The following is a 576,716-nucleotide window of genomic DNA, read 5'->3' on the forward strand; positions in this document are numbered from 1 at the left end:
GCCTCATTGCTCTCAACACTTCTATATTTTCCTCTTTCCATAACCTGTGTGGAATCTGGGGACCCTTTCTTTCTTTTTCGCTATCTCTGCTGTTCCATTTGTCAAACATCAGGAAAGTGCGTCCCTTTCTTTCCACGCTGCTGGCTTCTGATCTCTCACCTGTACTACTGTTCTTCTTTCTTTAGGTATCCCTTATAATCACCTGGCCCCTCTTGACTCTACCTATCACGTTGCTATGCGTTTGCTGTTCTGTGTCTCTCTTCATGAATCTGTGTATCTTGCATTATTTTCTTTAAGTTGGTTGCCTTTGTATTTTCTTAAAGTGTTTGCATGGCCTGCCCCGCTCCCTATCTTTCTGCTTCGATTTTCTTTAATTCTCCTGCCCATACTCTCTAATCACAATTCGATTTCCTCTTAACAGTTCCCCATCCCCCATGGCCTCAACCCTGTTTCGGCTCTTTCTCCTTTCTGGTTCCCAAATAAAAGAGAATAACAAATAAATTGAGCTTTTATATCAGGCTCCATGCCGGAGGCGAGCCTCCAAGCATGTGATCTGGATCCAACCCAGTGATGCTCTGCAGTGTCTTGCTTTCAGGTCAAACGCATTGCTCCTGAGCTATCCTCGCGGCCATATAGTGCCCTCAATCTCTCGCTTCTTTTCATTGTTTTCTGTCCTCACTTGAAAAATCTTCTTTTGTCTATCACATCTCCCTAAATTTGGTTATTTTTATTTTAGATTGTTACGCATATGTATGTTCAGCGCTTTGGTGAATGCTGTTAATAAATACAAATAAATATGAATACAAACGCACTACCACTGCTCTGCAGTGATAGAGATCTGTCCTCAATGTAAACGTGAATGAAAGGGTGCTGTTTACCTGTTATTGATCAACCAATTGCCTATTGATACCGTGGATGCTACTTTACACAATGAACAAGAACTCTGTTGTAAATGTGAAGGCAAAACCCCATATAGTAAATATTCAGGTGTTATTTTTCATTACATGTTATATAAACTTGTGGAAAAGAGATATTATTCCTGTTCCAAATTATTTGGATATTACATAGTATAGATTAGCCTAGTACATACTTTTTGGGGCTGGAGGGATGGCTGAGGGGCAACGTGCTTGTCTTGGAAGCAAGACAATGCTGAGCAGTACAGGTCTGACGTCCCGCACTTAGAGGCTGGTCTCCAGCATGAAGCGCAATATAATTACCCAATGTCTTTTTCCTTTTAATAGTCTGTCGAATTCTGTCGAGTGTGGAATATTTCTGATCGGATTTTCTCAGTACCAAACAAAAGAAACGATGTTGACGGTTTATATTCAAATGTGTGTTAAGTTCGTTATGTGATTCAGTCATATAAGATGGATTCTGCTTAGATATGCATTATGTGTGCAGTTTTTGTAAATGTTCTGTTATGAAAGTAGCTCAATATTCTATGTATTCACATATTTGTATTTTATTTAGTCATATTGCGTGTATGTGCATGTAACATTACTATTACTACCCAGGGCAGGCACTGCAGTCCGGTACGGCCTAAGGTTGCTCGAACGAGGCGCTGAACCTAACAGTATAAGTCTGCTTATTGAGTGACCTGACAGCTGCTCCCACTTGCCTCGCCATTTTCTCTACCTCCTCCTGTTAGAGGGGGCCCCATATATTCAGGCCCCGCGGCGCGCGGCATGCAAATGATACGCGGGAGCCGGGTTGTGGTCACGAACTTCCTTTATTAACATCAAGCGGCAACTGCCGCAACCCCCGACCCGCCCCTCCCTTTCCCCCGCGTCATGTCCGGCGCCTCACGTGCCTTGGCCGCAACCGCGGCCAACCCACATAACGATGTGGCCATGCTAACATCTCCCCCCTTCTTAACATGCGAGTTCATTCTCACAAGTTCTTACCCCATTTCCTCTATGAGGCGAATTGGTTTCATGCGGCTCCTCTGTGGGCGCCTTGACCTGCCCGGGTTAGTCCTCTCAGACCGTCTCGGGGTAGCGTTTTCCTCTCTGTCGGACTCTTCCCCATCTCCATGGTATGACTCTTTGCGAGCTCTATCATCTTCGCGGTCTCGGTCTATTTCCTTGCGGTCACCTTGGTGGGGTACCACTCGTTTGAAGTATGAGCTGTTTCTGGTCACCGACGAACAGTCATCACTCTGAGCCGTGACCATTGTGCCTTTGGTGTGTGTAACAACAAGGGGGGTGGGTGCGAAGGTGGCTTCCTCCTTCCTACTCTTGGGCTGTTTGAACCAGACTTCGTCCCCCGGTTGCATGATGTTTTCACCGGCACACCACTTCCTGTCCGTGCTTTCCTTCATCTTGGCCTTGCTCGCTTCATCGTTGACTCGGGCCTCGTGCTCTAGTGCTGTGGGTTCCTTGGGCCGGGGATCTTCTGGTAATCTTGTAGCAATTGGTCTTCTGAACATCAAATCCACAGGGCACATCCCTGTCGTGCTGTGTGCGTGTGCCGGTATTCCCTGAGCAGTTGGTTGAGGGCTTGCTCAAACGACCTGTTTTGGATGTGGTAATTTGTAGAGTCCTCTTGATGCTGGCCATGAACCTCTCGACCATCCCGTTTGCCTGGGGCCAGCGAGGGGTTATCTTGCGATGTTGGAAGCCCATATATCTGGCAAAGCGTTGAAAGTCATGGCTGACGAATGTGGGACCGTTGTCTGATTTAATGATTTTGGGGATGCCATATGCCAATAGCATCCTATCGAGTGCTGGGATGACGCTTGAGGTTGCGCTGCTTTCCACAATCTGTGCATCTGGGAATCTTGAGTGTTCGTCCATGAGTACTACTACATGGGAGCCATCGCTCAGCGGTCCAAATGAGTCTACTGCCAGTTCTTCCCACACTTGTTTTGGGAGCGGTGAAGTCTGTAGTCAGTTTGGGTGTGGTGGTGGAGCCACCTGTGCACATGTGCGGCAGATTCCCACAATGGTTTCTACTATGCGGTCCAGTTGTGGGAACCACACCTTCTGTCGCAGAAGATGCTTCATTGCCACTACTCCCCGGTGAGCCTCGTGAGCCAGGCCCACTATCCGTTTCCTGAGGGTTTGTGGGATGACCACCTTGCATCCCTTTAACAGTATGTGGTCTTCCACCACTGTTAGCTCATCTCGAACCTGGTTCAGCCACCTGACATCTTCCCGCGTCTCGTCCGTTTCCGTTCTGGCTTGCTGTCTGATGAGGTGTTTCCTGTCTGTCTGTAGGCAGTGTCTCACTATTTGGAAAGCTGGGTCTGCTACCGACTGGGAATTCTATCGGGCTATTCTTGGCGGCATTCGGGCCTTGGGGTCACCGTAGATGGTAAGTAGTGCCTGGTGATCGGTGATTACGGTGAATTCCTTCCCAAACAGAAATAGATGAAAATACTTGCACACCCAGACCACCACCAGACTTTCTTTTTCCGCCTGAGAGTACGCCTGTTCCGTGGCGGTCAGGCTTCTGCTAGAGTAGGCCACTATGTAGACGTTGTGTGGCTCCATTGGGTCGAGTTGTGTTAGTATTGCGCCGAGGCCTACTGGACTGGTGTTAGGGAGAATTCTCTGCTTAGGCTGAATTTCCTAACCTAGTGAGTCCCCCAGCAGCTTTGCTGGATTTCTGGAGTTTGTTTTTTCCATCCTGCCTAGAGTGAGACTCTTTTTCTCCCACTCTTGGACATGAATGTGTGTAATTCCTTTGATTGTAAATGTGTTCTATGGGCTACTGGGTCTTTTACTCCATAGGGTCTCATATGTTTTGCTATGTGTGTTACACCGCACCCTACGTGCCGTAACACTGGGGCGTCCTAGCGGACCTCCATCATAGACTCCATACCCGGGGGCTGACTACTGTCTCCCCGGGCATTTAAAGTCACCATTGGCTTTACTAGACCTAAATTTACTGACAGAACTAGTACAAACCATCTTATTGTGGACGTACTAGTAGGGGTAATTCGATTACTCCTAAGTCTGTTACTCGAGGGGGCACTGTCCCGTCCCCTCTCATCGAGTTTTGGCTGGTGGCAGTGGAAACTACTTGTTATATTCGACCCCGAATATAACCCTATGGGATTCTTCCCATTGTTAGAGATTGATACTGTTTCTCGTTAATCTCTAACATACCACCGGTCTACTTATCTTAAATAAGTCTATCAGATGGTATTTTCTGCCAGAACTCGGTTTTTAAAATGGCGTCTGTGTTCGTCTCTGTGACTCCTAAGCCAAAGGTTGAGCCCTTTGTTCCACTTTTGGCGGGCTCTGTACAGAGACCCTCCAAAGTGGTGCCATTCTGTCTGGGTTACCACAGGGTTGTGGGAGGGGGTTTAGGCACCCTGGACCGAGTTGCCTTGCCAACTCCGGTCACACTCTGGAGTGATTGGCCCAAGTGGTGAGCCTCCCCACTCACCACTTAGCATGTGTTGATTGACAGCTAGGCTGAATGAATGGGGGTTTTCTGCATAAAAGCAGGGCTTTTGGGACTGGATCTTCAGAAGTCGCCACAGGACCTAAGAATCCGACGAGGGTAACGCTGAGCCGACCTGCAACAACGACACTTCCGGTGGAGCCCTGCTGAACCGACTCACCACTTCCCGACGACAGAGGTGATCTCCCTGCCGGAGAGTCTCTTCCCCTGACTGGTGGGAACAACCAGTCCCCTTTTGCTTTTTCTTCGCCTCAGGACGTAGTGGTCGAATTGCCCGTGCAGAGCACCTCGGCAACCGGATAGCCACTACCTCTGTACCGTGATCAAAAGGTGGTGCTTTGTGATGGAGCACTCTGCGACTGGTCTCTTCCCTGGTGGTGCACCGGACTTCACTTTTCTTCGACGACGAGATCATCTCTACTCTTGGCAAAGACCCGACGTGCATCCACCACCAGGAACAACTGCCCCCGCCGGAGCTGCCCTCCACAACAAGGTACCATGTCCGCCTGGCTTCCCTTTCGATCGGTTCGAGTGAGGTGTCTTAATCCTCTCCTTTCCGTTGGGTCGCCTCCAAGCTTTCTCAAGTATTGTTCTGAACTGGTTCAATCTGCCGATAACAATTTGCTACAAAGACTCAAACACATTTCCACTAAGAGACTTTTGGGACACATCGCCTTGCCTCTCTCCGAGTGGGCCTGGCCTCTGAACTTTATGATCTATTGTGGTTCTTGCCTTCTTGCCTTGCATTTTTCCCGTGAAGTATTGAACTGTGTTGATTTCATAACCTGCTTATTTTTCTCGCCCGTCCTAACTAATATTAGAGTGTCATCTACGTTGAGGCATACACCTCTGTCTGCAAATAAGTGGTGCCGGTAGAACCTAGACTTGTCGAAATATTGTTAGGGGGATTGATCGTTTCTTCTTCGTAGAGTAATTGTATTTGACTTGTTTGCCGTGATAGTGCCATAGTGTTTTCGATAGATGTTTCGTTATAAATAAATACCTTTATAGCTTTACACTGAAGCCTTGTTGCGTGTTTGCTTATCTTACTGTGAAGAATTGCCCTATCTTGTGTACTCCACATACTGCTTAACTCTTCTTGAGGGAAGTCTGACTGCTCAGCCACAGCTACCAAGTGAATCTGTGTGGTACAGACTGCTACCAAGTGGGTTTACTGCCAAACACCTGTAGTCCTAAATCTTTTGCTGTGGTCCCAGAGGGAACTGCACAGGTTTCCGCCTAACAACTGGCATCCACGATTATCTCGGTGTCCCTTCGGCATCAAAGTATGCCATGTCTTCCGCCTGGGATATGGCATTGCGGATCGCCTCGAATGCCATTTGGCAGTCTTTGGACCATGCAAACGGGGCGTCTTTGCGTGTGATTAGGCGTAGGGGATTGCTCACAGTGGCATAGTCCTTCAGGTATCCCGAGCAGTAGCTGGCCAAGCCCAGGAACGAGCGCAGGTGAGTCGCATTCTCGGGTGGGTGGCGGCATTGAGAGCTGCTACTTTGTCCGGATCCTTTCTCATCCCTTCGTCGGAAAAGATGTGTCCAAAGAACCTCAAGGATCCTTTTGAGAATTCACACTTAGACTTATTTAGCGTCAATCCCGCTTCCTCTAGTGCCTGACACACCCTGTGGAGTGCCAAGTCGTGATCCTCTTGTGTTTTGCCATACTAGGACATCATCAGAATAATTTAAACAGTTCGGGACATGCCTGATTACCCTCCGAATCTCCTCTTGAAAGATTTCTGCGGCTGATGAAATGCCGAAGCTCAAGCATTTATATTGGAATAGGCCAAGGTGGGTCACAAACGTGGTGATGTAACGGGATTCCGGTGCTATTTCAATTTGGTGATATCCTTTCATTAAATCTAACTTCGAGAAGATCCTTGCTCCTTGCAACAGGTGAATCATGTCCGTGATTCTGGGTGCTTGATGCCGCTCTCTCTCGATGGCCATGTTGGCTCTCAGCATGTCGACACACAGCCGTATAGACCGTCTGGTGACTTCCTGGGCATGGGGACAATGGGTGATTCCCAGGGTGTGGGGCCCAATACAGGTTCAATGACGTTCATCTTGATGAGTTTGTCGAGCTCCTCCTCCACCTGTCTTTGGATATTGATAGGAATGCCTCGATAGTGTTGAGCTACGGGCTGAACAGCTGGGTTTATGTGTAGGTGAACTTTGCAATTTTTGAGTTTGCCAAGACCAGCAAATTGTTTCGGGAAGGTTGTTTCAATTGCCTCCAGTTTGGCAAAGTATTTATGTGCCATCAACTGGTATAAAATGTGTACGAGGCCCATGTCCACGGCGGTTCTGAAACTGAGAACGCACCCGTTGTTGGCCTCCGTTTTTAGAATGTGCAACAGAATCTTCTCTGCGTGTTCCTTGTGGGTGCACCATGCTGTGATGGTGCCTTTGCACGGTAGAGGCGTTGTGGCGCCATAGGGATATATGTCCACGACCGCCTTCTTGACTTTAGGTGGGAGTGTGAGCGATTCATATGCTTGTTCGCTGATGATATTAACTTTCGCTCCGGTATCTATCAAAAATTTTAACGGGGTATTGTTGACATGTAGAGTGAGTATGGGGCTATGTTGGGTCGCCGTGGTGTTGCTGTTTAGAGCCCATACGTAACCCTTTTTCCTTTGGTCTTCTCCTGACGATGGTGTGTCACTGCTGGTGGGGGAGCACATTTCAATGTATCTTGTGAGTGTCTGGCATCCTCCCCTGGCCGTCTGTCTTCTTGGGTGTAGAGGTTTTTACGGTCTCTGTCCTCCCTTCTCGTGCTTTGTCGGTCGCTCTCGCCTCTGGATCTCTTTGGGCTTTGACGGCTGTATCGACGCCTCTCCTGCATGCAAGGTTTTCCTGGTGTGTGTGTAGGGGCATTTTTGCACATGGCCCTGTAGTGGTCCATGCCACCGCAGGCGGCGCACTGCTGTCCTATGGCCGGGCATTCCCCTGCATGGGGGTATTCGTACCCACACTTGTAGCATGTGGCCTCTGGGCGTTTGCCTCCTTGGATGAGGGTGGCCTGCAGCTTGTTGACTATGTCTGGGCTTCCGGTGTGCCGCTTGTATGGAGACCTTACCCAGATTGTCGAGTTGGGAGTCGACTGCCGCCTCCTTGCGGGCTAGTGCCAGAATTTCCTCCAGGGACCTCTGTTTCTGCAACAGTTGCTTCCGGAACGGTTGTGAGAGGCAGCCGGCGATCACTTGGGATCTCAGAGCTTCTTCATTGGAGTATCTGTGAAACTCACAGTGTTTTAGTTTGATACGGAGACGCATGACAAAATTGTCTATGGATTCCCCCTTCTCCTGTCTGGTCATGTGAAAGATATGCCGTTCGTAATCCACGTTCGTGTGTGGTGCGAAATATTCGGATAGTTTGGCGTGGAGTTCGCCATATGTCACTGTTTCTAAGTTAAGCAACTCAAACGCAATGTCTCTCACTGCCGGTCCCACTGCCATAAATAGCGTGTTTTTTAGTCTTGCGTCGTCTGTTAGGCCTATAGCCCCTGCGTAGAACTTGAAGTCTCGAAGCCATATAGCCCAGCGGGGTCCTAGGTTCGAGGTATCCCTTATTTCAAATGGATTTGGCATGTGCATGACTTGTGATGCCCCACCTTCATTTGTGATGGGTTGGTTGTGTCCTTGAGAAGCATCTGCCCCTCTCGATGATGATGCAGCAGTTTCTGCTCCTTCGGATGATGAGGCTGGGGCTTCATCTTGGTCCGACATTTTTGTTTGTCCGTGAAGGTTGTGGTGTGGTCCGGGTGGTAGTCTTGGACGTGCCTTTATGCTAACGTGATCTCCTCCTCTTGGATGTGCGCCTTGCCACTCTTGTGCTGCTGGCTCTGCGGTACCTTGGTGCTCTCAGGCACGTGATGTGGGGTTCCCCGCAGTCTTCCTGGTCGCCAGCGCTGATGGGGCTCACCCGGCCGTACTTGTGGCACTTGAATATCTCTCACCGCTGCCGGGGCTTCGCTGGTGCCGCCACGTGGTTTGCCATATCATTAATATATTTTTTTTTGATGGCGCAGCCAGCCACTGCTATGCGGGCGGCTGCGTGTGTGGCTCCTGACGAGCGCACCAGCTCCTGTGTGTGCCCGTACTCGGAGGACGCCTCTGCTGGGCGGATGAGCATTCTGCTCGTTCGAGGTGCGCCGACGCGCTAAACTGCCCGACGGCAGACCTCACCGCGGCACAAGTGGGTGTCGCGGGCCCTCGTCACCATTGTTAGAGGGGGCCCCGTATATTCGGGCCCCGCGGCGCGCAGCATACAAATGATACGTGGGAGCCGGGTTGTGGTCATGAACTTCCTTTATTAACATCAAGCGGCAACTGCCGCAACCCCCGACCCGCCCCTCCCTTTCCCCCGCGTCATGTCCGGCGCCTCACGCGCCTTGGCTGCAACGGCGGCCAACCCACATAACGTTGTGGACATGCTAACACCTCCCATTATGTCCCTGCTTCTCTCTCCCCAACCCTCCCACTTACCACAGAACCGCAGCACCACAGCACCGCTCCTCTCATGTCCGCCAGCCACCATGGAAATGGAAGGGAGGCTGAGGTCTGAGACTCCCTTCCATTTCCATGACAGCCATGTTGGATTAGTATTTCTTTGAAATAATGGGTGGCTTGCTCACCAGGACCCGTTGTTTCAAATAAATACATTGCTAGTAGCACCATGGGAAGTAAACCCAGGATGCTAATAGCCATAATCATAACTTGCTCTGGCCATACCAGGTAAAGACCTGGGGCCCTTGTTAAAGGCCTTCACAACCCGGTATGGCCTAAGGAACTCATAATAATGGGTAATGTAAGCATATGTGATGATAACGAATATAGAATGTACCTTTTGTTTTGTTTTCATTGTGTAAGAGCCAATGAAAACAAATAAAATGGTAAATGGCTTTAGGGAATTTTACCAAGAGTGACACACTGCTAAGGAAGAGGTCCCCACTGACATGGGAAAATATACACAGCTGATGACGCTCCCCAAAATATGTGTAGCTCATGTTGCTGAATTAGAAAACAATATAATGTTAGATGAAATGCTATAGTCAACATCCTCACTCAAAATAAAGAAGAAATGTTATTCAACGTTAGCCATTAACAATTATGAAACCATACAAAGATTATTACAATTTAAAGCCAAATCCTATTTAAAACTAAGATACAAAGTTTTCAAAAGGTCTTCACATGGTGTGCCTGTATATGTGTGTGCACACGCTTAATTTGTATGTTATTTTTTTTAATCATGCTGTGTTTATGCATGTAACATATACTTCAACTAGTATATAGGGACTGTTCACTCTGCCTTTGTTCATGGGTTTATGATTGTGGGGAGGGCGACACTGGTGCCAGTGACACATTCTAACAGAATCTGCTATATGAAGGACTTTGCAGTTGTAGTGTTTCCGCCGGTATGGCTGTGCATTCACTGTTTATTTGGCAATGGGCCTCATTAGGAGTTTGGAGGTAACCATGGCGCTATTAGCGCCATGGCTGCCTCCAAATCCTTACCGACTCTGCCCTGGTGAATGGAGCTCTTACCGCCCCATTCCAAGGTTGGCGGGGGCGGTAATTCCCCATTCAGCAGGGCCCTTCCCCATTTGAGCCCAAATAGGGCTCAATGGGAATGGGGAAGCACCAAAGTTCCTTTGCGGGTCCCATCCTTAATGCCTGATAAAACCAGGTGTTAAGGGAGGACCCGCAAAGGGAACTCGTAATAGGGTGGTAAGGGATTACCGGTACTGGTGCCCTTACCAGTACCGGTAATCCCTTATCGCCCACCTCGTAATGAGGCCCAATGACTTGTTAGTGTTCTAGGTTATTTTGTTGTATGCAGGTTCAGTTTGAAAGTGGGGCGATTGGGGATTGTTTCTGCTGTTTGAATTTGTTGTGTGTTACATTACAGCCTCACTTTCCATTTGTCAGGCCTGATGTAGATCTGGGGCAGTTCTGGTCAGTTTTCTAGCCGTTCTTCTGCTATTTTCAGGTTTCGGACAAGGGGTCTGATTGTTTTCCCCTTGATTTTATTTTTGTTCCTATTTCTATGTGTTCCTGTTTGTCTGTTTTCCATTTTTCACCTGTTTAGGGATTGATTTTAGTATGTTTGTTTTGTTTGGCATGAATATTCAGATATGGCGAGATTGGTATCCTCCTGGATGTAGGCATGACCTTATGGGCTATGTGTGGGTAGTTCTATGTGTATGATTGAAAGAGGGGAGGGGTGTGTGTACCTACCATGAAGCTGAACTGCCTGCACTTAAAGAAGTCTGACATTGGGGGTCATTACGAGTTGGCCGGTTTTCCGGCAGTAAATCCGCCAGGATACCGCCCAATGAAATTACCTTTACCACCATTTTGTCTGGCAGAATTAGCGCTGGATTACAAGTGGCAGTTTACAGGCTGTCCACTGTCAGGGATGCCATGAAAGCTTTATTGAGAGGCAAAATTATACATTGTGTATCATATTAAAAGAAGCAAGGTGAGGCTGAGATTCTGCAATTGGAATCTGCTTATAAACTATCTAAGGATTATTATAATTGGTCCCCGTCTGCTTCCAATATGAATGCGATGCTGGATGCTAAGCGTTCACTTGATAGTGTTTTACACTCTAAAGTAGAGAGGGACTTGTTCTACAACCAACAGGCATTTTGGGAGTGTGGTGAGCGTTCTCGTGCACTGTTGGTTAGCCGGCTAGAGGGGAAGGAGAATAGAACAGTGCTCTTCATAGCAGATGATGATAGAAGATATTTGTTATGCTTTTGGGAAACATTATGCATCCTTATATAGTGACGACAGACATATTACAGATTTTGTGGTGTCTGATTTTTTAGATCAGGTTGATATCCCTAGGTTGGATGACTCTAGTAGGCTCTGTCTTGACAAGCATATTACTGTTCAGGAGATTGTGGACTCGATGGGCTTGATGTCATCTGGGCAATCTCCTGGTCTGGATGGGAGCCCTATAATATTGTATGCTGCTTTTAGTCAATCCCTTGCCCTCTTTTTGGCCAAGCTGTTTGCAGAGATTGTTGGTTGTGAGGCAGTCACGTACTCTATGAAGACTGCTGTAATTACTGGGATACCTAAACCCGGGAAGGACCATTCCGCTTGTGGGAATTTCTGTCCGATATTGTTATTGAATGCAAATGTTAAGATTTTGGCAAAGGTGTATGCTTTACAATTTAATCATTTATTGGCTAAATTGGTCCACAAGACCCAGACAGGGTTTGTTTATGGCAGGAATAGCTGTGTCAATTTGAGGGAACTGCTGGATATTATCCATCTCAAAGGGAACTCGTTTGAGGCTTATGCTGTGGCAATGATGTCATTCAGGGGTCACCAAGAGTCACAAGTGCGACCCCTGCTGATTGGCTGGTGACTCCTGTCAATCCCTTGCGACTCCTACATTTCCTCCGATAGGAAAATGTATGGGGTGTGGCCAGCCACAGCAAGCTAACCGAGTGCTATTTGCCTGGGCTCCTCCATTTTGTCCAGTCTCTCTCTCTCAGCAGCAGGAAACACTAGCATGTGTGTCCTCCTGCTACTGTGTGTTGAGCATGAGCCCCCCGGGCCTGGGCCAACGTGCGGCTCAGCTCACTATCAAAGACTGGTAAGTGTTGGTTGTTACAGTACACTGTCACTTTTAAATGAATACCCATTAAAATAGCCTTTGTTCGGTGAGAGTGGTGGTGAGGAGGGTTCCCGTCTTGTGTGTGTGCTGGCTTGAGTGAGTCGCTGCCTGAGTGCCCTGCTGCTGTAGTAGCACTAACAGTGGGCCTGGGCATGCCAGTGGCCGTGTTCACCCCCCATGTACGGTGTACCTGAAGCCGAGTCTCCACCCATTGTGCTGTGGCAGCCCGTGGCCATCAGGCGATCGATATCTAAGGGAGCGAAGCGGGTCGGGAGTGTATGAAGTTAGCTTGGTTATCGCTGCGGTAACCAGTTAACTTCATACACTGCCATCACCTGCTCAGCACCCTTCAGGTCATTTCCTCCGGCCCGGACCCATCATTGAGAGTGAGTCGGAATCCCAGGATGGGCCCGGCCCGCCCAGGTACTCTGACTCACTCTCAATGGGTCCGGGTTGTGGGCCGACGCTATGTGTGCTACTGGCTGCATGGAGCGGGCTAGTGGCCGGCGGTGGCGGCCTGCATACCCAACAAGATGACCAGGGAGCGGAGCGGGTCAGGAGTGTATGAAGTTAGCTTGGTTATGACAGCGATAACCAAGCTAACTTCGAACCTGCTCAGCTCCCTTTATATCCAGCATTGCGATAGTGGGGGTGCAGGGATTGCGAGCCACGAAAAAAGTGAAAAGCAAGTCCTGGTACTTCCCCCCCAAATGCAGTACGCGCAATTCCATATGGTCTCATTTGTGCCCCAAAACCGCTAGCCTCATGTGGGGGTTACCAAGGCCCCTTTCTTAATGATAGCCTGCCAAGGACACAGCCGTATCAAGGGAGATCTGAGGGATTGCTGCATGGTCTGTGAAACTGATGAGGAACACTTACATAAAACAGTATGCTTGGGCCCGGCCCATACAAATGATCCTGAGTGGGGCAAAATTGAAATTGAGAGCCACAAGGAGAGAAGCAGGGTCTCAAATGGACCTCACAACACCATTGCAGAGTCAGGCTGCCACCATGGCATGGCTGCCTGACTCCAATATGGTGGAGCCCACTTGGTGATCTTCGGCAAGTGAAGCCACGCCTGCGGTCCATCCAGAAGGACTCCATCAAGTCACAATCTCACCAGGGTGGAAGACAAGTCCCCTGATAAATATCCAACCCCTTTAACACGAAGGGACACTGCACTCAGTGATACAATCACCCTGAGAGTGTGAACATAAAAAGCTGTCCATACCAGTCAGTACTCTTGGAGTTGGGAGTCAGATTGCAAGGATTGTTGAGAGACGAGAGAGAGGAGGCGAGGTGGAGAGAGAGTGGAGATGGGGGACAGATACAGAGAGAGAACAGATGTACGGTGGTGATAAGAGAGACAGAGAGAGAACGAGTGGAGGTGGCAGGAAGCAAATAAGAGAGCAGCTGGGTGATGGCAAAGGCATAGATGAGAGGGAGACACCTCGGGAAGGAGGAGTGAAGAGGCAGAGAAGTAGAAGCAGCTGGGGGAAGGAAGGAAGGAAAGGAGGTGAAAGAAAGGACCACAATTCAGTGGGGAAAGATCCAAATGAAGGAAGGCAAAGGGAAAAGAGAGCAGATTGGGGAAAAGAATATCCTAGAGGACAAAGTGATTCTGCTTTAGGCTCATTGTTCTTCATCACGACCGTGTCACTTGCTCGTCTACCTCCCTTACAACACCAACACATCAGAAATGGAGAAAGTGTGATTTAAATGACAACATACAAACAGTAATAACTTAAAGATGAAACAATTGTAATCTATAACAACAGAGGGTGCGAGTGCACCATTATTTCGGCAATGCTAAGGCAAGTTACTTGCTTAGTAACTGAATTCATTTAAGTAGTTTATGAACAGATCTATAGGATAACCCCATAAGGAAGCATTGCCTAGAAAAGGATGAGATTTTTTGTAAGCCAGAACAAATCACAGTGAAAGTCTTGCGTGGGATAAACATGTGTAACACACATCCACACCCACCTCTGTCCCCCACCATTGGTTGAGGTGGCAGAAAACCCTATTAAAGTCCGGCCACCCCTGCCCCAATCCACTGTTTTGGTAAGATTAATGGCGGATGGCATGTTAACACATAACCAAAGAAAAAAAAACTGTAAAATAATTTCAGATGCAGGAAACCCATCTAGTAGAGCTCTCTCCAGGCACTCTGGGGCAAAATACATGCAAACCTCCTAATTTGCATATGGATTGCACCAGCAAAAATGACTTCACAAAAAAGGACATCGCAAGGAGCATCATCAGTCTTTGACTTGGAAGTGACTTTAGAATAAGTTGCCATAAGCAAGCCAAGTGGCAAATAACTTTGTGTTGCAAAATACCTAACTTCCACGATAATTATAAATGGAGCAATTCTATAGCATTAGGCTTTTTTAAATAACAGCATGATATATTAATATAAGCTATAAAGTGAATCACTTACAGAGCAGCAGATTAGACACAGAAGGCCTCATTACAAGTGTGGCGGTCTGGAAACAATGGTGCCGGTAAGCTTACTTGTTTCCTGACTACCACACTACGAGTTTGCCTGCCGGGACCGCCTGGCCCCAGTAGGCAGAGTCATCAAGGAAGCACCGGCACCATTAGCAACGGTGACGGTGCTTCCGTCTCCCTACTCCAATAGAGGCTTATGGGACTCTAGGGTAATGGGGACTTAGAAAATATTGGGCCTGACCTCCCATTCCGCCGGGACTTGTAATGTCCTGGGGGCACCCGAAAGTCAGCCACCGATTCAGTGTTACAGGGTTGGTGGTTTACCTCCAACCTCGTAATGAGGCCTAATGTGATTAAATGATTTGCCCAGGATCACACACCTCAGTTAAATGGTGAAACCGGCATTTGGACAATTTAAACAACTGAGCACATCTTCACAGGCTTAGCTGATATATATATTTATTAAGGTATTGCTTTGCATTTCATGTGCTTAAATAATACTTCATTTATAGCAATTCCTTGGAAGCAAACCCCATTACATAATAAACTAGCCTTTCATAGTAAACTATACACTATATACATTGTCATATAAATATGTTGCACAATAAGAGAATGGCTTTAGATGTATTCTCCCCATCCTGCATGCAGAATAGCATCATGCAGATTAATGTGAGCCTAACAAGTCCCACTTGGGTTTTAAAGCCATAGTCATTATTTCATAAAGCATGTAACATTATGCACCCTTCTCACTTCTGATCGCATCCTCCTATTCCCATTCCCATTTCTGAAGGGACAAAAGTCCCTGTTAATAGTGTCGCCCACCCCACCAGTGCCTAATGGCTCACAATGAAATGGTCTGTTGACACAGAGCAACGTGAGAGCTCCTCCACAGCCTGGAGCGCCTTGGGGCATTGTCCTGGCAGCAGGACACCTCTCCCATTCAGAAAGGTTAAGATGTCCTGCTTACAGGACAATGAGTGTGCTGAGCAGAATTGCTCCGCACATATTTTCCTGCCAGCGGGACACCTTTCCTGTTGGTGCCAATCGGAAGAGTAGTCCCAATGACAAATGTCCTGGTGAGGCTTTCAAAAGAACCTCTGGGGGGGCAGCTTGCCCCACCCACTTGGTACACCACTGCTTATGTGGCTAACTTATGAACCTGCGCATACACAGCAAATGCAATACCAGTACTGAAAATTTGGGAGAGGAAAGGAAAGGTGCACTTCACCTGCCAATAATGATGAAATAATGATGGCTGAAACTAACATTTCAAATGGTAATACATGCACGCTCAAAACATTGAGCGTAGAGCGCCCAGTCTGAATGGTTTGAAAATAATGTGTTCCTGTGTGCATTGTTCAAACAAAGAAAAATACATATAAATGTTAAAACCTGTGTGTTGCAGAAAGGGCTTGCAGGGTACGTACACAATGGTCTCTAAAAGCTGAGCATCAGAAGAAGACTACCTTACCCCTTAATAAACTCTTTGGAAAATTATGCATATCAATGAAGGCAGGTTTTGTAGAGAATAACCTTTAACAAGCACAAAAAAGTAGTTCAGCTGGAAACAGCGATAAGTGGCAGAGTAGATCGAGGCAGAGAGAGAGAGAGAGAGAGAGAGATAGAGAGAGAGAGAGAGAGAGAGAGAGAGCATTAGATCCATGACGCATCTCCTGTTTCCTTGTGCTATCGATGTGGCTGCTTTAGCTTTTCTTTATATACCACTGGCCACAGACTCCTGGCTGATTGGTCTCAAAATGACAGCTTCACATGAATCCTCTGACCACTCTGGCCATTTCACTGTATATTTTTGCAGTGTGTTTAATGGAGGCAAGCCCTCATGCCACTCTTTTACACCCCATAACTCTAAAACTCTATTAAAAATGAATATGGTGTGGTGTTGCACAATGATTCTTCCATTTTGATATTTTGTTTTTATTTTCAGACCTGCATCATCTTGTGGGAGTTCCTTTCTGTGTTCTCAGACTTCAGTAAACAGTACTACCATTGAGCAGCTGACATCCTTTATCTTTGACCACTGTAGGAGTTAAATGAACATGAAGCAACGTATTGAAAATGTGTGCATATGCTAATGTTCTGTTACTCCTTATCTATTTATCCATTGCCATCTTGTCCTAGTTGTTTGCAACGCTAAGGATTGTTGTGTCTCTTCCACTGAATCAGAGAATGCCGCACAATTAACTTCAAACTATATGACACTGAAGATATGCTTCACTTCAGTTAACGTTCAGGACCCAGGGTTTATTTTAGGTGCTGAGTTGAAAAGGTTACAACTTTTCATCTCTCAAATCTAAACTATAACCCCAACAGATAGGACTGGCCTAAAAGTAAACTACACAAAGAGAAATGTTTGGATTCTCTGCTTGGGTCTCCAGATAAGATTCTGAAGTGGCAGTATTGTGCTCCCTAATTTGTAAACTTGAGATTAAAATGATTTTTAAGGAGTAAAAATGTAAGTCCAATTCCCCTTTGCGAGTATTTTATAAGTCAGCAAAAATCATTTAACTGAAAAACAGAAATGATTTTCTGCACCTGCACCTAGTTCTTCATACACATTAAAAGATACATGTGCGTTTCTTCTGATTGGCCAGTAATAACAGTATGTTCTTCCTGTGGTACTACGTGCACTTCCTGTCCAAACTTACCCTTGGAGCTGTGAGGGTGAAAGCAGGGCTCAAGGTCCACTGTGGTTGTTACCTATTTTTTGTTGGAAGTATTTTTAATCTCTATTTATATTTTTTGGGAGTATTAGCTTATTTTTAGGGAGTACAATAATATATACATATAATATATCTGTCTATATAAATGTTAGTTCTAAGCCGAAAAAGTACATTTCAGATTTGTTTCCTCTGCAGCAAAAGAAGTCTCCAAAAGATTAGTGAAGAACAAAACAAGTGAGGGCAACCAGGAATCCATTATTTTCTTGAATAATAGCTTCTGATTTAGCAGTAATCAAAGAACAAACATGTCTACACCTACAAGAAAACCCAAGGATCCAGAACATAGACCAATCCTTGATCTATTTACTCAAAAACCAAGAGGTGCTGACACTACCACAGGGTCTGATTCAAGCAAGCGTAAGAGGTTGTCTTCTGATGATAATTCGAGTGACAGTTCAAGCACAGCTGTACATGTTGTCCAACAATCAGCAAGCACATCAACTGCTGGCAGCAGAGCTGCTTCTTTAGGGGCAGACATTTCATCAACATCTACATGTGCTTACTTGCTGACATATCTTTGCCTTCATTTGTAGTGGACACTAAGTCTCTTGTTCATGTGCAGACATGGCCGTGATGGTTTCACATGATGCTGACCTAAGCAATACTTCATCTTTCATGGATAATGGTGAATGTTCTTTCAATCCTGATATTGAGGATTGTTCTACCCATATTGGCGTGTTTGAGGTTCCCCCCTCTGATGCTTGATTGCCCGACATTTCATTCCTCAGGGAGAACACAGGCAGCTCTTGGTTGCAGAGTGATGAGAGTGTGCAGATGTGTCAAGCTGAGCAAAGCATTCAGAGATGGTCTCCAGCTCCCAATTTAGATGACAGTGTGATAACGGATCTGTCACCAAATCAATACAGTGAACCTATACAGCCAAAACTTCTTAGATACACTGTAACTGTTTCCCGTAGGTTTAATGGAGACTACTTGACTGGAGTATTCAGTACTGAAAGATAAAGTATATTACTTTGCATGCAGACATTTTGGTTCTTCCGGAGGACAGGGACGTGCATGTGGCAATGTTCCATTTGTTGAAATTTCCTTCACTACATGGGAAAAGATAGGTTGTGTTTTAAAGAAATACTCAGCTTCTGAGAAGCATACATCTTTGGTTGTAGCTTGGACATACTTTAAGCGTGTACAACAGACTACAGACGTTCAACAGTCCATTGCTTCCATGCTAGAAAAGGTTGGAGACAAAGAGATTGAAGAGAATCGTCAAAATGTGCTGCCGTTACTAAAGGTTGCATGTCTCTTGGTTCATCAAGGGCTTGCATTCTGAGCCACAGACAAATTGCACATTCCCACTTATAAAGAAATGTTGTGTTTGATGTCTGATAATAATGAACTTCTTAAAGTCAAAATGGCTAGAAGATATGGGCACTACACATCTACAGAGTATCAAAATGACATGATCTCAGTTGTGGCAAATCTTATAGGTGAGAATATTATTAGAAAAGTGACCAAGAACTTTGCAGTGTTAGTTGGTGAAACCAAAGAAATTTCCCATAAAGAACAGCTGAGCTTTGTGATCTGGTTCGTTGATAAAGATGGGAACATTCGGGAAAAGACCATTGGATGTTACCACATGGAGAAGTTGGATGCCTCCAGTACAGCTGCATCCATTGACGATTCTGTACGCAAAGCTGGCCTTGACTGGAAGAACTGTGTGGCACAATGCTATGATGGGGCATCCGTTAATTCAATGATCAATGGAGTGCAAGCCAAAATCAAGCACATTTCTCCACAGGCTATTTATATTCACTATCATGCACATCATCTAAACCTTGCATTAGTGCAAACTATCACTAATATACAAGCAGTAAAATACTTTTTCTCAACTCTGCAGGCTGTGTATGTGCTCCTTTCTCAAAGTTCTCCTCACCGCAATCTCTTTGTGGTCTGGTAGTAAACGAATTACAAAGACTTGTGGGTACTAGATGGTTTTATTAGTATGCTTGTGTTAAAAGAAATACATGCTCAATTTGAGGCTGTTGTTATTGTTCTCAATGCAATAGAATCACAAAACGTGACAAGCAGTCTTGTTCAGAAGCCAGAGGACCTCTCTGAAATATTCAGAGCTTTGAGTTTTTGCTAACTTTGCTAAGTATGGAAGCGATTCTGCTAAAGATGCATGTCTTATCTGAAGAACTTCAGAGAAAGGATCTTGATTTGCCAAATGCGAGTGAACTAATTAAAGTGACAAGAACTGACCTCATCAATCTTCAACAAGAATGCCATTGGATGCAAATCGTCAATTACGGAATACGATTGGCAGAGAACTGTGCCATTGAAACAGTTAAGGACCACAACCAAAGAGCTTTACCAATAAGGCAGCACCAACTGAGCAGCAAACTAACAGAATACTTTGTTGGTACTACTGTAGGGAAGAGGCCTGGACATTATGAGCACTCTGACGATAGAATGCCACACACTGAACGGTTAAAGCAAGAGGTGTTTATCACCACCTTAGCTAGGTTTATAAGTGATTTGGATGCTCGTTTCACAGATAACATGGAGTTTATCAAAGCTGCCAGAATGTAAAACCAAGGGCTACACATTTCTTGGACTCCTCATCTGCAGATGTTCTTGCTCAGCACTATCTAGGGGCCAAGTAAATTATGTTGGATTGCATTCAGGCCTTGCCTCTGTTAGGACCTTTTTATCTGACAAGACTATGGCATGTATTCACTCTGTCAGGTACTATCTCCGTACATCATCAGCAGGATTTTCTGACGTCCTAAAACTGTTGCATCTGGTCCTTGCATTGCTGATTCCAACTGCAACAAATAACAGATTCTTCTCCTGTTTGAAAAGAGTTAAAAACTGTTTGCAAAATAAATGTGGACACATGAGATTTAGTGATTTTTTGATAATGGCATGTGAACCTATGTCGGTTGATGAGTGATGCCATTGACAGATTTGCTGACATGCGGCACAGGAGGTATCCTCTGAAAAGATTAACCAATATTTTTCTTTGAGAGTGATAGGTTATAGCTCACTTTTCTAGTTAGGCCCTTCTTTTCAAGTCAGGCAGATCTAATCAGCACCACAGTCTTGAAAAACATCTACCACCGTCCTACACTACCAGCCTCTTCTTATCATGAAGTCAGCCATGCTACATCACTGATGCATTACAACCAGTTTCTGTGACTACCTCCAAACCATTGTCTTCTATGCTGTTGAGTTCTGTCAGCATCCTATTGTTTAGCAGTGAGCTAAGCAACCAACGGCCATTACATCAGAAATATCCCAAGTAATAGAGGCACCATATAGACTTGCAGCCAGCCATGTGTGCCCTCAAAATGGCAGCATCTGCCACAATGGAGGCCTCCTACTGTTTTTCAGTCCAAGCAACATCGAGACATCCAATCAGGATTTTCCTGTGAAGGCAGACAGGCACTACTAGTAGCACAGCCAAAACCATCTGCAAAACTTCTAGCCTCTTCGAATTTGAGTAGCCTCCATTAGCATCTTCTTGCCAAGTCAGCCACAAGCTTCACAAAAGCCCAGAGTTGTGTGTCATTAAAACATTTGCTTTCCCTCCTGACTCTTCTTGAATTCCAGTCAATGAAGCAATGGTGAACCATCTAAGCAGCATCTTCCTTTTAAGCCAGTCGCCAGCTGCCCCTCAGCTAGAGTTCTTTCATCAAAATAGCATCTGCCACACTGCCAGCACCTTCTTAATTGGTAGTCAACCAAGCAACGATGAGAAACACCCAGTCAGTGTCTTCTGTTAAAACCAGCCCGGCACCATTAGTATCACAGCCAGTGTTCTATGACATCAAAACACCACCTGGCATACTGTCAGTCTCTTCTCTACCAAACACCGGCAGCTCCACTACCAGAGTTCTGTGTCTTGATCTGTTTCCATTGAACACTCAGAGCCCTCCGTGGTTTCCGGTCACTTAAGCAACAACCTGCCTTCCAGTCAGAATCTTTGCCTTACATGAAGAAAGGCATGCACCATTTGGTCCACAGCCCAACTCATTTGCTATTGAAACAGCAGCACCAGACAAGTCTGTCAAGCCATTGTTCTGCTCAATCTGGAAAGAAACTACATTTTATGTCCTATTATCAGAACAGTGAAGGAAGAGCAACTGTTGGGCATTAACCAAAAAACTATACAATAGTGCTACTTGTTACAATGGGCCTCATTACGACCCAGGCGGTAAGGGGTTTACGCCAGCGTAAACAGCGCCGACCCTTACCGCCTGAGTACGAGGTCCCTTAGCGCCATGGCGGATTTAACACCTGCTTTTAGCAGGTGTTAAAATCCATGGCGCTAAGGGACCGTGGAGTTAATTACGCCACCGTAATTTACGGTGGCGTAATTAATGCCTTCCCCACTCCCATTATGCCCTATGGGGCAAAAATGGGAATGGGGAAGGGTAAATGGGGATTGGGGACTTACCGCCCCGCCAAGGTCGGAATGGGGCGGTAAGTCCGCCAACCACCATGGCGGAATTGCAACCTTAGCGCCATGGACCATGGTGCTAATAGCACCATGGTCCTCCGCCAAGGTCGTAATGAGGGCCAATGTGTGCCTCTATGGAGAGGTATGGAGTGTGGATGATAATAAATATGTATGAACAGAAACTTAGGCATATAAATGGTGGTGGTGTGTGTGAGCGTGATGCAAATTGCAGCCAGGAATTTGTTCTCATAAAGTATGGGAATATGAGTCATGAGGCTTTTGGTACTGAAGTTGGCATCACCCAGTAATGCACTGTATGTTTTTAACACTTTCTGAACTATTCTGTTTGCAGCCAAAATCACACAAGAACAAGTGTTGCACCAGAAGCATCACAAGAGCACAAGGAAGAAGATGGAGTCCTGATCTCTGTTTTCTGGATGTGAGTATAATACCTACCCATCCTTCAAATGTGTGCTCGACAGGTTTGCAGGCAGAGTACGCAAAGTACTCTCGTTTTCAGATTTTGAGCAGGGATACAGCACTAGAACTGCAATGCAGAAGCCCTCCATAAGTTGCATAACAGGTTTTCAATGCTGGTAATCAGTTTTTGTAAAACACTAAACTTCTGCAGACCCTGAATGGTAGGGTGTGTACATGAAACAGGTAGCAGTAGTAGTCAATGAACAAATGAAAACCATTTTAAACTTAGCTGTAGGTTTTGAAGGAGATGAATATCAGAGATGTCTGGCTGTTTTGGGCAGGAATAATGAAGTCCATGAAACAACTACACACTGTACAAAACAACAAATCCTACTGAGAGGTAATCCTGACAATAAGTTGTCGAATCAGAAGTGCCAAAATCATTGAAGTCTGTGGATGCCATTGACTATAAGAACACATGTTTTCTGCTGAACGATTCTCATCGCCCCTTCTATCCTGGCTTTCCTCTATTCCTATACCCGCATATCTGCCCCTGTCCCCCCAGAATGTGATTTCACTCTGTAGTCATGTTGAAATAACAGAGCGGATACACATAAAGAGGGGATTTGAGTTCATACACTTCCTGTGGTAACATAGGCCTTGTCACACTGCTACATTTGATGATCCATTCATGTATGTCACATTGCAGTGTTACCATAACCATTTTTTTCTTAGTGTACTGAGGGGTGGTGCTTTATGGTGCCACTTCCTGTGATGTCACGTGTGTCAGGGTCAAATGGCATCACTTCCTGTGATGTCACATGGGTGTGGGGTCAAATGACATCACTTCCTGTGATATCATTTGGGGCCGAGGCAAACAACATCACATCATGTGATGACAACAGGAGGTCAAGGGATGTGTGATGTCACTTCCACTACCCCTGGCATTTGGGTGAAATTACGTCCTTGTGCTTTGGTTAGTATTGACGCAGAGAAGGCCTTTGGTAGGGTAAGTTGGATGTTCCTACGCCAGGTTCTGACCAGGATAAATTGTGGTCTGCATTTTCTATAACTTTTCAGTGCTCTATGTAATGGTGCAGTGACTGTAGTTACAGTTAATGGATGCACATCTGAGCGATTTTCTATAAAGTGGGGTACTTGTCAGGGTCGCCCCGTATCACCCTTGTTATTCAACCTTTTCATTGAACCCTTAGCCATTGTGATCAGGGAGAACGTAGGTATCAAAGGAATTTCAATTGGGGAATATGTTTCCAAAGTACTTTTATACGTGGATGATCTCCTGGTTTTACTTTCAGACCCTGAATGTTCATTTAGAGAGTTGCTCTCGAATTTACAATCGTTTGGCCAGGCTTCTGATTATAAAGTTAACGTTCCTAAAACATTGGTCTTTCCGATCTCGACTTCATGTCACACATGACTCCTTGGTGTTGGACAGGATGACAAGGCTGGTGGTGAGTTAAAGTATCTGGGTATCTGGTCACCAGGCAGGTCAGCTCATTACTTCCATTGAACGTTCGGTTAAAATTGCAGAGTTTGCAGTGTTATGTCTTTTAAGTGGGAGAGGTTGAACCTGACGATTTGGGGGAACATGTATTTTATTAAGCTGTCCTTGCTCCCAAAGTTGCTGTACATCTTCAGTATGCTTCCTCTTCCAGTCTCAGGGGAGTTGCTTCGAGACATAGACAATGTTTTTCATACATTCCTATGGGGGGAAGACCAGGATCCCGAAGGACGTCCTTATGAGTCCAGGTCATTCCGGGTGGTTTTGGTTTTATCAACATCAGTCTGTATCATACTGCTTTTTTACTGCATATCTTACATTACTAGCTATGGGATGATTATGTGGATTGTGCAAACTGGGTTATTATTAAGAGGAATTATGTAAGCCCTACCCCCCTGTATTGTTTGCTTTTGACACTGTCTATTGGTAAGACCCTGCCATTTGTTAAGCATGTCTTGAAAGAGTGAAAGAAAATCTGTGAGGATTGAGGTGTGTCAAACCTGCTAATCTTGAAATCCTCTTTGTGGAAAAACCCATCATTGCAGTCAATAATCACACTCTTTCAAAGGTTTCATGCAATACAGCAGGCATTTGGAGACTGTGGCACATATTTGATGGTGTTTCCATTCTTCACTTTGAGTTGTTACTGTTTAAATACAAGCTGCAGCCTTTGGAAGCTCCCCATTATCAGGTGCTCTGTGACATTTTTGGGGTTTTGGTCTCGCCCCTTAATGCCTCCTTACATAGCGTGCCTGAGATTCTGAGCCACTCTTCACCTCATTCTTGCACAAGCTTCTTACATCAGAGTTTGGAACTGCTTCCAGAACATGGTAGGGCTACTGAGTTCTCTGACCTAGATTGTGTGCTTTCTGATGGTGAATCTATAACCAAATGTGAAAGTATGAGTTCAACTCTAGGTTCAATATACCCAACAGCAGATCTCAAATTGTATTTACTGGTCCCACGGGAGGATGATGCAATGTAAGCTTAACCAGGATGACACTTGTTGGAATTGAAGAAGGAAGTGGGCATATTTTTGCATATGTTTTGGTCATGTCAGAAAGTCCAGTCCTTTTTGGGTGAGATCCTCGAACATGTGAATCTTCTAATTATCATCCTCTGCACCAGAGATCTAAAAATGCTTAGAGGGTTCCTTGCGACAAAGCTCTTGTTTGATGTAACAAAGAATTTAATTGAGGATAAACCACACATTTGTTTCAAAAATAAGGAAGGATCCAGGCCTCTGTGCCTTGTTTTGTCACTTCCCTAAGGCGCATGTATGACCGTTGATGAAGGGCATCGTATTTATCCTTAACTCTTTCATCAAATCTATCAAGGTCCCGCAATGCAGGAGGCAAATAAATATTTGGTGATTTTGAAAGAGTAGAAAAGATGTCATGAAGTGTGTGCATCTTAAGGTCAATCTGCTCTGTTAAAAATTGATGCCAAACTAAAACCATTAAAGTAGATCACTGGTGCAGAATGCATCCTTCCGTGGTTTTTGTTATGCAGACCAATCTGGATTAACACACAGTCATTTGCGAATATAAGTGGTCAGAGGACAGAGATCTCCTGCAGTTAATACTGCTCAATATTCCAAGAATGCCTTCGACCAAATGGTCTGCGCTTTTCTTATGGCAGTACTGATGAAGGTGGGTTTGGGTCGAAGGGTTGTCAGCAATGCATTTGTCAAATGTACTTCCATACAGCAAGGGTGTTAGTTTATGGGTTTATGTCATAGATTATTTCACTGAGTTGGTTAACCAGACAGGAATGCCATCTGTCCCCATTCCTGTTTGCTGACTAAGTTGCACCATGTTCATAGGCTAATCACAGTAATCAGGAATAACCATGAAGGCTATGACACCAAAATTGCATTATTTGCAGAAATGTGCTGCTCTCCATAATACACCCAGAGCAATATAAGCACTAAATTAGAAAAGAATTGGAGGAACTTGGAAAAAGTCAATTTGATGAAATGCAGCCTTTTAAACATAAAACTAAACTGACCAAATGGAAAGGGAGGCTCTAATTTCCCAGTACTTGCTGAAAGACATGTCATGTACTACGAGTAAACACTACAAACAAGGAAGGCAATCTTGACAATCCAAACTGTATTTGTATCCTGCTGGCAGTAAAGAAAAAACTAATAAGTAGGATCGCAATTTTGAAAATTAATATAATGCCTTCTGTATTTGTTTCAGAATCAGCCTGTCTGGCTTCTCCCATGAGTTCATACGTTTGTTGCAAAATAATGTATTTCATCACTGTGGCAGAACACATTACAAAGACTTTCAATCGAGGCTCTTCCGCCATGTTAGACACGGGGTAGCCTGAAGTGGCTAGATAGCTGTAGAATTGTGTGTCACACATTTCTGTGTCCTTGTTAAATGTTTACAACGGAGTTCTGATAAAATGTGGAGGGAGCTGGGAGACAGAGTGGGCATGCTAATGTGTCACATAGTGTGGTTGAATGGATATAATCAACAGAGGTTATTTTATAATATTTTGTTAGGCCTGACGTTTTGGAATGGGCTAACAGCCAGATAGCCCATACTAAGGTAGGGCTGAGGACCTTGGGGAGGGGTTAGGGGAGTTACCAACCAAGTCGGCCCCAAAAAGATGAGGATTGAAAATATTAGCATCCTGCTCAATCTGCCAGGTGCTAAAAGGGTTTTTGGGGCATTCCTAGTGATTTTCCTTTGATGGACGGGTGCTCATGGTCATGCACCCGTCCATGAAAGTGAAGATCAGCCAAAGTCAATGTAGCCACAATGGTGATGCAAGAGGGGCTTGGGCGCAAGCCCTTTATTGCTTACGATGGCAGAATGCTGAGGTAGTGGAAGGATCAGCATGTAATGGGTGGCATGTGAGCTTTGAGGAGGTCTGATGGTGTGTGGGGGAATATATGAGAGATGGGGTAGAACGTCTGGTGCATGGGGGAGCAGAAACCAGCCATTCTGGAATACAGGCTTATACTGGGGAATTCAGCATGAGGGTCCAGGATGCTGATTGAATGCAACCACAGACCTTACCAGCTGATGATAACAATGAAATGCATGCACTCTTACCATTTAGGATACATTAACATTGTTTCCATTCCCCACAATGCCAATCAAAAATGAGCTGACTTCTTACCAGCAAATGGGACACAGGCTTTTGTGAGCTGGAAGAAAGGAGGTGAATTTATTGGGCAAATATACCATAATGGTTGGATTGAATCCTTTATGGGATGCAATAAAGATGTTTGCATACAAGAGGGGGCTGGTCTTACCTATTTGTAGTTCAGGCGCTGAGTCCTGCATACTGGTAAAATGAATGCAGCCACAAGGAAGTTGATTCTGCAATCCGTGGACTCTAAAGGTTGTGCCCAAAACATATTGCAGCTTGTGTTCCATTGTGAGGTAACTTGAAGGGAAGGTGTAAACGCCTTGAGTAAGGCTTTAATACCTTCCGTTCATGCCATGGCACATTTAAAATCATGTCTATGGTGGAGAGGAGGGGCGGAACACAACTTGCGATTCTGCCACCTTCCTTCCTCTTCACCATACAAATGCTGGGGATCCCTATGGGGTTGCCTGCATTATGCACCAGCATAAAGCAAGCTATCCCATAGGGATCCATTGTACATGCTGCCTGCCATGCTTACCTGTCAGGCAGTATTTACTTGTAATAGTGAATGCTACTTACCCTGCGTGAAAGGCAAGCAGCGTTCACAAGTCACACGCTGCCCTACATTCGAGCAACATCGAGCTTGGCCCTGTTTCCATCTGCCGTCTGTTGTTCCTGCATCCCTCCTGCCATGTTCTGATGCTCCTTACTACCCCTCCTACTTTAGCCCTCATTACTGTGGTGACTTTGCCAACCAAAGGTGAGCAGCTAAGGGCAATCTCCCAGGCTTTACTCTCAGCCTCTGTTAGGAATGGTAATCCTATTATATGTTTATCCTCTTGCTTAATCCATCCCTCTGAATGCATGGTGTGTATCTGCAGGTATGAGGTCATGATTGGAATGCCAGGAGTGTGACTGACTGGAATGTTGAGTGTATGGGATTCCACCCAGGGCAGTTGCTGATGATGTAGCCTGGGTGGTGGGAGCCAGAGGGTTTCCCCAAGACTTCCTATCTCCTTGTGATGTAACCTGATTAAAATAACCTGAAGATCACAGCTGGCTGTTAGGCAGAATCACATGCAGTACCCTTTGGGAACACTACATGCAATTAGGACTACAAGTGTAAGCACAGTTTCACCTTTGGTACAAGCCTGTACTACACAGTAAAGTGGTAGCGATGGCTGAGCAGCCAGACTTATCTCAAGAGTTGAGTGAGCAGTAGAACAAGTTACACAAAGGACCAACAAATACAGTGATTCAAATATACACTTACTCAAGGTTTCTTGGTAAAAGAATATACATTTATTTACTCAGTCAGTTAGAAAACATTAATCTAGCATAAGCAGTTCAATATCACACACTAATACACCACAAAAATCCAACCAGTAAGTAACTGAACAAGTGTATCCCCAAAATGAAGTGGGTGCAAAATGGCACTTCAGATACTTAATAAAGGAGGGAAAAGACAAGGTATAAGAATAGACATTCATAGGCGGGTCAAAGTGTTTCAGTTAAATACAACCAGCGATTATTCTCAACAGGCCTGGGCCAAAGTCAATGGTTCAGAGTCTTTGTATAGGATAGCACAGTTATGGTATATAACGGTTGGATATGTCTTTGCCACAGATTTTTAAAGGATTTGGCTAGATGAAAAGTTTGACGAATGTTTAGGGAAAGACAAGCTTTCGTAGTTGAGGAAAGTTTTATGCACTTTCTCAATGGCCGAAAAGATTTCCGGACAGCGCTTGCCCAGTACCTTGTCAATGAAGAAAGCTGTAGCTGAGGCAGTTGTTCCTGGCAGTTCTAGCAGATCTCGCTGTTCCCGAGCTTCAGTCATGGGGACAAGGAGGACATCGGGAGGTTCCTGCACTGCCCTGGGAAGAGGCCAAATGCTTTAGCAAGACGTTGGTTTAAGGTGTGAGTGCCTTAAAGTCCACACACTGGTTTCCTTCCCTCTGGCTATCCGGTTTTCAACAGCACTCTGATGAAAATTTGACCAGAATAGGACAGTGTCCAGGTGGCATGCGAGTTGGTTGTTGCCACCAAACTCAAGGAAAGAAGTTAACCCTGAAGGGATTCTCTGTTGTCAGAGTTTCAGGCAATTCGGACCTGCAGCAGGGCTTCACCGGTCGTCCAGGAGTTGCAGCAGTCCTCTTCCTTCCTCTCCTCTTCAGTTCTTTTGTTCCACTGGTCCACTCTGCTTTCCAAGTCCCAGAGACCTGCTTTTAAACAGTTTTCCCCCATTCACTCCAGCCTGGCTGTCACTCACACAGGAGGGTGGCTGTCCTTGCCGGACAACCACCGGCCAATCACGCCAGAGTGCATTCAGGTTTCCTAGGAGACTAAGCACAGGGAGTTTTGGGAACCTCCCTCACATTCTGTCCACCCCAGGCGCACTGGCGCCAGCGGAGGGCTTCAGCACTGAAGCCCGCCAAAGGCCAACAAACAAAGGGCCCAAACCTGGTTTGGTCCACAGAGACAAACACAAGAAGGACCTTTCCTAAAGGAAATGGTGAAAAAAGATGACCGGAGTCTGTTTTTACAGATAGGTATTGGGTGCAATATTGAAAAACATGGCTGACCTGATTTTTAGCTACCGTTGTTAGCGGTTGGGAAAAATCACGGTAGTTGATCTAAACCACTGCCACCAGCCATTTAAAGTAGGAAAGGGTAACATTTTACTGTTACTTGAGTGTTTTGACTCAGGGGAAGCTAGGCAACCCCTCCAGCACTCTATAGGAAGATAGTGTGTGCTGCATCAGTAAATTTAAAACGACTAATAAAGCCAATATAACTTTACATGCTCTGGGAGACGGTAGTCCGTCCCAGAGAAGGTATTTAAACCTTGGGGAGTCTGAAAGACATCCCTGTGCCACTGCACTGAAGGTGCTGTGTGACACACAGAAAGAGATGATGCCAATGGAGTTGTTTTGAAACTCGATAACTAAAGAACACAAAAGTAAAACGCACACAAAATACATGGACGAGTGGGAAAAAGAGTCTCACACTCTTCCCAAGTAAAAAATCAAATCCTAGAAATCCAGCAAAGTTGTTGGGCGTCTCAAAAGGTAAGGGAAATTATCACATTTTGAGAATTCCCCCTAACACTGGCGACCTGAGTATCCTTTATAAGTACCCAACCTATGCATTTAACCATTGGTGACAAGCTGGTCTTTGGAGGACCTTGTAGAACCCAGGAAAAGACAGGTACTTGTGTGCTTGAATAACAGAGAGGAGAAACCATCCCTCTGAATGCATGTTGTGTGTCTGCAGCTATGAGGTCAAGATTGGAATGCCAGGAGTGTGATTGACTGGAATGTTGAGTGTATGAGATTCCACCAAACACCATCAATGGGTTACTCTTCTCACCCATACTCATAACACCCTATTTGCCTCTTCGTCTGTGCGTTTTTATACCATGTCCTCTCCTGCTCCACCTGGTAATACAAAAAATCCACCTAGTACATTGCCAGCTGTCCCTGACTACTACTGAACTAAAATGCATTCTCTCTCAAGCCTTCTCATCCTCATCCTGCTCTTCTCTCCTTAAGCTCTCTCCAATCACTTTACATACCCCACTTTTCCTATCCCTATCATAAAACTCACAGGTGTGTGCCGAACTGTGCTGCTAGATTTCGGTATCCATTACTGGGAACCTTGTTTGTTCTTGCCAGCACTGCGAGCCCTGAGAAGCTCCTACTGGCTTTGCAGCGTTCTACTCTACTTCCTGGAGGAGGCGGAGTCTACGGAAAGCACGTGACGGATCACGTGACCTCGCCGAGACCTCTTTAGCAGCTGTGGGCCGCCCGAGCGGGGTGTGTGCCGAACTGTGCTGCTAGATTTCGGTATCCATTACTGGGAACCTTGTTTGTTCTTGCCAGCACTGCGAGCCCTGAGAAGCTCCTGCTGGCTTTGCAGCGTTCTACTCTACTTCCTGGAGGAGGCGGAGTCTACGGAAAGCACTTGACGGATCACGTGACCTCGCCGAGACCTCTTTAGCAGCTGTGGGCCACCCTCGCGGCGTTAAGCCCAAGAGAGTAAAGCCCAGCAGCTGTTGTGCGGCTGTTTGGCGGATGGTGGCCTTAAATATATTTCAATCGTAGTAATCTCTTAGAGGAGCTGCAGCAACAGTAATATTATTGTGTGTACAACCTATACCGCAAAGTACCAAGGAGATTTTCAGCCTACCCCTGTCCCAGTCAGTGCTGTCCGTCGAGATCAACTTGCACGATGAGCCCGCAAACACGTCAGAAGCAGAAAACTAGGCTCGACTCTGAGCGATCACACTCTCCCCTACAGTCATTGTCGAGTACTCTGGAGCGACACACCTCTGTGGTGAGAGAAGGAAACGAGGTAAGAACTGCTATATGAAACATGCCAGTGCTGCCCCAAACGACATGTTCTGAAACTTTGTGTTACAAACCGCCGATATATACTGTTAGCTCTTTGCTTACATTAACAAAAAACATCATCACTAATAAAAATCTCCTTACGCGTTGCCGTCTCAAACCGATTTCAGATGTAGCCCGGCAATTAACAATTGCATCTCCTTGTGCGCCTTGTTTAACGATGCAACTGGAAGAGTTTCCACATTATGCTGCATACTGCAAGTATGCTTATGCCTATGAAAGATCGGATATTATAGAAAAAACACCCTCAGTCGAAAAATGTAGTAATTGTGAAACCGTACTAATCCGGTCCTTGGCCCTCGATACCAAAATGATGACAAATGTCCTGTCAATGCCGTTAAACACGATTGAGGTAAATACCTCAGCATTTGAGTCTCCTTTTGATGTAACAGACTCTGAGCTTATGTTAATTCAAGTGCCCGTGAACACCTCAAATGAGATAAACTTTACATTTTCGCCACCACCAAACGTACTGAATGTGCAAGCAGCTAAAAACATCCTACCGGGTGGATTACAACCAAGCAAAGGAGCGTTGTCACCTATGGCGAGGGTACAAGTTAAGCACCAGGATGTCCATTCTCACTTGAAAATGCCATTACTAGGCTCGTCCGGTCTCTCTAAAACTGATGTGGAAAGCTGTAAAGATTGTTTAATAAATCCGAATATGTCACGCCCTCGCCCAAGTACAGCCTTAAACAGAGGTGGAGGTGCACATGGGTCGGGAACGCTATATCAATCGGTAATTGCTCCAGCACCACAACCTAATTTGACAAATACAGGAAAAATATTAAAAACAGCACTAGGTATAGCACCCAAAGGCCTTGATCTGGCAGAGCGCGAGGCGCGGTTAACTGAGAGGCTTACGGCTGATTACAACTCTATCAAAGAAAAGCTGATACAGAGCTTTGGCGAGAAGCCAAATATGAATCCTGTTAGCACTGCCCCGAGCGGATGTATCTCAAACAGTATATATTGTCAATCCAAATTTGGAGTCTCTGAGCTCAATTCTTCCCACCGCAGCTCAGTAACTGACTGTCCTACTTCCAGTGATAACAATGTTACACTTGCCTCTGATTGTGAGAGCCAAAATCGTATGAACGAAGAAGATGTGGAAGATGAATCTCTACAGCAACGAGGGATTCCAACTAAACTAATACACAAAACAAATTCTTCATCTGCAACTTCTGCTCAGGAACAAATGAAAAATCGAACCTGTCAGTTGCAGCTGGCATCCAAATCCATAATAATGTATTAGCCGCTACCTCTTTGGCTCTCATTCCTTTCGTAAAACTCTACGAGAGTTTAAACGACGCCTTAAAAGATCAGGGCACGCAAATTAACCAGCTTATTTCTAAAATGGACACGATGGAACTTCTGAATAATGCACTGCTGCACAGAATGGACAGAGAGGCGGAGACGTCCTCGCAATGGCAATATCGCCTTGGAGATCTCTTGTCAAGCACTCTTGTAGATAATTCTACTCTAATGGCTGCAACACTTGAATGTATGAAATGGGTAAGGCATAATACCCAGGTAAATGCAGAACAAATTCATGGACACCTCAGTGGTTCAGACAATACAAATCAAAATTACCTTTCATCGAAAAGCCAGTTTTGGCACATCCTCTAGTGAATACCTTCCATGATGGATCCCCTAAAAACAGTGTGGAAAATGCAAGATGTCAAGGAGTTTTGGTACAAACACAAAAAACGCAGATTAACCCTACAGTCATGTCGCCCTGTCTAATCGCAAGTACTAGCGAGATGCTTGTTGATAGCTTAATAGCAACAACAGAACAAATACAAGATACTCAGAATTCTACCAGTGTCATAGAAACTCTAGATTTGATCAACTCCGATACAGTGCGCACTGAATTCCAACAGATGCCAGAGGTCATTAGTGCAGTGGAAAATCTAACCTTATCATCGGCCTCTATAAGCACAAAGTCGTTTGATATATTTAAAGGCTCAGCTAAAAACTTTTCAGTTGGTAAAACAAAGGTACCAATGATGTCTGCAAAAAAAGTTCGATCAGCTCCAAAAAAGATAGCGAACAATCTACCAAAAAAACGCTCTACTAATGTTAAACAATTTGTCAGAAACATAGTGATTCCCCAAAAGCTTGCGCTCTTTGAACGCCCAATAAATGAGGGTCCTTTAGTTAATGCCAGTACTGTGCACTCAAAAGAGTCTCAGAGCCAGCGCAATGATGCCAAGCCCCCCTTAAAACAAAAGCAAAATCCAAATAAGCGAGCCCGTCTAGAATCAGACCCTGAACAACCAGTACCAGATGAGGAATCAGTGGACCTATGTGATCTTTCGACATATTCGCTAGATTCTTCCAGCTCTTCTTCGATCGTGCCTGGTGAGTCAGGAAGTCAAAGAAAGCCTAATGACCCAAAAGAACCCCATCGTGGAGACCAATTAGACGAAATAGCAAAAGGGCGTAAACAAGTCATCACGTGTCCTTCAGTATCTCATAGGAATTCTTTAGAATTCAATCGGGTTAAGGCAAGGCAGATTTCAAGCTTAAAGAATGGCGCTGAATCACCTCAAAACTTCAATCCTAAAATGACTGCTGCTCAGCGGAATAAGCACATTCCAATAAAAACGAAAGCAAGCGATAGACGTCAACTTGATTTAAAACAGCAAACCTGGAAAATCAGAGTGGAAAATGTGTTTTCTGACGATAACGATGTCAACTTAAACAGAAGAAACGTGATGAAATTACTCCATATCATCCCATCACTTCGTACCATCACTACTGAAGATATCTTAATTGTTGAATATATCTCAGAGAAATCCGTCAATAAGGTCTTCTTACATATAAGATCATTTGCAGTAGAAAAAACCCTTTTAGCTGCACGAGATGAACTATTATCATATGGATTTGAAATACAATCGGAGCGGAATATACATAACTCTGCAAAAAGTGATGCTGTAAAATCAAAAATTGATCATCGACGTGAAGACTTAAGAAGTCTTCTATCTTCGCGAGAGCGTGGATTTGGCACAAAATCCACTTGGGAGAATGCTGAGGATCACACAAGACAATCTGCATCACAGAAAAACCAACAAGCATAACCATTAGTAAATATAGGCACAGAGATTTGTGGGATCATCTCTTGGAATACCAGAGGATTTCTCCATCTATTTAATGACTTCCCCACAGCTTTAGCAAACAATTTTATCATCTGCCTTCAAGAGACGTGGCTTTGTGAGCCTCCGTCAAAAGATGGTTACACCATCGTTCTAAATAAAGCAGGAAAGAATCAACGTGGGAGACCCTTTTCTGGTCTAATTACAATGGTCAATAATGTATATGGTTGGGAGATAAGACAAACATTTATGCCAAATCTTTTCGTACTTGGTATACTACTGCAGCTAAACCCGAAGAAGAACAATTGTTCCCCACACTTATTGATCATTAATTTATATTGGAATCCAGCTATGATTTCTTCGGCAACTTTCATTAAATCAGTGATGGCAATTATCGATCCATATCTAACATCAAGTTTGGAGACTATAATTATAATATGTGGCGATTTCAACTTCTCATGGTTTGACAAATCATCTAAGAAAAGGACCTCATCTACTGTAATATCAACTAGAGGAGATAAATGGTTGGAAGCCATGAAATCAAGAAACTGTGAGATGGTTAATGGTCATATCCAAGGTGATATTCCCCCAAGCTCTACTTGGCATAGAGATAAAAGTCTAAAAACATTAGATTATTTTTGGATTTCTGTTTCTTTCTGGTCAAAAGTAGAAAGACTGTCCACAATCAAAACATCTTCAAGTGATCACAGCATACTGGAGTTACTCTGTTAACTAGAACGATGTCTAATATCACCACAGTATAGCTGTCCTCTGGAGGTGAATGAGGGATTGAACAGGCTGCGAATTAAAGATCATCATATCTGTCAGTTGAGAAATGGCCTCAATGATGATATAATAACCATTTCTAACAGAGTAAATTACGCACCTTTGCTAATCCAATTTGGCACCGTAAAAAAAAGAACATACAATTCTTTCCAAATTCAGAAAAAATATGTATACAGTGCCCAGGTAAATCAGCAAAAGAAACAAATGCATAAAAACATCAGACAAATTAAAAAGAAATGTAAAAATATTCCTGAAGAAATAAAGGAAATCAAAAACTGCAAAATGAAATATCGAAACTGGTTAAAATCCTTTCAAATAATCAGAGATCAAGAACGGGCTGAAACAATGCTAGGCCTAATTGTCCAACGAAATTCAAGAGACATTTGGAAGATTCTAAATAACAATTGTACTCAAGAACTAAGTCTAACTAATGGAATATCTATGTCTACCTGGGAACAGCATTTTAAGAAGGTCTTTGAAAATGCTTCAGCTCAAGGATCCTTGGAGCCCGAGCTTTCATCTGCCCCATGGGATGTTTGTGAATCGAGAGACAAAATCATCGCTATCATAACACAATTGAAGAACTCTCGTGCAGCAGGCCCTGATGGGTTAACAAACGTTCTCTTAAAAGAGAAAAAGGACCTTTGGGCCAACTTCATTGTGGATCTGTTTGGACTAATCTCAGTAGCTAAGTTGATTCCGAGTTCATGGAGGACTGCAATTATTGTACCCATATTCAAGAAGGGCAATAGAGATAATCCTGCCAACTATCGCCCTATTGCCCTCTTGGATATTATTGGCAAAATCTTTGCAACATGCTTACAACAAAAACTCACCAAATGGGCTTTCTCTAACAATTTAATGGATAAGCAACAAACAGGCTTTACAAAGGAGGTTGGAACAGAAATTAACCTTCTCATAGTAAATATACTCAAGCTTGACACAATGAAAAACAAGGGGAAAATTTTTGTAGCTTTCATAGATATGCGGCAGGCTTTTCACCAAATCAATCGCACAATTTTATGGAAGAAACTAACATCATGGTCATGCCCCGCGAACATCCTTTATCCACTCATGGCGCTGCATACAGGTACTTCAATAAAAGTACGTACTGATAACAAAGGCTCCGTGACGAAAGAGATTCCAACCTCCCAGGGAGTGAAGCAGGGCTGCCCTTTGGCAGCGTTACTGTTTAAGTTATATATTGCTGACTTGCCGGAGGCTTTTGTGAACGTTCGCTGTTTTCCACCGAAAGTAAACAACCATCCAATCAGCTATGCAATATATGCTGATGATATCGTATTATTTGATCAAACGGAAATTGGATTACAACGGCTTCTCCAAGCGCTGGTTTTGTATTTACAAGCCAATGGTCTTGAAATTAATGCCGGAAAATCGAAGATAATGTCTTTTGGGTCAACACATAAAAGATCAGCCGAAAATTTTACCTGGTCTGCATCAGGAGAAAAGATTGAATCTGTGCAAACCATACGATATCTAGGAATACAAATAAATAACTCAATCAGAGAACAAGCCTGGATCTTAGACCTGAAGCATCGCATGACAGCTTTTACTCTTCAGGGTAAACGCTTACACAATGAATTTGGCAGATTCACCCTGATTCCAGTCATGACCTTCTATCGTCAAAAAGTTATTTCTGCCTTGACTTACGGGGCAGAGGCTGGACTCAATATTGATAATCGTATCTGGGCAGTGTTAGAAGGCCAATTCTGGAGAGGAGTCTTGGCTCTTCCAATTTTTGTTCCAATTGTGGCAATAAGACACAAACTTGGCCTTGACCCATTAGACAGCTTGATTCTATGGAAGTCCATTGCCTTGTTACGCAAAATGAACTTAAACACAGTAGCCCCAGCATATGAAATCCTAAAAGAAATGGACACCACACATTATGCAGGAATGCTACATATTTGGGCTATGAAAATCAGAAAGTCATTGGCAGTCATCGATATTTCCTGGGAAACTGTCTGCAATACACCACAGATTGCCAAAAAAAAATTAAGATCTTGGTATTGGATAAAAAATGGAGAATTGCGTGAGGCGTTGCCATCATCACTTAACCTAGGCATGACATGCAACAGCCTAGATAAGTTACCTAAATACCTAACAAAATTTCCATCAAGACACTACCGCAACATGTTTCTAAGATTTCGGCTTAACATATACAAAACCAAAGAGATGATGTATTTGAGACACTACAAAGAAATAGCTGATAATAAATGTAGGTTCTGCAAAATTGAGGTAGAATCACTCAAACATCTAGTCTCTGAATGTGACCAGATAGCGACTCAGCGCTCACTATTCCTCCAACATGTAACATCAACCTTTCAACTAACTGAATATCTGTGGTATTCGCTGGTAGCTGGAAACAATGCTAGATTAATTTGTGCCCTGGTAGATTTTCTTGATAACATTTTGGAGGAAGACCAATGTTAAAAACTGGCCTTTCACTCGAGAGAACTGCAACAATAAAAAAAAAAAAAGAAAAAAAAAAAAAGAACCATAATGGATTGAAGAACTCATATGATGGTGGATAGATGAAATAGTAGTAAGATGAAGAGGTTGTCTCTAATTTTGTAATTAAAGTTATGTAAATAACTAATTGTTACAATAAAAAAAAAAAAAACTCACAACTCACCACACTCACTATATCATCTCCATACCACCCCCTCTAACAAACAATGTCAGCCAACAGACTGTTCCACTTGCATCACCTACTCACCCAGCCTCTCCTGCTCTGAAACTAGACTCCTTTAATCCTGCCACTTAAACTGAACATTGCACTTTTGAACGCTTAGTCTGTTTGCAAAAAGAATTCCTTCATCATTGACTACTTTCACTCTAGCTCTCCTCCCTTTGATTTCCTTGCTATCACTGAAACCTGGATCTCTCCCTCTGCCACTGTTACACTGACTTCATGGGTCCACACTTTCCTTCCTTCACTCTCCTCATCTGTAGAGTAAAGGTGGTGGTGCTGGGCACCTATTTTCTTCCCACCATTACATTCCTCACACCCCAATGCCATATCTGCTCCTACCTCCTTTGAATTTATACTCTCAAAAACTTTCTCTTACCCACTCTGCTCACTTCATTTCTATCAACCTTCTGGCCCCACTGGACCATTATTTCATGACCTCGGGAAGCTCATTCATTCTCTCTCCCCATCAGATCACCTTAATCTCTTAGGTGACTTTAACCTTCCTTCTACCACGCTGCAAAAATCTGACCTTCAATCTTTTCTCAATAAGCACGCTATCCACTCTATTCATAATCTACCCACGCACTCTGCAGGAAACTCTCTTGACCTCGTGTTCATCTCCAACGCTTTCTCAGCAACTAACACTGCTGTCACACAATTGCTTTGGACCACTCCATTGTATCCACCACCATTATCTTTCTTCCTTATAACCTTTCCTCCCCACCCACCACTCCCATTTCCAAGAGCAAATGTAAACTCTCTGCTATTCCCCCCTGCCTCTCTGACCATCACGCTCCTCCTTCCCTCCAGATCATTCCTCCACTGACACTTCACATGCAAACTTGCACCTTTAAATCCCAGCGTCCTCAATCTTGGGTCTCCCAATTCATACGTGGTCTCTGCAGAGACATGTGAGGACTTCTTCTCCTTCTCTCATGAGGACATGCAACAATACCCCTCTGCCTTTGACTCTCTTAAGTCTTCTTTTGATAGTGCTAAAAAGGATGTCTACCTTTCTCTCATTGACACACACACTCTAAACATCCTTGCTGACTCCAAGGTACTAAACTCACTCCTTACTCCTCCTAAACCCACTCCTATTAACTCTACTGTTTCAGTTAGGGACCTTACTGAATACTTTTCTTCCAAAATCTCCAAAATCAGAAAATCTCTCCTCACTGTCCTCTCAAACCCCCTCCTACTTTCTTCACTCCACCTACTCTACCATCTTTCACTGCCTCTATCTCACACTTCAGTCATACCAAAACTGAGGAAGTCCATGCACTGCTGATGAAGGCTAACCCTTTCTGTGTCCATTGAGATCCTCTTGCGCCTCAGCTTGTAAAACCTATTGCCCCTCTAGTGGCCTCTTGCCTCGCTAAACTCTTCAACCTGTCCTTTAACCCCACCTGCTTTCCCTCTACTTTCCAAATGGCCATGGTCATCCCTTTCCTGAAAAACCAAAGTACTGAGCCAAACCTGACAACCAACTTTTTGACCTGTGTCACTTCTTCGTCACTAATCTAAGGTGTTGGAAGGAGTTCTATTAAACCGCCCTACTAACATTCTTGACAAGCACAACCTTAGTGACACTCTCCACCTGGTTTTCGCACCTGCCACTCCACTAAAACTGCTCTCATGAAGGTCTCCAACTTTATTGCCTCTGCTTACCATTCCAACCTACCCTCTAGCCTAATCCTCCTCAATGTATCTGCTGCCTTTGATATCATTGATCACTCTGATCTCCTCAATACTCTCTGATTGGGTTTTATGATAAAGCAGTTTCCAGAATTGAGTTCTATTTGGCACCTTGTCAAATCTCAGTTTCCTGGAACAACAGATTTCAAATCACTCTTCTTACTGCTGTTTAGTTCTACAAGGCTCTGTCTTGGGTCTCCTCCTGTTCACACTGTACACTTCTGTTCTCTGGAAACGTATCTCCTCATTTGGATTCTCGTGCCAACTCTTTGCTGACGATGACCACATTTTTTTCTCCTTTCCTGAACTCTCCACTGACATATCTATCAGAATCGCTGACTGTCTCTCTGCTATTAAATACCGGTTAGCCTCAAACTTATGTTGAACTCCCCCAAAACAGAGGTGCTTGTCTTTCCTGCCAAATTCTCTCTCTCTACTCCACCCCTGGCTATCCAGTTCCCACCTGACGCTCTTCCCTACTCCTTCTCACTTAGAAACCTTGGTGTCATCTACAACCCTTCACACACATTCTCTACCTTCATCTCTAAAACTGCTATGGCGGCTTGCCTCAACCTCCTAAATATCAGGAAAATCAGGAACATCCTTCCCTTCAAAATTGCCAAACATCTCCCAACCACTCTTGTTTTCTCTAAAATGGACTACTCTGCCAGTATCCTTTTTGTTCTTCCAAACTATGCATTCTGTCCCCTAGACAAGAATATTAACTTTGCTACTAGGACTCTCCTTGAACTCCCTTGCTTCACTCCTGCTTCCTCCTATGACCAGCAGGCTAGTTGGTAGCTAACTCTGCAAATAGGGCAAAATTCATATTTCTCCTGCTAGTGCAAAAATGCATCCATGGTAAGGCACAACTGTATATATCCTCTTCTGTCAACCACGAAAACGTCTCTTGCAGCCTTTGCACTGCCTCCTCCACCACCCTTGTGGCACCTCGTTCCACCTGCACTTCCTCTCCCTTCCACTCTTTCACGTTTCTTGCTCCACTTACTTGGAACTCCCTCCCCTCTGCCATTCAAAACACAGTCCACATCGCTGTATTTAAAAGAAAATTGAAAGCCCACCTCTTGCTTCTGAGCTATCCTCTTGACTCACCTCCCCAGCCTTACTTCTTACGGTACAACGTTGTTTCATCACCTGCTGTTACATCGCCAGGCTTTTAAACGTGCACATTACATTGTATGTGCTCATTGAATTTTTTAGGGGGGGTGGGAAAGGGCAAATAAGGGTTTGGGGGGGTGGGCAATAGTAAAAAATAAGTGTGGGTGGGGAGTTTGGGGGAACCCCCCCAAAAAAACAAAAAAACGATGAGCACATTCGATGGAATGTGCACGTTTAAATACACCTTACCTGTCGCTAACTGTACTCTTCCCTCTCTTTTCCCCACCACGCTAACAGTTAATAGTTTGCAGTCACAGTGCATGCTTAGCTGGCTAGACTGCCTACCCACTGACACTTATTCTCAGTTTGTCCACCATATTGTTCCCAGTATCTGTCCAATATACCCCTTCTCAAACCCTGCACAATGCCACTCGAACTCTCCCAATTATAAAAGGCTCACTGCCTCTGATTTATCTGCTATATTGCATTTTATTTATTTGCATACATACATGGGAACAAACTCTTTTGGTCACAAAGGAGCTTGTTTCCATGTATGTATGCAAATAAATAAAGTAAATAAAATAAATAGTTCCCATCAGTTGGGTGTGAACAGGTTGAGTGGGGGTGGGCTTAAGGGTGTGTTCTCAGCTGTGTGGAAGGGGTCTATCAAGAAGGTCAGCCTCTGTCGAAGGATAAAGGAATGAATCACCATTCAATCCATACACTCTAGAGCTTTACCCAAAAGTCTGTTTTTATAGTGACACTGGAAATATAGTATACAGCTTTGCACTGTTTCTTGTAGCACAGTCTTTAAAGCAAGTGCTAGTGTAACATATTGCAACTGTTAGCACACTATTTGTAACACATGCCACAGCAACTTAGGCCTAAGCCACATCCCCTGTACTATCGGCACACTGCCAAACACATCAGGCATGGTCATTTTATACACATTCACAGGAAACAAGTGGAAGTGAAGATTGTTTAAAAAAAAATGTGTTTTCCACAAGAAAAACTAAAATAAATGATAATAATATCAACGATTGCCAGGGGAATCTAACTACGATGATTGAGGGCTCCCAAACATGTGCCCTATCCACAAGCCTAAAAGTATAAAGAGAACGAGTGGTTTTTTAATTCTTATTTATTTGCCCGAAAGTGCTCCAAAATCACACACTTCAATGGGAGATGTGTTAAATGTATACTATACTGCATGTGTTCACTGCACTCCCATTATTATATCATAATATATTGCAGGAGTTGTGTGCATCAACATGAACAGGTGAAATTAGGTATGTTATGAACTGTGCCTTACACTGAGCTCTAGTTCATAAGTATGGCATGTCATAGTCATTGAAACATGCAGAATTGCTTTGTGTATGTAAGACTTCTTTGGGTTTTGGAAGATATCTGCCAAGAGAAATGCTGGGTAAAACACTAGATTGTTGTTATTCCCTATGTTTTAGGAGCACACCTTGTGTTTGTACATGAAATATTGTAATCTTATGACGAGTAATAGGGTTCAAGGGAGACAAACAACCCTGACACTAGGTTGTATTACCAATGAAAATAACAAAGCAGGGGTCCATAGTCTTGTGCAACACTCCCGTCCCCTGCACACCTAATCTCTCTATATATATAAAACAAGGTCGTGTTTGTTTGTGGGTTTGTATCTGGCATTCTTGGGGACGTAACTCCTCATGAACGGTGAGGTTTGGTGTCATGAATTTTGCATGGAATATTCTGTATTTCATTGCCGAATTAATGTAACTATTTCTAGCTCGATAGGTCATCCCGTTCTGGAGATAATTAATCTTTTTTGTTTTTTCGGCTTTGTTTTTCGGCATTAAGTATTCTGGTGTTACACTGCCATCTACAGGTCATTAGTAGAAAGTGCTCATCATTGTGCATCAAAGCTGAAACATGATCAACATTCCGAAGAAGGAATATCCTCCTTTCTGAATTCTCCACTGACATATCTATCAGAATCGCTGACTGTCTCACTGCTATTAAATACTGGACACCCTCACACTCTCTTATGTTAAACTCCCCCAAAGCAGAGGTGCTTTTCTTACCTGCCAAATCCTCTCTCTATACTCCACCGCTGGCTATCCAGTTCCCAACTGACACTCTTCCCTACTCCTCTTCACTTAAAAACCTTGGTGTCATCTTCAACCCTTCATGCACATTCTCTACCTTCATCTCTAAAACTGCTATGGCAGCTTGCCTCAACCTCCTAAATATTCTTGGGGACGTAACTCCTCATGAACTGTGAGGTCTGGTGTCATGAATTTTGCATGGAATATTCTGTATTTCATTGCTGAATCAATGCAACTATTTCTAGCTTGATAGGTCCTCCCGTTCTAGAGATAATTAATCTTTTTTGTTTTTTCGGCTTTGTTTTTCAGCATTACGTTTTCTGGTGTTACACTGCCATCTACAGGTCATTTGTAGAAAGTGCTCATCATTGTGCATCATAGCTGAAACATGATCAACTTTCTGAAGAAGGAAGATCTCAAGACCATAAAGCTGATAGAATTCAACATGCGTTGAGACAGATCAATGAAGGTGCTGAAGAACCTGAAGCAAGACTTACTAAGCAGAGAATTTGTGCTGCTAAAAAACAAAGCAACAGAACTGCTGAAGAAACTGAAACACAACATGCTGGACGAGAATTAGTGCTGCTGAACAACAAAGGAATGAAACTGCTGAAGAAATTCAAGCAAAACTTACTGATCTGAGAATTTGTACTTCTAAACAAGAAGCAATACAACTGCTGAAGAAATTGAAGTGAGACTTAACGATCAAAGATTTAAAAATTTTAGAATTGAAATCCTGGGCAAAGCCGGTTAGTTAAGCTAGTTTAATTGTAATCCAATCAACATTTACACTTTACCAAGTAATCAATTTAAGGAATGATTTTGTTCAGCAATTATTCAATTAACAATCTTAATTGTTAACATACTTTCTTTATATACACCAATATTTTAATATACATCAATGCTTTTTTATAAAAACATGAATACCAATAAATTCAATAACAAAAAAATGTGTTTCTTTCATCAATCCAACAATCGTAAGCCCTACGTGTTTCAGGAATTAATTTCCCTTCCTCAGGAGCTATTATTTGACTTGTCCGTTCCTCAAATGCACGCTGATCTACACAATTTACAAAACAATATCCCTGTTTAGTGAAAACATCAATGCAAATTACCATTTTTATTGTATACAGCATTTAGCAATCTCTATATGTCATGTTCTTTCCTTAATATTTACCTATCCATGAACAAAACTGCGGACTTAGAGGACTACAGACAGGCATACGTCTGGAGAAGTGCCCTTATATTCCTCTACCCCGAGCTCCTAACTCAGCTCCCTTCTACAGTTATTGGAACTTGGTCTGAACTTCTGGCAGCTAGCACCTCTGCCCGCTCCTTGTCTTTGGAGTTTTCGGCCCGCTCCCTACGGGGGCGCCGGGGCTGACGGGCCTGCGGTGGGAGAGGGGCCCATTCGTTGCAGAGCTCCGCTCTCTTGGATCGCCAGTGGTGGGGCCCCGCTCAGCTGCACTACTCACTGCCTGCCCTTACGACCTCCCTGAACCCACAGTGGGCTGCTGCCTCGTTCTCCCGTGGGCCCCTGGCTCATCTATGCGAGGATTTACCTGCCTGTGCCGCCTGCGTGGGCTTTACAGCGCGGGACTGCCTGGAAGAATTGATGACCGCCGCATCACTCAATCTACACAGCGGGGTAGAGAAAGACGCCGGACTCTGGAGCGCCATGCATCAGACAGTTAATTAGGCAGTGAGTCCCTTGCCACCCTGTGCCCTGCATGGGTGTGGCCCCACTCATCCGCTCCACATCCCCCTGATAACTCACTGGGCATGTACAGTAAGAGCTGCCTCCCACCCCACAGTGACTTTCTACACTGCCCCCTTGGCTCATATGTGACAGGGGCACTGGGCTCCTCCCGCCCAGGGACTGCTCCCTTGTACTGTCTTGTGGCCCCACAGCTGGGTCTCCCTCCCCCTTTTTTTTTGGTACTACATTACGGTCCTCCAGGGGCACTACTCCTACTATAATACCTTGGCGCAGTGGGGGGGGGGCTCGGTGCAGGCCACAGATCCGGCTACCCGTCCATTCCCACCTTTCCTCATCATACCAACCGGTGAGCTTCATCTCACTCTGCTTCTCCTTCTGGGACCTCCTGGAAACTGCTTCTGGCCCGCCCTGGCTGGAATCCTACTCCAGGCCACTGTTCAGAGACATACTGTGTACCCGACCTTACACATTACTGTCTGGACTGGTGTGAGGGCCCCTGCGGTGTGCCTTTTGGTCTATACCTCATCACAGGCACTCCACCACTTTCTTGCTGCAGCGGGCCTTGCCACTCTGCTGACCGCCGCTTGCTGTTGATGATCCCCCTCTTCCTTCAGCCACTGCAGATGTACATCCCTCTTACACATACACACAAAACCACTCACTCCAATATATCCTACCTGCAGGTAACCTTGTTGTCACCAGCTGACCCTTGGGTTACAGCAAGTGTGGACTCTGAAGATCGCCGATGCTGGACACGATTAGGTTGATGCATATTACATCACCTGACCCCCCCGGATTGTGACCCTCCACCAGTCCACCACTTGTGATCCCCGTCTACTCTTTATCCTACTGAACCACTTTCATTCCTCAACATGACCAAGGGAACTGGGAAGAAACAGAGCTCCATCAATATGTTTACCAAAACAGCATCTAAGCTGCCGGATGAAGTGACTGGTCCCGGTCCGTCCGCCGCAGAATCCCCCGACTCTGTGGAACCGCAAACAAAGATGGATTTCATGCGTGAGGGGTTTACCACCCTACACTCCAAACTAGATGACATGAATGGCACTATATCTTTGATTAAGGCACATATTGAGACGACAGATAGCCGGGTTGCTGAGGTCGAGACGAGGGTGAGCTCAGTTGAAGGCGACCTGGGCTCCCTCCGGGTGGAAGTCTCCTCCTTATCCAGGCAAGTGCAGGAGGTTTCTAAGAAGAACAAGGACCTTAAATCGCGCTCCAGGCGCAATAACCTTTGCATAATTGGGATCCCGGAGGCCGGCATCAATGAGCCCATGGAGGGCTATGTGGAGCGTACCCTGTTGACGTTACTGGACTCACCCAAACTCTAACCACAATTCGCAATTGAGAGAGTTCACCGTGCCCTATCGGCCAAACCCAGGCCTGGAGCACCCCCACACCCTATTATCGCGAGGGTTCTTAACTTTCGGGATCGGGATGCCCTCCTCAGGGCAGCGAGAGCCAAGGGAAAACTCCTCCTGGGATCCTTCAGGATTCACCTGTATCCTGACTTTTCAGCTTCCGTCCAGCAGAAGCGCAGGACCTTCTTGGCAGTCAAGAGGAGGCTCTGTGAGTTGGGGGTCAAATATTCAATGCTATACCCCACCAAGTTGACGGTTGAACACTCCAACCACATTTTTTTCTTTACAATTCCGGAGGAGGCCTCCAAGTTCATTGATGAACATTTCCCAGGGTGACGGATCCTATTCACTCCACTTTATTAAGGCTACATTACTGTTCCATGCATCTATCGAATCCAGCTTCTGCCTGATTCCTACAGAGGGGCGACCCACCGTTTTACCCGTCTACACAGAATATCAGTTGCTCAGGGTCGTTGTCTAGCTCCCTACTATGATTGTTTCTTGGCTCTTTTACAATGTTTGTCCTACGCACCATGTTTATCCTTCACTAGCCGCCAATCGGAACATCGCCGCCAAGCCAGCCCACAGGCCCACAGGCGATGTTGCCACTGTGTTGGGGTTGCTTAAAGGGATTTGGGGTTGTCATTCCTCTGATTGGGGGAGGGATGTGGTTGGGGGTGGGGCGGGTTGGGAGTTTTGTTCAAAAATGCTTGACGCTCAGTGAAGAGGGTGAGTACACGGACATGCAAAGACAACTCTATTCTGCTTTACGCCTAGTATGCGATTCCCGAGACTCAGGCCTTGAGCTTTCTGACAGTTACTTCTTGTTGTTCATTCCACACCTGTATCCTAATGGTTGACAATGATTCATCATTTATGAGCTAGAATGTAAGAGGATTAGGTAACTATGAGAAAATGCGCCACCTGCAACTCTATGCTGAGAGACATGGTGCTAAAATCCTTTTTTTACAGGAAACACACACACGCTCTAAGCAATTTTATGGGGACACCAAAGATATTATACTGACTATTCTGCCCAAACTCGAGGAGTCATGACCCTGATTCATAGGAGTGTGCACTTTCAATGCAAGGCCTCCCATGTTGACCCCCAGGGGTGATAGATACTGCTCTTTGGCACCCTTCAGCATAAGGAAGTTCTATTGCTCAACATCTACGGACCCAATGTGGATGAACCTGAGTTTTATATGTATTTGGCTTCCCTTTTAGCAGGCTTCCCTCTTGTTCTGATCATCTGGGGCGGCGATTTTAACACCATCCTTGATGTGGACCTTGAAAGATCGGGATCCAAACCCCGCCACCTATCCAAAGCAGCCCACACTACCCTTAAATTACTGCCCCAACTATCGATAGTAGATGTATAGAGACTGATGTACCCTGAGTCTGGTTCATACTCCTTCTACTCCTCGGTGCATGATTCACATTCACGGATTGACAAGTGGTTGGTCTCAGACTCATTGGTCAGGAATGTGTCAAACCTGTTGGTTTCGTCGAAGACGCTCTCCAATCACTCCCCGGTGACCATCTCCCTAGACTGGGGGCCAGATCTTAACAAAACGCGGCAATGGAGGATGAAGCCACACTCCTTACTTGACACGCCTTCAGGTTTGAGATGGAATCGGCCATAGATGATTATTTCGACCTAAACACGGGATCTGTCACTTCCCAGGCCACTCTCTGGGAGGCCTTCAAGGCTTATATTAGGGGCATTGCTATTTCCAAGGAGAATGGGATCCTCAAAGTAATTCGGAGAGACCTTCATGGGAGCGAATTGACACTGTCCACCCTTGAAGCCCAATATTCAATACAACAATCCCCTACAAAACTAGCAGACATAGGTGCAGAACTTGATACATTCCGTTCACATGCGGAACGCAAATGTAAATTTCTTGATAACTCCTGCCTGGCTCGCAGATATGGGGAAGGGGAACGTCCCGGTCGGGTCTTGGCTGGCCTTGTCTGCCGGGAGATGGGCTCCCCTGGCATCTCAGCGGTCCAAAGGCCTGATGGCACCCTGGCTATGTCACCACAAGACGTCAACTCCGAATTCTGCTCGTTCTACGAGTCCTTCCAAAGTGGACGGTGCCACCATAGATGAGATCGATACATTTCTGGATAGCCTCCCTCTCTCAATCCTTTCTACTGATACCAGCAACCTCCTGGAGACACCGAGGAAATCTCTTCGGCTATTGATTCATTATTCCCGGGCAGAGCGCCAGGCTCAGAAGTCTCCCCATCGACTTTTATCAACAATGCAAATCCCGTCTGATCCCCCATCTTCTTGCGCTCTGGGAGGAGTCCTGCGAGACTGGTAGACTACCCCTGTCCCTCCGCGAGGCCATAATTACCATTCTTCTTGAGCCCGATAAACCCCCTACCCAATGGAGTTCATATCGTCCCCTATCTCTTATCAACAGTGATATTAAAATGTATTCCAAATTATTAGCCACATGGTTGGAGCCGTATATGACACATATTATTCACCCGGATCAGGCGCGGTTTATCCCTGGGCACTCTACCTCCCTTAATCTAAGACGCTTGTTCAACATCATCAGTAGAATTAATCCCAAAATTCAGGCGGTAGCCGCCGCACTAGATATGTAAAAGGTATTTGATTCCGTATCATGGTTGTACCTGTGGCGACTCCTCGAAAAGTGTAACTTTGGTCCCATTTTCCGCTCCTGGGTGGTGCTACTTTACTGTGACCCGATAGCCAGAGTCCGTACTGAGGACAGATGGTCCACCCCTTTTCCGATTGCCAGGGACACCAGGCAGGGCTACCCCTTCTCTCCACTGATCTTTGCCATAGCTATGGAGCCCTTTGCAGATATGATACGCCAGTCTCATGCACGTAGAACTTTTCGCACAGCGGGTCTACCAGATATCATCTCTCTTTATGCCGATGACGCCTTATTGTACATCCATTCTCCTGCTCTCAATCAAGCTCCAATTCTTGCATATTTTCTTCACTTTGGGCATATCTCTGGCCTTAATGTGAATTGTTCTAAATCCATTCTATTTCCATTGACCGAAGTCACGATTCTCCCCCTGACATGGAGGGTTTCGCCTGGTCTCATTCGGAATTCACCTACCTGGGCGTTGAGGTGGCACGCCACTTCGACGCCATGTATGAAGGAAACTACAGAAAATATCTATCCGCTCTTGCAGGGAAGACTACTGGCTGGGCAAGACTCCCAATTTCTCGGGCAGGCAGGATCAGACTCCTGACGATGGTAGTGCTTGCTCAGCTACTCTATCAGTTCACTAATATACCCCTGTGGCCAGGAGAGGGCTTCTTCCAGGAACTGACCCGTATTATTAATTCCTTCTTGTGGCACTCTGGGGCAGTCCAACTCAAGCTAGGGACAATGACCGCCCCCATCAACTGTGGTGGGTTTGCTGCCCCCGATTTGACCAAATAATGGATCGTTGCCCAAGCCCAATTTGCTTCACATTGGTTCAATACCTTAGATCCCCCCACATGTCAGATTAGAACAGCTGGAGGTTAAGGGACAAGATGTTCGATCCCTAACTCTTGCACAGCTATGCCCCGAGTGTAACTCTCATGATCCTATAGCCAGCACATCGCTTGCCCTCGCCAAGATCTAGAAACTGGTCAACACACCCTATCCATTCCATGGTCAACTTCCCCTCTGGAATTTCCTTCCCGGGGTTCCGCATGTCCCTTCACCCCTAGCACTCCGCTGGGCTGAGGTGGGATACAAATCGATCTGGTATGTGTTTACCCAGGATAACTTCCTCGAGTGGCCGGATCTCCTGTTGATGATACGATGGAAACCGGCTAAATACTCTAGCCTCCGCCGACTCCTTAAACTCAGATACCCCGAGTTTCCTACGATACCCCCCGATGAACCCACCCTGGCTGAATTATGTAATGCTGACTCCTTCAAAGGGACGACCTCTAAAGTGCATACATTGTTACAAAATAAATCCACTCCCTTATTCGATAAACTAAAATGCTCATGGGCAGGGATCTAGGGGTGGAGCTGACGGACCAACGATGGCATCAAATGTGTGCACGTAACCGGGGGGTGTCCTTCAACTCTCGATTTAAATTGATCCAATTCAAAATCCTTCACAGGTACCACTACTCTCCGATCAGGTTGCACCGTATGTTCCCTGAACATTCCCCCAAATGCCCAAGATGTGGTAGCAACAGTGCCACATACATACATATGATCTGGTCCTGCCCCCACCTAGCTCAGTTTTGGGAAATGGTCTGCACAACGATGTCTGCTGTCTTAGACAACACCATTACCCCCTGTCCACTACAATGCCTGTTTCATGATTCCCCTGGCCTGGGACAGGACTCAAAGAAACTAGCGGGCTTCTGCATGCTCCTCACCACACGTTGCACCTTGCTATGTTGGCTCCAGCCCGGAGCCCGGAGCTCCCTCACATGCACAGTGGCTCAGATCTGTGACATGGGCCTCAGACACTGAGGAAACTTGGTCCACCCAACAGCCGCAACACTCTAGACAGAGAAACATATGGTCACTGTTCCGCTCCTATATGGACTCTATGGGCCTCATCACCAGTTGGGCGGTAACGCCGGCGCTAATAGCTCTGGCGCTATCTGCCCTACCGCCAAACCCCACAGCGCTTTTAGAGCCGGATCACGGGTTTGGCGGTAATGGAAGTCCCCATTCCCCACTGAGCCCATTCTGGAATGCCCCATTCCCCATTGGGCTCAATGGGGAATTTTCACGCTCATACCACGGCGGATTTCCCGCCAGCGGTATGAGCGTGAATTTTCGGCGCATTTCCCCCCAGCTCAGAGCTGGGGAGAAATCCGCCGAAGCCCTGATTTGGCGGACCCTTACATCCGGCGGTAATAGCGCTACCACCGGATTTAAGGGTTACCGCCAAACTCGTGATGAGGCCCTATGTGTGTGGACTCTGAAGAAAGTCTCTCTACATCCTCATCTCCTACCATTACCGCTCCTTAGGCAGGTGTATTGGACACACACCATAATCGGCCCTAGGAGTATCCTAATTGTTGTTAATTGCATATACACGCTACCAAATGTCTACTGTCATTACCCGCATACCCTATTGTCATGTCATGATGTATTGCTCGTTCTTCTCTGTGTTGTCCAGCCAAAAATAAAAAAAATATTTAAAAAGAATCATAAAAGATAATAAAAATAAAATTACAGTAACATTATAAAACATTGTTTGCATGATAATATATCAAATTGAAATGAAACACTCTATATCAACATAATACATAATTGACTTATTTTCATCCATCCCTCTCAATTGGTCCTGCTCCTATATTTCGCACCAGACTTATTCTATCACTTGGGCTGGACATTCTTCTTCCTCGCTCCCTCTTCTTTACGGTTTTTCCCAAGGCTCTGTAAATGGCCCTCTTCTTTTTTCCCTCTATACTGCTCCTCTTTCTGCTCTTATCTCTTCCTTTGATCTTTCCTTTGACCTTTACGCTAAAGACACCCAGATATTTCTTTCCTTTTCTTCCTTTGATTCCATTTTGCATTCTAATGTTTCAAACTGTCTTTTAGCTGTCCATAACTGAATGTATTCTCACATTCTTAACCTTAATCCCTCAAAAACTGAGGTCCTGTTATTCCCTTCTTCTACCATTTATGCCTCTCCATACCCCCTTCTTTCTTTTTTCCTTCTCTATCTCAGCGCACCTTTAGGTGTTATCTTAGAGCCTTCTCTCTTTTTTTCTCTCCTAATTTCTTCCATTCCCCGTTCATACTGTTATGTTTTGTTTAACATTTGTTGTGCTTGTGCTTATCTTTCCTTTCATGCTACTAAACGTATTCTCTTTTCTCTTGTTTTTCCCGTATCGAATATTGTTCAGCTTTATTTCTTGGTCTCCCTACCTGTCATCTCTTACCTCTTTGTGATATTTATAACTCTTCTGTGCGCCTTCATTTGTCTTTACCCCCTCAGGCCTCTATCACATCTTCCTTCATTTCTTTTTCATTACTTCCTTTTGAATGTCGTCTTTTGTATCACTTTCTTTCAATTGTTTTCAAATGCACTCATGGTTCAGACCCTTTTTACCTTTCCTCTTTACTCTTGTTCTATGTCCCATCATGCTCGTTACCATCTCAGAATCGATTTCACCCAACTGTCCCTAAGTCCCCTTGTGCCGCGTCTCTTTTTCATTCCTTTTCTCTTGTGGCTGCCAAAGACTGGAACGCTCTTCCCCTTTCACTTCGCTCCTCCTCATCTCTTTGTATTTTTCAGACTAATCTTAAATTCTATCTCCTTTATTCATTAACTTCTTACCATTCTCTGTTTTTCCTGCTGATGTAATTATTCTCATTTGAACCTGCATGATTGTACTGCTTATTTGTTGATTCTTTCATTGTTCAGGACATTTAATAAATTGTGTGTTCAATGAAAACGTGCAGCATTTTCTTTTTCTGAGCATCTGAGATGCCATAACTGTGGCCTTGTACATAAACCAATCACCATGCTGCCTCTTACAATGTCTGCCGATTTTAGGGAATTCCAAACATACAATGCTCCCTACAGACTGCAGACATTCCAAGTTCAATTTCCATACAAAAGACTTCCTACTTGTACCTTGATATGGCCAAGATCTTAGTTTTGCTGACATTTATTTTGAAAGAATTGACATCTCCATAATCATTCTCTGTTGACCTATCGGCTTTAAATCAAACAATACAAAGTCATCAGCGTAAGAGAGATAGGTAATACCATTTGCCTCAAGTTTCGGTGAAGCCAGCGATTTACACTGAAGTAAGTCCTCAACGTCCGACTCATATAGGTTAAAGAGGCAGGGGGCCAAAATCCACATCTGCCTCAATCCTGTACAGGTGTTAATCACTCTAGATAAAGTCCCACTTTAATTCAATCTAACTTGGATCATAATTTGCTCATGCAACCCCACTATCCACCTAAGTAGTTCAGGAGGGATAACCCCAATCGAGGAATGTATGCCATATGTGGTTCCTCTTGACTAAATTGAATGCAGAAGTTAAGTCTATAGAGGCCACATAGATCTTGTCATATCTTCCAGACCTTCTCTAGAAGACATGTTAGGATAAAGCTGTTCAGGCTAATGCCCTACAGTTTCCTGAAGCCTGTCTGTCTGTTGTTGAGGAATTCTGCAGGTTCCCATCATCCAGTCTTCCAAATAGCATCCAATAACATTAGAGTAGCAAACCCTTCTTTTTAAAGATTGGCAGAATACACCATATGTGCCATGATGACGAAAAACTATCCTTTTCACTCACATCCTTAAATAATAGATTGAGAATAGAGGCCCAGAGTGCCACATCACCTTTAAATAACAGATTCAACAAGTTATTTGGTCCCGGGGTCCTCAAGTTACTCAATTTAACTATGATATCCTCTATATGCTGTGTATCTATATTAAAGAACTCACAGTTACTCCTATTAACCAAATGTTGATGAATCGGTGATAGGTCACTGATTTGTGTTGAAAAAGTAGCCCATAGTGCTTGACCCAATTGGCTTTGCTCCCCGCATTGGCGTGTGTCACCGCTTGACTACCTTTCAATGCATTTATCAATCTCCAGAAGTTGCCAAAATCATTGTCCCTTAACAGTTTTAACATTAGTTCTGTGCCCTGTTGATAGTCTGGCAAGTTATTTTTTTCACAACGTTTTGTAACTTTGCTTAACTCGCTTGATTTCCTTTTCCTGATCAATATCTGGAATCTTCCTTTTTAGTATGTTTTTAATATTATGCCTTACAACACATTTAGCTTCCACTACCTGTACATCGTATGCATATGTATGTTTGGCAGACCGAGCGGTCTGTGCTTTTTAACATTCAGAATACATTTCTAACTATCAACCACGAAGGTCTTATAATTATTCTGAAAATATTGGGCCTGGAGCCAATCGCTATCTACTTTAGAAAACAGTACTTTGATGTGGGCATAAAACTGGGCAATGAACACTCCATAATATCACTATATGCAGACGATGTGCTTTTATACCTAAAAGACCCCCAGCTCAATGCACAAGTTGCCCTGGACATCCTAGATAATTATGTAAACTACTTGGGGATCAGGTTCAGTAGGATGAAGTCCTGCGCTTTTCCGCTACTTAGACTCAGAGACCTAGAGGAAGAAGACCTGTCAGATTTCGGGATAAAATGGCATCCTGATATGTTTCGGTATTTAGGTGTCAACATAAAACACACCCCAGAGCTCACTCATGAACACAATACAAAAGCTGTAATGAAGGGGTTGCACAAATCCATTACATTTTGGTCAAAACTCCCACTGTAAATGATGAGCAGAGCGGCTATCACCAAAATGATAATTTTACCCCGATTTCTGTACTACTTTGTAAACCTCTTCCACTACATCTGTCCGACTTTCTTTAAGAAACTAGAGATATTACTCAGGGAATTTCTTTGGGGACCAAGTAGGCACAAATTACCGCTATCGACTCTTACACTGCCCTACAGAGCAGGAGGGATACAACTCCCTGATTTCCGGATGTATTATCTAGCGGCGCAGCTCACTCATGTGATTAAGTGGCTCCAAGACGAATACACGGCTGAAACAAGACTATTGTGCCAAACACCCTCCTCGTTGTGCCCTAAAGAGACACTTTGGTATCCGCTAAACCAAACACAACATGTCCCCATGTACACAAAATTAGGCAGGCAGGTATGGTCTAAAGCCTCATCGACGCGGCACCTCAAGCACCCCTATTCTCCCAATACCCCCATACTGGTGGATGCATGCAGAACTCAAGCAGATCTCACAGTGACGAGGAGCTGGGAAAGCGCTGGGATCTATGTATGGGGGGACATGTTTGAAGAAGGGAAATTCAGAGACACCGAATCACTGCAAACAATCGAAGGACTACCGAATGGTTAGTTTTTGTGGTATCTCAGACTCAAGCAGATCGCCAAGAAGAAATGGACTGACTGGCCAGAGGAACCCATTAAAGACCCCCTCCTACAAGAGATGCACGACCTAACGGATGGCTGGAAAGTGCGTCACTGAAAGAAAAATGGGAAACAGGTCTGGAGGCCACGCTGTCTGAGGAAGAATGGGAAAGAGTGTTACTCTATCCCAAAGAGGTCTCCAGGAACTCCAGATTCAGACAGATACAATTGAATGTTCTATACAGGACTTACATGACCCCCCAGAGAGTGGCCAGTTTCAACAAGCAAGCATCACCAATGTGTCCCTGGTGCGGCAGAGACGAAGCAGATCTGATGCACATGTTTGGACTTGTACCAAGACGATGGCTTTCTGGTCTAAGGTGAAACAGACCTGCACAGAAGCGGGGATAACCGGGTACGCATGGGCCCCCAAAGAATGCTTACTAGGTGCCCATCCCAGAGTGACCAAGCACAAGCACATAGTTAAGCTGATGGACATCTCCTGCATCCTGGCAAAGAGAACCATAGCAATGGCATGGAAGTCCCCGGGGGGCCCGAGACACGAAAGATGGATCAAAGAAATGGAAAGATGGACAGATGCCGAAACCAGGGCCTGGCAAGACGGGGCCAACACAGGAGTGGAAGATACGAACGACACTCGAATCATGGAAGGCCCTCCTGAGGGACATTCGCTTCACTGCTGACCACAAGCCACCATGACTTAATTGTCCTCACCAATGCGACCGGGGATGTGCAGCTCACCTACACAACCTAAATACCTGACACAAGTCCATAATAATCCATGAACTGCTGGACTTCCATGCAGCCAACCCAGGTCGAACTTTCTGAAGTCACCACAATGCAAGTAGAAGACTGTCTCAGTTAACCATTTATTAAGTTATCTTTTGTTAATTGTTATCTGTTATACAAAAAAAAAGAAAAAATGGCATTGTCAGTACATGTGCAATCTAACTCATGATTAACAACAGTTGTACATGAATAAGAAAATGTCAATAAAATATGTTACAAAGAAAATATATTATTCTGAGAGACTGTGTGCATTTTCCACTCAAATGTCATCTTCATGAATGTCTCAACCAAGGTATCATTATATTTTAATATGGTCCCCTTATTCCATGTGATACGATTGCCACCCAGATTTATCAATGTGTTAATGGGTCTGCTTGGAAATTCTGCTGACGCATCGATCTCCAGTTTGACAGTTAAAAAACAATGATCACTACACTGATTACAGTTGATGACAAGCTGCATACAGCAGGCAAACAACATTTAGTCCACAAATATGTCATCAATCACTGATCTCCTTGAAGCCCTGTGCCATGTACATTTCTCGAGTATATCTCCATTGAGACTGTGTGAGGGGTCAGTTATGTGACGCGGACACCTGCTTGTGTTTTTATCCAAATTAATCATTTTATTAAAGGTACAAAGTGCAAATTAATCCTCACTAAATCTACTCTAACAGGGAGTTTGCTACCTAGTCTAATGTCTAAGGGAATTTCTCGTAGCATCAACAAAACTGGCCCTCACATCAAACAACAAAACATTCAAGGTGAACTATAAACAGCATACATAAGAGAATACCCAACAACCAGTGATCTGAAGGACCTTCACCTGTTCTGGGTAGATCCCTTCCCCAAGATTGATCAAAGTCAATTTATCCCAAACGTTCAAAAAGAAAAGTAAAGTTTTGAACCAGTTCTTGTAAGTTCCAAATGAAATATAAGTTTACCAAACAGAAATCCACTGGTAATAGTTCTTCCACTTTCTGTTGAAAGGTTCCCCTTGCAATTCCAGCCAGGAAAAAAGCACCAAGGGTAATCCTGAATTTCCTCCATACAGGATTGGTTTGCCACAGTTCCGAGAATAAAGAAACAACTTCTACTTCAACAACTTCCTTTGAATTTCTGACCTCTGCCCTGTCTTTAGTATAATTGTCACAAGGCTTCTTCTTAGGGTGTTGCTTTCACCTTGACAACCCCCTTCTACTACTGTTACTATAGAAACAGGCTTCTTCGTTCCACAGTATGCAACTACTTCAACTAGCTTTAGAGTAACATTCACTGACAGTAGAATACACAACCACAGTTCTGGTAGTTCTACTCCAACCTGATACTTGAGAATTGTAAGGTGTTTTAAAGACAAAACTCTTTGACCTCCATGGGTAGGCAAGGCACTGTTTTTTCCCAGACTATAAGAAAAGGGAGGCCCCTTTGCCTCTTCTGTCTGTCTTATTGACACCAATACAATATGCCTCTGCTTCCAGACTGCTCCTCTTTCAACTTCAACAGTGTCAGAATTACAGATTGTTGACTTAATCTTTTTATAAGCCACCAACTCCCTTCCCCCTCTTTATTCACACCTTCATGTTCCAGTAGCTATCTTGATGCTGTATTGGTACATTTCCAGCTTTGGATAACAATGTCACACTTGTATCAGAGGACACTAGACCTTCAAAACTTTAATAACCTCAGAATGCGGGTAGATAGATCTCAACAGGGTGGTTTCACTATAAGAAGGATTTTTCTACTTGGTTCGGCAATGATTTTTCTTCTTGTTAGTTCAACAACTTCTACATTTATAGAAGACTTGTTCTTGATGTTACAAGGAACAGTCTTCAAACTAGAAACAGATTTAGGTACACGCGACCACTCTTTAAGGAGGATCTTTAACTTTAAAGACCCACAAAGATTTATTTTTTTTTAACATATTTTAAATTTTACATTTAAACTTTTTTTTTATGCTGTTTACTGAAAAGAGAAGAAAAGAGAAGAAAAAAAAGAAGTTAAAACTCTTACTAGTGAATAAAAACCCCATTCCCATCCTCAAAGTCTAAAATTGAAAAGAATTATATTCCCCTTTATTAACAAATAATTGTTCTCTGGCTCTGGTTTGGAGTCACAATTGTTCACATGTGACGTCTCTTTGATGGAATATACCTTGTAACAATTTGTGAAAGTCAGATTTATGTTGCCAAGTGATTTGGAAAGCATTCTCCATCTTAATTGGAGACACGCGACCACTCCAGTAGCATTTAAACAGTTCTACAATAGGAAATGAAAGCTTTCTTTTATACGTGAGGACTCCGACTTGCATTAGAAGTGTGCATGAAACATTTTAATTGTTTGCAGGACTCTTAACAGCTATGAACAACTTCTACTCACTCCCACTCTTAGGCAAGTTATTATAGAACTGGTAACAGTTACTGCCAAGGTTTTAAAAGTGAACCTGCATACGGAGCTTCACTCACTGGCTCACTGGGAACACTGGGCTTGAGGGCTGCTTCCACTTCCAGACTTCTTTTGCTTCAGCTACTACTTTAGGCACACTTGGGACCCATGCACCTCGGCAGCATAGGTGTCTTCGGTTCGGCCACAACCATGTGGAGTCTCCTGCACTCCCCTGTCCCTCGGCTTGCTTCTGTACAGAGGTCTCAGGTTGCAGCACAGTCATGGCTCTGCAGTCACAGCCACTATGCACACCTAGGAAGACTTTAAACCTCAGCACATCTGTCTCAGTGTAGCCACGATCAAGCAGGGTTTGTGAACACAGGACTCTCTCAGGACTTGCAGGAGAAATCTGATTTCCTCTTGCCTCAACGCCACTTAAGTGAACACACTTCCTCATGATCTGCCAGCCTTGTGCTCTTCTCCTTCTGCTACTACTACCAGCCTTCCAGCCCCTGCTCCAACTCCATTCTACTTCCCCTCCTGCTGCAACTCTTTATGCTTCTTAGGTGGGGCAATTGATTTCAATTGCAGGCCCTTATTGCTAATTGCCTGATCCTGGCAAAGATTGTTAGGTCTGTTTGCCTGTCCTTTACATCTACATGCATCTTCAGGCCTCTTCTTCATCTCAGTCCTTATGGGATTCTGTGACATGTCGTTCACTGTAGTGAAATTAGGGTTGCCTACTTCTTTTACAAAATTAAGGGTAGATCTAATTCCGTTACTATTTTCAAAAGAGAGATTGTAGGTTTTAACCTTACTAGAGGAAGAAGGCGTAGAGAAGGCAACATTCCCACCATTCCTTGTAGTGTACCTTTTGTATTGAGGAGGATGTTTGTTTTTAGGGATATAAAAAATTAGTTATTTTGGTATAACATATTGTGGGGTTGCAACTTTGGAATTTACCATCTCAGTTTTGATAGGAGTTTGAGAGATTTTAAAATGACAATAAGCCATAACGTCTTCAAGCATGGTGGAAAAAGTATCCCTTTCAGAGGAAAAATACTGTGTCTCATCCCACGGATTCTCCTCACTACCTTGTGCCCTGTGTCCACCCATGTGATACTCCCGCAGTACACCAATCCGAGGATTGGGGTCAAGAAGCGTCTGCCCTCTCCTGGCCACCTTGGAGGAGAATTTATGCAGGGATTTGGCAAGGGATCCGCATGATTCTTCACAACTGCAATTCAGTTTTTCAAGATGAAAAGCAAGCAGATAACTTGACCACTTTCATCCGTTCTTCCCTTTCCTGGTTTTTGAGTTGAAATAATTTAAATTGCCCAATACTATGAGATTTCTCTTCTGCAGTAGTACATGAAGAATTCAGGTTCCCAACTAAACAGACATATCCCTCAGCATTCAGACATTTCCAATTATGAACATAATCAGAAATGTCATCAAGAAACTTGTCCAATTGAGCCACATCAACATGCTAGTATATATTCAAAAACAGAACCTTCCTAGAAATTGATCCAGTTTGTAGACATAACTCAATAACACTGGTCGATCGGCTACTCCACGGGTAGATGGTTGTAAATATGTACTGTAACCATCTAGGATTGGATAGAAGGATATCCAGGTTTCCTGAAACAGCATAATCATATCTTCCTTTGGAACTATACCCAGAGATGGATCAGTAAAGAAGCGGGAGTCTGCATGTGAGTTCCACAACAACACTAAAATGGTCAGATGGTGGCGTTAAGCCCCTTTTCCAAGGGCTGTAACGGGGGTAATGGCCCGACAGCCCAAGTTAATGGCCAGAGCAAAGCAATTGATGTTAACTTCCCTTGACCTCTCTACTTATTTCACTTCTAAAGTTAATACTCTCCATACAGCTATCGCTCCTACCTCCTCTATGGTAATGTCTGCCTTTTCCTCTATCCCTCACTCAGATACTGCTTTGCTCCTCTCACTGCCTCATTCATCTGCTTCTCCTAAAGATCGTGTTCCATCCTCTCTTATTTTCCGAAAATATATCCTCTTAATTCCTATTTTACTAGTCCCTTTAATATTTCTCTTGCTATTTCCACTTTTCCACTATTATTCTTTCTATAGTGAAAAAATCTTCTTTAGATCCATCCTTACTCTCTAACTTTTGCCCCATTTCCCTTCTTCCTTACCTTTCTAAGCTATTGGAATGTTTGGTTTACTCTCAAGTTTCTTCCTTAGTCACGTTAAAATCTATTCTTCCTGGCTTTCAGACTGGGTTTCGACCCCTTCATTCTACTGAAACTGCTGTTCTCTCCATCTGTGATTCACTGCTCTCAGCTCACTACTCTAAACACCATACACTACTTTTACAGTATCTTTATTCTTTTGGGTTTACTGGCACTGTGTTATGCTGGTTCAATTCTTATTTATCCCATTATTTTTCTTGGGAGGATAGCTCTGGTGCAACACACTCGCCTTTGAAGCAAGACGATATGGAGCAACACAGGTTAGATCCCCGGGTCTGCACTTAGAAACCTCTGGGTATTAAGCGTGCTATAAATAACCAACTACAATTCTATCCAACTGCACCTCCCTGGTCTCACGGGCCGGATCTTGTTCTGATGCCTTTCCTCACTCCCATGGCGTCCGACAGGGATCGGTCTTTGGTTCTTTTCTTTTCTCTCTTTACTCTTACCCTCTTGCTAATATTATTTCTTCTTTTGGGTTATCTCATCACTTTTATGCTGACGATACCCAACTCTTTCTGTCTTTTTTTCCTTCACTTCAACTATCCACACTAACCTTTTAGCTTATCTTTCTCCTATTCAAACCTGGATGTCTGATCACTTTCTTGTTCTTAATGCTTTAAAAACTGAAGTTCTTTTCTTCCCAGCTAGTACTATTCTGCCTCTGCCTCCTTCCTTTTTCTCATTTCCTCCCTCTCGCATTCCTATTTCTCTTACAGCCTGTAATCGTGGTCTTCATCTTGACACTGACCTTTCTTTTACTCATCATATTTCTATTACCTCTCACTTCTGTCAATTTCATCTTTTTAACATTTGCAAAGTGAGAGCTTTTCTTACTTTTCGTGCTACTAACCATTTAATATCCTCTTTTATTTTTCACGGTTATTTTGGTCTGCCTGTTTCTCGTTTAGATCCCTTAAAGTCTGTTTTAATCTCCTATATGCGTCTTCTGTATCTTCTTCCGCTTTGTGATTCTATTTCTACTCCTTTAGTCTCTCTTGGATGGTTAACTTTTCAAACTGAAATAACATTTGCTCTGTATTGTATTCAAGTCCCTGTATGGTCTTGCGCCTATCTATCTTACATCTCTTGTGTCTTTTTATGTCCCTTCCCATTTTTGTTCCCTGCTAAACGTCCCTTTTTGAGAATTGCTTCCCTGACAACAAAAACTTTGGGATCTTGCCCTGTATTTGTATACTTATGTTTGGACAGCCCTTGGCTGGTAGGCAATACTTTGTTGGAGTTATAGCCTGTAACCCTCTTTGCAAGGAACACCATATATTTGGTTCTTTCCCTAATTTAAGATGGACAATGTCAACATTCTCACGTTCTCTGATGAAGACTATCAAAGACTAATGAATTAACCATTTATAGTGGCAGCAGACCCCACTACCGCGACACCCGCGGCTAATAGTGACGACTTGGATTTACTATTACAAAAAAAGAAAAAATTAATTCGCACTGAATCTCATGGCCAGATGATGCTAGCCTATTTAAAGGCAGGCATAATACCGGAAGGGCTGCAGGTCAAAAACGTACCTAGAGTTTTTATAGACAATCCTAAATTCAAGGGGCAATTTAGTGCCGTAGGAAACAAATGCTCTAGAGATTATCTTATTTTGATCATCGACACTTCGGTGGAAGAAGCCACAAAACAAAAATTGGAAATTGAAACTTTAGAAAACAAGATGAAAGGTAACAATTTAATTAAAGACATTAAAGAAAAATTGACTAAAATAGAAGAGGAAATAGTAAAATTAAAAAAATGTACTCTTGACAAAAAAATTTGGAAATACAAAAAAGACACTGAGAAATAAAGAAACAATCACCTACCCCTATCTTGCGGCCTCGTTCTATTATGATCAGAACAAGTTGGCACAAAGCAGAAATAGAAACACCGGTCGTCAGAGAAATAAATATGTCAGCTTTTCAAATACATCTAACACTACAACTAGTAGTGACTCTGATAATGCCTCCTCCTTGAATGGCACCAATGCCAATAATCAACCTCCTTTTTTCGGGGGCGCGGCAAGAAAACACGTCACTGGCAACAAAGGGCCACCTCACATGCAGACTCGCAACTGGAGAGGCCCCCCCCAGAATTGGTGATTCCCATTTTTAACCTGTCCACTCACCTTCTAACGGATCTAGAAACCCGGGTCCTGAAGAATGGACTCAGCTTTGTTCCCACTATGAAAGCTAAAGATTTTGACACACAGGTAGAACTTCTAAATTCTTCCGATTAATCCGTCTCAAGTATTTCTTTAAAGACGGACGTACCTGCACAAAAGAACCCAGAGTAACAGGTCTTAAACCACCATCTAACTTTACACCTTTGAATCATATGGTCAGCCCTGCCATTCTAGCCTTCGAGAAAAAAACCTTTGAGATAAGAACCATCATATTGATAATCTCACTAGAGCAGAAAGAACAGCACTCACTGAACTACAAAACAACCCAGCTTTCTTGGTGAAACCGGATGATAAAGGCAGTGGCATTGTCCTCTGGGACACTGCTTTATATAAAACAGAGGCCATTTCACAACTGGACAACCCTTTGTGTTATTAGAAACTACTCAGAGACCCCACAGCACACCTACAAGAGGAGATTAAAAGTCTGATGGATCATGCTTTACAGCAGAAATGGGTTGATCAAGATGAACATCAATTTTTGATAAAAACTTCACCCACCATCCCGCCTTCTACCTCCTGCCTAAGGTTCATAAAAATCTGCTGATTCCTCCAGGAAGACCAATTGTTTCGGCAATAACTCCATTCTTGAGCCTCTTTCCATGTACACCAACTATTTCCTTAGACCTTTTGTAAGATCAATGAACTCCTTTGTCAAGGACACCACACATATGATCAATATAGTGGATTCTATGCAATTAGAAACTACAGATCTTCTTGTCACTTTAGACGTGACTTCTCTTTACACGAGCATCCCCCAAGCGGAATGCCTGTCCATCATGGAGTCTTATCTTAACAAAAGCACAGATTCCCTCAACAAAGTTCCCACCGCTTTTATAATGGAGTGCATTAAGATCGCACTCACTGAAAATGTCTTCTTATATGAGAGGACATTCTATAAGCAAATCCATGGCACGAGTATGGGGGCCACGTTCGCCCCAGTTTTAGCGAACCTTTTCATGGATAATTTTGAATCCACCTCTATTTATGACCCCGCAAATCTGTTTAAGCATCACATCGTCAAATGGTTACGTTACATTGACAATGTTTTCCTTATTTGGAAAGGTGACACTACTCTTCTTCAATCCTTTCTTGGGTGGCTTAGTAACCATAATTATCATATTAAGTTCACCATGTCTTATGATTTAAATTCCATTCCTTTTCTTGACCTTTCAATCTATAAAACGGCCACTGGCCTTTTGTAAACTAAGCTGTTTTGCAAACCAACTGATAAAAACACACTTTTGAGATTTAATAGCTTCCATCTCAGTAGCCTACGTGAAAATCTACCAGTAGGTCAATTCCTCAGAGTAAGAAGAAATTGCTCTGATGACGGTGACTTTATCCGAGAAGGAAAAGATCTCAAGCAGCGGCTTATTACCAGGGGATACCCAAGAGAATTCATCAACAGAGCTTATAAAAGAGCGAAACATACAAATAGAGATAGATGTCTCCACCCAGAGCCTACCATCTCAGAAGAAAGAATCACATGCGTAAGCACGTTCTGTCCTATTAGCAACGCCTTACGTAGAACAATAAAGGAACACTGGCATCTTCTAGCTACCGAAGATTTCTGTCCGATACAACCGAGGTTTGCGTTTAAACACCAAATAAATATGAGAGCCATGCTGGTCCATACTTACCCCAAGGAACCGACTCCTTCGATTCAAACTACCCTCTGGAATCTTCCACCAGTTATTGGCCACTATAAATGTGGCCATTGTTCAGTATGTTCTTTGACAAACAATTGTAAGACGTTGGACCTTAATGGGAAAATATGGAACCTCAGGTTCTTTTCAAACTGCGCCTCTGAGTGGGTTATCTATGGCATAAAATGCCCCGGTGATTTACTCTATATAGGAAATACTAGTAGAATGATAAGACAAAGAATCTGTGAACACAGATCCTGTCTTAAAAATAAAACCGAAAAGAAACCCCTGGTAGCCCATTATGCAACAGCCAACCATAAATATACAGAGTTATCATGGTTTGTCATCCAAAAAATTCCATCCTCACCGAGAGGGGGGAACAGAGAGTTGACACTAAGTCTGGCAGAACAAAGATGGATTTATAACCTTAATACAGTAAATCAAGGTTTAAATTCATCCATCGAATGGAATAGCCTCCTATTCTAAACTGTTGTGGCATCTAACTACCACTTTGGCCTGGGGTTTTTCCATGTACCTTCCATCATTGGCCGGATGGCTACATTCATTGGCATGCCACCCCTGAAATAATGTGACTTTTACCACCCGAAGGCATCTCCACTGAACCCCTTTCTCTCTTTACCGTGACTGCTCTCGGTTGAGAACAGTGCAGAATCTGTTCCCGTTATAAAAACAATGCAGAACTTGTTCACTGTGAGTGTTCCGGGCTTTTTAAATGTCTTTTTGGAAAAATGTCTTTTTGGAAAAACATTACTGTCTTAGTAACAGATTAGGCAACTGTGGTTGCCATGCAACATCTGTCCTGTATGGGCAATCAGTACTGCACTTGGTATATGTGCGGTACACCTTTAAGCCACACACCTTAGCATACGAACCATGCAGAATGTTCACATTGTGAGTGTGCTAGAGGTTTTTAAATGTATTTTATTTTTCGTCTTGAATAAGAGTACTGTTCCAGTAATAGATCTAACAACCGTGTGTGCCATGCTACATTCGTTTCTATGGGTAACCAGCACTGTGTTTGGCACACGTGTAGTATACCTTTAAGTCACACACTTCAGCAATTGAAAAATCATGTGACGTTGGTCACATGCTTTCAGTGCGCTGAATCCAACACAATGATCACGTCAGCACGTAGTATCTTTTTAAACCGACTTGCTTGCGCTTTCTCCATTTGGAGTTTAGCCAGCATCCGAAGCGGAGGAGTGATCCCTGAACCTCTGAGACCCAGGTAAGCATGCCCTGCCAGCTTTTCCTCATTAAGCGCCTCACTCGCGTTTGTCTTTCTGACTTACATTGAGGTGACAACTGCTGTTGAAATCAGTCTATCATGCAGGCACATCTTTAAAATACTGCACGGATTTGTAAACCGTTTTTTTCTTTCATATTTGTTAGACCCCTACGGACGTTGCACATGTACTTCATTTTGGACACATGAACTACAATTTGCCCAATATTTCTTTGGGACGCTCAGACGCCCGGTTATCCAGTGTGATTAATACAAGACCCTTTTATTTTGCCACCCACGGCAGATACATTTCGAACTTACTGTGATAAATCACATAGTGCACATTCATTATGCATTTTTTCTTCAAAGTTTTCTTGTGTGTTGTACAAGTAATTTATCTGGTTGCCCCCGTTCTGTTTCCATCTGCAGAGGGGTGCATACCTCCAACTTTTGTTGCGGTCACTTTTGATCCACCTATGCAGCTTCTTTGTAGAATCAAAAGACACAGTGTTAAAACATAGTGGAAAGGACGCTGGTGACTAAACCATCTGTAAGTCCTTTTAAGCACAGTTTAGAACACAAGTAGCTCGGCTGCTATGCCCCAATTTGATTTTCTAAAAATAATTCTTAACACCAATAAATTATGCTATATATATGTTTATATGTATAGATCCTTTCCTACATTAAATGATCATAAATATTTGATATTTAATAAAATGTGTTAACATAATTGAATATGTTTCATAAATAGGACGTGGTGAACTTTGCCATAGATTCTACGATTTGTGCCGCCAGTGTGCCGCCAGACGTATGTAAAATAATTCTGAGACGGATGAATTTTTGCATCTACTCCAGCACACCCGACCCGGTGGGATTAAGTAAGAGATTGCTCCAAATTTTCTGTCACTCAACTACGATTCATTTGTATGTTTCAAGTTGTCTTATCTCTTAAGTTCACAACACCAGTTTTACCTTGCGTAGGTCATAGATTATATGTACTGTCGATGTTTTTACTTTTTTACACATTGCAAACCAGTTGAACAATATCAATAGAAGGCAATTGCAATCTTTAAAAACCATGCATCTTGTCCAACTAATTATGCATACATCTTTTTAGATCCATGACGTCTCATCTAAACTACACATCAGCCTCATCATGAAGAAATGTGTTGTCCTGAAAATGGCCATTTTACTTATTCCTGAATGGACACCTGAGAACGTGTCCAATCTGATCTCTGGCCGAAACATGTCGACACTCTTTTTCTCTAACAGCGTTTAAACATAACTGCTATAGTCGAATTTTTCCAATTTGAAAGTAGGACTGATAAAATCTCCACTCTCCCTTTTGTATATCCTATTGTATAGACAGATGTCTTTTGTGTTTTTCGTGATGCACTGCTGTATGAATATATATTGTTTTGTAATATTTATTAATAAAGTAAGGTTTATATATTTTCCCTATTTGGATTGTTCTAACTGCCTTCTAGCTTCAATGAGTTTCATTGCAATGTGTACTCTGGTGATATGTATATGGTGTTTTTAAGTTGTATGTGAAGACAATCGGTCAATCTCTACTATCCCCCGGGTCGTAGTAGTGAGGGGTTTTCAATTCTCTGTGCTTGACCCACCATTTTTGTTCCCTTCCCATGGTCTTCATAGTCTGTCACGTTTTTTATTATCTGTACCTCATCCCCCCTGTGCACAATCGCGCTTCAGTTCTTGTTCTCGGCTTGCCCCTCTTCATTGGGCTCTTGCCCTTTACGTTCAATCGATTGATTCTTACTCTCCTTTTTGTGCTGCCTTGAAAACATTTCTACTTCAACCTTAACTGTTTACTTCAATGTGCTTTGTTAACTGAATTTGTTCATTTGCTGTGCATTGTACGACTCCCTTTCATAATCATTGTACTGTAATTGTCATATGTACAGTGCTTTGGCGTAAGGCACTGTATAAATAATAAATACATACACATGCAGCCAAACTGTACACTGAGGGGAACCAGTCGCCTGTTGTAGAATCGAAATAGCGTGGGAAAAATCTGATTTCGTTTTATCCAGCTCCAGATGTAATAAGGATTTCAAATCAGACTCATCTGCGACATTGTCCAAATTCTTACTGATTGCCTGAAGTAGAATGGTGTGTCTTTTAACTTCAGTTCTAATGCTTTCAAAAAGCACTGCAAAAGTAGATAATACGCAGTTTAAGCCCACCTGCCGTCGTCATCAAACACTGGTTTCTCAATGAAGGTCCTTCGTTCCTTCCTTTCCTTTCCTTTCCTTTCCTTTCCTTTCCTTTCCTTTCCTTTCCTTTCCTTTCCTTTCCTTTCCTTCCCTTTTCCTATTAACACACCCCTTTGCTCACTTCTTTTCTTTCGAATGTCGTCCTCTTTCGGTTGATCTTTTTATTGCAACCCTTTGCCCTGCCAACAAGAGTCAAGTCTTTTTTGTTTGTTCGCAGTGAAGGGGTAAACGTGCAATAGCTTAATTTGATGAACACCACTTTAATTTACTTTTCAGTCACCCCTTTCTGACCTCAGCTTAAATGACAAACATTTCCCCTGACACAGGATAAAAGGTGGACATTATTTAGTGTCGAGTGAAATGCCACTGTTTTTTAAAGTCTGCCCAGGGTGCTAAACTAATGAATGACATCAGGCTAGCTTAAAAGTCGTGCACTTCAACTAACGATTTTATGTAACTCAAGAAGTATAAAGACATATGTGACTAAATGTACGACCTGTTTGAATTAGTGAAAATCCCAGTCTGTCACTTTTGAGAAACAAGTTTCAAAAGTAAGGTTTGCTGTGTTATAAAAAAATACATAATTTTAGATTGTCTAGTGAACATGTCTGGGTTCTCTATCCACGTGTTTCAGACTGCTTCTGGGGCTTGGCTATGCTTCTGGAAGTGCAATTTATGGAAGGTTTTGACTACCTGGATCTTATTTTGAACATCTCTCGCCTTTACCTGCATTTTAAAATGTAAGAAGAGTGTTTAGCACTTGGAAGGCCCTCTTCACCTCATTCATTGCTCAATTCGCGTTATGTCTTAAAACAACATCAAATGAAAGTGTTCCACATTGAGAAAAACACACATTCAATACGTAACCCAGAGGAAAACATATCACAGTAAATTCATAAACTGTAGCTGAAAGTAGAAACACTTCAGAGCTCATTTTGCTGCTAGACGTAATTTCATGATGAGGACCAGCTACATTTGCACTCAAGCTAGCCAGGCCCCCTCGCCAAATGTTCGTCATTGGCACTGCAGACTGCAAATGTGCAGGGCAAAAGGTGTTGAACACACGTGCACGCCACCTTTTGCCCTTCACATCTGCAGTGCAAAGTGAGGAAGTGCTGGCTGGCATGCTGGCATGCCAGCTAGCGTTTACTTTTGATTGTGATAGATGGTTTGCCATGCTTGCATGGCAGGCGTCATTTACAATTACAAATAAACACTGTCCAACATGCTCGGATGTTGGCGAGCAGTTCATTTTTCATTGTGAACACTGCTTACCATGCGCTCAAGGTATAAAGCTGCCGTACCTCATAGGGATGCACCGGCATGAAAACCTCCTCTCTGCCATAGAAATGCTTGAAAATGAGCCATGACGTTAATGGAAGGAGTAAAGCTTATGGCTTTTTATCCCTTCCATTAATGCTACGACTCTATTGAACATAAGTCCCGCGCTCCAGTGTGAATTAGTTGTGTAAGACTTCATAAGAACTGTTTTGGTTTTGTGCAATCAGACTTTTACTCTTACATAGAAAAACATTACAAATGTGTGAACTTGAAATTAAACAATGCTGCTGGTCTAGAAAAAAGAAGCAACAAAAAGCAAAATTAGGCAACTAATAATTGCATAGAAGCTACCCCACATTATTTAAAGCAGCGTGTACACAGAGCTAAAAAGACATACATTGGGTAGACATTTTGGCAGAAATGGCATCAGTGGTAAACATCACCTTCTTCTGTGGTGTTTTTGCAAGTTCTCCCTATTCAGATTTTACCACTGGCAGAGGTGGTAGCTCTGGTAAATTCGAGAAATACCATCTTCGCCAGAGTTGAACTATGAATTCCTTTTTGTAAACAAAATGCATATGTCCATTTCCACATTCAACCTAACGTGGAAATAGGTGGTATAGACCAGTGGTTCATACCTCTATTTTTATTTTCTTTATTGGCTATTTATAATGCACTTAAACAGCAAAAGGTGTTTCAAGGAGCAACAAGACAAAGGGGGGGAGGTTGTGGACAGGGATGAAGAAAACCAAAAACGGTCCTACTAGACCTTGTGTCATTCAGATCATGCAAGTGCAGTAACAAGAAGTGCGGTGGAGAGCAGAGGGGGGAAGTGCCGGTCGGGGTGGAAGGGCCCAGGCGTTATGCGAGTGCCAAGGGGAGGCCAGGTGGACAAGTGCAAGGGCAAAGCAGAGAGTACAGGGGAACAAAGGTTCATGTGCTAAGTGCGAGGGATGGGCTGGAAGGGCTCAATAGTGTTCAGGCCCATCCAGGCTAGTGCAGGGGGAGGGACCCCGGAAAGGCAAGTGCAGGCTATGGGTGGGGGGAAGAGGGGAGGCCAAGTGCAGGGGTAGACTGGTTGAGAAGGGGCTGGTGTCCTGTAAGAATCTGAAGGAACCAGGCAGCCAGTCAAAAGGAGGCACAGGGGACATTAGCAGGGGAAGAGGAGAAGGGAGGTTGAAGAGAAAAGGAAGGTCTTGAGAAGCTTCTGGAACTTAAGGAGAGGTCTCAAGTCTGAGAGGGTGGGAGGCATCCCAGATGGAGGCACCTGCAGAGGAGAGATGTCTACCCCCCACTCTCTGCTTGCAAGTTGAAGCTAGAAGATCAAAGGGCTCTAGCAGCGAGCTATTTAGGGAGAGTTGGATATAGCAAGGTCCCCGGCCCCAGAAAACCTAGTGGATGATGTAGAGGGTCTTAAACTTGAGCCTTACAGCCACCGGGAGCTAGTGGAGAGATTTTAGGGCTGGAGTGATGTGGGCCCTGAACTTGAGGCCAAGGATAAGTCTTGCAGTTGTTAAGGATTTCAATAAGGCGACACCCTGCTCTCATCTTAGTATGCAGCGCACAACCAAAAGGCTTATTTTGTTATATATGTAGGTTCAATATTTGAGAGATACACCACTCATATCACACCCCTTTTCAAATACCCCGTGTCATGATGGACCAGGAATCAGGCTGGTTGGTAAAGGTAATATTTATTTATTTATTTAAACTTCAAATCAAACTTATACTTTTTAATAGGGAGCAGCAATCACCAAAGTGGTGACAATAACAGATAGGAATGTGAAGAATGCTCTTAAATCAACCTTTTAGCAACACAGATGGAAAACACCAGAGAATAGAACACTTTAGCTTGCACTTAAGTTAGGATTTCCCCCTGCAATATTCCTCAACCCACCAATAAGCAATTCTAAATAGATACAAGGAAGCAGCAGGTAATCAGGAATGAGGAATAAGCAACAGAATTCGAATACAACCTTCCCTCCCTAAACAAGAGAGAAAAACGTATTTGAACCTTTGCAATGTTAATGTGACACACGGAAATGGCTGAATAAAACCATGAATGTGCAACACTGGAAAGTTACAAGTAATCATAAGCAATAGAATGAGCAAAAGCATACAATTCTAAAATGAATGGAAGGTTTAAAACAATTGATAGTAAAAATAACACGTGTAGAACTTCGTAAAAATGCTCATTCCCACCTGAAATTAACCAAACAGTTTTTAATAAAAACGGGTGAAATTCACTGACTTTGAGTGCAGTTTTTGGGTTGGGGTGTAGCTATAGGTTTTAGGTATAATAAAGAATTGAAATGAGGTCTCTAGCTATAATACCGAGGATCTGGTTTAACAAAGGACAGCTGGGCAAATCTGGCGGGACGGTTTTTAATAAAAACGGGTGAAATCTTGGGTGGGGTGTAGCTATAGGTCTTAGCTATAATCAATAATTGAAATGAGGTCTCTAGCTATAAAACTGAGGGAGATATGTAATGTAGAATAAGAGGCATTTTTAGAAAAATCGGGTAGAGAAAACAGAAAAGAAACTCACTGTGAACAAGAATAGTTTTACTCGATGCTAGAGCATTCAGACCAGAATACCAAAGAGAGATACAGTAAGCTCTAGAGTTCATTCATGACTTCAACCCCAGATCCCCAGCACCCGCCCTGGTGGAACTGGTTCGATCACTCGAAATAGGATTGATAGTTTAGGATTTACACAAGATTAAACTGACTAAAGAAATGGCGTTTAGCAAGATAAATCAAGGACGGGATTGCAATAAGGATTCTGACAATGTTACAAGTTATTAAGGTAAGGATAGGATGGTTTAGAGATTGGGATAGGACAAGGCAAGGCAAGGTATGTTTTGGTTTTCTATGATTCCTATTAATACTTACAGTACACTTTAATTTAGGATTTTGCACTGTCAGAGGGTGTGGTCACCACACGGATCTGGTTTAACACAGGACAGCTGGGCAAATCTGGCGGGACAAGATCAGCTAGGCCGTTCTGGTGACCGGACTGCACTGGACTGGCACTTCTGGTTACTGGATACTATAGATCAGCGGGGTAGCAAGTTTGCAGCAGGCATGCATCTAGTAGCAGCAAGCCAGGCTGGATCAGGATGCTTCCCTTGGGTTTTTGGGATTTTTTAAGAATTTGAGGCCTAGCTGAAAATAGGGTCAGCAATGCATAGGCCTTGGCTTTGTAATGAAAATCTGGAATCAGGATCAAACAGGATGAAGAAATCAGGAACCGGACGCCACACAGGAATTCAGGAAGAAAGTCAGGAATCAGTGTGTGTCTGTGTGCTGTCAGGGGCCCTTACTTATCATGCCAGATGACATCACTACAGTATATGGTAGGGGCAGGCTTGCTACCCACGCCCCTAATACTAGGATTGGACAAGAGCATAGTTTCCGCATTGCCCACAGCTGATTGTATCACAGAAAAAGGATGTCATGTTTATGGGCTGATTTTTACAATGTTTAGAAACCTCCCCTAGCTACTGGAACCAAAATCTAATTTTGCCACAAACACATATTTATGTAGTTGCAACCTCTGAGAAAATCAGATACACAGGTTACATATTATGTGTGACATATTTCAATCCAAACCCCAAGTCTGTGGGACCTGGTTTCGCCTGGCTGACACATTTTGGTAAATTTAAACATGAATAATTTGGCCTAAAATTCCCAATTTTGTGCACATATGTGCATTATCCCCAGGGATGTATGTACAAAATGTTATGTTCGCAACATCAATACGTTCCCCGTAATCTGTCATTTTTTATAACTTCTGTTGCTTATGCAGTAATGAGTTCTACCAAGTTTTCAAAGAAAGAGCATGAATTAGATTTAGAACTACAAACTTTTCATATTTTTCCTAATTCTTGCTGCAAAGTTAAACGTCTTTAAAGTTCAGTTACAAAATAGCCTTAAAACCAAAATGAAGTCCATTGTCACTTGATCAGTTTTTTCTTCTTTCCCCCAACTGCTGTCAATTGTCACTTCCTGCAAGGCAAAGTGGAATTTCCAGTCTTGATTGAAGTTTTTATTGCCCCTCTGGTGATTGTCCCAGCCTGCTATTGTCTCAGCCTGGGGCACAGACGAATGTCTGATGGGGATGTGAACCTCCATTGTCCTGGTTCATTCAAACTCTCTGAAGCTAGCAATTAACGCTTTCTTGCCCCAGAAGTTTATGAGCTGTCATCCTTTCCCATTGCTAGCAACTGGCAGAGCAAGTTTTTTTTAAAGCTTGCCAATTTAGCCTATTAGTTTTAGTTTTATTTTCTCATTTTATATCTTGACTTAAACCTATGGAGCAGCCTTCACACAACAATTTACTTTTAAATAGGTGATTTTCTCTCTTCAGTCAGAAAAAGCACATTTTACTATTTCTTTAAATTCGGTTTTCATCTCCAGCAAATACCACTTTATGCAGCTATAGTTCTTTTCTTGAGTGCTGGAGTTGTTTTGCAGCATAATACATTTTAACAGGCATCTATTTGGAGTCTTTCTCTGAACAGCTGATTTAGATACTTTTGCAAAGAAAATAGACATGTTTCCCATGTAAACTGAAAACAAAGCCCCTGGTTGATATTTCAAAGATACTTTTGACAGGAGCTGTCATTCAAGAATTAGGCCCGGTTCTGCTGAGACACAATGGATGATCCTGGGCATTGTAGGGCCTTTTTAATCCCAGTGGTTCATAAGGACTGGATGAGTTTAGCACCAAGAAGCACTTTTAAAGGTTGAAAAAGGTGTCATTTTAAAGAGGCATTTTGGGTTTTCAGCAAAGTAATGCTGCCTCTTTCACTTCACTCCATGTTAGATGTTGCAGAGCACACTGGCAGGTTCCTGCAGTTAGTACTCTGTTCCACTCCACATGAAATGTGTGTGGCAGGGTGGTGCAGCCATTTTCTGGGTCTTGCAAAAATGCAGTTTTGAGATCCTGATGCGCACAGGAGTCGGCACAGCCATTTTGCTGTTTCTTGCACCACTGCAGCAAAGTGATGTAGTATGGCACAGTTGAGTGTGTCAATATATCCCACACAGTCCTATTCTGGATTAGTTAAAGGGGCGAAGGAATGAGTTAGGCAGATTAAGGAAGAGGCGGTTGCATTAGTCCCGCCTGGAGAGGACCAAAGCTCTGGAGACATGGAGTTTCTGGGGTAAGGTGAGGAAAGGGATAATGAGAATGCCTCTGAGGAGGTGCAGCTGAAAGTGGGCCTTCTTGGCAAGGTCCACAATGTGAAGAGAGAAGGAGAGAGAGGAGTCCAATATGACACCAAGGTTTTTTTGCGAAAAGGAGACCAAGGCTTATGAGCTATCGGTGGGGACCGCACACCCTTGTTCCCTTGAAGGGTCAATCTGTTTTAATAATTTATCTGTCGTTGTCCAATTGTAGAGATGGATTAGGTAAATAAAGTTCTTACAGATACTTTGATGTGTGGGAACCCATTATTTTTTTAATAATCAAGTGAATCACACCAAAACATTGGTGTGTGATTTTTCTAAGCAAAGGGTAAGCATTAGCCCTATGTATTTCGGACTACTTGTCCTTCATCAGGACCACATGCTCTGGCTTTTCTAACAAATATAATCCTTATATGCTATTCAACCATCAGTCAAGTAATCAACATGTTATGAAACAATAGAAATTTGAGTGCTATTACAGTTTACAGCGTGTAGTTACCATAGTTAAAACAATGACAGGGCGCCCACAACATATAGCACAACAAATAATGACACATAGAAAGGGAAAAACACATTATGCATTATCACTTAAGTAAATAACTGTCTAGCATGTCTTTCACATCTTTTCAGAATAGCTCGCTGTTGTTCGTTAATCAGCAAAAGTCATGTCAGAAATTGCCCCCTTTAACATGTGTTAGTTCTATTCTAACAATTTGTATGTGTAAGTGAGCTTCTGTGTGTTATTTTAATTTCATTTTATCTTCACAATAGTGCTTAGCATCCTACTTTGCTTTGCACTTGTAAAACTTCCTGGTCCGGGTAACAACTTGCATGCTTATGCATGCTTATGGTCTAAAAAACTCTGTGGTGCTGTTAGTTAGTATCCCTTGTTTAATAAATCCGAGTGCTAGTAATAGAACCATGATTAAATTCAAAGCTAGAACTACTGACCTGTTGTCAGCACTAACAATATGATCCTGCATGTAGATTTAAGTGATACGATCTGCGGGAGAGTTTAAATCGGATAAGCATGTTTCTGTAAAATATCCATTCTTTTACAAACCATTAGACATTTTTTTCAAAGCAAGCGTGAATGCTTGGTTGTACCTGATGTGCAGATCTCTAACGCGCGGTGGATAGCAGCTTATGTGTCAGGTTCTTACTGCCATATCTGTATAGTCATGGCGACATCCGCCCTTGATATGATTCCTTTGCCTTCCTCTATTCTCTATCGTTTCAAATACGGCGGATTTCTTGGGTTAGTCTAAAAAAAAAAAAAATTGGAATCTATGCGCTTGTTAATCTAATAAAATGATATGGGATATTTAACATGATATTCTATTTCAATGCGCAGTGAAATCATATAGCGAAAAGAATGCTGCATTAGCGTGTAAATACCTCACAATACGAAGTATCTCAAATAGGACCCCAAATTGCATTTTTTGCCTCACAGAAGGGTGAGGGGAGTGGGCCCATGGAGAGCGTCCAGAGTGTAGGAGGAAAGGAGGGCCCCAACGAGAAGGATCTTAGTCTTACTGGCATCAAAGCAGAGATCACTAGCAGTGCACCATGCCTGAATAGCAGACAGTCAGTCAGGAATGAGTGAGGAAGAAGAGGAGGCAGAGGAGGGAAGCTTGATGGAGAGCTGCATGTCGTCTGCATAACACTGGAAGTTAGGAGAGAACGCGGAGATCAAATGTGCTTGAGGGGCAAGGTAGATGTTGAAAAATGATTACGAGAGGATAGAGCTCTGAAAGCCAGATCCGTGATGCAACAATTCATAAGGGATTTATAAGGGTGGCATGATTGGTCGTGGATTCATTGTTTAATGCAAAAAGTGCAACAAAAGGTCTCTACTGAACTTTGAATGCAGTATACAGAGAAGTTGGTGATGGGGCATCAGAGTTGCTCGCATTTCCATCATTATACCAGCGCTCGTTCTAAAAACGTGTTTTTATTGTAAAGACGATTAGAGCATGAATTTCATTACAGCACAATTAAATAACATCACAACATTTTTTGAGTTAATATTTCATTTGACCTCCTACGTTACTCCCTGGATTTACCATCAAAGTCGAACTCATAATGGGGGTTTTGTTTTGTAATATTGTTCATGTTCTTATCAAGACAACTTCTGAAAGGGTAACAATAATATTAGTGATAATTATAATTAGACCATTAATAAAAATGTTTCAGTACAGATCACCGATCTGGTCATTAATATTAGATATTGGCCCTCAGGCTATTCATGACTTAACCATGGCACAATAGTTTCTATTATTGACAGGGTTCAAATATTAAATGCTACTAATACATTATTGTGCCTATGCTGCCAGCCTCTCACAACCTCACTTCACATCTTTCCTGTGGTTAAACCTTGCTCTTGGCTACTGCTTTAAAAAACTGTCTTCTGACAGAGATGCCAATGGTCGATACAGCAATGCCTTACCTGGAGTAGCACTCAGGGGTGGTATAGATCTCTCGATTCTCCCATCAACCTCTCTCTGGACTGACAATGGGACATTCAAGAAAAACCCTAATGGGGAAAGGGGATTGTTCTTAAATCTTGGGCGGTGTGAGGATTTTGTTAACCCTGGCTCTGATGCTTCCTCTCTCATTCTGATGGGAATGATTTCTGAAATGATGCCAAACACCAGTTGTGCTGGTACCAATACCAATTCTACCTTCTCACTTCATCCAGGGCCTCTGCAACTGACTATAGCTGCTAGGTGGTGTGAAAAGCTTACTGGAGTCCGGGTACATACCTTAAGAGCAGGCTCACAATGCGCACCAGTATGTCTTCTTCCTCTTACACCCTTCAAGATATTGGATTGAATACTGTTTTTTCTTATAGTTTCAGGTTCTGTAATGCTCTCAGAGAAAGCAGAATTGGCATCACTGTCTCTGAATTCAACTCTGTAATAGTAATAATCTCAGAAAGTTAGTTACTCTGCAAGTTGTGTCTCGGTTTCTTAAAATGTCATGGTTGCACCAAAGGTGACACCATAGGTTTGTTCCATTCATTAAACTGGAATGTTCCCTAAATTGTACTCACAGTGATTATTAGCACAGTGCTGGTTTTTTATGTTGCATTGTTAGGTTAGATAAACAGTCTCAGGTTTCCCTTACTTACACTGGTGCCGTGTTCATTGGCTTTTGCAAATGAGCAGATTGCTGGTTAAGACTAAGGCTACATTAGGTTTTCTAATTTCCTTACCTCTTCTCTCGTTTTGTAGGTGGAGTCAAACTATGCCATCTGACCTGGGTGGCACAGGAACATCAATCAATTGAAAGATAAGAACCCATGCAATAGTCAGGTAAGTGGTTGCTGAAAGCTGGAACACCAACATCATTGCGAGTGGGGTATGGCCTCTGATATTTCTCAAAACATGGGTGCCTATTTTCTGAAATGAGGGAGTCTGAGTATTGAGGTCACAAAGTACAAATCATCCTCCAGTGCCATATTAGTCATCCCCACTGGCATCCGATCCCATTTCCTAGGTGGCAGGGAGAACAGGGTCCTAAACGTATGTTGGAGATTTGGTGACTAGGGCCTCATGGCTCCAAAGGGAGGATGACAATACTATCTGGCATTATTGAGTTGTATGATTTGAGTCCTCTGGGGGTTGGTGATTGAGCTGGGGAGTGAGGAGCATGACAGCATTTTCCCTGGATAAGCAGACAGAAATTATGCAAAATTCATGGAGCGTGTACCTCATTTGCAGGTTCCAAAGTAAGCTCTTTGGGGTTACATCCCTTCCAATGCACTAAATAAAAATGTTTTGGAACTCAAGGTAATCCTGATCAAGGAGTTCCAGTAACAGGTGGTTCTTTACCCTTTGATAGTCCTTGCACACTTTGAGTAAAGAAGTGTGGAAGGCAGGTTTTAATTTGAGGGTGGTGGGTCAGTCTATACATGGAGCCGCTGGCCCAATCAAGGTCCTACAAATCAATGGAGGAAATTGCATGACACCTTTAGGCGAAGATGTTCTGTGGGGTTGTCTTCTCTCTTGTAAATAAGTGCTGGGCAGAGATGTCTGTCAGTACAGTATGCATATGTAAGTTCAGCTGCTAACAAGTTTATTTTAACCCGCTCAACAATGGAGTGTGCAACAGCGTGTGGTGTTTTTCATGGCTTGTGCCTTACTGCTATACAGATGTTCAAGTCTGGAAGCCACTTCATGTTTATCACAAATGCAGTAGAAAGGCTAGAACCCTAAGGATGAATATGTGGTACTATTGTATGTGAACTCAGCTGCCCAATGGGCATGCACCCAATCATGTGAAGTTGTGATAATACACAATGCTTGATTAACTGTCTCTGTTTGTCCATCTTTGTCAGGGTGGTAACTAATAGTCTGGCAGTGATGCCCAGGGATGAGAAAGATTCAGGCCAGAAATGAGAAAAAATAGGTTAGATTCCTTTAGGAATAATCTTACCCATATAGAATTGAATACAGGGTACCAAGGAAAACATGCAGAATTTGGCATCCACCTGTTGGGTTTGCGCAGCAAGGTTTACTGCCCTGGAGTGAAGCCATTCCTGAATCGGAATCAAGGAGGATTTGGCTGAGATGGAGAAACCTAGATAGATGAAAAACTCGATTCTCTCAACTGGAACAGCTTGCGTGTTCCATCTATGGAAGGCTGGCGTCCGCCTATTTGAGATTGCCATAACTTCGGTTTTGACTGGATTCACCTTCAAGGCATTCTCACATACATATTTGGTAAAGGTAATGAGTACCCGCTGCAGGCCCACATGAGTAATATCAAAAATAAGAAAATCATCAGCGTACCCTGTCCACACCACCTTGTTTTGTGCTATCTTGGGAGACGCCAACGCAGCAGCTTGTAGATGGGGTCCCAAATCTGCCATGTATAGATTGTAAAGAAACGGGGCCAGGATACACCCTGTCTCACGCCTCTAAAGGTTTTTATTGATTTAGGCCAACTTGAATAGCTGATTCCTTGTGTATCCCTATCAGCAGTCTGAGTAACCCCGGAGGAATTCTCCATACCTGTAGCTTGTTCCACAAAAGTGCTAAATCTACTGAGTCAAAGGCCGCAGCCAGATCTATCGAGGCCATGTATATCGTTCGTGCCCCCTGAGCCCATGCCATCCCCTGTAAACATTTCACCAGCATGCCATTTAGGAATGTCCCCATCCCCTTTCTAAAGCCTGTCTGCCATTTTGGTGGTAGGCAATTACTGTCGGCCCAACCCTCCAAGTGTTCTAGAAGTAGCGTAGAAAAGATTTTAGAATATGCATTGAGGATAGCGATGGGCCTGTAATTTTGCGGGTTGTCTCTCTCCCTGCTTATATATCGGGATAATGTGAGCAGTATCCCAAGAGGGGTGAAATTGTAGAGTGCGAGCTTGGTCTGTAAATTAATAGTGTAGTATCTCCTCCCAAAGAGGAGGATTTGTTTTCAGCAGACGATTTGAAAGAACATTTGGACCTGATGCATTGGAATTACTACATCAACTTATTACAGTTAACACATTTCCAATGGACAGGTTCAGAGAAGGTACCTTCTCTTTACCCGCCATATGACTTTCTATACTTGTCCCTAGTTGGAGATGCATATGGTCCCTCAAAATGCTCTGCCCACTTTCCTTCCCTCACCGCATTCACCAGGGTCTCAACTAGGTCCATTTCCTCCAGATTTAATAAGAGACCAGAATGCACCAGTATTTTTTGGAACCAGAACTGCCAACATAGATTCAACATCTCTGTGTAGCCACTTCCCTTCTTTTTTTAACCAGGTCCAGATCATAAACGTGAGGATGCAATTGCCTGCGTAGTTGTTTTCCCACATTTCTTTGTAATGAGTTACCCATTGTATAAGAGATAAAGGGTTCAAAGTTATCCACTGAAAAAACTGCTGCCTTTTCATTACTAGACATCCCTGCCAATCTACACACCAGGCACTTATTTGCTCTATTAATTTGTGAGGGAGACCAGAAGAGTCTATTCCCTTGCTGGTTATATGTAATCACGCCTCTACCTGGAGCCAGTTGCTCTGCCTGCATGATATACACCTGCAGATCTTTCAAAGAAAAGTGGGAAAAAAGAAGTGAGTGGTCACTATATTCGTTGGCAGCACCTACAAAATCCACGCATCTTTCCATCCCCTCCCCATCCACCAAACAAAATCAATTGCAGAGGAGCTCTTTCCATTCATCCATGTGGATGAGTATGGAATATCTCCACTAAAGACACCATTAAGAGGTGCAAGACCCAAGTTAATGAAACAGGCCAACCATGCTCTCCCATTTTTCATTTTCATCCCCTCCTTACTCCACCAAGACTGACGGTGTTCCAAGGCCCCCATACAATCTGAGTTTAGGTCCCCTTCCACCATAACCTGGCCATTTGATTTAACACTAAGCCAAACCGCCACACACCCTGATATTAGATCCAAGCAGGTCACTAACTGACCCATACCACTATGCCAGTAAATATTTAGCAGCAAGATGTTATGAGAGATGAATCTAATGTGAATGACCAATATTCCAAATAAGAGATCACGTGAGGAAATCATTTCATAAAAGGGAGAGGATTTTATGAGAGCAACCAGACCCCCAAAAGGATGCCTGTTCACCCTGTGTTGTGCTGCTTGATTTAAGACTGTGCAGCCATCAAATGCCAGGGCCTTCTTTAACCAGTTCTCTTGCAAGTTGTGCTGCTTGATTTAAGACTGTGCAGCCATCAAATGCCAGGGCCTTCTTTAACCAGTTCTCTTGCAAGTTAGTCATTGTGTATTGCTTCATACAGGCTGCCAACTCCCAGTTGTTATAAAGATGAGCATGGCCTCTCGTATTAAGAAAGGCAACTGAGAACAACCTGGCATCATTGGCTTGAGGTCCAGGTGCAGGCTGACTGTCAGAAGGGCATCCAATACAGGTCTCACTCAAGTGAGACGGCAGCAACCAGGACCAGTCTCTGAGTCATAGATTCCTCCGATGCCATTATTTTCCTTTTTAGAGACAGGACTTGTTCTTCAACTGTAGCCTGTCTCGGCAGATGTTGTTGCGAGTTAGTTCTTCCCCATTTTCCCAGGTCAGCTCGCCCTGCCTGTCCACTTGATGATTTAGGGACACAGATAACCATATCTTATCCAAGGCATCTAAGACCGTCCCTTTCTTTCGGGACGGTGTCCATGAACAATTTTGACTTGAAGAACACCATTACCTCATCCAATCTAGAGGTATCTGCAAAAAATATCCTAGAAATGTCATTCGATTTAATACCTCTCAGAGCCGGAATCCCTTGAAGAGGAGTTAGTAGCGTGAGTCAATTCAGGGCCATATCTTGAGTTTCTGGTATCACACTTTCCAAAAGCACTGAGAGTAATTCCTCTGGGGGCCGCATTGGGCAGTCTCCCATGGGACGAGACAAGTTAGTCGGCCCCATAGGAAAGCATTGAGGGGTCCTTCCCACATCTCACCTCTTTTCACTTGCCTTCATTATTCCAGCCATACCCTTTACAACCCCAGCCCTACTGGCTTCTCCAGACAGCCAGGGAGGAATGGCATAATTCACTGATGGAGACAATATGTGGTCTGGCACCATTACACAGTCTGTCAGTGCCACTATGTCTGGCATGATCTGAGGCACCACCTCCTTTTCTTGATCACTTCATGGAAGGACTGAGAGATCCTTCCCCTAGGGGGCCCCATCCCCTCCAAGCAGCTTCCTCCATTTACCTACTTCAGTTGTGATGGGGCTGTTTTTCCCGCCTGTTGCGCAAATAGGGAGTTTATGACGGTTCTACTTCCCACATTCCTCCGTTTTTTGTGGGCTAGATTTTTTGTTTTCTTTTGTAGGGGCCCTTTCCACTGTTTGTTCTTTGTTGAGACCCGCCGTCATATTTATTGGAGCTTGTATAGGGCCTTGTATCAGGCCCCTTGCAGGCTTGTCTGCTCCTGTAACTCATCCTGGGCTATTGGAGCCCGAGTCCCCTCATTCTCCTGTTTGTCCAGATCAATATAAACCGCTGCTGTCTTAGGAGCGGCATCAGCTTCCTTTATTTCTGTCCTGGGCCCCAAAGTCCTGCCAAACGCTGATGGATTATGGGCAGCGAAAAAATTCCTGCGCTTCTGCATGCATTCAGACATTATCAAATTTAAAGAGCAGAGATTCCAACAGGGCTGTGTTTCGCTTAGTGTCAAATTGCAGGCCCTCATATAGTGAGACTAGGATACACAGAACCTGATTAATTTCCATACACTTCTCAGCCTGTAAGCCCCCATCCAATTTCCTCAACACTGCAGATAGCCACATTGGGGGAAGCAGATTGGGTGACGGGGAACGGGACAAGGCAAAACAATCTGTGCCTGAGTTTTGACCATTCTGGGCTCCGAATGGTGAGCAATCCTGAAGGGCACTCAAGTCTGGAGGAGTGTCATCCATGTATGTATCATGATTGATGGTATAACTAATACTTCCACATGAACCGTTGCCTGCAGTCTGCCGAGGCTGCTCCAATAGTGGATAGCCTAGACCCGCTCCTTCACCAAAAGTAGGCCGACTACCCACTTTCTCCACTGCCTGAGAGGCTTGCGCTACCACCAGCGTTTTGATGGTTTCACTTATCTTGCCTGCCAGAGGGGCTCCTTGTTGCATCTGTTGTGCCCTATTAGCCTTTGTTCTCTCATGGTCATTCAGGGTTGCTAAGTCCATAATAGTTTACTGCACTGACAGGAGTAAGTAGTAAGGCACCTGGTCCTTATGACTATTTGCTTTGACACCCACCTCGGTGCCTGCCTGCATTAGGGCTCCGATTATTGCTGGCTGTTATACACAAAGCCTTCCTCCCAGAATTGGTGTACCTTTCAACTGTTTAATCTCTAATGGCAGATTTATTGATGTTGAAGGCTCGCTGGGCGTATGAGTTGCAGGTGTCGGTGGAAACAACGATGAGATAGACTTTGAGCCCACATTTTTTCTTTTCTCTCGTTTCCCCTTTTTCTTGTCTACCACTGGCTGCGAAGACCGGTGGATTGCCTGTGTTGGTGCAACTGGCAACTCCGTAGGAAACGATGGAAGAGGAAGGATAGCCGCAGTCAGAATTTCCACATCTGAGATTGGAGTAAGCGGAAGAGCAGCAGATAACCCCCACCATGGATGTCATTTAGGGGTTGCAATTGCAACCCCTGAGGTCTCCCTTGCTAGCCCTGGGGTCTCTCTTGCTACCCCTAAAAGAAAAAGTGTTATTTTTTTTTAATGCAAGCTCCTGGGCTGTAATGCAAGCTCCTGGGCTGTGGACAGCACCAGGTGGCTCTTTGCTTCTGGAGTGACTGGCTTTCTTGTTCAGGCCTCTTAAAAAAGAAAAAAGAAAAAAGATCAGGGGTTCCACAATTCTAACACTTTCAGCAGTGACCCTAAATAAGGAAGAATAGGAATACCAAATAATGTGTCTTTTTTGGAATTCTATACAATAATTGCTAGACTCATTAAAGGTTTATTTGAGGCACACTTCAGGGGGTGAGTGACTGATTTAGTCTGTCTCTTCCTGTCATGTCATCAGAGGTCAAGGGTCATGGGCTGTCACTTCCGCTACCCCTGGCATTCTGGTGAGATGACATCCCTGACACTCCGTAGTTCATAGATCATAGTTGTAACACTGGGACGGGATAACACTCGGACAGGAGGACACGTTCCCCAAGCTTCAGTGACTAGTGTCAAGCTTAGATCTTACAGTCTATCTCCGTAGATTTGGAGTTTCCGATGACGATCTGCCTTCACTAGTCTGGTGTTGGTTGACTGCCTCACCTTCTTCCAAACACAAAACACACTGCCCAGACACCGCGCACGCTCCGCGCCAGTGTAAGGATTTGAAATACTAAGTCCAGCCTCCAAAGAACAAAAACAAAACAGCAAGGAAAGACTCCACAGGGACTCCAGAGAAACGTGCTGGTACTACTGCTTTCAAAACACAGTGCCCGCACACTGCGTGAGCTCTGCGCCGGAGTAAGGGTTTTTAATGCTAAGCCCAGCCTTTGGAGGCTGGACTTAGCATTAACCTGAAAGTTTTCTTACTGCTGTGCCCTGTTACCTTTGGGTCTGGTGCGCATTATAAATAAATAAACAAACAATCAAACAAAGAAAGGAAAAGAAACAGCAAATAAAGACTCCACAGGGACTCCATCCAGGAAACTGTGCTGTTACTGCTGCTTCCAAAACACACTGCCTACACACTGCAAGCACCCCGCGCCGGTGTTTGATATGATATGACAGTTTATTTATATCGCGCCCATACACAAGTGTTTTAGGGCACGACGAGGCAAGGGACGGGTACAAGAGACGACAAAAACAATGATCTTACTAGGCCCAGTGAAATTGAGAATGCGCAAGTGCAGGGGAGAGGGAAGGGGGGAAAGTGCAAGGGGCAGGGGGGAAGTGGAACGTGCTGAACACATGATTAAACAGCAACATGTAGTGTGGCCAGCTGGTGGCAAGTGCAATAATAAAGTGCAGACAAACAGTGACTAATAAGTGCAGGAAGGGGAGTGTAGGGTTGCAGATACAGACCCAAGTGCAAGGGTTGCCCGGAGGCAGTGTGGGTATGCGGCAGGGTGGCCAGTGATGTGATCTGGGCCCAAAATCAGAGGGTGGCCAGGTGCCCAGTGCAGAAACAGAGATCAGCAGGGGAGAGGGAGAGAGAAGGCAGAAGCAAAGAGGAAATTCTTGAGGTGCTTCCGGAACCGAAGATGGTTTGCCTCAAGTTTCAGAGAGGCAGGGAGGCTGTTCCAGAGGGAGGCCCCCACCAAAGAAAGAGATCTACCTCCAATTTGTTGCTTGGAGAAGCGACTGACCCTAAGCGAGTTAGAAGTGGAGGAGCGAATAGCTCAAGTATTAAGGTATTTCCGAAGGGAGAGTTGAAGGTATTGCGGACCCAGGCCCCAGAAGGCCTTGTGGACAATGCAAAAGGTCTTGAACTTAATCCTTGCAGCCACTGGGACCCAATTAAGAGATTTCAGGACTGGAGAGATACAATCCCAGGGCTTGAGGCCAAGGACAAGTCTTGCAGTCCTGTTCTGGATGAGTTGCAGAGGGGGGAGAGTAGTACCACAGCTCTAGAGACAGTGAGCTTCTGGGGGAAGGAGAGGAAAGGAAGAATCCCTCTGAGGAGGTGCAGTTGGTAGTTTGACTTTTTAGAGACGTCAGTGATGTGTGGAGAAAAGGAGAGTGTAGAGTCGAAGGTGACCCCAAGGTTCTTAGCCTCACGGGTGGGAGGAGCGAGAGGGCCAAGGGAGGCCGGCCAGAGAGTGACAGGAAATCTAGGTGCAGGGGTGCCGATGAGGAGGATCTCTGTCATAGTGGCATTAAGGCAGAGGTTATTGGTGGCACACCACTCCTGGATTGCAAACAGGCAGTCAGAGATGAGAGAGGGAGAAGAGTTGGCTGAGGGGAGCCTGTAAACAAGCTGAGTGTCATCCGCATTGCACTGAAAATTGGAGCAGAGAGCAGTAATGCGGTGGGCAAGGGTTGCCAGTTATTGGTTGAAAAGCCAGGGAGAGAGATTAGACCCCTGGGGAACACCACAGGTGGAGAGTGAGATAGAGAAAAGGAAGGACCCAAGTTGGACCTGGGAAGGTTGGTTTCAGAGGAAGGAGGTAAGCCAGGCCAGGGCCTGATGAGTGATACCCAGGTTATCACGGAAACGGTTGAGCAGGATGGCATGGTTGACCGTGTCAAAGGGAGAAGAGGGAACAAGTAGGAGGAGGACAGAGGGGGGATTAGAATCAAGGTTGGAGAGTAGGTCTTCACGGATGTTCAGGAGAGCAGTTTCCATGCTTCTGGCAACTCTAACACCAGACTGATGGTTGTAGAGCCAGCCAACAGAATCAGTGTGAAGAGTAAGCTGGGAGATGGCCAGATTTTCCAAGAGTTCTCCCAGGAAAGGAGTGATAGAGATTGGGCGATAGTTAGGCAGGCAAAAGGGGTCAGCTGTGGGTTTCTTGAGAAGTGGGTGCACAATAGAGTGCTTCAGAGGGCAGGTGAAGGATCCAGAGGTGACAGAGTGGTTGCAGACGTCAGGACAGGAGCAGGGGTGTCAATATGGTCCTTGATGGTTTTAGACGAACAGGGAAGAACCTATATTGATAAGACTTTCATAGATCAGACTTGTCTGGAAATCTTGTCAGCGGAGAACAGAGGAAAGGAAGAGAAAGAGGGAGGAGAGGCAGTTGCAGGAGGGCCCGAGGTAGCAGAGAGAGAAGAGGGAAGAGAAGGAGAGGACGAGAGGGTGTACAGGATGTCTTCAGTTTTAGAGATACAATGAGAGGTCAGGGCTGTGCAGAGGGCTTGGGAGGGGACCGGAGAGGTGTAGACTGCAGCAGGATTGACCAGCTCCTTGCAGATTTTAAAGAGTTTGGCTGAGTTGTTAGATGCCACAGAGATGCAGGCGAATTTCTGGGGATTTTTGATTTTACTTGTAACCAAAACATCCCTTTGACAAAGTTTTTCCACTGAATTCATTATGTTTTTTAGTGCCACTTAACTATAATGTCCCTTTAACAAAACATTTTCACTGAATTTCATGGCTTTTTACCAGGATAGCGTTAATTTTTCTAAATGTTACTTACATCATACTGATCCGTCGCCCAGCCTCGGAACCATTGTGATAGAATCAGAGTCTGCGGACCAAGCAAATGTATGCAGACTTCAGACAGCATTCACACTGCCCAAAAGCACAGGGGTGACCTTACATTGTTGTATCCTGCAACTGACAAAGACATGTACATGAAACAGTAAGATATATGTAGCACATCAACAATAAATATCTATAGAAATTCTGTACCTGAGAAACCAGAAGTATGTTTTCATAGGGTGCACAACATAATGAAATACACAAAGTACAAAGCTTAACTGCACACCTAACAGTATTACCCCAGTGGAACCTTGCTTACACACCGTCAAGCAGCTGGCAGTTATTCCAGAAGAAACCCTTAGAAAAATAGTAAGTGCACTGCATTTCTTTTTGTAGCATTACAATGTATTATGTGTACATAACTTGTAAGAAATAGCAGTATTTCTTTGTATAGAAATGGCAAGCACACTGGAATGGTTGAAGGAACATTTCCCCTATGACGAAATGAGTGAAGAAAACAACTCTAATGGTACAGAAAACATTTTTAAAGAAGAAAAAGTGATGTAATTTGTTGAGATTTCACTAAAAGATGGTTTTCTTTTTAACAGTACATAGTGGGAATGAGGAAACCAGGCCAGAATTACATTTAAGTGAACCTGAATATATGGCCACAGACAGCCCCTAGCTGCAAATGCACAGAAGGAACTGATACAGTTGATGACGTTTGTGAAAAATCATGTGAAGGAAAATGTACAATATCACTGCCCGACTTGTACCTGTGCCCATTCACACTGTCCCAACCAATCATCCTCATCAAATTCCCTAAAAGAAAGATGCTATGATAAAACCGCAATTCCTTCCTCCCCTCATGAACAGCATGTAGAAAATCCCAATTCACCCATATATGTTTCCCATTCCGATTCCCCATATCTTTCCTAATTGATTTTATGTTTTGGTTTTAATAAATATGTATGTGTGTACTGGTGGTGCATTTTTTTAAAAGCCCAAATTTGAGTCCTCGGACTGCGCGACTGTCCGTGCTGTCCGTAAACAAAATGGAGGTGCCCCCGGACACTGTGCATGTTGCACTTTTAATTAGTTCGGGGGCTCCACCCCTGTCCTACAGACACTAGCATGCATGCGCCCCTGATCTCACTGTGCCCCCGGACACCGTGCCTGTCTGAAATGTCTGCACTGCTGTGTTGCACGTTTCATTAGTTCGGGGACTACGCCCCTGTCCTGCAGACACTGGCAAGCATGCGCACCTGATCCCACTGTTCCCCCGGGCACCGCGCCTGTCCGGACATGTCTGCTTGCACGTGTTGCACTTTTAATTAGTTCAGGGACTCTACACCTGTCCTGCGGACATTGGCATGCATGCACACCTGCTCTCACTGTGCCCCCGGACAACGCACCTGTCCAGACATGTCCCCTCACACGTGTCACACTTTTAATTAGTTGGGGGTCTCCGGTCCTGTCCTGTCCGTCATGTCCGCGACCGTTTGGAGATATCATCATGTGACCCCACCCATGCTGCACGTCAGGAGTATCCGCGGACAGTGTCCGAACCCATGGACAGATTAAAACTGTATTTTTGGCCAATCTAGGGTGTTTAAAGCTGGAACTTTACCCTTGCAGAGCTCCTAGACCGTGTCTTAGTTGATGTGGCAAATTTTTATAACTTTTTAAGCCCTCTGTGTGGCTCGAAAGTCCACGGACAGTTGCGCCGTCCACGGACAGCCCCTCTAATGGAACCCACCCACTACTGCTCCTCATTGTGAATCTGGCTGTCCAGGAGAGAGCACCTGCTGCTGATTTTGCTGTGATTGTTGGAGACAATGGCTTCTATTATGGCCACTGCAGCTGCCCTCTTACCCCATCCCCACATATGGTTTTTTTTATTCAATCTTTTTTTCGTTATTTTAGATTCGTTAAAAATGGCATTCATTATTTTCAATTTGTTTAAATGTCACTGCATGGCACAATAAACAACATAATCCATTGCCCTTCATGACTATCCACAGTCTCTGCATTCCCCTGTCTAGCCCATGCCTTATTAGAAAATCAGATTGCACATGCACACCATCACACAAAATTTTCAGCCACGGCAGAATTTATTTTCCTATTTAAACCACTCCCGATTTTCATAAACGTCACCACATAGCCAGTCCCTGGTAGCCATGCCCACTTTAACCCCATTGCCAGGCTCTCGTTGTCATGGCCAGTAGCCAGATTTTCAGAGTCATGGCATTGACTCGGACAACCCGCCACTGCCCATGGCTACAAGCAATACCTCAGTCACCAATGGTAAGTGACTATTATTTGTACCTACAATATGAATCTTTTCAAAAAATAAGACACAGACACATTTGCAAAACCATGCTTTCAGGTCCTTGCCAATGCTCCTTGCACAACTTTCCTGCAAATCCAGCCATGTTTTAAAAGTGTCAAAATGTACGTACAAAAATAGTCATATAACTTAGCTCCCAGTTGACAAAATCCATTCAGACATTACAGAAAAATTCAAGGTTGGGTCTATAATCCTTCTAAAATCCTTTGTGCAGATTCGTCAAATGGCAACAAAGTTATAACCCATCTAAAAATATTTTTAAAAACCTCTCATTTTACCCCCTCTTCACGCAATCCCACCAATCTTTGCACAAACATTTACATCTTGGTGTTAAATCTTTTCATACACTTGTATGCACATTTGTGAAACTGCACCAAATTTATAAGCCTTTAAAATATTTTGGAACCCCCTTCTAATTTTGTTCCCTCTTGGAAAAACAGCTCCCAACTTTGTAGAACCATTCAACTCACGTTTAGAATAATATCAAAGAATTTGATACAGTTTCATTGAGTGGCGCCAAAGTTATATGCCATCATAAAACTGCTTTTCACAAACCCTGTAATGCAAAAATATGAATGGATGCCCGCAAACATGTGAGATGTTCGCGAACATCACAGGACTGTCCCCAAACTATTCCGGACATCGGAGATGAAATACCACCCGTATTCTTTTCTTTTTATGGCCATATCCCATCCCATCCTCATCACCCCTCACCTCTGCAGAGATTGTTTCATTAGTTTGACAAGTGAAATGTTGTGTTTTTAAATATGTTTTTACTGAGTTGTTCGCGGACAATGAGCGATGTTAGTGAATCCAACATGGCTGCCGTTTCCCAAAAATATGACACACCTCACGCATTTCACCAAACAATCAGTGGGCGCGTCTGATGTTCACGGACATCACATCGCTTTCTGGACCAATCAGAGGCTGTTCCGCTGACCCAACAAGGAAGTGAGTCCCCGGACTGAATCCAGATATCACTCATTTTATTTTACCTACTTTTTGGCTGTTTTAAAAAAACTACTGGATGGATTTACACCAAACTTAAAAAAGCGTGCTTTCAGGAACAAGCCGCTGCTCCTGGCACACATTTGGTGAAAATATGTCCAGCGGTTTGGGCTGTAGGTGTGAGCAAAACTTTTTTTCCATTGCGTCTATGGGAAAAACACACATTTTGGGATACCCCCTTATAACTTTGCCCCCTGTGCAAAACCTCACCAAACTTTGAAATGTCAGTCTGACGGGTCCATATACATTTTATGCAAAGTTCTGTGAGGATTTATCCAGGAGGGGCAAAGTTATAAGCCGCTCAAAAGTGCTCTTCCTATGGGCTGAGCAGCTTAACCATAACTACATGGCTGCTAACTTTCCCTGAAACGTTGATGAAAGTTTGATGCTGCTAAACAAAGATCATTGTGATGTTGTTGCAAAGCTGTTCAAATTGTTGTTACCACTGGAGCACACACTGTTTAAAAAGAGCTATTTGGGCAGGCGAGTAAACCCGGATGACAAACCTTTGAAGCAGTAGGCCTGGCATAAGGAGAGACAAGGTAGCAGTTGGCAAAGTGCTGCACTGTGGTGCTGAAAAACACTGTGTTATCATTTATGGTGCTGAGGGAAGAATTGTTGCAACCTTTGTGGAAGAGTTACAGTTCATGAAGGCATTTAGTTGTGGAAAAAATCATCCTGACAAAGACAGTTTGTGTTACCTTAGGAAAAGATTATCTTGAGGTGCACCTGTACTTGCAATTGTCATCATTTATGGTGCTGAAGAAAGAATAGCATAATCCTGCTGTGGAGGAGTTACATTTTCTGAAGTAATTTAATGGTGGCAAAAATCATCCTGACAAAGACAAATTGTATTACCTTGTGGAGAAGACTATCCTGAGATACATTTGTCTGTGACAGAGAGAAAGAACATTTAGTAGTATTGGAACTTTCTATTGTCCAGTGGAAGTTACGAAAGACTGTGTTAGAACATTTTTATCAACCCATATTTTTTTACTTTCTTTTGAACTCAGTGCACATGGGGAAAACTCCACTCTCAGCACTTCTTCCTCGGTGCATCCACAGCAATACAGGGTTTGAGAACACAGGATGCTCTCAGAACTTGGAGGTGAAATCTGTTGTCTCAACATTCCAGAGTCCCTTCTGTGATCACACTTCCTTGTGAAGTGCCAGCCTTGTGCTCTTCTACTACTACTACTGCTGTCAGCCTTCCAACTCTTGCTCCAGCTCCTTCCTTTTCTCCTCTCCTGCTGCAGACTTTTATGACTCACAGGTTTGGCTATTGGATTCAGGTGTGAGCCATTAGTCTGTAATTCCTGACTTTTGAAATTGCCTGACTACTACATCTACATGCTTCTGCAGCCCTCTTCCTCGTCTCAGTCCCTATAGGATTCTGAGACATATAGTTTACTTCATCAAAGTAAGGTTTTTCTACTTCTTGAATTTGGCAAAACGCCATCAAAAGGGTGGGATTACGGGGAAAGTTAAAAAGGATTTCTTCCCAGTCTTTCTAGTCTGCCCCCCCTTCCCCATGTGATCCTCCCGCAGTACACCACCTCCAGTGTCAGGATCATAAAGCGCATGCCTTTCCCTGGCCACATGAGGAGGGTCCCAGATGAGGTTTCTGTGGAGACTGCCATCAGATTCTTCAACGGCTCCCATACCTTTTTCTATATTTTTTGGAACTTAAGGTTTTACCCTACGTTACCCAGGGTAATACAGATGTGAACTCGTTGCTCACTGTGATGAGAGAGTCACAGCTTCACCACATGTTTGGGGTTGCTGTTGGTCCTCTTGTTCAGAGGAGAATTGCCTAGCATTTCAGTGCTGGACTGCCCAAATGGGTGGAATCAGACTGATATGCAAATGGCTATTTCGCTCTGTAAAAAGCACAATGAGCTAAAACGTGGTTGTGTACCCTCCTAAGTGCGAACCTACCATACAACAGGTAATTTGGCTGTGTTCATTCTTGGTAGAGGGAAGCCCAGACCGCTTTGTGCATTTTTAGGAATTTAGGGTTTGACCCTAAATTACCCAGGGTAATCCAGAGTTGGACCCCTTGCTCACTGTGCTTAGAGGGGCACAGCTTCACCTCACTGATGAGGCCTGACTAGTCTGAAACACATGCCTAGGCTTGCTGTTGGTACTCTTGTTCAGAAGAGAATTGCCTAGCATTTCAGTGCTGGACTGCTCAATTGGGTGGGACCAAACTGATATGCAAATGGCTATTTCTCTCTGGAAAAAGCACAATGAGCTAAAACGTGGTTGTGTACCCTGTGTTCATTCTTGGGAGATGGGCTTCCAGACCTTTTTGTGTCATTTAAAAATGCATCTATTTTATTTGATCTCTGCTAAATGAAGCCAGAGTAATAGGACACATAATTTCAAGCTTCAGCCTACTGTGGGGTGTTGCACTCTCAAGCGTGAGGCTTAGCACCCAATGGACTAACCACTGTGCTAGACAGGTTTCTCTGAATAGTAACCAATTGCATGGAGAATTCTATTGAATTCAAATGCCATTATAAAAACTTTTTTCACTGACAACAAAATATGTGTGGAACATTATATTTTTCCTTTGTAGACATTCATAGCCTAAAACATATTGTTTGTGGTCAAACAGATTTCTGTAAGAAGCAAAAGGTAAAATAGTGTAGGGAAAAGTTGGCTTGGACAGCTCACACCTGAATTATATTCGAATCTGTAGGGCAACCTGGTACCAGCCCACCCCACACCTGAATTATATTCTACTCCTTAGGGCAGCCTGGAGAAAGCCCAATTAACAGATTGACTTCAACTGATGCATTTACAAGGTTTCAATAGTAACCAGAGAGCACGTTCCTTCACGAGAACAGGCAGGCCTGTGTGAGAATCCTGACAGTATTCTCCCACCCACTCCCTCAGGATCTTCCATTCAGTTGTCCAGGGAAGGGCCATTGCTTTTATTATTATTTTTTTAATTAAAATGCTTTGTTTGATTTAACAAACTTTTCATTTATATTTACATACATTTTTACACAGGTTTAGAAAAATATCTTCTTATTGTTCATCTAAGCTTCTTTCATGAACTCATTCCAAAATGTAATCACTGTGAATATAAGACGTTGATTTTTTCCTTCAAGAAGTTCTGCCCAACTTTCCACTGTTGTCGAATGTTTATCCGAAATTTTGAAAAAGTCTCTGCATAGTTCTCTTTTTGGTTTCAGCACTGAACAAACCATAATCAAATGAAATAGAGTTTCCACATTGTCTTGATCTTTACAGAATCGACAAACCGAGGACTTGATGTTTGTTTTGTCTATCAACGATAGATAGTCTCGGGTATATTTAATCGGAAACGTAGAAATAGATCACGAATGTAGCAACACGGAAACTGTGACAAGTATGGTGGTAATTCATTCAGTGCTCTTACTTCAGTTTCTGCATGTAGATGTCGTTTATATTTTTTCTGTTCTTCTATAGTTCTTATCCAATCATTCATTTGAACTTTCCTTTTTGCATACTGTGCTCTATAAACCAGCATCTCTTCCGTGATCTCTTCTCTTTTCATTTTCAATTTAATCTCAGTAGACCATTTCAAGAGAGCTGATGTCTGAAACGTTTCTTTCTTTTGCTTTAAGAATTTCCACCACTGGTATTTTTTCCTCTGAAAGTATTTTTCTTAGCAGATCCATTTATTTCCAAAGTACTATGGATTGGATCGATTGTAAAGCTAATTCATATCGTATTCCATGGACAGGAAATGCTTTAGGCAATGCGAGGGCTTTCCTCCAAAATATTGCTTCGTAGTAGGGCCATCTCATTAGTTGTTGGTTAATGAGCGACTCACTGGCATATGTCAAGATTGGAATCATTTTTTGTTTATAGAGCAATATTGTGGCTTTTGCTGAATATGTCCCATATTTTAGGTGAAAAAAGCATCCTTGTTTTGCCGGAGATTTCGCTTTCTCCTCAATATGTTGTTTCCATTCTGCTTCATTCGCTGATGGATTGATTAGAGCCCCTAGATATTTTATTGCTTTGGTTGACGTAACCACTTTGTTTGCTAGTTGAATCTTCATATTATATTGGAACTTATTTTTTTGAGTAGTAAGTTTCATTGTGCTCGTTTTATTGATGTTAATTTGAAGATTATTCTCTATCATGTAGACATGAACTTTGTTCACTGTTTTTGAAGGCCTTTCATAGTTTTGTCTAGGATAATAATGCCGTCAGCATAAATTAATGTTTGAATGGCTTTGTTGTTGAGCTTCGGCGGATTGGCCATGTTATTTTGAATTTTATCACCAAAGTCATAGGTAAAGAGATTGTAAAGGCATGCGGCTAAGGTACACCCTTGTTTTAACCCGTTACCAGTAGGAATGGATTCAGTCACTCTGCCGTCCTTTGTGAGTCGGACGCGTATCGATGAGTTCGAATATAACTGTTTTATTGGATTTAGAATGCTTAAAAGGCATCCCCAAGATCTTAGCTTCATCCAAAGTAATTGTCTGTTGACTGAGTCGAAAGCAGTCCTTAGATTTATAAAGATTGAATATACTGGGTATGATTTAGCCATTGCTTCATGTTTTATCATATTCAGCAACAAAAGGTTGACGTTCATGTCTATTCTATTTACAAAGCCTGTTTGTCATTTACCTTTTTTGTCGTGGTCCATTGCCCATGCATTCAATTTTTTTTGGAGGTAACCAGCAAATAATTTTCCCAAGGGATCTAATAAGGCTATCGGTCTGTAATTTGCTGGATTTGTTCGATCTCCTGCCTTATATATAGGAATCAGAACAGCTGTTGTCCATGTATGAGGAATCTCTTTCATCTTTTGTATTAATCTCAAGAGGAAAATAAAAAATGTTGCCCACTCACCTGGCGCCGCTTTTAGGTCACTGTTTGCTAAGCCATCAGGGCCTGGGGCTCGCGAAGAGTTAAGAGACTTGATAGTAGTAATAATCGCTTCTATGTCCCAATTTAGATCCCATTGCTCATCATCTTTTTCTATCTCATTAGTATCTGGTTGTACAGTCTTTTGGTATAAGGTTGAAAAGGGATTCACCCATCTATCTGCTTCTACTTCTTGAATCATATTCTGTGATGTGGCAGATCCATTCAATAAGGACCATAGCTGCCGCATATTTTTTTGATTCAGTGCTTTCAAAATTGCTTCTGCGTCATTCTGTTTTATGGAGGTTTTAATTGATTTTATTGCATTGGAGTACATGTGTTTTTCCTTTTTTATTTCAAATTAAAAATGTATTTCCCTCTTTTTTTCTCAGTTTTCTCAAACATTTATAGTGTTGTTTTTTTAAAGCTTGAATTCATCCATAATTCAGTTTCTGTTTGTCTTCTATGGGGCGCATCTTCAAAGGTTGAGACTATTTCCGATATTTGATGTTGTTTTATTCGGAGTCTATTCAGCCCGTTATTCAGTTCAAGTTCAGGTAGAGTTATTCATTGATCATTTATTGGATGGATTGCCCATTCAATCTGTATCAAATGGTGATCACTGTCCGGCTGAATCGGGTTGCCAGTCGACGTTATTACTTCTCGAATCCCTTCTGATATATAAAAATAGTCGATAGTTGAGTTGGACTTTTCTCTTCACCACGTCGGAAGAGGTTTACCTTTACTATTTACCAGTTGTTCACTCAGCGAGATGTTTCGCAGATTTACTTCTTTAGTCAATTTTCTTGCTCTACTTGACATCTCGCTAGGGGCTAAGTTGTCACCTTCTTTATTAAAGAGATGGAAATTGAAGTCTCCTGCTATAATTAATTCAATTCCAGTGTTGGAAAGGGCCAGGTTGTCAATTTCTTCACAAATTGAATCTATGAACCTTGTCTCTGACATTGCGTTTGGGTTCCAATATATGTTAAAGATATCTATAAGATCACCAGCCTTTGTCGTAAGCGCTTCGGTGTTATCCTCTGTTGACATTCTAATAGTTACGTATTGTGCCCATGGGTGTATGTTCTTGCTTACAATTATTCTCCATGCCGTTCATTAAGATACTATACCCATCGCCTACTACCTCTTCTCTCAGCCAAGTTTCTTGGAGGCAGATGATATCCAGCTCATCCAAGATTAAAGACTGTTTTTCAAGGAGATGTTTATATCCTCTCGTATTCCAAGAGCCTAAAGATGTTTTAGTCTTTTGGAAATCATTAGCATTTCGTTGTTATAGGTAAGTTTTCCTTCCACTTTGATCAAACGTCAAGTTTATTTTCTGCTATGGGGTCTCACAATAATCACGCCATAAAGTTTGGGTATTTCTTTGGACTTGTGCCTGTGACTTTGTTCTTGAATCATTTGTATTTAATGCAGCTCTTCTCACTTTGTTATGTTCCATATCATTGTTCAATGTCTGTTGCCTGAATAATGCAAGATTATTTTCTTTTTGTCAGCCATCATTCTTGAAACAAAGATTTCTTCTATTTCAAATCCCAGTGTTGAAAGCTGATGTCTGGTTGCTAAGACACATTGTATTGTGTCTTGTTTATAAAAGTCAATATGTGCTTCTTCCATATAATGTTTATTGGGAAACAATACTACTTCCAGGTCATCAAAATTGATTTTTGCCAGTTGAGGAATAGCTTTGAATAATAGTAATATGTTAGATCTGTTCATTATTACCGACTCTTCTGTGTTTGATGTAGTCGGAAATACTGCTATTCTGTGGGCAAAGGAAGGCTTCATCGGGTTTTGGAAAAATGGTCTGACTAGTAGAGAACTAGGATGGGCCATAGGGTTTTTGTTGTCATTTTCTTCAGCTTGCATATCTGCTGCTGACCAGGATTCATCGTTGGAAAAAGTTGAATATTCAAACGAGAAGTTAATTGAATCATCTTCGTCATCATGTTCGCTTTGAGATTGCTCCATCACTGAATCTTGGCATTCGTCAACGATGATCAGAGTGGCATCTTGTGAGTTTAATGAGATTGAGTTACACTCACTTACATCATCAGCAGTTGACAGATCAATCATTGGTATTGAATTTATCGGATCGGAGAGCATTTCTTGGTTGATTGTCTCTAACAGCGCATCCAATAGATCCTTCAATGGTTGCTTGTCCACAATAGCAACATTTTTTTGTGGACTTAGCATTTTTATTTTTTGAGTCGTCTGTTGTGCACATTTTATTTTTTGATTCCCAAGTTGATCATGTTTTTTTTTTTACCCTTCCGGTAACATTTTCTGAACTGACTGCATTTTCCTGAGGAAAGGACAAGAACCGTTTTGAGGATTTTTTATAAGTTTCTTGTTTTTCAATTTGCTTGTTAGTTCTTGACCTACTATCCCACAAGATCAAAGATGTCAAACGGTGTGCAAGAAGGTGGTTCAGCATTAACCTGCAATGTCGATATTGTCAGGATACTTTGTACAGCCAAGGATGACTGAATTTCATATTGTGTGCTTTGATCTGATTTCATAACATATGCCTTATCTGAGATCGCAGTTTGTGTTTGATTTGTTATGTAATGCTTTTGGTCTGTCGTTTGTGATTGTTTTTTTGCTTTGTCATCAATCAGTTTTTTGGTAATTGCTGAGACAGTTTCCAAAAGATTCTGTTTATCTACTCGATCCACTCTTGCTAGTTCCGCTAATCACATTTGTGACATCCTCGATGTTTCAGCTTCATGATTTAGGCGTTCCTGGATGGTGTTTATAAAAGTTTCCAGGTAAGTTTGTTTAGTCATTATCATCGCTAGCAACGTAGCTTGATCCTTAGTGGAATCAGCCATATATTCTTGAATCTTTAGAAATGGGATAATTGCAGTAGATAATACTGCCACTAGTGTGTTTTGTAGGTCAAGCATTGTTGTGGGCAGTCTTTGTTGGGTTTCCACAGACTCATTTTGATTTTCAATTTCTATGCTTGAGGAAAAAGAATCCATATTTTCCGTTTTAAGTTTGGGTTGCAGCTTATTCAGGGGAGTTATACTTTCATTCATCGGAGAGCAAGATCTTGTTTGTACAATTGGTGTAGATGTCTCGGTATTTCTTAGTGGTTTCGGCGTAAAAACTCCACTGAATACATCGTTCCTTTTTTCCTGGGAATTCATTATGGCGTCTATCTCTGTGATAGATGAGCAAATCTGACTGCTACAGGTTTGTTGTGATCATTTGGTAAATATGTTGACTGCCAGTGTAGTTTTGCTGCTTTTGCTCGATCTTGTAAGGATGACGTAGAGCAACTGTCATCTTCTATTGTTTTTGGGGTAGTTTAGCTGTCGCTTGAACTGGCAGTAATATAGCATCAGACGGAATTATGTGGTTCACTGCCTGATTGTCTTGCGTGTTGTTAGGTATTTCCATTTGTTTTGATATCAATGTGCAACTGTTTTGGAGGGGTGGAACATCCTTTGCAGTGATAGTCAGTTTAATAAAATTTGTAGTCTTATTTTCACTTGTGTGGATCACTTTTCTTAACTGGTTTGAAATTATGGTATCTTGTTTCGATGCAAGACAATCCCAAGGTGATAGTACAATAGCTTCGACATTTTTAGATATGATTTCTAAATTTGGTATTTCTTTATAACCTTAATTTTTTTGTTGGTTCACTGGGGTCAATATCTATTGCAATGACTTCTCCGGGTGTCATGTTAATGATAGGGATTTTGTTCATTTGGGCTGTGGATTCCTCTTCCTTAAACTAAACTAACTAAACTTAAGAAATCAAGCACTTACCGCCGAAATCAGCCGCAAACAGCAGACAACAGTGCGCCCTTATCTCCATGCGGGCTTCACGCCGCAAGGGTCGCGCTGCTGTGATTATATGGTAATCTCAGGGGGAGTGTCCAACGAGGTCCACGTGACTCTGGTCACGTGACAATGTCCGAGGCTCTGATCGAATACTCGCTCACTTCAACTGCTGTCAGCTGACAGTCTTACGCGATTCGGAGCGGGTGATGGAATCCAGGCACAGAGTCTCAGGGTAAGCAAAATGAAAGGGAAAAGCAATTTCCCAGCCGTAGCAGCAGACAACAGCGCGCCCTTATCTCCACGCGGGCTTCATCGCTTTTGTATCCTGAACCTGGGAGTGAACAAGTGAGGGAGCATCACCTGAGTGTAGGGTCATGAGGGATTGGGAGGGGGAAACCTAATCGCGACACATGGTATTTCCCCAGTCCCAAAATCACCCTAACCTATTCTCCCTCAGCCTTTATGGGTATGTGCAGTCTTACCCCATCTCCCCCTTGCCATTTCCACTAAATACTGAGACAAGGAAGAAGCAAGTAAGATCAGTAGAGATAACCCATACAGTATAGGAAATCTACCAAAGGAAGGAATCAAGTTGTTCCACCAATAGAGTCAGGCAGGGTCAAGCTTTCAATGGTAACCACTCACACCTGACTCCCCTTGACTGGTCTTTTCACTATAAAAGGTGTGGTCTGTCACAGGGGTATGAGCGAGTAGGAGAGCCAGCAGGCGAACAGGTTGGGAGGAGAGACGAGTCAGCCAGAGTTTCCCAGGACCAGAGGGCAGAGACCGCGACACTGGTACGCTGTGGAACTTCTGTGCAGAAGGGCAGGAGCGTGGTGAGCCGAGAGGTGTGCTGGTGCCTCACAGAACTTGCTATTGTGAATGCTCATTCCCCTGGGTCGGTGGGACAGCCCAGGAGTGTCCGAGGGGCAGGTGGTGAGAACCTGACCTTGGAACTAACAAATTAAAGCAGTGCCACAGCAGTCTGCTCAGTGAATCGCATAGCTGTACCGAGCCGAGTTGTGAAGGGCATGATACAAAGTAAAGCCACAAACGCATAGAAAGAGGCCCACATTTGAATGGCTGTTTGTTGAAGCTAAGAGGAAGTCTTGTAACATTGTTTGCGTGAGACGTGCATGTGCATGTTGGACTGTGAAACGAAAGGAAAGAAAGAGGGCTAGAAGCCTGTGAAAGAAGTGCAAGAGGCCCAAAGGAAGGACATTACAAAAGAGGGTGCGAGTAGCCCAAAAGGGGCAAGAAGGCCATCGGAAAAAAGGGTGCAAAAGGCACACAAAAAAGGAACAGTATAACAAGGGAATGAGGGACACAAAAAGCAAGACGCAAGCGCAAGAGCACGAAAAAGTATGAAAGAAGTGCGTACGAGGCACAGACCAAATAAGGACTAAAGGTTAGTGCAATTGTGCACGGAAAAGGTGCACAAGCATAGGAAAATGGTGCAAGAAGCATCTGAGCATAAAGAGTGAAGAGGAAGAGAGAGTAATGAACCAAGAGAGGGGCAAAGGGTCAGAGTGGTCATGCTGAGGAAAAGTAAAGAGCCTAGCATTTTCGAAAGCCTCTGATTCTACCCCATAATAGGATGACCTGCAGGAAAATGTGTACATGAGAAAAAGCTACATTCTAACTTTGTGTTTTGAAAGCTGGAAGAGGCCTGAGCTTGGGAAAGGGAACCCTGAGAGGCCCATTGAAGAAACTGACTTTGTCTTTTGTGTTTTGAAAGCTGGAAGAGGTCTAGCTTGGGGAAAGGGCCCTCCGAAAGGCCAATTGAGAACAGTAGACTTTATGTTTTGCATTGAAAGCTGAAAGTGAACAAGTTTAAGCTTGGTGAAGGGAACCCCAAGGAACTCCAGAACATTAGAAGTGTTTGAACTCATTGTAAGGAGCCTCTGGAGAAGGACATATGAACAGCCTTGCTGAATGAACCCCTCTTAGTGACATTGATCAAAGCTCTCCGGGTGAGATGACCATCGGAAACCAACTCTGGTTTCATCATTTTTGTTGAACCGCTATTTTCCCTTTCCGAAGACCTTCCTATCACATTTTTGTACAGTCTGAGGACAAACATAGCTTTAGACACACACTGACCTTTTCAGACCCTTAGACAACGACGGCCAATAGAAACATCAGTTAAGGGAACCATCCTTTTAGTGTTACGGCCAATCAGGCATCCACTACCCCAGGAACCTTAGTAAATACAGGTTTACAAAACAAACACCTTTTAGTCTGTGCCTCTTTTGATACCATGCCTGTCTCACACCTGCAAGTACACACAAAAATCACAGACTACCTGAACTCCATTCCTTTTTGCAATGAGCACTGAGGAGAACATACTACATACAACCAGCTGCCTTATGTTATCCAGATCTTCGTGTAACCAGCTGTAAAGGACCACATGCACAACAAACATTGGAATGGGGTAGGGGCATACGGAAAGACTTTGAGTAAATCTGCCTCCCAGACTGGTTTATTTTTTTACAGTACATTCAATACAGTGTAGTGTAGATAGATAGATAGATAGATAGATAGATAGATAGATAGACTGATGCTCTAAGAAGTTCAAGAGAACAGGTTTGCATGGCAGATGTGCCTCAAAGTAAAGCAAGACTCACATGATTCAAAAGAGGCACAAGAAAACAGGTGTACCCAGCCAGGCATGTTTATGGGTAGGAAAGGTATATATATTACACAGCCTGTGGTAGCAGCCGTGTAATTATGGTTAAGTTGCTCAACCCATAGGAAGAGCACTTTTTGGGCAGCTTATAACTTTGCCCCTCTGGAGGAATCCTCATGAAACTTTGTAAAAAAAAAGTATATGGCCCCATCCGACTGATTCTGCAAAGTTTGGTGAGATTTCGTGTAGGGAGCAAAATATTAGAGGGGTCCCATAATGTATGGTTTTCCCCATAGACGCATTGGAAAAATGAATTCCTCACGCTTACAGGCCAAACCGCTGGACGGATTTTCACCAAATTTGCAGCAGGACCGCCAGATTGGTCCCAAAAGTGTGCTTTTGTAAATTTGGTGTAGACCCGTCCAGTATTTTATTTTTTTTAAATGGCCAAAAAGTAGGTAAAAATACATTTGTGATATCTGGCTTCGGTCCGCGGACTCACTTCCCTGCTTGGTCCGCACACGGGCCTCCGATTGACCCAGGGGACAGCGTGATGTCCCTGGACGCGCCAGCTGATTGGATGGTGAAAAGTTTGAGGTGCGTCATATTTTTGGGAAACACCCGCCATGTTGGGTCCACCATGTTGGATTCACGTACTGCGCCTGTAGTCCATGAACATCACAGTAAAAACATATTAAAAACCACAACATTGCACTTATCAAACTAATGAAATAATCTCTGGGGAGGTGAGGATGGGATGGGAAATGGCCATAAAAAGCCAAAAAACGGGTGATCGGTCATCTCTGGTGTCCTCAAACAGTTCGGGGACAGCCCTGTGATGTTCGCGAACATCTCAGAAGTTCGGTGGCATCCATTCATAATTTTGCATTACAGGGTTAATGAAAATATGTTTTTGGATGGTGTATAACTGTGGTGGCACTCAATGAAACTGTACGAAATGTTGTGATATTATTCTAGACGTGACCTTGAATGGTTCTACAATGTTTGGTGCTGTTTTGCCAAAAGGGAATAACATTATTTGAAAGGCTTATACATTTGTTGCTGTTTCATGAATTATAATAGCACAAAAGTTTGCAAAGAGATTTAAGAACCAGATTTGAATGTTTTTGCAAAGTTTGGTGGGAATTTGAGAAGAGGGGACAAAATTAGAGGGGGGATTTAACATTTTTACATGGGTTATAACTTTGTTGCTATTTGACGAATGTGCACAAAAGATTTTAGAAAGGTTATAAACCGAACCTTGAATTTCTCTGCAAAGTCTGAATTGATTTTGTCAACTGGTAGCTACGTTATATGACTGTTTTATGTACGTACATTTTGACCCTTTTCAAAAAATAAAACATGGATGGATTTGCAGAACAGTTGTGCAAGGAGCATTGGCAAGGTCTTGAAAGCATATTTTTGCAAAGGTGTCCGTGTCTTATTTTTTGAAAAGTGTCATACTGTAGGTACATAAAATAGTGATATACCATTGGTGATTGAGGTATAGCCAGTGGCAATGGGCAGTGGCTAGATTGTCTGAGTCATGGTCAAAGTCTATAACTCGGATAATCTGGCTACTGGCCATGACCACAAGACACTCTCAATGGGGTCAAGGTGGCCATGGCAACCAAGAACTGGCTATGTGGAAGTTTTAAAAAATCGGGATAGGTTTGAATGGGAAACTAAATGATACCTGTGGCTAAAATTCTGCACAGGATTGCATAAACAGATTGCCGTGACTATCGCTGTATAGACTCCAAGACAATGCTAATCAGCAGTTAATTACCAAGTACGCCAAACCAGGTGCCCACATGGTCATCAGGCCACCCCTTGGAATCACTACCCACCCTAATTTGTGACCATAGTAGGACAAATTATTGGGATTGGATGCTGGACTCATTTCCACAACCTCACAGCAATGACTGGGCCACAATCCACATGCCTTGAGAAAAACTCTAGAGAGTCGAATTACATGTCGGCTGAGCTCTAACTAACTCTATATTGAATATAGTATCAATAATGGTCCTGAAGACTGACTTATTCCAAAAAACAGTTTCTTATTGAATAACCCAGTGCTGTGGTGAACTGGGCTCACTCTCATATTCCAAACCGCACACTTGAAGAAGGAAGGGCACCTTCACAAAAGAACCCCACCACCAGCAGCAGTATAGAATCTGTTTAAAGTACTAGATGAAGTGCAGTGATCTACTCATTCTACTGCCCTGCAATTGCTGAATAATCATGTACTCTGATTTGATTATTGGGGCATGTAGCCGAACCCTAGGTTTGAATGGGAAGAAATATTTTGCTTGCGGCTAAAGCCTGAAGTGCTGTACTGAATGACAACAAACTTGAACAAAGAGCTTCAGCAAAGACCTGAAAGGATGCTTTTGCAAACCTGTCCTGTTTTTTATTTTTTTTAAAGAGTTGAAACGCAAGTACAAAAAAAAGTGATATAATCTTTGTGCTGTCGGCAGTGGGACAAAAAATAGTGATATAAGTTTGGTGCATGGAGAATGGGCCTGGCTATCCCTCCGTAAGGCCGAATGCCTACTTTCATTTATTTATTAGGGCATGTAGCATGGCCAAAGCTGTAGGTTTAAATGTGGCAAATAAATCGGCTTGCAACTGCAGTCTGGAGTACTGGACGAGACTGCAGCAAACTTGCGGGCATGCGGCATGCACGAAGCTGTAGGTTTACATTTCAAAAAAATCTAATCTGCTTGTGGCTGCAGCCCAGAGTGCTGGACAGGATTGCAGCAAAGTTGTGCGAGAAGCATTAGCAAGGACCTGAAAGGATGCTTTTGGAAATCTGTCCTGTGTTTTACTTTTTGTAAAATTGTAAAAAACGTAAGTGGACAAAATAGTGATATAACTTTTCTGCTGTGGGCGAAGGGCCTGACATTTGGAAGGGATAAATGTTTACTCTTGAATGAAACACTTGTCTTCGAGCGCGATAGAAATAAAATATCAATATCAATATAAATACTCTGATTTTCCTATTGGGGTATGCTCTGCTGATGCCGACTAACATAAGCTTAAGGCTAAGATGTACCCCACCCTTGGGACTCCCTTGTCCCAGCAGTTAGCTAGTGCCCTCCCACCTTGGGATACATTGGCACTTCCCTCCTGGGCTCCCATGAGCACTTGTGCATCCGTACTGCCCCTTTTATTTATGCACTTCTGTCACAGCACAATGCATATGTGCATTTATAGAAGCAGCATGTAAAATTTTTTGGTATACATATGGGAAATGTATATGCACAAGATTTGTAGAACATTCTTAAGTGGCAGTCGGTGGGTGGAAGTTTAATATGTTAATAGGCTATACGTAGAGTTGTTTTAAGTGATTGGTGGATGTATGTGTGAATGCTTTAACGCAGGCAATGAGGGAGTGTTACAAACATAACAGTAAAAAGATAAAAAGAGTAGAAGGGCTGTTTTGTGTGATGGTGTGGATGTGCAATTCAGGTTTTCTAATAAGGCATGGGCTAGACAGGGGAATGCAGAGACTGAGAATAGTTATCAATGGCAATGTATGATGGTGTTTATTGTGTAATAGTGAGAAGAATTTCAGACAGAAATTAGTTTCTGTACTTTTTTTCTCTAGTTTACTTTTGTCCATTATTTCCATTAGCATAGTAGAAAATGCTAATGGGAATGTTGGAGAATGTTATTGAAAATAACTACTTTACTGAAAAATATAAAGTAGATGGAGTCTATACTTTTTTTTGTTCTATTTTCTAACTGTGAAAGGTGGTTCCTAAAGGAATCTTTTTCTATGTTTTTAAATTTTGTTAAATGTTCTTTTGCAGGAGAGGCCAGAAAGTAAGGTGGGGAGTGAAATGAGGGAAGGGGCATATGGATCAACAGCCTCTTTTATTGCTTGCAAGGTAGCTGATGGGATTTTGTGTTCCACAGAAGTAGGCTGTGTGGTTACAGCATTGGTTGAGGAAGTTGAGGTAGAGGAAGACACCCTACTACTTCCTAAGAAAGCAACAGTCTTTCTGAGAACATTGCAGTGTTTGGATTTGGTGTGGCGCCCATGGAGGTGGTCTCGTAGGAATACTGCCCAGGTTATCTGCGACTGAGTACAATGTTACACTCAGTGCATTTCACTTTGGTAGCTTTAGCGTTTGGTACATTTCCAAAAGCGGTAAAGAACTGCCACACCCATAATTCTCTCTGGGTGTTAGAGGTACGCACTACTCCTACCTCATCTTCCTGGTCTTCTTCATTGTCTTTTGAAGCACTGCGCTTCTTTCGTTGTGTAGGTCCTCCAGCTGGTGGTGGTGGCTCTAGGGGAGGATGGATGGCAATAGCTGATGCCATGTTTAAGATAAATAGCAGTTTTCCAAATATTCTTCCAAGTGTGTGCTCTGTGCTAGATTGTTAATAGATAATGAGTAAAAATAGGTGTAGGAGCTGTGCAAGGGTCCATTTTGAGCTTCAAGGTTCTTAGATCAGCTGAAAATTCATACACGATCTGTTTGCGAAGCACAGTGCCCATTTGCGAAGTGTGGGCGCGTTCACGGACATGTCATCATGCCACGCGCAAGCTCTTGGTCATGTGACACTGTACGAAAAGTCTACGATGACGTCAGACGTTCGTGAAGATCGGTGAACGCAAAAACAGTGGAAAATGTTGCACAAATTGTATATAAGTTTTCAAAATGATGCTAGAAGGTGAGGAATGGCAGAGTTTTAGGGTGAAACTTTCTAAATTGGAGAAAAATGTTGCTAGAATGGGGTAAGTATGATATTAGTGAGTTGTAGGAAATCAGGGGGCACTGGTTAAAACCCATGAAAGTCACTGAAAAAACATTGTTAGAGGGACGATATGGTTAAGTTGCACTGATAAAAACCCCATGAAATTCAATGAATAAACTTTGTTAAAGGGACGTTATGGTTAAGTTGCACTAATAAAAAGCTATGAAAGTCAATGAAAAATCTTTGTTAAAGGGACGTTATGGTTACAAGTGAAACCAAAAAAACCCATAAATTCACCAGTTATGGTAAGCTAAGCAACTATAACTCATGCCACCACCATGCACCGCTAAGACAAACACCCAGTACATAAAATATCACATCACAAATGAAGCTGTTCGTTTTCAATATATCACCCAAATCCGTCATGAATGTCAAATGTTATTAGCATATACATTTTTAGGTTTCCTATGTAATTTGACACTCATCTTGTCAATGCACTATATATGTTAATATGTTAGTATGTTACAAATCCTCACAAAACTTTGCATAAAAAGTATATGGCCCCATCAGATTGATTCTGTGATGATTGGTGAGGTTTTGTGAATGGGGGCAAAGTTATAGGGGTCCCAAAATGTGTATTTTTTCAGAGAGACGCAATGGAAAAGAAACGCCTACAGCCCTAACCGCTGGAAAGATTTTCAAAACATTTGTTGCAGGACAGGCGGCTTGGTCCTGAATGCGTGAATTTCTAAATTTGGTGTAAATGTGTCCAGTATTTTAAAAATACGTCAATAAAGCTGTCTGTGCTTTTCTGCAAGATGTTTGCATGACATCGTTTCATAATGAGAACATTGAATTTGAAAGTGCCAACATTTTTCAGAGAGATGGAGTCCATCTAACTGTTGTGGGTAATCAGATTTTTGTGGAAAACATTCAAAATACTTTGAAGCAGATGTTGTGAAAGTGAGAAATATATAAAAGTCAAAAAAAACAAAAAAAGGTTCTTTTTGAGCCACCATTTTTTAACACGAAACAATTAAAATGATTTAAATTCTCCCACCCCAGGTCTGGAATGTTTTAGATGTCCGTGAACTGCTGTGCTGTCCACTGACTATGCCGGCTGCAGAGGGGACTGTGACATTTTATCCCACATCTATTCTTTAACTGTGAAAGGTGGCTCCTAAAGGAAGTTTTTTTGTGTTTTTTAGGTTTTTGTATCTTTTTGCAGTGCACTGCCTAGACAAACACCCAGGAAATCAAAGACGACATCATAAATGTAATTGATGACATCACCGATGACATCACATTTTACATTTATTGTGAGAAACTCTCTAAAATGGGGTGTGTTTATAATGTTAGTAACAAGATGTCAGGGATGATCGGGAGATCTATCATGGACAACTTAATGTATTAAAGAATGTACTCAGCTGAGTAAGACATAATATTGGAGTGTTGTTGTTATGACAGGAACCTATTCATATATACACACATAGATAATGGCTGCAGCATACACTATAGAAGTACAATATTTTAATGTGGTAATTCTGGATAGTAAAATAATGAATAGTACCTTTTCAGAGTTTTCAGTAATGATAAACATGAAATAAATAGCTAATAGCTAATAATTGAAGACTTGCAACATATTTGTGTTAGTACAAACAATGCACATCAATACCTACAATACAAACTAATCTGAGGCACATACAAGGAAACCTCAGTAAGGAGGAAAAAAACAACAACACCCAAAAATGACAGTAACATTAGAGTTTATCATCAAGTACACAAATGAATTGTGTGTTTGAGGCTTGTTTATTTCCCCATGTATTTATACCATGAACTGAGGCCAAATCCTAAGGAAAGTGCCTAAACAACATACAACAAGGTTAATGTGTACATGTATAACATCTTTTAATTTGTAAAATTGTCTCTATCAGTGAACAAAATCACATGGCTTACACATGTCAGTGAACGAAAAGTAGTGGCCCAGAGCCTGCAATCGATCAGCCTAGGAAGGCTGCGCCGTGAGGACTGCTGCAGGAGCAGCCCCTCACCCCATCTACTGGCCACATACCCCTAGGTAAGCCCTGGGGATAATATAATCACAGAGCGAAGCAATCGATGCCTCAACTTGCTTGCCACATCCCTGCAACATCTGCTTTATTCATGTTTAGCCTGATGCCCTGACAAAGCGCGCTCCCTAAAATGTGCACACTCAAACGCCGTTTATTCTCGGTTTTCGGAGCCACTGCTGCCTCAGAAACACGTGGCAACCCCCTTTCTAAGATGGCCACCTAATTTTAAACAGTGCAACCAGCCCTCTATCAGCTTCACTGTGCCCCGTACGGATTGGCCCTGCATCAGCAACAAAAGCCAATTGGGTGGACCGGCATGCGTAAGCCAGCCAACCGATGAAGGTACCACAACAAAGGTACCTGTCTGAGCCTGTCTATGCCAGTCATGCCGTCATCCTACAAGTGTGCCTAACTTGCTGCAGAACTGTCAGCACACTATTACCTAATAACCTACTACCCACTGGATCATGACTATCTCCCGAACCCATCTCAGAGACTGCGTCTCTCTTCCCGCTGTCCGGATCAGCACCACTCACCATGAAACAGCCTGTGGTATCTCCTACTGAGCTCCATACCTGTACTCACTGTTATAAACTATCCTGGTATTAGCCCTGCTGTCGCCCAATTGCGAGTATGTCAAATCTCATATTTCCTCACTGCAATGTAAGCCAGAACTGCACTAATAGAATTTGTACCTGTTTCCAATCATACACTGATGAAATTTGTATCTAGCCTTTAACATACCTGCCTTTTACTCTGATATTACTTAAACAGCACTGCTACTGCCACTGTTCTGCACATCGGAATGTACGACACACCCTGTATGCCTTAAATGCTGCCTTTGTGGAACAGCCCTAACGTTAGCACTACTCCATATACCCACTCGCCGCCACTGTTTTGATCAGCCTTCTACATTACTTTTGTTAAAGTCTTGGACTCATGAATGCACATCTCATCTAACCATCCGCCGCCACTGTTTTGATCAGCCTCTACGCTGCTTTTGTTAAAGTCTTGTACTCATGAATACACAGCTCATCTAACAATGTGCTCCTGCCCTAATCACTATCTGATGCACCTCTAGGATCTTCCCTCTGCGCACTGAGCACTGCTCCCCTGTTAGCCAGGCTACCTTGACCATCCCTCCAATTGATGACCATCGGCTCAAATCTCTCCATAGCACCTGCCAAGTCTAGACTCCCCTCGCACAGTCGCCAAGGTGGCACATGCCACACCATGCCCACCCCTACAGCCACCTCAAGCTTGCCTAGTAATCCATATGGCCTAGCCAGCCCTACTCAACACCCTATAGTGGACTATATGCCACCACATGCAGAAAGAATACCCCCTATGCTCTTTCTGCCATCCTTTTTCTGTGCCCCCCTGGCCTTTATACCTTCACACCTTCCCACTCTGACAAACATATCACACCAACCAGCATCTTACAAGACAAGACTCTTTCATGCTCAGATCCCCCCCTCCATGTCCAGCTCACACCCCAGGCCTACCCTATTGAGAAACCAACTCCTGGGAAGCCATTCAAGACATAAACCAGCCATAACCAAAACTAAGTCGGATACCCCTGCACATACCAAACTCAGCCCCAAGGCCACATCCACTGCCAAGATCAACGTCACCATTCCAGGCCAGATCAAGAATGCTCTCTCACCACCACCCCTGCCTACACATCTCCATTGCGCCCTGATTAACACTCGCTCTCTCCCAGCCCACGCCACTGATATCAATGACCTGCTCATCGACCTGGACCTTAACGTCCTCCCCTTCACCAAAACTTGGCTACATGAAGCCTCGGGCCCCTCCATCGGCCTTGCACTCCCACCTGGCTGCACCATGTTCCATAAGGACAGAACCACCAGAGGTGGTGTGGTGCTCATCGCCAATGACTCTCTTACCATCAGACAAATCAGCTCATCACTGGATGAACACACTGATGCTCTATCTGTCAAACTTGCCCTATCTCCCAACGACAACATCACCATACACGTCATCTACCGTCCCCCTGGCCCCTACTAGACTTCCAAGTCAATCTTCTCCACCAGCTTGGGGCAACCTAAAAAACAACACCAAAGCCATCCTCCTAGGTGATTTTAACCTAGGCCTTAAAGACCCGAAGGACAAACAAAGCAAAGCCCTTGAAAAAGCATTCCTTGACATGGGCTTCATCCAAAGAGTCACAGACCCTGCCCATGTCAAAGTTTGCATATTGGACTGGATAGCTTACCACAATCGTGCTGTGGAAATCAGCTCCAACACCCCCTGCCCCTGGACTGACCACCACCTCTTACACTTCCACACACTCACCAAAATCAAGTCCAAGCCTACCAAACCAGTACCCCCATCTCTGGCTAGATCATCCGGGCTCCTCACAAAGGACAGGATACTCTGCCTCCTAGAGGCAGCCTCAGCCCTGAAGCCCCCATTCTCCACTGCCCCTGTAGCATTGGTAGACATTTACAACACAACCATTAAAACAGCCATGGACGCTATCGCACCACTAATGATTAAAAAAGCCAAAATACGAAACATTCTAACTCATGGTTTACACAAGAGTTATTAGACCTAAGATCCATGAAGTGCTTACCACATGGAAAACCTGCCCTTCTCCCACCACATTAGATGCTTACAAAACACTCACCTCACGGTACAAAAAAGAAATCACCCTAGCCAAATCATCATCCTACAACTCCAGAATCGTCAATGCGAAATCGGAATCTAAGGAACTGTTCGTAATCTACAAGGAGCTGGCGATCCCCACCAACAAACACTCAGGAAACAGTGAAAGATGAAACATGGTGTAACAACATACAAATGGCCATGCTAAAAAAAATAAACACCATCCAGGAAAAAATAAAAGCCCACCTTAACGCCCTACCCAAAGTCAACACACCCCCAGCCTCTGCCAGTCACCTGGACAACAAAGACATCAAACCATTCTCCTTCAGCAAATTAACAAAAACTAAAGTCCAAGCCCTCATGAAAGGCGTTAAACCCTCCTATTGTAAAGGGCATACCTGCCCCGTTGCTCTCATAAAAGACTGCACAGAACCACTAACCCCATTCCTCACGGCCTTTATCAATGTCTCTCTCCCATCAGGCGTCGTCCCCCCTCCCTCAAAGAATCCTAGGTTTGCCAGCTACTAAAAAATCTCCCTTGATCCTGGCCTACTAAATAACTACAGACCCATAGCCACCATTCCCTTGCTGCTAAAGATATTAGACAAGGCAGTATACCAACAGATTCAACACTTCCTGGAAGACAACAACATCCTGGGTAAGAGGCAATCAGGTTTCCGGCCACGCCACGGGACTGACACCGCCCTACTTGATTTAAAAATTCAGATAGAGCAAACCATGGATAAAGGGAAACCAACACTGCTCCTGTTCCTAGACCTGTCTGCTGCTTTTGATCTTCTAGATCACAAGACCCTTTGCAGACACCTCAAGGTTGCGGCCCACTTCTCACAACAGGCCACCTCCAGGATCACATCTTTTCTGGAAGGAAGACTCAAGTGAGTATTCTACGACCAGGCAAGTGCAACCCCCACTCCCATCCACTGTGGAGTCCCCGGGGGATCCTGTACCTCACCCAGCCTCTACAACGTTTTCACCTCCTCCCACTCTTCAATGACCTTCATTATCATGGCATAGCCTATACGAACTATGCCGATGATACTCAAGTTCTACTCCCATTCACCGGCTCATATGAACAAGACGCAGCCACACTCAATAAGATTCATGCCATCATCCAGGCCTGGGTGGTGGATAATTATCGATGTCTCAATGGAGACAAGACTGAACTACTACTGGTAGGTCCCAAACAAGTCTTCAGCGAACTGGATAGGAAGTACACATCCTTCAACATTGACAACACGACTATCACCGCCGTAGCTGCAGCCAAAACTCTAGGGGTATACTTAGATTCCACCCTCTCCATGTCACGACAAGTGAACGCCATTGCCTCCTCTTCGGCACTAACAAAGAAGATCATAAATGCTGTCAAGCCTTACCTATCCCTCAAAACTACCTGTCCATAGCCAGCGCTACCGTGGCAGTAAAGTTAGATTACTGCAACGTCCTGTTCCTAGGCACATCATCTAAAAACATTAAGAAACTTCAAACCACCCAAAACAACGCACTCAGAGCAGCCCTTAGCATCCCCAAGAGAGAGCACATCTCCCAGGCCAGGCGGGACGCCCATTGGCTCCCAGTGAACGAGCGCATTCTCTTTAAAACTCTCTCCATTACACACTCCTGCCTATCTGAAACAGCCCCCCCTACTTATCAGAAGCTATTCACTGATCCACCTCAAACAGGCCCAAACGGACCGAACACTGCAACCACCTTGCAGTCCTAATCTTCAGAAGATCCAAAGCAGGAGGCTCTAGTTTTGCCGTCCTAGCTCCTAAGAACTGGAATGCACTACCACCCGCCCTCAGGAAAGAGACATCCCTCACATTGTTCCACAAGGCACTCAAAACACAGCTTTTCCACTAGCCCTCCCCTCTCCCGCTAAACGCTTACATACTGGTACCACTTCTACTGTATCACACCATTGTACAATATACTGTAGCGCTCTATATAATCTGTTCTTCGCTTAAGCAAGTATACTGTAGCTTACTATGTAATCTGTAATTTGCCTAAGCAAGTGCACTGTAGCTCAATATCTAAATTGTTGTTCGTCTAGGCAAATATCCTGTAACAGCACCACAATGCCCCAGGGCCGCTGGCGCTTTATAAATCCAAATAAATAAAATAAAATAAATAAATGTCAATGGTGATGTCATCAATGACATGTGTGATTTCATCTTTGATGTCCTGGGTTTTTGTCTTAGCGTACCATAACCTGCTAATTTCAAGGGTTTTTCGGTTATACTTGTAACCATAAAATCCCTTTAACAAAGATTTTTCATTAAATTTCATGGGTTTTTGTTAGTACAACTTAACCCTAACGTCCCTTTAACAATCTTTTTTCACTGAATATATTCACAGAAAAAACATTGTTAAAGGGGCGTTATGGTTACATGTAAAACTGAAAAACTCCAGAAATTTGACGCAAACACTTCGAACCAGCATTTTTCAGCTCATCTAGGAACTTTAAAGCTCAAACTTTACCCTTGCACAGCTCCTACACGTATTCTTATTCATTATTCATTAACAATCTAGCACATAGCACATACTACGAAGAACATTAGGAAAACTGCTATTTATTTTAAAAATGGCATCAGCTATTGCCATCCCTCCTCTCCAAGAGCCACCACCACCACCAGGTGGAGGACCTACACAATGAACAAAATGAAAGAAGCGCAATACTTCAAAATCCTTTCAGGTCCTTGCTAATGCTCCTCGCTCAAGTTTTCTGCAATCCCGTCCAGCACTCCGGACTGCAGCCGTAAGCAGAATTTGTTTTCCCGTTTCAACCTAGAGCTTCAGCCAGGCCGCTTGCCCCAATAAGTAACTCAGAGAAGGCATTCGTCCTTGCCAAGGGCCAGCAATATTGTCCATGCACCAAACTTATATCACTATTTTTTGTGCTTATATTTGGACACTTAGGAAAAATAAAACACAAAACAGATTTTCAAAACTATGCTTTCAAGTCCTTGCTGATGCGCCTCTCGCAGGTTTGTTGTCATTCAGTACAGCACTTCAGGCTGTAGCCGCCACAAGTAAAATATTTCTTCGGAGGCCACCAGGGGGCGCACAGGTAATGGCTGCCTGAGCGTTAGGTTCCTGCTGAGGCTGGGCCTTTGCAGGGGAATGAGCCCCCCCTGGAACCCTAAGGCGGGCTCACCCGACAGGATCGAGGCCGGTGACCCCCCCATGACGCATCCGCTCGAAAGAGCGAAGCTCCAGGACCCCGGGAAGCCTGTTTACTGGTGGTGAGGGAGGAGCGGCAGGACGCGCGTCAATCCCGGCGCGGTTGAAGGCGGTGCGGCCTGCCGAGGTAAGGGTGCTCTGGCGAAGGGCCCGGCCCTTTTTATCTCGCCCGCCCCCCGCCGCTAGCGGGGGGTGCGCGCATCCTCACGGCCGTGGGTCCAGAAGGGGTCCCGGGCGCTCGCCCCCCCCTCCCTGGGCCAGTGTGGGCCTGCGGTCCCGGTCCCGAGGTTGGAGGCCGGGCAGCCGAGGCATCGGGGCCTGACAACCCCCGGAGGCATCACGAGAGGACTGGCGGCGTCGGGGCCGGCCTAGGTGTGAGGGCCCCCGCAATGCACTACACCATGGACGGGGCTGAATAGCGCCGCCCCTGCCTAGCGGAAGAGGTTCACCCTCGCAACAGGGCCGTCAGCGACTGCGTCGCCCAGCGGAGGGCCCCCACAGCATCAACAGACCACGGCAATCCGACAGGCGGAGCGAGGGTGCGTCCTCCCCCCCATGGGGATTCCAGGGCTTTGGTGGCTGCCCCCGCCACATGGACGGTCGAGGGGGCGGCGCACATCCGCACCCAATTCCAGCATGTGGAGGCCCCTGGGCCCGGCCCCAGGGCGTGTGCCCACCTCACGGCGAAAGACTCTGGACAGTAGTAAAGGAACGGCAACGGCAAACCACCCGCCCTGAGGAACACCGCCAGGTCTGTAGTAAGATCCAGGTGTGAGGCCCCCATCCGGAGTCGGTGGGGCGTTTACCCGCCTGAAGGCTGTCCTCCTCCCACAGAGGAGTGTCTAACATTCGCAAGCTCTCCTGACACAGCTCATCCAGGTTTCCACGGGGCAGGGTGGTGTTCCCCTGTACGACCCCCAGCCAGCTGAGGACCCCACAGGAGTTGCATTTTATGACTACATAAGCTGGCAAGAGACTCTGCGGGCATTCCATTACAGGGAGTCAGAAAGCAACACCAGGGGCCCTACTTGTACTGGGGACATGGCACATCCAGAGGCCTCGACGCAGTCCGCGTTGACGATGGAGAGGGGCTTCGCCTCCATCCTTCAGGAGATCAGAGAAATGCGATCTGACATAGCCCAGAAGTTCAAAAAGATGGACCAGAGGGTGGACAAAGATGAAGACAGACAAGTGGAAACTAACCAGTTTTCCTCAGCATCCCAAGAGGTTCTATTCAGCATGCGGCTGGCGGTCCTGGAGAAGAGGGACGAGGAGGGAGGCAGGCAAATGGATGACTATGAAAATAGGGAAAGGAGGAACAACCTTAAATTTTTTGGGGTCCCGGAAGCAGAGGGCGAGACGGAGAGGGATTTGATCCGGGTGGTGAAGGACATTATTACCCTACTGTTTGCAGAGGAAATGACTACTGAACCCACGTTCGACCGGGTGCACAGAGCAGGGGGAAGGGCGGGGAGCCCCAAATCGGTCCTGGTTCAGTTCCACTATTATACCGAAAAGACTAAAGTCCTGGAAGAAGCGAGGAAGGCAGGGGTGTTTACATACAATAACACCCAGATCACCATCTTTCAGGACCTCTCCGCCTACACCTTAGCCAAACGTAGAATGTGCCGCCCCCTGACACAACTACTGAAGGAGAAGGGTGTGCGCTACAGATGGGGGTACCCCTTCTCCCTGGCCTTCGAATACTTGTGCCAACAAACAATGCTGGTTACGGAGGAGGACATAAAGGGAGCCATCCAGGACTATGTGGCGGAGCCTTCCCCTCGAAGGGGCCCAGTAGGCCCAGAAGCACTCGGTAGGGGCTCTCCCGGGCAGTCGGGTGTTAGGAGGAGGAAAACAAGCTCGAGGAAATTCAAAAAATGGAATACCCCGCTGTCTGCAGTGGAGATGGAGCAGATAGACTTGGAGGGTTGAGGTCTGGGGCTCCCGGGCATGCAGCGGAGCGTGAAGGGAAGACACGAAGGATGCGCTGAGGACAGTTTCCCCTTGAACAGCAAGTACAATGTGGGCAATGGAAGGGACGCAAATATGGGGGGGAGGGAGACGGTATACCGAGGTCCTGGATGGGGAAGGTAGGCGGGAAATCCGGCCTCAGGGAGTGGATGGCCATTGAGGCACGGGGAAGTCCTAACCATTCATGGACCGGGACCCAAAGATGGGGGGGTTCAGCCATACTTAGAGTCCCCCTGAAAAGCTATAATGGGGGTGGACTTAGGGGACGAAGCTAGGGGGGGCTCACGAAATCAAGCCTTGCAAACAACGCCTGGCCGGAGGGGACAGGCTGGTGGTCCGGCCAAAATGCCAGAAATGGTGGAACTAAATGGCTGGACGCCGGGTAGAGGTGTGGGGGTTCACGGATCAGTTGGGGTTTGTTTGTTGGGGAGGGCGTTGGGGGACAGTTGGGGAAACGTTCTATACGTGTCCAAATGAGGAAACAGGGGAGGCAGGGGGAGAGTTACGATGCGACGTTGCTGACCAATAGAGCGGGAAACTTAGATAATGGCTGACGACCGACCGACCCTGGGAGTGGGTACCCTGAATGTGCGGGGTCTGAACACCCCTTACGAAAAGGTCCCTGATCTGTAGCGAATTTAGGAGGGCGAAACTGGACTTCCTCTTCGTGCAAGAAACAAACTGGGTGTGGGGAAAAGAGCCCAAAATGCGAGGGGCAGGAGTCGAGGAGGTTTTATACGCATCCCATAAGGTAAAGAAAAGAGGGGTGGCCATCCTGGTCCCCAACACCCTAGATCTGTAGTCGAAGCCTTGGCTCGAAGCTTTCAGAGGGTGAATGAGTGCTTGGGCCTGGTAGACACAATGCCGACCCCCCGGACCCCCGTGCCCTCCTTCTCTTATTATTCCACCATCCACAACGCGTTCTCTAGGACAGATCACATTCTGGTGGATGAGATCCTTCGTCCATATGTCGCAGGCTACGGGATAGATCCGGTCCCCTGGTCAGACCATGACTTGGTCCGAGTCTCCATAGCGGTGGGCTGGTGTAGGGAACGCGCTGGCAATGTAATGACGCCCTACTGAGAGATGAGGCACACGATGAGGCTGTCCTGGACGCCATAACAGTTTTTTTTAGCTCAATGACAACGGGGAGGTGGGCACGCACACGCTTTGGGGCGCCTTCAAGGCCACCCTAAGAGGAGTACTTATAAAAATGGGAGCTCAGAAGAAAAGGGAGAAGGAAGCCCAGGAAAAAACCCTGCGAGAGAAAATAGCTCATCTCCAACCGGGGGGCTCTCCGGGACAGGCCTTAGAGCGCGACCGGGTGGCCGCGCTGGAGGACTACAGGCTCCAGCTAAAAGACCTGCTCCTACATAAAACTGAGAGGAGCCTCCAAATGGTAAAACAAAAATACTATGAAAAGGGGGGCAAAGCGGATAGGATCTTGGTGTGGAAATTGAGAGAGGTCCAGAGAAGCAGAAGGGTGAAGGAGGTAAGGGACACCAGGGGGTCCCTTGACTGCGACTCTCCCCACATAAGGGAGGCCTTTCGCCAATACTACAAGTCTCTATATTCATCTGAATATGACGGGGGTGATTCTCAGATAGAGGACTTCCTTAACTTCATACAAATCCCGTCCCTGATGAGAGAGATGTCAGAGGGGTTGGAGGGCCCGGTTACAGAGAGGAGGTGGACAAGGTGATTAGTGGAATGAAGGTGGGAATTTCCCCTGGGGAAGACGGTTTTTCAGTTTATTTCTACAAGAGATTTCGTTCCTCCCTAACACCGTACCTAGTGAGAGTTTTCAATGCCATGCTGGAGGCGGGCTCCCTCCCCGACTCCATGATGGGGGCCATAATAGCAGTTTTGCCCAAGGAAGGTAAAGATCCAGCGGAGTGTGCCTCCTACAGGCCCATATCATTGTTAAACATTGATGTCAAGATCTTGGTCAAGGTGGTTGGGAGGAGGATGGAGGGGATTATGCCAAAATCAGTCCATGGGGACCGGTGGGCTTCATCAGGGGCAGACAGGGGTCCGATAATATTCATAAAACATTAGACTTGTTCCACTTTGCCCAAACATCGGAGCTTGATGCGCGTGTCCTCTCGCTAGACTCGGAGAAGGCCTTCGACAAGGTCGAGTGGAGATACATGGAACTCCTTCTCCAGAGAATGGGCTTCGGGGCACACATTATGAGTTGGGTGGCCGCCCTCTACAGAGCCCCCACGGCAAAGGTACAGGTGAACAGATCGCTGTCCGAATCCTTTCCCCTTTCCCGAGGGACAAGACAGGGCTGTCCACTCTCCCCCCTAATTTATGTCCTTACGATGGAGGCTTTAGCCATAGTGATTATATCTCACCCAGACATCAAGTAAATTAGAAGGGGGGAGGTGGAATTCAAGCTTTCCCTGTTTGCGGATGACATCTTAGCTTACTTGGTGGACTCTGGCTCCTCGTTCCCCCCCCTCACTGCCCTGTTATCCACCTTCAGGCACTTCTCGGGTCTGAAAATTAACACAGCTAAATCTGTCCTGCTCCCAATGAGACCAGTGGACCCGGTGATAGACCCCCCTGAGCAGGTTTCATTGGATTGCAGTAGGGAAAAACGCCATAAGATACCTGGGCGTTCTTCTTACTAGGGACTTATCGAAATTAGGGCCCACTGATTACGACCCCATTATGGCAGAGATCACAACCGATTTGAGGAGGTGGAGTAAGATGATTCTCTCGTGGTACGGCTGAATGACGGCAGTAAAGATGAACATATTACCACGGCTTCTGTACCTCTTCACAGCGCTCCCAACTAGTATCCCCGCTCAGACCTTCAGGGACCTGCAAAAGGGGGTCCAGGACTTTGTGTGGCAGGGGAGGACCCCGAGGACTGGGAGGGCCACCCTGACTCTACCGAGGGAGGAGGGGGGATTTGGGCTGCCAGACTTTCATTTATATTTCTATGCCGCCCAATTGCGCGTCCTTCTAGAACATATGGAAGAAGACCTGGGAACATACTGGTCATACTTAGAGGATATGGATGTCCACCCATTAAAGGTCCGGGACCTTCTGTGGGCCCCGCGCAAGACAATCCCGAAACATGTGAGGTCCCACCTGACCCTGGGAGTCCTCTGGGACATCTGGAAGGAGGGCCCCGCGACAGCACACCTAACCACATGGCCATCCCGATGACCTCCCTATGGGGCCACCCTCTAAAACTGGGTAGCAGGGAGTTCCGGCACTCTCAGCACTGGTCGGACATGGGATTGGAATGGGCAGGTCAGATGTTCAGGGAGGGTACATTCTTATCCTATGAGGACCTGGGGGAGGCTCTGGGAGGTAGATCGCTTTCCATTTTCAAATATCTCCGCATTAAGGGCATCCTCTGCGATCAGTCGTGGGGTCCATACTTGAGGAGACAACTGACTCCCTTCGAGAAGCTCCTTGACTCTGTGACCTCCAGAAAGGGTGCGGTGTCCAGTATATACAAAATCCTAAATACTTATGACCTTCAGGGTCTGCTGCTGTGGTATGGCTGCGACTGTACTCGGTTTGAGGAAACGTTAAATAAATGTGAGTTCTTCTTTACTGATTAATTGCAGCCTTCAGAGATGAGCGCAGTAATAACTAAGAGAAGAATACCTTGCTGGGACTTCAGGTATGCAACATATGTAAAACTTCTTCTTTCTTATTCACAAAGTTTATTCATTAACAAAAATACCTTTTGTTTTGCAGGTTTTCGGAATACTGTAGCTGAAGGACCTTCAGGCGATGCACAGACTGCTGAGGAAAACTTCTGAATGAAGGCACTGCGACTGCAAACGAACACTGCTGTGAGGAAGATGCTGCGGCTGCAACGGAACTTCTGACAGAAGATGCAGGGACTACGAAATAAACAGCTGACTGTAGAAACACTTTGGAAATACTTCGGTTTGGTAAGTCTTTCAGTAAATTATGGAATTCTGTTGATTTTCTGTGGAAACTAATATCTCTTAACTTCTTTTTCTTTTGACAGGTTCTGTCAGGAGATCTCTGGTAGCGTTACCCGCTGTCAGCGGAGAAGACGTGAAGCGAGCGCTCCAGCGGAGGCGGGGCTTAAGTAGCTCCCTCTGCAATAGGTGTAGTATGTGCTATGAGTTTACAATGGACTTTACGGCAGCCATGTTGAGTGTAGGAAAATCCAATGTAAGCGCTATGGGAGCCTATGCGTGCAATGCTATGAATGAGACAAATGCCTTTTGTGCCAGGCTTGAAGCCACGGTTGACCCATTGACTGATATGAAGTTCCTTGCTTCCCTGGTATTTCTGAATGGGAACGGTGCTCTTTTGCTGGGATCATGACACATACTACCCAAACAGTAGTACTACTTTGGAAGCCATGTGTCTATACCACATAGCCCAAAACTTATCATACAAAAATATTTTTAAACTGGATGAGAAAAAAGGTAAATACATAGACAAAAGTTGTGAGGGCAGCCTGATTACACTTACCAATCTCAACCTCATTAATCATATGAAGCTATCATTAAAAACTCCTCAACATAAAGAACTTTACTGTATGTCCCTACTGCAACTTTTTCAACCATGGAGAAAAGAAGAAATGTATTGGACACCCATGCCTCCCATGAACCTGCTTTCAATGCAACTGAAAGCATTATAAAAGATATAAACTTTACACAGTACAAAAACATGTTGCACAATGAACGCCAACAAGAAGAAGGACTTCAAGCACAACTAAATGTAGACACTTCTGAGAGCAGTCAACCTTCTCTTACAGGAAGCCAAGAACAACTTGGAGACCCACTCATAGTAAATGAGGCAGAATTAGCAATGGCTGAAGTAGAAAACACCATGTATCAGTATGAACAATCTGAAGAATATTTTGTTGTACTGCAATCACAACTCAGCAATGAGCAGCATAACATTTTCCTATAAATAACTCAAGTAATTGAACATTGTGTGCATCACGAAACTAAAATGTGTACCTGTCAAAACTATAAACCTATACACCTGTATGTAAGTGGTCAAGCTGGTTCAGGCAAACCATTCTTAATAAAAAATCATCAGCAAGTTCCTCCAACAATTGACAAACAACAAACATTCAGCTGTTGTAACTGCCCCCACAGGTTTAGCCACCGATTGCTACTCCTTCCTGTAGAACAACAAAACAAATCGGACTACTACATACTTTCAGCAGAAGACTCTATGGTGCTACGCAGAGTTTTGAAACAAATGAAAATGCTCCTAATAGGTGAGGTGAGCATGGTCTCCAACCTAATGTTGGCTTTGATTCACCTCAGATTGCAAAAGGTCCTCAAAACGTACTACGAAGAACTCTTCGGTGGAAAACACATCATTGTTTTCATAGATCTTCTTCAATTAACACCAGTGAAAGGTGAACATATTTTTTAAACCTTAGGACACAAACTGTGCCGTAACGCACTAGCAGCATAGAAAATTTAAATCTCTGGCAACATCCAATACAGAGAACTAACTGAAAACATGTGTCAGTCTGCAGACCTCACCTATACCAACATTTTGAAAAGTATCCGGATTGGTTTGCTTTTCTAAAGAAGCACAGTCTATCTTAAAAGGCAGATACATCCATGAGCTATATGACCATAACACATCTTCTACTGATGTCATGGAACAATTAGCATACAGAAATGTAAAATGTATGTCCTTAATGCCAACCCTAGCAAGCTGTGCACAATTCAATGAAACAATGTTGAAAAATGAAATGCAATCAATAGTGCAAATGTACTCCCCATACAAACTAGACATGCACGGTATGACATGTACCTATGTGTCAACAAGCCACAGCACGATTAAATAGCTTAGAAAAGTCTTTCTCCAACACAGCTGATTTAGAGAAAATCTTAACAATGTGTTTAAACTGTAGAGTAATGCTCAAGCATAACCTTGATGTGGAGCAAGGATTAGTTAATGGAGCACTTGGTACAGTTGTTGGCTTCCAGACATACCCCTGTGACAACAACATTAAGTTTATCAACATCCACTTTCACAAACTTTCAGAAGTTTAAAGGATAGTACGCTCAACAGCCCAATTCCTTCTTTTCAAAGACATGTATGTACGCAGAGTACATTTGTCTCTTTCTCTAGCATGCGCCATCACTATTCATAAATCGCATGGTCTAACCCTAGATCATTGGCAGCACAGTCTTTTAAGAAGGCATGCGTTATGTAGCACTGTCACGCCTAAATACACTAGAAGGACTATTTATACTCAATTTTGATGCAAGCAAACAAGCAAAGTCACAGCTGACATTCCTTGCATCGTAAAGTAAAACAGACTACATGGCCTCTACACACCCCATCTCAAAATGTACCCTGTTCCTGAGAAAGGCAAACTTTGTAAAAGAAAACTAGTCCAAACACAATCACAATCTCCTAACAGTACGAGCAATGAAATTGAAAGCACCTGCTACTACATTAATTACCACAACCATAGAAGTATGTACTGAAAAGGCAAATGCAAACACAACTACAGAAAGAAAGAAAAGCACCTCTTCAAAACAACCATGTGAACTTCCATCAAATCACTCGGAAAAGAACTATCTGGTCAATTTTCCAACACAACTGGTGTAAATTGCTATGCAAATGTAGCAATCAATGTTCTATTCCAATTGCCACCAGTTGGTGAAAACATTTACTTAAACGGCACAGACCAGTTGTGTTTACAGATGCTAATCCTTCATAGGAATGCAAAAAACAATTGTTACACCATTTACAGTGTCTCAGGAATAAGGCAGGAATTGGACTACTGTGCAGGAATGGTGAGATTCACTATAAACACACAGGAAGATCCACAAGAACTTCTAATGTACTTACTGCAAGTACTGGAAAGCAAAAGCATTCCTATAAATGAAATCTTCCAGATTTCATACATATGGAAACCTACATGCACTCTCTGCAGCCATGATGACCAGGAACAAGTCCTTAACGAGCACTTTCTCTGTATATCTGTACTGAACTGTGAATCCATTCAATTTCAACAGCTGGTACAAGATGCAAACCATGGCTCATTATGTCCTACTTACAAATCAGACAATCGTTCCACCTTACAGATACAATCACATAGCCAATAAGTAATACTAATGCTTTTACAATACAAGGCAGATGGCACCAAAAACAAGTGCAAGTTTACCAGCTTTACACACGGACAAGTATCACTTGGCAAGAAAGCCTTCACAACAGTAGGCATACATAGGCCTTTGAAAGGGATAAAGTGTGCCATTTTAGAAAATAGGTCCACTACTACTAAAATGGTATTGAACCCTTGGCTGGGAGGTAAATCGGTAATGAAGTCGAGATGAAAGTGTGTGCCATGGTGCCGGAGGTATTTCTAATGGTTGCAGGAGGCCAGCTGGTTTTTTGCTTCAATGACTTGTTTTGTGCACACACCCCACACGACTGCACGTATTGGATGATGTCTCGACGCCAAGTGGGCCACCAATAATTGCATTTCACTTTTGCTAGGGTTTTGGCAATTCTGGGATGACCCTCCATCAAAGAATCGTGATAGTCCGAAATGATTTGTCGTTGTTGCTCGGTTTTAGGCACATACAGGCGTTCATCAAAATATGGCAGTTGATTTTTAACGGTGTATTGTTTTCCTTTGGTATGCCATTTCAGTAACTCGCTCAGGGTTATTTCACGTTGGATCACGTTTCTAAGCTCGGTTTGTGTTAAAGCTGTGGTGAGGACTAAAAGCTTGTCCTCAGGTATAATTGCCACTGGATCTGGGGTTGCATATTCTTTTTCATTGATGCCCATGCAAGATAGTGTGTCAGCTTTCCCGTTTCTTACGCCTGGTCGATAAGTGATTACGTAGTCATACTCAGCGAAGAAAAGGGCCCATCATAATTGGCACGAGGATTGTGCTTTTGCTGTTTTTAAATAGAGGTAATGTCGCCATGCATTGAAGGCGGATTTTATAGCAAGCAGTTCCTCATCGGTGATGGCATAATTGAGTTCAGGAGGTGTGAATTTTCACAACCAGAAGGCCACGGGGTGCAATTGGCCAGTTTCAGGGTCTTTCTGAGAAAGAACCACCACCATAGCCATGCTGGAAGCATCCGTTTCCACGATGTAAGGGAGATCCGGACGAGGGTGTCGTAAATTCGGGGCTGAGGTGAACCTTTCCTTAAGTTCTTGGAAAGCGTTTTCTGTCCACATACATTTTTTATAGTTTTTTTGCAGAAGTAACGTGATCAGATGCACAATCTGAGAGAAGTCCGGAATGAATCGACGGTAGAGGTTTGCAAAGCCCAGCATGCTCTGGACCCCTTTTAACGAGATCGGAGAGGGCCATTTAAGAATGGCATCCACCTTGTGTGCATCCATTCAAATGCCTTTCGGAGTAAGAACAAAACCAAGAAATTCTACTTCGGTTACGTGGAAAAAACATTTTTCAAGTTTTGCGTATAGTCGATGTTGGCACAGTTTGGCAAGGACAGCACGGACGTGCTTGACATGGGCTTGTTTTGAGGTTGAATACACTAGGATGTCGTCTATGTAGACCAGGGCGCAAACATCGATCATCTCCCTTAGGACGTTGTTCATAAAATATTGGAGCGCCGCCGGGGCATTGCAAAGCCCAAAAGGCATTACCTGGTACTTAAACAACGCATATTTAGTACTAAAGGCCATTTTAAATACATCTCCTTTTTTAACTCAGACCAGGTGGTACGCTCCTCTGAGGTCTAACTTAGTATAAATCTGGACATCTTTGACTTGATCCAGCATCTCGGGAATAAGGGGCAGGGGGTAACGTTTTTTTACGGTGATCTGGTTCAGGGAGCGATAGTCAATACAGGTTCTCAAGTCCCCTTCCTTTTTTGGTACGAAGAATAGGGGACTGGCTGCCGGTGATTTGGATGGGTGAATGAACCCATTTGCCAAGTACTGGTCCAGATAGGACTTTAGATGCTGGTTTGCTGGTTCTGTGAGCACATAGATTCTGCCACAAGGGATCTGTGCACCAGGTATGAGGTCAATCTGACAGTCATAGGACCTATGCGGTGGTAGTGTATTAGCTTGTTCCTTCTGGAACAAATCCTGGAAATCTTGATATTCTTCAGGGAGAGTACTGGTTGCGCCAAGTGTAGATATGCCGATTCTTGGACTCGTAGGATCCTTGAAACTGGACTTGTTTTCTTGGAAATAACAGGTGAAAGCGCAATCACGAGGAAAAGTCAATTTTCTTGCATGCCAATCTATCCGAGGGTTATGAGCAACTAACCATCGCATGCCTGGTATAAGCTGAAACTGAGGCAGCTTGATGAGATCAATGGAAATTGATTCCTGGTGTCCATCCTGGCACAGCAGGCTTGTCCCTGCTGTACATTGGGTTACTGGTCCGGAAGCAATTTCAGTCCCATCCACCGTGGTTACCTTTTCAGTGTTCGGCTTAAAACTTAAGGGAATCCCCATCTGTGCGACCAGGTCTCGATCAATATAATTCCCAACTGCTCTGCTGTCTATGTTATCTTCAACGGAATGCATCCTTGAAGGTTGTTGGTGATTGATTAGGATCACTGGTATTGCAAAATGTGAGGTCGGTGGCTCATTCTTCTCACTCGACAAACTGACCTCTAATTTTGTCGAGCTAGGCAGTTTTCCGACTCCTTACTCTCATCCTTTTCTGTAGCTCCCACAATTCGCTTGGGGGGTTTTATTGGACAGTCTTTTAGGAAATGCCCCGATTGTCCGCAGTACAAACATAACTGCTGTTGTCTTCTCTTGTCTCTTTCAGCTTTTGTTAACGGTGGTCGCATGACTCCAATTTGCATTGGCTCTGTGGTATTCTCCGACGTGTGCAAAGTAACATCCTTGGTTCGTAGATACACGGCCCGTGTGTCTGATCTGGACCGAGCTCCTTTCCGATCTTGTAGTCAATGATCTAGTTGCACCACCATATTGATAAATTCACTACAGTCTCTAGGTGGATCAACTACCTGAGCCAAGAAGTCCTTTAATTCCCCTTGAAGGCCTTGGTGAAACAATGTGGTTCTCTTGTCTTCAGGCCACCTGGTTTCGGCCACTAACCTGTTGAATTTTGCTATGTATGTTAGTAAGTCCTGATTCCCCTGCCGGAGTGATAAGAGTTTGTTGTCTACAGCTTGTCCATGGGTATGTCGAGCAAAGAGCTTGTCCATTTCTCTTTGGAAGCCCCCAAAGTCACATAGTAACGGATCATCATAGCTCACAAGCGGCACTGACCAATCTGCTGCACTACCACTCAGATATAACAAAATAAATGCTACTCATGCCTGATCGTTAGGGAATGGGCCCGGTCTGCAGAGGTAGTGGAGGTGACATTGATTCATAAATGCAGCATACTTGCTTGGATCACCTGAAAACCTTTCTAGAGGTGCTAACGGTATTGTTCCGGGTAACGTGATTTGCACTGGAGCGGCAGACAACGTGGTTGCCTGTGCCGGTGGATTTGTCCTGGGTAATGGAGCTTGACAGGCCTGTGATTGCAGTAATTGCCTGCTGATTTCTTCGGTGCGATCCTTGGTAACGACAAGGTCCCTTCAGAGGGTATTAGTCTCTTGCCTAGCCGAATGTTCTTTGCCGCGTAATTGTCCTAATAACTGAGCCAGTTGGTCCATTTCTGAAGTCTCCATGGCGCCCAGGTGGATAATGTTATGAGGCTTCGCGTTCTGTTACGCTCACCTGGTATCCACGGGGACGCCCTTATGCCCTGGTTGCCGGATTCACCCTGGACGTTCCCAATTCTGGACGATGCCTTCTAGGGCGGTTGGCCTGAAAACACAGGAGGACTGGACTTAGGAACAGATTTGTTTCCTCCCACCAGCCCCCTGGACTCGACCTGATGGCCCACTCCTCACCTTGTTATGATGTCTGGCTTGCTCTCTGTCCTGCCTTCTGTGCAGGGGCGCATAGTTTTCTGCGGGTTGAAGCTAACCCATTCAAGTGTCTTTAAGGAGGTAAGTCTGGTTATAGCAGTCTTTAAATGTCCTTACTTTCCTTTCCTGCTATTAATGTCTTTTCTTGTTTGTTCCCCCTTAGGTGCACGGAGGTTTGGTGGGTGCGCTACTTGGATCAGGCTCCTGTCAGGATGAGGGACGCATGAACGTATGATCGATGGTAGGTTAAGCGCGAAGTGCGCCGCAGTAATGTCTTTTCTTGCTAACCTGTATTCTTTATTCCTTTTCAGTTTGCGATGGTCTTTCTGGGCGTGTGAAGATTTCCGGAGCGAAACCAGTCAAGAAATGCCCAGCCAGGTGAGGATTTTGTGATTACTGCCGTGAATGCCGTGAGTAACCTGTTTAACGTTGCCCTTCTTTCTCTCTCCCTCCAGGTGCTTCGTTCTGGTGCGTGTGTGGTGTCCGGATGATGCTGCCAACTAGATGGAAGACCACGAGCAGCAGGAATCAACGGATGGAAAGTTGCAGGTAAGCAGAGACTGCTAATGATGTTCTTTTGTCTCCTCTGCAGGTCCGCTATTCAAGGATCGCCGGATGCTGGTCTCTGGACACGATAAGCGTCACGCTGCTGGCTGCAGAATAACGCAAAGCACGTTCTGTAGCTGGGGTGTGGCTTATATATCCCTCTGTAAAGTAGTCCAGGTAAAGCAGTCCGGGCTACCACACCCTAAAACACTGCACAGCACAGTCTGGTTCTCAGGACCTAGACTGTATGGGTGCCTCCATGTTGGCTGCAGGCCTTTACAGAAAAAGTAGTCCCTTCAAGGTAAAGTCCCAATCTGAAAATGAGCCTGGTGCTAAAGGCGCCAGGACTGACTCCAGGAGAGTCCATGATGATAATGCAAGGCCCTTGGGTCCCAAATGAACCCTGAGTCCTAACCCTACCTGGCATGTAACCATGCCAGTGGGGTTCTGGGTCACGGGTCGTGACAGGGCACACAAAGCATGTTGGCGTAGGGTGACCTGGTTGGTCTTGTGGAAGTGGTGGGGTGATTCCTTTGTGATAGGTAGTCAGGTGCGGTAAGATGGATGCACTTGTGGGTCAGGGTCAAAGCTTTGAATATGATCCTTTCCTTTATAGGGCCAGTGAGCTGATTTCCTGGCCTCAGTGATGTGTTCTCTTTTGGAGATGCCTTGGGCTGCGCGCAGTGCGATGTTCTGGATGACTTGAAATCTTTCCAGGTTTTTAGTGGAAGTCCCTAGGTAATGACACGGACAATCTGGCTAGTGGTCATGACCATGAGGGACCTGCTATGGGGTTAAAGTGGGCATGGCCACGAGGGATCATCTATGTGATAACGTTTTTTCGAAATCGGGCTAGGTTTGAATGGGAAAAAAACATTCTGCTCGTGGCTACAGCCTGAAGTGCTGGACAGAATTGCAGCAAGTATGCACAAGGGGCATCAGCAAGAACTTCAAAGCATGGTTTCGCAAATCTGTCCTGTGTTTTATTTTTTGGAAAGTGTCAAAATGCAAGTACACAACACAGTGATATAACTTTGGTGCCTGGACAATGGGGCTGGCCCTCAGCAAGGAGACATGTGTACTCTGATTTGCTTATTGGGGGATGCAGCATGAACGAAGCTCAAGGTTTGAATGGGAAAAAATACTCTGCTTTCGGCTACAGCCTAAAATGCTGTACTGGATTACAACAAACTTGTGCGACGAGGATCAGCAAAGACATGAAAGCATTTTTTTGGAAATCTGTCTTGCGTTTTATTTTTCCAAAGTGTCTAAGTGTAAGTTCAAAAACTATTGATGTGTATTTGGTGTCTGGGTAATGGGCCTGGCCCTCGGCAAACACAAATGTGTACTCAGATTTGCTTATTGGGGAATTTGGCATAGCCCTAGCCCATGCACCATGGATTTTGGAGAGTGGCCATGGCTACAAGCCATGAGCATTGGACATTGGTCACATTATTGGGGTATAGTAGACACTGTGCTAGGATGCAGGGTAGGTGCAGTGGTTTGGTGAGGCTGGGTTCATAGTCGAGTCTCATGCCCTAAGCAATTCAATGAGGACTTGCATCCCCACCATGAGCTACTGATAATGACACACACATAAGTATACGCTCCAAAAAATATGTTTGTTAAAGGATTTTTTTGTCTTTTCATATATGGCAAACAAGGAATTATTAATAACTTATATACAGTGTTGTGACATCATGAAACCTTTTCACTCATATATACTGTTCAAATTCAGTGAAAAAACGTTGTTAAAGGTATGTTATGGTTAAGGACACTTAAAAAAACCTATGCAATTCACTGACAAAACTTTGTTAAAGGGACGTTATGGTGAAGTTGCATATGGTAAGTCCTTCATATGTTGCTATCAACACTCTAAAGAGAACCCCTTGTAGGGACTTTCCATCAGAATTAATCTCATATGTAATGTCATCAGTGATGTCATCGATGATGCCATTTGTGTCCATGGCCTTTGGTACATTATAGTCTGCCCTATGTGGAAATAGATCAAACAGGATGTCTCATCGAATCAGAGGTTCTTTTATTCCGAGCTTATGGGAGGAGTAAAAATGGGTAGAGCAAAGCATTTGTGAAGAACGTTCCTTCTGGATGACAACTCACCTCATAGAGTAAGGACTGTGACTAAGAAGACGGAGTAAGAGGGAATGTTGACTTGACTCTTTATTTCTGCCTGGATTATTTGCACAATGAACAGGATGGTTTGAAGCTCTGGTTGGGGCAGGGTGCATATTTGTGCCAACCTTAGTCTGCTCCTTGCATCAGCCTCCTGGCTCCTTCCGCCTTTCCGTCACTCTATAGTTAGCATGGCTTTGCATAGACACATTGCAGGCCATGCAGTTTTAAACACACGACTCCAAATAGCAGTACAGTGAGCACTAAGCGCTTTGGCTTAAGGCGCTAAACAAAATATAAATACAAATACAAATACAGTGCAGAATGTCCTGCCTCGGGGTGTGAAATGAGTTCTCTGTGCAGTTTGACCTATTGCTTTAGGGACTTTACTGTATCTTCCACCCATTTTGACAGTACATATGCATGTGATAATGATGTGGGCACGAACAAGGCATCGTTTCCAAATCTGCCCAGAACCAAAAAGGTATTAATGACATAGGCCCTCATTACAACCCTGGCGTTAAGGGATTACCGGTACCGGTAAGGGTACCGGTAATCCCTTAACGCCTGATTACGAGGTTCCTTTGCGGGTCCCGACCTTAACGGCTGGTCTGTACCAGCCGTTAAGGGAAGGACCCGCAAAGGGACCTTGAAGGTGATTACGGTACCGCATTTTGCGGTACCGTAATTACCACCTTCCCCATTCCCATTGAGCCCTATGGGGCAAACATGGGAATGGGGAAGGGCCAATGGTAAATGGGGAATTACCGCCCCGCTAACCTTGGAATGGGGCGGTAATTCCCCATGTCACCATGGCGGATCCGATAAATTACCGGCGTTAACCATGGTGCTAATAGTGCCATTGGTTAACGCCAGGGTTGTAATGAGGGCCATAGTATTACCACATTATTTGTAATATATGTTTTTGTTTATGGCTCAATGGATCTTTGATGCGTTAACCTTTCCTGAGCCACTCTATGGAAAGGCACGAATATCCTAGCACTTGACGCAGCTGTCAGGGAGATGTAAATGGAAGTGCTGCTCTGCAAAGTAGGAAAGACTCCCTACACGAACACCAGGTGTCGCTGCCACCATGGGTGGAGGATGCTGAGAGGCAATTAAAGGATGAAGGTGCAGAGAGCCTCGGGCAGCTGCCAGAGCACCACGGACATGGAGGGTGTTTTTGAGCCTGAGAAATTGGTGTTCCATGCTGGGAGTTGTTCTTTGTTGTACATAGAGACTCTGAACCGAGGCTTTGCATAGAAGGAGCTACAGTTCCTCTAAACACCAAAGCTGATAGAGTCAAGTCCATCCCAGAAACACAGAATGGAAGACCAGGAGATCCCTGGAGGAATGGGAGGCTGAGTCCCCCCCTGTGGTTAGGCTGTAGATCAGGGTTGTCCAACTGCAGGCCTAGAGGGCCGAAATCCTTATGGTTTTTACAATATCCGTCATTAGTATTCATGAACAATAATGTGCACACATTTAGAATGATTGCATGCAAATGTATCTCATGAATATTACTGAGGGGAAATCTAAAGATCTGACAGGTTTCCAGCCCTGGAGGGCTGGAGTTGGACAACCTCGTTGTACATTAACACATTGAAGCTTCCCCAGAGAGCAGGAATGCTAGTTGAGGGCGAGGCCAATCCATAGGCCCCCTCTAAGGCTAACAAAAGCAGATCAGGTTGTACTCTCCCATACAGTAAGATTTGAAACTGGAGAATGGACTAAAGCATAAGTCAAACAGGCAAACTGAGAGCAGTTGTGAAAGACATGGAGGGGACATACTCATTTGAAACTTTGGAAGTTTGAATGGTGCTTTATAAAGCCTTGTTGTTGATGTACCACTGGAGTATGAGTTGGAAGAGGGAAGTGTGCTCACATGAAACTGTTGTGATTTGAATGCCACCTTCCTAAACTTGCAAAGTACAGTTGGCCTGAGAAAGTCAGAAAGAGACAAGAATGGAATGGATACTGTTGCAAGTTTGAATGCCATGTTTTTATTGCATGGTGGAAAAGAGAATGATGAAGTCTATAATGTGGTGGCAATGCTAACATCCGTGCAAATCAGAAAACAAGGAATGCTGGACACTGCAGTAAAGAACCACTTCCAAGTGATTGAGACACCAAGAGAAAAGTATGCTGGGCATTGTGTTAAAGGACCAAGATTCAATCCTTTAACTACAGGGAGAAACACATGCTACACATTGTCGCAAAGAACCAATTATCAAAGCATTAATGGTTTAGGAACTTACATGTTAGAACTTGTAGCAAACGACAAGTGCAAAAGAATTGACAAGTGCATATATAAGTACATGCTGCACCTTGTAGTGAAAGACAATTGACAAAGAACTAAGAAGTGTAAAGAGAATTGCATGCTGCATCTTGCAGTGAAAGACAACTAAAAAAGTTGTTTGGTTAGCTTGATCACAACTCTTGGGAGCAGGATCATATGTGCGCCAGGGGTTTGAAACTCCAGTTCGACAAAATCAGCCCTACAACCTCCTGCAGTTGATAAATTGCTTACCACGAGTGGGTAATAATGGTGACATCAATTATTACAGTGCTTAGAAACTGTAATAATCGGGTATGAAGCACTAGATAAATCTCAAAATGATTACAAAGTATGAAGCAATGAGAACCAAATAAAATGGTATGCAGTGAAAGACAACTACCTAAGCACTGAGCAATGTCTAGAGCATTGAATGCGGGTCGTTGTAGTGAAACACAACTGTGCAGCATTGAGAGGTATATAGAGAATTTCATGGTGGACCTTGTAGTGAAAGGGAACTACCAAAGCAGTGGGAAGTGAATACAATTGCGTGCTTTACATTGCAATGAGGACAACCAGTTAAGAATTGAGACCTATATATATATATATATATATATATATATATATATTTATATATATAGATTGATATGTCCTGTTTTTCTCAACATAAATAAAAAAGTGTTCTTAAAAAAAAGTCTAAGGCTCATTCCGGTATCCCACTGGTAATCCCGGCGAGATACTAGAAAACTGCCCCTACCATCTCTTCCGCCTGATATCCCGGTATCGCCAGGATATTATGGGTGGCGGAGATGGTGGTAAGTTCCCATTTCATGAAGTCCGATAGGACTTAATGCAATGGGATTGCCGGACTGACCGGCACTGGTACCGGTGCCAGTGATTCTGGCATTTATTTTCCAATAGGGGCCTGACACACTGGCAGGTAAGGCCTGCTGGTAGATCAGTGGCCCCGCCAGTTAACTCAGGTTTCCCGGGTCTGGTAAATATACTGGTGCCGGTATTACCGGAAATTTCTTCTGCATTGTTACCGGAACCGGGGACCTTGTGATGAGGCGGCAACTCAAAAGTATTGAGAAGCATATAGAGAGGCATGCTGAGCATCGGGGTGAAAGTACTACTGAAACATTGTGGCAATGGGTATTGTGATGAAAGACTGCAACAGAATCCCTGCCCTGAGGATTTCCAGACAGCTGTCAATCCTCATGGGCAGTCGCCATCCTGACAGTCTGATATTCGTTAATTGCCTTAAATCTGAACTACCATTGTCCATCACTATTGCGAAATGGGCATTACTCGTAAAAAGGGCCAGAGCCACCTCCCCAGTCTGTCCCATACAGCTCAAAGAAAACACGTGTATGCCTTTTACTCGGGCATCTACTCCAGCCTGTTCACTTTCACTTAAACTGATTATCAGAGATTTGCCCCTGGGTGACACGCAAAGATGTGTACTAAAAGGAATCCAAATGGGGCATTGCAGGGGTGCAGCCAAGACAGGCAGCAGTCCCATAAATAAACACATATTTAATTGAGAAAACAGAAAGAAATATGGAAAATATGTTTCCATTAACGTGTCCCAGTAAAGATCAAGCGTATAACCGCATACTGCAAACGCTCACTGTGGCACCACTCTATGTTTTCACATAGAATGTTAGTTTGGGAAAGATCTCAGGCCACCTTCTCGTGAGTTGCGGGTGCCTGCTCTCATTTTATAAATGAGTTTGTCTTTCAGAAAATAACAATGATCTAGCTTGTGAGATGGACGAGCCTGCTTTGCCAGGAAGGCATGGCCAAGCAGCTGTGTTTCAACCCCAAGCCTTCAGCCGTTTGATAATGAAGTGGTTTTATACGGCCTATAAATTCTATCCTGCCTCTGTTCTTCCTTATTTACAGATCGGGCAGAGCTCTCTCATTGATGCAAACCACAGGGCGTAAATATAGCTGAGAGCATTTCATTTTCGCTAAAGAGGCAGAGGGCTGCGAATTACGAGCGAGAGATCGAAGTTAGACAGACGTATTGCTCTGCCCTTCTCGCTCTGAACAAGGTTTCCTGGCCTTATTTAAAGCGAGCAAAACAAATAAGAATCTGCTTAAAGTGACGCGAACAAATGTAGGACTTTCAGCTTATGGCACCGCAGGCTACTCTGGCAAATGCATCAACTACTAGGCGGATGGATAAAGGAATATTAACACCCGGGGCAGGGGGGAACAGCCAATCAGGTTCCTTGGATCCTGGGCTGATACTCCTGTTCTCAGCCTGTGATCCATGGAACCCCACTGGCTGCTTAACCCACACTGCATCACCATCTTCTCCACACCCACCCCGCCCTTTCCCATCCATTTTTAACTCCTCCCAATCCCCCACCCCAGCCCCACTTTCCTGATTGTGGCATGCGCCGCCCGCCCCAGATTCCCTCCATGTCGCTTTGCCTGCCGCCATGGAAATGGAAGCGGGGCTCCATATAGAGCCACGCCTTCCACAACCATTGTGGCCATCTTAAGACAGTATTTTCATTCATTGAACGGGATGCTGCGCTGTCACGTTATTTCAATGAAAATACTTTTTTTTACACCCTGGGTTACCACTTTGGTAACCCAGGTGGCTAATAGCGTTAAGTACCCTTTCCACGGGCTATATCAGCGGTAACAGCAAAAATGCCCTGGTTAAACGCCCTCGCTTCACCCTGGCCTTTAACTCGGGCTGCTGGGCCATTACTATAGCCCATGGACCAGGTAGTTAACGCTATACTAGATCCATTGTATTATGTATCATAATATTCTCCCTTTATTGCATTCTCTTTGGGCCACAGTACCTCCAACTTTACATTATGAGGGTGTTGCAAGTCACTGAGAACTTCTGGGCTCATTTAGACACACAAAGATGCAGGGGGAACACCTTTCTGAGGTCACAGAACTGCAAGGTGATTTGTTATATCAGTTGTACGCATAGTCGCTTTTATTTTATTCCTTACTTTACTTATTCCTTATTGTAACTGGGTGTCAGACGTTCCTTAAAACTCCAACTCACACAAAAAGTCTTGACAATTTCACTTTCACTTACGTTTCTATGGTTTCTTTCATGTTACATTCTTTCTTTTTTCTCTTGCTTCTGTTTTCTAGTACATACCCTTTTTCGGCAATTCATTCATAATTCTTGTATTTTATTTTCATGCATATTCTATCCCCGCACATCTTCCTGCTGGTAGATTTTTCCTTTAAATCCTCTACCAAATGTATTCCTTTATAATACATGGTTGCATGCAATATCCACATAAAAGCCTGGAAAACATGTTCTTATTACAGACTACTTGCGACATCACAACTGGCCTGCTATGTAAGAAAATGACATCACAACCGCTCTGTAATAAGTTATTACGCCTCAGTGACATCAGAATCCCTACGGCTTGATCCGGCACAGAGCAGAAATCCACCTTTCACTGCAGTACTTAAGTAAAACCTTGACAATTGTTTTCTGTTAAAGCAACTGTGTATAGTAGAAGGTGTAATTTGCACCCTGACAGAATTTAGCAAGCATCTGCATGTTGTTGCTCATGTTAAAGCACAAAACGAAAAGGTTTTTTGGTGCATTGATTAAACTGCTTAAATACATTTTTGTCAACACATTAGAAGCTGTATGTTAGCTTTCTTTATTCCAGATTCTACTTTGATTACATGGATCATTAAATGAAGATATCTTACATTAGATTAAGCAAGAGGCTAGGTATTAAAGGGGATGACAGTGTTTGGCCAGAAGGAATAAAATACCCCTACCGTATGTAAAAAAAGATATTGCAAATCACCTCGGAGTTCCGGGACCCCGTTCGTCCATTTGGTCTGGGAAATCCTACGACTTGCAATATCCTTTTATCATATGGTAGGGGCTAGTTTATCTCATATGTATTATTTCCATGCACTGTGTACCCAGTTTGTTTGTTTGTTTGTTTGTTTTATTTATAATGCGCATCAGACCCAGGGGCAACAGGGCACAGGATATAAAGGATTCGTTCAGCTTAGTCACATAGGTACATAAGATACATAGGAATAGATACAGGTACAGTGTAAGTAACATAAGCGGCTAAATATAAAGGGATCATGGTACAGCACAGAGAAAGTGTCCAATGTGGACTAACACATAGTAAGCAAATCAATATACAGTGGAATATACAATGAAGAGGAATATATACCGTTAAGTGAGTGGTTATCAGGATATTTACTTGTCATTTTCTTTCTGCCAGTCAGTCATGTTCTGTCTAAATTTGGTGAATGATTGGTATTCTCTAAGGCCGGGAGGCAGGGAATTCCACAGTTGAGCTGCCTTGACTGGGAAGCTATGTCCACCAATAGTGGAGAGTTTGAAGCGCGGTACTAGTAGGCAATCGGAGTTGGCTGATCTGGTCGGTCTAAGAGTAGTTGTTCTACTAATCCTGTCAGTGAGGTATGGCGGTGCTCTGTTATAAAGGCATTTGTAGGTAAGGGAGGCAATTTTAAATCAGATTTTGTCAAAGGTGGATATCCATTTGTAGTTTCTCCTGGTGGCAGAAATGTGTTCATTTCTATTAATCTTGAGTGCTGCTCTCATTATTCTGAAGTACCTGTATTTTTTGGATAATCTGTTTGTTTGCACCAATGTAGAGCGCATTCCAATAATCCAGTTTGGAGAGTATGAGGGCTCTTGCGAGAATTAGGCAGCTCTCAGTGGTGAGGAATTGTTTGCTTGCTCTAATTAATTTGCACGTATATGTCGTAGCAGAGGCTAGAGAGTTGACTTGTTTAGTGAAGTTCAACGTGGCGTCTATGTAGAAAGCTAAGGTCTTCACTTCCTTAGCTACTTTTATGTCATTACCATCAATGGAGAATTTTGCATAATCTGGGCTTAATTTAGATAGGTGAGCCGTGGTGCCTAAAATGATAAGCTCAGTTTTGTCATCGTTCAGGCATAGTCCATGGATGGTCATCCATGCCTGAACAATGCCATAAATTCTATTCACCACAGCCAAATCCACTACGTAATCTCCGGTAAGAGGTAGGAGGATTTGGGTATCGTCTGCATAGTTCATGTAGGCGATACCCAAATGGTCCATTTCGTCGAAGAGGGGCTTGGTAAATACAGTGTAGAGTGTTGGTGACACATAGGAACCCTGGGGTACACCACAGGTTATTGGGATGGGGTCTGCTGATGCCGATGGTGAGAAGACTCTCATAGTCCTGTTGCTCAAAAATGACTCAATCCATATTATAACCTCCTTAGAGAAGTGTGCTGCAGTGTCTAGGTGGCTGCATAGGACTTTATGGTCAACCAAGTCAAATGCAGCAGAAAGGTCTAGTAGGAGCAGGAGGGCTAATTGGCCCTTATCTCTAAATTCATCTATTTGGGCCTTAAGATCAATCAGGACTGTCTCCGTCCCATGTTGGGAGCGGAATCCAGATTAGCGAGAACCTAATACGAGGTTAGATTCCAAGAAGTTCTGTATTTGAATTTAGGCAACTTTATCTAGAATTTTTAAGAGAAATGGCACAGTCGTGATAGGTCTGTAGTTTGTGGGTATGGTGGGGTCAAGGGTTTGCTTTTTGAATAGTGGGAGTACCCAAGACTCTTTCAAATTGTTCGGGACAGTACCTGGTGTGAATGAGGAATGAATAAGTTTGGGTATGAAAGGCGCAAGATCTCTCGTAGCATCCTTAATACGTTGTGCAGGGCATTGGTCACCCTTACAGTTGGACGGTTTGAGTCCCAATATGACCTTCTCCACCTCAAAGACAGAGACATTTGAGAAACTGAAGCATGCTTTTTGTATGCCATGCGGCAGCGGTAATATACTGTGAGTAATTTGAGGTGCAAGTGAGGCTTTCATATGGGCGAATTTGGTTTGTAGGTTAGAAACTTTGTTAGTTAATGCGTGCTGGATGCTGGAGCACCACGTATTATCTTTAGTACCATTTTCTTGAGGCATGATGGGTGTTTTCAGTTCTTTTAAAATAGTGAACAGTTCTTTAATGCTAGATTTGGATTGTGATATTCTGTTATATCTATTGTTATTGTTTTCCGTTCCTGGAAAATATAAGGATGTGTCCTGTTCAGGGACTTCATTTGGGGGTAGCCAGGGGTCACACCTGCGACCCCTGTGGTCTCCCTTGCTACCCCTACCTTTACATTGAAGCTCCTGGGCTGTGGTCAGAGCCTTGTGGCTCTTTGTTTCTGGAGTGGCTGGCATTTTTGTTGAGGCCTCTTAAAAAAGCAGGGGGTTCCACAAGTGTAACACTTTGAGCAGTGACCCTAAATAAGAACAAATATGAATAACAAATAATTTGTCTTTCTGGAATTCTATACAGTAAATGCTAGACTCATAAAAGGTGTGAAAGGTTGTGTTCTATCGCTTCCCATGATGTCACTTCGGGGTGGGGTTAAATGGCATCACTTCCTGTGATGTCATCAAAGGTCAAGGGTCATTTGATGTCACTTCCACTACCCCTGGCATTTTGGTGAAATGACGTCCCTGGTCCTGTTGCAGTGTGCAAGGGAGAATGTATTGTAACCTCTATAATTTTTTTAAAGATGTTGTGGTTTATTAGGCAGTCACTCTCAACTCAGGGAGTTCCCTCCCCCAAGCAAGGTGGTGCACACCCAAAGCCCTTATACAGATTCAACTTTAGTGAGGCCTCCAACCCGTCTCGTCTCGCACCACACTAACAAATATCATCTATGCCACCAATGAGCTAGGAACCAGGCAGGTGTCTATTAAGAACATATATATTTTATTTAAGGTTTGATGAAATGTAATAACAACCAAACATCATCCACTAATACTGTGCCACTACACAATATCACAAATTCAAATTTCTTGCACCAATTGACTAACACAGATTTAACGAACCTTCAGTTGAGATATGAAACAGGTACAAGTTTGAAATTGGCAGTAAAAATTTACATCAGATTTCCTGAAAAACACACAGTAATTACTTAGCTTGTCCCAATACGCTTTACTCCGAGCAGCCCCCACCCTCCAGGCATCAATTGGATATGATTAAGAATGGGTTTGCTACCATGAATTGCGCACACAAACATGGTTATTAGAGCTCATTGAGCATTGTTTAATACAAATCAAAAACAGCCGACACGTGTTTCGAGTTTCAACGCTTCAAATCCATAACTTTTTGCATTGGTCACCCTTACAGTTGGACGGTTTGAGTCCCAATATGACCTTCTCTACCTCAAAGACAGAGACTTTTGAGAAACTGACGCGTGCTTTTTGTATGCCATGCGGCAGCAGTACTATACTGGGAGTAATTTGAGGTGCAAGTGAGGCTTTCTTATGGGCAATTTTGGTTTGTAGGTTAGAAACTTTGTTAGTTAATGCATGCTGGATGCTGGAGCCCCACGTTTTATCTTTAGTACAATTTTCTTGCGGTATGATGGGTGTTTCCAGTTCTTTTAAAATAGTGAACAGTTCTTTAATGCTAGATTTGGATTGTGATATTCTGTTATATCTATTGTTATTATTTTCTGTTCCTGGAAAATATAAGGATGTGCCCTGTGGTCTTGTAATGAGGCCCAATGTTTGAGAAAGAAATTCAATGGGAAAATTGTTTCTTTTCTTTTCTTTGAAAAGCAAGGCTTGGAATAGGAACTCAAATGGGGAAATCGTTTTTTAGGCTTTTATTTGAAAGGCAAGGTTGGGAAAAGGAACTCAATGGGGAAATCGTTTTTCAACATGCATTCAAAGGTCAAGCAGTGCTTTCGGATTCTGGTTTGGGATGCACAGGAATAAATAGGAAATTTCGTTTTGCAACACACATAACAATGAGAAGTAATGCTTGGTAATTCTGGTTTGAGATGCAAGGGAATAAATGGGAAATGTTGTTTTACCCCCCTCACCATTCGCTTGAAAGGTAATGTTTTAGCATGACTTTTTTTGGGATTTAGAACCCCCCGTCCGATTCCCGAAAGAAACCAGGGGTTTCAGAAGGCAGTCACCCAAGTCTTTATTGTCTATACCTGCTCTAACCCACTGGGCATGCATTTTGTTAGTTTCTAACTCTAACAACACTCATCCCATGAGTTTTCTACAAGGGAATTCCTAGATTTATTTTAATTAAAACTGCTAAGTATATGCACACTTTCCCCATCCCCCAACATTTTACGGAAAGGATTAAGGCAGGCAGTTCCCCATGTAATTCAAATTCAATGGACAGGGTAATTTTCTATAGTGGAATTAATTTGAATTAGATTTAAATGTGCCAAGGATCTCACCAGTACCACCCCCAACCGCTATGCAAGATGGAGATTAAGGCTGGCAGATCCCTGCAAACTTGTGATAGCTTTGGGATATAGCTACTTACATGGGAGGTCTTAGTTATGGGGCATCCAGGGAAACAGCAGGGCTCCTCTGTGGACAGCACAGATCTGGTCAAAAGCTTCGGTCAAAGGTAGTCCACAGCACCCAGACTTCCTCTTGATCCTAAAATGGCAGGCCCAGCAAGCTTCCAGATTTCCCAGTCTCGGTCTACCACACAATGTTTAAGGCCCAGCAATAGATTGGGAAAGTAAAGAGAGTAAAGTCCAAACTTGCACTCTTATAGGGCTGGTGACACTCCATTATTATCATATTTCCATTGTAAAGATTGGCTAGCACTCTCCCTTCAATTCCCACCAAGACGCCTACTGGCTGCTGATAGGACCAGGAGTTGAGAGATGTGTATGATGTAGGCTGAGGGAGGAGGAAAAATACATCATCCAAAAATGACAGGTGGGTTTTACCTTTTTGTGTTGAAAAATCTCACCACGTGGAAGCTACCCTGATTTTTCAGATAACTGCATAAACCTATATATTTTTGGATTCTACATTTTATGGCGAGTTGGACAATATTAATTTTATTTCAGCACACATAATTTTTAGTGGTTTGCTGCTGCGCCAAAATAGTTACAACTCTGACACTGCATACTTCCAACATTAATTTCACCGTCTATCACTCTATCAATTGTTCCAGTTCCTCAGATGTATGAAAATGCCAGAATCATAATGTTTATCATAACTCCAGTTGTATAGATCATAAAAATGTCATGTTTACATGGCACCAACTGGCTTTTCATCCCCTTTAAAATGAGTCAGAGGTAAGCTCACTGGGACATACGATTCTCTTTTAATTAAAGAAAAGGTGGCCCAATGTTAATCAATGGAAAGGCATCACATGGGTCCTCCAGTTACACATTCAGATCAAACCCAAGCTGTGTTATTTTCTACAAACCACTTGACTGCGACATCTGTCTTTTCAGGCCATGCGATTCTGCCCTCCCTGCCTGAGCTTGAAAGGCCTTTGATCGGAGCTAATGCACAATTTTATGGTGAGGTTTGACCTTAATGGTCAATTCTGTTGGTCATGTGATCTGTGTCACCGCAGTTAGGATCTCTCCCTCATTATTCTTTGTATGTTTAACTGAACCATGCCTTCTTTTTCTGGAGGTCCCCAGCCAAAGGTCTTGAGGTCAAATGTTCAAAGGCACAGACCTTTGAGTTCATTGGGGAAAACACCAGCATCATCCATGCTTCAGAAAATACAGCTTTAAATCGACAAGATGTGCGTAGATGTAAAATGTTAGCATATATCTAAACCTGCTGTTCATAAATACAATCTTTCTTTTCTACTATGTTAAAACAGACGTGGATTCATTATGAATCTCATGCACACAGATAGGCCACAGTTAAAATAAGAAGCCAGTGTCCACTTTTCCAAAAAGCAACTTAGACTTAGTCCCTTTTCCCTAAGACTTAGTCCCTTTTCTCTTTGGCAGCAACCATCTTTTTTCCCCTCAGAAGAGTGGCTGCATAAGTGATGCCAATCTTCCAAGGAAGCAAAATAAAACCTTTGCACACTGGATAAACCATTGGGTGATTATTACTTTCACCCCCTCTGTGGGGGGGTGAACATAGCGAGTAATGGCCTTTACCGAGGCTCAGACTGGTGGGCTGTTACCGGCCATGTCTGCACCCACAAAGGGGGGTGAAAGCCATATTGTTTTCAGAGAACCTAGTGAGATAAGAATAGGCTGCCTTTTCTGCAAAAAATCGAGTTAGGGATGGTGCAGGAATGATTAGATTGGACTTATCAAGACCTTTAAATGTGTGCTTTGATAATTAATCTGACTGCCTCTGCAAAAGGTGGGGCCTCCATAGAGTTCTTTTGTTTTGTACATTCTCCAGTTGCAGCTCAGGTTTTTATTAATTTAATGGAGCTTCTTGAGTTTCTCTGATTAACATCTTGGCATGTGCAAATATTGTTGTGCTGTGGAAAGCAGTAGTGAGGACATTTAATTATGGGCTCCAATGACCCAGTTATCAAAAGCTTATTCTAAGCATGGGTCTGAAAGTGCTGATGTGTTAGGGAGCGAGTTAAGCAGCAGACAAGGTAATTCATCACTGGCATTCATAGACTTCCAGTCCATTTAGTGATGTTTATTCCTAAGGGGAGTTACTGTAATAGGGCTGCTATAGGTAAGTGAGGCGAATAGTGCTAAATGATCAAGCCATGAAAACCTGAGCAAAGTGAGAGACTTCAGCAGATTTGGAGGCTCAAGTATGGCATACAGTGTGTGACCTGCAAGGTGTGTTGCCTTCATGTGGAGCAAGTGTAAATCTAGACTTTCTAAATTGGGGATAAGACTTTTTGTTGGTCGATTTGATGGAACCTCATGCCAACCCCCCAGAATGGTCTGTCTCTTCTTCAGCTTTGTAACCCGGGGTCTATAAATCAGTAGAAAAGAGAGAAAACATGAGGGAGAGATTTTACAGCTCTACAACATGGTTTCCCGTATCGGTGCAACTGTATCATGGAAAGAGAAGAAAGAGAAGGCATCTTTGGAAAGAATGGCTATTCCCCGTGCTCTTTCCAGTCCATTTGTTAAGAGGTTTTTGCATCCTGTTGGTGTGCCTTCATACATGATAGGAGTACAGCCACCTTTGAGCCAGGCCTCCATGAGAAATAATATATCTGTCATATGTTTGGCAATCAAAGCACTTATCTTATATATGTGTGTCACCATTGACTGTGTATTAAATAACATGTAAAGCAGGTATGGTGTCCCCTTTTAGTAAAAAGCGACACAAATGAGGAAGGAGAGGTTGCATTTTGCAGTTGATTAGAACTATATTCTGAAGAAGCTGAGGAACTTAGAGAGATGATAGCACAACTGACAGGGAGAGCTTGAGGTATTTAGTTGTTCTGCTCAATTGTGGAGCCGTATACTCGAGAGATGATGATGTCTGGGTTTCTCTGGATGGACAAATCTGGGAGGTTGTCTGGGTCTTCTGGAATTAATAAAGGGCTCTGAGAGCTAGTGAGAGTTGTCAGAATAGCAGGTAGAAATTTTACCATCTTAGGTAGGGTACACTCTGTCAAATCTGAGTTAGAGCTGCCTAAGCCAAGATAAAGATGTGCACTCTGGCGACTCAAGAAGAAAAAGTAGTATATATTTGGAGGAGGAATTGGAAAGGATTTGTTCAATGTTTCATTAAAAGTGGAAAGCCTTAGGGATGTTAAGTTCGTAGGTAGGATAGGGGATGCACCAGTATGCTTAGATGTCGGATGGCTCCTGCACAGAAGGGACAGTGGGGATGGAAGGACAGGCCAGACTCTTTGCGACTTGTGGTAGGGTAGCCATGAAAAAAGATGGTTCAAATCCACCACCAATGAGAGGCATAATTACTGTAAACTTTTGTTAAAGAGGAGGGTTTGGAAGTCCCTTGGAAGGGTAGAGATTGTACTTTCAATCTCCCCAACCAATGGGCTTCACTCATTAATTGCAGTTGAGAAAGCAAAACTAGTATTGATGAGGAGGGTGCTAGGATTAGTGAAAAAAACAATCATACAAACATGTCATATTTGTAAGCAGTGTGTGTGTCCATGTTGGAATGAAAGAAGTGGTACAATTTGTAGAGGGGTGCACATGTCCCTGCAAGATATGGAAAGGCACAATGAGATAGATTATATGTATGCAGACACCACAAGCCCTCATTTGCATACCAAGAGATATGGCAGGCATTTGGATAAAGGTGTCAGGAATGGCACTCTGTCAAGAGTGGCACAGGGTACCCATGTAGGGTTTGGGTGGCTGTGCTGAAGTAAGGTAGCAGATAAGCACACACAGCAGGAAGTTCAACAAGAAAGAAGAGTAGGAAACTGTAGCTGTGAGCCAAAGGGGCAAAAGATACAAAGGTACAAACAAACTGGATTCCCTCTTGGGGTGTATGCTGAAATGGGAAAGAGTGTTCCACGAACCTTAGGAAACTCCAGCCTTCTGTACAGATTGCTATAACAGAGGCCCACGCTGTATGCTCATGGCTGGGAACAACAGCAGTGGGTGTCTGTAACACTGAAAACGCGACAAGGGAAGGGGCAGAGCTTGCCTGCCGGAAACCAACAGGCAAGCTCTGTACAAAGGGATTACATAAGACACATGAGAAGACAACAGAAATATCCAGCGAAAAGGAAATCAATGAGCAATCTAGCAGAAGAAAATGAAGGAAAGGCAGTTAGACTGAAATAGATAACCTAAGGTGGATTACAGAGGACTCAAGGAAGAGAACAAGGGAGCAGCAGTCAGGAAAACAGAAGGGCTGCAAAGTAGGAAGCAGGTCTGCAGTCAAGAGTGGCACTAGGTGCAGGCAAACTGTAGTGGACTGCAGAGGACTGTAGTAGGCTGCAAGGCAGGGTGTCCAGAAGAACAGGACAGAGAGAGATTAGTAGTAGGCGACAGAAAGAGAGCCCAAAAGAATAGGGCCGCGAGGTAGGAAGCCCAGAGGAGCAGGGCTGTAGGCAGCTAAGTGTAAAACAGGCTGTAAGGCAGAGGAGTGTATCAAGCCATAAGGCAGGGAGCCCAGAGGACAAGGGTTGTAGGCAGCAGAGGGAGACAGGCTGCAAGGAACGGGCCCAGAGGACACGGGCTGAAGGCAGCAGAGGGAGCAGGCTGCAAGGAAGGAGCCCAGAGGACAAGGGCTGTAGGCAGCGAAGAGGTGCATGCTGCAAGGTAGGGAGCCCAGAGAAACAGGGCAGCGAGGCAGGGAGCCCAGAGGACTAGGGCTGAAGGCAGCGGAGTGTAGCATGCTGCAAGGCAGGGAGCCCAGAGGACTAGGGCTGAAGGCAGCAGAGTGTAGCAGGCTGCAAGGTAGGGAGCCCAGGGAACAATGGCTTGGAGACAGCAGAGGGTTGCAAGGTAGGGAGCCCAGAGGACAAAGGCTGTTGGCAACCGGAGTGAGGCAGGCTGCAGGGCAGGGAGCCCAGAGGACAAGGACTGTAGGCAGCCGGAGTGAGGCAGGCTGCAGGGCAGGGAGCCCAGAGGACAAGGACTGTAGGCAGCCGGAGTGAGGCAGGCTGCAGGGCAGGGAGCACAGAAAGGGCACTGGGTCAAAACAGGATAATGCAGCAACAGGAACAGCATACAAAGTAGAGGGTCAAGGCAAACAGGAGCGGGGAGCTCTCAAGATGCAAGACACTGTGCTCCTGCAGGCAGCTGCTTATATACAGCCCTGCCCTGTTCTGAGGCAGGCTAATTGACAGCACCTGGAGCAGCACACCTGAAGACCATCTGCCTCCTCCCTCTCTGGTCTTGAGCAGGTGGAAGCAGCACTGGCCGCTAGGGCTTCTGGGGATTGTGGTCCCAATAATGATGAATGAGAATAGCCAGGAATTGAGGACTGTATCCAGGTGCATTCTGGTAAATGTAGTTAATTGAATAAAATAAGAAAGAACCAAAGTTGAGCAAATGGAAATAAAAGACCAAGGCGTGAAAAGGAGTTGTTCAAGGAGTATTAGGAGGATAAATGAGTACCAAGTAGTCCATAATGGTTGCCAATGCGTGCGCTAGCGGCGCGGGCATGACAAAAGGGTGGGTGTTGAGGGAAATGGGAAGTCAAGATCCCATTCAATAACTGCTGCAGAAAATGAGTCCTGATGAAAAACAACAGTGTGGGATTAGGTAGAAACTACTAGGGTGGAGCGGGTGAAGTGAGGATCTGTTATCAAAATGGAAGGTAGGAGAGATTGAAGAGTCTTATAGAAGAAATGGGCGATATGGGAACATTGAAATGAAGGAACCATTGAATGTGTTAAATGAGAAGCAGTTGTGTCTGGAGCATTAACAGGGTGATGGAAGTAAACAGGGCTTGTAGATGTAAGAGACTGATTTCATTTGGCATTCTGTTTCAATTGGTACAGAAGTTAGAAAACCGTGTTGAAGTTAATACAAGCAGGAAAAGTGCAACAGTTTACAATTCCTACCATTGGTTATTGTATCCTGCTGTCCTACAAGAGAAGATTAACTTAAACTGGTGATGAAATAAGTTTGCTTTTACCTACAAAATAGACACATATGACTGAGTAGAAAAACATTGTTAAATGTTCTTCCATTGGGACCAATCTGGCTATGTTAACCTATAGGAAAGATTGAGACCTGCAAAGAAAAGAATGTGCACACTTGGGCCCCAACGTTCCTCTGAAAGATTGGCTGTGATCTGGAAAAGGCAGCCAAATGTGGCAGTCAGTTAAACAATATTAGACTGAAACACTGGGGTGAGTCAGAATAGGCAATACCTTGAAGACATTTTTTTGTGCATAGTTAGTGCTGCAGGATTTCCTGCAGGATCATTTAGAATGCTGCCCCTCTTTGCTCTTTTGGTTCTCCTCTGAGTTTTCTGTGATGCTTTCAAGATGCAGGAAGCCTTATGTCGCGCCTTGAAACACATGTGTATAGGCGCGTTATAAAGGCCATATCATATCATATCATATGATGCCTAGAAGCATTGGAACTAGGGTACAGCTCTCACCAGTCCATAGGAAGGAAAAGTTACAGAGTTACAGCTAGCTACTACACAAGATGCCACGACTTTAGAAGACATGAAGTCCCCTACAGCAGACCATCTACCCCCTAGGTACATCTTGGTTGTTATTTATGCACCTAGTATTATATGTATCTGCAAAAAGGGGAACGCATCAAGATTTTACTACATAACTCATGTCTAATCGCATTTGCCCTAAAAGCTTTATTTGCTATTTGGGACTCAAATGACTTTTGTAAGGGATTTGTATCAATTTCCAGAATATACTGTAATCTTACTATTCATTTCACAGATGCAGCAACCTCGTTCTAAAACCTCCATCACACAGTCCCACCCCAAATGTGGGTTCGGGAAATTGTGCTTTCATTTTTAGAGTGCTCAAAATATTTATTCCATTCAAAGTCATTTGAACATGAAAATCTACTTTTCTGCACATAAAACCCCGACACCTGATTGGCCTTTGCAATACATTAGATAAAGGGTCCTTTCATTTCAGGGTAATGTTATCAGAAAGATTTCAATAGTCATTTAAATTGGCATCATTTCCTGAGAATGGAAATGGGCAAATTAAAATCCCTCTCATGGCATTAGAATAGCATGGAGCTAGCCTGTATTTTTCATTTCATCTAACTACAGCTTTCACAGGTCAAAAGTTTAATAGTCCTCAGCAAACTGTAAAATGTTGTACACCAGTTCACAATTCCAGTTTTAAAATACACCTGTGAAAACGGCAGGGTTTGATTTCCTTAAATACTGTTAGAGAACACTGCACATTGTGTGCCAAAAAGCTATGGCATTTGGTTTTAAATCATTTCCCTAATGACCTTCCGTCAAGCCCACCCCATTCAGTGGCTTAGCTGGTAAAGTATTCCCATGGTGCGGGGGTTATCCTCACCTCTGGGTTTGCCTTTGTGGCACAGAACTGGCATGGCATTTCACAGCTCCAGACAACGTTACCCACGCAGCTATTCCTCCCATCTTCTGTTTACAAATCCTTCTCAGTGAAGATAGTCCTACTTAGACAAAATACTGATTTCAGTTTCCCCTGCACAGTGCCTTTTTATCACCAGGTATTATACCTCTCAGCACTTATCCCCTTAGGCAGGGTTTCCCCATCTTCAGACTTTCCAGAATCCCAGGACTCTCCCTAATTTCTGTGCATTTTGGTGTTTTATAAAGGCTACATTTTTCCACACTGATATCATTTTATTTAGTGGTTGAGTCTTATCATTGGTTCCCTTAAGAGGTTGTCACACCAGTGAACACCCCCCTTTACTGGGAAATATATTTAGCCACATGACAAGGGGATGTTCTGTTCAGATTTGGACCGAAATCCTTGTTTCTCTCATAAGCTTGTTTCCAAACATATCACATTATTGAGGTGTACATATTCAGTATTACATTACAAATCCACATCTGCAGACACGTTACAGACTTCATTAGCAAGAAAAGTGAGAACAGTATTACATTATTGTACATTTATTAATAATGGATATATATTACTATATCAGGTTTAGACTTATTCTATGAGGGGTGATCTCTTGTATCCATTCTGTCTTTGCTTTCTCAAAAGACCTAAGTGTTGTAAATATATGAGTGAAATTGCACTTTTAATTATTTGTGCAATTATGTGGAGTTTAAACTGGTCATTTTTCAAATAGTGTTCCATTCAAATTTGACGATTAACTTGAACAACACAGACTCGTGTCTCTTGGGATTCAAGCCACCTATTGGACACAAACAGATGCGCCTTTGTGGGTGAGCTAAATCTCAGAGTTGAAATCTGGCTGATGCCAAGTTACTTGGAGCTTTGTTTTCTGAAAACACAGGTCTTCCAGCATGTGATTAGTTTTGAGTCATGAAGAAAAAAGAGACCATGAAATATGTATTTTTAAACTGCATTAATCTCTATTTTCCAAGCTGGCAATGTGCCTCTGTTGGTGCAACCTAAGTTAATGTGCTCATCTACAGATTTCTGAGAGGTCTGTTTTTAGCAGATGGATGAATCATGACTTCAAAGGTCATCAGCCTGCAACTATATTCTGAACCTTCTTTGTATTTTAACTTGGCGTGCAGGGGACAAGTCTAGGCAAGAATATATTTCCTTTGTTTTTTGGCCATCTGTAATTCTAGTGAATCCTATAGATTCAAAAAAGGGAGTCTGGGATGTTCATTCTCAGTAGAGGTGCTCCTACGCCCTTGCTGATTTGTTAACTTGGGGTTTCACACTAAGTAGCCAAGGTTAATCCAGACGAGGACCCCTTGCTCAATGTGCCTTAAGGATGCTCAGCCTGACCTCACTGAGAAGGCCAAACAAGGCTGAAACAAGTGTCTGGGATTGCTGATGGCACTTTTGTTCAAAGGAGAATTGCTTAGCATTTTGGTGCTGGACTGCCCTTAAGGGTGTGTCCAGAATGATATGCAAATGGCTATTTCTCCTTTTTGAAGGGTGCAGTCAACAAAAATGTGATTGTACACCCTCTAGAGTGGAAGAAATTCCATAGAACAGAGAATTTGATCCATGTTTGTTCTCAGTAGAGGGGCTCCCACACCCTTATTGGATTTGTAAAACTTGGGGTTTCACCCTAAGTAACCCAAGGTAACCCAGACGTGGACCCCTTGCTCACTTTGCCTTGGAGAGGCTTAGCTTCACCTAATTGAGGAGGCCCAACAAAGCAGAAACACATGTCTAGGGTTGCTGTTGGCACTCTTGTTCAAAGGAGAATTGCCTAGCATTTTGGTGCAAGACTGCCCTTGAGGGTGGGTCCAAACTGATTTGCAAATGGATATCTCTCCTTTGTGAAGGGTGCAGTGAGATAGAATGTGGTTGCAGACCCTCCTGGGTGTAAGAAATTCCATATAACAGGGTGTTTGGTCCATGTTCATTCTCAGTAGAGGGGCTCCCACACCCTTGCTTGATTTTGGAAAACTTTGGGTTTCACCCTAAGTAACCCACGGTAATCCAGACATGGGCCCCTTGATCACTGTGCCTTAGAAAGTCTCAGCTTCTCTCAATGAGGAGGCCCAGCAAGACTGAAAGACATGTCTAGGACATGACATGTTCTCTTGTTCAAAGGAGAATTTCCTAGCATTGTGGTGCTGGACTGCCTGTGAGGGTGGGTCCAGTGTAATATGCAAATCGGTATTTCTCCTTTGTGACTGGTCTAGTGAGCTAAAACGTGGTTGTAGACCCTCCTCAGTGGAAGAAATTGCATAGAACCGGAAACTTGATCCAAGTTCAGTCTCAGTAAAGTGGCTGTGATGATTCACCTGGTCTCTTCACTTCTCCCCAGAGGAGGGCAGTCCTATCCTAAGAGGCTACGGAGGTGGGGCCGCTACCAAGTAATCCCCCTAGGGATTATAATATGCTGGAGGACGTCATAGGTAGGGACTCGCCTCCTGGGGATAAGGACATCCACCCGGGGAAAAACCTCCCTAATACCCTGTCATATTAACCCCTTCCCTCATGGTCACCCTTTTCTCCCACCATTGATAGTGGAACCATGTGTTATTGTAAAGCCATGACTGGGAAAAATGTAAAACATTCTGAGACAAAGACAAAGAGGTGAAGCATATGGAATAACCATTTGCAAAGTCAGCCAAGTAATTATTGAGGTGGCTCACTGGAGGCCAAAGAGGCTTTCAAGATGCTGTTAACGTTATGCCAGGGAGGAGTCAACTGCATAAAGTAGAAAGCCAGAACAGACTAAGGAGATCTCACTGCGGAAGCCATGTGAACGTGAACGAGAAGTTCAAAATGGGAAGGCTGTAGCAGGAGAACAGGACATCGCTGGAGCGTCCTGGGAGCCGGCAGGGAACCGACTCACTTGGTGTGGACGTGACCGCAGAAAGGTGGACCACTGGATCCAGAAACAACATTGAGACCACCAGCCTGCCATGGAGCCATGCAGGAAGCAGGAAAGCGGAGGAGCGGCACCTGCGCCCCTGTGAAGAACTCAAGCTGTGTCCCCAAGATACCAGAGGTAATGGTAATGGTGGGAAGACTTGGTGGGGTACAGGAGGAGGCCGAACTCAAACAGAGTGCATCGAGAGTCATCTCCCTTATTGCAGTGGTCAGCCCAAAACCACTGCGCAAGCAGAGTACATCATGAGCCAACTCCCTTGTCGCAGTGGTCAGTTCAAGACCATTGCTCAAGCACAGTGTATAAGGATTCCTCTCCCTCATCACAGTGGTTTATCCAATACCACTGATCAAGCAGAGTGTGTCAGGTGTCATCTCGCTCGTTGCACTGGGACACCCACTATCGCTACCCAGACAGAGTGGAATGGAAGCCATCTCCCTAATCACAGTGACTCACCAAATACCTCTGTTGAAAGAGAGGGAATCGGGAGTTGTCTCCCTCATCGATGTGGCCCAACAAATGTCACTGGAATGTTGGAGAGCTTTGGGACCCAAACCCCTCATTTACGATATAGACAAAAGTCGAGAGACATAAAAGAAGGCTATAGAGAACCCTGGAAAAGATATCCATCATCAGAGTGTTAAATGGAAGCCAAATAAGGCTATGAGTTTTTCTACTTCCTGCAAGAGTTAAGGAGACTAATCCAAGTTTTCTGCTTCTGTGTTTAAATACCACTGTGGAGTACTTTTACAAAAGAACTAGGAGAAGGCAGTCATTCTCCTGGTCCCTTGTGATGGGACATTGAAAGAATCACCTCTGCTAGAAGACTGAAGCCACCAGCAGAGGGGAGTCATTCTCCTGGTGAAGGAAACACAAACTTCACTTTAGTTAAAGATTTATGATTAAAGTGTTAGAGTTAGATTGGTTGGTTTCCGAATGAGGAAGGAGAACAATTAATTTTGATGTACATTCTGATTGCATTCTAAAGTTTTCCTCAGTTGAAGCAGGGCAAGCCCCTTAGAAGTACGGAGGGATCGTTTTTCTTGAATTACACAATAAAGGTTTATAACCCACAAAATTACACATTGTTGTCAGTCTCCTTCGCCTACACCCTCACATTGCTCCCACACATATTTCTCCTTTGTGAATGGTGCGGTGAGCTAAACAATGGTTGTAGACTTTCGTGAGTGGAAGAATTTCATAGAACAGGGTATTTGATCCTTGTTCATTCTCAGAAGATGGGCTTCCACACCATGGTTTGATTTGTAAAACTTGGGGTCTCACCCTAAGTAACCCAGGGTAATCCAGAAGTGGACCCCTTGCTCACTGTGCCTTAGAGAGGCTCAGCTTCACCTCGCTGAGGAGGCCCAACAAGGCTGAAACACGTGTCTAGGGTTGCTGATGGTACTCTTGTTCAAAGGAGAATTGCCTAGCATTTCGGTGCTGGACTGTCATTAAGGGTGGGTCCAGGTGCAAATGTATATTTCTCCTTTGTGAAGGGTGCTATGGTGCAATGCATCTGTTAATACTGGAAATATTAAAATACATTTGCATCTAAAATGTAGGTGCGGATGCAGCAAATCTAAAGTAATGGAAATAAAGCATCTGCATAAGACATGAACACAAAGTGCTTTCACCAAGCACCGTTTTGAATTCCCATCCACTCCACATGGCAGTATTGGGCGGGCATTTCAGGTTTGGGAAAGGTGCACTATCTGCATGTGCTCCATTTTCAGAGGAGCCAACCTACCAGGGCCTGTGGGCCATAAATAACATCTTTCTTCAGGGCATCCTGAATAGAGTCGGTTGAGCTCTGTAGAACACCTTGGTCATACCACAACATGCTGTTTTTGGACGTTCAAAATGTGACTTGGGGAAAACACGCTTTTTCTTACCTTTCCAGCCTTCATCAGACAATAGTGAATTGGGGTAGTTTGGTGTTAAGTGTGTGTGGGGGAGTTATAGTATTATCTTGGTGTTGACGTCTTGACTGGGAGAGATGTCTGTATGGTCTATGCAAATGTGTTTCAACCCCACATCACCTACTGAATTAATCAGTTGAAAGGTTAGCTGTATGACCACGGATGTTGGGTCAAGACATAAAATAAGCAGTATCACAGGGCAATTTGTGATGTAATTCTGTAGGCTTGCTGTTTACTTTGACACTTGTGTACCAGAGCTGGCAAGTTAAATTATCCTGTTCAAAGAAAACACAGCCCACCCTTCATTCTTCTCTTGGTTTCAGTGCTCTCCTCGCCCTACCTCCATTGCACACAGCAGGTTCAAAGGGGCCAATAGGGAGCACAGCATTGCTTATCTCCACCACTCTTTAAAATGCCAAGGGGCTATGTGGGAGTGATAGCCAGTGAACGTTTTTTTCTTGTTCAAACAATTGCAAACAAACAGTATTCAGGATGATACTTGTATTCAACTTCATTCTGTTGTGCATGGACCAGTGCATGTTAAAAAGAAATGCAAGTCAGTCTTGCAATTACATTCCTACATGTGCAAGCTGTTACAAAATGCATAATTAAGGCCTGGCTACTATAAAACACTTCTTATTCTCCATGTGTTTTCATTAAAGTCCAGTTTAGGTTGGTGTATCTATATTTCACAGTGTGAACGATATTTAATTGCGTAGGAAAAGGGGTATCATATTGACGAGCACAAGAGGATGTGCATTATCACACAGTCAAATGTAGTTGATGGAATGACAAGTTCTGTGACCTTCTTATAAAATATATTGTATAGCTCATGCTCAGCTCAAGAGCGGATCCCAAACTCCTTTACACTATCTCATTAACTTGTCACTTCAAACATGGCACCCTGAAAGAGACAGTCTACAAACTACCGTTCCCCTTCTAGTTTGCTCAGTTCTCAGCCTGCTACAAGGCTATCCGCTCTGCTTAGTCTCTGTGTCCTTCCTCTTACATAATGAATACGCCAAACTAACGACATGCTTATGAAAAGTAGTAATCAATAGTTCCATCCAGTATGTACATCTGCAGACCTGTTGCATGAGAATACACTACATTTAGCACCCAGACTTTTCCTTTGCTTGCTCTTTGATAATGATAATATTATATATTAGCACCCGGGAAAGAGGGACTGGACAGACAGGAGGCTGGCAACCGAGGTGTAATCCGCAAGTAACTGCCAGCCTTCCATGCCAGCCTCTGTGCCTCTCACCTGGCTGTCATCTTTGTGCTGGTGGCCCATGCCGCATCTCCCCATGACCCCCCCACTAAACTCCTATATACTCTGGCCCCCACACCCTTCTCACCCGTGCATCTCCTGACCCAGCTCCAGGCCCTGGAAACATTTATTTCCAATAGTTGACATATTTTTTTGAAGTTTGTTTTTTTAATAGACGTAGGGTCGTTTGAAGCACATGAAGCCTGCTTCCTTTAAAAATGAAAAAAGGTGTCAGCATCATGGATAGTGGCCCGGGTTGCAAATAGCCATAAATACCACCATACTAAGTCTGCGGCTATGACTTTTTCAAACATTGAACTTTTTTGATTCATTACATTGCTAAACTTCTCTTTACACAGCACGTGACGTGGCAGGCATATATTATATGGGGACAATGCCCTGAACAACACTTACTGCAAGCCGCTGCTGAAAAATGTTTTCAGAGCATTTTTATCATATTCCTTTTGTGTTTTATTTATGTCCTTTCATGTACATAAAATTTATTTAGATGAATTTCTGTGAAATGAAATGCCTTATTTCAGAAGTATGTGAAAATGCTGTAACAGTTCCCATTTTATGTCTTTCGTATATATAACTTCAGATGACAATAAATGTAATTGTAATAGACTGCTAATCAAAAAAGTTTGTTTGCTAATCAAGACAATTTTAATTAGCAATCAGCTAATCAATTTGTTTAAACTATGTTATGCCTTGTTGGATCATTGTAAACATTGTCTGCCTCTGAGCCGCCATGTGCAAATGATGATACTATGCGGCCTGCTTTCCAAAATGTTTTCCAATTTTCCCATTGGGATACACTTTTGTAAATCAGGTCCTATGTCTCTTTAAAAAATGTACTAATCTTAATGAAAATGTATACATTGGTTCTCATAACAGAAAGTTAAAAATCTTACTCTCAGTGCCTTCATGCATTGCTTTCAGAGATGCATATACAGTCATGTACACAGCCAATAAGGGCTGATCGTGCAACAGCTTGTGCTCTCGCACCTTGAAGCATCCTTGTGCTAGTTGGAATTACCAATAAAACGTGTCATACCAAATAACCGGACAGACTCAAAGAAGATGGTAAAATACTGCTTTTATTTCAATGAAGGAGAACAGGGTTAGTAATCATTCATCAAATTGATGTATGTTCCATCACAACGTGTTCTTGATTATACTTAGCTTATATAATGCTAGATGTATCATCTATGATGCCATCCTACGCGGCATATTACAAAAACCTATCGAGGGGTGGGATTGGATTAGGGGAACATGTCTAAATATAGAATGCATAAGTGTTGGTCTCTCATTGGCGGACCCTTGTCTGTAGGACACTCCGTGAGCTACGTCTACATACGTACTGTACTGATTACAGCAGAGAATATGGCAGTGGAATAGTCCTTTGCAACATTATATGTAAAGGTGCATGGCAGGCTTTTCTGATTGGTTGGCAACCCAAAGCCAACCTTGGACATTTGGCTCGCTAGCCACACGTACATAGAAATGAAACCCAGATGCTTTGAGACACGTCAGCTCTCCCCTTGTTTTCCCAATTAGTCTATCATCTCTCGTTGGTATGCCTCATGCAAGTGTCCTCTGTTTGAAGATTGACCTTGCCAGCCTGCACTGTCCCAGAACATTCAAGGGAGACCGTTATCTTAGTTTCAAGCCTAATGAATAGCCCTTGTTTGCAAGCTCTTTGTCACGTGTTAAGAGACCACAAACGTGTCCATTTCGGCAGTGTATTGAACACTATTTGATTTAATAATACTGGGTGCAGTTGCTCCTCTTGGCTTTTAGAGACTTGCTCACTCTATCCAATATAAACTTTCTTACCCTTTCAATTGGAAAAGACTTGGTATCTGTAAATGTCTTTGTACATCATAATCTTGAGAATTATGTCTTACGCACATGATCTTCTCGCTGGATCCCCTTCGCACTTTGCCTTTATCCCTCGAAAAAGCGTTTTTGGTCCCAGGCCAATGCACACCTTTATTTTGCAAAGGAAAAGCAGCCTCTTCATCGTCTTTTTACTTCCATATTCTGAGTTTGTATTTTGATGTAGCTGGGTTGATTAACATAAGCCATTGTCCATCTTCTTCTAATGGTCGTCCCAAACGTTGAATATATACCTCTTCTTTCTTTCTACCTTGCATTACGGCGTATTTACAGTTATTGACCAGTGAGTACTTCATTTGTCTTTGTGTTCATGATTACTGTATAATTGAGTACTTTTCTCTCAGTGCTCTAGTTACATCCTCATTCTTGAGTATTTTCATATCGTTTCAGCATAGGTTCTTATATCTTCTTTATGACATTCTTTTGCTGTCATCAGATTGTGTTTTAACGTACATGCATTCTGTTCATGACTATGCAAGGGGCATCCTTCTTAGTAGCATTCCTCCACTACGTCAACCTGCGGGTACACTCTAAACGGTTGCCGTCTCTCGTATACTCAACATGTTACAGGAATATTGCAAAGATTCATGCTCTGGTTCCCAATTGTGGCTCTTCGTCTGTCATTCCAATGTGATGGTGCTAAAGGGGCGGAGACCAGGGAGAAGGTGTCCACCTGCACCTCTACAAGCTTTTAGCCTAATATGGAAAAAAATCCTGACTGCACTATGCACCATAACTATGGCCCTGTTTGGTGCGTGGTATGTCATCAAGGAATTTAAGGTATGTGTTCTAATGATCAAAGTGTGGAAACAGTGTCTTGCCATGTTATCAAAAAAGTGAGCAGTTACCCAATGCACAGAATGATACTAGATGACTACAGGTAGGTGCCAGTGTGCACATCTGTCAAGCTCGATCTCTATCTGCCTCCCCCATCCTTACTTGAACTTCACGTCTGATCCTCCACATTCTCTCCGACACTGACTGTACCACAATAAGTATTAATTGGTAAAGCAGCAATGTATTTCTTTTACACGTGGGTGCTGTGGTTTACTTAAAAAGCATGCTTATCGATGCGAAGCAGTACCATATCTGGGAAAGATTCACTGACCAACTTATTATCTTGCACCAAAATAGCCAAGCATCCTATCTGGTGAAGAATGAACTCAAAAACAATAAGGGGATCAGCGCCAATTAAGAAATGGAGGCTACACACAAAAGAGAAGGGATGAACAGAGATGATAAGAGAAAAAGGAAACCCTGTTTTTTTATTTTAAATAATCATATTTTCCACATACCAGAAAGGGCATAGCAGGATATAATGGGCAAAATGTCTCCTCCAGACTTTTGTTTTCCCATATCCCCACTATCAATTGATAGGATGGCAATTAAATCTTAATCTACAGATTAGCTAAATGTGCATGAGAAAATCAGTAACAAATATTGCTGAATGTCTTTTAGAGATCATTATAGCGTCAAGGTCTCTGTTTCAGGGCAAAAATAATTGTACTGAATCATATTGGGATGAATACCAAATGTCCAAAGCCTGTGCTAAATCAACAGACATTTTCATATCTAAACCATTCGGAGCATTTAATTGCATTGTCTTCTTTAAATCCCAGATACCATGATTAATACAAAGGAAATGAGTTTGTCCTGGAAGCTCCAAGATATAGGAATTGGGGAACTGAGTCAACGTGGCTCTCATATTTGCCCAGATTTTCTTTTTTTTTTTAAATGGTGTTTGGGCTTACCAGGAGGATATCAGAAAGACATTTAAGCCCCAGCTGTCTACAAACCGCATACATCGGAGCAAGCAGCAGCAACCCTGACAGACTGGTACAGAATCAGAAAAAACGCTGTTTCTCAACTTTAGCAATAACTACAAAACAAGATGGCCACCAAGGTAAGTGGGGCAGGGGTGGGGGGCATTGGAGATGAGGAAATGCAGGGTTGAGGCGAGGGAAGGGGGTGCAAGGATCCCGGCAAGGGAAGATGACGGCCTCCAGCTCTGAGGAGACTCAGCGCATGGGTTTTACCAAGTGGTGAAGTCCCCATTCTGAGCCTCCTGATTGGCTGGGAGGCCACCACGCCCTCCCTCCACATGTGTACTAATCATAAGTCGAGACTCTTAAGTATTATCGTCCTATTTGCTGTAAAAAATGATAGAATTATATTGTGTAGTATGAATACCAAAGGCCACAGAAAGAAAACGTCTTATTATGCACATATATCTATTTAATTCACTCCACAGCAGTGAGAATGAACTCAATTAAAAAAGAATGAACATTTAAAGACCATTATAACCGCCAAAATGCATCCAGAAACCATGTAACACTGCCAAAGACGTATTTACAATAAGGCCTCCTGGGCACTAACCTAGAACAGCAAATTAAAAGGGGGCGGCACATGTTTATGTGTATTCAGTGGCACTGGGGCGTCGTTATATTTGAATGTGTATTTTTCTTCAATACATTTTTTGTCAGACTTTAAAAAAATGTATTCCACCCATCAAATGAATGATGTTTCCTTGCCGGTCACGTGACATGCCGGCTCGTGAAGTCTCTGCGCATTTGGTCACATCCAGCAATTGACAGTTGAAACATCAGCGAAGAGCCTTCATTTCTGAACTCAAACAGGGCTTGGTGCGGTCCACGAATGGAGAAGAAAAGCACCGGTACACTAAGAGAGGGGAGCACTCTCTGACTGATTGCTTGTGGCTGTATCTGGCTTTTGTTTTGGCTCTCACGTCCTGCAGTCTGTTGCCTGGATGGGCTTGCTAATAACTGGACACTGAGATCGGAGTTCAGGAAAACACGTCTAACTTTATTTGATTACACACTGTTACTGCTGTTCCATCAACACTCCTCCCTTCAACCGCTGACGTCATTCGTCATGCCCCAGGCTTTACCTCCTCAGCCTTAAAGTGGCAGAGGCAGGTAACACCACCCCCAGACAAAATGTCCGTTCGTCCGGGTTAGCACTCTTCAACCCAGCGGGTTGGCTTCCGTATCACCCGATGAGGTCTGACATTACTGTCATCAGATACTTCTGGCTCCTGTGGATCTGCTGCCATCATTCTTCGAGGACCTGCCTCTCTGGGAGGAACCCACAGATCATCCCGTGGTTCTTTTGGCTCTGGGTGCGGTTCCGAGGGAAGGTGCTTGTGGCTCTCTCTCTTTGCGAGGTGCTTAAATAGGGAGCTATTTCTGGTAACCTCCCGGTCCTCGTTCTGGGCAGTTACCATTGTGCCCTTGAGGGCCACAACGTTTATGGGTTTTGGAGCAAATCTGGAGTCTGTCTTTAATCTTTGGCTGTTGGACCAGAACTTTGTCTCCGATTTGGAAGTCCTTGGGCTTGGCTTTTCGCCGTAGGTCTGAATCACGCTTGGTCTTCTCTTTCCATTCTGTGTCTCTTTGGATGATATTGGAGTCTTCCTCACCCTGAGCGCTCGAATCTCTCACAATGCGGGTGTGTATGTCATACCGTACCATCAGCTCAGCTGGGGCCTTGTTGGTGGCCTCATGGTGTGTATTGCAGTAGTCGCGCAGGAGTCTACATAGAGCTTGGTGAGGACTGGTGCCATTTATGTGGGCTCTCTGCTGTGTCTTGTTTATGGAGGACATGAACCGTTCTGCCATGCCATTGGCCTGTGGCCACCGAGGGGTTATCTTCAGGTGCTTGAAACCCAAATGTGTTGCAAATCCTGCAAACTCGTGGCCGTTGAAAGCCGCCCATTGTCCGACTTTATGATTCTCGGGATGCCCCATTCACTGAGGACTTTATCCATCATTGCCGCTATGTGGCCGTATGCGGTAGTGGCACCTCTTTTGACGATGGGGAAACAAGAATATTTATCAATCAGTAGCCTGGAGATACTCCCCTGACTCAAGTGGTCCATAGAAATCAATAGCGATTCTCTCCCATGGCCGATCCGGAATGTGCGTTGGTTGTAATGGCACTGGGGGTTCTGCCCGGGCTGTGCACTGGCAGGCCAGGCAGTTCTTTATCCAGCTGTCGACCAGTGAGTCCAAGAAAGGGAACCATACACACGCAGTGTCCTTCATGTGCCGTTTTGACTACTTCGGCCCTGAGGGCATCCTCTTAATAGGACAGTGTGGTCCTTCACTGCTGGCTCTGTTTGGATCTTTGCTAATCTTTCAATCTCCTCCCTGCACATTCCCGGGTGTTTTCGCATCGCTCGCCGGTAGTCCTTCCATTTATTGTTGTTTGTCAGACTGATGGCCAGCGCCATTGTCGGGTCGGCGGCAGAGGCGGCCGCAACTGTCTCGAGGGACAGTGCGGGTGGTAGCGAACCAGCGGTCACGTACGCAATGTACTCAATATCGCCCGCTCGAGTCGTCAGAGAGCCCTCAGGATGGTGGGACAAGTAGTCGGCTGGGATCAGGTCACCCCCAGGCCGGTGGACAATGTCATAGTCATATTCCTGGAGCCTGATCCCCCAGCGCTCTATCCTGGGGGCATCTTCGTGCTCGGGTTGCCGAACATGGACAGCAATGCCTGGTGGTTCGTGATCAGGGTGAACTTCTTCCGAATGATAAAATCATGAAAGTGTTTGCAGGCCCACACACTCTCCTTCTCAGCCTGCGTGCGAATATGCAGACTCAGGTGCGGACAACGCTCTGCTGGCATAAGCAATGATGTGTCTCGGATGTATGTCGCGGCACTCCTCTGCGCCAAGATGACCCCGAGGCTGACGGGGCTGGCATCGACTATGATCTCCGTATGCCAGCTTGAGTCAAAGTACGCCAGGCGGTGGGCCTCAGTCAAGGCCTTTTTGATGGATTGGAAGGCGTCTTGGCAGGCGGGGGAACAGACAAACAGTGTCTCCTTCTGTAACTGTCTCCTGATAGGCTTGGCTTAGTGGTAGACGCATAGTGCTGGATATATCTTGCGCAATATCCAGCCATCCCCAGGAGCGGGCGAACATCAGCCACATTCAGAGGTTCCTTCAGATTGGAAATGGTGCTGACCTTGTCCGGGTCAGGATTCATTCCATCGGCAAAGAACATGTGTCAGACAAACTTCAACTTGGACTTGCTAAACCTACATTTATCAATGTTGAGCGTCAAAACCCACGTTCTGTACAGCTGAGCATGTGGCAAGCAGTGCAGCGTCGTGTGCTTCTCTCGACGTCCCGAACACAAGGTTGTTGTCACTGTAATTTAGTGCTCCTTTGACTGGCCTAATCACCTGCCTAATGGCTTCTTGGAAGATCTTGGCAGCCGACGAGATGTCAAACGCTGATTGCAAATTAGGTCGTAGAAGCCATAATCTTGGGGGTAGTCCGGTGCATGGTACTCCTCCACGGCTCTGACATACCATCGTTGGTTGGGCTAGTAGAATCTTTTCTGGTAGTACTGAGGCCGTGGCAGTCGGTAGGTCATCCTGATGGGCGTCCGGGGCCCTGAGGTAGGGAACGGTCTCCCTTCCCTGGAGACAGATTGGGAATGTCCCTCCGTCCCACAGTTGGCACACCTCTGCAAGAGGGCTGGGCAGGACCCTAAATGGGGGAAAGCCATTTCACATCTGTAGCACTGCCTCGGTTGCCTGGGTCCAGGCTGATTGGTTGCCCTGTAGGGAGTAGTTCCTCTCTCACCCAGTCTTTGGGTTGATTGCTGGACATCAGCACTGAGTTTGGCGCCATCATGTTTCATGAATGGGGTGCCAGACATCGAGGTGGCTTGGGCGTCAACCCTCTCAAAGATTCTCGTGAGTTTGCTGACCTCTTCTATCGAGAGGGGCTTTTTGAACAACTGTTTCTTGAGGGTGGGGGATAGGCAGCCTTCAATTATTCGCAGTCTGATGGCCTCGTCCAGGGAGAATGCATGGGACTGGTATTGGGCCCCTTTGACCCTCAGGCGGGTAATGAACTCATCAACAGTCTCTTCAGATTTCATTGTGCATTGATTGAATATATATCTCTCATAGTGTCTGTTTGGTTCAGTAATGAGTAATATGTTCAGGGCAGTGATTAGGGAGGCAAAATCTGGCTGATCAGCTGCTGCGATAGTTTTTACAATGGTCTTTACCTCACTGCCGACCAGATTGAGGAATACATCTCGCAGGAGTGGTGAGTCTCCTTCCCTCGTTCCCTTTACAGAGTGATGGAAGTCCTCCATCCAATCGGTCCATCCTGGCCCTTTGTTGGCTTGTAGGGTCATTGAGAAAGAAAGGGGCATGTGTAGCATGTCTGACTTGGTGCTGCAGGCAGGGGGCAGTGTATTAGGATTGCTCATGGTGGCTGGTGGGTTTTACAATCCAACCTACTGCGTCTTCCCTTGCCTTCTTGTGGGGTAGATATGGGCCTGGGCCACGTTCATGTGCAGTAGCACCCACTGGCTCTGCTTGCTTTGTGCTGCATTCTGCCTTCTTGTAGGGTAGATATGGGCCTGGGCCACGTTCATGTGCAGAGGCCTCCACTGGCTTGGCTGCTAGCATGCACAGGGCCTTGTTTCTGTAGCACGGTGCTTGGGACTGAGTGCCAGGCACGTGGGGCATTGCATGAAGAGGAGCCATGGCTTTAATGCAGCCGGTGTTTAGATGGAGGAAAATCACCAACCTCTATTTGCATTGAGTAATGTTTGTTTGTTTGTTTGTTTATTTATTTGGTAATGCGCTCCGAGCCCGTGGGCATCTAGGCGCAACAGTACAAGAGGACTCGAAACTTAGTTACAAAGCCTGACACAGGCTAACACAGCAAAACAGTGGACACATACAGTGGGTGGTACAATGCATATAAAATAACAAGGTTTAAGCACATAAGAGTAACATTTTAGCAGGTTGTGTTGTTTCCGCTAGGGTGAGGGTCGTTGCATGTCATTGTTGTGCAGCCATTTGAGAGCGTAGGATCTGAATCTTGTGTAGGGTAAGGGGCATCTAAGGTCAGAAGGGAGTATGTTCCATGCTTGTGCAGCTCTAACTGGGAAGCTAGCACCGCCCGCTGTGGTAAGTTTGAATCTGGGGACTTCCAGTAGGAAGGTGTTGGCAGATCTCGTCAGTCGGTTAGAGGGTCTCCAGTTGATTCTTTCCGCTAGGTAGGAGGGTGCTTGATTGTTGAGGCATTTAGAAGTGAGGGAAATAGTTTTAAGTAGGATTCTGTCCTTTATTTTTAGCCAGTGGGCTTCTGTCCGGTGTTTGGAGATATGTTCTCTGCATGGGATGTTCAGTGCTACTCTAAGCGCGTTATTTTGTAATCTCTGGAGTTTGTCGGTGACTGACTTGTTGGCACCTGAGTATAAGGCGTTGCAATAGTCCAGTCTGGACATGACAAGGGCATTGGCCAAGGTGAGGCAGCTGGTACTGGACAGGAAGGGTCTAGCGGCCCGGATGAGTTTACACGTGTAGGTGGTTGAGGAGGCAAGGGAGTTCACTTGCTTTTTGAGGGTGAGAGCCCCCTTTCCAAATGAATGAATGTTGGGTGGCTGGTGCGTGGAGTGGCTCTTGACACTCGCTACGCAGATGTCTGTCCTGCATTTGTGTTGTAAGGCTCGAGATCGAGTGGAGCCAGAACATGCCGGCGGGATCGCCCATACACGTGTTGGGTGCCTGGGCACTAGGATTGTGCGCACCCCTGCCTCCCGGGAAGCAGAAGAAAAGGACAGCGGGCTCGCTCTGCTGCGTGCGGAGCTGCTCGGCGGGATCAACAGGAAAGTTCAAAGGAAGTATGCAGAGTGCATATACAGCAGTAGGATGACCTGGTCCGATGGGACTCTCCGGCCGGGAATGTTGTAGGAGAGCGGGGGGACCACCCGCTCTGGAGGAGAGTGCTCCGGTCAGCTGGAGAAGCCCTCGTAGCAAGTTGTTGCCCGGATGGGCCTGCTAATAATTGGACACTGAGATTGGAGTTCAGGAAAACACGTCTAACTTTATTCCATTACACACTGGAACTGCAGTTCCATCAACACTCCTCCCCTCAACCCCTGACATCAGTCTTCACACCCAAGGCTTTTCCTCCTCAGCCTTAAAGCGGCAGAGGCAGGTAACCCAGTCCTGCACATAATGTGGGATTGGTGTGCGTCAGGTCACACGCACCTGATAGAGAAGAAAGCATCTCCAACCCCGGATGCATACATGAAATTCAGGTGTGTGCATTCTCTTTCTTTTGTCCTAAAATCCAATCGTGCTTTTTATGGCTAAAAGAAAGTAAGTCAGCACGCAACATAGAAGGTTCATATAATACTGTGCGGTTTGAGCTACTCGTGTCTGGGTTGGCAAAGCATCAGAGCAACAGGCTTAAAGAATAAGTGATGACAAATGTAATTGAAGTCTTTCCTAACTGGGAAGAAAGAGCAAATAAATGTTTCAGGAATGAACACATGAAAAATAACACAAGAGAGTGGATTTGTATATGACGTTGCTGGCAAAGCACCAAAAGAATGTGAATATATATTGCCATCCCATCCCTTGAAATGAGAAAGTCCAATGCCATACATGTTGTGTGGTATAATTGCCACTTGATGTTAATGTGGTTTGGTGTTCAGGTGTGAAACCCAATGATTTGGGTTTGAGTCTTGGCACACAGTGCACAACAGGCATTATTAAAATGAAGCAAACGACTTTTTCTCCCTGCGGTGCAAAAAGAAACGTCTATGTCCCGTGAACGGACCATAAAAAACAATGGAAGTGTGCAGCAATTCACGGAATTATTAGCAGGGGTTAAGTCCTAAAAAAAGAAGTGGGGGGACTCATTACCAAACGCAATTGGATGCAAAGTCGCCAGAAATTAGCATATCAAAGTGAAATATGCACAGTTCATTGAATTGGCTTTGCATAACCACCCAAATTGCACGCGACAAATGGCATTTGCCTTTCATAAAATCAACACAAACAAAACCAACAGAGGATATTATCTTCTAATAGTGTTTTTGCCATTTTTTAAAGGTGTGCATGTTTTAAACTCCAAGAACCAATACCAATGTTTTCCTTGGAACATGCAGTCCCGAAATGGGACATAGCACCTGCAGTTGCTTGTTATTTTTCATCAGGTTATATAGTGCAGTGGTGAAGTGCCCCCCCTGCGAACCTAAAGACCGTGTTTTGAGCCTCCAGGTTGGTGTTAATTCGTAAATTCAAAGAAGACATTCAATGTTTCTAATTTTTGTTGGGGGGACTGAGTCCACCCTCTGAAAAAGGTGCGTGGACTCCATTCACCCACGGGTACCCTCGACTTGAGCCCTGATTATTAGGTCAAAGGCACTGCTGGAGCACAAAATCTTGTCATGTTTTTAGGCGGAAACTTGTGCACACTAGTAGGTCACATGGAAATATGCGGAATGGCGTTGGTAAGACCTCATGTCTTATTGGGATAGTATAGTGCTGTCTGCCTCTGAAGGGAGTACATCACTGAGGCGATTTGGGTTTAGAAGATGCTGTGCCTTTATACTTATCAAGCAATGTTACTTACAAAAAATCGCCTCTTTCCTCTTATGTTTCGAAAGTTGGTATATATTCATTTTCTTAAAGCCAACTGCTTGTTACAAGTCTTATGCAGTTTTTTTCCATTCCACTGAACTTTAGATATTTCACTTTAAAATGCGTCAACTCCCAGGAAGCCCGTTCCCATTGTGGAGACTGCCCTTGGGTGGTGGGGGTGTGCGGTATAAATCAGCATAACATAACACTGTGTTTGTTAATGATCCGCCGATCTAGCAGGAATACACACAATTGTCTAAGAGTGTGCATGTGTTTTGTGTTACCGTGTTGTGTGCACTAGGAGCCTTTGACAGGGTACACTGTGCAGCTATGAGCTATCTATACACGTGAATGTGGAGATGTGCACTACCTACCTGTAATGCACTTTGCAAACACGTATTTATTATGTTAATCAGAAAATAAAGTCCACTTTTTAACCTATGGTTTATTTTTATGATGATGACGCATTGATGCCCACATATTTGACACCCAAAAATTGGGTTGTGTTTTTGCAGTTTCAAATATTCTTCACAAGATGCGTGTAGCATTCCTGTGTAGGGGGGAAACAAAGACTATAAGCAGTTGAGGTGAGCAAGTGGCCCATGTTATCATGCTTGTGGGTGTAAATCTTTAAATTACAGTATGAGGGAATTATTCATTATACTAAAGGAACTAGAGTCGCCTATTCCCACACCTGACATTTGCATTACAAATAAGACATGGTGTTCAGATATTCAACATGAATTATCTAACAAAATAACCACTCTCCAAAGTAAAATTGCCCTAAAAAAAGACTCCTTCAACTTACCAATACAATCTAACAACCCCAGCGAAACACACATTGGCCAGACTGCAAGATTACACTTTACTAAAACATCCACGTTAGAAGTAGAGAAAGTCATACTATCTCTCAAGCCATCTAATTGCAAAGGTGATCTTTGCCCTGACCAAATTATAAAGTACGCGGCTAGAGATTTGGCACCATTAATTTCTAAATTGATCAATGCCTCCTTAGCATATGGCACTATTCCTTCAAATTTGAAACAATCCTGGGTACTCCCACTTTTAAAGAAGCAATCCTTAGACCCACTTATTCCCACTAACTACCGCCCCATCACAACGGTACCATTCTTACTTAAAATACTGACAAGGTCGCATACACCCAGATCCAAAAACATCTAGAACTGCAAGCTCCTAGGAGCAAGACAATCTGGTTTTTGTCCGCTACACGGGACAGAAACCGCCCTCATTGACCTATAAACACAGGTTGACGAGTTACGAGACAAAGGCAAACCAGTCCTCCTTCTATTGTTAGATCTCTCAGCTGCGTTCAATCTAGTAGATCATAAGGTCCTCTGCAATCACTTGGACTCGGCTACCCACTTTTCCACAGAGGCCATCAGATGGATAGAATCATACTTGAGCGACAGAACTATGAGGGTCTTCTCCCTATTGGCTGCTGCGGACCCTGTCCCGATCACGTGTAGTGTACCCTAGGGCTCCTGTGTCTCTTCCACATTATACAACATATTCACCAAGCCTTTGTTCGATGATCTGGATCTTCTGGGTATCACCTACACTAACTATGCAGATGATACCCAGATTCTCCTCCTACTTTCTGGGGATTATGACAAGGATTTAGCGTTGGTGAATAGAGTGTACCTCATCAACCAGGCATGGATGGCCACACACCGTCTATGCCTGAATGATGACAAAACAGAGCTCATCATCATGGGCACCGACCTTAACCTAAGAAATTAGGCAATGAATATTCATCATTCGTCATTGACGGTAACACCATTAGTGTAGCTAATGAGGTGAAAACCCTTGGCTTTTACCTTGACTCGACTATGTCCTTTGACAAACAGATGAAATCATTGGCCTCTATCACCACTTTCACCTGTAAACTCATCAGGGCAGGCAGACCCTTCCTCTCAAATGACAGCTGCATGACTCTGGCTAGAGCACTTATACTCTCTAGGTCAAGGCCATTATCCAGAGACTACAAACACTCAAAAATAATGCCGTAAGAGTAGAACTAGGCGTGAATAAACGAGAACATATTTCTGGTACCAGACGCCAATACAAATGGCTCCCCACGCATAACAAATTTCTCCTAAAAATGGCCTCCCTAACCCAAAAAGCTCTAAATAATGCTGCCTCCAGTTATCTTGTAAACAGACTACACCGAAGAACATCCAGCAGACCCACGAGAGTTAGTAACACCAAGGGCCTTCAGGTACCAAGATACAGACTCACCAAGATTGGCGGCAATAGCTTTCCTGTGAAAGCATCAAAATATGGAACTCCCTGCCGCACCATTTGAGAGCAGACCAACCGTACCTACAATTCAGAAATAACTACATTAATATGCTTAAATCAACTGACCACTGGCTTGTGCCTTTGCACTAGCCCCAGCCCATATCACACTGCAACATTGATTTTGTGCCATTTTATCCCTCCTGTCTATAACCTGATGTAACCTGTATATCTGTATATATATCCCTCTGGGAACTTGCCTGTAAATATATTACAAGGCCACAGTAGTGGCCGTGTAGTTATGGTTAAGTTGCTGTTTCCATAGGAAGAGCACTTTTTGGGTGGCTTATAACTTCACTCCCCCTGGACGAATCCTTACCAAACTTTGCAAAGAAAAGTATATTGCCCACTCTGAACCTTATTTACAAAGTTTGGTGAGGTTTGGTCCAGGGGGGGAGTTATAGAGGGGGTCCCAAAACGTCTTGTTTTCCCATAGACTGAATGGGGGAAAAACCTGGCGCACGCCTACAGCCCAAACCGCTGGATGGATTTTCACCAAATTTGTGGCAGGAGCAGGAGCTTTGTCCCGAAACGTGCTTTTGTAAATCTGGTGCCAATCCGTCCAGTAATTTCCTTTAAAACTACCAAAAAGTATGTCTCAAAAAATTAGTGATATCTATATATCTATGTCCGCTCCGCGGTCACACTTCCCTGTTCACGCCGTGGACAAGATACCGATTGGCTAAACCGTAACGTCATGTCCACGGACATGTGACGTATTCACTGATTGGATGTTGAACAGCGTGAAGTGCGTCAGATTGGTTTGCTGCGCCCACAATCTTTCATTTGTGTTTTGGTGTACTAGGACTCGCCGCTAACACATATAAAACAACACAACATTGCACTTGTTAAACTGATGAAATACTGTCTCGGAAGGTGAGGGTTAATGAGGCTGGGATGGGATGTGGCAGCAGGAAGTCAAAAAGTGGTGTTTTCTTGTCACCAAAGTCATACGGCAAATTGGAAGTTGCTGCTCAATATAGTGTTGTTAAGTACAGGCTAAGAATTACTGTGTCTGTGTTACAATGTATTTAAAATAAAATTGCAGTCAGACTGGCGTCCTAGAGTTTGAAATCTGAGGCAGCCACCTGCACTGTTTGATGGAAACAGCGGGTCTGCAAGTGTATGGGAGTACCAGTTCTCATCAATGCATTGAGACATGTTGTTGGAAAGTCAGAATGTATTTGCATTCTGAGTAAAGGTCACTTGGTTTGCTTTTTTGGTTGCGAGCTCAGTAGGCCCACGCATCCGACTGAACTCATAAGGGTCAATTGTTTTTTGACCTTGAGCGAAAGTGAAAATTCAGTAAGAATGCAGGGAGTGAAAGTTTGCAAAAAATACCATTTGATAAAGTTATGTATTCAAACCATTTGTAAGGCACATGTAATATCAGTTCAAGAAGATTTTTTGGTGCAAGTGCATTGCTATCTGAGTTTCAGGAAGACAATGGAGACGGTAAATATCGTGTAAGTTTACTTTTGACGACTCAACACCGGAACGAGATTTAATTTTCTATTACCAGAACATTAATATTGGCAATGTAACTGAACTACTATCTTTCTGTGTACTTGTCATTTTTTTTTTACTTATGCAGAGTGCAGATTCTCGGCATTTGTAGGCTATCACTAGATTCACCCATATTCAATGCTAATATTTCTTTACAATGTCATGTATGACCACATCGATATGTGGAACAGTTTCCACATTCTTTTTGTTTTTTTTGAAATCACGAAATTTAATTTTTTATTACCTGAACATTAATTTTGGCAATGTAACTGAAGTACCATCTTCCTGTGTAGTTGTCAGTTTCTACGTTCTTTTTGTCATTTTTGAAATTGTTTGCTAAAGGTTGGGTATTGATACATATTTTCTGTTATGGTTTCCGAACAGCTACATCCTGCCTTATTGTGATTGCCATGGATTCCAGATGCCAAGTGATGGATTCTTTGCACGCCAGATGCACATACTCGTGACCGGCTGCCTAACCGTCACTGTTTTGTGGGACGATCGCCCAGGACCCATTTGTCTGCACGCTGCAGTGGCCATTAGCAGTAACATAAGATCTTTTATGGTGGTGTAGGCCGAAGTTCATGCCGACGTCTTGGAAATCACTGTGCTACCGAAACGGTTGCTTTATCAAAAACGAATAGTTTGTGTATGTGAAAAGAACAACGTGTGCCTCACGATTAACATTTTCGATGACGACCGAAGAAACAAAGTTACTATTTGATTGAAAATGGGAATAGTCTGATGGTCTCGGACAGTTTATTGTGAAATAAAAGTACTTTACAAATTCTAAAATGTTAATGTTTTCTTTTAAAAACCAGTTTATTATTTCAAAATGTGATGTGCTATGTTGTACGTCACTGTGTGTTAATTTTCAGGTTCTGCGTCACAGCATGTAGGTGCTTATGGGCACATTTGGCTATGCTGGAGAGGAACGTCATCCAAAAAATGTGTACAATATCATTAGGGTTGGTTATGTGACGAGATGTGGGAGTGTTTTTGTATTAGACAAGTGTCGTAATGTAGTTACAAAACATAGCGGTATACGTTTACTGACTGAGGGGTAGGCTGTAGCCATGGGGAGTGGGCAGAATGTCGGGGTCATGGTATATGGTCATGATCCGCACAATGTGGCTACTGGGCTACTGGCCATGACCAGAAGGGAGAAAAGATAGGATTACATTGGCCATGTCCACCTGGGACTGGTTTGTGGTAAAGTTGTTCGACATTAGGATACATTTGAAAGGGAAGAAAAAAGTGCTTGTGCTAATATGTTAACAGGGTTTCCTTTTTGCTTTTTGCAGGCTGCCATGGAAAGCGAAGAGGGGCCCTGTATGGAACAACCGCCTTCCCTTTCTATGGTGGCCATATTGGAAAAGGATTTTGTTTTCTAATCCGGGACGCCACAGGAGTCCTGGATTAGGATAAAAAATCCTCTTTTTTAGTAGCACGGGTTACTGCTTTGGAAATCTAGATTGTTAATGGCATTCATCCCCCATTTTAGGGGTGGAAGGGGGGTAATTATCCAGAGATCGCGTTATGCACTCTCGCTTCGGCTGATAACTTGGCCTGCCGGCCCTTTATTCACCGTTCCAGTCCCTGGAACAGAGGACGAACGCTACAATATCCCCATAGCATAACACAAACTGCAAATGGAAATGTTGGAAAATGTTATTGCGTCTATGTACTTTACTGAGAAATATAAAGTAGATGGAGTGTATGCATTTTTTTAATTTATATTTTTAAACTGTGAAAGGTGGTTCTTAAAGGAACATTTAATTTGTTTACTCATGGCTTTTTTTTTTGGAAGGACAGCTAAGAAGGAAAGTTGCGGACGGAAATGAGCAAAGAGGCACCAAATAGTAATATGGAGGGGTAGGTGGACGGGGGAAAATGTTGTGCGTGTGTTATTTGTAAGGTAGGGGTAGTGTTTCTCATGCTCCTTCATTACAGCAGTGGTGCTGTTTCTTGGGGAGGAGGGATGACCTTAGCTCATGTTGTTTTCATATAAACAGTACTTTTGGTAAAAGTATGTACTGTGCACTACATTGTTAATGGCTGAGTACGAATAGGTGTTGGAGCTGTGCAAGGGAAACTTTGAAGTTGCAAGTTCCTACACTGTAAACACTGTCCACGAGGCATAGATCTTATTGTTAAGTGTGTATGGATTCTCGGACACGTCACCGTGCTGTGCGCCAGCATATGGTCATGTGGCATACTCCGGAAGGTGTGCAATGAAGTCAGATGTTAGTTCACATTATGGTTACGTGCCACGACTAGAAACCTATGAACTTCAGTAAAAAAACTATGTTAAAGGGACGTTATGGTTAAGTTGCGCTACTAAAAACCTATCAAATTCAGTAAAAAGACTTTGTTAAAGGGACGTTATGGTTAAATTGCGCAACTGAAAACCTATGAAATTCACTAAAAAAAACTTTGTTAACGGGACGTTATGGTTCGAAGTAAAACCGAAAGACCCTTGAAATTCGCCAGTTATGGTAAGATAAGCAACCATAACTCGCGCCACCACTGGGCACTGCTATGACTATCACCCAGGACATTGTGAGTACAATGCATACAAATATGACCATATACAGGGAAAGTACAGCCATAAAAAAAAAAAACAGAACTATCCGAAAGTGCTCATAAGTCTAGTGATTATCTTTATGCACAAAAAGGATTGCTGTCTTTCAAGCTTGTGTTTTCCCATATGTATATGTTTCATATGATGTGACTGTACTCTAAGGGAATTACTGTAAGAACCTACTAGAAGGATATGTCTACAAATAAAATAAAATTCTTAGTTTCTGACTGTTACTGAAGAAAACCATGTGGCCTAGATATGTCAGCAAAAGAAAAAATAGTGAGCCAGACATGTGATGTCATCAGTGATGTCATCAATGACATTTGTGATGTCATCTTTGATGTCCTGGGTGTTAGTCTTAGCAGTGCACGGTGGTGGCGCGAGTTATGGTTGCTTAGCTTACCATAACTGGCGAATTTCAAGGGTTTTTCGGTTTTACTTGGAACCATAACGTCCCTTTAACAACGTTTTTTCACTGAATTTCATAGGTTTTTAGTAGCGCAACTTAACCATAACGTCCCTTTAACAAAGTTTTTTTACTGAATTTCATAGGTTTTTAGTAGCACAACTTAACCATAACGTCCCTTTAACAAAGTTTTTTTACTGAATTTCATAGGTTTTTATTAGCGCAACTTAACCTTAACGTCCCTTTAACAAAGTTTTTTTACTGAATTTCATAGTTTTTTAGTAGCACAACTTAACAATAATAACTTTGACTTTATGTACATATAATATGGAACATACTGAACCCTTTCTACTGAATTAGACTGTCCGCAAACATGTTTGGACAACAGTACCACCACCTAAAAACTCTGGGGAGGTATGTGTAATAGTTATATCATAACATAGGAACATTTAACAAATTCACAAAGCAGCACGCATACAAAGTATATGTAGTAATACTTAAAAAATGTTACCCATATATGTAACACACTAACCATGCATGTAAATACAATATGTTTTAAAATGTAATATACCAAAAGAAGATAAAGTGGCTTCTACCATAATTACCTCACAGACGCTCCACAACCAACAGCAAGACCAGACGTATACACTACTGATTACATATCTCACCAGACATAGTAAGTGCACTTCTTTTTACTCATATATTTATAAACGTTCTATATTAGAAAAAAAAACATATTACTTTTTTGTTTTCTCACAGAAATGTGTAGTACTCTCGACTGGCTAGAGGAGCATTTCCCACGAGAGGAAATGTTAGAAAATAGTCCACCTAATGGTACACACTTTACTATATAAACCAATTAATAAATATTATTTTGTATACATTTAACATATACATTTTTTTTAATTACAGACCATACAAAAATTCCAAGCATCTCACAACAACAATCAGAGGATATCACTCTACAGCAGATTAATCAAAAAATGGACGACCTTATGCAAAATTTTATGTATTTGAAAAACTTTGTGGAAAATTATGTGAAACCCCCAACAGCACACCATTGTCCAACCTGCACTTGTCCCCCCTCACCCTATCCCACGCAGTTAACCCCAAACCCTGTCTATGGACCAAAGCGTTTCGATGAGATTTCCTTCCCTTCTTCACCTGATCCCAGTTATCTAGAAATCCCTAATTCTCCTGTTTTTGTTTCCGTTTCTGCCCCACCTTCCCAGTCATAATTGTATATATATATATGAAATAAAGTTACTTTTCTTATATTGTGCTGTAATTACTTTCAGTTCCTTGTGATAAAACCAATTTAGGTGTCCACGGACACCGCGGTTGTTTGGAAATGTTCGTAAAGAAACGAAAATGTAACTGTCCTGAGGACACTACATCTGTCCGTAATGTTCTCATGCAAGTTCAAAATGTTCTAAGAACACTCGTAGTGTCCTGAAATGTTCGTAAAGAAACAAAAATTAAAGTGTTCTAAAGAACACTATATCTGTCCGTAATGTTCGCTATCAACTTAAAACTGTCCTAAGAACACAATTGGTGTCCTGAAATGTTCGTACATAAACTAAATTACACGTGTCCTGAAGAACACTATATCTGTCCTTACTGTTCGCTACCAAGTTTAAACTGTTCTAAGAACACACGCGGTGTCCTGAAATGTTTGTTTCACGTGTGACGCACTTTTAATTACTTCAGAACCCGAACAGTGTCCGTAGGACATCAATGCACATGCGCTAACCAATCTCCGTGCACTTGGTGTCCTGCAGACAGGCGCTTCCTTCGTAGACTAGTTCGCAAACAGATCATATGACCGCGCCCACGCTCATCGTGTGTCCTGAAATGCGGACACTGTTCATGTCCCCGAACAATTTAAAAGTACATTTTCAGTTAATCCATAATATTTTTCAATAAAATCTCACCATGCCACAAGTCCCACATAGCAATCTTGAGTTTCTATATACCTTTTGAAACTTTCCGATCCTTTTTTTGTGTTCGATCTGTCCGCGCACAGTGCGCATGTCCGCGGACCGCGCACAAGCACCCCTATAAAAGACCACCCCAAGAGCTTATTCCCATTGTGTTTCTGGCTATTCTTCAGAACACAGTGATTTTTGCTGCCACCTGCAGACTACACCATCATCGACATGGCATCCTTGGCTGCTGAACTGCCACTTGGTGCTGCACCTGCTTCAGCACCACCACCACCACCTCCCCAAGGGCCTGAAGAGGGGAACAGGACTGAGGATGCAGAGGAGGAAGAAGAGGATGATGAGAATGAGGTAGAGGAAATCCCTACTACCCGCACTAGGCGTGAGTCTTGGGTGTGGCGGTTATTTACCATTCATGGGAATGGTCCTAAGGCTCGTGCGAACCATGTTACCTGCAATGAGTGCAAAATGATACTCAGTCGCGGGAAGCATGGTAACTACAGCTTTGGGACCACTACTATGAAGCGACAGCTGAGGTCATTTCACTCTGGGGCTATTCGCAGGGTTGTACCTTGCGAAGAACGTAGCAGGTTGATTTTCTCTACTTCATCCTCTGTTTCTGATCTTGTCACCACAAGGACCACCTCTGTGGGACAGCGTCTTTCTCAAGCTGCCTCACAGGCCATACAGAATGCTGATGACCCTTACCTTTCGAGGGTCACAGTTGTATGTATGTACTGTGACACAGTACTCTGCAGGGGGGAGCGACTTCGGAGTGCTTTTGAGACTATCGTCTCAGAGCACGAGAAGACCTGCTCACTACCCAAATAAAACCCACTCTACATCTTCCTCTCTCAGCTCGCCCTTTCTTATCCCTGTGGTTGGTGTCCCCCCCTTTACCCTCCTTTACCCTCCTCTCCTAGTGTGTCGTGTTTGAAAAACCAAAAAAAATACAAAATTACAAAAATCAAAAAAAAATAAGGCTCTTTTCAGAGCCGCCTTTCCCAGTTAAAAAATAGAAGTGAAAATAAATGAAGCAGGGCTCTTTGTATTTTTTAGAAGTCCGCGGACATTTCGCGAACATTAAAAGAATTGGGTTGCTACTCCATCACAAACATTGTAATTTTCTCTGGAAAGAAGTGGTGGCTCTGAAAAGAGCCTTTGGGTGGTGTTTGTAAGTCAACAATTGTAAATGCTTAACATCTACTTCAAAATCGTTGTTGTAATTCCAAAAAAGGTCGCAATGCATTTTGTACATTTCTCAGAAAAATCTGATTGCCAGCATAAGTAAGATGGACTCCATCTCTGCGAAAAATGTATGTACTACAAAACATAATATTTTCATTGTGAAAAGAAGACATGCCAAAATCTCTTAGAAAGCCACAAACAGCCTTATTAACATTGTGCCTTGTTTTTTCCATTTGTGGACCAAATAAAGAAGAACGAAGCCACATTTGTCTCTGCGCAATCCGTGAAAATATCACTTGAGAATTAGGAAACATGTCCATAACCTTCCTCAGTCCTTCTTTCATAGCAAATTGCAAAATAATTCCAGTCACATGTCCTAAACTGTTCCCTCCACAATGAATTACAATTATGTCTGGATGTGGCTCTGTCTCCAAAGTAGCACAGAGAGGTAGCAAGTCCAACCAATTCATTCCACGTACTCCATGCCAGTGTACTTCCACATGTGGGAATCCAAGATCTACAGCTACTCCACAGCTTTCCGCATGCACCTTCAACCAATGTATCCACGAATCTCCTAAAATCCAAACAATCTGTTTTCTGAAACACACAGCCATAGCTATCTTTTGTTCTCTCAGCAAAAAGAGTATCTGAGAAAATCTCTCCTGGCACAACACACCCACCAAACTTTCCTGACCAATCCCTTTCAGTGCTTATTCTCATTTGCATGACTTCTGAACCCAAAAATCCCCGGATGTAACTCCTGATGTCCGCGAACTACCGCCATGTCCGCGGACAGATCGTAACATGAACAGCCCTTCTACCATTTCCACTACACTCTCTCTGCCATTCCCTCATTGGATGTACCTCAAAAATCACATGACCATGCACCAATCACATTCAAGACCTCTACATCTAACTGCATCATCATAGATCAGCACTGCAAATGTACTCTGAATCTCTCTGACTACAAGTGTCAAATCATTGGCAAGCAGCATCTACCAGAAATACTGTACAAGTCTTCAAGATTTCTACTTGCAGCTCCATGCATATCCATATGCATGAACACAAACTTCAGGTATGCATATTTTCTGTATAGTAGATGACATAGCTCTCAACCATTTTTGTTTTACAGGCGGGTGAAATCACCCGATTTTGTTTTTGGCGGGTGAGACGCCCATTGGAATGAATGGGCGTGCAGGAGGCTTGGCGGGTGAGTCTGCCCTTTACAAGGCGTGTGACACCCGCCAAAAGCGTGTGAGTTGAGAGCTATGGTAGATGAACACATTTTCAAACAGACTTTTACCTTGTAAAATCTGTAAAATGAATTTACTGTACTTTATTCAATTTCCTAAAATCAACTATCACTTATACACCTTTATACTTTTTACTTTCTTTATACACACACACTCAAATCATGTTAAACTAACATTTTTTAAATGAAATATATAGACTACATATATTCAAACAAAATTGCATGCAAACACAATCTATGTTTAAACCTTTATAAAAATACTTATACAATTTCATATTTTTTGTTTTTATTTATTTATTTACTTAATTACTTTAAATTAGACATGACATTGAGGCGCTATTACCTAGAACTGTTTACTTACAGAAATAGTGGTATTCACTAATATATTATAAATTTCACAAGACATAGTAAAGATATTTTATTTTTGCTACAGTTAGTCATTCAATACAATTTGTTCATTAAGAACATATCATATGTACTGAACTGATGCAATGTATCTTATGTAAATAAATTAGTTTAATGGTTTTACAGAAGGCACTGAGGATTTCAATTAAAAAAATCAATATCTAAATTAAAAACAGTGCTATATACAAACAAAGTTACTAATTTGAAGCTTTTACAGTTGCAGTGAAGACCAGTTTCCTGAAAAGAAGCAGCCGAATTCGAAGAAGAAAGAAAAACTAAGAAGTTACCTGTTAATTTAAAAAAAAAGTAAGTAAAATATCACCATAATATTTATATTATTAATCAAATATACTATAACATTAATACGAGCTATTTTGGTTTCTTAAAATAGAGATTTTGTACCATTTTGTCCAAAAATTTCCATGTCTTAAACAGCAATTTACAATCAGAATGGCCAACAAATTTCTATTTTTGGACACACAAATTAGCCAACTGAACCACTACAATTTTCATATTATAGAACAAACAACTGTTTTAATTGTATACATTAGATTTACTATTTGTACTTTTCCACACCACTAACTTACTTTTTTTTTGTCATCTGAACCCCAGTTTAGTAACACATAAATTCAAGAATACCTATCGCTACTAGTTTTAGTTCCCAATGCACAATCACACACCATTACATACATCTTTATCATCTTACTCAAACACTCATGCACACAGCACACATACATTCCAGAACACCCCAACTCATATCTTCTTTAATTTTTTTCAACAGACCCTAAAGAATGCCTACCAAAAGACAACTCCGTAGAAATCAACGCAAAATTAGAGCAAATGAAAATAAAGGTGTCCAACATAAGCATCCATCTCTAGCAGAATTTGTAAAAAAAGTTGAAACAAAACAGCTAATACAATCATTTAGTGAAACACAAGAAGTTTCAAGTACAACAACTTCGCTTCCTCTATCAAAATGTAAAACAAACCAAAAAACAATTAACAGAAAATCAGCTATCAGTACAGATAAAACTACTTCTTCAAATTTTAATATAGTGCAAAGTAAGCATACCAAGAAAAGTATTTTAGCCAAAATATACCATCACAAAGTCCTTCAAAAACAGGAGAGAAATCAGGTTCAAAGCTTAAAACCTATCGTAGGAAATTAATCTTAGAAGCATTGATGGACAGTGCAATTCTTCTCAAAAGAAATGTATTTATTTTACTGTTAAACAAAATGAAACCACTAACAAAACTAATAACTAAATTACAAAAAAGACTTCTCAATAAGTGAAATGTCAACAGAAAGAACTTCTTAAGTATCTGCGCAGGTGAATGGAATCACACTACGAGCACAGAACCATATTTTAATGAAGAAGCGTACAAACAAAAGCAAACAAATACAATTGCCATACATAGCAGTGGTCGAGGTTATGAAAAAGTGAATAATACCATAATGGAACAAGAAGTACTCCTTACAAAAATATGCCCTGAAAACTTAGAATTACCCCTCCATTCAACTGAATCAGAACGTCTAGTGTACAAATGGCCATGCACGTCAATGTGTAACATTCCCAAACAATGTTTCAAATCTTTACAGCAATTCCTCAATAAATATGTAAAAAGCAAATACAAAATCAAAATTAAATTACTGCAAAATATAGATACCTGTCCAGTGCGCAAGTACACAGGACTACAAGGACATTCAATGGCCTGCATTACAGGACCTACTTGTAAAACCACTTTCCATGATATCAAAAGGATATCAACACATCATTCAACTATAAGAAATCTAGTTTATAAACTGTACTATGCTAAAAGTCCTGCTTTAGCACTAGCAAAGTTAAATAACATCCTTCTACATGGTACAGCAAAAGACCTACTTGAAGAAATTCACTATATCCAGAAAAAATATTTTGGAAGTGAAAGCCATTTACAGAATGAAATAACTTTAAACCAATTAAGCAACAATTCTACATATGGCAACCTTTTGCTAAACACATACAAAGAAGAAATACTAAAATTTAAAAGTACATCAGCTGAAGTACCAAACCATGTATGTGTATGTTGCCGTAGAATTTTTTATAAAAGTAACACAAAAACTGTGGACCTATCATACAAAATAGAAGACAATGAAGATTCTAAATGGTTTGAATTAGCTCTCTACCTTCTAGCAGAAAACAAATATGAAATAACTGAGCCCTTAATACTTTGCAGTTATTGCACTACAAAACTTGACAACAACCAAACTCCTTCACGTTCTATCACACATAATTTGGAATTATACCCAGTACCAAAACCTCTACAACAACTTAATTTATATGAGAGCATCATAATTCAAACAGTACACCCATTTCAAGCAATAATACGCCTTCAACCAAAAACAGCAAAATTACCTCCCTCTGAATTGGTAAAAGGCATTAGTGGAAAAGTAGTTTATTTACCATTAAATCTAAAGGAAAATGTGCATACTCTAGGAGTGCAACGTCCAATGCAGCAATCTTTAATTATATTAGTAAATGGAGTACCTACAAAAGACAAAAACATATGGCAACAGCTGGTAGATTTATATAAAGTTAGACAAGCCTTCCAATATCTTAAAGAGAATAATGAATATTACAAAGAAATTAATATTGAAGAAAACTTGAAAGATACAACTGAAATAATTCAAGAAACACAAGAAGCTGGTCAATTTGAGCTACTAGATCCTGCTACAATATCAAATACTTTAGACCATTATACAATTCATCCTTTGCACTGTAATGACACCGTACAAGATGTACTAGAAACTTACCAAATGCGTCAAACAAAAGGATCGCCAATCAGTAGAAGGGAAAAAAGTATAGAAGCACGTGCTTTTCCTCTACTCTTTCCTACTGGCAAAGGAGGAAGGTATGATGATAGACCTATTCAAATATCAGCTTCAGAATACCGCTCATTACGGATGTATTCTGAAGATCCTAGATTTAGACAAAATGTGGAATACATATTCCACCTACTCTTTGAAAGTGAACTAGCAACTTTATGTTACGGAGTTGCACACATATTAAAATCCGGATCACACTTTCAAAATATGACAGCTACACAATTATTAGAGAAAGTGCAACAAAAGGATGAGGTTTTACAATCAAATATTACAAATCTATTAGCAAATATGCGTGGTACTAAAGAGTTCTGGTTTCGACGTCATGGAGATGTACGTTGTATGATCAGAAACCTTGGCCCACCCACTTGGTTTGTTACATTAAGTTGTGCAGAATATGCATGGGAAGATTTACATGATTTCCTACGCATATCAAATAAAAACAAAACAAACATAGATATTCTAACACCTGGAGAACTTTGTTCTTTGGATCCTGTTAATGTTTCAAGATATTTTCACCATCGCTTCATTGCTATGCTACATTTTATTTGTAATAAAACTGTTCCTCCCCTTGGAGAAGTGCAACACTTCTTTTGGAGAAAAGAATACCAAGCCAGAGGAGCACCACATATCCACATGCTTTTATGGATTAAAGATGCTCCTAAATTTGCTCAAGACAGTGATGCCACTGTTTTACAGTTTATTGAAAAATATGTCACTTGTGAAATTCCATCAGAAGCCACAAATAGTGATCTTCGTGCACAAATTTTACAATTTCAAAGACACAAATGTGGAAAATATTGTCGTCGCAAATACAAAAACAAAGGCAAATACTACACCAAATGCCGATTTGGTTTCCCTAGACCAGTTACTAATACAGGTCAAGTAAACAACCTCATGTCTTCAGTTAGACACAGTGTTAAAGGTAACTCACCTAAAAATACATATTACATAAAAAGAAAAGAAGAAGAAAAATATATCAATGATTATAATGCAATCATTGCCCACTTATGGAATGCAAACATAGATGTGCAGTACATTGCAGACAATTCTACTGCAGTTGCACGATATGTCACAGCATACTTAACTAAAGCAGAAAAGACAGAGCTCCAAGACCTCTGGAATGACCTGTCATCAGATAAAACAGTATCTCAGAAAGTATACAGCTTGGGCATAAAAATGCTCACCCATAGAGGATGTGGATCTTATGAAGCAGCTGATCGTTTAACTGGTACTTCATTGTATGGTAAATCTGAAAATATAGTATGGCTAAGTCTTGGTCCAGCTAAATCTAGAAAAAGAGTTCTAAAATCATATGAAGATATAGAAACAATAGCCAAACATGATCCCAACAGCCAAGACATTTAAAAAAAAACAATTTATTGGACACATACTACCCAAACAGAAGTAATACTTTAGAAAACATGTGTCTATACCAAATAGCCCAAAACCACACATACAAAAATAATATGAAACCTGATGAAAGAAAAGGTAAATATAGAGTGACAGACTGTGAAGGCAGCTTAGTTAAACTCACTAAACCAAATTTAATTAATCATATCAAATTGTCATTGAAGACTCCTCAACATAAAGAAGTATATTACATGTCCCTGCTACAACTCCTCAAACCATGGAGAAAAGAAGAACAATTTCTAGATAACTATGACTCATATGAGGATGCTTTCAAAGCAAATGAAAGCACTATAACTGATGTAAACTTTACACAGTACAAAACAATGTTGCACAATGAACAGCAACATGAAGAAGAACTCCAAGCCCAACTAGATAAGGATACTCCTGACAGTAGTCAACCTTCTGTAACAGGAAGCCAAGAACCACTGGGAGAACCACTAATAACAAATGAGGCAGAATTAGCTATGATAGAAGTAGAAAACACCATGTGTCAGTATGAAGATAAGGAAGACTTAACTATACTACAATCAAAACTAAACAATGAGCAAAGTAGCATTTTTCAAGAAGTAACAAAACAAATTGCACATGGTGTAAAACATGAAAATAAAGAATGTTCCTGCCATAATTATAAACCTATACTACTGTACGTCAGTGGTGAAGCTGGTTCTGGCAAAACATTCCTAATCAAAATCATTAGTAAGTTCCTTCAACAATTGACAAACAACAAACTGTCAGCTGTTGTCACTGCCCCCACAGGTTTAGCTGCCTACAACATAGGTGGTGTTACATTACACCGATTACTACTATTACCAGTAGAACACCAGAACAAATTAGACTATTACAAACTTTCTGCAGAAGCTGCAATGGAATTACACAGAGTATTGAAACAAATGAAAATGCTACTAATAGATGAAGTGAGCATGGTCTCCAACCTGACGTTAGCTTTGATTCACCTCAGATTACAAGAAGTACTCAAAACAGACTATGAAGAGCTCTTTGCAGGAAAACACATTATTGTTTTTGGAGATCTGCTTCAATTAACACCAGTAAAAGGTGAATCTATTTTTAAAACATTAGGGCACAAACTCTGCCGTAAAACTGTTGGCAGCATTGGAAATGTCAACCTTTGGCAACATTTCCAATACAGAGAATTAACAGAAAACATGCGCCAATCTGCAGATCTAACTTATGCCAACATTTTTAAAAAGTTTGAGAGTTGGTATACTTTCTAAAGAAGCAGAAGCAACATTGAAAACCCGGCACATTAATGCACTTTATGGCGATAATGCATGTGCTACAGATGTTATGGAACAATTATCCCACAAAAATGTCAATTGTATGGCCTTAATGCCAACTCTTGCAAGCTGTTTCAAATTCAATGAAATCATGCTAAGTAAAGAAATGCAACCAATAATGGAAATTAGCGCCACAGATAAACTAGATGTACATGGTATGACACTACCCATGTGTGACCAAGCCACAACAAGACTAAATAATTTAGAAAAATCAATCTCAAACACAGCAGGCTTAGAAAAGATGTTAAAATTATCCTTAAATTGCAGAGTAATGCTTAAATGTAACCTTGACGTGGACCAAGGACTAGTTAATGGAGCACTGGGTACAGTTGTTGGCTTTCAAACATACCCACGTGACAACAAAATTCAGTTTGTCAATATACTCTTTGACAAACTTTCAGAAGTAAAACGGATAGGACGCTCAACAGCTAAATTCCTTCTCTTCAAAGATATGTATGTACGCAGAGAACAATTTTCTCTAACTCTTGCATACGCAGTCACGATTCATAAATCACAAGGTCTTACCCTAGACAAAGCAATGATAGATATTGGTAACACAGTCTTTAAAGAAGGCATGAGCTACGTAGCACTATCACGCTTACGTACACTTGACGGTCTATTTCTAATCAACTTTGATGCAATTAAAGTAAACGCTGATATTCCTTGCATTTTAGAATATAATAGACTTCGCTCACTATACACTCCCCATCTAAACACATATTCTGTTCCACAAAAACTAAAACGTTGTAAAAGAAAACTAAATCAAACAGAAATGCAACAGGACGTCACTGCAAATCCTCCAAAGAGAGTAAAAGAAACTAATACTTCATCAAGTACCACAAACAAAAAAGAATCAATTAGAGAAAGTAAACCAGGTACTTCTTTAAAGAAGGAAGACAAACTCCAAAAAAAGCAGTTAGATACAGAACTACCTGGACCATTTAAATTCTCAAATATAGTTGGTGTAAGTTGCTATGCAAATGTAGCCATGAATATTCTATTTCAATTACCACCAATTGTTGACAACATTTACTCACACAGTACAGACCCATTGTGTTTGCAAATGTTAGTACTTCACAGAAATGCAGCAAACAATCCTGACAACACATATAGTGTTTTTGGAATAAGACGACAATTGGACTACTGTGCTGGAATGGTGAAATTCACTATAAACTCACAGGAAGATCCACAAGAATTTCTAATGTACTTACTACAAGTACTGGAAAACAAAACCATACCTATAAATGAAATCTTTCAGATTTCATACATGTGGAAACATACATGCACTCTCTGCAACAATGTGACACAAGAAGAAATCCCCAATGAACGCTTCATATATATATATCAATACCAAATTGTGAATCCATTCCATTTCAGCAACTTGTACAAAATGCAAACCATGGTACATTATGCTCTACCTGCAATTCAGATAATCGCTCCACGTTAGTAATACAAACACATAGTAAATACGTAATACTAATGCTTCTACGTTACAATGCAGATGGTACCAAAAACAACTGCAAGCTGACTGGATTCACACATGGTCAAATATCACTTGGTAAGAAAACCTTCACTACAATAGGTATAATCTACCACGCAGGAGCCACAACCAATTCAGGGCACTACACTGCATATATAAAAAAGAAATGTGGATGGTTTGAATGTAATGATAGTACCATTACTCTAAAGCAGAGATTACCAGCCAATCTTACAAACGCTTATTTGATATTCTTCTTGATATTAAAACCAAAATTTGATAAATAAACTGTATTTAAACCTTTAAATAAATTTGTGTTAAAAAAATATAAACTGTTAGAATACTCCAAAAGCTATCTAACTGCTCAAAGATTCTACAACAACTAATCAGATAAATGAATACCACTAAATTAGACCAAAGAATACACAGTTAGAATACGCCAATTGGTATCTAACTGTCCCAAAATTATAAATTTGTGTTAAAATAATATAAACTGTTAGAATACTCCAAAAGCTATCTAACAGCTCAAAGATTCTACAACAACTAATCAGATAAATGAATACCACTAAATTAGGCCATAAAATACACAGTTAGAATACGCCAATTGGTATCTAACTGTCCCAAAATTTAACAATATCCAAATAGATAAATCAAAACCACTAAAATATATTAAAAAAATAGACAGTTAGAATACGCCAATTGGTATCCAACTGCTCCAAAATTTTATAATATCAAAACAAATGAAGAATCTGTTACTGCTCCAAAAAAAGTACAACAAAGCAAAGTATAAAGCATTAGCCAGAAACAACAAGTGAACACTGAAAACAAACAAACTGTAGCATAACAGAAAAAGGTTTTTTTTTTAATCCAACATGGATTTTTTTTTCTCCCACAGACCCAATGATTTTAGCAACAAATACAGAAACTGAGCAAATTGCACAGTACTCTGATTTGTACTGTATATGAAGGTCGAAAAAAAAAATATATATATTGCTTATACAATGTAATAAGTCATTACAAAATACTAATACTAACATGCTATTTTCTTTTATCACAGAAATGAAGAAGAAAAACATGAACTCCCATTACTAGACCAAACAGTAAGTATACAATAATAAGGACAACCATTGCAGCATATCACATCCATAGTATCTAATACCTTTGTTCCTTATACATTTGTTTTTCACCCAAAGTTATAAGCAAATATGAATGTGATATGCTGCGGTGGTTGTTGCCAGGGCATACAATCTTGGGTGCATGGCCAAATGGTGCATGGCCAAATGGCCATGCACCCAAGACTCTATGCCCTGGCAACAACCACTGCAGCATATCACATCCATAGAGTCAAACATTTGAACTATGATCTATGGGAAACTTTTAATGTCCGCGAACAATGTGAGTGTTCTTAGAACACTTTGAACTTGCCAGCGAACAATACGGACACCGTTTTCAGGACACCCCCTACGAACATTTCAGAACAACGCGATAGTTCTTAGAACACTTTCAACTTAACAACGAACAATACGGACAGCATCCTAAGGACACCCCCTACGAACATTCCAGGACACCGGGAGTGTTCTTAGAAGCGTCTTCAGAACACCACCATCTTGTTTATTTGCGAACATTTCAGGACACCGCGAGTGTTCTTAGGACACATTCAACTTGACAAAGAACAATACAGACAGCGTCCTCAGGACACCCCCTACAAACACTCCCCGGACACCGGGAGTGTTCTTAGAAGCGTCTTCAGAACACCACCATCTTGTTTATTTGCGAACATTTCAGGACACCGCGAGTGTTCTTAGGACACATTCAACTTGACAAAGAACAATACGGACAGCGTCCTCAGGACACCCCCTACGAACACTCCCCGGACACTGCGAGTGTTCTTAGAAGCGTCTTCAGAACACCCCATTTTGTTTATTTGCGAACATTTCAGGACACCGCGAGTGTTCTTAGGACACATTCAACTTGACAGAGAACAATACGGACAGCGTCCTCAGGACACCCCCTACGAACACTCCCCGGACACCGCAAGTGTTCTTAGAAGCGTCTTCAGAACACCACCATCTTGTTTATTTGCGAACATTTCAGTACACCGCGAGTGTTCTTAGGACACATTCAACTTGACAGAGAACAATACGGACAGCGTCCTCAGGACACCCCCTACGAACACTCCCCGGACACCGCGAGTGTTCTTAGAAGCGTCTTCAGAACACCCCCATTTTGTTTATTTGCGAACATTTCAGGACACCGTGAGTGTTCTTAGGACACATTCAACTTGACAGAGAACAATACAGACAGCGTCCTCACGACACCCCCTACGAACACTCCCCGGACACCGCGAGTGTTCTTAGAAGCGTCTTCAGAACACCCCCATTTTGTTTATTTGCTAACATTTCAGGACACCGCGAGTGTTCTTAGAACACATTCAACTTGACAGAGAACAATACGGACAGCGTCCTCAGAACACCCCCTACAAACATTTCAGGACACCGGGAGTGTTCTCAAAAACGTCTTCAGAACACCCCCATTTTGTTTATTTGCGAACATTTCAGGACACCGTGCGTGTTCTTAGAACACATTCAACTTGACAGAGAACAATACGGACAGCGTCCTCAGGACACCACCTACGAACACTCCCCGGACACCGTGAGTGTTCTTAGAACAGTTTCACTTTGCTTGCAAACAAAACGGACACCCCTTAGTCAGTTTATTTAGAACATTTCAGAACACCCGTGATGGCCGCAAACAAATCGAACACAAAAAGAACATCTAACACATAAAAAACACAACTTTCATCCTATCTCATACACTCCCACCATCCCCAAACACTCCTACACACCAACACACTCTACAAAATACACATTTTGAACAAAGTTTCACCACGCTGTCCGGGGACGTCCGCGAATCCAAGATGGCAGGCGCTACCGAAAAATCTGACGCGCTTCACGCTCCACACCGTCCAATCAGCGAACACTTTGCATGTCCGCGAACATCACGCAAGACGATTGGCCAATCAGGACACTTTCCGCGGAGCGAACAGGGAAGTGTATCCGCAAACCGAACACAGATATCACTAATTTTTTTTTACCTACTTTTTGGTCATTTTAAAAAAAACTACTGGACGGATTTTCACCAAATTTGCAAAAGCACGCTTTCGGAACCAAGCCGCTGCTCCTGGTCCAAATTTGGTGGAAATCCGTCCAGCGGTTTGGGCTGTAGGCGCGAGCAAACATTTTTTCCCATTCACTCTATGGAGAGTGAGTATAATGTATACAAATATGAGCATTTAGAGGGAAGGTAGAGTAATAAAAATAAAACTATGAGAAAGAAGTGCTGATAGCCATAATGATTATCTTCATGCACAGAAAGGATTGCTCTCTTTCATGCCTGTATCTTCCGCTATGTATATGTTTCATATGATGTGACTGGACCCTAAGTCTACAAATATAGTACCTTTTCAATTTTTACTTCCTGACTGTTACTGAAGAAAAGTATGTGGCTTTGATATGTCAGTAAAGGATAAAAAGGGAGAGCCAGCCATGTGATGTCATCAGTGATGTCATCAATGACATTTGTGATGTCATCTTTGATGTCCTGGGTGTTAGTGTTAGCAGTGCACGGTGGCGCGAGTTATGGTTGCTTATGTTACCATAACTGCCGAATTTCAGGGGTTTTTCGGTTTGTTAAAGGGAGCCATAACGTCCCTTTAACAAAGTTTTTTCACTGAATTTCATAGGTTTTTAGTAGCGCAACTTAACCATAACGTCCCTTTAACAAAGTTTTTTCACTGAATTTCATAGGTTTTTAGTAGCACAACTTAACCATAATATCCCTGACTTCATATACATGTAACATAGAACATACTAACCCCCTCGTAGTGATTTTCATGTCCGCGGACTACCGCCATGTCCGCGGACACATCGAAAATCTGAGCGTGGTGAATGTAAATTTAAATAGTGTGCTCCATTTCCCCTTTGAAGTTGGCTCTGAAAAGAGCCGTGTTTTTTTTTTTTTCAGATGCTTGACAGACACCTGTTATTTTGTATTTTTTTCTTGTTTTTTTTTCTTACTTTACTCCTAAAATCTTCACATAACCTTCTCCAAAGCAACCCTTACATTCCAAAATAGAAAGGCATTTCCCGTCAAAGATAAAGAAATGCCATCTTCTTTAAAATTAACAGCATTACTGGCATCAATATTCTCATTGTTACAGAAGAACATACCAGCTCTAAGCATGAAGGCACACATGCCTCAGTTGATGACACACCTAGCAAAATTTTGCTGAGGACAAAAAACTGAACTATTGTCCCATATTGCCCTAGGTAGTAATCCAGAAAAAACTACTTTTGCATTTGGAAGGATCTTCATTTCTGCTTGAACCAAGCTTTCCAAATCAGCCAACAAAGTAGGGGCACTGACGTTGCCCAAATGGAATGCATCATAGTGCAAAACTACCACATGCGGACTGTTCATCGTGGCCATATCCTCACAAACTTGTACAATTCCCTGTACATTGCAATCAGGCACACTGCTCCACACCACCTCCACTCCTTTCACATCAAAGTTCTTTGCAACATGCCTGCATTCAGCGTACTGCTGTAAACTATGCACAAACATATCTCCGAGCACCAAGATCCTGACTTTCTCCACTTCTGCCATCTTCATCACACACAGTCTCTTTCAACACAAATCCACAACCTCGACATCTGATTGGATGATCCGTACAGTCTTCTTTCCATGTTGGATTTCCTGGAAAAACCCGGATGTAGCACGCCCTGTCCACGAACAGCCGCGGTGTCCGCGGACGGCGTCCACTTTACTCTCTGTGCCATTCCCTCATTGCATACAGCTAAGCAATCACACAATACGAATAACGTTCTCAGAACAACCCCATTTTGTGATTTTTGGAACATTTCAGGACAATTATTATTTCATTATTCAACATATTAACATTACACATATTATACTTTCATCTTGTACTCTGCACACAATGCTATGTTTCTCCATTAGTAGCTCAGTATACTAGATAGAATCCCATAATACAATGCTATTTATATCAATGCATCGTTCAAAGCACTAATAACGGTATGATATTTATTGCAATATCCTTGACACTTTTTTCGAAACATTATAATAAAAATCCCTAGTACACAAATTCCATGAAAAGTACATACACACGTGATGTCATCAGTGATTTCATCAATGACATTTGTGATGTCATCTTTGATGTCCTGGGTGTTAGTCTTAGCAGTGCACGGTGGTGGCGCCAGTTATTTTTCAAAGCTTAGCATAACTTGCGATTTTCAGGGGTCTTTCGGCTGTACTTAGAACCATAACGTCCTTTAAACAAACTTTTTTTAATATCACGCAAACAATATACAAACATGGCGTGCAAAAACCAACTTCTACAGATGGCTTTACACAGAATGTTGCAAAGTGAGAATTTATGCTCGTTCACAGTGAAGGTCAGCTGCTTCCACAACTTCTACAGATGGCTTTACACAGAATGTTGCAAAGTAAGAATTTATGCTCGTTCACAGTGAAGGTCAGCTGCTTCAATTTTTTTCTCGGGCCCCGGAGAGGCTCACGAAGCGGACTATAAGGTTGTATTGTGTTTTGACCTTGACAGACAGAGATTGTGATGAAAGACTTCTCTTGAAGGAGTGTTGCTAAAACGTAAGAGAAGATAAAGATGAAATTTCTGAAACAAAACCACTTTTATATATTATATCACTATGAGAAAGATCGTTGGCACACACAGAGTCGTATTTTGGGACTGCACCACTCGTAGACAATGGAAATTGCAATTGTACTGTAAGTAACCCTTTAGATTACTTTATACCAAATATAATTACAATAGCGTAGCATTAAAGACCGCTCAAGTTGAACTTGTTCGTTGAAAGTGGCATAATGTTTTCTACCGCGCACTATCACAGCCGAATTGATCCCCTGTCGTTTAGAGGGCTCTGAAAAAGGCAGACGACACAGGGTGGGTTAATAGAAATAATTTAACCGGTCTATAGGCGGTCAAGCACTCTACTCGCTGTGCCACTTCACTGTAGCCTGTCAAGTGGCACAGCGAGTACAGCGCTCGCTTTGACATCCGTGCACAGCTTGCTAACGCAAGTTTGAATCCCGGCAAGGCCAAACTCAGCCTTTCATCCTTCCGTGGTCGATAAATGAGCACCACACACCGTGGTTAATAATAAGCACCGCTTAGATACCTCACGGTTCTTAGCGCTATATGAATGGGAAAATATTATTATTTTATTATTAACATACTCTGTGGCACTATCTTCGATAGCAAATATTTTCACGCCCTAATAAATAAAATGATGATTTTTAATGAAGATCGGCTGGTGAGACTAATTTATGTTTTTTAAAACAGGTATGTGGCTCCATTTTGCCTATGTCACGATTTACAGACTCCAGCGGATGGGGTCTTCAACTGCCAGGTGCAGGTCCAAATATGCAACTTCATGACCCTCACCATTTTATGGGACAATCGCCAAGGACCAATATGCCCTTACGCAGTACTAGCGGCTACAAACAACATACCAACCAATAGGGTGGTCTAATGGCTCGTTGTTGGAGCAACCTTCCGATTATCAGAGCGACCATTTACTGCTTTTATCATAAAACCAACAGCCTATCTACCGCAAAGGAACAACGCGTGGCTCCAAATAAACTTTTGCTGATCGACAACAGAGGCAATAGCAAATCGCTGAATATTCACTAAACATTTGATGTCAAATAAATGTACTTTACAACATTTACAATCTTGCTCTTTGCTTTTAAATCACAGTTTCATATACCGAATTGTGGCGCGCTGTGTTGTGACATAATGTGTGTTGTCTTCCGGGTTCTGTGTAAAGTCGCGTAGTACTGGAGACGATTAGGCGCGTTTCATTACGCACCCTGTAACGTCACGGAGAGAGGCGGGGAATATGAATGCTTTGATAATATCAGGCTTAGGGGCGGGAGATATGATTTAGTGTCGCAAAAGCAAGTCAGCCAGGTCAATAGCGTCAGTCATAGGATTATCACATAATGTCGGCGCACACCAGCCGGATTTATCGTTTCTTTAGTGGACAAAAAGTCAGTTGACTCCCCTAGGAAATTGTACTATTAGCGGACAAAAGGAGTGCTATTAAAACACTTTCACCCTGACAACGAACAATACAAACAACGTTCTCAGAACACCCCCATTTTGTGTAATTGCAACCATTTCGGGACACTGCGAGTGTTCTTAGAACACATTCAACTAGACAGATTACAATATGGACAGCGTCCTGAGGACACCCCCAGTTTGTGTATTTACGAACAATAAAGTACACCACGAGTGTTCATAGCTCATTTTTACCTTCCTTGCGAACAAAAATGACACATACTCCGTCCTCTAAACACCCCACCATTTAGTTTATTTACAAAATGTCAGAACAGCCGTGTTCTCCGCAGACAAATCGAACGCAACAAAAACCTCTAGCACATAAAATAAAAAACATTGAACCTATCTCATACTCCCCCACCCTCCCCAAACACTCTTACACACCAACACACGGCACTAAATACAATTTTTTATCCACGTTTCACTGCGCTGTACGCGGTTGACTGCGAATACAAGATGGCGGGCGCCACAGAAAATCTGACGCGCTCCACGCCCCTCGCCGTCCAATCAGCGAACACGTCGCATGTCCGCGGACATGACGCAAGGCCATGGGCCAATCGGGGTGCTGTCCGCGGAGCGAACAGGGAAGTCCGTCCGCGAAGCGAACGCAGATATCACTAATTTTTTTGCCTTACATTTTGGTCATTTTTAAAAAAACTACTGGACAGATTTACACCAATTTACAAAAGCACGCTTTTGGGACCAGGCCGCCGCTCCTGCCGCAAATTTGGTGTAAATCCGTCAAGCGGTTCGGGCTGTAGCCGTGCGCAAAGTTTTTTCCCATTCAGTCTATGGGAAAAATAAAAGTTTTGGGAACCCCCCTATAACTTTTCCCCCCCCGGACGAATCCTCACCAAACTTTGCAGAGAAATTCAGAGTGACCCAACTACTTTTTTTGCAAAGTTTGGTGAGGATCCGTCCAGGGAGAGCGAAGTTATAAGCCGCCCAAAAAGTGCTCTTGCTATGGAAACAGCAACTTAACCATAACTACATGGCCACTACTGTGGCCATGTAATATATATGCCTCACAGTAACCTGACCTGCAACTATGTAACTTTGTAAGCTGTGCATTTTCTTACTGCTGCGCCCTGTTACCCCTGGGTTGGTGCGCATTAGAAATAAATAAACAAACAAACATACAGTAGTAACCCATATGAGATGGTTAAGGCATACATCAGTTTAGATTCTGTTACTTGTAGACATCTATCGTTTATGATGGGGAAGAAAGCTGCACCTAGTTCTGTATTGATTTCTGTATCAAAATTGACAGTTGGTTTACAATGCGATTTAGTCAGGTTTACAAATGTTAGTACCATTTTAAGCACAGGAAAACATTTGAAGTTGCAAGCTAAGCTACCAGCCAGCCATAAACACCACTCGACCCTTCGCTTCTATACATACAGCACACCATTTGACTGGCGAGTGCATATTCCATGAAAAATATTTAGTTGCATGGTGTAGGTAAGTATGGAGCAAATGGTGTATGATTATGTGTGTATAAGGAGATATGAAAGATGTGTGAATGTTCCTTAACCTGAATTGTAGCCTTATTGTGGCATTAGTGTTCACATGATAAGGGTAACCCATGTGCTAATTTTACCAATTTGTGTCTGCATGGTGGTAAAAAATGGGGGAGGAGCAAAGCACAGGCTCAAGAACTGTGTTCGGCCTATGGTAGCATAAATCCTAAATACGCCACTGCCTACAACCAATCCCTGTGTGTATACAAAGAAACAAAGGCTCTGCTTTTTTTCCTACTTCTCTGCAGTAGATTGCAGATAAGCATTCTTTAGATCTTACTTGATCGGGCGTGGTTGAAGGAAGGAGCAGACATTCACACTTTTTTCAAGGTGCAGCATGCTGGGCATGCTTATCTGGTATCTTAGAGGCTCCCTCAAGAGTTGTGAATGTTTTTCCAGCAAAATAGTTAACCGCTTAGTAGAGAAGAAGTAGCATTCTCGCTCTGCAGTTACATTACACAGACGTGATGCAATGCACTGGGTCATCAGAAGAAAGGACCCTGTAGAGTTGCGTTTGTGCACCTTGAACATTACAGTTTAGTTAGAGGTGCTTCTCCAGCTATGTGTGTCATGTGGGAGGGGAAGTAGACTACCATACTGGTACGCTTTACCTTTATTATGTCACTGGAGAACAGAGAGGAAGGTGACTCATCAGTGGAGCTGCTGTCAGAGGAGAGGCGGAAGGAGGCCCCCCATAGAAAATGAGTAATGGAGGGCCATTTTGTTTCTTTTTTCAACTCTTCCCTGTCCCAGGCCATGGACAGGTCATTGGATCAAACACTGGTGGCATGTTCACAGTCCATCCAAGCTTCTGTGTTAAAGGCTTTGTCAGTAGATATCCCAGAAATTCACGACTCGTCAGGGTGCTGTGGCAGGGCAAAGCGACCTTGAGTAAAGGTTCAATGCAAACGCTCCATTTAAAAGAGAACACCTAGAACAGGCAGCCTTTGGTTAAGGTGGTCTCAGTTGGTAATCTATATTAGTACCCGGTGTACGTGCATCCACTGGATACACTTAACATGATTGGCTCATTTCCGAGCCATACAACTGTGTAATCCTGTGGACGCACGTACGTGCCTGTGTTTCTTCCCGGCGGGGGGCGCGGCAGCCCCTTAGCGAATGAGGAGGCTCGAAACGGGGCAATCTCCGCTCCGAGCCTCCCCATGGCTGGAGTCTGCCTTCGTCCCTCGCCGGTGACTCGGGTATGTTTTTTTACCCCTCCACCCCCTTCCCTTGCAGACTATCCCCATAACACCCTCCCAACCCCACCTACCTTCTTTTTTCTTTTTTTCTCGGGAGCAAACACGCTGGGAACACACAGCGCGTCCGCTCCCGATGGCCGCCATGGAAAGGGAAAATGGACTGCGTTTTCCCTTTCCCGGTGGCCATTTTATTTGACTTTTTTTTGTCCGTTTATCAGACCATGAAAAAAATGCCATTAATACCCCGGTCTAACGGGCCGGGGTACTAATGACAATAAGCCTCTCGATGGCGGGCCAATACCACCCACGGTAATGCCCCCGGGGCGTTATGCTCAGGCCTGTAGCTATGGGCCCCGGGGGCATTACCTGGGGCAGTATTGGCCCGCCGTCTCGGTGCTTATTGCTACAATCACTGACAAGACAAACTCAAGAAAATTGAGTACAAATGCACGAGAACACCCAGCTTTATTCAAGCATGTATGGCTGGGAAAACACACAAGCTTTTAAATGAAAAACACGTCATGAATGGTTTTATGGTTAGTGATAAGAAAGCACTTTTGTTCACTTGTTCTATTGGTTAGTAAGATATAATGCTTGTACATTCTATAGGCGAAGGCTAATACTATTGGATATTCTTTCACTGATAACTCCTCCTAACTCCGTCCAACTAAATAATGTTAGATTTCAAACTATCATTTCATTGATTGCCTCTATACTATGGTAGCCAAACTAGCGGACAAGGTTGTTATTGGTTGGTAATAAGCTCATGCGACCTTAGTCACTTTAATATGATACCAAGATGTGTTGAGGAAGAAGAGATGAACGAACGGGCTGCTATGGTTCAGTTTGAAGAAATTACTCCCTTCTTGTTCCAAGGCCTAAGACCTTATGAGCCAATTTGTTTGTGGCCTTGGCGTGTCATCGCTTTGTCTGGATGTACCAAGGGGATAACAGGTGCTCTCTCAAGTTGAGCCTGGAATAAATAACCACTGTTCTGATCACGAGGTAGGGGACCACTGTTCAGAACTCATTTTCATCTATTTAATTGGCTTTCCTGCTATTCTAGTACATATGTGTCATGCTACCAATAGAAACTATTTAACTTTATGGTTTCATACTGTATGCTTCTGGGGAATGTTATCTAGTGTGGTTTCGATTCCATGTTGCGGCCCCCTTCCTTGCTGGCCTTAATGCTTGAGCGTCTGTCTAAACATGAAGAGGCTTGGGATTGCATGCAAAGCAGTTTTAATTTCAGAATTCAGTATTTCAGAATAAAGTCCTTTCAAAGTTCTATCTAAGAATGGCAGTACTCTCGTTCAATCTCTGCCATGTTAATGTTCTACATGTCCCGTGTATTGCATGCCGCGATACTTTGTTCCATGCCCGTGTATTCTGCAGCCTACCCCTTCCTATGCCCATCTTTATACTACTTGTATAACCCTAACTTTGTATTCTGCAATCTTTCCCTAAACGTGTGAGTGCACTCTACTTCTCACCCTACTTGTGTGGCACAACCTATTCTACTCTTTGTGGTGGTTGCATCATCACTAATGTTTAAACGGGCTGTTTACATGTTACTTGTCAGCGTGTACCTTGGTTAACCTCTGTGAACATCTGGGGGTGGGATCAAACATTGTGTTGATTTTATCTGCATCATCACAGCTTCCCTTTGCCCGGTGGACCCAGGGCAGTGACAGTGTTGACACTGTCCAGGGTAGAAATGTTACAAGCATTATAAAGCTCCTCTACCTTGGAGGAGGTCCAGAAACAGGCCAAGAGAGCCATGACTATGTCCAGAAGATCCAGGCATGGCTTCCAACCCCTCTTTGATGGATATTTTAGACCCAGGTGGGTTCCTTCTGGCCTACAGCATATGGTTTGGAAATGGATGGTTCACCCACACTTAATTGTGCATCCCAACTCAAGGGAGTGTGGGTGCCCTCACAGTCCACATGGGATTACGCTGGTGCATTTCTAAGGTGGAATATGATGCCTGCAGCCAGAAAAAAAGATGAAGGTTAAATGCTCGAGGCATTTACTACCCCATAGTGCAGTCTCCACCTGTCTGATAGCCCTCAATATTACTTTCTTTTATAAATATGGCAGGGATATTATCCAATGGGGGAATAGAGCATGACAGTCCTGTCAGGACAGACTCCTTGGTACTGCAGGCCCTAAATCAAGATACTGGATCTGGCAGTGGAAAATAAGGCAGCCAGTGAGTTGCTAAACACACGGGAGGTCAGTGGCTGGGCATTGGAGGCAGTCTGTTTTTTGGGGGACGCCAATGCTACCATATAGCAAGAGAGGAGGAAGGGCATTCTACTCAAAATCAGTGCTAAATTAGGAGACTTGGTGCCGTCCAAAGGGATGGAGAATTAGGGTTCACTCCTGTTTGAGGATGATTTTTTTAAGGAACTTGGCAACCTTGTGAGAACCTTTGCTTCTTTGGAGTAGGCCCAATCATTACTGAAAAAGATTGTTGCACTTTTGGTCTCTTCATAGGCCGGCAAAAGCAATGGTTGTTTAATCAGCCTTGGCACCTGATCCTCAGGCCCTGTCAACCCCAGACAAGCAGAGTTCCAATTTACACAGCAATGATCTTGACAGCCCTCCTTTCACTAGAAGCTCAGGGAGGCAGAGACTGAGATTTCAGAGGTGGTTGTGTGTGAGCTTCCTTTTCCGAAGGAAAATGCACCTCCAATTTCAGTCTGCAAGGGGTGTGTCGTTTAAGGTTCTATTCTCTAAATTTATTGTATGTTCTCGGGGCACATGGGTTCTTCAAACTACCCTGGGTTTCTGACTGGACTGTGCATATTCATCTGTCAAAGACATCCCAGAAGGGTGGTGCTTTCTTTCAAAAAGGATCATTCTTTGGTCTCTAGAGAAAACATGGACCTTCTGGAGAAAAAGGCAGTAGAAAGAGCATGAATTCACCAGAGGGGGATGATCAGCAACATATTTGTGGTGAAGCAAAAGGTCAAAGGTTTCAGGCTGGTAATTAACTTTAGGGAATTAAACCACTTTGTAATCCATCAGCAATTCAAGATGGAAATGATAACCACAGTGAAGGACATCTTGAGTGAAGGACAAGGTCAGTGAATTGGATCGTATGGCTGGACCTCAAAGGTATTTATCACATGCTTCCCATTTTCAAGACCAACAGGCAGTTCTGCAGTAGTTTTGGGAAAGAAGATGTTATCGACTTTGGGTTCTCCACTTTGGTCTCTCTTCGGCTACCTGTTGCTTTACCAAATTAAAGTAGCAGGTTTCAAAGTTTCTCGGGTGCAGAGAGATTTGGCTAACTATCTGTATGGATGACATTCATATCATGAGCGATTCAGTTCAGGCTGTGAATGCCCTTGCAAGATTGAATGTATAACTACTTCAGTTTCTGGGGTTTGTCATACATATTCAGAAATCAGTTCTGGTGTCATCCCAGAAGATGCAATTTCTGGGATTTCTGATAAACCTCAGGGCAGCAGCAACACTCAGTTTGCCACCAAAAACATTTCCAGTGATTTAGGTAAGGCATCTGACCAGACTGATAGGGCTGTTTTCTGCTTCCATTCAGGACCTATTTTCAGGCCCCCCTTCTTTTCCGATAACTGCTATGGTTACAGATTAAGGCTTTGCATGCAGGTCTAGGTTAAGGAGGCTAGCACCCTCTTTCTGTAGATGTAAAAGAAGAAGTGATTTGGTGGGTGAGACGTCTAGACTACCGGAATGGAAGGGCTATCTTCACTACTTCCCTGAACCTTCAATTAGAATAAAATGCACGTCAAAGGGGTTGGGGCATCATGTTTGGCATAACTGTGGTTGGAGGGCTATGGTCTCTACAGGAGTTGGCTTGGCGCATTAACTATTTGGTAAGACTTTTCAGCTCTTTTACAATCAGGTGCTTCGCAGACTGGTTCTCCCATTGCTTGGCACTGCTCCTCATAGACAACATGGAAGATGTGCAATATATCAAGAAACTTGGGGCACTGCTATTACTCCATCAGATCTGGTAATATTATTCTGAGACTTTTGCATCTGGTATCGCATTAAGGTTCAGGTGGGATTCCTGCCAGGGTCCCTCAATCTGGTGGCTGATTGGTTCTCCTGCCATTTATCAGGCTCAATTGATTGGATGCTTCAGCGCCCTCTCTTTCTTTAGCTTCAGGGGATGTGGAAACAGTTTGGCCTTGAACTGTTTGCATCCATACTGAACGCCCAACTGCAGAATGTTTTCATCTGGAGGCCTAATCACTGCAATGAACTAAAACACATGATCCAACTCAAAGTAACTAAAGCCAATGAGCGAGGTTGGATAAGTAAACAAGAAAGAGACTTTTTGACCAATCTAGACCCAACTATTCCAGGTTTCTATTGCCTGCCGAAGATTCACAAATTGTTAATAAATCCTCCACGCCACCCTATAGTGGCAGGAATAAATTCAGTACTTGAGCTACTCTCAAAATTTGCGGATCACTATCTCAAGGGTTACGTTACTAAAATGCAATCATATTTGAAAGACACAAAGGATATTATTCAAAAAATGTGAACATCTCCCCTTCGATCCACAAAACCAATACCTTATTGGCCTTGACATCTTCTCGCTCTATACTAATATTCCACAGCGAGAGACGCTGGAAGCAGTGGCAGAAATCCTTTTGGCATGACTAGTTAGTGATCCAGTCCAAACATAATTTATTCTCTAGTGTATTGAGGTTTCCCTAACTAGGAATTACTACGAATTTGGTGGGGCTTTTTACCAGCAGGTACAGAGGACCGCTATGGGGGCCACTATGGCCCCCAGCCTTGCTAATCTCTACGTTGAGTTTTTTAAAAGAAATTTATATATACCGATCACCCGTTTGTAGTGCATCTACTTTCATGGGCAATGTATATAGAATATATTTTCCTGATATGGAAAGGGACAGAGGAACAAGCCAGCAACTTCCAGCTCTGGTTGAATCAATGCAATCAACATCTACAATTCACTATGACCATCAAGAAAGACAGCATTGATTTCCTGGACCTGACTATTTTCCATTCAGCAGTACAGCTCTCTGTAAAACCATTCCCAAAGTCTACTGACAAAAACTCATTATTACATTACCAGAGTCATCACATAAAGAATCTCAGAGATAACTTGCCGTATGGGCAATTCCAGAGACTTAAACGGAATAGTAGTCATGTGAGTGCTTACGAAAAAGAAGCCAAGAGATTAAGTACAAAATTAAGAGCGCAAAGTTACCCAAAGAAACTTATCAAGAGAGCAGCCAAAAAGGCGGCCAATAATAAACGAGATGCGTTGTTGGAAGAAAGAACTAAAAAAACAGCAGAAGAGAGATTAGTGTGTGTTTACACTTTTACCAACTTAAGCCTGCTGATTCGGAATATCATTCAGAAACAGTGGAACAATTTTGAACAATCAGGCACGAAACTACCTCTACCTTTGTTTGCTTTTAAAAAAATCCTCTACCAAAGGTAATTCTGTAAGTCAAAGTAAATTAAAATGTAAACCATCTAGGATAGCAAGTATTACAGAAGCATGGGGATTGGAACCACTGACAGGCCATCCTCCTCATGGTCATTGTGTTGTTTGTAAAATGACCACCAAGTCAAAGGAAATTGACATTGGCACAAATAGAGTTTGGAACCAGACAGTTTTCGAACTGCAATTCTGAATACAGCGTACACATGATTACTTGTCCATGTTCTTTAATTTACATAGGAAAGACCAATAGTAAACCAAAATGAGAATCATTGAACATAAAAGCTGTATAAAAAACAAAATTCTACTTGCCCCTATGGTAAAACTTTTAATAGACAAAAACCATGGATGTGAAGATTTCAAATGGACAATCCTTATGACTGTGCAGGGTATGAATCATAATGTTAAAAATAAAATTTGCGCTGAACAGAAACTAATATTTCTCACTCAAAGTGACAAAAAGGCCTCAATGAAGCTATTGAATTGCATAGGATATGATGGAAATGGACTGCGTTTTCCCTTTCCCGGTGGCCATTTTATTTGACTTTTTTTTGTCCATTTATCAGACCATGAAAAAAATGCCATTAATACCCCGGTCTAACGGGCTAGGGTACTAATTACAATAAGCCTCTCGATGGCGGGCCTATACCACCCACGGTAATGCCCCCGGGGCCTCGTTATGCTCAGGCCTGTAGCTATGGGCCCCGGGGGCATTACCTGGGGCAGTATTGGCCCGCCGTCTCGGTGCTTATTGCTACAATCACTGACAAGACAAACTCAAGAAAATTGAGTACAAATGCACGAGAACACCCAGCTTTATTCAAGCGTGTACGGCTGGGAAAACACTCAAGCTTTTAAATGAAAAACACGTCATGAATGGCTTTATGGTTAGTGATAAGAAAGCACTTTTGTTCACTTGTTCTATTGGTTAGTAAGATATAATGCTTGTACATTCTATAGGCGAAGGCTAATACTATTGGATATTCTTTCACTGATAACTCCTCCTAACTGCGTCCAACTAAATAATGTTAGATTTCAAACTATCATTTCATTGATTGCCTCTGTACTATGGTAGCCAAAATAGCGGACAAGGTTGTTATTGGTTGGTAATAAGCTCATGCGACCTTAGTCACTTAAATATGATACCAAGATGTGTTGAGGAAGAAGAGATGAACGAACGGCTGCTATGGTTCAGTTTGAAGAAATTACTCCCTTCTTGTTCCAAGGCCTAAGACCTTATGTGCCAATTTGTTTGTGGCCTTGGCATGTCGTTGCTTTGTCTGGATGTACCAAGGGGATAACAGGTGCTCTCTCAAGTTGAGCCTGGAATAAATAACCACTGTTCTGATCACGAGGTAGGGGACCACTGTTCAGAACTCATTTTCATCTATTTATTTGGCTTTCCTGCTATTCTAGTACATATGTGTCATGCTGTGTGTTTTTTCATTAGAAGGGCACTTGGCACGGTGGTTATTTGCACCTGGACATCAAGGCTATCTCTACTTTCTCACTGCTACCAATAGAAACTATTTAACTTTATGGTATCATACTGTATGCTTCTGGGGAATGTTATCTAGTGTGGTTTCGATTCCATGTTGCGGCCCCCTTCCTTGCTGGCCTTAATGCTTGAGCGTCTGTCTAAACATGAAGAGGCTTGGGATTGCATGCAAAGCAGATTTAATTTCAGAATTCAGTATTTCAGAATAAAGTCCTTTCAAAGTTCTATCTAAGAATGGCAGTACTCTCGTTCAATCTCTGCCATGTTAATGTTCTTCATGTCCCGTGTATTGCATGTCGCGATACATTGTTCCCTGCCCGTGTATTCTGCAGCCTACCCCTTCCTATGCCCATCTTTATACTACTTGTATAACCCTAACTTTGTATTCTGCAATCTTTCCCTAAACGTGTGAGTGCACTCTACTTCTCACCCTACTTGTGTGGCACAACCTATTCTACTCTTTGTGGTGGTTGCATCATCACTAATGTTTAAACTGGCTGTTTACATGTTACTTGTCAGCGTGTACCTTGGTTAACCTCTGTGAACATCTGGGGGTAGGATCAAACATTGTGTTGATTTTATCTGCCTCATCACAGCTTTCCTTTGCCCGGTGGCCCCAGGGCAGTGACAGTGTTGACACTGTCCAGTGTAGAAATGTTACAAGCATTATGAAGCTCCTCTACCTTGGAGGAGGTCCAGAAACAGGCCAAGAGAGCCAGGACTATGTCCAGAAGTTCCAGGCATGGCTTCCAACCTCTCTTTGATGGATATTTTAGACCCAGGTGGGTTCTTTCTGGCCTACAGCACATGGTTTGGAAATGGATGGTTCACCCACACTTAATTGTGCATCCCAACTCAAGGGAGTGTGGGTGCCCTCACAGTCCACATGGGATTACGCTGGTGCATTTCTAAGGTGTAATATGATGCTTGCAGCCAGAAAAAAAGATGAAGGTTAAATGCTCGAGGCATCTGCTACCCCATAGTGCAGTCTCCACCTGTCTGATAGCCCTCAATATTACTTTCTTTTATAAATATGGCAGGGATATTATCCAATGGGGGAATAGAGCATGACAGTCCTGTTAGGACAGACTCCTTGGTACTGCAGGCCCTAAATCAAGATACTGGATGTGGCAGTGGAAAATAAGGCAGCCAGTGAGTTGCTAAACACACGGGAGGTCAGTGGCGGGGCATTGGAGGCAGTCTGTTTTTTGGGGGATGCCAATGCTACCACATTGCAAGAGAGGAGGAAGGACATTCTACTCAAAATCAGTGCTAAATTAGGAGACTTGGTGCCGTCCAAAGGGACGGAGAATTAGGGTTCACTCCTGTTTGAGGATGATTTTTTTAAGGAACTTGGCAACTTTGTGAGAACCTTTGCTTCTTTGGAGTAGGCCCAATCATTACTGAAAAAGATTGTTGCCCTTTTGGTCTCTTCATAGGCCGGCCAAAGCAATGGTTGTTTAACCAGCCTTGGCACCTGATCCTCAGGCCCTGTCAACCCCAGACAAGCAGAGTTCCAACTTACACAGCAATGATCTTGACAGCCCTCCTTTCACTAGAAGCTCAGGGAGGCAGAGACTGAGATTTCAGAGGTGGTTGTGTGTGAGCTGCCTTTTTCGAAGGAAAATGCACCTCCAATTTCAGTCTGCAAGGGGTGTGTCGTTTAAGGTTCTATTCTCTAAATTGATTGTATGTTCTCGGGGCACATGGGTTCTTCAAACTACCCTGGGTTTCTGACTGGACTGTGCATATTCATCTGTCAAAGACATCCCAGAAGGGTGGTGCTTTCTTTCAAAAAGGATCATTCTTTGGTCTCTAGAGAAAACATGGACCTTCTGGAGAAAAAGGCAGTAGAAAGAGCATGAATTCACCAGAGGGGGATGATCAGCAACATATTTGTGGTGAAGCAAAAGGTCAAAGGTTTGAGGCTGGTAATTAACTTTAGGGAATTAAACCACTTTGTAATCCATCGGCAATTCAAGATGGAAATGATAACCACAGTGAAGGACATCTTGAGTGAAGGACAAGATCAGTGAATTGGATCGTATGGCTGGACCTCAAAGGTACTTATCACATGCTTCCCATTTTCAAGACCAACAGGCAGTTCTGCAGTAGTTTTGGGAAAGAAGATGTTATCAACTTTGGTTTCTCCACTTTGGTCTCTCTTCGGCTACCTGTTGCTTTACCAAATTAAAGACGCAGGTTTCAAAGTTTCTCGGGTGCAGAGAGATTTGGCTAACTATCTGTATGGATGACATTCATATCATGAGCGATTCAGTTCAGGCTGTGAATGCCCTTGCAAGATTGAATGTATAACTACTTCAGTTTCTGGGGTTTGTCATACATATTCAGAAATCAGTTCTGGTGTCATCCCAGAAGATGCAATTTCTGGGATTTCTGATAAACCCCAGGGCAGCAGCAACACTCAGTTTGCCACCAAAAACATTTCCAGTGATTTAGGTAAGGCATCTGACCAGACTGATAGGGCTGTTTTCTGCTTCCATTCAGGACCTATTTTCAGGCCCCCCTTCTTTTCCGATAACTGCTACGGTTACAGATTAAGGCTTTGCATGCAGGTCTAGGTTAAGGAGGCTAGCACCCTCTTTCTGTAGATGTAAAAGAAGAAGTGATTTGGTGGGTGAGACGTCTAGACTACCGGAATGGAAGGGCTATCTTCACTACTTCCCTGAACCTTCAATTAGAATAAAATGCACGTCAAAGGGGTTGGGGCATCATGTTTGGCATAACTGTGACTGGAGGGCTATGGTCTCTACAGGAGTTGGCTTGGCGCATTAACTATTTGGTAAGACTTTTCAGCTCTTTTACAATCAGGTGCTTCACAGACTGGTTCTCCCATTGCTTGGCACTGCTCCTCATAGACAACATGGCAGATGTGCAATATATCAAGAAACTTAGGGCACTGCTATTACTCCATCAGATCTGGCAATATTATTCTGAGACTTTTGCATCTGGTATCGCATTAAGGTTCAGGTGGGATACCTGCCAGGGTCCCTCAATCTGGTGGCTGATTGGTGCTCCTGCCATTTATCAGGGTCAATTGATTGGATGCTTCAGCGCCCTCTCTTTCTTTAGCTTCAGGGGATGTGGAAACAGTTTGGCCTTGAACTGTTTGCATCCAGACTGAACGCCCAACTGCAGAATGTTTTCATCTGGAGGCCTAATCACTGCAATGAACTAAAAAACATGATCCAACTCAAAGTAACTAAAGCCAACGAGTGAGGTTGGATAAGTAAACAAGAAAGAGACTTTTTGACCAATCTAGACCCAACTATTCCAGGTTTCTCTTGCCTGCCGAAGATTCACAAATTGTTAATAAATCCTCCACGCCGCCCTGTAATGGCAGGAATAAATTCAGTACTTGAGCCACTCTCGAAATTTGCGGATCACTATCTCAAGGGTTACGTTACTAAAATGCAATCATATTTGAAAGACACAAAGGATATTATTCAAAAAATGTGAACATCTCCCCTTCGATCCACAAAACCAATACATTATTGGCCTTGACATCTTCTCGCTCTATACTAATATTCCACAGAGAGAGACGCTGGAAACAGTGACAGAAATCCTTTTGGCATGACTAGTTAGTGATCCAGACCCGACATAATTTATTCTCTAGTGTATTGAGGTTTCCCTAACTAGGAATTACTACGAATTTGGTGGGGCTTTTTACCAGCAGGTACAGAGGAACGCTATGGGGGCCACTATGGCCCCCAGCCTTGCTAATCTCTACGTTGAGTTTTTTTAAAAGAAATTTATATATACCGATCACCCGTATGTAGTGCATCTACTTTCATGGGCAATGTATATAGATGATATGTTCCTGATATGGAAAGGGACAGAGGAACAAGCCAGCAACTTCAGCTCTGGTTGAATCAATGCAATCAACATCTACAATTCACTATGACCATCAAGAAAGCCAGCATTGATTTCCTGGACCTGACTATTTTCCATTCAGCAGTACAGCTCTCTGTAAAACCATTCCATAAGTCTACTGACAAAAACTCATTATTACATTAGCAGAGTCATCACATAAAGAATCTCAGAGATAACTTGCCGTATGGGCAATTCCAGAGACTTAAACGAAATAGTAGTCATGTGAGTGCTTACGAAAAAGAAGCCAAGAGATTAAGTACAAAATTAAGAGCGCAACGTTACCCAAAGAGATTTATCAAGAGAGCAGCCAAAAGGGCAGCCAATAATAACCGAGATGCGTTGTAGGAAGAAAGAACTAAAAAACCAGCAGAAGAAAGATTAGTGTGTGTTTACACTTTTACCAACTTAAGCCTGCTGATTCGGAATATCATTCAGAAACAGTGGAACAATTTTGAACAATCAGGCACGAAACTACCTCTACCTTTGTTTGCTTTTAAAAAAATCCTCTACCAAAGGTAATTGTGTAAGTCAAAGTAAATTAAAATGTAAACCATCTAGGATAGCAAGTATTACAGAAGCATGGGGATTGGAACCACTGACAGGCCATCATCCTCATGGTCATTGTGTTGTTTGTAAAATGACCACCAAGTCAAAGGAAATTGACATTGGCACAAATAGAGTTTGGAACCAGACACAGTTTTCGAACTGCAATTCTGAATACAGCGTACACATGATTACTTGTCCATGTTCTTTAATTTACATAGGAAAGACCAATAGTAAACCAAAATGAGAATCATTGAACATAAAAGCTGTATAAAAAACAAAATTCTGCTTGCCCCTATGGTAAAACGTTTTGTAGACAATAACCATGGATGTGAAGATTTCAAATGGACAATCCTTATGACTGTGCAGGGTATGAATCATAATGTTAAAAATAAAATTTGCACAGGAACAGAAACTAATCTTTCTCACTCAAAGTGACAACAAGGCCTCAATAAAGCTATTGAATGGCATAGGATATGATGGAAATTATCTCCCTTTCGAATTCAATAAGGTCTGCATCTTTCATGACCCTGTAAAGTCAATATCTGTTTTATCCCTCTCTTTTGACTAGCCTAGCACGGGATAATCTTGTGTTTGGTTGGTACTTTGGAGATTTGGATGACCCTATGATCTGTCTCCACCCAAAAGGCTATTTTATTATTGTGTTGCTAGCCTGGTATTATGCTAGTCCGGAGACCACTGGTCCTTTTTTAGTCCTTTTTTAGTGTTTATGGTGATTAATCGCCCTTTTTTGATGGGGGATGGCATGTAAAAAACAAACAAGATCGGGTTACCAGTTTTCAATATAACGTACTGTTTGAGCCTGTTTAGATCATCTCTTTGTATCTATATTGTGGGCACACTATAGAAGATTCAGTTCAGGGCTGTCAGGCTCACGTGCTCCTGTAAATCTTTGGAATTATTATTATTTTTTTAATTGTAACAATCTTGGTCTTGCGAACAACGCAATTCCCCTTTTTCAGTTTTTCCAATGGTTTTCGGGATCCTTGAATGGTAGAAACAGTCAAAGGACTTAGCCTTTGGAATGAGTACTCTCAAGATGGTGCTAGTTTTTTCCAGTAGATGTTTCAAAGCGCGAGTGGGACCGATCGAGTAAATACGAACATTCAGGACAACCATTGAAGCATAACTGTTACGCTCACCTGGTATCCATGGGGGCGCCACACGATACTGGATGGAGGTCTAAGCGCTATCCCAGAACCCTCCCTGCTTGGTTATGTGCCAGACGATGGGTAGCGCCTCTAACAGGAGAATGGAGGGTTAAGATACTGGTTCTGTGATGGGTGGACACCCACCTCCCTATGGTCCAAATCCCCTCCCTTGGGGTTATTGCTCACCTTAGGTTTTTGTACGTTGTACTCTCTGTCCTACGTCTCTGTGCAGGGGTGCGTGGTTGGTGCAGGCATTCCCTGGACCTAGTTGCTTCACTGGTCTGTGTGCCATTATGTCGGGTCCAGACCGGCTGTGACTGTGACTCTGCTTGTTGTCTTCCAGGTGAGTTATAATGTCTTTTCCGTCTTTATTCTGTCTCTTTCTTTCCCTCTGTTTTCTCTATCTTCTCAGCATCTTGCTCCACTAAGCTGTACCCTACCAATGTCTCTTTTTGTTTTCACAGGGATGGTTGTGATCTCGGAGTTGCCGCGCTGATGGCGAAGACCACAGTGAGCTATTGATGCGCGGAGTGCTGCACTGTTTATTGGTGTTAATTGCTAACCTATGTTCTCTTCTCTTCTTTGTACAGGTTGCAGTGATGTTCCGGAGTGATGAGCGATCGAAGCGCTGCTTGCCCAGATAAGTGCTTTGTTAATGCTGACCTTGTTCCTTCTCCCTTGCAGGTTGTGGTGAAACCCGGAGATGGGCGAGGTAAGAGAAGCGCAGGGTACTGCCAGGACTCGCTGCTTGCCCAGGTAAGAATTGTTATTAATGTTGTCCTTGTTTCTTTACCTTTCCAGGTTGCAGCGAACTACGGAAATGGGCAAGGTAAGCGAAGCACAGGATGGATTCAAGACTGGTTACTTCACAGGTAAGTGTTCTTGCTTGCTAATGCTGTTCTTGTTCTTCCAGGTTATTAATGGAATCCAGATGTAGGGCTTCAGGATCGGGCCGCCGGAGAAGCAGATGAGCAGGAGCGGGACACGATGAGTGTTACGCTGCAGGAGTGCAGAATAACACGAAGCGTGTTCTGCTGTTTGGTGTGGTTTAAATAGACCCGGTAAAGTAGTTCCAGGCCAAGTAGTTCCAGGCCCAGCCACACCCAAAACACTAGACCGCATGGCTTCGTTCTAAAGCACTGAGCTGTGTAATAGGCCTCCATGTTGGATTTAGGTCCAAAACTGGTATTGATTTATTCCTGATAATGAACCTGGCGCCTTTCCATGTATGTTTCTGATGGAGTTTTAAGGCCCTTGGGGCCAGTGTGAAGGGCGTTAGCCCCACTGCTGCCAGGGGGCTGTTATACCTGAGGGGGTCAGGGGCATGGATCGTGACTATAACAGTCTAAGAATCCAGCTAGTTGCGAGTGCGGAGCACTTTTGCACATACAGGTAAGAACTGCTAGCAAAAACTTCGGGCACATTAAAAGTAAATTGGAGCCACGAATTTGAAACAATAGGAGAGTGACTGATGGCACTTTTTTCCATCTTTCCTTACACTATAGGCGAAACCGCAGGGAATCTTGTGGGATAGATAACCACATACAACATATACCAGCCCCTCTAGATCCTTGTTGAATACTGGAGCACCGCCCTGGTTATTTTCCCCATAAAAGCACGCTAGGGTAAGTAGCTACAAAATTTCTGGTTTTTTTAGTGCATATAGAAAACTGGCACCACTTGTTCCTGATTGAATGATTTAAAGCAACCTTTTGTTGTTACATTTCCCAATAGGTATGTGCAGCCTAATGAAGGCATTACCACTTGCCAGCCCAACCCTTTGGGATACCGCGTGACACCTATAAGGTAATATTGTTAGAAAGGTTATCTACGAAAATGGTCCCTGTCATTTTGTGAGTCAGAACATTGAGTCCCAGATTGTAATTAATATACTTTTCTACAGGTTCAACGAGGAATGGTTCATTTTGAGGACTCAACCCACATGCTGATGAAGGTAATAAATAGACCTTCTTTACAGCTTGCTAATAGAATTATGGTATAGGAATTGTAGTTGTAAGAACTTATTCCTGATTTTTAAATTTCTTCTATCAGCAGTTACGCCAATCAGAAACAAGGTTAAGACTTCAATTTCGAAGATTTATCCGTTTTTATGAGAATCTTAAACAACGTGACACCCCTCCCGAAGAATGCCCCAACATAACTTCTGAGGACTGAAATATGTCGAGTTTGAAAGCCTAGCTTTAGCAGACTTTCTGTATATGAACACACATTCGTTTTTTGATAATTAGAACACCATAACATGGATGATGTTCTGTAAATGCAGTGAGATCAATGTATACTCAGCCTTCTATTAAGGTTTCTGTCACTAAGACTAATGAATGGGTTCTGTTAGTCTTTTTTATTTTGTATGTATGTATTGTATTTGTCTATACTTAATGTGTTTTTATATTCGAGTTCTAATAAAATTGTGTATTCATTTTTGGAGTTCATTTTGACTTTGCGGTCTAACTGCTGATAGTTTCCTTTCTACCTCTCTCAGTAATTTTGGCCTAATCTGTTTGCCAGGACAGCAGATGCATGTTTACAGCATTGGGGAATGGGAGGCATTGGCTCTGCAGATGGCCATGTCCTCCTTAATCTTCCTTCTGATCTTCGCATATTTGATATGGGGCCCTTTCCAGCACCCTGACCTTGTGGTTTTTCAGGGTTCCTATAATTGGTGGATTGGCTGGTATCAGTGATCAATGGGCCCCAGTGGGCATTTCAAATGCATATTCAGGGCAAATCCAACAGCTCTGGTCCCCAAGGAAGGTCAAGGGCTAGAATAAAGCATGGAGGTCATGGATACGCTGATGCATTTCAAGGGTTCTGGATTCCCTTCATGCCAGATTAATCAATGGGGTAAACTTTTTGTCTGCTTTGCCACTTTCACTTTCCTATTCCACCATCATTACGTACAGGTCAGCTGTATCTTCTAGACATGCTTTGGAGGATGTTTTTTTGGTTGAGGAACACCAATTGGTTTGCAAGCTAAAGAAGACGATTTGATTATCCTGTCCATCCCTCTCTCTCGTCTGGGAATTCTTGCCTTTTTCTGCCAAATTGGTAATGCTGATGTGTTTGGTGTCCTTTAGGCAGTTGTGGACCATAAGGGCTTTGAATCTCTATGGGAGTGTTCTCTATCAAGAAGGGGTAAGGTTTCATGTACACTGTAGGACTTAATCTGGGATTTCTGATATTTGCATCTAGTCATTTCTAGATTTTACTGTGTTGTATGTAGTTTCTCCGCACCTTTGAGTCCATTACCAGATCTCTTAGGGGGTTTCTTTTCATAAGCCCTTTCAGGCCGTATCATTTCACGCTTTGTTCAGACGGGTGCGCTGGGTCAGTAGACTAGGCGGGAATTCATATCTCATTAATACTGAGGCTTGCACCCTGTCTCACTTGCTTCTATCTTCACGCTCTCTCACGCACTCTTCAAGTGAAAGTCTTTCAGAGCTTTCAATATTTTTACGAGCAACCAACTGGTCATGATCTTGATTGGCACACTGAAACAATCTTTGTCCTTTTTTTCTGTTTAACCTGTGTAGTCGAACAATTTTTGTTCTGTGTGCTTAAGTATTAAAAGTACAGTTGCAAAGACCAGTTGATTTTTTTTTCATTGGTGTGTTTTTGATTTGTCTATGCAGAGTGAAAATTAAAAACAAGTGTAACATCTGGCCAAATTTGGGGCAGTATGAGTATGAATGACACCAACATGCACACATAAATATAACACCTATAAAGGACAAATAAACAAAAAACACACAGCCACACCATGGGTTTTGTGAAATAGTTTATTTAAAGCGTGTATGCGTAAAACACATCACTTTCCCAGCAGAAGGTTGTGCAATACTCCCTGGGGAGGTTGTTGAATGTTGAGGGGCAGTGGAAATGTCAGGTCACTTCTGACCAGACAATGGACTGGTCTCCTTTGGCTAAAGAGGAAAACCGTTTAAATGGTTGCAGTGTAGGGGGCAGGTAGAGGCAAGAGCAGGGAGAAAAGGTGGCCTGGGAAGCAGAAGCAGCCTGAGGGGCCAGATAGAGCAAGCCCAGAAGACTCCTAAAACCTGGGCCATGTGATCCGTGCATCCTGGGTGAAAGTGTCCCTGGCCTACTCCAGGCCAGGGAGACAGCAATGTCCTGGTGGTAAAGGCATAGCCCACCCCAGAGCCATATGGCACAGGCTGTAATAGCAGAAGTCTCATGCCATGTGTGCTGTGCGACCGGTGTTAAGGGGGTGGTTCCTGATGGCCAGGGCAAGCATGGAGGCTCACTCCAGTGGTGTGTTGAAGAGACAGGCCCTCCCTTAGTTTCTCACAGGTGAAAAGTGAGGTGCGGGAGGACCCCATCTCCTGTTACCCAGAAGGAGCAGTGGTTGCCCGCAGTGAAGAACAACAGACTCTGGGCCAGTGGAGGTTATGGTGCCATCCATAGTCGGACTGGGGCAAAAAACGGCCTCAGCCACCAATGAAAAAGTGGCCCACAGTAGCAAATGGCAATTCATTCCTTTTATTGCAGACTGTTTGAGTAGTATCCAAGGGGGAGGTTTTTGATAACAATGGATGGACAATGTGCAATTTAAATAATATTTCTTCAGCAGCAATGGTCAAAACGACTAGCCGCATGGTGAAGTAACTCATCAAACTGGCCCACATTAGCACAAAAAAAGTCCCACACTAGCATTGTGCATTTTTGGTTCGGCATTGCCCTACTGCCCTTTAGGCCACCCCGAGCCTGGCGCCACCCCTCTCCAAGGCAGGAAATCATTGTGGGTCGTGGCGGTGGCCATTAATAACATCAGTGGAGTGTGGATGATGCACCAGCCCGGTCACTAAAAGGTCAAATAATTTGACTAAATACGAATAATAACCACAATTCCAAAATAGCGTAATCATTGCTCACAAAAACAGCGCAGCAATCCCCAATGTGAGTGCTCTTAAAAGAAATACATCTCTGTCTACTAATGGTTGTATTCCTTGACCCTTCTCAAGATTTTGGGTCTGCTAGTGCATTAATAAGAGCTTATTCATCCGACGCTTTTGGGTGAGTGTAATTTTGCTGGCTTGCCTAACTGTATACAAACGGCATATGGCTGCAAAAGCAACCAGAGAGTGCTTGGTTCCTTGAGAGCAGGTTTCTTTGCTGTAATGAGCCAAGTGAGTCTTTACTGAGCCGCATTAAAGCTTGAAAATGTTTGCCCATTAAAGCAGGCTTTGCAGGGAATATTAAACTCTAAATCTCTCGAACACCTGCAAGAGGCCAAGATGGCACAATAATAATCACAGGTGCAGCTGCTTACACGATAAGACGGGCTTTATTAACACAATGCTGTTCATTTAATGCTTACATGATTCTGCATGCTTCGCTGGAACAAACAAAAGAGCAGACAGCCTCCTGCATTGAGCTGAAGGAGAAAGGAACGCAGCGGCGTGTAATTGCCTTCCATTTTGGCGTGCTTGCTCCAGCTTCGGTACTTTTAGAGAGAAGAGCGTGAGCAGAAGAGCGTGAAGGGGAAAGTGTCTCTGTATCACACGGTTATAGTAGTTTTACATTCTGACATTCATCACCTCCCTCTGACCTGGTATCTAACGAACCCCGACTCCTGGCTTTCCAAAGAATCCAAACCAGTGCTTAATTTGTAAAAAAAATAAGTGCCAGTGCCCAAAAAATATTAGCCCCATAATGCCGGGCACAGCACCGCCAGCAGTGGGGGCGCGTGGCCCGCACCAGTTCAGTGCTAGACCTAGATCGGCCCACCACCAGCCCATCACACTGCTGCTGCTCCATGTCACACGTTTGGTGCTGCAGAAACTGCTGGCACAGGCTAGTGGCTAGTAGTGGGATGGATGGGGAAGGGCACACATGGGTTGAGGAAGTATAATGCTTTAAAGTTGGAAAACACTTGTCATGGTAGGTGTAGTGGTTCTAGCATTCCGGCAACCCCAGAGGCAAAAGAGTGTCATTGTGGGGTCTTCCCAGGCCTTGGATCCCTCTATACCCAGAGCATATATAAGCCCCCCACACACTGTCAAACATAGGATACATTTCAACAACCAGCGTATCAACCACTGCGCCTTTCACTGAAGAGGCCTATAAGCCAACTAGAGCGCTCTGGCTCAGCAGCACAGCATCAGCAAGAGCTCCAAGCTTCAACAGGAAAACACACTGATGATCATCAGCCTTTTGTCGCTCAATGTTGCACAGGGACTTTATCCGGTGGCATTTGCGCCCAGAGCAACGCTACCAGGCACCTCAAACATCGTTGAAAACCTAGCCATTTAAATGGCACCCCAACATAGAACCAGCAAAGAGGACCAAACCAATTCACAGGAGAGTAATCTCAACTAACAGATATTCCAATCTTAAATGACACTGCCTCACTACAACGCAGTCAGATGCCACTAACCGAATAAATCCTTATGTAAGCGTATCTTAAATAAACATAACGCAATGGACCCACAGAACATGTGCGGCAAAGAACAACCAGAAGAATGAACTGCCAAACCAGGACATAACTGATTCTCACCAACACGCCGTTCACAACGCCTCAGTAAAGGAACTCGAGAGATCAGCCTCAGCAAAGACAGACTCCCAGCTCTGCCACAACTGATAATGATGACTTGTTATTTTAGATAGCGCTTACGCCCAAGCGCTGTACATGGCACACATTTACATACATTAACCATCCCTTACATACATTAACCATCCCAACCAAAGATGGTGCTCATTTATCGCATCGAAAGAATATAAGGCTCAGTTGGCCATGACAAGATTGGAACCAGCGACCTGCAGATCACAAATCAATCGCAGCATCAAGCGCTCAACCCGCTGAGCTAGCTTACCAACATATAAATATACACACATATATTGAACAAACAGAACAGTAAGAACTCTGCACCCCAATGGACAACAGCATGACAAATTGCCACACCAAACCAACCACAGACTGGACAGTAATTCAAATGCTTCAATCTAGCATTAAGACATCCCAGACACTATTCTTCACTAATCCCGATCCCCAGCCCCTACCAATCGATGTAAGTCTCCATCGCTTAACACCTTGCATCACTCACACAGTCCACTATTGCTCGCGCTTGGCCGCGATCTGCCCACAAATACCACATTTGGCCTTTTCCCACGAGGCATATTGATCCCTCCCTCCAGTCTTTTCAGCCAGCACTTAAAAGCTGCCACTCTTAACCTTGCCTCAGATAGCTACTCCTTCTCTTTCTCTGCCAAGATGACGAAACGAACTGTCACCAAACAATTGAATTCCAACATCAAAGCCCACTATATGCGTTGACAACCGCCACCCTAGCTCCAGCTCTGCCGAGGGAGGGGTTCCATTCGCACCTGCGTTCAGGAGGATCTCGTATGCGCGTCCACTTCCTTTCTCTTCTTAATTCCAACATCTTTTTGCTGTTTTCCCTCTAAAGCAGAACTTTGCCACACCGGACATGATGATTTGGCATATGGTTTCACTGTTTTACTTCCGCGGGTTACTCTTTTGCTCAGCTCTTTGGCAAAAGTACTTGATAGAGAAAGTAAAAATTGTATCTGCACAAAGTATTATTATTGCAGCTGGCGGCAAACCACCATATCCACGGCGGCCGCGCCGCCGCAATAATGATGTAGGCACATTGGTATTGGCAAGCAAGGATCACCACCTCGCGCGGCCTCTGGCCTGCTGCCAGCTCGGCCTTGGGCCCTCCTGGCCTGCTGCCTGCCTGTGGCAGCGCAGCTGCAGGGCACATGCACATGTCGGGTCGGCCATGGGCCCACATGGCACACGCCACAGTGACAGAGAGACTAGTCACACACTGCGGTCAAAGGGCCCAGGGGCTCTCTTCCTTTTAGGGACATGATCCATCATGGATACGATCGGTAACGTTACATTATTATTACAGCGCCACAATAGTAATGCAACTAAGTTGTGCCGTCCGGCGACCGAGATGATTTACAAAATTGCACCACATCACGCGGTCTGAGTCCGGACAGAAGAAACTTGACTGAGTAACTTACTTACAGTGCCGCACTGAGCAAAACCAGGGCCTGGCTGCCCCTGAGGAAATGAGGCCGCACTGGAACTTCAAGCAGCTAGGCCGCAATGTGCACCGTGACACAGGGCCACACATGCATGGAGGGAGGCTCTGCTGTGCTCTCATGAGTCGACTGCAGCCACGCCTAAACAGTACTAAAGTGAAGGTGGCGGCACTGCCTCCAACAGACCCACGTGACCCTCCCACACCCCAAGCTCACGCCACCATGTCATTTCTTTCACTGCCAATGAAAACTTGTACATTCTGTGTTACTATAGAGAATGAATCAAATACTGCATAGTAACAACAGAATGTTGGTTTTCATGGGCTGTTTGTTGTTGTTGTGCTGTACTCCCAGGCCCAGCCAGGCCCTGCAAGAAGGGCACACTCTCTGAATAATTTATGATGCATCATTGCAAACTCAAAGTTCCAACAAACAAAGAAACAACGCAATTACACGTGCGCCAGCCCGGCCCAATGAGTTCTGGTGCCCAAAAAAAAGTGCTGGTGTTGCCCACCGCCAAACACGGGCACAAATTAAGCACTACATGCACGGGAAAGGAATGGATGCCTAGTGGCCGCCATACCAAGGGAAGAGGGACCTTCACTTCCTCAATGTGTGCCAGGTATTGATCAACCGCTACGGCCTCCTACGTGTATTCCTTTATTTATTTATTTATAACCTACCTGAGGCCCATAGGAAAAAAGGAGCACATAAAATATCAAAACAACTACAAACAACACACAAAATCTAAGACGGAAACATGGGGACATGCATCCAGTCACTCAATAATAACAGGTTGTGTTTACATCAGAAGTCCAACCAAAAGGCAGGAGGTCAGCTAGGTAAAGAAGTAGGTCTTGAGAGCTCTATTAAATGGAAACAGTGAGCTTATTTCTTGAGGTTCTGGTGGTAGATCAATCCAAAGACAAGGAGCTTGAGAATCAGAAGCCAATCTGCCAGCTCTTTCAAGTTTAACATGTATATTAACCAGCAAGTTGGTATTATTAGAGCGCAATACGCGAGGACTGGATTTAAAAATCAATCTGGCATTCAAAATTGCTGGGAGCATTCCCATAAAACACTCATGGGCAATGGTAATGAGCCAGAATGCTAGGCGCTCCCTCTCAGGCAGTGGTGGAAGTGTACAAAAAGAAGTAGTGGATATTATGTTCCCTGCGGGCCTGCCCCCGCTCCTCACAAACACCATCATCACGCCCTCTCCCACGCACAATCCAAATCCCTAAACAAGCACATCTGCTGTTTTAGGGAATGCTCTGTGCCGTGGCCGGAAGTGCAAGTTTCAAATTCTTCCTACACTTTTATTTTAAAACTAAACCATTCCACAATAGTTTCTTTTTAAAATAAAAGTATAGGAACAGTACAACAACAAAAAGTAGAGGAGCACCACTTGCAACCGCTCCTACCCACTTTGACCACTGCTCACAGGAAGCCAGTGACTAATACAACAAGCCTCACTGATGTGATCTCTAAGCTTGATATTGATATTTTATTTCTATCGCGCTCGTACACAAGTGTTTCAGAGCGCGACAAGGCAAGAGAGGGGAAAAGGGGAGAACAAAACAGCAATCTTACTAGGACGAGTGACATTGAGAACGCTCAAGTGCATGGTAGAGGGGGAGGGGAAAAGTGCATGGTAGAGGGGGAGGGGAAAAGTGCATGGAAGGGGGGGAGAAGTTGAAAAGTGTGAAGCAGAGGAGAAACAGATAAATAACAATAAATAAATAATAAATGCAACAAACAGCGGTAGTGCAGCCAGCAATTTGCAAGTGCTAGGTTTAAGGCAGCAGACAGGGTAGGTCTGATAAGTGCAGGAAGAAAAAAGTGGGGGCTGTATGGGTACAGTTGCAGACCCCAGTGCAAGGGGTGGCCCGGAGGCAGTGCGGGAGGGTGGCAGGGTGAGCAGGTACCTGGGCCCGGAGGACAGAGCGTGGCCAGGTGCACGGTGCCAAGAGAGAACAGATCAGCAGGGGAGAGGGGGAACAAAGGCAGAAGAAAAGAGGAAGGTCGTGAGGGGCTTCCGGAACCAGAGATGGTTCTCCTCAAGTTTTAGAGTGGGAGGCCCCAGCCGAAGACAGAGATCTACCCCCAGCTTGTTTCTTTGAAAACCGATTGACCCTGAGGGAGTTGGAGGTAGAGGAGCGAAGAGCTCGAGAGGGGAGGCATTTGTGGAGGGATAGCTGAAGGTATTTTGGACCCAGGCCCCAGAAATCCTTGTGGACAATGCAGAGGGGTTTGAATTTAATCCTTGCATCCACTGGGAGCTAATGGAGAGATTTTAAAGCTGGAGAGATATGATCCCAGGTCTTGAGGCCAAGGACAAGTCTTGCAATCCTGTTCTGGATTAGTTGCAGAGGCGGAGAGTAGAGGCAGATAGATTTAGAAAGAGGCTGTTACAATAGTCCAAGCTAGAGAGAACCAGAGCTTGGGAGACAGTGAGCTTCTGGGGGAAGGAGAGGAAAGGCAGAGCACCTCTGAGGAGGTGCAGTAGGAAATTTGACTTTTTAGAGACCTCAGAGATGTGGGCAGAGAAGGAAAGGGTGGAGTCAAAGATGATCCCAGAGGTACTTAGCCTCGCAGGTGGGGGTAGGAGGAGGGCCAAGGGAGGCCGGCCAGAGAGTGAGGGGAAAGGATGGTGAAGGTGTGCCAATGAAGAGGATCTCCGTCTTGCAGGCATTCAGACAAAGATCATTGGTGGCATACCAATCTTGAATGGCAGTTAGGCAATTAGAGATGGGAGAAGAGGTGGCAGAGGGCAGCCTGAAAATGAGTTGAGTGTCATCAGCGTAGCACTGGAAGTTTGAGCAGAAAGTGGCAATGCAGTGGGCGAGAGTTGCCAGGTATTGGTAGAAAAGCCAGGGCAAGAGGTTAGACCCCTGGGGAACACCACAGGTAGAGAGGAAGATAGATGAAAGGAAGGACCCAGGTTGGACCTGGGAGGGTCAATCCGAGAGGAATGAAGTCTGCCAGGCCATAGCCTGATCAGTGATACCCAGGTTTTCACGTAGATGGTTGAGCAGGATGGTATGGTTGACTGTGTCAAAGGCAGAAGAGAGATTGAGGAGGATGAGGACACAGGGAATGTTAGAGTCAAGGTTGGAGAGCAGGTCTTCACGGATGTTCAGGAGAGCAGTTTCCATGCTTCTGGCAGCTGTGAAGCCAGACTGGTGGTCATGGAGACAGCCAACAGAATTGGAATGAAGGACAAGCTGAGAGATGGCCAACTTTTCCAGGAGTTTGCCCAGAATGGGAGTAATGGAAATTGGGTGATAGTTAGCTGGACAAGAAGGATCAGCTGTGGGGTTATTGAGAAGAGGATGCACAAAGGAGTGCTACAGATTGGAGGGGAAGGATCTCGAGGCAAAGGAGTAGTTGCAGAAATCAGCAAGGGCCGGAGCGAGTGTGTCAATGTGGTCCTTGGTGGTTTTAGAGGAACAGGGAAGAACCTGTTTTGACGAGGCTTTCATAGATCGGACTTGTCTAGCGACCTTATTAGGTCCAAGCTTGAGCTGGTTGACAATCCTAGCCACACAATCTACAGTCTGGAGTTTAACTATTTTACCCGGAGAGGTGCCATGTAAATGACAACCACAATAGTCAGTTTTCGCTCCAACAATGGCTCATGCCCTGTGGGCGCATTTCTCTTTAGATAGAAAGGGGTAAATACAGCAATGTAACTTCAGATAATATGACATTGTAGAAAGAACATGGTTGTTTTGGGCTTTCATATACAGAGTAGAATCAAGATAGTACCCTAGGGTCTTAATATTGGCTGCCACTGGGATGGTGCAGCCAGCGCTGGTGAATTCCATGCATCACTCTGGAGGAAGCCTGTCTAATCTATGGTGTGTGCCAACAATGAGAAGTTCAGTTTTGGCATCATTGAGTGCCAAACTATTAAGAGCCATCCAACTCTGAATGATATCATAGATTGTATTGATATTAGTAACATCCTGCTTATAATTCCCTTGATAGTTGAAACCATACAAAAGGCACAGATCATCCAGAATGTCAAAAAGGGTTTTGGTGAACACATTATAAAGAGTAGGGGACAAGCTGGATCCCTGTGGCACGCCGCATTTAAGATTGACTGGAGTGGCTGCAGCAGACTCACTAAACACTCTGGCCGCACACTCGGATGAGAAGGAATAAACCCATCTTGCGGCTTCAAATGAGAAGTTGGCTGATAATCACAACCTATCAATTAGTATCTTGTGGTCGAGCAAGTCAAATGCTGCTGAAAGATCCAGCAGTATGAGCAAGGCTGACGCGCCCTTGTCCAGAATCTGTAACATGCTAGACTTGAGGTCTAACAGGGCAGTCCAACAGGCCGATTCATGGAATTAATGTGCGCCAAAAATTTCGGTGCAAACGTGCGAAAACGTGCGATCCGCAGTGAAAGAGCGAAAATCGCAGTGCAAGTGCGATTATCGCACAGAAAACAGCGCACATCTATTCATGGAAGTCCGTGCACGCGCAAAATGTGGGATGTGCGCTGAAAAAGTGCGCGGCGCACACTGGCGCACACTGGCGCACAGGTCATCGAACGCCGTGCGATAAGGCCGCAGCGAATTCGCACATAGTGCGGCGCATATAACAAAAGTAGGCGTAACACGGGGCGTTACACGCAGAATGGGGAACAACTTGTGAAAATGTGGGCGTCACGGGGGAAGTACAGGAGGCAAGTGCGCCGAACGCCCACACGCTCGCCTACAACACATATTCATGGAATGGAATAGGGAAAAACAGCGCACGGCCAAAGACCCGCACAGGCCCATACATGTCCGCCACACGAAAACAGGCGGTGGCGTCCTTGCGCAGGCAAAAAATGTGTGCCAAAGTTCTACACGCGCGAGAAGTTCCACACGCGATCGGGTCTGGGGGAGCGAGTGCGTGTATTTCAGGGGTGCGCGAGAAGTTCCACACGCGATCAGGCCTGGGGGAGCGTGTGCGTGTATTTCAGAGGTGCGTGAGAAGTTCCACAAGCGATTGGCCTGTGCGCGTGTATTTCAGGGGTGCGCGAGAATTTCCACATGCGATTGGCCTGTGCGTGTGTATTTCAGGGGTGCGCGAGAAGTTCCACACGCGATCGGGCCTGGGGGAGCGTGTGCGTGTATATCAGAGGTGCGCGAGAAGTTCCACACGCGATCGGGCCTGGGGGAGCATGTGCGTGTATTTCAGAGGTGCGCGAGAAGTTCCACACGCGATCGGGCCTGGGGGAGCGTGGGTGCGCAAGAAGTTCCACACGCGATCGGGCCTTGGGGAGCATGTGCGTGTATTTCAGAGGTGCGTGAGAAGTTTCACACGCGATTGGCCTGGGCGCGTGTATTTCAGAGGTGCGTGAGAAGTTTCACACGCGATTGGGCCTGGGGGAGCGTGTGCGTGTATTTCAGGGGTGCGCGAGAAGTTCCACACGCGATCGGGCTTGGGGGAGCGTGTGCGTGTATTTCAGAGGTGCACGAGAAGTTTCACATGCGATCGGGCCTGGGGGAGCGTGTGCGTGTATTTCAGGGGTGCGCGAGAAGTTCCACACGCGATCGGGCCTGGGGCAGCGTGTGCGTCTATTTCAGAGGTGCGTGAGAAGTTCCACACGTGATTGGCCTGGGCGTGTGTATTTCAGGGGTGCGCAAGAAGTTCCACACGCGATTGGCTTGGGCGCGTGTATTTCAGAGGTGCGCGAGACGTTTCACACGCGATTGGCCTGTGCGCGTGTATTTCAGAGGTGCGCGAGAAGTTCCACATGTGATTGGCTTGTGCGCGTGTATTTCAGAGGTGCGCGAGAAGTTTCACACGCGATTGGCCTGTGCGCGTGTATTTCAGAGGTGCACGAGAAGTTCCACACACGATTAGCTTGGATGCGTGTATTTCAGAGGTGTGCAAGAAGTTCTACACGCGATTGGCCTGGGCGCCTGTATTTCAGGGGTGCGCGAGAATTTCCACACGCGATTGGCCTGGGGGAGCGTGTGTGTGTATTTCAGAGGTGCGCGAGAAGTTCCACACGCGATCGGGCCTGGGGGAGCGTGTGCGTGTATTTCAGAGGTGCGCGAGAAGTTCCACACGCGGTCGGGCCTGGGGGAGCGAGTGCGTGTATTTCAGGGGTGCGCGAGAAGTTCCACACGCGATTGGCCTGGGGGAGCGTGTGCGTGTATTTCAGAGGTGCGTGAGAAGTTCCACACGCGATTGGCCTGTGCGTGTGTATTTCAGGGGTGCGTGAGAATTTCCACATGCGATTGGCCTGGGCGTGTGTATTTCAGGGGTGCGCGAGAAGTTCCACACGCGATCGGGCCTGGGGGAGCATGTGCGTGTATATCAGAGGTGCGCGAGAAGTTCCACACGCAATCGGGCCTGAGGGAGCATGTGCATGTATTTCAGAGGTGCGCGAGAAGTTCCACACGTGATTGGCCTGGGCGTGTGTATTTCAGGGGTGCGCAAGAAGTTCCACACGCGATTGGCTTGGGCGCGTGTATTTCAGAGGTGCGCGAGAAGTTTCACATGCGATTGGCCTGTGCGCGTGTATTTCAGAGGTGCGCGAGAAGTTCCACACGCGATTGGCTTGTGCGCGTGTATTTCAGAGGTGCGCAAGAAGTTCCACACACGATTAGCTTGGATGCGTGTATTTCAGAGGTGCGCGAGAATTTCCACACGCGATTGGCCTGGGGGAGTGTGTGTGTGTATTTCAGAGGTGCGCGAGGAGTTCCACACGCGATCTGGCCTGGGGGAGCGTGTGCGTGTATTTCAGAGGTGCGCGAGAAGTTCCACACGCGATCGGGCCTGGGGGAGCGTGTGCGTGTATTACAGAAGTGCGCGAGAAGTTCCACACGCGATTGGCCTGGGCGTGTGTATTTCAGGGGCTCACGGGTGTTTTTACACGCGATCGGGCCTGGGGGAGCGGGGTACGTGTATTTCAGGGGCTCGCGGGTGGTTTTACTCGCGATCGGGCCTGGGGGAGCAGGGAACCACTCACCGTCTGCCTTGCGTGTAGAAGAACGCGTAGCCAACACCCACCCGCTGTGAAGTAATAGCGTGTGAACCCCAACGCCTGCAAAACACACGCACCACACCCCACGAAAAGCAACGCCCGTGCGTGATACGTCACAGACGCGCATACGCGCTAAGGGCCTTTGGTCCAATGGAATCGCGTATGCGTGCTGACGCACTTACGCTTTATGGGCCTTTCCTCGATTTACACGCTGACGTGCAGAATTTTCACGTGCCAAATCACTCCGTATCAAGCTGGCCACACGTAAGCACACAGTAGACCACGCTCCTGCCCAAAAGGCCGAATTACTGCCCCCCAGAGCCCCGAGCAGCCTCCCACGAGCCATCTGCTGCTGCCTGCCTGCTGCCACCGTGCCCTGCCATTTGGTGCCTGCACATCAGCCATCTGCAGGGGTCCAGTTGCTGTGTCCACCCCTGCTGGAACAGAACACTCCCGACTGGGATACCATCGCTCCACAGCCCAGCCCCAGGACCCAGTTGCCCACCCACGCCTGCCTCGGGGGTCGCCATGTCGGGGCAAACACCATCCGAGACCACTGGCGACCCCCAGCCAGAGGGGCAGAGGGCCACCAGCTTCAGTCAGAAGGAAGTTGGTGTCCTGGTGGAGCTTGTCCTGGGGCATTTTGATGCCCTCTTCGGATCACCATGCGCCGACAAGGAAGGACTGGGCAGGATCTGGGACGACTTTGTGGTTGCCATCAACGCGGAGGGGGTGGCAACCCGCAACATCAAGCAAGTCAAGAAGCGCTGGGAGGACTTCAGGTCCAGGACCCTCATAAAGGCCCGGCGCCTCGTGGAGGGGGGCCGGGGCAGCATGAGTACCATCCAGCTGAGGGTCCTGGAATGTGTACGCCCAGCGCTCCATGCCCAGATCCTTGAGAGGCAGACCCGTCTGGAGTCGAGCGGTAAGAGGCCAAGCATTGCTGTGTGAGACAGGGCATGTTGCAGTGTGCTGGTTGTCTGATACTTGCCTGTATGTGTGACATAGGCCATGTACACGTGTGTGTGTGCAGGGACATAATGGTCATGCATGTGAGACCAGTAATGTGTGAAGCACACGGTTGGTGTATGTGTTTAAATGCAACATGGGGAACCCTATGCGGAATGGACACATGAGAGCATGCCAGTCTCTGTTCCTGGTGATTGGTTTGGGTGAGGGATGGGTGCTGATGCTATGTACATGTATGGTGTCCATGTCTGTGTTTCTGACCTGCGTGTCTGTGACTTGTGAATGCCATGGATGCATGACACATGTCTGTGACAATGTTCAGAATCACTGATGCAGCCTAGTTATCCTTGCATCCACTGTGTCTGGGGTGTACGAGTCCAGATGGATGAAAGTACGTTGAAGTGTGTGCATGTGATAGGCATGACCCATGATGCATGTGAGTCCAAAAACAACATTGTATACTTCAAAAGTCCCTTGGACATGTTTGCTTATGTCCATAGCATGCGCCATGCCTGTTACTGCATGTGTTTTGCCTGCACTGACCCAAGTGTTCTGGAGGGACATGATGGAAGTGATCTTTGACAGTGCCACTCATCTGCTGTTGCTTCCTGTCTAGGGGGCCATTGTACAGTACCCTGATGCTTGTGTTCTATGTCTCCCTCTACACAGCGCAAAGTGAAGAAGAGGGCGGAGACGGCGCTGTGGAGCTAAGCGGCAGGGATGCCCCCACGGCTGCAGCGGAAGTGGTGGGTGAGCCCCCACAGGGGTTTGCAACGGCAGAAGACGGTGTGGAGCCATCCAGGTTGGTGGTTTCCACAGAAGAGGAGGAGGTCGCTACTGAGCCACACATGGGGCCTGGTGGGGGCATCCCTGCTGGTGCAAGTGGTGCAGTCCAGGGGCAGGGGCAGGAGGCAGCACAGGTCGCCGTGGAGGTGCCTGTGCATGTCACTGTCCCTGACACTGTGACTGCACCACCATGCACCAGCAGGGATGCCCCATCCCAGGCCCGTCCGCAGGTAGGGGCGATGTCCATGTCATCTGACTCCCCTCCACCTGCAGACGAGGGGACCCCTGACCGTATGGAGAAGGTCCTGATTGGTGTCGCTTTGCGCACGGCTGTCATTCGTGATGAGGTGCGTGCTTCCCGGGCGGAGCACGCACGTCATCACGAAGAGCACCGTGGCAACGTGGCCCAGTTGGGAGCGGTCATGGTCGGGGGTCTCGTACATGTGTCGGGCACTCTGGCGACCCTCTCCTCCTCTGTGGAGGCTATGCGCCAGTCGTGCTCCATGCCGTCTTCCGGCCCAGATGCCACCAGGGCCCCCTGTGGACCTGCCCCGACCAATGCAGCCACCTCGGTGGGGATCCCATCCCTGCCACAGTCGGGAATCGGAGGTCCAGCAGGGGTGGACACACCAGCAACTGGACCCCAGCAGATGGAGGATGTGACGGCATCATCGGGCAGGGCACGGGCACGACGGCGTCGGTGGATTCCATCAGCCTGGATGCCGTCGTGCTGGCACAGGCAGTTGCGTCGGAGGCAGCGGCAGGCTCGACGTGGGAGGCATCATGGCTCGGGGCCATCAACATCAGGGGTGCCGGCATCGGCCGGAGGGCAGGAGAACCCTGGAATGGGAGTGGCTTCCATGTGGGAGCGGTTGGGCCAGCAGATAGGTGCGGAGCGGCAACGGGCAGAGGAGGAACGGCTCACAATGGTCAGGGCGGAGAACTCCATGTGGAAGGCGCTGAGGCGGGCTGAGTGCCTCGAGGGTCTTCGCAGGGAGTTGGATCTGGACACTGCATTATCCCTGCGGGACCTCGGGGCCAGGCAACATGCCCGCCTCCAAGCCATTGAACAGGAGTTTGATGATGCCCTGGCCCATGACAACAACCAGTGAGCCGTCGGACTAGCCCGCTGCCCTTGTAAATAGTTATGTAGTTAGTGTTAGGTTTGCTTTGCTTTTTTATTTATTTTGGACCTTTTGGACAATGGGCCACATTTTTGTATATAGTTGTTTTTTATTAGGTAGTGTTGTTAGATAGGTTTCATTTCTTTTGTTGGGATCATGGACCCTGGCTTGTTCATCTGTACATAGTTCACTGTTGGATTTTCTTTTTATTTTACAATTTACCCATGGAGCAATGGCTTTCGTTTATTATTTTCCATAGGATTTTCTTTTGTGGACTGTGACTTTGGACACCATTCCTTTGGATTATGATTTTTGGTTTTGCATTTTTTCACGGACATGCTTCTTTTTATTTTTTTACATTCCCATTTCTGTTTGTTTATTTTTGATTCAATTTATGTTTCCTTTAATACATATTTCCTGATCAAACTTCAATGTGTAGTATCATCTCATTGGTTTCATGCATATCATGATATGGGTTTTGAGATTCACTGACACCCATTGGGTGTATGTGAGGGACATGTGTTCGTTTCCAAACTTGCAATTGGTGTTCTATCATGTTATTGCCATTTCTAAGTGGGTGGATGCAATACTCAGGTGGGTGTTCTGCATTTGGAGGCTGACCATAGGGACCAGGGATCTAGATTGTGATGACATGTTGGCTGTGATGACATGTTGGCTGGGGAACATGAGTTGGGGCCTGCTGGCAGGTGCCCCACAGTGCTGAGGGGTGGGGGTGCAGGGGAACATGAGTTGGGGCCTGGTGGAGAGTGCACCACAGTGCTGGGGGGTGGGGTGCAGGGGAACATGAGTTGGGTGCCTGGTGGAGGGTGCCCCACAGTGCTGGGGGGTGGGGTGCAGGGGAACATGAGTTGGGGCCTGTTGGAGGGTGCACCACAGTGCTGGGGGGGTGGGGTTGCAGGGGAACATGAGTTGGGTGCCTGGTGGAGGGTGCCCCACAGTGCTGGGGGTGGGGTGCAGGGGAACATGAGTTGGGGCCTGGTGGAGGGTGCACCACAGTGCTGGGGGGTGGGGGTGCAGGGGAACATGAGTTGGGTGCCTGGTGGAGGGTGCCCCACAGTGCTGGGGGGTGGGGGTGCAGGGGAACATGAGTTGGGGCCTGGTGGAGGGTGCACCACAGTGCTGGGGGGTGGGGGTGCAGGGGAACATGAGTTGGGTGCCTGGTGGAGGGTGCCCCACAGTGCTGGGGGGTGGGGGTGCAGGGGAACATGAGTTGGGGCCTGGTGGAGGGTGCCCCACAGTGCTGGGGGGTGGAGGTGCAGGGGGACAAGTGGGGGTGCAGGCTAGTCCCCCGTGGTGTGGGCTGCCTGCAGGGGCCGTGGAGGTTGTGGAGCAAACACCCGGGAGGACCTACACGGCCAATTCACGTGTAGTACTCCACGGAACCCCTGAAATACACGTACCCTGCTGATGTCGCGTGTGAAACTTCCCGCGCACCCCAAGATACACATAGCCAGGACATTCGCGTGTGGAACTTCCAGCGCACCCCTGGAATACACGTACCCTGCTGATATCGCGTGTGAAACTTCCCGTGCACCCCGAAATACACATACCCAGCCCAATCGCGTGTGAAACTTCTCGCGCACCCCTGAAATACCCGCACGCAGCCCATTCGCGTGTGAAACTTCCCGCGCACCCCTGAAATACCCGCACCCAGCCCAATCGTGTGTGGAACTTCACGCGCACCCCCGAAATACACGCGCCCAGCATGATCGCGTGTAGAACTTCACGCGCACCCCCGAAATTCACGCGCCCAGCACGATCGTGTGTAGAACTTCTCGCGCACCCCTGAAATACACGCGACCAGGCCAATCGTGTGTGGAACTTCGCGCGCACCCCTGAAATACATGCACCCAGGCCATTTGCGTGTAAAACTTCCTGCGCACCCCTGAAATACACGTACCCAGCCCAATCGCGTGTGAAACTTCTCGCGCACCCCTGAAATACGCGCACCCAGCCCGTTCACGTGTGAAAGTTCTCGCGAACCTCTGAAATACACGCACACGCTCCCCCAGGCCAGATCGCGTGTGGAACTTCACGCGCACCTCCGAAATACATGCGCCCAGCACGATCGTGTGTGGAACTTCTCGCGCACCCCTGAAATTCACGCGACCAGGCCAATCGCGTGTGTAACTTCTCGCGCACCCCTGAAATACACGCACCTAGGCCATTCACGTGTAAAACTTCCTGCGCACCCCTGAAATACACGTACCCAGCCCAATCGCGTGTGAAACTTCTCGCGCACCCCTGAAATACACGCACCCAGCCTGTTCGCGTGTGAACCTTCTCGCGCACCTCTGAAATACACGCACACGCTCCCCCAGGCCAGATCGCGTGTGGATCTTCACGCGCACCCCCGAAATACACGCGCCCAAGCCAATCGCGTGTGGAACTTCTCGCGCACCCCTGAAATACACGCACCCAGGCCATTCGCGTGTAAAACTTCTTGCGCACCCCTGAAATACACGCACACGCTCCCCCAGGCACGATCGCGTGTGAGACTTCTCGCGCACCCCTGAAATACACGCACACGCTCCCCCAGGCCAGATCGCGTGTGGAACTTCACGCGCACCCCCGAAATACACGCGCCCAGCACGATCGCGTGTAGAAATTCTCACGCACCCCCGAAATACACGCGCCCAGCACGATCGCGTGTAGAACTTCTCGCGCACCCCTGAAATACACGCGCCCAAGCCAATCGCGTGTGGAACTTCTCGCGCACCCCTGAAATACACGCACCGAGGCCATTCGCGTGTACAACTTCTCGCGCTCCCCTGAAATACACGCACACGCTTCCCCAGGCCCGATCGTGTGTGAGACTTCTCGCGCACCCCTGAAATACACGCACACGCTCCCCCAGGCTAGATCGCGTGTGAAACTTCTCGCGCACGCGTGTTCCCGAAAACCGTAATACACGTTCCCCGCTTTGCGTTTGCTGTTTGCCAGTCCGGTAAACTGGTACAGGGTTGGCGCAGCCCTTTGCGATGGTTTTGCGATCTTGATGGCTTTTCCTTGCGCGAGGGCGTTCTTGGGGGCGTAACTGGCGCTGCTGCAGGGTCGCTGCGCCACTCTGCGCCACGTCTCCTTTTGGAGGCGAGAATCCATGAATACGCTGTGCGCGGAAATTGATTTTATCGCACGCGGCTGGCGCAGACATTCGCACGGGCACGCTGTGTGCCAGCCGCGTGCGATACTTTTGTGCGAATTTCCATGAATTACCCTGTGTGTCTTTCAAGATAAAGCTAAACCTGCAAGTAGGCAACCCTGTCAATGATGTTAAGCAAAAAAGGCACATTTGTTATGGCTCGGTAATTAGTAGCCACCTTGGGGTGCAAAGACTTTTTTTCAGCAGTGGGGTAATCCAAGCCTGCTTTATAGATGATGGAATTATGGCTGAACTAATAGAGGCCTTAATAAATGTGGTAACACTTGTGTACAGGCACTTATAAATACCATATTATGTCATAGCAATAGGAGCAGAGGCACATTCATTTAGAAAGACTGCAGGACAAGGATCCTGTTTACATAAGGTGGGATTAAGAGACTTAATGATAGATATAACATCTTGTTCTGTAACCTTGGAAAATTTGAATGTTGGACAATCTGTGGGGGGGAGAAACCCTAAGACTAGGCAAGAGGTAGATAAGAGCCTGTTTTTGAAGCATTGCCTGCTGCAGTATATGGATCTTATTCAGGAGAGCCTCCTCAATTGAAGTACACCAGTCCTCATGCTTCGAGGTGATATCCTGCGGTTTCACATCCAGAGATTCCAATTTTCTGAGGATTTTGAAAAATTCTTTAGAATCAGAGTTTGCAGAGATGATACTGTAGAGGAGGAGCCAAAAGCCTCCACTAGAAGCCCCGCCCCTAACCTGCCTAATGATGCCAATAACACGAGCAGCCTTTGAAGCAAGTACCCATTGAGAAAGCCATTCTTTACGTATCCACTAAGATTTAACAGCCTCTTGGGAAAGATCCCTGAAGAGCAGGAGTAGATGAATGAAAGAGCAGACTGGTGACGTCACATAACATAACATAACATACTGAAAAGAGATAACAGCGGAGAACGTAAAGAGAACATGTAGAATCCAGTAACAAAGTAAAGAATCAAGTAACCTGTTACGTGTAAAATGAAGATTACATGTGTGAAGAGCACGCAAGAAAATGCAAAAATGTTTTATTTGTATTTCTATTTATTACATTTTAGATAGCGCTTTACGCCAAAGCGCTTTACATGGACCAAAGTATTACATAAGAAGCAATGTAATACAATTCAAGATTTGAAAACCAGGAACAATAAATGGAACAATTTGCTGAGCTCATATTAATGTACAGAGTAGGGTGAAGCAGGTGAGGAAGCTGTCAAGAGGGAGATTGGAGAAAATCAGAGCCAGTAACGCAAGTAGACTAAGGGATCATAGAAGCTAGCTATACTTAGTAAATAGACTGCAGGTGGTGCCGCCAAGGTATATATAAGCATAAGAAATCTGGATGGAAATAGTGAGCAGACTCTGCAGAGACCAGAAGATAAGAGCATGCACACACTCCCTAATATTCCCAGGAGTTGTGTAGCATACAAGGCCATGTTCAATGACTATTTGAATGACAGAAAGTAAGAATGATGATAGATGTTGGGCTAATTGGGTGGGGAGTTATGGTCAACCCACCAGCACCTGAAATACCAGTTTGCGTGCTGCTAGCGAGTGGAATATTCCAGAAGGGTACAAGTGTGCCAACCAATTATAGAGGTCCATGTATGAAAGAGCCCTATAGTTTGAGACCCAATAGATCATCGTGTATTTGGGACGTTGAAGATGACTTGCACTAGAGGAGGGCTTAGTTCCCCACCTGACAGTAGAGACCCAATCACAACCTCAACCCACATAGAAAGTATATGCAGATGTTCCTCATTAAAAAATCACAGCCCCACATAGGTTTTACAGTTTGCCACGTAGTATGACGTCAAGGATGATGAATGTTTACTATAAAAGGATGTTTTTTATGTAAATCATTGCGAACTTGCCATGAGACGTCTGTCGATGTCCGTTGTACTCCCTGTTTTAGATAATTGTTAATAAAACAGCGTACATCTTTCCAACTTCTTGACTCAACCTTATGATTGCTGTTTGAGTATTTTCTGCATCCCCATCTTTCCCATAAAAGTGCCACCTCGTCTTAAAGAGCCCCTTTGGGTTCAATATGAGACTCATAGTATACTTTCTTGGCCATATTTGAAGCGCTCTTATATAATTTAGATATTGATAGGTAACTTTCCTTGCCATTAACAAGTAAGGTTTTCAACCAAATGTTATGACTTTATTTTTTTATCGCAGTTTGTGTAATGTCAAAAATCTTGTTACTTCACCACTTGGAAAAAGACCCCCAACAAATGGCTTGGCAATGCACTAAACCAGCTGAATCAAAGTTGGCCAGTTGGCATGGTCTGCCTTCAAACAGTCTTGAGGAGGCATGGGGGCTTCAAATTCATATGCCTGATATTTGTGCCTCCTGAGATGAACTACTGGATCCCATCTGTCAGGTGGGGGCCCTTTCTAGTGTTGGCATGCCAGCTGTAACCCATTTGGCCATCCCACCGCAGCATCGGGAATGCCAAAAAAGGTTTGTTAGCAAACAAGATGGTGCATTCAAAATGACGTCTTCATTGTGCAGTTGGTTAGTTTAGCTGCCCTTCAGTTTTCAAATACACATCCGGATATTTCAAAGGGTGGGAAAAGATCCTGCTTCTCAAAGCCAAATTATGCCATTCATGTCTCCTGCAAGTCCTAAAAGCCACAGACATATAAATCTTAAACTCAAACAAAGCCTCTGATGTTCTTTTCACTCCAACAGTCTCTTCTCTCCACAACCCATACACTGCTGCGAGGCATACATTGAGCTTTTTTATATTGCGCTTCATGCTGGATACCAGCCTATAAGCGTGGGACCAGGATTCAAAATCCTCAGGGTCTGCGTTGTCTTGCTTCCAAGATACAAACATTGCCCCTGAGCTATCCTCCCACAAAAACAATGACTGTTAGCACCTATACTCTCCTGTCTGTTCCTAGACAACATACATGATTAAATAAAATGGGAAGCCCAAGGGCTACCCTAAACAGAGGTACAATTAACAGCAGTACTTCTCTCTACGGACAGCTCTGTGGCACAGGGCAGTAATCTCCACGCCATTCAATGCATCTTGGTGTAATGGATCAGCCTGAAAAGAGAAAAAACGTGCCATTAACAAAAGGGGTGATATTTGGCCCTGTTCCAGGAAGGAATGCATATTGATAAGATGCATATTGACAACACTTTAGTGAGGGTGGGAGCCATGATAAATGGCCCTGTGCATCTTTATTTCAAGGAAAGGAAACTTCATATCTAGCCAATAGGATGTATTCCTTAAATCAAAGTACAGCCATTTGGAGAAGGACTGTGGGGTTTGAGCTCTCACACATAAAGTATTGTAACACACAAGGACCCTGTTTTTGAACTCTGGTACTTTCTCTGTAATTAAGCTGGCAAATGCACAACTCGTATGACCAATATCCCCACAAGAACAAAATATGTCAGCTTATTGCAAACCGCAACCTACGTCACAGACAAAACCCTATAGCTAACTGCAGAACACAGCTAGTACAACCAACCAGTCACCAGGTCATCTTCCCATCCCAAATTTGGTTATAACCTGTGTACAAAGAGGTCATGTATTGAGTCAAAGTGTGTCAAATGTGGTTCGAATTCGGCTAAAACCTCAGTAAGCAGGGGCCTGTGTTGGTTCAAAGGGAGTCAAAAAGGAGTGAATTTACCCTTAAAAACACAAGAAAGTATTTAGCACAATTTGTTTAATGTTCATTCTCTTTCTTTTGTTTTTTGTGCATAATAAATCTGAGAATTAGAGAATGCATATTTTTTAACTTCATCTATGTGGTGAGCTTACTTTGTGAAGTGGGTCACTTCCCATGGCAGTAAGTGTATACCATTTAAATGCTTCAGATGGTAGTTTTGCCATGTCAGTAGGGATGTCGTAGAGCAATATCTGGTCTGTACTGATGTTGAGTAGAATTATGCATTTTTTCATATAGTTGTGTACACACTGGCTGTGTAATTGCTGGACAGCCACCTGGAAAGTGTTCTACTTCCTAGTAACCTCTCACTCCTGTATATGGGGTCTCTGGCTGTTGCAGGGTTGTGAGGGCCACATGCGTGCACTCAATGGCAGCACAAATGCACAGTAACCATTGTAATGGGGCAGATGAATATGCAGGTAACACCTACTGCTCCTACTCAGATGTGCATGCAAGTAACGCTTCCTGTCCCTGCCCTCGCCAGTACCGTCCAGGTGAGAAATAATACCAGCTGAGATAGCCCTACTGCCCCAAGAGGCTAGGGGTGAAAGATGAAACAAACTAAGACCATAAAGTTGTTGTTACGAATAGAATAGATGGTGTGACAAGTAGGGTGACAGGTAGATGTTACTATATACTCAGATAGAAAATAACTAGATGGCTATAAACTTACACATGAAGTACACATAGCAGACACAAGTACACATAGACATGGCGAGCACATGGACAAAAAGAATATTTGCACATAGACATGAAGGACATGTGCACGTAGACATGAAGAATACTTGCACGTAGACACAAAGAACATGCACACATATATATGTAGTCCCTAAGAACATTAACATGTAAGAGATGCAGGGCAAAACATGGTGAAGAATGAACCAAGGCACAGCCATTTTCCTAGCACAGAGGCTGCAGCAGGCCTAAGAGTAACAAGGCCTCAGAATGATGCTCAATTCGCAAAATTACATTTATTTCAGAAGCTCTAAAGCTGCCCAGACTGCGGTTGTAACACATGCCCAGGTCAGGCACCAAAGGGAGCAGTGGGTGCGCAGAACGCAGAGACGAGATAACAGTTCCCAGGAGACGAAACAGTAACCTTCTAAGTTAATTGAATTAATAGGAGCACAGACAGCCATTAATGTTCAGGTGAACAACAATAGTATGCCAAAAGACTCCATAAGGAATAGGTGAAAAGTGTCCCCAGAGGCCACAAGGAATACAACATGCACGTTAGAATTAGCTAAAGCTCCAATAAATAAAGAGAACTTAACTTTCCAACATAGTCCCCTCACATGTGATCAAGACCTGAAGAACACTAGCTATTCACGATACACAAGGCAAAAATACAAAGGGACCAGATAGTGTGCATGGCCTGGGAATAATGAGGAGTACTTTTAATTGGATTTATTGCAGATCACAGACTTCTCTCCTGCCGCCATATGTCTCCATTATATCTTGACGTCTTATCAATGTGTCCAAGGTTGGTCAGTAAGATGCCAACCAACTGAAATCCCTCTTGACACACTGCCCATTATGAATGATGCCAGACAATTAGGGGTAAATGTAGTGATTTATCAAAACCATTATCTATGCTAGGCTGGGTTCAGGTGGGGCCATTAGATAAATTTTGTCCAATGGGCATGTCATCACATATGTTTTCTATATGTAACTTAGAGTACTAACACATTATAATCCTTCATAAATTTTGTAATCAATTTTGTAGTGTGACATCATTGATGACGTATTCTTGATATAAAAACCACTCACACCTATTATGAGAGCTACTTGGTGCAAATTGGGGCCACCTTAACACCATTTATTTCGTAAAATGACCTCACTGATCCTTCCCTCGTACATGTGTAATGAAGCATGCCTATATATACCCTGGTATGTGTAAGGGTCATGTTGAAAACCTTGTGTAAGTCCTAGGATGTCACTTGTAACCTGGAAGGAGCTTTTTTTAAAAAGAAATAAAGGGGTTGCAGTACATTGACTAGTTGTGGTGAGGCAAGGCTTGCATTGCATTGTGGGTGTAGTAAGGGTTTCCTCTCACTGAATCACCATCTACAGTCTGATATGGGGTAGGAAGCTGTACCGCTGGGTGACCTCTTCATTAATCAATTGAAATATGGTTATCCTTGCATATATCATTTCCATCCTCATCAGTCAGTGTAGCAACATGATGTCTAATGGATTGCCAATTTTGGGAATTTGAACCTGTTGAAGGGCATTTTTTAGAGCAAATCCAGTGGTCAATTTGCAGTTTTTTTCAATGATAGGATTGAGTTGATGGTGTGTATTCGAAAGTAACTGTTCAGATTTTTGCAATCTTTGAAAATTACAATAATGCGGTTAATGGTGTACAACGTGAACATGTACCAGAGCTAATTATTGCAGTTAACATCTGCACCATTTGTTTCCATCTGATGTGCTCTCATAACTAATAGGTATTGGAATAGCCCAAAAAAAGCTGATTTTGTGTGACTCTAAATTTCACAGGGAGTACTGAAAAATGTGCCTGCAACTCGACCTTGTGCACTGCAGGGAGTTGGTTCTCTGTGTGTTACTGTGGTTGTACCATATCAGGGGCATGACTCAAGAACACAACATTAGTAGCGAAAATGCATATAGCATCTATAGCTAGACAGACACCACTATTGTGATCAGTCACTAGAGATATGGCACAACAGCAGGAACACATTTGGGTTCAGGGTATAGAATGGGAGGGCATGTTGACTGACTAATGGTGAGAGGGCTGCAATGGAGGTCTTCTGGATTCATCCCAGTTTTGTACGTGGTTTAACATCTTATGGCACTGTGAGAATGTGGTACCAAACTTTGTTCCAGGCATACCACAGCACACAGTTTCATTGCACAGAGTACAGGTGTGAAATGCTGTCATTCATTGACCTATAGTACAACGAACTGCCACACTTTGGCTTTCTCGCTGGAACAAAAAGATATGTTGTTTTTGGCAACAACCCCATGGTAAAATGAAACTCCACTTCAGAGGCACAGAGTAGCTCTCTCTGAGTCTGACATTCCTGCAACTGATACAATGTTGCCAGTTTAATGTTTACTGGCAGCCTTTCAACTCATGAACGATACACAGTACTGGCCATTGGGCCGGCTCTCACCAGATCCGAGATCCGGCACCAGATGTGTAGCTGGATCTCAAGATCTGGCCAGAGTCAGCCTCCGCAAAGCCCAAACCCATGCTCTGTGCTGGGTTACTTTGAAAAAAACAACAGCTGCCACAGCACGGAGTAGGGGGGTGGAGCAGCTCATTGCCGCCATGACCGCTCTTCTGGCTCCGCCCCCCTACATGTACACAGCAGGACTTTGACACAGGTCAAAGCTACAGGACACACAAACTATAAATTCCTCTGGTGACCCTGTGCAAGTGGTCACCAGAGGACGTTAGTCCTCAGCCAAAACCCGGTTTATTTATGCTGCAATGTTTGTCGGATACATAGACCCGGATTATTTATTCATTTATTCATGCAATGTTTGTTGGTTACTTGTATCTGACAAACATTGCATAAATAAATAAATAAATAAACAGGTATCCGACAAACATTGCATGAATAAATAAATACCCCTATTAACATTGAAACTATCCCACACGATGCAGACACCCAACTGCTTTCAGAGGCAACCTGCAGGCACAGGAATAATATTTACTCAGCAGCACTGGTGAAAACTATTATCCGCATAGTGAAGTAACTCATCACCATTTCAATTGAAGTAGTTTAAAGTGTAATTGATATATAGTTTGGAAAAGAAGCAGCATGAAAGAGATTGCACCACTTTAAACTATTATTTTGGACATTTCCTTTGAACAGAGGTTAACTGCCAGCTCTGCCCCCCAAACCCCACCTCTTCGGGCACCACCCCCCCAAACTCCACCCCCACCCCAGATCTTGTGGGTTCCCCCACCAAATGTTTTCCATTTCCACCACTGATGATACATTAGCACCCTGTGATGGGGAGCCAGCCAATCAGGTGGCTCGGAACGCGGGCTGACACTACCAGTAAAATCCTGCATTCCTTGCAGCCTGATGGCTGGTTCTCCCGCTCGCCATCTTCCCCCCAACCAACCCCGCTTTTTTTTAAAACCCCTCCACCCAATTTCACTTACCTGTTATTGGCTGAAGCAGCGAGTCCAGCCACTGAAGCTGCTGCTGCTGCTGCTCCCGTCCCCACTCTGGCCGCCATGGAAATGAAAGAGGGGCTCCATAGCCCTGCCTTCCTTTTCCACAGCGGCCATGTTGTTACAGTTGTTTCTCTTCGTGAGCGGGATGCTGCGAGGAGCCCTGTGCACGGAAAGAAAATACTTTCCATTTATATTATTTTTTAAAACCATTAGCACCCGTGTAACATGCTACACATCCAAGCTTTCCATTTACACAGAGAAGGCACTCCTTTCACAAAGAGGGGGCTCCTAATTGTTATGGCGGTTCTTTTCCTTCGTTCATTGTTTTTCCTCCAAATCCCGTTCTCTTTCATCCCCATCTTATAATCTTGGTGTTTCTTATTTTCTCTACACATACCTCCTGTTACATTTTCTTGCCATTACCACAATTTTAATATCCACAACATACATCCTTGTCTCACCTTTTCTACTACTGACATTGTAGTTCTTACTCTTACTTTCTCCCAACGTGGCTATTGTTCCTATGTTTTTCTTGGTCTTCCCTCATATGCTCACAGTTCCTATGAATTCTAAATTGTATTTTTTCTATCCGTTTCCTATTTCATCTTCCAGATCGTTCATCCTTTTCCCCTATTCTAGCCTTTCCTCATCTAACTTTCTTTTTCTGTTTGCTTGCATATATGCCTTTGTATATATGTTTCAGTGTTTGCACACTCTTTTTTTTGTCTCTTATTACTGTATTTTCTCTTCCTCGCTATTTGTGTTCATTTATTTATTTTTGTTAGCCACCTTGTATCCCTCTTATTCCCAGTCACATTTCCACTCTTTTACTCTGCTTGCCCTTAAACTCTGTAATACCTTTACAGTTGTCTTTGCATTCCGTTTCTACTTTTTCTTCTTTTCAGCCTGCTCTCATATCTAATCTTCTTCCATCTTCCGAGTTCTCTGCCTGATTGTTACTGATGGTTCCTACTTGTTTCATCCATGTCATTTTTGCATATTGGTTAGGCATAGGTGCTAGATAAATTCAAATTAATAAAATAAATGCATATACGTTTAAAGGGTTTATAAGCATCAGTTTTATGTGCTGACAAAGCAGATGAGAATCAGTCGGGCAGTGTGAGAAATTGGACAACGAACCACAGTGAGGAGTGGTGAGCACAGAGGAGGATGATGGGAGGAAGAAGATAGGAGAAGAAAAACAAGGAGTGAGTGACCAGAGGGAAAGAAGTAGGCAGTTATGGAGGAGGATCCTAAAGAGAGTCAGGAAGGGTAGTTATAGACAGGAGGGTGTTGGAAAAAATCAGCAGCAGGTCAGTGACAAGCATCAGAAGAGGTTGATGATTGTGAGGAGGAGGTTGGCAGTCATCTGGGGAATCTTGGTGACAGCAAAAAGGAGCTTGGTGGAGAACCTAAGGAAGGGTTGATGATCCTAATCAGAAGCTTGGAGAGAGCAAGGAGGAGGGTGGAGAACATCTGGATGTGGTAGATGAGTCTGAGGAGTTAGTTAGAAAACATCAGGATGAGATTAAAAGGATATGTATGGTGAGGCAGAACTGGAAGATTTGAGAGGACCCAGTGGCACTAGGAAGGTGTCAGAGGCAGAAAGAGGAATGAGCATGCAGCAGAACGTCAAGGTGATCAGAGGGTGTCCAGTCAACTGGTCGACAACAAACTGGTCGACTGCAATTTGGTCGACACCATTTGGTCGAATGCCAAATGGTCGAATTTTTTTTTTTATATATATATATGTGTTTTGTGGGTTTTCGTGTGGGGAAAAAAAATAAAAAAGAAAAAAAAGGGGGTTGGGGGGGGGACCCCCAAAAAAAACCAAAAAATGGGTAAAAAAAAAAAAAAATTCGACCATTTGGCATTCGACCAAATGGTGTCGACCAAATTGTCTGTCGACCAAATGTTTTCGACCATTTGACTGGTAACCTGATCAGAGAGGCGAAGACCAAGGCCCTCGGATAAAGGTACGAGCAGGATAAGGGAACTCAGTCTCCAGGGAATTGTAGATCACTCCAGTGTTGCCTGGTCTAGCACTGGGGGATCAGCTGCTTCTTTAAGCATACAAGATGCCCAATGGAAAGGGAATACCTTTAGGCTGCAGGAGAATCAGACCCACTTGGCTCCACCTTTCTCTGGAGCAGAAATTCCAGCTTCATCTCTCATTCCTTGAAGAGACCCAACAAAGTCAGCAAGGTGGTGTGGACACACCTGGAGACAATGGGATAAGTGTTCAAGAAACACTTAAGCCTAGAGATACTAATAGAAAGGGTACCAGAAACACTAAGGAGAACAGTGTGGGAAACCCTAGTACATGAGGAGATAGTGAATAAGAATGTAGGAACCCTTTAAAAAAAAAAGGAGATAGGGGCTTGGCCAAGATGCTTGGCTGAGCAGATACGAGTCCCGTGAGCTCCATATTCGCATATGAAGGTAATGCGACATACCTCCCCTTGCCTGCATCTACAAGAGTTTCTGGTGTGCGGAAACGGCTATGGGGTTGGTCCTCAGCCCGGATCGGTTAGAAGTGCAGCCCTGGTGTGCCGACCCACTTGAAGTGGGCAGAGAGAGATGGCTAGTGAGGAGGACAGCTGGTGGAAAATGGCACTCGTCACAGCCGGCGCAGGCCAGGGCAGCCACCAGAGAGTCAAGTAGGAGATGGGCACACTGAGCTTCCCAGATGGGGGATCACCAGCAGTGAGAGGAGGGAGCCGGTGATCACTGCAACATTTGACGTGGGACAGTGGAACCACCAGGTTGGCGAGCGGAGAGAGCGCAGCACTCTCCAAGTGCATGAGAAAGGAGCACGCTGGCGATCGCTGCCATCAAGAGGCTAACTGAGGTGACAGCAAGAGGCATAGGCGGGGGAGCGGCCTATCAGGGGTTGCCATATACCTGCCGCATGGCCCGGAGACAGTGCTAAGAGGAGTAGGTCCCCTGCAGGCTACGTGGCAACAGCAGGCCCGGAGCAAAAGGTCTGGATGCTGGAACGGCGGTGGGTGCAGGCAGGAAAGTTTGATTATGAGCGGCAGGCCCAGCAAGAGTCTCCAGCTATGCGGAGGCCTGAGCAGGGAGACACTGCCTTGCTCAAGGAAGTTACAAGACCATAGGTGATTTTTTTCTAAAGAGGCTCTGTCTCCCTGAGCCGCAGGAGAGCTTACCCTGCAGGGGTATATTGACTGCAGCATCCTGGTGGTGGGATTGAAGGAGTTGGGTGCTGGTGAAGCCAGCAGTGGATCTATGCTTTCTATGGATCTATGTGTGGAGCACACCACCAGCCTTTCTAGACCCCAGAATAGGGGAACAGTTGTGGTGAGCGACCAACCATAAGGAAGGAAGGGAGGTGAAGAGGTGGTCGGCCCTGGAAGTGTAACATATGCTAGTAAAGAGAAGGAGAGCTCTGCCCCGTGAAGAACTTGATGGCCCTGGGCCCAGGGAAGTGGAAGGTTGGGTGGTGTGAGTTGAGTTCTCCGAAGAGAGCGTCAAGAGAGCAGACTGCCCAAGAGGCCGAAGGGGAGTGGCCCCTAAGCAGGGGGAGTGAAGGCACAGCTCACGAGGAACAAGAGAGAAGGAATGCTACTAGGGGTAAACCACCTGGAGTGGAGGCGGCCGTAGAGGGGAGAGGCAGGAGACGAGGTTGCTCGCAGGGGCAGGGCACAAGACGAAGATGGGACCAAAGAAGAAAGTTGCCACCTTGCACATGCAAACAACACTCGAATTTGGGACCCAGGAAGAAAGGGGCGGAGGTGCAGTGGCATTTACCAAGGAAAATCTACATGCGGCATTGACCAAATTTAAAGGGGAGATCACAGACTCTGTGAAGACAGAGTCAGCCAGTATTAAGGAAGAAGTCTCACAGGTGATTATGGAGAATCAGAGAGACATTGATGCGCTTGGGGACCAAGTGATGGGAGTGGAGGGTCATATCATGGATCTGGTTGTAAAAGTGCCCGAACTGGTGCGGCAGGTGCAAAATGCAGAAGAGAGGATGCAAACCTTGGAGGAGAACTGCAAGGATATGGAAAGCAGATCACAGAGGGACAATATCTGGATTAAAGACCTTAAGGAATGTGAGGAACCTGAGGGCATCTTCACTTCTTTTACCCCTGAAGCCTCCTCTCAGGTGGCCAGGGAAAGGCCATCACTTTTGGATCCTGACCCTGGGGTTGGATATGCGTGTGAGGATCACCTGGGTGGAAGAAACTTGGCGAGTGCAGAGAGGACGTCCTTAGGTAAAACATGGTATCCCCCATTCTTTTTCATAATGAACACTCTATCCTTCAAGGCTACTGTCAGCCCTTTTCCAGTTCTTCCCTCCAACCTTGCCCCAAGAAACAACAGCAGTGTACTGGGATGAGAAAGAGATGAACTAGGAAGACAAATCCTCATTTTGTTCAGACAAACATGTATCAGACTCATTTTGTTTATACAGACACATATCAGCCTCAGCTGTGTACTGAGAGGAGGACAGCACGAGTAAGGCAGAACTACCATTCTAATGGTGAGCGGTCTAGTCTTTCCTGGAAACATCATGATGGCAGAAACTTTAAAAGCCGACAACCTTTCATAAATGGAGTCAGCTGTGGAGGCAGAAGCAGCAGCTGGGAACGCGACTCCAGATCAGCGGTGTGGCAAGCGGAGCACTCGAGATCTGGTTACAGATGCATAGTTTATGCAGCAGGAAGCAAAGCTAAGGAACGCTGGAGGCCGGTAGCAGCCCTCGAGAGGGAGACCTGACTGCCAGCTGGAGCATCACTGGGAAGCAATGCCACAAAGAGCTGGTGGGACAGGAAGCGAGAACCGGCACGGGAAGGTGAGAGCCTGTGGCGGCAGAGACCTCACAATGCCATAACCTCCAACCAGCGAGTGTCGGAAACACCGGGCTGGCAGGCGAATATGCAATGAATATTGTTTTGAATACCGAACCAACTGAATGTTATTATACGTACTTTTTTATACTGAACAGAGCAATTACAAGTACTTTTGAATGCCGAATGAGTAAAATCAAGTTTTGAGCACTCGTGAGTGGATTGAAAGGAAGGTGTTGAAATTAGATGATACCACAAACTATATTATCTGAGACACAAGTATTGACAAAGTCAAGAGAATACCAAGAAGGGTATAGTTTGAGAAACCACGTAGTGGTCAAAGCCAAAAGACTACAAGTAGCTGCATGTTTTGAGGAAACCTGCATTGGCAAGAGCCAAAAGAATACAGGAAAGTGTAACAAGTGCGTAGTGGCCAAGTGTGCCATGGTATATTGTCAATAGAGTGTGACACTGCTGTATGAAATCAAGCCTCAGTGTTAAATGCAAGCAGTGGCACATTGTTGATAGAAGGCATCAAAGAAAGGGGTATCAGTGTCACGCCTGGGTACGGAGTCAGGCTCACCTGGCCCAGCAGACCCTGACATGGAGGATTTATCCTCAGTGGTGCTTGTTGCGAGCGCACTCGGTCCCGGTCGCAGGCCCCTGGGCACAGTCATGAGCGCAGGTCTGCACATGCGTGGATGTCTGTGTCCGACCTTCCGTGCATGTGCAGTCCACTTGGCCCTGGCCACACAGGCTTGCCATACAAGCCTTGTTTAGGACCTGGACCCTTATGTTCGCCCCACCTACAATGACGCACAGTATCTCAATGCGATCAGTACTTTCATCACGTTTCTGCTCTGAACTTCTTCCTGTTCCGTGGTCCATCTTGTTGTCCCTTCCAGCCTTTGTTCCCTTCTTGGTCCTGCCTTCCTATTGCCAGCCTGGTCTCCTGGTTGGTCCTTGGGTCCCAGTTCCCTGCCCTGGGTTCCCTGCCCTGGTCCCCTGGTTGGTCCTTGGGTCCCAGTACCCTGTCTTGGGTTCTTCTTGGTTTCTATTTCCAGTCTGAGTTCCCTCCTTTGGCTCTCTGTCTTTCTACCCAGGTACTCTGCCTCCTTGTGTCTAGGACATTTTTGGGCTCTAGTTCCTGTTTTCCAGCTACCAGGGAGTCCCTGCAGCTTGTCACTGCCCAGCCCGGTGTCTCTGTTTGATACCCTACCTCATGAGATCTGTTCTCTGCACCATTGTGGATCCTTGTCATTCCATCAGATCAATAATACTGGATTTACGTGAGGCCTTCCCTGCCAGTGCATTCACTGTCCTGATGTCATGCAAATCAGGGAAGTGCTGTCTGGTGGCATTAGGAGCGGGTCCAGCCCCTACATGTTTAAGTTATCCAGGAGGGTGTTGGGTTGGTACCCTGCATTGCTAGTTCATCGCTTCAGCCTTTGTTGACAGACTGGCTGCCTCTTCATGTCAGTCACCAGGAAGATCTGGTATGCAGGTCCCATTTGACACTTCATTGAACAATCGGTTGCGTGACCTGTAATGGGTGGACCATGTGGTTCAACAACTGCACCTATACCTAGTGCACCTCTATGGAGAAGATACTGAAAGTATCCAAAAGAAGTTTGTGTTTTACAGCAACCCCTTATGTGATTTGGAAGTTAAGACGTTGAACTGCCTATGTGTGAACTAGTGAAAAGAACAAATATTAAAAAAACTGGGAAGAGTCCCAAGGAACTGTTATTTTTGAAAAGCTGGAAGATTTGAACTCTTGGGAAAGGAACACTAATGTCTTGTGAACAATTTGAACTTGGGGAAGTTGAAGATGATTACAACCCAAGAGCTGGAAGAAGCGTTCAACTTTATTTTGAAAACCATTCATATTGATGCTGACATCCCTACACAATGTATACAGTTAGTTGTGAGGGCAAGTATAGGATTTGGACACAGACAGACAATTGATTTTAGACTTCCTGACCCATACTATGCTTGGTTTTTTTTAGGTAGGGAAATCCCACCTTAGCATAGGGCAAGCTAGGCCTCACTCCATCCACATTTTGTAAAGTTAATAAAATGTTTGTGAACCAAACTTGAACCTGTTATCTGTGTCTATCTCATGAAGTGGGGAAGGCTCTGATCTGGAGGGGTGCATTTGGTAGATATTTTCAGGCCTCACCGAAGGAGAACAAGGGCAATGGCTGAAGATCAACAGAGTGGGTGTTAGGGAGAATGTTTTATTTCTGTGCCAATTTCCTTTAACCTTAGAGACCCACAGCTCTTTTGCTGGACTCAGGGCTTTTTAATTTTAACTCCTGAGTGAGTGGGACTTTTTCCTCACTCTCTCGTGTGATTTTCTGACTAGGATTGTGTGTTTCTCACTGTTCAATGAGTCTGGTAAACTCCATAGGCATCTGTTTTTTGCATTGTGTTTAAATACATTTTCTTGGGTGAACTACTGTTCCCAAGAAAAGTAAGATGACTTTTGTCTTACCTTTTCTTTCGTGGGTTCAGCACGCACCACCCTATGTGGAGTGCTTGGGGGCTACATAGTAACTCCTTATCCCACTTCTCATGTAACATTCTATTACACTGACTAACTTGAATGGATGATGCCAGTGGTTTCTTTTTTTACTACCTTTGTGTATTCTTTTTTTACTACCTTTGTGCAATTTATCTGCATGCTGATTACTCAGCTGCAGTACAGCACCCAAGAGTGGCCACTTTCCCAAAATAGCCCCAGTCTTCTTTTTTTCTCGATTTATTGTCAGTTAGTTCCTTCTAGGCTTTTACTCTGTTGTTTGAATCAGGTTTGAGTCCTTTGTGCATTGTATCTTCAGCTCTGAAGTCCACCCAGGCTCCAGTGTGTCTGGAAAGGCAGCAAGTGTCCCAAAACCTCCCTGTTCTTTGTCTCTAGGTATGCTTGAGTGAAAACAATTCTGATTGGCCGGCAGGCTGTCTGGAAGGACAGCCACCCTGCTGGGTGATTGACAATCTAGGAATGTGAATGAATGGGAAGTTGCTTAAAAGGCAAGGTTTTTGGGACTAGCGGCCAAATCAACCACTGGAGGACAACATCCAGTGAAGAAGATATGAAGAGACACCAGCAGCACCCTCCTGGACCACAAAGCGCCCAGTGAAGGCCTGCAGCTGTGCTGACCCCGTTTTCGTTTCGACTGGGAAGACCTGCAAGGGATTTCTTCCTCTCTTGGGCTGGTGGGACCAACTAGACTTAAAACAAGCTTCATTTTGGCACAAACTCCGACTTGCTGTGACTTTCCAAGGCTGCAGAATCCCAATGCCTGGGGACCAGGGGTGTTGGTAGGTCTGCAAAAGATCTCGGGCTACTCTAATGTCGGGACTGTCGGGACTCGGGGCTAGTTAGCCTTTTAGTTGTAGCCCTTCAGCTTCTATCAGGGGCTACAACCAAAAGATCAGGTGCTATAGCTCCCTCAGCCCACCCCTAGCAATGCCTCAACCGGGGACCCCTAACCATCACCACATGCATTGTCTTCTGAAGTGCAAATCCGGCCAAAACTTTGGGGGCCTCCAGAGGATCCTACAGAAGCAGGAAATCTTAAGTCAGTGTCCCCTCACCAGAGTCCAGGACCGAGGGATAAAGTACCATCCAACCAGAGCAGTTTGTTCTTCTTTGGGGCTGAGAAAAGGCACCAAAACCACAACAGGCCGCTGATTCAAGGGGAATCCATTGCTGCAGAGTCCCTCTCTCTCTCTCTCTCTCTCTCTCTCTCTCTCTCTCTCGAGTGCTGCCACAGGAGCCCGCCATATATCTTCCCTTTTGTCACCACGACCAAGGACCAGGAACAAGAGTCTCCTTCACTGCAACCGGAAAGCATCCAGCTGGAACCAATTCTACAATTCTCAGGTACTGTGGGGCTTGGGGGGCATCTACCTTTTGCCAATTGTGGTGCTTCTTAAATTGGGGAGTAATATTGTAAACCCTTTTGAGTTGACATCAACTGCTCTGCACTGGCCTCCCAGCTTGTGCTTCTTCAAGGTGGCTCTTCTTGAGCTTCTGTGATTTTCCACTGAACTACTGAACATTTTAAAACATTGTTCTAAGAAGAGAGCATCAGAACTTTGAACTGGCCCATTGACTTTGGATGTCCTGGTTCCCTAAAGGCCCCCTTCTGAACCCATTGGCTTTGGCAGTGCTTGTTCCCTTACAGGTTTTAATTGTTGAACACTATTATTGCTGGGATAAAGACTGTCTACATCCCTTTGGGAGAATCTAACTGTTTTAGTACTTACAAAGTATGTTCTGATATGAACTTTAACTTTTCCCTTCTTGAAACTCAGGGCCTCATTACACGGTAGACGGTAAGGGTTTACCGGTACCGGTATTTTACCAGTACCGGTAAATCCTTACCGCCTTACTACGAGGTCACTTTGCGGGTTGGGGAATTTAACGCCTGCTTTTTGCAGGCGTTAAAAACCAACCCGCAAAGGGACCAGGGAGCTAATTACGGTACCGCAATTCGCGGCACCGTAATTAGCGCCTTCCCCATTCCCATAGAGCCTCATGGGGCAAAAATGGGAATGGGGAAGGGCAATGGGTAAAGGGGGAATCACCGCCCCACCAACCATGGAATAGGGCGGTAATTCCCCGGGACCAGGGAGCTAATTACAATACCGCAATTTGCGGCACCGTAATTAGCGCCTTCCCCATTCCCATAGAGCCCCATGGGGCAAAAATGGGAATGGGGAAGGGCAATGGGGGAAGGGGGAATTACCACCCCACCAACCTTGGAATAGGGCAGTAATTCCCCTTTCCACCAAGGCGGTGCCGGTATTTTACCGGCATGGACCAAGGTGCTAATAGCACCTTGGTCCACCGCCATCCGTGTAATGAGGCCCTCAATACTGTAATGGTGGTAACAAATAAGTGCTAATACGGACCTCAAATGACATCACTCAGTGTGCTGGAATATGTTTAGCATAAGAAAAGTTTACTCACCTACTTTATTGCTCTTGTTGAATTAAATCCTAACTATGGGATTAATGTTACTAGAAGTTGCTGCTTTTTAAAGATTGTCTAATTATCCTTGTGTATACATAAATAAATATGTATACTATAACTTTAAGTGTGTAAGGGCCTCATCACGAGTCTGGTGGTAACCCCTAAATGCGGCGGTAGCACTATTACCACCACATTAAAGGGTCCGCCAGATCATGGCCATGGCGGATTTCCCCCCAGCTCTGAGCTGGGGAGAAATCTGCGCCAAATTTGCTAATTTTCAGTGCTATTACTGCTGGCAGGAAATCCGCCGGCGGTAATAGCGCAAATTTTCCCTGTTGGGCCCAATGGGGAATGAGGAATTCCCGAATGGGCCCAATGGGGCCGGCGGGTTGGCGGTAGGGCTAATAGCACCGGTGGTAATAGCGCCAGCATTACTGCCCAACTCGTGATAAAGCCCTAAGTGTTTACTAGGATATCTGTATTTACTAATTTCATTGTACAGCTCTACAGCTCACATTGCCCCTTTTAAGATAAACCTGGCTGCTCAGTCACTCTAACAACTTGTGTAGTATGAGCCTATATTAAAAGGTGGGTTACCTAATACTAAGAGATAAGTCTTGTAAAGTCCCACACTCCTTGGACTCTACACATTTTTACTTAACAGTGGGAAAGCCGAAGAGCGGAGCAAGAGACCCGGCTGTGGGATGTCCTGGTCAAAATACACAATTTTAAAGACAAATGAAGTATTATGAGTGTGGCCAGAGGAATAGGGAAAGTACACCTGAGGGGGAGCTACATCCAACTGTACGACTACTTATCCCAAGTGATACTAGCCAGGAGCAGGTTGATAAAGCCACTTACGAACGAGCTCAACAGTAGGAAGATTAGCTTAGTCTGGGAGGGAATACATCTGGGGTGTCGGGACAGTGTACGTTTAAAGAGCAACGTATAGGTTAGAATCATGGATTGTAAGGGGACTGAATAGCTAGAGGGTGGCTGTGCTATGGGATATTAGGAAAAGGGGGGCAGGGACAGTCTGTTTAAAGGAATCACATCTGCTGAATGGGATGTGGGATGCCTAAGTAGCAGGAAATACCCAGTGCAATATCACACCATCGCTGGGTACAAGATAGCTGGGTGGCTATCCTGTTTCACAAGTCAGTAAAGTTGGAAAAGGTCATGTGAAGAGGGATCCTAGGGGCAGATTTGTGATGGTGAAAGGGAAGCAGGGAGGCAAATGTATACTTTGGTCTCGGTGTATGCACCTAATCAGGGCAGGAAAGGTTTCTCGAGATGTGCCGACAGAACTGGGCAGGTTTTGAGAAGGCGAACTGGTGATGTTGGGGGATTATAACTTGGCCATGGACCTGGTTATGGACCGCTCGAGTGGGGTTAGTGGGCACGCAGCATGGACAATGTCCAAACAATTAAGAGGGAGAATCGAGGAAGCAGGTATCAGCCATAGATAGTGAATACAGCATCTGCGAGATAAGGATTATTCATTTTACTCCCACGTCCACAAAACATGTTCCCAAATGTATTATATTCTGGCAACGCAGAGGGTAGTGAAGGCTACCATGAGGGTGTATATAGGTATCATGACGTGTCAGACCATGTACCCGTTACAATGGAGTAGGAGGAAGGAGGATTGCAGAGAGCGCATAAAGGGTTGGAGGCTTGAAGAATACCTCCTCAGCAATAAAGGGATATGGAAGCAGGTTGAAACTAATATAAGCAGGTACATGAGAGAGGACAGGGAGGGTAAGTGAGCTATAGGGGAAAATGTGATGAATTTAAGAGCCGGATTAAGAACCTCCTGATAGGAGCATCGAAGGAACTGGGAAAGAAGTCAAAAGAGGAATTAGAAAAAAAGAAAGAGAGTTTGGAGGAAGCCCACAAGGCGAAAGGGACTAACAGGGTTGCTATGCGGCTGGCTCATGTGAGGGGACAGCTCAAACAACTTATCCGTAGCTCACTGGAGAGTACCCTACTGAAGTGCAGGCAGGCATTTTATGAGGTCGGGATGGTTCTAGCGAGGCAGTTGAGTGCCAAAGAACAAAGGGCCTTTAAAGCAAACCTGGAGGATAGTGGTGGAGACTAGAGGGGATGTAAGGGGATAAGAGAAGGATCATGATAATCTCTACAGGGAGGAACAGTGTAACGCTGAGGGGCAGCAGACAAACCTGCCAGGGTGGGGAGGAGGTGCAGCGTGTAATTGCTAGACTGAAACCACATAAATGTCTGCAAGAAGATGGACTGAAAGTGGTGTTCTATATGACATGTAGCCAGTAGTTGTCCAAAGGTTTGACGGAGATGTTCAATAAATCCTGTGAGGAGGGCAAGATATCACCCTCCATGGAAATGACTCATATTACCCTCTTCCTAAAGCCAGGGAAAAACCCACAGCAGAGTGTCTCGTATAGGCTGACAGCACTCATCAATACAGATGCCAAATTATACACAAGGCTACTAGCAACCAGGCTTGAGGAAGTACTGCTGCCTCTAATCGCGCAAGATCAGGCTGGGTTCATTCAGGAGTGGAACACATTCAATAACAAAAGGAGGGTTCTGCACATATTTGATAAAGCCACAAAAGGTAGAAGTCAGCGCCTACATGTTTGTTAACACTTGACGCCGAAAAGGCATTTGACCATGTAAATTGGTGCTTTACGATTCAAATGTTAACCAAGGTGGTTGCGGGACCCAACTTTCTGGGAATGTTCCAAGAAAACGACCAATCCCTCAAGTGACGGGTCAAAGTGAATGGTGGGCTGACAAACCCGTTTCCAATCGGCCAAGGAACTAAGCAGGGGTGTCCACTCTCTCCCCTACTCTTTGCCTCAGTGATGGAGCCATTTATGCACTGTATTAGGGAGAATGGGGATATACATGGGGTCAGGTGGGCAGACTCACACCATAAAATCAGCATGTGTGCTGATGACGTAGTTCTTATGGTTACTAAGCCGGAGTTCTCGCTGCCAGTAATAATGAAAGAAATAGGGCCTTTCTCCACAGTTTCTGGATTCAAGGTTAACTACTCAGAGTTTGAGATACTTAACTTGTCAGTGGGCAAAGAAGAACGTGAGAGATTGGTAGCTAATACCCTGTTCCGATGGGTGCCAGGTCCAGTCAGGTACATGGGAATCAATGTGACAACAACCATAAATCAAAAAGTCAGGCAAACCTTCCTCCTCTGGCGCAACAAATAAAGGTGGACCTGGCACGGTAGAGGGGCTGTTTGTTTCATGCTTAGTAAGGATAGATATTGTGAAGATGAATATGCTTCCTTGACTGCTATATCTCTTTCAGGCAATTCCTCTGCCAGTGCAGGGGAAGATAATGAGGGTGATTCAGGAGGACATAATGAACCTCATCTAGAATGGGAAGAACCCCCAAAAAGGTAGAAATATTTTATTTAGAAGTAAATTAAAGGGGGGGCTGGGATGTCCTGATGTGTTTAAATATTATCAGGCTGCTCAACTTAGAGCCCTACCTAAATGACTACTTTAACACACTCCTCTTCTTACATAGTTCATGTCTGCATAAGACTGCTTTGGCAAACTCATCCTCTACAACATTTCTGTTCCTATAAGACTGCATTGGCATACTCGACCACCTACAAATTATGTGTGTGCCTCAGACTGCTTTTGCCGTACCAACCCACCTATGAAATTTGCATGTGCCTTAGACTGCTTTGTTATACTCCTCTGCCTACAAAATTCAAGTGTGCATAAAAATTATTTTGCGTATTGCCAGACCTACAAAATTCACATGTGTCTATGACAGTTTTGGCAAATGTAATTCAACTTTAAGATTGCTTTGGTATACTGCCCCACCTATACAAGTCAGTTGTTGCTAGGGTTTCTTTGCTGTACTCCCTGATCTTCAAACTTCTTGTGTACCTAAGTATACTAATCTACAACATTTGCCTCCAATTGGCTAACTCTACCTAACCCCAATTTTTTATTTAATACAACTACAATCTACACTATAACATATTAATTCCAATGAACCCCTAGCGCCACAGATTCCCTTCACAAACTATCCCCAGCTCGTCGATATTACTTCTGGAACTTCAAATGCCAACCATAAAGTGTTCCGAGTTTCTACTCATCTGCCTTTTTATAAACATGTGGTCCACCCTAGAAGAATTCTAGGGGTTCGAGTTTTAAATAAACCATCATGCTTATTCTTACATTTAAGCCATAACGACTTCCAAATTGCCTAATAAAGTGCAAGCATTTTGGGGCCATAAACTTTGCAATAGACCCAGGGCAAACATTACCAGAGAGCAAAAAAATCCCTTTCTTTCACCGTATTTTTGAACCAGGGCAATGGTTCACCTAGTAGTGCTAATACAGAACATTTTCTAGTACTAGTTCAAATTTTGCCCTGGTGAAAAATGTATTGAAAACATATGTTCCTTGTACTAGGGCAGTTTTTGCCATAGTGTTAATACTGTGCTAAATTGGCCTTGCACTGTTGAAATGTTTACGCAAACTAGCTCCTGATTTTCCTTTCTGTGTCACTGCAATAATTTCTTTCTTTAAAACTTATTTTGAATTAAGATACATCACTTTTCCACTCCACAAATCTACATAGTGCAAACATTTTAAATTTTCTGGAGTAGTAAGATGCGGATTATATGTGTTGATGGTTTTTCATTATAATCATTAGTAGTGTTGATTAATTGTAGATACTGAGTATGATGGATTTTAATGTTGTATGATGAAGATATTTTGGTATTGTCTTGTGGGATATATTGACCCACTCAGATGTGCTTTACCACATCACTTTGCTGCATTGGTGCAAGAAATAGCAAAATGGCTGCACTAATTGCTGTGTGTGCCAGGATCTCAAAATTGCGTTTTTACAACCACCAAAATCATGGCTGCACCACCCTGCCACACACATTTCAGGCGGGGTGGAACAGAGTACACGCCGCAGGAGTGTGCCAGTGTGCTCTGCAACATTTAGCATGGAGTTAAGTGAACTAGGCAGCATTGCCTTGCTGAAACCCCCCAAAATTCCCTTTAAAATGACACCTTTTTCACTCTTTGTAAAAGCTGCTTTGACGCTAAATCCATCCATTTACTATGAAACTACTGTGATTGAAAAGTCCCTGCTACGCCCAGGATCATCCATTGTGTCTCAGCAAAACCAGGCCTAATTCATGAATGACAGCCCCTGTCAAAAGTAACTTTGGAAAAGTAACCAAAACTCTGCTTTTACTCACATGGGAAAGCATGCACATTTCTCCACAATGTATCAAACACCAGCTGTCTTCAAAAGAACTTTAACTATCTGAGCCTGGTCAGTTTCATACACCAGTGTTAGGATAAAACTCATGCATTCAAAGAAAAATGACTTTAGCTGCAAGGACATTGTGGAAATCTGAGTGAGTTGCCCAAAACCGAATTAAAGAAAGAAATGTTAGCAGTTTTTAAACACATGTGGTAAAATGGGCTTTGCGGACTGAAGACAAAATGGCCTATTTAAAAGTAAATTGTTAATGAAAGCCTACTTACTTAGCAATGTAAAAGGATTATGTGGCTGGCGATCATGTACACATAGGCTATTTTTATTCCACAGATTTGTTAAATCAAGTCTCAGAAATCAGGAAGCAAGCTCTAAAAAACCTGTTCTGCCAGTTGTTAGCCCTGTAAACTTCCTTTATAATTGCAGGCACACCATAAACTTCCAGCACAGGAAAGCGCTAATTGCCAGCTTCAAAAACTTTGTATGGGACAGGACAATGAGGGTTCTCAAGCTCATCAGACATTTGTCTGTGCTCCAGGCTGGGACAATATCAGGCTAGGACAGTCACCTGTCAAGTGTCAACGACCATAAAGCTTCACTCAGGCTGAAGCAACCCCCTATCCTACTTGAAAGGAAATGCCAGTTGGTGTTAGCTGGGAGAAAAAAATACAATGACTCCCATTTGTCTTAAGACTATTTTATAAAGAACTTTAAAAAGAATTATATCTCAGCTGTCAAAGTTGGTAAAAATGTGGAATTTTCACAGTGTAAAAGTGGAATTGTGGGCTGTGTTTGAAAACTTGTAGAATGTCGTGTCACACTCTGAACAGAATGGTGATATATGTTGTATTACCAGAAACGCATCCATGTTGCAAATGTTTATTTTTGTACTTACATCCCTGGGGACAATTCACATCTGTGTGTACAACTGGGGAATTTTAGGCCAAATTGTTCATGTTTAAAATGATCAAAATGTATCAGAAAGGCAGAACCAGGTCCCACAGACTTGAGGTTTGAACTAATCTGTGCTGCACAAAATGTGTAACCCGTGTATGTGATTTACTAAAAGGTGGCAACTGCATAAATATCTGTTTTTGGCAAAATCTTATTTTCAGTAATGTAAATGTGAGAGTTTCTAGATACAGTAAAAAATCACCTCATAAACATGACATCCTTTTCCTGAAATCCAATCAGTGAAGAGCTAGGCGGAGACTTCTGCCCTTGCCCAATCCTGTTATTAGAGGCGGGCCTAGTGAATCCTGCTGTCATATACTATAATTATGTAATCTGGCATTATAAATAAGGGTCCCTGACTAGACTCAAGAAACTGATTCCTGACTTTCTTCCTGATTCCTGAGCTGCGTTTCTGTACCCGTCATCTTTCTGATCCAGAATCCAACTACAAGGCCAAGCATTGCTGCTCCTACCGTAGGTTCCCCTGCAAAACTTAATCAGTGCTGACCCCATTCCAAGCAAGGCCTCAAATTGAAAGACCAAAGAAATATCGAGGCTTAGTACCACAAATGAAATACGCCAATCATGGGTTGAAAAGATACAAGTATCTTATATTTCTGTACAGTCAAAGCAAAACAGATAGCTTTCTGGCTCCCAACACCTCGCAGTGTGTACCAGCAGACACAGTGAGGGGTGAGAGTGCTGGACATTTAAACACAGATATATTTATACCATTTTCGAAACATTGTCCAGCCTCCCTCCAAGCTAATAAGTTACTAGCTAGTGTTTGTGCCCAGTTCATATGACAAATATTACAATATTGTACAAGGAATCAAACAAGTTTGCATGTCCATGAAATTACAAAGGTACTGTTGGTTCTCTAATCCACGGTAAACCTTGTTCGAAGAATCACTACAATGCACTTCAGCCAGACCACACAATCTAAGTTTGTTTTCTATTGTCTCATTGTTTATATGAGGATGAGGCTTGTGAGTGTAGACAACACTTGGATGGCAGTTCATTCGAATCACAAGGTTTCATTACATTGGTCAAACAGTCTGCTCTCAGTCAGCCTAAACATCAAGAGAACTCAAAGGTTGTTCGGCTTAGCTGCAAGTTGAAAACACAGTCCACCATTTTAGAACATAGAAACAAGAGTTAAAATCAAAATGACAGACGATTCTTAAAATCGCGGCAACATCGATCGAAAGTCGGAACATTATGAACGCGGTTTTCTGTGTAATGCAAATGGGCTTACGTCAATATTCATAACAAGGCGGTATTATGTGATTATGTTTTAACAAACCCGGATTTTGGCCTTAGCCAAGAGCATTACTCAAACATTCGCCTTATTCAAAACCCCACGCCTCAATATCCGTACATCCTGAATCACATTCTTCAGAAATAGCGATCGCCATGAGGTCCTTGACAGTGATATCCTTCATTACAAAGGCGCTAACAGTTTTCTCGGGTACGTGTATCTTTGGTCCTAATGTACCTACAGTTTGTGCACAACATCCTCCTAACATCAAACATATGGCAGGAAGACATTGTACACAACAACAACAGAATAATAGAAGACCAAGAACTATCACTAAGACTGAAATGAGTTTCCAGCCCCATGAACGTAGAAAGTCCCAAGCACTAAGATCCTAGTTTCCCTCGGGGACATGTACTTCCGTACTCAAGGTATGCAGATTTGGTATTGCCTTGAATATAGCAGGGGAGGAGTCAGGACGAAAACACAGCAAGCAGATCCCACCAATTTACATACCCCATCACGCTCGGCTAGGATGATGTCTAACACCATCCTATTCTGAAGGGCCACTAATCTGATTTCCTTTTGTTCCAGTGTCATGTTGTATAGTATATCAGTGGTTCTGTTGATGGTTTTCTCCAATACTCTTGATAATAACCTCAGAGTTCATTATCTGTTCCCAAAATGGTACAAAGGATTTTGCTACATCACCCATAACCTGTGAAGGAGTATCACCATTCTCATCCCGCCTTGGACGAGCTCTAGACACCTCAGAGGTGCTAGCCACATATAGCCCTGGTAACAAGATACCCAAGTAACAAGTACCCTGTCAATCTCTAGGTAGCCAAGGATAAGATTAATTGCCACAGTCAAAATAAACGGGATCATCTACATACAAAGGTCTGTCCTCACTAGTTAGGTTTGCGATATTGGTACAACCATCGAATGTACCCATTGGCTGAGAATCATCCCTTTGTATACAGAAGGAAACAGAGTTGGGGCTATGACTGATAGTGTAGGAAGGAGGCATGGCATCCCGGTTGCATACAGGAGCCATCTTTAGAGAAATTAGCGATTGGAAAGGTCTAGAAAGTCTATCGGAAGGCCTAATAGAAGCAATATTGAGTTTGCTCCTATTCGCAAAAAAGGGAACATCCCAAAGGTGTCAGGACTCGTCTTTCAAATTCATTCAGATTAGTCCCATCAAAGTTCCCAGAAATACTGTCATTCCAACGACCAAAGAATAGTGCCCTTAGTGAGGCGTAGCATGCAGTAGTCAAAGGAAGAGGATGAATACAGCAGCCCAATCCTTTTTCCCCTTGCTGTGGCAAATGTGAACACGCCCAGCAATTAGTTCTGTTTAGAACTGCATGGGTGGCATTCATGATTAATAGGAGAGTTTTATTGTGGTAACTCTGTCTGTGTTCGGAATCCCTAGGAGGTAGAGTGTGGGATTTTGAGACAAAGTCTCAAGTGGACGCACCCCCTCTAAATACCACAACCCAAGCGAAAATACAACTGTCAGACCGATTAACATTATAACAAGAAAACAATGAGTCTTCAAGGACCATGATCTTTGATGAACGGATTCTTTGTCAGCCTCACGACCAATAGCTTCCTCCGTACGTACGAGTAGAGTTAGGAAAGGACATTGTTCCTCAGAGTCCATTTAGAAAGTCTCTCCATCAGGCTCTTTCAGTTCATTCGCTGGTGGTCTCCTGACCACATAGCTTATCTTGCTTGAAGGTAACTTTGCCAGTCCATGCCTCTTATTTATGTTTCAGTGAAAGAGTGGCAAGGGACTAGCTCAGCGGTGGTTTCTTGTGGGCACATCCGATGCTATGCTTTAAGTCTAGTGCCGCGGACGCAGATCATACCTCAAGGCTCCAGGTACGGTGTGATCTGCAAACAAAGTGTGGTCACTTCCTGATGGAAGTGGTGAAACAGATGCAAGATTACTTGATGATGCAGAAAGATCAGAGGAAGAACTCAAAGGCAAAGCAACTGTCTCCCCATGCCCCACGGGCTCAGGAAGAATCTCTGGGACACCTTTGGTGTCGAACATATCGGACTTGTCATGCGGAACAGAGCAAACAGTCTCATTCTCTTCTCCTTCATTGTGTGGCAGAGGAAAAGGTATCCTCTTGACATGCATCACGTGTATCCAGTGTTTCTTGCCATCTACTCATACAGCGGTCTGTGTGGACAACAAAACTTGAAGCGCTCCTCTGCCGCGTGGTGCGAGACAGGATGCTCTTTCGAAAACCTTGGTGAGCACCCAGTCATCAGGTCGAAGTCGGTGACCTAGCCCCTCATATTTTATTGGGAGGGCTTCTCGCACCTGTTAATAAATCAAATACAAGTTTTGAGTTAACTGTTCACAGTATTCAGAGAAGGAGCAAATGTGCCATGTCTTTCATTCATTGTCTTGGGCATGTTCCAAATATTGGATGGCCTCCCCATCACTATTTCATAGGGGGAGAGCCCAGTTTTTGTTTGTGGGGTCATCCGCATAGATAATAGAGCTATTGGTAAGGCATTTGGCCATTTAAAATTGCTACTAGCGCAAACCTTAGCCATCTTATTCTTCAATATACCATTATGGTGTTCTACAAGTCCGGCACTCTGAGCGTGTCTCGCCGCATGGAACCGTTAATCGATCTGTAATCCTGCGCATATTTGCAGACTAACAGCAGCGATAAAATGTGGACCATTATCCGACCAAATGACCCTCGGCAACCCAAACCTAGGAAAATATTCCTTAAGCATGGTTTTCGCCGTCGTTATTGCTGTGGCATCTTTTACAGGGAATGCTTCGACCCATTTGCTAAAGGCACACATGACTACCAGAATGTATTTGTAGTTTTGGCAGCGCTCCATTTTGATGAAGTCAAAATGTGTTACCTCAAAGGGGGAGCAAAACTACCACTCGGTGTCGATGTACCTTTCCCGACATTATGCTGTAAGCATACCATGCCATTTTGGACCAAACGCTCAGCAGTTTTTGAGATGTTTATATTTACTCAGACAGGTTCTAGCAATTTACAAATTTTTCTAGCACATATATAGGTTGGACCATGAGCCATCGTAACCGTAGCATCCATCTTTTTGTTGGCATTATCTTTCCAACAACCTTTCATCATCTAAGCTTGCTAAACCCTCAGCCCTTTGCTTAAGCTCTTCTGGAGAGCCATCAGCTTGAATGTTTTTACAATCAATTCCTTCATCTATTATACAAGTGTTGGTGACTTCTTTAGTCACATACATTTCTGAATACAAATCGGTGGCAGTATGTTTGGCTATCCTGTCAGCGATAGCATTTCCTCTCCACACATCATCTGTTACTTTCTGGTGTGCAGTGCACTTCATTATTGCTAGTTGAGTAGGAAGCGCACGTTCTGAGAGTAGCCGAACTATCAAAGTGCCATGTTGAATCTTAGTTCTGTGTAAGGTCAAGAATCCTCTCTCTGCCCATATTCTACCGAAGTTGCGAACCACCCCAAAGGCATACTGGCTGTCTGTAAATATATTTACTCTAAGCCCTTTGGAAAGTGCACAAAATCGAGTCAGTGCGATAATCTCTGTGGCTTGCGCGGAATTATGCGAAATTCTCTAGGTTTAAACAATAGTGCTTAATGTAGTGATGGCATAAGCAGCAGTAGATGTACCATCTGGAAGTTTTAAGCAGGAGCCATCGCAAAATAGCTCCCCTTATGGATTTTTCAAAGGTGTGCCATTTAAATCAATTCTGCCTTTGGTTTCTTGCTCTGTGGCATAGAGGCAAGCATGTGACATCTTGTAACTGCAAGCAATGTCTTGCGGAAGAGACAACAGTTCAGCCGGATTTAATACGCAACATCTCTTAATTTGGATATGCGATGCAAATAAAATCAACTTGTATCTTGTTAATCATGCTGAAGTAAGATGTTGCGTTTGCGTTCTGTTCAATAGAACATCTACGGAGTGGGGTACCATCATGGTTAAAGGGTGACCTAAAACCATACCCTCACTTTGTTTTACGGATGCAGCAGCAGCAGCGACAGCTCTCAAGCATCTCGGCAAAGCGCATGCAACAGGATCAAGCGTGGAGGAAAAATAACTGCAAAGTTTATTCTTCCCCCCATGTTCCTGCGTTAACACAGCCAAAGCAATTCCATCACATTCATGCACATACAACACAAAGGCCTTGTCATAATTTGGTGTGCCCAAAACTGGTGCTGAACACAACGCAGCCTTGAGTAGATCAAAAGCTTTCTGGTGGTCCAAGTTCCACGGTAATGGCAAAGAAATGCCCTTCTTTGTCAATGGAAACATTGGTTTTATCATTAATGAGAAGTTTGGGAACCACTGTCTACAGTACGAAGCCATGCCTATCAAGCTCACCTTAGCCTCCGGTAGCTTTTGAGACCCCTTCAGATATTCTACCTGAAGTCAAGTAACCCCTGCTCTTTCCATTCCCATTTCATTGCATCCTTAGGTAAGCTGCCTTTGTTCACCTGTGTATTTTGTTGCCTGTACATTAGTTGATTATTTCCTGTTACATATGCCCTTACACTGCTTGACTGTTAACCATTGCCTTACATCGCTCACGGGTCTCTTCGGCTGTTCCTGATTCTGTCTCGACAAACTACCACACACCTGTGGCCACAAAGACCTCACAGGCAGTTATTACATCTTTGCCTGTGAGGTACATGGGGGCGGAGGTATCACATAATCTGCACGACCATTCAAGAACATAACAAGACCAAAGAAATATCGAGGCTTAGTACCACAAATGAAATACGCCAATCACGGGTTGAAAAGATACAAGTATCTTTTATTTCTGTACAGTCAAAGTAAAACACATAGCTATCTGGCTCCCAACACCTTGCAGTGTGTACCAGCAGACACAGTGAGGGGTGAGAGTGCTGGACATTTAAACACGGACATATTTATACAATTTTTGAAACATTGTCCAGCCTCCCTCCAAGTTAATAAGTTACTGGCTAGAGTTTGTGCCCAGTTCATATGACAAATATTACAATATTGTACAAGGAATTAAACAAGTTTGCATGTCTATGAAGTTACAATGGTGCTGTTGGTTCTCTGATCCACGGAAAGCTTTGTTCCAAGAATCGGTACAATGCAGTTCAGCCAGACCACACGATCTAAGTTTGTTTTCCATTGTCTCATTGTTTATATGATGATGAAGCTTGTGAGCGCAGACAACACTTGGATGGCAGTTCATTCGAGTCACAAGGTTTCTTTACATTGGTCAAACAGTCTGCTCTCGGTTAGCCTAAACATTAACAGAACTCAAAGGTCGTTCGGCTTGGCTGCAAGTTGAAAACACAGTCCACCATTTTAGAACATAGAAACAAGAGTTGAAATCAAAATGGCAGATGATTGTTAAAATGGCGGCGACCTCGATCGAAAGTCAGAACATTATGAACGTTGTTTTCTGTTTAATGCGAATGGGCTTAGGTCAATGTTCATAACAAGGCGGTATTATGTGATTATGTTTTAACAAACCGTACTTTTGGCCTAAGCCAAGAGCATTACTGAAACATTTGCCTTCACATTCTTCAGAAATATCGATCGCCATGAGTTCCTTGACAGTGAAATCCTTCATTACAAAGGCGCTAACAGTTTTCTCGGGTGCGTGTATTTTTGGTCCTAATGTACCTATAGTTTGCACACAACATCCTCCTAACATCGAACATATGGCAGGAAGACATTGTACACAACAACAACAGAATAATAGGACACCAAGAACTATCACTAAGACTAAAAAGAGTTTCCAGCCCCATGAACATAGAAAGTCCTAAAACCAAGCACTAAGATCCCAGTTTCCCTCGGGGACATATACTTCCGTACTCAAGGTATGCAGATTTTGTATTGCCTTGAATATAGTAGAGGAGGAGTCAGGTACGAAAACACAGCAAGCAGATCCCACCAATTTACATACACCACCACTAAATCTCCTACCAGCAAAAGAGAAAACTGTGTTTTTTGGCATCCTGATCCAGACTACATGCTGCAGCTGTCCTCCCCTGATGAGCTGTAGTATCCAGTAACTAGAAGTGCCAGTCCAGTGCAGTCAGGGGCCAGAATTGCCCAGCTGATCTGTCCCGCTGAGAATTGCCCAGCTGTCCTGTGTTAGACCAGATCTGTACCAGATCTGTGTGGTGATTCAGAGCGCTGACTGTCCAAAATCCAAATTAAAAGTGGACTTGGAGTATCAATAGGAACCATAGAACCATAGCATAACATGCCTTGCTTTGTTCTATCCCAATCTCTAAACCATCCTATCCTTACCTTAATAACTTGTTACATTGTCAGAATACTTATTGCAACCCTGTTATTGATTTATCTTGCTAAACGCCATTTCTTTAGTCATTTTTTATTTGTCTTGTAAATCCTAAGCTATCAATCCTATTTTTGAGTGATCGGACTGGTTCCGCAAGGGCGGGTGCTGGGAAACTAGGGTTGAACTAATGAATCAACCCTGGATCTTACTGTGTCCCTCTTTGGTATTCTATCCTGAATGCTCTAGTATAGAGTAAAACTATTCTTGTCCAAATTGATTTTCTTTTCTGTTTTCCCTACCTTGAATATCTCCATCAGTTTAATAGCTAGAGACTTCATTTCAATTCCATATTATACCTAGTACCCATTGCTACCCCCCAATCCACCCCGATTCACAATATTTCACACATTTTTATTCAAAACCATTTGGTTAATTTCAGGCGGGAATGTGCATTTTTGCAAAGTTTTATATGTGTTATTTTTACTATCCATTGTTTTAAACCTTCCATTCAATTTCAAATTGTATGCTGTTGCTCAACCTGTTGCTTACGATTGCTAGTGTCTTTCCAATGTTGCTCCAGTAAAGATGTGTACTGATTTAGGGATTTTTGCACACATTCAGTGTTCAGTCTTAGCAGTGAACCATCATTGGTGGCAGTACCTGAGTGATTTGCATATGGCTGTGTAAGTGACTTCAATGCAGCACTCCAACTAAGTCAATGCCCAGTCTGGGATGCCCAATGGAAGCCCTTATTTATATATTTGTATGTCAAAGTTCTTAAATCTGGATGATGAACCCTTATATAACGCCCCTCTCTATGGATCTCCCCGACCTCACCGAGCCAGGAAGTAGGTTTGTTTTGCAAATTAAAAGGTTTATTTGAATAATTAATCAATATATATATATATATATATATATATATATATCACACTTTTATGAATAAAATAATATTTGAATAGCACACTTATGAATATGGGCGGTAAACAACAATGGGTAATATTACAAAATTAACAATCTCTTTAATCGCTTAGGAGTATGGATATGAAGGATACTGTAGCAGAGAATACTTATATGATTCAAGGAAATGCAATAATGGGAAAGAATGCAACACAGAAATAGACTTGATATGATTTCAATCAAAAGATAATATGGTCACTTTTTCCCCTGTGACTACTCACTCCCCCCACTATGCAGTATGAAGAGATGGGTAGGAGGGTACACAAGTTTCAAGAATACAATCAGTAATGCAGTTCAATTCCAGTTTCCCCCAGCAAGCTTAGAGAGAACAGGTATGATTTTAAAACACAGGTCAAAATGCTTTTGAATGTAATTGCAAAGGATGGGAAAATATACCAAAATGCTTTTAATTCACTAAGGGATATTCAGGATAAGAGAGAGTTACTTTGGATTAGTTCAGGTCAACACTAGCAATGATTCATTCCTGATTACCAGGTTGAAAACGAATCTAAGCAGTTGAAAGCAAGAAGCAGCTATTTTAACATGTGGTGAAATTGAGTTAAATTTCAATTTGCTGCACTTTTTCCACATGCGTAAATCGCGATTACGGAAAAACAATATGGAATTGGAATTGGAATGTTTTAGGTTTGTAGGAAAGCTTAAGATCGTAACTTTAAAATGACCGTTACATTTCGCTTCTAGGACGTGCGGTTCAAAAGATACGGACGTTTTTGTGAAGGTGGATTTACAGAAATAAAGTCAAGATTTCAGAATGACAGATGGCGCTTTGCAGATTTTAAATCAACAGGATGAACACAGGATTCTACAATGCAGTTCTGGATAGGTTGAAATGAATGGAAGAGGATTACTTTAAACTAAGAGATTGGTTCTGTACAGTTCTAGACTAGATACTCACTCCTAGTTTTTGAATGGAAGGGAAATGGGCCTTGTCACCGATCTGGTCAAGGGTTTGGACTTCACTCTCGCCACCGGACGGTCTCAGGCACTGGGTTCTGTTCACAGCATGGCCTCTGGTCTGGGTCTGATGGGTTCTGGATACAGCGCTACTTTCTGGGTCTGGACCTCGGTCCTAGCACAGGGTTCTTGGCTAGAATAGAACAGCTTAGCCCGGCTGTGGAATGTGAGAATCAAGTTGTTAAAGATTCTGAGGCCTGCTGACGGAATTCAGCTTGTGGATTAGGCCTCTCTGCTTCAAAGTTCTAGACTTTGGTTCTAGAGTGGGTTCTAGATCTGGAGTCTAGAGTCTGGATTCTAAGTTCTGGTCTCTGGAGTCTTTCGGCAGGGTGCTGCGCAGGAACCGGTTGAAGTGGAAAAGTGAGTGTGTCCTATCTGTCCTAAGCAGTCTCTTTTTATGTGTTTTTAAAGTGGGTGTGTAGGCTGATTCTACATGCCAAACCCTCCAAGGATTTGATAGGTTAGGGATTCTCCTGTCGCCTGACTGGAGAACGGAGTAGTGTGTCATCCTGTGTCATCAGGTGTCATGTGTATGGCTTAAGGAAAGAATACTCCCCTTTGCTTTTACTTAGAAAATCAATTTTTCATAAAAAACATATTTCCCAGATACACAAGTTGTTGAGAATACATGTACATATCACAGGTACATTCTTGTCCAACCCTGATCTTCCTAAGAGCTTTAGTTCAGAAATGACGACTTATTTGCGATTTAGGTGGGTTTGCCAAGATTGGTTCTGCACCAAATTTTACACAGACATACACACCCTCTCTGAGCATATTACTGTAGGTTTTTATGTTTCTAGCATAAACACTGTATTTACAATATTAATAAATACCGGGGTTTGGTCTCAGAACATCACCCATTGTCCAGTTTAGTCTTGAATTGTGAGTGAAGTTTTCATATTAACCATCTCAAAGTTTCACATTTTGGTCAGCTTGGTACAATATTTTAGAACCATTTTCCTTAAACAAATATTTGGTGCACTGTTAAATCCACATCCCAGTCTGGTCCGCCCCCCAGAGCTGGGTGAGTCAGATGGTCACATGGCCCGTCTCTTACAGAGCAGTTGTTGTTGACAAGTACACCCAAATTTAGCATATTCTATTCAGTCAAGGAATCTATTGTCTCTTTTTCCTGCCAGCAGGGGAAATCTACTCCTCTCACAACAGTTCTAATTAACATGTCCATGCGATATCCTCTCCTGTTGGTAGGAAGGCCAGGTGTGAAGGGTTCCCATGGACAGAAGGAAGCTTCTTTTGTCCAGGGGGGAGGTGTGGAATCTGTTTGATCCCAGTGCGGGAACACTTTTTAACTCTGCAACCAATGTCTACAAATTGTCTCTTCTTCCAACATAACCCACATTTTTAATACATACATTAAACAATTGCTTCCTTCAAGTCATTTCAGAATATAGTTTTACATTGTCTCTACCCCTTAGGCTTCTGATAGCCAGTATTTCTCTGACATAGTTTGGGTTCAGTTGTTCATTTTTACAAAGAATTGTTTTAAAATGCCGGCTTCTGGTAGTGGTGAGTACCGGTATTGCACCCATTTTTGACAACTGTCTATCTTTAAAAGGGGATTTAGCTTGATAGCATATGATTCTTGCTGACATTGTATTGATGTGGATTCTTGCAGTAGAATAATGTGGAACACCCAACAAGAAGGTTGGATCTTTTTGGTGATTTGTGAGCCATGATTTTAGCAAATTTTTGACAATCAAGAAACGGATTCCCACACAGCTCTGTGTTGCTTTTGGCAATCAGCATTGCTTTTTCCAAGTGGTTTCAGGCTACTGTGTGGGTAGCCCAATGGTGGTTTTTGGCAGTGGTCTCCTGTGCTCACTAATATAGGCAAAAGTGGATGGTAGCTTATCTTTCAGATTTTTACTGTGCATTTTTTTGGATGGTTTTGAGCGAGCAGCATGCTTTCCAGTGGTCATTCTGATGTTTCTGCTGCCAGCAATGCACAGTACTGTTGCAGGGCTCCGATGAGTGGGTTAATACATCCCACAAGCCCCCCTCTTGCGATGGTCGTCGATCTTTCATCGATTAAACTTTGCAAGAGTGGGATGTCCGCATCATCTCTCCGGATTCCGCAAATGGCAAAGTTCAGCATCTTTTCCTCCATCAGGGATGGATTGGTTCTCCTTGCCAGTCCTGATGGGAGTATTGAGCGATACCCCGGGCCCCTCAGATCTTTGCTCCCGGTCCCCGGGTCATCCTTCTCCGTCAGTCGCCATGGTTTATCTCCCTCTCATTCTCACCTAGGAAGACAAAGCAGAAGGCAGAAACATATTCGTAGATATTTCCCCACCACTATTAATGTAGTGGGGTGAACATATGCATTTTATAAATCAGCAGACATTTGCATTCTTATTATTGTATTTTATAGCATATATGTGGAATATTTTAGGGTTGGAATTTTATTGATCTGGAGCAGCCCCCTCTGGGGTTCCAGAGGACTGCTCCAGTTGCTGCAGAGTGTGCCTGGGATGGCAACACTTTAGTTGAATAATATGGACCCACTTGTCTTCCCCCTCTGCCAAACTGCCTTTCGGGATGCGGATCTTGTAGGCGACTGGTGAGATCTTGTCTACAATTTCAAAAGGTCCCTTCCAGGTAGGCAGACATTTCTTCTGTTTGGCCTAGTTCCTTTGGAAATTGTATAGATAAATCCGGTCTCCTACATTGTATTCTTTCCTAGTAGTCTTTAAGTCATAGTGGGTCTTCATGCTATCGGCTGATCTTTCTAGATTTCGCTGAGCATAGGCAAAAGCATGTTGAAGGTATTTCCTTAAATCTTCAACATACTCATGAGTTGTGGAGGCGTTGATCAATGTCTGCTCTTGGGTCCTGCAAAGCAGATGCTAGGGAAGCACGATCCTGCGTCCAGTCATCAACTCAAACGGTGACATTTTAGTTGCAGATGAAGGGGTAGATCTGATGGCCATTAGGACAAGAGGTAATCGATATCCCAACTTGGCCCAGAATCTGCCACAAACTTTTTTTAGATGCTCACAATGGTTTTGTTGTAACGTTCTACTACTCCACTAGAGGCTAGCCGGTAAGCAATATGTAGCTTCCTTTTAACCCCAAGTATCTCCCACATCTTTGTCATTACTTCGCTGGTGAAATGGCTACCTCTGTCTGACTCAATCCTTTGGGGTAGTCCAAAACGCAAAAAGATGTGATTGATCATCAGGGCAGCTGCTGTTTCTGCCTTGCAGTTTGGGGCCGGGAGACATTCCACCCATTTAGTAAATAAGCATGTCACCATCAACATGTACTTATTCCCCTTAGAGGAGCGAATCACGGGCCCTATAAAGTCGACTTGCAAATCTGACTATGGCAATGTCATCCCCCTCTTTTGGAGAGGCGCACAGTGTGTGAGGGATGTTGGCTGAAATTGTACACACACAAGACACCCCTTCAAGTATTGGTCGAGGTCCTGCCCCATGTGTGGCCACTATGCAACCTCTCTTAAGATTTCAAGTGTTGCATGAAACCCCCTATGACCGGCTGTGGCCACATCATGGGCGTGACTTAACATCAGGCTTCGGAATGAGGTAGGGACCACCCACTGATCATGGCCAGCTAGGGATTTCCTTACCAACAAACCATCTTGGATTTGGAACATTTTTGGACATTTCATCAACACCCCGAGTTCCCCTTTCCCAATATAATCGGTATCCGTCAGGGGAAAGTTCTCAGGGTCCTCATTGTGATGGTAAAACGTACCAATTATTGGATCCCCTTTTTGAGCCGTAATCAAATCAGCATCTGGGGTCTCCTTACTCCATTGTGCAGTTGAAAGATCATTGTGAGCATTTGTCTGGGACCTAGCGATAGCAGTGACCTGAATTTCCCCCAACAGGGACTCGATCTCTATTAGATCCCCTTGGATGGCCCCGGTTTTGGCCAGATGATCAGCTAAGTCATTTCCAGTTTTGTCTGGTCCCTCTACTTTGGAATGACCCTTTATATTTTTCCAGTAGATGGTCATCCCATTCGAGGTTAACAGATCATCAATATTTTGGATCAACTTCCCATGTTTTAAGGGCTTGTTATTAGCACATAGCATGCCTCTGGTTTTCCAATTAACCAGGTGCTCCACAAACCCGTTCGGTACATAATCCGAATCTGTGATTATGACCAGTTCGTGGAGTTGATGTTGGACAGCAGTGAGGATGGCTTGATGCACAGCCATCAACTCTGCCACTTAACTACTTCGGGGACCAATCTTGTACCCAGCGGAGGGTTCTGGGGACTCATGCACCCAAGCATTCCCTACGCTGGCCACAAGTTCTTTTCCCCGTTGTTGTCAACATGGTAAGAGCATCCATCCACATAGACGGTGGGAATTCCCTCACACTTGTCTTCTTCAAAGACTTTGTGTGGGGAATTGAGGTATGCCTCCATGTTGTCCTTGATTTTTAGACTTTCGTCCTCGAGACAGTTTTCTCTGGCACAGTCATGCAAGTCAGCCAGATCTTGCGCGAGGGGACTCTTCTTGTTTTGGACATATCTGACATCCACAGGAAAGCCTTGCATTGACAGAATCCAGGAAGTAATTCGGGAATTACTCACATTTCCGGCCCGGATTCTGTCACTTTGGAGATATTGCAGATGCTGGTGTGGAGTCTCCACTATGATGTGTTCCACTTGGATAAACGGGCGTTAATTCTTCAATGCCGACACAGTTGCCAGGAGTGCCTTCTCACAGTCGTTGAATTTTTCCTCCACAGAGGATAAAGTTTTACTCACATAGGAGATTACTTTATTGACCTTGTCATGCTTTTGATATAATACTGCAGTCACGCATGTATTAGAGAACCCTGTCTCCAGGAAGAACTCCTTGTTTCGGAAAGGGTAAGCTAGGCAAGGCGCTTGTGAGAGGCTTCTTTTGAGCTGTCTTACTGCCTTGGATTGTTCTGGACCCCATTCCCACTTGACCCCCCCCCTTCAAGAGATGAATCAGAGGTCTGGTGATCTCTGTGTAGCCCTCAATGAACGTTCTGCTGTAAATAGTCAGTCCAAGGAGTCTCCTTAGTTCCCGCAGAGTTGTGGGGTCTTTCAGTTTCTGAAGTGCTTCCACTTTCTTTTCCTGGGGACAGAGACCTTGAGGAGTAATCACATGCCCAAAGAAATTAACACGGGTTCTACACCACTGTGCTTTCTGAAAGGAAAGTTTTGCTCCAGCAGCCTCAACTGGGTCAGAACATAACAGATCTCTGCTATATGTTCCTCCACAGTTGAGCTTTTAATGAGGACATAATCTACATAAGCCAGGTTACCCCTCTCACCCAGGTCGGGCATGGCCTTATGTAGGAAAATGTTGAACTCATTACTGGAGTTGAGGTAACCGAATGGATTCCGGGTCCATGTGTACTGCTGGCCCCCAAAGGTAAAAGCCAGCTTGTATTGGTCCTCCCTACTGACAGACACAGTCCAGTATCCATTGGTCAGGTCTATTGCAGTGAATACCTGTGACCCCTGGATCTGGGCCAGCCCTTGGTCAATGTAGGGAAGAGGCCATAGGGAAGTATGGACCCATTTGATGAGCTCCCTAAGGTCGGCCGTTTGGTTTCAATATCCCCAGCACCGGATTATTGAAGGTGCTGTGGACTGGACGGATTATCCCGCGGGACTCAAGGTTCTTAATTATTTCAGTAAGGGACTCCGTTGATGCGAGAGGCAAGTGATATTGCTTCACAAACACTGGAGTCATGCCAGGGTCCGTGGGAATTGTTGTTGTGTGGATGTCGGTGCGACCACAGTTATATGAGTCCACCGCAAAGAGATCTTGAAAATCCAAGAAAACTTGTTTCAGCTTTTGCTTCTGCTCCAGAGTCACACAGGCATCAGCTACGTTGACTCTCTCTTCAACTATCTGCCTGAATCCTGGAAAGACTTCTAGTTTTGCTATCTCAGTGGCCTCCTCCACCTGGGTGGAGAAGTCCCTGGTCAGAGTGCTGATTTGGACTAGTGGCGTCAGGTGGGAAAAGCAGCCCTCATGGACCTAAAAAATCACCTCATCCCTCCTGAAGTCACAAGTCACATCTTCCTTAGCATAAGGGCAGGAAGTGTACACCAGGAATTTCCCCCCATGCCGGGTAAAGATCTTGTCTGGTGTTATATTGTCATCACTGTCACTGTCAAAACAGTCCTTGGGGATTGGTCCTAACAGTTCATTTCCTAAATCAATGGAAAAATGTCGGTCATCAACCGCCATTCCAATAATGGTGCCTGTGGCTAGAGTGATACTCTTTAAGTCGCTGTAATCCACCTTTATTGGAATGGTGTCATGTTCTATATTGACTAATGGTGTTGGGTTTACCCCCAACCCTTGCTGTTGGAGAGAAACATTTAGATGAATATAAGCATCAGGGTTTTTCAATTTCTGTCCTCTTTTAACTTTCACTCCCAGGGAGAATTGTCGGGTCCTTTCTGGGATGGTGACTTCCTCTCCAATCTGAATTTCAACTGCATGAGGCAGCAGTTGAGCTGACCTAAATGCTTTCTCTTGATAATCAAAGCCCATGGGATTACCTGCTAATCGGGACCAAGCTTTGAAGTTTATTAGGTCCAAACTAATGGCAAAGCGATTGAGTAAAAGGCGGTAGTGATATCTTGCACGACCCAACAATTATTGACTATGCTCTTGTTGCCAATGGAGATTTTGAGCATACACCTGCTTGGCAGGAGATGTTTGGAATTGGGTGCTTCCAGATCCATTTCCCATTTGTCTATCAGTTTGAATGTGGGAATGGCTGGATCTTTTGGGAGTTGGCGGAACATGGCTTCACACACACTCGGGCGAGAACAGAGTCCTTCCCATCATTTAACTGAACAGGGATGAACAACTGCTCTCCAATTTGCTGAACATCAGCCCGGCTCTGAGCTGATTTCACATCTTTCTGGACTATTGGAGTGGGAATGTCTGATTGTGGATTGGTAAAGAATTTCAGAGTGTTTCCTTGCAATGTGGAATACCCCCTTAAACTGGAAGGAAGGTTGATTTTCAGAAATAGAGAGGACCCCCCATCACCAGTCTGTTGTCCTACTGCTATTACTGTCACGTCTGGAATCTGGTTGTTCTGGAAGTGAAATTCTACTTGGTCAGATTTTTGTTCAACCATGTGGCATGTGCCGTTTAGACTGACATGGTTGGCACTCTGTTTCAATTTTATGGGTCGACTAGTCTGGGTCCAGAGGACCTTGTTTATGAAATCTATTAGAGGTGACAGCCTTCTCAGGAGGTCATTCCCTAGTAAACAAGGAGTGCCCTCTGGAGTCACTACTATGACCGGGTGTTTCACCTTGTGTCGCCCAATTTTAATGTCCAAACCCGCAGTCCCTTCGACGGGAATCTCCTTCCCGTCAAAGTTCTGAAGTTGTCCAGGAAGAGAGGTGAGAGGAATTTGGTATTTCTCCCCCCTTCCTGTATTTAGTTCATCAAAGGCCTTTCTGGACAGAAGGGTAGCTTGGGATCCAGTGTCCACCAGTGCCAAAATTGTCCCCTGTACTTGTACCGGGGCATAGTATCTTCCCTCCTTCTCCACAAGGGGGCACAGATAATGCACATTTTTGGACAACTGGTGGGCCAAATTCTGGTTTTGGACATGGAGAGAGAAGAGATTTGGGCAGAATTCTGTGGAGAGTCTTGGGAATCTGAAAGAAAAAGTTGGCAACTGGAGATAGAAGTTTTGGGTTCCCCTGGTTCCGGTTCTGGGCCGCCCCCCCCTTTTTGGAGGCAGTCATCAGGATGCGTTTGAACCAGGGGATTTTGATGTTGTTGGTTCTGGGATGGGATGATGGGCGGCACTTGGTCAGTCCCCACATCTACCCAGTCTGGATGTGAATCCCTTGGGACCCATTTTTCTTTGGGAGGAGTTCCCCCATCTCTGAAGGAGAAGATTCTTTTCCCAGGATCATAGGGGGAGAGCCCAGTTTTTGTTTGTGGGGTCATCCGCATAGATAATAGAGCTATTGGTAAGGCATTTGGCCATTTAAAATTGCTACTAGCGCAAACCTTAGCCATCTTATTCTTCAATATACCATTATGGTGTTCTACAAGTCCGGCACTCTGAGCGTGTCTCGCCGCATGGAACCGTTAATCGATCTGTAATCCTGCGCATATTTGCAGACTAACGGCAGCGATAAAATGTGGACCATTATCCGACCAAATGACCCTTGGCAACCCAAACCTAGGAAAATATTACTTAAGCATGGTTTTCGCCGTCGTTTTTGCTGTGGCATCTTTTACAGGGAAAGCTTCGACCCATTTGCTAAAGGCACAAATGACTACCAGAATGTATTTGTAGTTTTGGCAGCGCTCCATTTTGATGAAGTCAAAATGTATTACCTCAAAGGGGGAGCAAAACTACCCCTCGGTGTCGATGTACCTTTCCCGACATTATGCTGTAAGCATACCATGCCATTTTGGACCAAACGCTCAGCAGTTTTTGAGATGTTTACATTTACTCAGACAGGTTCTAGCAATTTACAAATTTTTCTAGCACATATATAGGTTGGACCATGAGCCATCGTAACCGTAGCATCCATATTTTTGTTGGCATTATCTTTCCAACAACCTTCATCATCTAAGCTTGCTAAACCCTCAGCCCTTTCCTTAAGCTCTTCTGGAGAGCCATCAGCTTGAATGTTTTTACAATCAATTCCTTCATCTATTATACAAGTGTTGGTGACTTCTTTAGTCACATACATTTCTGAATACAAATCGGTGGCAGTATGTTTGGCTATCCTGTCAGCGATAGCATTTCCTCTCCCCACATCATCTGTTACTTTCTGGTGTGCAGTGCACTTCATTATTGCTAGTTGAGTAGGAAGCGCAAGTGCTGAGAGTAGCCGAACTATCAAAGTGCCATGTTGAATCTTAGTTCTGTGTAAGGTCAAGAATCCTCTCTCTGTCCATAATCTACTGAAGTTGCGAACCACCCCAAAGGCATACTGGCTGTCTGTAAATATATTTACTCTAAGCCCTTTGGAAAGTGCACAAGCTCGAGTCAGTGCGATAATCTCTGCGGCTTGCGCGGAATTATGCGAAATTCTCTAGGTTTACACAATAGTGCTTAATGTAGTGATGGCATAAGCAGCAGTAGATGTACCATCTGGAAGTTTTAAGCAGGAGCCATCGCAAAATAGCTCCCCTTATGGATTTTTCAAAGGTGTGCCATTTAAATCAATTCTGCCTTTGGTTTCTTGCTCTGTGGCATAGAGGCAAGCATGTGACACCTTGTCACTGCAAGCAATGTCTTGCGGAAGAGACAACAGTTCAGCCGGATTTAATACGCAACATCTCTTAATTTGGATATGCGATGCAAATAAAATCAACTTGTATCTTGTTAATCATGCTGAAGTAAGATGTTGCGTTTGCGTTCTGTTCAATAGAACATCTACGGAGTGGGGTACCATCATGATTAAAGGGTGACCTAAAACCATACCCTCACTTTGTTTTACAGATGCAGCAGCAGCAGCGACAGCTCTCAAGCATCTCGGCAAAGCGCATGCAACAGGATCAAGCGTGGAGGAAAAATAACTGCAAAGTTTATTCTTCCCCCCATGTTCCTGCGTTAACACAGCCAAAGCAATTCCATCACATTCATGCACATACAACACAAAGGCCTTGTCATAATTTGGTGTGCCCAAAACTGGTGCTGAACACAACGCAGCCTTGAGTAGATCAAAAGCTTTCTGGTGGTCCAAGTTCCACGGTAATGGCAAAGAAATGCTCTTCTTTGTCAATGGAAACATTGATTTTATCATTAATGAGAAGTTTGGGAACCACTGTCTACAGTACGAAGCCATGCCTATCAAGGCTCTGACCTCTTTTTGTGTATTTGGGACAGACATGCTAGAGATGATTTTTATCCATTCAGGTGTCAGTCTTCTTCCCTCCTTTGACAGGATATAGCCTAAATAGGTGACCTCCTGTTGACAATATTGAAATGAAGCCTTATGCCCATGCTCTGCTAGATGGATAAGCAGCAACACAGTGCCCTCCTTGCAAGCAACTTCTGAGTCTGCAGCTAAAAGAAGATCATCAACATATTGCAATAATGTACAAGTTGGAGGCAACTCAAGTGTATCGAGCTGCTCCTTCTAAGCCCTACTGTAAATGCTTGGACTCTCCATGTACCCTTGTGGCACACGAGTGAATGTAAACGACTGTCCCCCTACGGTGAACACAAACAAGTATCTACAGTCAAAGTGTACAGGAATGTTAAAGAAGGCATTCTTAAGATCCACAACACTGAACTGAGTAGCAGAAGCTGGAACATTTGTTAATATTGTAGTCACATCAGGTACAATTGGAAATTGTGGAGCAACAATCTTATTGATAGCACCTAAATCAATAATGAAATGGAAAGGAATCGCATTATCCCCTTTCTTGTACACCGGTAAAATCAGGCTATTGTACAAACGTCCTGCAATTTCCTCAATCACTCTTCAATGTACAAAATCAGAAACTATACTCTTTAAAGCTTGCTCACCATCAACTGAAATCATATAATGTGTAATATGTGTCAACCTAACACCTGGTTTCAAAACGAATTTAACAGGTTCAATTTGTAAAATACCAACGTCATTATCATCAACCGCCGATAAACTTGCCGGAACCTTATCCAATTCAGTCGGTAGAGGCCTAGTCAAAAATTGTGGAACAGAAGTTTGTTGAGGTGAAATCGTCAAATGTACTCCATCCGGAGAACAATGAATTACCGCATTTAATTCTTTTAACAGATTCAATCCCAACAAATTTTCGCCACAATTCGTCATTAGAAGAAATGGACATTGATCCATGAATGGCCCCAGTGAAATCGGTACTGGCTGAGAAACCGGACTAACCACTGGTGTGCCAGAAAACCCTGCAGAAATATTATTCTGCTCTGACAGTGTAATATCTGGATCCCGCGAATGATCAATGGAACACTTTGGCTCCTGTATCTATCAAAAATAGATGCTTCCTATTCCCCATCTTCATTTCTATGTAGGGCCCTTTCTGATCGACGGGAATAGGCACCGGTTCCAGATTCTGCTTCGGGCTGTCCTAACGGAACAATATATCATCAAATACGAGATCCTCAGAAAGATAGGCAGTCGAAGGATTATCCAAAATATTTCTATTATCAACACTATGTTGCTCACTATCTTGCGAGAATGACTGTGGATTCTGGACAAACTGACTTCTACCAGGACCCCCTACTCCCAGGCAGCCTCTGGATCATCTACCCATGGTACCATATGTGTTATTCGATGGCTGCTGAAGGATCGGGCATTGTGCTCGACAATGACCTTCTTGTCTGCAATAAGCACATTGGTTTATGTGTACAGGATCCATCTGCGCATTACTGTGCGGAACAAACTGACCTCTAAACTGTGTACTTCCACCTCTGTTTCCTCTAACTTTCTGTTGCAACAATACTTTGGTTTTCAAGTCTCTCTTCTTCTTTTCTATCCTCTCTTTTTCACTATTGACTCTATTTCCGTAATAATGAGCCATATGCAATACTTCGGAATGTGATTTAGCTTGCCAGGCACTTTTCGGAGGTCATAATTTGTGATTGGATACCAGGCAACAATCCACAGACAGATTTGTCCACGAACAGCCTTTCCCTGACTCAGTGCTTAAATCCTGACTGCTAAAATCTGAAAATACTTGTTCGAACCGATGAAAAAATGTGGTAGCGCCTTGAGAGTTCCCCTGGGTGCAAGCAGTAAGATTGTCCCAAACTTTTCTTCTCTCTGGAACCAGAGTCTTCAGTTTTGTTACTATTCTGTCTGGCAGTGTCAGTATCACCTGTGGCAGTTTCCCACCAGCTTTCCTTTCTCCATCTATCCATACCAAGTTAACTCATGTGTCACCCAGCCCTGCCTGATCATCTACAGTTCTAATCTGTTTCCATAAAACGTTTAGTATACTGACTAAACATATCATATACTTCCGTGGGAGATATCGAAACATCTGAAATCCATCTAAGCGCACCCCTTGTGCAAATTCACGTCTCTTCACTCGTTGCTTTACAAGAAGGTAGAAACCGTTTCTGCACATACAGAGCATCCAATCTATCAGCATCTGTTTCATCATTCTGTAACCAATCTAACTCCCTTTTAAACGCGAAAACCCTCTCAACATGCTGATATACTTTCTCCAAGTGTCCCTTGAGTAAGGTTAAACGTTCAAATCCCTCAACCCTTGTGGGACATCCATGTTCATTAAATCATTCCACATTTTGGCCAAGTGCATTCCCATCCAGTCAATCAAGACATTGTGCCTCATTACAGGTCGGGCGGTCCAGAAATAACAGTGGCGGTAAACCCGCCGCCACTGTTAATTCCGGACCACCCGATCTCGAGTCCTGCAGGCGGGAGGTGGCATTCCCGTCAGGTCTGACCTGGCGGGTTTAACACCGCCCGCCTGCAGGCAGATGGGGAAACACCAGCACCATCACGAGATGGTGCCAGTGTTTCCATGATCCCCATTCCCCTTGAGTCCGAATGCAGATTTACACCATTCCGCCTCTGGAATTCCCGGGTCACCGGGGTTGTAATGCCCTGGTAATTCCGGGAATCACAGAGACGGAATGGTAAAAGAAGTCCAGCGGTAACCAAGCCAGAAAAACCGTCTGGTTACCACCGGACTCGCAATGAGGCCCATTCTGTTCGGGAATACTTTCTAGATGAAAGATTGTAGCCAAGACAGCTGATTTTTCACCTTCCTCTATACATTTCTTAGCCCATGTGTACAATTCTGTATTTCTAGCTTTAGAGACTGTACTATGAGTCACTATCGTTGATTCAACACTCGCTCCTTCAATTGTTTCAAGTGGAGCAGAACCACTTGAAAAAGAAAGTTCAGACAAATTTCATACAACCGGTAGTGCAGACGCTACCACTGGCGGAAAAGACGGAGATAAAGGAACAACAACTGGCGATAAGGGCAGAGATGCAGAAGGAGGAGCAACAACAGGAAGAGGAGCAACAATTGGAGGAACAGGAATAACAGCGGGAAGAGGTAAAACAGCTGGAAGAGGCACATAGGGAGGAAGTGCAGTAGTTACAGTCCTTCGCTCATTTAAAAGCTTATCAATTAGTTTGTCTGAGGTATGAAAGTCCTTAGACGGATATATTTTCTGTACACTCAGAGAAAGCATTATTGTATGATCAACATAAACATTCGGTGTCTGTTAGAAATATGGATATATTTCTAACAGACTCTGACTGTTTCTGATGATCATGCAATAATGCTTTCTCAGAGTTAGACATGTGATGACGTGCATGTTTCTCTTTACTCTTAAATTGCTGCATAGCTTCCTTTTTCCAATTCTGAATTACATCTAATGCTGCAGGCCTAGCCTTTTTCTTTAACAATATAGACTCCAAATACTCTACACGAGCAATCTCAAAACTACCATGAACTGGCCACTGAAATTCAGAAGCATGTCTAGTTTGTCTGTGCCAAATATCGTTGAATACTATACTACCAAAGCCGTACTTACAGTACATAGTACATGCGGGCGACCCCTCCTGTGGCGCCGGTCGGCCAAATTCAAAAGATTGTCTGTCTATGCGGAATAAACCCCTGAAACAAGCAATTTCCCAGGCATATCAGATCACTGGTATTACCTGGTGTTGTTTGTTCTCATTAGAACAAATCTGCAACCAAATATCAGGATACTTAGGAATCGGGGCATGACTCACCTGATTACAAAGGACAAAGGAGGTCTGATCGGATTACAAAGGATCCTCTTGGTTTTTGATTTCGGAAAAACAGCCCACCTCGATATGGGTACCCTCGTCAAGATGCCCTCTCGAACTGGTTACTCACCGTTCAGGGATCGGAAGGTGCAGTACTGTCGAGGTGTAGCGTCTCATACAAAGAGGCCCCCTTTTTTCATCTCTGATCCTTGTCCAATAGCCGTGTCCTCTCTTCAGTGAGGTGACATCAATCTTGAGGGTCCCTATTCAGGCACCACCGGAAAGACCTGTCACGTCCGTCCCCACATCCACCAGGTTCCATGTGAATGAGAGCAACAATCCGCAGTCACTAGCAATCCAACAGAACCACAAGCACCTGTACGTACACACACTTCCCCACAAACGAAAGCATCATTTCCCTACCAGTACGTTTGGTACTTCAGGTGTTTACCGTCCTTCCCTCCTCTGGCAATTGAAGTGGAGGCACCCTTTTCTTCGGTACAGCTATCAGCGATATCGGCACAAGCATCTTGACAAAACGGACGAATTGTCATGTGATCGGCGAGTGGAATCACGTGACTCCTGTGCACGTCACACGTGACTGCTGCTGTGCGTATAAAGACCGCTAAGGACAAGTAAGCAGTGCTTCTCAGCTGACTTATTAAAGTACTGTATGGCGTTTTGCTCATTGGATTTTCCGACCTCTACGACCACGGACCCCTTTGGAATTGCCTTGCCTCTGCCCTGAACTGTTAAGTCGCCTTGGACACTTATCTACGGATTTCTGGAACTACGACCATGGACCTCTTTGGATTTGCCTAACTGTTTGTCTCTGAACTGTTACGACGACCTGGACATTCCGGTTCCCTTTTCCCCTGCTGATTTTTGGATTTAGTCCTACGGTACTCTCCTACGGATTGGTTTCATGAATACCACTCGACCTGTTTTCTTGCCTGATCCTGAGGTGTGATTTCCCTCAGACTGCACTCTAACACCTACCCTCCGGTAGCTTTTGAGACCCCTTCAGATATTCTACCTGAAGTCAAGTAACCCCTGCTCTTTCCATTCCCAGTTCATTGCATCCTTAGGTAAGCTGCCTTTGTTCACCTGTGTATTTTGTTGCCTGTACATTACTTGATTATTTCCTGTTACATATGCCCTTACACTGCTTGACTGTTAACCATTGCCTTACATCGCTCACGGGTCTCTTCGGCTGTTCCTGATTCTGTCTCGACAAACTACCACACACCTGTGGCCGCAAAGACCTCACAGGCAGTTATTACATCTTTGCCTGTGAGGTACATGGGGACGGAGGTATCACATAATCTGCATGACCATTCAAGAACATAACAAGACCAAAGAAATATCGAGGCTTAGTACCACAAATGAAATACGCCAATCACGGGTTGAAAAGATACAAGTATCTTTTATTTCTGTACATTAAAAGTAAAACACATAGCTATCTGGCTCCCAACACCTTGCAGTGTGTACCAGCAGACACAGTGAGGGGTGAGAGTGCTGGACATTTAAACACGGACATATTTATACAATTTTTTGAAACATTGTCCAGCCTCCCTCCAAGTTAATAAGTTACTGGCTAGAGTTTGTGCCCAGTTCATATGACAAATATTACAATATTGTACAAGGAATTAAACAAGTTTGCATGTCTATGAAGTTACAATGGTGTTGTTGGTTCTCTGATCCACGGAAAGCCTTGTTCCAAGAATCGCTACAATGCAGTTCAGCCAGACCACACGATATAAGTTTGTTTTCCATTGTCTCATTGTTTATATGATGATGAAGCTTGTGAGCGCAGACAACACTTGGATGGCAGTTCATTCGAGTCACAAGGTTTCTTTACATTGGTCAAACAGTCTGCTCTCGGTTAGCCTAAACATTAACAGAACTCAAAGGTCGTTCGGCTTGGCTGCAAGTTGAAAACACAGTCCACCATTTTAGAACATAGAAACAAGAGTTGAAATCAAAATGGCAGATGATTGTTAAAATGGCGGCGACATCGATCGAAAGTCGGAACATTATGAACGTTGTTTTCTGTTTAATGCGAATGGGCTTAGGTCAATGTTCATAACAAGGCGGTATTATGTGATTATGTTTTAACAAACCATCCTTTTGGCCTAAACCAAGAGCATTACTGAAACATTTGCCTTCACATTCTTCAGAAATATCGATCGCCATGAGTTCCTTGACAGTGAAATCCTTCATTACAAAGGCACTAACAGTTTTCTCGGGTGCGTGTATTTTTGGTCCTAATGTACCTATAGTTTGCACACAACATCCTCCTAACATCGAACATATGGCAGGAAGACATTGTACACAACAACAACAGAATAATAGGACACCAAGAACTATCACTAAGACTAAAAAGAGTTTCCAGCCCCATGAACATAGAAAGTCCTAAAACCAAGCACTAAGATCCCGGTTACCCTCGGGGACATATACTTCCGTACTCAAGGTATGCAGATTTTGTATTGCCTTGAATATAGTAGAGGAGGAGTCAGGTACGAAAACACAGCAAGCAGATCCCACCAATTTACATACACCACCACTAAATCTCCTACCAGCAAAAGAGAAAACTGTGTTTTTTGGCATCCTGATCCAGATTACCTGCTGCAGCTGTCCTCCCCTGATGAGCTGTAGTATCCAGTAACTAGAAGTGCCAGTCCAGTGCAGTCAGGGGCCAGAATTGCCCAGCTGATCTGTCCCGCTGAGAATTGCCCAGCTGTCCTGTGTTAGACCAGATCTGTACCAGATCCGTGTGGTGATCCAGAGCGCTGACTGTCCAAAATCCAAATTAAAAGTTGACTGTGAGTATCAATAGGAACCATAGAACCATAGCATAACATGCCTTGCTTTGTTCTATCCCAATCTCTAAACCATCCTATCCTTGCCTTAATAACTTGTTACATTGTCAGAATACTTATTGCAACCCTGTTATTGATTTATCTTGCTAAACGCCATTTCTTTAGTCATTTTTTATTTGTCTTGTAAATCCTAAGCTATCAATCCTATTTTCGAGTGATCGGACTGGTTCCGCAAGGGCGGGTGCCTGGAAACTAGGGTTGAACTCATGAATCAACCCTGGAGCTTACTGTGTCCCTCTTTGGTATTCTATCCTGAATGCTCTAGTATAGAGTAAAACTATTCTTGTCCAAATTGATTTTCTTTTCTGTTTTCCCTACCCGATTTATCTAAAAACACACCTCATACTACCTTGAATATCTCCATCAGTTTAATAGCTAGATACTTCATTTCAATTCCATACTATACCTAATACCCATTGGTACCCCCCAATCCACCCCGATTCACAATATTTCACACATTTTTATTCAAAACCATTTGGTTAATTTCAGGCGGGAATGTGCATTTTTGCAAAGTTTTATATGTGTTATTTTTACTATCCATTGTTTTAAACCTTCCATTCAATTTCAAATTGTATGCTGTTGCTCAACCTGTTGCTTACGATTGCTAGTGTCTTTCCAATGTTGCTCCAGTAAAGATGTGTACTGATTTAGGGATTTTTGCACACATTCAGTGTTCAGTCTTAGCAGTGAACCATCATTGGTGGCAGTACCTGAGTGATTTGCATATGGCTGTGTAAGTGACTTCAATGCAGCACTCCAACTAAGTCAATGCCCAGTCTGGGATGCCCAATGGAAGCCCTTATTTATATATTTGTATGTCAAAGTTCTTAAATCTGGATGATGAACCCTTATATAACGCCCCTCTCTATGGATCTCCCCGACCTCACCGAGCCAGGAAATAGGTTTGTTTTGCAAATTAAAAGGTTTATTTGAATAATTAATCAATATATATATATATATATATATCACTTTTATGAATGAAATAATATTTGAATAGCACACTTATGAATATGGGCGGTAAACAACAATGGGTAATATTACAAAATTAACAATCTCTTTAATCGCTTAGGAGTATGGATATGAAGGATACTGTAGCAGAGAATACTTATATGATTCAAGGAAATGCAATAATGGGAAAGAATGCAGCACAGAAATAGACTTGATATGATTTCAATCAAAAGATAATATGGTCACTTTTTCCCCTGTGACTACTCACTCCCCCCACTATGCAGTATGAAGAGATGGGTAGGAGGGTACACAAGTTTCAAGAATACAATCAGTAATGCAGTTCAATTCCAGTTTCCCCCAGCAAGCTTAGAGAGAACAGGTATGATTTTAAAACACAGGTCAAAATGCTTTTGAATGTAATTGCAAAGGATGGGAAAATATACTAAAATGCTTTTAATTCACTAAGGGATATTCAGTATAAGAGAGAGTTACTTTGGATTAGTTCAGGTCAACACTAGCAATGATTCATTCCTGATTACCAGGTTGAAAACGAATCTAAGCAGTTGAAAGCAAGAAGCAGCTATTTTAACATGTGGTGAAATTGAGCTAAATTTCAATTTGCTGCACTTTTTCCACGTGCGTAAATCGCAATTACGGAAAAACAATATGGAATTGGAATTGGAATGTTTTAGGTATGTAGGAAAGCTTACGATCGTAACTTTAAAATGACCGTTACATTTCGCTTCTAGGACGTGCGGTTCAAAAGATACGGACGTTTTTGTGAAGGTGGATTTACAGAAATAAAGTCAAGATTTCAGAATGACAGATGGCGCTTTGCAGATTTTAAATCAACAGGATGAACACAGGATTCTACAATGCAGTTCTGAGTAGGTTGAAATGAATGGAAGAGGATTACTTTAAACTAAGAGATTGGTTCTGTACAGTTCTAGACTAGATACTCACTCCTAGTTTTTGAATGGAAGGGAAATGGGCCTTGTCACCGATCTGGTCAAGGGTTTGGACTTCACTCTCGCCACCGGACGGTCTCAGGCACTGGGTTCTGTTCACAGCATGGCCTCTGGTCTGGGTCTGATGGGTTCTGGATACAGCACTACTTTCTGGGTCTGGACCTCGGTCCTAGCACAGGGTTCTTGGCTAGAATAGAACAGCTCAGCCTGGCTGTTGAATGTGAGAATCAAGTTGTTAAAGATTCTGAGGCCTGCTGACGGGATTCAGCTTGTGGATTAGGCCTCTCTGCTTCAAAGTTCTAGACTTTGGTTCTAGAGTGGGTTCTAGATTTGGAGTCTAGAGTCTGGATTCTAAGTTCTGGTCTCTGGAGTCTTTCGGCAGGGTGCTGCGCAGGAACCGGTTGAAGTGGAAAAGTGAGTGTGTCCTATCTGTCCTAAGCAGTCTCTTTTTATGTGTGTTCAAAGTGGGTGTGTAGGCTGATTCTACATGCCCAACCCTCTAAGGATTTGATAGGTTAGGGATTCTCCTGTCGCCTGACTGGAGAACGGAGTAGTGTGTCATCCTATGTCATCAGGTGTCATGTGTATGGCTTAAGGAAAGACTACTCCCCTTTGCTTTTACTTAGAAAATCAATTTTTCATAAAAAACATATTTCCCAGATACACAAGTTGTTGAGAATACATGTACATATCACAGGTACATTCTTGTCCAACCCTGATCTTCCTAAGAGCTTTAGTTCAGAAATGACGACTTATTTGTGATTTAGGTGGGTTTGCCAAGATTGGTTCTGAACCAAATTTTACACAGACATACACACCCTCTCTGAGCATATTACTGTAAGTTTTTATGTTTCTAGCATAAACACTGTATTTACAATATTAATAAATACCGGGGTTTGCTCTCAGAACATCACCCGTCGTCCAGCTTAGTCTTGAATTGTGAGTGAAGTTTTCATATTAACCATCTCAAAGTTTCACATTTTGGTCAGCTTGGTACAATATTTTAGAACCATTTTCCTTAAACAAATATTTGGTGCACTGTTAAATCCACATCCCAGTCTGGTCCGCCCCCCAGAGCTGGGTGAGTCAGATGGTCACATGGCCCGTCTCTTACAGAGCAGTTGTTGTTGACAAGTACACCCAAATTTAGCATATTCTATTCAGTCAAGGAATCTATTGTCTCTTTTTCCTGCCAGCAGGGGAAATCTACTCCTCTCACAACAGTTCTAATTAACATGTCCATGCAATATCCTCTCCTGTTGGTAGGAAGGCCAGGTGTGAAGGGTTCCCATAGACAGAAGGAAGCTTCTTTTGTCCAGGGGGGAGGTGTGGAATCTGTTTGATCCCAGTGCGGGAACACTTTTTAACTCTGCAACCAATGTCTACAAATTGTCTCTTCTTCCAATATAACCCGCATTTTTAATACATATATTAAACAATTGCTTCCTTCAAGTCATTTCAGAATATAGTTTTACATTGTCTCTACCCCTTAGGCTTCTGATAGCCAGTATTTCTTTGACATAGTTTGGGTTCAGTTGTTCATTTTTACAAAGAATTGTTTTAAAACGCCGGCTTCTGGTAGTGGTGAGTACCGGTATTGCACCCATTTTTGACAACTGTCTATCTTTAAAAGGGGATTTAGCTTGATAGCATATGATTCTTGCTGACATTGTATTGATGTGGATTCTTGCAGTAGAATAATGTGGAACACCCAACAAGAAGGTTGGATCTTTTTGGTGATTTGTGAGCCATGATTTTAGCAAATTTTTGACAATCAAGAAACGGATTCCCACACAGCTCTGTGTTGCTTTTGGCAATCAGCATTGCTTTTTCCAAGTGGTTTCAGGCTACTGTGTGGGTAGCCCAATGGTGGTTTTTGGCAGTGGTCTCCTGTGCTCACTAATATAGGCAAAAGTGGATGGTAGTTTATCTTTCAGATTTTTACTGTGCATTTTTTTGGATGGTTTTGAGCGAGCAGCATCCTTTCCAGTGGTCATTCTGATGTTTCTGCTGCCAGCAATGCACAGTACTGTTGCAGGGCTCTGATGAGTGGGTTAATACATCCCACAAGCCCCCCTCTTGCGATGGTTGTCGATCTTTCATCGATTAAACTTTGCAAGAGTGGGATGTCCGCATCATCTCTCCGGATTCCGCAAATGGCAAAGTTCAGCATCTTTTCCTCCATCAGGGATGGATTGGTTCTCCTTGCCAGTCCTGATGGGAGTATTGAGCGATACCCCGGGCCCCTCAGATCTTTGCTCCCGGTCCCCGGGTCATCCTTCTTCGTCAGTCGCCATGGTTTATCTCCCTCTCATTCTCACCTAGGATGACAAAGCAGAAGGCAGAAACATATTCGTAGATATTTCCCCACCACTATTAATGTAGTGGGGTGAACATATGCATTTTATAAATCAGCAGACATTTGCATTCTTATTATTGTATTTTATAGCATATATGTGGAATATTTTAGGGTTGGAATTTTATTGATCTGGAGCGGCCCCCTCTGGGGTTCCAGAGGACTGCTCCAGTTGCTGCAGAGTGTGCCTGGGATGGCAACACTTTAGTTGATTAATATGGACCCACTTGTCTTCCCCCTCTGCCAAACTGCCTTTCGGGATGCGGATCTTGTAGGCGACTGTTGAGATCTTGTCTACAATTTCAAAAGGTCCCTTCCAGGTAGGCAGACATTTCTGCTGTTTGGCCTAGTTCCTTTGGAAATTGTATAGATAAATCCGGTCTCCTACATTGTATTCTTTCCTAGTAGTCTTTAAGTCATAGTGGGTCTTCATGCTGTCGGCTGATCTTTCTAGATTTCGCTGAGCATAGGCAAAAGCATGTTGAAGGTATTTCCTTAAATCTTCAACATACTCATGAGTTGTGGAGGCGTTGATCAATGTCTGCTCTTGGGTCCTGCAAAGCAGATGCTAGGGAAGCACGATCCTGCGTCCAGTCATCAACTCAAACGGTGACATTTTAGTTGCAGATGAAGGGGTAGATCTGATGGCCATTAGGACAAGAGGTAATCGATATCCCAACTTGGCCCAGAATCTGCCACAAACTTTTTTTAGATGCTCACAATGGTTTTGTTGTAACGTTCTACTACTCCACTAGAGGCTAGCCGGTAAGCAATATGTAGCTTCCTTTTAACCCCAAGTATCTCCCACATCTTTGTCATTACTTCGCTGGTGAAATGGCTACCTCTGTCTGACTCAATCCTTTGGGGTAGTCCAAAACGCAAAAAGATGTGATTGATCATCAGGGCAGCTGCTGTTTCTGCCTTGCAGTTTCGGGCCGGTAGACATTCCACCCATTTAGTAAATAAGCATGTCACCATCAACATGTACTTATTCCCCTTAGAGGAGCGAATCACGGGCCCTATAAAGTCGACTTGCAAATCTGACTATGGCAATGTCATCCCCCTCTTTTGGAGAGGCGCACAGTGTGTGAGGGATGTTGGTTGAAATTGTACACACACAAGACACCCCTTCAAGTATTGGTTAAGATTTCAAGTGTTGCATGAAACCCCCTATGACCGGCTGTGGCCACATCATGGGCGTGACTTAACATCAGGCTTCGGAATGAGGTAGGGACCACCCACTGATCATGGCCAGCTAGGGATTTCCTTACCAACAAACCGTCTTGGATTTGGAACATTTTTGGACATTTCATCAACACCCCGAGTTCCCCTTTCCCAATATAATCGGTATCCGTCAGGGGAAAGTTCTCAGGGTCCTCATTGTGATGGTAAAATGTACCAATTATTGGATCCCCTTTTTGAGCCGTAATCAAATCAGCATCTGGGGTCTCCTTACTCCATTGTGCAGTTGAAAGATCATTGTGAGCATTTGTCTGGGACCTAGCGATAGCAGTGACCTGAATTTCCCCCAACAGGGACTCGATCTCTATTAGATCCCCTTGGATGGCCCCGGTTTTGGCCAGATGATCAGCTAAGTCATTTCCAGTTTTGTCTGGTCCCTCTACTTTGGAATGACCCTTTATATTTTTCCAGTAGATGGTCATCCCATTCGAGGTTACCAGATCATCAATATTTTGGATCAACTTCCCATGTTTTAAGGGCTTGTTATTAGCACATAGCATGCCTCTGGTTTTCCAATTAACCAGGTGCTCCACAAACCCGTTCGGTACATAATCCGAATCTGTGATTATGACCAGTTCGTGGAGTTGATGTTGGACAGCAGTGAGGATGGCTTGATGCACAGCCATCAACTCTGCCACTTAACTACTTCGGGGACCAATCTTGTACCCAGCGGAGGGTTCTGGGGACTCATGCACCCAAGCATTCCCTACGCCGGCCACAAGTTCTTTTCCCCGTTGTTGTCAACATGGTAAGAGCATCCATCCACATAGACGGTGGGAATTCCCTCACACTTGTCTTCTTCAAAGACTTTGTGTGGGGAATTGAGGTATGCCTCCATGTTGTCCTTGATTTTTAGACTTTCGTCCTCGAGACAGTTTTCTCTGGCACAGTCATGCAAGTCAGCCAGATCTTGCGCGAGGGGACTCTTCTTGTTTTGGACATATCTGACATCCACAGGAAAGCCTTGCATTGACAGAATCCAGGAAGTAATTCGGGAATTACTCACATTTCCGGCCCGGATTCTGTCACTTTGGAGATATTGCAGATGCTGGTGTGGAGTCTCCACTATGATGTGTTCCACTTGGATAAACGGGCGTTAATTCTTCAATGCCGACACAGTTGCCAGGAGTGCCTTCTCACAGTCGTTGAATTTTTCCTCCACAGAGGATAAAGTTTTACTCGCATAGGAGATTACTTTATGGACCTTGTCATGCTTTTGATATAATACTGCAGTCACGCATGTATTAGAGAACCCTGTCTCCAGGAAGAACTCCTTGTTTCGGACAGGGTAAGCTAGGCAAGGCGCTTGTGAGAGGCTTCTTTTGAGCTGTCTTACTGCCTCGGATTGTTCTGGACCCCATTCCCACTTGACCCCCCCCCCCTTCAAGAGATGAATCAGAGGTCTGGTGATCTCTGTGTAGCCCTCAATGAACGTTCTGCTGTAAATAGTCAGTCCAAGGAGGCTCCTTAGTTCCCGCAGAGTTGTGGGGTCTTTCAGTTTCTGAAGTGCTTCCACTTTCTTTTCCTGGGGACAGAGACCTTGAGGAGTAATCACATGCCCAAAGAAATTAACACGGGTTCTACACCACTGTGCTTTCTGAAAGGAAAGTTTTGCTCCAGCAGCCTCAACTGGGTCAGAACATAACAGATCTCTGCTATATGTTCCTCCACAGTTGAGCTTTTAATGAGGACATAATCTACATAAGCCAGGTTACCCCTCTCACCCAGGTCGGGCATGGCCTTATGTAGGAAAATGTTGAACTCATTACTGGAGTTGAGGTAACCGAAGGGATTCCGGGTCCATGTGTACTGCTGGCCCCCAAAGGTAAAAGCCAGCTTGTATTGGTCCTCCCTACTGACAGACACAGTCCAGTATCCATTGGTCAGGTCTATTGCAGTGAATACCTGTGACCCCTGGATCTGGGCCAGCCCTTGGTCAATGTAGGGAAGAGGCCCTAGGGAAGTATGGACCCATTTGATGAGCTCCCTAAGGTCGGCCGTTTGGTTTCAATATCCCCAGCACCGGATTATTGAAGGTGCTGTGGACTGGACGGATTATCCCGCGGGACTCAAGGTTCTTAATTATTTCAGTAAGGGACTCCGTTGATGCGAGAGGCAAGTGATATTGCTTCACAAACACTGGAGTCATGCCAGGGTCCGTGGGAATTGTTGTTGTGTGGATGTCGGTGCAACCACAATTATATGAGTCCACCGCAAAGAGATCTTGAAAATCCAAGAAAACTTGTTTCAGCTTTTGCTTCTGCTCCAGAGTCACACAGGCATCAGCTACGTTGACTCTCTCTTCAACTATCTGCCTGAAGCCTGGAAAGACTTCTAGTTTTGCTATCTCAGTGGCCTCCTCCACCTGGGTGGAGAAGTCCCTGGTCAGAGTGCTGATTTGGACTAGTGGCTTCAGGTGGGAAAAGCAGCCCTCATGGACCTAAAAAATCACCTCATCCCTCCTGAAGTCACAAGTCACATCTTCCTTAGCATAAGGGCAGGAAGTGTACACCAGGAATTTCCCCCCATGCCGGGTAAAGATCTTGTCTGGTGTTATATTGTCATCACTTTCACTGTCAAAACAGTCCTTGGGGATTGGTCCTAACAGTTCATTTCCTAAATCAATGGAAAAATGTCGGTCATCAACCGCCATTCCAATAATGGTGCCTGTGGCTAGAGTGATACGCTTTAAGTCGCAGTAATCCACCTTTATTGGAATGGTGTCATGTTCTATATTGACTAATGGTGTTGGGTTTACCCCCAACCCTTGCTGTTGGAGAGAAACATTTAGATGAATATAAGCATCAGGGTTTTTCAATTTCTGTCCTCTTTTAACTTTCACTCCCAGGGAGAATTGTCGGGTCCTTTCTGGGATGGTGACTTCCTCTCCAATCTGAATTTCAACTGCATGAGGCAGCAGTTGAGCTGACCTAAATGCTTTCTCTTGATAATCAAAGCCCATGGGATTACCTGCTAATCGGGACCAAGCTTTGAAGTTTATTAGGTCCAAACTAATGGCAAAGCGATTGAGTAAAAGGCGGTAGTGATATCTTGCACGACCCAACAATTATTGACTATGCTCTTGTTGCCAATGGAGATTTTGAGCATACACCTGCTTGGCAGGAGATGTTTGGAATTGGGTGCTTCCAGATCCATTTCCCATTTGTCTATCAGTTTGAATGTGGGAATGGCTGGATCTTTTGGGAGTTGGCGGAACATGGCTTCACACACACTCGGGCGAGAACAGAGTCCTTCCCATCATTTAACTGAACAGGGATGAACAACTGCTCTCCAATTTGCTGAACATCAGTCCGGCTCTGAGCTGATTTCACATCTTTCTGGACTATTGGAGTGGGAATGTCTGATTGTGAATTGGTAAAGAATTTCTGAGTGTTTCCTTGCAATGTGGAATACCCCCTTAAACTGGAAGGAAGGTTGATTTTCGGAAATAGAGAGGACCCCCCATCACCAGTCTGTTGTCCTACTGCTATTACTGTCACATCTGGAATCTGGTTGTTCTGGAAGTGAAATTCTACTTGGTCAGATTTTTGTTCAACCATGTGGCATGTGCCGTTTAGACTGACATGGTTGGCACTATGTTTCAATTTTATGGGTCGACTAGTCTGGGTCCAGAGGACCTTGTTTATGCAATCTATTAGGGGTGACAGCCTTCTCAGGAGGTCATTCCCTAGTAAACAAGGGGTGCCCTCTGGAGTCACTACTATGACCGGGTGTTTCACCTTGTGTCGCCCAATTTTAATGTCCAAACCCGCAGTCCCTTCGACGGGAATCTCCTTCCCGTCAAAGTTCTGAAGTTGTCCAGGAAGAGAGGTGAGAGGAATTTGGTATTTCTCCCCCCTTCCTGTATTTAGTTCATCAAAGGCCTTTCTGGACAGAAGGGTAGCTTGGGATCCAGTGTCCACCAGTGCCAAAATTGTCCCCTGCCCCTGTACTTGTACCGGGGCATAGTATCTTCCCTCCTTCTCCACAAGGGGGCACAGATAATGCACATTTTTGGACAACTGGTGGGCCAAATTCTGGTTTTGGACATGGAGAGAGAAGAGATTTGGGCAGAATTCTCTGGAGAGTCTTGGGAATCTGAAAGAAAAAGTTGGCAACTGGAGATAGGAGTTTTGAGTTCCCCTGGTTCCGGTTCTGGGCCGCCCCCCCTTTTTGGAGGCAGTCATCAGGATGCGTTTGAACCAGGGGATTTTGATGTTGTTGGTTCTGGGATGGGATGATGGGCGGCACTTAGTCAGTCCCCACATCTACCCAGTCTGGATGTGAATCCCTTGGGACCCATTTTTCTTTGGGAGGAGTTCCCCCATCTCTGAAGGAGAAGATTCTTTTCCCAGGATCCTCTGAGGATCCCTCCCCTTCAAATTGGAAGATCTGTACCTCCTCTTCAAAGTGGGTCTGTTTGGGTCCTTTGTTTCTCCTACCCCCCCTCTACTCCTTGGGTGGCAGACTTTCAGGGGTAGGAGATTTTGTTGCCGGTTCCTGGGTTTCCAGGGGCTGTTTACAAGTGGGGAAGGAAGCTTCCTCCAAGGCTTTACACCCCCCTTCCCCTTGTGCCTCCTCCCTGGGAACCGGTGGGTTGTCTGGGTGCTGCCCCCGTCATTGTTCTGGAGCACCAGGTCTAGAGTTTGGGGCATTCTGTGCCAGCATGTTCATCTGAGGGTTCTGCTGAGCCCTCAGCATGCGACCCAGATCCTGTGCCATGTTTTGGACCTGGCGCTCGAGCTGTGAAACCCGCTCAGGCTGATACAGGGTTTTGTTTTCTCCCTTCTCTGGTAGTACCCTGGGTTGGGAAGATTTGGGTACCCCTCCACCCTTGGCCTCCCCTCTCCCAGATTAGGTGGTCTGGACTCAGGGAATTGGGGAAAGAAGGATGGATGATTTTGGGGTTGGAAGTTGGGTGGATACCTGGGGAAAAAGTTCTGCCCAGAGTTTGGTGAATTTCTGCCCTGCTGTGGGAAGTTAGGAGGGAAGTTCCCTGGGTTAGGTGCTTGGTTGGACCCTCCCCTTGGGCTGGAGTAGTCCACACATAACCCAGGATGGGTCGGTTTCCCTTGTAGCGGGGACTTACATACTCAGGAGAGTGAGGGACCCCATTTATGGGACTACCTCCTTGGCTCGCTGTCTGTGACTGGCCTGTGGGCCTTCTGGGCTTCGAATTATTCTGTGCAGGCATGTTTCTAAGCCCCCCATCTCCAAATCTAAAATGGGGGCAACCTTTACCTCTGCCACCTTGGCAGCAGCAGGGGTGCTGGTTGGTTTGGGGCTTTTCTGGGCATTATTTTTATTTTCTATCGGCTTCGGCACCTCATAGATTCGGGTGGCCTGTTCAATGACACAATCTAGTGATCTTTTTTCATGAAAATCTCTTACTAGCTGGGTCATGATGTATTTGGGTAGCACATGGAAAAACGTGTTAACAAATTCTTTGCTATCTGTGCGCACCCTTTTGGTAGTCTGTGCAAAGGCACGCTTCAACTCCTGCACAAATTCTTGTGGGGCCTGATCCTCCCCACATTGCAAATTGTAGGCTGCCTTGCGAGCCTCTTGGGGATTTCGGTGAACAGAAAAGTGTTTCAAGATGGCCGCCCTATATGTGGACCATCTTGAATGATTTTGGTCCTCCAGCCCCGCAAAGAAACTGGAGTATCCTGGGGAGAATGTCCATTTTACGTACTGAATGCAGCTACTGCTGTCTTTCAAATGCAAAGTCTCCATCATTTGCTCAAAGACCTCCAAGTGTTCCCAAACAGAATACTTGGAGTTCTTATGATAAGGAGTGATGACGCTGCTTATTGCTTTGATCTGTTTTAAGGGGTCCTTAAGCAAGGCCCTTTTTGCCTTATTGGCCTTCTTGGTTCGGGTTACCCTTGTACATTCATCCTCTGACTCAGGAGCACTGCTCCTAGAGGTGCCCGTCTGATCTTCCAGGTTTTCTCGGATTCTGCGAGCCTGGGAATGGCTGGCAGAATGTGGGGACCTAGTCTCCTGTGTCCTGGGATGCTCAGAGGAGTCTTCTGATTCCTCCTTGCTCCCAGGATTTGATTGGTACTCCCCCCACTGACCTAACTGGGCAGAGGTTTTCAGGATGCCCTTAGTGGGCCTACTCTCTGGGGTTCCCACTAAACTGCACTGTACTTGGGTGCCCATACCCAGATGCCCGCCCATCCATTCCTGGAAGGTACTGGCCCATGAGCCCCATACTTCTGGCTGGATAGTAATCTGCCATCCCTGTGGCCCTGTGCGCCAGGGGACACGGGGGTGGCAGAGTCCAGGGACTGGAAGAGGTGAAGGCCTCTGGTACTAGGGCTCCTGAGGTTATGCTCAGGTGTTTCCCTTTCCCAGCGAACCTCATCTCTATCAGCCCCTGCTACCTGTTGCCCTGCAAGAGCCTGTGCTTTCAGTTCCTCAATCAAGGCCTTACTAGAAGACTCTATCATTCTCTCCTGCATGGCTATCTGTTGCTGGAGCCTATCATTGTGCTGACAGAGAGCCTCATTTTCCCTCTGTGCTTCCTGGTTGGTCCTGGAGTACTGGGTCAGTCTTCGCTGCAGGAGGGTTACCTCTTGGGTACCGTCCCTACTGGCCTGCTCCTTTCTTACCAGAGCATCTTCCACCCTCCTGGTGTACTCTAACAAGTTCTGATGCTTTTTTTGGAGGTCACCCAGTCCCTGGAGGGCCAGGTGATTTTCTTCCATTTTCCTTTTTAAGGGGTAGACTTCCTGGACTAAGGTATCCCTTTCCTGAGTAAGAGCCTGCATCTGTGCCGCCAGGTCATCCCTCTGCCTTTGAAGGGCACCAGCTCTGGGGCACTCCTCATCAAACTCTGCCTGGGTATCTAGGTCTTTCAAAATCAGTGTATTGCTCTCTGCCTTCACTCTAGCTAGGTGGCTTTGCAGGGTGACTACCTGCTCAGCACATACCCTATTGAAGTCCAGTTGTTGCTCCAGCTTTTTCTGGCTCTGCCGTAGGGAGTCCAGAACTTCTTGATAATCCTTCTGCAAGGCCAGAATTCTGGTATCCTGGTCTGCCCTTTCCTGTTGCAGGATACCCATGTCCTCTTTGATTTTAATGATATACTGCCTACTTTCGTTTTCTGACTCCTGGCTCCTCTGCAACCTCTGCTCAGAAGAGTCCGGGTCAGATTTGGCCTTCTCTAATGCCATCAGTTGTCTACTTGCCAGATCTTGGCCTTCAGCACATTTGCCCTGTATGGCTCCCATATATAAATATAGATATGCTGCTATCCTGACAATCTTGTCGTGCCCATTCTTGGCTATAGGGGCCATATATAGTTCACTCAGGGCCACGTGTAAGGGGCCCTGATCTCTCCAGATATCTAACTCAGTTGCAGTGACCTGTTGTGTGATTGCCTGCAACCACACATTCTGGTCCTGCTCAGTCCATTCACCTCTCAGAAACAACTTATGCAAAAAGTGCTCTCTAGCTATCTTGATATCTACCAATGTCATCATTCTGGAAATTGATTTCCTTCCTGACTTACAGAAGTTTGTTATTTTATTTTGCAAAACAGACCGTTTCCTGAGAGTGTTCCTTTTTGAGGGGTGCTTTTACAGCGTAACACAGCGTGGTAGCCCAAAAGGATTTATGTATCCTATTAGTTAGCACAGGGTATTAAGCTGCACAAGTGGTAGCTCTAATCCAGAACTCCCGGACGAGCCCCCAATCTGTACGTGACTTCAATGCAGCACTCCAACTAAATTTCATGGTGCGAGCTCCGAAATCCCTGGAGCTGTTGGGCCCATCCCAGTCCCCACCACCCAGAAGAGCTTGTCAGGCCCCAAAGAAGCACCCCAGAGCCTCATGGACTGGGCTGAACTCATGGAACTATTTAACCTGCCTAGTGAGGCTGGGCTTTGGTATAATCCAGGGAGGGGCAGAGGGACTATTTTTCTTGGGAAGACAGGGTGTGGAAAAGGGACTACTTTGCCTGGAACTACTTACAAGGCTATATAAGCCACACCCTGCATGCAGAACACGCTTCCCGTTATTCTGCACTCCTGCAGCGTAACGCTCACCGTGTCTGCTCTATCCTCAAGCTTCTGCAGCCACGCCCGTCAGTGCTTCCATCCATCGGAGCCTGGAAATAGAAAAAGAGAAGAACAGATGTTACTCAGCGAACAAACACTTACCTGCAATCCGGTCCATCGGTCGCATCTCCAGCTTGTTTCCTGATCGCTGCCCCTGTTGAAAGGACGTCCACGCAGGTGCCGATACTCACTCGGGATTCCGCGTTCCTCCTGATTTCATTGGAGCGGTTATTCCATTCTTCATCTAGGGACCGCGCCTGCAAAAGGGAACAGGAGAAGAACAGCAGGTTAGTCGCGCTCAGTACTGAACGAACATTTATTCCAGTCACTCAGCGCCTTACATCTGTGTTATACTCACCTGGAGGCAACTATTTAGCATCCTGGGAGAGTCGAATCTTCTACTTGATTTCTGCACCAAAACTGCATCTGCAAGAGAAAACAAATACGTTTAAACATTGGGACAATAAGACTTTGAGCATCTATTCCAAGCTGCTATGGAGGTAGATACTCACCCGATAATCCCAGCATTCCGAAACCTAGAGTAACAGCACTCTGGAACATTGAGGTAACTGCGCCCAGAAAAAGACTGTGCCTACCGCGCTCCTGCTGAAGGTTAAGCAGGATGGAGAGGCAGCCTCATCAAACTCAAAGGTGAGGAGGAGAGGAGTCGGGCCTCAGGTGGTAGCAAGTAGTGGGACCAATCCAACCCACTCATAGCTAACATCATGTTTCGCCATTGCAGGCTAACGCCTCCTGGGGAGGTTAAAAGGGAGAGGACGCCAACATACCATCAAAACTGCGCCAGTACAGATATCGGTCATACGACTACGTGTTATGCCCCCGTCGAGACCAGGTGAGCGTGACAGAACGCAAAGCCTTCTACAAATCCTCTACTTGGGTGTTATGGAGACTTCAGAGACTGACCAACTGGCCCAGCTTTTGGGGGAACTCAGGGCCGAGGTACATTCGGCCCGGCAGGAGACTAATGCTTTAAGGAGGAAATTGATTGTGGCTAAAGATCGTACCGATGAGCTTGCTAAGCAATTGCTACAATCCCAGGCGGGACAAACATCGCTACCCAGACTGGGATCAACGGTTCCACCAGCACCCAGCAATCCAGTTCAAGTGGTCCTTCCAGGAGGCGTACCTTTGGCACCTCCAGAACGTTTTGCAGTAGACCCGAAAAGGTATGCGGTTTTCATGAATCAGTGCTGACTTCATTTTCAATGCAGGCCAGGAGCCTTTCCAAACAACCAGTCAAGGGTAGCTTTTGTATTGTCTTACCTCAGTGATAGCGCGGCAGATTGGTCGGTGCCTCTAGTCAATCAGGATGATCCCATCTTGCAAGACTTCCAGGGGTTTCAAATGAACATGGGAAAGTTGTTTGCCCGCCACTCTCAGGGTCAGGAATTGGATAATGAACTCTTATCTCTGCGCCAAGGCAACCAGGATCTGTTAACGTACATTGCAACCTTTAATAGGCTGATAGTAGAAACTGATTGGGCCAACGATAAGAGAACAACTTTGTTTTACCGGGGCTTAAGAGGGGAGTTGAAAGACGTTTTAGCTCAAGTGGTCAATCCTCCTAGTGATTGTGTGTAATATATTGATCTGGTGGTTCAGCTTGATCATAGACTACAGAACCGTAAGACGGATCGAGCTAGGATGGACACTCAGACGTTTGTACGCCCAAAGGAGAATGCATCCAAGACTTCTGACTTGGCCGAACCCATGCAAATTGGGAGAGTGCGAGGGCCATTAACTAAGGCCGAAAGAGACAGAAGAAGACAACAGCATCTATGTTTGTACTGCGGCTCCACCGGTCACTTCCTTCGAGACTGTCCTGTTAAGCCACCTAAGAAGGCAGTTGGAGTTGCCGGTAAGGTGGAATCAGAGCCGGAATCGGAAAACGTCCTCACCCGACAAGCGTAGAGGTCCACTTGTTGAGCGAAAAGAAGGACTCTCAGACCTTGCACCTCGTCTTGCCAATGACCCTCATAAATCGCCAGCAGCCTTTCAAAATGCATGCAGTCAGGGCATATATCGATAGCGGCGCCATTGGAAATTATATGGATCATGATTTGGCTACAAGGATGAATCTTCCCCTGTGTGAAAAGGCAACTACAGATTTAGTCACTACTGTCGATGGAACTGAAATTGCTTCGGACCCAGTAACGCACTCGACAACTGAAATGACACTTTTGTGCCAAGACGGACATCGGGAAGACATCATGTTTGACCTAATCAAGGCTCCACAATTTCAAATAATCCTAGGAATGCCATGGTTAGAATCACACAATCCTTGTATCGACTGGCATGCTAAGAGGCTGACCTTCTCAGTCGAATGTGCTCGTACCTGTTACCGAACAAAGGAACGTTTGGTCAAAAAGGTTGCAACAGTCATGGATCGGCCTAATCCACTACCTCAAGAATACCAAGATTATCAAGACGTTTTTCAGAAGGATCAAGCGAATACCCTTCCTCCCCATAGATCGTACGATTGTCAGATCGACCTTACACCTGGCGCTCAGATTCCATGTGGCAGAATCTACGCACTTACAGAGCCTGAAAATCTGCATTTGAAAAAATACTTGGACCAGTACCTGGCTAACGGCTTTATCCCCTGCAGCCTCGCCTTTGTTCTTCATGCCAAAAAAGGAAGGAGACCATAGGACTTGCATCGATTACCGCGCATTAAACCAAGTCACAGTTAAAAACCGTTATCCCTTGCCTCTGATTCCTGAGCTCCTGGATCAAGTTAAAGATGCACGAATTTGTACCAAGCTAGATCTTAGAGGGGCATATCATCTGGTACGAATAAAAAAAGGGGATGATTGGAAGACCGCCTTCCGCACCAAATATGGATTATTCGAACCCCAAGTGGTGCCTTTTGATCTTTGCAATGCCCCAGCGGCGTTCCAGTATTTCATGAATGACGTCCTGCGTGAATTGATTGACGTGTGTGTCGTAGTATACATAGACGACATTTTGGTATATTCATCGTCGGAACAGGAACATGTGAAACACGTCTGTGCAGTTTTGGACAAACTTCGTCAACATAGATTTTTCGCAAAACTGGAAAAATGCTTCTTCCATGTTACGGAGGTCGAATTCCTTGGGTTTGTGCTAACCCCACATGGTGTACACATGGATTCACGGAAGGTTGACGCCATTCTCAACTGTCCTTCTTCAACCTCAATTAAAGGTGTTCAGATCATGCTCGGATATGCAAACTTCTATCGCCGCTTCATTCCGGGGTTCTCACAGCTTGTTGATCCCATTACTTCTCTACTACGAAAGAACAAACGTTTCCAATGGTCAGAAGAAGCCGAGAAGGCGTTTAAAGACTTAAAACAAAAATTAATCTCAGCCCCGATCTTGAAACATCTACCTCCAGACCTACCGTATGTGGTCGAAACTGATGCTTCCAGTTCAGCAATAGGAGCGGTCCTCTCGCAAAAAGATCCTGAGACGGGTCAGCTCCATCTAGTGGCCTTCTGGTCACGGAAATTCACGGCGCCAGAATTGATTTATGCCATTACAGACAAAGAACTCCTGGCCATCAAGGCGGCCTTCAAAGCTTGGCGGCATTATCTACTGGGAGCAAGACATACAATAACTGTAATCACTGACCACCGCAACCTACAATATTTAAAGGTGGCAAAGGCCCAATCATCTCGCCAACTCCAATGGGCATTATTTTTCACCGAATTTGACTTCGCAATTACTTACCGACCTGGTTGTCAAAATGGCAAGGCAGACGCCCTATGTCGCATTGGGGTAGAAGAGGAATCCACCAACCTAGACCCAGTGTCCATCATTCCCGGAGAAAAGATATTAGGAGTGACAACGTCTCTAACCTTAGACGACATCCACGAAGAAATCACACATCTCATGGACACAGACACTCTGAAAGACTGGTCTACTAAAAGTGTTCATCATTCGGTCTCAAACCATTTACCTTATTTTCAAGGACGTCTCTACCTACCCAGCAAGGAACTTCAGGAGAAGGTCACCTCGACTTACCACAAATCACTAGTTGAAGGCCATCCTGGGATTGCTTAGACTGAAGCCAAGATCAAGCAATACTATTGGTGGCCGACTTGGCGTAAGGACATCAAGCAATTTGTGTTATCCTGTGGAGCTATCATCTTGTTTCACAATTGCAGGCTAACGCCTCCTGGGGAGGTTAAAAGGGAGATGGACGCAAACATACCATCAAAACTGCGCCAGTACAGATATTGGTCATACGACTACGTGCTACGCCCCCATGGAGACCAGGTGAGCGTGACACTAAATCAATGCCTAGTCTGGGATGCCCAATGGAAGCCCTTATTTATATATTTTTATGTCAAAGTTCTTAAATCTGGATGATGAACCCTTATATAACGCCCCTCTCTATGGATCTCCCCGACTTCACTGAGCCAAGAAGTAGGTTTGTTTTGCAAATTAAAAGGTTTATTTGAATAATTAAACAATATATATATCACACTTTTATGAATAAAATAATATTTGAATAGCACACTTATGAATATGGGCGTTAATCAACAATGGGTAATATTACAAAATTAACAATCTCTTTAATCACTTAGGAGTATGGATATGAAGGATACTGTAGCAGAGAAGGTATCAGGTAATAATATTGCCATATATATGGTCGCCGTAAATAATATCGCTGAGAAAATGTTGTGGCAATATTATTTGGGTGACCATATATATGGGGACAGGGGCAAAAAACATTTTTTTTTAGAAAAAAAAAACGTTTGGGGGTTGTGGGGGTGTCCCCGGCATGTTCCATGCAATAATGTCGCCACAAAAAAATGGCCTTTTTTCGGCAATATTTTTGCATGGCGAGATTTTTGTGGTGACATTATTACATGGAACCGCAGAGAATATTTATGTGATTCAAGGAAATGCAATAATGGGAAAGAATGCAACACAGAAATAGACTTGATACGATTTCAATCAAAAGATAATATGGTCACTTTTTCCCCTGTGACTACTCACTCCCCCCACTATGCAGTATGAAGAGATGGTAAGGAGGGTGCACAGGTTTCAAGAATACAATCACTAATGCAGTTCAATTCCAGTTCTCCCCAGCAACGCAGGTCAAAATGCTTTTGAATGTAATTGCAAAGGATGGGAAAATATATTTAAATGCTTTTAATTCACAAAGGGATATTCAGGATAAGTGAGAGTTACTTTGGATTACTTCAGGCCAACACTAGCAATGATTCATGAATGATTACCAGGTTGAAAACGAATCTAAGCAGTTGAAAGCAAGAAGCAGCTATTTTAACATGTGGTGAAATTGAGCTAAATTGCAATTCGTGGAACTTTTTCCGCGTGCGTAAATCACGATTACGGAAAAACTATCAGGAATTGGAATGTCGTTTTAAGTTTGTATGAAAGCTTAAGATCATGGCTTTAAAATGACAGTTAAATTTCGCTTCTAGGTTCAAAAGATACGGATGTTTTTGTGAAGGTAGATTTACAGAAATAAAGTCAAGATTTCAGAGTGACAGATGGCGCTTTACAGATTTGAAATCAACAGGATGAACACAGGATTCTATAATGCAGTTCTGGATAGGTTTAAATTAATGGAAGAGGATTACTTTAAACTAAGAGATTGGTTATGTACAGTTCTAGACTAGATACTCACTCCTAGTTTTGAAATGGAAGGGAAATGGGCCTCGTCACCGATCTGGTCAAGGGTTTGGACTTCACTCTCGCCACTGAACGGTCTCAGGTACTGGGTTCTGCCCACAGCACGGCCTCTGGATTAGGTCTGACGGGTTCTGGATACAGCGCTGCTTTCTGGGTCTGGACTTCGGTCCTAGCACAGGGTTCTTGGCTAGAATAGAACAGCTCAGCCTGGCTGTTGAATGTGAGAATCAGGTTGCTAAAGATTCTGAGGCCTGCTGAAGAGGATTCAGCTTGTGGATTAGGCCTCTCTGCTTCAAGGTTTTAGAGTTTGGTCTAGAGTGGGTTCTAGATCTGGAGTCTGGAGTCTTTCGTCAGGGTGCTGCGCAGGAATCGGTTGAAGTGGAAAAGTGAGTGCGTCCTATCTGTCCTAAGCAGTCTCTTTTTATGTGTTTTCAAAGTGGGTGTGTAGGCTGATTCTACATGCCCAACCCTCTAAGGATTTGATAGGTTAGGAATTCTCCTATTGCCTGACTGGAGAAGGGAGTAGAGTGTCATCCTGTGTCATCAGGTGTCATGTGTATGGCTTAAGGAAAGAACACTCCCCTTTGCTTTTATTTAGAACATCAATTTTTCATAAACTATTTCCCAGATACACAAGTTGTTGAGAATACATGTACACATCACATATTACTTAAGGTACATTCTTGTCCAACCCAGATCTTCCTAAGAGCTTTAGTTCAGAAATGACAACTTATTCGCGATTTTGGTGGGTTTGCCAAGATTGGTTCTGCACGAAATTTTACACAGACATACACACCCTCTCTGAGCATATTACTGTACATTTTTATGTTTCTAGCATAAACACTGTATCTACAATATTAATAAATCCCAGGGTTTGGTCTCAAAACATCACACGGCGTCCAGCTTAGTCTTGAATTATGAGTGAATTTTTCATATAAAACGTCTCAAAGTTTGACATTTTGGTCAGCTTGGTACAATATTTTAGAACCATTTTCCTTAAACATATATTTGGTGCAATGTTAAATCCACATCCCAGTTTGGTCCGCCCCCCAGAGCTGGGTGAGTCAGATGGTCACATGGCCTGTCTCTCCCAGAGCAGTTGTTGTTGACAGTTACACCCAAATTTAGCTTATTCTATTCAGTCAAGGAATCTATTGCCTCTTTTTCCTGCCAGCAGGGGAAATCTCCTCCTCTCACAACAGTTCTAATTAACATGTCTATGCGATATCCTCTCCTGTTGGTAGGAAGGCCAGGTGTGAAGGGTTCCCATGGACAAAAGGAAGCTTCTTTTGTCCAGTGGGGAGGTGTGGAATCTGTTTGATCCCATTGTGGGAACACTTTTTAACTCTGCAACCAATGTCTACAAATTGTTTCTTCTTCCAATATAACCCACATTTTTAATACATACATTAAACAATTACTTCTCCAAGTCATTTCAGAATATAGTTTTACATTGTCTCTACCCCTTAGGCTTCTGATAGCCAGTATTTCTTTGGCATAGTTTGGGTTCAGTTGTTCATTTTTACAAAGAATTGTTTTAAAACGCCAGCTTCTGGTAGTGGTGAGTACCGGTATTGCACCCATTTTTGACAGCTGTCTATCTTTGAAAGGGGATTTAGCTTGATAGCATATGACTCTTGCTGACATTGTATTGATGTGGATTCTTGCAGTAGAATAATGTGGAACACCCAACAAGAAGGTTGGATCTTTTTGGTGATTTGTGAGCCATGATTTTAGCACATTTTTGACAATCAAGAAATGGATTCCCACACAGCTCTGTGTCGCTTTTGGCAATCAGCATTGCTTTTACCAAGTGGTTTCAGGCTACTGAGTGGGTAGCCCAATGGTGGTTTTTGGCAGTGGTCTTCTGTGCTCTGTGCTCACTAATATAGGCAAAAGTGGATGGCAGCCTATCTTTCAGATTTTTACTGCACATTTTTTTGGATGCTTTTGAGCGAGCAACATGCTTTCCAGTGATCATTCTGATGTTTCTGCTGCCAGCAATGCACAGTACTGTTGCTGGGTTCGGATGAGTGGGTTAATACATCCCACAGCTGGCCCCCTTTTGCAATGCACAGAAAGGCTGAAAAACGGTGGCGTGGAAGGTTGGCGTTTTTGGTTTTAGTTGTCTCCCTGTATGAAAGAGGGTTTGGCCAGATGTGGGTCCCTTGCTTGCTGCGCCAGAGGGAACCAAGTTGCACTTCACTGATGAGGACCAACAAAGCCAAAACATGTCTGGGGTTGCTTGTGTTGCCGTTCGGAGGGGCCCTGGCCCAGCACTTCGTGCCGGGCTGTTACCAGTGGTGGGAGTACCTGAATGATTTGCATATGGCTGGACCCCTTTTGCATTTGCACAGACGGCTTAAAAACAGTGGTGTGGAAAGTTGCCCAGAGCATTGCCAGTGGTTCAGATGTATTCAAAACCTTCCACCCATCACTAATTTGGTTACAGTTTTAGGCACTCTATAATACCCGGCAGTGGGACGCAGGACAGCAGGAGTTTTTGGTATATCTAATGTGGCATACGGTAAGTTTGTTCCACAACTCGTGCAAATTATGAATACTGTGTGTGTCCCCACTGTCATTTGAAACAATCATTAAAATTCGTGTTTAGGCTTTTTACATCGGTATAATACATGGGTACACATAAGCGATTGAGTGAGCTAGCTATAGGCACGTTACAAAAGTAGAGCATGTCACATTCAAGCACTCTGCATATGTGCACTGGCAGAGAACAGAGGTGTGCCAGGGCTCTTAGGCTTTGATGACCCATAAATCATGCAATTATAATTTTGCACACACACCTGCATCATGGTTGATCCGTGAATTAGCTAAGAATATGCTTCTTGTTGCAGCGCGATGCAGAGGCTGAAGATGGGGCGTTGGGGGATTTTCAGGCTTTCCTAGCACATTGTGTCCTAGAGCTGTTGGTGCTGGTGTCGTTCCTCAGGTATGTAAGACTCAGAGATAGTGGACTCTTGGAAGAGGCGGGATCGGAAGAAGAACCATTGGAGTCATTGATTGGTGGCTGTACTCAACCTGCATGTTTCATACACTTCCCAGGCTATTGGCGCCTGTGCATGGTTTTCCAAATGTTAATGTATTTCAGCCACTGCATAGCAGTTTTAACAAGTGATAACATCTATGCACTGTACGGTGACAGGATTTACACAAACAGACAAGCAACATTTACGACATTTACGACAACAAAATCATGCAAAATATCACTCTACAACTCCTGCATGCATCTCAGAAGACATTTGTTCTTTCGATTTTTAAAATGCTGCCAAATTGTTCACTGTTCTTGTTGCTCCTCCACTGCAACACCAAAGTGCATCTACCTTATTTCCTCCTAATGGCTAGTGTCACCCCCTCAGATATTCCTCGCTCTCTCACATTTTGACCGAGACAACTCAGCACCCTATAGCATTAAACATTGTGGACCTTGTTATCACCATCAAAACACACCAAGCGGTGAATGGCAGAGCTCGGTAGTAGCCGTAAACTGCCCTTCATTCTTTTTAGGGTCCACCCTTCAGTTTGAATTCTTTCCCGGCCCAGACCATATCATATCACCCAAAAACAAAATCGGCATATACAATGTAATTCCACCACAAATGCTTTAATCAAACGTTTCCTTCAGCCACAGATTAACCCTGATGACAGCATCAACCATGCTGAGTTGCAAAGCCAAATCAGTGTCCAGGAATGCCTCTAACATGTGTCACACGAATCTCCAGAAAGAAACATGACAATAGCAGCCCCTTCTGACCGGTCGCCAATCACCAAGCTCGTCAGCAGCGGGACAATTAGAAAGTGCGTCACAGTTTAGCAGCAAGAACCTATCCACAGAAATTCAAGCACAGATCACAAGGATCTGGCATTAGTGATATTGCTTGCTCCTCATTATCTGATGTATTACAACAGCCTCTTCTAATTCAGAGAAGATGTCACTTTGCCAAATAATGGAAAGGATTTTACGGTGCACTATTAATGAAACAAGATACAGCGAGAATTGATGTTCTCGTTTAAAATAAACACAGACATGGGCCAGAGGTGTAAAAGCATGTCGAGGGCCCACATATAAATTCATAAAATGCGTTACAGGGCTTACATGTGTTGACACTGTGCTCTGTTTTCATTTACAAAAGCTTTTAAGGAGATGTGCGCACACTGCAGCAATATGAGGGAGATAACGAGCTTCCCCGCTCCAATTATGAGCAAGCAATTGAGAGACCCAAGAGTCACAGCGACCTAATATATATCAGATGGATCCTCCAGACATGGGCTACCGAACCTCCCATAACTCAGAAATCCCATCCACCATATGAGCTAATAAACGACACTCCCTTCACAGACTAATTACCGCGAAGCTGCCTATTACCGAGATGGCTTGCAATGGAGTAAGTTACAATTCACTTCAGCGGAGTAAATAACAAAAAAACAAAAAAAGGGGGAAGAATTACTTTCTTGCACAGTATGAGTTATCAATTTACCAGATCGCTGAATATGTTCAGGGCCAGCCTTAGTGGACGCAGCACCTGGGCAGCAAAACAGAAATGTTTCACCCCCCTCCCCTCCAGTGCACCCTGGTCATGCGTGAGGGGGTGGGGGACGGTGCTAAATGTTCCAATAGACACATCAGCTCACTATTGTTGTTAAGTGCGCTCCATTCCCGGGAGTGGAGTGCAATTAATTTCAATAGGGCGTCTGCCACGCCTTCCCCCACCAGGCCAGTTCAGGGGAGACCTTGAAAGACTCCTCCAAGCTGGTGTGTTCGGGGGCTAATGGCAGGATGCCCCAGGCAGTCGCCCAGCCGGCCCACCTCTAAGGCAGGCCCTGAATATGGTAAACCAGTTTTGTAAATTCTTCAACGGAGTATGGGCCACACCATTCTGAAATCGGGGGAGAAGCAGTTGCACTTCATGTTATTCTGCATCAACGCTTTCGAAGTATTAAAATGAGGCAGTTGCTTTTCCTCGACAAAATCAGTCTCACTTTGAACTTTAAAAAGTAATTTGTTTGGTTAAGCAGCCAACCAGATCCATTCTGGGCAGCGTGCGGAGTATGGGAAAGATTGCCTGCAGCTGAGGTTTAGAAACATTGGATCAACACTGCATACATATGTCTGCCACTTCACTGAAACAATGTCCGATGCACTCGTCCACAAACCAATGGCAATCATACATACATCATAGGCCAGCAGAAATGACACCAGTCGCCAATACTGTGCTAGAAAGTATAACTCATGTCAGTGGTTGCTGAGCGACTTCATAAAATGCAATTAGAAAGGGAAGAAAGCAAAATACAAGGAAGGGTTGCTTTTTTAAACTACCTGTAGATTCCAGGTTACTTTCTAAGTATTTCTGCGTGTTGCTCAATGAATCCACTTTACTAGAAAGTTGTTATGTCAGGTGTAAAGTGTTGCACTAGTTTCGGTTGCTTCAGTTTATATGACATTGTCCTTGTAAAATGAACATGCCATTTTCCATTAACCACAGGATACTACCATGATTAATGTAAGGATGGTCATCACACGCTTCTTGATTGAAGTAAAAGTAATGTATTACAAAAGATACATACACAATAAAGACCCCAACCTGTGCCCAGCAAAACAGCAAGCCAACTGACCGTAGCCAAAGAATAACATTCTACATCAGTGGTTGAACACTCCATATTCTACCCCAAAGTTCCATACCCTCCCAATCACATACATCACAACACGATTCCCCCTTTACCACACACACTCACACACACCCAGTAAAATATGTACATAAGCTGCAATGTCGTAATAAACATTATCAAGAAAACAAATATGTGGAGCAAGTGAGAAACAAAGCTGCCAGGGACAGTCAGTTGATTTGGCTTTCTTCACAGCGCCTCCACTGTGGCATCTATTTCACCTTTGCCACCCTGGCCATATTCCACACTTGTCCACCACAAACCCTTACCACACCTTTTAAAGCCTGCATCACTTGCACAGGTTCTGTATACAACATGTCGCCTTTCTTTTTAATAACCTCCTTCCTGATGCAGACCCAATCTCCCACTTCAAAATCCAGCTTCTTCCTCCCCAATTTCTCATTCATCTTTCTCACCCACTCGTTCTTCTTCCTAACCATCATTCCTCTCACCTCTTCCACCATGCATTCTGATTCTCTTGCTCTACCCAACCATGGCGGTGACACCCTGGTGTTGGGCTTCCTTCCCCTTATTAGCTCAAAGGGACTCGCCCATGTCTGCACATGAGGAGCTAGCCGTAGAGCGTACAACCTATCCCTCACCACCATTTTTCTGTCCTTTCCACATGCTCCCGCCATTCGAACTACTTCCATCACACAACGATTGACTCTACCATACCATTGGTCTGTGGTTGGTACAATGCCGTTCTTTTATGTCTCACACCACACAATCATAAGTACTATTGGAAATGTCCCCCAACAAATTGTCTCCCATAGTCAGTCAAGATCGACACTGGAAAGCCTTCCCTCTCAAAAATACGATTTGAAAAATCGACCATGCTCTTCGCTGTTATGTCCCGCACAATCTGATATTCAATCCACCTTGAGAATAAATCCACCAAGACAATTATAAACCTTCCACGACCACTCCCCATATCCAACGGGACTACAATATCCATTTATGACCACGGGACCCTGTGCCCATCTCCTGGCTTCCCAGTCCAGGGTGCGTGGGTTCACTCATCACAGGACATGGCATTTCGCTGCCCCATTTCTTTGCAGGTGGCATTTTCCCTGGAGATGCTCTGCTGCTATGACGCTTCATTCTGGAAAACGGGTTGCCATGGTTTCCCCGTGAGGTAACATGATCAGGTCAGCTGTTTGTGTTCGCAGGTACCGCCCACTGCGTTCGAATAAAGGAAGCGCAATTCCGTGAGCTGCTGCTTCTGATTGCAGTTGCTCACTACCTTGATGCTGCGTTCCTGAATTTCTTTCCAATCCACTTGACCCGTGCCTTCCTTTTGACTCTGAAATTGCCTGCTGATTTTGTTCCTTAACTTTCATGCCATTGCCAAACTCAGCTTGCTCTTAGACTCCCATTGCCTTCTGATTTGTACCTTATCTGACACGCTGTTGCCGACCTTTGTTTGTATTGGGACACTGTATGCCTGCTGATGCTGTACCTTACCTACCACGCCCTTGCTAACTTTGTCTGTCTCTGAGACCTGTGTGAACAATGTCGGACCGAGCGCCATTGTTCTAACAACGTGCACTTGCAGATTCCGTTCTGCATTCTGTTTGGTGCGGTCCCTCTTGTACTGACCAGAGCTACCGCACAGACCTTTACACAGACTTTACTTCCATTTTCTGTGCTCAATCCCAACATCCTTAGGGACATTTACCCTTGGGAACTTTTCTGCTTTAAGCCAGACCTTGTGCACGAACGGGATGCCATGCTGCTATTATATCTAGGAACTAGTGCGTCCCTTGTGCCGCCCGGGAAAGATCCTCACCAACCTTCCGTGTTTATTATTTTCTCCTTACCATTGTACGTCCCTCCGGATTCTTCCTGCTACAGCCATCCTCCTTATATCATCCACCATTCAATTACTCACTGGTAAGAGCTTATTATATCCTTCTTTAGGGACATACTGTATGATACACTCCTAGTATAGATAGTGACACATCACTTGTTTCCTATTAAGAATCTGTGTCCTGAAACTGCTGCCATCCTGTCTCCTGAATGCCCTACAAAGCGGGATCAGGTTATTTATTTCAGTAAATTTGTGCTTTCCTTTGCAGCCTGGTATTGTGGTGGTGTGTTCTCCCACTCTTTCATTTGATTTACCCCTCTGCCTGTTTTATTCACACATCAGAGGGGCATATCAAGGGAAAGAATTCTCTCAAGTGAGGAGACCTGGGTTAAGGAATAACCCATGTTCTTCAATCAACTGGACTCCCAGCACTCACCCTGAAGCACCATCCAGGTTTCCCAGACGGTGAGTGACAATCCATTGCCAAATCACTCCATACTTTTCGCGAAGCATCAACGTTTACCATGGGTTGTTGTTTAACCACTACGTTCTTACCAGACACCTCACATTCAACACATCCCCCTACCATTCTTTCCACATCCCGAACAAAACCCGGTCACCAATACTCTCCTCTCAACACTCCTTTCGTCTTGTATACACCAATATGTCCTTCATGCCCAACCTCTACCAATATCCTCCTTAGAGCTCTGGGAACCACTACATGATCCCAACGATACAAAATGCCATCCCTCACACTTAACTCAGATCTCACCTCCAACAAAGACCTCTCCTCCCCATCAATAAGCCTCCGGCCATCCTTCTTGAACAAAACGTACAACATGCATGCAGGTATCATCTGCCCTCAAGGCATCTACACACTCCTCTCGAGTGATTACTCCATCATGTGACACAAAAACCATATCCGTAAATCCATCCTCCATCACTGAATCCTGGATTTCACACTCATCCTCATAGAGTCTCAACACATGGGCTGCCCTTGCATTTTCTTTTCCTGAAATAACCTGCACATCATATGTGTGACCCTGCAACCTTGCCACCCAACATGACACCCTCCTTGATACTTTTTCCAGCCCCTTCTTTTCAAAGATGGACTTAAGTGGTCTGTGATCAGTCCTTATGGTGAACTCCATTCCCCACACAAAAGTGTGAAATTTCTCGACCCCCCAATTACACAGCAACGCCTCTTTCTCTAAGACAGAATAATTTCTTTTGGCACTACTAAGCATTCTCGATGCATGTGTAATGACCATGTCCGGGCCATCCTTCCCAACCTGGGTCAATACCTCACCAATCCCAGCTTCACTGGCATCCACTGAAATAGTACACTTCTTCCCAGTGACAAACATCGCCAAAGCATTAGCCATGTCGAGTTCCTTTTTTATTGCCTGAAATTCCTCCTTACATTCAGCATCCCACACAAATTCTACCCCTTTCCTGAGCAAACTCCTCAGTTTGGTAGCCTTATCAGCAAAATTGTTTCCTCTTAAACTAATCTCTCACACCATCCCTGAGAGCCATCGGAACAGGATAAAGTTTCGCCACCACCGCCTTACTTCCCTCCTTTAGGACAATTTTGTGCACCATTCCACCCGCTCGTCCTCCTCTTCACCAGATGACTGCCGGATCTCCTCACCCACGTAGAATACCTTCTTCCCACCTCTCAACACATAGTTTTTGCAGCAATTTGCATAATGACCCCATCTCTTACACTTATTGCACATTACTCGCCTACCGGGACTTACCGGTGAATTTGCAAAATGATTTGCACTGGCACAGCAAAAACATAAGCTCTCATCCCTTTTAGTACCCTTTGCTTTATTACTTCGCTCATCCCCTGCTTCAAATCCCATTTGTACCCTTTCCTTCCCTTTCCTTTTCACATTTCTATACTCCTTGGTAGGATCATCCACTTATAATTTCTCACTAGATATGGATCTATTCTCCTCTCTTGCTAATTTTGCTACACATTGCATGGTGTGTTCTCTCCCTCTCGCTGCTCCCTTATTCCAAAATTATATCTATTTAATACGGTACTAGTCTTGACATCAAAATGCTGATCAAGCTTCACCAGTGCCTTGTCAAATTCATTAACACCACTTTTACATAATGTATGAAGTCCTTCGTAAGAAGAGGCTGGAGCGGGGATCTGCCAGGGCAATCCCATCCACGTCGCCAATGTAAGGATGGCCATCACACACTTCTTGATTGAAGTAAAAGTAATTTATTACAAAGATACATACACAATAAAGACCCCCAGACTGTACCCAGCAAAACAGAAAGCCAACTAACAGTAGCCAAAGAATAACATTCTACATCAGTGGTTGAACACTCCATATTCTACCCCAAAGTTCTATACCCTCCCAAGCACATACATCACAACAGTTCACTCCATCCACGGCGCATATTTTTCTAACATAACGACAGTTATAGCAGATCCCATTGAGCCATCAGTAGGAGGAGCTGGGGACCACCTTTTCATTTCTATGATTTCAGCCCTTGCCCCTGGCACTCCACTGCCAGACCTTTTCAGACCTACCTCTCGGGGCCCCGAAGAGGCAAATTTCAAGGTATTTGGCCAAGGAGCATGGGAATGGGCACTACGGAAGCACTGACACCATTGTTAATATTTCCAGTGCTTCCGTGCCGGCTTGCCTACCATGGCCACTGTGCACTGCAAGGTCCAACCTGTCTGGCACAGTGTCTCCAGCAGGCAAACACGTAGTGTGCCGGTCCAGAAACAACGGTGCTGGTAAGCTTACAGGAACCCTTGTTTCCAGACCGGCACGCTTATAATGAGGCCCAATGTTTTTCTTTCTCCCTCTATCCAGCACTTCGCCACAAATTGAAGTAATGGGGTTTGTTTATATGATTTGACCATTCCTAGAATATTTTGGAATGCTAACTAATTCTTAATCATTGATTGACAGATAATGTACCCAAGTACTATTCATTGGTGAACGATTTAAATAAAGCAAACTTCAGGACGTCTTTTTGAAAGGTTCCAAGCTCGAGTTTCAGAGGCATCTTTGTGGAGCCCTTGCATTCAAAGCAAGGATTAGGAAAGCATCCTCACCACATGTTTGCTGACCCACACTGTGCTACTAGTGTGTCCCTCACAAACCCAATCTGAGCACAAGGGATTAAATCCATGAAGTTAGATAGAACCTCAATCCACACGTGGCTTTAGGCATGTTAGAAAAGGCACTGCTTGTGCCTGCCCCCTCAAAAGATCCTATGATGAATTGACTAATTCCTCTGATTGCCAAAGGGAAGAGAATATCTTGCTATATATACTTGATTGTTTTGATGATAACGGTGTTGGCTGTTTGAGCAGAAGGAGCCACAGAAGTCGAGCTTCCTTTGAAAATTATTTCCGGCACTATTGTGTAACTGTTAGGTAACAGTTCAAAAAGATTACCAAAAAACAAATAACTACCTTGAAGAGTAAAATTACCTTTTTTAAAATAAATTCTGTAGGGCTTTCCCATCCAACATTTAGGAAATTCCTACATGTTTTAAAGAAATAATTCTTACAAGGTTATAGAATATCTCACCTTTAGGGAGACAACAAGTGCAAGGACTGAGTTAATCAATTTTGGTGAACACTATGATCCACTAACAGGAGTGGAATATCCTGAAATAGTAGCCTTCCGCACAAATTGTCCAGCTTGAAATTCGAGAAAATACTGTCAGTCATATAAATGTATGCCGAATGAATGGAAATACTAAAACATGGAGTAAGGTCCAATTTGTATGTCGTAGAAGCCAACCCTCTCCCCCCGCCCCCCTGTGAAAATAACTTCAAAACAGAACATAAAAACCAGATCAGCATTCTGGGAAGGCAGTGGGGAGGCGGGAGACCATTGTAGGTGAATAACCAATGCCCCCCATGGTCTTGAACTCAGGCAACCCATGGTGTTGAGCTGAGAAAACACACTTCACACCATTCCTGAGTGACTTTCACTATCAATAAATTTAAACTGGAGAATTCATGGGAAATTAAAAGAAATACAAATCCAGGAACTCCTACAAATACTAGGAATCAGTACCTGTGGAAACATCCCACTTTCTGCTTACTCAGAGGATGTAGGTGCATGTATCCCCAGTTCAGATTGCCAGGTTGCAGGTAATCCAGAATTTCAATGCAAAAGAAAAGAGACAGCAAAAGGCATGCCAGTTACTTCAGATATGACCCTCCAAACAGAGTTTTTGAAGCAGTACTTTAATAAGTAGAAAAAGGCAAGAACCCAGAGTTGTAGGCTCCTCTGCACAGAGGAGAGAAGCATTGGAAGGATTCCCCTACCATTGCTGGCCATCCACACACCTAACCACAACAAGAATCTTCACAGAAAAAAGTGCATGGACTCTGCAGTCGAGGCACTTGCTATCGTCCTTGGAGCTAGCATTCCTAAATGGTGCCACTGGCGATGAAAACTTAGCTGGATCAGAAGATAGAGAGTGCACACTGGCACATGGGTGTCGTATAGTTAGTTTGGAGAGAGGAGTCTGATTCTTTATCAGAATGAACCAGACAAATCAGCGCACCAACTAAGGATCGCCATGCACCACCACCTTCTGAATCAAGCAAATGCTATCAATCTGTTAGTCCTTTCCATGTCCAATCTGTGTGACCATTCCCAATGTGAGTCAATGTGTCTTTTTAGGATACATACTCCAAAGCTGGTGGTGCCCTTCCATCAATTCCATTAGGTTTCAACTTTGTAACCACACTCCTCCTGGAAAACAGAGACCTTGGTTTCCCAGACGTTGTGCAGCAGGTCATGGGAATAAAGTGCCCAGATCATTATTCATCATTATAAGTGATTGAAAGACAGTATTCGATCATCTTCAAACCTCTACCGTTTTGCTTAGGTTTACCTTGTGCTGGTCCAAGAATTTCACCTCCAGTGGCACAATATGAATGCACATGGTCGTTCCTCTTAACCATGGCTCCATTTCTGAAATCCAACAAAATCGAACTAGAGATCAACTCCATTAGTCATATCTGCAGTATTTATCCAGCTGCACTGCTTTCATCACTAATAGTCTCAAAGTAAATGGGTGAAAACTCCATGACATTCAGTCCAAAGCAACAAGAGAGGGCTGGAGCAGGCAATAGTTCGCCTAGCGGTATACCACCAGCTCAATCCCAAGATCAACTATGTGCTTCCTAACTGCAGCAGATGTACATTATTGGAGAAAGATATACTTCAACTGCTGGTATCAGAATTGCTGCTGTCCAATGGATCATTGTTAAATATTTTAGGACATACTCATTCCAACGACATAGTCTCAATAGAGCCCTGTCTTATTATATTTTGTCAGTACCACCCTGAGTCAAAGACCTGTGCTCCTTCTGGCTTCCTTTGAAGTGGTAGCTGCTTCTCTGTCTACCTGTAGGAAAATGAGCCCTGGTGGCACTGTTGCCCATGGTGATCATGGTAGACCTAGGAAATGGTAGTGAAAGCTGTGAGGGCAGACATGCAAATGTGTGATTGCTGTCCGAGGGAGGTACAATCGGTTGAGGATAGCTAGAGTCATAGGAGGGCTCTGGTGACCATAGCTTGATTGTAGTCTGATAAATGCTTGGGAGATCAGCACTCACTGTTGTGTATTTATTCTAGACCGCATGTACATAAAAAACAGATGGAGCAATCAAAGGAACCATTACTGATTTAATGAGCCATTCATAGTCTTAAAATACTGATCGTGTGTATTTACACATGTATGCCTTAATCTTTGAGACAAGCCTATCCTAATGCCTGGATTAACCTGATTGCTACTCCATTGGTGGGATCCCCACGGCCACTTCGGAAGATATCAGTGCCTGCTATCGAGGCCAGATGCCATCACTCTGGAAGAAAGAAAAGCTATCAGGCTTGACCTTTGCCAGTTTCCCTAGACTCCAGCTCTTCCCCTTGGGATCTTATCTTCTGTTTGAAGTATGAAAATGAGGCTGCAGGCAATCACGGGGGATCAATCCCGGGAATGGTGCATTGCTAATGCTGCATCTGAAAAATTATTTGTGAATAAATTAAGCAAATTAGGAAGATTCCTTTCCTTGATACTAAGCAACAATTGTTAACGTTGTATGAGAACAACTTTCTTGAAGACACATAGTTCCATTTTTCTCAGCACTGAACGTCACAATCTTTGATGGAATGACTATAGGTGGATCGAGTATTGGTCCTTAGTTGTTGCATAATGAATATGGTAAAAAGTTTGTAACCTCTCTCTTTTGTGAGCAAGATATCAGTCTTGTGATACAATCAACTGTTCACTTTCCACATCTGCAGGAAGACTTGCTGTAATAATTCTGAACTCAATGGAAGTTTCTAACATATGTGATGTTTTAGAGAGAAACTACTCCAAACTCCCTTGACAATTTGTGATCATTTGGAATGGTCTTTCGGTTTCCTCACTAATGCCACTCTCCCTGTGGGTGCGAAATAGACATTAGGTCAGTGGACACAGATTGTGCTTCTTATCCAGGGGTGGACTGGCTGGAGATGTCCCGGTGGGCCTCTGCACCATGGGCCTCTTCTTTGTTTTATTTCCAATTGTTCTCATAGGAAAAGGGTTGGGCTTGCTGGAAATGTGTAATATGAGGCCATTTTGAAAATTATTTCCAGGGCCCCTTTTGGTTCCCAGTCCACCACTGTTCTTATCCCCACATCCGCTGTGGTGGATTCTTGACTTCTTAACATTTCAAATTCACTCATGGCCTCTCTGTGTTTGTGCAGCTAGCAAGGGCCAGGGCAATGGCTTGCTCCGTCTCATGCAAAGTGTGATCTGGACACTTTTCAATGGTGCCAGATTGATATGTTTAGGGCTCCAGTAGCACTCCTTGGTGCTCCCCTGTTGTTAGCATCCTTTGCAGTCCCCTTTTTGTAGTAGTAGTCTTGCTGTTATGCTTAACACAGGTGGCACAACTGGAGACAAGCCAGTTGGCACTTATTAGCTAAATATCCGAGGCCATTGTCTGGAGAAAGGTGGCACTGCCCTATGTATCCAAAAAGCACGTACCAACATTTGGGTTATGTTGTTTTTATGCCTATTCTATCCACAATCAGACATTAATAAATTATAAAAAATGGTTTAAGACCTTTACAAATGTGTGTACTACTCCATTCCTGCACAATCAAAGCCAGATAACAAACACGCCTAACTTTAGCAATTTTCAGATTTGAACACAGTGCTATACCCACAAGAAACTTCAACACAACTAAAAATGGTTCCTTGCCTTATGATCAAGGTCATGGCTTCTGTTTTCAGAATTAACATGGGGGAGAAAGATGCTGAGAACACAAAGGTAGACACGCGGAATAATTCAGTCTCAAACCATATGGTGCTCGAACCCAGCTGACTAGGTACAATAGCAGATTTCCAGGTCTGCATCAGAGACCTGTCTATGTTACCAACAACTCAGGCAGTGCTGATTAAATTATAAAAGACAGAACATGAAAAGGGTGAACATCTCACTTGAAACCAATTTGACAGCTTCTATGAGTGCATGTCTTGGAAAAGGTATAGTTCACTAACCAATGGAAGAGAAATAGCGCTCGGATGAGTGTCTAAGGACATGATTATCAGAACGTTGTTCTTGTGCAAAAAAATGAAGCCAATGAATCTAACCTCAGTTTATCTGGAGATATAACAGGGAATTGAGCAAAGAAGCTTTCTCCAAAATGCATTGTCTAAAGATATTTACTGGGGCATAAATGAGGCAGATTCTTCTTATTTTACGTTTGCTGCATAACATAAAAAAGAGACGTATTCTTGTGTTGTTAGGAATGTCTTTTTTATACCACGCAGAAAACAAAGTACAATACAATGTGATTGTTTTTTGCTCGTGTGCGACCTTTTTTAGGTACTAGATACTGGGGCACACCTGTTTGCTCCAATCAGTTTTACTTGAACAGAAAACCGGGTGTAAAATGGGTTTGCTAAATCCTAAATACTGATAATCTGCCCCGGGGAAAGCAATGGTAGGGTCAAGAGAGCACCGATAAGGAAGGACAGTGAGCGACAAGTTAATAGACAATACTTATGGACACAACACACAAATTCTGCATGAAAAAGTGCCACAGTGTGTTGCATAGAATGACTGTTCCATGTGATAGCCAATGCATTTTTTAAGCTAATATAATGCCTTATATATATTTTTTTATTTATATTTTTTTTATATTGGAACGCTTCACGAATTTGCATGTCATCCTTGCGCGATGCCTTATATTTATAGTTTAATGAGGAACCTACTGCCTATCAGCGTCACCTTTAAATCACCAGACAACAGTTTTGCTTTGAGGTTCAGAACGCTACCAGTGACATCTCTCAAACTAGCACTAATGTTCACAGCTCCTGCATGCTCTTGCATGTCAATAGGCGCAAAACCAGCTATCTGTGGTCCAATCAATAAGCCATAAAATGAAAAAGGGGGCTCCACCATCATCTGGAATCATTGACACATACATGTATCCATGCAGAGATAAGCTGGCTTCAATTAGTTTCAAGACATCCCATTTCAAAACATGCTAAACTTTCTTAAACAATAACCAGGCCTATACGGAAATGTGGGTCAAATTATATGCCTTTATTTTTTATTAAGGTAGCATAAATTGAACAAAACAACAAACGGGAACTGTAAATGTAACTCAAAGGGCCTCATCACGAGTTTGGCGGTAAATTATTATCGCCGCATATCGCCGGCGGTAATAGCGTCAAACATTCCCCATTGGGCCCATTGGGAAATGGGAAATTCCTGAATGGGCCCAATGGGTAATGGGGACTTACTGTTCCGCCCAACTCGTGATGAGGACCAAAGTCTAAATGAGGCTTCTTGTGATTTAGGACAAAGCACGTTTGGGGTTTGATATGATTACCACACTATGTGTCCCCCTTCCTGTCAGGTTTCTAACTAGGGCCTCTTTACAATTACCGGGGCATTCTGGCCCCACCGGACCTGGTAATTGACCATTCGCGGGCGCCTGAAAAAAGATGCTCCCCATTCCCATTCGGCCCCATAGGACTGAATGGGATTGGGGAGGTCAGATGCACAGGCACCGTTTACAACGGTGCCTGTGCATCCGACATACTGTGCTCGCGGGTGCCTTTCTGCCCGCCCGACCTGACAGGCAAAAAGGCACCCGCGAGCACAACACGTAGTTTACCGGTCCGGGAACCGGGAAGCTAACCGGTACTGTAGTTCCCAGACCGGCAAACTCATAATGAGGCACTATGTTTGGGCTTCAGAATTTCCTGCCCTCACATTCCGTGTCTTTCTCTGGGTTTTTAGATAGTAGAAATTGGAACAAACCTATTTGCCCCAATCAGTACAGAAAAACTGATGCAAAAAGCATTTATGCAATTTTAAGGACTAATCTGGCCCTGGGAATGCAATGCAATGGTGAGGAGAGTAGCAAGAAGGAAGGGCTGTGAGCGATAATTAAAGGCACAGTACTAATGAACACATGCAACACATGAATATTCATGATGAAAAAGGAACAACGTGTGGTGTGTAGAATGATGGTTGCATACCTTTTATTTGTAGTCAATGTGAAACATATTGCCTATCAGCTGCAACTTGCACATTTCCAGTTAAGTACAATATTCACTGATGAAATCTGGCACAGAGGAACAGGCAGCCTGTTCATCAACATGTGTGCTGTGAGGTTCCGAAGGTGTTCTCTGCTGCTGCATGCTCTTTCATGGCAACCAGCCGAGTGTGGTCCTATCAATAATCCAGAAAATGAAAAAGGATGTTCTGCAGCTTCACCTGTAATTTAGTGACAAACTACATGCACTCATGGATCTCTAAATATAGCCAGCAGAGTTATAATTTGTTCTGTGCGCAACTATTTGTACTTTGACGTCTTATCCAAATACTGCATTGAATCCACTGGAAATTCCTGCTGTGATTTCCACAGTAGAGTTTGTTTTGTCTGGTAATATGATTGCTTGTGTGAATTACATTAAAGTCTTATGAATTAAATCTTTTCTATTTTCAGGAAAATATCAATAACAACACTCATGCATGTTTTTTTCTTTAAAGTAACAATTATTGCATGCGTTTGCATAAATGGAATTTCAAATGCCAAATTCTCCAAATGCTCACAGCTACTGCATAAATCAATGTTCCAAAATGAGTTATCATAATTATGAAAATAGATCATAAATCCATAATTCATATGTTCAGTCTCCAAGTTCTCAAATTAATGATACTGTTATAGTATTCATTGATTACATTCTTAATTAAGTTTGTCTGATGTTTGAGTAATCACTTCTAGGTCAAAATCCCAATACATTGTAATATGTCATTAATAATTTCTTCTCATCAGAAATGATTCATGAAAGATTCATCTGTCAAATGTTCATTTATCAAATTTCCCTTATCTCATTAGTGGTTTAATATCCATATATTTATTAATCAAATCAAATTCTCAAATTTGTACTGATTTTTCATTAATGAAATCTTCTCAAATTCTCACAGTACATAAGATATTCAATTTTTGTGATATTTCATTAATCCAATATTTGCTTAAAATCCTCTGTTTATCAATTCTTAGGTTCAAGTCCTCCACACGCTTTTCACCATTTCTATGGTTTATCAGAGAGATTAATGTGTTTTGATCAAGTTTAGTCTTTATCGAAATGATATACAGATACACAACTAAAGCAATGTAGTAATATAATTAGTATAAAGAATTTCAATAGTAACATGGTTTTTTAAAATCGATCAAGTGATTCTGTCAGTTATGACTAACCTTGAGGCAATGCTCTTTGGATTCGTACTGATTGGTTGTCATGAATATTTGGTTTAATCCTTATGTATTTTGATCTAAAATCATTAATAAAAGGTACAAAGTCCCTATGATTAATAAAAAAAAATGTTTTACTTGTAGGAAGTGTGGAAGATTACATGGAAGATGAAAAATTAAATGTCCTTTCGCTTTGTCAGGTTTTCTAAACCTGACACTAGACTTAAATCCCCTGCACCATATTGCCTGCTACGAAGGCTTTGACAGCCTTAATGGAAGCCTGATCATCCACGTTCAACTCCATGAGGTGTTCAACCCGGAACTGTAATGAGCTTTTCTATTTAGGATTCGAGCAGCAAGACATGCTTATCTTTAAAGCAACGTTTTGATGTAAACGCAGCAGAGGACTGCTGCAACTTCACAAGACACTTGCAAGACCCGGATGGCAACCTGCATTCTTCCCGCGCAGAGATTTCACCCTACAGTACCGGCAGCGATATGAAGAACCGGCAGCTGTTGATATTATTTAGGTATTGAATTTGAGCTTCCTGAACGTTATGAACATGGTGCATGTCAATCGCTTGCCTTCCATTTTTTTCACGTTTCCAGGAACAAACATACATGTTTTCCCTTTGCTGTGAGTTCAGCTCTATGTACTTCATGAACAATGCAAATGCCGAGCGTTTGTCTTCCATAGATTTTCATGTTTCCATGAACAAACGCGCATGTCTCCCAATTACTTGTTATCACTTTTCATTTTGCCAGGAGAAACTTGCAAACCTTAAAGTGTACATACAAACCATTGATTGAGTACACCTCCTTCCCTCTCCTTGACATTTCACTATAGAAACTGAAAGTGGCTTTCATCATACTGTGAATACAGTATTGTACACTTTCCACTCAACACAGGACTGACTATCCACACCAGGTAACCATAACCCTTCTAATGGTTTCAAGGCGTTGGGAAGTAACCTGTATTGCTTATAACTTTCATCACATCTCTCCCCACCTACGCAGCTCTTCAGCCTAGAAGAGCTGCTCACCTGAATCTTCTTGCACTCCAGATTCTACAATAATACCTGGGTGAGGAACGGAAGGAGTTCTGGTATATATAAAGTCGGAACCTCCTTCCCTTTTTTTCCCTGGTGTACTTACTCCATGGTTCCCGAAGGCCAGGTCTGTATACAAAGTTTGATATGCTTTTAGCTGATGGAAAACCAGTGTGTCTCTCCGTTTTATGGTTTGCGCTTCTTTCACGCTCACAAGGATGCCAAAACTCCAAAACTAAAATATCTCCTGTATTTATATATTATAGTAATGATGTCATCACGTGGCATGTGACACAATAACGTCATTGGCGTGACAGCCATTTTGAAAAGATCTTGATGTAAGCATTCTAATAAGTTAGTCCGTGCATGTCACATTTAAATTCCAATATTTCTGTTATAATTAATGCATGAATTCTAGTAATTTAAGCAGTTATTACATTTTGTTTAAATTGCATCACATGATGATAAATAATAATGCATGTGAGGTAGAAAAGATTGATGTGACTTCATGGATTTGGAGTAAGCTTCATGTATGTTCTATTATGATAAACTATTAATCTATTTTACATTGTGATTCTTGTTTTAAGCGAATCTGATGTATTTCTTCTTTTTCCATAACATATTGTTTTTAATCAGGCAATTCAGCTTAATTACAGCATATATGTAACTGGTGCTGTTTGAGATATCCATCTGTAATATTATGGTCCTGCTAACCTAATTAGTTTAATTCAGTTAATTGAGAATAACAGTCCATACACACATTGTGAAATGGTTATGCTTTCAGGCATACTATATTGTTGGATAAACTGGGTCTCTTATTTATTTGATAGAGAAACAGATATAGTCTGGTTCAACCTTCCATTATCGATACACCATATATTTCACAACCAAGGATCTGATGAAAATAGATTAATGAAATGTAGCACTGCACCTTGTACAAGGATGGAACCCAGGAAATAGAGATTACTGTTTGTACAGCTAACACATTTCTCCCCTTGCACACTGCACCATCGCAATTTAGCGGAAGGCACGGTCTCACACCACACACCCTGCACTCACATATAACACAGAAATTATTGCACATCACATCTGTCATAAGAATTAAGCTACTTTTAATGACAAAAATTCAAACTGTAGCCCCCACATAACTCTCTATCTCCTTAAACACAACCCCCGCTTAAGTCCATAGTATACCTCAGCTGCTCCCATACATACTCCATTTAGACATGAGTGACTATCCGGATCTTGGCCACCCTCCCATAACTTTATTGCCTCAAATGCACACATGCATAATAGCACCTCCCAAATTCTCTGAAATGTTTGGACTCTAGTCCCTCTGAAAGCATTCAAACAAAAGCGTATTGGGACTATAATTATGGTTAAAGGGGTTATTACAAATAACAAAACGAGTGAATGAATGAATGAAATATCAAAATATATTGGGATTTGGACCTAGAAGAAGTGATTACTCAAACATCACACAAACCTAGAATTTGATTTGATCAATGAAGATTATAAAAACATAATTAATTTGAGAACTTGAGGTCTGAATATAAGAATTATGGATGTATTATCTGTTTTCATAATTAAGAGAACTCATTAAGGGACAGTGATTTATTCAGTAGCCTTAAGCATTTGGAGAATTTGTCATTTGGAAAAAATCCATTTACACAAACGCATGCCTTAAAAAAGTTTCTTTTTTACTTTAAAGAAAAACCTGCAAAAGTGTTCTCATTTATATTTTGGAGAAAATACAAAAGAGTGAATTCATAAGTAGTTTAAAGTAATGCACACAAGCATCCATACTGTTGGACAAAACATACATGCACTTATAGCTTCAACTAGTATTAAAGAATCCAATTTCAAAACTTAGTATTTTTTAAAAACAATAACCAGGCCAAGATGGAAATGCAGATCAAACTAAATGCCTTTAATTTTATCAAGATAATATTAGCTGGAAAAACTTCAAATGGGCACTGTAAACACTGTAAACGGGGTACTAATAGCAATATGCCCCTCACCATGGGGGCATTACGGAGGCAGGTAATGCCCCTGCAGCTCGGGGCAGATTGCTTAAATAAAAGGTTAAATTAGGCTTTGCATGACTTTGGACAGTACATGTTCAGGTTTGATGGGGTTCCTGCACTGATTGTCCTCCTTCCTCTCAGTTTTCTGACTTTGACTCAATTTGGGCTTTAGGATTTCTGTCACCCTTATTCTCTACATTTCATGGGGTCATCTCCTCTGTGGAGTTTAAGTCTCAAGTTTAAGGGGTTCCCTTCTACTTTTCGGCCCCTTTGGCTCTTGTGCACTTTAGCTCAGTCGTGGGTTTAAGGAGTTCCCACAATGATTTTCGGTGATCCTACTTGGCTATTCTCCTGGTTTGCTCCTCTCTACCAGGTTTAAGGGGCTCCCACACCCTTACTTCCTCCAGCTATGGGTGGTGGGTGGGCCATCATCATGTTCCTTGTTTTGGGTACAGAATATTGCCATCTTCACCCGCTCACTACTTCTGCTATCGTCCTGCTCCTTCTCTTGCTTGCTACCATGCCAAATATGTATTCCTCCGCCCATTGTGGGCTACACCCTTTCAAATTAGGTTCTCATCCCTAACCCCTGTTTTGGGCAAAGCATGAGTTTTCATATCTTCCTACATTGGCTAGCTATGCCCTTGCTAGCTGCTGGTGCTTTCCACTAATGTTCTGAATCAACCTACTCCAATGTTCTCCCAATCACCTGCAGGTGACTTTCAACCTTCTTCCTCTGTCTTAGACCAACGAGATGATGTATCCCTCCCTCTAATAACCAACCTCTTCCTCCTCTCTCCAAACTCTACATTGCTCAAAACGCTTATCTTGGTCTCCAATCTTTGTCAAATTCCTGCTGTCGGCTCTTACTCCAGACAGCCACATCTACTGCTGATATAAACCTTCAATTTCATTTCTACATTTCTATATTATACCTTCTGCTCCCACTGCTCAAAGCTCTTAAGGAGGCAGTGGTTTGTATTTTATTCTAGGGCTAAGTGAACCAGCTTCCTTTGGGAATGAGAAGAGAATAATCTTTTTGGTTTTCTGGTTTATAACGTCCCTGATGTGTATGATGCCTCTTAAATGAGCAGGGTATACGGAACTCTCACTCTTTAAGATACTTAAGGATACGCTCTTTTCTGTGAGGGAAGAGCCTGATATAATTAAGCCCTGGCTGTTCTAAATTTCTACAGTCAATAACTTGTCAATAACAGTCTCCCTTACAGTGTCTCCCTTAGTGTGCAAAAGTCTAGAGTTCTTGTGGGATCTTTCTTCCTGTTGATGTCGTTTTCTGGAAGGTTACTCTTGCATATATGTCTCATGTTTCACTAATGGGACCCCACTAGGGAATGTAGTTAGAAACTATATGGGACTGTCCCCTGCCCAGTGACCCAGACTAAGTGGGTGTGATGAAGGGATGCTCCCGATCCCACTCCATGTCTATCTTCACATCTTCTTCACAAAGAATTGCACGTCGAAAACAGAAAACAGAACTTTAATGCAGCTGAGGCCAAAAGACCCGCAGCATAAAACGAACTACATGTTTCAGTACTTCGACATATTGAGGTAAGGAGAACTCTATTTCGAAGTAGAAGTACCAACTAGAATACAATTTTAAAAGGGTTTTAATAGTACTTGAGACTGATGATAGTCCCACCTTTCTCTCTTGTTTTTGTCCTTGTAGGACCAGGGATTATTCCACCTTATCTATTCTGGACCACGGAAGACACCCTCAAAAACTTCATAATATTGAAGACACCTTGAGAACACTAGAATCTAAACTAGTATTCGTCCTGAAGAAAGCGGCTACTCAAGAATCCCGCTGAAACCAGTTGACTGTTTGTTTAAGAGTACTGGCCGATAACCCAGACTTCAATACCCTTATAAATAAAGAATAGGGTTTGTTAAAATAAATTGCTCTAGTTATCACCACACACTCTCTCTCCACTACATCACAGTGGCGAGAAAATAGGTTGTTGTTTTTAAACACCTCTATTGACCATTGGTCATAGAGTCATCTCTTTGTTTTAATGATAAGACACACGCTGTGGGGGCGGAAAGATTAAATACAAAATACCAACCTCCATGTCTGTGTGCACTTATAGACACTAGGAAAGTGTTTTAGAGAGGATAGGGTCAGGATCTCGACATCCCTTGTAGTCGGCTCAGCAGCACTTACTAGGGCCGTCAACCAATTGATACGAGATTTTGTACAGATAGGGTCATTTAACTTTGTGCTACGGACTCAGCGTTAGGAATAACTTTGAAATAATCCAGCCTTCTGTTATTATGTGTTGCAAAACTGAGGTATAAACGGGAGGCACATTTTTTTCACTCCTTTTTGTAGTTACTTCATCTTCTGGCGGCGCGTCACAAACCGCGAGTTAGTGCACCAATAGGGCACTTTAAAAGATAAAAATAAGCAATAAGAAGAGATGTGGGCCACAGACTTAAGGACTTGTTAAACTGACATTATACCTACAAGATGGCAGAAGCAACCTATCTGGCATTCGCCAAGGATCTGATAGAGGGAATTCTTGCTAACCCCTCTATACTTGGCATAGAACAACAGGCCGCCATAACTACAAAAGGTGACGATTGGAATGAACTGGAAGCATTACGCAAAAACCTAATTAGAACTGAACTCCATGGGGTCATCATGACGGAATACCTACGGGCACACATAGCCCCCAATGGACTAATCATTATAATTGAACTTAGAATCTTTCTTGAAGAACTTAAATTTAGGAAGGATTGGCGTTTCATCTCGAATAAATGCACAAGGGACTGGATCATACTGATAATGAACACAGCAAAAACGGTGTCCGAGAGATTAATGAACCAGATCATCACAAAGCAGGACGCGATAACAACAAAAATGATTGTGGGAGACTATCTCAAAAGTATGTCAGCCTTGGACACAACAATAAAAGAGTTTAAAGACCTAAACCTAAATAAAAAGGTGATTAAACTCAAGAAGGATATCCCAGCATTCTCTCACGAAAAAAAGTATCCATATACTACTGATGCTTACTATGAGGAACAAGAGAGAAATGCAAATATACCTAATACAGGACCCATGAGGGGCAGACAACAAAGCAACAGACCGAGACCCGGCAACTGGAATTTTTCTAGTGGTAGTTCCGATGAGGACTCAGGAAGAACTGGCGGTAACGTCAGATTTGACAATCAACAGAATAGAGGTGGAAATACTCAGGGTTTTCAGGCCCCCAGAGGACGCAGCAGAGCCAGAGGACAGTGGCCGAATCAATCACCAAGGGTCACCAGGAACAGAGGGAAAGGTTGGTACCAACAGAATGCAATCCCACAATACGACCCATATACCTGAAAAACAATCCTTGGTGGTCAATCTATTAACCTTTACCCCTTCAAGTACACAATGGAGTGTACTACAAAAGGGCCTTTCATTTGTACCTATGTCCTCACAGGATCCGTTCCAGACAAGAATTGAGATCACCCAATTGATGAGGAAAATACGGCTAAAACCATTTTTTGCTAAAAATACCCACACAGGACCAACAGATGTGACAGGATTACATAATAAATCTACGTACTATCCTCCACCACATACTATAAGCATGGAATCCCAGCTTTTTGAAAAGCTGATTCTCAAAAAACTCGATGAAATTGAGGCAGAAGACAACTCTGGAGGGTTCCATAATATGACCAAGATGGAAAGTATAGCCTTGAAGGAACTTAAGACAAACGATGAGATAATCATAAAACCCGCTTATAAAGGGGGAGCCATTGTCATTATGAATAGAACAGACTATGGCGGGATGGTAAATACCCTGATAGATGACCAGACCACATATAGAAAACTTGGAGGTGATCCAACTGAACGACTCAGGAACCTGATTAATCCAATTATTGAAGAAGCAGAGGTGGAAGGGCATATAAGAACTAAAGAAGCAGCTTTCTTGACTCAACAATACCCCAGGTGACCCGCCTTTTACGCACTACCTAAAATACATAAGGGCATCCTCCAAACACCTGGACGTCCCATTGTATCTGGAATTGGTTCCATTTTAGAACCTCTTTCTCAGTTCACTGACTTCTTCTTAAGAGAAGAGGTGAGCAAAATGCGTTCCTATATTAAAGACACCACAGCTATCCTGATATACCTTAATAATCTCGTCTTGGAGAGTGAAGACATCTACATAGTGACCATGGACATAGAGTCATTATACTCCAAAATACCCCAGGGAGAAACATTGAGGGTTATTGAAAGTGTGTTACAAACAAAAATACTGAACATGCCTGTGGCTCTAATTATACAATTAGCAGAAATAGCCTTGACAAAGAACTATTTCTTGAATGGAAAAAGCTATTATGAACAAATAGCCGGAACAGCCATGGGTGCAACATTTGCACCCAGCCTAGCGAATCTATATGTTGCTAATTTTGAGGAAAACCACATATACCCAGAGACCAACAGTTTTGCTGCTAACATTGTGAGTTGGCGTCGATATATTGATGAAGTATTCCTACTGTTTGATGGAGACGATGCCACTCTGAATAACTTTATGGGTTGGATCAACGGATTAAACCCCTTCCTTAAATTCACCTATGAGGCACGCAAAATGACAGCCACGTTCCTTGATTTGAAAATCATGAGGACAGGTCAGACTTTTGAAACCACGGTTTCTCAGAAACCCACCGATAGAAATTCTTTACTGGATTATACCAGCTTCCATCAAAGGTCATTCAAAGAGAATTTACCCTTTGGGCAGTTTCTCAGATTCAGGAGGAACTGTACCACGAGAACTGAGTATGACTTACAAGCCACAAGACTCTCCAATAATCTAAAGGAGAGAAATTACCCTCATCGAATTATCAACCAAGCAAAAAAGAGGGCGAGAAATATACCGAGAGAAATAACCCTCAACCAACATGGAAGAAGAAAAAGAGATGACAACACAATTACAGCTGTGTTCAGCCATTCTCCATTGATTAATCGCTTGAAGAAAGAAATTCGAAAAGCCTGGCACATACTAAATATTGAAGAACAACAATTACCAGAACTGCAATTTGCCATAAGAAGGAGAAAAAATCTCAGAGACTCGTTGGTGCAGACCTATAAAGAAACAACCCCCTCCACCAACATGAATACACTTTGGAATACACCCAGACCGCAGGGCCATACACCATGTGGGGCCTGCACTGTGTGCAAATACACACAACGTACCACAGCTATAGACAAATGCTGGAATTATCCTTGGGAACAGAGGAGTCTGACCAATTGCAACACGACAAATGTGGTGTATCTAATACGGTGCCCCTGCAATAAAAAATATATTGGCATGACGACAACAGCCATAAAGATACGCATAGGGGAGCATTGATCCAACATCAGGACTCAAAAAAGAACTGCCCCACTGGTAGAACACATCATTGAGCAACAACACACTGAAAATGACTTAACGTGGACCATATTAGGAAAAGTCAGACTACCTAAAAGAGGTGGAAACATCACAGCCGTCTTATTGAAAAAAGAACAGCAATGGATATACATCACTCATAGCCACCTGATAGGCTTAAATGAGGAGATCTGTTGGCAAACCCTGGCGGTCCTATAAAGCAGAGTGGAGAAGAATATTTTGCTAACCTCTGAGCATGGGCTCTACAACTGTAGATGATCGGAAGGGGTTTAATAATTTTGAGTAGATAAGGATTGCAAAAACCACTCATGTAGACAGGCACCGCATCATCAACTACAACTCCCAGGTAACATTGAGCTCTACTTGTAGTCCGCACGCGATCACGTGGTCCGTGATGCGGCGACATAAGTAATACATTGACCAAGACGGCGCCGTACTGGATGCGGCCACTTATGTAAATATGGTACCGCATCATCAACTACAACCCCCAGGTAACTTTGAGCTACAATTGTAGTTCGCAGGCGATCACGTGGTTCGTGACGCAGAGAAATAAGTAATACACGGACCAAGATGGCGCCGTACCGGATCGCACTATGAGAGGCGGACAAAACAACGAAATAGAGGTAAGCAAGTCTGGCGGCAACCCTATTTTTGCTTTATCTACGAGCTCCAACCACTATATAGAGCCCTAGCTCATAGCTCTCACCTCTAAAACTCTAAAACACGCAATACTGGTCAATCGAGCATGGCAATGACATCGAGGGAACTAGACAGAGGGAAGCATCATTAATCATAGCTGTACTGCCCACCACCACGCGTAATAACTATGATATAAATGACTCATAGGAAACAACCTGCATAGCAGATGGAAGTCTCTTAGTACTGAGAACCGCAATACAGCTAGGAAGCATTAGGCAAAGTCCACCATATAATGTTAAAATCCTGGATAATGTGAGGCACCAGATATGTTGGACAGTTGAGTGTTAAGAATGTACACACGAGTGTTGACATTAAGATCTAATACCCATGTCCCCACTACAGTGAGAACAATTCGGGAGAGAAGAGAGAGCCACACATCTTCCTCACACAGAATTGCATGTTGAAAACAGAAAACAGAACTTTAATGCAGCTGAGGCCAAAAGACCTGCAGCATAAAATGAACTACATGTTTCAGTACTTCGACATATAGAGGTAAGGAGAACTCTATTTCGAAGTAGATGTACCAACTAGAATACAATTTTAAAAGGGTTTTAATAGTACTTGATACTGATGATAGTCCCACCTTTCTCTCTTGTTTTTGTCCTAATAGGACGGGGATTATTCCACCTTATCTATTCTGGACCACGGAAGACACCCTCAAACACTTCATAATATTGAAGACACCTTGAGAACACTAGAATCTAAACTAGTATTAGTCCTGAAGAAAGCGGCTACTCAAGAATCCCGCTGAAACCGGTTGACTGTTTGTTTAAGAGTACTGGCCGATAACCCAGACTTCAATACCCTTATAAATAAAGAATAGGGATTGTTAAAAGAAATTGCTCTAGTTATCACCACACACTCTCTCTCCACTACATCACAGTGGTGAGAAAATAGGTTGTTGTTTTTAAACACCTCTATTGACCATTGGTCGTAGAGTCATCTCTTTGTTTTAATGATAAGACACACACTGTGGGGGCGGAAAGATTAAATACAAAATACCGACCTCCATGTGTGTGTGCACTTATAGACACTAGGAAAGTGTTTTAGAGAGGATAGGGTAAGGATCTCGACATCCCTTGTAGTCGGCTCAGCAGCACTTACTAGGGCCGTCAACCAATTGATACGAGATTTTTTACAGATAGGGTCATTTAACTTTGTGCTAGGGACTCAGCGTTAGGAATAACTTTGAAATAGTCCAGCCTTCTGTTATTATGTGTTACAATGCTGAGGTATAAATGGGAGGCAAATGCCTTTCAACTCCTTTTTGTAGTTACTTCTATCTTCCACTAGCTCAGGGATGAACCCAGCTCACTCTACTAGATGTCTCCAGATCAAGTAGGGTGACGTCCATCATTGTTGAACCCAAGGAAACAAACACAACAATGGATGATTATGCCCTCTGCATCACATGTCATCTTCATTTTTACAGTGTACTGGATCATTTGAAATCAGAGAAAGTGTTTCCTGGCTCAAAGAGGTGCAATATCATTGTTGTACAGGGGACACACCACAATGAGGAATGAAGCATTATTACAGGTGTCTGTATTCAAACCATTGTTTTTTTGCATTGGTCATGTCCCGAATTCGTGCATACAGACATCCGGGGGCGTCTGTCCCCACTTGGAGGCTGCCCTGGCGACTCTCGCAGTTGCACCCGGTTCGTGGAATTCGGCGTATTACATTTCCCAGCACTCCCTCTGTTTGCGGTCACGTGACGCGCACGTAACGTGTTCCGCATCTTTGGGTGATTCCGGTATATAGCTCTGCTAATCCCTGCAATGGTTGCTCCTAAAACTAAGCAATTAGTTTGAGTGCTCAACTTCCTGATATTCTGATTTCTTTGTTTCCTCGACCCGGCTCGTGTGTTAAAGGACTATTTTTCAGTCTTTCCCATTCAGATTTCTGGCGCCTGATCCCCTCTGCTGTTTTTCCTCGGCTACCGAACATTACGGCTGGTCAATTAGATTGTGCCTTATCCTTCCCTTGCTTGTTGTGACGCCTTCGGACCTGTTAACCTCGCCACCTGCGCAGTTAACATTAGAGAATTTTAACGCTGTGCTCCCTGTTCGCAAGTTTCTTTTTGTCCTCACTGGCTGCCTTCTCCAATTACTTCCTGGAACCCCCACCTCTCACAAACACAAAGAATCCTCCATTTACTGGATCTACTAAAGACACTGTCCTGTTCATCACAAGGAACTTTACTCTGCATACTGAAGTGACCGCTTGGGCGCTCTCCTGATTATAAGGTTACTACTTGGATTGTTTATTTGCACCTTGGGACGCTTTGCTGATTTCTTTGGGATTATTTTTGGACTATTTATTAGTTGTGCCCTCGTGCCATTCGGGTTAGGTGGGATTGCACAGACCTCCTGGAATTGGGACTTCCTTTTCACTCTTCACCTTTATCACCACTCTTCGGATTCCAAGTAGGTTACTGAAATTCTTCTTAACTGTGCTGGTAAGAGTGGGTAATTGTTGGTGGTGATTGCTGTATTTCGGCATTCCAGGCTGCATTTCTGAACTGCTGTATTGTTCTTTGTTCCCCGAGTTCTGTTGTTGCTGCTCTTGCCTTTTCACTCAAGCCCCTGGCCTGTTAGGTATATTATATTCCTGCAGGCTGCGCTTTTGGGGGGAAAGTCTTATTAACATCGTGTTCAAGATTTCTCAGAGTGAAAGAACACCTTGAGTGGGGGTTTTATCTGTATCCTTTCAAGGTGTGACAGCATTTCATTAGAGGATACTATGTTCTAGTAAAACCCAACACTACATGGGATTCATGGTTTCATGTTTAAACACATTCATGTATTGTCAGTAATGGTGACCAGATGTAGCATATTTTGGCCAGCTTGTTATTTCATCTCTCTTACACTGTCTTCAATTTCCCACTCCTACACCCATCCCACCTCTGACTGTTTCTTTTTGTTTTCCAGTCCTTTAACCCTTTCCCATTGCCCGGTGTATTTTCTGGTTAATCTTATTTGTGTCAAATATATTGACAAAGGCAGTTTGTATATGTGTTCACATCGTACCAAATACATGCCTCAACATCACACGTGAGAATTTGGGCAGATACATTCCAAATGACATCCCTACTGTGTACTGGACCACACCCATGTCACAAATGTGTGTCACAGAGACCAGCCTCAGTAAAAGGGTGTATTGCTGTATTTATCTCAACTGTTTATTTCAACTTAACCTCAACATTGCCCCAATTATGCTCATACTGGATATGCCTGTGCTCATATCAAGGTAGAAGGTAAGGCTGTCCTCCGTTCAGAGTGTATATGCTGATAACCTGTAGTTTCTGTCTTGTCCACCTTGCTTCCAACTGCCTACTCTCTTTCTTTATCCCACATACCTGGCATACAGCAGTGTCGGGTGGGGTTCATCATGGGGATGATGACATGCTAGTGTATGGCTTTTATTTGTCACTCAAGGAGAAAGCCTTTTTTCGCTCCCCGCTCAAGTTAACTGGCTCAGAAGCAGGGAACAACCTTGATTCAACAGGGAAATGGCTGGTTCAGATATCCAAACCCTTCTTCCCATGTCTATCTGTTATATCGTCTAAGCACATTTCATGAACTCAGAACTCCCACTGTGAAATAATCTGCCTGTCTATAGACTTACTCTAAATGGGGTATTTAAAGTCCTCTTCCGGTTATCCTGGGTGTTCCTTGTCTTCACCGCCATAACCCTCTCATCAACTGGTCAATGATTACCCTTCAGTTAAATTCAGAGTACGGCACCTCACATTGTTGGGTTCCTGGCAGGATGAACCGCCATCTGCAATGCTAACTCTGGACAATGCACCTACAGTTGTTATACAATACGTTCTGTTCTGGTATGATAAAATACGCTGATGTCTTCGAGGACAAGATTCCTAAAGTCTTGCCACCTCATCGAACCAATGATCTTGCTATTGATCTACTTCCTGATGCCATGGTTCCATTTGAGCATATGTATTCCTTGTCTCTACCCGAAAAGAAGGCTCCCAAGGAACACTCAGGAACTCCAGCCCTGTTTTGATTACAGAGGACTCAACAGGGTAACCATCCGGGATGGATACCCCATGCATTTAAGAAAGAACATTCTGGAGGCTGTTTAGGGGGCTGTCTTCTTCACTAAACTTGATCTATGCAGTGCATACCACCTACTCACAATTCTCAGTGGGGACGAATGGAAGACTGCATTCTGGACTCCCTTTGGCCACTTCGAATATCAAGTCATGCCTTTTGGACTGGTCAATGCCCCTGCAGGCTTCCAACGCTTTATGGACAGACTCTTCTCAGATTTGCTGTTCCATTAGGTAATCATCTATCTAGATGACATACTTGTATATTCAACTACCATGGAGCAGCATTAGAAACATCTCAAGGAAGTGTTGGAACGGCTGCACCTTAATCAGCTGCTTGTGATACCAGGAACGTGTCTGTTCGCAGTCACTTTGGTACCTTATTTTGGATTTGTATTGTCTAACAGGGGCATACAGATGGATCCTCGAAAGACTGCAGCTATTCTTCAATGGCTCTCTCTTTCTTCAGTCCAAGACATCCAAAATTGTATGGGTTTAGGCCGATTTGTACCAGAAGTTCATAAAGAATTTCTCTACTATAACACTTCCTATAGCTGCATTATTGAAAAGGGTGTTCTGTTAATGTGGACACAGGAGGCGGAAGAAGCCTTTGGGTGTCTCAAATCTCTGTTCTGTTCTGCTCCCATTCTAAGACAACCAGATCATCTCTTCGCTTCATTGTGGAGGCTAATGCCTCTTACAGAGTGGTTGGAGCAATTCTCAAGCAGGCAATCACTGGAGTGGAACATCCCATTGCATACCACTCCAAGAAGTTGAGTTGGAGTGAGTTGAAAGATTCTGTCTTAGAGAACCAGCTCCTTGCCTTCAGGCCTGCTTGTTCTGAGTGGTGACATCTCCTCCTAGGTGCTATTCACCCGTTTGTGTTATGGACCCACTATAGGAACCTCAAGGTCCTTCAGCAAATGAAATGCTACAATGCACAGGAAGCAGATTGCCTTACTTCTTTGCACAGTTCGACTTTTACATCACTTATTTCCCAGGCACTCATAACATCATTATATATAGTTTGTCAAGACATCCCAAGTTCTCGTGTGGTTCCAGTCCTCAGCACCCCCTCTGAACGAATCTTTCCGGAGAAACGATTTGATTTCAAAATGTCTTCCGTCTCACGCGAAGTCAGGGAAGCATCTTCAGGTTTTGGTTCACCTGAGCTTTACAGAATCAGCCAGCATATCTCCAAGGAAGATGGTCTGCTCTTTTGTGGTGATAGTCTAGTGATCCCTACCTTGTCTCTTCAATGTGAAGTTCTCTCATGCAGGACATAAGTGTATCACTGCTACCTTGGATTTGATACTACAGTGTTTCTGGTGGCCTACCATCAGATGAGATGTGAAGAATTATGTCAACACTTTTCCTGTATGTATGCAAGGAAAGTATACCACTACCAAGCCGATTGGTTTATTAGAACAAGGACCCACTCCCACAAGCCCGTGGACCCATACCTCAACCGATTTTGTTGTCGATCTGCCTCCTTCACAAGGATGCACAGCCATAATGGTCACGATTGACTGGTTCAGTAAGATGTCACATTTTTCCCCTTCACCCGATGTTCCTTCACTCCAGAGATGGCTAGGGTTTTCCTCAGGAACATCGTTAGGCTACATGGCCTCCCTTCAACCATAGTGTCTGATTGAGGCCCTGAGTACACTTCCCGCTTCTGGACAACACTATGCAAACTCCTTGGTATTGAAAGAGCCCTTCGTCTGGTTACCATCGCCAGACCAACAGGCAGACAAAGCGACTCAACCACACCATGGAACAGTATCTCCGCTGCTTCACCAACTCCAAGAGAGTATAACTGGTTAGAGCTATTACCTGCAGCTGAATATTCTTATAATAACACCATACATACTGCAACCAAGATGAGTTTGTTCTTTTGCTCTTAGGGTATAACTCCACAGTCCCTTCCTGTTGGGGCTGTTCCTCCTTCTCATTTGTTATTTGGTCGATTCCCTCCTGGATATAGTCATACAGACACATAAACTGGCATATGACAATTCAAAATTCAGTAAACAAGGGTACAAGAAGCATTCCAATAAGCACAGAAAGGACATCTTGGTTGGGACCTTGGTACCAAGGTATGGCTCTCTACTAAGTACCTGCCTCGCTGGGTTCGCCCTTCCAAGCTGTCACCCAGATACATTGGACCCTTCAAGATCACTGTGAAGATAAACCCTGTGGCCTTTAAGCTACATCTACCAAGGCATCTACAGAGGGTGCATCCTGTATTCCACTCTTCTCTGTTACAAACTTACCTGCTAGATCAGTTATCAAGGAAGGGGTCTCCTCATATCATGGTCCCTCCGGAAGAGCCTGAAGAATCAGAGGTTTCTTGAATCTGTGACTCCAGTTACTTCAAAGGTGTTTTACAATACCTGGTTCAGTGGAAGGAGTTTCCTATCTCTGATAGGTCCTGGAAACAGATTTCGCACATCAAGGCTCCTTTGTTATTGCGTCGCTTTCATGAGCTGAACCCGGGGAAGCCCGGACCAGAAGCCCCCTTCTATACATGGGGGTTCTGGCCTTCCCCGTCATGGCCCAGTCTTCCTGGAGGTTTTGGCGGCTTTAGGGACACCGCCATTGATTGTTCCATCACATTTTGTTGCTGAATGCATAGCAGCGTTCTACACTTTTTCAAGATGGTGCCCGCTCCGGAATATCAGCTGGTCACAACCACTGCACTCGCATTGTAACCCTTATTCTTTCCTTGGGGTAAGACATTAGTTTTGCTTCTTTTTGCGCTGCCTTGCATGCACCTTTTTTCCTTTGATCACCAGTGCTGTGTCAGGCACATTGGTTCCCTCTTCCTGTGCTGCTTTTTCTCTTGTTACTTCCTTTTTGTCACTGCTTACCTTTCCTGCAGAGCTTACCTACTCTGTGACTTCAGTTGCTCTGCTGCCTCCGATACTGGTTCCCGCTACACAGATTCTACAGGATTTGCCTTCTCAAGTTAGATTTCGACTGCAGCCTGCTTTTTGAGAGTTTTTTTGTGCCAAGGACCGACTTTTTCCTCTAACTGGCTGTTTCAGAAGGGTCACAGTGTCTTCTCCAGCACTGAGCCATAGACATCCTCTGACACCTCTAAGGGAGACTCAGGTGAGGAGGGGGAAGCTACTTTGGAGATATATGACTCACTTAGTGGGGTGATTCAAAAAGTTCTGAATACACACAACAAAGTAAAAACCATGTGGCCCCTGTGAGAGAACAGAACTTCATACCTGCCTCTACTCATGTAGATGAACAACTTGGGAAATGCTCTGAATAAATCAGCACATCCTCTGGCTCTGCTTATTTCACAATGTCATCCAAAAAAATTTCTTTCATCAGTGGAACTCATCCTTGAGTTCTGATACCCCCCAAGCCTGGTCCTCCTCCTCCTTTGGGAGACCCACAGGATATCTATGGGCTCGTACTGAAGATTAATATCTACAAGAACAATTTTTGACACCTTAGAGTTTGCTCAGGTTTTACTCATATCATCAATGATTTTTAAAACAGAGTTAATTGTGGCCATCCATCTTTACCCTAAGATCTCTTATAAACATTAACAATCCATATTTTGCACCCAATATCCATATCAAGAATAATTGCATGGGAATCATTTGACAATGGATTTCCTTCATATTGGTATTCAACTGAGAATTAAACCAGATCGCCATCCTCCCTAAGGTCAGCCATTACAACCCTTCTCAGCTAAATTTGAACATTATTGTATCCTTATATGCAGATCTCTTTTGTCGCCCAAGTCTACTGGAAAACCACTAAATCGAAGTTCTGATTTAACGAGCATCATTCTGGGTCTAAGATATTTTTTGTTAAGCGTTTTCTTTTAAGAAAAAGAATGCAAGTCTGATTACTCTGACAGTTGGTGCCACAGCTCAGACCTGTCACGCGACGTGGGTGCATCACCATACTTGCAAACAAACTACACTCGATTGGCTCACTTGCACAAATGAAAGAGGTAAAAACTCCAAGGAGTAATCAGGAGGAGGAAGACTAAGTGGTGTGCTCAAGCGACCCGCTGAGGGAAGTCAAGGGTTTTATCAAGATGGTTAAACAGCAAGAGGATTGGTTTCCGGGCTATGCAAACATAGAGCGGCAGTTCTGGGTTGGGTTTTTCATTGTAGTGTTTCTTTTTGCCTGTCCCATCACTGTGGTATTGACAGTCATATGGTTTATTCTTCTATCCCAGATGGATCTGGCAAAATGTTGACAGTGATTAGGGCTAGTCTGGTTAGACCCTTTAGGATCTCTGATGTATTCTGATTTCTTGTCTGGTTAAGGGCAATTTAAAAGGGCCCATTTCTGTATACCAGTATTTCTGTTATAGTTAGGGAATAAACAGTGATAGGGATTGGGAGGAATACATCGCTCAAAAACTAATTCGGGAAAGTTGAGTGAATACTTATAGCCCTTTTCAGCACTACTCCACTGAGTATCAGTAAACTGCCCTTCTATCTCACTACATCAAAGAGTAGCAGTCTATTAGGAGGATGATGCTTAAGCACGAGATAGACATGGGAAAAGAACAGTCAAAGTATGTGTAGACCCCTCCTAAGGGGATCTCTGCCCATTTTATGTACCAATGTTAACAATTCTACGTGCAAGTTTCTTAAACCATGGCACTTGCTGACACAAAGTAACAGACACACTCAGTATCTTGTAAAAGAGACTGAATCTGGGCCAATTAGGGGCCTTGAGACTGGCTTTGGAGAAGCAAAAGGGAAAACTAATCCATAGGCAGTGGGGGACATACGCTATATGGCTGGAAAAGGCAACAAATAGGCAGAATGCATCCAAAATAAGGGGATTGAAGAAAACACATGACATATTTTGAAGACAGATTAAGTTCCTCCAGAGTGTAAGGAAGCCAAGGTATCAACAGTAAGACAGACACAAGTGACCATACTTCAAGGGTGTTTATTGAACTTCAATTGGATTTGAAAAACGCCTATCTAATCCTACATCTAAAGATGGGAGCAAGTTATGACCATCAAATACTAATAACCCAGTCCTAGTGGTGTCTTATCAAAATAAAAAGGCCTATACTAATAAATAAACATATTGCCAATCCTTACCTTTAAACACAAATAGTGTGAGAAACAATGTTATGCAAAAGAAAAGTGTAATAAAAAAATGAAATGTCAGGATATTGAAGCCGCTGGCTTCTCTTCCCCATGTTTTCAGCACGGGTCAAGGCAGCCCACTCGAGTTTAGCACAGTCTCTGGCTTCTCTAGCATGTGGGTGCAGTTCAAAACTTAAACATCATGGCATTCTATGCCCAAGTCTCTTTGCCATTCAAAGTCTTTTCTTTCAGGGGGCCTGATGCAACAAACCAACAATACAGTTCCTTTACTTTTAGTATTTTGTATGCACACGTTTCTTAGAATTTTCACTATTCACTTTGGATCCCCCTCTGCCAGGCTCAGGTCCACTTTAACACAATGTCATCAGGATTTTCACATATCCAATTTCTTGGGTGTTTCACTATTCACCCCGGATCCCCCTCCACCGGGCTCAGATCCACTTTGACACAAAATCATCAGTCCAGGCTTGGACCAGTTTATCTACTTTTACACAAACTTGCTTTAACACAAAGCTTTCAATTGATCTCCCTCTGCCGGACTCAGACCAACTTTATCCACTTTGCCATAAAATGTCTTTACTGTCTTTTCTGTATCCATATCAAAGGAGGTCATTACAACCTTGGTGCTAAGTGCACCAACTTTACCACCATGGTGTAAACTATGTTTACACCATGGTGGATGGTGGATTTACCGCCCCATTCCAAGGTGAGTGGGGCGGTAAATCCCCATTTCCCATTTTCCCTTCCCCATTCCCATTTTTGCCCCATAGGGCATAATGGGAGTGGGGAAGGCGCTAATTACGCCGCCGTAAATTACGGCGGCGTAATTAGCACCATGACGGGTTAGCGCCATGGACTTTAACGCCTGCCAAAAACAGGCGTTAAAGTGGGAATCCGGCGTTAAGGGTTAACGCCGGGGTTGTAATGACCTCCAAAGACTTTCGATTGTGCATGGGATAAAGCTTGACCCGTCGCAGGACCACTTCAATTCACAATCCTTTGCCACTCTTTCACTTTTGTGAAATCTCAGCTGGATACCTTACAGAGACCTTTGATTGAACAAACATGCAGTGATGGAGCACTCGGTCAAAGGTATCATATCATGGTTTCAAAGTTCAATCACTCATCTGCAGTTCAACTTTACTTGCGTTGGTTATCACACGTGTTTCATACAACGTTCTTTCCAGCGCCCGCCATACAATGTTGCTGCTTTCAACCTCAGCTTCAACACAGACCGGTCTTGTATCTGTCACCCCAATTCACCGTCTGTGTTGATTTCACTGACACTGATTTGTTGTTGGAGCCAATGACAGTACACAGGGACTAGTGGGTGAGACAGCTCCTGGTTTCTCACAAGAGCAAGGGAGCTGCAGAGTTACCTGTGCTAGAATGCCCCCAGATGTAAGAAGGAAAGACTGATGCTGAGCAGTACGAGTAAGATGTGGAAACTTTGGAAGATATCATATATTTCTTTACTACTGTACGTAAGAGTTGTTAATGGACAGTGTAAGGACAGTATGCATGGGTGCCGGGGGCCACCCAGCCACCTGTCATAGTACAACACCATTTCTTTTTTTTTTAAACTTTTATTTATTGGCAAGGAACAGTAGCGGGCACATTGTACAGCAGATTAGCAAATAATGTCACATGTTTGGGATTAGCAAACCATGAAGCGTACGGGGGTATACAGAGGAAGCTAGATTTGCAGCCCATTAGTCATTTTCAAGTTCGAAGTTATGCTTCAGACTGTGCATTTGACAGGGGAGAAGAGAGTAGTTCAATGTCATCTTTGCTATTCAAATAGCTACAGAAGTCTGACCACACATTTCTCGGGCAGGAGTTAATGGGGAGGGAATTGATGTAGTCTTCCTTGCACGTTTGAGTCCAGGTAAGGGCCTTTAGCCACATCTCAAGGGGGGGGGGGGGCGTCGCTTCCAGCATTGTAATATGCATTTTTTGGCTACCATGGCAGCAATGTTCAAGAACCTGGACACTTTTTTCGCCACAGCTTCATCCCACAACCCAAACAGTATAGCACGGGGATCTGGGCTAATCTGGGTCCCCACCATCTCTGATAGTGCTTCGATGACTGCCTACCAGAACGGGACAAGCACACAGCAGGACCAAAACATGTGGGTATGGTCGGCCTCTCCGGACCTGCACCTCGGGCAAACGTGGGACTTGTTGTGGGCAAATCTCCCCACCCTGTGGGGCGTGTAGTAAAACCGGTTGAGCAGCTTGTATTGTATGCATCTGAATCTGGAGTTGAGTGAGACCCTGCGTGTATCTATGCACATCTTGCCCCACATGGCGTCTGTGATTGACAAGCCCAGTTCAGTGCTCCATGTATCCCGTGGTGTCTGGGGTGCAGCAGCCGCCCTTGCCATCAGCATTTTGTAGAGCGAGGATATTATGCCCCTCCCGCCGGCTGAATTGGATATGTAGCAGATCTCAGGTGAGTCAGGGGGTTCATCTGGGTAAGAGGGCACTGCCGCTCTAAGTCTAAAGTATTGTAGCAGCTCAAGAGCTGAACCCGAGTGGCCGGGTCGCCATGTCTGCGGGGTGATGAATTTCCCTTCGGGATATAAATCAGATAGTGCTCGATATGCTAGGTCAAGCCAGTGTCGCCTAAGGAGTGTGTCATGTGTGGGGACGAGACCCGGAAAATGCCAAATAGGTAGCCATTTATAGTATAGGTGGTCTTCTGGGTGAGGTTGCCGTCTCCATGCCATGGTTGTGGTGACCACAGGATCAGCCGGAGCATCGGTATGGTATGAGTGATAGAGAATTAGGGACATAATGTTTACCTCCTCGCTTGCCAGTTTCTCAAGTTTCACTTGGGGGGTGGATCCTGGTAATTATACCAATGTGTGGCATGTTGGGCTTGTGCGGCAATCCAATACCGGGCAAGGTCAGGGGCATTAAATCCCCCTCTCTTGTAGGGCAAGGTCATGTGTTGCCACTTCTTACAAACTGCACCGGAGTGCCACAGGAATTGGGCGCATACAGAGTGCAATTTCGAGAAGTATTATTTCCCGGGCCATAGCGGGACGTTCGCAAAAATATAGAGAAGCTTGGGGACTATTATCATTTTGATTAGTGACAGCCTGCCCGATAAGGAGAGTGGGAGATTGCACCACCTGGACAGCTTGGACTCCACTAGTTGCGCAGCAGCAGTGTAGTTGTCGGCCAGTAAAGAGGATCTAAGTAGGGACACCTGGACCCCAAGGTATCTGATACCTCCAGGGGACCAACGGATGGGAAACTCGCAGCCTGGTTGGGGGGTTGCAGTGGTTAGTGGGAATATTTGGAGTAGTTTATGGTAAAACCTGAGAACGTGCCAATTTTCGTTATATCTCGGATGATCGGGTCTAGGTGTACTGAGGGGTCTCTAATATATAAGAGTATGTCGTCCGCGTATAATGATATAATTTCCGGTGTGTCACGCAGTCGTATGCCCTTTTGGGTGTGTTTATCTCTGATATTGTCAGCCATGGGCTCAATGACTCGTACAAATAAAATGGGAGGGAACGGGCAGCCCTGGCAGGTACCCCTATGGAGCGTGAAGGGCAATGATGTGCGGGAGTTGACTAAGGCACTGGCTACAGGATTTGTATACAGCATTTTGATGTAGGATATCATGCGTGGACCGATTCCCATTTTCTGCAGTACTGCCAACATATATTGCCAGGACACCATATTGAATGCCTTTTGGGAATCCAGAGTGACCGCAACCGCATTAGCATTTGGATCTATTCTGGACATGACATTGAACAGTCGGCGGATATTGAGAGCTGTAGAGCGGCCAGGGACAAAGCCGCTTTGGTCAGGGTGGACCAGGTGGGACATTTTAGGAAGGAATCTATTAGCTATTGCCTTGGCGAATATCAAAGTATCTGTGTTTATGAGTGAGAGGGGTTTATAGGAGCCACACTCATCAAGGGGCTTACCCGGCTTAGGGAGCACGGTTATAAGGGCTTTGTGCAGGGATTGGGGCGGAGTGATTCAATCCATACTTTGTGTAATCTCAGGGCCACGATGGCAATATGTTCCTGGTAAAATTCTGAGGTAAGTCCGTCCGGGCCAGGAGCTTTGCCCTCCGGGAGGGTAGAAATAACCTCAGTGATCTCTCCGAGGGTGATCGGGGCGTCCAGCTGCTCTCTGGTGGCTTGAGAAATGTAGGTCATAGGGATTTGGTCAAGTAGTAGGTTTACATCGTGGAGGTTATGCTCGGGCTAGGGGGCATACAAGGCCACGTAGAAGTCCGCAAAAGTCTCCAAGATATGCAGATCTGACCAATGCTGGCCCCCACTCGCGTCCCTAATGTTGTCGATGCAGGTTTTACCCCCCTCAATGCAGGCTGGCCTGGCCAAGGTCCGTCCCGGTCTGTCACCCTCGCCGTACCTCCTGTTATGATGCCTACCTCCAAGGAGCCAGGTCCGACCCAGCAACCCCAGAGGCAGGCATCATTCCCCCCAGGGAAGTGCCAGCGGGCCCAAGCTGGGGCCCTTTGGACACAGTCCTGGCGCCTTAGGCGCCAGGCTCATGTTGGACCCCTGTCCTGGCGCCTTAGGTGCCAGGCTCATAAAGCTAGACATGTGTTCAAGTGTTTTAATGTGCACTTACCTGATGCAGACCATGCTGCTACATCCAGGCCCTCTTGAGGCCTGAATGGAACTACTTTACCTGTGGGACTACTTTCCACCTGGGTGTGGTCGTGGAAGGATACATACCTGATCGGTGGAAGGATACATGCCTGGAACTTCTCCCAAAGCTATTTAAACCACGCCCGATCAGCAACTCACGCTTCGTGTTGTTCTGCTCCTCGCAGCTGGACGCTCACCATGTCAGCTCCTGCATCTGGACTTCAGCCACGCCTGTCAGCATCCTGGGTCACCTGCAAAAGGAGATAAGAGAGAATTGGAGAGAAAGAAGACCTTACCTGCTAAAGCTGCATCACGGGGACATCACACCGACGATCCTGAAAGGGAAGACATCATTTTAAAAGCATTTCGCTTCGATCGCTGCAGCGCTGCATTTCACTCACCTTTCCTGGGCACCTCCATCTTCAGCAGCGATCATCCGGATCCGCACCCACTTCCCAGAGCCTAGAGAGAAAAGACAAGAAAACAAGGTGAGAGAAGGAAAGGAAATAGGAAAAGCTCACTTTCCTTCTAAGACTTACCTGTTGGGTCATTCCCATTTCATTTCGGGTCCTGCCGCTTCCTGGCATTCCGGACCCCGGCCCCAATGGGGAAAAAAGACAAAGACATTGAATGAGCGAATGCAAAGACATTACCTGAACGCTCATCCGGAACGTACACTTTGGGTCGGCGCCATATCTCCGGCATTCCGAACCCCGGCCCCTAAGGGGAAAAAGACATAAGCATTAGCGCTTGCTGCAATAAGACAATGAACATTATTATTAAGCTTGAACTTTTGAACTTGCAACAGAACTCTTACAGCGCCTCACCTGAATAGTCAAGCTTATTTTGAACTCCGATCAAACCTCAAACCAGTGAAGTAACTGGGTTTCAACGCGCCCCTGCATCAGAAGCAGGATGGAGAACTCATCCTTCCAGACCCGAAGGCGAGACTTCACGGGGAATCGTGGAAGGGTATCGAGGAGGGTTGGAAGGGAGTGGGAGGCTTGAGCATTATTCCGTCAGTAGGTAATACTCCCTTTTCATGCACAGGGGAATATTCCTGCAAGCCAGAAAAGCCAGAGTAGAGGGGCCCTTCCTGTCCATCATCAGAGTCCTGCGCTTCACCATTGAAGAAGCATCAGCACTTGAAGCCAGACCTGCGCCTCGGTGGGAATCAGGTGAGCGTGACAGAACGCGAAGCCTACCCACAATTTCCCACCAAGGCGCTATGGAGACTTCCGAGACAGATCTGCTGGCCCAGCTTTTGGGGGAATTACGGGCAGAAGTGCGCTCAGCCCGCCAGGAGACTAACGCTCTCAAAAGAGAACTGATCCTATCCAAGGAAAGAACTGATGACCTGGCCAAAAGGCTATTGCAGGCCCAGGCAGGGCACACTCCTTTACATAATTCCGGAGGTACTTCCACATCAATGGGTTTGGATAACCCGGTACAAATCAATCTACCTGGACACATGCCTTTGGCCCCGCCTGAACGTTTTGCGGGGGATCCCATGAAATATGGCGTCTTTATGAACCAATGTCGTTTACACTTTCTATGCAGACCCGGGGCCGTCCCTAACGACCAGACCAAGGTAGCCTTTATACTATTTTACCTCAGTGGCAGTGCTGCCGATTGGTCTATTCCATTGGTAAATCAGGATGATCCCATTCTCCAGGATTTTCAGGGCTTCCAGGCCAGCATGGAAAGATTGTTTGCTCGACACTCTCAAGGACAGGCCCTTGATAACGAACTGCTATCCTTACGACAAGGTAATCAGGATCTCCTGTCCTACGTTGCCACCTTTAATAGACTGGTTGTGGAAACTGGATGGCCAGAAAACAAAAGGATCACATTGTTTCATCGAGGCCTGCGCGGAGAGCTTAAGGATGTTCTAGCTCAGATAGTAGATCCACCCCAGGTCTGCGCAGACTACATAGACTTGGTGGTTCAACTAGATCACAGACTTCAAAATAGAAAAGCAGATCGGTTCAAGTACGAAACCCGAGTACCGATCAAAACCCACGTTAACTCCAAGAGTACCGACGTATCCGAACCTATGCAAATCGGCGGTGTTAAAGGACCATTAACGCAGAAGGAACGAGAGAGAAGGCGGTAAATGCAACTTTGTCTGTATTGCGGGACTTCCGGTCACTTTCTTCGAAATTGTCCGGTTAAACCACCTAAGAAGGTGGTTGGAGCCACAACGATTTATTGACACCTGATTCAGGAAACGACCTAGCCCGACAAGTGTAGGGGTCCGCTTGCCGAGCTTGAAAACAAACTCTTTGACCTCGCATTTTGTCATGCCAATGGTGCTCGTGGACCCAAAACAGCCTCAGCAGTTGCATGCTGTAAAAGCATACATCGACAGTGGAGCTATTGGAAACTACATAGACCGTGAATTGGCTTCCAGGATTAAGCTCCCTCTCCGCCCGAAAGTAACCCAGGATGTCATTACTACAGTAGATGGAACCGAAATAGCCTCAGGGCCTGTAACGCATTCCACTGTTGAAATGACACTGGTGGGTCAGGATGGACATCGGGAAGCAATCGTGTTTGATGTGATCAAGGCCCCACAATTTCAAGTAATTCTTGGAATTCCTTGGTTAGAAACACATAATCCCAGAATCGACTGGCGAGCAAAGAAGATAAGTTTTCCTGATTGTGAACCAACTTGTTATCCAAGAAATCCAGAATACCAAGAATTCCAAGACGTTTTTTCAGAAGGAACAGGCTAACACGTTACCTCCCCATCGGTCTTATGATTGCCAAATCGATCTGGTACCCAATGCTCAACTACCTTGCAGTAGGATTTTTGCTCTTACGGAACCTGAGAACTTGCATTTGCGTCAGTATTTAGATCAGTACCTAGCCAATGGTTTTATTCGCCTGTCCAAGCCTCCTGTCTCCTCAGCTCTGTTCTTCGTGCCGAAAAAAGAGGGCGACCTTAGAACATGTATAGACTATTGCGCCCTAAATCAAATAACGATTATGAATCGTTATCCTCTGCCCCTGATCCCTGAGCTTATCGACCAGGTGAAAGACGCTTGTGTGTACACCAAGTTAGATCTCCGAGGAGCTTATCACCTGGTGCGTATAAAAGAAGGCGACGAATGGAAGACTGCATTCCGCACCAAATTTGGGCTCTTCGAATATCAGGTGATGCCCTTCGGTTTGTGCAATGCACCTGCCGCCTTTCAGTACTTTATGAATGATGTTCTTCGGGAACTTATCGATGTCTGTGTCATTGTTTATATTGACGACATCCTGGTGTACTCTTCTTCAGAATCCGATCACAGAAAACATGTTAGGGCAGTTCTTGAGAAATTGCGCCATCACACACTATTTGCAAAGCTCGAAAAATGCGTTTTTCATACCACAGAAGTTGAGTTTCTAGGATTCATCCTGACACCTCAAGGGGTCCGAATGGACTCGCGAAAGGTGGACGCCATCCTCAAATGGCCATCTCCTAGCTCGGTGAAGGGAGTTCAGAGCATGCTCGGCTTCGCCAATTTCTATCGAAGATTCATTCCGGAATTTTCCCGAACAGTCCAACCCATCACAGCTCTCCTAAAGAAAAACAAACGCTTTGAATGGACTCTTGAGGCCGAACAAGCCTTTCAGGACCTGAAAACCAAATTTACCTCTGCACCTGTATTGAAGCACCCGCACCCAGATCTCCCTTACATTGTGGAAACCGACGCATCCAGTTCGGCCATGGGAGCTGTCCTGTCGCAAAGAGACCCAGAAACTAACCAACTACACCCTGTGGCCTTTTGGTCCAGGAAATGTTCTCCTCCTGAAATCAACTACGCAATTACCGACAAAGAGTTACTGGCTATTAAATCTGCTTTCAAGGTTTGGCGTCACTACCTTCTCGGGGCAAGACACACCATCACCGTAATTACGGACCATAGAAATTTACAATATTTAAAGACGGCCAAAGCTCAATCTTCAGGACAACTCCGATGGGCTCTATTCTTTGCGGAATTTGATTTCGTAATTACCTATCGCCCTGGCTGCAAGAATGGTAAAGCGGACGCCTTATCCCGGATTGCCATGGAAGAACCCAATTCGAGTTTAGAACCTGTACCCATCATACCTGAGCAAAGAATCTAAGGCCTAACTTCATTGCAAACTATTAAGGACATCCAAACGCAAGTAAAACAACTTCTAGACTCTTCAGCCTTACTGGAATGGAGTCAAAAGGGTCCTCATTACACCGTTAAGAATGATTTACCCTACTTCCAGGAGCGGTTGTTTCTGCCAAGTAAAGAATTGCAAGAACTTGTTATTGCCCATCATCATGAATCATTAATGGAAGGACACCCTGGTATAGGTAAAACGGAGGAAAAAATCAAACGCCACTTCTGGTGGCCTTCTTGGAGAAAAAACATAAAGTCTTTTGTATTGTCTTGCGGAACTTGCGCCCAAAAGAAGGGTCAAAAGAAAAGGCCAGCCGGACTACTTCAACCCTTGGATATTCCACCGGCACCATGGCACACCTTGTCAATGGACTTTATAACTGACTTGCCTCCTTGTGCTGGTTACAACACTATCCTTGTAATTGTGGATCTATTCTCCAAAATGGCCCACTTTATCCCTTTAAAAGGTTTGCCTTCAGCTTCCACCTTGGCCAAGGAATTTCTGGAGAATATAGTTCGCATACATGGTTTTCCTTCCATATTAGTCTCGGATCGTGGAAGTCAATTTATCTCCCATTTTTGGAAGAAATGTTGCCAACTAGCACAAATTGATGTGCGGTTATCCACCAGCCACCACCCCCAGACCGACGGACAAACCGAGAGAACCAATCAGACTCTCGAGCAATATCTTCGGTGCATGTTACACCAATCCGAGTTAAATTGGAAAGACATCCTTTGGATCGCAGAATATGCATACAACAATTCAGTGCATTCTGGAACCGGATAAACTCCTTTTTATACTTTGTATGGTCACCATCCTCGGACCTCTGACCTAGATCCACCTCTGACCCTGGAAATGCCCGCAGTAAATCATCTGCATTCCACAATAACCCGAGCCTTCAAAGAAGCTGCAACTCATTTACAGCAAGCCAAGAAAAAGTATAAAGAAAATGCTGATTTGCATCGAAGTAAAACTCCTCCTTATCAAGTAGGAGACCAGGTATGGCTAGCAACGAAACATTTACCCCTCAAGGGCCTGCGAACCTTCAATCCCAGATTCATAGGACCTTATCCCATCAAGGCTATAATCAATCCCGTGGCCTTTAAACTGGATTTACCGTCTAACATGCGTATTCATCCAGTTTTTCATGCATCACTTTTGAAGCCAGTACAACCAGGGACCCGACTGTCCAAGCCTCCAGACCCAGTTCAATTGAAGGGGAATTAGAATTCGAAGTTAAAGACATTTTAGACTCCAAGGTGTTAAAGTCAAAACTCTTCTATCTTGTTGACTGGAAGTGATATGGACCTCAGGAGAGATCGTGGGAGCCTAGTAACCATGTTCACGCACCTCGATTAATACAACGGTTCCACCGGAGATTTCCGAACAAGCCAAAACCCCCGGAGGGAACAACCTTGGGAGGGGCCTTGAGGGGGGGTACTGTCATGATGCCTACCTCCAAGGAGCCAGGTCCGACCCAGCAACCCCAGAGGCAGGCATCATTCCCCCCAGGGTAGTGCCAGCGGGCACACGCTGGGGCCCTTTGGACACAGTCCTGGCGCCTTAGGCGCCAGGCTCATAAAGCTAGACATGTGTTCAAGTGTTTTAATGTGCACTTACCTAATGCAGGCCATGCTGCTACATCCAGGCCCTCTTGAGGCCTGAATGGAACTACTTTACCTGTGGGACTACTTTCCACCTGGGTGTGGTCGGGGAAGGATACATACCTGATCGGTGGAAGGATACATGCCTGGAACTTCTTCCAATGCTATTTAAACCACGCCCGATCAGCAACTCACGCTTCGCGTTGTTCTGCTCCTCGCAGCTGGACGCTCACCGTGTCAGCTCCTGCATCTGGACTTCAGCCACGCCTGTCAGCATCCTGGGTCACCTGCAAAAGGAGATAAGAGAGAATTGGAGAGAAAGAAGACCTTACCTGCTAAAGCTGCATCACGGGGGCATCACACCAACGATCCTGAAAGGGAAGACATCATTTTAAAAGCATTTCGCTTCGATCGCTGCAGCGCTGCATTTCACTCACCTTTCCTGGGCGCCTCCATCTTCAGCAGCGATCATCCGGATCCGCACCCACTTCCCAGAGCCTAGAGAGAAAAGACAAGAAAACAAGGTGAGAGAAGGAAGGGAAATAGGAAAAGCTCACTTTCCTTCTAAGACTTACCTGTTGGGTCATTCCCATTGCATTTCGGGTCCTGCCGCTTCCTGGCATTCCGGACCCCAGCCCCAATGGGGAAAAAAGACAAAGACATTGAATGAGCGAATGCAAAGACATTGGGCCTCATCACGACTTGGGCGGTAACGGTAACGCTATTAGCGCGGGGGCTATTAGCGCGACCGCCATAGCCCCCGGCGCTAATAGCGCGGGATCACGACTTTGGCGGACTTGGGAGTCCCCATTCCCCATTGAGCCCATTTGGGAATGCCCCATTCCCCATTGGGCTCAATGGGGAAAATTCACGCTCTTACCGCCAGGGGATTTCCCGCCGGCGGTAATAGCGCGAATCTTCGGCGGATTTCCCCCCAGCTGAGGGCTGGGGGGAAATCCACCAAAGTCCTGATTTGGCGAACCCTTAAATCCGGCGGTAATAGCGCTACTGCCGGATTTAAGGGTTACCGCCAAAGTCGTGATGAGGCCCATTACCTGAACGCTCATCCGGAACTTACACTTCGGGTCGGCGCCATATCTCCGGCATTCCGAACCCCGGCCCCTAAGGGGAAAAAGACATAAGCATTAGCGCTTGCTGCAATAAGACAATGAACATTATTATTAAGCTTGAACTTTTGAACTTGCAACAGAACTCTTACAGCGCCTCACCTGAATAGTCAAGCTTATTTTGAACTCCCATCAAAACTCAAACCAGTGAAGTAACTGGGTTTCAACGCGCCCCTGCATCAGAAGCAGGATGGAGAACTCATCCTTCCAGACCCTAAGGTGAGACTTCACGGGGAATCGTGGAAGGGTATCGAGGAGGGTTGGAAGGGAGTGGGAGGCTTGAGCATTATTCCGTCAGTAGGTAATACTCCCTTTTCACGCACAGGGGAATATTCCTGCGAGCCAGAAAAGCCAGAGTAGAGGGGCCCTTCCTGTCCATCATCAGAGTCCTGCGCTTCACCATTGAAGAAGCATCAGCACTCGAAGCCAGACCTGCGCCTCCGTGGGAATCAGGTGAGCGTGACACCTCCGCGCAGCCAGGGGACGAGCATAGTATTGTACCTCCCTGAGCGCGTGAGTTTCAAAAGTTTCCAACTCCAGTCTTATCTGCGCTAGTTTGGCTGGGGAAGGCCCGGAGGTGTCTTCCCGCTCTAGTTCTTTAAGCTTGGTTTCAGATCGTTGCAGGCTGTTTTTTATTTCCTTAAGTACACCAGATTCCCTAGAGATACACATACCTCTGATAAAGACTTTAAATGCCTCCCACCGGGTCCAATCAGGTGTATCGTGTCGCTTGTTGCAGTCAAAGAAAATGTTGATGTCGGCTAGGATCTCGGCCTTAAAGACTATATCTCGCAGTGCTTCTGATTTAAAGCACCAGGCGGAATGAGTGGGTGGGCCAGGCTCAAGTTGGATCTGCAGCGTCACTAGGGAGTGGTCTGAGAGTATGGGTGCCAGTATCTGTATATCTGTAGTCTTACCCATTAATTCAGCCGATATGAGGAACAAGTCGATTCTAGATAGACTGTCATGTACAGAGGAGTAAAAGGTGTACTCTCTTTCTTGTGGGTTGAGTGCGCTCCAGGCATCGCGTAGGTCCAATGTGTGCATGTGTATGCATAATCATTTGGCGGCCCGGGACATAGCTCTGTTGGCGGTGCCAGATCTGTCCAGGACATTATTAAGGATCAGGTTCATGTCTCCCCCACATATGATTGGGATTCGATATATTTCATGAATAGAGTAGTTACTTCATCGAAGAATTCAGGGGCATCAACATTTGGGGCGTACGTGTTCACCAGGAGACACTCCGTATTGGCCAGAAGACAGTGTAAGATTACATATCTGCCGCCCGAGTCTATGAAGCTAGCGCGTAGTGAGCATTCAACTGACTTGTGGACCAGGGTCAGCACTCCTCTGAACTGCGTGGATTATTTGGTGTAGAACCTGTTGGGACCCCAAGTCGGTGCGAGGGATGCTACAAGGTGCACAAGGGTGTGTGTTTCCTGAAGGAGAAGTATTTTAATACTGTGTCTCTTGGCATATGCAGTTATCCTTCAGGCTTTTGTGAAGTTACTTAACCCCCGAACATTCCATGTCATTAGTTTAATGGCCATAATATGGCACTATGGAACATCCCAACAGTGAGATTTGCCACCTTTCGGTGGTATATTTACTGCTACCGCATCTTCGTGCCACTCCGTAGCCACGGCCCCTGCCTTCTTGCCATTTTTATTTGTAAAATCTCCCAACTCTGCCCCCTCCCTCAGTGCTCTCCCCCAACTAGCAGTGACATGAAACCCGCCCAAACATTGTGTGCAGGCGTGCCGATCCCAGCTAGGCACCGTCCGCCCACCTGCCCAACCGGGCACAACAGAAAATTAAGCACCAGAATAGGGATTGCAACTGCAATGGGGGTCGCCGTTAACGTGAAGCCAACTTTAGCAAAACGTGTGGTACCAGGGCACCGCAGTACATTCAGCCAGTGGTCGGGCACGCGGGGAGACTGCAGCGCTGTATGCGCAAATTCTAAAGAGCCCCTCCGGATACCCAGGTATTGTAGCATGCTTCAGTGGAGGAGCCGAGGGGGGGCGTCCCAGCGTCAGACGGCCGACCCACGCCAGGTCCAGGCCCAAGAGGGGCAATGTGTTTGCACTGTAGTGGCAGGGGGAGGGACATGGAGAACGCAGCGAGCGGCCCCCCAGCTCCTCACCTGCCTGGGGAAGGGCTGCAGAGGGGCCGCAGAGTCCCGCCCGGCTTCGCAGGGCCGGAGGGCGGCCGTAACCTCCAGTCGCTCGGGCAGGATGGGGAGCGGGCCGCGAGCCCCTCCACCCTGCACTGCCTCCAGCACCGAGGTCCTGGCGTCCCAAAGAAGGCGGGCACGCCACTGGAAGGCACGCAGGTCCAGGAAAGAGGCCACTCGGCGGCAGGTGGCACCAGCCCCCCACGGCCACCCCAGAATTGGGGGCGGCCAGAGCGCCCACCACAGCGCGGACGGGCCCGGCCACAGAGCACCTAGCCAGGTGGAGGGGGATCGTAGCAGGGCGAGGAGGTCTCTTAGGCGGCCAGAGCCGGCCAAGTCAGCCACAGCCCCAGCCCCAGCGGAGGTACGGGCTCAGCAAGTGGAAAGCCCTGGCAGCAAACAGCACACCATCAAACAGCACACGATCTGCCACGCGGGCTCCACACGCCCTGGGTCATCCGCAGAGGAGTGGGGAAAGCAGTTGTGGTGTGGCTGTGGGGCACCAATCCTCTTCAGGAGTGGATGCACATGTAGCCCTGGGAGTCCACTACCCAGGATGATAGGTATAGGCACAGGATAGCAATGGGAACCGCTGATGGTGGCGGATATCATGATGGCTGGATACAGAGCTCAAAGGCTAGGCAGCCATTTTCCCGGCTGCTCAACAGCGCCCCCAGCACAACACCATTTTATGATGCAACCAGCAAAGGTGCAGCCCAGTCATAGTGCCCCGGGTATTCCAAGGATCCCACTTATGCCTAACACACGTTACTATTACACACTCTGATGATAAGGGCAGGTATGCCAAATAGGAGGGATGCCAAGATCCTTCAGACAACACTCAAACAGATGCCATGAGGTCCAGCAGATGAGGGGGAATTGCTCTGCCTGCTCACTACCCCTGTTCTTCTGACCCCTGGGGATCTATGGAGCTTAGTCAACATTAGAGAGGAACCGCAATGGTTCATTGTAGAGATGCTGACGTAGGATCCCAGTATGGGAGACTCCCTCAAGCAGGCTACAAATAGACTGATCACTGTGATTCCAGAAATCTGCCCTAGAAAAACTGAATGGGCAAAGATAGGAAACTACAAGAATAACAAAGGAGAATCACCTGGCAGACTACTTAGACCGACTGAAGGTGAAGTTCACTCGGCACGCGGGTATCACTAAAGACTGCACAGGAAGCCAAAGCAAATTCCTTTGTATCTGGTTTGTTATCTAAGGTTCTGGCACAATTGAAGACAGTTTGCACTGGGTAGTGGAATAAGCCCTTTTGGTGATAGTGGCAGTTGGGAATCATTGTGTGGTGTGCCAGGAACAGTGAAAGGAGAGCATTGAGAGTAAACTAATGGATTTCCAATTACGGAACCTATAGGGAGAGGTGCACAACCATGTTCAAAAGGGGACTCATGGGAGGCTTTTAAGGTAGAAGTCGAGGCAGGGGAAGGGGAGCACCACATCCAGGGCAAGCTGGGCAACAAGGGCAGCAAGGAAATCTGGGACAACAGGATACTCAGAGACAATCAGGGTATCAGGGTCCACTGGCACATCAGACAGACCCATTAGCATGTATTACTGCAAACAGCTTAGTCATTGGAAGATTGAGTGCACATACAGACCCCAGAGTCCCTTTTCTACCCTGAGTCCTCCCATAAGGGGATCAGCCCTCCTCACAAAGATGAATGCAAAGGTAACCCTCACATCCCAAACCCTAGCGGGCCTGCCTATATTCCTGGTCCTCCTTTGATCTTTCAAATTGACCAGAGTTGATTCTGATTAAGCTCAGGAGAGGAAGCCCTGGTGGTGTTTCTGATGCCAGATGACCAGGAGGGTCTGCATATGCAGTGTGAAGTAGAAGGAAAATCCACACCTTGCTTACTAGATACTTGTAAGTCAGCTCTATGGGTAGATAGTTTCTGTAACAAGCCCTAATGTACAGATACAATAAGAGTGATAGGAATCTATAATTGTCCAGTATTGCACCTAGTTACAGAACCACCCACAATCACTCTAGGTCCCATAATTGATAAACATGCCTTCCTCCTCAGCATGGGTCACCCTGTTGGGATGTGAGTCATTGAGTATGCTCCAGTGCTCCATAGATTGCACCCCAGTTAGGGTGTTCCTGAGCATTACCCACAGCAATGCTGAGGCTGTTCTAGCTACACTTCAGGTCACCCCAGAGGAAGACTTGTCAGAAGAGGGAGAGTGGGCAGAGCATTTGATGGGATTGATTAATTCACCAGCATCAGTATTGTCAGCACATGACAATGAACTGGGTTATATACACAATGCCGACCTTCTAAACATTACAGTTGACCCTTTTAAGAAACTGCCCCATTGTTCTCAATACCCTCCGAAACCGTAACCTGAACAAAGAATTACCCCTCCCATTGAATAACTGCAGTGATGGTCTTCTCAGCTACGGTCTGTGCCAAACCCTCTGCCATTCATTCTTGTATTCCCCCAATTGATGCACATTTTACTGTAGTGGACTATGCTCTGTTTTTCTTTCAGTCCCCATGCATGCAGACAGTCAGTACCTGTTTGCATTTTCGCATAGAACACTGCAGTACACCTGGACTAAGGTGCCCCAAGGGTACACTGAGTCCCCTACCCTATTTTATCAACAGCAGAAGAAGGACTTAGATGACATTAAATTCCATGAATAGTCAGTGTTAATCCAGTTCGAGATTGACTTACAAATAGCCTCTCCATCTCAAGAAGCTTGTAAATGGGATACCCAAATACTATTAGAAGCATTAGCAGGAAAGGGCCATAAGGCATAGAGACAGGAGCTACAAATATGCAGACCGATGGTACCTTATTTGCGATATGGCATTACAATGTGACATCAACTCATATCACCTTTCCGGAAATAAAATCCCAAAGCACCCGACTGTTACCCAGAAGCAACAGTTTTAAGGCATGGTGGGGCACTGCTCAAAATGGATCTTATGTAATGCCAAGATTGATAAAGCTTTAAAACATTGCACCAAAGCCAACACTGCAGAGCCCTTACAATGGACCCCAGTGGCTGAGGAGGCACTTGAAAACATGTAGAGAACTCCACTAGAGGCATTGACTCTCTAATTATAAGATACAGTTCACCTTATAATGTCACAAAAAGAACTGGCTTGTCTTAGCTGTTTTGACCCGGAAGCATCATAAACGAATGTCATCATAAACCATCACTTATTGTAGTAAAGAGCTAGATCTGGTTGCTGTGTTAATACTGCCTTGCTTGCAGACAATCACTGCCTCTGTGTTAGCAGTGCAGTAGTCTGAAACTATAGTTCTGGGTTCCCCCCTATAGGTTGAGGTCCTGCATTCAGTGGTCTCATTATTGTTAAAAAACTAAGACTCAAAACTCAGTATAGGTCTTTATCCCGAGCTGGTAAATGCGATATATTGCTTTTGAATTCTTCCTGTGCTAGATGCTATAAGAAACCTCATGGTACTTCTCACAACTACTCCCCAGGGATCTTCTCTTCAGGGTTCTCTTCCCCGAGCTTCAAACACTGGATCACAGAACAATTTCCCCAGGCTCAACTTTATCTTGTTTCAAGGTTGCTTTCACACTTCGCCTGTTTGTGCTGGGGCTTCCTGGTCTAGGCGCAGTTGACAGGCTGCACGGCCCACCCATTAAAGTTCATGCAACCTGTTGTCCTTTTCCCCACTTTTTGTCACCATGGCAATTCATAAGGACTCACAAATTCGTATAGTAAAGGTTTGCCTTTCTTGACACTTCTTTGGTACTTCGTTGGCTTTCATTTACAGCCTTCACCTCTGCTTTCTCAGCTTAGCTTTGCCCACTCTGCATTGAGTTGAAGCCAGTTTCTCTGCTTCCCACTTCCCAGGATGATGAACTACATGATACAAAGCCACATGACTGCTAACTATAACTCATGTGTTATTAACCCCTCAAAATGATTTAACTTATATCCTTCTACCTGAGGCTGTTCTGACTTATTTAGTGGATGGGTCATGTTACTCTGACCAAAACGGCTAATTGATGTCAGAATACACATTATGGGCACCTGGGGAGGTGGTTGAGAGTGGGAGAGTCCAACATGAAGTATGAAGGTGGGCACTACAATACTGCTCATATATCCAAAATATATCTATTATTTCTTATAAAATAAACAAACTTTAGCCTGGGGCTACCAGTTATGAGGAGGTCCTATGGCATAAGGACCAAATAGTAATGAGCAAAAAGATAGAGTTGATCTACTCTATCAAAAAACTGGTGCTCTCAGTTGGCCCTAAGGAGGCTGCACTTTTAGGAATCCTATACGTGACCTTTTGTTAAAGTATTTGCAATCAATTATCACCATCAACGATAATTTGTTCCAGGAAATGTTTATTCACATCCCTTTTGCGAAGCTTTTTTATAGGAATATTATTGTAGTGTCATATTCACTGAGGCTCCGCCAAAATTAGTTTAGATTGCATGTACAGATGCCAGTGCATTTCGGTTACAAAAACCTTCATCAGGGCGGTACATTCATTCTGTTATCAATTAACAGTTACACGTTTTACATAATTATAAACCATTAAGTGACCACATCGTTACAATTGAAAAATGTTTTTCACATACCATTTCCCAGTGTCCACAATGATGTAAACATAAAAAAAGGGGAAAGAGAAAAGAACAACAAACTCATTGTCAATGACTTTTTGTACATTAGTTCTAGCTGAAAAGCAAAAAAATTTGGGAATAGATCTTATACCTTAAGTATCTAACGTTTCTCCACCTTGTGTGAGAAGCAACAAGTTGCAGTGCAGGCTCCTGTAAAACCCACAGGGAAGCTCGTCAGTAATCATACAATTGAAATTTTAAGCCGTAAGTGCAAAGAGAGCAGAGCCTGCCTTACCAGACGAAAAATGCTGTGTCACTGGAAGCCGTGTTCACACGAGCACGCGCGCGAGTGTTAGTTTCAGTATTTAAATGTTCCCATGGTGACCAAACGGTGTCGTGTCGAGGCACGTACGCCTTGGGTCCCACCCCCGTGTCAACACGGAGGGCGGGACTATCACCATGGAGAAACACTAAAATCTAAGCATGGATTGCTCGTTGTTGAGCGGCTAAGGCTCGGAAAAATGTAATTCAAAGCAGACACATTGAAATGCAGCTGCTGCTTGAGAAAAAGTGGTTTAAAGCAGGCATGCTGGTAAAGAAATCATGATGAGGAAACTGAGTAACGGGAGAGCTGATGTAAAGTTTCGTGCCTTAAAACCTCTTTAGATATACTGAAAAATACATGGAGATAAACACACATTTAAATTGCACGTGTTAAAGCAAAATATGACATTAGTGACTCTGATCTGGGTGTCTTACAAAATAACATTACAATACAATATACACAGGACACTGGAGGTACAAAGCCGAACAGGGACTCCCTGATGCGTAATGAAATGCCCTCATGGAGCGTGTCACAATCGTCAATGTCTCTGTCTTAAAGTAATTAACAATGCTAATTCGTAACGGTCTTATATCAACATGTAATGTTCAAATGTCATTCGAAAACTCAAAAATTGATTAAAAAAACACTGCGATGAAGGAATGCCCTATGTGGCATCATAGGTCATACCCTTGAGACCATGGAAAAGTGACTGTAAATCATCACAAGTAGCAAATTGTTTGTAGTTTATCATCACAAGTAGCAAACCCTAGATGTAGATAAAAAGTAGATGTTAATAATTACAAGTAGCACATGTAATTTATTTCTTCATTGATTCCCTTCGGTGCCAAGGTGCCCAAACGATCAATCCAAAATATTTTGCGTTGATCAAGTCTTTTTGTAGGTTTTCATGTTTGTTATACCTCTGAACCACTTCCAGAATCACAAATTTAATCTGTGCCACACTATGATGTTTCTCGCACCAATGTCTTGCTACCGCTGAGGTGGCTGACCTGTTTCTGATGCAAGATCGATGTTCATTCCATCGAGTTTTGGCAGTGCGTTGTGTTTGTCCAACATAGAAAAGTCCACATGGGCATTTGATCCCATATATAATGTTTTGGGTGTCACATGTAGCATAATCCTTAAATTTAATTTTCTCTCCAGAGTGGGGATGGTTGATAGTGGATCCCTTCATGATGTAGTTGCAGTTACTGCAATTGAGGCACGGGAATGTGCCAATGCGGTCTGTGATTTTCTTCTTACCGGCTGGTTTGGTTTTCACTAACTTGTCCTTTAAACTTTGACTGCGTTGATAAGCAAAAGTTGGAAGTTCTTTGAATAAATGTTCTATTCTTTGATCGCAAGTTATTGTGTTCCAATTCTTTTGAGTATTGTTTTAATCCGACTGCTTTGTCTTGAATATTTGGATACAAAGACCAATGGAGGTGTGGATTCTTTTTTGGTCTGAGGTTTCAATAATTATTTTCTGTCTTTTGCAGCTGTGCGTAGAGTTGCTTCTTCTATTTCAGTCGGAGAATATCCTCTCTCCAAGAATTTGTCTCCCATATCTTTCACTGCTTTTTCATAATCAGAAGGGTCACTGACTATCCTTTTCACCCTTAGCATTTGGCTATAAGGGAGATTTTTGATTAAACTAGGTTGATGGAAACTGAGTCTCTGTAGTAAGTTGTTGCCGTCAGTACTTTTTCTGAATATTGTGGTTTGGTACTCATGATTCGTGATCCTTATTTCAACATCCAAGACATGTATGATTTCTTTCGAGTGTTCATGTGTAAATTGTATCCTTGGATCTATACTGTTCAGGTAGTTGAAAAATGCTAGCAATTCAGTTTAGTATTAGTCCAGATACCAAAAATGTCATCAATGTATCTGATCCATAACCCTAAGTTGTTGTTCCAATTGTGGTTTTTGAGCACAAACTAAGTTTCAAACTTGTGCATAAATGAGTTGGCATAAGGGGGCACCATGGTTGCCCCCATTGCGGTACCAGCTACTTGAAGAAAGAATTAATTTTTGTATTGGAAGTAAGAGTTATTCCCAATAAATTCGAGGAGTGCCATTATAAACTCTTTCTGTGCTGGTATTTCCTCTTCTTGCAAAAGTAACCATTCTACCGCTTCTTTGCCTTGATCATGTGGAATAGACGTATATAGACTTTTGACATCTATGGTGAAAAGAATATGGTCAGAGTTGAATGGTATTGCTTCAAGTTGTTGTAAAAAATGTGTGGAATCTTTAATATAAGTATTTGTTTTTTGGATAATTGGTTGTAGAAAATAGTCTATGTATTTTCCCAGAGGTTCAAGGACGCTGTCCATTCCAGCTACAATTGGTCTGCCAGGTGGTTTGAGTGGGTCTTTGTGAACTTTTGGTAAAATATAAAAATATGGAATTTGTGGATGTGAGTTGGTCAGGAACTTCCTGGTATTGTGGTTAATCCATTTTAATTCCTCTGCTTTGGTAAGTAGACTTTCCAAGTTCTTTTTTATTTCTTCTGTGGGATCGATGTCTAATGGAGCATAAGTGTTGGTATCATTAAGTTGTCTAATACATTCTTGATCATAATCCTGACTATTGCGAAGTACTAGACTTCCTCCTTTGTCCGCTGATCTAATGGTGATAGATTCATATCCATATAAATCTTTGATCAATTGGAATTTGTGAGGTTTCATATTGCGATTTTTGGAGTGTCCACATTTTTTTTCGAGGTGTCTAGTGACTTGCTTCTGGAATATTTCTACAGAAGGTACAGTGATGGGTGGAATAAAGTTGCTTTTGCCCCTAAATTCATTGAGATCTAAAGCGTCATCCTCCATTTGATGATCTTGTTCTAATTCACTAAAGAATACTTTGAGTTTCATCTTACGTATTAGTTTATACATTTCAATCTTAGACTCAAAGAGGTTGCTGTCATACGTAGGAACAAAACTCAGTCCTTTCTATAAGGTTTGAATCTCCATTGGTGTAAGTACCCTAGAGGACAAATTGATCACTATGTTTTCTTTTGCTGCAATATGTGTTTGGTTTTCCTTTTTGCTTTCCTCTGGCCCCTTCTTGTTCTCTTCGTCCTCTGTCTAAAAAAGGAACTCTGTTGCTATCAGTGGTTGTTGAAGTTCCTGTACCTGCTGACGTATTTGGAATTGGTTCTTCTTCTTGTTGGGCAGTTTCTCATTCGGTATCAGAGAGTGGGAGAGTGCCACAGGTTGTATCCAAGTAAGTTGCATAGTTGTTAGAGCCCACTTAGGAATGCAAATCTGTTAAAATGTTCACTGACTCCAAATATGCCTTTGGGGTTGCGCTACTATGGTCACCTTTTGCGCACAGTGTGATTTTCAACCTGTACAGGTTCCCCTGTTATAAATAGTCATCATGTGAAGGCACTCCTAGACGCTATTATGCTTCCTGACAAAATAGCCATAGTTAAGTGTGCTGCTCATCAACCCAGAATCATGAAATTAGGTATATCAATAGTTGTGCAGACTCTAAGGTGGAACTGGCAGCTGTAACCTAAGCAGTAGATAAATACATTCTCCCAAAACAGGTCAGTCTTGAACCATCTCCATATAAGATTCTAGCGGACCTGGCCCAGATACAAAGAAGCCCCCTCTAGTGAAAAGGATAATTGGTTAGAAAGGGGTGCTGATTGCGTGACGATTATCTAGGGAGAGATTACCAAGATCAGTTGGTTATCCAAAAGATATTACTTTTGCATCTTGTTAGACTATATCATGGATATGCTCATGTGGGAAAGGGGGGAATGATAATGATCCTGGATAAATATTGGTACGCCCCATAGTTTGTTCAAATGGCACAAGAGTATTGTAAATCATGTGTCATATGTTTTCAGAATAACATTGTAATGATGGTTCCTGACACGCAGGGAGCCCATCTACCACCTTGCAGTCTGTTTGTGTATCTCCAAATTGACTTCCTCCAACTTCCTTTCTGCAATAATTGGCAAGATCATCTTGCAGTCCTAGATGTGAACTCTTGATGGATAGAGGCTATCCAATGTAGGAGGGCAGACACTATCACAGATGTCAATAATTTTGTCAGAGATTGTGCACCGGCATTCGGGATACCTGTCAGCATCAACAGTAATCAAGGGGCCTAATTTCTAATTAATATGATGAAGAGGCTTCTAACAACTCTCAATGTACAGATCAATCTTCGCTGTTCACATCACCCCCAGTCTGCAGGGGCAGTAGAAAGAAAAAAGGGGTGATTAAAAGAAATCTTGCTAAGACATATCAGGAGATGGGTTTGAAAAGGCCACATGCCCTTTCCCTCATACTACTTAGCATCTGAAGCACCCACAGCAGGAAAGCCGGACACAGCCCACATGAGGTCTTGCATGGGTGCCCTATGAGGCTCCATTTATCCCCTCCTGTAATGTCTATTGACACTAATCTGCATTGCACTGATGAAAATGTACTTTGATACATGAGATCCATAATCCATTCTGTCAGTTCCATTAACAACCAGGTGAATGCTGCTTTGGCCAAGGATCTTACTGTACCTTGGACCCAGCCACTCCCTACTGTCAGGAGACTTTGTGTTAATAAAGATTTATCAGTGAAAATCTGCACTGGAACCCTAGAGGAAGGGCTCATACCATACCATGTGTTCTTGGACCCACTTGGGTTTATGGGACCCACTGCAAAAGAGCTGTGGTTCCTATCCATGTTCTGTGACTAAGGTTTATTTTGCTTATTTCTCATTCCATCTTGTTCCTATTCTCTCAGTGAATTTGAACCAGTTTCCCATATTTTTTTTAAATTCATTTCTTTATGTTTTTATTTGTATTTAATAAAATTCATTGTTTTTACAAAGGCGGCTATTTCCTGTTGTTTACTTTGTTGCTTTAGATTGGATTTCTTTCTCACTTTCTTTTTCTCTTTTTTTCTTCTATTTCATATTTTTCATTTTTCATTTTCTGTTTCAATTTCAATTTTTCCTAGCGCGATTTGTAAATTTTTGGTGGTGGCAATTGCCCATGCGGTCTTTTGGCCGCTGATCATGCGTGGCCACCAGGTCGATTCTTTGCAGTCCCTGTTAGGCTCCAGGACCGATTTTAGATAGCTTTCTCTAGTTGTTAGTAGTGTCGGGCATGAGAATGGATTCTGCTTCGTCCTTCTGTTTGCATAATCTGCAAGCATTTGAGTTTGACAGCTCTCTGATGTGGCGAATTTCATTGGTCGGGAGTAGGTTCAGTCTCGCTCTAAGGAAGAGGTCGCTCAGCAATTTGCTAGGGAATTTTTTGTATATTTCAGCTGGATTGTTAGATTTTCTTGCAAAAGGTGGCAGATGTCTTAAGAGCTTGTTCTTGTCTGCCCTTTCTTGAGGGTTGATCCAGTCTAGATCCTCTAGTTTTTTTTTTATTTTCAGTGGATTCTGTAACAGCTACTCCTCTGAGCATACGATGGACTCCAGTTAGGCCCTTTTCTTTGTCACCCAGACGGCTAGCATTTTGGATCTGCCTGACTTGATTTCTTTGTGTAGCGGGTTATGTAAGGACGATGCTTCCAGAAGCAGAATGTTTCTGTCGAGTGTCATACTGCTGTTTTCCGCTAAGGCCTCTAAGGAGATAAGGCCTAGCTCTCTTCTGATGGCTGGCATTGATGTCGAGTTGGGGAGTGACAGCACGGATCTCCAGAAGAAGCCTTCGCTTTTTTCCCAGATCTCCTCTGGAAGCGCTGACATGGCTTCGGCTCCGTATTGCAGGGTGGGGACCACTTTTGCTTTATAGTAGTTTAACAGAGGGATCAAGGAGAAGCGGCTGGATTTGTTATCTAACATGCGTGCTTGAGTTGCTGAGGATATTGCTTTTGTCCAGATGAAGCGTTGCATGCATGTTTCTGAGCGAGAGTTATCCAACTTGACGCCCAGATATTTGAATTCCGTCACTACTTCAATTGTGTTGCTGTCAAGTTGCCATGAGAAGCTCTTCGACCGTTTGTTGTTTTTTTGGTTTTTCCTTAGGATCATTATCTTTGTTTTCTTGATGTTGAATTGCAGTTTGTTCGTTTTGATGTACCATGTTAAACTAGTTAGTTTCCTCTGCAGGCCGACTGTGTTTGATCCGCCAAGGCAATGTCATCTGCTTACAGTACTCTTTCGACCGCCACTTCTCCTATTTTCGGTGGAAAAGTTTTCACTGTTGTTGCCGAGTCCCTGTAATGTCCTAGAAAGGCTGTGAACAATGCCGGTGCGAGTGGGCAGCCCTGCTTTACCCCTCTGGATGTTGTTATTGCGTCTCATAGTAAGCCTTTTTTGTTCAGCTTTACTCGCATTGATGTACTCAAGTAGAGAGCCTTTATTGGATCGAGTATCTTTTTGGGACAATTGGCAGCTAGGAGTTTTTCCCACAGTAATGGTCTGTCTACTGTGTCGAATGCTTGGGAGAGGTCAATGAATGCAAGGTACACCCTTGATGATCCCTCCTGGGTTTTGCTTTTGAGGGTGCTTAGGAGCATAATGTTGACAATGGTCCCAGAGTTTTTTTGGAATCCTGCTTGGAACGGGTCGTTCAGAGTCGCCGTTTTGAACCAGACTTGAAATTCACGTAACAGGAGTGAGGCGAACACTTTCCCAATCGTATCTAGAAGTGCGATTGGCCAGTAATTTTGGGGGTTTGTCCTGTCTCCCTTATTGAAGATTGAAACGACCACGGCTGTGGTCCATGATCTGGGCAGCAGTCTACTAGTGGCGCATGTTTTGAAGACCATGCTGATGAAGGTGGACCATTCTTCGGGGAAGTTTTTCAGGTCGACGTTTGTCACCCCGTCTGGTCCTGGGGCCCTTGAGTTTTTTAGTTTGCAGGTAACAATTTGGATGGTCTCTCTATCCGCTATGTCTACCCACTCTTCGCATGTGTCGGTTGTGTTCGTTTTTCTCATTTCTGGGGGCCTCCGAAGACTTCGTTGAAGTGGGCAGTCCAGCAGGTTTCGCTCACGCTGTTGGTCTAGCTTGGCTCCGTGTGTGCTCCTGAAGATTTAATCAGTGTCCAGAATGCTCTGGCGTTCTTGCCCCCCATTTTTCCGAGCATTGCTTCAGAGTCTCTTTGGTATAGGGACAGTCGTTGGTTTCTTAGCCAGGCTTTGTAAAGAGTTGTTTCTTTGTGATTCATCCATATTTTCTTTTCTTGCTTTTCTTTTTAGGCGTCTTATTACAGCTCTTTTCGCCACCAGTTATTTGTCGTACTGGTGCGCAGAGTGGTCTTTCGAGGGAGGATTTTTGGTTGTCCTCGCTTTATATGGGCTCAGTAAAGGTTGGTAGTCCGGTTCTGTGTAGTCCGGTTCTTGAAACACTTGTGTATAGGCGCGTTACAAATGCCATATCATATCATATCTGTGTCCGCATGCGTGGTTTTGGAACCCAGGCAGTCGTGGTATCTAGCTGTTCCCTTTTTTATTCTGTGCTCTGTTAGTTTTAATCGGGACCCTTGTTGATTGCACTCCGTATGTGTTTCTGTCCACTTTGTTTCCCGGGTGTGCATAGTCCAAGTTGCTTTAAGCAAATTGTGGTCGCTTGCGATCATTTTTATAACTTCAAACGAGGTTGCCAAGTTTAGCATGTGGTCGCTTGCAAAGATGTAGTCGATGGTGATGCTTGAGGTGTCACTCTCCCACGTCAGCCTTCGGTTTGGATTAGGGAATGCTTGCTCAAAATTTGATCATCCTCTCGACTCCATCAGCTCCATCCATCGTATACATCTTTTTTCCGCTGGGGTGATGTTGTGTTTCGTCGCTCCCAGTGTTGCAGGACATCTGGCGTTTAAGTCTCCACATATTATGATGTGGGTCACTTCTTGTTCAGTATATAGCCTGTCGACTATTGTTTCGATGGAGTGTAGCAACTCTTCATCCGTTATGATTTGGGGATTCCAGTAAACTACGATGATTGCAATCAGTAGTTTCTTATCTGTTCCGTTTTCTTTGGAATCTGGCATGGTCCAGCTTGTGAGTGCTGCCAAGTGAGTCCAGGAGGCTGACAGGGTTAATTCGATGGTGATTCCTCTGCCTGATTGAACCGCAAGAAGAATTCCTGCGGATGGGCGGCCCAGTTCTGTTTTTTTTGCAGGTGAGTCTATTATGGTGAACCCGTCGAGGTGGGGGGTTTCTGATAGCCAGGTTCCTTGGATCCGCGCTTAGAAACCTCTGGGTATTAAGCGCGTTATAAATATGGAACTAAGTCACATTCCTGTAACAGCGCCTCAATGCCCCCGGGCTGTGTGAGCGCTTTAAAAATGCAAAAAAGCATTGCATTGGGAAACATGTCAATACCTCAATGGAACTATATTGTTTTCTGATAACCTCTTTGGCTTTCAGGAACAATACTGGAGTGGCGAGATTGTGTTCAAATGTGATGCATGCTTTGTGCCAATATAATACACAGCCAGAAAATAGAACATGTAAACTGATACAGTACCTAGTTTCACGTGCATTTGAGGTCACTGTATTTTATTTAATAATAGCTGTATACATCAACAGTCCTTGTGGTCTGACACAGGCAGTGCGATAGACAGGTCAGGTTTCAGTATGTTTTTCTTAATGCTTCTCTTGCCACTATGATTGGTACAGTCCCTTTGTCTGTATTTAAGGTCACGTTGCAATTTCCTAATTGCACAGAGGGTGTGGCCAAAAGGTTGCAGGAGTCACATAGAGGAAGAAGAAAAAGGGAAGAAGCGGATCGAGTCTGGGATGGTGCTGTTAATGTTCTGACAGCTTGGGATACATTCTATGGCCAATATTTAGATGGCCATTTGTGTTGGTTAGAAAGAGCGGCACAGCTCATTACTGGGGCATAACATGGATCACCAACAGAGATAACAATATCAGTGAGCAGCATGTGATTGAAACTCTCAGCATAATTACCTGTGATGCACTGCTACAGTAAATTAAATTGAGTGTGTTCTCTGGAGGAAAGCTCCAATAGGATATCACCTCAAAAGTGGTGAAACATAATCTGAACTCTGAACTTCTTGCGAAGACATACTGCTCAATAGCTGGCTGGAACTCCTGAGAAATGATTCAAGAATACCAGAAGAACTGTGGTGATGTAGAAACGTCTGTCAATACAGGGGATGGACCTGTGGAAACAGAGAAGGCACCTTTAAGGCACAGAGGCCAGTACAAGGAATATGGGCTCTGTGGGAAAAGTATGGTGACAAGAGAGACACAGACTCAGAAAGTAGGATTTCAAAACCTTTATTTAAGGTTTCTTGGAGAGCCAGGATGTCGTAGACATTTAGGTTAACCTCACCTCTTTGCATCAGTAGTTTGTTGTAATAACTAACTAGCCCTAGCTCTATAGGGATGTTTCCCTGAAATTAAGCTTCTAGGGGCTGTTGATGTCTGAAAGTTCAAATTAAAAGTCTGTCTGTGTCTAAACCTATACTTGCCCTCACTCTATACAAAAATGTGTTAGTGGATTTTTTTGTAAAAAAATGAAAAGTAGTGGTTCAACAGAAAAATAAGAAAACCCAGGGTTGGCTTCCGGTGTCTTCCTTGCCTGGTGTGGTTGGAAGCTTATCAAAATGAGTTCAATCAGGGCTGCTTGCAAGACCTTTGCCACAGGGTCCTTGCAGTGAACTCCAATACCTTCAGCCTCAAGTACCTTGGGGTTCCCTTCCCCAAGCTTCAGTCCATTCAGTACTTTTAAACAAAGCAGTACGTTTCCCACTTAGCCGGGCCTCTCAGGGTTCCCTTCCCCAAGCTTAGGCCCCTTCCAGCTTTCAAACACAAAGTCAGTTTTATCGGGATGTATTTTGGTTTCTTAAGGAAGCCTCTCAGGGTTCCCTTCCCCAAGTACAGGTTTCTTCCAGCTCCCAACACAACAACATATACATATGTATCAAGATTCACTCCCTTCCACAAGCAAAGCCCTCTTCCAACTTTAAACACAAAACAAAATATATCACAGTTCCGTGGTAGGTTTCTCAAGGTGCCCTTCCTGAAGTTTAGGCTCCTCTAATTTCAAACACAAAGACAGCTGGTCAGGATGTGCCTTTTTGGTGTAAAAAGCTTTCCTTAATACAATCTTCTCATGGGGGTAAAATCAGAGGCTTTCGAAAATGCCAGGCTCTTTGCTTTTCCTCAGCACGACCACTCTGACTCTTTGCCCATATCTGTGTTTCATACTTGCACTTTTCTTGGCATCTTTTATCTTCAGATCTTTATTGTGCAGACTTGCACCGTCTTTTACTGATTTACTACACTTTAGGGGTGTACACTTGCACTGTTCTTTTCCACTCTATACTCCTTCTCTGCCTCTGGCACCTTCCTGCATTAGTGGGCTTCTTCTGCCCTTCTGTTTTATTGACTTCTGTCTGGCTCTTCCCACGTACACTTCTTTTCCTTTGGCCGTGCGTCCTTGCACCTTTAATAATGTCACTTTCCTTCTCCGTGCTCACTTGCACCTTTTGCTCACTTTGCTTTTGGGCTGCTTTCCCTCTCCTGGCTTCCCTTGTGTCCCCTCACACTTTTTCCTTTTACTTTGCTTGCTGTTTATTTTTACTTTGCATCCGGGCTGCTTGGCCTTTCTTTACTTGCTTTCTTTCTTTCTATTTTCTGCTTCTTGCTTTCCGCTTCGTGCGTTTTTTTCAATTTTGCCTTTTTTAACTTTTCTGTTCGAACCACAAGGGCGCTCCCGAGTTTCAATCACTGTCATGCAAAACTCAACAGGTAGCATAGTGCTGGCTAACAGTCTCTCCGGGATGCTTTGGGTCAAGGTCAGGGTCTTCACCTCGTGTCCCTCAGACACCATTAGGCCCGGCACATGGCCCAAGGGAACGAGCACTCGCACAGACTCTGCCAGCAGGATCCCAACTGCCTTGCTCCAGCTCTAAGGAGACACGTCCCCCAGACATGCTGCAGCCTTCCTCAAACACTGGGTCAGCGTTGCAGCATGGCATTCTCATCCAGATCCTCCTCCCTGCAGCTCCCAGCTTCGTGGCTTCTATGGTACAATATATTTCTCCAGCTCACTCATCCATCTGTGTAAAACCACACCTTTTATAGGGAAAAAAACCGTGAAGTGGAGTCAGGTGTAAATGGTCACTATTAGCCCTGCCTGACTCTAATATTGGGACAATTTGAGTTCTTTCTAAGGTAGGTTGCCCTTACTTTCCCCATTTTATTCCTATGAGAAAGCTTTACTGATCTTAGTTGTCTCTTTCTCGTCTCAGTATTTGTTGGAAATGGTGAAGGGGGATAGGGTGAGATTGGAGATGCCCCATAGAGACGGAGGGAGAGTAGGTTGGGGTGTTTTTGGGACCAGGGAAATACCCTGTCACATTATAAGGTGATTGGTAAAGGAAATGGGGAGACAATTTGGCCTTGGTTTGGTGTACAAAAGGTCATTCCCTTTGTATGTACTTACTCCCTTTCCTACCCACCAGGCCATGTGATCCTGGGCCTGTTTAACCCCTTTTATGATTTGAATTGGGGGAAAACAAAAAAGTGTTGGAATTGTGATTAGATCTTTGTCTTGTTTTGGTTTCCCTTTTCCCCAGGGTTGTTCTAGGATAATTGGTTTCTCTCTTTCTGAGGTTAGGGTGAATGGGCCCTGAACAACCATGAAGGCTTCTGGGATCTCTTTACTGATTTCCCCATTAGAATACAGCATCTGTCCTAGGGTATTCTCCTGAGGGCATCCCCGGCCTCCCCTACCCAGGTGATCCTCCCTCACTTGTCCACCCCCAGGGTTAGGATCCAAAAGCAATGGTCCTCCCCTGGCCACCTGAATAGTGGATTCTCAGGGTCTACATGGGACAATATCCCTAGGCTTCTCACTGCTCCCACCAGAGAAATCATCCCTGGCTCATGGGCCAGATGCAAATGGGACTTGGGGACCCATAGAGTCGTGTGACAAGTGCAACCTCCCAAGAGCTCAGCTCACTTCCGGACCCCTACTCCAGGGCTAACCTTTGACTTATACTTAGGCATCGGTTTCACTTGGAAATGATGACCTCAGCAACCCAGCCCCAGCTGCAATCTCTTAGTAAGTAAGCTAGTAGTCAGATATTACTGGTGGGAAAAAAGAATATTTTTGGATAGAGGAGCAGCAGGAATCACACTATATGATTGTTTGCTGTTTCAGATGGAAGATACGTGTGTTGACTTTGTGTCTAAGAAGACTGTTCACATGCATTTTGTATTACACACAGGAATGCAACAGTGTGATGTGATATGGCCATTGCTGTAAAGGAAATGACGATTCTACAGCTAACATTTTACAGGAGGGCCCCAATTGTGTGCCTATGTAGTGAGTCCAATTCCAGAGGTAGAGAAGATAAGAGATATTAAGAAAATGTTACAAGCGTTAGAGGTAATTTTCAAATAACAGAAATAGGCCTTTGATGATGACAAATATACTGCTACCCTATGTACTCCCAATGATGTAATATGCACTATTGGTAATGAGGTCTCTGAACAACAGCATGTGTAATACTGTTCTTTGTTTTCTTGGCAGTTACCATTTACTATTGTTGTAAATGTTATAATAGAGAAGGGATAATAGTTGGTAATACTGCACCTTCCAGACTGATCAGATATGATCTGCAGGATGATTTATATCTGTCCTTTGTGCTCCTAGATGTGTATGCATAGTCCTGTGAACTACTGCAAGATATGTACCATTTAATGAATATCCACATAAAATACAATTGTATATATTTAGATTGCATTGTAGGTGAGCAGGAAACACCAGTCTGAGTTGGCCTACTTCCCAAAAACTCTCCATTGTAAAACATGAATGAAAGAATAAAAAACTGTTTTTGAGTTGAAATGTGTTGTTGCACTAGAATGCAAAAGTAGGGACTGTGGACCCCGGACTGGTAAATAAATAAATGATTTAAATATTTAAACAGGATGAGAATCTAAAATGGGGGCGGTACATTTTTTTAGGAACGATTATGTTATTTCCCTCTCCTTGAAATCGGATCATGATCCCATCCTTACTGTTTTATTTGTTTCTTTTCTTTTAGCAGGCTTTTCTGGGCTACCAGTTTTCCGTGTTGGCTGTGGACAATGACTGTTATGAATTGAACTGTGAATCTGCACCAAGAACTGCTGACCATGAGCCATTTTACAATCTGAGGTAACTGGGGCAAGGCCGTTGGATAAGGCCAGTGGATTATGCCAGTGCAGGCTGTTTAGGACAATGAGCCGTTCAGAGAAGCTGGATGTCGTTGCAGGGGTTGAGACCGTACACCCATCACCTGTATGAATTAACTCTGTTGAAGGTGGAAGGCGAGATAAACGTGAACCCGGAATTGCAATGAAAACAAAAGATGAGGCCTGTCAACTCATTTTAAATCAATAATTTACTAAACCCATTAGATAGATTTGTTTACATGAGCCAGTGTGCTGAAGCACAAGGCTACAATATGACATACAGTGCATATCCAATCACGTATATTTCCCCTGATTTAAAAGAGCACATGATATATACAACTGACCCTATATGCAAAAGTATATATTACTTATAATTTGAGAACTATAAAATGTATAAGCTAAATCCTGAGTTCACATTTCTTGTGGAATTGTCCTCTATTAAATCAATGTAATGTTGAGTCTTCTACAAGCTGTTCAAATTAGTAAAATTGCTAATAATAATATATTTTTGAGAGATGGTCGGGAAAAATAATTTTAGGGATCCAGGCATGCAGCTTGGCCTAACAATTACATTAATCTATATTTTATCAATGTGTCAGGTTATGTGTTTATTTATAAGCAAAGAATTATGTTGCATTCAGCAGCGTTATTAGTGGGACTAGCTCCTACATTCACTTTTTGTTAAATATGTATAAGAATGAAAATCCTACAAAGATTGAGGGGTTTAGTCCACAGTGGTTGGTTATTAGACAAGCCAATGGAAGGACTTCTCCAATAAGACCAAATGTGAAGTCACACAGGAACAGGAGAGGTTACATGAGCCAAAACACAGTGGAGGAGGGAACACACTCTCTCTGACAACCAGACAAAATGGATTACGATGAACAACAAGTTGCCTAGCCAGCAGTTTTGGTGCTGAGCTAATAATACCTGGAGATGAGGGGCCTTGCCCAGGAGGGAGATTTAAGCAAGTGGCGTCAGATTTCACGTGTGCCTAGACAGATCAGAGGCTGGGGGGAACGGAGGCCTAACTGATGCTTGTTACATGAACTAAAATAATTATTCTGAAGTGATCATACAAATCCCCTAAAACAAATCAGATTGGCCCTTTAGACTTTTCTATGCTAAGCCCAGAGGATTGGGTGCTTTGTAAGTACTAGGGGGTGCTGCTTTCCAACAGAATACACAAGCATTGCATTTTGAAATAATTTTGATTCTCCCCAGGTTTAAGTTCCAAGTCATATTTCCTTTTAAGAAAAACCAATTGCACTTTTTGTTCTGTGTGCGCAGTGTCAAGATGAACACACTTCTGTGCAATCTATGCACAGTTTATTTTTTTGTAAATCAAGTCCAGTCAACTTGAACCTTGTGTGTTCTCAGAGGTATAGTTGGCATTTCGGACTTTGCACTAAGGGGCCCACTCTTCAAGAGAATGTATTTACAATGTGCAACTTGTGGATGCTGTAGATAGTTAAAAAGATATTTAGGGATGGAGAGAAATTCCAGGAATCATTTTTGTTCCCATAAAAATAGTGCAAATGTAAATCCCATCCAGCCCCACATTCTGAAATAGCACAGTGAGATTCATGTTTGAAGCAAAAGGGAATGGGCACCTATATCTGTCCAATACAATCTGAAAGTCATTCTCCCAGGTTGGGTTGGTTGGGATGAAATTGTGTCCATTCTAAATTGGCAACTACTTTCCTAATTAGAAAACTGCAGGGGTCTGATGTGATTCCTTATGAGATTTTTTAAAATGATAGACACTTATTCGCACACCTCAGCACCATATTTACATGGGGCATGCAACGGGTCCCTGATAACAAAACATGTTGGTAATATTGGGGGAAGCAAAGGTCCTGTGTATTATGTGCAAGTGTATGTGTTTTTGCAGTTTAAAGATGCTAAAATAGTAAAGAAACTAAAATGTTTGGACAATCATGTTACTGTCATGACCAATCTGTTGTCTTGCTTGCTAGGCTGCACATTTAAACCCAGAGATCGGTAAGCAGCAGCATTGCAATTAGAATCCTTTTGTTATTCAGACCTCAATATGTATACAGAATTGATTATGGAAATCAATGCTTGTGTTTGAGAAATAGTGAGATAAATGCTGGCAGTTACATTTATCTTTTGTAGACAAGCTGCCTGTGATTGTGTAACATTGTGGTAAACTCCTCTCCATCAAGTTGGCGACCACCTTTGCATTTTTTTGCTTTCATAAAACAACATATTGTTGACTCAGAAGTTGAAAACAAAGGCTATTTATTAGAGCCTGAAGCTAAAATAGTGGTGTGCTCACACTCACTCAAATGTTCCAGGACAGTGAACAGGCAACAAGGTCAACTACAAACAAAAGACTTTGGTTATGGCCTACTGATGAGAGATGATGGACTAATTGGGAAATGTGGCGTAGTCTGATGGGATTCAAACACCTACGTTTTGTTTCACGTACGTGCTGCTAAAGAGCCAAAAGTCCAAGTTTGGGATAGTATGTCATCATACAATCAGTGGGATTGCTGGACAACCTAACGAGCAATGTAGCATAGACCAATCCACTGTTGTTTTGTCCGCTATAATCAGTACTATACGTATTTAGAGGTAGTTCGAAGCATTACCTACAGATAAGGGGTAGCCAGTGATGTACCAAGTTTAATATGTTCTATAAGTATATATGTTCCCTTAACCAATCCCTTCGCTCAATTGGTTTTGTATTTTGCCACATAGGATGACGTTATAGATGATGCATATTGGGGTATAAGAACTCTATGTAATGAAGCTGCCATGTGAGTGTGCAAGCATCAGTCCGATGTCTGTGAGGTTGTGCTACATTATTAAATGGCAATAAAGTAGTACTTAGCCATATTCCTTGAGTCTGTCTGATTATTTGGTCTAAGATCATTATTTGTAATTCCACCCAGCATGAAAATACGCATCAAGGTGCTACAGCATACGATAAATCTAGAAGTCTACCTGTAGAAGCCCAATAGTTTCATCGTAAAGCAGCCTACCTGGTATCCTACTTGGTGGCCATTTTGCCAGTAGTCGGAGGGGTGGGGGTAGTTCGAGGATTAGGCATTGTGGGCTTGGGGACATGAGATGTGATTATGCCTGCCTGTTGAGTTAGGAAATGGCACATGAACTGTCAGCGCCAGAGATGGCAGCTTGAAGACTGTGCTCCTGTGCCCTGTAAAAGACAATGGGCCTCATTACGACGTGGCAGTAAGGCAACAACGGCGTGGGTAGTGCTACTGGCGCCGTTGTTACCGTACCGCCACATTACAAGTTAAGCTCACGGGTGCCGCTCTGCATGGCTGGTCAGACCAGCCGTGCAGAGCGGCACCCACAAGCAGAACTCGTGATTGCACCGGCACTGTTATGAACGGTGCCGGTGCAACCATGCTCCCCACCCTCATTCTGCCCTATAGGGCAGAATGGGGATCGGGAGACGGCCCACACCGGCACCCGCAAATGGGCATTCATCTCATAATGGGCCGGTAATGGCCTATTCGCGGGAGCCGGTGCCGGTAGAGAGTTTGGCGGTAGCCGTGCCCTTAATAAGGGCACGGCTACCGCCAAACTCGTAATGAGGCCCTATATCTTTCATTACAATGGCTGATCCCAGACCTGCTGAAACATCTCAGCCTGCAAAGAGACAGAAAGGAGAAGAGGATAAGAAAGAAGGGATGACAAACATCTTGATCTTTTGACAAAGTTGACAGTTGATATAGTGAAATCAAGACCAAGCTGATCAGCACAGAGGAAAGGTATATGGATCTTACATCTAAGGTGGCTGCAGATTTTAATGCAGTGGATGACAAAACTTTGAGGCTGCAGGAACAGATAAAGAACCTGGAAATACATAATGAGAGATTGCCTCTTAAGCTATCTGAGCAAGAGAACATCTCCAGGAGGAATAACTTAAGAGTGGCTGGGTTTCCTGAAAATGTGGAGCGGGGCAACCCCATGGCATTCCTGGAAAATGCATTAATATCTATGGTTAGCTTGGATCTCAAGAGACCTTTGGAAATGGAAAGAGATCACGGGTCTCTGGGGCAGAAACCATTGCTGGGTCAGCGACCGAGACATTTCATTGTGAAATTCTTGAGGTTTCCAAAAAAGGAAATGATCCTTAAAAAATCATGTGAAATAGGTGATTTAACATGGGAAGGACACAGGATTATGATATTTGGAGACTTAAGTAGGGACGTGCTGGAGAAAAGGAAAGCTTTTAATGTGGCAAAAGAGAAGGCAAAGAGTAAGAAGCTACAGTACTACATAGTACATCCTGCAATACATTGTGTGGTGATTGAGGGTCTGATTGAGGGTCTAATTCACTCATTCACAGATAACAGGAGTGCTGAGGCATTCCTGTTTGATTTAGACAGTATGCCAATGGAGGCAGTTCCTGGTTCTCAGAAGAGCATACCACCGAAGAAAAAAATATAATTTAATTTCTTGATTGTCCTTTGTTTTATTTTTATTTAGTTTCATTTAAGGTGAGCATCATTTGTTTATTTAATGTAAGCATTAATTTTCTGGATGGCCGTTAGAACCAACGGTTTCCTGCTGTAGTAAATTGTTCAGAAGATGCAGAACAATTGGGTGTCAGAGTAAAGCACCTGGGTGCATGTAGCGAGGTATAACGTATAACGTGGTATAACGTAGCCACACAATGTTATTACGGCGGTGGCATGTTTCTCCATTTGGACTTAGCTGGAAGACATTGGGTGCTTCACTAGCTGACAACTGGTTCAGCCTCTTGTAATGGGAGTGGGGAGCATGGAAGAACCCTGGGGATGAGGATCGGGATCAGAAACGATCCAGGCATCGAGGGAATGTAAACGTTGAATTGGTGCACTTCGGGAAGCGTTGCACTGGCTTCCTCATGGACAGTGGGAACGGCGGTTGGTTTTTTCCTCGATACTCATGTTTCATTATTTCTATGAAGGTAATGTTAAGCGTGCACAGTTTTCGTGGCTGCCCGAGCTTCAACATAGAATGCTTGCCACGTGTGCCGACTTCCTGAGTTAGCGTGACTTTAATGAAGCATGACAGTGGTACTCCTCAGCATTAAGGCTTGGGGTGGAAACAGTCTAATATCTGCTGTTCTTCTGGTGCTATGAGAAACTGTAATTAGTCATGGAATTTGAGAAATGCATCTAATACCAACATGTTTTCTTTAAATATGCCTTTAGCCGGTGCAGCGTTATTGTTGGCCCGAGTAAGCAACATGGTTTTCAATGACTGCTTTGTTCAGAACATTTATGCTAACCTGACTGAAGGAGGATGTGTTGCGTTGCTTTCTATAACATGTCCCTAGGAGTTGAATATGTCAGTCTTCATATTGATATCAGGAAATATTGAGGGAACTGAGGCTGTACCTTTGCATAATGTATGCATGGGTGTAAAGATGAGGAGCTGTTGAAGATACGCCAATGCCTAATGAGGCAGAAAGTAAAGTGGGGGTGGGTGGGATAATGGCTAATGCAACACTTCTCATTGTATGCTTTTGACTTAAAGAATAGCTTGCCCTTAAGAAATGTGGTGTATGGGTGTTCATGTATTAATGGAGGTTGGAAGGCATTGGTGAAGGGAAGCTTCAAGGAAGGAGGGTGATGGGGCTCTTGGTTAATTGTGGAATTGCTTACTAGTCATGTTGGGATGGGGTGTGTATCATTGTAGCATACACAGTTAATTACTGCTCATCAACAGCTAATATATGCACAGTGGGGTTATTGGGCAGAGGTGTGCCCAATGTCAGAATCTTAGTATAGGTGAGGGTGAAGGTCTAGATAAGATGGTCTTGGTGGGAGGTGCTAATATTGAATGTGGTTGTTCTAAAGAATGCTCCTTTTATTTTGTAGAAAAATAGTCATTAATTAAATGAGACTATAGTATGTAATATATGGAAACAATGTTGTTGATGTTGAATAGGGATTGCTAAGGTAATAGCTAAGCAAACAGTTATAAAATTGATAGGGTTAGACATCTTGTAAAGGGGAAATACGTTAATGAAGGGGTGGGGCTAATGGGTATAATTGATGGGGCCATTGGGATAAGCTTAGCTGGTAAAAGTTTTGTTAGAGATAGTTAGATTATTAGATACTGAAACGGGCATGGGGTTCTGGGGGTCTAGCTCAGAAACAAGAAGGTCTTGTAAATTAGTGTTCTTTCACATGGTCCACTATTTTTTGGACAATTTTCAATCGAGATATAATGTTGTCGCTATGTGGTGTGGTTTTTGTGCTATATGTATGTCGGGAAAAGGATGGAGCAACCTACACTTATTTTCAACTAAGGGGAAGTATTGTGGGGAAAAATGAAAGGTTCAAGGTTGAACTGGTTGATAATTTGCATTTGTATTTAGTAATGTATGTAGTGAACATCATAGAATGGGATTGTTAAATATTGCCACTTGGAATGTAAAAGGTTTCAATTGTCCACGAAAAAGAAGGAAAATATTATCCAGGCTTTGGAGAGAGAACGCTGATATAGTGTTTTTGCAAGAAAAACATCTATTGGAGCATTCAGAGAATTGATTTAATAATTTAAGTACATGAACGTTTTGCTGAACTGTTATTCTTCAAAGACAAGAGGGGTAGGGATTTTACTTCACAAAAAGCTAGGTATGGCAGTGGAAAATGTGACAATGGATGATGAGGATCGGATTTTCCTGGTGGATGTGAGACATGAAGGAAGATTGATAACCTTAGGCTCAGTGTATGGTCCATGCTCTGGCGGAGAAGGTTTCTTCAAGACCTTAACCAAAATGTGTGATATGAACGGTGATTGTGTTATTCTGAGGGAGATTTCAATTGAGTATTAGATTTCAAAATGGACACATTTTCTGATTGTAGTTTTACAGGTCAGAAGTTGAGCAGGGACTTTCAGGACTTTATTGAAGTGTTCGATCTGATAGATATTTGAGCGTCTTACACCCGGGGGAGAGAGAGTTTTCATTTTACTCCTCATTACCTGATTCTTATATAAGAACTGACTATTACTTAATTTCAGATAAGTTAGTGGACCAGGTAACATAGGAGAGCGTTATCTTTCAGCTCACTCTTAAACATTTATCTTGAAAGATGAGAAAGCTTCCGAGGCTATAGATAACTTTATTGCTAACTATTTTAGATAGAACAATGGGTCAACTGATAGTCTAATTGTATGGGATTCTTTTAAGGCAACTATTCATGGTGAACTAACAAACTGGATATCTCGGGCAAGGAAGCCGGGAAAGCCTAATCTTAAAAACATTGAAACGGAGTTGGGAGACTTACAAAAGAAATATATGTTGTTCAAAACCAGGAAAGATAAATTGAGCATGGATAAAATTGGGAAACATTAAGGGGTGAAGTGGAAAGACAGGCTGAAAGGGGTCTTATTTTATGAAACAAAGGTGTTGGGAAGAAGGGGAACAAGGGGGCCGACTTCTGGCGGGTAGGTTAAAATATTAATTTATTCAGAAGAACTCACTCCTCAGGCAACAGAGCTAGCTAAATTTTTTGATACTGTAGATATTCTGTTTCTATCGGCTGAGGGGAGGAATGCCCAGGATGCTGTATCTGAAGTTCTGGCGATCACTGTATCTGAAGTTCTGGCGGCAATAAGCCAACTTAATCTTAAAAACTCCCCAGGTATGGATGGTTTGCCGGTAGAATTCTATAGGTCATTTAGTACCAATTCAGCACTGGAGCTTTGTGATCTATATAATCGCTTTTTAGCATATGAGATTCTTTGTTCTTCTATGAGGGAAGCAATTATTACGTTGATAACAAAATCAGGAAAGGACACTACTAAATGCAGTAATTATTGCCCAATCTCACTTTTGAATGTAGATTTAAAAATATTTACAAAAATGTTAGTTTCCTGATGGAATAGGTACATGGGTGAGTTAATTGATCAATCCCAGATGGGATTTATAGGGGAACATTATGGGTATGATAACACCAGAACATTATTAGACATTATGGGGTTGTCTGATTCAAAAACAGAAGAGATGGTGTTAGTTTTTTTGGACGGTGAAAAGGTATTTGATCGGGTGATTTGGTCATTCTTATATTATATGTTACTTGAAATGGGGTTTGGGCCCCTATTTTGGAATGCTGTTGGAGCGTTACAGTCTGGTATAACTGCTAAAATATGGGTTAATGATGAGCTGTGTTCATCTTTTCAGCTATTTAGAGGCACAAGACAGGGTTGCCCGCTCTCCCCCTTTTTGTTTAATCTAGCCTTGGAACCATTACATGCTCATATCAGACAGACAAGGCCTTCGTGGTTGAAGTGTGGGGGGTAGGGAGATTAAGGTCCTGGCATATGCAGATGATATAACTGTAATTCTGACAAATCCGGAGGAGGGTGGTATACTTTTGAATCATCTGCCGGAGGAGCTGGGAATGCCGTCAGGGCATAAAATTAACTGGAGGAAAACTGGTATTCCCGATCAAAGAAAGGCCATCAAGTAACGCTTTTATTTTTATTTTTTATTTTTTTTATTGGTTTGTTCAACCTTTAAAAAAGACAAGACATAACAACAGATAACAACGTTACCCTTTTCCTTTCCTTCCCTCCCTCCCTCCCTCCTAATGGCTTTAACAAGTCAATTTTATCACGTTAAGTTCAATAAAGGCCATCAAGTAACCCGTTAGCTGATAGGAATTGTCAATGGACAAACTTAGATGTGAAATACTTGGGAATCTATTTTCTTTGTGACATGAAGAAAATGGTGGATTTTAATGTTAGTAAGCTGATGGAGACACTTCAAAGGGATATTCGTAGATGGGAACATATGACCTTGAATATCTGAGCTAAAGTAAATGCAATTAAAATTATGCTTTTTCCCAAGGTATTGTATGTTATAGAGCCGCTTCCTTTTGAGGTGTTTACGCGTATTAATAGTTTATTTTTGGACTTCTTGTGGGGTACAGAGAAAAGGCCAAAGATTCCTCATTACAATATGACTCGCAATGTTAAGAAGGGGGGCTTTGGGTACATAATTCTTTAAAATTATCGAAGGGGATTCTGGTTGAAAAGGTCTGCTAGTTATGTTATGGAAGGAAGGGGATTGGAGCGGCTATGTGTATCAATTGAAAGAGACAGATTAAAGCCTTATTGTTTAAGTAGTTTGTATTCTTTTGGGAAAATGCCTAAATCTTAGGTAAAGCTGGAAACTATCATTACTACAAAAATCGCTATAAAAGAGTGCATTTTGGGGTGTGGACAAAGTTTATTCATGTATAAAGAGGCGTCTATTTGGCACAATATAGGGCTACAGATAAACAATAGAACATTGAATTGGCGTAGCTGGGCAAACAAAGAAATTCTCAAAATTGAAGATACCTGGCAGGATGAGAAAATGATACCCTTCAAAAAGCTTGTGGAACAATATGGTTTGGGTAAAAGGGAGTATGGGAGATATAGGGCTTTGGGGGAATTGATGATGGCAAGACAGAGGATGCTAATTGCGCCAATGATAGGTAACCCAACATTTTGTGAGTTATTTGATGTGCTGCCCCGCACAGTGGCAACTTTTCCTAAATGAATGCCAATGGAGGGTTGCCTGCAAATCTCCTGGGAGAAATTAAGACTGGCTTGGGTTGTGGAGTAGCGAAGGATTATTTCGGCAAAGGAGTGGGAGGGATTATGGAGGTTAGCTATTAGGGCAAGATGGATTTAAAATTACGCTATATTTATCAAAGGGTCTTAGGCCGCAAATATTGGACTCTGCTGCACATGCATGAGATGGGCTTGACAGATACTGACTTGTGTTTGGGCTGTCAACGGGAGAGAGGTTTATTGCATCACATGGAAATGCTATGGCGTGGTTGACTTTTGGAGGGATGTATTGGACAGAATTGATGCTATTTGGGGTATCTCTTTTCCGCGTACTTCATTGGCAGTGATTTTGCTTTCAGCTGGGGGCAGATGCGAAAATGTGTGTGAGTCGTCATCCTGGATAGATAAAGCTCTTATTGTGGCGACTAAGCAAATTCTGAAAGTGTGGAAAACAAGAAAGAAGTAGAGGTCTGGTTATCAGGCATGCAAATACTTTCAGATTTTTAAAAATGTATGTTTAGGAGACAAAATCAAGAGGAAAGGTGTTTAGAACTTTGGGGGCCTTTTAATGATATGCATGGGGTTACATATATTTGTGTTAGTTAGTTAGGATAGGTGTTGTGGGTATATATATTTGTCTTGTGGTTAGGCTTTGTTGTCTTTGTTTGTTTTGTTTTTGTGTCTTATTCTAACTAATGGGGTTTGGGGTTAATGGGAGGTTTCTAAGAGTTAAATAGTATTGCTTGAATTTACAATACGTGATGAGTTGAACTGTGTTTTCTGTTTATTGACGTTATAGTAGCTCAAACCCTGTATAGTGTTGTAATATCTTGTTTGTTATATGTAAGATCAAAATAAAGTGACTTAAAAAAAGGAAATGGCACATGAATAGATTAAATGATGGGGTATTGGAGTCTTGAGGTGTGCAACATATTTGGACATGAAATTTATACCACCACTAAGTACTAAGATCACTCTAGAATATACCAAACAAGATAGAACTATAGATTTGATATACTGTCACTCAACTCACATTATAGCTACTAAGCTGTGACTGCAACAAATTCTACTTTGCAACGATAATGAAACAGACACCGGCATGCAATATCCGCAATACAGAGTGGCCACACTCTGGTATTCAGCACATAAAAACAAACCTAATATTCAACAGGATTGAAAAAAGTGTCAGAGAGCGTGAAAAATAATTTAGGATTGCAGAGGTGCCGGGGATAGGTACATTTTGCAGCACAATAACTGTCTTTAAGTCTTACAATGAAAGGATTATGAAAAGTATTTTTTTTTGGTAGCAGCAGAACTCTACCAGACAGAATGAATTGACTCCCTTCTGAGTCTCAAAATAAAACAATGTGCCTAGTTTTCTGTTCAAATGATGACCAATCATAACAGGAAAATAACTGTCCTCTAAATTCAAGAAGAAATGTTATCCTGGTACACCTCACCATCAAGCTAAATACTAAATGCAGCCCATAAACACTCATTTGTATTCCCCGCCTGCAATTTAAACTTTCACATTCTAATGATCACTTACATTAGAAGGCAATTTCATACATTCAATTGGCTATTATAATGCTAGCTTACTCAGATAAATCAACTCTTTCAGGCAATTTGTGAAAGACAATTACCTTAAGCATGGTGATGCCTCTCGAAATGGAAAAGCACATATAAATAAACAACCTATTAAAATAATACGCTATATTGTGATGTGATTCATTAAAACAACTCACAGGATCAAGTGAATGACCAAGGGGATTTGCTCGCTTTTAAAGGCATAATGGCGCAGTGGTCTGCTGGCTAGCACAAGAAGGAAATGTTTTTTAAAAAAGGGTTTCCAGAGATAGCAGCTTTCTGGAATCTGCCTGTAGGTCCGCTAATGGTCGAGGATCCAGTACCTTAGTAGGATGAAAGAATCACAATACAGAGATATACAGTGGTATCAGTTGCCATTGGAGCCACTGAGACCTTAGAAGATGTGATTGACAGAATGTATGTCTTGAACGTCAGTGATTAGTTCAATATGGGTGCGAGGGTGCATCTGCTATGGAAAACATACACAAGGCCAGAGAAACTCTCAAAACAACATAAGTATTCTACTGAAGAGCAGAGCCATTAATAAAGATGGTTTTCAGCTGGCTCCAAATGCTTGACCCAAATGGGGCAAGATGGCACCTTTTCATGCTGTCAAGTCACTCTGGTAGAAAATGCTGCATCACGATCAGGCATCCTCTGAAAAATTCTAACATGCTTATTCTGAATGAGCCAGAAAAGAAATGTCAGAAAGTCCCAGACCACTTACACTTCAATAGGTTGAACTGTATATGTAGGATTCCCGTCATTCACTTCATGCAAACAACCACAAATTCCTTCGCTTTTACCACTGCATATAGTGAATGTGTATTAGCCCCCGGAAACACTGGCTTAATGGGGGCCCCTGAGAAACGATTTCTTTTTGAAGTAATAGGGCTCCCCTCAACCCCATGATGTGAGTGTATGGTGAAAAGGTGCACATAAATGTATAGGTGGCTGCCTGTGTGAGTGTATGGTGAAAGGGTGCACAATAAAATGTATAGGTGGCTGGGTGTGCGTGTTGAGTGTATGGTGAAAGGGTACAGACTTAAATGTATGGGTAGCTGCCTGGGTGTGCCTTTATGGTGGAAGGGTGCACACTTAAATGTATAGGTGGCCGCCTGTGTGAGTGTATGGTGAAAGGGTGCACATTTAAATGTATAAGTGGCTGCCTGTGTGAGTGTATGGTGAAAGGGTGCACAATTAAATGATGTATGGGTGGCTGGGTTTGCGTGTCGAGTGTATGGTGAAAGGGTGCACACTTAAATGTATGGGTGGGTGCCTTGGTGTGCCTGTATGGTTAAAGGGTACACAATTAAATGTATGGGTTGCTGGGTGTGCATGTGTTTGTATGGTGAATGGTGGGTGCGCTTGTGTTCGGGGGCACAACAAAACCTACATTTGGGGGGTGATAACCCTTCACATTTTGGGAGAGTTGCTAACTTCACGCGCGGTGGGGGAGGGGCAAACCTATTTGTGTGGGGCATCTAACCTCTTCATGCATTCTAGTGAGACTATTCTAGTGCAGCTTCAATGTTACAAGCAATTAACTCTCTCCTTTAAGTCTGAAAGCCCCCACATATGGACTGCTGTGAGAATAAGCAGTCTCCTGTCCCCTCTCTACCCTTCCAATCGCTTCCCTGGCATGCAAGTACTAAACCCACATCAAGATTTCAATTGCCTAAAGAATTATGCATTTGAATACAGGTACTAACAGTGAAATGTTTTATGCTAGTAATTGCTGGGCCTTTGTTAACAGCGAAACCCAGGTGTCGTTTAACATCTGTGTCCTGTTCTGTCCGGCAACAACTCAGTAGGTCAGCCAGGTCGAGTCAACATAGCCCAACATTTCAAGCGGGCATGGAGGGAGGGCTTAAATCCAGTCAGCTCAATGGTGTTGCCCCACTACTTGTGTGTAATCCCTTGGTTACTTATTGATGATCTTCATTACTCATATCCCTATTCTTCCTCTCCCAATACTTGTGTATGAGACACTTTGACTCATACACAAGTACTGGGATGAGGTAGAGTAACATGGAGGTAATGCCTGGCTAGTTTCCTGTAATCTTCATTAATCCTAGTCTCACTCTTCTTCATCTTAGTACTTACCTATGAGGCAAGGAGGCACATACGCAAGCGCTGGAACATGGAAAAGGGATGTTGTGGTAATTCTGGCAGAGAAGCTGATTTTGGGGGTTTGGGCAGGGGGTGGGGGAGACAGGGTTTATGTGGGGATTGTGTGATAAATCGTAATGGTCATCCATGTCCAGGCTAAGCATGCATGATATGTGGTATTAGTGGCTAGAGAGGCATTTTGGTGCAGCCAGTGTAATCATTACTTAGCAGTCCTGCTAAGTGTAATTACCTCCTGGCTAGACTGGCATGTGGGTGCTGCCAGTATAGCCGTTTCTTACTCCAGCGTTGTAATATTGGGTTTCACGCAATGTACTGCTAATGAATTCTTACAAACATGTAAGCAGGGATGTCATTTGGGGGTTGACAGTGAACACAGGTGTGACCCCAGGGGGCCACAGTTGCAAACCCTGTGGACTCCTTGCGACCCCAACTTGTAAAAAAAGAAATATTTTTGCAAAAATAAAGCAGGTACTCCCGGTGTAGCCGGCTCTCTACGCCACGGGGTCTCTGCCTCACCAGGTCTGGTGGTCCCCAGCCCAGTCCTCATCTAACAGGGTGAAGGTTGTGCCGTGGAGGCACTCAGTAGGGGTTGGAGCTGACCGTGACATGTCGCACATGTCACATGCCACGTTCAGCTCCAACCCCGTCTCCCTCGGCTTCCTTGGAGCTCACATACAGGAACCAACCAGGAAGCTCGTGCAGCATCCTGGTTCCTGTTTGTGAGCAGCACGGAGGAGCCGAGGGGGCCTGGAAGGATGGACCGAAGCTGCAAGAAAAAGGTAAGAAGGCTTTTTTATAATATGATGTGTGTTTTGCGTATGTGAATTGCGTGTCAGATGTATGTATGTGAATGGTGGGTGAGTGAATAGTAATCTGTATTTTTGAATGTTCTGGGTGGGTGGGTGTGTGCCTGTGTAGAGAATGCAATGAGTGGATGTAAGAGAAGGTGTGAGTGACTGGTGGGTGAATGAGAAGTGATTTGATGTGTGTTTTAAATGTTGTGGGTGGTTGGTGGGTGCCTGTGTAGAGAATGCAATGAGTGGATGTAATAGAAAGTGTGAGTGATTGGTGGGTGAATGAGAAGTGATATTATGTGTGTTTTTGAATGTTGTGGGTGGATGGGTGTGTGCCTGTGTAGAGAATGCAATCAGTGAATGTAAGAGAGGTTGTGAGTGACTGGTGGGTGAATAAAAAGTGATGTGATGTGTGGTTTTGAGTGTTCTGGGTGGGTGGTTGGACGGGTGGGTGCCTGTGTAGAGAATGTAATGAGTGGATGTAAGATAAGGTGTGAGTGACTGGTGTGTGGGTGAATGAATGAGAAGTGATGTGATTTGTGTTTTTGAGTGTTCTGGGTGAATGTGTCTGTGCCTGTGCAGAGAATGCAATGAGTGGATGTAAGAGAAGATGGAAGTGACTGGTAGGTGAATGAGAAGGGGTGCGATGTGTTTTTTAAATGTTCAAGGTGGGTGGGTGTGTGCCTGTGTAGAGAATGTGATGAGTGGATGCAAGAGAAAGTGAGTGACTGGTGGGTGAATGAGCAGTGATGTGATATGTGTTTTTGAATGTTGTGGGTGGATGGGTGTGTGCCTGTGTAGAGAATGCAATCAGTGGATGTAAGAGAGGTTGTGAGTAATTGGTGGGTGAATGAAAAGTGATGTGATGTGTGATTTTGAGTGTTCTGGGTGGGTGGGTCTTTGCCTGTGTGACCCTCGCCCAAAACCCCCTCTGGCAAACCCATTGGCCAGGTGGAGTCAGGACTCGGACCTTTAGAGCCTGGCATCCTCTTCAAAAGCCCTCATGGGGCCAGTCCTGGCGCCTATGGGGCCAGGCTCATACACCATGAACAACAATGTGCTTGGGAACTACTTTATTGTATTGTCAGCCAACATGGAGGCATCCACATAGCTTGGTTCCCTAAGAACCAAGATATGCGGTCTAGTGTTTTGGGTGTGGCAGGCCTGGAACTACTTTCCCTGGTACCACTTTACCTGGGCTATATAAACCACACCCTGACTGCAGAACATGCTTCGTGTTACTTTGCAGCTTGCAACGTGAAGCTCACCGTGTCCAGCTATTCCCTCGAACCTCGGAGAAGCAGAACCTGCAAGGAGAAAAAAGGAACATCATTAGCAGCAGCATCTTACGTGCAGTCTTCATCTTTAAACACTTGCAGCTGCTGAGAACAGCTTCCTCGAATCTGCACGCCTCCCGGACAGAATGACCTGAAAGAGGAAGATAGAGGCAACATTAAAGAAAGCTGTAGAGAAATTTACAAATTATGAACTGCTCAAAAGGCTTACCTGGCTGGTCGCCTCTCGGCTGGCACCACTCCGGACATTCCACTCGCGCTGAAGAACACCGCGACCTACAAGGAAGGAAAACACAGGTTAGCAAAGGCAAGACTTCGCAGCGCTGCGCATAGCGCTTACTTACCGCATCATAGCGCTCTTAATGCGCCATCATTTACCAGCGGGGCTCAACCAAGCCAGTTCGCCGCGCTGAAGCTCTGCATACCTAAGGGAGAAAAAAGAGAAATTTAAACAAAGAAAGGCATGCAGGATAGCAACAAAACTAAAGAACAGCAATAAGACCTCCCTGAACAATATCAAACGGGCCGGCGTCAGTGAAGTAGCTGGACCGCACTCGCCCATGAAAGACAACGCGCCCCTGCAAAGAAGGCAAGACGGAGAGCACGCCTAATTCTACCACAAGGCAGAACCTTCCCCGCAGACCACATCAGGGCAAAGCTGAGAAGCATACCAGTGAGTAACCGGACTGGGTGGCGTCCCTGTGGATACAAGGTGAGCGTAAGAGAACACAAAGCCTACCATAACAAATCCACCTGGGCGCCATGGAGACATCAGAAATGGACCAATTGGCCCAATTACTAGGAGAGCTTCGTGCTGAGGTTAATTCTGCCCGACAAGAGACTAATGCCCTTCCGGAGAGACCTAATAGTGACTAAAGAACGCACTGAAGAGATTAGCAGGCAATACTTGCAATCACAGGCAGGACAGACGCCTCTACCTGGAAGCAATCCAACGATGCAAAACCCTGCCATACCACCCACTCCGGTACAGATCACGTTACCTGGAACAGTGCCCCTGGCACCACCAGAAAGGTTTTCAGGCGACCCACGGAAGTATGCGGCATTCATCAATCAGTGCCGCCTTCATTTTCTTTGTAGGCCTGGAGCATTTGCAAACGACCAAGCTCAGGTAGCTTTTGTCTTATCATACTTGAGGGGTAGTGCAGCAGATTGGTTGGTGCCGTTGGTAACCCATGACGATCCTCTATTACATGACTTTGGGGGGTTCCAGGGAGAAATGAAAAAACTTTTTGCTCGCCATACCCAGGAACAAGCAGTAGACAATTAACTCTTGTCCCTCCGACAGGGAAATCAGGACTTGTTAACGTACATTGCTACCTTCAACAGACTGGTTGCCGAAGCTAGGTGGCCAGAAAACAAAAGAACCATGTTATTCCATCGAGGCTTACAAGGCGAATTAAAGGACATCTTAGCCCAGGTGGTTTATCCACCCAGAGACTGTGCAGAATTCATAAATCTGGTCGTGCAGCTAGACCACCGGTTGCAGGACCGAAAGGCGGACCGGTCTAAGACGGACCCTCAGACCGTGGATGTTCGACCAAGGGAAAACACACCCGATGTACCTGAAAATGCTGTAGAACCCATGCAGATTGGAGGGATACGGCCTCCATTAACAAAACAAGAGCGGGACAAAAGGAGACAACAACAGCTTTGTTTGTATTGTGGGAAACCAGGACATTTCCTGAAGGACTGTCCAGTAAAACCCCCAAGAAGAACAGTCGGGGCCACAGAGAAGGATGAAGCTAAGGAATCGGGAAACTACCAAGCTCGACAAATGTAGAGGTCAGTTTGTCGATTGAGAAGAAAGACTTGCTGACCTCGCACTTTGCAATATCAGTGATCTTAATTAACCACCAACAGTCGTCAAGAATGCATGCCGTTGAAGCATACATCGATAGCAGAGCAGTTGGAAATTATATTGATCAAGAACTGGCAGCAGAGATGAGGCTTCCTTTGTGTTCTAAGCCAACTATGGACAAGGTTACCACCGTGGATGGGACAGAAATCGCTTCCGGACCAGTAACCCAGTGCACAGCCAGGGTAACCTTGCTGTGCCAGGACGGACATCGGGAGTCTATTTCATTCGATCTCATCAAGGCACCTCAGTTCAGGCTAATGCTAGGGATGCTATGGTTGGTTGCTCACAACCCTTTGATAGACTGGCGGGCACGAAAATTAACCTTCCCCGGTTACTGCTCCCCTACCTGCTATTACCAAGAGGAGAAACCCACGTCTGCATCCCCATGACTCCAAGAGCGACAGTATCAACCCTGGGAGCAACTAATACCTTGCCAAGTGAATACCATGATTTCCAGAATGTTTTCCGAAAGGACCAATCCAATACATTGCCGCCGAACAGGCCCTATGACTGTCAGATCGACCTTGTTCCTGGTGCACAAATCCCTTGTGGCAGGATCTATGCTCTCACAGAACCAGAAAACCTTCATTTGAAATCCTATTTAGACCAGTACCTTACAAAAGGATTTATCCGTCCTTCGAAGTCCCCCGCAGCCAGTCCTTTGTTCTTCGTACCGAAAAAGGAAGGAGACTTGAGAACCTGTATTGACTACTGCGCATTGAACCAGATCACTGTGAAGAACCGCTACCCCTTGCCACTTATTCCTGAGATGCTAGAGCAAGTTAAAGATGCCCAGATTTATACCAAATTGGACCTTCAAGGAGCGTACCACCTGGTCCGAGTCAGAAAAGGAGATGAATGGAAAACCGCCTTCCGTACTAAGTACGGCTTGTTTGAATATCAAGTCATGCCCTTTGGGTTATGCAACGCTCCTGCGGCATTCCAATATTTCATGAATGATGTCTTAAGGGCGTTAATTGATGTGTGCGTCTTAGTGTACATAGACGACATCTTAGTATACTCAGCCTCGGAACAAGATCCTGTCAGGCACGTTCGTTCAGTCCTCACCAAGCTCCGTCAACATTGCTTGTTTGCTGAGCTTGAAAAATGCCTTTTTCACATCACCGAAGTAGAATTTCTTGGTTTTATCCTTACTTCAGGAGGCATTAGAATGGACGTGCACAAGGTAGATGCCATTCTGAAATGCCCTTTACCAACATCTTTGAAAGGGGTACAAAGCATGCTGGGCTTTGCAAACTTCTACCGCGGTTCATCCCAGACTCTCAGGTTGTGCACCCAATCACAATACTATTACGAAAAAACAATAAAAAGTCTGCTTGGACCGAAGAAGCAGAAGAAGCCTTTCAGGAACTTAAACAAAGGTTTACCTCCGCTCCAATCCTGCGTCATCCTCGTCCAGACCTCCCTTATGTCGTTGAAACTGATGCGTCCAGTCTCGCAATGGGGGCTGTCCTTTCACAGAGAGACCCGGAAACCGGCAAGCTACATCCTGTGGTCTTCTGGTCAAAAAAGTTCTCACCTCCAGAGATTAATTATGCCATCACGGGCAATTAACTCCTGGCTATCAAATCCGCCTTTAAAGCCTGGACGCACTACCTTCTGGGTGCCAGACACACCATTACAGTCATCACAGACCACCGAAACCTGTAATATCTCAAAACAGCCAAGGCCCAGTCCTTGCGCCAATTACGGTGGGCCCTTTTCTTCGCCGAATATGATTATGTAATCACATTTTGACCAGGAGTCAGAAACAGAAAGGCGGATGCCTTATCTCGCATGGGCATAGATGAAATAGTATATACAACTCCAGACCCAGTACCTATTATACCTGAAGACAAACTCTTGGGTATCACGACAGCCTTAACACAAGCAGAACTACAAAAAGAAATCCAACGGACAATGAATCCTGATGCTACCTCTAATGGCAAAATCAAGGAGAACAATATACCATCAAGGACCACCGACCCTTTTTTAGGGATCGCCTATATGTACCCAAGAAGGAATTACAACAGCATATTATTTCAAACTATCATGATTCACTGATCGAAGGGCATCCTGGGATTGCCAAAACCCTAACTAAGGTGAAAGAGAACAATTGGTGGCCTACCTGGCGTAAGGACATCATTCAGTATATTCAGTCCTGCGGTGTCTGCGCACAAAATAAATCACAGAAACAAAAACCATCTGGTCTCCTACAACCATTGGACATTCCTCCAGTTCCATGGCACACTCTTTCCCTTGACTTCATCACTGATCTACCTCCAAGCCAAGGGTTCAACACCATCCTTGTAGTTGTGGACTTATTCTCGAAGATGGCCCATTTCATTCCTCTAAAAGGCATCCCAGGCGCAGCCACTTTAGCAAAAGTGTTCCTGGAGGGTGTGGTTAAGCTACATGGCTTCCCTTCGATTCTGGTCTCTGATCGAGGCAGCCAGTTTGTTTCAAACTGCTGGAAAAAATGCTGTGCAATGGCTATCTACCAGTCACCATCCCCAAACGGACGGCCAAACCGAGAGAACCAATCAGACACTCGAGCAATATTTACGATGCATGCTGCACCACGAACAAAGGAATTGGAAAGACCTAGTATGGATAGCCAAATATGCATATAACAATTCTTTGCATTCAAGCACGGGACAAACGGCCTTCTATACCCTTCATGGCAGACATCCACGTACCTCTGAACTAGACCTTCCAGCCAGCTTGGAAATGCCAGCGGTAAAGACTCTACACAAAACCATTACTCAGGCTTTCAAAAGGGCAAAGGAACACCTCATTCATGCCAAAGAAAAACAAAATAGATTCACCAACCAGCACTGGAAAAAGGCCCCTGATTATCAAGTAGGAGACAAAGTTTGTTTAGCCGCTAAATTCGTACCCATCAAGGGAACCCGGACCTTTCATCCCAGATTCTTAGGACCCTATACCAATTAGGCAATTATCAACCCAGCAGCCGTGAAACTGGATTTACCACCTAATCCACACATCCACCCGGTATTCCATGTGTCCCTCCTGAAACCAATGCAACCCATCACACGGATTGGGACACCACCTAAGCCCATACTTGACGGAGAACCAGAATTCAAAGTCAAAGATATCTTGGACTCTAGATACTCTAGGACCAAGCTATATTATCTCGTCGATTGCAAAGGATTTGGACCACAAGATAGATCCTGGGAGCCCAGTGAGAATATCCATGCACCACGTCTAATCAGGAAATTCCATCGGAACTTCCCAACCAAACCTGGGCCAGACAGAAGGAACACCATGGGAGGGGCCTTAGGGGGGAGTGCTGTCACGACCCTCGCCCAAAACCCCCTCTGGCAAACCCATTGGCCAGGTGGAGTCAGGACTCGGGCCTCTAGAGCCTGGCATCCTCTTCAAAAGCCCTCATGGGGCCATTCCTGGCGCTTATGGTGCCAGGCTCATACACCATGAACAACAATGTGCTTGGGAACTACTTTATTGTATTGTCAGCCAACATGGAGGCATCCACATAGCTTGGTTCTTCAGGAACCAAGCTATGCGGTCTAGTGTTTTGGGTGTGGCAGGCCTGGAACTACTTTCCCTGGTACTACTTTACCTGGGCTATATAAACCACACCCTGACTGCAGAACATGCTTCGTGTTACTTTGCAGCTTGCAACATGACGCTCACCGTGTCCAGCTATTCCCTCGAACCTCGGAGAAGCAGAACCTGCAAGGAGACATAAGGAACATCATTAGCAGCAACATTTTACCTGCAGTCTTCATCTTTAAACACTCGCAGCTGCTGAGAACAGCTTCCTCGAATCTGCACGCCTCCCAGACAGAACGACCTGAAAGAGGAAGATAGAGGCAACATTAAAGAAAGCTGTAGAGACATTTACAAATTACGAACTGCTCAAAAGGCTTACCTGGCTGGTCACCTCTCGGCTGGCACCACTCCGGACATTCCACTCGTGCTGAAGAACACTGCGACCTACAAGGAAGGAAAACACAGGTTAGCAAAGGCAAGACTTTGCAGCGCTGCGCATAGCGCTTACTTACCGCATCATAGCGCTCTTAATGCGCCATCATTTACCAGCGGGGCTCAACCAAGCCAGTTCGCCACGCTGAAGCTCTGCATACCTAAGGGAGAAAAAAGAGACATTTTAAACAAAGAAAGGCATGCAGGATAGCAACAAAACTAAAGAACAGCAATAAGACCTACCTGAACAATATCAAACGGGCCGGCGTCAGTGAAGTAACTGGACCGCACTCGCCCATGAAAGACAACGCGCCCCTGCAAAGAAGGCAGGACGGAGAGCAGAACCTTCCCCGCAGACCACATCAGGGCAAAGCTGAGAAGCATACCAGCGAGTAACCCGGCTGGGTGGTGTCCCTGTGGATACCAGGTGAGCGTAACACTGTGTAGAGAATGTAAAGAGTGGAAGTAAGAGAAGGTGTCAGTTACTGGTGGGTGGGTGAATGAGAAATGATGTGATGTGTGTTTTTGAGTGTTCTGGGTGAGTGTGTGTGTGCCTCTGTAGGGAATGCCATGAGTAGTTTTATGAGAAGATAGAAGTGACTGGTAGGTGAATGAGAAGTGGTGTGATGTGTGTTTTAAATGTTCAAGGTGGGTGGGTGTGTGCCTGTTTAGAGAATGCAATCAGTAGATGTAAGAGAGGTTGTGAGTGAGTGGTGGGTGAATGAAAAGTGATGTGATGTGTGGTTTTGAGTGTTCTGGCTGGGTGGGTGTTTCTATGTGTGCCTGTGTAGAGAATGCAATGAGTGGATGCAAGAGAAAGTGTGAGTGGCTGGTGGGTGAATGAGAAATGATGTCATGTGTGTTTTTGAATGTTGGGAGTTGGGTGTGTGCCTGTGTAGAAAATGCAATAGGTGGAGGTAAGAAAAGGTGTATGAGTGAGTGACTGGTGGGAGAATTAGTATGAATGTAATGCTGTGTGTTTGAATGTTTTGGGTGTGTGGGTGTGTGCCTGTGTAGAGAATGCAATGAGTGCATATGAGAGAAGGTGTGAGTGAGTGACTGGTGAGTGAATGAGCATACATGTGGTAGTGTGTGTTTGAATGTTCTGGGTGAGGTTTGGTGTGTGCCTGTGAGGATGAATCTAGTGTGATTGAATGTGAGAGGAGATGTATGGTTGAATGATCTGTGAGTGAAAGGGGATGCATGAGTGTGTAAGGCCCTGGGAGACTGGTGATCACGGGAGCATGTTTGCCACATCCTCTATTGACCTTGCATATTTTACTGGTATTTTTGGGCAAAGGCAAGTTCATGTGTGCCATTCCTTGTCTAGACTGGCATTTTGGTGCAGTCAGTCTAACCAATGATGACTAAGGCATGACATTTATTACTCAGCATCTTTAAAAAAGCAAGCATGATAAGTAGTGTTATCTCTCGACACTGACGTTTTGGTGCAGTGGGCTGTATATTCTTCACTGTAGCACGACATTTTGTTAACTGAGCATCTATGATGAATCAAGCAAGATAGGTGTTTTCATGGGTCTAGACTGGCTTGCATTGGAACCAGTTTGGACAGTTTTTCATATTGTGACATATCACTTTTAATGGCCAAACCAACGGGAGTATATACTTACATAAGACTACTTGCATATATTGGCAGAGCCAGTTTTGTGCCCAGTGACAGTAGTGACACTATAGAAAAATGTCTTAAAGCAAACATAAGTATGGTCTTATATGGGAATACTAGCATATGTTGGTGGAGCCAGCATGGAAATATATGGGCACAGACAGCATAAAAATGATTTTTTATGCTCATATATATTGCAGGGACTGACATGATAATGCATTGGGACATGCCTTGTGCACTTTTGGTGACTTGCATCTATTGTACTTTTTTCATGATGTAACCTACACCCTACAAAACAGATTGTTGGCCTTTTACCCACATTGTTGCCCTTTTACCCACATTTTCACAGAAAGTGTTCTGTGTAATGCACTATTTTAACCCATCATTCAAAACATTTAGTCTGCACACCCCAACCCATTTTCATTAGTGTGGGCTCCCTCACTATGCTCAGTTTCAATCACATACTTGTGGCAAATATTTACAACCTCCAAAAAAACAACTCACCAGCCACCACTGCTCCATTCTCTCTATGTTATGTTAAAGATTTAAGCTGTGAAAAACATATTTACTGCAGGGGCATGCATCAATGCATGCCCCTGCAGCGGCATAATCATCATGGACATGGCGCACATGTGGTGGTTCGATCCGGCATGGGGTGTGTCGTGCCCTGTGCTTTGTTAAGGTGCCTGGGGGGTCGCCACAACATGGCTTGTGCTTGTGCTATGCCATTGGGCACCACTGGGTCTGACAAAGGGGTAGTGTGCAGTGCGTGCCTTGAAGTCCACCAGTGAGTCCCCGGGTGATAAGCAACTCGTGGGTTTTTTCAATTTTAAATAACTGTGTGGTGCTATGGACTTATGTGTGCAGCAATAATATTACATTAAATTGAGTCCTCTGGCACCCAGCATTTCGCGTAGATAATAAAAACTGTAGGGGATCTTGGGTACATTGAAAGAACCTTTCCTGTGGAAACAGAAAAATTGATATGAGACCAGGAAGCCCAAAGGAAACACACCAACACAGGTTACAAAGAACATACAAAGCGCTTTATTCAAAAGATACAACAATTACCAAAAGTCAATTGACAAACGGATAGCTATTCGGCCCTCAGAGTAACAGAACGAACTATCAACGGTAGTTCGCCGTGTTGGTGTGAGAGACCGTACATTGGGATACTCAGGTTTTTATACTTTTTATCCAGCTCTGGCCAACCCCCTCGCGGGTTGACCATTCTTAGAACCAGGCCTAGGGTTCGTTGCCAGGTCAATCCCATAATGTATGCATTTTTGATCAGTTCCACTGATACAGTTGTTCATTTACACATAGGTCAGGGATAGGACAAGGTCTCAGTTCGCGACCCCAACAAGTGGCCTGCGGGCATATTACTTATTCATGTGTGCGGAGGTCACAACGGCCAGAATCCCACTCGAAATGTCATTCGGCCTCCATTTTGTTGTTCAGGGTAACTTCCACACTACAAGAGAACCTAAAATGGCGGCTAAATCCAAGATGGCGATTTACACAATACATTAAGGTCAAGACCTTGCCGCGGAATCTATTTACACAATGTTTTTAGACAACTTGGCGTAGGCCAACATACATTCAAACAATGCGATAGGAGGTATAATATTATTTCGATTTCGACATTCCTAGGTATTATACTCCAGCAAAGATAACATTATCAGGTGCACCCCACTCTGTGCACGCAGACCAGTCTAATAGGTTTCGTCTATCGTAATGGTAGCTGACTCATAGATAGATTTATAACCAGGGAATTTTGTTAATACTAAATCCTGGTCAATGATTTAATGTTCTGGTCTTGCTCATGCAGCGTTTTTCTGCTGGTTAAACAGTGCACGGCTCCCCTGGTCAGTGCTTTTCTGGCTTGTTTAACACAGCAATGCCACAGATAACACGCACTTCTCTGTTCATTGATCTATAGATGTTTCGTACACTAGCTGTAGCCTGTGTTACAGGTTTTGGTTACCCTGTTACAAATACTGCATTATGTATGATTTACATATAGACCCCATGTCGAATCTGGAAACTGGCATTCCCCAAATGTGTAATCGTGGACAAATCATGCCTCCCTCTGTGCCTTGGTTCTTCTATCTGGCTGAAATGAGAGCACCTGGAAACACGGGTGCTAGGTGCATCTAAGAAATCTGAAGGTCATTTGCCATCACTTCATGTGATGTCACTTGGGTGTGGGGCAAATTACATCACTTCGTGTGATGTCATCAGGGGGTTCAAGGGTTGTTTGATTTCACTTCTGCTACCCCTCACATTTTGGTGGAATAACGTCCCTGCATGGAAGAGAAATGCATCTGCGATGGCACCTTCCCTATGCATGAGCTAAAGACACACCTTGCATTCTGCTACTTCTTCATCAACCATGTGCCATGGAGAAAAGTAAATACATGAGACTGCACTTGCAGTCTACAACCAATACACACACACAAGCTGTACATAATTTACAGAATTCATTTGTAACACATTTCAGATCCATGACAAATTAATCGCTTGCTCCTTTAAACAACATCAGCCAGAGTGATTGAGTTTAGCGAGGGAGCTCAAATCAATCAAAAGGGGGTTGGGAAAGTTTGGAGGCCGATGGACAGAGCGGTGGTGGGAGGAAACCTAGAGAGGATACTGTGGTTACCGCGGCCTGACAGACCTAACCAAATGTACTGCAGCGCAATAACCGCAACAATGGGAGAGGCATGGGACCAAGCTGTAAAAAGGGCACACATCACCTCCTACCCCTCCCCCTACACGCCCCTGTTCGGCAACCCGCAGTTTACCCCAGCGTACACTCAAGCATCGGCTTTTAGCCCCTGGCACCAAGGGGGCTGCTGGATGGTGTGAGACATGTTTGTCGGAGACAAGCTGAAACAATTTGAGCAGTGTAAATGGGACTTTGGTATAGGGGAGAGGCAGCGGTTTTCCTATCTCCAGATGAGGCACTGGCTCTCTCATCCATTGGTGAAGCAGGGGGGGGGTCCCGTCCCCTCACCCCTTTCAAAAAGTACCTAGACACAGACGCGGGGGACAACAGGGTTCTGGCTTCCATTTACAAACATATCAAGCAGGGAGAAGACCTGTCGAGCAGAAACTATATGAAGAAATGGGAACAGGACACAGGGACAGAGATAGGGGAACCGGTCTAGGAAAAGTTGTGGGCACAAATCCCCAAACTTACAAGATAAATTCAGATTCGTGAGATGTGGCTGAAGCTGATGCTCCAGTGGAACCTAACCCCGGTCAGGCTAAATAAAATATTCCCCAATACATCACGGCTATGTTGGAGGGAGTGCAGGGGAGTGGGCTCCTGGGCTCATATCTGGTGGGAAGGTAAACAAATTGACCTGTTCTGGGTCCAGGTACAGAGGCAGTTACCCAAGTTTTGGGTATCAGGGTTGGCCGGAACAGAGGCCTGGACTTAGTAGGTCTAAATGGGGTCCTGGAAACCTGCACAACGAGGGCAGACCATAAGCTCTACGTGATGATGATGATGTCGGCAGCTTTGATCTTGGCTCGAAAATGGAAATCGAAAGAACCTCCACAAGAACATGAATGGATTGCTAAAATCTGGTCGTTAGTAGCCTAAGTGGTCCAACTTACTGTCATATCTAAAAGCGGGTGCTCTCCAAGCCTGGTGCCCTAAGGCCATAGAACTCCTTGAAATAATTCACGAGTCTGATTTGTGAAGGACTGATGCAGTGGGACCTACTGAGCTGTTGCCAAAGGAAGTAGGTCAACGATCACATATAACAGTTTGGTCTGGACTACCAAACATGGCCACAGGAAGGAAGGGAGTGGGGACGGGTCGGTCATTGGGGGGAGGGCTTGTGTTCATGTAATCTTGTTAAAAATTGTTAATAAAAACCTATTTGACAAAAAAGGGGGTTGGGGAGGGGGAGTTCACCCCTCCACAGTGAACATTTTTTAACTAATGTGTTCAAATGGTGCATTATACTGAACACTTTCTGTGAAAAATTGGGTAACAGTCAGACAGTTTTCAATTGGTTTTGTAGGGTACCTCCAATCTAAAAACCCAATAGTTACCATTCACCAACAGTGCACAGGAGCATTTCCCAAAACTTTTTCATGATGCCTTTGCCCACAATATATGCCAGTATACAAATGTTTTCAAGCTGGCTGTGCCCTTACATGTCCATGATGGCTCACCCAATACATGCCAAAATTCCCATTTGAGAACATAAGTATAATTGCTTTGCAAATCTAGCATATTGTACACTCTGCAGGAAACAGCTGTTTTGTGGCAAGTTTAGAACTAACTGGGGTACCATATGTATGCAGTGCTACATTCTCTGGTACCAAGGACAAACATGCAAAGAAGTCAAACGAATTGAAGTGAATCCCACCCCATACCATCACACAATTAACACACCGCCTCTGGGTCACATAAGTACCCATGAAATTACTGTAACTGGGTCCCTGATAGTGACACTGAACACTCCCACCCAGCCCGTGGCATTGTATAGCAGGGATCCCTCATTGAGTCAGGCGAGTCTTGTGGAATTGCTTGAGTGGGGATACAACTATAACAAGATCATGACAGATGGAGGCTACTCAATGCGAACCTGACTGTGGAAAACTCCTGATTCAGGGGCAGTTTATGGGAAAAGCTGATCACTACTGTGAAGTTCTCAGCTGCCATTTGTTCTCTCTCACTGTGGTATCATAATTGGACGACAAGGTTATGGCTACACTTGAGTGGGTACTTATGGAGTCCATGGGCCAAAAAATAAACTTCATCATGGACATGTGGACCAGTGTCATGATGCCTACCCCCGGGCATCCAGACCAAGTCCATCAACCCCGGAAGCAGGCATCATGTTACCTGGAGCAAACCCAGCAACCCCTCTTAGGGGCTATCTGGGTACAGGCCTGGCGCCTGTGGCGCCAGGCTCATATGGGACATCAGTCCTGGCGCCATAGGCGCCAGGCTCATATGTTAAAACTTACCTGATGCAGACCATGCTGCAAGGGATCCAAGCATCCAAGCCCATGTGAGGCTTGAAGGGACTATTTTATCTTAGGGACTATTTGTTACTCGGAGGTGTGGCTGTAGAGGAATACTTACCTGGGACTACTTTGAAGGCTATTTAAACCACACCCGAAGAGCAGCACATGCTTCGCGTTATTCTGCATCCAGCAGCGTAATGCTCACCGTGTCTGCAGTCAGCATCCAGCATCCTGCCACGCCCGCCTCGAGTCCAGAAAGCCTAGAAAGAAGAAAAAGAAGAAGAAAGGTTAGAACAAGAACTTTACTGGATTTCTTACCTGATTTCGGATTCAGCACATCTTCGAACCAGAAACAGACTTAATTTTAAACGCGTCGCATCACCAGCAGCAGCGCCGCACCATACTCACCGTTCCTCGCAGCATCTCTACGATCCGGTGCTGTCTCCATCACCTGGTTGCCGCATTCCAGCGCCTAAGGGGGACAAGAAAACAACAAGGTGAGCCCAGGGAACAAACAAGGACAATCTCTTGCCACCATATGCTTCCCTGATTTTACCGCAGAAGGTATTATCCACCAGCACGCCAAATCTTCCTACGCTGCACCTGCAAGAAAAGAGAAAGCAGCGAGTTAAACCTTGGCATCATTTACCGGACAGTGTTACAAAACACAGACGCTTACCTGAACGCTTTCAGCTGCCACAAGACGATCATCTTTTGGGTCTAAGCTGCAAAAGAAACAAGGAATTGGACAAGAGTGATTAATCGGACATTTTGAACTCATTAGAACTATATACTTACGGCCTTTCGCCCAGGTGTTTGGAGCCAAGATTTGTCCAGAACTCTTCCAATATCCTCAAGCCAGTGAAGTAACTGACCATCAACGCGCCCCTGCATTCTTCGCAGGATGGAGAGCTCATCATACAAAACTATAAGGTAAGCTTTGTGAAAGGGAATGTCAGAAGTGATAAGTGGGGACGCAGTGAGGTGTTAATACTTAAATCCACGGGTGGCTAATTCCCTGTCCCCGTCTTTAGGAGACTACTTCTACGGGTCAAGCAGACAAAGCTAGGTGGGCCAGTCCAGTCAGTCATCTCTGCACTACGCATCACGTTGGTGGAGACCGTGGCTGTCCAGTTCCGCTCGACACCCGTGTGGGAGCCAGGTGAGCGTAACAACCAGTAGTGAGACCAGAGGCTACATGGTCAGCAAAGTGGTGTACTTTCCTTCCTCTACAGCCAAGAGGCGAACCAGTGTGATGCAAGAAGGCAGCAGGTGTATGCATTTCGGCATCAGGAAACATTGTGCACACAAAGGTTTGAGGGCAAACCCCACATGAGAGTTGACATCTAGGAGAAGGTGGAGGGGGTGTAGGCACAGTGGCTAAGACCTCAAAATGTGCATGTGGGCTTTATTGTGGTAGACAATGGTTTAGACGTCCATGCTACCTTATAAATTGCACAAACAAAATTATCAGGACTAATATGTCAGATAGACCTTCTCTTGTATTAGACCAATAATCCATCAGTACACTGTCATTTCTCTGTAGAAAACATATTCACAATTTGATTAAAAAAATGTATCTCTGGTTGAAGCTTTGAAAAACACTTCCATAAATTATACCACATACAAACATCAATAGAATGACTCATCAGTGCATGGACAATATTCTAACATACAACAACAATACATCATAGAAACAATGTTGTGTATTCACAGGAACAACAACACCTGATTTCATCCAATTACAAAGTCTGGGAGCAGTTTTGCTCTCCCTTAACCCCTTGTTTTTTTAATTTTGGTGATCTATACCAATTCCACTTACTACATAAAGATAATTCTCAAAATTAAGCATGAATCTGTGTTCCTCATGATAATGTCGACACCCCAGTGTTTTCAGCCAATATGAGCCACGTAACGCTCCAGATGGAAACAGCCTTCATCCGGACTAAGAATTGCTTAATATGCTACACAACGTGGATTCCTGTGTTGTAGAATATCTGTAGTGGAGAAACAGACGGATTTGCCAAGTTTAGACTGGTCTGAGCTAACTTTATTCTGAATTCAATACCATTAGATAATTTAGACTACATGTAAATCTCACTGAAATACCTAGACTCCAGTATGCTTCAAATCTCCTTCTGCCCCAAAATTGATTTAAGTGCCCATAATACCTACAATTGACAAGCCAAAGGAGATTAGTTTGCTCCTCGTTGCCCATAAGATACATATCTCTGTCTAGGTTACCTAATTATCCCCCTACTGGTCACCTCCAATTCATGGTTTTCTATTCTATTTTCTAGGAGGCTCCAATACCATTGTCTAACTGTTGTATTCAAACTGTACCACTTGACCCCCTCTGTATCCAAAATAAACACAACAACACAAATCTTTTCTAAGTGTTACGAATCCCATAAATGGACAAATAACTGTGTGCCACATCTTGCACCACTGGGCAAAATAATATACAGCTGCTCCCCTCATTTTCGTGTGTCGCAATGAGCACATCCACAAAACGCCCTACTTTTTGAGGAAATGCACTGCAGGCCCTACCTCCCTTGCTTCTGTGCTGAGGCCAATTCTGATGGCCCTTCCCCCTCTCCCACTCCTTATCCTAAGGCTTCCCCAATGCTTCAGAAGTCTCCCCTACTCAGAAGACAAGAGAAGCAGTGTAGCTCGGCTGCGTGAACTTGAGACAATGAACCAGACAATGTGCTCTTCCTCATGAATCATTAGGGAACCTGCCTCCTCTTGCCAGGAGAAATGTAGCTCCTCCTCTTCCGCTTGTATTCTCACCTTTTTCATCTGCCAGCATCACATGTGCAAACCAACTGAAAAACAAAACAGAGTAGGTGATGGCTGGAAGGTTTGGAATCAATCCTAAACTCTGGCATTGCTCTGGGCAACCCTCCAGACCATCGTTCTTCGCCTGCCAAGCCATTGCAAAAGGGGAAAGACCATGTGCAAATAAGGCTTGGTCACCCCATTCCCATTCTCAACAAAGAGGAGAACCAAAATTCCCCAGACAACCAAAATCATTGAGAGAAGAAGTCAACGAGACAATGCAACACTGCACAACACTACACAATAGTACGCTTAGACAAACCAACACAACAACAAGTGGGGATAATGTCAACAACAACAATTTACACATGGGAGAAACTGATAAGTTAAACAACATTTTTGGGGCATTGTGTTTTCTTGGGCAATATGATCAGGGACAGAAACTTTGTTTGGGATTTTTTAAGTTTCTATACGGGAACCAAAAAGGAAAAGTAACAAAAAGAAAGGGCAAAGGATGTTTCTCTTTTTTTACATAGGAAAACTAAGAAAAAAAATCAACAAACACTAAGACAAAGGAGCTCCAATTAACTAAAAAGGCAGTTCTCTGAACAACAATCTCCACATAAACAAACATCAAATTACCATATCTGCCCCTGTAGCTGCTCACTCCTCTGCCCAAAACTCTCCCACCTCTCCAAACGCAGAAAGACCCTGAATGTGTGAACCTGTCGGGTGCAAGACCTTCACTTACAGCCTAGCAAAATCCACACAGTATCAAAACGTGAGCTGGGCCTTTTGCGGAGCTTCAAACTTCTTTTACAGTTTTCTAGATCTCTAATTGGATAAATAAAATACTGTAAACCTCCTTTACAAGATTCTAAGATCCACCTGATTAATCAAAGTCGATGACTGATCTTAAGATCCAAGGCTCTTGATTGGACCATGAATCATTGCAAGAGACCCACACATACGCCTCGAATATGACCTGGACTTCCATCACACCAAAACCCTTGTATCTCTTGTAGGATGTATTGCAGCAAAAACATGTTCAGGGCCCGCAGGTAGCTTTTAATGAAACGTGACAAGCCTTAGTTGTGACAGGGCCTCCACCAGAACTACCATGATTCAAAGACTAACCTTTAACTATAATATTTTGTGGTTCGTATGCTTGTTTGCTCTTCCACCACATGTCTTATGGCAACCACGTTTCGCAGATGTAATTGTGCTCCACGTTGATCATGAATTGGTGTTGGAATGTACCAGGAGTTATCCTTCAAGCTTTACATTGCAGACATACCCCCATCATCTACAGAATTGCATCATATTCTACAGCCTAAATTGTATTTGTGGCAGTGATTGCTCCTCTCTCATGCATCTGCCCAGATATGTGGCATGGTGCTCAACATTAAATGGTGAACCAGTTGGCCACCATCATAACATTCTCCTTCTGTTATTCTATCACACTAGCAGATGATGTTTCAAGCTTTTGCCTTCCTATTTCAGAGGAATGCTGACAAAAGCATTCCCTCTCAATTAGCATATGCTCTCAACATCTTCATTTTTGATGACACAATTAAAGAGTAGTTAGATTTGTTCTGAACGTGAAGTTGTGTCATCATGGACTGAAAAACTGACGATGAATCTGCTGAATCAGGGCATGTGTTTTGTATCGATTTGAAATGATCTGATTCCGAAGATGAAATACGTCCTGTGTGTGACTATTTTTCACATCTTCTCTGCTTCTTGGACATTACCATCTCCTGTGTCAAGAACCCCGCTTAGTTTGCTTTTCTACAAAACACTGCTATTGAATTGGAGTTAAGTGCATCCAACAATAGGTCTTAGAGGTGAAGGTACGTAATTCCTTATATGTGGTGTCTAGCCCCCCCACTAATACTCTCACACCTGCAAAATGTGTCCTATCTTCATCACTGATCCTGTCATACTCAGTGCCCCGCCCTTCTAACACACATCCTGTCAACCACTATTTCCAACGTGCATGCTGTCTTGCACCCCCCAAAGTCAGTATACGCCTTTATACTCCTGACATGCCTCATTTCTTGCCTCATGTCATGCCTACAGTCTCACCATATGATCTGGTCTTCCAACAGCCTGTGTCCTGCTACCACTCTTGCCTTCCCAGTCGAAAGACACTCATACATTCCCCTTTCTGCCCCCTTCCGCACATAAAATGTGCAGATGGTTGGGTTGTTCATTGAGTATGCAGCAGTGTTAGACACTCTAATTCGAACAATTGTTCTTTGATTTCCTGGTAGACTCCATTATGGCAATTCAAACTTCCTCACCCCATTCCTTGCATAAAATAAGGTTTGGCACCCGTATGACAGAAACCATTTGCAAAAAGAAAAAAAAGGTAATCCCAAAATAGCCTCACATGATTGCTCCAATTACAAGCAGCATCCATAAACACTCCTGTTTATGTACCAGCCTCAAATATGGGATTGAAATAGAAGAGAAACCGGTTCCAGGAGGGTGGGTGCAATAAAGGACTGTGATAAGAAAGGATGAGTCAGAGTTATAGAGATAACCAATAAAAAAAATTATCTCCTTATCTCATTTATTTTCCTACTCCTCACTTCACATGAAAATATAACCAATGAACATGTTTACACTTTAAGCTCAGCAGACGCCAGTGTCATGCTCATGTGTGATCCCAGCAGACTCAAAAATAAACAGACTAGAAGGAAAGTTACTGCAATCATATTAGAAATGTTATTGATATTCAGAAACCAAGTTTAAATACGGACCTAGGCCCATTTGACTGCTAGCAGAACGTAGGTCCCAAAACTAAGTCTTGTATCTGCTCCAAACTCCAACCAGTAGTGAAACACGCATTTTAAAAGAGCTGCTCAAGTATCTGCCCAGCAGATATCAGAAAGTGCAGTAAAGCCCACCTCTGCCCAATAACTAAACTAGAAATAATTCTGTTGCATCTGTGAGAAACCTGAAGGGGTTTCACCTGCTAATTCCCGGGGATCTGTCATCCAGGTGGCCAGGACATGGCCACCGCTTTTTGATCCAGTTCCTGGGGGTGGACCAGTGTGGGAGGATGACCTGGGTGAGCGGTCTTCAGGGAGTAGGTGTGGGACACCGGATGGCGAGATGTGGTATCCCCTTCTCTATAACACCTTTACCCCATCCTACCAGGTAGTATACTTAGGAACTCAACCCCCCCCTCCCCATTTCCCAACATGAACACTTTCTCACGGGCAGCTCACTATGAGAGAAAATGGACTAACACCCGAGCCGTAAACATGATATGTCACAATACAAAGGTCAGGCAGGGTCAGGCAATTGCTGACTGTTACACACACCTGCCTTCCAATACACATCCTCACATGGATGAAAGTCAGCGCATGAGAGCCCACTCTGAGCAAGGCAAAGCACACAAGGAAGCAACAGTTCCAAGATGGCAGTTTAATGCAAAGCGAAAGACGGCAAAACAGAAGGGGATCGCAAGGAGGGAAGTGCCCTTGAGCTTTTCAAAGAGAGACCATTACTTTTATGAACCTTAGAGAATAGAAAATGTAAGACCAGGAAACAAGGCTGAAGAATACTGCATTGTGTGTTGGAGGTATTCAGGGCTCTCCTGCGTCGATAGTCAAGGCAGGGAGAATCGCTTACCACTGTGGTACTGTCCTTGGCTCCTACAACAAAGCAGTGCGAATGAAGTCAGCACAGCCAGTGATTTGGGGAGACTGATAACAGACCGGTCTGTGTTGAAGCCAAGGTTGCAAGCAGCAACATTATCTAGTGAATGCTGAAGCAAACAGTGTATGAAGCATATGTGATCATCGATGCAAGCAAAATTGAACAACAGCTCAGTGATTGAACTTTGAAGCCAAGATACGATTCCTTAGACAGAGTGGCCTGGCACCGCATGAGTGCTCATTCAAAAGTCTCTGTAAGGTATCCAACTGAAAGGTGGCAAAAGCGAAAGAGTGACAATGAATTGTGAAATAGAAGTGGTCTTGCAACAGGTCAAGTAAAATCCTGTTCACATTTGAAAGTCTTTGATGTTAATAGGGTAAAGAAAGTTGATGACAAAGTAGATGAAGTTGGTCTGAGCCCAGCAGGGGGGAGATCAGCTGAGAGCTTTGGTTAAAGCAATTTTGTGGTAAAAAGTCAAATTGAGATTGGTCAGAGCCTGGTGGAGATAGACTACTTGAACAGTGTTAAAGAGGACTTGAGCCCAGCTGAGGGGAGTCGGGGGTACACCATGAATCACCCAAGAAATTGGATGCATGAATATCCTGTGTGCATTGTGTTAGAAGATCTGAGCCCGGCTTAGGGGGATTCGAGGTGAACGGTGAATCGCCTGGGAAAATTGAGTACTTGTTCAATCTTAAGAGGAACATAACGTATTGTTTGTTTGTCGCATCAGGCCCTCTGAAAGAAGACACTTTGAAAGGCAAAGATACTTGGGCACAGAAGGCCCTGATGCTAATGTTTGAACTGCACCTTCGTGCTAGAGAAGCCAGGGATTGTGCTAGGCCTTGTCCTGTGCTGAAAACATGGGGCAGGGAGGTCAAAGGCCTGAACATCCTGACCTATCAATTTGTGAACACTTCATTCATTTTCAAAACACTGTTTCCCACACTATTTGTATTTAGAGGTAAGGATTAGCAATAGGTTTATTAGTATAGGCCCTTTTATTTTGACAAGACACCACTAGGACTGCATTATTATTATTTGATGGTCATAGGTTGCTCCCATCTGTGGATTTAGGATTGTATCCGTGTTTTTCAAACCCTTTTTGAAGTTCAATAAACACCCTTGAACGGTGGTCACTTGTGTCTGTCATACTGTTGATACCATGCCTTCCTAAAAGAACCACCCTGAATGCCATCTGACACTCCCAGACCAATCTCCTCAAAATTCAAGACGATAACGATTTCCAGCACTTGATGAATAATCATCTTCTCTGCAAACACTCTGAAATAAGGAGAACAAAACATCAGAGACTCCATCTTCCTAGTATGCCTTCCTAGTTTAATTTCCACCAGAAAAATGGTTTTAACAATGACAAAACTAGCAGCCACTCTTTCGAGAGTTTCAAACAGAGCACCCTTTAGGGATGTGAACACCAGTTACAAATCCCACCAAATGAGACCTTACTTACAGGCTGGTCTAGTGAGAGTTAATCCTTTGAGGGTTTCTACGAAACATTTTTAAACCATTCTAGTCTTGCCTATGGTTCTCAAAAGGGTTGCATGGCAGACCTTTGGTGGCATAATATAGAACATGATAAACCAGCATCAAACATTTCTTGGAAGAACTAGCAAATCTGAGGAGCCTCACAACCCACGGTGTGAGATCAATCTCCTTCTCTCTCAATTACTCTGGCTATCTCTCTCCCTTTCTTTCTATGCACCAGGATTTGATAGGCTTCAAGAAGTGATGATAGGATCAATTTTCACAACACCAACGAGAAGTCTGTGCAACTAATGCCAAGGTATTAGAAAGGCTTAATTGTAGTACCTGTTTTTACTCAATGTCTATGATGAAAGTTTTAGATGGTATTCTGAGGAATGACAGGGCAGCATTCCCCAGTGGACTGTGGGCTAACAGGAAGATACCCTTTGGTTCTAAGTCAAAAAGCTGGGATAGGAAGTTCCATCCAGTGTAAACAGGCAATACCACTATTACTATGGTCATCGCATTCTGTAATCTGTCCAGGAACCTGAGAATGAGAGGTACCAAAGGCAAAGCATACACCAGCGGAGGTACCAAGGAGACAGCATGGATCCACACCCATGGCCCTCTCTATTGGAGATCTGGAAACAAATTGTGGAAGATGAGCTAAGAAATCCACCTACAGACTCCTGAACATCCTGCCAATTGCTCTAAAAACTATTGCTGAAATGCAAAACTCTTAAGAAGAAGGGAAACCCCTGTTTAAAATATTACACCAATGTTGTCCATAATATAGATAGCTAACATTGCCATGAGATGAGCCTCTGCCCAAGTCACTATTTTCACCACCAGAGTAGCTGGGAATCAAGAACCAGTGACCGCCTCTTTTTTCAAGTAGTTCTACCTGATGGTAAAATCCATCAGTATCACCCCATCCAGACTCAAATGAGGCAAGCAAATGGCAGAAATACCAGACAAATACCAGACACGCCACAGGTGTTTCCTTCTTATTTGATTGAAGGAAGTGCTAGGTGAACTCTTGGCCAAAGATTCTGGACAGGGAGAAACACTAGTGGGGCCAACCAGCCCATACCCACTGACGTCCAGCAGGAGACAAAGATCCGTTCCCCTTTAAAAAATCTCTGGTTTTGGAAAACAACAACTGCAAATCCATTCTTATCTTGAAAGAAATTGCAACTAGATCCTCAAACCCCTATGAGGAGTGCTGAATAGTATGATGGTCCAGGAAGATTAGGGGGAGTAGAGACCAAATAGCAATGCAGAGACACCTGCAAACCAAATAAAAAGACAAGGTAAAAAAGGACAAAACTATGATTCCTTTGGATTCTGACATGGGCCCATCAGAGCCTGTAATATGAAATGTGTCATGTCCCCCTCCAAATGAAGCCAGACTCTGGCTGATATTTGGCCTTTCCATATCCAGTCAGACAGATTCTCAGTCAATTTGACTGCCTTGGCCTCTGGCAGGATGACTGTCCCCAAGTCTGTTCCAAAGTGAGGGCCAGAAAACTGGAGATCATGAGTTTGCTTAAGATGGGGCTTCTTTTTATTTATGAGGATCCTGTGAAAATTCCAGAAAAGTGCACATTATATTGACAGCTGCTCCTGTCCTTTGTCTGGAGGACTAGGGGTGGATAGAAATAACTCTATTTTAGAAAACCACCAGTAAAGAGCCCAGCATCTTCACAAACACCTTCAGAAATATTTGAAAGCAGGACTTGCAAATGAATCCGATGAGGGCAAAAATTAAGAAACGTCTGGTAAACTGTTCTGGTGGAAAATGGCATCCTGGGAAGTGGTGGCTGGTGAATGTTTTAATTGAAGGCGCTAAACGTTTTCCACGAATATGTGTGAGTGGAGTGACAAAGCATGGCAAGGGAGCCTGAACCGACCAAGATGGATTTTTCTCACCCTTCCCAAACAAGTTTTTAATTTAACAGGTTAAAATGGTGCTTTTTACAGAACATTTTTTGTGAACAATTGGGCAAAAGCCACACAAGTTTCAATTGGTTGTGTAGGGTAACACATGCAAAAATCCAATAGATGCAAGTCACCAACAGTGCAGAGGAGCATTTTCCAACAAATGTTCCTGATCTGTTGCCTTTTCCCACAATATAAGCCAGTATAAAAAACATGTTTGTGCTGGCTGTGTCCATACATGTCCATGCTGGCTATATCAATATATGACAGTATTCTCATGCTTGCTTTGCACATAATTCCAGTAAAGATTCAAAAAATGCCCATGCTGGTGCTCTTGCTGTTGACTTTGCCAGTAAAAATGGCATGCTGCAATAAAAAAACATATACAGACTGTCTGCATCAATGACGGCCAGACTAGCTATATGATAACATTTATGTTTTCTTTACACTTGATGCACAATACAACATGCCATGCCACTGTAAGAAAATATATCCAGTTTGGATGCACCATATCATCACCTTGAGCATCGAAGCAGCCTTACTATCAATGCCTCCTGTCTCCCCAGCCACTCTCACCAGAAACAAAAAGAACATAACTGCTGGAAAGCTACTCCCTCTCATCCTCCCTACTCTCAATAACGCCACTGACTTTTGCTCAGACCCCACTATCTTAGCCAACATCTACAACCAGTCAGTACTTACAGACATAAACTCCATCGCCCCACTCAAACTTAGAAGACCCAAACAACACGCGCACCTTAACTCGTGGTTCACACCGCATCTTAGGGTGCTACGCAAAGAGAAACGCAATGCAGAGTCACGCTGGAAAAGTCACCCTTCTGACACTCACAAGGACAGCCTCCTATTAGCCACCCTTAACTATAAAGAAGCTCTACTCCAGGCCAAAAAAGATTCATACAATAACCGCATCGCGTCAGCACAATCAAATACTAAGGAATTATTCAAAATTCTCAAGGAACTCGAGACACCTGCAGCCCCCCCTGACTCCTGTCCTAAAGATAGCAACTGGTGCACGAATATTCAGACAGCACTCCTGGGTAAAATTGCCACCCTCCAAACGAAAATCAGAGATAAACAAAAGTCATTACAGTCGGACCAACCACTGTTCACATCCATACCTAGCACCCAACACCATGCCAACCCATCCGTTAAACCATTCGCCTTCTCCCCTCTTACCATCCCTGAAGTAGAAGGAATCATAAACAAACTCAAACCGTCTAACTGCCAAGGTGACCCTTGCCCAGCTCCTATCATTAAGGAAGCCTCGCACCACCTTGCCCCTTTCATCACATCTTTCATAAATGCCTCCTTCAAAACGGGTACAGTCCCTGACAAACTCAAGGATGCGTGGGTAATCCCACTACTCAAAAAACCATCCCTTGACCCCAACATCCCGACTAACTTCAGACCCATCACTGCGGTCCCGTTCCTGCTTAAGATTCTTGATCGTGCAGCTTACCTGCAGATCCAAGACTACCTCGAGTCTAACAAACTCTTGGGGCTAAGACAATCAGGCTTCCGCCCCAAACAAAGCACCAAATCAGCCCTGATTGATCTGAAAACTCAGATGGAGACACTAGAGGACAATAGGAAGCTTGCTCTACTCCTTCTCCTCGACCTCTCTGCGGCTTTCAATTTGGTTAACCACCAAATACTTTGCCAACATCTCAAATCCGCTGCCTACTTCTCTGACTCTGCTAATGCCTGGATCCACTCGTACCTCAGCAACAGATCTATGCATGTATTCTCACCCTCAGCATCGGCAGACCCCTCTCCCATACTTTGCGGCATCCCTCAAGGCTCTTGTGTATCGCCTACACTGTACAATGTATTCACCAAGCCCCTTTTCGATGTGCTTGACTATCTGGGTGTATCCTACACCAATTACGCGGATGACACCCAGATACTCATCCCCATTACTGGCGATTACACAGCCGATACCAAATCCTTGAATGATGTCTACTTGGTCATCCAGGCCTGGATGGCGCAACATGAACTTTGCCTCAACGATGATAAGACAGAGCTTTTACTACTAGGATCCACCCATCGTCTTAACAAACTCAACCAAGCCTATAAGTCCTTCACTTTTGATGGCAACGTCATCAAGGTCTCTAAAGACACCAAAACCTTCGGCGTTTATCTGGACTACACCCTTTCCTTGAACAGACAAACAAATGCTGTTAGGTCGGCCTCTGCCTACACATGCAAACTTATCACTGCCTGCAGACCCTTTCTGAACATTCAAAACTGCACTACCTTGGCTAGAACACTTATCATGTCTAAAATTGATTACTGTAGTGCCCTCTACTTAGGGACCAGTCAGTCTAACCTCAATAAACTTTAAACTATTCAAAATAATGCCATAAGGGCAGCTCTCAATATCCCTAGATGGTCCCATATCTCCATCATTAGATCTGACTTACGTTGGCTCCCGGTAAAACAAAGAATTGCCATGAAAACGCTAGCTTTGACTCACAAATGCCTGAACAATAATGCCCCACCCTACCTCACTTCACGTCTTGCACTTCACTCCTCTTCCCGTCCCACCACATCAGCCCAAATTCACAGCCTAACCCTGCCCAGATTCAAACTCCAAAAAGCGGGTGGTGTGAGCTTCCATGTCCTAGCTTCCAAACTGTGGAACACTCTGCCAACCCACATAAGAATTGAACCTTCGTTCCTAACGTTCAAGAACAACGCCAATGCTTGGCTGTTCACCCAGAAAGCATAAGGTTCCTCACGCTAGCCTGGTTCCCTACCTGTAATATATCTTATCTTTGTACATATGCCACACTGTATCGCTCATAACCTGTATATTTGAATCTATGTATTACTTGTAAATGTGTCCCTTTGTGTATACTTTGTTGTAACCTGTATCTAAGATTATGTGTCCAGTTGCCCACGGGCCTGGTGCGCTTTACAAATAAACCAAACTTCAAACTTCAACTTAGACCAATCTAGTCATGTAATAACATTTATATTTGGTTTACTCTTCATGAACAATAAAAAATGCCATGCCACAATAAGGATATATGTGCATACTGGCTGCACCAAAGTGGGCCACTCTAGCCATCTAGCCCCATAATAACACTTATCATGTTTACTTTATTTGTTATGACGAGTACAAAATTCCATGCCACATTAGGAAAATATATTAAGGCTGGTGTTATAATATGTACACACTGACCTTACGTCAGTGTGGAATGTTTGGAATTGAACGCTCTCACTCAGAGTGTTCAATTCATTTCACATCATAGCAGCCCACCCAACGGGGGCCTTTCATTAAAGCTTATACAAAGCTTTCCTGGGTCGTCTCCTCATTACTTCAAATGGCGACGAGGAACACCCCATAAGGCCCCCGGAGCGGTTCACGTTCCATGCTCCTGCCTGCCCCATCTTATACCCATCGCTCCCACTGCATCCCGCGCCGCACCCCTTCCCACCCGGCTGCCAGACGAGACACGAGAGAGGCCAGTGAAGGGCGCCGCTCCTCCCTGCTGGGAGTTCAGAGCGGCGCACATCTCATAAAATTCGGCTTCACGGTGCTCCATGCAGCAGAACAATTGGAATTGAACGCTCTCACTCAGAGTGTTCAATTCATTTCACATCATAGCAGCCCACCCAACGGGGGCCTTTCATTAAAGCTTATACAAAGCTTTCCTGGGTCGTCTCCTCATTACTTCAGCTGGCTACACCCCCATTGGCCATTCTAGTCATATAATAACATTAATTGTGTTTGCTTTACCCTTAATATCCAGTAGAAAATGTCATGCCACAGTATGAATATATGGCCAAACTGTCTGCACCAAAGTAGGATAGTCTAGCCACATAATAACACTTATCTTGCTTTCTTTACTCTTTGTGACCATTAAAACATGCCCATGCCACAGTAAGAAAATATATCAAGACTGGCACCACCAATGTAGTCCAGTGTAGCCATGTAATTACACTTATCATGTTTGCTTTAACCTTGAATCCCTGTAAAAGAAATGGCATGCCACAAAACGAATAACTGGCCATACTGGTGTCAGCGCCATAGAAAGAGGTAGCTTGGCAATTACCAAACTGCTCATATAGCCTCTTCTTTTCCCTCCTGCTGGAGCATACTCATAATGCCTTATGGTTCACCCACGCTGAAGCCTATTTCATAGACCAGCAGGGACGTAGGAGTTTACTTTCTTTTTCGCACTGCCGGTGTATCCGGCAAGGAACAGACAAAAAGAGAACTTTAAACTAAGGTAAACCTCCTAACCAAACTCCCCACAACGCTGAACATAGTTTTTCTTCAGTTTATGTATGCCTACACTTTATCCAACAGACCTTTGCTTGGTGCGTGGCAATTTCGACGCATAGAAGGGAGACAAATGTCCCATTCTGCCGCCTAGACAGAGGACCCAATAGCGCCCATCATCCGCTACCTAGATGAATGGCGCATGTTTTAACCACCTATCAAACTGATGGACTGAGATATCTATTTACGGTATGTTATGGTACTTACCACTTCCCTGACTAGTGCACATTCTGTTAAAAAGAATAAGGGAACTTTGGATTAAACTTTGCAATGCCGACACTGCATTAGCAGAACAGTGGTATTACAATACACAGAGTAAATAATATTGTTGAGTCCACTTTGAGATTATAGATCTATGTTCTGGTTTTTATATTGTTGTTACCATGACAGGCGTACTGGTTGCTAATTAACTAGTGGTTAGTGTACTGAATCTAATTAGCTTACATTCAATATTGACTTACTTATGAAGTCAACGATTAGATATATCATTTCTGATATTATTATCGTTCTCGTTGCCGGGGATGCCTCCGATCACTGGCTGTCTTTAGAAAACTGAAGGGCACCACATAGTATTTCCTCATCTGGAGTTCTTTTTTTTGCCCAAGAGTACTGACACATTGTGTACAGAGCTAATATTAAGCTCCTTTAAGTACTGGAACAATTGATGTGTTATCTTGTGAAGAAAATGTGTTAATGGTGCATTTTGTTAAATGCAGACAACCCCCAAAGAATTTCCGTTTTACTTGACAACATGTCGGGATGAGTTTGAGAGAGAAAGAATGAGTATGAGTGAGAGAAGACTAGGAAGAATGAAGTGTTTACTGTGAGACATTGCATTGAATTTGCACAGCACAAGACACTTTTATCTGTGAAACATTATTGGGTGGGCCAGTAGAAGCCCCAGATGTGTCAAATTGGCTGCTATGCATTTTTGCACATAATCTATGACCTATGATGAACTGTAGGTCACATATTAACTTGTGGAATGTTTGATTGTACTTTTTGAATATGCTTTTATAATTGTATTGATATTAATAAAATTGTTATATGTTTTGTATTTTGGTCTCACAAGTGTGACTAAAGGTTTATCTGTATTTTCAACCAGCATTGGTAGGCAGTCACAGCAATAGAGAAGCCTGCCCCCTAGCGCTATTTTGTTTGTTGTTAAAGGCTTCGCCTATATGAGGGATCGCTAGATGTGGGCGTTATTCCCCTTATACCTCTCCTTTCGTTTGTTTGGTCACCAATTTAGGCCATTCTAGCCATGTAATAACACTTATCAGACTTGTTTTAGCTTTGATTCCCCGTAAAAGATGCCATGCCACAGAAAATAAAATCATACACTGGCTGCCGATACACAAATAGCCCCTCCTCCCCCAATCCCCCCTGCCACAATCAGAGGCTTGCTCCCAGGAAGACACACATCACAATTCGGCACACATGCATTCACACATTCATGAAATTCTCTCATTCACTTGCGCACATGCATAAAATACACTCTCTCATTCACACTCACAGGTAGAAAACCTTGAATGTATGCAGAAATGCATATACATACATACATACGTTCTTTCTTACCTGCAGCCCCGGTCTGCAGTCTGCCTGCTTCGATGGCCCTCAGGCTCCCACACAGCAGAAACAGGAACCAGACAACATAGAGAGCTTCCTGGTTCTTGAGGTCATGCAAAGGGGTGCTAGAGTGCCTCCTTCTCACCGCCCCGGGGAACATAAATGGGCCATGCAAAAATGGGGAAGAGAAAAACCCCTGGTCTTTCATGACCCATTGGGCATGCACTTGGGGTAACAGACTGTGATGGGAATCCACATTTCCCTTTGATAGCCAACCCAGTGGCTGGCTTTGGAACGTCCATAATGGACAACAGAGGTTAGTTGGTGCCCCATTGCCCATTATGGATGAGCCACCCCTGATCCTGTGTATTGTGAAATTTAAAACTTCTGCTTGGTTATGGAGGGGAAGGATTGATTGAGCTGTTTCCATCTTGAAATGTTTTGTCAACACAAAAGCATTGATTCCTTTAAGACTTTTTGTCAACCTTTATTAATGTGGGGGTCTTCCTCGCCAGGAAGATGATAGATTAGGGATGCATGCCCCTTTCTTCTGGAGGGTCAACAATACTACCCTTTTCCGGATCATGTCCCCAATACCATCCCACAGAGCACTGAATCGGAAGTGCAAGTGGTAGGGATGAGATCTGAATTGAGAGGCAGAGCAGCTATCTCTATTCCATTGCCCTGCCTTACAACCTCCAGTAGCAAAAGGTCTGCAATCTTGTCCCTCCACTGGTCATAGAAGAAATTCATTCTAACCCAAACCAGGACTATGGACTGAGCAACAAAGGATAGTCATGGCTATACTACTGTGGGACCTTGGGAAGTGGGAGAGAATGGTGATATTTTCATCTTTGGTCTGAAAACTGAACCTGTTGAAAAGGGTGAGGATTGGGCAGCCTCCGCTGCTGAAAAGAGATTGAGGGGGGAAGGAAAATTAAAAGGAGACTTTTGATTACCTTTGAGGAAGGTCTGACATGCTTTCAGTCCATACAGGACAAATAGACTAGGAAAATATCCTCAAAATGAGGGCCAAAAATATCTTCAATGTATACTTTTGTGGGCATTCACATTCCAGTTTTGTAGATGGAGATGCTTGGCAACTGCTGTGGACAGTCGTCCATGCCATTACTTTCCTCCAGCTATGCCATCAAAGAAGGGGCTGCTTGTGATCTCATGCAGAGGGGATGCGTCCTAGTAGTTTTGGCATATACTGCCTTTTTTGGGGTGAAACTCAGCCTTATTTGCATATAGTGTGTCCCCTTATCTAATGTACAGCGGGTTAAAAAAAATACTAAAATGGAAGGGGCACCTCAGCAATTGCTAGTGATTGTGATCATTCAAAGCGTTCCCACCCATCACTCTTCGGTGCCTAATGCACACTTGGCAGACTTTGGGCAACATCATGCCTAGCCTTCACTAAGTTATTGCATGTGTACTCTGGTGTATGGAAAGGTTCCCCGTACACAGCACAGAAACTGCAAGAAAAAGAGTATGTCTTCCATTTTGATAAACACTTGGAAGTTGAGTGGAGCTGAAAGTCATAGAAAAAAGTGTAGAAAAGAAGTGTGGACGAGCTGTTGAATGTGCACTGGAGAGGGAGGACGTGAAACCAGGAGACGTGTAGGAGGCTGTCAGAAACACTTGCTGAAATGGCAGTTGCAGTGCAGAGATGCCGAGTGCTTGCTAGACCGCTCAAGAGACAGGAGAGGAAGACGCTGCAGAGTTGTCAATTGAGATACAGAAGAGGTGAGCAGTGAACAAGCTGTGAACACTTCCCCAGGGGCACGGGGGAGGAGAGGGCCGAGAGACTGGTGTACTTTAGCGAGAAAGTGATGAAGTGCGGAGCCTGGAGGGAAATACTGAGAACACCAAGAGGGAGAACCTGGAGAAGAAATGCATTGTGGGAGCTTCAGATCAGCCACTCCAGGAGACCCGCAGAGGGGCGCTGACACAACCAAGTGAACATCAGAAGAATTGCTTTGTGCGAATTGTGGTGCAAACAATTGAAAGCTAATCACAAAGGTGCTGAGAAAGACAAGTGTACCGGAGACGACAGTTGTTGTGAAAACAGTCCAATGACCGGGGCACTGGTAAGGTCAAGTAAACCATTGTTCATTAGGAATTGTGATTCGGTCATTCCAAGGAACTAGCATACAGGCACTGAAAAAGACAGGTAAAACAGTGGGAGACTGCACTTTGAGCGTTGTGATGCAAGTCTATTGTATAAATAATGGAGATTCTTACACTCCATCGCTCCAGTGTAGAAACCATGTCTAAGAAGGATTGCCTCCCATTAATTATAGAATTAGCCAAGAAAGGGGGAGAAAGTCGAACATCAAAATGTTGCTTTTATGCCAAAGAGACTAAAAATAATCCAGTTTAGGTTCAAAGACCACTCACCCATCTCAAAGATAATAGACACTTCCACAGCAGCTGGATCCACGAGATACCAAAATCAATAGACTTTCTGCTCAAGCAATGCACTCAAAGACAGATGGTGACAAAGAAGACAGACAATAGTGGGGCCACACATCCACCAGATGTAAGGGGCTTTATGCTCAAGTAATGAACTGAGAGGCAGAAGCTGACAAAGAACATATAGAATATTGGGGCCACAAATCCACCAGATGTAAGGGGCTTTCTGCTCAAGTAATGCCCTGAGAGACAGATGCTGACAAAGAACACAGAGAGCAGTGGGGCCACAAATCCACGAGATATAAGGGGCTTTCTGCTCAAGTAATGCCCTGAGAGGCAGATGCTGACAAAGAACACAGAGAGCAGTGGGGCTACATACCCACCAGATGTAAGGGGCTTTCTGCTCAAGTAATGCACTGAGAGACTGATGCTGACAAAGAATACAGAGAGCAGTGGGGCTACATACCCACCAGATGTAAGGGGCTTTCTGCTCAAGTAATGCCCTGAGAGGCAGATGCTGACAAAGAACACAGAGAGCAGTGGGGCTACATACCCACCAGATGTAAGGGGCTTTCTGCTCAAGTGATGCCCTGAGAGGCAGATGCTGACAAAGAACATATAGAATATTGGGGCCACAAATCCACCAGATGTAAGGGGCTTTCTGCTCAAGTAATGCACTTAGAGACTGATGCTGACACAGAACACAGAGAGCAGTGGGGCTGCAAATCCACCACAGGCAAGGGGCATTCTGCTCAAGTGATGCACTGAGAGACTGATGCTGACACAGAACACAGAGAGCAGTGGGGCTACATACCCACCACATGTAAGGGCCTTTCTGCTCAAGTGATGCACTGAGAGACTGATGCTGACACAGAACACAGAGAGCAGTGGGGCTGCAAATCCACCACAGGCAAGGGGCATTCTGCTCAAGTGATGCACTGAGAGACTGATGCTGACACAGAACACAGAGAGCAGTGGGGCTACATACCCACCACATGTAAGGGCCTTTCTGCTCAAGTGATGCACTGAGAGACTGATGCTGACACAGAACACAGAGAGCAGTGGGGCCACAAATCCACCAGATGCATGAGACCTTCCGCACAAACAATGCACCGAGAGACTAGAGCTGACAATAGCGGGTCGACAAATCCCCCAAGTCACGTTTTTACATTTTTTTAAACTTTCATTCGATGTCATTTCTTAGAAAATATGCTAGGTTTTATCTTCCTTTGGCAGGCATCTGACGTAGCATTTGGCAGAAATAGCCTAAAATGAGTAAAGGAATTTCAGATAAACAGCTAAAGTAGATAAACTGCTTGCAATACGACGTTAGCTTGCAGACTTTAGAAACTATCCCGAAAAAACGAAATGACTTACAGATTCCATTAAACTATTCCAGCCGTCCTTGTATTTTTTGTAACTAAATATCATTAAACAATGTCGTCAGAGGTATAGCCTCAGGCAAATGCTTGAATATAAATGAAAACTCGCATCTAGGTCACTTTGTTAAAAATTGGAACACATGCATTGCAATCCCAAAGTACAGCAAAGAGCGACGTTAATAATTCTGTCCCCAGGCGTGTTTGTCTATCAGAAAGCAATTTCTCATAAACAGGTTCAAATATGGCAATGCGACTGGACCGGTACCCCTCTCTTAGACTAAAAAAAAAAAAGCAAGACCTGCCTGGGGTTGTTTGTTTTCTCATATCAACGAATAACGAATACAGAATCCACGTAATCGTTTTGTGCGAGGTTTGTGACAGCTCCGGTGTAAATACAAATAAATGGCATCCGGGTTCGGGTGGCCAGGAAATAGCAAAGCCTTCAGAAACGTATGCTAAGTGCTGAACTGGCCTGTCTCCAGCTGCTCCGACATTGTACAGCATTGACCGAGGACAAGGTGGCACAGTGTTCTGATGCCGGCTGCCCTGCTTTTCTGCTGCTTTTCCCCCCTCTACCATGCACCCTGCCCCTTTTTTTCCCAGCTCTCCTTATCCCCCAGATCCATCTGAAGTAAAGAATTTGGGTTAAAGCAGGGGTCAAGTCCTAAACCGAAAGTGGGAGGGCTCATTAACATACCCAGTGAAATATGCATGTTTAATTCTATCGCCTTTGCATAACCATACACATTGCACAGGACAATGGCATTTACCTGTCATAAAATCAACACACACCAAAAACTAAGGGAGGATATTTTCTTTTAATAGTGTTTTAAAAATGTTAAAAGGTGTGCCAATACCCACGGGTGGACTGGCCTATAGAGAACTCGTGAGATTTCCCGGCAGGCCCTGCACCGTGGGCCTCTTGTGTGTGTTAACCTATTTTATTTCCATATTTCTCATAGGAAAAGGGTTGGTGTTGCTGAAAATGTGTAATTTGGGGCCACTTTGAACATTATTTCCAGGGCCTCATTTGGTTCCCAGGCCACCCCTGCCAATACCAAAGTTTTCCCTGAAACATACAGTCCCGAAATGTGACATTTCACCTTTAGTTGTGTGTTGTATTTCATCAGGTTGTATGGTGCAGTGGTGAAGTGCCCGGCCTGCGAACCCAGGCCCGCGATTAGAGTCCCGAGGTTGGTGTAAGTTAAGAAAAGACAGTCATTGTTTCTCGTTTTACACAAGGCCTCTAAAATAACAGGGGGAACAGTCTGCGCCCTCTGAAAAAATGAAGCGGACGTCGTCCACCCGCGTGTACCCTTAACATGAGCCCTGGTGTAAAGCTTTCAGCATCTTCTTCGTCACTCTTACGAAAGGTTACATGATAGTTTCCTGATATATGTATCTATCTTTTCATCTCTATATAGGGCAGATGTGATTTAAGATGCACTATTTGGACCATCCAATAGCCTACTTCAGGGCTGCACAACTGATTTTGACAGAGGGCCGAAAGTACTGTACATGATGGCTACAGTGGGCCGAAAAGTAAATGTGGGTGGGGCGGTAGGCGCAGCAGGGCGTGGCATGGCAGGAGGCTTTTTCAACCCCCAATTTTTATTAAAGACATGGAAAAAGAATATGTTTTTGAGGTGTAATGATTTTTATTTGTATTTCAAACTTACATTTTGTACAATACATTTTCCATTGTTATCATTTATTTCTATTTAGTTATTGCATATCGTCTGTTTAATTAAATTATATATATTTTATTGACCCTCGATTGGATATTCCGTTATTTTGGACTGCTATACTTTGCTGTTTGGGTTGCCCAAGGGTATGGCCTTCGTTGAGTCAGGTTTCCACAAAAAGTGAAGGATGTACATCAACAACTGTGCCTGTTTTAGCTTTATTATTGGGTTCACTCTTGGAGTGCGACACTATGCCCCATAGCTCCCACCCCTCAACAAACACTATGCCCCATGGCACCCACCCCTCAACCAAACACTATGCCCCATGGCACCCACTCCCCAACCAAACACTATGCCCCATTGCCCTCACTCCCCAACCAAACACTATGCCTCATGGCTCCCACTCCCCAACCAAACACTATGCCCCATGGCTCCCACTCCCCAACCAAACACTATGCCCCATGGCTCTCACCCCTCAACCAAACACTATGCCCAATGGCACCCACCCCTCAACCAAACACTATGCCCCATGGCACCCACTCCCCAACCAAACACTATGCCCCATTGCCCTCACTCCCCAACCAAACACTATGCCTCATGGCTCCCACTCCCCAACCAAACACTATGCCCCATTGCCCTCACCCCCCAACCAAACACTATGCCCCATGGCCCCCAACCCCAACCAAACACTGTGCCCCATGCCACCAAGCACGCATACTTACCCATACACACCCCAAACCCCCCACCCCTGCATACAGACTAACAAGCATACAACATGCACCCATGCAAACGCGAGCTCCCCAACTCCCAACTCAGCACACAACTCACAAGCATACACAATGCACCCATACAGACCCGAACCACCCACCCCCAACTCAGCACACAAACCTACAAGCATACTTCAATACAGCATGCACCCATACAGACCCAAACCCCCAACTCAGCACACAAACTCACAAGCATACACCAATACACTATGCACCCATACAGACCCGAACCCCCCAACTCAGCACACAAACTCACAAGCATACACCATGCACTCTTACAGACCCGAACCCCCACTCCCAAACTCAACATACAAACTCACAAACATGCACCCATACAGACCTGAACCCCCCACCCCGCATCTCAACATACACTGCACTTGCACACAAACACATTCAGGCAGACCCGACACACACCCCACCCCTGCATCTCAACATACACTGAATGTGCACACAACAATAAACATTCAGGCAGACCCGACACACACCCCACACCCGCATCTCAACTTACACTGGACCCTAGTCGGAAGGATAGCTCAGCGGCAATGTGCTTGCCTTGGAAGCAAGACGACACGGAGCACCACAAGTTCGATCCCCGGGTCCGTGCTTAGAAATCTCTGTTAGAAACCTCTGAGTATTAAGCGCATTATAAATAACCTATCATATCATATCACAACAGCAAACATTCAGGCAGACCCGCCACACACCCCACACCCGCATCGCAACATGCACTGCACTTGCACACAAAAACAAACATTCAAGCAGACCCGACACATCTCCCCTACCCCTGCATCTCAACATACAAGCAGGACAAAGACCCGACACACACACAAACAAACACCCCCCCAAAACAATCTGTACTTACCGGATGTGCTGGAAGGTAGGCTAGCTGGTACGCTGACAAGGTCTGGTACTACGTCTGGTGTGGCAAGGCTGAAATGTCTTCTGGCATACAGCCTTATTGACCATGCCAGGGCACTCCATTGGTACAGCACACATGCACTACATGACTCGTAGGAGCTGCATGGTGCGTGTGCACTGAGCCAATGAGGGCCTGTGTTTTGTCTGGCCCGGAAGACAACAAAGACTTTTTCTAATGGAGAGCGGCCGACAAAACAGCACGGCGGGATGCAACTGGCCCGCGGGCCGTAAATTGTGCACCCATGGCCTACTTAGAAGGGTTGGACTTGCACACAATCTGTAATATGGGGCCACTTTGTACAACTTGTCCATGGCCACCTTTGGTTACCAGCCCAGAAGTGGATGGGAAAGCAGAAGAAAATAGCTTGGTTACAAAATCAAATGACAGGTTGGGCTCCTCATCATTTAATATTTGATTTGAAAACCTTTGCGATGTACAATGATGTACGACACCCTTCAGCAGAAGGTATATTGACGATTGCAGATGGCAACCTCATTTCTGATTATCCTGTACATGTATGGCTCTGAAGGGCATTGAAAGGAGGCCAAGCCTCTGTGGGTGGTGTAGTGGCAGTCCATGAGCAGGGGTGTTTTAAAGTCAATAACCATGCATTGATATTTTACAATGCTGCCAACCTCATGCACAGGGATGGACCTCTGTCCATGTGACCTGTCTCTCATTATAATATCTTCAACTAATATCTGACGCTGCTCTATAGGATGTGCAGGAGGATACCTTGGTGACAACAATTTGACATAGTCTTGCCAGGGATGGTCCTCTCTTTCAATGGGCCGCCCTTCCCTGCTTTCCTGAGGGTGGATGTTTGCGGATGGTGATAAGAACCGACAGTAGATTTGGGGCCTTCATGGGAGCCCTCGGTTGGATCGTCTGACTGCATGTGCTTCCAGAGTGACTGAGTTCAGCTTTGACCTGAGAGCCCAAGTGGGTGCAGAGACGTACATTGACTATGGAATTCTTATTCACATGTATGAACAATGTCATGGCAAGCAATAGAAAATATACAGACTTGAGGAATTGAATTGACAAACAAGGCAAGGTGCAGCCCCTTCTGAGCTGATTGTTCGGGTTGGCACAGTGACCTCATCAGCACAATTTTACATATTGCATCTTAGTTCCACTGCATGCCAGGAACAGAATGCATATTTCCTGCACCTTGTGAGGAATTAAACCGTCCGCACAGGGAGAGTGCGCTCGCCTCCGCTTTTTGATTTTTGTTTATTTAAAAAGAATGAATGATAGGAGATCAACCTCCAGAAAATATGGGGGCCATTCCCACACATATTTTCCAAGCTCACTGCACAGCAGAAAAATAGTCATGTACTCTGGGAGAACATAGTTTTCCAGCGCCGCCCTCCCCTGTCATGTGAAGCTGACACCCGACAGCTGTGGGTACATCAAAAGCCTCTGGCCATGGGCAGCCTGATTAATATTTCAAGGCCCCATGGATTTGCATCTCCATTGTTACACCTTGATGGTGGCAAATACTGAAGAATGTTAATTAGTAGGCCTCAAGGAGGCCTGGGTGCAGGAAGGGACAATGGAGACCAGAGACCAACACCTCTTTGTAGTGCAATGTGTCAACTTGGAACTAACACCCCTCCTTGGTATGAAAGGGCAGTGAATGTCCTGTCTGGAACCACTCCTTTCAGAGCAGGGAAGTATGTGAATTGTAGGAGACAAATGTCCTCCTGCATCCCTCTACTTCAAAGGGGGCCCATACTGTGACCAACTGCTGCATAGGGCTCAGTTAATTAGGGAGGTACTTTGCTGTACAGCAGACAGGAAGATGGGTGGGACTTAGAAGTATATGTTTTCATCCTTCCCCTGTCTTTTGCCAAGCGCTCTGAGTCTGACCTGAAGGATAACTGAAGATTGTTGGTGGGGACCCAGGATTGGTTCATTAAGGTGGGCTTAGCCTACACCAATCACTGGTGCCCGTTTGGCTTCAAAAGAGGGCTTAGTCCCTCACTGATCAGTTCATCTGAAGACTTTGTAAGGAGTAAGAAGAAGGACTCATTTGGAACCGAGGTGAAGGTACAGTCTACCTTATATCTTCTTCCAGTGAAGGAAGGCCATGAGGGAAGCAAGATCCCTCCCCTAAACATCTCCCAGGGAAGAGAGGGAGATACCAGACTCAGAGGACCCGTCCAGAAGTTCCAGAACTGGGACCCAGCCAGCACACAGTGTGCCCTGCTAGGTTCTGACAGCAAGCTTCCTAGGTGGGACGTGCCGGAGAGTCACTGGACAAATAACAAGGCTGTTGCCTGCTAACACCCTCCGTCCGCCTTGAAAGGACACGAGCCCTGCGAAGAAGCTAAGAGGAGGGCCACACAAGCATCATCCAGCATCCATCATTTTAAGGACAATTTCGAGACAGTCGAGTCCTCGAACTGCATCCGGCTGCACCACTGACTGTTGTTATGTCACAGTCACCAGAGCCGTCCGACACGCCTCGACTAGCATTCCAGATCTGCCAACCAGCACAGAAACAATGATTATTGTCCCCGAGCCGCTGCACTGGACAGCCTACAGACGTCTGTCCAGCCACGCTTGCCGAACTGCCTGCAGCCTGGTACCCGCAGCTGTCTCCCGGCACTAACTCTTTCTCATGGGCTGCGAAGCACCCAGTAACCGCCTCGATGCTGTAGAGCACCAAGAACTTCTTCAGCACCAGGTAAATTGTGGTTCTGCACCCCTGGTCCTTCTCTGAAGGCACCTAGAGACAGTTATGACCCTTTGCCCCTTTGGTGCTGGAACCAATTTATTTTGAACTATAAGACTGATTACTTTACCAACTACCCTCGTGTCAGTATCCAGAGTGCATCCATTTCCTTTGTGAAACTGTCTGTCCTCTGTGTTCCTTTACAGTGGGGGTTGTAATTGTAGTGTGCTAGAACTGTCTGTTGTAGTAATAATAAAGTAGATGTTTTTATACAACCTTCACTAGACAGTCTCTTTTATCATTGGGTTATAATTGTATTGTCGCTGTTTCGCAACTGACCAATGATCCACGACCTTGCGGAGATAAGCCTGCCATTCCATCCACGTTACCAAAATTGAACAAGGAGTTTTATAATTGACTTGTGTTCCAATCTGTTCGGATCCCTTTGGATGTACTAGAGGTGTGGGGTTGATTGATGGATTAGAAACCGATGTTCATCCCTGGACCACTGGTGCCCCAGAAGTTGATTTGTCACACACCTCCAAACACTTCCTCCCGTGAGACACCATTCAAGCAGACAATGGAATATTCTCACGTGCAAGGGGCTAACCAGTTCACCATCCTCTGGCAAATATTTGTGTGGCAGTGAACTTGGAACACGCTCTCCTTTAATGCTCAGAAAGGGTGTGAGAGGACTGTGGATATGTGATCTCCCCTTCTGGTCACCCAGTCCCAGCTCTAGTTTTGTTCACTACTAATCTTCAACTGCCTGACCTTCGGATTTTTGTAAAATGGATTCTCTTTCTCTGAACTGCGTTCTCACCATAGTGCGCAGCAGCCTCACACGCCACCACTTGGTGTATCATATGGTTCTTCCTCTAAGTAATACAGCCTTGCCTAAAAGAAGCGTAGCAAAACAAAGATCCTTTTGGAAAGTAAATGTAAAGCTATCAAGGAATCTGTGGAGATGACCTACTTTTCATGAAATAATTTAACTCACACCCATTTTGGGGAATTGACATTTAGATAAACACATGCCTGGTCAACGCTAACGTTCTGAACTGGGTGTCTGCTGGGGCTTCATATCTGTGTCCTGGAAAAAACCATCTATGGTCAGGCACACACGAACGCTGGATGCAGATCTGCAGCATGTATGTTGGTGTTGGACTCTAAAATCCTTCTTACACAAACGCTTGACGTCAGTTCAAGCCCATCTTTGGAATGTGTCACACGATTCTCTTGGATGTGTCCACTAGGGGGGGGTCATGTCATATGCCATTTCTACACCAACATGGTTGTTAGAAGCCAGTCAAACTTTACTGTATGAGTGTGCACCCGACAAAAATGTAAAATGGCTCACTTGCACATCTTTACACTACTTTAAAGCACACCCGAAATGTACTTTTGAGAATAAGGTGCGCATTTGCGCAATGAGCGCAAATCAAAAAAGTGCATCTACCGCACTTTTGTTTCTGCTTATTTTTGAGAATCTGCCCACTATGTCCAATGAATGTTTCGTCTGATGGACTAGGTGAACATAATAATTTCTATTTGAACATGATGTATAGTCTTGTTTTAATGATACTAAAGCCGTTATAGGGTAGGCACCATGTTTATGCCCACCGAAGTGACTCTTGCATCTGTGTGTGCGCCGCCCTGCAACATGGGGTAGGCACCATGTTTTCTGCCCACTGAATTGACGTTTGCATCTGTGTGTGCTGCGGCCCTGAAACATGGGGTCAGGCTCAATGAATGTATCCACCTGTACTCTTTTTGCACTTTGTGTCTACTGTATTACTTCTATATGTTCCTTCATGAGATAATCAACATATGCGCTTCCTTTCTGTAACTTGAAGCACTGTAACCATTCTTTTAAGTGAAAGCGCCTAGATAACCCTGGGTTTTGTGCGCTATACAAATAAATAAACAAAAACATGAACATACAAGAATTGAAGGCAGGTTGGTCGAGGACCTTTCATGAAGGTGCTTGGGAGGGCTGAGAAGGCATTTAATGAGCTCAAATGGGCGTAGTCTGCTTTTACCACTTTTCAAGTTCTTAAGTTTTTCAAAGGGCAGAGAAAGATTTCAAGGCAGCTCCTCTAACCAATCCTCATGCTACAACAAAAATACACATCTCTGGTGCTAGGATGTCTGGTTTGCTGGGATGACTGGGACCACTGTGGTCCGCGATTGCTCCATCTCTGGGATGGCTGAATGTGAACAGATCTCCCATTGATTTCTCTTTGTTTTGGTGTGAAGGAGACTTTGGATAAGAGAAGGCACTCTACACCCATTCCAGATAGATCTTCTGAGCTCACACCAAACTTAGTAAAGGAGCCAAATATCCTGAACCGAAGAAGCTGATCCGTGGAACTGCTGGTAACCCGCTGGAAGGTTTGGCACCCTGAGGCCGCTGTTGTCCCATCGGAGCCCCTGTTTCTCACCGATCACAGAAGGCCTGCAAGGGCGATTCGACCCATTGGAGTAGTGGGACTAACTACTCTCAGCACCTCCTGCTTAACCTGCAAACATGCCCCTTTGGAAGTGTTCCTGGTCCGCCCAGTAAACTGACCAGCTCGTACAGGACCTTTGCAGTGGAACTGCAACCGTCTCGAGCTTTGACTTGAGCCTTGGGGAACCAGAAGCTGTAGGTAGAAGGCACTCTCCAGCCGAGTTTCTTATAACTAGCATTCCTAGGTCTGGAATTAGGAGAGTCTGCCTGAACCCGAGCCTATGCAGTCCCTGTGTGGCCCAGCTGTGGTCAGGAACTTCGTGGGTGCCTTACTGCTGTGCCCCCCTGTGCCCTAAGATGAGCTGCAGTGAAACTGGCTTGATCCCTTCCCAGAAGTGGAGAAATCACCACTGTCCCACCACGGTCTGGGTCCTGGAATGCAGCCCTTGAAAGCTGGAGAGACGCGCAACTGCGGGATTCAAACCTGCAAGCGAACTGGACTAGACTGGCGAAGTTTGGTCTGGAGTTCCTTGAGGGTCTGCCCTCTTGTAGAAACCCTCCTTGAATAATGGAACTTTATTCTTCATCACCTCACCCACCTTCCTGAACCACTACAGCCCCTTCAAGAGACCCGTTTTGAACCGCACGATCGAGTGCCCTGGAACTGAATGTACTTTTGAGCACAAGGCTCCGCACTTCATAGGGACTGGATTGACTATTAGTTAGCATTTGAGTTGTTGAATGACTGCCTAAAGTATATTTGCACTGTATGACTCCTTTCTGTTGCAGATTGTGGAACTCTACTTGTCGAATATTACTTTAGACTAATAGTTACTGTATATATGTTTCCTAGTATAGGGTTGTGTTAGTATTGTTGTTTCATCTTGTGTTTGAGTTAAAGGGCCTTTAATAAATGTATATGTATTTTTGATATATGCACGTGACTGAGAGTAATTTGTGGTGTCGTTTGGTGTGTGTGCTCATTGTGGACTTTTGATCACCCTCACCCCTCCTGAGACCCAGGGCCTCCTATTACGACCCAGGCGGTCCGGAAATAACGGTGGCGGTAAACCCGCCGCCACCGTTGTTTCCGGACCGCTTGAATCCGACCCCTGCAGGCGGGAGGTGATGTTCCCGCCAGGTCTGACCTGGCGGGTTTAACACCTCCCGCATGCAGGCGGACGAGGAAACACCGGCAGCATTACGAGATGCTGCCGGTGTTTCCATGATCCCCATTTCCATCGAGTCCCATAGGACTCGATGGGAATGGGGATTTACACCATTCCGCCTCCGTGATTCCCGGAAAACCGGGGTTGTAATGCCCCGGTAATTCCGGGAATCACGGAGGCGGAATGATAATACGAGTCCGGCGTTAACCAGGTGGTTTTACCGCCCCGGTTAACGCCGGACTCGTAATGAGGCCGCTAGTCCTGACCACTGCCAATGCTACCTTAATTGGTCTTGTTTTCCAGAAGGTTACCCTGTTCCAAGAAACTATGCTGGCCTTCTGAACATCTGTCCACCAGGTCAGAGTTCAAAAATCCAATTTAACAAATTGGTGTGCAGTGGTGGGATGGTATTGAAGGTACCCGGTGTTGCGCACTGGTAAATTAACCCAGATTACACTTACCGAGGACGCATAGTGACCTTAGTAAAAACATAACTGTAAAGGCTAACAACCTACCTTAAAACATGGAAGCAATAACTAACATAACCTTGAATGCTTCCAAATCAGAGTCACTGAGAATGGTGTGTACAGACAGAGGCTTATCCGCTCAAGGTACAAAAGGTGAAATGATCCAAAGGATCATGGATTGGCAAGAGGCTCAGCTTGATGCCATTACCTCAGATGAGAGTGCAGGAGGTGGTGGGGCTGCTCTCACTGATAGCTCTAGCAGAGCTGTAGCTGCCCTCATCCATGGGGTTCATGAAGACAGGGATGATGAAGAGCCCATGTTTTGTCTGTTGGACCAGATGCTAAAGCCATGCTTGAATTCAAGAAGCAAGAACTGATTTTTAAGCAGAAGGAGCTTGAGGTCAACATGACAGAGCTGAGAGTTGAGAAAACAGAAAAACAAAAGGACAGGGATTTGGCAATGGGCCTGTGTCCTCCTCTCATCCACGGTTTCCTAAAGATCTCCTCAGTATGTATGATGAAAAGAATGACATCATGGACTGGTTAACTGCATTTGAGTATGCATGTGAAGTACAAGAGGTAGTGGATGCTGCCAAGATCGCACGGTTGCTCAGTCGACTACCCCATTCTGGCTGCAGTGCCATTATGGAATTGGCAAAGGCTGACAGAAAAGCCTTTGTAAGATTTGAAGCAAACTCTCAGCTTAACGTTTGGGAAGACTCCTGCTCAATACTTGAAGAGATTTAGAGAGTACAAAAAGAAAGAAGGTAACACTTGGGTTTCCTATGTTACTGATTCCTTGAAGAACTTTACTGGCTGGGTTGAAGGCTATAAGGTCACCACCTTTGAGGTTATGATATGTTTGGTCATGCTTGAACATATTTTTGCATCTTTTTCCCCCTAGCTTAAGCAGCACTTGGCTGATTCAAAGGAGATAGATCCTAAGAAGCTGGCCAGTGCAGCAGATTTGTGGGTGTCACACAGAGTGTCCCATACGGACAAGACTACTCCTGGTAAGCAGGAGGAGGGGAAAAAGAACAATGTTAAGGGGGGTGGGGGAATCTGATAAAACTTCCTCCCAAAAGAGCCACAAAAAGAAAAACAAGTGTAAGTCCCAAAAGAATGTTCGGAGTAGTGAGAGTTATACTTCCAGACAGAACTCTGGTTATAGTAAGCCTCCCTATGCGACAGGTTGTTGTGATTGTTGAACAGGGCTCACCTGTGGAAGCTTTCACAAGGTTTTCTTAGCTGTTTTTGACTTGGTGTTCTTCTTCTTATGCCGGGTTTCATGTAGAAAGGGGTGAGCCTCCCCTGATGCCACCCTGCCTATTGGACAAACCATCATGCAGACTGACCCCGGGGAAACAACCCAGTATCCAGGAAAAAACCCAAAAAGGGGAAAGAACCTGTAGTTGGTCCATGGGTGTGCAGAGCAGGTAAGTCCAGGAGACTGTACCAGGATTAGTGCAGAGCAGGTAAGTCCAGGAAGCAGGCAAGGAGACAAGAGGACAGTGGACAGAAGCAACAAGAAGGTGGGGAATTATCACCGAGCGCAGAGCGCAACAGAAGAATGCAGGAGAACCAGGGAGCATGAAGGAGGAAACAAGGACAGGAAGGGAGCGTGCTGAGCAAGGGAGTACTGGCCGGAATTAAGTCAAGGCAGGTACTACCAAGCATTGAGACACGAGGCTCGATAGTGAGTCTGGCGCACATGAACGCTACCAGAGGAAGTCTAGACAGCGTTCATAGCTAACCGGGAACATTAGCGGTGGCCATGTTGGTGGAATAAATGGCCACTGCAAGCCACATACAGGACCTCCAGGCATGCAACAACGGTGGAATGCGGTTAATCATGACATCATGCCCCTTCCGAAGGTTTAGACCTCCAGGTTTGCCTGGATGGAGAAGATGAAAGCGGCGGATGTGGTAAGGAGCATGGACATTGGCAAGAGGTTCCCAAGAACGTCCACTAGGTGGGTAACCTTTCCAATCTACAAGGTATTGCAGTCATCCCCTCCAATACCTTGAGTCACATTTCCTTGATACCGCATATTCCAGTTGTTGGTCATCAGCTATGACTGGTGGAGGAATCACAGCTTTCCCAGTAGATGAATGAAAATGCTTAAGAAGAGAAGTGTAGAATACGGGATGGATGTGTTTCCAGGACACAGGTAATTTAAGACGAAATGCCACAGGGTTAATAATCTTGATTACAGGAAAAGGACCGTAAAAACGTGGTGAGTTTCTTAGGTCGCAAATGTCTGGTAAGATATTTAGAGGAAAGCCAGACCTCATCACCTATAGCATATAAGGTGGATGGACATTGGTTATGGTCCGCATACCTCTTTGTGGCTTCTCTGGCTTTCAGCAGGTGTTCCATCACATTTCTGTGGGTGGTTTGTAGATCAATAATACAGACGTCCACGCAGGGTATATGACTGACTCCAGCAGTATTTATAGGCAAAATGGAAGGATGAAAACCATAGTTACAGAGAATCTGCCCACTATGTCCAATGACGAGTGAATTGAGTTATTATAGGCAAACTCAGCTATAGAAAGAAGAGTCACCCAATCGTCCTGGGCTTGGGAAGAAAAGCATTGCAAGTATTGTTCTAGGGTTTGGTTGACCCTTTTGGTTATTTCATTGCTTTGAACATGATATCCCAAGGACAGGGCTCTTTGAACACCAAGACGTTGGCAAAGTTGAGACCAGAAACGAGAAGTATACTGAGTACCCTGATCAGAAAAAATTGTAGATGGCAACACATGTAGATGAAAAATCGCAGCAAGATAAATGTTTGCCATTTTACAAGCGGTGGGTAGTTTGATTAGCGGAGTAAAGTGAGCCATGTGGGTATAAAGGTCAATGGTAACCATGATGGTGGTACATTCTTTAGACGGTGGTAGCTTCACAATGAAATTGGTGGCTATAACTTGCCAGGGCCGAGAAGGAACTTTGGGCTGAAACAGCAGACTGGTGTCGAGTGTCATATTTGCTCTGAGCAGAGATAGTACAAAATCGCAAATATGATTGGACATCCGTAGACATCCGTAGACATTTTAGGCCACCAAAAGTGCGTTTTGAGATTCCGCAGGGTGACCTTAAATACCCAGGGGCCAGAAAAGGTGGTATCATGACAGAGAAACATCAATGAATCCCTTAAGGTCTTAGAGGGTAAGTATAAGGCAGTGCCTTTGAAGAGTCTTCCTTCTTTAACGGTTAAGCCCCAGGGATTGTCATGTGGATATTTTAGCCACTCCTCACAGGAAAGTGTTTCCTGAAGAACTCTTTCTAGGAATTCATCTACATGACTATTGAAAACAGTCTCGGGAAGCATCCTAAGAAACTGCTGAGTGTTATCCATGATGAGGTCAGGACGACACGAGAGAGCGTCTGCTATCACATTGTGAGGACCAGGAATGTAGGTGATCTGAAACTGGAATCGAGCAAAGAAATAGGACCAACGGGCTTGTCTACTGTTTCTGTATTCCATCGGCTGCAATACCTGAAGGTTCCAATGATCCGTTCTGACCTGTACAGGAAAGATAATACCTAATAAAAGATGTCGCCATTCAACAAAGGCTTGATGTATAGCTAATAGTTCCTTTTTCAGGACTGCATGACATTTTTTTCGCTGTCAGACAAGCTCCTGGATAGGTAAGCAATAGGATGTTCAGAACCATCTTTCTGATCTTGTTTAAGCACCACGCCAGTATCGGATTCGGAAGCATCAGTTTCCACAACAAAGGGTTTGGAGATGTCTGGCTGAGAAAGTACAGGGCCTTCAGTAGAAAAAAAAATTAACCGATTGAAGGATGTTTCTTGGTTAGAGGACCAAACAAAAGGAGTATTTTTCTTTAGTAATTCAATGATTGGCTGTGCAGTGGTGGAAAAATGTTGTATACATTTTCTGCAGAAGTTGGCATACATTTTTGCAACAGTTAAAACACTAATAAAATACTTTATTGCAATCCACCACACAACATGATTGAACAAAACCCTCTTCAAAGAAATCCCATCTCTTTTCAATTCCTATGTTTTCATTGGCCAGGTTTATCTCAGTAATTATCTTCAGATTACATGGGTAGCACACCTCTACTTATGACTCAGTGCTAGATCGGCCCACCACCAGCCCAACACTGCTGCAGCTCCATGTCACATGTTTGGCACTGCAGCAATTGTTGGCACGAGCTACTAGGGGAATAGATGGGGAAGGAGCACACATGGGTTGAGGAAGTAATGCTTTAAAGTTGGAAAACAATTGCCATGGCACGTTTAGTGGTTACGGCACCCCCAGAATCAAAATAGTCCTGTGCTTCTGTCATTTCTCCCAATCAGTGGTCTACTCATTCATTACCTTCACATTACTGGTAATATTTGTATTGAGTAAAGTATGGGTAAAAGGCAGACCGCATAAGTAAATCAACCGAGCTCCATTCATGCAAATATGAATAGTGCGACCACTATGTCTGGGATGTTTACACAAAATGATTTATGGAGGCTCATTCTACAGCTGTTATGAGACACAAACACTAGCTAGGGGTTGCTGCTTTCCATCAAAATACAAACTAAAAAGTTATGGATAAAAGGTTTCAAATAAATCTTAACCACTAGCATTGCTCTGAGCAACCTCTCATATCTCACACATTTGTGGCAGGACCAATACTGGCTTGCAACTGGCTAGTCCCCCTTCTGTAAGGTTGCCCAGAGCAATGACAGCGGTCAGCATTCCTTGAAAGCCTTGCACCCACCACTTTAGTAGTAGAAATCATGTAATGGGAACCCTGTTACATTTATGCCGCTTTCCCCTCCAGAATTACATTTCTCATAGCAACCCTTATTTTTCCACCCTAGCCTCAAGGAGTCAAACCCAGAGAATAAAAATCCGGAATATAATATCTTAGGTACTATAGGTGGTTGATGCACCTCCTGCAGCAATCTGTGCAATCCGTGCAATCTGTGCGCAAGCTGCAGGTCCCAAATGTGTATCCTTCATGTGCCTGCAAACAATCCTTATGGGGCTGATACAGGGAGTATCAGTGGGTAACAGTGGGGTCGCTCACCTCCGGAAGGGACAGACAAGCACTGTTGCCAATGGGCTTAAGCCCCAGGCGAGCTTTCCCCAGCAGATGGATCCCAGAGGTCCTGGATGGTGGAAGAGAGGGGAGAAATGTAAAGCAATGCCCACCCACCCCAACACCTAGGTTTTGTACGATCGGGCCGAAAAAAAGGTCCGACCGTACAAAACAACCGAAAAATGCTACCACCAAAGGTTCGAACAGCAAAAGGTCGAACCTTTGGTGGTAGCATTGCAGGTAAGTAAAAAAAAAAAGAAAAGACTGCGAAGGCTGTGGGGGTGACCCCGCAACACCCCGCTCACTATACTGTGTGTCATAGTGAACGGGGTGTTGCAGGGGACACCCCCGTAGCACACCCTCAAAAAAATAAAATGAAAAAAAAACGGGGGCTGCAGGGGTGTCCCCCACAACACCCCACTCACTATACTTTACAGTATAGTGAGCGGGGGTTGCGGGGGAAACCCATGCAGCCCACGTAGTATGTAAGTGTGTTTTTCATGAGAAAGGTGCAAACTTTTGGTAGTTCTCACCTTTCTCATGCGAACGTTACGGCCACGGCAAAATCAGCCGCAGTCAGATCACTTAGAATCACCACCTATGCCTAAAATGAGTGCCTCCTACAACAGCTAGTAACTGTAGAAGATGAAGACCCTATGGCCACAGCCTCTAGGCGAGAGGGGGATAAAACGAGACTGGCAGCATACCCTTTGAAACCATGTATGATATGAGAAAGGCTTTTGTGTGTTCTGAATTCACAGAATCATGTCTAAGCGATTCCAGTTTTAGCAGTGATAAAACAAAACAGGATCCATTCATATAGAGGGATTTGCCCAGGATCACACAGATTAGGGGCATTGGGAAACACAGCTACGTGCCTAGGTTTTCTGTTTGCACAATTTGAAAACGAGTGCTCCTCACGCTGCATTTGTTTCCTTTTGATCTGAATAAAGGATGATTCCTGGCAAGTTCTGGCTCTTTTATTTCACACCATACTGTACTATTTAGTCCCGGGAGGATAGTGTCATCATCGTGTGCATGGGGTTGGGCACGTGAGTGATGTGCGTGCAGGTGATTGTGACGTTATCGGACTGGAGAGCGAGCGGAGAGTGACAGTTGGAGTTGGAGTGAGCGTAGATGGCTGCAGGGGAGTGGTGTAAGCGGATTCAATTAAACACTACAGCTAAATCAATGCCTAGTCTGGGATGCTGATGGAAACCCTTATTTATATATTTTTATGGCAAGTTATAATCTGGATGATGAACCCTTGTATAACACCCCTCTCTGAGAATCCCCCTGACCCCACTGAGCCAAGAAGTAGATTTGTTTTGCAAATTTAAAAGGTGTATTTGGAAAATTAAACAATATATATATATATATATATATATATATATATATCACACTTCTATAAATAAATTGATAATGGATAGTACACTTGTGAATATGAGCAGTAATCAGCAATAGGTAATCCGACAGTAGCACAGTTCTTTACAATCAATGAGGAGTTAGTATAGGATGGATAAGGTAGCAAAAATACTTTTATGGCTTCAAGGGAAAAGCAATGAGGAATAAAATGCAGTACAGGAATACTTGATATGATTTTAGCAAAAGATAAGATAATCACTTTTTCTCTGGCAATTCACCCCCCCCCACCCCTATGCAATGTAATAAATGGAAGGAGATGGAAAGAGGAGCACACAGTTCTCAGGAATGCAATCAAATACAATGCGAAATTCAGTTCCCCCCCAGCAAGCTTAGAGGAAACAGGTAGAAGTTTGAAACACAGGCCCAAAATGCTTTTAAATGTGATGGCAATGGATGGGAACATGTGCTAACTGATTTTAATTCCCTCTAGAGATTCAGGGTGAGTGAGAGATGCTTGTTGGTATTAGTTCAGGCTCACTTTAACAATGCTCTATGAGTTATTACCAGGTTGCAAACGGATTTTAACAAAGGAAAGAATGGAGCTGCTATTTTGACAAGTGGAGAAATTGAGCCAAAATCGCAAATCGCGGTAAATTTCACGAGTGCGTAAATCGCGATTGCGGTAAATGTATAAGGAGTAGGAAGTCGGTTCTAGGCTTGTTGGAAAGCTTAGATTCTAAGCTAGGACAAACGGTTCCAGAGATACGGACGATTTAATAAAGGTAGTTTTTCGGATTTAAAGTAAAACTCAAAATGACAGGTGACAGCTTGCAGCTGCAGAATTGACAGGTGACAGTTTTGCAGCTTTAAAAATGACAGATGACAAGATTTCTAGGAGGCAGTTCTACTTAGGGTAAAATAGCTTGAATTAGATTATTTTAACTAAGAGATTGGTTCTGCACAGTTCTGCTAGGTACTCACAATATAAATTTGAACTAGGCCTCGTCATGGATCTGGTCAACACGTCCGGCGGCGGTTCTGTCTGCTCGGCGGGTCAATCAGGCACCGGTTCTGCTCACAACGATCCGGATCTCTGGTTCTGCTCACAGCGGTCTGGGTCAGCTCTGCTCTGCCGGTCTAGCCTCTCTGGATACAGCGGCCTCTGGTTCTGGATACTGCTCTGCTTTCCGGTCCGGATCAAGTGGATTCTGGATGTAACACTGCTGCTGGAATAGTTTGCAAATGATTTTAAGGATGCTGAGGCCTGCTGAGAAGAGTTCTCAGTTTGTGGGTTTAGGCCCTTGCTTTAAGTTCTGAAGTAAATTTCTGGTCTCTGAAGATTGATGGATGTGAAGTCTGGAGTCTCCCGGCAGAGCGTCCCGCAGAAAATGGAATTGAATGTCTCCACCTGTCCCAGCAGTCTCTTTTTATGTGTTTTAAAAAGTGGGTGAAGAGGCTAGCATCACTAAGCCTGCCCCTCTCTTGATTTGATAGGTCAATAGATTCTTTGGTCCCTGATTTGGGAAGGGATAGTGTGTCAGAGTGATGTCATTTTTATGACCTGCAGAAATGACACTCCCCTGGTCAATGTGCACACAAATCTATTCCTGATCCAAATACATATTTCCCAGGTACACAGTTGTTTGACATCACATACACACATCATATATTACTAAAGATAGTCCCTGTCCCGACTCTGGCGTTTCTAGGAGCTTGCATTCAAAAATGGCAACTTATTTTCGATTTTAGTGGGTTTTGCAACATTGGTTTTTCATCAAAAATTATACAAAGGTACATTTCCCTTCCACATATATCCCAGTAACTTTCCATGTCTCTAGCTTAAATACAGTGTCTACAATAATCATAATTAGCGGGGTTTTGCCCCAGGACATGGTACAAATCGGAGTTTGGACTCAAATCGTGAGGGCATTTTCCATACTAAGACTCTCAAAGTTGTACATTCCTGTCATTTGGTTACAATAAGTTATCACTGTTTCTATAAAATATATATTTGTTGCAATTCAACTCCCCAAAGTGTTTGGGTCCGCCTCCAGAAGTCTGGGTGGGTCAGTGATCACATGTCTCTCCTTGCTGGCAGAGGGCTGTTGACAGGAAACACTCAAAATTAACATACCCCATTCAACTGAAAGAGCCTTTTGTGTGGGCTCCAGCAGGCTGCCTGGAAGTATCTCCTCAATCAATCAACAGGGTCATGTGATATCCTGCCTCCTGGTGTGGGAATCTCTGAGGTGTTAAGGTTTCACAGCCTCTTGGCCTCTGGGAACAGCAGTTGGCTAAGATTTTCAATTAACCAACATGCTTTGAAGTCCCTGTTGACTCAGGTCCCTTTGTCAGCCAGTTCTCCTGTCAGAGTTTAGACCGCTAGCGCCACCTTGGGAAATTTGTCGGTACTGCATCCATTTTTGAGTTGTCTTGAATTTGACAGGAGATTTTTGCTATTGTCCTGATAGGCATCCTGACATTAGAGTGGTTATGTGGAACCCCCCCCCCCCACAAGAAGGTTGAATCTTTAGAGTGGTCTTGTGCCAACTGCGCAGTTCTCCTGGATTCTGGCGTGAATGCGGGCGGCGATAGCTCATCCCCACATCCACCCAGTCTATTGATTTAGTTTGTTCTGGGATAGAATAATGGGCGGCGACAGCTCATCCCCACATCTACCCAGTCTATTGATTTAGTTTGTTCTGGGATAGAATAATGGGCGGCGACAGCTCATCTCCACATCTACCCAGTCTATTGATTCAACATGGGTCAAAACCCTTGACAGTGGGGAGCCGGTGTTTTCTGTCGTCCCTTCGTGTCTTATGTTAACTTGGTATGTTAACTGAACCTGGACAATAAAACATAATAATATCAGTTCTGGAGCGGTAGTACTTCAATTTTGTCACTGGCAACGAGGATAAAGAAAAGGAGACACATGTGTAACCATCTCTACTGCTGCTGTGGGGGGTGCAGCTGGTACAGGACACCGCCCCCCGTTAGTACTCCCCACACCCCAGGGCATTTAGGAGGCGGCTGGGTGCTGCTGCATATCGCGCCGACGCCAGCAAAGGCAGTTGGTGTTTGCCTGCGGAAGACGGCAGCCAACGTTCTACGCAGGTGGGCTCCGAGCAGCAGGTGAAGCAGAACCTGGGAGCGAACCGGCGCTCCTATTCATTCGTTTGGCCAGTGTTTGACTTACTGTCGCCAGCTCGCAAGGAGACTTTGTTTACTTGTCTCTGCACCGCCCGGCTTGCTAAGGGGCGGGGAGGCAACGCTCGCTGCAATTTGGCTCCTGATTGGTGGAAGGGGAAGCGTCCGTCAGGGTGTACAGTGGGGCCGGATTGGCAGGAGCGGCTACACTTGTTTCCGGCAGTTGGATTGCCTTTGTGAATGTTGGGACTTGTAGTACCAGGGAAGGTCCCAGTCAGGTGCACACTCATCTGTTGGCACTGTGAAGGAGTACACAGTGTGTGGTGCCTGATAAAAATGTTGCCGGCTATGGAGCGCACTGTCAACCTGAGTGGATGGCATGGCCGGTATCGTGCGTGTGGATTTTGGACTTTGCGAGGTGCGCACACCATGACGGCGGAGTGGTGTCTGAGTACTCATGGTGCTCTTCAATGGTCTGCACACTGTTCGGGGAGCAGGTTGGAGAGAAGGCTTTGGTGCACTGGAGATCTAGTTCATGGCCGTTCGGATCGTGAACATTCTGTCCGATGGTGCCCTGCAGATGGTAGAGATCATCGTTACTGGAACTGTGCTGATGATGTACAAGGCTGCGCGAGGATCCTGGAGGGGGCATTATCGCAATATGACTTTTCAAGTGATGGGGGGAGGTAGGTGTTGTTCGGGCCTTGGTGGTGTTGGTATGCTTGGAATGTTGTACTGGTGTGTGTTTATGTTCATATGTGGCCCGTATGTTTAGGGGTTAGATGTTTTAGTCCCAGGGTTTGGAGGGGGCTAGTTGTGGCAGCTGTTGTCGTGTGGATGTGATGTTTATGTTGTAGCCGCGGGTGTTAGGTACTGTGTTTTACATTTAAAAATGTAACAGCATACTGTAAGTTCTATGTTGTTTTCTTTTCAGGTATTGGGTTTCGGTAAGGACTGCCCTGTGACTCATTCATACTCCTGACTGCTCCTTGGTCTGGCGTATCAAGATTTGGGACAAATCTTGGGGCATCTTGGGTTACTAAATATTGTTTGTGTGGGTTTTGCAACGGGAAATGGGATTTTCTTGGCACACATTCAGTGATGTTTTCTCATTTAGTTGGGAATTCACTTAGTTTTGGGGACAGCAACAATTGGGTCCTGGAATGTCAACATTAGTTATTAATGTGCAGAGCCAATATTTTCACCTTAAGGATTCACAGTGGGGTGAATCTTGGACATGTGGTTGGGGGGAGGCTACATGATTATATGTATTTCAGTTCAATTTTGTCAAATTCATTACCAACACGGTGCACAGTGTTCAGGTGTTCAATGTTGAGCTGCTGGTTGGGTAATGTATAGTGGTGCAGCTGTATGGGGTATGGCTGCGATTGGTATAGCTGGAGCATGGGCTTGCTAAAGTTGTTTTGTTTTGCTCTTGGTTGCAGTTGCAGAGGTGTTTGCCATTGAGGGTGTCGATTTGTGGTTGGGCAACTGATATGGTGGCATTTTCTGGTTTAGGTGCAAAGGAGTTTTCCATTTAGGGTGTTATGTTGCGGTTGTGCAACTGATATTGGTGGGATGTTTTAGGTTTTAGGGGTACTTCTTTGGTTTTGATTAATGGAATGTGGTAGCATTGACGTTGGGGTTAGTAGCATTTAACCAGTTGCTGTGGGAGGCATGTTACTTCGTGCATTGATGGCTTAGGTTGTAGGTGTTACTTTTCGTGTGCGTTATTGGTGGTATTGGTGGAGTGGAGTTGGGTTCCCGGATTGACGTGGTAGGAAGTGCTGGGTGTGCTCGTGGCGAGCTGGTTTGCGCTTGGGCGTGGCAGGCCTAAGGCCCTGGGGGGCAGACTAGGGCGGAAGGAGCAAGGTGCACTGATGGCGTGGATTGTTAGTTTGGTCCCCTGGGTGTGAGCGTTCCGGGTGTGGCAGGCCTGGGGTCTTGAGGGAGAGCTTGAGACCGGTGGTTGTTCTTGTGTTTGGTTTTTGGTTCTCGAGGGTCCATGTTTCTGGGACAGATTGGGGGTTTGTTAGGCCCTTTTATCCAATTTGTGGGCCTTATCCCTATTTTTATGGGTATTTATGGATTATCAGAGGTTTTGGAATTAGTGTTTATCAGCTTTCAAGATCAGCTTTCAAGTGGAGGTTGCTATGTGAGGTTTCTTGGTGGGGTTAAGGAGTTGGATTATTTACCAGGTTAGGTGGGAGCTGGTTATCGAGAATGGTATTGAAGTTAGTTACTTTGGTACCACATCGTGGCCAGTTGTTGTGGTCTGGTTAGGTTCAGCGAAGGCTTTGTCTACTTCCTTTGTGCTTCAGGTCTGTTGCTTAGTTGGCCACTTTGTGATAGGGCTGAAGTGTTAATGTTGTCATGGTGTGTGGAACATTGCTGGCTAGTGTTTCACTCATCTGTTCTGTTGTTGTATAAGAGAGGAGGATGTGTCATAATTGTGTGCATGGGGTTGGGCGCGTGAGTGATGGTCGTGCAGCTGATTGTGACGTTATGGGACTGGAGAGCGAGCAGAGAGTGACAGTTGGAGTTGGAGTGAGCGTAGATGGCTGCAGGGGTGTGGTGAGCCGGTGTTTTCTGTCGTCCCTTTGTGTCTTATGTTAACTTGCTATGTTAACTGAACCTGGACAATAAAACGTAATAATATCAGTACTGGAGCGGTAGTACTTCAATTACGTCAGATAGCTTAGTGGCAACATGCTCGCTTTGTACGCAAGACGACACGGAGCAACACAGGTTCGATTGCCGGGTCCACGCTTAGAAATCTCTGGGTATTAAGCATGTTATAAATAACATATATCATATTCGTATACAGTGCAAGTATAAAACAAAGGACCAGAAAACAATCCGGTGAGAGCATCATGCACTGGCCAGCATCATCTGCTCTTAGCCGGAATTTCAAACAGCAATGAGTCACATACTCATATTGATATGAACACAAATTGTATTTTCACAAAAATCTAAATATACAGTGATAGGGACACAGACTATTTGCGAGAATGAGAACCCAGTGTATGAGGTTGTAAATTAGGGTCCTGCTTCTTCAATTAGTATTTCAGGTACTCACTCAAAGCAAGTGATGAGACCTGATTTTACCAATTTTAATGATGGAAGTAATGATCTGTGTTTGCCCAGCAGACCAGTGCGGGGGCCAAGAGGCACTCACTGTGGTGAAGGTAGAAAGTCTGATAAGATTCCGGTTTTCAGGGCTTTGAGAGGCACTGTTTCTGCGCAGCACATGGTTAATCATGGGAACAGGGGTGAGAACATTACGAAGTGGTCGCAGGGGAAGGGGCCCTCGAGGGTGGCAAATAGGCAGAATCAATTACTCCTGGAAAGTTTCTTTCCGGGAGGATACTCCACAATTGTTAAACCGATCCAACATCCGTTCTCTGAAGTCCCAAATGTGTGGGCTATATCGAGACGAGACATTACACAAGTAGATTTCATTGATGAGAATAGGATGGATTTGGTAGTACTGAATATTTTATCCAAGATAGTTTATGGTGTCATCCTGGCAGAATCATCTGCCCTGAGGCTATTGGAGTACAACAATTCTCCCTACAAGTCTTCATTGGTTAATGTTCAAGCTACGTCCTCGAGTGCATTGTCTGACTTGAATATCCAGATTTCTATTGATTCGGAGGGACATGGAGGAAGAGAAGTTCATGTAGTTCCATTAAAGCACTCAGTACCCGTAGACAGTTATGACTGGTTTTAGTTGGCCGGCATTTTAGCGTCTGTCGCTCATTTAAGGGATGGGGCAAAGTTGTCTTTAGCTCTTTGAATCTACTGGAGGTGGTTTCTTAGAATTCACTGGGTCATTGTCATCTGTTTGCAAACCCTTCATTGGGTAAGCAATTGATATAGTTTGACATTATTTGACTTCAAGAAACTTGGCTTTCAAAGATCCCTCAGTTGAATGGCTTTGTTATTGTTCGTGAATCCACTAGGAAGAACAAACTTGGTCATCCTTTTGGCGGTCTCTTGATGACCATACAAATTTAGTGTAGAGCCGACAATAGCAAGCCAACATAATATACAGAGAGGGGCACTGGCAGTTATCTTGACTTTGTCTATGGGCTCCCATTGGGTCAAGTTGTTTGTAATTAATATATATTGACACACGGGTGTGGCCCCATTAGATGACTTTCTGGGAAGATCGGCTAATTTTGTTAGTGAGTGGTTGGAAACCAGTAAGGGTGCGCATATTATAATTGTAGGGAATTTAAATTCCACCTGTACACATGTTGATATGCAACATGATAATGCCCCAGTGGCACCTGACACTTTCTCTCACCATTCCGGCAAATTGGTTCATGGAGAGAGGTGGTACTCTTGCCTTAGTGGACTGGGGTTACACATGCTAAATGGCACTATGCCTGGGGACTCAATCATGCAAGCAACCTGGTGCAGGGTCTCTAATTCTGCGGTTTGGGATTATATTTTTGTAGATAATTCTTTGTTTAATGTATGTTCTGATTTTAATGTTATCCCCACAGAGCTTGGTGATCATAACCCGGTCATAGCATGTTTTAGTATTGGGATACAAATTAATAATGGTATATGCTCAGATGATTTGATGATCAATGGAGGGGGCAATAGACTAAGTTGGAATCAAAAGAGTGCTGCTATATTTAATAACAAGATGGAGGAAGTGCTTTGTACCACCCTCTTTGAATGGAAGATGGACACATTTAATTTCGAAAATGTTCCTTCTTTCTGATGCCTTGTTTAGCCCGTCTGAAAAAACTGAGAAAGGCTCAAACACATAAATATCGAGCTCATGCATTTCACGCCTCAGTCCATGAGAGGTAAAAACTAATGAGGCAAGAGATTCGTAATACAAAATCTATGGTCTCTGATCTTATCCAGAGTGAGAATCAAACCAGAAAGATCAAACAAACCAACAACAACAGGGTTAGAAATCATCATACAGGGATGTGGCAAAGTGACGGTGAACATATGCTGTGTATTTTTACTTGGCGGGATGATAGGAATTTTTGGTCTGTTATTAACTCCATGGAAGGTTTACAAGTCAGTAAACAATTAATTACCATTTCAGAGGATTTTTGGGTCCATCAATTTACAGTGATATTCTCCAATAAGAATGGGGACTGGCTGCTTCAGGATAGCCCTTTGTTGCATAACACTTTTCATAATATTGATGACTTGCCCCTATCGATTATTAGAGACGAGGTGTATGATCTTAATAAGGTGAGTTCATCTTGGGCGGTAGGGTATGATAAGTTATCAAACATTTGTTTAAAGTAAAACACTTGGGCCACGATCCTGGCCATATATTTTAACAGTTTTATAGCTAGTGGTGTTTTCCTTGTTTCGTGAGAAACTTCTTTTGTTGGGCTGATTTTTAAAAGAGGGTTCATATCGGACCAGAAAAATAATAGACTGATCACAATTTCAGATGCAGTTAGCAACATATTTGCCTCAATATGTTATCTGATTTGACATGTTGGGCTGAAAGTATCGGTAGACCAAAGAAAGGTTTTAGAAAGTACCTGGGAACCACCTTAAATGGCTATTTGTTAAATTGCTTTCAGGAATTAACATGGTGGGGGAAAAGCAAAAGTCTATATTTGTGACCTCTTTACTCTACCTTTGATCTGGGGCAACATAACTTATTGTGGAAGAAATTGGCTGCCTGGGGGATTCCTGATGGCCTGCTTAAGTTAATAATAGGACTGCATAAAAATACGAATATACAAGTCAGACTAGATTCTGAAGGCAATTTGTCCAGGAAACTGTTAATGGAAGTTGGTTTCAGACAGGGATGCATCTTAGCTCCCTGTCTTTTTGATGTATATGTTTCCGGCTTGGCCAAATGTTTAGGGAAGGAATCTTTTCTTCCCACAAAAATGCCAGATTTTAAGTTTACGTGTTTGGTCTATGCTGACGATTGTTTATTGATAGACTGTATGCCTACTGGACTACAAAAATCTCTTAATATTTTTACAGCATACGCCGTTGCTAACTTTTTAAAGATAAATCTCTCTAAAACCGAAATTCTTAAGGTTACCAAAACTAATACAACTGTTAGGATCCACTGCACATTAAATGGTAACAAATTAGAGATAGTAAATAATTTGACATATTTAGGCTTTGCTATCACTAGTAAGCCAAGTACGATCTATAAAAGTGATTTGATGAAACATAGGGTGGATGCTCTTGCTAGTCAAATAGCTAAGATAAACTATAAATATGGTGAATTCTCAGCCCGTCCCTTGATTACATTTTATGAAGATAAGGTAATTCCAAAGTTATTATATGGAGTTAAAATGTTACGGACCTAGGTACTCGAGTTATTACAAAAACTAGAGTCCTGGATCTGGCGAAGAGTGCCAAGGGTGCCTAATTGCACCCCAGTGGCCAATATTTGGTAAGAGTTAGGTTTAAGATCTTTGCAAGGTAGGGCGAAGTGACATTACTTACTTCTTTGTCGAAAAATGTTAGAGCCTCCTAAAAATACCTTTCATGGTGATTTAGCCCTTATCCTTCAATCTAAAAGGGAACGACCTGTAAACCAATGCGTAACTGTAGTGGATTCCTGATGGATATAGAATTGGATATTGAGCCTTTATAACAAGTATTTGTTGGATACTATTGATTCCCTAAATGCGTATAGCTCGCGTTTTGAGCATAGGAAATTGGGGACATTGGCTCTGTACCTTTCTCTTTTTCCATGTAGTACCTTACGCATGAAATTCAAAAGATTTAGAGGGTCATTCCGAGGTTGGAGGTAAGTAACAGTCCTTACCGGCATGGTGCAAATAGCATGTCCGTGTAGTCAATAGCCCGCTAATAGAGGGCTATTACGACTTTGCGGGCACAAGCTTTGCGCTATGCCGGTAATGGCATTACCGCCATGCCGTCAAAATGCCCTTATCGGCATCATGCATAGCGCAGACAGCAATACCAGCATGAACCAATGCGGCATTAGCGGTCACCGCTACTAACTGTCACCGTAAATAAGCGAAAAACTTAATCCAACACACCACAATGCCCAAGGCCCTTAAGAAGGGAGCTGCCCACCAGCGCAAGGAGCACTTCAACAAGGATGAGTTGGAGATACTAGCAGGGACACTGCAGGAACATGCTGGGATTGTGTTTGCCAACAGCATGAAGAGGGAGGCCATCATGAAGAAAAAGTAGATCTGGGCACTTGTGGCACAGAAAGTTAATGCAGTTGGAAACACCCCACACACCACAAAAGACTGTCGTAAGCGCTGGGACGACTTGCGGCTCAGAGTAAGGAACATACTCTCAGTCAACAGGAGCCAGGCAATGGCAACAGGGGGAGGTGCCAGCTCACCCATCAAGCTGACCCCATGGGAGGACATCTGCACTAGCATGATTGGAATGGAGGGGATAGAAGGTGTCGGCGAGATGGAGTGTGGCGCGACAACATCGGCCGATGGAGGTGAGTGTCCTAAGAAAACACTGTAATGCAGAGCCCGATGAAAGTCAACCAATATGTCAGTCCAAAGAGGCAAGCCATGGCCCAACACACACACACTCCCAGCAAAGTAGCCGGATGCATCACAGACACATGCAAATGCCTGCAGCAAGGTAATGCCATACCTGACACATACCACACAAAGATGTAAATGCCATAAGGCACACAGCATGCATGCCCCAACAAATATGCATGTCACATAGCATAGGTCTTGGCCAACATGAGTGACCCCGACATATGCCTGCATAAGCCACCCATGTATCAAACAATGTGATCATCCAAATTCAAATGCATATTACCCTCGATTGTGTAGATGATCAATTGTCCAAATGTATGCATGATGCCTATCAAAACATCACTCATGCCGTCCCTCTCTTAGACCCCAAAGGCTCTGACCATGACAGCGATGGCCAGGACTCAAACCCTGCGAAGACCATACCCCGGAAGAGGTCCCGGGATGACGCCAACCGCCCTTCCATCTTGAAGGGCCAACCCAGGGGCTGCCGTGCACCACCAGTCAAGACACCCCAAGTGCCCAGTGCACCAGTGCTGCCAAGGGCCGTAGAGGCTGAAGCGCCAACACCCATTGCCCAGCCTGAGGAATCAGCCAAGGCACCACACTTGGAGGAGTCAAGTTTGGCTGGGGAGGTGGCAGCCACAGCACCCCAGGCTGTGGAGGGGCCACAGGATGAGGTATGGGTGCCCATTAAGGACGATACATCAGAACTGCCCCGCACGCCTAGTCCACTGGCATCCCCCCAAATCTCATCCCTTGAGACAGACCACGCCTCCACCCCGGAGCAGTCTGGGCAGGAGCAAATTGAAGGTGGAGGGTTATTGCATTTTCATTGTTAAATTTAATACGCCCGTTGTGTCAAAAGCAAGACCTGAGTGGACAGTCATCATTGCGCATGTGTCATTTATTCATATACAGTGCATAGTTTGCATGTTCCCACACACCCAGTGGCCTCTGTCAGAATATCATGTCACTCTCTGCAACCATGTGTGTCAGTAATAGTGTGCAATCACTGACTGACCCACAGCACGTCCCTCCTGTGCATCGGCACCGCAATGATGTGCAGCCACTTCTTCTTCATCCCCTTCATCACCACCAGGTGGTAGCAGTTCAATGTCAGGGGGCAGGGGCACGTTGCGTCGGATACACATGTTGTGCAGCATAACACATGCCATGATGGTCTTGGCCACCTTCTCATGCCTGTAGAGGAGTGCCCCACCTGACGGACTAAGGCAGCAAAACCATGCCTTCAACAGGCCAAAGGTCTGGTCAATGACCACACGGGTAAGAGTTGTGGGATCAATTGTAGTCCTCCTCATGCCTGTTCTGTGTGTTTCGGACAGGGGTGATGAGCCACGGCATCAAGGGATAGCCACTGTCACCTGCATGGGAGGCATGAAAAGCTATATGTCAGTCGATTGATGATGGACAGCTGTACTAGTCACACATGTCGGCAGATTATTGTTGGTCACATGCACATGTCTCTGATTGTATGCACGCCATTTTTAGGCCCTCAATGTGTCCTGTGCCATGGAATAATGGTGTGGGTTGCATCTTCAAGATGATACACGGTGTGCTCTGCCGTCTTGAAGCTCATGCATTGTGTATGCATACAGCTGTGTTTGTGTAAATTTAGTCATGTGTTGTGTTCTGTAGGATTTTCTGATGGGGAGCATTGGCAGTAGGCTCTGCAATGTTAGGCATTCTGCGCTGATTTTTCCCATGGTGACATGAAGCATTCCTGTGGTTGATGATCTTGCTTGCGTCGCCTTCCATCTGCACCTGTTTGTAGTGGTATTGCATGTGATTGCGGTAAACGACCTCCATGGCATGGAGGCCACCTTTTGTTTCAAGAATCTCCTGGGGAGTCCGTGGTAGGGATATGTATTCTGTTGTGTGCCTGAGGAGGGCATCCAGCACTTGCTACAGGATGCGAGTGAATAAGGGTGGTGATATGCCATGCATGTACCCCACTGTGTGCTGGTAGGTGGCTGTGGAAAGGAAGTGGAGCACCGACACTACCTTCAGTGGGGTGGGGGGATGGCGGTGCGTATTTCAATGAGGCTGACAATCGTGTATCATGTCCACAATGGTGTTGATTGTGTCCTGGGCCAGACGGTACAGGGTGTGGTTGTGCTCCGGGGTTGGGTTGGAGGACTGGCTCTGATGTTTGGGATTGGGGGCTGCATGCGTGGTTACGCTGGCTGCACTGGTGGTGCATGCTGGGCCTGTCTCACCCTCCTTCTCCTGCTGCGTCTCCTCTGTGGTGCCTGCTGTTGGTGTTGTTGTTGTTGCTGGTATTGAAATGCATGCATGTCCTCCAGCTGAAGTGTTGATGCTACTATTGGATTGCTCTTGGTGTGGAAAGGGGTGTGGTGTGTGGGTGTGCTCCTTTTGGTCAGGCCCAGACTCCATTGCCTCTACTTGTGCTGATGGTGTGCACCTGTGGCAGTTGGGAACACTACACATGGCATTTTATGGTTGGTCAGAGATGCCGGTATTTACGGCATGCTGGAATCCACTTTTAACGGTATTACCCAAATTGTTCGAACACAATTGTTCGAATTACCGAATTGACCGAAAGTCGAGGGTCCGAATTGACCTTTGCACAATTGACCGCACATATATATATATATATATATATATATATATATTGGTTTGGTAAAATATATATATATGTATATATATATATATATATATACATATATATATATATTTATATATATAATAGGGGGTTGCGGGGGGTTTCCCCCCGCATATATGTAACAATTGACCTTCACAATTCGGTCAATTGTGCAAAGGTCAACTGTAATTCGAACAATTGTAGTTTGAACAATTCGTATACATCCCTTTTAACGCCTTCATGATGCCGGTATTTGCATGTCCGCTTCACTTGTGATCTCCTCTAGTTTACGGCATGCCGCTATTGCTGGTATGATGGCCCGCGTACCCGCGCCCATGCCGCTATTAGAGGCACCGTTATTTACGGTGCCGCTAATAGCGGGTTGGCTGGTCAGAATAGCCCGGAGCGGTAAGCGATGTTGGTAATCCTTTACTGGCATCGTTTATCCCTTACCACCAACCTCGGAATGACCCCCTTAGACTGGACCTTTTTCCTACTAGGCATATTTTAGCACAGAGGAAATTGTTTTCTGACTAACAAGCTGTGTGTGTATTTTGTGGCAATATTAGTGTTAGAGAAACCATGAAGCATCTTACTGTATACTGCCCTGCTTAAAAACTATATTGTGCATTGTATTTTAGCAAGCAGATTCATGACCTCTTATTTATTGGCTGTGAAAATCTGTGGCTATGATAAATCATTTATAACGCGCCTGTTCACAAGTGTTCATGACAAGACAAGACAAGAGAGGGAAGAACAAGATGGAGGACAAGACAAACTATCTTATTATGCCTTTTGTCGTGCAGATCATGCAAGTTCGACAACGCAAAGTGCAGGATGGAAGGGAGAAGGATAAGTATCAGGGGAAGGGAAGGAGGAAGTACAATCAGGGCATCAATTCTCTGAGTAAGGGCAGCCAGGGTAGCGTGGCTCTGGGTAAGTGCAAGGAGGCAGGGGACTGTAGAGGTTACAGTCACAGCCCCTAAGTGCACGATAGGCCCAGAGACAGTGCAGTGAGACTCTGAGGGTAGCCAAGCAACCAGTTTGCGCTGCAGACAGTTGGTCAGAAGGGGAGGGAAAGATGGAAAGCAGAGGAGAAAACAAAAGTCTTGAGCTGCTTCCAGAACTTCAGGTGATCCGGCTCAAGTTTGAGAGGGGCAGGGAGGCCATTCTACAGGGAGGTACCTGCATAGGAGAGAGATCTACCACCCACTCTCTGCCTGGAGTACCTCTTGACCCTCAGAGTTGGAGGTAATTGATCGAAGGACTCCAGAAAGAAGGTTTATTGTAAGAGAGAGTTGGTTGTAGTGCAGGCACCTTCCCCAGAAAGCCTTGTGGACGATGCAGAAGGTCTTGAACTTCATCCTTGCAGCCACCAGGAGCCAGTGGAGAGATTTCTAGGCTGGAGAGATACAGTCCCTGGGCTTGAGGCCAAGGATAAGTCTTGTTCTTCTGTTCTGGATTAATTGCGGTCTGTGATTATTAGGTGGCCACCCTTCTTCGGTGGCACTTGCTGTGTTGAGTTTTTATTATTTATGTTCGAAGCTTACTGAAGAGGTCTAAGTTTTAAGCTAATATTTTAAATATGAAATTCTTGTGAATTTGTGAATTTTAGATTTTACTTTATCCTTGACTGTAATTAACTGATACGTTTGCATCATGGTTATAATTGGAATTTGAAGTGTAATTTTGTAAAAGGTTCAATGTTATTTAACTAAATACAATTAAAACAAATGTGTTTACAATGGGTATCATACTTTAAAAAAACATACAAACTCAGCTTGCTTGTATCACTAGGCTGCGGGCTCAGACCTAAATGCATGTGGCATTACTATTAGAATGCATTCAATCCCCAAAGTGACTGTTGCAAGGGGGGTCCTGGGAGTCCCTCTGCCAGACATTAGTCCTGGTTACGAGAGACTTACCCAGAGTCTTTAGCTCACTATATTTCACAGAGAAGAAATATCCTAAACATATCAGTCTTTGTCCTGCACTGGGGCAGTCCAGCACCAAAATGCTAGGCAATTCTCCTCTGAACAAGAGAACCAACAGCAACCCCAGACACGTGTTTCGGTCTGGTTGGACCTCACTATGTGCAGCCATCAGTGATAGCATTGATGACATAATTTATATCATCAGTGTTATCACGAGGGCATAGTGTTCGGTGTCATCTGTGATATCATGGCTGATGTCGGGAGGAGCGCAAAACAGTGAGCAAGTGTATTTTGATGTGTTCTTTTTGGATGTTTTGTGCTGCAACCTTAGCGTCCATCTAACAAAACGTTTACACTGAAGTTCCATGTATTTTGTGAGGCGAACTTAACCCTAATATACATTTAACATTTTGTTTCAATAACTAATATGTTTCCTCACACTGGATGGGAGGGCAGAAAGTTCTGTGCTCACCCTCCTGAAAAGTCGCAAAACAACTAAGAAACCATGTTTTCATCCATTGAAACAGCGACAGAAATCTTAATAGGCCATTCACTGCGTCAACATTTTCCCGTGTGAATCCCATAGTTTCATTTCTTTAGCTCTGCTGCTGTGTGCCCGAGTCTAAAGGCTATAAAAGCGAATCTGCGTAAACGAAATAAACAAACCCCCTCAAATGCAGAAAGCAGCATTCTTATTTAGAGAGAAAATGTGTTTTAACAAACTCATCTCTTGAGTTAACTTTACAATGAGAAAAGGGAATTTATATTTTTGTTGGCCGGACGTATTGAAAAGCGGCATGAGATGTTTGGACAGATAAAAACAGAAAGCAGAAAATGCAGAAAGTCTACAAAAGCATCCTTTTGTAAAGCAGAGGAGGCAGGAAGCTAAAGTTTCATAGTTTGGCACCTCTCTTTTTTTCCCACTTAACAACAGAAATCCTTTAAATTGATAACTGACTTAGGAGCAGGACATTCTTGACAAACAAGAAGCCATGGGAGGGCAGGAAACCATGGCAGGGTATGGCTTTTAATGTTAAAAATCCCTTGAAATGAAGAAAATGTCTAGTGGCGGTTGAGTACACACTGTTGAAGGGTGTCCTCGAGTGACAGAACATGATGCAGCTCTCTTTTCTCTACCTGGCCAATTAGAGCAGGAAGTGTCGCTGCAGTGCTAAGAAGAATTCTTTCAAACGTAGACTGGAGTTCTCACACACCAATGACGCAGTTTCCTATAAAGTTTGAACAATGCAGCAGGGCCTTTTAACAAAGGATGAGCCTGTGCTTTCTTCTTTGAGCAGGAAACCCTGTCTGCAAAAGGGTCTTTTGTGACCTTCATTCCTAAACCGAGAAATAACAGAGCAATGAAGCAGCATTGAACCCTGATGGTAACTACAGCGCTCGTGACCCGATCTGCACCCAAAGTCGTAGTTCCTCCAGTGGAGCAGAAAGCCTGGTGCGCGGGCGATGAGAAGAGACAGTAACCCACTGATAAAATGGCAGCTGCTGGGCTATTCTGCATTTCTATGTAAATATGATGAGCATAGGCCGGGAGAATAGCTCAGGGGCAATGCGTTTGTCTTGGAAGCAACACAAAGCATAGCAACACAGGTTCGAATCCAAGAACAATTATATACATTATACTCAATGCTTCTGGGTTGCATGTGCACTTTACAAATGAAATAAATAAATATTAGCACTTAAGGGGTTAAAGGGATGAATCTAAAGCATTGTGGGCAAAGTGAACGCTATGTGGCGGTCAAAGTCCTTATCTGTAATAGAGACCATAACTTTTATGGTTATTATTATTGTGTATGTATTGTTTCCTTCTTTGCCGTTTGAATTTGTCACGTGCTATAACTATTTTAATCTTTATCCAGGAATCAGGTTTCACATTATGGGGGACTCTTTGATAAAATGATTGCTTAAAAAAGAAAAAGATGTGCAGTGAAATTAGAGTGATTGATTTAATAAATATGCATATAGATGAACCTATTCCTAAGAAAAGTAAAATAAAAAATGAATATAGGAATTGTCTTTGAAGATATTGCGCATCGGAAGACAACTTAAATTGGGAAAACATGGTTAGGATACTGGTGGATGGAGATACTAACAAAGTCTGGCCTAATTACAAGAGAGTCACCAACAACGAGCAGCATGAACTCATCTGTAGTTATGACGCGACAATATGGGAAAAGTATCACATTGTTCTCTGGCGATGTGTCGTATTTGGAGAAAAAAACATTTTAAATTTTACAATAGACTGTGATGAGATAATTGAAATTATTAAGAAGTTAAAATCCTCTAGGGCTCCTGGCCCTGACGGTCTGTGTAATCTAATTATCAAAGACAATCCAGAGTGTTGGTCTGACATCTTTGTGACACTCTTTGGAAAGATAATAAATACTGCTGTGATACCTAATACTTGGAGTGCCTCTCATATCATACATGATTTTAAAAAGGGCTCCAGAGATCTGCCTGAAAACTACCGTCTATTGGCTCTAACCGATGTCCCCAGCAACATTTTCTGCACTCTGATTTTGAAGGAGATCAATGCTTGGATAACAAGGGATAATATACTTGTCAGATTCCAGATAGGCTTTAGAAGGGGATGCTCAACTATCTTTAACATCTTTATGATAAATACCCTTATTGATCAAGCCAAATGTAATGATGAGCTGCAGCTTTACCTATTATTTGTAGACTTTCCATCTGCTTTTGATATGGTTGACAGATCAAAACTCTGGGCTAAATTAGAGAAGATGGATATGCCTGAGCACTTACTATATGTATGCAAGATGATGTACGAAAGTAATACTGCCAGAGTCAGGCTGAATAACCTAGGTCTGATGTCTGGACAGATCCCTATTAGAAAGGGAGTCAGGCAGGACTGTGCCTTAGCGCCCATATTATTTAATTTGCTCCTTGCAAGCTTTGGCAGTATTTTTGTTGAAAAGCTGAATGCATTTCCAAAAATTGGGAGCAATAAAGTGGGATGAATTGGCTCTGCTTATTGTACTAGATAATACCTTTATCAGCATCTGTCATATTGTTAAGGCTGGATTTGCATATGTGGAAACAAATGGCCTAAAGATAAATCTGGAAAAAACACAATTTATGGCAGTTGGTCGGAAGTGTTGTAAAAAGGTCACAATAGCTAGTCCTCTCGGAAATATCAAAAGGGTCACCTGGTATAAGTACCTGGGATATGAAGTTACATCTGGAAGGAAAAAAGAAAATAATATAGTACAGAAAAATAAGAATGATAGAACACTATCAACTATGGCTGCAGTTATGTCATTCTCTACGCAGACTCCTGGGTACAGTCTGCTTGGCATACTGAATATATATAAGCAGAAACTATCTGCAGCCTTCTTATATGCCCTGGAAACATCTTATGAAGATTGGTCTAACTAGTCTGATCATATGGAGGGGTTAATTTGGAGAAGGATGTTGGGAATCATTAACTATACCCCAATTGAAACTATACGATTGGAGAGGGGGTTAATATCCTTGTCTACCCTCATTGAGATGAACAGTAGCAAACTATATATAAAGATCATGTATGTTGAACCTAACTCCCTTTGTTCATCCTGAAATCTTCTTTAGCTGGAAAAAATTGTGCTACATTGCAGAAATTTAAAACAAAAAATGAGAGGTTTTTTGGTAAAATTGCCTGGGAACCTCATTGGGAGTATGGCGAAGGCACTGTATTAAAAACTTTCAAAAACTGTGCAGAAAAATGGGATTGGGACATGAGCTATGAAAAAGTTGCCAGGACGAAGTCTTTAATTACGTTCTCTAAAATGTTCTTTTCCTATAAACACCCACAAGCCTATTTCAAGCTTTTACCCTCTCCAGCCTCACAGAGAATATTTATGAACATACGGCTAAATAGACTGGATATCTTAGAGGTTAAAGGGGCTTGGATGGGTCCTACCATTGAAGGTAGGACCTGTAGAATCTGCAATGATGTGCAAGCAACTGAGTCAGCTAGCCATGTCTTGACCTCCTGCTCTATTATGAGACCTATCTATGAATGTTATTTGACTAATTACGTGGAGAACTCTGAACCTATATCCAGTGAAATATTCTGGCTCAGATGTGTGTCAGTCCATAGCCATGAAATGAAATTGCCATTTCACAGGTATGAAAAGTTTGAATGTATACCTGCTGAAATGTGAAGACGTGCAGCGTGTGTCAGATCTCTAATCTATATTTACTGAGTGCTAAGAATGATATATATGTTTGCCATCTTTTCTAGATAGTCTGTACAGCTCCTGTGTGATTTTCTATACTGGCTACTCTGACTAATTCTGCATATTGTGTAGAGGCATGTTTTGTTTAATAGGGACTTAATTGAAATCCTATTTTGAATTTTAATTGTTGTTGCCTTGGTGTTAATTTTGATTATGTAATGTTCTTGCTTCTTTTTCGGTGATATTTTGTTTGAATATGTGTAAAAGTTTTATGACTATATACACAATAAAAAAAATAAAAAATAACTTTCTGATTTATAAAGTGCTATACGCTTGGTTGATTGCTTAAGAACGCCAAGTGAATATATAATGAAGTAAAGAAAGAGAAAGGAGGAACCTACAAAGACACAGTCAGAGACTAACAGGGCACTGTGATTTTCATTGAACTTGCTTTTGTTTGTTTTCCCTTAGGAAACAATACATTTTCACAATTTCTCCAGTAAATTATTTAAGAACAGATTCATAAAGGAACTATCTTACTGAAATGACCGACTTTTGCTTCAACCTGTTAAAGTGGACAACCTGTTTTAATATTTATTGTTGACTTTGATGAGTTATTTTTGTTTGATGGAAGTTTTTTTTTATTTTGTCATTGTTTCTTATTGTGTTGATAATTGTATATGTTTTTTTATAAACTAATAATTATTTTAAAAATGTCGAAAGCTGCATGCTGTGTCATTCAGCAATGTGCTGACACTGAAGTATATATTGGAATTAAAACAACCCAACATATTACGTGTGCATTAACAGCCTGGCAATGCAGAAGTAGTCCAACTGACCCTCAAACTGCTCATGACCTTCCGGCAGGATCTGCACACTGTGTGGATGTAGGGCAATATGGAGAACCTCTTGGCAATCTTTACTTGACACACGGTTTAACATTTAAACAGCATGTGCATGATAGTGAGGAAAACGCACAGGGTTGTCATTCACAGAGCACAGTCTAGCCATACGTACGATTGAACTATAGAGAAGTTTAAAGCCTGAATGGAACAAGAAGAGAGAGCTAAAGGTCAGAAATCAAGAAGCCAGCGCAGGACCCCACTACTTCAAAGACATTTATCAGACAGTACACACTCAATCTCCACATCTTCTAACTCTAGTTCAGGTGGCACCAGAACAAGGCTTTGAAGAGTGAAAAATCCAAGAGAGTCTGGATCGGTCTCCATGGAAAATCAAAGGGCCTACTGTAGAGCAGATGCTTAATGCCTATGTTCTTGACACATGCCAGTTGGGGACCAATGATAATTACCTACTACTCTGTTTTGGCAAACAGTGAGTGTGGCCATCTGCACATGTTAAATTAGCTGAAGAAAGCCTACACTTCCATCGAGCAAGCTTACAGTGTAAACGGGTTAATAGTCCTCTTGGAGCTAGTTTCTTACATCACAACACCAGGCCCCTCTGGAAGATCCTGCAACTGATTCTTCAGATGATGAAGATGTCTGTGCACGCAGGCTACACTCACACAGATAGTGGAAAGGTGTAAGAAACCTTAATTCTTTAGTGGTTGCGTACATTGCACAAGTCAATGTTTACTTTTTCCATCATGCTCAATGTATTATTTGGCTCTGCCATCCACTCATGCCACTGGAGTCCCAAGTCCCTAGGACCGCACTCACAATCTGGACATTCTGCCTAAACTTATTTCAATATTTCAACCAGGAGAACCACTCTCAGAGTCCTAGTACTATGCTCACTGGAGGTTCTGGGTCAGTTTGCCTATGCCAACACGTGAGCCGCTACTGCCTTTTTCTTCACTCTCCCAATGTTCCATGTCTCACATTTACCATCCAGATCCCCAGTCACTTAGAATAGGGTAGAATGATGCTGCAGCAGGGGCCTCTCGATGCATCCACCACTGCAATGGGATCCAGCTTCTCTGACGGCATCCATCTTTAAACTATCTTGCTTGTCCTGTCCCAATGGTACCACATCTGGTACTTTACCACCACAAACAGGAGTCTGTGCTTTTATTAGCCGTAAAGCAGCACTGCCAGTTGGTGCCATTGAATCAGCATTGGGGGGGAACCAGGACAAAAGTCGGGCTGGCCCAGATCCCGGTGAAGATGAGGGTCACTCGCTAGAGCATTGCCAGTGGTGACCTAGCATGTCATCCAGCACTCCATTTCAGTCACCATCAGAGCTAGAGGAGAGTTCTAGACTAGCCATTTGCTGTGGGACTATATCTGGCTCCTCTGCCTTGTGCTCTTTAGTCTCCTGCACCATCACCACCTCCTGCTCTCCCGTTAGCCCTTCCCCAGTTGCACCTCTGTGGCTACCTTTCCCTTCTGCTCCTGGAGTACCACCGCCTTCCCAGCTAGTCCAAGGGCAGCTACGCCCCCATTCCAGCTACCACAACAAACTGAGGACAGGGATATCATTTCACCAAAATGCCTGGGGTAGTGGAAGTGACATCACACGACCCTTGACCTCTGATGACATCACAGGAAGTGATGTCATTTGATCCCACCCTGAAGTGTCATAACAGCAAGTGATGGAACACTGCCTTTCACCCCTTGACAAAACAGGACGTGGCATCACATAGCATTGTTCCTAAGTACACTATGAAAAATATGGCTACAATATCGCTGTAATGTGATATGCATTTCATAAAAAAATGGATCACCATATGAATCATTAATATCAGTGTGTAGAGGCCCATATTACATAATACAAGCATAATACAAGCAGATGCCCAAGGCCAAATGATAACGATGTATTATTATATAGCACTTATGCTTAAGGACTTTATATGGAACAAATATACATACAATATCACCCAACCTGTGTTGCTACTCATTTATCAACCTCAGAAGGATGAAAGGCTGAGTTGGCTTTGCAGGAACTCAAACCTGCAAACTGCAGATCACACACACATCGCAGCAGCAAGCGCTTAACCACATGAGCTATCTTACCGGCTATAGTAAAATGAGCAATTACATGTCTGAATGTTCTCAAAGTCAGAAAGCAAATTACTCTCTGTAGTGGATACCATTAAAATGGTAACTGTGATTTAACAGCAGGCCAGTTCATCTGCAGGTTTGGTGCAAAGTTGGCCACATGTCAAGCCTGCGTGGATCTACTTTTCAGGCTTCAGAGGTTGGCAAAATACATACCATTGGGAGGGTTCATAACTGTGTATTAAAGAATTTAGAGTAGTGCAGGGAAAGCAGTGTACTCACACGGCATGCCGTACTCTGGGCACTCGTTACCTCCAACATGCAAACAAGCATCATGAACAGCATGCCAGGGAGATACTACAAATAATTCATTTTGGCACAATTAAATCAAGGGCCACTTTATGTGCTATGGTCAAACATTTCTACACTTTACACAACTTTTAGGCACAAGGATTTTATCAAGTGACTGAGGACACTGAGATGGAATGTCTTGTGATGATCGTAACAGAGAACGGCACAAAAAAACATGATATAATTATAACTTTTTGGAAGTGCCTGGCAAGTGCTTTTTGCTGTGTCTGCTGTGGATCCTGCCACCTCATCTTCGAACTCAACAACTGAAAAGGTATTGCAGTTTTCAGCTGATACCTTTTTGTAGTGTTATGTAGCCCCACCACCCTTGACCCCGGATCGCCTACATAAGGGACAGGGCACGCGCATTTGTGCTGTTAGCTGTGTCTGCTGTGGATCCTGACACTGCGTCCTCGAACTCATCAACTGATAAGGTTCCCTTCTGGAGAATATAAAGACTCTTGGACTTTCTGGCTTTGTCCTTTTGCTACTGCTATTGAGGTCTACTTAGCCTGTTTCCCTTTGGTATTGCAGATATTGCAGTTTTCATCTGATACCTTGTCATAGTGTACAGCCCTGCCCCATTGACCCCGGACCTTCTACATAAGGGGCCGTGCGCGCATGTGAGACAGTTGTTGGATGCTCTCTGTGTGAGCTCATATTTTATCTGCCTCGCAGTATAGATCTTGTGTTAACCGAGAGTGTGTAGCTCTTGGCAGATTCAAGTTTAGCCTTGCTTATAATTGCTTATAATTAGTCCTCCCCAGTGTATTTGTTTCTCTCTCTGGTGCTTCCTGCCCTCCGTGTATTTGCCTTGCAGTCTCCGCCCTCATTTATGTCTACGACTGAGGAGCATGCTGTCTAGCGGTGCTACTGCTGCCGGCCTCGGGGCGCTAAAGCCCATGCAGCACTGTCAGAGGATATGCCCTGCGATAATAACAACAGTATCTATGGCCAGAAAACTGCCATCATATTTCCCGAAAATGAGTGCACTTAGTAAGATTGATGAAGAAAATGTTGTCCATGATATTGTTTCTGATCTGAATTTATAGTTGAGCTATTTGGGATCTAAGTTGATTTTTGTGTCTGATAAGCCTCTGCCTGCTGAAGAGTTGGTACCGGTGTCCCCGAAAACTGTTGTTTTGGTGCCAGCAATAGCGAACTGCACTAATGAACTTAAAAGTCAACTACTCCATGTCTGCCCCTCTAAATCTGATTCAACCGTGAAGGAGACCGATTTGGAAATCGCGCCACAAGTGTTGACGCCAGTAAAAGCTATTACCACTACTCTGATTCACGGGTTCACCGATGATGGGCCTGCTAGTTCCTCTGACATCAGTACTAAATTGGACATTTACTCAGATGTCCCTGTGGTAGAATGTATGGGTGACCTATCATGGACATCGCATCTACTCCCTGCCCCTTGACTATCGATCCCCAAACCTTTTTTGACACTAGATCTATCTAGATCTACCTTTGTATCAGTTAATGACAATTTACCTGGTGGGTATATAAACCACGATGAACTGACAAAGTTACCTAGAGATAGCAGTTACCTATAGAATTGTACACATACCTACTCATGATTTGGCTGATTCTTGGACAAATTATATTAACAGATGTGTACGACCTCGAACGATATATATGTTCATGGCTTTTGAATGTCTTTTGAATGTCGGCTGACCACCTTGTTAGAGAAATGTGAGAAGTTAGAAAATAAACTTGACATTCCGTCTCTCCATCTCCATAAGAGCATTAGTCGCAGCCTAAAAACTGTGTGGGATCAGGGCTCACATACTGATGTATCTGGATGTGACTTGAGTGGAAATATTACATCTAATGAGTTAACATCTATCACACTGTGAATATCGATGTTAGTACTATTTGACCTGTTGAGACTGAATGCGTAATTACTAAACGGAAAAAGAAAGTCACATCCCAGGCTTTCATATATGCCAAGAGACCTAAAATACGTAAGAATGCATTAATTGCACCTGATGGTGTAATCCCCGCCTCTCCAGTGTTAAGAGATCGGGTCTTATCTGGAATTACTGTGCTGGGAGCTGTTTCTCCGCCATATGGTATAAACAAAACAAATGCATGGGGGTGGCGTGAGTTATGGTTCCTTAGCTTACCATAACTTGTGTATTTCAGGGGGGGTTTCGGTTTTACTTGGAACCATAACGTCCCTTTAACACATTTTTTTACTGAATTTCATAGGTTTTTAGTAGCGCAACTTAACCATAGCGTCCCTTTAACAAAGTGTTTTACTGAATTTCATAGGTTTTTAATAGCGCAAATTAACCATAATCTCCCTTTATCAACGTTTTTTATTGAATATACATATTCATAATGTGAATTTTATACATGTTTACTAGGATTCTCTTACTTTTTATATATGAAACATAGAACATACTGAACCCCCAGCTAATGATTCTGATGTCTGCAGACTGTGCGTATGCCCGCGGACGGACGTGGACAACATCAACACTACCCAAAAAATCAGGGGGTATCTTAAATTGTTCTATCATGCCATATGAGCCATATAAACAAGTTCAAAATGCAGCACATAAACACATTATATGTAATAATAAATAAGAAGTGGAACCCTATATATAAAACACATCAAACACCCATTTAAATAGCATATGTACTAAAATGGATTATACCAAAACAAAAAAGATATGCTTCCAACATAATTACCTCACAGAAACTGCACAGCAAGAAGCAACAGCAGGACTACACAATTGTAAGAACAAAACTTACCAGAAACTAGTAAGTAAACTTCATTATTCTTATATATTTCTAAACTTTCTGTATTAGGTACACTAAAATTAATATATTTCTTTTTACACAGAAATGTCCAGTACTTTGGAATGACTTGAAGAACATTTCCCACGTGAGGAAATGAGTGAAGACAGTGATACTAATGGTAGATACTTCCCTATATAAGCAAATTAATAATCATTACTATATGTGTACTTAACATATATATTTTTTTAACAGACCATACAAACATTGAAAATAATATACCAAAAGAGACATTAGAAAATACTCTGCAGCGCATGGAACAAAAAATGGATATGCTTATGTTATGTTATGTTATGTTATTTTGCATTTATAAAGCGCCTTATATACCATTGGTATGGTCTGAAGGCGCTGGTAGGTTGAACGCCCTTGGGAACCGAAGTTCATATCAGATCAGTAGAGAGAGTAGAGAGAGTCAAAAGGTGCTTGTGAGCACCGGGTATGTGTACAGCTCGTGCGGTATCAGTGTAATAGCTGCTTTCTAGCGGTAGGTGTGGTGGTTGAGAGGTCAGGAGTATGTGTTCGTTCTGGCAGGATTTATCCAGATCGGATGTGGCTGCATTAGGCCTGAGGAGAACGCCTCGCTGGGGGGTGTGTAACCAGCAGTGATTATTTAGAATGATGTGGAGTGAGCGGCGAATGTTGATATGAGAACAGTTATACCGAATGGTGTCATAGTATCTCTGTGTTCTAGTTGAGTGGTGATGTAAGGAGAGAGTAAGCGTGTTAGTCAGATATGACGGGTTACATGCCCTTTCAGAGACTTCTAATTCACGGAGAGGCTATTGGGCACACTTCTAAATTCAACTTTTCGCAGAGAGGCTATTGGGCACACTTCTAAATTCAACTTTTCACAGAGAGGCTATTGGGCGCACTTCTAAATTCAACTTTTCACAGAGAGGCTATTGGGCACACTTCTAAATTCAACTTTTCACAGAGAAGCTATTGGGTACACTTCTAAATGCAACTTTCTAAATGTACTTCTAAATTCAACTTTCACATAGAGGCTATTGGGCACGTTTCTAAATTCAACTTTTCACAGAGAGGCTATTGGGCACATTTCTAAATTCAACTTTCACAGAGAGGCTATTGGGCACATTTCTAAATTCAACTTTTCACAGAGAGGCACTTCTAAATGCAACTTTCTAAATGTACTTCTAAATTCATCTTTTCACAGAGAGGCTATTGAGCACACTTCTAAATGCAACTTTTCACAGAGAGGCTATTGGGTACACTTCTGAATTCAACTATTCACAGAGAGGCTATTGGGTACACTTCTGAATTCAACTTTCTAAATGTACTTCTAAATTCAACTTTTCACAGAGAGGCTATTGGGCACACTTCTAAATTCAACTTTTCACAGAGAAGCTATTGGGTACACTTCTAAATGCAACTTTCTAAATGTACTTCTAAATTCTACTTTTCACAGAGAGGCTATTGGGCACACTTCTAAATTCTACTTTTCACAGAGAGGCTATTGGGCACACTTCTAAATTCAACTTTTCACAGAGAAGCTATTGGGCACACTTCTAAATTCAACTTTTCACAGAGAGGCTATTAGGCACACTTCTAAATTCAACTTTTCACAGAGATGCTATTGGGTACACTTCTAAATGCAACTTTCTAAATGTACTTCTAAATTCTACTTTTCACAGAGAGGCTATTGGGTAAACTTCTAAATTCTACTTTTCACAGAGAGGCTATTGGGCACACTTCTAAATTCAACTTTTCACAGAGAGGCTATTGGGCACACTTCTAAATTCAACTTTTCACAGAGATGCTATTGGGCACACTTCTAAATTCAACTTTTCACAGAGAGGCTATTGGGTACACTTCTGAATTCAACTTTTCACAGAGAGGCTATTGGGCACACTTCTAAATTCAACTTTTCACAGAGAGGCTATTGGGCACACTTCTAAATTCAACTTTTCACAGAGAAGCTATTGGGTACACTTCTAAATGCAACTTTCTAAGGGCCTCATTACGACCCAGGCGGTAAGTTACCGCCTGGGCCGTGACTTTACCACCATGGCGTAAACTACGTTTACGCCATGGTGGTTGGCGGACTTACCGCCCCATTCCGACCTTGGCGGGGCGGTAAGTCCCCAATCCCCATTTACCCTTCCCCATTCCCATTTTTGCCCCATAGGGCATAATGGGAGTGGGGAAGGCGTTAATTACGCCACCGTAAATTACGGTGGCGTAATTAACTCCATGGTCCCTTAGCGCCATGGATTTTAACACCTGCTAAAAGCAGGTGTTAAAAGCGCCATTGCGCTAAGGGACCTCGTACTCAGGCGGTAAGGGTCGGCGCTGTTAACGCTGCCGTTAACCCCTTACCGCCTGGGTCGTAATGAGGCCCTAAATGTACTTCTAAAAACAACTTTTCACAGAGAAGCTATTGAGCACACTTCTAAATGCAACTTTTCACAGAGAGGCTATTGGGCACACTTCTGAATTCAACTTTTCACAGAGAGGCTATTGGGCACACTTCTAAATTCAACTTTTCACAGAGATGCTATTGGGCACACTTCTAAATTCAACTTTTCACAGAGAGGCTATTGGGTAGACTTCTGAATTCAACTTTTCACAGAGAGGCTATTGGGCACATTTCTAAATTCAACTTTTCACACAGAGGCTATTGGGCACACTTCTAAATTCAACTTTCTAAATGTACTTCTAAATTCAACTTTCCACAGAGAGGCTATTAGAGATTCCATCTAAGTGTGGCATATGCCAACAATCACATTTCTGCCTAGATGTGGCGCAGGCTAATCTGTGTGGTTCTCTCGGGCTATGGTGCTGGTTAACATTAGACTGCAGGCCATTGAAAGGTAAGTGAGAGTGGCAGGAGCTTTCTGGAGTAGAGTAATTGCTCTACCCCCCACCCAAGCCAGCACTTACAGTTTTGTCGGTGTCTGGTGTCTTCTTTGGCTTCCCCTGTGGACACCTGCTGACACTTCCTGGAGCCGCCTCTGTTGGAGCCGCCCTTGGTCTTGGGGCCCTTAGCTGCTGGGGGCTGCCGGGCAGAGGGCTGCCCTGGTAGGACCAGTAATGAGGGCTCACGGCCCAATCAGAGTGGGGATGGGCGGGTTGGGAGCGGGAATCAGGAAGAGGGTGCGGGGTTGGAGAGGGACGCTCAGAGGGCCTAGGGGCCTAGTTGGGACCTCGGAGGGCCTGGGGGCCTAGTTGGCTCCCAAATAATATGCGGCGTGCCCGGATGGGCTTCCTCACCTCGCGTCGGCTGCCTGCAGTGAATGCAGGGGCCGGTGCGAGGAGGGTCGCTAGACCCTTTCAACCTGGGCTCACGGCCCAATCAGAGTGGGGATGGGCGGGTTGGGAGGCGGTAGGGGAGCGGGTATCAGGAAGAGGGTGCAGAGTGGTAGAGGGACGCTCGGAGGGCCTGGGGGCCTAGTTGGGACGCTCGGAGGGCCTGGGGGCCTAGTTGGCTCCCAAAAAAATATGCGGCGTTCCCGGATGGGCTTCCTCACCTCGCGTCGGCTGCCTGCAGTGAATGCAGGGGCCGGTGCGAGGAGGGTCGCTAGACCCTTTCAACCTGGGCTCACGGCCCAATCAGAGTGGGGATGGGCCGGTTGGGAGGCGGGAGGGGAGCGGGAATGAGGAAGAGGGTGCGGGGTGGGAGAGGGACGCTCGGAGGGCCTGGGGGCCTAGTTGGGACGCTCGGAGGGCCTGGGGGCCTAGTTGGCTCCCAAGAAAATATGCGGCGTGCCCGGATGGGCTTCCTCACCTCGCGTCGGCTGCCTGCAGTGAATGCAGGGGCCGGTGCGAGGAGGGTCGCTAGACCCTTTCTGCCTGGGCTCACGGCCCAATCAGAGTGGGGATGGGCGGGTTGGGAGGCAGGAAGGGAGCGGGAATCAGGAAGAGGGTGCGGGGTGGGAGAGGGACGCTCGGAGGGCCTGAGTGCCTAGTTGGGACGCTCGGAGGGCCTGGGGGCCTAGTTGGCTCCCAAAAAAATATGCGGCGTGCCGGAATGGGCTTCCTCACCTCGTGTCGGCTGCCTGCAGTGAATGCAGGGGCCGGTGCGAGGAGGGTCGCTAGACCCTTTCAACCTGGGCTCACGGCCCAATCAGAGTGGGGATGGGCGGGTTGGGAGGCGGGAGGGGAGCGGGAATCAGGAAGAGGGTGCGGGGTGGGAGAGGGACGCTCGGAGGGCCTGGGGCCCAGTTGGGACGCTCGGAGGGCCTGGGGGCCTAGTTGGCTCCCAAAGAAAATATGCGGCGTGCCCGAATGGGCTTCCTCACCTCGCGTCGGCTGCCTGCAGTGAATGCAGGGGCCGGTGCGAGGAGGGTCGCTAGACCCTTTCAACCTGGGCTCACGGCCCAATCAGAGTGGGGATGGGCGGGTGGGGAGGCAGGAGGGGAGCGGGAATCAGGAAGAGGGTGCGGGGTGGGAGAGAGACGCTCGGAGGGCCTGGGGGCCTAGTTGGGACCCTCGGAGGGCCTGGGGGCCTACTTGGCTCCCAAAAAAATATGCGGCGTGCCTGGATGGGCTTCCTCACCTCGCGTCGGCTGCCTGCAGTGAATGCAGGGGCCGGTGCAAGGAGGGTCGCTAGACCCTTTCAACCTGGGCTCACGGCCCAATCAGAGTGGGGATGGGCTGGTTGGAAGGCGGGAGGGGAGCGGGAATCAGGAAGAGGGTGCAGGGTGGGAGAGGGACGCTCGAAGGGCCTGGGGGCCTAGTTGGGACACTCGGAGGGCCTGGGGGCATAGTTGGCTCCCAAAAAAAATATGCGGCGTGCCCGGATGGGCTTCCTCACCTCGCGTCGGCTGCCTGCATTGAATGAAAAATGTCTATCTTTTAAAACATTTTGTGGAAGACCACAGAAAAGAAAAAAATAAATATCATTGTCCCACATGCACCTGATCCCCCTCTCCATGTCACAGTCAACTATCCTTAAACCCTCACCACCAAGAAAAACATTATGATGAGACTTCCATCCCCTCATCCCATCCCATCCATCCTCTCCAACCCCCTGTATTTGTGTCAGTTTCTGCATCCCCCTCTCGTTTATAAATTTTATATCTGTAATAATAAAAAAATATATTATGTGTGTTTTAATTCAGTCCTTTGTGTCTTTTTTTTAAAAAAAGGCAGTTAGGGTGTCCATGGACAGCGTGGGTGTCCGTTATGTCCACAATTAATCAAAATGGGGGTGTCCTAAGGACACTATCCCTGTCCATACTGTCCGCAAGCAAAATGGAACTGTTCTTAGAACACACTTGTTGTCCGGAATGTCTGCAATTAACCAAAATGGAGGTGTCCTAAGAACACTATACCTGTCTGTACTGTCTGCAAGGAAGATGGAACTGTTCTTTGAACACACTTGGTGTCCAGAATGTCCTCAATTAACCAAAATGGCAGTGTCCTAAGGACACTATACCTGTCCGTACTGTCCGCAAGCAAGATGAAACTGTTCTTAGAACACACTCGGTGTCCGGAATGTCCGCAATTAACCAAAATGGCGGTGTCCTAAGGACACTATACTTATCTGTACTGTCCGCAAGCAAGATGGAACTGTTCTTAGAATAGACTCATTGTCCGGAATGTCCACAATTAACCAAAATGGCGGTGTCCTAAGGACACCATACCTGTCCCTACTGTTCGCAAGCAAGATGGAACTGTTCTTAGGACAGACTCGTTGTCGGAATGTCCGCAAATTAACCAAAATGGCGGTGTCCTAAGGACACCATATCTGTCTGTACTCTCTGTAGAACATCTACGCACATGCGCACCACACCCATAAATCCTACGAACATTGCGTCTGTCCGTAACTCTCTGTCCCACATGTGTCGCACTTTTAATTAGTTTGGGGACCCGAACACTGTCCGGAGGACATCCGCGCGCATGCGCACGACCGTTCCCATGCATTTGATGTTCTGTGGACACCCGTCCTATTCGCGGACCTGTTCGCGATGTCATCATGTGACCGCACCCACGCTGAGCGTGTGTCCTGATTTGCGGACACTGTCCGGGTCCCCGAACATTTCAAAAGTACTTTTTTGGACAATCCACAGTATTTTACAGTCAAAATTCACCATTGCACGTGTCCCAGACAATGACCCTGGCTTTCTACATACTTTTTGGAACTTTTTGAGCCCTTTTGGGGTGTTCGATCTGTCAGTGGAGAGGGCTGCTGTCCGCGGAGGGTGCACCTGCACCCCTATAAAAGCCCACACCCCAGAGCTCATCCTCATTGCGCTTCTGGCTACCTGACAGAGCATTGTCTATTTTGGCTTTTGCTGATCTTGCTGCTCTTGCTGCTTCCCATCATCAAACCTGATGCATCTATGGTTGCTGCTGCTCCAGCTAGTGCTACTTCAGCCTCAGCACCAACCCCAACCCCTCCACCACCACCACCTCCCCAAGGGCCTACCGAGGGGAACAGGCATGAGGATGTAGATGAAGAGGATGAGGTAGTGGAAGTCCCTACTAAAAGCACTCGCCATGAGTCTTGGGTGCAGCGGTTGTTTACCATTCAGGGTGGAGTAACAAAAGCACGTGCGAACAAGGTTACCTGCAACCAGTGCAAAATGGTGCTGAGTCATGGGAGTCCTGGTTCGTACAGATTTTGTACGACATCCATGAAGCGACACCTAAGGTCGTTCCACGGTGGGGCTATTCACAAGTTTGTACCTTGTGATAAATGTAGTAGGTTGCGTTCCTCTACAACATCCTCCGTTTCTGCTCCTGTCACCACAAGAGACACTCCTGTGGGACAGTGCATCCCTCCAGCTGCCTCACAGGCCATCCATGATGCTGTTGACCCTTACCTTTCGAGGGTCACAATATTGTGTATGTACTGCGACGCAGTACTCTGCAGGGGGGAGAGTCTTCGGAGTGCCTACGAGACTGCGGTCACGGAGCATGAGAAGGTCTGCTAACTACCTATATAAGGCCCACCCTACATCTTCCTCTCTTCTTATCCCCGTGGTTGGTGTCCCTTCCTTACCCTCCTTTCCCCTCCTTTCCTAATGTGTCATGTGTAAAAAAACAAAAAAATATAAAACAACAAAAAAAAACAAAAAAGGCTCTTTTCAGAGCCGCCTTTCACAGTTTAAAAATAGATTTAATAAATAAATAGTGCAGGGCCCTGTGCATTTTTTAGGAGTCCACAGACAGTTTACAGACATTTACGTTTGAGGGGTGCTGCCCTATCATAACCATTGCACTTTTCTCTGGGAGGAAGTGGTGGCTCTGAAAAGAGCCTTTTGGTGGTGTTTTTTTGTGTTTATAAACTTCAAATGGTGAACACCTACTGCAAAATGGATTGCTGTAATTCCAAAAAAGGTCGCAATGCATTTTGTACATTTCTCAGAAAAATCTGATTGCCATCATAAGTAAGATGGACTCCATCTCTGCAAAAAATGTATGTGCTACAAAACATAATATTTTCATTGTGATAAGAGGACATGCCAACATCTCTTAAAAAGGCACAAACAGCCTTATTGACATTGCGCCTCGCTTTCTCCATTTGTGGACCAAATGAAGAAGAACGCAGCCACATTTGTCTCTGCGCAATATGAGAAAAAATTACTTGGGAATTTGGAAACATGTCCATGACCTTCCCAAGTCCTTCTTTCATTGCAAATTGCAAAGAAATTCCAGACACATGTCCTAAACTGTTCCCTCCACTATGAATTATGCATTATGTCTGGATGATGCTGTGTCTCCAGACTAGCACAGAGAGGTACCATGTCCATCCACTTCATTCCACGCACTCCATGCCAGTGCACTTCAACATGAGGGAATCCAAGATCAGCAGCTACTCCACAGCATTCTGCATGCACCTCCAACCAATGTATCCATGAGTCTCCCAAAATCCAGATAATCTGTTTTCTAAAACACACAGCCATAGCTATCTGTTCTCAGGAAAAATACTTTCTGACAAACTCTCTACTTACACAACACACCCAGTAAACTTTATTGACCAATCCCTTGCTCTACTCTTTCTCATTTGAATGCCTCTCCACCCCAAAATCCCTGTATGTAATACATGGTGTCTGCGAACTACCGCCAAGTCCACGGACATATCGAAAATCTGAACGTGGTGAATGTAAATTTAAATAGTGTGCCGCATTTCCCCTTTGAAGTTGGCTCTGATAAGAGCTGTTTTTTTTGGGTTTTTTGCAGATGCTTGACAGACACCTGTTATTTTGTATTTTTTTCTTACTTTACTCCTAAAATCTTCACATAACCTTCTCCAAAGCAAGCCTTACATTCCAGAACAGAATGGCATTTCCCATAAAAGATAAAGAAATGCCATCTTCTTTAAAATAGACAGCATTACTAGAATCAATATTCTCATTAGTACAGAAGAACATACCAGCTCTAAGCATGAAAGCACATATGCCTTGGTTGATTGCACACTTAGCAATGTGTTGCTGAGGACAAAAAACAGAACTATTGTCCCGTATTGCCCTAGGTACTAATCCAGAAAAAATAAGTTTGGCATTTCAAAGGATGTTCATTACTGCTTGAACCAAGTGTTCCAAATCTGCCAACAAAGTAGGGGCACTGACATAGCCCAAATGGAAAGCACCACAGTGCAAAACTACCACATGGGGACTGTTCATCCTACGCATATCTTCACAAACGTGTACAATTCCCTGTACATTGCAATGAGGCACGGTGCTCCACACCACCTCCACTCCTTTAAAATCAAAACTGTTTGCCACATGCCTGCATTGAGCATACTGCTGTAAACCATGCACAAACATATCTCCGGCCACCAACACCCTGACTTTCTCCACCTCTGCCATCTTCACTACACACAGCCTCTTTCAACACAAATCCACAACCTCAACACCTGATTGGGTAATCCTATAGTCCCCATTCCATGCTGGATTTGCTGGAAATCCCCGGATGTGGCACGCCCTGTAATTTTTAGACAGCCCTTCTACCCTTTCCACTTCACTCTCTGTGCCATTCCCTCATTGGATACAGCTAAGCGGTCAAACAACCATCCACCAATCACCGGAGACCTCCACATCTAACTTCATCATCAGAGTTCAGCACTTCAAATGTACTCTTGATCACTCTGAGTGCAAGTCTCATATCATTGGAAAGCACCTATTACAAAAACTACTGTAAAAGTCTCCAAGATTTCTACTTGCAGCTGCATGCATATCCACATGCATAAATACAAACCACAGGTATGCATTTTATTATGCACAGTACATGTACAACTCTTATAAATGCATATAAACAGAATAACTACCACTTAACCTCTATAACCTATAAAATGAACTTACTATTATTTTTCCCATCCGCTATAATCAACTGTCACTTCCAAACGTGTCTGCTATCTAAATTCTTTTTTTACACAAACAAATATATTATACAATTACACACAGCCAGGATAAGTTCATGCATCTTCATACACTCACACAGATAGACACTATCATTGAAAAGCTCCCAGCTGAAATAACACCACTGCCTGTACATCACATCTTTCTGCTTTATTACCCACACCTTCACAAACACATACATTCTATGCAGTTCCTGCCATTTACCTTACAAAAATTGCAAAACAAGTACATCATTATGTCTTCTATCAACTAACATGCAATAACACAGCCTTAAGAAACCAAGTGAGTTTCACATACTTAGTATTCTACTCATTTCCAAAGCATGTTGAACCAACATATTGTAAGTAAAATAGTAAAATATAAAGGCTGCACATAGTCAAAGGAAACTGCATGCATACACTATATTCAGTTATCAAACAACAATACTACTACAAAAACATAAAAATCAACGTCTAAATTAACATCAGTGCTATAAACACACAACATTACTAACTTCTTTCTTTTACAATTGCAGTGAAGACAACTCTCCTGAAAAGCAACAGCATCTGAAGTACAAACAACAACTCAGAAGAAACCTGCTCATTCCAAACAAAAAAAGTAAGTACAATACTACCACAATATTCTTACTATTACTGAAACACACTGTGGGGTTGATTCATGGAATTTGTGGGCTGAAAAACAGGGATTTGTGCACCATTCAGCCCACAAATCCCCATTTGTTAAACAGGGATTTGCAGGCAGATTGGCGCACAAATCCTCATTTTTCAGCGCACAAATTCCATATATCAGCCTCTAGAATGTTAGTATTGCAGAACAAAGAACTGTTTTAATTCTATACCATTAGATTTAATATTAGTGATTCTCCTCACCACTAGCTTACTTTGTACTGTCATCTGAACCCCAGTATAGTAACACACAAATACAAGAATAGCCTTCCCAACTAGTTGTAGCTGCCCAATTCACAATCACACACCACCACATACATCCTTACCATCAAACTCAGAAACTCATGCACACAGAACACATACATTGCAGAACAGCCCAACCCATACCTTCTTTTGTTTTTCAACAGACCCCAAAGAATGCTTACCAAAAAGCAAGTCCGTAGAAAGCAACACAGAAGTAGAGCAAATGAAAATAAAAGTGTCCAAAATAGGCATCCATCTCTAGCAGAATTTGTACAAAAAGTTCAAACAAAAGATCTAATTGAGTCATTAAGCAAAACAAAACAAGTTTCCAGTACAAAAACGTTGCCTCCTCTTTCAAAATGTAAAACAAAACAGAAAGTGATTAACAAGAATTCAGCTACCACTACTGCTAACAGTGCTCCTATAAATCTTGATGTAGTGGCAAGTAACCATACCAAAAAAAGTATTTTACAAAAAATGTTCCGCCACAGAGTCATTCAGTATCTTATAAAAACAGGAGAGAAATCATGCACAACCCTTAAAACCTACTGTAGAAAATTAATCTAAGAAGCTCTCACAAGGAAGTTATTTATTTTAGTGTTAAACAGAATGAAACCGCTAACAAAACTAACTACTAAATTACAAAAAAGACTTCTCAATAAATGGAATGTCAACAAAAATAACTTCTTAAATATCTGTGGAGGTGAATGGAGTCACACCACGAGCACAGTACCATAGTTCAATGAAGAAGCATACAAACAAAAGCAAACAAACACAATTGCCATACATAGCAGCGGACGAGGGTATGAAAAACTTAATAATACCATTATGGAACAAGAAACGCTGCTCACAAAAATATCCCAGGAAAATTCAGTATCACCTCTCCATCAGACTGAACCAAAATGTCCAGTGTACAAATGGCTGTGCACGTCAATGTGTAACATTGACAAAAAACTTTAAAATCTTTACGCCAGTTCCTCAGTCAATATGTAAAAGGCAAAGACAAATTCAAAATGAAACTTCTACAAAATATGGATACCTGTCCAATGCATAAACACACAGGATGACAAGGGCATTCATTAGCCCGCATTTCAGGACCTAATTGCAAAAGCACCTTCCATCATATCAAAATGATATCAACACATCATTCAACTATAGGAAATCTAGTCCATAAACTGTACTATGCTAAAAGTCCAGCTTTAGCATTAGACAATTTAAATAACAATCTTCTACATGGTACAGCCAAAGACCTACTCGAAGAAATAGGGCATATCCAGAGAAAATATTTTGGAAGTGAAAGCATCTTACAAAATGCAATAGCTTTACAACAGACTAAGAACAATTCTACAAATGACAACCTTCTACTACACACATACAAAAAAGAAATACTAACATTTAAAAGTACATCCACTGAAGTACCAAACCACAAAAACTGTAGACATAACATACAAAATAGAAGACAATGAAGATTCCAAATGGTTTGAATTAGCTCTCTACCTTATAGCAGAAAACAAATACGAAATAACTGACTCCTTAATACTTTGCAGTTACTGCACTGCAAAACTTGACAACAACCAAACTCCTTCACGTGCTATCACAAATAACTTGGAATTATTCCCACTACCAAAACCTTTGCAACAACTCAATTTATATGAGAGCATCATAATTCAAACAGTGCATCCATTTCAAGCAATAATACGCCTTCAACCAAAAACAGCAAAATTACCTCCCTCAGAATTAGTGAAAGGCATTTGTGGCAAAGTTGTTTATTTACCATTAGATCTAAAAGAAAATGTACACACTCTAGGAGTGCAACGTCCAATAGAGCAATCTTTAATTGTCTTAGTAAATGGTGTACCTACAAAAGACAAAATAATTTGGCAACAACTCCGAGACTTACATAAAGTTATACAAGCCTTACAAGAAAAGATTCCCTAAACCTCACTAACCCTCCCATATCTCCGCCCATTGCCTCACCAAGTACACTCATCAACTCATTCACCTTTCCTAAAACCACCACCCTGGAGGTTGAGAAAATCATCCTTTCCCTTAAACCATCAAATTGCGAAGGCGATATCTGCCCCGCACACATAATAAAGGACGCAGCCAGAGACCTGTCGCCCTTTATCTCTAAACTCATAAACGCCTCTTTCTCCTCAGGCAGCATCCCTGCCAACTTAAAACAATCTTGGGTGCTCCCCCTCATCAAAAAACAGACGCTTGATCCCCTCATCCCCACTAACTATCGACCCATCTCCACGGTACCCTTCCTACTGAAAATCTTGGACAAAGTTGCCTACGTCCAGATTCAAAAATACCTAGAACTGCACAAGCTACTAGGCTCCAGACAATCAGGTTTCCGCCCACTTCACGGCACGGAAACAGCCCTTATCGATCTGAAAACCCAAATTGATGATCTTAGGGACAAGGGCAAGACAGCACTCCTCCTCTTACTCGACCTCTCCGCGGCTTTCGACCTCGTCGACCACAAGGTCCTCTGCAAACACCTTGACTCAGCTGCTCACTTCTCCCCAGAAGCTATCAAATAGATTGAATCCTTTCTGAGCGAGAGAACCATGAGAGTCTTCTCAAACAATTCTACAAAACAATGCCTTGAGAGCTGCCCTCGGCATTAATAAGAGAGATCATATCTCTACCACCAGACGCCAACAGAAATGGCTCTCCACAGACAACAAAATCAAACTAAAGTTGGCCTCCCTAACCCATAAAGCCCTCAACAATGCCGCCCCCAGCTACCTGATGGACAAGGTAAAGAGAAAGTCCTCCATCCGACAAACAAGAACTATCAATTCCAACCGCCTGATAATTCCCAGATTCAAACTCTCCACCATTGGTGGGAACAGTTTCCCGGTGAAAGCTGCCATGCTCTGGAATTCGCTGCCACACAACCTAAGAGCTGACCAACCATACTTACACTTTAGAAGACACCTCATCAGTCACCTTAACTCCAATAACCCTTGTATGTAGCTGCACTTTCTATACCTAGGCATAGATAGTGATACCTTGTTCGCGACCTCGCCCTCGCCTCTAACAGCCCTTACAGCACACATCTGTACACTTACCACCTGTATAGATATTGACCTTTTATGTATGAAGATTTGTATACATTTCCATACCTCCTATTCCTGTAATCCTGAATATTTTTTTCTCAGGAGTACCCGCCTCTAACAGCCCTGTACATATTTGTATATTTGTATATTTACCCCTGCATAGATATTGACTTTGTATGTATGAAGATTCGTACATTTCTTACTCTGTAATTCTGATTTTTATCTCTATCACTACCTCAATGTGTATATTTCTGCAACATTGTAAGCTTCGAATTATCTTCTGCCTGCGCCCTGTTGCCCCTGGGTAAGGTGCGCCATACAAATAAATAAACAAACAAATAAACAAACAAAACAAACAATATCTAAAAGACAATAATGAATACTACAAAGAAATTAATATTGAAGAAAATCAGAGGGAAACCACTGAAATAATTCAAGAGTCACCAGAAATTGGTCAATTTGAACTTCTAGATCCTGATACAGTATCCAATATTTTAGATCATTATACAATTCATCCATTACACTCTAAAGACACCATAGATGATGCACTAGAAACGTACCAAATGCAACAAACCAAAGGATCACCAATCAGCATATGGGAAAAAATTATAGAAGCATGTGCTTTTCCTCTACTCTTTCCTACTGGGGAATGAGGAAGGCACGATGATAGACCCACTCAGATATCAGCATCAGAATACCGCTCGTTACAAATGTATTCTGAAGATCCCAGATTTAGACAAAATGTGAAATACATATTCCACCTACTCTTTGAAAGTGAACTAGCAACTCTGTGCTACGGAGTTGCACACACATTGAAATCAGGTACCCATTTTCAAAATATGTCAGCTACGCAATTACTACAAAAAGTGCAAGAACAAGATGAGGTTTTACAATCAAGCATTACAAATCTGTTCGCAAACATGCGTGGTACTAAACAGTACTGGTTCTGACGTCACGGAGATGTACGTTGTATGATAAGAAACCTTGGCCCACCCACTTGGTTTGTTACATTAAGTTGTGCAGAATATGCATAGAAAGATGTATATGATTATCTATGCATATCAAACAAAAACAAAACAAACATAGATATACTAACACCTGAAGAACTTTGCTCTCTAGATCCTGTTAAAGTTTCAAGATATTTCCATCATCGCTTCATTGCTATGCTATAATTTATTTGTAATAAAACTGTTCCTCCCCTCGGAGAAGTGCAACACTTCTTTTGGAGAAAAGAATACCAAGCAGAGGAGCACCACATATCCACAGATTTTTATGGATTAAGGATGCTCCTAAATCTGGTCAAGACAGTGATGCCACTGGTGAAATTCCTTCAGAAGCAACAAATAGTGATCTTCATGCACAGATTTTACAATTTCAAAGACACAAATGTCGGAAACATTGTCGTCACAAATACATAAACAAATGGAAATACTACACCAAATGCCGCTTTGGTTTCCCTAGACCAGTTACAGCAACAGGTCAAGTAAACCACTTTATGTCTTCAGTTAGATATATGCCCTCATTACAAGCTGGGCGCAAAGGGATACCGGCACCGGTAATGACACTGGTGCTGGTAATCCCTTTGCGCCCTATTCCGAGGTACCTTTGCGGGTCCTTCCTTACCACCTGGTTTTAGCAGGCGTTAAGGATGGGACCCGCAAAGGGATCCTGGGGTCAATAACGGTACGTAATTTACGGTACCATTATTGCCGCCTTCCCCCTTCCCAATGGGAATGGGGAATGGCATTTCAAATGGGGACTTACCGGTCCCGCAAAGGGCAGAATGGACCGGTAAGTCCCCATACCACCACGTCGGTGGCGGTGCCGGTATTGGTGCTAGTCATGGCGCTAATAGCGCCATGACTAGCACCAACCTCGGAATGAGGGCCATAGTTTTAAAGGTAAATCACCTAAGAACACATAATACATAAAAAGAACAGAAGAAGCAAAATATATCAATGATTACAATGCAATCATTGCCTTCTTATGGAATGCAAACATAGATGTGCAGTACATTGCAGACAATTCCACTGCAGTTGCACAATATGTTATGGCCTACTTAACCAAAGCAGAAAAAACAGAGCTTCAAGACCTCTGGCATGACCTATCATCAGACAAAACACTATCTCAGAAATTGTACAGCTTAGGCATAAAAATGCTGTCTCATAGAGAATGTGGCTCCTATGAAGCTGCAGACTGTTTAACTGCTTTGTATGGAAAATCTAAAAATATAGTATGGCTAAGTCTTGGTCCTACTAAATCTAGAAAAAGAGTTCTAAAATCATAAGACGACATAGAAACAATAGCCAAAAATGATCCCAACTGCCAAGATATTTTGAAAAACAATTTACTAGACACATACAACCCAAATAGGAGTGCCACTTTGGAAACCATGGCCCTCATTACAACCTTGGCGGACGACCATGGTGCCATTAGCACCATGGTCCATGCCGCTAAGGTTACGATTCCGCCATGGTGGATGGCGGAATTACCGCCCCATTACAAGGTGAGTGGGGCGGTAATTCCCCATTCACCAATGGCCCCTTCCCCATTCCCATTTTTGCCCCATAGGGCATAATGGGAATGGGGAAGGCGATAATTACGGCACCGTAAATTACAGTTGCCGTAATTATCGCCAAGGTCCCTTATCGGGTTGGTTTTTAACGCCTGCAAAAAGCAGGCGTTAAAGTCACCATCCCGCTAAGGGACCTTGTAATCAGGCGGTAAGTGTTTAACGGCGCTGCCGCTCTTTACGGCGCCGTTAAACAGTTACCGCCTGGGTTGTAATGAGGGCCCATGTGTCTATACCACATAGCCCAAAACTTCACATACAAAAATAATATAAAACCAGATGAAAAAACAGGTAGATACAGAGTGACAAATTGTGAAGGCAGCTTAGTGAAACTTACCAAACCAAGCTTGATTAATCATATCAAATTGTCATTAAAAACTCCTCAACATAAAGAACTATATTACATGTCCCTGCTACAACTTTTTAAACCATGGTGAAAAGAAGAAGAGCTACTACTTAGCTATGACTCCTATGAAGTCGCTTTTAAAGCAAATTAAAGCACTATAACCGATGTAAACTTTACACAATACAAAACAATGTTGCACAATGAACAGCAACACGAAGAAGAACTCCAGGCCCAAATAGATAAGGACACTCCCGACAGTAGTGAACCTTCTGTAACAGGAAGCCAAGAACCACTGGGACAGCCACCACTAATAGCAAATGACGCAGAATTAGCTATGACAGAAGTAGAAAACACCATGTATCACTATGAAAAAGATACAGAAGATTTAACTGTACTGCAATCAAAATTGAACAAAGAGCAGCGCACCATTTTTCAAGAAGTAACAAAAGAAATTGCACATGGCGTACAACATGCAAATAAAGAATGTACCTGCCAAAATTACAAACCTATACTACTATACGTCAGTGGTGAAACTGGTTCAGGCAAAACATTCTTAATCAAAATCATCAGCAAGTTCCTTCAACAATTGACAAACAACAAACTGTCATCTGTTGTAACTGCCCCACAGGTTTAGCTGCCTACAACATAGGTGGTGTCACTTTACACCGATTACTACTCCTTCCAGTAGAACACCAAAACAAATTAGAAGATTACAAACTTTCTACAGAAGCTGCGATGGAACTACGCAGTGTTAAAAGAAATGAAAATGCTACTAATAGATGAAGTGAGCATGCTCTCCAACCTAATGTTGGTTTTGCTTCACCTCAGTTTACAAGAAGTACTTAAAACAAACTACGAAGAGCTCTTTGGAGGAAAAGACATTATTGTTTTCGGAGATCTTCTTCAATTGACACCAGTGAAAGGTGAACCTATTTTTAAAACTTTAGGACACAAACTCTGCCGTAAAACTGTTGGCAGCATAGGAAATGTCAACCTTTGGCAACATTTCCAATACAGAGAATTAACAGAAAACATGCGCCAATCTGCAGACCTCACCTACGCCAACATTTTAAAAAATATTAGAGTTGGTGTACTATCTCAAGAAACAAAAAGAGGAACAACAGGGGGAGGTGGTGACCCTATGACCTTGGAACACCAGTCAGGTGAATGATGTGCCTATCGTTGGGAACAAACACCCCTAGAACACTTATTTAGGCTTATGATAAAAAGAGGGGGGGTTGAAAATACAAGTAACACCAAATTTCACCCAAAAAACATTTGTAAAAATATATTTTAAAGAGCAACCACTAGATCATAACAAAATTAGTTTTTATTTGTCAAGCTAAAATCAATCTAAAAAAAAATTATTTAGGAAGGAAACACATTATATAATATGACTGCATCAAAATTTGTTTTTTCGTTCTCAAGGCTAGAAAATTTTCAAAAAAAGCACAAGAGGTTGGGTGGGGTTAGTACGTGAAGAACAAAAGATGTTGTGTGAGCACTCAATGTGCAACATCCAACACTTAAAGGTAGAGCATCATATAATTAAGCCAGCTCTATCACATGAAAGAAAAACCTATCAGATGTCTTAGGTTTGATTTTGTGAGAGTCGACATGGGTTTCGGCTAATGGCATCAGAAAAAATCAGGCAAAGCACAAGAACGTTGTCTGTTGATGCAACTGTAGCCGTCTTCAGGACAAGAGGAGAAGAACAGTGTGACAGATTTTGATAGTGCTGAGTACTTCTTAATCGCCGTACTTTTTTAAACATGAAACCCACTAAAGAATAAAACAGACATAAACGTATTGCTGAGAATCAGGTGAAAAATAAACTAATTAAAACAAAATTTGTTCAAGTGGTTGATTAAGAGTATGAAGTTAAAACACTAACAGTGTAATCGAGGAAAAGTCCCCACTGACAGTACACATCATTTCTAACATCACTGACGGCGGCCAAGGAAAAAGACCAAAGGCATGCGGTATTAAATTATCATGCAATGAGAAAGGAGGCCTGTTGTTTGAACCTTCCAAATGATGGGTTGCTAAACCTGTTATAGTGAACCCATGTCTGTGAAGACATGTTTAGATATTTAAGGTGGCAGAAGTCACCTATATATGAATTAAGAGCAGAACAATTGCAGTTAGCTTCACAAGATTTTGGCGCGAGCCAAATCTCTTGATTAGCACAAGAATCAATAGAGGTCTATCAATAAGGAACACCTAGAACATAAAAATATGTGCTTAGCACAAGTGGTTGCATTCATGTGCTTACATTAGAATTTCCATTGGGAAGGCTAAACTCACCTATGTTCAAAAAGCTGGATGCTTATGTGGTGTAACCACATAGAGTTGCTTTCAGTGATAATTCATCCGGAAATGCCATCTCAGGAGGATAGACGTTTGTACGGCTCTAACATTTGTAAGAAACTGCTGTTAAAGCTTCGTCACAGCAAACTGCTTGCTCATTGTGTGCAGAGAAGCGGGAATTGTTACCTCTAAATTGACCGGAGGGTGAATCCACTTGAGGGATGTTGCACCTGGCCCTTTCGCATTGGTCAAAAATAGTGCCTAGGTTAAAATAAAGAGCACAGATGTCAGTGCTGGGTTTGAGTATAACCGAGGTTTTGGGTGTGTTGGGTTCCTAGAAGGAAGGGACTCCTGTTTACCTTGTAGTCAATGTAACCGCAACGCTAGACGAGCGGGCTCACAAACGCTTCGTTCTTGCTGTTTGGGAAAGCCGGGAGCTGTCTTCGGGGCGTGGTTATCTGGGTCCTCGGAACCGTGGCAGTCTGCTGGTCAGGCGTGCATGTTGACGTGAGCAGCCGAGTGCACGCCGAGGCTGAGTATTTATGTAAACAGCGTGGTGACGTTATGGCCTGAGGCAGTCGAGTGCTTAAAGTGAAAGCACGACTGAAATGTGTCGGGAGACTGGGGAATTCGCCGGCAGCGTATAAAGCATGCATGCTGGCAACCTATATAGAGGTTAGAGTGAATATTTTATATCAGTGTCATAATAACATTGTATGGGCATGAGACACACTCGTGTTGGATGTGATTGGACCCGGCGAAATGGCATTCTTCTACACTAAGTGTAACCTGAAACGCTCGACGGTTTAGGCGAACAAAATGAGAGGTGCAAAAATGCAGAAAGAGGGGATTGTTTGTTAGAGCAAATCATAGAGTGAAAGTCTGCATGGTAACAATGTCCTGTCTAAGGACAATGTACTGTGGATGGAAACTACTATTGTTATTCTTGTGAAGGGGGCAGATCATACACATACAATAAGTGCAAGTGGGTTCCAGTTCTCTGAAAGAAGAGGGACCACTCCACTGTAGTGTTTAGACTCCGTTTGACAGTGCCCAAGTTGAAAATCTATTTTTATTCTTGTTTAGTGAGGAGCAGATCTCTATTGCCCCCTCGTGAGGGTGCTGGAATGGTCTGGATTACAAACCAGAATAAATCATTATAAGAATGTTTTAACTGTGTGAAGTGTGCCACCATCGGTTTATTGTCGATCTTATTTTTATTACACGAGTGATGCTTGCATATTCTTTGTTTTATTGGACGTTTAGTTTTTCCAATGTACAATAAATTGCAAAGACATTTAATGCCATAGATGGCCCACGGAGTATTACAATTGGTGAAGCCTGCTAGAGTCCATTTCATTTCATATAATTCAAGTGTTTTCACGTTCTTTGTTAAAGGGCAGACAGAGCATGAGGCGCATTTAAAATGACCTACCACAGGTGGCAGGGACCACAGCGTGGTTTGGGAAACTGCTGGCTTGCGTATATTCCGATATGTGTGTATAAGTTTGTCTCTGAGGTTGGATTGTCTCTTAAACACGAAACGGGGTGTCAGAGGGGGAAAATCAGGAGTTTTTATGATATGCCAATTTTTTATTATTGTCTTCCTTAGAAGATTGCTGATGGGTGAAAATGTTGATACACAGGTGATTTTGTCTACTGTGTTTCTGATGGCCGGTGCCAGACAATTTTGTCTATTGGTATGTTTTGCTCTTTTATATGCTCGTTGTATGGTCCTGGACGGATAGCCCCGGTTGGATAGACGAGTTTTTAGGATTTTGCCATGATGTTCAAAATCAGATATATTGGTACAGTTACGTCTGATTCGGAGAAATTGACCGATTGGCAGATTTTCTTTTAAGCTGGCCGGGTGAAAGCTATCAAATCTTAACAAGGTGTTTTTATCAGTTTTCTTTTCGATATAATGAGGTTTCTAGATGACCATTTGGGGATTTTTTGATGACTAAGTCCAGAAAAGGAACTGAGTTTGAATTATCTGTCCCTGTAAATTGTATATGTGGATTTTGTCCATTGAGCCATTGGATAAATAAGCCAAGGTTACTGGTTGACCCTCTCCAAACCATAGAAATATCATCAATGTACCTATACCAACAAAAGATGTTATGCTTATATGGATTATCAGGATGGTAAATGAAATGTTCTTCTAGATTGGCCATAAATAAATTGGCCAGATCTGGGGCAAACATAGCCCCCATACGTGTGCCGTGCCTCTGGTTGTAAAAAGAGCCATTATAAAGTAAAAATGTTTCCATTAGTGCAATTCTGGCACATTCTAGAAGAAAGGGTGTAGGTACAGAGAGTAAGGTCGATGTTCTTTGGTTAAGATAGAGTTCGATGACTTGGAGGCAGTCCAATTGAGGTATGCTTGTATATAACGAAGTTACATCAAGAGTGACCAAAATATCTGTATCTACAGTCAGTTGATTGTCTATTATTTGTATCCTGTTGGTTGTATCTTTTATAAAAGATTTCATCTCTTTAATGAATGGGCGAAGAAACCAATCGACATAGATGGATAACGGCTCAAGAATGGAGTTAAGAGCTGAGACAATAGGTCTACCTGGTGGACAAATGACATTTTTATAGACCTTAGGTAACAGATAAAATGCTGGAATTATTGGATTCTTAGCAATCAGGAATTGCTGTTCATCTAGACTTATCCAGCCTTCAAGGTGTGCGTGGTGCATAAGGCTGGTGATTTCCTCTGTTAGTCTCGGTGTGGGATCGATATCAATTTGACGATAGAACAAAGTGTTGTCAAGTTGTAGTTTTACTTCTATGTCATATGCTTCTATGTCATATCCTTATCAGCAGGGTTTATGACGAAAGATTCATTGTTTTGGAGTTGTGTTAGGGCAATGCGTCCTTTGTGGGAAAGACTGTCATGATGGTAGTTTCTGTTTTTAAGCAGACATTCGCTTTCATGGCTGATCTTATTTTCAAATACCAAAATGGCTGGCTAACCATGCTGTTATTAGGAATAAAGGTGGAGGTGGGTTTAAGTCCCGTGATGTTGTCTCGGTCGTCTTTTGGTTGCACGCCTGACCAGCTGACTGCCACGGTTCCGAGGACCCCGATAACCACTCCCCGAAGACAGCTCCCGGCTTTCCCAAACAACAAGAACGAAGCATTTGTGAGCCCGCTCATCTAACGATGCGGTTACATTGACTACAAGGTAAACAGGAGTCCCTTCCTTCTAGGAACCCAACACGCCCAAAACCTCGGTTATACTCAAACCCAGCACTGACATCTGTGCTCTTTATTTTTAACTAGGCACTAGTTTTGACCAATGCGAAAGGGCCAGGTGCAACATTCCTCAAGTGGATTGACCCTCTGGTCAATTTAGAGCTAACAATTCCCGCTTCTCTGCACACAATGAGCAAGCAGTTTGCTGTGACGAAGCTTTAATAGCAGTTTCTTACAAATTGTAGATCCGTACAAATGTCTATCCTCCTGAGATGGCTTTTCCGGATTAATTATCACTGAAAGCAACTCTATGTGGTTACACCACATAAGCATCTAGCTTTTTGAACATAGGTGAGTTTAGCCTTCCCCATGGAAATTCTAATGTAAGCACATGAATGCAACCACTTGTGCTAAGCACATATTTTTATGTTCTAGGTGTTCCTTATTGATAGACCTCTATTGATTCTTGTGCTAATCAAGAGATTTGGCTCGCGCCGGAATCTCGTGAAGCTAACTGCAATTGTTCTGCTCTTAATTCATATATAGGTGAGTTCCGCCACCTTAAATATCTAAACATGTCTTCACAGACATGGGTTGACTATAACAGGTTTAGCAACCCATCATTTGGAAGGTTCAAACAACAGGCCTCCTTACTCATTGCATGATAATTTAATACCACATGCCTTTGGTTTTTTTCCTTGGCCGCAGTCAGTGATGTTAGAAATTATGTGTACTGTCAGTGGGGACTTTTCCTCGATTACACTGTTAGTGTTTTAACTTCATAATCTTACTCAACCACTTGAACAAATTTTGTTTTAATTAGTTTATTTTTCACCTAATTCTCACCAATATGTTTATGTCTGTTTTATTCTGTAGTGGGTTTCGTGTTTAAAAAAGTACGGCGATTAAGAAGTACTCAGCACTATCAAAATCTGTCACACTGTTTTTCTCCTCTTGTCCTGAAGACGGCTACAGTTGCATCAACAGACAACGTTCTTGTGCTTTGCCTGATTTTTTCTGATGCCATTAGTCGAAACATATGTCGACTCTCACAAAATCAAACCTAAGACATCTGATAGGTTTTTCTTTCATGTGATAGAGCTGGCTTAATTATATGATGCTCTCCCTTTAAGTGTTGGATGTTGCACATTGAGTGCTCACACAACATCTTTTGTTCTTCACGTACTAACCCCACCCAACCTCTTGTGCTTTTTAAAAAAAAGTCTAGCCTTGAGAACGAAAAAACTAATTTTGATGCAGTCATATTATATAATGTGTTTCCTTCCTAAAGAAAAAATGTTTCGATTGATTTTAGCTTGACAAATAAAAACTAATTTTGTTATGATCTAGTGGTTGCTCTTTAATATATATTTTGACAAATGTTTTTTGGGTGGAATTTGGTGTTACTTGTATTTTCAACCCCCCTCTTTTTATCATAAGCCTAAATAAGTGTTCTAGGGGTGTTTTTCCCCAACGATAGGCACATCATTCACCTGACTGGGGTTCCAAGGTCATAGGGTCACCACCTCCCCCTGTTGTTCCTCTTTTTGCTATATGATCCCTGAGAGTGGTGTTCCCAGAAACTGGATCTTTCCTAACGCTAATCTAACTATCTCAAGAAGCACAAGCAATATTAAAAACCCAGCACATCTATGCACTTTAGGGCCATAACTCATGTGCTAATGATGTCATGGAACAATTAGCACACAAAAATGTTAATTGTATGTCCTTGATGCCAACTCTTGCAAGCTGTTCCAAATTCAATTAATTAATATTGAAAAAAGAAATGCAACCAATAATTGAAATTTGCTCCACAGACAAACTGGATGTACATGGTATGACACTACCCATGTGTCAACAAGCCACAAAAAGACTAAATAACGTAGAAAATTCTATCTCCAACACAGCTGGTTTGGAGAAAATATAAAAATTATCTTTAAACTGTAGAGTAATGCATAAACGTAACCTTGACGTGGAGCAAGGACTAGTTAATGGAGCACTGGGTACAGTTGTTGGCTTTCAAACATGCCCATGTGACAACAGCATTCAGTTTGTCAATATTCTCTTTGACAAACTTTCAGAAGTAAAAAGGATAGGGCGCTCAACAGCTCGATTCCTTCTTTTCAAAGACATGTATGTACGCAGAGAACAATTTTCTCTAACTCTAGCATATGCAGTTACCATTCACAAATCACAAAGTCTTACCCTAGATAAAGCATTGATAGATATTGGGAACACAGTCTTTAAAGAAGGCATGAGCTGCGTAGCACTATCACGCTTACGTACACTTGACGGTCTATTTCTAATCAACTTTGATGCAAGTAAAGTAAACGCTGATATTCCTTGCGTTTTAGAATACAATATACTACGTTCATTATACACCCCCATCTAAAAACATATCATGTTCCACAAAAAGCAAAATGTTGTAAATAAAAATACTTCAAACAGAAATGCAACAGGATCTCACTGCAAATCCTCCAAAGAGAGTAAAAGAAGCAGATACTTCATCAATTACTACAACCAAAGAAGAATCTATTACTCAAAGTAACTCAGCTACTTCTTCAAAGAAGCAACACACACTCCGAAGAAATGACTTGGACACAGAACTATCTGGTCCATTCAAATTTTCAAATATAACTGGTGTAAATACCTATGCAAATGTAGCAATCAATATTCTATCTCAATTGCCACCAATTGTTGACAACATTTACTTACACAGTACAGACCAATTGTGTTTGCAAATGTTAGTCCTTCATAGAAATGCAACCAACAATCCTGACAACACATATAGTGGTCATGGAATAAAACAAGAATTGGACTACTGTGCTGGAATGGAGAAATTCACTATAAACTAACAGGAAGATCCACAAGAATTTCGAATGTATGTACTACAAGTACTGGAAAACAAAAGCATACCTATAAATTAATTCTTGCAGATTTCATACATGTGGAAACATAAATGCACTCTGTGCAACAATATGCAACATAAAGAAATCCCTAATTAACGTTTTGTGTATGTATCCATACCTAACAGTGAATGCGTTCCATTTCAGCAACTTGTACAAAATGCAAACCATGGCAGATTATGTACTACCTGCAATTCAGATAATCGCTCCACCTTACTAATACAAACACAAAGTAAATACGTAATACTAATGCTTCTATGTTACAATGCAAATGGTACTAAAAACACCTGCAAGTTGACTGGATTCACACATGGTCAAGTATCACTTGGTAAGAAAACCTTCACAACCATAGGTATAATCTACTATACAGGAACCACAACCAATGCAGGTCACTACACTGCATATATAAAAAAAGAATTGTGGATGGTTCGAATGTAATGATAGTACCATTAATTTAAAGCAAAGATTACCAGCAAATCTTATAAAAGCTTATTTAATATTCTTAAAACCAAAATGTAATAACTAATCTGTGCATAAACATTACTAAAACTTCAATAAGAAAACTATAAACAGAATACGCCCACAATTATCTAACTGCCCCAAAATTCTGCAACAACCAAGCAGATAAATCAATACTTCGGAAAAATAACAAGAAATAAACAGTTAGAATATGCCAACAGGTATCTAACTGCCCCAAGATTTTGCAACAATCAAACAGATAAATCAATACCACTGAAAAATAACAAGAAATAAAAGTTAGAATACGCCAACACGTATCTAACTGCCCCAAGATTTTGCAAGAACCAAACAGATAAATCAATACCACTGAAAAATAACAAGAAATAAAAGGTAGATTACGCCAACAGGTATCTAACTGCCCCAAGAATCTGCAACAACCCAACAGATAGATTAGCAACTTGAGAATATAAATAAAAAACTATAACCAGTTACAATTCAACAACATATAAAACATTAGCCAGAAACAACAAGTAAACACTGAAAACACAGAAATAAATGTACTGTACCAAAACAGAAAAAGGGTTTTTTAATCCAACATGGATTGGTTTTTCCAACAGACCCAATGATTTAAACAACAAACACAGAAACTGAGCAAATTGCACAGTACACTGGTTTGTAATTTACTAAACATGAGGGTCGAAATGAATCAGAAATGTCTATTATTCAATGTTATAAGTCTTTATAAACTACCGACACTAACATGATCTTTTCTTTTATCACAGAAATTAACAAAGAATATATGTGCTCCAGTTACCAAACCAAACAGTAAGTATATTATAATAAATACAACTCATAAGTACTGCTCCATAATACAACCATTGAAGCAAACATGTAACCGTACACCACAATACAAAATGTTTACTTCCATGGATATGTTATACTGCAGTGCTTGTTACCAAACTCTACAATCTTAATGACATGACGTAGCCAAAACATCACATACAAACTATACAAATCAAACAGTACATAAACTGTAGATTAGCAAATATTTCATAGATATTCATTTCTATGGATGTGATCTATGGGTGTGATATGCTGCGGTGGTTGTGGCACGGGCCTAGTGTCTTGGGTGCATGGCCTATGGCCTACGGCCTTCAGCCATGCACCCGAGACTCTAGGCCCTGGCCACAACCACCGCAGCATATCACACCCATAGATCATACACATAGAATCAAACGGCCATGTACCCAAGACTCTAGGCCCTGGCCACCACCACCGCAGCATATCACACCCATAGATCATACACATAGAATCAAACAGCCATGCACCCAAGACTCTAGGTCCTGGCCACAACCACAGCAGCATATCAAACCCATGGAATCAAACATTTTAACTGGCTATATGAGCTACCGCATTCATTTGTTTATGTCCGCGGACAGCATAGCTGTCCACGGACATGACGAACACAACAGGGTTTGCGTACAGCACGGACAGTTTCATCTTGCCTGTGGACAGTACGGACAGGTATAGTGTCCTCAGGACACCCCCATTTTGGATAATTACGGACATCCCGGACATCGCGCATGTTCTAAGAACAGTTTGATCTTGCCTGCGGACAGTACGGACAGGTATGGTGTCCTTAGGACACCCCCTGTTTTGGATAATTACAGACATCCCGGACACCGCGCGTGTTCTAAGAACAGTTTTATTTTGCTTGCGTACAGTACGGACAAGTGTAGTGTCCTTAGGACACCTCCATTTTGTTTACTTACAGACATCCCAGACGGTTCCTAGTACGGTTCCACCTTGCCTGCAGACAGTATGGACAGGTATAGTGTCCTAAGGACACCTCCATTTTGGTTAATTATGGACATTCCAGACAGCGTGGCTGTCTGCGGACAAGACAAACACAACGGGGGTGCCTGCCACCTAAATGAATACAGCATTTGACCCATCTCTTACTCCCCCCCCACCCTCCCCAAACACTCTTACACACCAATACACTTGCCAAAATTGTATTTCTCACCCATTTGTCACCGCGCTGTCTGCGGATGTCCGCGGATCCAAGATGGCGGGTGCATCAAAACAATCTGACGCACTTCACGCTCTTCCAATCAGCAAACACGTCACATGTCCGCAGACATGACGCAAGCCGATTAACCAATCGGTGTCCTGTCCGCGGAGCGAACAGGGAAGTGTGTCCGCAGAGCGGACATAGATATCACTAATTTTTTGTGACCTACTTTTTGGTCATTTTAAAAAAAACTACTGGACAGATTTTCGCCAAATTTACAAAAGCACGCTTTCGGGACTAAGCCGCTGCTCCTGCCGCAAATTTGTTATTAAAAAATGTTTTGGGGTAACAAGGGAGACCACAGGAGTAGCAAGGGAGACCTCATTGGTCGTGTTTGCGACCCCTGGTTACCCCCAAATAACATCCCTGACTGAGGATAGGATTGGTAGCCATAGCCTCTTTACACTCCATCTGGTCCTGTTCACTGTCTCCATTGTCACCCCCTCCACAACAGCCTTCTGCTACATCGCAGGTTCTATCTCCCCCTCCTGGATGACTACCTCAAGCTCGGACAGAGGGGTTGAGGAGTAATCCAGCTCCCCATCTTCTCTGCCCCAGCACTCCCTCAAAATAAGAGGACATTGTTATGTTCTTACATATGAGACCGGAGGCAGGTTACGATTAAGTCCTTTACTAAATTTACTTTACAGAAACATATGTAGACGTATAGATGAGGTGAGATACAGGTATTGGAAACATCCACCAGCCCCTCACTCTGGCCAGGTCCTGGTCAACCGTCAATAATAGAACACAGAGCAGGGAACATTCCACACATCAACATTCCAACCCTACATCACTTACATAACAGACCCTAGTCAGAACACAACATATCTTCCCCCTTAAACAATGACAACATAGGCGAAACAGAGTTTAAAATAACATGCCAACCAGCTCCACATCACCTACAAGAACTCAATTCCATTCCACTCAAAACATCTCATCTACGCAGCTCCTAAACCAAACCATCATCCACACAAGTATGCAGGCCCTGCAGCTTGAGTCATACCATGGAGGCCAGCCCCAAATCCAACTCTTACAACCTACCATGACCAACCTCATCACTCACTGAACCATCATGCATCACACGAACAGTCCCAGACATATACTGCACACACACACAAGCTCACACACAGGACCCAACCTGGCCATCTAGACACTGCAGCACCATACTGCACACACACACAGGACCCAACCCAGCCATCCTGACACTGCAGCACCATACTGCAAACACCCTCAGGACCCCACCCGGCCATCCTGACATTGCAGCACCACACTGCACACACCCTCAGGACCCAAACCGACAATCCTGACACTGCAGCACCATGCTGCCAAACAACCTCGCTGCAACACACACACACAGGACCCGACCCGGCCATCCTGACACTGCAGCCACACACACAGGACCCAACCCGACCATCCTGAACAGCACAAAAACCAAAAAAAGAAAATTCCGAACTGTTTCTTTTCCATACTCAAAAGTCCATAAATTACTCGGAGGACCTGTAAGAAAAAAAAAATGCTGCACTTCAAATTTCAATATATGATCACCTCACCAAAAGTACTTCAATTTCCTGAAGAGCCTTAAAAATAAAATATTTCTTTTCCCATTTGAAATGCACCTTACTATGTAATGCACCGAAAACAGAGGCCACGACACACATCCTCTCTGCACTACACACACAACCCACAACTTACATCCTAGCAGGTTGCACAAAATGACTTAACAACACAGGCCTCACATCTCACGACACTTTCTATATCTCAATACTCTCTGTTGTAACAAGATAATTCTCTGAAAAATCACCTAAAGTCGGGGTCTAGTTCTTCTAACACCGCAATTGAAGTGTCAACTTACTTGCCGAACAACACCCCACATGCACGACCGTGACCCCATTTCTGATCCCAGTGGGGTTCCAGCTCCTGAATCACCACCACGCAACCCTCACAAAGCACAGCGCCCCTTCGCGTAGCTTCCAGATGTGGTGAAAAAGCACATCTGACTTATCTCTCTTATCCGTGCCCACCTCCATCACAGGTTTATTTCCGCTCTTTGCTGCTCTTGAACCGCTGTTGGCAACCCAGCCACAACATCATCCTCTGCTCATGTCAGTTTTATCTTTTTCCCATACTGTGAGTCTTGATTGCCTGGCTTGACCAGTTCACCCCCATCAGTATCCGTGCCTGAAACTGCACCATCATCGCAGACCTTCCGTTTCCCCAGGAGAGCCACACTATGATCAGTAGAAGAAAGGACCTTCTCAACGTGTGAAGAACACATCAGTTCGGATGCGGCCGTTATCTGCTTTGACGACGTCATCAGAACTCCCTGGTCAGCTTGAAGTCCGGAGCTCCTTGCTGTAATTACAGCCTAGCTACATATGCACTGGGAGTGCAGAGACAGAAGGTATGAGCTTCACCCTGTCTCTCCTGTAGCTCGAGCCAGCTTGAGAAGTCGCTCCGAGACTTACACACTGCGGTAACTATCGCTTGCCTTAATCCAACAAAAGTCCTTTAATAATGGCAAATATCACTTGCAACAAGCAACCTCACATTCGCCTTAAAGACCGTAGCTCCGCACAGCTGACAGCCTTTCTTTCTTTCGCTCCCGCAGGCTTCTAAGATAAATGACACAGTCTCTCACAAAAGTGGCGGTACAAGCCCACTGGCAGCTGCAGTAATATCCCTCGGCGCTGATATCCCTATATATTCAATGGTGGGACAAAGCGCACTTCCCTGGCCAGTACCCCTTAACACCCCCTTATAGGTGCCGCTACTCTCTGATGTCCCAGCTTCCTTACGGACTAGGCACCTCTGAGCCGGGGCTGCTCACCTTTGGAGCCCCCCGGGGCTGGTGGATGTCCCCTCTTTCTACGAGCTTTATACCTCAAAACTGTCCTGTCTTCACTCCTGCTCTTGCTCTGTTTCACTTGCCGTTTTGTCACCTCGGCCCTCGGAGTCCTTTGAATCCTCGTCGCCACTATTATGTTCTTACATATGAGACAGGAGGAAGGTTACGGTTAAGTCCTTTACTAAAGTTACTTTACAGAAACATATGTAGACTTATAGATGAGGTAAGATACCGGTAATGAAAACATCCACCAGCCCATCACTCTGGCCAGGTCTTGGTCAACCACCAAAAATAGAATCCAGAGCAGGGAACATTCCACACCTCAACATTGCAACCCTACATCACTTACATAACAAACCCTAGTCAGAACACAACAGACATGTTGCCTAAGGTGTCAGTGCATAAAATACAAATATGCCTAACGTATATATCTGTGACCTGTGGGGCCTCATTACGAGGCTGGTGCTGACGGAATGAAGGGAGCCGGTACAGGACTGGCCCCCTTCAATCCATAAGAAACGATTACAAGCTTCCCATCGCGGGACCCGGATCGCACCCCTGGTAAAACCAGGCATGATTTCCTGGTCCCGCGAGAGGAAGAAGGAGGTAACAATGGGCCGGTTGTAATCTGCCCGTTGTTACCTCCATCCCCATTCTCATTGAGCCCGATGGGGGCCCAAGTGGGAATGGGGAATGGTTCCTGCAAGGAGGAATTACTAGGTCCTCCAATGGTGCAATGACCCGGTTATTCCTTGTTGCAGGAACCCAGTAAACAAGCCTGGTTTGGTGGCAGCCATGGAGCTAATTACTCCATGGCTACCGCCAAACTCGTAATGAGGGCCATGGTGTCAAAGCACTAAACACAAAACTAGTGAGAAAGACTAACAAAGGGATTCACACAAGACTCTCACAATGGTAAAGGTCTCTTGGAACACACAAGCAGCAGGGAAAGTGACTAGTCACAGCACAGGAAGACTTATTGGGTTTATACACCAAGTGTTCACTGCAAACACAGGAAAGTAAAGACATTTGGAACCCTTCTTTTCATTTCTGGAGCGACGCAATAAAAAAAAGAATAGGAGACGGTGCAAGAGGAACCTTTGGTAGTTTTCTCTGAAATTCTGTTATAAAAGGGAGAAACATTAAAATGAGACAATTAGAGTGAGAGCCTAATGTGTAATATACAAATAGACAACGGGGGATTAAACAGGGGATTAAACAGGTATCAGGAAGAAAAAACAACAGCACAAATGACTGAGAAATTCTTTCAAACCTTTACTAAACTTTCCTAAACTGGCAAAAGCATTCCAAATCTCCTCCAACACCTCTAATTTGAGAGTCTGACCTGTCCACACCGTATAAAGTAAAAAAAAAAAAAAAAATCAAGGAAGCAAGATGGCCTTTTAAAGACCCTCAGGAGTGTTTGAGAATGGCCCAACCACCTATGGCTGGATTGTCAAACCCCCCCACTCGAGCCTCGGAATTTGTGATCAGACAGCATCTATGAACCCCGCCTTCAGACACGAGGTAGAGTCTGTGGGTGGGATAAACCCACCTAGAAAAGCTTAACCTTCCCGCTGGGTACAATTTGAGAGGTTTGAGCACCCCTATTGCTCATGTTCAGTAGCAACATGTACGAATTTAGGACCATGTGCTGAGAACCATCTGTCTTGCCAGTTCTGGAATTTTGATGTCTGGATGATAAGCAAGCTGGGGTTGGTTAGTTGTCAGGGAGCAGGAAGAGAGTAACAGAAAATGTTGCCTTGGGGGCAACATAGGTATGCACCGTTGAAACTTTTATAGACCAGGAAGATCATTTTGTGGTATATCCTGGAGTGAGCCAGGAGACTTTGAAGGTTTTAGAAGTAACTGGAAATAAGGTTATGTTTTTTTAATACCAATGATTAATTATAATTGTGGCACAATGTGGTTGTTGGTGAATGCTCTAACCACTGAAGGGAGCACCCACCCCCCCCCCCCCCGAAAGGAGACATGGGAGAACAATTCTCAAACGTTAAGTTGACAAAAAAGCACTTTATCTACTATTAGAAATGACTGTCTCACAGTAGATCAAACTAAACGTTTAATATAGGTGTGGGCTCGCCAATCCACCAAGTTTTAAAGTCAAGTCAAGTTTTTAGGCTATCATCAATTCATGTGTATGAGAGCAAAATACAAATGGTACATTCCATTGGGGACAATTTACATAATTGCAGGCCATTCTGAAAATCGAACTGAATTTTAGTATGCCATTGGTCGGCTAGCTAAATCCTCGTTTGATAGAAATTTTAGGTGTGCACTAATCGAAAGTTAACTAGTGACGTTTTATCCGGGATAGGGGATTACCGCGTGTTTTGTCTGTCAGTCTCTCCACATTGCCTTTCTCCCAAACGCCCTCCACCATATGGTGTTAATTATAACCGTATACCAAGACTGTGTGTTGAGTTATGGTTAATGACCTTCTGAGGAGTGCGAGGGGTTTGCATATTAAAAGTGCGTCACAAAGAGAACTGTGTGTCTACTGAATCCACGAAAACTAGAGCACGGGGCCAGCGCTTTCTGTCATACAGAGATATATAGGCCCGTGCAAGGCTGCTCAGCCCCTCACAACACCACTATTAAGAAATTCGCTTAACCCCAATTAAAATGTGTTTACTGTGTATGTTTTAGCACTTTGTCTTGCTACCTTAAAGCTTAAAACATGTCTTGCAATTGATTTATGATATTGGCTTAACTGCATGCTGTGGACTCGCAGTTCCCCAGATAGGCTGAAATGAGAGATTAGAATTACAGCGTTGTATTGCAGCAGCTAAAACGTGTGCATGAAACCAGAAACAAAGGTTATTTGTTCTAAAATGCACACCTCAACCTTTCATTCTTCTTCTACGAGAACCATTTCTAAATAGGTATAATAAATTGCCACACAAAACAGAATCCTCTATCCACCATCATGAATCAAGCATTTGCACCTGCCCCAGAGCAGGTTAAATATCACCTGTAGGATCGAAACTTGTCTGAAATAAAAACAGGGCAATGTACGAGTGAAACAGCACTACATTTGTAGTTGCTTCTCTAAACTAAAACGTAGACATAATAAAATAGAGTAATTCAGAAATAAATTCTCATTTCATTTGTTTTCTGGACAAGTACTAAAAAAAGTAGTAAACAAACCAGAGGGCCAATGCATCCAGTATTAAGTCTTGGATCTTAACCACACACTATGCAACAATGTGTAGTGCTAGCATGGTCAGAATTTGAATTAAAGTCTGAGGGGTGATTCTGAGGTACATGTTGTAAAGACTGGAGGCCGGAATCTGTACTCCTGCCCTCTATATGGCAGAGTAGAAGCACAGACCACCCCAGCCAAGATTCTCTTTTTGGTGAACGTGGACAAGCAATCAGGGCTTAAGCTCTCAGGAGGTGATGCAGGCTGGTTCTTAAGTACAGTGTACAGGGGTGTGGGAGACCGATAAAATCTGGGGGGGACAGGGGACACCTTGGAACTTTGCTTTTTTTTGTCAAAGAACTCGATAAGTAAGAATACCACCTCCCACACAGACATTAAGATACACATTCGGGATATCTAAATCAGGAGGCCAAACGTATGATACAAAAACAAACCGATGGCGCAGTAGGATACCTGAACACCACTGATCATTAAACAGGAACACACACTGCCACAATGTGCAGACCACTCACACAAGCGTGCATTGCATGCTTTTGAATTGTGGACCGGCTAGCTTTCCTTGGGTGGAGGTATAATCTGTAATACGGAAGGAAGCAGGCATACAACACGCAGATTGCCCCTCCAAAATTACAAAGATGGAAGTGTGCCCGATAGTACATTGAGTGGTTGTGATTGGTTCTCTCCCGCCTACTACAGCGGTGTCAGAAACCCCCCATGAGGAAACAAGGCAAGAACGAGGGCGACCACCCACTGCATCAAAAACAGATATCTAAAGACAAAATGCACCCATTAACACGTCATTGCATTCCCCAAGGGTACACACTGGATGGAGGGATGCCATATGTTCAGCTTGTGCAGAATCCTAATAAACTTGGGGCCGAATTACAGAAAACTTGCAGCAGCCCAAGTGCAGTGTTCCCAAGATATGTGTGCAAGTGTTAAGAGTGCCCTAGTGCAAACAACCTATCATTTCAATGCCTTAATTTTTACACCTGGGTAATGTGTGTCCTAGTGCTTACTAGTGAGACTAGGGATCGTGTCAGCAGTAGGGTAAACTTTGCACTGGTGTAACATGCACTGAACGTTTTCTTTTGCACTAGGGCAATGTTTGCCCAAATGCCAATTCCACACAAAATGGCACTTGCACAAGTGCAAAGATTCAGTAACCAGGGAGGCAGAATGGACTGTCCTTGCAAATAAAGGCCTGGTAACATGATGTGGATTCGGCTATATGTGTTAAGGATGTTGTCAGAGCATCTTCTCAGTTACCATTGGATATCAGTGATGGATAACTTGCCCCCACCCCGAAGTGACATCACAGGAAGCGATGGAACACGACCTTTCACCCCTTGCCAAAACAGAAAGTGGCATCACATAGCATTGTTCCTGCGTACACTATGAAAAATATGGTTACAATGTCAGTGTAATGTGATATACATTTCATGCAAGAATGTATCACCATATGTATCGTTAATAGCGCGTATAGGCCCATATTTCCTAATTGCTGTTTATGTAAGAAGACGTCCAAGGCCAAATGATAATGATGTGTTATTATATAGCACTTATGCTTAAGTGCTTTATATGGAACAAATATACATACAATATTGCCCAACCTGTGTGGGTACTCATTTATCAACCTCAGCAGGATGAAAGGCTGAGTTGACCTTGCTGGGAGTCGAACCTGCAAATCACACACACATTGCAGCAGTCAGCAATCAACTCACAGAGCTAGCTTACTGCTATATAGAAAAACCAGCCACTCCACAACAAAGAGCCACATGCTGCTGGCCACAGCCGATGATCCTCAATTTAGCAAAGGAGACCTCAGGTGTTCGCAGTAGCGACCCCTTGAGACCGCGGCCCTAAGTGACATCCATGCTATACACAGCTGTGTGCACTATGCTGCCTGAGTGCACAAACACACCTTCTCTCAAACGACTCCTGCATTATCTGCATAGCCTCAAGAGAGCGTAATTAGAGAGGGGGGCCAGGGCCTGCACCCCTCCTCCCTCTGTGCAGGTCGATGCAGTTCTACTGTCCCACCTGCTGGGGTGAGCAGGGAATTCCATCTGAAAAATTGAGGGGGGCGTCAGTCTTAGTTCTATTAACATTGTTCACAGGTGCTGCCACTGCATCCTGTGCGTCGTTGCTGTTGGTGGTGGGGGTTATCAATGTATGCCTTTGGGGTACTTCTGTGTATGTTTCTTGTATGATTGAGCCAGTGTGAACGGGTTACATGGGTTGCACCTGTGTGCAGATGTGTGCATAATATAACACGCATATATGCAGGGTTGCTGTGCCCAAACAATACCCGAGAGCTCACTGAAAGGTATTCGCGGACTGCAGTGTGAGTGGTGCAGTGGCCCTTTTTGTAACCAGAGCCCTATTTACTAAAGTCCTGCAAGGATGCAGGGGACCCACCCGGACACAGCTGTGTGCACCCCTAGACTCAGAGACGCAGCTTTTCCAGCAAACGAGCATTCAGCCATGTGTCCGCTGCAGTCCCGAATGCACACACACAGTACCCGCTTTTATCTACACATGGGTTTGGCAGAGGTAGTAAAACATCTACACTCTCATCCGCCAGCCTTTCCAATGCATACAACTCGCAGTGGAAGATTAGAGAACCATCAGGCAAAATGGGTCAAAATTTAACACCACTTGTAGTGTGTGCAGCGGGTCTGAAGGGAGGCTGAGGAATGTCCACATGCTATGTTAGTGATAACACAGTTCTTTATATGAATAAGGTTCAAGTTATATACCGACACAATAACACACTTTGTCCTCGGGCAATTCTATAATGATAAATGTACAATTTCTATGTGATACCACAATTACTCTTTGACTTGGTTAAAATGCACCAACTGCTGACAGTTTCAAATGGCATACAAATCAATAGCAAAAGGTATCACCCATAGACTTTTGGAAGGAATACAAATGGTTGAAGAATTGTCAGAATACTGGGCCCCCACCACCAGGCACAGTTATGTGTGAGGATCCCCCCACCTGGGCAACCTGTAAATTATATAATAAAGAAGCCCAGTCCATATATTGTTCAGCAGAGTCTTATTTCCAACTACAAATGTTCTACTACCCCAATATACCTGGTTTAGCAGAGTTCAACATCGGGTCATTGACAGATCCTTCTTGAGTGAACTCCCTTTAAGGCAGGAGCCAGGGATGGTCGAGATGCCTCGAAGAAAAGGATGAACAATGGTGTTGAGGCAGTAGCTTCGGTCCTGGTGGTGCTCGTTGATGATCGGTCGTGGATGTCCTGCGAAGATGAGGCATGCGGTGCACCTCGACAATGATAGTTCATTGCCGCAAAGAGTCAATGAAGAACATACGCTTAGCAAGGGCATCGGATCGTCAGCGTTTGGCGTCGGCGATCGGGACTCGACCATGGCTGGCTTTCATATTTTTATCAGCATCTTTGAGAAGTTCGGGTGGCGGGAAACCCACCAGTGGATTCTCCACGGTTCATCGACAACCTTGACTTTCTCTGGCGGGACAAAGCGGTCGACGTTGATAAGCAAGGGAGTCGTTGATTCAAATGTCTTAGGCAATGGACCATTGCAGCGCTGGTCGTCAGTGGTACAGCGTCAAGCTGTCCCCGCTTCTGGGCAACACGGCTTTGACGGGCCTCCAGTGGTTACGGCAATCCTCTGAACCCTGGTTGACGGCAATGGACTTCAATGGCCTTGAAGTCTGGGTGCTTCTCTGGAGTTTCCTCGCCAATCCACGTCTCCGATCGACAGTCTTTCGAAGGCTGGCTTCCAGGGTGCTTCGGCGAAGGTTAGCGGCCTGCACAATGTTCCCTCATAGCTCGGGAAGAGGTCTCCTAGCCAGGTCCTCTCTTGGTTCAGTTTCTTGAAGGCACAGCAGCTTTCAGATTAAGTCGAAGGGAAACAGCAGTTAACCTTCTACTTCCGGCTCAGCTTCGAGATCAAGTATGAAGTTTCGACTTCAGCTTCTGAGCAATTTCCATCAGTGAGAGGTCCCCAGATATACTGTTTGGTCTCTCATTCAATTTGCTGGGTCACACTCAGGCAACCAATCATTCAGAAGGGCATTCATGCAGGCAGGCAGCCAATCAGACTCACAGTGCATTCAGGCCATTATTCTCCCTCCAGGCACTCACAACAAGGAATGTGGATTGGGACAAGAACCCAGCCATTCAGCACTCCACACTGCATTCATACCAGTTTCGAGCAGGGCTGTATCAGTCTTTATGTCAGATACCAGAAACCGACACTCATAACATGAAATGCATATTGGTCACACACTCCATTCACCCAGGTCCCACCCCAAGGGTCTAGCCACAACATAGAGTCACTGGGAAGGCTCCAGCCAGTATCGCCTGGACTTCCCCACAATACCATATATGGAGCTTCCACCCAACAGCCAGTTAGGGGAAGGGACAGAGTCAGGGCTTCCCAGGACTTTGGAAAACAAGGTAACAGGCAATAGAAAGCAAGAGGCCACAGGGCCATCTTGCCTCCTATAAGGAATCAACTGATTCCAATGACAGGGCCTACGTATCCCAAAATGGAGGATATTTAGAGGACCTGTCAAATTCAGCATGGGGCTGCCACCAGCCCATACCCTGCTCGGTGGGCCCACACAGGTGTCCAAAAACATACACTAGGGGTACAAGGTTGTACCCCCATCCATGGGTGCCATATGGGTAACCCAAGGGTCTGTTCACCAAACCAAAAAGAGGAAGAGCTGCACTGCCAGGAGTTCCCCATGGACTCTTGTGTAAAAAATAACACAGAACACACATGATAAAGTACTACAGGACAAGGACATGGAGGCCCTGTCCCTCCAATGCATTTCCAGCATCACAGTCGCCACCCCTAGACTGAGGTTAGGGTGGTCTACTCTCCCACGAGACTGGCACCCTCATCCAGATTGTCAACATACCTTCTGGATATCATGACTCTTCCCTGGCCTATGCTCAATGGTGAAGTCTATCCCTTGCAGGCTAATGGACCACCTGAGCAGTTTCGGGTTTTCACCCTTCATCTGCATAAGCCATTTTAAGGGCTTATGGTCGGATTGAACTTTGAAGGTCGACCCCGTAAGGTAGGGCCTAAAACGCTTAAGGCTCCAAATTATACTAAAACATTCCTTTTCAACAGTAGCTCCCCTAAATTCTCTACGCTTCAGTTGTCTACTGATGAATATGATAGGATGATCCCTCCCTTTGTCATCTAACTGGGACAAGACAGCTCCAAATCCAGTGTTGCACGCATCAGTCTGAAAAAATAAAGGGTTTGCTGTAGTCAGGCGCACACAACACCGGTGCTCTAAAAAGACTTTCTTTCAAGCCATTAAAGGCCCTCTGACAGTCTTCCATCCAATTCACCTTCCTCGGTTGTTTGGGCGATGTCAGAGGGGCAGCTATGGTTCCATAGTACACCATGAAGTTGCGGTAATACCCAGTGAGGCCCAAAAAGGCTCTCACCTGGGTTTGAGTAGTGGGAGTCTCCCAGTCATGTACATCCTGTACCTTACTGGGGAGAGGTTGGATTCGACCCCCTCCTGCCTCATGACCAAGATACGTGACATTCACCTGAGCTTTCTGGCACTTGATGGCCTTGATAGTGAGGATAGCCCTTTTCAAGGCCTGCAACACCTTATCCAAGTGAGTCAAATGCTCTTCCCAGGTGGAACTGTAGACAGCAATGTCGTCTAGGTAGGCCACACAACAGGCCTTCAGCCCATTGAGCGCAGGGTTGACTAATCTTTGGAAGGTGGCAGGTGCATTCTTCAACCTGAAAGGCATGACTCTAAACTGATAGAGGCCCTCAGATGTTGAGAATGCAGACTTTTCCTTCACATGGTCTGTCAGAGCCATTTGCCAATAGCCCGAGGCAAGGTCAAAGGTGCTCACAATGACGGCATTGACCCTCTCTAGTGCACACAAAACTGCCAATCCTTCGTACCTGCCTGGGAACTTGCCTTGGGGAGAAGGACCACTGGACTGGACCAGGGACTGGTTTAGCTTTCAATAACACCCAGATCCAACATCTTGGCGACCTCAGCCTGGATGTGGTTCTTCACAGTGTTTGACATCTGGTAGCATCTGCTTTTGATAGGTACGCTGTCACCAGTGTCAATTTTGTGCCTGCACCATGGGTTGAGGCCTGGTGTCAGTGAGAACAGAGGGGCATACTGCCGGAGCAAAGCCCTGCAGGCCCTCTGCTGCTCTGGTGTCAGATCTGGAGAGAGATGCACTCCCTCCACTGAGCCATCCTGAGGGTTGATATGCAGCAAATCAGGAAGGGTCTCACTCTCATCCTCTTCTTGCTCTGAAACTAGCATGAGGCATGAGACTTCTGCTCGGCTATGGAAAGGCTTGAGCCTGTTGACGTGGAATACCTGAGGGACTACCCCAGGGACTCCCATATCAACCAGATAATTGACTTTGCCATTCTTGGAGATGATCCTGAAGGGTCCAGTTCACTTATCTGCCAAAGCTCGAGGCTTGGTAGGCTCCATCACAAGGATCTCCTGTCCTGGACCCCAATCCACTTGTGATGCTTTAAGGTCATGCCAGTATTTGTTGAATTCCTGGCTTGCCTTAAGGTTCGCTGTTGCCTGGCCCATGATCTGTGTCATCCTCCATCTGAGGCCTAACACATAGTCCCCCACTTGCTTGGCAGGACCTTCTCTGATCAAGGCAAGGGGCCCCCTCACGGGATGTCCAAAGAGCAACTCAAAGGGGCTGAAACCAACACCCTCTTGAGGTACTTCTCTGTAAGCGAACAGCAGGCATGGCAGGAGGAGATCCCATTTCCTCCTTAGGGGCTCTTCCAAAGCACCCAGCATGCCCTTGAGAGTTTTATTAAATCTCTCAACCAGATCATTGGTCTGGGGATGGTAGGAGGCTGAGAACTTGCAGGTTACTCTGCACTCTTTTCACATCGTTTTCATGTAACTCGACATGAAGTTGGATCCTCTGTCGGAGACAACCTCCTTAGGGAATCCAACCCTGGTAAAAATGCCAAGGAGAGCCCTGGCAACCACCTTGGCAGTAACAGTCCAAAGGGGTATAGCCTCAAGGTACCTGGTGGCATGATCTACCAAGACCAGGATGAACCGATGTCCACATGAAGTGAGAGGGTCAATGGGACAGACAATGTCGATGCCAACCCCCTCAAATGGTGTGCCAACCACTGACAATGGCTGCAGTGGGCAATGACACTGCCTCCAGTCTTGCCAGACAGCTGACAAGTGGGGCAGGTCCTGCAGTGGGACTCCACTTTTACTCCAATTCGGGGCCAGTAGAAATGTGAAGAGAGCCTTTGCTTTGTCTTCTTGGTCCCAAGATCACCAGCTAAGGGAACCTCATGCGCCAACTGCAGTAGGAAGGTCCTGTAAACCTGGGGTACCGCCAACCTCTTGAGGGCACCAGCTTCAGGCTTAGTGGGCTCACTACAAAGGAGCTTACCCTCCCAATAAATCCGGAATGACCTAGCAACTTCACCTTGTGCCTGGGCCAGGGCCTGTTTGCTCAGGCCCTCAAGAGAGTGGCACTCTCTCTGACCCTTGCAGAAGTCGTCCCTACAGGGCCCCCCTTCAGCCAGCAGGCATTGAAGGTCAGGGTGATCCTCTGGGTTGAGCACCTCTCCCGCAGGAGGGTCTTCTGTCTCTTCTCCCTCAGGAGTTGAGTCTGGGTTTACCACTGGACCCAGCCCGTCCGGAGCATGAATCCCAGTGGGTGCTGCTGAAGCAGCAGGATGAGAAGGAGCCTCCTTCACAGAGGTGGCCTTACTGCACTTCCTTCTTGCCGTGGGTCTCCCCTTTGGCTTGGGTACTTAACTCACAGTCAGGCCCGCTGTTACCTGTGACCTAGTGACTGCAGCAGCAGTCAGGGGGAGCCAATTCAGAGATCAACCACAACTCCACTAGATCATTGCCTAACAAAATGTTAGCAGGTACATTGTCCTGAACCAGGACATGAAGCTTTGCTGTCTTCTCTCCAATCGTAATTGTGGCAAGGGCTATAGGAGATAATTTGGGAGGCCCAACAGCTAACCTGGTGGTTCTTAGAGGAGCACCTACATAGTCCTCTGGCTTGAGCAGGGTCCTGTCCACCACTGTCATGATTGCCCCAGTGTCTCTCAAACCAGTAGAAGGCAGGCCATTCAGGAGGACACTTCTCAAAAACCTATGGGTGTTCTGTGGGATTGCAGCCAGTACTTCTGCATACTGGTCCCAGGCCCCAAGGGACCCTAGGAAAATCTCTGCAGGAGCAACGAATGTGATTCCTGCAGAGGAGGGGAGGACAGTGGCCTCCACCTCAGGCATGGTGTAAGGGTAGATCAGGCTGACAACCTGAACTCTAAGTACCTTACCTTTACACTTGGGGTCACCCTGGTACCCTAGGGAAATCTCTGCAGGAGCAACAAATGTGATTCCTGCAGAGGAGGGGAGGACAGTGGCCTCCACCTCAGGCATGTGGTAAGGGTAGGTCATGCTGACAACCTGGACTCCAAGTGCCTTACCTTTTCACTTGTGGTCACCCTTCTTGTGGTCCAGAGCCCCACAGTCCCAACAAGTGCCAGGAATGTGGGGTAAGGTACTGGAGCCACTGGGGGCCTGTTTTGCAACAGGAGGACCACTACTCTTACTCCCACCCACATAGGACGAATTGCCACTAGATTTTTGGGTCTTAGGAGAGGAAGGTTTTGGTTTACCCGAATGTGACTATTTTTGGGACTCCTCAGACTTTTGAGAGGCCCCCTTTTCTTTGTCCTTGTCCTTCCCACTAGTTTCTTTATGGGACACCCGGTGGGAGACCTACTTGTCAGCCAGCCTGGCCAGCTTAAAGGGATCTAAAATGTTCTGGTCAGCAACATACTGCTCTGGTGAACAGGCTTCAGAAAAATGCTCAAAAAACAAAAGGTGCGACAATAGAACAAAACCTTTCACCTTGTAACCATCAATCCCCCCCATCATGTTCATATGTGCAGCACTCACCCAGTCAATCGAAGAAACATTCTCTCTTATCTTATATTCCCTGAACTGTTTTCGGCAATCAAAGCAGATTTCATGCACTCATACTGACCCCTTTCTTCCAAACTCAGTTTCAGAATACAGTCATAACTAGTCTGATGAACTCTACTTAACCAATACTTAGCCCAATCTCGTTTGTCAACATCATGGATTCCACAAGCCATCTCAAACGCTTCAATCCATTGGAGGATATCAGACCCCTCCACATACACATCAACCAAATCCTACATAAACTTGGCGGCAGGGACCTCCACTCTAGCTTTCTCTAGCTGGATTCTCTGACATTCAGAGTTCTTAAGTTCAAGATCCCTATTTTTGAGCATCACTTGCTGTACCAACTCCTCCTCCTTAAATTCTGCTTATGGCTCCAACATTTTATATTCAAAGACCAATTTCATCCTCAATAGTTCAAGTTCCAAGGAATTCCCTGAAGAAACACTGCTGGGGTTTGGAATAGAGGCAGCAGGACTGGTGGGGCACTCCCAGAAAAAGAGAGTGCGGAGTCAGCACACATCATGTAAGCAGGCTCTTGCATGCACTACGGACTGGAGCCTGACAGCCATCCCTTGGCACAATGCTGACAGCAAAGATCAAGGGCACTTTCAGGAATACAGATAAACTGGAGCTATAGCTATGCATGATGCCGCTATGACAGACAGGCGTGTTACAATGCTGGGCTGCAAGGGTCAGGGCACCGAATAATCCTCTAAATTATACAAACCTCCACACCCGCAGTAGACTATTAACACCAGGTAGAGCATGGGTTCTCAAGCTCTGGCTCTCCTGATTTTATGGACTATGAACCTCAGGATTCCTCACGGTTTACAGTGCTGGCTAAGACTCATGAGAATTGTACTATAAAACAGCTGGAGTACCTAAGGTTACAGACCTATGAGCTGGGGTCAGTTTTGATCGACAAAGCAAACAGAAAAAATCCCCCTGCTGGTGGAAGGGGCTAGTGCAGCAAACTTTATTAGGAAACAGTCTGGTTGCTTAGGGATGCCGGTTGTGCGTCCTTGAAGTCTGTTGCTGGGGGGGTCTTTGAGTTAGCAGGTCACCTGGTTGTTGTGGGGAGGTTTGCCGCTTTCATGAGGAAACACAAGGAAAAGAAAAAGTACATTCCAGGCCGGCATGGACAGAAAAGGAAGGGAGGTGGTGAGAAGAAGATGGAAGACCGTCCAACCAAACTAGCCAAGATATCATTAACCTCAACCATCTCAGGAAGGAAGGAGTCTGTGCCTTTTAATGGTCCAAGACCATCTCCTCAAGGTCTGTCAGGCTCTCCAGTCTGACAGGCTTTGAAGGTTTCCTGTAAACAGGGTGAAGTTCCAACTACTATAGGGACTCAGTTCTCCACCAGGCAAGGTTAGGTCTTCATCCCATGGGAGAGGGCCCTTTGTCTCCAAGCTGTTCTTTCCAATGTCTTACTCAGGGTTTGGGCATCGCACAGGAACTTTTGTTAGTGCAGGGGCACCTGGTATCTAGTGTATTCCTTGTCCCTTGGGCTTGTCTCCGTCGCCACCCCTTGGTGGTGTTTCTCCTGGGGCATTGGCTCCCCTCATCCCCATCCCTTGAGACTCCCATCCTGATTTTGCAGGGCTTATGGGAGGATTTGACGTGGTGGCTGCATATGCGATCCTTGCGGAAGGAGACTGGGTTGGATCACCCAACAAAGATCATCCTTACCGCTGATGTCAGTGGCCTGGGCTTGGGGGGCTTCTCTGAGGTTTTTGGCAGTTCAGGAAAAGTGGGATCAAAAGGGGCTCAACAGAGCCTCCAATTGGAGGGAATTAGTGGCCATATACAGGGCCTGCCTGTGGTTCCCCTGGTGGCTCAAGGGTTGGACATTGCTGCTCAAAACTGAAAATTCTTCAGTGATGGTCTATGTCCACCACCAGGGTGAGTTGGGGGGTCATGAATGTCTGGGTGGGAGACATAGGGACCCCTGGGCAGAGCACCACCTGTTGTCATCGGAGGCGCTTAACATTTGGGGGAAGCAGAATCTTGTGGCAGACCGTCTCAGCAGGGTCTTCCCCAGTTCTCAGGAGTTGGTCTTGATGAGCAGGTGATTTTCAGAGATCTGCCAGTTGTTCTGGACCCTGGTCTTGGACCTTTTTGCCTCCCCTTCCTCTGCCAAGGTCCACAGGTTCTGCTCCCAGTTCCCTTTGGTGGGTGCTTGGGGTGGGGGGGTGGATGCCTTGAACCTGGAGTGGACTCAGGGTCATCTATATGCCTCCCTTCCTATTCCCCTCATACCCAGGGTGGTCCAGAAAATCAGGTGGAGCAGGTCCTCTGTGACCCTAGTGGTCTGTTTCTGACTCCGCAGGGGTTGGTTCCCATCACTTTTTGATTTCCAGTCCGAGGAGGTCTGGAGGATTCCGAGTTGGCCCTGCTCTCTACAAGTGGGTCAGGGGTAGGAGATCCATATGAACAAATGGTCAGCCTGTCTACTGAGCGGGAAAGGTTGCATGCTTTGGGACTATTTGGCCAGCTGGCTGAGACCATCCTGCATTCTAAGAGGCCTAACACGCAGAAAGCCTATGATAGACACAAGGCACATTTCTTGAGGTGGTGTTAGGGGGCTCCTAACTCCCCCCGGGTGGTATTGGCATGGGTCTGGTGGTAGCCACTCTTAACTCCCCCCAGGTGGTATTGGCATTGGTCTGGTGGTGGCCACTCTTCGTTCCCAGTGGGTGAACCTGAAAACTCTGAAGAGAGTGTTGGAGGGCAAACTTCCGGATATGGGGTTGGTGGGCAGATTCCTGAAGAGCTTGGCTTCCTCTCGATCCCCTCTTTATAGGGGTGTTCCTCCTTGGGATTTACCCCTTTCCTTATGTTTCTTGCAGTCTGCTCCTTTTGAGCCCATTGACTTTATTGACGTAAAGCACCTTACGATCAAGACAGCTTTTCTGGTTGCAACTACCTTGGCTCGTAGGTTAGGGGAGAATGGGGATTTTTGTTTTGGCCTCCTTTCTTAAAGACTGCCTTGATACTCTGACATTGAGATGTGACCCTAAGTTTCTGCCGAAGGTGGTTTCAAAATTTCATTTGTCTCAAGATGTGGTTCTTCCTGCTTTTCAGGATCCCCATGTGCCTGATGAGGAGCACTGGAACGCCATAGATGTGTGGATGCTGGTCTTGGAATACCTCTCTCGGGCGGAGGGGTTTCGGAGGTTGGACAGTCTCCTGGTGACTATTGTTGCCGCTGGTGTAGAAGTCTGTGGTGTCCATCAGTCATTGGATCAAGACTGTTATCACAATGGTTTATGTGTCATTTGGATTGCCAGTTCCACATGTCCAGTGTCGTTGCACAAGTGGAATGGCTGCCTCCTGGGCTGACACACAAGGGGCCTCATTACGAGTTTGGCGGCAGCCATGGAGGCTATTAGCTCCATGGCTGCCGCCAAATCGGGCTGCTTTTCCGGGTTCCCTGAATGGGGAATTACCGGGTCATTCCAAGTTCGGAGGGCCCGGTAATTCCTCCCTCAGGGAACCTAGGCCCAGACCTTCCCCATTCCCATTTGAGCCCCCATAGGGCTCAATGGGAATGGGAGAGGGAGCTAACAACAGGCCGATTACGACCAGCCCATTGTTATCTCCCTCTTCCCCTCGCGGGACCCGCTAACGATGCCTGGTTTTACCAGGCGTCCTTACCGGGTCCCGCGAGGGGACCTCGTAATTTCGCGGAACGGGTTTAACGGGTCCACCTCCGGGCCTCCGTTAACCCGTTCCGCGAAGGTCGTAATGAGGCCCAAGGTGTCTCCGTTCACGAGAACTGTAGGGCAGTTACCTGGGCAGACCCCAATACTTTCATCATGCACTACAAAGTTAAATGTTCATAACCCCAGGGATGATTCCTTTGGGATAGGGGTTTTGTCGGGCTGAATTTAGACTGCAAAATGTATTGGAGGTGGGTGCAGCATTGATGCAGTGTCTTAGTGTGTCTCATTGGGCCCTTCCATGTACATTATGGCTTGGGTACACCTCATAAGTAAGTACTGAGACGTGGAAGAGGGACGTGGAGGTAATGCTCTGATTACTTATCAGCAATCTTCATTACTGCTTGCCTTACTCTTCCTCATCACAGTACTGACAACATCCCGTCCCTGCCCTGGGTGTGGATGGTCCCATGATCTGACTTGGAATTGGAAAACTGAGGATTGTGGATAAATATGGGGTATTATACTTCCAAAGAAAACAAAAAAGTTCCTGTGTGGGAGGCAGGGCATGATAACTGCTGTGATGAGGGAGAGTAAGACTAGGAGTAATGGAGATTACTGGTAAGTAATAGGAGCATTAGCAGCAAATGGAGAGTGGCAGAGGACAAAAGACTTCCCAGGTGATATTATACCCCCTATGATGACGCTAAAGTCTTACTTGGGCTCAGGGGCTTCAACGGCACATTGGGTTTAATGGCCCCACTCACTGCCAGCCTTCAAAACTGACTTCCAGGCAGTGCTATTTCGGCCAAAGGTCGGTTTTCTAAAATCATTTTCCATATTTGCGTTGCATAATGAATGAAGGGATAAGTATGTTCGTCGTAAACCTCTTCATCGGAAGCACGTTTGGGCGGCTTCTAAATATGCACAACACTTTCATGTCACCAAATGTAATTGTGAGTGCAAATATATTTTTTTGTTTTGTGCAACCGCTCTGTTTTTTTGGTGGAGGGTAGCTATTTTTTTTTTTTATTTCTTTTCATTTCTGAGTCCATTTTCTTTATTTCTTGTTTGCAATGGTGTCATGTGATCCTCAATTGAGGCTGTTGCGTTATCTGTTTCTTTACTTATTTACTTGTAGGGCGCAACGTTCACCAAAGTCTTGTATTGGCGCTAAGGAGTTGATCAAGAGCGGGAGAGTAGGAGCAAGGTGGGCCGGGAGTTAGATTGCAACAGAAAGCAGCACACCTGCATAAACAACTGTTTCAAAGCTGAATACATAATTGGGAAGGGTACAAATAAGAGACATTTTATTAACGTCAAGTTTATATTGGCAATGTACTAAGATGATGGCATTTCTCTGAACTTTTGTTTGTTATTATAGAGGTAAAAAAAACGTGGATATTGTCCTAAGTAAATGTCCTTTTTTTACGGCCTGTTTACTTAGTACTGTGCGCCATCTACAGGAAAGCTCACCAAAGTACAGGAATAATGTGTCCCCTTTAAAAAACAAAAAGCATTTCAATATTTTCAAAACTATCAGTCATACTCTCCTGCATTACATACAGTTCAGAGATACGTTATAAGTGGGTTGATTTAGGCTAAAAATAGCCTTATATAACAATAAAGGCGAAGCATTCCGCATCTAGGACAGTTCACATGCTGAACTCGACTAGATAGCCAGATTGCTCTGCAGAAATCGCTAACTCGAAAGACACCGAAAAGTACTTCAACACGAGGAATTCGTCCACTATACTGTCTGCCTATTGTGGAAAGAACCGCATCCCTTCAAGATGTGATAAGCCAAATAATAGGGACGAAACCGTAAAATCTAGACGTCATCATTCTTTTTGTATTATGGCTGCTATGATGCCACAAGCCACGCTCTGCACGCGCGTTTCCCTAACGCGATGCGTCACAATGCTACAGAATGCGGAAAGAGTGAAAACCAGGCGAGTCCATCAAGCGCACGTTCGCTCTGCATTCCAAGCTTTGATTTTACAATAGTCTCTGACAGCCCGAATGCAAGTTCTAATGAATGGCTCTGCACTCCCTATAGACTCCAAATCAATATTAGATTTACCTTCCATCGTTACCGTGCTATGCCGATTGGGTCACTGCGTCATTGGACACCAGAGCTATCTAGGGGGTGAGGGGGGGCAGCGAAAGAGCTGTAATGTAGAGGGGGCGATAAACTCGAATAATGCCCCCCTGGAAACGCAGGACAAGGCATAATGTAATTGGAAGTATGACATAGGGTGTCAGTAGCATTACCTCCACGTCCACTCTTGCTCGTCCCAGCACTTATCAATGCAGTGTCCCACATCTCCATAGGAACCCTCTTTCTACTTCTAATTTCTTCAGGTCGCGCCTCTCAACCTCCCGCCTCCGGGCATAGCAGCCTGCCTTCCCCAAGACCCAACAGTTCATTGTTTTCCTGCCTTTGGACAGGGACTCTGTTTGCTTCTGCCCCTGCCTCGGCATAGCCTGCCCCTGCCTCGGCATAGCCTGGGGGTGGGATTCGTTGTCATTCCTGCTGCTTCGAGAGTCCCTTGCAGAGCAGGGTCCTGCTCGGGGGCTGGCAGGCGTTCTCCGGGGACGTCCCTGCTGAACAGGGCCCCCGTTGAGTACAGGCGGGGTCCCCTGTCCCTACTATTACTGCCGGCATAGCCGGGGTGGTGGTCGAGGTTGCCCTCATCAGTCGAGGCAGTGGTCTGAAGCAGCTCGCTCTCCAGGTCTGCATGGCCCGGAGTGGTCTCAACCCAGGCGGAGGTAAGCAGGCACGCGGGGGCGTGGTTGTGGCCTTTTCCACTTGCTGGCTTGATTGTGTGCACCTGGCCTCCCGGGCTGGGTTTGTGGTTGCCTAGCGACGAGTCCTTTTTCCGCTGATAATGGAATATTTGAGTGCGAGGCCTCTGGTTGTTCGGTGTATGCCTTCCTCCTCTGTGGCTGCTCCTCTGTGCTTGCGGCCTGAGCTCCTCATTGTTGGTGCTGACGCCATGCGGAAGTGCTCTTCCAAGTCTCGACATATTTGCCTTCCTATTCCTCTTCTTCCTGTTCCCCTCCCCCTCCTAAGAGGCAGGGGGGTGTAGGGTGCCAGAGAACCGGCTCCTGCATGTTTTTTGGAGCCCTACAGAAGGAGGGGATTCAGCCTCGTCGTGGCAGGTGGGTGTCCCCTTCCTCTTCCTCATGCTCGGACGCCTCATACTGCAGCATGGGCGATTCCCAGAGGTCGACTGATTTCAAGGGAAAGTACCTGGGCAAGGAGGCCACCGTGGATGTTCTTCTCCAGGTATCCCATTATATGGGGTTTCTGGACTCTGAGCCCCCGTCTACTCTAGCTGGAGGCATTTGGGCCCCTCGACCCCAGTTTAAGCGCACTCTCAAGGAGGGTCTCCCGCTTCTCTCTGAAATGAAGACTGAGATTTTGAGGTAATGGGTTGATCTGGGCAAGTCAGCAGTCCCCAGGTTTCTTACCAAGCTGTATCCTTTGCAGGGGGAGGAGATGGTCCTGCTGCAGGTGGGTCCGGTGGATGACAGAATTCCCAGGAAGGTTTTCCTTGGGCTCGGACAATTCTCTTCGGGACTCCACGGATCGTAAAGAGGATGCCTCTGTGAGGAAGGATTATAAAGGGGCTCATTTGGCCTTGCAGGCTGCCACTTATGTCTCATACTCAACAGAAGCTGCCCTTGGGAGTCTGAAGTCCACCCAGAAGGCCGCAGAGGAGGGCTTGGATCCTGCACCTCTTCTACAGGCCGTCAAGTCTCAGGTGGAGTTTTTGTCTGACTTGGCGTATGATGGTGCAAAGGCGGCCGCCATGTCCATGGGTTTGATTATGGGGGGCGCCGTTGGTACGTTCTTACCAGGGACTGGAAGCCGCACAGCCCAACAGAAATCTACTGCCATGAAAATTCCCTTTGAAGGACGGATGCTGTTTGGGGATTCCCTGGAGGACAACGTCCATAAGGTCTTCAAGGAGGACAAGCATGCTGGCCAGCTGCATAGGAAGTCTGCCCCTGCTCACAAGGGTGCTGCCGGGATGGCCCCTCCCTAGCAGGCTCATCCCCACCCCAGGGGTCGGCTCAGCCTTTACCTGGGCAGAAGTGGCGCTCGGGTCCGATCTCCCCCCTCGCCTGTCAGTGGCTGCCTGATGTTCTTTTGGAAGCAATGGTCCCGGCTCTCGTGGGATGCCTGGGTCAATCGTCTGTTGAGATCAGGGTACAAGTTGGCATTGGTCTCCCCTCCTGTTACGTCTGGTCTGATCCGGACGCCCCTGTCCAGGTGCCCTGTCAAGAGGTTGGCCATGCAGCAGGCTCTCCAGGAACTTTGCTGCAAGAGGGTCCTTTGGCGGGTGCCTCGATCAGAGAGGGGCCTGGGGGATTACTCCATTGTCTTCCTGGTGCCCAAAACTTTGCGGTCCTTCCATCTGATTATAGATCTCAAAGTCTTGACCTGGCACATTCTGACTAGGAGTTCGAAATGAAGTGTCTTCACCGGGTCATTCCTCTGGTAAAGGGCTCAGATTTCCTGGTTTCCCTGGATCTTTAGGACGCGTACCTACACGTTCCCATTTAGTCAGCCCATCAGACGTTTCTCATATTTCCGGTAGGCAAGGATCATTTCCAGTTCCGGACCTTGCTCTTCGGCCTGAAGTCGGCTCCCTGGGTCTTCACCAAGGTTATGGGGCCAGTCATCGCCACTCTGCACATCCGGGGGATTCAGGTGTAGCCGTACCTCGACGACTGGCTCCTGAAGGCTTCGTCAAGAGATCTTCTGCTGCAACACCTGGGGTCTACTTGTGCCCTGCTGACTTTGCTGGGGTTTCTCATAAACCGACAAAGTCTAATCTGCAACCCTTGCAGGATCTTCAGTTCATTGGGGCCAGGTTTTGGACTGCTGGGGCGTGTTCTTCTTCCCCTTGTCAGAGCTCAGAGACTGTAGGACTGCCTGGTGCATCTTCTGGCTCGGGAGTTGGCCCCGGCCAGGGACTTTCTTCAGGCCCAGGGATATATGGCAGCGTGTGTCTTCCTCGTTCCCTGGGTGAGACTTCACCTACGTCCCCTGTTGCTCCATATCCACAGGTTCTGGAAGGAGTCGTCTCTGGACTTCGAGGCTCCGATCCCTGTGGGTCCCTTCCTCAGGGACCAGCTTCATTGGTTGCTACACATGCACAATCTTTCGGTGGAGTTCCCACTTTGTCCACCCTCGCCGATCATTGTTACCATGGATGCCATCCTGGTGGGGTGGGAGGCGGTGGCCCTGGGTCGGGTGCTGCAGGAGAAGTGGTCCCGGGGGGATGCAGCCAGGTCCTCCAACTGGAAGGAGCTCTTGGCGGCCTTCAGGGCTCTGAAGTCCATTTGCCCAGTCTTGTCGAGGCAGGCTGCTCTCCTCCGCTCAGACAATGCTGCCACTGTGGTGTGTATCAACCGCCAGGGGAGCTTGTGGTCTCTTGCTCTTCTCCTCTGTACTTGGGTGCAGTCTCATCTGTCGCTGTCTGCGTGTCACATCAGGGCCCAGGAAAATGTGGTGGCGGATCGCCTCAGCTGTTTGTTCCCCTCGGGGGAGTGGGTGCAGTGGGAGGTGGTCTTTCGGAGGATCTGAAGGGTTCTGGGGACTCCTTTGGTGGATTTGTTTGCCTCTCTCCTGTATGCCTTTTCAGCCCTCCCTCTCATTCAGACGGTGTTGCTACGCATCCGGGACTCTCAGGCTGTGGTGATTTTAGTTCTCAGCTTTGGCCTTGCAGGTTCTAGTTTCCCCTTCTCCTGGACTTCGCTGTGTCCCCCATGCTGACTCTCACTGGGAGTCTGGATCCGGTGGTGGGCCCCTTAGGGGTGGAGGGTCCCAAGAACTTGGTCTGGGGGGCTTGGAGACTAAAAGGGCACACCTAGTTGATGGGAGGCTCTCTGACAAGGTGGTTTCTCACATTCAGAGGGACCACCGTCCTTCTACCTTGAGGGCCCACTGGGGGCACTTTGCGTCCTGGTGTCTGAGTCATGGCGTTTCCTCCTCCTCGGGTTCTGGGGCTCCTGTGTTGCAGTTTCTTCAGGATAGGTTTAACTTGGGTCTCTCTGTCTCCGCTCTCAGGGCTCAGTGGGCTGCGATCCACGCCTTTGGGGGTCCGGCTGTGGGTGCTCACTCCTTGGTGGGTCACGTTCTCCAGATGTTTCTCCTGCTTTGCCTGTCCCTGCTTTTGGGTTGCCCTCCTGTGATCTCCCACTGGTCCTTTGGGCTCTGTTGTCTTCTCCTTTTGAACCTTTGTCCGAGGTTTCTCTTCAGGCCCTCATGTTGAAAGTGGTTTTCCTAGTGGCTATCACTTCTGCACAGCGTTTGGCTGAGCTTGGTACCCTCTCCTGTGAGGCACCCTACCTAGTGGTTTCCCCCAATGTGTTGTTTCTTAAGTGCCACCTATCCTTTCTTCCTACAGTGGTTCTATGTGTTATCTTGCCCAGGAGATTATTCTTCCTTCCTTTTTCCCCTCTCCCTCCTCCCCAGAGGAGGTTCGTTGAGCCACTCTGGCAGTTCTGCTCTATTTGGATCGCACTAGGGTTTTTCGTTCCTCCCCTATCCTCTTTGGTACCTTTGGGGAGGGCGGTCCCTGGGCGGAAGGCGTCTGTGCCCATCATCAGTCATTGGCTCTGGAATGCTATCGCTTTGGCTTGCTCATCTGTGGGGTCACCCCTTCTGCCTGGTGTGCAGGGCCGGTCCACGAGGGGGATGGCTGCGTCCTGGTCTGAAGCCGGTAGTGTTCCTATCTAGGACATTAGACGCGCCGCCACCTGGTCTGATCCACACACTTTCATTACCCACTATCGTTTGAGTCTTCACCGCCGGGAAGCGGGGGCCTTTGGGGCGGGTGTGATGAGTGTGGCGCTCTTGTGAAATGCCTTGTTGCTGCTGTCTGGATATGTGTATTTCAATAAATTGGTGTTGGTCGATTTGCATTTTCCATTTGCGTTCAGGTATTTTTCTTTGCGTTTGGCCCATTCTCTCTGGAGTTGGCAAGTCTCATTGATAAGTGGTGGGATGAGGAAGAGTGGACATTGAGCTAATGAGCAGATTACTTACTGGTAATCTTCATTACTCCTAGTCCTTCTCTTCCTTGTCCCAGCATGAATTTCTCACCTCACCCTTCCCCGTGTTGAATGGGCCTATTGGACAGTGTTACATACTGCTATGCCTGGAGGCAGGTGGTGGAGGGGGCGGGGCCTGAAGAAATTAGAAGTAGAAAGAGGGTTCCTGTGGAGAGGTCGGATGAGGTCATTGATAAGTGCTGGGTCAAGGAATAGAAGGACTAGGAGTAATAAAGATTACCGGTATGTAATCTTAGCATTTGCCACTGAGTCGTGAATTGCTAATATAGTCCAAGTGACATTCATCATTGGGTCACTAGAATGGGCCCCACAGCCATTTGGGGTGCATTTATAGTCAAGTACTGTTAAGCTATGCATGATATATGCTCAGGGCGTTACTAGAGCAATGCTTTCAGGTATACATGAACTGTAACAGTGATTAAGTGCCAGGTTAATCTATGGACGGAGAGAAAGAGTATTCAGTGTACATTCGTGGGCAATTTAAATGGCTGAATTATACTTTTGGTAAATGCATGAACATTTACCCACGGTGACGTAGCATCACTGTCCTTGTCATTGTGATATCAGCAGACACACAATGTAACCATTGCTACTATACAACACTCTGCCTCTCATTGAGCCACCTCCCACACATGTATTTCTCCCACCTCCCCCATCGGCCATACACCACAAAGAAAATAAACGGAGCCTCTTTAGTTCATGATGGGGCAACTTCCCTCTGCGTGGATTCTTTGGTTAGTCCACACATACAAGGGGGTCAAAGGAGTGACGGTGAACGCAGACTTTTAGAGAAGGCAACGATTATGAAAGACGTTTATCGCCGTCAAGTGCTGTGAAGGGAATCCGGTTTTTTCAAGTCATTCGACCCAGGCGTAAACTACGTTTACACCACGGTGGATGGCGGATTCACCGCCCCATTCCAAGGTGAGTGGGGCGGTAAATCCCCATTTCCCATTTTACCCTTCCCCATTCCCATTTTTGCCCCATAGGGCATAATGGGAGTGGGGAAGGCGCTAATTACGCCACCGTAAATTACGGTGGCGTAATTAGCACCATGGTCCCTTAGCGCCATGGATTTTAACGCCTGCAAAAAGCAGGCGTTAATATCACCATGGCGCTAAGGGACCTTGTAATCAGGCGTTAAGGGTCGGCGCCGTTTACGGCACCGTTAACCCCTTAACGCCTGATTCGTAATGAGGCTTGGAAAATGGGCATGGGCGTAGCACATGAGCGGACAGGGGGGACAAATCTCCACCACAATTTTAAGTGGGGGAATATAATGGCATTGAATATGTAAGTGTTGTGCACAGTGCATTGTGTCTCTGCCACTGTCTGCAATTGCATGCAGCATGTAAAAATACTTCTGCAGGCTGCAGCAGTTAGCGTGCAAAAGTACAAGTTTTGCAGACTGAAAACTAAAAGTACTTGTGCTCGCTGCATGCCGCAGGCCTGCGCATTTGGTACGTGCCCGGGCCGGGGAACAAACTGCACGTGTCCCTGCGCAGTACACTGCTGCACAGCCTGCATTTGTCCAGAGTGAAGTGAAGCAGCTAGGCAGCGACACGTGCTGACTGAGACTGAGCAGGCTGGGCCTGCCTCCATAACGGCATATGATTTTCGAGGGAGACTAGAGAGAGACTCGTTTCCAGCAAAGGTTAGTGAGTAGTAGTGTGTGGGGGGACAGCGTGACTGAGTGTGTGATGTCGTGAAGGGGGACGTCAGGTAACGGTTCCCCTTCCCCCTAGAACAATAGCACCCACCCAAAGGCAATGGCACCCAAGCCAGGAAACAGGCCTGGGTATGCCACCAGGGAAGAGAGTGCAGAAAGCCATGGGTGTCGCTGGCCCTGGCGGGCACCAATCAGGGATTTTCCTTATCATTGCCCCCACCCCAAGTAAGTCACTTACCTGGCTAAGGCAGGCCTCCATACATCACAGCCTGTAATTAAATAAAGGGCCCGGGTCCAACTCGACGTTCCCAGTGGTGGCGCGCGTGGCGCCTCCTCACCCTCGAAGGAGCACAGAGCTCGGTGCTGCACAACCATGCCCGAGCCTTCCTGATCAAGAGGTCTAGGTGACTTTATTGCCGCTGATATTATATTACCCACTGCATGAAGTGACAGATAAGTCAGTTGCAATGGGAGGGCTGGGGTCATAGGCTTTCCTGAAAGGGAACGTTTTATGGCAAGGTCCGAACTTTATGCGCTCTCTCATGTCCTCCCTCGCAAGTCAAACTGATCAGGAGTGTGGGGTAGAGGGTGTGAGGGTGCACATAAGCATTGTGGGTAAAAGTAACAGTTCACCGTAACTCGTTACCCATGGCAGTATTAAAACACTGCAATGACAAACGTTACAAAGTGGTTTCTGAGCTAATAGACCACACATCACACTGGTCTGCTATCTCATGCAGCTCTGCTTGGCGATGGGAGCAATTATTGATTTTGTGTAGGTTGTTATGGTGTACATCCCTGTGACACAAACAAAGATGTAGATAATGCATGGCGCCTCCCAGGGATAAAAGCATACATCTAGGTAATGTGCGGTGCCTTGCTGGTGACAGAAGAGTCCAAAAGTAAAAGTAACAGATTTAATCTGGATTGGGCAGCTGACACCCACTGACTGTGAGGTAGTTTGGTTGGGGTCAAGCCCTGACCCAGGCAATGGGCACATTAAAGAGTTCCTTCTTTGTTCGCAGGCATCCGTTTCTGAAGGAGAAAGATCCGTGGGGGGTTCATCTAACAACAGCACGCAGTTGACTTGCCGAACTCCTGGTCGGCTTTGGGTAAAAACTATTTGCAGAGCTTTTAGATTCAGCCCAAATCAGGCACCAGATGTTTGCCCAAACCTGGCTTTTTAGTCAAAGCCCTTTACTGCTGCACCTTCACTTCAAGCCTTAGGACCCCTCCCTGACCATTGGGATCCCGACTCCCCCTCCATGCACGTGGACAAGCATGGGTAAGGCCAACTGTTTGGATATGTGTGTAAGAATGGGATGGGCATTTGCCACGGATTGCCATAATGGTGCTACAGGGTCATAAGACTGCAACAGCTGGCAAATGGTGTGAATGTCTGTGCATATGATGGCACTGCCTAGCAAATTCCTATCGATTGCCTATAAAAGTGCCAACACTGTTGGCTTTGCCAGGGTCTTTTTAACCAGAAATTCAATATAAGGAACAGATGTGAGGACCAACATGTTGGGGATGTTAAAGGAAGCCTTAGCTTCCCATTCTGCATCACTTTGCCGTGTGTTGCTTCTGGTTACTACAGGGCTGTGAGTCTGGATTTCCAGGTAGGCACATTGGAAATGGGTCTGGTGGGCTCCACATCAACAAAGCATCCCATTAACTGCAGAGCATGTCAGTGTTATGCGACAGCAAAGACAGTGGTAGAGGGCAGCAAGCGTAGGGTAACGTGTGTTTGCATGCCGATGGGACGTGACATGCTCTGCTCTGGCATAGGTCCAAGCTTGATTTGCATATCGCTGCAGTCTGCAACCATTCTGTAATGGCACAGAAGACCTAAAAACGATGGCACAAAATGCTGCCCACTTTAATTGTTAAAACGGTGCAGTGCTATGATGCCCCGAGTGCATGGTAGGTGCTTTGCGAAACCGAATGTGTAGAATTGATAAACCTGCGGCGGCACGTTCGGAATCCTGGCAGCTGGACAGACTCCGTCTTTCACCCTTCTGAGGTCAATACTTTCAGGCCGCTTTTCCTTGTGTGATAATAACAGCAATTGTCTAGTGGGCATGCGAGGTTGGGCCCCAAACCCTCGCACTTGCGGACAGTTGCAGTCCACACAGACAAATCTGCAGCTATAGGTTACCTCGAGGGAAGGCTGCATGCTGCCGCAAACCCAGTGACATTGCCCTTGAAAAGAGCCCATTAAACAAATCGCTGCAGATCATGGAATTAAATAATTCACGCCGCAGGATTCTAAATTTATACAAAAAGCAACCTTAATTATAATTTCCACTCAGCCTCATGGAGCCTCACCAGTCCGGAACCCAGGGTCTTTAAGTCCTTTAATCACTGCTTACTCAGTTGAAGTTCTGTCCCATTCAGCCGCAGCAGGTCCCAGAATGCTGCCAAAACACGCTTGCCTACACCAGCCTACGCCAGCTCACACAGATTATAGACACACAGCTGAGAAATAGATGTCGTGGCTGGCAATGCTCTATTGGTGTAATCAAAGTGTTGTAACCATGTTTGTGCTCAGCACTCGATTTATAAGCACTATGTTTGTCCTTCGCTGAAGCCTGGTAAAAACAAACATTGACAAAGCCAGCAGTTTTGGCTTGTGTACAAGTATTAGGCATTTGCCAAGCACTGTTGTTAGATGCCCAGGTACTCACACCACAAGTGACTTTGCCGGCTCAAAAGCCCACACTGTTGGCATTGCCAATGCTTGTTCTTTTTCAAATCAATTAGGATAAAATCAATAGAAGAAGTTATTGTGTGAGTACATGTACTCTATTGGTAAAAGTAAGATGCAAGCACTTAGATGTGGGACTTCAAAAATAAGTTGTTGACAGTAGAAAAGACATCTGCAAAAATAATCCTTATAATTAAAGAAGCTTTATATATTGTGGGATAAGGGATGCAGGTATAGGGGAACCTGAGGCGGAACAGGGCAGTTTCTGTATATGAGGAGCCCTCACAGCCCTACTTTACCTGACACTGATGCAGGTTTTGGCTAATGGGTGGGCTGATGCATTCTGCTCAGGGCTGTGGGCAACAAGAGGCCTGGAGTGTAGGAAATTGCATTATCCAGGACCATGTTTTTTGGTTGGATTGAGACCCATAGCACAGGAGCTGAGATTGAAACCAGCTGTAGTGGTTCAAACACTGCGGTTTGGTGGTACCCAGGCACCTCAAAGAGGAAGGAAACTTTTATTTTTATATGGGAGCACAGTAGTTTGGTATTTTGTGGACATAGAATACCCTATAAGGTCAGGACTCTGCATTTGACACCCTTCTAGGAAGGACCCGGAATGAGGGAGCCTTATGAGCTGAAGCAATGACAAAAGCACACACTTCCTCTTCGTACACAAATTTGAGCGATGTCTCACATGCGCTATGACCACCTCTGATGGTTCCACACTGTATACATCAAAACAAGCCCCTGCATAGCAAGCCTCATCTCCCAGCAACCATCAATACCAGACTCCCATGACCTTGTGTAGAGATTGGTGCAATCAACTCACTCTTTCTGTTTTCTTTTCTTCTTTTCGATTGTTTTTTAGAGTGATGATATATATAATTTAATATGTACTTCTATTTTAATTTAAATTTTGTGAAAAGTCAATTTCTTTGACTAAATCACAATGAATAAATAAATAAATAAATAAATAAATAAGGTCCCCAAGGTGTCCCTTGCTCCCCCCAGATTTTATGTGTCTCCTATGCCCCTAAAAATGGGTACATAACCTAAGTCATCATGGTTCTGGATTAAAGACAGACACAAAATGAATAGCGTGGCAGAGATAGTGCACTGGTTCAGGTGGGAAATTACCACCCATAAACATTAAAATAAAAACATGCCCGCTGCATTCTGGAGATGCTTTCCCTTCAACACATATTGTAGTGCTGCTGGGTGCCGCTTTGTAAGTGCACTGCAGCTAAAGAAAAGTGCATTGGTGATCCAAGTGGCAGGGAAAGGACACATACGTTGAAAGCCCACATTGGAAAGATTGGGTGATTAACAATTAGCCAGTGTCCAGTGGGTAAATGTAGCCGTTTAGACTACTAGTGCCATGCTTGAGGTTTTAAACAGACCCCAATATCCGTATTGTGTCTGAATCTTGACAGCAAGAATGAGGCAGGTTACAAATGCCGACGCTTAATACTGGTAATGACTTTACTGCAGCATGTGCATAACCCCATCACATAGGTCTAAATCCTGATCCTATTCCCTCTCTTTCCCCCTCTTTCTCTAGTGTTTCTGTCACTTTCAGTTTCTCGCTTAGTGAGTCGAGGTGCTCATACTCTCATGCTAGTCCTCATTTCGCCATTCCGCATTTTAAAAACTCAATTACAACAAACTACTGGACATTCCTGTATGTAAATGTCTTGGAGAAAAGACAATCGGCGCTATTAATTGAAATTTTTGCACATTTCAAACTGACTTTGCACTGCTGAAAAGTCATTTTGTACTGCAAAAACGAATATGCACTGACTTTGCACTGCAAAAATACACTTTGCACAGTTCCATGAATCAGGGTTTATGTCGGCAGTACAAAGTCACTTTTCAGCAGTGCAAAGTCACTTTGAACCATGCAAGAATTCCATGAATCAGCCCCAATGCGTATTAACATGTATGTAGGCTAGATTCCCTTAGGTGATGTTTTTTTTAAAATTACTGTGTACAAGCATACCTTTCTAACTTTCAATGGCCATCTTAAACAACGAGAGAATGGCTAGTGAATAATGACCCTCTCTTTTTTATCTTAAGCAACTCAGCATTAATAACAGTATTCTGCTTAATGGCTTATCCAGGAATTGACTTCAATAACTACATTGGTCTATGTGTCGTCACTTCTCCGTAGGGGTGGGCACCTTCCCATGAGGCTAGGGAGGTGAGGCCGCTACCCAATAGTGCCCCTAGGGGTGCTTTAATGCAGGAGGACCTCATGGAGAGGAGCTCCCTCCTTGGGGACAAAGACAACCACCTAGGGTGCAGCCTTGGAAATCACATCACCCGCACACATTGTCTAGTCCTACATCCCCCATCTAACGCTTCCTAAGAGAACAAACACATGTATTAATGTGATATTGTGATATTGAAAAAAACTGTCAGGTCGGAAGGACTTGGACGAGGAAGAACAGCAGAGGCCTGAAGGTTACATCATCAAGTACCTCCATGAGGTGGCTCACCGAAGACATGAAGAGTGCCCGACGGTCATACACTGCAGGTGTTGATGATAGGCAGAGGCGGGACCAGCCCTACATAAAGAAAACCGAAAAGCGGACTTAATGCTGTCTTTGAGGAACGAGGAAACCGGGAGATTCGAATCCCATCACAAGGGAAAGCAAGCGGAGCAGCAGATGCTGGAGACACGATGCAATCGTCCAAAAGGGATCCTGCAGGAGCAGACCCCTCTGCCCGACCTGGAGAGAAGAGCGGTGGCGTGACCCTGGACAGGTGGACCGACAGGTCCAGCAAAGACGCTGAGACCTCAAAGGTGGGAGCTCTGTTGGAACACAGTGGAGCCCACCAGTCGAAGGTGAAGGTGCCCAGATGCAGCAGAGTGGAAAACCCATCCCCGGAAGAGCTGGAGAAGGGCGTGAAGGTAAAGGGGGGACAGAGGAGGCCCGGTGGGGACAGAGAGGGAACCACTGACATGGGAAGCATCTGGGGAACGCTTCCTCATCCCAGTGGCGTGCACTAGACCACTGACCACCAGAGAAGGGTCGAGGACCCTATGAAGCCTAGAGTATGCATTCAAGGAGAATGTCCTTACTTCAGTGACGTGTACCAGAGCACTGACCACCAGAGAAGTGTTGGGGACCCTAATAAATTTAAAGTGTGAATACGAGGAAAACGTCCATACTTCAGTGGCATACACAAGACTACTGATCATCAGAGAAGGGCCAGAGACCCTAAAAAGCGTGAACTATACATACAGGGAGAACATCTTTGTTTCAGTGGCATGCTTAATATGACTATCCCCCAGATAAGCTCACAAAGGCAAACAGTATGCTTGAGGAATCTATCCTCACCTCCATGATGTACCAAGAGTCACTGAACCCACGAGAAGGAATTGGGAGATTGTTACAATCTGGAAAGAGAGTCCAAGTGAAAGGACAAGAGTGAGTGATAAACAGCGGGTACATCTCCTGTAGAAGAAACCAGAGGAAGAGAGTTATTCCCCCTGGAGTCAAATTTGTGGACATTGTGAGACCTTCACAAAATCCAGGCAAAGCAAGTCATTCTCCTGGCAAAGTTTATTGAAAGCCAAGTTGCAAGAATACCAGGGGAAGGGAGTCATCCTCCCAGGTGCAGTTGTGTTCAAGAACAGACTAAACAAGAAAAGAGAAGGGAATCATTCTCCTGTCCTTAAAGAACACATGCCTATATCAGGTGAAGGTAGCCTTTCTGCCTGTCAGGTTGAGTTTAAAAGGACCTTTCTTCTATGCCAGGGTAGGCAAGGTATTCCCCCTGGTGACTTTTGTTGCAAGAGAACTCTTGTCTGATGTCAGGGGAAGGGAGTAATTCCCCTGACCAACTTCTTTCAAGAGAACTTTGTTGTGCCTCCATCACCCACCCAGGAGGGAAGAGTCATCCTCCTGGTGAAGGAAATTCGCATTTATTTAGTGTTATCTCAATTGTAGATTGTAAGGGATTGAAGTAGGTCTTTGGCACAGGACTGTGTAGTTTATGTTTTGGGACAGACATTCTGACATCCCCTTTAGTTTATGTTGAGACAGGGAAAAACCCTCTTAAATATAGGGATATATAGGTTTATGTGAATACAAAATAAAAGTCTTTGCCAACCACCATGAGACCTCCTTGTCAGTCTCCTTCATCTACACTTTGACACTATGCACACAGTGAGATATCCAACGCTCATCTGTGCTTGTACATTGCACAGAATAGGAATCAAGGGATATCCCTGTATAAAGACCATAGGTACTCTTTCATCAATCTCTAATTCCAGAAGTACATACGCGTATGAAGAAGTTGCTTATTTCCCAGGATGTACAGTACATGTATATGCCTCTGCCCCTCAGTACTTACAAATAAAAGGGACCAGGATTTTAATAAAATTCCCTTTATAATATCACTACCCCTCAGGAATATTTCCCCTTTAGATCAGACTGACATATGAATTTATTTTGACTTTATCACATATAGGTGGGCACCCTCTTAAGGACTGGTTCAATTCTCTCCCTCTATGAACAGGTGGGCATCAGTCAGCAAGATGGGATCGGCTTTCCTCCACAGCCTGTCTGCTGTCTCTCCCACTGAACAAGGACTGGGACTTTACCTCCTAATAGGCCTCACTTTCAGAGCACTGGTGATAATCCAAAATGGGTCCACGAGGCGAGCAATCTATTCTTTCTCCTTTCTGTTATCAATTCTTTCTTTCCTCTCCACCAAACAGTGGGTGAGCTAGTGAGTGAGTCTGTAAGTGTCTTTCCTAAGTGAGTGTGTGCTGAATCTAATATAGAACAGTAACCCCACCTTTTGCAGTGTGTATACTTTCCACAACATGCCCTTCTACAGTCATTAGGCATATTAATGAAGGGTCTGCCTGATGGAAGTAACTTCTACACCCAGTTTCCCTCCCATTTAATGTGATGTCATCTCAGAGATTTCTTGCATTAAATATAGCAGCATTCTGAATTAGTAATTTCCACACACATGACCACTTTATTAATTGGCTCACCAGATTTCTCTCTCTGGCACAAATCAAAGAAATGACATTTTCATCAAGATATCATAAATTATTACTGAGTTACAGATTTTTCCAGTTAACTCACGTTTATATTTATATTCAAATTATTTTCTCACCTCAAAGTGACAAGCTCGGCCCTACGGATGCTATGAGATATAATTCACTGGTGTGGCCCATTTCTGTACCTCAAAATACAAATGTGCCTACTTTGCATAATTAAAAACCACATCAGAACAATCAGTTCTGTACCGCTGAATAGAGCATCTCAAGCTGAATACTTTACGAAAAGAATTATTTCCGTTCCAGAATTATGGATGAAATAGTAAGTCCCTCTGTAACTTTTAAAATACATTATTTTGTCTTTATACATATTCCACTCAATAACAGAGCATCTGAGATCTGTTCACTTTAATGGAACCCTTAGTTGTACTGTTTTAAATGACTAAACCACATAAAAAATAATTTCAAACATGTACAAATAAATGTTTTGTAGTGACAGCATGCAATATTTCATTTGGGTTTTCAGTTTTTGTTGCCAGGTTTTCTCCCAAAATATAACTGGGGCATACTGAAAAGGTAAATGGGTGTTTATATTGCACACATATCTGCTATAATTAATAATGAGGCAGGAAAGTTAAAATTGTGAGATTATTGGTGGGGATTATAGAACCCACTGCAGCTGATCACTATGCAGGCACTAGTCTAAACCTCTAGTCTATGAATGCAATGGCAATGATGTGTGCTTAAGGGCATTTGAACCTACCACAGTGAACACATTGAGGACAGAGCATGCATGTGCAGGCATGATGACAACTGTCGAGTGGAAAGGAGCCTAGCGGTGAAAGGCTAGGTGGTGTCTCATTGTATTGACCATATCACAGATATTTCTAGGTCAAGAGTGTGGTGATATGTGTTGATGAAACAGTTGTTTCTGATACAACAGAGTGACATGTTCAAAAGACACGTTCAAGCACAGTATTAATCCATTCTTGCATGGGACCCAGTCTTGGTCGGGAGTCTTTCTGTTGGCACATATGGTGAATGGCTGAGAAGGCTGAAGACGTAATAAAAGGATGAACTTCTGAAGGGCCTAGCCATCCATGCCATGAGTCAATAATGTTGCCCTTGCAAGCTACATACGGCCTGTTCTGAATTCAGCTATGAAAAAGGAGCCCTTTCCCCGTGCTTTTCTCTCTCCCTTCACTTTCATTTCACTCTCCTGGAGGCAGGCAGCCTTGAACTTTCAGATCTCTCTGGAGAGGCCTGTGCCAAAGGACCAGCAACATGCGTGTCAAACTTTTCACAGTAGAGTCAAACATTTCCCAAGGCCTGAGTAAGCTCCCTGCATAACCAAAAGAGCAGAGATCATGATGGTCCTAATGCCCAAGGGAATGCCTCCAGGCTGCGCTGCACTGTTCCTTCTGGAGGCTTGCATGGGATAGACCTGTTCACTGGCGCTGTTGCACACCGGTGAGTGCCAGAGCGTTGTCTTGCCAACTTGACAGAATCCCTGTGCAACTGTATGAAGGTTCACCTGGTCTGTGTCTATTGCCTTGTTTTACCAACTCTGTCTTTGACTTGGCTTTGCATGTCCTGACCCTCAGTAAAGCAGTTTTTCCATTTACCACAGACTGCAGATGGTGGAATCCTTCCCCCTTTTGTAAAATATTTTCGCCAATGTCTTGGTTACGGGGTTTTCTCTTGGTCTTACCTGCAGAGCCCATCTAAGGTTAATGGGCGGAGACAATACCACCATCACCCTTTGCCTTCTGCCTGCCATCTCTGTCCTGCCTGGTCCCTTTATGGCCCGATCACAGGGTGTGTTCCTTATAGTAGCCTTGGCTACTGTGGGATCAATTGTACTGTGCCTTTTGAGCACAGAACATTTGCCTAATTCATTGCTTCTGTTGTAGTTGCCTGTATGTATGCTATGTGCTATGAAGGGTTTCATTTACAGCGTTTCCAAAGAGATGTTTAGTGTATTTACAAGAAACATACCGTTGCCGTAATGTAAATATGTATGTCTCGGCATGTGCTTGGTTTTGTACAGTGTGCACCAGCTGTGAAGTAACTGAGAGAAGTGTAGCAAGAGGATACAGTCGTAGAGCACAACAATGGGGGTGCAACTTGTAGATGTAATATTAAGGGTGCACTTGAAATCACATGAAGACAAGGAATTCAAAGGGTTCCCTGCGGAGCAATATCCAGTCTTGATTCATTTATTGATGAATCGGCAGCTGTGCACCCGTTGAAACTTCATTCCTGTGAGTTTTACATGCTTGTATCCATCTATCTGCTCTGTCAAGTCCAGTAATTTGCATCAGGGATGCCCTGTCTTGCCTTCTCCTGCCACCATAAAATCCAAAGTAGGAATGGAAGGGATAGTAGCAGAGTGAAAGCTGTCCCTACGCAGCATACCTTAGGTGGGCCTTCATACACTGCATGCACTCTGCCACAGCATGCCAGGTTGACATCATGCTCATCAGACCCTATACAAGCAGATAAAGGAGGAGACAACTACCTGACAGGACACCTTTTTGCAGCCAGAATGTCAGCAAAAAGAAACAAAGCTTAACAACAAATGTGTGAAAAAATATTACCAAGAACAGACAATATTAGGAGGAAAGGGTTGGTCTGTGATGTCTTGTCTTTCTTCGTATCCCTCCTCCGGGGCCCACCGACATCCCCATTCGGAGTGCACAGGGAAGGAGGTGCACAGGAATTGTCGGAGACAAGATATTAGCATCAAAGGAGTGACAATTGGTCAGGAGACCCACAAAATAGCGCTGTACGATGATGACAATATGCTGTTCATGGGGGACCCAGAAAATACGATGCCCAGAGCGATGGCTCAACTGGAAGAATTCAGACAGATCTCTGGGTTCTCCATAAACTTCCCCAAATCAAAAGCCATGAACATAACAGCAAGGAGAGAAGTTACTGAGACATTGGAAAGGACATTCCCGATGACCTGGGTGGGGGAAACACGGGAATACTTCGGGATCCACCTTATTAGAGAACCACACAAGCTATATCAGGCAAACATAATTCCGCTGTGGAAACAGCTACAGGAAGACATGCTCAGATGGGAATCTCAGGAGCTGTCATGGTTCGCCCGCATCACAGCTGTCAAAATGACTATCCTCCCTCGTCTCCTCTATGTAATAAGTTCATTATCAGTGCCAATACCGCCAGCCAAGATCCGAGAGTTGCAAAACACGATATTTAAATTTATATGGCACAGTAAGAAACCAGGATTCAGAAATGAATCCTAATGCGCCCCCTGCTCCTGTGAGGCCTGGGAGTTCCCGAAATGGACAGATACATCTTAGCAGCACAACTAGCACCAATGTTGAGGTGGGCAAAACCAGAGTACCTGTCGCAACCCTCAGCCCTGATCCCCACTGGCAAGCCCATTGGCCAGGTGGAATCAGGGCTTGGATCACTAATAAGGCCTGGCATCCACTTCTCAGGCCATCTTGGTGCCAGTCCTGATGCCTTTGGCGTCAGGCTCATCAGTAAGGAAGGACATCTGCTTGTGGAACTACTTTATTTAGGCTTTCAGCCAACATGGAGGCATCCACATAGTTTGATTCCTAGAACCGAGCTATGCGGTCTAGTGTTTTGGGTGTGGTAGCCTAGGGACTACTTTACCTGGACTACTTTACAGTGGCTATTTAAACCACACCCGAACAAGACAACACGCTTCGCGTTATTTTGCTTCTAGCAACGTGACGCTCACCGTGTCCAGCTTTCTCACGATCCTGGTGAATTCCGGACCTGCAGAAAAACCAAGAACATCGTTAGCAGCAGAATCTTACCTGCATTCATCATCCTTCACTGCTCACAGCTCCTGAGCAGCTCTGTTGGTGGGGTTCACCGCCCGGATCGAAGGACCTGAGAAAAGAAGGAAGACATCATTAAAGGAGGTAGTGGAGACATTACAACCACAAAGCGCTTAAAGACTTACCTGGTTGGTTGCTTTTCGGCTGGCATAGCTCCGGAACTCCATCTACGCTGGGAACTCACTGCGACCTACGAAAAGAGAAAAGCAGAGGTCAGTGAGGACAATACATTGGCAAAGCGCCTCCTTACCGCATCATAGCGCTATAGCGCGCCATCATCTCCCGGTGAGAACCAGCATATCCAGTTCTCCAAGCGGACACTCCATGCTCCTAGGGAGATAAAAAAGAGAAATTTAGAACAGAGAAAAGGCATACAAGAATTACGACACCATCAATCGCAATAAGACCTACCTGAAAGACACTACAAGGGCAGAAGTCAGTGAAGTAACTGGACCGCCCGCGCCCACAAAAGCAGAGAGCAGGACGGAGAGCCCACCGATTCCAACAACCAGGAGAGAAGAGAACCTGGAGGGGCTGGAAACACAGAGGAGGTGGGGGAAAACTTACCTTGGTCGCCCAGTCCTAATATAGTCTTCAATTCCAGGCGGAATCCCATCGACACCGAGACCACACCAGGGAATCATTGGGAAGGGCACCAACGACCAACTGGCTGGGTGGCGTCCCTGTGGATACCAGGTGAGCGTAACAGTACCACAAGGAATGGTGTAGAATTGAACAATCAGCCACATTAGCCCCCCTAATAACCCTGTTGAGCCTGGGAAAAGAAAACCGAGAGAGCAGCGGTGCGCTATTGGAAATGACGAAATGGTCACCGCAAAGCTGGGACAAAGCCCGGAAAAAGAAACGCATCCCGAGCAGAATGGGCCCATACACACTGTTGATGCACAACCCAGATTTCACACCGGATCTTCAGCGTAAGTATTGGGCAGGATGGTCAGGGGCTGAGACACTGTACCTGAGAGACATGTACAAAGTTGTCTCTCCATTACTCTTCACAGACTGTCAGCAGAAATTCAACATAGGAGAAAACGGGCGCTATAGATACACACAAATAAGGCACTGGATAACCCACCCAATGGTAAAGAAAGTAGGCACAAGAACACCATCAGGCCTAGAACAGACTCTGCAGGAAGGCAACATGGCGAAGGGGGTCACCAGGCTCTACAGACTCCTCTCCAACGATCAATTGACGATAATCTCACATACAAAGTGATCTGGGAAAGAGACATGCAAGAGTCACTAACAGAGGAGGAATGGAACCAAATATGGGCACTTTCACACGGCACCTCCAGATGCACCACTATTAAGGAATCAGCCTACAAACTATGCCTCAGATGGTATATGTCCCCGAACCGCATTCATAAAATCACACAGTCATACTCACGAAACTGCTGGAGGAACTGCGGTGAGAAGGAAGATCTATTCCATATGTGATGGACATGCCCCAAAGCCGTGACCTATTGGAAGGAAATACTAAGCCACATAAAATACATTTCTGTGTTTGAACTACTGAGATCTCCAAAAACAATGCTCTTAGAAGGTAAATACGCAATGCCAGGAACGACAGCCACTCTTATTACTCACCTGTTATCAGCAGCAAGAATGAACTTTGCACAAAACTGAAAAAACAAAGAGGGCCCACCCTCAGCATGGTGTTGGATCAAGCTCTGGGGAGTAATGGCTATGGAGAAGATATGTGCACTCAGTACTGGAAAATATCTAAAATTCTTAACTGTCTGGAACACATTCCATGAAATGGTGTGAGACAGAGAAGCCCAATTCTTCAAACCCGCCTACTCCGGAACACGCATGTCATCTGAGGCCTACCAGATGTAAAGACTACGGGACCTAAGCATCAGGAAAGGATCTTAAATCTGCTGAACTCTAAAGTATAAAGTAGTGGTTAAACCTCTGGGGGGAGGGATAAGAAAGGGGAGGGGGTTAGAGGGAAGGCGAGAAGGGGGGAATTGAAAATCTTCGAAGGCAAAGGGAATTTCTACGAACTGAAAGGTACAACACAAGAAAGATCCAGAACTTAATTAATAAATGTTGGCAAGTGTTATGTTGTATTCACTTGTATGCCTTTGATCCAAAAATAAACTTGGTTTAAAAAAAAAAGAAATGTGGGAGACAGCAGACTTAACAGAGTGAGCTAGTGATCAGATCATCGAGTCTTGACTTGCAAAGAATGTGTGCGCATGATATCCTGAAAATAAAAGAACCAATTATATCTCACTCACCAGTTCATGTCCTTTCCATCCAACTTCCACAATGGCAACAAGGATTGCTCCTGAGGCCACGTAGCAGTGCAAGCACTAGCAACGAAGGCAAGGTGAATAAATAAGTCAAGCTCACGGAGTCCCAGACAGACCAAGACTGAGGCTTGTGGACGCCAAGGCAAACCTGTGACAGAACTCCTGCCAACCGCAGGAGCACCGACAATAATACCACAGTGGAATGGCAGCTTCATAGCATACCATGATACTTTGTAGATGCAGGACTCCCCAGGAAAAATAAAAGCTGCTCTGCTACTCAGTACCTTGAAATTGGAAGGCAAATGCATTTATTCATTTATTTATTTTTACATTTGTAGAGCGTGTACAACCCATAGGCATTTAGGCGAATGCATCTCCGAAATGTTACCCAGGGAAGAGAATTGAGATGGCTCAGGTCTGCTAGTCAAATAGGAAGAAGCCGGGAAGAGACTAACAAAGAAGATCTGTATGAAGGGGAACTAAATGAAACACTGACTCAGGTCAGCTCCTGGAGAACTCCTAAAACGTCCATGGATGACAACATATCGATGGTGACATGCAGGCCTGCAAGTAACTCACTGCTCGGCGACAATACAGGCATAATAATAAGAGGCCTACTGGCAGTGGGAGGCCATGAAGCGACGATGCAAAAGGAATTATAACAGAGCAAAAATCCCACCCTAGAAAAAGGAATGTCATTGACACAGAATACAGGGGAAGCGAGCGAGAAAGGAAAGCAAAGACGTCCAGAAAGAGTGCTCCATTTAGGGATCAGAGGAATGAGACTTTTGAATGATCACAAAGAGCCAGCCATTTAGGTGAAAGCCGGATCGGGAGTGTTGCAGGTGCAGCAGTACGCTCTGTCCTAGAATAGGAAATCATTTGCAAATTGCCAAAATAAAATGGGACATTTCACACAAAAAAAGTTCCAAGTTGAAATTGTAGAACAACCGAGGAGAGAATCCCACCAAAGGAGAGAACTGAGCGCAACTGAACCCACGACACAAGCAAATAAACAAGCCGCACTCATTTCAAAGAACATGTTTTAGAACGTGTGGAACAGACTAGTCAGAATACTGAACAAAGCACGCTTCGGGACGGATGCACAGAGAAGGAAAAATCCCTCTGCCAGGGAACATGCAGTGTGAACTAAAGCCTCAGAATAGAAAGAGCCCCTGGAAGGTCCAACAACGGAGAATCCATACTGGGATGGCTGCATGTCAAATTGGACCAAGATTCGGGAGAACAACTAGGCATATTTTTTAAGAAGCAAAAGAGAGTCTTAAATCCTTCAACTGGTGCCCTCAGATGGCGAATACACAGGTCACACTCAGAAAAGAAGCCGTACACGTGATGCAGAGGCTCAGGCGCCGCACGCCGCACTGCTAGAGAGGAATTAGAGATGAGCCCCTCTTCTTAGAACAAGCATTGGCAAATATCCTGTTCTATGGGGGTGTGCCAACTCACAAAGGCCTACAATTTCATTTTTGCGCACTGTGCCATAAAAGATGAGAATTATCCACTGCAAATCAGACCCTTCTCCTCCACAAGGGCAGGCGGCACCAAAATGCTAGGTAATTCACCCCTGAACAAGAGTGTCAAATCAATGCCAAATTAGAATCCAGGCAGGACAAACTCAGCCCTTTATCCTTGCATGGTTCTAACGTTTAGTACCATTACATTGGAAATAATAACAGAAGATGTTTTACAGTGCTTAGAAGCAGGAACCATTTTGGATCAAGATCTTTTAAACCTGATATTATGATTTAACGACTTTATTTTTGAAAATGGATAATGGGAACAATTGCACCAGTTATCACTTTCACTCGAATAACTGTTAAAAAGTAGCTCTCCTTTAATTAGTAAAATGAGCCATGCAATGGAACCAGATTATGGAATGCATGGACTTCTTTGAGAGTGTATTCGCTCTAATTGTATAATGCTTTGTATTTTAATTTTGTCATGTTGATTTCAGGGGCTGACAAGGTCAATTATTGTGATGCATTCAGGGAAGGGCGATGTGGGACACAGGTGAAGTTTTTACTCTTTTGTTGTTAAGCTTGGAGATGACAATTGTGCCTAATTACGAGTCCGGTAGTAACCCTGCCGGTGCTTTCATTGGGTTGCTGCTGGACTCGCAACACTTTACCGGCACCTGACTTGCCGGTGCCACCAGGACATTGCAAGTCCTAGCGGATCGGGAGGTCAGGCGCCGGCAAATGTTAATCCCCATTCCCATGTAGTCTCATAGGACTCAATGGGAGTGGGGAGCCGGAAGCACCGCCACCGTGGCTAATGGTGTTGGTGCTTCCGTGAAAACCCTGCATTTCGGGTGACGTCATGCCCGACAAGTCTGACCTGCCGGGTGCGACGTCCCCATCCACAGGGTTGTAGTGTGCCGGTCCGGAAATATGTGCCAGTACGGTGCAACCGGCACCCATATTCTAGACCACCACACTCGTAATGACCATATTTTTATCATCACACTAGGAAGTGCAAACATTTTATTCAGAAAACAAATCTCATGTAACGTTCGATGTGTAAAGAGGACATTGGGCTTAGAGGCCATCCACACTCTAGTGGCATGCCATGCATAAAAGGGATGGACAATGAAATTACTCAAAATTCTGAAAATTATCTTTTTTGGTATGTTTACTGTCAAAAGTGCAATTTTCATTTACCAGGTAAAATGGCCTATGAGTTATTTTTTTTTAAGAGTTAATAAAATGTCTGTACCGAAGGACTCAGATAATGGTGTAATTTGCATCCATCAGGGTGTCTTAGAGAAGTCTTTTGTGCTGGAGCTCATGCCATTTGGACCTTGATGTGTTATTTCAGCTGTCCACTATCCAGCTGTGACCTGGCTGATAGAGACAATGTTACATGCTGCCTGGAGGCCAGGATGAGCCAAGGGTATACACTGATAACCTGAATGTATTTGCAAGTTGCAAAAGCAATCCAGCAATTGTTGGGAACGCAGAATTTTGCAACCCCAAAGAGGTTTAGGGAGACAACCCCCTGCACCACACCTACATTTACTACACCCGCAACTACTAAATGTGTACTGTGAGAAACCTGAAGGCACTCTCACAACTACTCCCCAGGGATCTCCTGCTCAGGTGTCCAGTGAAGGGTCATCGCTTTTGGATCCTGACCCTGGGGGTGGACACGCAAAGGAGGATCACCTGAGCGGAAGGTCATTGGAGATTGGGGACATGGTGCCAGAGGACTAGACATGGTATCCCCCCTTTCCTGACACTGACCTACCCTACCCTCCCTCAGCCTTTATGGGATACTGCTGTTTATGTCCTAATGTCCCCTGTGAATTCACACAAAGTACTGAGAAGAGGAAGAAGCCTTGAATAGTAATGCAGACTTCCTTTAGGAAACACCACTATCGTACTGGGACAAAGAAAAGAGATCTTGAAGGATACAGGATGAAAGTTAGCCATGTCCCAGTAACTGGTCTAAATGGACTCAGGCAAACCATGCAAAAGAATCACCTCTGAAACCCCTTAATAGGGATCAGGTGTATAAAAGGTGGAGCACAAGTGTGCAAGAGGAGAGAGCAGGAGGAAGGCCAGCCCATCCCGCGATGAGCCAAGGAAGAACGGAACACAGAGATGCTTAAAGACTGCAAGGTAAAGCAGAGTGCGAATGCGTGGCAAGGGAGCCAGTGAAGGCGGGAGAAGGGAGCTGTGGAGATTGCCGGTCCCTTCATTATAGCAGAACAGTGATTGTTCCCCTTAGTGGAGAAATCAACCCAGTGGTGCCTGAGGAGCAGGCGGTGAGACCCTGACCTCAAGTATAAGAAGTCATGTGAGCGAGGAAACTAAAGGAAACAGCAACATGACCGGTGAGTTTCAGAGAATACAAGAAATCCGGTGCATGTATGAAAGTTGCTGAGTTTCATTGTATCGGAGTGGTCAAGTGCAATCAACGCGTTCTCGAAGGTCTCTGATTAAAGCGGAATGAAGAAACCAACAAATGCAACTCTAATAATGGATTGCCTAGAAACTATGTATCAGAGTGGTCACGTATGAGAAAGTTACACATGGGGAGCAGTGAAGTGTGAGCAAAATGTCGAACTGGCAAAACTAATAATAGAACAAATAGGAGAAAAGGCTATCAGTGAAAGCCAACAAAGTATAAATTGGGCAACAAATTAAAAGAGGTGCCAAGAAAGATATTTGAACAACTAATGAACCTTTGAGTCTTTTGCCAAGAAATTCAAGTCAAGTTGATAGAAAACTTGGGCAAGGGCAACTGGTTGCGCGCCCTATAGTGGGTGGACAATGTGGTCTGTCAACTGCGTCCAATCCAGGGAGCCCCAAAAAATCTAGGAGAACTGTGAAAGCTCCTGCTGAACATTGTGAGATTGTTTTTGTGAATCCCAAGCTCCTATTGGAATAGTGTGAACCCAGTTGAACACTGTATACTGAAGCCAAGTGTGCTTTGAAGGGAAATCCAAGTCCTAGTGGAGTATTTGAAACCGACAATTGTGGGAACTGTATCCTGCACTTGGAGAGGGGAGCTAGAAGCTGCTCCAGTCTTTAGTTTTAACACTGTTGATTTAATTTAAAATAACCCTACACTACATTTAGTATTAGACATGAGAGCAAGCATAGGTTTTGACACAGACTGACATTTGATTTGGACTTATGGACATAGACTTTCCTTAGTTTCCTTAGGTAGGGAAAGTCCCACCATAGTTATAGGGCAAGTTAGGCATTACACCATTCTGATACTTAATAAAGATCCTAGTGTTGAATTTGAAATATATTGTCTGTGTCATCTCTTCATACCATGCCTGTCTCATGGGGGTATTGACTGTGTTGTCTGATGACTTGAATTCTGTGATGTGATAGGATAATCAGGGATATGTATCCCTTGTCCTCTGCTAAGAAGTAATCTAGTGCTGCCATGTTGGCTAATTCAGTTCCAGAATAAAACCTTTACTCTTCTTCATCCTCATTCAACCACATGAAATGCAGTATTATAGCGAAAGTAGAAAGCTATTCCAAACTACAAAGGCTATCTTTATTTCAGTGGCTTACTCAGGTAAAAGGTAATAGGGGGTTTACTTTATGTTATGTTACGTTATGTTATGTTATAGGGAATTTGTATTGGTATGTTTCCAAAGCACTGTGGGTTGAATGTCCTCGGGGCCTGCAGTCTAGGTCAATGAAGAGAGTAGTGTAGTAAATAGTGCTTGGGTGCACTCATTATGTGTGCAGCCAGGGCAGTATAAGTGGTGTGTAACTGCATTCTAGTGCTAGGCATGGGGCAGTGGTTGTGCAAGATCAGTAGAATGTGTGCAGCAAGGCCAGTTGGACTTGGGTAGCTACATTCTTGCAGCAGTGGAGTTTGTGAATCGGATTATGTGTGCAGCTAGCCTGAATTTCGTGGGGTATAGCTGCATTCTAAAGACTGTTGAGGTGATCATATAAGTATGTGTGCAGCTAGGCTGAATTAATCAAGGGGTCAGCTGCATTCTAGTGTTTGTTGGTGCAGAGGAGAGAGTTAGCATATTGGTTTGTTTGATTGTCTGTGTGCAATGGAGGGAGACCCTGTACCTAATGACCTTACAGTGCCTGTCGAGGGGATAGTATCTTCCTTTGGCGTTTGGGGGTATAAGGCTATGGTCATCCCTGTGTTTTTGTGGGTCTGCAATTGCTTATTGGAGTACCGCTGCATCCAGTTCAGTTCTATCGGTCCCAGTACAAGCTTTCAGACGTCAAAAGCTGGAAATCAAGGAAAGGTTCAAAGACAGGCAGACTGTAAAAGCAGACTGGAAAGGTTGCTGCAAAGCAGCAGTGTGAAATTAATAAAACCATCACAAAATGTGTCCACCATTGAGATTTTTCACTAATTAACTGGAATGCCATAAATATCCTATTGTAAAAAGATACAGATCAGTGTGGGTTTGAGCTTGAGTGAATACAAATCATTTCATGAGTAAAGATAGAATATTAGGAATATTAGTAAGTGTAAGTTTGACTTTCACTAAGTAATGGCGAGATTACTGACTGGTAATCTTTATTGCACCTAGTACCACTCTTCCTTGTCCCAGTATTTACACATGAAGACTCATTGCCGTCACCACAGAGATTCCAACAATCCACTCCTTGATTTCTGTTAACTACACCCCCTCCTATGAAAGAGGGCGTTTTCCAAAGGATTTCCTAATATTCCATTCTGTTGAAGCAACCTGTCCTCCAGGGTTGAAGGGAGCTAGGGCATAAGTTTGAGATGAGGAAGAGCAGAACTAAGAGTAATGAAGATTACCGGTAAGTAATTACTGCATTACCTCCACATACCTCTTCTTCATCCCACTCCTTACTCATGAAGCATACCCATTTGAAAGTCAATTGAACCCCCTAACAACAAATCACCACCAACTGAACACCAGGTGAACTTTAATCGAACGTTTTCATTACAGTGATGCAGCACCGAACACTGCATGGGCACATTTCCTCTCCCCCTGACCTAGTAGATGCGACCAGTAAAGGTGACCAAAGTCAACAGGGAAACCCATGTGGCTTCCCAACAAATCTCCATGATGAAAGCACTCTTAGCTTATGCCCAAGGCATTGCCATACCTTGGTGGAATGGTCCTGCACCCTGTGGGTAAGGCGGGAGGCGAGGTAAGTCATTGTGTCTTTCAGCGAGCTGCCTCTCTGAGACTCGAAAGGACAAGAAAATGCTGTTGGACCGCAGAAAGTATGCAGTTCTTGAAAGATATTCATGCAAAATCACTCTAACATCCAATGATTCCAAAGGAAAGCTGTCCTCCGCCAAGAGGTTATGAGTGAAGGGGGGTGATGATGACCTCTTGGACATGTGAAAGTACAAGGTCATCTTGGTTCTAAATGTTCGGTCACAACAGAGAATGATTGTCTCTAGAGATACCACAAATAAGGGGGAGCAAAGAAGGGCCCTGAGCTTATTCATATGTTTTTCCAATGTAATGGCAATGAACTGTTTTACAGGACAGAAACATCAAATCAATTGGCTCAAGAAACACAGAGGGGTGGGGGGGTTTAAGAGCTTGTTAAAATCTAGGCAAGTCCCAAGCTGGAGAGAAGCTTCTAACCTAGGGAGGGCTACAAGAGGCTCTTAAGGAGCCAAGCCGCAATATACTCTCCCCCGAAATCTTCCCCAGGGTTCCTTGAAAGCCTTGATAGAACCCCATTGAGTGCAGAGAGAAGAGGCAGCTGGACCCAAACTGAAGCCATCCAGCAAGCACTTGGAAGCTTCCAGGCTTCCACACGCTAGAGGCAGAAACATGTGATCCCGACACCATGAAACAAATTTTCTCCAATGACGCTCGTAGGAACGAGAGTTGAGCTCTTACCAGATGCTGGTAATGACAGGGAGACTTCACTATTCAGGCCCAGTTGTTTTAACTCTTCATGCTCAAGAGTGAGGCCACCCATTTCCATTTTTGTTACACAGCTGAGAGCCCTTGTGGAGGGAATTGGTGGAGGGTACCGTGAGAAGGGCAGGGGGGAGCAGAAGCTAAATCTGACAGATGATGGAACCATGTCCTGCGTAGCCACCAAGGCGTAATCAGGATTACCTTTGTCTTGCTGTACCTGATCATCTGAAACACTCAGTGAATTAAGGGAAATGGAGGAAAGGCATTGAGAAGTCCCTCAGCCATGGAAGAAAGAAAGCATCCATCTCCAGGAACCCTCCGGCTCTCTGCAATTGCAGGATATCGTGCTTGCTTGAGGTTGCCAAGGACCCTGGAACATTCTGGACCCCAAGGCTGCTCCCCAATCAGTTGCACTGTCATGCATGGTGAGGATCTGAAGCAGTGAGGGCTTTAATGGGAATCCTTTCATGCGGTTGAGCGGGATCTTTTCTCTAAATCCTATAATTAGGGTCGCAACATTGATGCAGGTGGGACAACAAGGCCATAGATGGAGGCATGCCCATAGTTTGATGAACACTGTTACCACCATGAGACAAGACCTGGCAGGAGCGTAAAAGACAATCGCCTTCCTCAAAGCTGCAGCACTGTCCTCTGTTTCCCACACCACTCTTCTGTCTGTGAAGAAGACATCACCTATGAAAATGTAACTTCTGAGTCAGAGTTAGAGGGGAATTGGTGACATTTATCAGAAGGCTGTGTCCCTGGAGATGATTTAGGATGGGGGATATCCTCTTTCACCTGAGCCTGGGATTATCCATGTTTTAACCAATCATCCAGGTTAGGTTAGACCCTCATCACTTGTTCGTGCAGAAGTACCACCAATGGAGTCTTGGTGAGTATTGTGAGGGCCAACTTCATGCCAAAGAGTAGAACTGAAATTGATTGTGTTCAGTGCCTACGACAAATCACAGGCAACAATTATAAGCAGGTGTTGAAGACGAAAAGAACAAACAACTACTGACAATGGAAAGTCATTAAGTTTAAGGTTTTTTTTTAAAGCAAAAGTTAAAAGTGAAACTATTGCATGGAAATTGTTTCAGGATGGCTGAAACCTAAAGGTCCTACGGTAATGCAATAATTGAACGCAGGACTATACACGAACGACAGATAGTACAGGCATACAGATAGTTCCAGACAGGAAAGTCTCCTGCTTGTTCTACCACTCAGTGCTCAACCTTCCCTCTGGGGACCACAAGTCTTCTCCTCCTCTCTTTTGGATATTTTGGGCTTCCTCCTGCTTGGTAAGTGTCCCAAAAGTCCTCCCCTTCACTGGAAATCTCTCGGTTACTTACTCCCCTCTTTCAGAACCAAGCGCTCTCCCCCTCAGTTACACATCCCCTCTTATGCGATCACAGTCAATCGCTCTCCCTCTCTTCACTGGGGCACCCCTTGTCTGGGCTCACAGACCTCTCGTTCCCTCAGTGGAGTGCACCCTCTTCTAGGCTCACTGGGTTCTCCCCTCCTTAGTGGAGCACACCCCTTTTCTGGGGTTACAGGGGCTCACATCTTCCTCACTGGAGCACACCCCTCTTCTGGGCTCAAAGGGGTTCCCCTTCTCTGGTGCTCTCGATCTTCGTCAGAAGATTTCTCTCTTCGGCGCCCAGTCAAGAGACACTGTCTGTGATTCTTAACCTTGGTTTGAAAGACATCACCATCCTCCCATTGGTTGCAGCAAACTTTCTAATTGATTGGATAATCAGTCTCCTAGTCCTGGCGAAGGGAAGGAAGTCTTTAAAAGACTTGCTGTCATTTTGGATTTTTTCAACTCTGCCTCCTGGTTGTTCCCATGCAAAGAAAATCGTTTGGTGGTTTCTGGTGTTTAGAATGCCATCACAAGGTCAGAAAAACGTCTAATAAGTTTCTCAGCTGTGAACATTTGTTTTTCCTTTTGGAAATAAACATGTCTCTCCTTAAATGCTGTAAATGCATGGGAGAGGGAAAGGCAGTCTTACAAGCGCTGCTGTCGGGGTAGGGGGATTGGAATGAGTTAAGTTTTTTCCCCCTTCAAGGATCTGCATCTGTGGTCTAAAGGGACTCTCTGAATGTGCGAGTGTTTTGTTCCAGGTTCTGGAGCTCTAAAGATGATGCATCCTGGGAAATGCAGTCCATACTTTCCTGTTTCTTTGGGACATATTAGTTACCAACCAGCTGTTCTCCCAGCGAGTTCAGGAATAGTAGCGGGATGGTCCACCTAACATCCAGGGTCTGATTTAGAGAGACTCTCTGGAGGGAATCCTTTGGGATTAGTAAGCAAGCCCACCTTCTTGAGCATTCATTTTCTCCTAGTTCCAGATACCACTTAGGATGCTTAGTCGGTTTGATTGGAATGCATATCAGGGTCCTGCCATTCTTACTCTCAATCAGACAGTGAGCAGGATATGAGGTTGGCCCTGGGACCTTGTCACACCGGATGCATCAGGATGTGTCACTATGTGTCCCTCATGTCCAGGGATGCAAGGCATTCCTCCTTCCTCATAATCAGTGCTATTCTCCTCTGCAATATGTCCACTGTGAAGGGGAGTAGCAGCAAGTCTACCTCTCTAGTGGCAGAGACTCCTGAATGGCACCTTTCTGGGGAGGAGTCACTAGTTCTTCCTTCAGTGCTGCCCTTTTCAACTTGTCTTGGGGAACTGGAGTGGCGCATGGGCCAGTATCTGGAGGAGTTAGAGAGAGCGATGCCCCTACCTCATTCTCGCAAGACCCCCATGGCTAAAACAGCCTTTTCTCACTGGGGTGGTGCTAAGTCCCCACCTATGTCATACCCTTGCATTTAGGACTTCCTATTGTGTGGATGTTACAGTCGTCCTCTAAGGAGGGTGTGGTTGATATCTACCTTTGAAGAATGGGGAGCCTTGCCCTGTCATGTGGCAGTAACCAGGCCTGTTGTCTTGCTCTGGAAGGGCCTTTTGGGGATGAGAGTGAGATTCACATCTAAGGGTATCTGCATGCTTATCATTCTTGTGGCCATTGGGAATATATAATGCCATCAATGTCTGTGCTTTGTATTTTGTGCTGTCTTGTGCTTGGGAGTATTTGGATGCGTCTACTGGCTCTGATGGATGACCCGTAGGGATGCCTGCTGCTCAAACGCCATCCAAGGGAGTTCTGAGAGGACATTTGCCTGCAGGTGCATTGCTTAAATCAGCCCAGCAGTCCTCCCCTGACTCCATCACATTATACCGATGCTGGAAATCTCCAAACAGGGATTTCACCATAAATGCTTAATCGGTGCAAGATCTCAGGGTTATATTTTTATGTGAAGCATCCACTGCCTATAGCTGCCTATTCTGGGGCCATTCAGGGCCTGCCCATGGACAACAAGGAACCCCCCTCAATGGTAGCAGGCAGTTTTTCATCTAGCTCCTAAGGGTAGAGCTTATTCATAAAGAGAGGTATCACAATTCATCCAGGACCCCCCAATCCTTCTTTTTTCTTAATGGCAGCAATGCAGGGTCTTCTCCTCCCCTTGGATGGTTGTCCTGTACTATAATTCTCTGTATTTGGATACAGTTATTTGAATTTCATGCCAGTAGCCACATGGCCCAAGACCTGTGCTTCTGCTTTGCGATTTCCCAGCTTAACCTTAGGTTGGGAGGCTTCCTCTGACTCTGAAGAGGATGGAGACATGGAAGAAATAGCGTTGCTTTTGTGCTTCTTGAAGTTCCTTTTGGCTGCCGTCTCTTCTCTGAAGGTCTCTCTAATGTTATATTTTAATTCCTCTTTCCTTCTTGCTTACCTCTCTGATTCCTTTTCACAGAAGAGGTGGCAGAGGTATCAGAAAACGAGGAGTAAGAACAAGAAAGCACCAATTGCTTTATCTTGGATTAGCTTTGCCAATTGCTACAGAATTGGTATCACAGTCACTCTTAGCAACACCACGGAAGTTTCCACTACCAGGAGCGTCCCAGTAATGCTGGGTTGTGAAGACGTTTGCCTTTAAATCCCCTGGGCCAGGCTTGACATACCTGGGCAAAAATATGTGGTCCAGCGGGGGCCGTGCCCTGATGCTTCGTTCCTTGCTTCCCTTCACATAATCCCCTGTGGAAGAGGGAAGGGGGCTTGTTTACATTTCAGCTCCTCTAACTCCTAATGAGGGTGTAATGCCTCTTGGCAGTGTGGCTCCCACCCTCCCCGCAAGTCGAATGGTGCTTTCCAGCACTGGTGCACGGTCGCTCCATACGTGTTGCCGCCACTGCACTACGGATTTAATTACCTGGTTCTCCTCTGCTCTGCTTTATTGGGAACTAGTGCAGCTCTCCCAACAAAGAGACGGCCCGCACCCCTTCCACTGCCACCGTAGTTTTTCATGAAGGTACTCCCATGCCCTAACCCTCCAGTTCACCCAGACCAGATCAGGAGGTTGGAGGGTTGAAATACTCACCAGGAAAGCTTTTTCCTGACCTCCACTTCCCTCCTACCCTATGTCCAGAGTGTAGGAGATTTCTTAATTCATGCCCATCACAGCCCAGCTAAAGAGACACCTGATCCATTCCAGAGAAGATGAGCCATGGTGGTCTGTCCTGAACCTCTGCATGAAGACAAACAAAACAGGAAGTAGCTCGGTAAGTGCCATCCTTTACAGCAGAAGCGGTGGGGCTAACAAAAACAAGGAGTGGATTGGAATCTCTGTGGGGAAAGCTAGGAACCTTCATGTGTAAGGACTGGGATGGAAAGAGGGACATGGAGTAATACGAATGTGACTGTTCAAACTCCGAGCAGGTAACATAAATCCGGACTGGCATGAGTGGGTTTTCAGAAGGAAGTTCCAGCAAGCGAACTAGGGGATGGCAATCAAAAGGATGGTGAACCAGTCTTCAGTTTCATGGGTAGTCACAAACACATTCCAATGTATTCCTCACACGTGTATGCAGAACTAACATAACTTTAAAGATGCTGGTGTAAGTAATATTGCAGTATGTAAGAGGGCGAAAGAGCACCAATTGGTGGTGTTTGGAAGCATGTGAGTAAAAATGGACAACAGCCATAGTAACATTATTTCGTAGGCAGGATGGAAAAAGAACCCAAAAGGTCTTTGCAATCCGTATTTACATTCCCTATCCATGAGTACAGTATGGTAGGCACACATGTACACATGTTAGGGTCCAAATATATATTTTGTGTGAATTCCTGCCTTTTGCATTTTTAATTTTCAACATGCATTAGTTATGCATTTATTAGCTGTGGGTTAGTGTTTGCACACTGTGATGAAGTCCCCTGCCTTGCTCTGGGGACTTCCACTGGGTTGAATAAAGGGACCAGGTGCCTCCCCAAGCTAGCAGATGATGGGCGTGGGGGGGCGAGAGGTGGGGATATGGAGAGAATCAATTGATTTATCCCTCTTAGTCTCTGTCTCGTGTCAGGGAACATTCATGTGTCCACCACAGACATTCCTGCCCCTCTAAAAGAGTCAAGGAGCAGTTGTCCCCCAGAACAAGCAGCACCTGCATGCTTGTCTCCCTTTGCCTGGCTGCAGGAATCCCATACAAGATCTGCAGAGAGAAAGAGAGGGACCGGAATCAGGACAAGAAACTTAACAGGCAGTCAGGCAGCCATTGGACAAGGCCACCACTGTCATACAGTTAAGAAATTATAGGCATGGGGAGAACACTTAGGGGAGATGGTCAGTGTATGACAGCCAGAGAGATGACCACAAAAAAGGAGGGACTGGCCAGCCACAGAGAAAGGTTTTTTCGGTGCGCTCTTGATCCACTCCAGAGGGACTGGGGCGAAATGAAAAATCTCTCACAGAGCTTTAGGTGGGTCGTTGGCCAGGGCTGAGGCAGAGGCAAGCCGGATCCCAAGATCCGGCTACAGATCTGATGCCGGATCTCGGATCCGGAGAAAGCCGGCCCATTGGGCAGCGCTGTGTGTGAATGAGTGTATGATGTGCATGTAAATTAGTGAGCGTATGGTGAATGGGATGTTTAAGTGAATGAATGCGTGTGCGCCTATGTGTAATGGTGGGCTGCTACCATTTGTTACTTGGGCCCCCCACCAGACAACTCTTTGGGGTTGACAGAGGGGACAGAGCCTCTACGTTTGCCATGCCCAGTTTAGAAAGTGGCTCCTCCCATCACCAGTTAACCCCCCACCCCCAAAATGTAGGTTTCGTTGCACTCCTGCCATGAGGTAAGGCCCGCCTACTGGCCAATAGGAGGCTTCGATAATCCACCTGTGGGCACTGCTGGTAAAAAGAAGTATGAATTATAAAATGATTTCTGTTTTGGAGTTGAAATGTATTTTAACACGCCTAAAAAATACCACCATTAGGAATGGGAATGACATTTTCATTCCCTAAAAATCGTTTTGCTTCCAACAAAAAGGTACGAAATAAAATACGACCATTTCAAAATCTTATTTGCATCCCTGAGTGTCAGTACTTGCAGAAAAGATTGCAATGCCTATATGCCAGGCAAAACTATTGGTTTGGGCATTGCTTGTTTTCTTTTATAGCAAACTAGTGTAGAAGCCTGTGTCCACGGGCCACGGGCCAAAGTGCAGTTTTGCATTAACACAGTAGGTCCACTATAAGGCAACAGCTCCCTCTAGCGGTGACAACAGGCGAAGTGACTGCATCAGACAAACATACAGGACAAACATTATTATATTGTTAGATTAGATGGCTGCCAGCATGACTTCAATCAATCAGTTCAATTAAAGTTGACAAGCCACAAAGACAGTGGAGAGGCTTGGGAATATAAACAATATTTACAAAGGTTGGAACTATCCTGTAGTGTCTGAGATGCCCCTACGCCCGCCCCCATGCTGTCTGGTAATGATGGGCAGGGGCAGGGAATCCAACTTATTAGCAGAAGCGAATAGCGTAGGAGGAAGCAGCCAATCACTAACCAGCACGGGGACTCTGTTTAAGTAGCCCTCTCTCTGTTTCCTGAGATAATCAACCGCCTGCCACGTGTAACCTATTAAAATCGAGGTTTTTTTCTACATCAACAATTGACTGATGTATGTGGAGCGAGTAAAACGCAGGTTTCCAACAGCATAGGACTTAATATCAGGTCACTGTGAAGCAGACATCCAATTAGTCGGTCTCCAGATCTAATGGGCAACTCCACAAAGCTGGATTCCATCTCAGCGCAACAACCTTTCGCTCTGACAGAGGTGTGCTTCGCACGCCGTGTATTAGCTCTGCTGGGTGCCTGCAAACTCCAGAGCAGAATTTCTACATACAGTCTGGCAGTCTCCAGCCGGGCAGCCGTCTGCGACACACTGCTCGAAAACAATGCATTATTTCCACTCATGAGCTTGACATCGCAGGAGCAACGCAATGTTCCCGGGCTCCAAATGTCAGCGGGGTGCTTTTATTGGATTTTCGCTTTAGTGTAACACTTGTTTAATGGCACTTGCATATGCAGCTCAGCCGTGTTTATAGGAATGCGTTGTGCATAGTCGTATTTGCATAGTGATACGTGTTACTCTTACGCCACTTCAAAGCATAGGGAACTGGAGGTAGAGAAAGAGTGGAAATGGTAGTGATGGGAACTGGGGCAAGAGGTGAGGCTGGAAGAGAAATCAGAGAGGTGAGATTTATGACAGTGAAAAAAACCTGTTCTCGCAGTGAGTGAATTTGGGAGCACAGTGAGAAGAGGACAAAATAAGAAACCCCCCACAGAAAGGAAACAGTGGGCCCCCCCCCCCCCCCGACCAGATGCTCACACCTTCATTTACACAGTGGTGTGGGGCGGATGGGAGGGCGATGACGTCGGGGATCGATTACTATCTCTTTCCCAGGGGAGCTAAGGGGCATGCAGTGGCTCTTCCATAATTCAGAACGCCGAAGCCTAGATCCCAGATTCAGAGGCCTGACTCTAGCTGCTGAGGAGGCTTTGCCACAGAGGCTCGATGAAAGAGAGCGAGAGCGATGCTGAGGAGTACAGAACAGCCCTAAAGACTGAGTTGACATATTCCTATCACCAATATTTTGTATTTATTTTTATTTATATAGCGCTTTAATCCAAGGCGCTTTACAGGAGGAACAAGCATAATACAACAAGCAATACATGACAAATGAATCTGAACCAGAAAGCAGTACAAGGAACTATTTACATTATTGATGAGGAAAGGTGCTGATGGAGAGGGACTAAGTGAGAATGGGGGTAGGAGGAGTAGGTAGAGGTAGAGTCAGTAGTGAGAGAGGAAGTAAAAGGATGCTAGGGGGGGTGAGTGGAAGAGATAAGATTTTAGAGAAGTGCGGAATGAGGGGTAGGAGCTAATAGAGCAGACAGGGAGGGGTAGGTGGTTCCAATGGAAGCGAGCGAGAAGTTGGAAGGAGTGGAAGCGGGAAGGGGCAGAGGGTGGAGGAGGAGGAGAGAGAAGGATGAGATCCGCAGAACAGAGTGAAAGAGAAGGAGTAAAAAAGGTGAGGAGGTAGGATAGGTAGGGAGGGGCAAGGCCATAGAGGGATTTAAAGACTAGACAGAGGACATTAATTCTGAGCTGTGAATGAAATGAGAGCCATCCTAGTGAGTTGAGAGAAGAGGAGATGGAGTTGTGAGGTGAAAGAAGGCAGAGGGAGCGGATGGCAGAGTGGTAGATGGATTTGAGGGGGGAGAGGTGAGAGGAAGGGAGTTCAAAGAAAAGAGTGGAGCAGTAGAAGAGTCTGGAGAAGATAAGGGAGGTGACTAAGAGTTTAGTAGCGTGAAAGATTAGGAAGGGGCACATTTTGCGGATGTTGTAGAGGTTGAAGCGGCAAGATTTGGCAGTGAAAAAGATGTGGTGCGAGAGAGAGAGGTGGGGGTCAATGTGGAGACCTAGGTTGCGGGCGTGAGGAGAGAAGGGGAGTTGGGAAGAGTTGGGAAGGGGGAAAGAGAATAAAAGGAGGGGTTAGGGAGGAGGAAGTGTGTTGGCAGGGAAGAATAGGATTTTGGTTTTGTCTGCATTAAGAGTAAGGAAGTGAGAGGACAGCCAAGATTTAATATCTGTCATGCCCTGGGGAAAGTGGCGTGTTTGGGATCGTTGGAAAGGGGGCCGCCATTGAAGTTTCCATCACGTTTTCCCCTGCGTTTCACTTGTCGGTCTAGTTCTTCTGTCTCGCGTCCGCCACCGGAAGCTTATTACCAGCCACTTCCAGGTGACGGACGCGTTGCAACTATCTAGGTTTTCTCCTGTGTTGTACCGCTCCGTATCATTTCTCCTTGCGATTACCCACCTGCTTACCTGTTGTTCCTCTGCCGCTTTCCTTGCTGCTTTTCACTCCTCTCCTCTCGTCGATACTCCCCGTGCTGCTCCTCCCTCTTCTTGTCTGTCTCCTGTTCATCGGCGTCTGCCACCTGTTTCCTGGTTTTCTGCTTCTGCTTTTTTTCCCGGCTTTCATTGTCGGGGTTGTCCCTCTCCCTCTCTGTTCCCTCTCGGAGTTTGTCCGGTGCCTAATGTCAGGTCTTTCCTGTTGCTACTCCTCACACCCCCTGCAAGCCGCAGCTCACCATCTGATCCATTTTATGATTGGTCCAGCCTCCTGCCACCACAACCATTCTTTGGGTTTTTTGTGCCTCTGGATTTTTCCCCATTATCTGGCGGTCATGGAGGATTGGCCACAGTCCCACCGACTTAGTGGCGCTGTGGCGTCCTTCCATGGCCGACCCTACCTTCACACAAAAAAGGAGAAGCCAGGTCTGAGAGGAAGAAAGAAACCAGATCCCAAGTGGAAAGCTAAAGGTGAGGAGGAAGGGGAAGGAGGGGAGACGGAGTCCTCATTGGAGGAAGAGGATATTTCGGACCCGTGTGACAATAGCAGAGAGACAAGAGGAAAGCTTATGGTGGATATCCGGATAGAAGTAGGAGAAATAGAGGAAGAGCTGTGTATCATCAGCATACAAATGGTGCGAGACACCAAAGGAGGAGATAATGGGAGCTAAGAAGGAAGTGTAGAGAGAGAGGAGAAAGGGGCCAAGGACAGAACCTTGGGGAACACCGGGGTTGAGGGGAAAGGTAGGGGAGGTGCAGCCACCCCAGGAGGCTGAAAAGGAGCGGTCAGAAAGATAGGAGGAGAACCAATTGACTAGAGTCTTTAAGGCCAAAAGAAAAAAGAGAACTAAGGAGTAGAGGGTGGTCAACAGTATCAAAGGCAGTAGAGAGGTCAAGGAGGATATGGATAGAGGATTGTTTGGGGGAGCAGGCAGAAAGGAGAGAGTTGAGGACAGAGATGAGAGCAGTTTTCCGTGGAGTGTAGAGGGCGGAAACCGGATTGGGTGGAGGGGAGGAGAGAATGGTTGGAGATGAAGGTAGAGAGTTGAGAATAGACAATGCGTTCAAGAAGCTTAGAAAGGAAGGATAGAAGAGGGATGGGGCAATAGTTGGATGCAAGATGGGGATTAGTAGAAGGTGTTTTGAGAATGGGTATGATGGTAGCATGCTTGAAAGGAGTGGGGAAGGAGGATGTGGATAGACAGGTGTTGAAAAAGGAGGTGAGATAGGGTATGAGGAGGGGGTAGATTTTAGGAATGAGGGAGGTGGGAATGGGGTCAGAGGGAGAAGCAGTGGGATGAGTTTTAGAAAGGAGGAGGGCAACTTCAGATTGAGAGATAGGGGTGAATGAGGACATGGAGAAGGGAGTGGGAGGGGGATAAGAAGGGGAAGAGAGGATAGTTTGGCAGAGATTGAGGACTTAGTTAGAGAAGAAGGTGGCAAGATTAGAGGCAGAGAGAGGAGAGGCGATGGAGTGGTCGAGAGTAGGTGGAGAGAGGAAAGCCAAGTTCATTTCCTCCCGAATTTGAAGGTGATACCGTGCCTTAGGGGAGTCTTAAAGATGTAGTTGTACTATGATGAGAGAGGGGCAACCACAAAATGTGCGGTTTTGCGTTGATTAAAAAAACAGGTTTCCTGTGTCTGAAGATTTGAGAAGCTCAAGGTGTAGCAGTGTTTAACTTGTCACTGATGATGTTCATTTTCAAGTACAACCTCCTTTTTGGCCAGCACTTAAGTCATGAATCTTCAAACTCCTGTCTGATGGATACATGGATTTGGAGCAATGACACAGTGTATCACACAACTTTGGAGCAACACTTTTCTTTATTCAGTCTCACAAGTACAGTTTGGCTCTAAAATAAATAGGGTAATTCTTAGTGAGAATGTGTCAAGGATCGGATAACTTAAAGTGTGGGCCTTCAAGTGCTCCCTGCACTTTATGGTGATCCGTTCATATAACAAAAAATCTTTAACCTATTCCTAAGAGTCTCTGTACCTTGTGGAAACCTTATTCTAATAACAGAGTTCAAACAATGACCAGCAAAAATGTCCAAATCTCTATAGGTCATTTAGCCTCCAGGCTAACTCTAGTCTATACGAGTCCAGTCTTGAACAAGAGTTCCCACAGTTTTCCTCCACGAAATATTCATGACATAGTCTTTGCAAGTCTTGCCCTAGTCTATAAACAATTTGCCCCATGACCTTGGCAGTTCAGAAAGATCTTTCAGTTCTCTTGAAGACCTAGGTTTCCCACAGACTCCGCTCAGGTCCCCCCACAACTTTGGGGTCTCTCATGTGTCTTCAGGTCTCACCACGACATGGCTTTTTCTAATCTTTCTTTCAACACAACCCACATGACAGTATTTTTTTTGAAGATTGAAAATCTAAGTGTCCCTTCCCTCTCGACGGGCCCCCAAAATGGAAGAAGCACCCCCGACAGAATAACCACAGGCCGTATAAGGTTGCACCAATCCTCACCGCTCCCAGCATGAGCTTGCACTAAAAATGGTATCCAGCCACCCGACCATATAACCCTGCGATGGAACAGATTCTATCCAAACCAAGCAACAACAGTCAAGACCGAGCTGGAGATGATTATATGGACCGAATCGACTGAACATTCCGCAAACCACGCTGCAGGTCGTTAGAGACACCATGGCGACATAGCTGTGTTAGACAGGAAACACACCTGCAACCTGCACATTCGGGACACTCACACACCAATTCACACGAAGAAACCAAGTGTACAGTTCTAGGAGTTAGGGGACAGTGACATATACATACTGTCTGCATGTTTATTATTTTGCCACGTAGGTTCGCTACAGCACTGCAGAAACTCAAGATGACAGAAGAGCTTGTGTATATGCTTGCAGATGCTACACGCTATTAACTCTATGGGTGGACAGAAGCATTCAAGGGACCCGACCGACCATGACATGCCTTAAACCTATGGATGATTATGCAGAATGCATAACCGGAGCTGAAGTAGGCCTTAAGAAAATCCAGCAAGCCGGAATCGTCTCAGACATCACAAGCCGCAAGATTCTGTGTAAGCAAAATAGCCCTGGCAAGGACCGCAGCCTTCAAGGACATGATGTTGCAAGTCACATTCCTCACCCACCACGCCACGATGAGACCGGCTACAGGAGAGAATATTCCAAGCCAAAATACAAATTAAATCAAAGTAATTTGGTCTCACCGATGGTCTCCTCACACGTGACTCAGCCGAACTGACATAGTGCCAAGACCTGGAAGCTGGGAAGATGTGGTAGTCTCATGTCTTGGACCGAGTTCTCAACAAATTGCAACAACCCACCTACAGCATGCGCTGGGAATGGACTGCTCTCAGGGCATTAGCAGAAGCACCCCATTTTTACACACTGTCACATAGTCACACCTTATCGATACACATTGTACGTAAGCAGGTGTCTTGCGGGCTGTGAACAACAGTAGTCCCAGGCTTGAGGGCCCGCGGCCGGACCATCGAGGGCACTGGGGGCTGGTGGTGGGAATCCCCAGCCAATCATCGGGCTCTCTAATGTAACACTTTCCAGGTAGCAATTTTTAAGGATGATCGAAGTATACCACCTGACACAGTGTCCACCAGTAACACAGCGCACTATATGTTTCTAAAATGGACCTACACTCAGGGAACCCACCCGGAGTGGCGTTAAGTTTGGGGAAGGATTTTGGTAAGTGACGATGTTTGTGACATCACAAGTGTACAAAAGTGGCCTGCAAGCCCAAAATCGGTGAGATGTGCCTGGAATGGATTTTTCCCCATGCGTGTGATCCCTGCTTGTTTGCTATAATAAAACAGCAGTAACCCTTTGCTCCTTGTGTGGACCTCGACCTCTTTGGGACATTGGAAGGAGTTAGTGCCTTCTGAGACCTGGACACCAGAAATTACCTTAACAATTTGGAGGCCCCAGCAAGATCGTTTGTGACGTCGGCTCAGCAAGGTGCTGCCCCATCCGCCGTCAGACCTCGGAAGACTGCAAGACCCTCGCGAATTGTGACACAACCGGACAGCGCAACCAGATAATTTCCCGTCGGGAACGGACTTCATAATCATCCAGCCCGCGGTTGGCGAGTGTCCAGACGCAGTCCAGAGGAGGCGAGATGAGCCAAGTGATAGGGGAGCCAGCAGCAGAGCAGCGCAGGCAGACGTGCACCTAAAGTAAGGGTGGTCCACACAACTAGCAACAACCTGGTCTGGGGAGGATGTGTAAATAGGGTGGTGTAACATTGTCCTAGTGTTCAGTACCGAGGCAGTGGTTGGCACGTGTATGATTGAAGGGAACAGAGCAGAGGTAATGCCTTCTGGTGTTAGTGAGCATTTTGGGGGCGGAGCATTAGGTCCCCATGTGACAAAAGGATTGTTGCGCCGATAGGTTTGGACAGTGAACACATGTGTCGGGGCGTGGTCTTCCTATGAATCAACTTTGTAGTTCGGTAAATATATGTGGTTTTCCTATGAATTGAGCGTTCTAGTTTGATGAGTAGATGTCGGATTGCCATAAGATGTAGCTGAAGCTATCTTAGATTGCGGACGGTAGTTGACTTGTTAAGTTTCTATGGTAAGAAGCATGTCACACGTCAGGCAACGTGACGGATGCAGTTCAAATTGATTGATGACGTACACCCCACTCCGGGTGAGGTGGGAAGACAGCTGTGGGGATTGTGGATTTTTACATGTGGAATTAAAACAGCAGGATTGTTACGTGTAATAAGTGCATGAATTGTTTGGTTGTGAAGCATTAGCTTGGTGACGCCACCCATAGGTAGCATAGGACGCTATGTTATCAGCGAGCACGGGGGTCGCAACTCGGTGCTGAAACTACAGGACAGGTGAACAGACAGCCGTGCGCGGACAGCGCAGGCATTGAAGGGGCTACGCAGGGTGTGAGGCCGTAGGGGGCCTCGGACAGCAAAGGGGTTTGCCGAAGCAGCAGCAGCCCTAGTGAAGGTGGAGCGGCGCAAGAATCCACCACAAGTTGTAAGGCAGAGAGAGGCTGCAGGTGTTGCTGACTGAATATTGAACTGTATAACAAAATACCCTTGCACTGACAGCGGAACGTCGAAATCCTTAATTCGAGGTCAGGTAAAATTACAAACGAACAATGATGTACCACAGGGGAGGGGGAGGGTCATCGTACAGAGTCCACGGGACTATAATGACCCCTATTCAGCACATTTGTAAGACTCTGCCCAGTTATAAGGATAGAATAGTGAAGTACAGCGTAGAATCGACTATGGGTACGGATGGGAAAATAACGGTACCATGGCCGCCTAACGGCATTTTCTCGAATCACGTATTACAGTCGCTACTAACTTACCTGCACAATACATACAAGGGAAGAAGTTAGCTCACCATATGGAAATATTTGAGCTCTGGCGCAGATTTCAGGGGTATTATCCAGGGATGATGAGTATACAGGAAGTAAAAGAAGAGGGAGGTAATTCCTGTGCTCTGCCTCCTGCACCTCCCAGTGTTGTCTCAGATGACGCAGAGGAGGAGGAGGAGGAGCAGGGATTATACCCGATTCGAGAACTAAAAGAGGCTATGGAGCCCCGAGAATTAACTGCAGCAGAGGGTTATTCAAACCCCACGTGCAAACCACCCCCATATGCCCTGAACGCACACACCCCCAATGCCCCGCTACACGGGACGAGGGCAGAGGAAGACAGCCCAGGCCCCGACGAGGGAGGGCTGCGACAGGCGAAGAACGAATTTACAGGGGTGGGCCCAGATGAATGGATAGCAGCACAAATACTCTTGAAGTTACAAGGGACCACTATGGGGGAAACAGAAGGGGCAACTAAGGCCATAGAGGGGTTGGAGCTGGGACAAGGATGCAGGAGAAAGCCAGTGCATGACGTAAGGGGGGAGCTGGTACAAGAAAAAGAGGAGGCGAAGTTAGAAGCAAAAATAGCAGAATTGAAATAAAAAAGGAACGTGTTAGTGAAACAACTAGAAGAGAAGGAACGGGAAAGGGAAAAACAATCAGAGCTAGACAGGAAGGAGAAGGTGGAGCTGGAAAGTAGGGAACGTGAAGAGCTAATAGAAAGGGAATGTAGAGATGCAATGGAGAGAACCACGATGGGAGGGAGAAGCCAGGTGAGTACGGAAGCGAGGGGAGGTAGAATACATGAAGAGGAAAGAAAAGAAGCTGAACGAGAAATGGCATTTTGGAGGCAGAAGATATTTTTAGAAAATACACGTAAGTACGAGGATGGCAGATTGAAGGAGATAAGGCTAGCAAGGGCAGGAGGAGCTCGAAGTCAGAGAGATGAAGATGAGAGAGCACTACGGAAAGTAAGCGAAGAAATAATGGAAGAACTGGATCAGGCCGGGGGGACGAGATGGAATAGGAAGACCAACAGAGCTGGCGGGTATCGAAGGGGTACACGGGGAGTAGCATGAGGACGTCCGGGGTGCACCCGAGGGGGACTGGAGCACCGAGTATGGAGGGGAGGGGAGAAGAGAAAGCAACTCATTTTACAAACATTGATCTTGAAAGTGTAACGGTGTGCAACCCACTCCCACGCAAACTAACATTCTCAGACGGTTTCTGTAGTGAGGAAGAGGAAGACAGTAATTATGTAGGAAAGGAAGGGCTAAACAAACTCTACATTACACCAACAGGCAAGGGAATGTCATGGGAGTTCAGGACATATGATGAAAGGAGTGGAGGACAGCACACTTATAAAACTACTGAGGAAAAGGCAGCAGCACTAGCCCCGCATACACCCTACACAAATAGGCTCCGAGACCTCACCAGGTGCAGAAGAGATGGGCCAGCTGTAATACACAATAGGGGACACCCTGTCAGCGGGGCGGGTACATAGGAACACAGGATGCCCCACGCGGTCACACAATGTAGACATTGGGCAGAAATGGAAGATGAGAGGGGATCTATCCAGATACAACAGTATAGACGCCTGAAGAAAGGGCTGAATATTCAAAGATGCCACTATTCGAGAGAGGGGGGGATGAGGCCACAATATGTACCCTGGAAACACATGGAAAAGGAAAACATTAGGTACAGGTTACCATCTTTAAGTGGAGGAGCTGGAAAATGGATATACGAAATGGAAAAACTGACGGTGGCGCACAGGCTGGCAGTGTGGGACGTCAAGGGGTTGCTAGTATCCATATTAGGTGATGCAGCAGGTGACAACTGGAGGAGGCCGAGGTTCCCAGGGGTGATGACAAATAACACAACGCACAACGGATCTCCATTTGCAAATTGCAGGCATGCGGGATGGCAGGCACTAAGGACACAATGCTCGGTCAAAGAAGACATAGGGGCAATTATGTCACGCAAGATGAGGATCCTGTTAGCTACATTCAAGAGATTCAAGAGCCTCTTGCGCCTTGAGATGCGGGAGCCGTGGGACAAACAATAGCTATCTTCTATCACATCTTAATACAAGGGTTACCAGAGGCAGTGCAAAGACAACTGAAGAAATTGGTGGGGATGGAAGCAAAGGCATGGTCAGAGATACAGCTAACAATAGTGCACCATTGTAGATTGTGGCAGGAGAAGATGAAACAAAAGGGGAGGATAGAAAAGCGGACAAAGCTAATTTAGTGCAGAAGAAATTGTCAAAATACACTTTAGAGGGGGTAGTAATCACCAGCCCTGCACCACAAACTCAGACAGCAGTGTCCCAACCGCAACCACAGCTCCAGCAGCAGCTGGCACAATATAACCCAGCCCAGCAATACCAAACACCCATGGGGGGGATACATGGGTATGGACAGATACTAGCCAAACTTTAGAGGAAGGGGAGGGTTTACTAGAGAGCGGGGCTTCGGGCCACAAGCAAACCATCCCAGAGGTGGGTTCCCAGGCTACCCACAGCAGAGATTGCTAGGCCAAGGGGAGGGAGGATGGGGATTCCCATGGCAGGTGCGAGAACCACCCCAATGCTGGACGTGCGGACCGTTGGGACACATTTCTTGCATGTGCAGATACAGAGCAATACAACAAGGGTGGGGTGAGCAGGGGCAAAAAAAACTACCAAGGAGGCCAGAGCGGGTACTCTCCACAGGCACGGCAGCAGCCAATGACACAACAGCAAAGCATACCGCAGACGCAACATCAAACAGTGCCAGGGACATCGCAACAACAACCACAACAAACACAACAACAACCACCACAACATATACAAACAGCACAGCAACTGACGCAGTTACAGGACAACGTACAGCAACCAATGGAAACGGTGGCGGTGGTGCCAGTGACAAAAATGGGAGGGTTTATAATAATGGGACACAACCCTTACACTGGGAACGGACACTCCCTATACCCACAATAGGACAGCCCACAGACTACCTTGCTGTGTCCCATCCTATTGGTAACACCTAACCCTGCAGAGGAACCTGGCATAAAGGTGGCGATAGGTGACAAAACCTTTTCCTATCTGGTCGACACGGGGGCCACTAGGTCATGCGTACGGGGAAGGGAAATACACATTGTCAGGCGATGCCATGAACACTCAAGGATTTTCTGGGGCTCGAGAAGTGCTTCCATTTACTGATAACATCTCCTTATCTATAGGGAATCACAACTTGTCACTACCCTTACAGTACTCTAAGCACGCGCCTGTAAATATCTTGGGACGTGATATAATCATGAGTAGACTGAACATGACTATCTCCTTCACGGACAAGTGTATAGTGTGCTCCACACCAGGCATACACATACTCCCAGCTAGGCAAATACTTCAGGCTTACTGTGGTAAAAGCATACAGAGGGGGGAGCCAGTAGACCCTGAAGTATTTCAGTACAGGACAGACATGGCGTTGGCATGGCTACCTGGGGTCGCAGGGAAAGTGTGGAGAAGGCCAGGTGAGTACCTCTTTAGCAAATCTAATAGAAGACAGAGCTAGCGATACAGGTACTGATCTCAAAACATCTAAACGGAAGAGGGGACCAGACGCATCTAAAAAATGATAACATCATTTTTAATAATAAGTCGGATAACTAAAATACATGATTAAATTCAATGGTCCACAATACAAAACTTCTCAGAAAACATAGGAATACGTAATTGGCAATAGATGCTAATTATAACAAATTCAAGAAAAAACAGAGTACACCTAGGACAACCTGCTATGTACCAAACTCCATTTGGATTAGTATATCATATTCTCATTTCCCTGTTTTCAATCCAGAGAGCTGTCCAGATGTACTCTGTATTTTCTTGAATTTGTAGAGCGAGATGATGGCAGGGATGAGTGTGTACTTTTGGCTTCGATTAACATACAGAGAAGTGACCCACAAAATGGCAATGGCATTGGAAGCACCCCTCCCTGCACCACCCCCTTCTGTGAGGAAGACTTAGCAAAGGTATCCACTTAACTGTGGACAACTAGTCCCTATGATGTAGGGTGCATCAAAAGCATAGGAGGAGTGAAAATTAAAGTGAAAAAAGGATTAATTCTGCCCAGAGTTAGACAATGGCCCTCATTACAACACCGGCGCTAAACCATGGCGCTATTAGCACCATGGTTGGTGCCGGTGTTGTAACAGGTCCGCCATGGTTCAATGGGGAATTCACACCCCATTCCAAGGTTGGCGGGGCGGTTATTCCCCATTGAACCATGGCCCTTCCCCATTCCCATTGAGCCCTGTAGGGCTCAATGGGAATGGGGAAGGCGGCAATTACGGTACCGCAAATTGCGGTACCGTAATTGCCATCAAGGTCCCTTTGCGGGTCCCTACTTTTACGGCTGGTCTAGACCAGCCGTTACGGTCGGGTCCCGCAAAGGGACCTCGTAATTAGGCACTAAGTGTTTAACGGCGCTGCAGCCTTCTACGGCGCCGTTAAACACTTAGCGACGGGGTCGTAATGAGGCCCAATACCCACTATCAAAGGAAGCAGACGAGGGCATTTATGAGACAATAAGCGACCTCATAGAAAGAGACATCCTGGCCCCATCCGAATCCCCCTGCAACACTGCTGTGTGCCCCGTCCGCAAGGCAAACAGGGGTTCATTGCATTTAATACAAGATTTGGGACCCCTCAACCATATTGTGGAAGCAGAATACTCAGTAGCGGCTAACCCAGCCACAATACTCTGCAGCATTCTAGCTCAGGCTACATGGTTCACCATGATTGACCTCAAAAATGCCTTTTTCTCGATACCACTGCACCCAGATTCACAAGATCTAACAAGCTTCATGTACTGCAACACAAAGTGGAAACACACTAGATTGCCCCAAGGGTACTGCAAGTCACCATCCATTTTTAACAGAGTGATGCCTATGGACCTGGGCAATATTGAGACAGAGAGTAGGATTTTGCAATATGTGGATGATATCCTCATCTGCAGCACCACAGAAACAGAGTGCCGGAAGGATTTGGTTAAAATGCTCACTGTATTAGCAGAAAAAGAATACAAGGTAGACAAAGCAAAGCTATAATACTGCAAGGAGCAGGTACTGTACATAGGCCAACTAATATCTCAAAAGGGCAGGCACATAGCACCATAGAGGGCACAGGCAATACTCAACACACCCCAACCAAAAACAGTACGAGAATTACAACAGTTTCTCAGTGTATGCAACTATTGTAGAGCATGGGTATTCGACTACATCACATACACAGGTCCTCTGCTTACAGCCCTCAAGGAAGCACAAAGGGGAGGGAAGAAGCTGGGATGGACATGGGAAATGACAGATGCGCTCAATTAACTAAAGGAAGCAATATCAACAGCCCCAGTCCTGGGTACCCCCGACTATAAAAAATAATTCTTTATATTCTCACACTCTGATGGAGTGGTAATGAAGACAGTGTTCACACAAAAGAGAAGTCAGGGCCACAAACCAATTGCATACTACAGCGGGCAACTAGACCCAGTAATGACAGGGCACTTCCCTTGCAAACAACACTTGGCTGCTGCAGCTTTCACTGTAGAAAAAGCATCATCATTAACTATGGGTTGTTCCACAACACTTTATGTGGAGCACGCCCTCTTTGCGATTCTGCACATTCCAAAAAGCACACTGACAACACAGAGAGCAACAGGATATTAAATTATCCTCTCATGACCCGAATTAAAAATAGTGAGGTGTAAAAATGTCAACCCAGCACACTTCCTGGCAGAGAATTTGAAGAAGGAGAATATATCCATGATTGTACAAAAGCTATTGAATACTACACAGACACGCAAAGTAGAGGAAGAAGCGCTTGAGGGGGCAGAGGTGCTCTATATTGACGGGTCCTCAACAATTGATCAAGGTGATGGGGTAAGAAGAACAGGGGCAGCAGTGGTAAGGTTGGACAAGCGGGCAGTAAAATGTGTTCAATTACAACCCCAATATTCGACACAAGCAGCAGAACTAGTGGCCTTGATATTAGCCCTCAGAGAAAGTGAAGGGAAAAGGGTCACTGTCTATTCGGATAGTGCCTATGTAACCTCAACAGTACATTCTGGCCTAGCATGATGGTTAAGAAGGGGGTTCCGAAGAGCAGATGGCACACCAGTACAACACTCTCTCCTACTAGGGGAGCTAATAGAGGTTATAAATTACCCAGAGGAACTCACATTAGTGAAGTGCCAAGCACACACCAATGGGGAAGACCCAATGTCAAAAGGGAATGAAGCAGCCGACTTCTATGCAAAACACGCATCCTATTTTGGGGAAGTGTGAGACCTCCAAGAAAAACAAAAAGAGAGGGGAGGGGCAAGACAGATGCTAATGAAAGAAGGTTATAACCACCTATCACAGACACAGGCAATGGAACTGCAGGCAGCAGTCCCAATGACGGAAAAGGAACTCTGGGTAAAAAGGGGGTGCTCAATGTCCCCCACAGATGCCCTGTGGAGGCAAAACAACACTGGGAAAGTAGTCATGCCCCTTGCACTATTGAAAATAGCACTAATACAACAACACCATCCTACACATGCAGAAAAAGAGGTGATTGCGGCACGTATTGGAGAATCATGGTTCTGCCTTGAGTTAAACACCCAGGTATCCAATTTCATTAGTAATTGCCTAACCTGCCAACAATTTACTGCCGGCCACACACTTAATGTGATCAAAGGAGTAATACCCCAGCCCAAAGGTCCATTCTTTTTTTTTTACCAACTTTATTTGGTTTTCAAGACCATATTCATAGACATGCATACATTAAAGAATAACAAACAGTAGCATAGCCCATGTCTTCCACTTTTTTCCCCAGAACCAGTCTTTAGAATCCATTTGCTCATGAGTTTTAACTGTTAGAACACCCCCCCAACAAACCCTCCCAACATTTGGGTGGAGTACTACATCTGTTTAGGCTTTCTTGAATGTTCCAGGGGTCTGGTCCCCTTTTTGCTCAATGTTCGTACTGACTGTTAAATGACGGACACCTTGTGAAGTAGTTTAGGTTTAAAATACATCTGTTATCTATCGTCTGTGAACTCATGCAACGGCATCCAGGTGTTCAGATATTTCGAGTAGGAGCCATGAGCTATTGCCGTTACTTTTTCCATGGCCATCACACCCCATAGTCTCACCCACCACATGGATACTACCGGCCCTTGTTTATTCTTCCATGCTTGCACCAAGGTGATTCTAGCTGCACTCAGCATGTGGGTGATGAGGTTAGCTCTGGCCCCAGAGTTCGCATAACACCCTTCAACTGCTTCCCCCAATAAAACCACCACTGGGTCGTGAGGCAATTGCACCCCCGTTATTTCCTTCATATGGCTCAAGATCTCCTTCCAGTAGGTCTCTGCCACCGAGCAGGACCACCACATGTGGATCAGGTCCTCAGGTTGCCCACATTCCCTCCAGCAAGTACTGGGATACCCTGGATTAATGGAGTGCATTTGTGATGGTGTCATGTACCACTGTAAACAGAGTTTGTATGCCGCCTCTTTGATTGAGGTACATTTGGGCTTTTCGCGGCTCTATGCCATATGCGACCTCAGGTCTCTCCCGAGACTGGTCTCCCCACATCTGCCTCCCATTTCTGCATGTACATAAGGGTTTCTTCTGGTTCCCCCGCACCTTCAACCAGTACAGTTTTGATACCCCTTTCTCAGGTTGGCCTGCTTGTATCGTTAGCTCCAGCCCTACCAGGTCCCGAGTTGCTCCTTCCCAGAACCTCGTATTGGAGATCCAATGTCTGAGTTGGATATAATGGAACCGTTCTCTCTCCGGTATATCAAACCTGGCCTTACAGTCCTCAAATATGAAGGGGTGCTCCCTCTGCGTATAGATCCCTCAGTAGCAGGGTTTGTTCCCTCTGCCCCAATGTGCCCAAAAGTCGACCTGCATCCCTGGGGTGAAGTCCACATTATGGGCAACCGGAGTCAGATGGCCTCCCCCCACTCTTATTTTCCTACCCCTTAAAGCTTTATCTTTATCCCAATACCATAGGATGGCTTTGGTTGATTCCAGCAATGTACCCCCTTTGCCTCTGTGTCATGCTTGAAGGAAGCCAAGGCTCCCCAGGGGTGTCTCAGTAGCTGCGCTTTCAAGGGTTGCCCATTGGTTTTGGCCTTCTCTAAGTGGCCATTGTAGCATAGGTGCTATCTGTGCAGCCCCTAAATATCTGCGGAGTGCTGGGACCCCCAGGCCCCCTAACGCTTGTGGTCTAAATATTACCTTCTTGGAGACTCTTGGCTTCTTCCCCCCCAAATAAAGGACATCACCTCCCTTTGTAATTTTTTAATTGCTGGGCCCGGGATGTGTATTGGAAGTATGCCTACCACATATAGAAACCTAGGGAGCAGAGTCATCTTGACTGCAGTTATTCGTGCCAGCCATGATAGCCCCTGCATGTCCCAACGCTTCAAGTCTTCCGTCAGTGCTTTCAAGAGTCCCGGAATGTTAGCCCCATATAACCTGTCATATGTGGGGGTCAGTTGTATTCCCAGGTATTTTACTGATTTCTGTTCCCATCTCAGGAGGTACCGGCTTTCCCAATCTGTCACTCGCTCTGTCTTCTCAGTGATATTCAGTGCTTTACATTTAGGATAGTTGATATGGAACCCTGAGACCCTCGCAAATCCCTCTAAGAATTCTACGGCCTTTGGGAGTGAGTGTGCAGTGTCTTTCAAGAACATGAGAACATCATCTGCATAGAGAGCTACCTTTTGGGATTCCCCGGCCCCCACTTCTACCCCCTGAATTCCAGGATCATCTCAGGTCCTCTGCGCTAGTGGCTGCATCGCAATAGCAAAAATCAGTGGTGATAGTGGGCACCCTTGCCTTGTGCCCTTCCAGATGAGGATGTTTTCTGTAAGCCGCCCATTGATCATCAGGCTTGCGGTTGGACGTACAAAGTTGGCCATTACCATGCGGGTAAAGGTAGGCCCACACCCTAACTTCTCGAGGGTCAGTTGTAAAATTCCCCAATGCAGGCTATCGAAGGCTCTGGAGGCATCCAGCGCCAGTACCGAGAACTTCTGCCCTGTCCTTTGTCCCCAGTCTATCGTGTCTATGGCTCTGCGGATATTATCATAAGTGTGACACCCCTTTATAAAGCCTGCCTGATCTGGGTGGATTATCCCCGGGAGAACCCTCGCCAACCTACGGGCCAAGACCAATGAATACATTTTTGCATCCCCGTTCAATAAGGAGATGGGGCAGTAGCTCGCACATTCCAGTGGGTCCCTATCTGGCTTTAGGAGTAACACTGTGGTTGCCGGATTCATGTCCCCAGAGGTTCTTCCCATGTCCCGGATGAAGTTAAACAGTTTTGTTAAGGGGCCCAATAAGATAGCCCTGAAGGTTTTGTAGTATGTGTTACTAAGACCATCTTGACCCGGGGATTTGTGTCCCTTCAGTGCCCATATGACCTCCCCCACCTCTTCCTACATTATGGGTGCTTCTAACATTTGCCTGTTTGCTTCGCTGATTTGGGGCAGGGTTATCTGGTTTAAGAATGCTATCTGCGCTTCCTTATCTAGGTCTTCCCCTTTCAGATTCTCAGTATAATATGAATGCATGACCTCTTCTATTTCCTTCTCTCCCCTCACCAGATCCCCCTCCCGATTTTTAAGTTGGACTATGCGATTCTGGAGTTTCTGTTGTCTCAGTTTAGCTGCGTGGAGTCAGTTGGCTTTGTCCCTATGTATATAATAAAACTGTTTGGTTTGCACCAGCAGTCGTGCAGCATTATCGGCTAGGTGGGTTTCCAGGACCGCCCTTACTTTTTTCAATTCCCACCATGCTTTCTATATACTCCATCTCTGCCTATGTTACTTTGGCCTCCATGGCCCGCCTCACCCTCTCCCGACTTTTAATGTAGTTTGTTGTGTGTGCAATGAGTTCACCCCTTACCACCGCTTTGCTTACATCCCATATCGTGGCCCAGTTGACTGCTGGTGTAATATTTTCTTCGAAGTAGTTCTTTAAGACCACTCTATGGGCTAAGTCCCTCAGAATCACCTCATTTAATCTCCATGGTTTGCGGGATTGTCGTTGTGAGTCAGTCAGTTCCATCTTCAGTAGAACCGGAACATGGTCTGATAGAAACCTCACTCCTATTTCCAGTCCTGTGATTTGTGGGATTGTGGGACCAGTGTGTCTGAGATGAAAACCATATCGATCTGGGAGTGACCCCTATGCACCACTGAATAATGAGTGTACGCTTTCTCATGTGGGCGGAAAAATCGCCATGTTTCTATTAGATGTAGTTCCCTAATCAATCTTGCTAGGGCCTGCCGAAACGTGTGGTCACTGGGGGTAGCCGGAAGGGTCTTGTCCATTGTAGCATCCATCACCCCATTAAAGTCGCCCCCAATCAGGATCTGCCCCACTGCTCACTGCGCGATTTTCGATAACAGTCCCAACAAGAATCGATCCTGTCTTTCGTTGGGGGCATAGATTGTCACTAATGTGACTTGTTGACCCATCAGTTTCCCTCCCAGCACCAAGTAGCGACCCTGCGGGTCTCTTTTAATGAAATGTTTCTCAAAGCCCTTCGCCATTAGGATTCCTACTTCCCGCTTTTTTGTTCCTCTAGAGGCAAAGTATTGTATGGGGAAGGCCCTGTGCTTTAGTCTATGTTCATCCTCTGGAAGCAGGTGTGTCTCCTGCATCCATATTACTGAGGCCGCATATCCCCCAGCCTGTTCAGCATAGATTTCTGTTTAATCTGGGTATTAAATCATTGAACATTTAATGTAACAAATGTTAAATCATCCATTATCACACCTTGACCCCGTTACTTTCTCTGCACGCTCGAGCCCCTCCACCCTTCTGATTATCATGTATATTTCGTCTGTAGTCTCCCCCCAAGTAACATGTTTTCCCCCCTCCCCCCCAACCCCTAAACTTGAACTTCTCAATTGAACTTTCACTGTGGTATTGCCACAGTGTTTCACCAGGTCCAACATCTACCCGGTAAATTTGGGATCTGGTCTCCCTCCCCTCCCCTCGGCCCCCCACTTTTCCCCTCGTTGGTTTAACATTGTTGAATTATTTCATGTTTGCTCCCCATTACGGGACTTTGCGCTCCAGTGTTGAGCCCCCCTTTATCGGTTTCAGATCCTCTTATTACCCAAAGGGTCTCTTTTCCCCATCCATGCTGTTCTTCACGTGGGATCAGTGTATTTGGGCTCCTTATTGCGCCCCGGTGGACGGGAACATGCCAGTTTCCATTGCTCTCTCACAGATCTGCCTTCCTTCCCCCGTTTCGGGGTGAGATCCCTCCTTTGTTGTTACTTTCTCTACCCTCTTCCTCCCTCATGAGTTCCTCCATGTCCTCCTCTTTCGTGACTGTAAATCTTTGGCCTTTCCATTCAAAGTGGAGGATCGTCAGGTTTCCCCAGTGATATCGCACATCCCTAGTTCTCAGCCAGTCCATGACCACCCTCAGCCGTTTCCTCTTAGTGAGCGTTGCCTGATCCAAGTCTTGGAATAGTTGGATAGTTGTGGTTTGGTGGCTTAGAGGTTGTTTTTTCTGGGCAGCCTGCATTATGTCCTCCTTCAGTTGAAATAGATGTATCTGAGTCAGCAGATCTGGGGGTCAGCTTTTGGTTCAGTTGAAATGTAGAGTAGACTCTCTGCATCCGGTCTAGTAATGTCTCTCTGTCCTCACCCAGAATTTGCCAAAACAGGTCTGTCACATATTGTTGCAGGTCGGAGTTCATCACTGATGTTGGGATCCCACAGATCCAAATATTATTTCAGTTGGACCTGTTTTCAGCATCCTCTTGTTTATTCTAGTCACGCTCCATTTGTTGCTCGAGCTCATACACCCTGTTGGATAGTACCTCTTGATCATGGCCACGCTCAGTCATCGTGGTTTCCACCTCGTCGATTCTTTTCTCTACCGCTATGACCCCTTTGTTCAGATCCGCAATTGATTTGGCTAAATCAGCTGTGCTGTCCTTAATGTCCTTTTTGAGCTCTTGCAACATTGCGAATCGGAGGATCTTCAAGCTCTCTTGAGCCCTCTGGGGGAGGGGAATGTATCTGGAGCGTAGCCTGCAGTTGGTCCATTCTTACACCTCCACATCGACTACATTGATATGATCAACGTATGTCAAGGCTACCGCTACATGATTGTGGTAGTTTGCCCCTTTTCAAGGTGGATAGAGGCGGGCCCATGCTCCCATGTTGACGCTCTAAGGGCAGCCAAATTTCTGGTCAGAGAGGTATTCCCAAGGTGGGGCGTCTGCGAGGTCCTGCGGTCTGACAACAGCCCTCACTTTGCAAATGAATTATTCCAGCACATCACCAGATTGTTAGGGATAAAGCATAAGTTCTCATGTGCATATCACCCGCAGGCCAATGGTGTCTCCGAATGCCTCAATGGACTTCTCAATGAAAGTATAGCCAAAATACAGCAAAGTACCAAGAAAAACTGGCTTTACTGCCTGCCCCTGGCTCTGTTTGAGCTGCGGACAAACCCAGGTCAGATCACCACCTCACATCCCACGAGGTGGTGACCGGAAGCCAAATGCAGCTCCCAATAGCTCCACCCACAAGGGCTCTCTGGGATTGTGAGGGGGCGGCTGACATTTTTGGCACGGGAATGTATGAATATGTCAATTCACTTGTTTCCAGTTCCTCTTTTATCTCTCAACAGATTTGACAGGCACAGGTGAGGTCTGAGAATGTCAGCTAAGGAACAGATGAGTCACAAGAGCCCACAACAGATATGCCTATTAAGAAGGGAGACAGGGTGCTTTCTTAAAAACTATTTGAGGAAATGGAATTCACCCAGATTTACCAGCCCGCACATAGTTGAAGCGGTCGCAGATAGGGCAGTCAAACTTAAAATAAAACTGTTTGGTATCACCTCCACGACGTCAAGCCATACAAAGCATTGGCCTCGCCCCAACACACCATCGACTGGGCCAATGCTACAGCAATGACAGACACACAGGATAACAGCAGTGTTCCACCAGCAATCATTTTAAATGTAGATACTTCCCTGAACACAAGCGAGCGAGAGTGTAGTAATCACCCTATGGTCAGACGCTCACAAGCACTTGATTACCCCACAGCTTCACTGATTCAACTAAATTAATATACAGAATTTCACTAGTAAACGATACAGAGTTCTACAGGAAATACCCACAGAAAAGATGAAGAATGTCCTGATGTAGATCTGCGTTTAATAAATGTATATAAATGAATGTTAGATGTAGATTGAAGAGTAGATTTAGATGTTACCCCCATTGAACACCCTGAAGCACTGTCTCACCAATACATCATGCTTTTTGAAGGCCCACCCACTCTAGACCAAGGCCACCACATGTATATTACAACGCAGTCATAGAATATCTAGCCCAAAGTACCCACAACTCCATCACGCTCTACCCATACTTAGAAACAGATCCATACGGAAAATTTGGGAAGATTATTTGCATGGGCATTGAATGATTATTTAGTGAACCAGGAGTGGAGTACTTATAAATACTAACCTCATAACGCTTTTTATCGTGATTTTCAGGCGGGCAATCATCTCATCAACAGCTGGACAGGGTGGTAAGCAGTGTATATATATATACACATGGCTGTGATAATAAAATGTGTTCTTACAACTGTGTGGCTAATGCTGTCCACCAGATTATTAGCCGCTGTCATTTGGCAGCTGTATACCGCTCTGCTTGTCTCTGCAACCCCTGATACTAACACTTCCCCTACCCAAGCTGCAAGGAGTACGATGTCAGGTGGTACGACTAGCAAGGATGAAAAGGTAAGGAGAGGTAAGCGTAGCACTGGTACCGATGTTAATGGGGTTCACACATATCTCACTGGTACGGCACACATAACAAACAACGTAGTATAAACATATGTAAAAAATTGGTAACGACACCACACGGGACAGCTGCTATGTCTGCTCATTGATCCCATATGCCATGAGTGCCTCCAGGACCTTCGTAGCTACAGAAGTACCAGCAATGACGGCACATTGTCTCCTATATCTCACACTGTTCCAGACACGAGAGAGATTCCAAAGGAAGACAGCAACAGTCAGATAGAGATCAAAGGCAACATACCCGTACAAGGATAGTTTCATAAAAACACTGCCTATGTTTGATAATTATTGGCAGTACACTCAAGCACTACAGTATATAACTGACGGGCAACAAAAAGGAGTAATGAAGGAAGTAACATTGGACTACCTGCCATGCAAATGGAACACTAGGGAAAAAGGCGGAGAACCTGGTTGCTGGGAGTGGCCCCAGGTGTTGGTATTTGGGAAAGTATATACTAAAGAAGTATGGGTAGATGGAGTGGTGGGAAGCAAACCACCAACGTTGACAAAAGCTGCAGTAAACAAGGTTCAGGAAGAAAATGACAAGTGCCTCAAGGAATGGGCTAGGAGCGCAAGCTTGCTGACATGGCTAGACAAGGAAGATGTACTACGGACAATTATTCCTCTAACAACACCAACATTGTGCTACCAACACAACAGGGATATTGAAGTAGGAACAAACGAGAGATTCAGACGGATAGAGAAGATAGTGCAGATGGGATCAGGCATGGCAGTACTCATGGATCATTATTGGGCCTGTAGATCAAAAGCATACAGCAAACTACCACTGAACTGGGGAGTGATCTGTTGACTGGCACATGTCAACATACCCTCACTTGTAGTGCATAAGAAACATGACAAAATAGATGACTTCCCAAAAATGGATGAAGGCAATAGAAGAAAGAAGAGGTCATTATCCCAGGCTGCACTACCACTAGGCAACACCACCACCAAAGATGGGAAATTACAGAGAGTAAAACAACAAGGGAATTACTTCTGGGGCAAATCGGAAACTGCTCTCGACGAAGTACCACCATCATATCAGCTGTTCAGCCGGACTGCCATGTTCTTCTCACCAATAATACATCCCGGGTTCCAAACGTACGCAAATGAAAAATGGCTCCAAATAACAAGATGGCAGCTAATGATGACAATAAACTCAACAGTGAATGGATTTAACGCAATAAAGGAAGAGCTCCAAGCTATACGGTTGGTGGCCTTACAAAACAGGTATGTCTTGGAGCTCCTCAGAGCAATGGAGGGAGAAGTATGCAGATCAGAAGTTCCTGTTGCATGTTCATACCGGAAAATTATGAAGACAACGGGATGTTATCAGAAGCAGTCTCAGAATTAGCAAAAATGCACGCTAAGATGGAAGAATAATCCAAAGGCACAAAGAAGGACGGAAGCTGGTTTTCATACTTTTGGTCCTGAATGCCGTCCTGGCTATCGGATGGCCTAAAAATACTGGCAGGAGGCCTGATCCTGGGGATGGCCTCGCTACTTAGGGTAAAAGAGTGCATGGCAAAATCTAAGACGACTGAAGAAGAAATTATCGGAATGGAGCTACCCCTGCCTGCAGAGGATGACCAGCAGACATCATAAGTATGGAACGAGAGAGACTACGGCAACAGCTAATGGAATCAGACATGTATCCACCATCACTGAAACTAGAAAATCCAAAGAACCCAAAGATTTATGTTGGAAAATGGGTTTATTGAAAGCCTGGAGGAGGGTGCGTGTATATGTATGGTCCTTTGAAGATCATGAAAATCACTACGGACATCTGGCTGGGATCACGAAGAGATGACAAACGGAGCAATAATTTTGTAGTCAACAAGTCAACCAGAGGGGGGACTGAAGAGGGAAAATCCGAGTGTCCCTTCCCTCCCGACAGTCCCCCCAACCGGAAGAAGCACCACCGACAGAATAACCACCGACCGTATGAGGTTGCACCAATCCTCACCACTCCCAGCATGAGCTCATGCTACGAACGATATCCAGCCTCCCGACCATATAACCCTGCGATGGTACAGACTCTATCCAAACCAAGCGACAACAGTCAAGACCGAGCTAGAGGTGATTATATGGACTGAATCAACTGAATCTCCTGCAAACCACGCTGCAGGTCGCTAGAGACACCATGGTGACATAGCTGCGTTGGACAGGAAGCACACATGCAACCTGCACATTCGGGACACTGACACACCCATCCACACGAAGAACGCACATGTTTAGTTCTATGAGTTATAGGACGGTGACATATACATACTGTCTGCATGTTTATTATTTTGCCACTTAGGTTGGCTACAGCACCGCAGAAACACAAGATAACAGAAGAGCTTGTGTATATGCTTGCAGATGCTACACGCTATTAACCCTATGGATGGACAGGAGCATTCAAGAGACCTGACCGACCATGACATGCCTTAAACCTATGGATGATTACGCCAAATGCATAACTGGAGCTGAAGTAGGCCATAGGAAAATCCAGCTAGTCAGAATTGTCTCACAGACATCCCAAGCCGCAAGATGCCGTGTAAGCAGCATAGCCCTGGCAAGGACCGCAGCCGCCAAGGACATGATTTTGCAAGTGACATTCCTCACCTACCATGCCACGGTAAGACCGGCTACAGGAGAGACTATTCCAAGCCAAACTTCAAATTAAATCAAAGTAATACGGAAATACCGATGGTCTCCTCACACGTCACTCGGATGAACTCACATGGTGCTAAGGCCTAGAAGCTGGTTAGACGGGGCCGTCTCACGTCTGGGACCGGGCTTGCAACAAATTGCAACAACCCACCTACAGCATGCGCTGGGAACTGTGTCAACTGAAGTCATTTATTTTGAATGATTCGTATCCAGTCTTGTGACTGACCTGACATGACTCAGTGCTGTGTATGTGTGCAGAGAATGTCAGGACACGACCTATTCAGATTCCCAAAATGTTTTTTATGAATCAAACCAATAGAGTGTCTTGTGAGCATGGTTCTAAAAATATGTTATGGATTAAACCAACACAGTTAAAAATAACCATGGCACCAAGTTGTTTGTGAACTATCAGAATTTAATTCTGAAACGTTTGGAACTATTGACTGTATATTGTAAAAGAAATCCTTATGTATTGTGTTATGGATTAAACCAATATAGGTAAAGAAAACCATGGCACCAAGTTGTTTTTGAACTATCAGAAATTAATTAGGAATGAAACGTTGGGATGTGTTTACTGTAAATGGTAAAAAAAAAGTATTTTTGTATTGATATTTCACTTGCACTTTTTTGCACTTTTTGATATATTATTGATATGTACTTTTATACAAGTGAAGAATGAAATTTAAAACGCGTTTTTAGTCTGTGTTCTGCCCTGTTAAACAATTGATTGGGTCTTTTGTTTTATATAATTGTAATCAATTGCTGTGATTGACTACTATGGTAGGACATGTTGGTTTGTAGACGAGGTCATCACTGGAAGCTGGGCATGATGTGACACAGCCGTGCCTGAGCTTCCTCTGTGTCAGTTGTGCATCTGCCGTCACTGTGCACTGCAAATCACTTCCCAGCCTGTGCTGTTTCACAGGGTGCTTAGCGTTGTGAAAAGGATTTCTTCTGCCATGTTCATAAGAATTACAATCATTTAACATATTTGTACAGGTGTGCCCAACTTCTGTGAGTTATATTCTGTAAATGTATAATGCTTTGCAAGAAGCATGTTGTAAACATCTTAAAATTATTTAATTATGGGATTATTTTGTAATGTTGCTAAAGGAGCACAGTAAGTGTTACTGTCACAAACGTGCACAGACAGCCCTGCACAAGGATCTCTGGGATCTACATATATGTGCTAATGGCCGCTTGGGATGAACCACTTAGATTGGCAGTGGTCATTTCTTTCACTTCTCACACGCAGGAGTAAAGTAATCTGCTCCATATCGTCATTCTAAAGTCCACCAAAGCTAGAAATGCAGACAGGCCACTGCCTACTTGTTCAGCTAGGATCACTAATTCATTCACGCTTTTGGAAATCACAGATATGCCTAAATATCTCTAAAATCATTTTCAGTATGCCCTGGCATGTCACTTTGCATTACTGTTCACATTTTAAACAATGGACTATAAGTACCAGGATGCAACGCGCGAGGAGCCTAAAAACTAGGAATGATGGATCGTTTTACTCCAGACATTATAACTCTTGATATAGCCTCCAGTCCTAAAATCTTACTTAGTTCAAGAAGTTTACAATCCCTAGCCCCAAAAAACCCTTAAAGAATACGGCTGGAAACAAAGTATTTGATGCTCGAGAGGCCTGCACGAAGAGCTGCTGGGACACTTCCCAACACTTGCAGGGTGCCGCTGAGGGGTCGCACACAGGCAGGAAGTGACTGGGAGTCAAAATGGCCCATACACTGCCCCAAATGGCACGGTTCTCCTCACTGTAGCATGTGTGCATCATTTCTATCCAAAACGTTCACGATCTGCATGGGACAAAGGAGCGCTCGCGCAACTGCGGAACAATGGGGGCTTCTGGTCCCTTTGTGCCATTTATTCTGTGCTATTTCCTCTGTGTCAATGCTTGTGTGTATCGGAAGCTCTGGAAGTGCCAACAGAAGTTGTCATAACCCAAAAGGTTAGGCAATAAAGTCGATATGAACTTGAAAAACTGTGTGTGTAACACTATAGTGCAGACTGCACAGAAATAAATCATTGTATTCTCAGCTGCCAACATTGCGCAGACGTCACTCATTTGGTGATTTGATTTCTCATGTGGATCTGAGATACTTTTATGAAGTGACACTCTGGAATCATCAGGTAAGTCCTTAAGAGGTTCCTTTATTAGGTTCAGGTTACAAGAGGAGCGGAACAGTACAAGTATATTTTTTCTATTTTTAAAAAAAAGTATTTTATTTGCATTTGTTGTCAAGCATACATTTTTAAGTTACTGCATAATTGTAAACAACTTCTGTTATAGCGACTGTGATGTTAGTTTCTAACAACAGTTAAACCGTGAACAACAAACAACAGGTACTGGGCCTCATTACACGGTATGCGGTAAAAACGGAATTTACCGGCATGGCGCTATTAGCGTGTCCGCCCTTGCAGGCGACCGTAAATCGCAACCCATTCCGAGCACGCGGACACGCGCATAGTGCCATGCCGGTAAATGACCCTACCGCCATGCTGCAAAAGTCCCCCAAGAGCACCTTACTGGCGTTGACCAAAGTGCTGATAGCACCTCTGCCCTCACACTACATTAGCGGTCACCGCTATTATCGGTCATCGTAAAAAAGCGGAACTGGAAATAGCGTCATCGCACAGGAACGGGAAAGAGCTCGGCGGCCATCTTTAAAAACACAATCCATTGCCATCCTCTGCACCCAGGACCTGCAGCAACACCACAGCTGGAAAAACATCTTCCCACGACATCAAAGAATGCCCAAGGCCCTAAAGAAAGGTGATGCGCGCCAGCGCAAACAACGCTTCTCCGACGAGGAGTTGACAATGCTAGCAGACACACTAGCTGAAAACGCAGATGTAGTGTTTGCAAGCGACATGCGGCGTCCCGCACTGCTGAGAAAAAAGGAGATCTGGGCAGAGGTGGCGCGGAATGTCAGTGCGGTGGGCACCACCCCCCGCACCGTAAAGGACGTGCGCAAGTGGTGGGACGATCTGCGCCTCCGTGTACGCAGTATACTATCGGCCAACAGGAGTCTGGCCATGGGCACAGGAGGCGGAGGAGGATCCCCGATGAAGATGCAGGAGTGGGAGGAGACATGTGCCAGCATCATTGGCATTGAATCCATCGAGGGAGTGGGCCAAATGGAGCGCGGAGTCGCAACAACGTCAGATGGAGGTGAGTGTTCACGCAAAACACTGCAATGCAAAGCATGAGGTCCTCCCCCAAATGTGACATGGGAATTATCTAATGGATGGGGGCATCACACACACATGTATAGAACCCTGCACATATGCCGTGCCTATCCCCACACAACCACATGCATGCAGCACCTCACACACGTGTCACCCTGACTCATGTCTGGATGACCCACCCATCTGGCCAACAACTGCATGTCCAAACTAGATGTCCAAATCCATAGAAATGCAGCAACAACAACATATGCATGATGCACGTTGACCCATCACTGATGCTATCCCTGTCTTGCTCCCCACAGGCTCACAATCTGACAGTGAGGAGCTGGACTCTGCAACGCAGGCCCCACCACCCAAAAAGCAGGCCAAGGGCAAGGATGCAGGCACCAGGCCCAGTACATCGAGGGGCACTAGGAAATCTGGAGTGGCCCAGCGGTCCAAAGCCACACACGCACCGACTACACCAAGGGTTGATATCCCATCCGACACTGTGGTAGCACCCACACCACCCAACCCCACCACTCAGGATCCAGTGGCAGAAGGCACGCTGTCCGCAGCCAATAGCTCCGTCGGGGAAGCAGCTACCACGGCACCCATGAGTGATGTGGAGGACCCATGTCCGACACCGGAAGTGCAGCGTACACCCAGTCCCCAGCTGTCTTCACACCACAGCCCATGCAACACACCAAATGGCAGCATCCATGAGGTGTATGCCGGAGAATCACTGGCAGGGTTATTGAGTCCTGTGGCGAGCTCACCTGATGGCGGCCACATGCAGCAAGCTGCGCCGAGGAGAAACAGGGGCAGGGCCACAGACGAGAGCATAAGCCTAATACGACAGCGCCAGGAGGAGCTCAATGCCCTGGTTGGCCGGCAAGTGAGCGAGGCTGCCTTGTCCAGGGAGGAGATTCAGGAGTTTTCAAGGGACATGAAAGCCGCCATGGACAGCAACACGACGCGCTTATGTAATGAGATGGCCGCTGTGAGGCAGGTCCTAACCCGCATTGCTGAGGCGATGGAGAGCATGCGTCACACACAGGGACCTGATCAACCAGGCACCTCCTCGTCTGCCAGCTCCGACCAAACAAGCACCCTGCGCAGGTCCAGCCGGTCCTTGCGGCGGCCAGACTCACAACCCCCCCAATGGTGGTAGTGGAGGAGGGAAGTAGGGCCAGCCTGTCACTGTTGACACTTGCAGACTAATGCAGCACTGATGTGCACACCATGTTTGTGGGAGTTGTGGAGGAGGGGGGTGTGGGTGTTTGGGGGGGTGGGGGGTGGAGGGTGTTTGGGGGAGTTATGGGGGGAGGGGGGTGAGGGTGTTTGGGGGAGTTATGGGGAGGGGTGGAGGGTGTTTGGGGGAGTTGTGGGGGGAAGGGAGGAGGGAGAGGATGTTTGGGGTGGAGGGTACATGCACTTTTGATTCACATAATGCTCAATACACACGTTATGGCATGGATAATCACATGACCGGACGTCCTCAGCAGGTGGTTGAAGTTCAATGTCAGGGGGCATTGGCACATTCCGTCTGATACACATATTGTGCAGCATGACACATGCCATGGTGATCTTGGCCACCTTCTCATGCTCGTACAGGGGTGCCCCGCCTGACCTGCTGAGGCACCGGAAGCATGCCTTCAAAAGGCCAAATGTCTGCTCAATTACCACACGGGTGCCTGTTCTGTGGGTTCCGTACAGGGGTAAGGAGCCACCTCTTCAGGGGATAACCGGCATCACCTGCATGGGTGCAACAATGGGTATGTGTAAGTGTTTACATCAAGTGGAACCTGTACATATCACACAAACAATCATAGCATTGTGAATTACATCCACTGATCCAAGCACGCATGGCAATCAGGGTAACTGCAATGTGGGAAGGTGAGGTAGTCCTTGCAAGTGGACATGCACCATGCATGCATACGGCAGAGATTGCCATGTCCTGGCTGAGTTTAAGTCATTCATGTTTCCCGGCCCTGGCAACGTTTGTACCACACTGCTAGTATACTGCCATTCCTCATTTGAAGTCACCATGCTGTTTAATGGCAATTCAGTAGTGTTGTACGGGGGTGGCTCACTTCAATGGCTACAGGAGATCCATTTGTATGCACTCATGGGCGCGGATCATTTCTGATGTTGTTCAGCGTACATTTCTGATGTGATTTTTCCATGCATGTTGCTGATTTGTGTTATGGGGCAAATGGTGTGTTGTGAGGTGTGCATGTGGTTGGAAATGGCATGTTTGGCGTAATGGATTGATATCTTTGTCCGGCAAATCACAACTTGCATGTGGTTTTGTGTCTGGTCCATTGTGGGCTGCCTCACTGGACAGTGATGCTAATATGTATGTCCATTCTTCTCCTGACACCAGTTCACACCCAGTTGGAGTATGCATCCCCCCCACTCACACCCAGTTGGAGTCACTCCTGTGAGGCTATGCCAGCTGCCAGCCCAGGACCTCCAGTCTGCCACACCTCAGCACCACCTGCCTCCTACACATGAAGCTAGCTCACTAGCCATTGAACGCTGCAGGACTAGATGTTGGGAAATTGGTTTGCATCTGTCTGGAAACATGTTGTAAAGGAAATGTATAAACAGAAAGTGCATGACTGAAGCTGGGATTCTCTTTGCACGAGTCACTGACCATGTAAATGAACAACGGCCAATCACATTTCCCTTTCCATCATGGCGTTGGTTGCCTGCAGAGAGAGGATCACTATGGGAAAATAGGAGTGTTCTGTTTCAATGTTCTGGGAACACAATAATGGAGACCTCTGGACCATGTGCCTTAAATATGCCCAGTACAACCATTAGCATACAACAGTCACTCAAAAATGCACAGAAACAAAAATCCTATTTTAAAAATCACATTGGACTTCATTCCAAGTCTGTCTGTCCAGAAATAAGGGTTCCAGTAGCAGCTTACCGGCACCCTTTCCGGACCGCCAGACTACAAGTATGCCTGCAGGGGCTGTTGCTCCCGGCAGGTCTTACATGCCGGGGGCACCGGCCCCTACAGGCATGGATTTCAAGGAAGCACAGGCACTGATATCAACGGTGCTGGTGCTTCCACATCCCCATTCCCGCGGAGTCCTACAGGACTCCGCGGGAATGGGGAATTACACTTTCCGCCACCTGACATCCCGGGCCGCCCAGACTTGTAATGTTCCGGTGGCACCAGGCTATCAGGCGGCGGAATGGAGTTATGAGTTCGATGGCAACCCGGCGGTAGCACCGGCCGGTTACCGCCGAACTCATAATGAGGCCCATTAACATACATGTCCCTGTCAATGCATCAAAGGATATTCGTTTAACTATCAGATTAAGCAAACTGAGGACCCTTCCCAAGCCACCGATTTATGTTCATTTCCTTGTGCCCATCAACCTCATCAATATATATCTTCAACTCCAAGGAATTACTCTGAAATTGCAACACAGGTCTACACACCTTGATAAAAAACTGAAAGATTCACATCACCGCACCATTAAATGCAACCTTGTGTGTGCCTTCTACATTTTCCTCACTGACAGCATTTGCTAGACTTAAAGGGCAGATTTCTAGTATGGCCGGGTGCATTCTGAACCTGACTGGGGGGAAAATGGCTGTGTAAGAGCTGAGCTTCCTTCCCTGGGGCCTTGATTAACCTCTGGCTGACTGGACACAGCCCTCATCCATCCGGATGTCACTCATTACAAGTGCAGGGAACCTGCCGACTCCCTAAGAAATGCAGAGGTCAGCAAGCCCCCAGTTTCAAAGAAAGCTCAGACACAACAGCTGGTAAAATTCTCCTAGTGCTACTGACATGTATTCCTTACCAGAGACAGCAAATATAATTGCACTGCCAGTGAAGAAATGAAGAGTCTTAATATGATGGTGGGCCCAATGGATGAGAGAGTAGTCGATGGTGAGAGTGAGCTGGAAAACAGGTATACAGCTTAAAGGGAGCTGAGAGGACAGGCTGAAATGCTAAGGAACATTTACCTACGAGGAACTATCAGAGAAAGAAAAGTCTTAAGATGAAAGGGCTTCCTGAAGGAGTAGAGGGGACAAATCAGTCCACAGGAGCAATTTGCAGATTCACAGAAAATTTACCCGTTGACCCCATCGAAAAGATGTTACCAGGAAACCCAAATTTGAAACAGCTTATCGAGGGGGAAGAAAGAGAAGCCACCAGACAGTGATCTTCATGAGAGTTGGTGAGCTAGACATAGTCCTACAGGAGGCAATAAAGAGGGGAAGATTCAAGTAGGAATGACATAAAGCTTCTTCATTTTAATGTTATAGGAAAGAGATTGCAGCGATGAGGAAAGCCTTTAATGAAGCTCAAATTTCGGTCCACAATCAAAACATAAATACCACCCATATGCAGCCCTACAGATAACGGGAGTACTGGACAATTTGACTCCCTAAAAATAGGCAAATACTCCCAAAAAATTAAAAATATAGAGTAAAAATACCCTGAACAAAAAATAGCTTTCACCCACAAAGCTCAATGTATACGTTTGGATCAGTAGTGAAACCAGTACCACAGGAAGAAACTACTATTATTGCTGCCTGATCGGAAGAAGTAAACCTATATCTTTTATGTGCATGAATAATTAGGTGCAAAGAAATAATTATTAAAAAACATTTGTGTCTTCCATTTTAAGCCTATTTTTACCCGCTTATAAAATATTCCCATTGGAAATTGGACTTACCTTTTTACTCACTAAAAATCATTTTACTCCCAACTTTAAAAAAATAGGGAGTAAAATACGCCCACAGGCTAAAGAGCTTGACAGAGAGTGAGTAAGAGTTAAGGATTTTGATGAAAAGTGTTCCCCAACCATAATATGACGCATTCTTATGGATCCTTGCAGATCTGAGGTGATCAGAAAATCAGCCAAGAAGAGAAAATATGCCCCTGAAGAATGTCTGTGCATAAAGGTGCAAAAAAACAGACAGAAATGCATGCGCATGTAGGGCAAATAGAATTACAGGCATCAAAATATGGCGATAGTTGGCAAAATATGTGTTATAGAATGTTGTAAGAAATGATATCAGCTGTAAAGTTCTACTTTTATTATTGTATACAGATTTGTAGGTCATTTGTGTAATACTGTTGTATGTATTATGCGTAAAAAGATTCAGACAATTGTTTTCTTCTTCATACACTGTATACACTTGGAGTTCACATGAAACTATAGCACTTCGATCTGTCAGTATCGTATAGTACCACCAGCTCTATACAGATGGGTGTTTGGGAGGCTGATGTAACCAGAAGTTGTTTTCAATGGATTTGTTTTAAATACATTAAATTTGACGTTTATCATTGTGATACTGGTGAGATTAGAATGATAGTAAATAGTAGTGAGTGCTGTGAGATCATACATTGCACATAATAAAAATGCACTCTAAACCAGACGCGGTAAACTCACACTGAGAAAGCACACTTAAGCTTGGTGAAGTGTCAAAAACCATAACGCAAAAGACACACATTGGTATAGGACATGTAGGTGTCATAAAAAGTGGCAATACTTAAACCTGGGAAAACAGCCCACATCAATTAACCACATTCATGTGTAGTGGAAGGTTTCTAAACCCGACCAAACAGAGGGGACAGGCCCACAATGACTGGCACACGGGTAATGGAGAAGGTTGCAAAACCAGAAGCCCAGATGGAACTATCTAATGAGGGATACCCAAATTCGGCAAATCTCACTATATAGACAGCCCTCAGTGCCATGAAGCCATGGAAACGGCAAGTGTTGCACTTTAACCATACCACTAACACAACCTAACATTGCTTTGAGTCAATAGAGTTCTCTTAGGATGAGGCACTTCTAATTAGGTTGCTATGGCTGTGGAAGCCCATTCTGGAATTTTTACGGGTGGCTCAGTTGGTATTCTGGGAGTGCATGGAGGGCATCGCCATAAGGGACTGTGGCGTTAACACGAACAAAAAGCTTTTTTTTTAGCACCCACGGGTGCTCTTGGACTTAACACGCGATCTGGCTTGCCGGATCGGGTGTTATCGGCCCAGGGCCCGAGATAAACGCCTGAGCGGAACCACGGGCCGATAACACCCAATCCGGCAAGCCAGATCAGGTGTTAAGGGCAATAGCACCCCAGGTTACCAAAGGGGCAACTCGGGGGGCTAAAAAGATTTTTGTTTGTTCAACGGGACACTGCGCATGCCCCGTTGAATGAAGGAAAATCCTTTCTCAAGATGGCCACCATGGAAAGGGAAGGCGGGTCTCCGTACAGAGTCCCTCATCCCTTTCCATGGCAGTCAACCAGAGCCCTCAGGACGGCAGGGAGCCACCGCCGCTAAAAGGTAAGTGAAGGGAGGGAGGGTTTGGAGTATATTTCAAAATAAAACATTTCAGCCCATGGTCTGCAGAATCTGATTGTCTGAGCCCCCCACCCCGGGGGGCTAATGTGAAATCAATGAGCATTCTGATCCCTATTGAGTGGGCAGCAGATGCAACATACGTGAGACTTAGCTGCCTCGATAGGAAGAAAGACCCTTTGTGTTGTGTTAATTCATAGGAAATGCAAAGGTATGCATTATGTGCACTGGCCTCCTACATTGTATTTGCTATGACAGACTTGCTAACATAAGGCTACTATTATGCATCATGATTTGCAATGTTATCACTGCCTGGCCCTCACCTCGGAGCAAAGACATAATTTATTCTGCAACCATCAGCATTTAAAAGTTCTTCTGAGCAAACATCACATGGACCAGTTTGCATTGTTACCTGTATATTAGAAAAGCATTGTTTTTGAGTGTGTGCATATTAACATGTTTTCATGTATCTAGAACACCACTGCTCTGTGGTGGTGCCCACTACCACCATTACACCCCAGAAACACCTCTCATCTTACATAGCTCACTACGTCCCGTATTGTCACGATATATTATGCAGCACAAGCAAGCCAGAGATCTCTATCCCTTGCAATGAATGTGGCCCTCAATAAAACCGCTTTTTATTTTTACAATCCCACTTCGTTTTAAGGAGGCCTCCAACTGGTCTCGCACTCAACCTCCAGAAGCACTCCATGACACAGTAGACCAGGAACCAGTCCGGTGTGTTATCAATGAATATTTTTATTAATTTGTGATTTAATGGGAACATTGAATAAACAGTTACAATGGGCACCAAGGTGTGGCAAAACAAATTTAGGGTCCTTTTAGTCAATTGGCACACTAAGATAACTCAAAAATGTATGACACAAGAATTTACTTTACTGATTTCACCACTACTATCAACAGTTCAAAAGACCAAGAAAATGAATGCAACCCACAGGAAAGTGCATGCACACACAAAGGATTCTTGAGTCTCAGCAACCCTCAAATCCCCCCCCCACACCAGACCTCCATTAGGCTTGTCAGCTTTGAATGGAAGGCAGTGGCAAAGAATGGGAACACCAGGTTAAAATTGGATTTTGAATGGGCCAGCAATGTATGGGACAATTTGTTTTTCTGCACCAGGTAAAATGGGTTTTTACTTAGGACAACTGCTATGGGACAGCACAGAAGGGTACTTCATGCTACTTAGAATAGAAGATATATAGGGCTTCAGAACATAATAGCCAGCACACAATAGGAAAATCAATTTTAGTACATGGAACACATCAGCAAATAGAAAGGGAATGCAATTGGAAATTCGATATCAAACTATAGTAGGGGAAGAGAGATAGACTTGGAAAACAGTTTTTAAAAGGTTAAGCTAAATTTCCAGAGAAACGGAACTGCAAATGACACTCATTTTTACTAAGGCTGCAAATGACAGGCACACTTTAAGCAATAGGGAAATCACGATAGGAAAATCGGTTTTCAGTTAAAATGACATAACAGGTAGACTCTGGGCAAAGAGATTACTCGCAATAGGAAATCGGTTTGGGTTTAAAATGACAGATGCAAAGAGAAATTCGTTTTATAGGACACCATTTAAACCCAAAAATTTGTTTTTTTTAGCTCACAATGAAATTAATTATTTGGGGGAATACTTTATAACTATAATAAATTCACAAGATACTGGGAAGAGATAGTTTTGAATTCTCGATCCCGTGAAATAATGTGGAAATTAATTGATTTACTGAACAAAAATATACTAGGGATCTACACAAGCAACTGGAGATTCTTGAAGGGAAATGACAGAAATGCATAGGCAACCCCAAATGATTTTCAATGTGGACAATTACTACAATGCACAGACAAGTGAAATATCTTTCAATAGGAAAATGACTGAATTACACAAAGAAGATATATTTTTCCATGGGGAATCTCTATGGCAATGCTGAAGTAGATCGGGCTTATTTAATCTATTGCTGGGGATGTATATCCTTACAGGAGACATCAAGGGAGCACCAGGACATCCCAGCAGGGACAATCAAGGGGTCAGGCAGGGCCTCTCTCTATCCTCCAAAAAGGTCCGACTCCAGCTCCTGGCTTCACTCCAAGATTTAGGCTCAACTCTGCAAGTATGGTTCCAGATTTGGCCAGCTGCGCACCTCAAGATCTGGTAGGGAGAGTCCTGATTTGAGGCAGAGTGACTTATGTGTTTCACACTTGGGGAACCCAAAGCAAAGAAACGAAACCAGGATTCCAGCCTGCCTCTGTTGAGCATTTTACATTTAAATCAACTCTTAGAATTGCACACTTTCAACATGAAAGCCTCGCACAGTGGTTACCTGCAAACAGTGATCACAGAAGAGCAACATATTATATATATATATTCAACGAAAAAACTTTGTTAAAAGGGACGTTATGGTTAAGTTGCGCTACTAAAAACCTATCAAATTCAGTAAAAAAACTTTGTTAAAGGGACGTTATGGTTCAAAGTAAAACCGAAAAACCCCTGAAATTCAGCAGTTATGGTTAGATAAGCAACCATAACTCGCGCCAACGTGCACTGCTAACACTAACACCCAGGACATCAAACATGACAGCACAAATGTCACTGATGACATCACATGTGCATTTACTTTTCATGTAAACTCTGTAGGAGGGATTCTTATAATGTTGACCAAAAAGTGTCAAGGATCATTTCAATAAATATCATGAGCTAATTAGTGCATTAAGCAATGCATTGATATAAATAGCATTCTATTATGAAGTTCTATCCAGCATACTAAGCAACTCATGCAGAAACGTAGGCAGTGTGTGCAGTATACAAGATGAAGGTGCAATATTCATAATCTTGCCATGTAGAATAATGAAATGATAACTGCTTTCTTATCAGAGTTTTGCGTACTGTGAAACATGTAATAAGTAGCTAATAAAACCCACTTAATACATAATTACATTATTACAGACAAAACACAAAGAGACAACAACACATACAAATATAAGTATATACAGGGACCGAGAAGCAAGCAAAAGCAGAAGTAGTAGCAGAAAGAGTTCATAACCTAACTGATTATATTTATGCAGAGAAATGATTGCTCTGTTTCAAAGCTGCTACTTACTGTATGTATGTGTATCAAATGATGTCAGTGAACCCTAAGGAAAGGAGTGTGAGTACAATGTATACAAACATGAGCATATACAGGGAAGGTATAGTAATAAAAATAAAACTACGAGAAAGTGCTGATAACTTTAATGATTATCTTCATGCGCAGAAAGGATTGCTCTCTTTCAAGCCTGTGTCTTCCGCTATATATATGTTTCATATAATATCACTTGACCCTAAGTCTACAAATATAGTACCTTTTCAATTTTTACTTCCTGACTGTTACTGAAGAAAACTATGTGGCTTAGATATGTCAGTAAAGGAAAAAAAGGGAGAGCCAGCCATGTGATGTCATCAGTGATGACATTTGTGATGTCATCTCTGATGTCCTGGGTGTTAGTGTTAGCAGTGCACGGTGGCGCGAGTTATGGTTGCTTATCTTACCGTAACTGCCGAATTTCAGGGGTGTTTCGGTTTTATTTTGAACCATAACGTCCCTTTAACAACATTTTTTCATTGAATTTCATAGGTTTTTATTAGCGCAACTTAACCATAACGTCCCTTTAACAAAGTTTTTTTACTGAATTTCATAGGTTTTTATTAGCGCAACTTAACCATAACGTCCCCTTAACAAAGTTTTTTTACTGAATTTCATAGGTTTTTAGTAGCGCAAGTTAACCATAAACTCCCTTTAACAAACTTTTTTCATTAGCACTCAGACAATATACAAAGATGGAGTGTAAAAAGCAATTTCTCAGGGATGGCTTTACACAGAATGTTGCAAAGTAAGAATTTATGCTCGTTCACAGTGAAGGTCAGCTGCTTCCATTTTTTGCTCGTGGGCCGGAGTGGCCCACGACTCGCACTATAAGGTTCTATTCTTTTTTGACCTTGACAGACAGGGATCGTGCCAAAAGACTTCTTTTGAAGGAGGGGTGCAAAAACATAAGAGACGATAAGGATGAAATTTCTGAAACGAAACCGCTTTTATATATTATATCACTATGAGAAAGATCGTTGGCACAGACGGAGTCGTATTTAGGGACTGCATTACGCGTAGACAATGGAAAATGCCAATATAATGTAAGTAACCCTTTAAATTATTTTATACCGGAATATAATAACAATAACGTGGCGTTAAAGCCCAGTTAAGTTGTACTTGTTTGTTCAATGTGGCATATTGTTTTGTAACGCACACTATCACCGCCGAAGTGGTCCGCTGGCGCTCAGACGGCTCTGAAAAAGGCACAGGAGAGAGGGTGGGTTAGTGGGAATAAGTTAACATACTCCGTTGCACTATCCTCGCTAGCAAATAGTTTCACGCCCTAATAAATAAAATGAATATTTTTAATGAAGATCGGCTCGTGAGACTAATTTATGTTTTTAAAACAGGTACATCCTTCCCTACTGTCAGTGCCACGATTTTCAGACCCCGGCTGACGCATTTTTTAACTGCCAGGTGCAGCTCCTAGTAAACAACTTCATGACCCTCACCATTTTATGGGACAATTGCCAAGGACCAATATGCACTTACGCGGTACTAGCGGCTAGAAGCAACATGCCAACCGTTATGGTGGACTATTGCCTCGTTGTTGGAACAGCCTTCCGATTATCAGTGCAACCACAGTCCTTCTTTTATCATAAAACAACACCCTGTGCAACGCAAAGGAACAACACGTGAGTCAAGATGAACTTTTGCAGATCGACAGCAAAGATAAATGCAAATCGCTGAATATTCTCTAAACATTTGATGTCAAATAAATGTACTTTACGAAATGTACAATCTTGCTGTTTGCTTTTAAATCACAGTTTCATATTCCGAATTGTGGCGCGCTGTGTTGTGAGATGATGTGTGTTGTTTTCCGGGTTCTGTGTAAAGTCGCGTAGGACTGGAGACGACTGGGCGCGTTTGGCTACGCACCCTGTAACGTCACGGAGAGAGGCGGGGAATATGAATGCTTTGATAATGTCAGGCTTAGGGGCGGGAGATATGATTTTGTTTCGCAAAAACAGGTCAGCCAGGTCGATGGGGCAAGTGATAGGATTATCACATAATGTCGGCGCACAGTTTAGTGGACAAAAAGTCGTGTAAGGCCCATAGGAAATTGTAATGTCAGCGGACATAAGGAGGGTTCTCAGAACACTTTCAACTTGACAACGAACAATACGAACAGCGTTCTCAGAACATCCCGATTTTGTTTAATTGCAAACATTTCAGCACCGCGAGTGTTCTTAGGACACATTCAACTTGCCAGAGTACAATACGGACAGCGTCCTCAGGACACCCCCATTTTGTTTATGTACCAACATTTAAGGACACCGCGAGTGTTCTTAGCTCAATTTTTTGAAAAATGTTTTGGGACCCCCTCTATAACTTCCCCCCCCCGGACCAAACCTCTCCAAACTTTGCAAAAAAACTCAGAGTGGGCCATATACTTTTTTTGCAAAGTTTGGTGAGGATTCGTCCAGAGGGAACGAAGTTATAAGCCACCCAAAAAATGCTCTTCCTATGGAAACACCAACTTAACCATAACTACATGGACGCTACCGCGTCCATTTAATAAAGACTTAAACTGTACATGTGACAGCTCAAAGTATCCCTTTAAAGGCATAATTCAAATGTCCTTTGTCAATTCCAGCTTTGAATGACTTTCACTCGGCTGCAATTCAACATCTGCATGTAGATTCTGCAAAATATTGTTTCCTCTTGTGATGGGCCCATGATGGACTAAACTTACAATTCCTTTATTTCACTTTTGCACACATTTTCATGAGCATTACTTTAACATAAAGGGAAACACGGATTTGCACATTTCCTTTAATATTTGCCGACACGCACTCTGCTTTACAGTAA

General features: G+C 44.5%; 1 long non-coding RNA gene across 1 annotated transcript; it reads left to right on the forward strand.

The window, feature by feature from the left end:
* Window positions 1-65,060: 65,060 nt before the first annotated feature.
* LOC138510991 (uncharacterized) lies at window positions 65,061-367,499 on the forward strand. The gene is made up of 3 exons (XR_011280518.1): window positions 65,061-65,188; window positions 77,139-77,219; window positions 364,533-367,499. It is a non-coding gene; the product is annotated as an uncharacterized lncRNA (long non-coding RNA).
* The last annotated feature ends 209,217 nt before the right edge of the window (window positions 367,500-576,716 follow it).

Source organism: Ambystoma mexicanum, chromosome 6p (assembly GCF_040938575.1).
Source record: "Ambystoma mexicanum isolate Mex_15411 chromosome 6p, UKY_AmexF1_1, whole genome shotgun sequence".
NCBI lineage: Eukaryota > Metazoa > Chordata > Amphibia > Caudata > Ambystomatidae > Ambystoma > Ambystoma mexicanum.